The sequence below is a fragment of the Rhinolophus hipposideros genome (genome assembly GCF_964194185.1).
Source record: "Rhinolophus hipposideros genome assembly, chromosome: 11".
In the NCBI taxonomy this organism is placed as follows: domain Eukaryota; kingdom Metazoa; phylum Chordata; class Mammalia; order Chiroptera; family Rhinolophidae; genus Rhinolophus; species Rhinolophus hipposideros.
Genome location: NC_138057.1, coordinates 7,301,914 through 7,878,629, shown reverse-complemented (window position 1 = coordinate 7,878,629; position 576,716 = coordinate 7,301,914). Strand labels below are relative to the sequence as shown.

Below are 576,716 nucleotides of genomic sequence, written 5' to 3'. Positions count from 1 at the left end.
CTTCAACACGCATACAGCGCATGTCTATTCCTATGCTTTGTTTGGGAAAAAATTTTTTCTTCAGGAAGATTAAAAGCCATTAATACTTATTCCATTAAAAATAGGGAAAGATCATATTTATACATGCAATAAACAGTTTGCTTTGTATGTCTAGTCAAATGGTCACAGAAAGAGACCTAAATCATTCCTTAAATTGAAACACACACCTATACACATATGAGAATTTGCAACAAATATTGTTATTTTTATTAGGAAAAAAATAAGTTCTAACGTTGCTTTTTAAAATAGAGGATTGCTAGTCCATTTCTGTATTTCTTCATCCCATCTATAAAATAGAGCTATTTTTGGATTTTTTTTTTGTAGCTAGTTTAGACACTTTTCACTCCACCCTTGTTAAGAGTTCTACTGCTGCATTATTTTTTAGTATAAACCTCTCTGCGTAACTAAAAAAAAGTTTCCAAGCCTCCATTAATGGCATATTTGTCATAAATAATGTATTCAATGTACAGGTTTAAAAATCTGAAACGTTTAAGCTCCTTAGAGTTCAACCTGATGGAATTCTGCCTGTAATCATTACTGTGAACAGAGGATCATGGTACACTCAGGGTCATTCCCAAAATTCAGCCTAATCATAGACGAATGGCAATCACTCAGCAACATGGGAGGTGCTTGCTGGGTGCTCTCCAGCCAGAGTCTCTGGATTGTGGGCAGAAAGATGGAGAGGAGTGTCAGGAAGGCCAGCCGTGGCCATGATGAAAGCACTGGTCTGTCAGCCCTGGCCTCCCTGTGCTCCTTTCTCTCAGCTGGAAGGCCTGGTGCAGACAGAACATGCCAGAAGTAGGTGGCAGAGAGAGAAAGCATCCAGGGACTGAAGGAATTCAGAAACAAGTGTCGAGGCACAGGTAAACTGGAGCTGGCCTTTACAGGCAAGGAACATCCAGCTCTGGGCAGGAACTCTGAATGAAAGACTAAGAAGTGATTAGCTGGGAGGTTTGGTTGTGTTGCCAGTTTGCATGAGCTGTAAGAAACAGCAAGTTTACTTAAAGCTATGCACAATAAATTCCCTTTTACATTTATTTATTCAATCAACAAATATTTATGGACGGTGACATGTGCCATCTCCTGCACTAGGCATGGAGATAATCAGGACAGGCTTACATGGAGTTTACATTTTCGTGGTAGAGGCAGTCAACAAAAAGAGAAAACAGATTAAAGGGATAATTTCAGAACATAATATTGCTTTAAGGGACATAAAACAGGGTGACATGATGGGGTATGAATCACACTGGGTGTATGGGACGGACTATTTTAGATAAAGGATCCAAGCAGTTCCCTGAAACAATAGTCACACAAAGTCCCACGCTCGGAAATTAATATTCTGCAATTCCCATATTGAAATTCTTAATAATTTTGTCTTTGACTTGGTGTCTTGTAAGGGACATCTGATGGGACAATGGAGCCTGTGTCCAGGACAGGTTCTTGGGGTTTGCGTTCAACAGGGGCTGAGGTGCCAGTGCAGGTGGCTTTGGGTTGTATGAGGCTCCCAGGAGCCTGTGAAGTCTCTCCATTGTTGGTCCACTTCTTCTGTAGCAGTTGGACATTCCTCTGTGTGGTCACCTGACTAGTATCTGTTTCTCCAAATGGACTATGAGGACAGGGACAGGTCTCTTTTGCTAGCTATGGTGTCCTTAGCACCCCTCACAGGCTTAGCACAGTGCAGGCTCTCAGTCCTGAGGGTCTAGGGGAGCACAGGAGTGAGGAGAGTGAGCCCTGCCAGGAGGAGCTGGTGGTGCGTGAGTTGGGTCTTCGGAAATGCCAGGAATGCTGAGAGGATAGAATAGGTTTGCCTAAGTGTAGAATTACAAAGTGTGAAACCAGAGAGGAGGGCAGAGATGAACAGGGGAAGACCTTCCCTATTTCATGCCAGGTCCTGGAATGTGAAAGGTGCCCAGCAGGGTGGTAGAGGACTGCCACCGTGGGACACTTTATCATCCTTTCCATCTTGCCTGCATTTCCCTCCTCTCTCCCCCGCCCCGGCACTTTCAGATTTCCTCAATGAGCTTTCTGGTATTATCCTGCTGACCCCATAAAAAATAGTAAACCAGGTCTCTACTATGAACATTCAGGGTAAAATCCAGTACCCTGGGTTCGTCAGAAAAACATTCATAGGAAAATAGACTTTGAGCATCCTATCACTTTGACAAGAGCATAGACGGAAAAAAAAACATCACTGCGTGGTAGAACCCCCACCTCAGCATATCCACAGCCTTGCGCAGTCCCATCCCCTCAAGTGTGGGCGGGACTTGCTTCTAAAAATTCGAATATGACAGAAGTGATCAGGTGACCAGTCTGGCAGTAGGTTATAAAAGGGCACCCTCTTTCTCTTTTTTATGGATTGCTCACCTTGGGGGAAGCCAGCCACCACATTAGAAGGCAGCAGCCCCGTCTAGAGGCCCACAGGGCAGGGGACTGGGGCCTGCCAACAGCCACATTAGTGAGCTTAGAGAAGACCTCAGCCCCACCCGACGGTGTGACAGCAGCCTCACTTAAACCAGAGGCGCCTAGCTAAATCCAACCCAAATTCCTGACCCAGAGAAACTCTGAGACAAGAAATATTTCTTGTGTTAAACCATTACATTTGGGGTTATACAACACTAGAGAGTATTCACTGCCATGTACAGTTTCTCACCTATACACCTGTGCTGAGATTTGATACTTGAGCACCGACAATATGCTAGACACGTTGGCCCATGGCACAGTGTTAGCTGGAATTCCTGGCCAGTGGGCCTAATAAATAACAAAAACAATAACAAATGTCTTGCTGAGAAGTTTTTATAGCACTGGCTATTTGAGCAACATTTAGAAATCCATGATCATTACCAATATTCTTTCCTTAAAAAGAAACTCGTGAAACAAAAAAGGAATTTGGAAGTTTTGATTCCTTTTTAAAGACTATATTGAAGCATGTGTCCGCAATATGTAATGCCAAGTCAACTTGCCCAGTTTTTCCTCATGCCATAGTCACAAATTTGAATAATCCATTACATACATGGCCTTTGAAGATGTTGCTTGCTCTCCCTCTCTCCCCCTCTGTCCCACCCTCCTTTCCTCCCTTCCTTCCCTCTTTTCTTCTTTCTTTCTCTCCTTCTTCCTGAATATTATAGGTGAAACATTAGCCCTTTGTCTATTGAATAAAGTGTTCTTAAATTACGGAAGTCTTCAACCTACCTTTTTAACTTGGGCATCACTCCTAACCCATATATATATATAAAATATATATAAGATAATACTTATTTTATATAAATATTTATATATAATTTAATATATAACATATTATATATTAAATATAATATATTAATATATGTATAATATATAATATATTATATAACATTATTATATATAATATATAATATATAAGATAATAATAATATATAATATGTATTATATATATTCTACATATATTATATATTAATATATAATATGTAATATGTATTATATATAGAATATATATAACATTATATATTATATATTATATATAATGTTATATATTATATTATATATAAATATTTATATATAAATATTATATCATATATATATATATGTGTGTATATATATATATATATGGGTTAGGAGTGATGCCCAAGTTAAAAAGATAGGTTGAAGGTTACTTTTTTATATAATATATGTATATTTATATACATAATATAATGTATAATATATAGCATATATAATATATAATGTTATATATTATATCATATATATAAATATATATGGAGAAAGAGAGAGAGAACATTTAATACAAGCAAGAAAACTTTTTCTAAATCATATGTTTAATTTAGTACTGACCCAGCTCTGCAACTTATTAAGTTCCTTAAAACAGTGCTTCTCAAACTTTATTTATACAAATCACTTGAGGATCTTGTTAAAATTTAGTAAGTCTGGGTGGGCCTGAGAGTTTGTATTTCTAACAAGCTTCCGCATCAGTGCCAGTGCTGTTGGTCCCTGGACCATACTTCAAGGAGAAAGACCTCAGATAGAGTTCTTTCTTGTTTCTCTGCCTGAGTATCTGCAACTATAAAACAAAGGTCTGGGTTCATTGACCTCTTAAATTCTATGACTCATGATTTTTCTCTTCCGTTGTGTTCCCCATTGCAGTGTTTGGCACAATTTCCCACCTCTTTTTGCCTATAAAAATGTTCAAGTTGTCCTCTCTCAGCCTCCCCCTCACAACACCTCCACACCAATCTTACATCCTATATCTTATGTCTCCTCTCACCTCTCTTTACCTCTACTTCCAGCCTCCACGCAATCTGGGCCCAGATGACCTCCTACCCAGGCCAGTGTCACCAACCTTCAGTGCCTTTTGACAAATCTAACTACGTCATTTCTCTGCTTAACCTCTTCAATATTCGTTCCTTAAGGTAGTCTGTGTGCATTCCAAAAAAAAAAAAACAAGACAAAACAAAAAAACCTCATAACTTTAATTGTTTTAATGCCCCATTTCATTTAAAATCTTTTCAGTCTTAAAGACATTTGCGTGAGTAATCGGCTTTCCCTGGAAACACTGTTCCCCAAACTTGTCATCCTTTGGGTCTGTACTTGTCTCAGAAAGCCTTGTCTGACCCTCAGAGGGGGTTTGATATCTTTATTATGTAGTCTTTCAGCAGACTGTATTTTTCCTTCATAACATTTTTTACAATTAATTAATTAAATTCCATGTGAGTGCCTGGTTTGCGTCTGGCTGACATCCACACGCTCTGGGTCACCAATATATTCTCATTGTCCAGCTCAGGAGTGGCACATTCAGACACAACCACCAGAGAACCACCAGATTTTTTAAATGGACAAATATTTTCCACTTACACTAAGAATTCCTGATATCTCTGCATTGTATCTATTAGGTTATAACAGAAACTAAGTTCTTAGTTACAGATTTGACACTGGTCTCCTATAAGTGTCTAATATTTCTATGGAGTCTTATAATTATTACACAAGCTCCTTACCAGAAAGGCAGTGCCTGCTGTAGCTAAGTGTGATAATAATTAGTGGATGGGTGCAAGTGGCGTATGGCTCCTATATTGAAGTTCCAAATAATTGACAATGGAATTCTAAATATTGACACGAACAACACAGAGAGAACACGTGGTTTCCAGGCTTCCTCCCTCAGAACTTCAGTTTGCTTCTGCATTTTTTCTAAACAATGAATTAAAGAAGTAAATTTCTTGTCTATCAAAATCCCAGTCGAGTCCCAGACTCAGACAAACTTCGTGGCAAACTTCGTGGTCTGTCTGGGAGGTATGCCTGGAGGGTTGGGGAGTCCCATGTCCCTGAAATCTTCCCAGCCACTGAATCCCACTAGACGAAATGTTTCTTTAAAATTTGGAGAGCTCTTTTAAAATGCAAATGGCCTTTGGAGAGCTGAGCCATCCAAAATGAGAGAAACACCTTGTCCTCAAGTCAGGGCTATGTGTAGTCACAGACAAAATAGTGAGTTTCCTCAAGCATCTGGTTTTTTTCCCTACACTAACTTTAACATAATGTATATTTTAACGCAAATATAGAAATATTGTAGAATAATTTAAAACTTGGCACAAACCTTCAAATAGAAGGAGAGATTCAAGGAAATGTGATGAGGGATACTTACTCCTAGGGAAGTAAGGACCCTTCTTTGAAATATTTTAAAAGCACAAACGGTGTTCTCTAACCAAACCACTCAGCCTACGTGGCTGGCAGAGGATGGCATGAGCTTAAGAGGAGAGTCTGTAGCAGGGACTGCTGTTCTGTACTGTATGTCCTTCTTTCAGAGTAATAGATCCTCTGTTTTATCTTTGGTCTGTCACCAGCCATGATCAAGTCTAGATTTCCCAGCCTCCCTTGCAGCTAAGCATAACCCTGTAACTAAATTCAGGCAAAGGTGATGTAAACTGACATATGAGGAGGAGATTTCTGGACACTTCCTCAAAAGACAACTGGCACATGTCCCCTAGTGGCTGTCCTTATTTTCCCTCTGACTTCTTTCCTACTGACTGCAATGGCTGAAGCTGAAACAACCAGACGTGGCGATGGAGACTGCACGCTTGGGATAAACAAAATAGAAGGGGCAGGGCTTCTATGCAGGTCCTGACAGTTGACTCTAGACTTCTACAGAAAAGAGAAACAGAAATCAACCTTGCTTAAGCCACTGCTGTTAAGGATCTCCATTACTTGTAAACTTAGACCTAACTAATAAAGGGTAAATTTTTTGAAAAGCAAGGTATCACCCTACTTGCAACACTTTTGGAGGGAAATGGGGCATTAAAACGATTAAAATTATGTCATGTTAAACCATTTTTATTGATTAGCAAGTTGGTTTTATTATACTGATGAATCTATAAATAACCTTTTGATCAAAGTCTATTTTCATAAATAAACTTTCTAAAAATATAAGTAACATGTACTTGCATAGTGTAACTCAAAATTGAAAACTTCCTTATGTTATTATTTGAATGGTAAAAAATAATGTAAGTAGAATTATTCTTGGTACATATTCACATGCTTTGATCAATTTCTTAGCTATCTCCAGCTCGAATGTTACGCATTAATATTTTTTTCTGAAAAATACACTTTCTTCAAATTGGTCTCATTATCATCCCTTTATCTTTCTTTACAAAATTGCTGCAATCTTCTTCAAAGTCACTTTTTATGGTTAATAAATTTTAAAGTATCGACACTTTAAAGTCATCTAAATAGATTATAATATTTTTTAAAGATTTTTATCATAAATATAGCTAACATACAATATTATATTAGTTTCTGGTGTACACCATATTTATTCAACATTTATATAGCTAAAGAAGTGATCATCATAAGTCCAGCAACCACCTGACACTGTACCATGTTATCATAATATTAGTGACTATATTCCCTATGCTGTATGTTACATCCCCATGACTTATTTGTTTTATACCTGGACATTTGGACCTCTGATTCCCCTTCCCTTTTTGCCACTTCTTTAATTTTTAAATTGCAATTGGTATTCAATATTATTTTACATTAATTTCAAATGTATAGCATAATAATTAAACATTAGTATAATTTAAAAAGTGATCCCCCTGACTGGTCTAGTACCCACCTGACACTATACGTAGTTGTTACCATATCATTCACTATATTCCTTATGCTGTACTTTACATCCCCATGATTATTTTGTAACTACCTATTTGTACTGCTTAATCCTTTCACCTTTATCACCCTGCCCTCAACCCCCTCCCATCTATCAACCCAATAAATCCAGAACCCATCTGACATCATACATAGTTATTACAATATTATTGACTATATTCCTTATGCTATACCCTACATTCCCATGACTACTTTGTAACAACCAATTTGTACTTTTTAATTCCTTCCTCTTTTTTAACCCACACCCCAACCTCCTTCCCATCTGGCAACCATCAAAATGTTCTCTGCATCTATGAGTTTGTTTCTGTTTTGTTTGTTTATTTTGTTCTGTAGATTCCACATATAAGTGAAATCACATTGCATCTGCCTTTCTCTGTCTAACATTCCACTCAGCGCAGTGCCTTAGAATAGTCACTCGATCTAAAAGAAAAGCCACGCTTCCCAAAGCGGTATGTTAGCACAGTGTCTACAGCTACACAAGGTGAATTGTTGTTTTCAGGCACTTTCATCTTCAAACAACTTCTGACATAGATGCTGATATTTTTCCAGCAGGTTTATATCTGGTTTCCACGTAACCAATGTAATCAAGATTGTCCCCATGGTGGATGCTAAATGCTGACAAACATTTTATGAAGTTGCCTATTATCATCAACTTTCTTGAGAAATGGAAACTCAGTACTTAATTTTTCATTAAACATGCACTTTTTTTAGTACACTGCTGCTGAGGGGGTTGATTGTAAAAAAAAAATTTTTTTTGTAAGCTAGCAAACAAAATATTAAGTAAATGGTTGTAGATTTATACCATATGATAAAGGACAATAAATGTGGCAACAACATTCAGATTCACCACAACAGCTCAGCCTTTATTTTCTGCATACATTTCATACACAGCTAATGATCTCCCACATTTTCCATGGACCCTGAAGGCTGGAAGCCCAATGGCTTTGTACACCTAGCAGCTGCAGCATAGGCCATGGCACAACTGGGTGGTGCCAAGTGGCCAACAAGAGCAACAGCGACAGCTTCTTCTCCTCCTCCTCTTGGAACCAGAAGGAGTGAGGCCCTGGTTTCTGAGCACACTTTACAGTATCAATGGAAACGTCATATGCTTTCCCTGAAAGGAAGGTGTTGGTTATTCTTGGTCTGGAAATGATGGGGAAAAGAGAAACTGGTTCTCATCTTTCAGAAATGCTATGTGTTATGTTGTTACATGTCCCACACATTACTAGATGAGACCCTGGCAGAAGCTGAAAGTGTGAAATAGAGGCCTACTAAATCTACCCCCAGTTTATTTTCTCACTAAACAATGAAAGCTCTTGGACCAATGGTAAACCACATAGGATCCCAGGACAACAGGCTTACACGGAGACTGTCCAAGACCAGAGAGAACTTTGTTCACCCTACGTAAAGAACAAGGTAGAACAAAGAAAAATGTCCTCTCCCGTTTTTTCTAGCATGAGCCCTGAAAGGAAGGCATCAAAATTGTCCTCTTCTATGAAGCTCTCAGCATAGTATCACTCCCATGTCATGTTCAATTTTTATGTTTAATCCCAGGAAATGTTGCACTGTTTCAAGAATTTTCATGTTCTGTAAAACAGACCCCAAAACAATTACTAAGAATACTTGGAATTTCGCTCATTTTCATCCAGTACTTCTTTCTTCTCTGAATTTGAGCCAATAATACCACAGTAAGAAATTCATGCTATCGTGGTCGTAACACCAAGACAATAAATACATTATAGACCACCACATCCCCAAGGATAATAGGAGTAGGTGTAACAGAATCCAGGACAGACTGGCAGGTAAGGCTCTTCCTGAAAATCAATGTTGAGAAGTTATAAGTTTTACTCTCTTCCCAGGCCTTCTCTGCATGTCCCCGCCCTACCCCCCAACTTGTTGTGTATCTGTATTGGTGGCCCTAAGCACACATACCTGTATTAGGTGACTGTCTTGCCTGTCACCCCTGGAATGAAAGCTTCTTGAGGGCTGGCCTCCAAGATTGTGTCTTTGGACCCAAATGCAGAGTCTAGACCAAGACATTGAGGAAGTGTTTGGTGGATGAAAGAATCTTAATCACTGCTGGTAACTGGTTTTGGATGTATGAAAGCTCAAAGAACTGGATTTATTTCATTATAAGAATCTCCTCTCATTTAACCTTCAGGGTCAGATTTCATTCAATGCCTGAAGCTGTATCTGCTAACATATTTCCTAGTTTAAACTATGGTTTTATACATAATGCCCAAATCTTTAATCAGTCGACTATTATTGTCCAGCAACTAGGGTATCACCGTACTCAGACACCTTTCATTCTCTTCTTGCCTTCGATTGTTTCTAAAATAGAGCGACTTTGGGAGCAGGGTTGAGGGAAATTTTCTCCCCTTTTCAGCAGACCTTTCTGAGCTTCTGTGTATTATTGTAATGAGAGACACTGAGAGATGAGACCACAAACCATAAGTTACACCCTTTTGGTCTGAAAGGTTTGAATAAACACCAGTGTTTCTGGAAGGCAAAGAGAATGCACAAAAACATAAGAATGTGGGAATGGATGTTTGTATGCAAAGGAAGGCACATTCTGAAAGCACGTTTGGAGACTATGGTGTAAAATCATTTAAAACTTGCCAGTAAAACTAAAGGTCAGACATGGTGCTTTGACTATAGTAAAGGACTTGAAAGTACCCAGAAGATCGCTAGAAGATTCATACTTCCGTGGATAAGCAAAACAAAGCATAAAAACAAAACTCCAGTCATCATTTTCCCTATATATCATATCCTGGTAGAATTCCCACCTCTTAAGAGAAAACCTCTGTGACCACATAAGAGAAAAACATTTTTAATTTTATTCCAGTTTTTAAACGAGTCCAAACTAAAACAAAGATTTTATGGCTCTCTCAGTCTGCCATGCGAATTTCCGCCTCTGACAAATGCCAGTAATCTTTGTGGCAACTTTAGATGTTCAAACCATTTATTAAGATGAAGGAGAGAGTGCCATGTTAGAAACAGAGCTCCAGAAAGGTAGCTGAGACCACCACTTTGGACACCAGCCAGAAGATGACTTCTTAGCAACGAAGTGGGCAGTTTTAGGACTTTCACAATTATTTAAACTCTCCTGTGCAGTTTAAGAAAAGTGTTTTCAGTGGCAAGGAGGTGCCATAGAGCTGAAACACAGATGGAAGTATTTTCTCCAGATAGTTGTATTATGCTGCAAATGAAAACTAAAACTCAATAAAATGCTGCCATTAGCCACCAGAGACCTAGGGAAGAGCCAATCCTGTTGTAAGATCATCGGGCCATGAACAGAGGAAAAAGAATAAACACCATAAATTTGGAAGAACACAAATTTATTAATTTCCAATTTAATTGGTATCAGGCTTTTGGTGGGAGAAAAGGGTGTGTACTCTGCATCAATTGTTTCTAAACCAAGTGGTGACTGGATGTTGAGAAAAATTATCTCCTCTGGATATATGAGGCAAGGATTGAGTACTGGTAGAATGTATTTGGATGCAGATATAAAAAGGAAGAAATACAAGGGTGATCCTATGATTAGCTACTATTCAGATGGAGGAAATGCTTACCAGTGACGGAGGCCATTCAGCTATCCAGAGAGCCACTGGAAGTCTACTCCCAGAGTCTAGTACAGTGATATGATACGCACACACACACACACACACACACACACACACCACATGCGCACACACACACACACTACACACCACACACCACACCACAAAGAGATATATAATGAAAGTCTTATTTGGTTACAAATAAGGCAGACTTTTAAAAACCCTATCTGGTGAAAGCCAAATAGGGTTTGTACCTGAGTAAATAGTATTGTATCAGTATCAACTTCCTGATTTTGACAATGTAAGATGTTATCATTGGGGAAAGTACAGCAATTCTCTGTACCATTTGTTACAACTTCTTGTGAGTTTTAAACTATTTCAAAGTAAAAAGTTATAATTTTTTTAAAAAAAGAGAAAGGTGTCAGATATATTCTGAACATACCACGTATTGAAGATGATTGCGTCTCCATCAGGTGGACCCAGAATGGCCAAGTGGAAGAGGGGTGCCCCACTGACTTATTGACTAACCCAGTATGATCAAGTGAGTGAGAAACAACTTGCATATCGTTGCCATTACAGGTTTGGGTATCTTTGTTACCACAGCCTAGCCTACCCAAACAATTACAGTCCCTCTTCGTTTTTGCCTACTAGTTTCCATGATGAAGCTCCATTAAGTAGTTAAAAAATCACTCTGATAAATCTCTCAGAGACCTATAAGAAGAGGAGGAAGAAAGCCAAACTTTCAAATGAGCTCAGCTTATAAAAAACAGTGAAGGCAATGTAAATGTCTATTTTTGGTTCTGTTCACATAGCAGGTGCTGGGTAGACAGAACTTCTGCTAGAGAAGCTACAATTCAAAAGCTGTCATTTAGGTAGAGACGGGAAGACTTAGAGCAAGACGGGATCACTTGGTCATGCAGATATCAGGAGCCCAAGGCCCCTTTGTCCTGGGAGAAAGTGTGAAGGGACCTTCATAGCCTGGCAGAAGCTGCCTTCTCTCCTGTAGTCTGCAGAGCTGAAAGATTGGTAAACTTGCACTGGAGACAAAGGAAGAACTCACCTCCTACCTTACTGGATTCGGTGTATCCTGGCTGATACCTGCTGTCAGGAAAAGCATGAAGGGCCTAAAAGGAGAACTCGCCAGGAGGGAGGGAGATGTGGCTGGAGACCTAGGCTCACACCAGGTTCTGAGTGACATGGAGGGGGGACTCTTTCTTGGCCAAAGTGTGGCTGATTCCAGACAGCCCATATGACCCAGGCAGACTACTTTGGACTGTGCATGGCTTTTGAGTGTAAATCCACAGGCTCTCGCCTTGGCAGAACAAGAATGGAGCACAGTACTTCAGGAACGAGGCCTGTCCATCACAGAGGCACTGGACTAGCAAAAGCACCATGACAGCAGTGTACAAGGGCACCATACTGGTGCAGAAGCAAGTGGTACTTGTGGATAAATCAGATTCTCCAACAGTGTCTACACCCAACAGGAATAACACCCTTGAACTTTGTAAGACCTGGAAATCTTGAAAAAGCAGTGGCAGTTGGGCAGATATTTCAGAGAAACTGGATGCCCTGCTAATTTAATATTCATTAAACTCGAAAATAGCCATGATCAATTTTTGCAATTCTGAACTCTAGAACGGATCATACCAGCTTCACTTGGAAAACACACAAGGAAGGATAGACCTGCCATCGAAACTTATAGTATAATGTTGATGAGTGGCAAAAAAGCAAGTACGGAGCTTGCATCTTCCTTCAAAGATAGTGCTATTTAGGCTTTAAAAAAAAAGGTAAAATTAATTTTGGTAAGAGGGAATTCAACCCCAATGTACATACATTGCAAAAAAACTATGGGTGGGGGCCGGCCCAGTGGCTCAGGCGGTTGGAACTCCATGCTCCTAACGCCGAAGGCTCCCGGTTGGATTCCCACATGGGCCAGTGGGGTCTCAACCACAGGTTGCCGGTTTGGACTCTCACAAGGGATGGTGGGCTCTGCCCCGTGCAACTAAGATTGAACACAGCACCTTGAGCTGAGCTGCTGCTGAGCAACCAGATGGGTCAGTTGGTTGGAGTGCGTCCTCTCAACCACAAGGTTGTCAGTTCGACTCCCGCAAGGGATGTTGGGCTGCGCCCCCTGCAACTAACAATGGCAACTGGACCTGGAGCTGAGCTGTGCCCTCCACAACTAAGATTGAAAGAACAACAACTTGACTTGGAAAAGGTCCTGGAAGTACACACTGTTCTCCAATAAAAATAAAATAAAATAAAGAATATTACTATAAATTAAAAAAAAAAAAAAACTATGGGTACTCTAAAATGAATTCTAATCTCCCAATCTGGACAAATCAGACCTGAGACTACTGATAGAACCAACCCCTGCCAGTGACCTTGGAGGAGAATGGAGACCAAGAAATGGGCGAATGTTATTTTAATTTCCAGAAGGAAGAAAAAAGCAGATTCTGAAAAACATATGATTCTAATCTCAGGCAAGTTACATGAATAGATTATTTAAAGACCAGGGTGATTGCTATGAGCTTTGATAGGCCCACTGAGAACAAGCCATTTCAGATTAACCTCATTTCCTTTTTTGAAGGGAAATGGAGCTCAGGGAAATGTGGTTGATGTAGAAAATGTCGATATCGGAAAAACATTCAACAAAATCATAATGAAATATGGGCAAGAAGGGTAAATGGGGATAGAGACGGGAGGGTCAATGAATGACTGAATCAATTCATTCATTCAGTTCTTTAGTGATGTCACAGTGATAGGACACAGACCTGGGCATTTTCCTATTTTTTTAATGATGTGAATGAAAACATAAATCACACATTTATTAAAATTATGGAAGCTGTACAGAATATCAGAATCCAAAATTATCTCAAATTGAACCAAAGAACTAGCAAGATGGAGGTTAAAAGGTTATTCAATTTCCTTAGCATTCGGATTTTGATTCCTATTTTTAGTGCCAAATGTTTTTTCTTCTAAAACAGCCAGAGCCAAGGCTAGAAATTTAAAACTATTTTGTAAATTTAGTAAACCATTTCCAAATTATTCAGGTAGGGATGCATTACTCACTGTACAACAGTGTAGAACAGGAAACGACGTTCTTCTGAAAAGGTTAATTTATTCCTAAATCTCTTCTAGTTCAGTGCATTTCAACTTTCCGTAATTCAAAGAAGCTAAAAAGAACCCTGTATTTTCTTAATTCTTTCAGAAGAGATCCTTAAAGAAAACTTTTGTGCTCAACCACTGTTTCCCAAATGGATAATTCGTAAACTCTATCCCATGGGGTTTAATAGGTATGGTATGAAGAAAGTGTTCCATAGGCCAAAAGATTGGGAAACCCTGACTGAAAGTTGGCTGACAGATTCCATTTCCGCAGGGCTTCTCAAAGCCTTCAAGTGCAGTTCAATACACTAATGTAAAGGGGAGCGCTGGGAGAGGCTACAACAGGGGTCCAATCTATGACTCCCAGGCCAAATACAACTCAGTGACTGCTTTTATTGGAACACCATCACCGCCATGTGTTTACATACTGTCCTTGACTGTAAGGGCAGAGTTGAGTAGTGCAACAGAGATTGTGTAAACCCTCAAGCCGAAGATACTTTTCTCTGACCCCTGACAGAAAAAGTTTGTTGACCCCTGGTCTATAGTACCTATATAGTGTTGTTGAAATTTGTCTGAACACAGAACAATTTTTTGGAGCACACCCATCAACATTTCTTAGCACCATGAGGCACTTGGAAAACAATTCTCTAAAGATATTACGCAAGGAAAATTTTGTGTGCTTCCCACATCACTGTGTTCTATGTCTATCCTCTTATATGTAACTTTGCTGTAACTTAAGATTGTTTTCAATTTGGTGGTTTAATTAATTATAAGGTTAATTTGGGCATTAAATCATTGAGATATTAGTTTATCATTTTTTTTTAATTCTTTAGTTTCTTAGTCATTTAATATGGCAACGTGTTGTTGTTTTTTTTTTTAAATCACTTCTAAACAAAATTTTATAATTATTAAGGGCAAATATATCAAGGACAGCATTTCAGAAACCAAACGTAGCACAGTGAGAAGTTTATAGTTTGCTCTTCGTAAATGTTGTCTAAAGGAAATAATCCTGCAAGTCTAGAATTCATTCTTGCTTACATACCTCATCATATTTACCTACGTAAAATTACAAAATTATAATATCAACAAGTCTTCCCAGTTTCTCTTTCAGACTACCTGTATGTAAACTTTTAGCAAGAGCTACAACAGGTAGGGCTATTTAAATTTTTTAATTGAAGCATAGCATTCACACATAAAATTACCTAAATTAAATGTAGTTCAATGAATTTTTAAGCAGTACCCAGATTAAGAACTAAAGCATGACTAACGTACTTCATATAGAACTTGCTCTTGTGCTCACTCCCACCCCTGAAAGGTAATCATTAACTTGACTTCTAAAACCATAAATTAATTTTGTCTGTTTTTAAACTCTACATAGATAGAATCATACAGTATGTTGCGTCTATTGATTTCTTTTGTTGTTGTTTTGTCCTTTTATTTTTCTGTAAATTTCAAGCTTATTCTGAAATCGAGAAAATAGTGTAATAAATACCCAACTTCAATGGTTACCAACACATGACAAGTCTTGCTTTATCCATATCCCAACTCATTTTATCCCTGGATTACTCTGAAGCACTTTCTGGGCGTCCCACATTTTCATTCATAAAAATGTCAGCATGTATCTCTAAATGATAAGGTTTCTTCTTGTAAACAGAACCACAGTACCATTATTCTCTCTGAAATCACATAACTATGTAATAATATATAACAACATAATATGTTATATAAATAATATAACACTAACTTTTTAATATCATTTAAAAAAATCTAGTCAGCGTTCAAATTCCCCACTGTCTCATATTTTTTTAATAGTTCATTTGTCTCAATCAGGACTGAAATTAAGTCCCTGCTTTGCCTTTGGTTGATATGTCTCCTAGGTCTCTTCTAATATAGAAGTTCCCTTCCTGTCTCTTCTCTTCCCCCAAATTCAGGAATGTATTGGTTGAAGAAACTGAGTCACTTGTTCTGTGGAGTTTCCCACAACTGCTATTTTGCCATCACATCTCTGTGGTGTCGTTTATCATCTTCCTCTGACTTTTCTGTTTCATGCCAAGTGGGTGAATTGCAATTCAATTCAGTTCTAACACTAAATACCCAGAGTTAGTGCAGACACCACAAGTTAAGCACAAAGGCCTTCACAAGGCTGCCCTCACTTCAGACGCCATCTGCAACTCTCAAAGGGCCGTGCACAATTTTGGCCAACTGGCTATAAATTCATGAGTTCCCATGACCCTCTCAGGTTCAATAATTCACTAGAATGACTCACAGAACTCAGTGTACTTACAATAAGCACTGTAGCTACAATTACGGTTTTATTACAGAGCACACAACTCAGGAACAGCCAAATAGAAGAGATAGATACGGCAGGGGCAGGGAAGGTCCTGGACAGGGAGCTTCCGCACCTCCTCCCCATAGAGTCAGGGCGTGCCACTCTCCCAGTACATCAAATTTCACCATCGAGAAATCCCTTCTGAGTCTCAGAATTGAGGGTTTCACTGGGGTTTCATTAAGTAGACAAGACTGATTAAATCATTGGCCATGTGATTGAACTCAACCTCCATTCCCCTTCACCTCCCTGGAGGTCCGGCTGGCCCAATCCTCTAATCACATGGTTGGTCATTCTGGTAATCACCCTCCATCCTGAAACTATTTAGGGGTTAGTTAGTCAACTCATTAGCATAACAAGAGTTTTTGAAGCTCAGTGACAGGAATTGGAGACTAACACTACATATAGTCTCTATTATACTTTTTCTCCTATAAATTCATAACTAAATCTAGACTTCAGGCTGGATCAGATACCAGATTTAAATTTTTGGCAAGAACACTGAATAGGTGGTGTTTCATGCTTCTATCAGGAGACACATATAAATGTCGGGTGGCTGATATAGGACAATTTTTTACAAGTCGAAACTACTAGTTCTTTCAGCTAAAGTGCGAGAGGCATCTCATCATATCCTCCATTGACGTGCATGTATCCATCTGCCTCTTACCACCTCAAACTAATTTCCCTTCCCTAGCAACTTCTTGCTGCTGTGTTCTTTTCCAAGTTGTGTAGCAGAGATAATTCTCTTTTAGTCCATGCAGGAGAAATAGCTTATCATGGAAGAAGATGATTTGCAACGTTTCCACTCAGGTTGTATTTTTTTGTTTCTTTGTGTTTCTGAACCCTGAGATGAAAAATAAATGGAAGCTTACATCTTGGTAAACCCCTCCCAGCCATGTGTGGGCAATCTCGAGGGCATTTACACAAGCAGCCTTTTAGCCTCAGTGGCCCCACCGATGTATTGGGCAGAGCTGTCCAGGTTTCACTGAATGGGAGTCAACACCAGCAGCGGGATGGCAGCCTGATGATATTGAGGACATTGGAACTCAAGTCCCTCAGAGAAACATGGCCAATCACTTGTTTTGAAAGAAGAGAGCCCAAGTTCATCTTTAGATAGATTCTTAATCAATGGAGGCTTAGAACCCCTTGACTTCAGAGACTGGAGGAAATTTGTGTATAAAACTAAGGATAAGCGTGAAAAGAATTTCTGCGTTCCAAATTAAGATGGCATTCAGCGAATTGAGACAAAAACAAGTGGGGTGAATGAAACTAAAGTCAAATTCATTTTAATTTTCTTCAAGTGTAGGTGAGCTATATGACCGGCTGTGTGATGAGTAATAACACCTTTTTCCAGACGATGCAGCCAGAACACAAGTGTAGTCAGTCATCAGGTGCCAGGCAACATGTATCATGGGAAAAAGATGGAAGCCAGTGAGTGAAGTAGAGAGCCTTATGAAGAGACATGGAGTGTAAATGCCATCTCAGGGACAGATATAACAGCTGGTGAAAGGGAATCTGTGGTATAAGCACAGGGCTGTCCAAAAACGAAGTCTGCCATTGCCTGTCTAATATCATTCTAGGGACTCCAGAATGATCATTTACCCAAATGATCTTCTTACATAATAACTTCTGAAATTCCTTTCAAGAGGGATTACTCTGTAAGAAGACTTTTAAAAGCCACTACAATGCCCATATTTCCTGGTGGAGATGTTATTACCCACAGGTCTGGCTAGGCAATAACTTGGGTGGTCGTATAAAGAAGGGAGTTCTTCCAGAGAAATCTGACTGCCCCATCTCTGCCCCTCTCCTTTCTTTGCTCCCTCCTCTTTCAGCAGAGGGGTTGGTTTGGGAGGGAGTGACCCAGAGCTGGACTAATCTTCACCCCCATCTCCTGTGTTGTCCTCTGGGAAGCTGGGGCAAACCAATATTGATTCTCCAGTGTCACTGCTCAGCCTGGAACTTCAGTGACAGGTATTGGCAGAGTGTGCTGGTGCCATCCAGATCTCAGAACTCAAATGTCTATCCCTGACATTCAAGCAAGTCCCTCACATTAGTTTCATGACTGTTGTATGAGTAGGAAGAGATGATCTCTTATGAACCATTTCTAGGTATTTGGAGAAGCTGAACAAGAATAAAAAGCTGTGATGTCACTGGCCATCATGGTACAATTTTCTTCAACAGACAATACTACGTTCTACTGTGAGGCTAGTCCCATAGGAGCAGTTTATACTTTTCCAGTCTCATCTCCCAACCCCAGTGTGTCCCTAAAATTGTTAGTCAAGCCTCTCCTACACACATAGACAAGCACACAATTCTAAAATCCTTGGCTTCCCAGACTCCCTTGCAGTCCTGGGTGCCATGTGACCCATGAGATGCATGTGAAGGTCCCAGAGTTGGGCTTCCCTTCCCTTTCTGAATAAAATTGACCTTCTTCTGGTCAATCTGCCCCTCTTGTTCCTGCCTAATGGAGCAGCAACAATCCCATGACCATGAGAATAAAAACTACACACTAAAGACAGTGAACCCACAGACAGAAGGAAGCCAGAACTTGGTATCACTTTGATCACATTTGGCACCAGCCAATGCGTTGCCTACCTACAGACCTCTGGTTATAAAAGGAAAACAAACCCCTTGGTTGTCATGGTTGGACATATTTCTAACTGACATCTCCCTGAGGTAATGAGTTTCACCACCATGCACATTGGCATCATGTCCTTTGCTGTCACTGAGAGATGCCCTAAGGAACTCTTCTGTGACAGTTGCTATTGTTTTTAGCACAGTATAACTGGTCTCTCTGTATGCAGTCTTGCCCCTTCCAATCCATTCTCCATTCTGCAGTCAGAATGGTATTGCTAAATTCAAATTTGGTCATACCCCCATGCTGCTTACAACTCTCCAGGGGCCTCCTGTGGCGGAAACAGCTAGTTGGCCTCCAAAATCCACACACACCCCCTTCCAGAGTCAGTATGTTGCTGTGAAGTGGCTGCCCAGTCAGGGACTGTCTTTCCAACCCCCCTCACATCTAGGTGGGGCTCTGTGGCTACTTAAAGTCTGAGTTGATTAAGATGCACCTATGCTGTCTCCACCTTCTCTTTCATCTCTACTGTCAGCAGAAAGGAGGCCCTAGAGATAGAGGAGACACAATGAAATCATCACCTGAAGTAAAGCTGTCCATCCACCAGAAACATTGCATCAGACTAACATGAGACTCAGAAATAAACTGCAGCGTGCGCTGAGACACTGAAACCCTGAGGGCTATTTATTATAGCAACTAGCATTACTCTAATACACTTTCTATTGAATGGGATAAAGTCCAAATCCTTTGTGACTCTTCACACTCTGACACTAGCCTATGCTCTGTTTTCTCTTCACTCCAGTGATAATGAATGATACTGGACAACAATACAAGGTCTGACAATTAAGTTCACGAATATGCTGCAATGATGTTGCTAATCTTTTTTGATACCAGAGGGATTATTTGTTATGAATTTGTACCCACTGGGCAAACAGTTAACCAAGCTTACTATTTGGAAGTACTGAAAAGGCTGTGTGAAAAAGTTAGACAACCTGAACTTTTCACCAACAATTCATGGCTCTTGCATCACAACAATGCACCAGCTCACACGGCACTGTCTGTGAGGGAGTTTTTAGCCAGTAAACAAATAACTATATTGCGATACACTCCCTACTCACCTGGTCTGGCCCCCAGTGATTTCTTTCTTTATCCGAAGATAAAGGAAATATTGAAAGGAAGACATTTTGATGACATTCAGGACATCAAGGGTAATACAACAACAGCTCTGATGGCCATTTCAGAAAAAGAGTTCTAAAACTGCTTAGAAGGGTGAACTAGGTGTTGGCGGTGCACAGTTTCCCAAGGGGAGTACTTTGAAGGTGACCGTAGTGATATTCAATAATGAGATATGTAGCACTTTTTCTAGGGTGAGTTCGTGAACTTTTTCTAGAATGAGTCTGACCTCATATGTTAGTCAATTGCCTCCAGGTCTTCAAACAGACCAGACTCTTCTCCTTGCCTGGAAACTTCCTCCCCTACTCTTTGCCTGGCTACTTACTCTTATCCCAAGGACACCTTGGCTGTCACTTTTCAGAGAGGCCTTCCCTCACTAGCCTATAGATAAAGACTCCTTATGATAGATTCTTGTGCCTCTCTATTCTTCCCCATTCACATTTCTTGTTAAAGTTGTCAATATTTGCACTCCCTGCCAGATCATAAATTCTAAGAGAACTGAGGTGTGCCTATCTGTTTCACGACTATCTCCCTATTGAGTACAGTGCCCGAGAGGTAGTAGGCAGTCAATGAATATCTGTTGAATGCATGAATGAACAAGCTGATATTGTTAGAACTACACTAATGTCGCTGTTTAGGGGCACTCCTGGGATCATTCATGTTGCAGAAATTTCTAGCAATTTTTAAAATTCTATTATGTTATTCTTATATAGATCATTGCTCTCTCTTTGTGTTTGTTGCTAGGAGACTCACAGACAGGATCACACCTTTAAATATCTCACAAGGCCTGAGTGCACACCTTTCTATATATTCTCTTGATCTAGCTCCATGTGATAATTCAGTGCTCCCTCTCTTATCGTCCTGGTTTATTATTTTTTATCTGCAAGTTCTGAAAGGACATTTGTGAACTCCTCAAAGGCTTGTCTATACAGAGTGGCATGTAAAATTTTTTCATTCTTAATCAGAGGTCTGGCCTATAATTTCTCCATGTTTTGCTAAGTTGGGGATCTTAAAAATGTATCTCTTTCTTTATTTTTGCCTGTAAATATAGAACCTTCCCTGATACAACTGGCACAAAACTGCTTAGAATGGATTTACATCACTTATGATAAAGGTCACTATGATAGAAGGCAGATGCTAAAAAATATATTCTTTATAAAAATCATAAAATTTAAAGCTGAAAGAGCTAAAAAGATGCTTAGGGGGTCATATAGTCTAATTCTCTCACACCATAAATGAGAAAAGCTAACAGCCCGACAGACAAAATGACCCTCCAAAACCACACATATGTGACTACTAGAGCTGGGCCACCAACTCAGGTGAGCTTGCTTCTAAAACAGTGCCCTTTTTACAGCAGCCCCCAACCCTTTTGTTATTTTAAACTCAGGCATGGTAGTATGAATAATGGCCCCTCAAGATATCTACATCCTAATGCCTGGAATCTAAATGTACTTTACAGGGCAAAAGGGACTTTGCAGTTGTGATTCAGGACCTTGAGATGGGGAGATTATCCTTAATGATCCAGGTGGTCAATCAAAGCGTTCTTATAAGAGGAAGGCACAGGGAGATTTGACTACCGAGCAGGAGAAGGCAATGTGATGGCAGAAACGAAGATTGGAGTGACACGGCCACAAACCAAACTTGGCAGTCACAGAACCCGGAATGGACAAGGAACAGATTCTCTTATGTAGCTTATAGGGTGAGTGCAGCCCTGCTGATATTTTGATGTTAGCCCAGTGATAGTGGTTTCTGTTCTCCTGCACCGTAGAATAAATTTATGTTATTATAGGCTCTAATTTGTGGTAATCTGTTACAGCGTTGATAGAAGACTAATATACAATGGTTGGCCAACTATGGCTGTGGACCAAATCTGGCCCATTGCCTGTTTTGGTAAATAAAGTTTTATTGGAATAGAGCCTTGCTTGTTCCTTTATGAAATATCTATGGCTGCTTTTACACTATACTAGCAGTGTTGAGTAGTGTGACAGAGAACAAAGGGCCTACAAAGCCAAAGCTATTTATAATCTGGCCCTTTACAGAAAAAGTTTGCTGACCTTGCTTTAAGCTATGAATTAATTCCACCTTTTCTCATATCTCCGTTGTCCTTTTGGAGTAGAAATGACATGTTCATTATACAAAATTAAAACATTACAAAACTACACTACCTAGAAAGTAAATGTCCCTGACAGCTGTCATCAAAAGTTTGGGGCAAGTGCCCCATTTGTTCTTTTTCTCTACACATATGACAAACTTTACCACTACTGTTATTTGTTCTCAGTGTTTGTTAAGTCTTTAGATATTAATAGATTGCATATGACTAAATACTTCAGAAAGATGATACAGTTGTGACATCTTTTAATATGTGAGTCAAGGACAAAAATAATAGTCTGAAGCCGACAGGTTCCCAATGTCCGTGCTGGCGAATCTGCTGTGGAATCCAATCAGGAGTGAGTAGTAGGATGAGTGGTGACAGCCTGAGCCTTAGCTTCTTCTGGAACCAGTCCAGATTCCCTCTTCTCCTGGGTGGCTACCCCTCAGTGCATCAATTTCCTCATGCATAAAGTGAAGATAGTAAGACACATGGAGCAAGGTCATTAAGTAACAACTATAAGAGATAATAATATGAAGCACTCAACACATTACCTGGCATAGAGACTAAATAAAAATGGTTGCCATAAGACAGTTTGGGGAATATAATCAATAATGTTGTAAAGATTTTGTAGGGTGTCAGATGGGCACTTGTCTTATTAGGAAGACCACTTCATGGATGGTGTAGATGCTTGGACACTGCACTGTGCACCTGAAGCTGAAGCTGAATAATATTGTATATCAACTATAATTTAATTTATATTAGTCACGGGATATGGAGTAGAGCATAGGGAATAGAGTCAATTGTATAGGTTGATGCAAAAGTAATTGTGATTTTTGCAATTATTTTTAACCTTTTAAATTGCAATTACTTCTGCACCAACTTAATAATAGATATGTACAATGTCAGAGGGGCAATAAATTGGGGGACGGAGGATTATCACTTTGTGAGGGGTGAAATCTCTAACTATTGCATGTTTTGTACACCTGAAACTAATTTTAAAAAATGGTTGCCACAATTTTTAATAAATATTGCAATGTCTCGGTTTAAAATATCTAAGGAAATGATCTTTTAAAACAAACTCCACAAAAATTTTAAAGTTTAGTTTTTTCTAATTATAAAATACTTATTATACATAATTTGAATATGAGTGAAATACTTTGAAAATTAAAATTACCTGTTAATCTCAACATCCTAAAATTACTCTTTACTATTTTGTCATATTTCCTTCCAGTCTTTTTTCTGTCTCCACATATCTGTGTTCATTATAACAAAAGTTGAATCCTATTATAGGTAAGTTTGTGACTTTCTTTTCTTCATTCAAACAATTTTTCTATGCATTAAATATTATGGAAAAAATGTTAATACCCACTCATGTGTTTTCCCTGGATATATTTCAAACATTTTAATTCCAAAAATATGTTGCAGGCACCTATTACATGTCAGACACTCTGACTGATGCTGAAAGGATGAAAGGGGAATTAGATGTTTTCCCTGCCCTCAATGAGCTTATAATTTTCTCAAAAAAAAAAAAAAAAGGCAAGCACAAACCCAAAATACAAGGTAGACTCAGATAAGCATGATTTAAAATAATAATAATACAGTGGGCCCAAAGATAAGCATAAAATGAGTTTTTTCTCCCCGTTCTTTGAAATTTCTGTTACCTACTTCCTCAATCAGATTTGTTCAAAAGAAAAAAAGAAGAAAAAAAAAAGGTCATCATTGTTTGAGGGGTAACAAGACTAGCAAGAATGTTCCCAACCAGTGAACACTCCTGAGAGGTATTTTGGAAAATGCAGCAAGTACTTTTAAAGAGGAAGGAAATGAGGAAATTATCATGTCTGTCTCACCTTAGATAATAAAAGCTGGATCGGTTTCAGAAATTGGAAACAAATTCTAGGAAACCTCTCTGAAGTTTCCACAAAGTGATCCAATTAAGATATGACTGGCAGCCATGAAAAGCTTTGGTACTGCCAAACCACAGAGAAATTTTAGATGTAGAAACACAAGAAATATCTTGCTGGATAACCAAATATTTTTTAAAAGAGCCATATAGTAGAGACTTAAACTTCCAAGACATCATTGACTATTTTTCTTGCCCTCCAGCCAAAGATAACCTAAGACAAGGGAAAACACTGGCTATCCCACAAAAGCCAGACAAGTAAACAGAAATTTGCAATGAATCTTTCTTAGCCTCAGCAAAGGCCAGGCCTAAAATCCATCTTCAGCACATTAGAATGGAATCTCTTAGGTCAACTAACAAGACCCGCCCCCCCATTCCTTGCAGAGGTGCTGACACTGAACCACTCTGGAATCCTCAGTTCCATGTACCTCCATCTGCTGTCATAAAGCACTTTGTAAACTGGGCCCCAGATATTCTGGACATCTCTGAAAGCTGCCAGCTCCCTCTAACTCCAGAGAAGAACCAGTCCCCACTCAAATAACATCTGGCCCCATGTATGGTGAAACCATCATGGAGGGGTCCTTTGAGTCAGTCCTTCTAGATGACAGGTAATAGTACTAATGAAGGCCAGGAGAAGTAGGCGTCAAACCCACTCTATGTCTTCTTTTAAGCAAGAACATTAACCTTAAATGAGAGCTCTTAAAAAATCAGACATCTCCTGACTTCCTCCCATGTGTGAATGGTCACATTGAGAACCAAGATAAGCAAGATAACCTGGAATCCCAGGAAAAGCCCACCAAAATAGGCTACTCAAGTTGATGTGTAGTAATATTTTCTCATTCTTCTTAAAATATATCATTTTATATACTATTTCAGTTGTAGTCTTAAACTTATCCCATCCATTAGAACATTTTGAGATCATGAGGCATTTGTTGAAGGCCTTCTGAGCAGAATTAAATCCTTTCTGGAATGAGATTGGGGTATCAATCAATCAAGCAATACTATGAAGAGCCTACTGTGAGCACACTCTTACACTATTCACCATGTTTATAGGGACGTGGGGAAAATAATCTCTATCCTAAAATTTAAGTGTATGAGAAAAACAGAACAAACGCTAATTATACTTGTAGCAGATATTGTTATTGCTGACTCAACATCTATCAAGACTGTCATATCCAGCCTACTGACAGACATTGATTATGGCCACATATAAACGCTCCGATATATGTCCATGACTTCAAGGAGAATAGCCCAAGGGAAACAGCCTCAGGGAAGGGACCTGATGGGTCTGACTCAGTGATGGAAGTCCCATTTCCCTTTGCATATTTGGCCAGTAAGATGGTCAAGTGAAGTCTGTTAAGTGGCTTCTGAAAAAGATTCCCTTACTTAAAAATTAAAAAACAAAAAAAGACGCACAGGAAGAAATCTCTAGTAGATTTTCCTTTCTTGATGTGATAACTGGACAAGGAGCAGCCTTTGCAACCATAAGGTACAACCACGAATATGAAAACGTAATACTTGAGGACAAAACTGATGTGCTGAAAATGGCAGAAAGAAAGATTGAAAGAACCTGAGACCTGGAGGAAGTCATCAGCTATTGATGTAATCCACTCTAGAACTAACTTACCTGCAGACTTCTCATAACATGAAATAAAACAATTTTTTAAAGAGTAAGTCATTTCAAGTTGAATTTTCTACTATATACAACTGAAAATCTCTTAGTTAATATAGATACATGAATAAAAACGCTTTTTTCCCCCTTTCTTCCGCCTCCCCTCCCCCCACTCCAGTTCAAGCTGTTGTTTCTCAGTCTAGTTGTGTAGGACACAGCTCCGTGGCCCCTGCTGAGGCAGTCAGTTTGGCGGTTCACAACAGCCCAGCTCCAGGGAGAATTGTTGTTCGTAATCTTAGCCGTAGAAGGTGCAGCTCATTGGCCCATGTGGGAATCTAACCCGCAACCTCGTCATTAGGAGCATGGTGCTCCAACCACCGGAGCCACCTGGCCAGCGCAAAAAATGCTTTTTTAAAGAAACGGCAAAGTTTACTGTCAGCTGATACAATGGAAAAAGAATTTTGGAAATAATATTTTGGCCATAAAAGAGAGCATAGGCAGAGATGTACAACGTCACTCAACACTCCAAGTGTCTCCTGGGACATTATGAGAAATTCCTCTTCCTGTTTTTAGTTCCAAGCCTCCAGATCAATTAGATCAAGCATCTTATTTAGAAAAGTATATCTTTGGAGAAAGAAATTTCATAACAAATAAACTCAAACATTTCAACTTACACTAGTTAGAAGAATATATAAATTAAGGCAGTCAGTAGAGTAAGATGGGTAGCGTCTTAAGATTCATTTGATAAAATGGAACCCAGTAAATGAATTTTAAGTAGCTCTTTATGTTTCCATTATTTTCCTTTTTAAAAGTATAATTTACACACAGTAAATGTCCAGATCTTAGGTGTACCATTCAGTTTTGAAAAATGCTTATCAAGACAGGGAACATTTCTGGTGCCCCCAGAATGTTCCCTCATGCTCCATCCCAGTCCACCCTTCCAACCCATAGACAATCCTATGATAGTAGGTTAAATTTGCCTAGTCTAGATTTTCACATAAATGAAATCATGCTTTATATTCTTTTCTTGTATAAGACTTCTTTCACTCAGCATACTCATACTATTTTTGAGATTCATTCATGCTATTGTGTTTATCCATAGTTTATGCTTTTGGAGTATTCCATTGTGTGGCTATATCACCATTTGTTAACCCATTCTCCTATTGATGGCTACCTAGGTGTTCTCTAGCTGTGGCTATTATGAATAGAACTTTCTCATACAAGTGGAATTGTCGGGTTACAGGGTAGGTATAGATAGAGGGTGCCAAAAATATGTATACTCATTTTAAGAAGGATAAAACTGTTAAAATTGTAATACTCAATATATACTGATAACAAAAGATGAATACAAGTCACGTTTGACTTCTGCAATTACAAGAGGTGTTCAAAGTGGTTACCATCAGCGTCCAGACACTTCTCATTATGGCAAACTACTGCTTGAGTAATGTTGACCAAAGTGTCCACTTGTATACATTTTTTTTGGCATCCCTGGTACATACATAAGAAACTGACAAATAACTTATACCACTGTACATTCCCACCAGCAATGTCTGAGAGTGCCAGTTGCTCCACCTTCTCTCCAATAGTTGATGTTGTAGATTCTTTTCATTTCAGCCAGTGGATATGTAATAGTGTCTTATTATGGTTTTATTTTTCATTTCATTGTTGATTCATGATATTGAACACATTTTCATGTATATTGACTATTTGCATATCTTCTTTTGTTAAAGTGCCTATTTGTCTTTTGTCCATTTTTTTTAAAAAAATGGATTGTTTGTCTTTTTATTATTGAATTACAGGAGTTCTTTACATATTCTTGATATAAGTCTTTTGTCAGATATATGTGTTGTGAATATATTTTTCCCAGTGTGTGGCTTATCTGTCTTCCTTGATAGTTTTTTTCTACAAGCAGAAATTTTAAATTTTGATGAAGTCCAACTTACTTTTTTTTTATTATTATTTGTACTTTCTGTATCCTTTCCCAAAAATTTTTGCCTAGCCTAAGGTCATGAATATATTCCTCTAGGTTTTCTTCTAGCAGCTTTATTGTTTTAAATATTACATTTAGATATTGTATCCATCTCAAATTGATTTTTGTATATAAAGTAGGGGTTGAGATTCTTCATATATATATATATATATAAAATGTACACATGTACATTTTATACACACACATACACACATACACAGGGGAATATCTATATATACATGAATATTTATATAGTGGAATACCATATATACTGGGGGTGCCAAAAAAATGTATACACATGACTTATATTCATCTTTTGTTATTGGTATATATTAAGTATTACCATTTTAATACAGTTTTTTCCTTTCTTAAAATGTGTCTACATTTTTTTGGTACGCTCTGTATATGAATATCTCATTTTTCCAATGCCATTTATTGAAGATTTTCCTTTCCCCATTAAATTGCTTTAACACTTATCAAAAATTATTTAGTCATATATTTATGGGTTTATCTCTGAATGCTATATTCTGCCCCATTGATCTACACATCTAGCCTTTCATCAATACCTAAACAGAGGCAGTGTGGCCACAGATCCCATCCCTACAATCATGAAAGAGCAGTGCTGTCAAATAGGAATATAATGCAAGCCATGGATGTGATTTCAAATTTTCCAGTAGCTATATTAAGAGAAGTTCATCTTGATAATGCATTTTACTTAACCCAATATATTATCATTTCAACATGTAATCAATTTTTTGAAAAATTTATGAGATATTTTACCTTTTTTTCATAATATCTTCAAAATCCAAGATGTATTTTTACACGTACAGCACATCACAGTTCTGACCGGCCACATGTGGCAAGGTATGATGGTACTCGACAGCGTGGGTCTAGAGTATCAGAGTATGGGGTCCAGAGCTGAACCGAAAACAGGAATTCTGAACAAAAGCCTGTATTCCAGCTTCCTCTCACCCAAAACCCAGAATACAGCAGTTGATCTCCTCCTTTTGGCCCCTAATTCATGAGCTTGAGTCCTTCTTAAGACCTTGGAAGAAACGAAAGCAATTTAGAGGGCAAAATAAAATCTTCAGAAATCACAAACTTCGGAGAACTAATAGAATATATTACATTCATAAAGCAATACTGGGATACTCTACAAATAAATAAGAAACACATTTTGAAAATTATAAAATATGATAGCTAAGTAAACATGTCAATAGATGATTGGATGATAAAAACAAAGTGATCCCTCAGATAAGAGTAAAGGTAAGAGCGGAACAACAGAAGAAGAAAGATAGAATTTGAGGATCAATCCAGGAGATTCAACACAAAGGGGTTCAGAAATAAGAGGATAGAAATGACATTGGCAGGAAATTCTATGAGAAAAATGTTCCAGGAGGGGTTGCTCTTTCTGTTATAAGCCTTATTGTACCATTTGACTTTCAAAAGTGTGTGTATATATTACTTTGATTAAAATTTTAAGTCCTTTAAAAAATAAAAACTATTATATAAAGGAAAAAAGTGGTTAGATTTTGTTTAGGTGTCTAAGGTTGGGTGATATGAAATGATGAAGTGTTCTTGATGAACACATGTCTGTTACTAGTATCTGGTAAAATATTAAATGATCAGAAGCGTCAGAGGTATTGGACAGATGGCCTCCTTCTTCCCCACCCCACACCTAGCTTTACGGCACTGTTTTAATGCAATAACAACAACAAAAATCTTTGGGCTTCAAATTGCAGAAAGTCTTCTTTGGGCTTCAAGGCAGTTTTATTTAAATTCAGAATCTGTGGGCTAGACATTACTTTGGCACTTGTCATCAGCATCGAGAGAAATAAAACTCAACTGAAAGGAAGGGCAGGAAATGCTTCAGAAGAGTCCCCGGGAGGAGCCTCTGCAGAGCGTTTTCACACCATGACAGGCAGGCCTATCACCCAGCCACACCATGGCTGACTGTGCCAAGGCTGCCAAGAGCGAGAAGGGTAAAGTGACAGGAAAGTTCCCGGGCGTTTGGACAGCCTTATGATGGCGGGAGCCTTAGTGAGGAGGAGGGGAGAGTCCACAGTACCCTCAATGGCTCCCCATCTTCGAGAACCAGCCAGTAAAGAAGGTGGAAGCAGGCTGTCAAAGTACACATGCCCAGCTCCACCCTGGACCTGCTGGGTTTACACCTCTGGAAATGAATCCGAGGAAGCCACATTTAGAAAGGACCCCAAAACCCGCCCCTCCTCTTGTCCCTATTAATTCCTATGCACACCAACCAAAACAAGGGCAACACTGGGACCCATCTGAGTTCTTAATTAGAATCACTATGGAACTTTTTTTAAACACAGATGTCTGGGATCCACTCTTAAATGTATTAAATCAATATCAACAGTGTAGAGACCACAGACATTTTTTCTATAAGAGTTTTGATGGTGATTCTGATGGGCTCCTCTAGATGGACCTTTGGATTGATGGTTCTCAAACTTGTGTGTCTTTTAAAATCTCCTGGGAAACTTTGTAAAATGGAAATTCCTCCCTTGAAGAAAATATTCAGATAAGATCGACAGGCCAGAGCAATGCTCCAGGCAAGTTCAAAGGCCTACAGAGAGAATACAGCTCTCTCCAAAGGCAAGTGTCAGCCTTTGCTTCCCTAGGGGCACTCTCTTGGAGGCCGACAGCTTTGCCTGGAGAACCAAGACTGAAAGGAGGTCTGGAGTGAGGCCCAGGAATCTGCGTTTTAACCAACTCCCAGTGATTTGGATGCAGGCGACCTGAGAACTCAGTGAGAAAAAACCCAGTTTCAGACTGTGGCGCTTCCATTCACTTCAAATCCTTTCTCCATGAAATCCCTATGGTGTACAACGACCTTACTTCATGGGCTGGAAGAACTTTACATGGGAATCTGAGTGCAAATATCCAGATACTTCCCAAGCAAACACTTGTCAATTGCATCCACACTCATGAGTTAACAAAAGAAAGGAAAAAAAGACAGGTCACGGATAGGGCTTGCATTGAACTTAACTTCCAACTCAGAAATTTTATTGCATTTCCTTCTTGTTGAGTGACCTTGAGCTGGGAGAGGATTTATTCTATCCATTTATTTAAACCATCTCTGCTAAAAAATAAGATCATCATATGCTTGGGACCTGCATGTTATGATGGTGGGTGGTATGGCCATATGTGTAAGTATCTGTGCATGTTATGTAAATGCTCTCATATACAGCACTCGGGAATTGGAGTTGGGCCAAGGGCAAATATTAATGAGATATTTGATTAAGATCAAGCCCTGCCCACTCATTTGAAGTGCGTGTTAACAAAGCATCAAGAGAGGGGGTCTGAGTGCCAGTTCTCCAAGAACATGTGGGGGGCAGGCCCAGTCTGTGTGTGTGCTGGCCGGGAGGCAAATATGCACATTTCCAGCTGCTGGGAACCACATGAGAGAGTGGCCCGTGTCACACTATTGCTGTGGCTGAGGAAATGGGCCTCTTGAAGAAAACATTGCAGATAAGATCGACAGGCCAGAGCAATGCTCCAGCCGAGTTCAAAGGCCTACAGAGAGAATGCAGCCCTCTCCAAAGGCAAGTGCTGGCCCTTGCCTCTCTAGGGCACTCTCATGGAGGCCGACAGCTTTGTGTGGAGAACCAAGACAGAAAGGAATTATAAAAATGAGCAGAATGAGGCTGAGCAGTGGTCTCCAAACAAGACAAGGTTGCCTGTGTCTAGGAGCTCTGACTGCCCTCTCGCCTCCAGGAAGCAGAGTGCACCGCAGGCTCTCAGACTGGGGCTCTTAATGGAACCTCCTGCTTCTACAATGCTTTGAGTGTGAACACAAGCAAGTGTGCATGAAGCACAGCTTACACCTAGAACATACATGGACTTGAATCATACTCAGGAATGCCTTAGGCATTAAACATAATCCAAATCCATGTGTGGGCTAGGTTGTTAATGACAATGACACCACCTCCATTTTCCGAGCAGCTACTATGGGCCAACCAAGCTTTCATATGTTTACTTTGTTAAGTTTATCTTTACAGCACCCTTAGTAGCTCCTCCATTTTTTTTTTAAATGAAACTGAGGCCCAGAAAGATTAAGTTACCTGTCCAAGGGCACACAACTAAGAATTTGAACTCAAATCAGCCTCACACCTGTACCCATGGTTTTCACCACCATTCTATCCACATGATAGACAGTCTACTGAAAGTTTGGCTCTTTCTTGGAGAAAAGAATAAAAATGAAAAGGGTTAGATGAGGGAAATCTGGGAGGAGTTTAAAGCCTAACGAAAATGCAATGAAAGAACTTTATAATTGTAAGGAGTGAGAGTGATGGAGGAAATCTTACACTGTTTTCCTGGTAAAGGAAAACAGTGAGTCAGATCGCTCCAGAGCCTAAACCTCCCTCTTGGAAATAACACAAAACCCTTTTGATGTCCTCCGGTGCACTGAGACATCACAGCAGACCCTTCCAGGAGGGGTTTTCCATGCAGAAGCCCCAGCAGGACACCCACTGTGGACTAAATGCCTCCTCCCCCAGTGTGAATGGGCACATGTCAGCCCAATTATGCATCCTTAAAGAGTATGCATACTACTTTTCCCAATGTCACTTTGTGATGCTGACCAACTGTTTTCACTGTGCAGATACTCCCCTATTTTTCTTTTTTTCTTTTGCATGGATTTATTTTTACAGAACCTCTATTTATATATTATAGAAGTGTTCCATGACCCATGCTAGGGAAGAAAAACCACACAGTGGTCTAGATGCTGTTGGTGATAAATATGAGACAGCCTCTTCCTGCAGGGATCTCACACTCCCATTTCTGAGACAGGATTAACTCCCATCAAACAACTAGAGAAGAAAATAAGGAAGGTCCCTTCTAGTCCATAAAATGCTTTGTGCAAACTTTAAAAATAAATAAATAAACAGATAGACACCCCTTACTCCAGGGAGATTTAGCATCACACCTGGGCACACTGCTTTTGAGCAGAGAGCATAGACAAGGTTTTTTTGTCCCATTTCACCTCCTTAGCCAGATGCTGTTGTGCAGTGCACAACTTACACAACATTATATGAAAATAAGACCCAATGAATTAAATTTAATCATATTTCAGTAAGCTTATTACTAATAGTTAAAAAGAAACCAAAGAAGCCCAAAGAAGCACTAATTATGGGGCTACAATTATCAAAGAACATTACACACCCAAACCTATAATTCTACCAACCTCACTGCACCCATTCCTTACATTCTGTCTTTTATTTCAATGTCTGGGTCACGTGTGCTCCTATTTTATGACCCAATTCCATTCCCTCTCACTGACAGTTGACCCCCACACCACTCTTTATAGCATCAGTCTGTCTATTGAATCATTCTAACCAATAAAGAAATACCGGGCTATCTCTCAGCTTAAAGAAACAAACAAACTTCCATCTCGTCCTTTCCAACTACTACCCCAATTCTCTTTGCTCCCCTGCTTGGCAAAACACCTCGAAAAAGTGATCAATGCTCGCCATCTCCATTGTGCCTCTTCTCACCTGATCATCTGCCCCTTTCACAAGTCTAGTACAGGCTTTCCTGCCCGTCACTTAGCACAGTGGGACCTGGCACTTACTGTGTTATCTATCCTGGGCCTTTGGGCTTCAGTCATAATGGAGACAGAAAGAGTCTAATATGTCATCCTAATATATGACTGTCAGAAACACGAATTCTGGTAAGTAATTGGATGCCCTGAGCTTTTTCTCGTTGCCTTCAAAGTCCTTATTCCTCCTTGTCTTCCTTGGTATTCAAATATGGGTCACCATCAGTTCTTCATTGCCTTTTAGCAACTTTTAAAGTTATAGGAGCCCATTCAGTTAGGGCTTGTGAATGCAAATCCCTACAGAGCCCAGGCACCCAGGAAGGAAAGGATGAGACTCTCTAGAAGAAGTGGGTCATAGATAAAGAAGAGTAACACTTGGGCTTAGTGTTGAGGGTGCAACAGGGAGTGATGGGGCCGCACAACTATCTTGTGACAAGAGGACAACTATCTTGTCTGAAGGGGACAGCCACTGCGTAGTTCAGGCGAATTATTGCTCTGCCGGAATATGGGCTTAATGTTGTCCCAAAGCCTGATTTTTTTTCAATAGAAGGCAGAAATCTGGCTTTTTATGTGAAATCTCCAAGTATTTAAATATTGGCTACTGATTCAGATTTTCTACCCAACACTGTGTAGACCAACCAGCCAGAAGCCAATCAAAAGACATAAAGGGACTGGAGCTGGCCTCCAGGCCTCCATTTGGCCTGATGTTTTCATCTTGAGTTCAACCTCCTTTTGATTATGTCTCTCAAGTTCCATACGATTTTATTTCCTTCTCATTCTCTCAAGCTCTTTCCTTGATTCTTGGAAATTAGAACCAGGAGATGGATGGACAGAGATCAATGTTTTTTCCCACGCACTGAACTTAGAGCTTTGTTACTGATTCACATTATAATCGTGAGTCAAGATTTTTGTCCCCTTCTTTCTTTAGCTTGTTTCTGTTCTAAATCAGAGCACAAAGAATAAAGTTCCAGGGTGACCCAGCAGATGACAGAACCACCCAACGGAAATTACCCCCACTGATTGTGAGCTGAAAAGCTCCAAGCATAACACCAACTAGAAAATTAAAAGGCAAATGAGATGAGCACTAGGCCAAAAAGGACCAAGGGCTAACAGTTCTTTCCTTTTCTAACATGGGTATTGCTGGTGAAAATTTCTTCTAAGAGTGAGCTGTTCTAGCAAGGGTTAAGCCTGGGGACTGTGTGTAGTGCCGAGCCATCAGTACTGCCATCCTTACATACATTCACCCAAATTTCAGGGGCCTGGAAATTCAGAAAACTCCAGTCACCCAGCTAAAGCTAGCAAAAGACCTCTCCCTTATCCCACTTAGGGATCAGAAGTTTGGCCTGGCTAAAATACCATATTCCTGAGAAAGAGAATATGTCACTCACTTACCTTAATATTGAGTAGGTTTCAAACAATTCCTAAAGACTTTTTGCAGGGGAAAAGTTTCACCAGTAGTTGAGAGGGACATTTTTTGCTGAACTTAAGGCATAGTACGTTGTATTAATGTACTAATGTACATTGCGTAGTACATTAGTGCTCACCAATACCCACTTGTGCCTCCACATTTCCCAGATGCCTTTGCAGTTCAGTTGACGACATGAGTAATTTTGGCCAATAGCACTTCTGGTGGAAGTGGTTAAATATCTGGTGCTCCTTGTATCCTTTCTCTTCTGTCCACATGACTAGAAACATTTGGCTCAGATGGCAAAGCCACACATGATGATCCCTGAGACACTGCTTAGAGGAAAGCTGTCATGGGAGCCACACAACATTCGGTAAAGCTGGCGTGAATGAGAAATAAACTCACATTTTTATCTTTTCCAGTTTTCTTGAGATTTGGTTGACATGTAAAATAAAGTTGTATTGAGTCACAGGAATTTGAGGAATATTTGTTACAGCAGCTAGCATTAATTACTATGACTAACACAAAAGAGAAATTGGAAAGACTAGTAAAATCTACCCATAGACTTTTCAGTGGCCACTTTGCTGAGCTCCATGAAGGGGAAGCTATTGGTATCTCACCCCCACAGGAAAAAGGTCAGCTATTGCTATTATTCCCAGGTCCTGAGACAATGTCCACCCTTTCTCTGGTGATTGTATGACCCAGATTTTCAAGTCTTTTGGACCCATCTGGAGTGTGGCTCCTTCCATTGAAAAACTCACACGGTTACCACAGTTTCTTTTCCTTGTTGGAACTTGAACAGGTAAGTCCTGTGCAATTCTGCTGAGGAAAGTGCAGGTCACACCAAGGTTGCCTGTGGGCTTGAGTAGTGAAAAGTTGTTTTGAAAGAAGTGTCTCTCCACAGACCAGGTGGAACAAAGGGAGGTTCGTGTCTGATTGCAAGAAAACCACGCTGTCTGCCACAGGTGATGGAAAAAAGAAAGGAGCAATGACTCTGGTCCTTCAGCCTGTTTTGTTAAACTGAGTTGACATAGGTTTAGCAATCGCTTTGATTTCGGAGAAGCTGCTTCAGAATGACAAATTTGGTTTTTCAGACTTCAGTTATGGAAACTGAACCCCTGCTCATTCAGATGTAAAGAGAGGCTCTTTACTCAGTTACATGGATGCAGTAAAAGATAAATATTGAACTGTCTTCAATCAAAAAAGGTTTATCTTTGCTCACTAAAAGAAAGAAATAAAAAAAAAAGAAAAAGAGGAAAAAGAAGAGCAGAAAGAAGAGCTACATGCCCACTCTTGTTTGCTACAAATGCGTATGTGTGGCCACGCTGGAACCCAGTGTTCCATTATTTGGAAAGGGTTCACATTCTCCGTCTGTTTATCTGTATTTGTGGATTAACTTGTTATCCTCAGCATGATGCTAGACGCCCCATAGTTTGCCCCTTCGGTGCAGCAATCCAAGTAGGTAAGAAGAAGTGTATCTCCTGTTAATTTAGCACCAGGCTGGTAGGAAATACTGGCTTCAGTCTTGCTTGGACCATCACTGCAGCAGGTCAGAATGAACAAGAACCAGGGAGTCTTCAAGGTAGGCATCATGGCTGTCGGGTTAGGGAGCATGCTGGCATGTGTCAACTCCAACACGTCTCCACACTTGTGACGCTGCTCCAGCTCAGTGCCTAAAAGGGAAAATCCAGTCAGCCCAGCTTGGATAACAAGCCCACTGCTTGGCTGGCGAGAGTGGGGTGCCTTGATTGACAGTCTACCAAGCGGGTGAGCTAATTCTCTGGAATGCACAGAATGGGATGAGGTCATTTCCTGGAAAGGAAATGGGGTGCTATTAGCATGAATGGGGAGCAGCAAAATCAACATATGTCCACTCCACCTCCTCCCTAAGTTAATTTATTTGATTTTAACACAAGGCTTCTGGAGACAGATTGACACCCGTGGAAAGGCAGAAAAGGGTCCCTTGGCCCTATCCTAAAGAAAGAGAACCATCCCATAAAACATCCAGACGCTGGAAACTTGCAAGGTGCCTGGATGTACATTTCCTCCTGGGAAACTATTAGTCTCCTATTTCATAAATGAGAAAAGGCAGGCAGGGAAGGGAGAAACGCTGCCCAAGATCATCAGTTAAGCAGAAAGCCTGCTATGCACCAAGGATTCCATCTCCTGACCCCAGGCATCTCTTTCGGTGACCTTCCCCTGCTGACAGGACAATTCATGGGTGCCACTAAGGAGCCCCTAACTACCACTGGAAAAATTTCCCAAAGCACACAGCCTCTTGGGGCTGGTATGTGTCACTGTAGGACAGACTTTTAGGTTGACTGTTAGTAAAGGGGCCGCAGGCAGGGGGTTATGTTGTGTGGGAGAGGGGAAGAGATCCATGGTGAATAATTTCAAATATGAAAATATCTTCCTGAAAATACGGTGTCTGTGTGCAGTAGGTGTCGATATAACTGAACTTCTGTCTTGAGTTGGAGCTGGGAATAGATTTTTTTAACAGGAAAAAGGAAATGCATGGGTGTGGAGCTGCCAGCAGCAAAGGAAGTTTCCAGGCAACTTGTCATGGCACAATTTATAGACAGAAGTCTCAGAAGGGCTGTAGCGGACTGTGGAGAGGGTGTGATTTGTTGGTTGTGGAGCCTGGCACCTGGCATTCATCCATACTGACTTAACTCAGCATGCACGTGTGTTGCCCCTACACACAGCGTATCTGGGCGGATGGAACGAAAAGAACAGAAAGAAAACTCACTCATCCAGAGGGGGAAATAAAAACGGAACTCAGAAAGGAACAAAAATTGTGACTGTGGGGATGAGGAGTTGGACGAAATGGCTGGAGGGTAAGAGACCTCCCCCTCCCATGGCCTGTCTGAGATCTGACGTAAAGCAACTAATTAAACTTGCCCTTTTATCCCAAAAAACACATAGGACAGATGCCGGAAAGGTCTTCTGAAGAGAAGGCAAGTTCCTCGTGGCTGTTAGGCTGGGCCCACTGGGAAATGAACAAATGGACATTAAGAGACAGAACCAAATAACCTGACACCCATCACCATCCCAAAAGCTTTCCCCAAGAAAAACAGATACCAGAAAGAAGCGGCCTGTAGCTCCTCAGAGAGAGCCAATTAGGCAGTAAGGCATGACAGTCAACACACATCCTGGGGGAGAGGCCATGCGGTGTTTACAGAGCCTGGCGGCCTGTGCCAGAGCTAACAATCCACACGCACAGCCCGTCTGGGCAAGCTTGAAAAAGTAAACTCGTTTCCTCTGGGTCTCAATGGCTGCGGCTCAAAACATTCTGCGCAGCCAGCCACCTTTGCTTTCCTCCTCTCAGGTCCCTCCCAGAAACTCACACATCTGTGTACACACTTTAAAATCAATATGCATAAAAGCAGAATCGTAGCGGAGAGTGGGGATAGCAAGGGTTTCTGAGGTTCTTCTCTGGGTGTGCCAGAGCTATTCCCTCCCCCAGAAAAGCCACCCTGGGCAGACGCTCCTTGTTGCATTTTTTAGATGTGTGAGAACTCTTTAGAATATCATACCTGCTTTGTGACTCTCGGCTTTCCATTCAGTACAAACACAATTTTGAGGGTGCAGCACAAATTTTCTTCCCCAAAGACATCGACAAACTTCTGAACTCGGCTCAGAGGGTGAAAAGGCCTGAATTTCTTTTCAAATTCATCGGAAATGCTCCAACCCAAGACCCGTCCCCACCCCACAACTTTACCAAAGCTTTTCTTTCTCACTACGACAGCAAAAGCTAATGACTGCTTCTACTCCGTGTGAGCTTATTCTTGTCCATTTTCCAAATCCTCTCTCATTGCATTGACCCCACAAGTCACAGGGATGGAAAATGCCAGCCTGAGTTCTGGAAAGCTGGGATGAGCATTGTGGACGCTAAGACTGCACTTGGGGCAAGGACAGGGTGTGGGGTTTGAAGCCAAGCTAATTCAGGGTGCAGCTGAACAATGACAAAAGCGCTGCAATTTGGCCAACGGGAAGAGAATGCAGACTCACAGTCAGTACATCTGCCAGGGAGCCAGCTAATGGCCAGGTCACTCCGAGGCTAAATTACTGACCCATCACTTAACTTCTTCTCTCACTCAGGTCTCTATAAAATGGCCAAGATATTAGTCCCCACATTCATGAAGTTCAAGGTTATGGTAATGGGTAAAGTAGTGAGAATGCCAAGAGCTGGCATTGTACCCCTAAAACATCAGCCTCCTCGGGCTGGCAGCTGCCAAGGGCCCTCCTCTGCCTGGCAGACACCTTTCTCCATCTGTCAAGGTCCAGCTCACACTTCACCTCCTCTATCAAGCTCCACCCATCTGAGCAGATCCAGGCACCTCTCCTACAGCCCCCTAGAGCAGTGGCCTCCAAAGGTTTGGACTTGTATGCTCCCTTGTGTATGAAAATCCATACACCCTCTTGCTCAGTTTTAAGATGACATAAAAAATCTTTTATTGTAAGTTTAAATAGTTGCAGAGGATGTCATTTCCTTAGTATGTATTGTAAATATTAGCATTTTAAAATAAAATTATTACATCACTCTTTTAAATGTTGACAATGGAATCTAAGTATTGGAGCAATTCTATACCCACCATAATCAATTTTAAAAATATATGAAAAGCCTTCTTTATCAACTTATTGTTCCATTTTCTCCTTGAAGTTGTAGTTTCATTCTATTTCTATACTCTTTAGCAATTGTCATACACTGTTATGTTTGAAAGTTTTTTACATGAATGATCATTGTATCATCAATTCTTTCCTACAACAAAAAAATGTAAATACATTGAAATGTTAACTTAATTATCACTGTAAGTCTGTAAGTTTTAGTGTTTTTTATTGGGGAATATTCGGGAACGGTGTGTTTTTCCAGGACCCATCAGCTCCAAGTCAAGTTACTCTAGTTGTGGAGGGTGCAGCTCCCTGACCCGTGTGGGAATCGAACTAGCGACTTGGGTGTTATGAGCACTATGCTCTAACCAACTGAGCCAACCGGCTGCCTCCTAAGTCTGTAAGTTTTGAGCAACTTTTTCTAGACCAAGTCATAATTTTAATAATCATTAGAATACAATTAATCAAGACAATATAAATATATTATAAATGTTTATAATTATGAAACAAAAGGGTAAATTTTCTTTAAAATTCACCTCTTAAAAAATTGAAATGGCCCTTTTTTTCAATTAGCTGATGTATCCATGGATAAATCAGATTCAGTTCTCTTCCTATTTTACATTTTTAGAGAGAAAACTCTGAGAAACTTTGCTCTCCCCAAAACAAAGGAGTTTTATGCTGCCAAAACCTACCTAACAATCTGCTATCAAAAATTACTAATAGCCTATCAGCTGACAAATCAGTTTGGTTCTCCTTCAATTGTGTTGAAAGAAAACAATTAGAAACCATGAGGCCCGAAAATGTATTTGTTACCCAGTCGTTAGTCATTCACTTTCCTAACTCTGGGAAATATACCAAAAAGACTGTACCAAAACTTCTCAGATGACTGCTAATTATACCTGCTACTCATTTGCTTAGAGGCCCCTTGCTTTAACTGAAAAGGTTGGGAAAATTAAAATATTTGTTTTTTTAATACAACTTAGACAATATAATTTATTTTTGCTTTTTAAATTGAAATATAATTTACATATCATAAAACTCACCCCTTGAAGGTATTCTATAATGTTGTGGAGATTTTGTTGGGTATCCGATGGGCATGCGTCCTGTTTGGGAGACCACCTCAGGGATGCTGTGGATACCTGATCATGGCATTGGACACCAGAGGCTGGACATTAATGAATGCCAACTATAATTTTATATATATAATGTGATGGTTCGGTGTGGGGTCGGAGGGATGGTGGATGGGGGGAGGGGGGTTCACAGTGTGAGGGATATGGATGATGAACGTCTAAGTATTACCTTGTTTTGTACACCTGAAACTAATAAATAAATAAATTTATGAAAAAAAAAAAACTCACCCCTTTACAGTGTACAATTTAGTGGATTCTTTAGTATTTTCACAATATTATGCAGCCATCACCACTGTCTAATTCCAGAACATTTTCATAACCATTAGCAGTTATTCCTATCCCCAACTCACCCCCACCACCAGCCAATACCATTTTGAATAAAATTATTTTATCTCATCAGATGCTTTTGGAGAATCCATCAAAAGTTTCAATTTTTGAATTTAGTTCATTTGGCTCATATAAATGTCTGCCATAAAACCTGTCTGGCAAAGCAGTACACATTGTCAAGCCAAGCAGCCTCACCAGATTTCGTTTCCGTTAGCAAAAAAACTGACTTCCATTTCAAAGCAATGTGTTAACATACATCCCTACCCACCATCTTACTTTGAATTCTAATCCTGGGGCAAGAGATGGACGTATAACAAAATCATAGTGGATAAGCTATCCATCTTAGAAATTGAGACGGCATAGCACCACACCATGAATCAATTGCCTCAGTGAACTAGGCCCTCTTATTGCTTATTGGTGCCGTCTTTACTTACTGTTTGCGGAATCTTTCTTTAGGAGGCATATTTTCTGCAACATTATTTACAGAATGGAAGAGGAGAGGTTGTTGAAAAGAAATTCTCATCACTTCTGCTGCCTCACTCTACAGAATATCTGAATTCAAAACACTCTAATTCGGGCCAAAATATCCCTTTTCTGAACACTACATTTCACCTTTCCCAGAATTGCATACAGCCAAGGGAACGCATGCTAGGCAGAGATGCACCGTGAAGATCCCCTCTAAGGAAGCCCTGACTGCCCTGCGGATGGCCTCTGACTGACAGCTCCAGCAGGGCCAACCTCAGCTGCAGGGAGGCCAGGCTGGTCTGCCTTTCCAGGCCAGCAAGAGCCACTCGAATGGGCAGTGCTTGCTCCAGGGCTCTCCATGGGTTGCTCAAGCCTTTGTCAGGCCTGCATCTCAGACTTCTTCTGCCCAATCCTGCTTCCTCTCTTTTCCCTTGGCGGACATTGATCCCTCATAAATATCTGGCACCCCAAACTCTGCCTCAGCTACTGCTTCTGCAGAACTCGGCTTGTACCAGAAAGACACTAGGTTCTCTGCAAGTCAGTGGTGTCCAGTTACGGAAGGTCTGTCCACCCCAGTATGCTGAGTAGTAACTTTATGGCCCCAAAGACTTTTCTGCACAAGAACCCACATGAGACACAGAATGAATGAGAGGTCTATATCTATCTTTCTTTGGCCAAGTGAATGGGGACTTGGGGAAGGTGATGGGCCATCCCCACCACAGCCATTTTCAGTCAATGTGGAATTTGAGCACAACTGAAGTTGATTCCCTTAAAACCAGTTAGTGGACATAGCCCCAGGGAACCCTTTGGACTCACACTCCAATTCAAAACTACTGCCTGCTGCAAGCCATCTGTCCTGATGGTCACATACTGTATTTTAACTGAGCTGTGTGAACATCTACCTTCTGTGGCCCATGGTGTGGGGTTAAGGAAAGGAACTGAGCTTCACTCATTAGTTCACTCCTTCGGTCGATCAGTCAGCCAGCTAATTATCTACCAGTAACTTTCTAAAAAATAATATGTCTTGAGTGTGCACTGTGTGCTGAGGGCACGTAGAGAAGCAACACCTGGTCCCTGCCCTCAAGGAACTCACAGTTTTCTAACAGAAACTGGGATGTGTGAGGGGAGTAGAAAGAGGCAAAATAATCCCACTGACAATCTCACTTGGCAGTGAGAACCAAGACAGACCAGGACTTGGTGACACTGAAAAAGGAAAATGCCTATTTTTATTACTTTAACTCTTTTGAAATCTCAGTGTTCCTTTAGGCAGAGTAGCAGTTGTCAGCTGGTTATCAAATATAATTTTGTTTAACGAAGTAAATAATGGAGAAATACCAGAGAACCTAACATTTCCCCTTTCGTTAGGGTATTTTCAAGTGCAGATTTTAGTCAATAGTTTATTTACATGAACATTCAAGAGCTTTAGTCTTTAGTTTGAGTCAGTAAAATATGGTCTAATTTAAATTTAAATTTAAATTTATCTCAAACTCCTGATAGTTAATGGTACTTTTCTGGTTTTTGCCAATTTTCATCCCAAATCTCAAAATACTTTTAAAGAAAAATACTGTTAAATCACAACAATAATAACTCAGATTTACTGAGAGTTGATTGGGATGTACCTTTAACTTTCATTATTATTTACTCCTTGAAATAATCCTATGACTCAGATACTATAATCGTCTGGGCTTTGCAGAGGAGAAACCCAAACTTGGCGAGATTAAGGAGCTGTCTAAGGGCAGTCTGCCCCCAGGTGAGGGAGGAGTGGCGAGTTGGGCCCCAAGACCCCAGGTGTCTCCAAGCCGAGCCTCATAGCCCGCTATGCTCTGCACAGGTCTCGGGCACCCAGAGTCTTCCTGGGACTCATCAAAACCCCACAGGTTCAGCTGTCCTAACAGAATGAAAAGGCACAGGCCGGAGTCACCTGCAAAGACCCGGGCTAGAAAGAAACCTCATCTACAGGCAGGCAATTAAAAGGAAAGTTTTCGGCAGCCACTTAAGCTGTAGCTCTCTTAGACAAGCCTGTTTCCAGAATAGCAGGAAATGTTCTGTAACGTCCCCTCTTCTCTTGACCTCTCAATGCTAGAGGCCCAAGGCTCTCCTCTCGATGACATCCATATGCTGAGGGCTCACACTGTCACATCTCCAGCCTGGACCTCACCTTTAAGTTCCAGTCAAGTGTTTCCAATGACCCCTTTATATATTTCCACCTGGATGTTTAAAAGACTTCTCATACTTAACATGTCCAAAGCGGGGTTCTTGAGAGTCGCCCCCGGCCCCCAAAGCTCTGTCCTCCCACACTTACTTCATGGCAACTTCCTCTTTCTAATCTCTTGGAAATGATTTAGGGTCCTCTTGACACTTGGCTTTCTCTCACACCCTACACAATCTCCATCAAGGAGGTCCAAATCCAACCACTGCTTCTACCCTGGTCCCAGCCACCATCAGCTCTCCTTGGATTATTGTAATAGCTCCCTAACCATCTCCCTGTTTCTGTTCTTGCCTCCTTTCTGTCTATTCTCAATACCCAACCAGTGTGAGCACATTAAACCATGAGTCAGAAGATATGACTCTGCTCCAATCTGGGCGCCCATTTCACTTAGAGGAGAAGCCAGACTCTTCACTGTTGGCCACTAGTCCCCGAATAGGGAGGATTACTGCCCCATTCTGCTGCCTCTTCGGCCCCCATACCAAGATCCCAGCCACGTGACCTCCTTGCTGTTCCCTCTGTCTGGAATGTTCTTGCCCAAGTACCTGCTTGGCTCACCCCTCACTGTCTTCACGTCTTTACCACATGGCACCCTCCCAGGAAAAACCTCTCTGGCCACTCTGTTCAGATTTGCAACTCCTGCTTTTCACTGTCTCTCTTCTTTGCTCTGTTTTTCTCCACAGCACTTACCACCATGTAACAGTCCACACTTTTGTTTAACAATGCTGGGTCCTCGGACATTCAGATGTGAACTCCAGGAGAACGAAGAGTTTTTAGTCTTTCCGGTGCCGAGCACACAGCAGATGCTGAAAATATTGGGCTGGGGGAGTAAGTAGCCACGAAGCAGGAGAGCTGAGAAGGGGCTGCCTGATCCCAGTGAGAAAGTCATTTCCATGGTTCAAGGTTTGGGGTTTGTTCCCTTAAAACCAGCACATCTTGGGTTGAAGCTTTGTGTCTGCTGAGTATGCCCTTCCCAAGTGAATTGTTTGCCTTCACGATGAACCCATTGGATCACAACTACTACTCGATATGAGACACACCCTTTTAAGTAGCCCCAGTTTCTGCAAAGCTGTTTCAGGAGTTCATAATCTATAAAGGAGGTAAAAATTGGATTCTGCCAGAGGGTAGGTCAGTCCTTTGGGTGGAGACCCAAACTCTCTGCACCTCATTCTTCCCATCCATGGGGAGAAGACAGAAAATGAAAATACCTGCTTTTGTCCATACCAGGAGGTATTATGGGATCAAATGGAATCAGATCTATGAGATACTTAGAACTGTGCTCCCCGCTGTGGATGTCGTGATATGTGTGCTCCGTGTCTGAAACACGGACTTTCTCCTACTTCAAGTCCAGAGTACATTTTACCCCAGAAACTCACTCAGGACTTTAGAAAGCTGCCTGACTCTTCGCGACCCCAGTGTTTGTCTCCATGAGTAAAGCAGGAGAAAACCATCGCAGTTTCTTCACTAGCTGAAAAGGAAGCTCTCTCTATCTCTCTCTCTCTCTCTCTGTCTCTCTCTATCTCTCAGACACACACGCGCGCGCACACACGCACACACACACAGAAATCCAAATAGTACTGTCATCCTGTGTTCTTGATTTCCCTCCTGATAGTCTATCTTTCTAAAAACTCCTGCAGAAATTTCCTAGTGGATCAAAGAAAGCATCTCCCAGGGAAGCCCACTACCCAACTCTATACACAAGTGGCAGTTGACAAAGCAGTTAAGAGATGGCCAGTCTGCAGTGATTTCCCTTCCTTGGGATCCCTGAGCTCCCTTCCCCACACAGCCAGCCCACTCACCCCACTCCCAAATTCTGCCAACAGGAGAAATAAAGAACAGCTGAACAGCGTTGTTTATTTCAGACTCCCCACTTGGCTACAGCCCTCCAATCATGAACTTCCTCCTTTCCTTCAACAGTTTTCCCAGCCAGGCTGTGGGTACAGATATTTTCCTCTTCCTGGCTCTAATCCTCTCACCCTGGCACCTTATTGTGGCTACAGCTTTCAGGGGCCCCCACCCACGGAGCACACTACTCTCACTTTTCTCTCTTTTTAAACATATCCAAATATCAGGAGGTCTCTAATCCTTCTCTTTTAGGTTGGTGGCTTTCACCGGTAGAATAGAATGTTTGGGGTTTCTATATGAAAGGTATTTAGGTTGGCACAGTCACAAATGGCACGCCAACAATTTCAATTCTGAAACCAATTCTCTCCTTTTAGGTGGCAACATGAATTCAGACACTGTATGAGATGCCAGATGCCTCCACTGGTCCCTTCCCATTAAATCTAGATAGGGAGCAATAAACACCTCCCCTTTCATGTGGGTATCTCCTTGTCAGTAAATACTGACAGGCTGAGCAGAGAGGGAAACCCGAAAGCCTGGTCAATAAAAGAGGGAAGAGAAGAGACTCGGTCGTCAATGACCGACATCAGGACTTGATCCCTAAGGAGGATTCTGGGTGCACTGACCTGGTGGGGATTCCCTTTCTTCTTCTGAAACTCATTCTCAGTAGCATCCAAGAGGTGCAATTCACACTCAGTGCCTTTGAAAAAACTGAGGCCAGGAAGGTGTCTCTGCTCTGTGAATCAGCGTGTCTCCAGAATAGGATCTCTCTTCAGAAATGGAGAGGTCACTGCCAAGAAAGCAAAAGTAACCTGTCCAAAGCTGGAAGTGGCGGCCATGCTGTGGTGGAATTGAAAATGCAGCAGCCCAGAGCCCGGGCTCCAAGCTTAGCCCTTCAGAACTGCCTGCTCCCTGGGTTGCCTTTCAGTCACATTATAACACAGAAGACGAGCCAAAAAGATTTTTTATTTTTTTATTTTTTTTGATCTTTAAAAGACTTTCCAGGGCATAAATTAATGGGACATGATACAAATGAATGGGGTGAAGGAAGTGACCTAAGTGACTGTTGAACATTCCTGCCGCCATGATTCTGAGGGAGCCATCTCTCAGGTATAGCCATCAGCTTGAAGAAGGGGAGAGTCTAGTATTTTCTGCTTTTGCTAATGAGCTATACTCATAATGAGACATTTTAATATAATATTAAGGTGCTGGGAGTGATGAGATTCTGAAACTTGCAATGCCTTTGATCCTTTGATGCAGATCAAGCTGCAAAGTCTACCACATACAGCCCAAGGAAGGGCTGGAAGCAGGAAGGCCACAGTCTTTGGGTAGGGGTGGGGAGGGTGCATTTATTAAAAGGCAGGTCACACCTGTGAACCACAGTCCCAAATCCAAAGCAAGCAGTCACAGAGGATCCGTCTACTAGTAGGGAGACATCAGAACCATAGAAAATGCTTGTAAGAGCATTTTGTGAGCTCAAAACCACTCTTTGAAATCCATTTGTTCTTGTTTGGGGGCTGTGAAAGGGAAAATCCTCGGGAGGTTTGAACCCTTTTAGGGTAGGTGCCTGACGTTAAGCTTTGGACTGCAAAAGCATCCATTTCAAAGAATTCCATCTCAAATAAACATATCATCACCTGTGTGACACAACTATTAGCTAAAGAACTAGCTAAGAAGCCAGATCTCCCCTACCATGAAGTTCTGCTTTTAAGAATCCCTGGGTAACCTACATAACTGACCACTTGAGTGACCCCATTTTTCCCTTCCCACACCCTAATTCCTGCTCTTATGTTTTAAATTTGACAATAAAAAGTGAATATGAGAAACCCTAGGCACCCCACCCTCAACTCAAATAAAGGCAGAACCCCAGGTCCACACTCTATCCCTCTTTGCTTACCCGTCACCTCTCTGAGTGGCCCTTGGGCGTGCCATGTACTTTCCAGGACTTGTGAATAACAAATCTTGTTCTTCAAAGTTCCCTGATGGTTTTCTGCTGAGCTGTGCCTCACAGTCATAACAAGAACTATAAGGGCAGGTCCAGCCACAACACTGGCTCAGGTTGGGAAATGTCTGTGGGGACTCACCACGCGTAGTACGGACACAGGTGAGTGTCTTGCACTTTTCTTGTCAAAGGGCAGTATCACTATTGATAGGCTGAGGCTGACACTCACAGGAAACAACCCTTGAAGACATCTGCTCAGGTTCACTGCGCCAAGAGCTTCCATCAACATGACTGTAACCTTCAACGTCCACCTCAACTTGCTCTCTTTCATGAAGGGGTTTTAAGGTCCCAAAACATTCATTATCCTTTTCTGAGTTCCCCCATAGCATTTTCAATGACATCCACGTTCTGTTTTGTCTCAGTCATATGAGCACTTATTGTGCCTTTGGGTAAGGGTTTATGTCTCTCCTCTGTGTCATTAGGTATGCTGCTTAGTCATTCTTGAATTGGAGCAAATCAAACCCAGTATTCTCTGATGGCATAAGAATCTTCTAGTATTTTAGGAACTTCTGCTTCCAAATGTGCTCAATTAATACAAAAGGAATAACATATGTCCTGGCATAATATGCTTAAAGCAGGTTGGGAAGCCAGGATGTCTACTAGTAAGGTCCCTCTACATTAATGTTAAGAGCCAAAAAGCATTTTCTAAAAGTTCATCCCTACCCTGATACCAAAACCTGGTAAGAATAACACACATACAAAAGAAAATTACAGACCAATATCTCTGATGAATGCAGATGCAAAAATCCTAAACAAAATTCTAGCAAATCGAATACAACAATGCATTAAAAAGATTATACATCACAACCAAGTGGGATTCATCCCAGGGAGACATAAGGATGGTTCAATATATGCAAATTAATCAATGTGACACAGCACATGAACAAAACAAAGGACAAAAATCATATGATTATATCAATTGATTCAGAAAAAGCATTTGACACGATACAACATCCATTTATGATTAAAACATTTAATAAAATGGGTATACAAGGAAAATACCTGAACTTAACAAAGACCATATATGACAAACCCTCAGCTAATATCCTAATTAATGGTGAAAACCTGAAGCCCTTTGCTCTACATTCAGGAACAAGACAGGGCTGTCCCCTATCACCTCTGCTTTTCAACATAGTATTGGAAGTCCTTGCCAGAGCAATCAGGCAAGAGAAAGAAATAAAGGGCATCCGAATTGGGAATGAAGAAGTTAAATTGTCACTTTTTGCAGATGACATGATGCTATATATAGAAAACCCTAAAGACTCCACCAAAAAGCTGTTAGAAACAATAAACAAATACAGTAAAGTTGCCAACTATAAAATCAACATACAAAACTCCATTGCATTCCTATATACTAACAATGAAATCTCAGAAAAAGAAATTTAAAAAACAATTCCTTTTGCAATTGCAACAAAGAGGATAAAATACCTAGGAATAAATTTAACCAAGGATGTGGAAGACCTATACTCTGAAATCTGTAAGACATTTTTAAAAGACATTTTAAAAGATTTCTCTGAAATCTTTATGAAGAAGACATAAAGAAAGGGAAAAACAGTCCTTGTTCAAGGATTGGAAGAATCAACATAGCTAGAATGGCCATATTACCCCCAAAAATATACAAATTTTATGCAATCCACATCAAAATCCCAATGGCATTTTTTAAAGAAATAGAACAAAAAATCACTAGATTTGTACGGAACCACAAAAGACCCCAAATAGCCAAAGCATTGTTCCCCAAAGAAAAAGGAACAATGCTGGAGGTATCACACTCCATGACTTCAGCTTGTACTACAGAACAACAATAATCAAAACAGTACGGTATTGGTAGAAAAACAAACACACAGACCAATGGAATAGAATTGAAAACCCAGAAATAAATCCACTTAAATATAGACAGATAATTTTCAACAAAGGAACCGAAAACATACAGTGGAGAAAAGACAGACTCTTCAATAAATGGTGCTGGGAGAATTGGAAAGCCATGTGCAAAAGAATGAAACTAGACTGCTCTCTGTCACAGTCTACCAAAATTAACTCAAAATGGATCAAAGACCTAAACATAAGACCTGAAACAATAAATGGCATAGAAGAAAGCATAGGTACTAAATTTACGGACTTTGGTTTCAAAGAGGATTTTATGAATTTGACCTCAAGGGCAAGGGAAGTAAAAGCTGAAATAAATGAATGGGACTATATCAAACTAAATGCTCTTGCACAGCAAAAAAAACCATCGACAAAATAAAGAGAAAAGCAATTGAATGGGAGATTTTTGCAAACACCTGTGACAAAGGGCTAATATCCAAAGTATAGGCTATTATACAGAATCAGAACTCATACAACTCAACAACAACAACAACAAAAACAAAAACAATCCAATTAAAAAATGGGCAGAGGACCTGAATAGCTATTTCTCCAAAGACAACGTATGGGTGGCCAATAGACATATGAAAAGATGCACAACATCACTAATCATCAGAGAAATGCCAATAAAAACCACAATGAGATATCACCTCACCCCAGTCAGAATGGCTATCATCAACAAGACAAATAGTAACAAGTGTTGGAGGGGCTGTGGAGAAAAAAGAAACCCTCATACACTGTTTGTGTGAATGCAGATTGGTGCAGCCGTTATGGAAGGCAGTGTGGAGGTTCCTCAAAAAATAAAAAATAGAATTACCGTGTGACCCAGCAATCCTTCTCCTGGGTATTTACCTCCAAAAATCTGAAAACATTTATCTGTAAAGAAGTATGTGCTCCAATGTTCATTTCAGCTTTATTTATGGTGGCCAAGACATGGAAACAACCAAAGTGTCCTTCAATAGATGATTGGCTAAAGAAGATGTGGTATATATACACAATGAAATACTATTCTGCCATAAGAAAAGATGAAATAATGCCATTTGCGACAACATATATGGATCTTGAGATTATTATGCTAAGTGAAATAAGTCAGACAGAAAAAGTCCAGAAGCATGATTTCACTGTGGTATATAAAACCGAAAACAACAAAAGAACAAGACAAAAAAATAAAGAAACAAAAACTCATAGACACAGACAATAGTTTAGTGGTTGCCAGAGGGAAAGGGGGGGGGGGGGACAAATGAAGGTAAACGAGATCAAATAAATGGTGATGGAAGAGAATTGACTCCGGTTGGGAATATACAATGTTATACATATATGATGTATTACAAAATTGTACACTTGAAACCTATGTAACTTTACTAATCATTGTCACCCCAATAAACTTTAATTAAAAATAAATAAATAAATAAATATGAAAATTCATCCCAATTACTTTTAAAACTCCAACATAAATACCCCATGGAAATTTAGGATGCTGGGCAATTTCAAATTATATTCCTGCATATCCATTAAGAAGTATTTAATAGATTTGCTCACTTATTTGCATTTCTGAAAAATTACAGAATCAGAAAATTTTACAGCTAAAGAAATTAATGGCAACCCTCTGTTGAATAGTAATGTTCCAGGGGTGTCAATCTTGCAATGAGAGAATCCATTAAAAACATGCCCTTGTAGTGGGGGTCTTTTGTTTGTTCCTGCCCAGCCTCTGTCACTTCTTCTTCTGATAATGGCACCCATCCTAGTTTCATCAGGGTTATCACCCCAGGCTTCGCTCTAGTTCACGTGGGGATTACCACAGTTCCTAGTTGCAAGAAAGATCTGACACATGACCATGGCATGACTGCATATTCCAGTCTCCTGGACACAATTATTGACTTAAGGGTGGGAAGATGATAACCATTCAAGTTAGAATAATCTATAAATTGGCTTAAACAATTTAAAACATATCCCTTTTCTCCTCGGGTTCCTCAACTAGTAGAATATAAATCTGCATCTACCAGCGTCCATCTTTGCAGTCACCTCAATTAGGCGAGCTCAGAGGGAAGCAGCCTAAGAGGTGGAGAAAGGGAAAGGCCAAGCCCTCATGAATCTGTTTGAGAACCTAGATTAAGTCATGCCTAGAATTCTAGACTTTTCAGTTAGATAAACCGATAAATTCCCTTTTTCCTTATGTCTTATTGTGATTAGGGTTATCACACATGTGATTGTGAATCCTGACTAACACAGTATAGATAATATGATAACAGTAGCTATCATTTATTGAGTTCCTAGTATGTGACAGGGAGATTAAATATATACTATCTCTAAGCTTCATAGCTGTGGAAGATGGTCATTATAAGACTGATTTTCCTGGTGAAGAAACTAAGGCTCAGAGAGGTGAATGGTTTGTCAAAGGTCACATCATTAGTAAGCAGCAGACGTAGTATTGGAAACTCAGATCTTCCTGCCTCCAGAATCCATATTCTTATTCCTTGACCAGGCTGCCTTAACGAAATAACGTCTGCTACTTGTAGGCAACAAGGATTAAAGATTCTCCCCAGGCATCCCAGGCTTCTCATCCATTATATCAAAGTAAAATGTAATTATTTTCAATTGAACCATCTCTGACCTTCCAAATCCTCCTCAAACTCACCAGACATGTCCCTTTATCACCAAATCTTTTGCTGCATTGTGTGACTTCAATATCCAGTGGGATAGTGAGGGAGGACAGGTATGTGAGACCCAGGCTCCAACACCCTCTGTTAGGTCTGTGGTTTGGACTCATGTAATGTGAGTACTGAAGCTCTACTACAAGGTCAAGGGAGAGGTGAGAATTTCACTCTGACACGGGGTCAACTCAGTGACTCCAAGGTCCCGTCCAGACACTGGAGTTGGAAACAGAGGGTGACAGTTTGTGCTTCAGCAGGCTACCCAAACCTTGGGGACATAGGATTCAACCCCATTGAGGACTTTGTCATCTTCAGTGAGGAGATTATTTGGGATTGTCAGGGATTAAGGTGAAGGGGGAAAGCTGTATCTGTTTAATCCGGTGTCTAATGAGTTGAGAGGGAATTCCCTCTTAGATAGAAACCTTCCTGCTTTGAAGACCACAAGTCTCCTGTTTCCCTATGGCCTGAGGCACAGTCAGACTCACATGCGAACCACGGAAGCACTTGTATAAAACCTGGTTGCCAGTGTGCTTTCCTCAAGAATGCTCTCACTTTACTCCCTAGCAAAAGTCCTCTGGAAAAAAAATGTCTGGAAAGAAAGACCCCTTTAAGCTTTCACTATTGACCCTTCCTGTAGCAAAACTGGTGGATCAAAGACACTTACAAGGGAGGGAATGAAAAAAGTAAAAGGCCTATGAGAAAGAGAAGGGCCACCAACCCTGGGGGAAAGACTAAGGTTGCTGCCTGACCCAAACCCAAAATGGTAACTTGGCAGAGCCTCCATCCATTTTGCTTCAGACTCAAAGACTGAAGTTACAGAACTGCAGCAAGAAGCCTGTGAGCCTCAGTGATTCAGGGGACAGTCAATGCAGAGTTGTCAAAATGGCACCCTTTAGCTGGTGCTCATAGCAATGGCTGCTTTTGATTTTTTAATTATCATGTTTAACTGCAAATGTTTAACTAATGCACAAGTGTACCCTGCTTTTGAAAAATTAAAACATTTGGATAAGGCTGAAGTCCTTCTTGACCACTGCTCCAAACTCACCCTTTGAGATAGCCAAAATTAGGAGTAAGTCTTTGTAGATGTGTGTGTGCACACATATGCATGCAAGTTGTGTACACATACGCCCTCAGAAACTTTAAAGTATTGTGTATGAATATGTGTCTTTACATAAATGGTATTCTAACCATCTATTATTTGTCTTTTTCACTTAGAAAAGCATCTTGGGGATCCATCCATGTTGAGAGCTACTTATGTCTTCCACCTGGCCTTTTTGAGACAGAGCCAAGTACAATGAAATTGAGCTGCATTAGCTCATCCACTCACTCTGTTCCTTTCTCTCTCAGGTTGGGGCAACATTCCTTCATCATCATGGCTTGAGACTCAACGAGGTACCACATGAAGTCCCAGTTAGGCCGGGGGAAAGGAGCATGCCCGCTGTGGCCTATGAAGCACCCTCTAGCACCCTCCCACTTGTGACAACCCTCCAGCTTCTCTGCCAGGTGGCCTGGGGTGAAAGTGAACTCTGGGAAATCACAGCTACTCTATAGGACTCTTCTCTCCCTGGGCCCATTCTTACTATAGGAGATTCCCAGCGGCTGGGCCACCCAGAACAGTGAAAGGGACATGTACATTGGCAGGTTTAGGTTTGGATGCCTTCACCCAGACCATTTATTTACTAGCTATGTGTTCTTGGGCACCTGACTGAACCTCTTTAAGCATAAGTTTCCATGTCTGGGAAATGTAATTAATTCTAGCTCCCTTGCAGGGTGCCTCCTTATTCCAGGAGATGAAAAGAATGGCTGATCTTATGATGACTTCGTGGCTAATGCATCCACAGGGAGCCTCAAGTTATTCAGTGAAAGGGTCACCTCAGGAAGTTTTCAGACCCTGACAGAGGAAACTTTGCAGGCAGTGCCCCAGACACTCCAAGGTTATAGCAGGTGGGAGAGTTCACCTAATTGTCACTGGGACGGCCCAGCAAACCCCAGCTGTCCACAGGGAGCCCCAGCCCAATGGCTGTGCAGCGCACACCACCCACAGCATTCTGATGAGCCACACCATGGGCTAAGGACTCTGGCATTGGGTGCCACAGGTTTGGAAACCTTCTCTGAAGCATCAGTGGTTCAGGATCTTTCTCTTTTGCCTCTTTCTGCCTCAAGGGTCCCTTTGTCCCTCACTTTCTCTCTCCTTTTTCTGTCTTTGAATATGTCATACTCCTGGGTTCTGGGGTGCAGGAAACTTGAAATAAAACACGCATCCAGACTTTTCAGCTTAGAAAATAGACCAAGCTTAGATGCATAAATTTAGATGTCTAAAATTTAGATTTCTTTTTTTTTAATTAGTGGTAGATTTGGAGTTCTTGTTGAGGGGCATAGTGGTACATCAAAGTAGTTAAGAAAGTCGGCTTTGGAGATGGAGCTGTGGGAGCTCAAACACAAGCTTGGGCAGGTCACCCTCTGAGCCTCAGTTTCCTCGTATTCATACCTCCCCACAGCATGGTTGTGCTTGGCACATAGTAAGTGCTTGATAAATAGATGCTATTATTATTTTTTTCTAGCAATCCCTGACTCTTCAGTAACATGTTTACACATGAGTTGGCTAAACAACCAATTTCTTAAACCCGTTGTCAAATGCTTTAATTCAAGTGAAAGGAAAGGAAAAAAAAAAGAACAGAAATGATCTACCGCCATGGCTTTTTATGTTCCCAAATGAGAATGAATTCCTTGGAACCAAGATTTAATTCCATCAAAAACGATGTTCCACAATTGTGTAAGCATTTCAGAGTTGAACAAGAATGTGTAAGACTATAGAACATCTAGAATCAACATGAGCAATGTCCTACTACTTCAAGTAGTAGCACTGTCCTACTACTTCTAATATCTTCTCTTATTCCTTAGGAACACTAGTCACAGCTCACTTTGGGACAAGCCCTCTGTACATATTTAACCCTCTACGCAATATGATGGGATAACATTATGATCCCCATTTAATGGATGGAGAATTAGATGCTGGCTCCATAGTTGGAACTCAAGCTCTCAGGCCCCATTTTAAGGTTCCTTTCTTCACCTAGATTCCACCTGTCTTCCTCATAGTGTGTATATTGTCCTGCGTAATAGCATTGAAACCACTCCACCAGGATGGGAAATGGAGTTATGCAGCTATGGAGGAGTGAACACACTACAGGACGTAGCATCCAAAGGCCTGGCTCAGAGTCCATGGGCTACCCTTTGAACATGAATGAGTAAGTCATCATCTCTGCCCCCACTTCTTAATTTGTAAAGTGGGTAAAACCATACCCCCCAGTCCAAATAACATAATGCATGTAAATTACAAACAACTCCACAAATATAATATAATGCATGTAAATTGTAAACAGTCCACAAACATAAGATTTGCCAAGTTCTTGGCAAGAAGTGAGATGAAAATTAGGTATCATGAAGTGTCTCATCAAACATTTACTGAACCCACATAAAATCTCACACTCAAGATTGGTGCTTATAGACTTCGAAGTCGGGAACAGGCTAAAATACTGAGAGCAATGCGGCTCACAGTGGGGGCTGTGGGGCCAGCAGCGCCATCTGGGTGTTTGTGAGAAATATGAATTCCTGGGCCTCACTCCAGGCCTGCTAAATCAGAATCTCTGAGGATGAGGCTCAGGAATCTGCCCATTATTAACAAGACCTGCAAGTGATTCCCTCGCGGGTTCAACTATGAGAAGCACAGTTTACGGGCATCACAGCCTAGTATACTTGAAGTTAGTCACAGTCACTACCTTTAACCCCAGTGTTATCAAAAGATTGTTAGCACATCTACTACACAAAAAGTCTTTAGGTTTAAACTTGGCTCAGGGTGAGGATGAGCCTATGGCCAGGGCAGTGGGAGATCCCTCACCTTGGGAAGCTGAGCTCTGAATTTGGCTTGAAAGAACAACAGGAAGGAGAAAATATCGAAGGCGACTTGTGCGGGAGACATGGACTGGTGGGGGTGACATTGATTGGGGCAGGGGCGGGGATGGAGGCAGTTCTCTATTGCTAAGGCAGCTGTGACTGACCCCCTAACCTGACCGCATGTGGCTAAACATTGTTGCGAGCATTAAGTGAATTACTGTATGTAAAGCACATGGCACATGTTTAGTTACCTACTGTCATCCCATCATGGTTGTCACCATAGCCTGCACACCTCCAGCATGGGCAGTGTCCTGGCATATGTCTATGAGTCACCTTCTTCTCCCCTTCACATGCGCCCATGTTGAGAAAGAGGTCAAGAAAGGGCATTTTCATGTTTTAAAACAGGCCTTTGATCATTCCTAGAAGTGCCTACTGTCAATAGGAACCTCAGAGGGAAGTTGGGGGTCCAGTTTTTTGCCCTCCGGGCCTCTGGTAACATTGACCCCGCCATCAAAGGGATCATGGCAAACCAACTGCAGACCAAATGAAGGTGGTTTCTAAGATGAGAAGTGATTCAGAATGTGTAACAGCTCATTAAAAACAACAACAACCAAAAAAAGGCATTTGTTAATGAGTGCAGAAAATGCCAGTAAATAAGAGAGACCCACTCCATTCTGATGCTCCCGGAGTTGCTCAAACTTAACTCTGCAAGAGCAAGGAGAGAATAAAAATGTCTAGAGCCGGTTGTCCTCTGCTCAGAGACAGGATAATCTTGGAGAAACATTTTACGGTGTATCACTTAAAGAAAAGTGTGTTAGTCTTTCCTGAAAAAAAACATTTGGTTGACCTTGAAAATAAAAGCATTCGTGAGAAGTATGAGCAGAAGTTTTCATTATTCCTTAAGCCCTTGCTTCAGAGAGACAAAAAATTCCACCCTCCATTGCAGCCCCACAATGCCAAGTTGCCAAGCAACTGATCTTTTATGGTGGATCGCCACGGAGACTGATGTAAACAAAATCATAAATCCCATTACCCTGCTAAATACTGGGTATGAGTTAGAAAAGGAGTAAAGGAGCTGCTTTTCAGGTTAAAAGGGATCATATGAAATGGTGAGTGGCAAGATTGTAGTCGGAGTAAATTGTCATGGGTGAGACTGTAATTAATGTAGCACTTCTTTTCTTTCAGTGGACGACAGCCCCTGGTTTTCCTATGTCAAGGAAAGCAGTCATAGTTCGAAGAGTCATTTCCAACTGAAAAATTAACTCCACCACCCCCGGGGCCCAGGCCCAGGCCCAGGCACTGAAGAACCAGTTCATGTGTTTTTTTTCCCAGCAGCTTCCGAGAGGACCTTCACCAACACCCCCTCAGACCAGCGGTAAGTGGTCATTCACTAAACAGCTACTCACAGGAGGCTCTGGAACAACACTGTGTACTTTATATCCCTTTCAGACAAAGAGACAGAGAAATGGCATTTATCGAGTAAGGCTCTGTGGCAGAGGACCAATTTGTGGCATCTCATTTCATTCTCACAACTCTCCTGAGAGGTAAATAGTGCTCTTCCTGTTGAATCGAAGGCCAGAGGCCCAGGTGGTGAGGACATTTATCCAAGGTCACACGGTTAGTAATCAGAAGAATGAGATTCCAATTCTAAAGTTGAATTAAAGACTCGATGAATTAAACACCCAATTTCGACCTAAGGTCCTCTGCATGTAGAGACTTCTGCCCCAAAGTGGACAACAAATCCCACATCAGGGACATTAATCCCTGCTAAGGGCACAGTTCCTCTCGTGGTTCTCATTAGGATGCCATGGGGTTTTTCAGTGGTGTGCTGGGAAATGCCTAACAACAGGCTCTCTAGAGGGAGGGGGTGAGCTCTAGTCGCCCCAGGGTAAATACTCCCAAAGGTTGTCAATTTCAAGATACCAACAAAAGATGCACGCCACGGGGTCTCCTGGACTGTACAAGCTGGCTCCAGCCCACACCAGTGCTCTTAAAAATATCAGTATCCTGGGCCAACCCCAGAGCTATAAAACCAGAATTCCTGAGGGTGGGGCCCAGATCTTGGTATTTTTAAGAAGTAAGGTTAAGAAGTGGTCGAGAACCACTGAACTAGAAGTTTCATGTTCAGGGGTCTGTTGCCCTTTCTGGCTTTGTCCTCTGAAGAAAGTATTGGGCTCCCGAACTAAGCATGGACTGCTGTCCATATTCCATCACCATTCCCTTGAGGTGATTTAGCAGGGCCACGTGTCTTTGCTCCTTTGCCCCTTGTCATACGGGGTGTCAGGCAGGGTCTCTGGTCCCGCTCCCCACATAAGAACGCAGGACATGGTGAGGCCAAAAAGGAACACCCACGGAGCCATAGATAGGGGAGTCATACCACTACAGTCTTGCTGGCAGCTGGGTTGGGGACACAGGAAGCAGGAGCCACACAATCCGCAATCTGCCGTCCACTTGTCTCTGCCAACCAACCTCACTTGCTAACTGCAATCCGCCTCTCTGCAATCCGCAATCCACACTCCACCATGCTTAGCCGCGGCAGTTATATCAGTGGCTAATGGTTAACCGGTAAGAGCCGCAGGCCAACTAGTCACATCTGATGACCATCTACTACCTGAGGTCAAGAGCCTGGCAACTGCTCTCTGGGACTCTGTCCCCACAGCCCTTTCCCAGGTCCCAGTGATTCTAGCACAGGGCCACAAACCCAAATGCCTACAGGATCCCATCAAATGAAGCTGGGTAGGTGGAGACAGCGGAGACCTGGAATGCAGGAGCCCCGTCTGAAGGAAGTGGCGGCTGCCCAGTTAGGGCAGATAGTTGACATGAGGAGGGGATGCGGGCCAACGCTGTCAGTCACATCTCCCAATTCTTCCAGACAAGACCCAAATGTGGATTTTTACGTGAACTCGTCTGGTTTACGCAACTAATTCAAGTTAGAAAAATTACCGGCCAAATAAAATCATGCCATGGGCCAAATCCCGTCCCAAGGTTCTCGTCTACAAGCCCTGCACCTGGATCCTTGGGCTGAGCCTCCTGCCCCTTTGGCCTCTGAAGGAGTGGGGCTGCTCTTCACTGGTCTCAGCAATGACACCGTAGAGCCGCAGAATGGCACCGGTCCTCGTGTGCCTCTCACCCACCTCGAGATTTAACCCAGAGCAGCTGGAAGGAATTGGGAGATAGCTGGCTCTGGTGTCCTGATACGCACGTCAGGATGATTCCAGTGCTCGTGGTTTCTTTGCAGGTAATTCCAAGAAACACTGGTGTGGGAGTGGGAAGACAAAAGACGACAAAGGGTGCGTTCCCAAGCCGCTAGCTCCAGAAGGCAACCCTGCAGGGAGGGAACTCTGGAGGCAGTGCAGAGCACCCTCAGAGTTATCCCAGCCAAGAGGTAGAAGCTGGGTCATTTATCCAGTGCCATCTCCGTCACTGGTCAGAGCTGCTTCCAGGACACTAACATGACAGCCCTTCTAGCTGGCCCTAAGCTCAGGCCGAGCATCTCCCATAAGCAGAAAAACTCGCACAGGTGTCTGCAGTGAGCAACCTTTGATGCCTGGAGATGAATGTCAAGGGGATGTAAGACATGAACAGCATCTGTTATAAGAGGGAACCAAAACGCCAGTGCCAAAATCAGAAAGCTGGGTATGGGGGACATAACTTGCTATGGGGGACACAATAAGAAAGTGACCGTGACATTCAGTCTTAGTAGTTCCGAATGGAGAACAAAGAGCCAGGGTACGATAGAAGAAAGACGGTCCAGCAGCAGAGTCAAGACCCCTCGCAGCTTCTTCAGGCTGACTGGTGTGTGGGGCGCAGCCCCTGTTTCCTGGCTCTGCCCTTCTCTGGCCCCTGGGTGGGCTTCCAGGTGGGCCCAGGATTCAGTATGTGCGAGAGGGATCCTAAAAAATGGAAAGCCAGGGGACAGTGGTCAAGTAGCCACATGAGTCTTTGGGGTCCCTCTCTGCTTTCTTTTCTCTATTTGGGCCCTCCATCCCCCACAACCAGAATGCTCCAGCTGGGCCAGAGGCCAGTGGCCAACGACAAGGACATACTGTGTAGGGAGCAGCAGTTACCCTTCGGAGCGTAAGTACCTGTGTTACACAGGTCTGAGAAACACGCTGAAATGGAATGAAACATGCAAAGAATTCCTTAGGAGAAGCACTCAGAGAGAAACCAGGGCTGGCGGAGGCTGGGAGAGCCAGCTGAGGCAGTGCAGTCTGACTCTCGAGGAGAGTGAAGGAGGCCTGGGGGGAGGTGTCCAGGACTGCCATGCAGCCTGAGGGAGAGTCAGCAAGGCCCTTGGGGAGTCCTCACGCCAGAGGCAGCTCTTAGGGTCACTGGTGTCTCTCAGGACAGGGCACTGGGGCACCCCTGCCCAGCTGAATCATGGAAGCGGCCTCAGCACAGTCATGGGGGTCGGTTTCAGAGCCCAGCAGAGCAGGGCTCTGGCCTTTGGTCGATCAAGCTCCGCTTTCCGCTCTGCCGAATGCTTAGCACAGTAGCAAGAGCACCGAGGGCCACGTTATTTTAATTCCGAGCTAAAGGAAAGAATAATTTAGGGTATAAATAGGAAAAATTATTCTCTCTAAGTGATGGGAGAAGTCATGATTTTTCCTTAACCTTTTCTATATTTGTTAATGCTCTTGTAGTAAGAATTAATTATTTTAATGACCGGTGGTGAGAGGTCACATCCCACGCCGGTCCTGTTTATCAAGCAGGTACATCCCCCAACCCTGAACCTTCTCCCCACCCTGACTATGAGCCCCTTGCCCTGATGGGGAGGGGAGTCCCCCACCATTCACCTCCTTCATGATTGACTGACACAGGAGAGGGAAAGGGCCCCCACTGCGTTGGGGGGGTGAGCACTGTGGTGCAATGCAAGCTCCAGAGCCCCATGGGGTTGGGTGTAAAGCATACCCCGCTTTGCTCCTTCCTGGCCCTTTCCTGCTTCCCTCACCCCTTCTCCCTAGAGCGCTGAGCAGTAGCGCCCTTGCACAGGAATCGTTGACTTGGGCTCTGCTTCTAAGAAACCCAGCCTAGGTCAGGGAGTTACTTGTTTTCATCCTTGCACAGACTCTCTTGAAGCACTGCTCTCAGGCTGACAGCACTTGGTCTGCTGTACAATTTATTTGTGCTATGAAGCAACTGCTTTAATTTTAAAATTCCCATGCTCACGTCTTGAAATGAAAGATTACTTTATTTCAGGAGGGGCCAATTTAAATTCTCCTGGGATAAAGCAGAGAATGGCAATATATGAGGCTCACCTGGTGGGGACAGAGGTTAGGGGAAGAGTGATGGCCTCACTGAAACGGGGTGCCACTGCCTGCCGCCACCTTGGAGTGTGGACTGGAATTCCTAGGCCTTCTGAATTGTTAGGACATTCCCAAAATTCAGATATTTATGTGAAATATCCTGATTTTTAAATGTTGGCTCAGAATTGTCTAAAAACCCTGTGTGGGCCAAGCAAAACACACCCATGACTAAATTTGGCCCAGTGGCTGTCCTGACAAGTCCTTTGTTTTCTTGAACAAGTTGGGGGGGGGGGGGGAAACAATCCCCTCCACCACTCACCCCCACATGCATGCTGATAAAGGAGACATTTCTGTGCTATTGTCTCCTGCTCTTACCCCAAACCTGACTAGAAACCCCTGGTAAGGAATCCCGTGCTCCACACAAGAAGAATAAAAAGCACAAACTTCATCTGAATTTCTGAGGCGACTCCAGGGGGTCTGCTGCTGGCCTCCGGAAAGCTTTCTGGTTTTTAAGCACAATATGTGTCTCCCTACTGACACTAAGGGAGGAGAAACAAACTTATTCCTGTTTCCTTACAAACACAGGAAATGCTAAAACATTCCTGCAAAATCTCTTCAAAATGCCTTTCAGATCTAACTTCCAGGCCCTGGTCTAAAACGAGGGTTCTTTTATGAAGAAGGCTCAGTCGCCTTCTAGAGACTTGAAGGGGACTGAGGAAGCCGCACACCGCCCAGGCAGCCCTACCCCACCTCCAATCTGTACCTGCTGACTACTTGCCCTAAGTAGTCAAAAATGACTTCCGTGAGGGGATTTTACCACTTCCTCAGGACCCAATGGCACCATATAATCAGCTTCCCTGTGAGAGCATTTTCCTTTGCTCAATTTCACCCCATTACATGTAGTTATTTCCCTCAGAGTTCAGAGACCACCCAGGTCCCTCCAGTTGTTTGGGCTAGTTTTCACATTGTTCCAACTTTGACCAAACATTGTTGTTGTAAAAACAGTGTAAGCAGATTCATCTCTGTAGTTCCGTTCACTTTCTATCTCTTGCCAAGTGGCCTCTGGGAAGCATTGCCAGGAGGTCCTTCACTGATTCAAGCAGCAAACACAGAGCCAGGCACTGAGTGAGGCTCTGGTCCCCTCTGAGAGAGGCTTGGGTGTCACCGCCCAGCTCTGGGTGCCGCTTCCCCGAGCTGCCCTGGGACTTCAGACTACCCGGGAGCCATGGAAGTCAAATGAGAAGGACAACCTTCCTTCCCTCTAAGCTGGGGCCAGGGAGCAGGGAAACGCCCTCTAAGCCTAGGTGAGTTCATGTACATGAGCTCAAGGGGGGCCCAGGACTTGGTACGGGAGCACCCCAGTGTTGGCGGTGACAGCACCTGGCTCCTGACGTGGTTGGAGAATTGAGTGAGATGGAGCCGAGGAAGCACTGGACGCAGGACCTGGCACGTGGTGAGTGGAGCAGCACCAGACTGGATGCTGACAAAGGTGGTGTGGGGTGGCTGGATTCACACCTGGGGCAGAGTTGAACAAACAGGGGCCATCAACCAGAAGACCTTGCAGTTCTAATTTAGCATTAATTCTACTATGAAGCTATCGGGCTCATTCATTCATTTGACAAGAATTTATTGAGTACCTTCCTCACTGAGAATATGATTTTTGAGGGAAGACCTGAAAGCAGGAGAGAAGGAGCCACACTGAGTCTTGGGGGAAGAAAAGGCATTCCAGGCAGCAGTAACAAGTATGAAGACACCATGCAAGAGCAAGCCTGACATGCTCAAGGAAAAGCGAGAGGCCCAGGGGACTAAGTGGCGTGAGCAGGGGGAGAGCAGAGGGAGCAGAAGGCAGTGGGTGCCTTTTATACATCAGAGCAGGGACTGGGTCTTTTACTGTGAGTGAAAAAGGAAGCAGAGGCAGAAAGCGTACCTGACTTACATCCTAACGGAATCATTCTGGCCACTGGGTTGAGAATAGACAAAAGGGGCTTAGATTTTAAGCAGGAAAATCAGTAAGAGGCTACTGAAAAATCCAAGGCAGATATGGTGGCTTGGGCCAGCGGAGTGGCCTTGGTGGCACTGAGAAGTGGTGCATTCTGGGTACATATTGAACAGAGGCCACATGATTTGCTAACCGGTTGAACACAGAGAATAAAAGATTCAGGGGGAGAAGTCAAAATGACTCCTTGGTTTTGGCCTGAGCAATCAGAAGGATGAAATTTCTACTCACTAAGATGGAAAGGGGGGCAGGGATTATTTTGGGAGATGAATATTCAATTTTGGACACGGTCAGTGGATGGTAAAAGTTATACCTTTCGGTGAAGTTCTCAAGCTGGCAGTTGTATATAAGAGATTGGAATTCAGGGGAGAGCCCTGGCTCCAGATAGGTATATTTTTTTTTATTATTATTATTTTTTTATATTTTCAATTCATCAGGATCAAGATGGAATCTACGGCCAGGGACCTGAATGAAGGGAGAAAAAGGAAAACAAATGCTCAGGCACAGAGGCCAAACTTGTCACAAGGTGGCTTCAGGTGATCGTTCAAATACCAGTTTACAAAAGAAATAACCTTTGCTAACAAATCCACAGCCAGGTAGCAAAAAGCATCAAGAAAAACTGCCCCATAGACACACACACTCAAACCATTCACTCACCTCCCAGAAGGTAGAGCCTTGAGAAATTTAGTCCTAAAGAATATGCACACAATGTTCCTTTTTTTCTCTCAGTATTTATTTCATGATTTTACCTCAGCCGTGAATTTCACAGCCATGTTCCCGACCGCTACATTTCATGCCCTCCCCTCCCTGCCAGGCAAACTTTCTTAGATGGCCATTGTTTAGCCTAGAAGTTATCCATAAATTCTATGTTATCAGATCATTTCTATTTCTTCAAGAAGAAGTCTACTGTCAGTCTACCTGGGTCAACTGGAGACTTCTCCAAGCTACACAGTGGAGCTGTGGTGTGGGCATCCTTGCTTTCTCGAGTTATGCTAACAGAATAAAAAATATGAATTTAACTAGTCTCTAACGGACCGTGTGATGGTTCATTCGAGCCCATTTGACTGGGTTAGGGGATGCTCAGATAGCTGGTAAAACATGATTTCTGGGTGTGTCTGTGAGGGTGTTTGTTTCCAGAAAAGATTAGTATTTGAATTTGTAGACTGAGTTAAGAATACCATTCTCATCAATGCAGGTGGGCACCATCCAATCCACTGAGGGCCCTAACAGAACAAAAAGGCTGAGGAGGGACGGATTGTTCTCTGCTTGAGCTGGGACATCCATCTTCTTCTGCCTTCAGACATCAGCACTTCTGGTTCTCGGGCCTTCAGATTTGGGCTGGAACTACACCAGTGGCTTTCCTGGGCCTACAGCTTGCAGATTTCTCAACTGAGCCACTCCCTTATAATAAATCTCCTTCTATATATCATATTTCCCCGAAAATAAGACCTACCCCGAAAATAAGCCCCAGTTAAGATTGTCAGCCAGACGGACGCATTTAGTACGTTATGACGATGTTCCAGAAGAAGATGACATGACTGTGTTTGAATAAATGCAGATTGTTGTACATGAAAAAATAAGACATCCCCTGAAAATACGCCTTAATGAGTCTTTTGGAGCAAAAATTAATATGAGACCCGCTCTTATTTCGGGGGAAATACAGTATCTACATACTCGTATTTATATCTTATTGGTTCTGGTTCTCTCGAGAACTCTAATACAGACTGTATTATCTGTTAGCTTTTGCAATAATATTGTTGCAAAACAAATCACCCCAAACCAGTGGCTACAACAATAGCATTTATTATGCCTTCCAGCTCACCCATCTGTGGTCTGCTGGGCTCTGTGCTGAGCCTGACTCTAGGCTACAGGGCTGTTTTGGGTCTGCTCCTCACATTTCCTGTTCTGGAGAGAACAGGCTCTCCAGGACACTTTCTCATGGTGACAATAGAAGCACATGAGGACAGACCTAATCAAACAAACACATTTCAAGTCTTTGTTTGCATCCAGCCACAGGGCCAAACCCAACATCTTTGGGGGCAGGAAAGTATTCACATCTACTCAGAGGAAAAGGACATAAATACAGAGAAGGGAAAAAAAACTGGGAACAAGTCTGCAATCTACCATATAGACTTTTCTTTGACTTTGTTCTTTATAGCAATGCCACATGGTATCAGCTATTTTCCAGTCAAGCATACAAGCATCCATAGACTACGTAACAATAAGGTGGGAACGACGATAGCCTGGAAATTCTGTTGTTTGGAAATTGAGCATCTGCCTTGAACCTGACTTGCTAATGCACCAAAAATATCTGTGAGGTTGAATAAAGAGTAATGTTTCCAGATGAGAAAGCTGGATCAGAGAGGTAGATGACTTTCTTACAGGAGAGTTGGATTTCTGCAGTGTGCTGTAGAGTGTGCTGGGATAAGTGAAATAGGAAAACCACTCAAAGTATCCTTTCCTGGTTATTAATATAATTTTTCTCACCCAGGTTTTACAAATAGGGGCCATAATAAAATTGGCGCTGGACATTTCACACCCAAGTGTTTGCTGATTTGACCTTCTAACCACAGAATTAGCAAGACCCATTTACTCTGGCTTGTTCTACAAATTCTTCCGGTTTCATAATTCAATCAAAGATAATAGTAAATGGAATGAGAGGTTGCTGCTGGGAAAGCCAAATGCAGAAGGGAAACAAAAATAAGGGGAATCAAAGACTTAAATTTTATGTATGCCTTGAATTGGTTTGGCAGGGAACCAAATAGAAAAATTCCTTCCCCTCTTTAGCTGGCATATTTCCACATCACAAAAGCATTGTGCAGTCTGGTTCAGCTCTGCAGCTTCTTCTCACGAAAGGCCCAGCCTAAGGGAAGGCCCACATGCAAAATGCAAGACAGAAGTGTGCAGGAGACTAGTTGGTGGCTTACTTCCTGCATCCAAGGATATTCTATACCCAGATAAAGAGGCTCCCAAGAACCCACCAGTCAGTACTGAGAGCAAAATAACGTTGTTCATATCAAAGTGTCCTCAAGTGTAATGGTTAACAACATGTGCTTTGGAGTGAGAGAAACCTGGGTTCAAATCTTGAAATGGCTATTCACTAGCTGAGTAAATTTGGGCACATTACTTAACCTCTGTGAGTCCCAGTTCTCTCTTTCATCTATAAATGTGGAAAATAATGGCACCTGCCTCTTAGGGGTGTGGTAAAAATGAAAGGAAATGGTGCATGGACAACATTTACACAATGCCTGAGTAAGTGGCAGTTATTATTACTAGGAGGTTCTGAAGGAAGTTTTGTGCAATCACGGGGACTACTGTCCAAGAACCCATCTAATTTCCAATTCCTCCTGCTTATTGGAACTGAAAATAGCAAAATGTGTATTATCTTCATAAATGTTAAAGACGCACAAGTGCCACATTCAACCTACCTTTGGAAATCTATACAAATCTACCCAAAGAAAGCACCGCCGAGGCAGTCAGAAGCAGTGCACCTGCAGCCTGGTGGGTCAGACACCAAGCCAATGGACCTGGGCAAGAGAGGCCCCTGCCTTGGGCCTCCCACACACTTCAAAGGACCATCCGACCCCCACCCCACGAAGTGAGAGATCACAGGCTCTGGACCAGCCCACCCAAACTACACTCTCTGTACCTGGGACCCAAGTTTGCCTGCCCAAAGGGCCCCCAAACTTGCTTCTAGGGCCTGTGGGGCCTCTTTCCCTGATCTGCTCCCCATGACAGCCTGTGCTTCTAAGGTGTGCTTCTTAAGCCCAAGAGCTGACAAGAGGTGGCTGTTTGCAGAGTGTGTGGTAGAGCTTGGAGGCCCCTGCTGGGTGTTGCCCCTCACTTGCAAAGCCCTTGTAGTGTGGAACAGAGCTGGACGTGAGGTGGGCGGGGCTTGCATGGAAGACTGAGGACTGGCTCTTCCCACTCAGAAACTTCCAGGAATCCAAGAAATCCCAATTCAAATCAAGGCTTCCAGGTTGTATTGAAGAGTATTTGCCAAGATGGCAAGATAATATATTTATTTAACAGCTTATAAATTTTATAACTACAATGTAAATATTTGTAAATTGTAAATATTTAGACATCTGGTATATAGGCAGACATTTAGACATCTCCATGTATACCCTTGCTTCCAGCCCTGAAAATGTTAGGGGAAGATCTGTCACGTAGTAAACCCCAGAAATTCAATGAATATTGACTGGACTCTGATATTTCTCTCATTTATTCACTTAAAAATCTCTGGTGACCAAACTCACAGGTAGCTCATCCAAACTCCAAACCACCACCCCACCTAGGAGACTGGGGCAGGTGACATTTTCCAAAAATGGCTGCAACACTATTTCCCTTCCCACACGCTCTTCCAGGACCTTGTCACTCTGCCATCATGACCCCACCCCTTGACCCTGGGTAGGCCTTTGTGACTGCTCCCCTGGTGGAATACAGGGAAGTGATGCCACGTGATTTCCACAGCTAGATCGTAAATGGCAACACAGTGTCTGCCAGGCTCTCTCCTTCTGGGGACACATCTCTTGGGACTCCTAAACTCCTTTTTAAGAAGTCCCATCACTCTGAAATTGATATGCTAGACAGACCACATGGAGAGACCAGGTAGACATGACAGATGCCTGAGGAAAAGATCCACCCTTATGGAACTGCCATGTAATCTGAGAGAGGGCCACAAAGATGGAGACCAGTGCCAAAACCACAGGTGCCCAAGGTCAGATTTTCTGTATTTGCACAGTCTGAGTCAGAAGACTGGCTCTAAATGAGAGGTGGGGATGTAGAGTCTATGAAAACAGTCTGTTCACACTACTTTCCATGGCAACTGATTCTTGTGATGCTTAATTGGCTACTAATAGGCACTGCTCTCCACGAACCTGGTACAAGGACCTCTGCTTGGCTCCGTTCTGCAGTGAGTAAGCCCAGCTCTCACAGCATCAGCAGATTGCTCCAGCAAGCGCACGTCACCAAGCCTTGGCCTCAAGCCAGGCCCAGACCAGGGGCTTCACGTGAGGCTGGCCTGTTGAGTCCTCCAGTGTCTCAGGGATGGTCATGCAAGTCCAAGGGACAGTCATGCATGGGCATAGGGACCCCCAATCAAAGTCCTGGCGCCTCCTAGATTTGGGGGAACTAGAAGGAGCTACATATATGAAAATACCAGCAAGAGCTTTCAACACGCTTACAACAAGTCAAGCATATGCACGTCATAGCTCTTTGGGGAAAAAATGAATAAAAAAATCCATTTACATCTTATTTTTCTTTATGGCACTTTTCACAGGGCACATCAGCTCAGCCATCACCCAGGTACTTTGGGCTAAAAGTTGTGTGGCCTCGGGCAAGAATCACACATACAAGTGTCCGCCAGGACCTTGCAGGAGATGTGGAAGGAGCCACTGACAGATTGGAAAAGGGGCCCCGTTTAAAGAAGGCCTGGCCAGCGGGCAGCTGCCAAGGGGAAATATCAACGAGTTTTGCCAGGTCTTCACATTTTTCCCTCAAGAATCCAGAAATTCACATTTTTGCATAAAAGCTCTCCACTTTTAAAATAAAATGCAGCCGGTTGGCTCTGTTGGTTAGAGCGCAGTTCTCATAACATCCAGGTTCTCCAGTTCGATTCCCACATAGGCCAGTGAGCTGCGCCCTCCACAACTAGATTGAAAACAACAATTTGACTTGGAGCTGATGGGTCCTGGAAAAACACACTATTCCCCAATAAATTTTTTTTTAATAAATGAAACAAAATAAAGTATCGTATGATAAGCAAAAGGAATAATATTGGCATGGCCAAATCCTAGGACCTTACCACTTCAGTGTGTGCAAGCTGACATCCAGCTGCCAGGAACTGCCTCTCTGGGCCTGGGCTTTCTCCCAAGCACTGGAAGACATCTTGGCCTTGTGCAGAGGCAGGAATTGTCAGGGAATTACTGCCCCCAGGAGCAGCCCTCACCAACTGATAGGATTTGGTGGATAAATGCCCCAGCTCCTCCCCGCTGCTGGGATAACTCTGAAGCCTGTCCTACAGTACTTTCCAGACTTTCCACCAGGGTTAAGTACCATGGCTACCAAGTCTGATCATCGGCCCTTATTTGTCTTCCATCCTTTTCCTCCTTCCTCTCCCGACTCCTCTGCTGCCATTTCCTGGGATCACTTTTCACATAAGCTGTGTACACTCGAATGTTGAAACAAATTCAAGATTTTTGTAAAATGCACAGGGCCACTCTACCACTCTATAAGGACACCCATGAGAGGGGGTACATGAAAGCTGAAATCCAGCCCAGCTTCCTCCACCAAGTGTTGCATCTTAGCACCAGGCTGAGAATAGTGTCAGCTGGAGGACAGGAATTCGCACATAGATGTTGGATGTACGAGCAGGAGCCTTGAAAACTTGTCTGAGGCCTGATTGGTTCCTGGGTCACCAGTCTATACCTTCTGATTTAGAAGATGGCAGTGTCTGCTGGTCCCATAGAAGCAGGTGCAGCCCTCATGGCCAGATATCTACCTTTATTTTCTCCATTGTCTCTGATCAAAATTCCATCTGAGAAAGGCAGCAAATTATTTCCTTTATATGATGGACCATAGGTAATAGTGTTGCCCAATGCAAGGCTGTTTGTATTGTTCGGAAGTCAAAAGTCAACACAAAGTGTTCCTATATTCATTCGTACAGTAAATATTTATTGAGCACCAGGCACTGTTCTTTGTGCTCCGGAATGCATGAGTGAACAAAACAGATAAGGATCCTGCCCTTGTGCCACTCATACCCTAGGTAGGAGAGAGAGCCAATAAACAACAAGCATAATTTATTTTAAACAGTTTTATTGAGATATAACTCACATACCAGAAAACTCATCCATTTAAAGTGTATAATTCAATGGTTTTTGTTATATCCAGAGTTGGGCAGCCTTCATTTTCATAACCCCCAAAAGAGACCATGTATTAGAGGTCACTACCCATTCCATTTTCTCCCTCACCTCAGCCTCTGGCAACCATTAATATACTTTTTTTCTCTATAGATTTACCTATTATGGACATTTCATATAAGTGAAATAAAACAATATGTGGTCTTTTGTGACTGGCTTCTTTCACTTAGCATAATGTTTTCAAGTCCATCCATATTGTATGTGTCATTCTGTTTTATAGCCAAATAATACTCCATTGTATAGATAGACCACATTTTAATTATTCATTCATCAGTTGATGGACATTTGGGTTGTTTACACCTTTTGGTTGTCAAGAATAGTGTTGCTCTTTGTTTACGGTGGCCAAGACGTAGAAACAACCAAAATGTCCTTCGATAGATGAATGGATAAAGAAGTTGTGGTATGTATACACAATGGAATACTATTCGGCGGTAAGAAAAGATGATATAGGAACATTTGTGACAACATGAATGGGTCTTGAGAGAATAATGCTAAGCGAAATAAGTCATAGAGAAAAAGTAGAGAATCATATGATTTCACTGATATGTGGTATATAAACCAAAAACAACAAAAGAACAAGACAAACAAATGAGAAACAAAAACCCATAGACACAGACAATAGTTTAGTGGTTACCAGAGGGTAAGGGGAGAGGGTGGTGGGAGATGAGGGTAAAAGGGATCAAATATATGGTGATGGAAGGAGAACTGACTCTGGGTGGTGAACACACAATGGGATTTATAGATGATGTAGTAGAGAATTGTACACCTGAAATCTATGTAATTTTGTTAACAATTGTCACCCCAATAAATTTTTTTAAAAAGTGAAGAAGAAAAAAGAATAGTGTTGCTATGAACATTCACGTACCAGTAATTTTTTGAGTACCTGTTTTCAATCTTTCAGGGTATATACCTTGGTATAGAATTAGTAATTTTGTGTTTAACTTTTTGAGGAACTACCAACTGTTTTCCACAGTAACTGCACCATTTTACATTTCTGCCAGCAACGTATAAGGGTTCTTATTTCTCCACATCCTCACCAACACTTGTTATTTTCCATTTTTTTGATTATAGCCGTCTGAGTAGGTGTGAAGTAGTATCAGATTGGGATTTCAATTTACATTTCCTTGATGACTAATGAGGTTGAGCATCTTTTTATGTGCTTTTTGGCCATTCGTAAATCTTTGGAGAAATGGCTATTCAAGTCCTTTGCCCATTTTTAAATTGTTGTGGTTTTGTTGTTGTGGTTGAGTTGTAAGATTTCTTTATATATTCTAGGTACTATACCCTTACCAGACATGATTTGCAAATATTTTCTCCCATTCTGCGGGTGTCCTTTTTCCTTTCTGGGTGGAATCCTATGCAACACAAAAGTTCTTCAATTTTAATGAAATCCAATTCATCTATATTTTATTTTGACACTTATGCTTTTGGTGTAATATATAAGAAAGCTTTGCCTAACCCAGGGTCACATAGATGTGTTTTCTTCTAAGAATTTCAGAGTTGTAGATCTTACATGTAGGTCTATGATACACTTTGAGTTAATTTTTGTATATTGCATAATGTAAGAGTCCAACTTCATTCTTTTGCATGTGAATATCCAGTTGTCCCAGCACTGCTTGTTGAAAAGATTCTTCTTTCATCATTGAATTGATTTTGGTGAACATACATGTAAGAATTTATTTAGGGACAATCACTTCTAGTTCATTGATCTAGATATTTATCCTTATATCAATAACACATTGTCTTGATTACTATTGCTTTGTAAGTCTTGAAATTTAGAAGTCTGAGTCCTCCAACTTTGTTCTTTTTCGAGATTGTTTTGGCTATTTTGGACACCTTGAATTTCCATATGAATTTTAGAATCAGCTTGTCAATTTATGTCAAAAAAAAGGGGGGGGAGTGATGGCATTGAGCTTTAATAGGATTTCCATTGACCCTGTAGATCAATTTGGGGAGTATTTCCATCTGAACAATATTAAATCTTCCAACACACAAATACAGAATATCTTTCCATTTAATTTCTTTCAATGATGTTTTCTAGTTTTCATTGCATGAGTCTTGCACTTTTTTGTTAAATTCATTCCTAGCATCTTCTTGATGCTATTGTAAATGGAATTGTTTTCTTAATTTTATTTTTGGATATTCAATACAATAATTTTTATATATTGATCTTGTATCCTGCAACCTTACTGAACTCATTTATTAGTTTTAATAGTTCTTTAGTGGATTTCTTAGGGTTTTTTTTTTTAATATGATGTCATCCGCAAATAGAGATAGTTTTACTTCTTCCTTTCCTATTTGAATACCTTTTATTTCTTTTCCCTACCTAATTGTTCTGGCAAACATAATTTTAAAAAAGTAAATAATACAGTGTGTTAGAAGATGGTAATTGCAATGGAAAAAAGAAAATATATACCCAAGTAAGGGAGATTGGAAATACTGGGGTTTATAGTTGTAATTTTTAATTGCTCTAATGAGAAGGTGACATTTTGAAGGAAGCTCTGAAGGAGGTGGAGTTGAACATGTTAAGCATCCAGGTGGTGGGAACAGCCAGGGCAAAGAGCCAAGGCGTGAATGTGTCAGGCAATTTCTCCAAGAAAAGCCAGAGGCCACTTGGGCTAGGGAAGAGTAAGCAAGGACATTTCACGTAGTCTTGGGACTGGAGGGTCTGGATCAGAAGAGTGGCCTCACCTGACTTAGGGTTCTGAAAGAATCACTGTGCTTGCTGCACAGAGAACATACTGAGGGGGATAAAGGGAGGAGCAGAGATCAGGTGGGGGCTACTATGTAATCCTGGAGAAGGTGATAGTGGCTTAGACCAGGGTGGTATCTATGGTGGTGATAAGATTGGGTTCTAAATATATTTTGAAGATACAGTTGATAAGATTTGTTGACAGATTAAATAGAGAGTGTGAAAAAGAGGAGTCAGGATGAGACCAAAGTTTTTGGCCGAAGCAACTGAAAGGCTAGAGTTGCCATCAACTCAAATGGGGACAAGTGCAGAAGGAGTAGGTGAGGGTTCACTGTTGGCTACACTGAATTTGAAATGTCTATTAGATCTCCAAGCAGAGGTCTCAAGTAGGGAATTAGACATGCAAGTCAGGAGTCAAAAGAAAAGTCAGAGTTTAAAATAGAAATTGAGAAGCTTTGCCATCTAGATGGCATTCAAAGCTATGCAATGGAAGGTGATCACCAAGGCAGTGACTGTCCACAGAGGAGAGACAACCACTGAAGCCTGAAATGTGAAGCCTTCCAGTATCAACAGGTTGGTAAGAAGAGCATGAACAAGGAAAGAAGGCTGAGACAAAGCCACCAATAAGAAGGAGGAAAACCAAGAGAGTGTGATGGCCAGAAGGCACGTGAAGAAAGTGTGTGAGGCAGGAAGGAGTGATCAACTGCATCACTGGACAATCACTGAATGGTCCAGAAAGATGAGGACTGAGAGCAACCACTGGAGAATTGACCAAAGAGGGAGTTTGTCATTTCAAATACCACAACAGGCATGTTTTTGTCTGTTGTTGGGGAGAGACACAGATGGATGAGGGCCATATAGGATCATGCTGCCAGCTAGTTCCTGACTCTCTAGGGTCTGTTTAGTTATCTATTGCATAACAAATTAACCCAAACTTAATGACTTGAAACAACAACATTTATCATCTCACAGTTTCTAAATCTGGGCATGGCTCAGCTGGACCCTCAGCCACAGGAAGGTGTCAGCGAGAGCTGCGGTCTTCTCTCAAGGCTCACCCAGAGGAGAGTCTGCTCCCAGGCGCATCCCACTGGTGGCTGGCTACAGGGGACCCTCAGTTCCTTGCCACATAGGCCTCTCCACAAAGCAGCTCCAAATACAGCAGCCGGCCTCTTCTGTGTGAGCAAACAGGAGGGCCAGAGATAATACCAGCAAGAGACAGAGAGCCAGCAAGATGGAAGTCAGTCTTCTTGTTACTCATCACAAAAGTGACATCTCAACACTTTCTCTGTGTTCTATTCATTAAAAGTAAGTCACTAGGTCCAGCCCACAGTCAAGGGGAGGGATTACACAGGGGCACATGTACCAAGAGGTAGAGCTCATTAGGGGCCATGACAAGCAGGTCTAGGGCTGTACAATGGGTGAAAGAAAAGCTAATACCTCGTGGGCTGGCATTATGCCAGTGCATATTAAGAATGAAAAATAAGTAAATGAATTCTATTCAGGAAGTGAAGTTATCAATAAGGCTCTTTGTCAACATTTTTTATGTAAAGCCAGGTCTTAATATGCAAAAACACTTACAGGAGAGAATCTCTATCCTGTTAGTGGTTTTATTCAACTTAGAACATTAATATTACTTGTAAGCACCACATCTGAACTGAAAACTCTTTGATCGCAGGACTCAGCCTTCTTACAACCCTCAGCACCAGCATGGTTCTATGAGCTCAAATGTGCACTTTGCTACTTATTACCTGTATGATCTGGGATTAGTCACTCAACCCCTCTTTACCTCAGGAGCTGCGTACGTAAAATGCAGGCATTAATGCCCACCTCCCAGACTGATGGGTTGGTTAAATACGATGCTCTATGTAGATACTGAGGACACCATTTGGGCCTCTGGCCCATTGTAAATGCTCGATCAGAGGTTATCATTATCACTGCTATTATGTTTTATGAACATTCACTATAATGACTGAGGAATTTGTGTAAAATGACAATATTAAATGACCTAATGCATGAAAGGTTTTGTACAGGTTTACACTGCACACCAGGTTCATAATATCTTCAATAAATACACATTATCATTATTACTATTAACTTTACAATAAAAATTCTAATTACTGGAGGAATTTGCATGTGTACATTCTCATACGTTTTATTAAATCATACCTATTCTTCAAAACACTCCTCAGCACACTTCCTCCTGGTATCATTCCAGATTCGTTCTACCCAGTTACAGTGCCTTAAATAAAGCTTTCCCTGTGTTTTATCTGAGTGAGCGGAATGTGTCATCTATACACACCTGTGTGCCCAGACTGCTAAGTTCTATTCTGGGTCCTTTTCTTGGCATGTCCAACTTCCCCCATTTGATGGTGGCATCTCAAGGTCTGGGTTGTGTGTTTTCCTCCTTTAGCACACCCTCCAGGACCTAACAGTGTGCTCTGTACCCAGTCCTGAGCCACCCAATCCACACACCGTACAGCCCAGACACACTAGCTCGGGAACACTGCCTGCTACGACAGCTGGGAAATAACTCCAGCCGGCTGGTCTGAGGGCTGCGGGGAGGGCAGGATGTGGAGAAAGAAACAAAAGCATGCCACTGGAAGGGCAAAGGCAAGCTGAATGGTCACATTCGATCTTACAAAGAGTGGCGGGGGCGAGGGGTAGCAGCTGCTTCCACACCAAGGCCACCCACACGGCCATGCAACTGAACAATGGAGATTCAAATATGGTGCTGCTCCAGTCCAAGCACTCCCTGAGGTGTGGTCACTCGATGGTGAGGGGAGCATTTGTGAATGAAGTTGGTCCAAAGGATAAGGCATGGTCTTGAGTCAGCCAGCACAGCTCTATCAGGAGCTGTGTGACTTCAGGCAGTTAATGTAACCTCTCTGAGCTTCCCAGTTGTCATAACAGATAGCGTTCACAGAGTACCTCTTGTGTACCAAGCATGTTCTTAGCATTTGCATATATTATTTAACATCACAATACCCAAATGGCAGGTACAATTATTGTATCTATTTTACTGATGTGGAAACTAAAGCCCAGGTTCAAATAGAAACTTACCCAGGTTCAAATAGCTCAAAAGTGGTACGTGCAAGATTTGAATTCTTAACACACTTATACTTATATGGTCCGAACCGCATGCATTAGTCAGGGTTCTCCAGAGAAACAGAACCAATGGGATATATAATAAGAGAGCTGTTGTAAGGAATTTGTTCATGCAATTATGGAGGCTGACAAGTCCAAAGATCTGCAGGGTGTGTCAGTGAGCTGGAGACCTGGGAGAGCCACTGGTGTAGTTCCAGTCTGAAAGCCAAGGAGGCTCGACACCGAGGAAGAGTCGATGATTCAGTTCAAGTCTGAATGTAGGAAAGTCAATGTCCCAGTTCAAAGGCATCATGGAGAAAGGATTCTCTCCTACTCAGGGTAGGGTCAGCTTTTTTGTTCTATTCAGGCCTTCAACTGATTGGATGAAGCCCACTCACACTGGGGAGAGCAATCCGCTTCACTCGGTCTACTGATTTAAATGTTACTCTCAACCCAAAACACCCTCCTAAACACAACCAGAATAGTGTTTGACCATATATCTGAGCACGTTTGACACAATCAAGCTGAAACATAAAAATTAACCATCACATCTCACAAGTTCTATTTGAAAATTAAATGAGACACTATATGTTAAAGTTTTGTTTTGTTTTAAATTTGAAATGCCTGGTAAACAGTGATCAATAAATCGTAGCTAAAAATGGAAACGAGAGAAAGATTAAGAAGAGGTGAGTGACTCAGTGTCAGTTGCCAATAAGTGGCTTTGGGGTTCAGGGTTTGGCATGGCATTTAGTAGAAGTTTTTACTTGACTCTTTGTTGTTAAAGGTGCAGCTTGGGGAGCCCTCCTGGACCAGACAAATCCATGCAAGGGACACTAGATTTCCAGTATTTAGCACTAGGAGTCAAGGAGAGAAGGGTTATCCATTTATTCAAACACAGTTTCAACTAGTATCAATTAAGCGCTTTCTGCCTGCCGGGTGATGTGCTGGAATCGCATCATCTGTTCATCTCCTCTAATTTTCACAGTGCACTGGATACAAGTTACCCTTATTCCCATGTGGCAAACAGAGAAACGGGGGCAAAGAGCGCTGGCTTGGCTGACTCAGAATCTCTCAGCTGATAAGTGATAGAATCAACATCTGAATTCAGATCTGTTTGCCCCAAAATACCATGTTTCCCTGAAAATAAGACCTAGCCGGACCATCAGCTCTAATGCGTCTTTTGGAGCAAAAATTAATATAAGAAGACCAGGTCATAATGTAATATACTATACTATACTATACTATACTATAATATAATATAATATAAAATATCGGGTCTTATATTAATTTTTGCTTTTTGCTAAAAGACGTATTAGAGCTGATGGTCTGGCTAGGTCTTATTTTCGGGGAAACACTGTAGGTGCCCTTGCTTCTGTGACCAGCGTGTCTACGTGGTTTCCAAGGATTTGGCAATGGCACCCCACCTCAGGATAAGATTTTTGTCCTAAGACACCCTTCCACAAACACACTTCAATCAAGACAAAATTATAACGCTTGGCTCAAGTTTTGGAAATTTCCAGTTTGGAACTTGCTCACTCAAGCAAAGAGGCAAATCGTCATTTATCTCAGTAAGAACTGCTTTCCTTATTCTAGTCCATCAGTTTGTCTTCTAAAGTTATAGGGGAAGCAGAACTTCCAGGGAAGTTTATAAGTGAGGGGAAATTTCCCCTCTTAAATCTTCTGACTGACCTAAGGATTAAATTGACATGAAACAGATTAACAAGAGAAAATAACCAAATTTATTATGTGTGTACATAGGGAGCCTCCATAAGAATATGGGACCGGAGGACAAATAATCCATCTTGAGCTAAGAAGAAAGCTACGCCTTGGACTTCAAAGGGCAAGAAGACAATTCATAGGTAGAAGAGAAGGAGTAAACATGTGGCAAACAAATTCTTGCTGAAACTTCTGGACGCCCTAGAAACAAAGGGACACAGAGGGGAGTCAATAAACACATTGTGAGGTTCCTCCCTATGCACACTTATTTCATAGTACGCTAAGGAGGTAGCTCCCTTTCTTTAAGCAGGTTTTTCTCTCTGAATTACTTTAGGCAGGTAAGGGGGAGCTAGTAGGCTCTTCTGGAATCTCTTGTTTCTTAAAAATAACTAGCTTAAAATCAATATTAAAAAAAGGCATATTTGGGAGTGGTAAACTCTGCTCCCCAAATTCCAAATCCCCTCCCTATATGCTTGCTCTACTGCAGGATCAGATGGACTTGTTAGAGAAATTGGTTGTCACAACAGCTGTTATTAATGGTCAATACGCTGCCTTGCCCCCAAAAAAGAGCTCTCTGTGGAAGAGGGGAAACCTGGACTCAGAGCCTCCCTGCCAGGCAGCCCATGTCAGGAGTCAAGATGCCACTCTGAAAGGCCGACTCCCAAAGACAAGGAGGTAGAAGTGGCTTGTTCCAGGTGAGAAGGTGGACACGGAGGGTCTTTGTGGGGGAGTCTTAATACCACAAGGCCTTTTTAAGAGCTAGACCTTTCAAGGGAGGGGAATGCACTGGTCTGACCTGAGAGCAGCTTCCCACTGACTCCCCGGGTGTGAAGTGGTCTCTGGAGGGTCTGAGTAGCCTCAGGAGTGCACCAAAAGAGCCTGGGGTGGGTTTAAACATTGAGAAACTGAAATAAGAATCGAGGCAAACAGCCCAGTGCTGTTCTCTTCGTCTGGGGTCAGTTCTACTTTCAGAGCCCTCCTGGGCTCAGTAAATGACCTCTAACTGCCTCGAGAGAGGTAGAGGCCAAGACCAAGAGGGCAAGTAGTCTGGCAAAGGCCAGGCATGGTCTCCAGCAGCCAGGGCTGTCTCTTGTCGCTTCCCTACAGCATTATGGGGTTAAAGTTCCTGTGTAGTGGGGAGGATTCTCTAAGGATAATGAGCACAACATGAAGCACAGCTCCCTCCAACTGCAGTAAGGGGTGGGGGGTGGGGGGAGGGGGGAGAGCAACAACCCGGTCTCACTCAGGGTCCAGGCCCCTCCGAGAAGGGCAGGAGTTAAAGAAGTTTCATTTCTTTTGCTCAGTTTGGAGATATTTTCCCCCAAATCGTTCTGTTCAGCCCATCTTCAGCTGTAAACTGGCAGGACTTACAACACTGGTTCTCATGAGCTTTAGGAATCCAGCTTCCTAATTTTTTCCAATTCCAAATATAAAACAAACCAAAAAAGCATTAAAATAATTTGAACTTCAAAGAGTTTCTAATTCCTAGTGGTCACAATGAAATTAAATATGAATCAGTCAGCTAGCATGCTCTCTCTCTCTCTCTCTCTCTCTCTCTCTCTCTCTCTCTCTCTCTCTCTGTCCCTCTCCCCTCTCTCTCATTTTTCTCTTATTCAAGGAGAGGAAAATAAAAGCAAAAAGGACACAGAGCCCATGCAACTCCAGGAAATGTTTGCATGAAGCTTCTTTAGCTTCTAACTAACATTTGTAACTGAGGATTAGTGGAGCAGCCTCTTGTAATTACCGTTGTTGCCCCATTTGTGGCTATCTCCGTGAAGCCAGTAAATCTTGAAATTACGGGCTGACCACCCTGGAGAACTGAGACGGAGTCAGCCACATCTCTCAAAGGCACTGCCCTAGGCGATTCCCGCCCCCCTGAGATGACTTGATCGCCAGGGAGAAGGCCCCGCCTGGGAGCGACTCCCAGACCTCACTGTGGCTTGAAAGTAAATAAAACCAGAGTGGGTGGCCCAGGACACCCTGCACCCCTTGTGAGTAGAAGGAGAGGCAGCTAGCTCGGACTGTCCCTGTCACAACTTCTATCATCCCACCCTACTGTGAACTCCTGGCTAGGGCCTTAGAAATAGGCGAGAAGAAGACCAAGACAAAGAACTGAGAAGGGGAACATAGAAAAATGCCTTGAAAAGGAGATTTTTGCCTCTTGAAAGCCTGTTTCTCTCTACTCAGGAATGTAACAGATACCTGCAGAGGACATCCACATTAAAACTAAATGCCATTTATTAAATGGAGATCAAGATTTGACTTGAGGTTTAACCATGATCTTGAGCATGACTTTAAAATGAGCATTTATAATGGATCTTCGTAACAGATGCCTCGTCTAGACCTCTGAAAATGTCAAAGTATTTCAAATCAAATAACAAAGACCTATTGAACGTCGCTCAAGACACCATCCTGGGCTATTATTGAAATAAGACCCAGCTCACCTGTCAGGCACACCTTCATGAGGACATGAATAACATTCTCTATTTTCTCTCTGCGGGTCCCTTAAACGGAGGATTTTTGTTATTTCCCTCTGTGGTCTGAGACCTTAAACACTATACTTAAATACATGAAGACACGACCCGAGGTAGGAGAGTCTATGACGAGAGATTGCAGTCACCATGCTCTCTGCATCGCAGGTGCGTTTATGGTTTGCCCTTATATAATGCATTTCTGTCAGCTTTTTAAATTTGGCTATAGATACCTATTAAAATCTGTTTCACTACTGCCTTTATCAATTCTTCTATTTACAAAAGCTCAGCAGCATATGATTTTGCAGTTAATTAGTATAAATAACACATCTGGGTCAAAGATTAAAATAATATTCTCCAAGCCATTTAGCACCTATCAATGGCCTGCTGTCCAGATGTTTCATCTTATCTGTTCTTAGCTGGGGTCCGCCAGCCCCTTCACTGATCATCCTAATGTCCCACATATGTTCCTTTCAGCGTCTTCAGAAAAGGTGCCACGGGGCTCTGGGTGGGCGTGCATGCGTGCACACGTGTGTGTGCGTGTGCGCGTGTGGTCGGACATGGGTCTTTGCCTTCTTCTGAAGAGGATGACCCAGAGCATCAGGTGACTTGCCCCAAGTCACAGAACAGAAAAACAAAAAACAGAAAAAAATTCTAAATGATTTCTTCCCACTGTTTTTTCTGCAGTCCCCAGAACATTGGAGGTCTGAAGAGCACCATTCAGATACTATCACATTTCCATTTCAGAGGAAGAGAGATTCCTCAACCAAATTGGTGGACACACAATGTAAAAATTTTCTACATACAGACCAGAAGAAGCTCTGAATTATGATTCCTACACAAAGCAGGAAACCAAAGGCAAAAGAAGAAGGAGGAGGAGGAGCAGGAGAAGAAGAAGAAGAAAACAAAAAAAAAAAAAAGGGAAGAAGGAAAGAAGGGAGAGAAGGGTAGGGAGATGACAGGAAGAAAGAATAGCAGAAGTTGTGGGAAATTAGTTTTGCAAAAGAGGTTGCGTTTTAGCTGCTCCAGGAGCTGCTGGGAGGGAAAGGGTGGAAGCCAAGGAGGAATTCTCTCACCACTGGTGGTCACTTTGGAATTGTTTACAGCAGGGAGTGCCCCCAGGGAGTTTTGCTCTCAAGCTGAGCAGACTTCAAAGTGCCCGTTAGACATTAACATACTGATCCCTCCACCGTCCCCACCACCCTCAACACCACCCCCCACCTCCCATCCCTGCCTCGGGAATCCTAGGGTTAGGATGACAGTCTTCCACGGGGACACCGAGGAAGGAAAAAGCAGCCAATGAAGAATGCCCCCCAAGACTCTGCCACTCAGACCCATTGTTAACGTTAACCATGAGAGGTACTGCCCCTCATCATCAGTCGGCCAGCCTGAACACCGCAGTGTTTAAAGGAGCCAGTTCTCTTTGGGGACAGAGGTATAGGAAGTCTCAGATGAAAAATAAAATCAGCAGTTTCCAGGTCACTTCCACTCAAGGCAGGCAGTCTCAGTTGGCCCTTACTAAACTCCTAAGGACTGGCAGCATCCTGGCATTCCCTCCCTGCATTACCCCAAATATTTGCATCCATTCAATGCTTGGATTCCCTCTCGTCTCCTATGGAGAAAAGACTGCTGGAAACCCAGACACCCCGTGGAGGGGACTGGTGCCAAGTCGTCTGGGGCCCCCTCCCCCGGGAAGCAGGAAGCACAGCCAGCCTTGTCACCATGCCCTAAAGTAGGATGGATGGCCCCGGTAAACCGATCCTCACTAATGTAACCATAGGTGCTATTTCATATAAATACATCCACCCAGACATTTCCCATCAGCTCAGCGCCTTTCCCTGAGGCCAGCTCTGCGACGTCTCTGCCCCCTCCACAGCCTCGAACCACCCGGGTTAATGACATGCTCAGAGTAGGGACCCGAGTGTGTTAAGTGTCTTTGTAATGGCAAATAAGGGGCCCCCAAAGCCTTCCCTTTCTTCATTTATCATATTCTATAATGTACCTATCACATCCCCTGCTCCTCTCCTCTGTGCCAAACTAAACAGCCTTAGTCCTGCTAATCTCTCCTCAGATGGAGACCGGGGCCATAAATCTAATCACCAAAGAAAGCACGCCTTCCCTGACCATGGTTTGGGTGCTTGGCACAGCACAAATTATAAAACATACAGCAGATAAAGGCAGAACCGCTGTCACAGGGAGCATTATAAAATGCAGATGTTGTTACAATAATGCGCCTGTTGTGAAGTCTCAACTGTAAATTCACCAGCTTGCTAAAGGGATAAAGACTATTTATTTGCTCATCAACCCCACCCTCTCTCCTCTTTATCCTTTGTCTCCATTGGCACGTTAAGTTTGAAATTTCAGGTGGAAATTGGAAAAAGAGGACTGGGCACTGGCTTTGCCAGGATAACATGAAATTAAATCCCATTAGCTTCTTGACTCAATTTTAAAAGGTGAAAGGATAGCATGGCTGGAGTTAGACATGTTGTCTGTGTGAATTTGGTAAGTAATAGGATACCTTCTCGGGACCCTAGGCCTGATTTAACATCCCCCAGATGACACATTGAGGTGAACTGCCCGTTCACCTCGCCCTCTCAAATCACCCAGGTGGGCATTGACAAGGGATCTCATAAACTTATTAATGTCTTTTTCAGCATACCCGAAATTTTCAGCTTTCATAAAGTGAAAGGAATGGAAACTTTTTTACATCTTTAAAGAAGAACAACAAACAGTAGGTTAAATCTCAGCACACGTCAGGGATGTTGAAAAGATCTTTGAGGAAGGTAGATGTGCTGAGAGCCCCCTTGGCCGACCAAGGAAACCAGATTTTTCCTTTTATCCCTCTTTTCCAGTAGTCTTCAAAAGAGGAACATAGATTCAAAATATAGGCAACATTAGCAAGAGGCAATATTAAAAACTTTGTTACTTCTCATGCTTTAAATGTCTGCCCTGGAGCAAAGAACTGAGCTTGAGCCTTGGGATGAATCTGTTATGCCCCACATCCAAGCAGGAAATCAGGAGGCCAGACAAGAACTGAGAAACCCCACTGTTCCTGAATGGCCTTCATCATGGACAGTAAGTAGCCTAGGAAAGATGTAGGTCCCAAGTTACCTGGTGATCCATGTTTCTCCAACAGGTCCAGATAAGAAACCTGGGGAACTACCAGAAAATCCTCAATTCCAAGCATAAGCATGGACATCTTAGTGAGCCATCAATTTTATCGAAAGTAGGCAATTGAAAATATGAATGTGTACATTAAGGCAAGCACTTTGAGAAAAAAAAAAAGCACATTTATTTTGTGTTAAGTGTAAAATTCACATAAACTTTTAGGGGAAGAGGAAAAATGCAATGAATTCGGAGCTTGTGACTAGCCCCTACAGAAGTTCTACAGGCCTCCAGGGCTATATTCCTTCCTCTGCAAGTCAAATTTGACAAGCATAGCCCAATTCCTAAGAACAAAAGGAGGGCAAAAGGGGGGCCTAAAACATGGAATTAATACCAATATTGCAGAGGTCGGGGCTGAACAGTACTGGGAGTTGCCCTAAGGACTACAGGGTCCAGAATTTGAGTCCAGGTGCTCCAAGAACCAGCCATGTGAGGTTCAGGAGACAGGACAACATAAATACCGAGTCAGGACCCTTCCTCTCTCTGACCAGGAAGCCTTCCTCTCTCTTTTAGTTTGAGTTCCCCTGGAAGCAAACCCTGAGACAAGAATCCAAGTACAAGAAATGTATTTAGTAAAGGATCCTAAGAAACACCAGCAGGAGTGAGGAAGTAAGATGGGGTAGGATAGGCCATGAATTCGACATGCAGTGTCAAGCAAGTTACCATTGTGGACAACTGGAGGTTGATTCTATCTGAGCAATTCTGGAAGCTACCATAGAACACATGCCTCAGAAGCATCCCACCCAATGGGTGCAGGCACTGGTACATTTATACATCAACTCCCTTCCGTCATTGGTTGGGAGCTGCTGGGGGAGGGGAGTGGTCATGAGTTCCCTATACTTCCCCATGCTTTGAGTACACAAAGAAAGCTGTCAGGCAAAGGGGCTGGCTGCTGGAAAGCAGTCTGCACTGAAAGGGCAAGCAAAGGTGAGGGGGTACTGGTGACGTGCTCACAGCCACTGCTGTACCCTCTTCATTGCGGGCTCTGGTCTTCTTCATCGAGGGTTAATCCTCAAACATGGTAGCTGACCTTAACCTTTAGATAAAAATGAAGTACTGCTGCTACTAAACACTTATATATCAGGCAGTGTGCTAGGTGCTCCTTATTTGGTCCTCCCAGCAAACCTATGGGTAAACACTGTGATGACAAAGAAGGAAATTGACCAGCAAAATGAGTAGTTTCTGCAGAGTCCTGCCCCTTGTAAAGCTGGGACTTCAACCTAGAGTTCATGGTCATAACCTCTGCCTACGTGGCCAGTATAGAATGCCTGCCCAGTCATGCCCCCTTCTGCAGGTTTCTGCCCCACCCATTGTCCTGCCAGGAGGCACTCTTAGGTTTTTGTTACATGTGATCGAGCCCTCCCACCTCACCACAGCTTTTTGGACCAGGGTCTTCTGTGGCCTGGCTTGAAAAGATGAACTCCCTAAATCAGATTCCCATCCTGGGGTTTCGAACTGATATCTGAAGACCTTGTAGTGAGCAAAGTGAACTGGGGGATGGGGTGGAGTTACACACAAAGTGAACATTCCTTGTTTCTGCCTTCCCGGCAGTCATCCCCCTTCCCTCTGGTCTCCTCACTTCTTCACTTCCTGTTTGTTTGTTTTTTAAGACCCACTTTCTCCATTACGCAGTCTTGGTGTCATTGTCAATCAAGATATCAAGATACTTTGTCTTTTTTGGCCCAAGATGCCATGGACCCACACTAGGATAACTGGACCTCCCCCTCCAAGGAACTTGAGTTTTGAGAAGAGTGGTTCTAGGACAGAAAATAGTTGAGAGAGGGACTCTGAAGTGACTGTCCACTCTTTCTTGCCACCTAGATCTATGGAGCGTCCTTTCTGAAGGCTGGACACCAGCTTTTTCTTTGATTCCATGTGCTGTTGGTGTCCTGCCAAATACCTTGGAACACACTGCACCCTTACTCACTGTTCCAGCTATCTGGTGTTGAATAACTGTTGTGCAGGGGACCCTGCTCGCTGCGCCATTTGTCGTGCAGGGTCTCAGCTCCCACTCCCCGCCCAAGAACGCAGGACACGGTAAGGCCAAAAAGGAACACCCACGGAGCCATAAGTAGGGGAGTCAAACCAATATATTCTCGCTGGCGGCTGGGCTGGAGACACAGGAAGCAGGATCTACATAATCTGCCTAACAGCAGTCCGCGCTTGCCAGCCACCATCTTCTTGCTAGCCCCCATTCCTTTCCCGCTTAGCGTAGCCACAGCCGTTATATTAGTGGCCAATGGCCTACGGGTTACAGCTGACGGCCAACTAGCCACAGCTGCTGGCCATCTGATCACAGTTGATGGCCATTTACTACCCGAGCCAGCACCTTTCTATGTGAGGCCGAGAGCCTGGAAACTGCTTTTTGGGGCTTTGTCCCCACAATAACAAACCACCTCAAAACTTAGAAGAGTAAAACAACAATTTATTATTATCTGTCATGGCTCTGGGGTTGACAGGATCAACTGGGTCATTGCCTCTTGCGGTCCCTCATACAGTGCAGCCAGCCTGTGGCTGAAGCTAAATTGATCTAAAAGCTTCTTCACTCACCTGTATGGTGCCTGAACTGGGACGGCTAGAATGGCTGCAGTCTGGATGGTCATCTCTCAGTCTCTCCCTGTGGCCTCTTTTTAGGGCTAGCTTGGGCTTCCTCACAGCATGGTGGTTTTGGAGTAGTTGGACTTCTTTTTGGCTGCTGTTTTCTCTCAGAATGAGTGCTCCAAGAGACTCAGGCATGAGCTGCATGGCATCACTTTCACTGTATTCTCTGTCTCAAAAAATCACCAGCTCACCCAGATTTAAGGGGCCAGAGGAATAGACTTTTTCCCTCAGTGGGGAGGTGTGCTGACAGGGAAGGAAGGAATTGATGAGTGGTAGGCACACTGGAGTCAAAATACCACATAGCCACTGGTGCTTTACTTCAAATGCATGTAACTCTGTCTGGAGGACATTCACTGACTGGAAGGAAGTACACTCCGCCGCCTGTGGCAGGGAATTCCAGAAAGTTAACACTCCCTGGAGCAGTTCTTAACTGCACATAAATGGAAGTCTAAATGCCCCAGTTTCCTCCCGACTGTGGGGGTTAAATCAGTTTACAGTTTTCTAGAGATTCTCAGAGTGATTGGGCCCTGATCACCCAGAGTGGATACCCGCTTGTTGACACACCCACAGTGGCTGCTTTACTTTCCCCTGACTCACTTCTCCACTCCTATACCTGGGTCTCCTGAGAGGGAGCTCAAAGAGAAAACAAAACCAAACCCTTGCACCCAAATACTTTCCTCAAAGTCTGCTTCTGAGGTAACCTATCGAACACATACCCCGTATTCTCCCAGAGTATTTCTTCCTTGGGTAAGTTACCCATAGTTGGTTTCTTTTGCTTTGCTTACAGCCAAAGAACACTACATTCTAAGTGATAGAATGTAGAAAGGGGCCAGAGAGAAGATGTGGGAGCCATGATGTCCGAGTGCCAGCCAGCATTGTGAGAGTACATGACATTGAATCCACAGAGGAAGCTGCTCTCTGGAAGAGAATGGAGCAAGCCCATACAGGGAAAAGCCTCATCAAAGGCCATACTGCAGCTCTTTTCCAGTCGTCACTTGCCTCTTCCTTCATGCCCCATTCCCCACGGGAACTGGCCTTTCCTGTGAGCTCTGTGACTCAAATAGCGTAGCAGATGTCTTCTTGCACCAAACATCTCCATTAACAAGGTTTAGGAGGATTAATGGAAATGAGTGCATTAGGTTTCCTAAGGTGCATCTGAGGACAATAAAATTGTGAAAATTTGAACTTTGATGGGATATAGTGAGATATTTACTATTGCAAGAGACTATTAGGAATGCAGAGGACAATCTAGGGAGTGATGTCTACATGGGGACAAGAAGAGACAGTACCTGTGGGTAGAAGAGGGACAAAACAAGGGAAGTCCAAAGCGGCCAAAGACCAGCTTTCCTACTTTGGAATTTGGTGAGAGCCTCTCATAACTCTTTCCTGAGATAGCTGACAAAAGCTTTCTAAATTTTGGAGTAAACACAATTTGCAGGATTTCTGGTCAAAAGTATGTGGTGTCTAAATTATGTGGGTATCTAGCCAATGCTTTGATTCTACACTAAATACTTATATCTTGAAAGTATGAGACTTGAAAACACTGTAATAACAGAGACATCCTTCTTTCATATAGGAAAACATTGATTTCAAAAACATAGGAAGCATCTAATATGGAAAGGTTCAATGACTTACCCAATAAAACCAGCAAAACTGGACTCTTTTAGACTGGATTCATAGTAGAGTAGCCAGATGATTTATCATCTATGCGGGGACACTTTAGTGAAATGGGGCACCATTAGTAATGAAGTCAAGACAACAGGTATAAACCAGGATGTCCCAGGCAGAACCATGATAGGAGTTCAGGAACCCGGGCATATTCTGCCTCACCATCGGAAGGCATGTACGGCTAGCACGGGAAAGCCGGTCATCTGCACCTAAATAAAACCTGTGATTCTCATATTCCTCCTTGGTAGGTATGGAAAAGTGGGGATGCCCTGGTTTTAGAACTAAAAGCCCTAGATTCAAGTCCAGCTCTCTCCTTTTCTAACTGAGAGAACCTGAGACAATCTCTGAACCTCAGTCAGCCCAACTTTCTGTTCTATAAAGTGGAGATGGTTCCACCTCATTCACAAGGCTGTTGTGAAGATTAAAGAATGATGTGGACTCCTTCCACAAATGCATGGTGATGTTATTATTGGTCCATTCAACAGTAAGTCTGGATAACCTCAAAGCATAAAAATGCCTGGTACATGATTTCTTGAAAAGCTATGAAAAGAATTGTCCCATGTTTTCATTCTGGCCTCAGTATAAATAAAATCTGTTTATTTCATGTTGAGGCACGTCCTATTTCAGTCCGCCAGGCCCCTCCTTTCATTCAACTTGAAGGCAGCTTTTTGACCCGTGAACTTTTAGCACCTTTCTCATTGGGAACAAAGAACAGCTCCTCATTTAAGTGAAAACCCATGTATGTTTCTTGACTCTTTGCCTGACAACACTCAGTTTCAACCAAGAACAGGCAACAGGAGTAGCTTGTGTTCAGCACTCGGACGACTCCGTGGCCAGCTTGAGGAGTAACATGGAAAAACTTATGGGGGCATGAAAAGAATAATATGGAGGTTTTCAACTGTAAAAGAGGACCACACACATGGTCCCAGAGGGTTGTGCCCTGGACCATCTTCAAAAACATGGAAGCTGCATTCTCTGCAGCCATGCATAGGCCTGGTTTAATTAAATGTAGGCCACAAACGGGCTGGCACACACGACACCAAAATGCTGTCGATTTCTGTGGTAGAAATTTCCCATAGCTCTGTGTTTCCCAGATAAGATAGTACATGTAGAGAGTACAACCTGAATGCTTGGCACATGGTTCCATCTGTTTTTCCATCATTTTGAATTTAGCAGGAAAACCGAAAGATGTGTTTTGACACAAGCATGCTTTTTCCCTTCCCTGCATTTTGAAATGGCTGTGTTTGGAGGCTAATTAAGTCCATATGCTTCTGATTCATTTACACTTAACTCATCAAAATGTTGTTTTGTAATAGCCATTTGAAGTCCAAGGCGCCTCTCTTGAGCCTTTTTTTCTAAAAACCAGGAAGTAATGGTTTGCCAGCCAATAGCAGAGTTCTTGTACCAAAAGGTTCAAACTTGGTTCCTACAGGATCTTACACCCAGGAGATTCTAGTGGTTAGGAATTGTCCTAAAGCATCATGTCAAGTGTGGGGTGTGACTTTGAATCTTCTGTTACTATCCAAAGATACTCACTGTTCCGAATCATAGAAAACAATTTATGAGAGAGAAAAAATTTATGCTAGAATCACTGGGCCCAATAGGGAAATTGGGTCTTTTGTCTTTTTTTTTTTTTTTAAAGTTTTTATTAGGTATAACTAGGGTTTACAACTGAAGGTTTCATGCCAACCGCTACCCAGACTAAAGTAGCCATTCTGCCACCTATTTTTGCTGTCTGATCTTACTTATACTTTTTAAAAATGTATCCATAACTTGGACTTAAAGAAAAAGTAAAACTCCTGTTCTTTCAAACTCATACCAGACCATTATCTAACAAGCCCACCTAAGAGCCATCTGATTTCAAGAGTTTGTAATCTTTGTTTGACTCACTATTCACTAATGTTTAAGGCCTAGATTCCGTAAAGTAAGGTATTACATTATAGAGTTCAAATTTGCTTTTGTCCACTGAAAAAAGTAAATGATCTCTATCCAAAAGATAACTCCAAAGGTTATAGTTTTGTTGTCTTATAGGACATTAACTTAGCAATATTAGTTCAGCCGTTTTCACTTTGATTGACTGTGTATCAGTTTTTCTTATCCTCCCTCAAACCTGCTTTACCATCCACTTGGTTCTCTCATTAACACATTGAATAAATCTTTGATATGCAATCACTAAATATGTGATTGAAGAGTCATTTAACTTTTTGAAAACTATACTTTAAGATAGCACAATCCTCAAGCCTGGCTTTTCTGATCTATCTTTCCTCCTACTGCTGTTCATTCAAGTTTGAGAACTATGGAAAGCAAATGGGTGTTCAAAGGGTTGAAAATTGAGTAGATGCAATACTAGAAAAGACATGAAAATTTAGCCAGGAAGGGTTTTGAATACGGACTGAGTCTATATACATGATCTCATTTCATTTTATATTACAACTCTGACAAGGAGTCATCATCCCACTTCCCAGGTGAGACAAATGAGGCAAGGAGTGGTTAAGTAATTTGCCCAGAGTCACACAGCTCCCAGATTTGAACAGGGAGCTGTCAATTCTAAAATTACGTGTTCTTTTCACTACTCCTCCCCCTCTGTGATACAGTTAAAGTCTTCAAGGAGTGAAACTGTAGGAAATCATAGAAATGGACAGAAGGAGCAGACCCAGCAGGGCCAGAATGGAAAGCAAGGCAGTCAGGACTTGTTCCAAAGAGAACTGAGTTAACTGATATTCACACTGATGTGAAGTATGCCAAAAGTGCCCTGTGATAGGTCAGTGGCTCAGAATAAATGATGCTGCAAAAAAGGTCTTATAAACCTAAATGCCAACCTAAATTACTTTTATTGCCGTACATAAATAAGCACAAGCATAAAAACCAGGGATTGATGGGAGCAAACATGATTCCATGTGGAGGAACATCCATCAGTTTAACACTTGGAGCCCCTCCCTGTCAAATCCTCCCTGTGAAGGAGAAGAGCTTATCTGATTGGTGAGTTAGGAAAGCAGAACTGCGCATGCTCACTGGGGGTCCTGCCTCTGCTGGGGCCACCCTTGCAGTGTCTGTATGCTGGTCTGCCCTCTACTATGCCTCTGTGAAGCTGTCCAGCTAAGTCTAGGACCAGGTGGCCAAGTTTCATTCTAAGGTGACATGTAACACATCGAAGCCATGACCTCAGATCTAACTTTTATCAGTTACAGAGCTGACATTTTGATCTTCATCTGTCTGATTCCTGCATTTTTTATTCCAAACTTGGCCAAGGAAAAGAGGTATGATTAACACCACTAAAACCCAAAAAGTATAAATAAACTTTATGCTATAGAACTCCAACACAAATTAACAAATTATATAATAGAATAATATAATTGTTCTGCAAAAATAATAGAATGCAGCATAGCAGCACTAATCAATGTGATGTGACAGATGGAGTCTGTTGTTTCCTAGACATTAAACCACTGGTGCTGTTGTGATTATGGCCCCACAGTGAGCCATGTGACTACTCATTGCCACCGAACCCCATTCCTCTCTTTCATATTGATTTCAAACTTCTTTAAAGGTGCACTTTGGTGTCATTTTACCTTCACTGAGTACTAATTCATCATTCCATAGGAAGGCTGCCTCAGTTCTTCCCCCATTAACTCATGATAATTAAAATATTTCTACTTAGCACTAATCTGACCCTAAACACAAATACAGACATAGGGCTGCAGATATGTAGTTCTTAGGTTATAAGGTGTTTCTCTAGAACAGTACCTCTCAATTGTTTCATTATTATCCACTTAAAAAATTTTTTTAGACTTTTTTTTCTAATTCCCCCACGAAATTCTAATACCATACACATATTGTATATCAGTTTGTATGCTGTATGTATATCTGTGCTTTACATATAAAAAGATGACCACTTTTTTACCATCCTCCTCCCAAGAACCAATTTTTGTCCCCTAAGGAACAATATCATCCCCTTTGAGAATGCACAATCTACATCAGTGATGTCCAGTAGAAATATAATGAAAGCCACATAGGTAATTTAAAATTTTCGAGCAGCCACATTAAAAAAGTAAAAAGAGGCAAAATTAATTTTTGTATTGTATTTTCTTTAACTCAATAAATCCAAAATGTTTCAGCAAGTAATGAGGACAAAAACTAACTGAAATATTTCATATTCTTTTTTTCTTATTAAGACTTCAAAGTTCAGTGTGCCTTTCACGCTTAAAGCGCAATTCAATTTTGACTTGCCGTGTTTCAAATCAATAGCTACATGCAGGGCGGCCGGTTGGCTCAGTTGGTTAGAGTGCAGTGCTCATAACACCAAGGTCACTGGTTCGATACCCACATGGGCCAGTGAGCTGCTCCCTCTACCACTAGATTGAAAACAATGGCTTGACTTGGAGCTGATGGGTCCTGGAAAAACACACTGTTCCCCAATATTCCCCAACTGAAAAAAAAAAAGTTACATGCAGCCAGTGGCTAAAGTATTGGACAGTGTAGCTCTCAGTGATGCCGAGTATGACTATGTTAGTTATTTTAGCCTACCTAAAACTCAGGCTTATTCTCAGAAAGCTTGCACACTGCAGACAACATGTTTGTGGACTCCAGAGACCTATAGATTCCAGTGGGCAAAGCACTGTGTTAGGTACTCCCCACAAAATCAGGTTGCTTTGTCTAGTGGGAATTTACTGTCGGGATACAGTGGGCAGTAAAAAAAAAAAAAGCCACTTCTTCAAAACTCATAAGGACTAGAATCCCATTCCTTGTCAGTCAGCACTCACAGCAGCTCTAACGGCCAAGGGAGCCTCTAAAAGCTTCGTGTTCCCTTAGCGGCTGAGTCCCTGCTTCTAATTTCTGCTCTCCATTCTCCATATCTGTGCCTTGTGGCTTCTGCTGCCTCGTGGCTTGTCACTCTTGTTTTCTCTCCCTGTGTGCCTCCCATGCCAGGCCCCCAGCTGATGGGACCTGGTCAGGTGGTCGTTCCTCCAGTTATGGCACCTCTTTAAGATGGAACGTTGGTGGAGTTTCCCCCGTCAGAACCAGCTCCAGGCAGAAGGAAGAAGCGAGGGAAGGGCCTGCCTACACCGCCCACTCTACACCCCCTTCCCTCAGAGCCCCCTCCCTAAGTCCTTCTGGCTTTCTAGATCTGGAGTCTTTCTCCAGTCTTACCTCACCAGCCACACTGGGAAGGAAGAGAGCAAAGAAATAGCCACTTTAATCTTTCTAGAATTGCAACACAAAACTCTACCCCCTCCACAATGGTCCCATGTTTTATGGTCTCAAGGACTCTACTTTGCCCTTGTCCTGTTTTCAGAATGCCTCTTCATTGAACATGAAGTTGGGAGGAAAGAGGGAAGAAAAGGGAACCTTGAACTTGTCGTAAAAAGAAATAAGAGAACTTCCAACGAACCAGCTGGCTTTGGATTGCATTATAGAGCTCCTTAAGTGGCACCGCTTTTTCTGCGCACATACACATACGTACCCACGGATCTCTGTGTTTAGCAGAACATTAAAAGCCGTTTGCATTCCTTGAAGACAGTGGTTCTCAACCAGGAGTGATTTTGCTCCGCCCTCCCCCCTGCAATGTCTGGAAACAGTTTTGGTTGTCACAGTTGGGGCTGAGCATGTTAATAGCATGTAGTGCATAGAAACCAACCATGCTGTTAAATATCCTACACTGCACAGGACAGTTCCACAACAGAGAATTATCTAACTCAAAATCTCAATAGCGCCAAGATTGAGAAACCCTAAGCTGCAGAGAAAAAAACCTTTTTCACTGGTGATGGAACAAAGAGGCCTGAAGGCAGGAGAAAGGGTGAGGCAATCTAGAAGCATGTTGGACAATTGGGAGAAAGTAGTCTCTGATTGAAAATGTCGTCTCCACCTGAATGTTTGAGAGATCTTTTTATTGTGTTGTTGCAATAGGATGAAGACAGGGATGGTCAGGATGACTTGGGAGAGGTACTAAATTGTCAGCTCTGAAAGTCTGGGTGCCAAGCGCAGGCCAAAATCCATGACTCACGGGGAGATCAGCGCTTGTCTCCAATCTCTGAGGTGCCATCGAAGAAACATAAAAAATGTTCAGGCGAAGGGGTTGTCAGAGCACAAAGGAGTACAGTAGCTTTCGCTGAACTTCTGAATTAGTCACCGGTGGAAATAATGGGCTCTCCTTCTTGTCTCAGGGCGGGTTTGCACAAAGTGTGTATGCAGAGTCTTGGGGTGCAAGAATTCAGTGATTCCTGATAGTTTCTCCATTTGTTCTTCTATGAGATGAGTCTTCTTCTAAGGTCTTCTCAGTGTATAATAAGGAAGGCCTACTGTCACCCTCAGGAATTCTAAGGCATGGAAAGGCTGAGTAAGCCGCCCACTGCCTTACTGCTGATACAGTGTAGAGGCAGGATTCAAATCAGGTCTGTCTAGCTTGACCTGACCTGACTTCACACTTCACCACTAGGCCAGGGTGCTGCTCAGCATGGGTAGCTCAGTTAATGAAGGCTGACACCTTCAGGTTTTTAAAGCGAAAACATGTACACGTTTTAATCCACTAGCGTCGCCCCTGACCCATAGCACTGACCCTTTATTTGCCCAGAGACATCACAAAAGACCCGGCTCTCACAGGCGCAGTTCTTCATTCCTTCCTGTTTCCTCTCTTCACCATGCCTCTTAATTGGAAAGCCCAGACACCCCACTTTATCTGCACGATAGGAAACAAATTTAAAGGCACAAGGAGGCAAGCTTGCTCCCAAGGACTCTCTCAGTAGTTACAAGGAGTAACTGAAACTCGCAGTTGACCCCAACCCTGCAGAGTTGGCACCAGGAGGAACACAAGCATCTTATAAATGCTCTTCCAGGAGGGGAGGTGAGCTCACTTCCTGAGGGAATTACTGCGGGGGGTGTCTGCGGGGGCCAGCCAGGCCTGGCTTTCAAACATCTGAACCGGCCCTGGTGTAATCAGGCATGAATATTGATTCAAATAAATTATGCATGTTTATACACTCATTTATTATTTTATTCACATGCTCACTCCAATGTAGTGAGCCTGGGCAACTGCCATGGGGCTAGTCAGCTCTTGGATGCTGTAAAAACCAGTTGCTTTGAAATATTTGGTGGCCAAAGGGAAATCCAAGTCGTTAGTGAAAATTATAACCCAAATGACAGCAAATTTCTGTCATCTGGAAAGGCCTTGGCAAGTCCAAGTCATCAGGGTCAGACATTGCCCCATTCCTCAGTCTTTCATGAGACCATAGAAGAGCAAATATGGAAGGCTCCAGAGCATTCTAGCAATTATCATTTTAACAAATAGGGCTCTTTTCTAATAGTCGCATTCCTTTCGCATGGCCTCATGAAAACACAAACATTCACTCCATCCTCAAAAAATGCAGGCGTTCTGGGAGGAAAGAGCAACCCGCTCAGACCCGAAGCCAGGCTGGAGGAAGCCGAGACTGACATCAAGTCCTGGGTTATAAAGTTGATTGTTTTCTGACTCAGCTGATAAACTAGACCACACCTCTGGGGGCTTTGTCACGCCCTGCTCTTCAGGTCATGCAGGGGAGGGAGGGGACATCTCTTCCAGAGGAGATCCGTGGAGGTACCCCTCCAAACGACCTGGTTTGCATGATTAGTGACCATAGCAGAGAGTCAGCAGACCAGCCTGTCACCTCCTAGGTGAGAATAAGCTCACTGGGCAGAGCCAAGGCTTGTGTCTGGATGTGACAGAATGGGACCTGGCAGAGACCCTCCATGCAGGGGGCGAGGCTACGGTGGGCAGGGTCTGCCTTACAGATGTTGCTTTGGGGAAAGGAGCCACATTTTAGAGAGGAAAGAGGTATTCCTGAAGTCCTGTGTTTTGAGGATTAATACTGTCATCTTCATCTCATTTCTGATGTCTATTGTCAGTTACCAATCCAAAAGGAAAATAAAATAAAGAATTCAGATTTCCTCAATACATGATAAAAGGAACCTTATATACTTCTTTATTGAAAGGCTACTGAAATTAACCTTAGTACACTGTTTTTTTTCTCTCGATAATTTCTTCAAAAGATATTTATACCCTAGCAACTTGCACTATGGGTTATGAATGTTTAAATTAACACATGAATTTACCTTTGTATTTTTTATGGGTTTTTTTTCAAATTTCAATGTCTGAGAGAAATAAAAGTAAGTAAAGTCCCAAGAACAACAAACTCAAACCTGAAAGAGACATAGGGATTTTCACTTGGTATATTACATGATTCTACAATTGTTAAAAAGTAATGAGGTAAATCATTTATGTAATATGAAAAACAAATTTTAAAGAAAGGAAAAAGCAGCAACATACAAAAATTTAAATTCTCAAACTCTTGTGGGAAAATAATAGTATTCCAAAGTTAGGAGAGAAAGTATAAAAATTGTGTGAGCATAATTTCATAGTACAGTTCTCAATAGTTTTTCACAGAAAAGATAGATTATTCCGGTATCACAAGGGATCTGATTTCATAGTTTCCTAGGAACTATCTTCAAGTCCGCTGCTCTGCAGCAGCACATGGACTCAGCTTCAGCCTCCACACACTAAATATTAATGCAACAAGCAACTGAACATCAGTGAAAAGGAAATTTTCTAAAGGAAAACTCAAGGTGCTCAAGGAAAAGAAAATTGTAACTCTGTAACCAAATTTTTAAAAAATATATCCACATTGGGCTGATGACAGTGACAATGACAATGACAATGGAGTAGATTCCTGTGATCACAGAAAACAATGCAGCCAACAGGCAGTTGAGGCCAAATGTCCAAGCAACCGATTCGAGTAAAGTTAAACACCAAAACTCATTTGCAAACTACATGTCAAGTCCTGTTTCCTTTAATGATATCTTCTAGCAAGACATTTTCTTCATGTTGTCCCCAGGGAGTTTGCAGATTCATCGGGTTGTGTTCATCGTCCTTGCAGAGCACTCTACCCGGAAGGGGAAAACACTGGTTCATTAAGTTCCGTGTACGTTCTGGACTTGGAAACAATTATTACAAGAGTGATGAAACGCTGCAGTGAGTCAGAGAGCAATGTCCCTTGGAGTCACAATGTCCCCTGACTGCTTCACTCCTGTGTAAAACTCCTTCCCCTGAAACTCCCGCGGCGACATGACTGGGCCAGTGCAGAGGAGCAGACTGGTATCTCCACCCACACACACACCATACCACACATACACCACACTCACCGCACATGCACTCATCACACACACATACACAATACCATAAATACACAGCATGCACACACAACACATATACACACACCACGCGCAATATGTGTACACACAACACATTACACACAAAAACACATATACAAATGCCACATACACACACCACATACATACATACCATACACACCACACATGTATACACCAAACATGCATTCATACGTACATACACACATGTATGCACTTGTATGCCCTAATTGCACAGGTAGCCATCCCATTGTGCCACTCTGTGGTCAGTATCTGAAGAGCAAACAGGGCTTCACTACTGCTGAGCCTAATTTCAGAGACCATTGTGTACCTGGGTAGCCAAGTGTAACAATATCCTGTGCTACTTCCGAGAACACAATGGACTGGGCCTCTCTCAGTTGGGAAGGGAGGTGAGGAGGGGGAAGACATTGTGAGTCACTAATTTTACCAAAACAAAGTGGACTACATTCCAAGTTCTAGAAAGTGTGAGTGGCATTGATTGTACAAGTGTGTGAAAAGGAGTGGTAAACTTCAACACAAAATGAGCATTCTTCATGACCATTTTTTTAAAGCAAAATAAACATTTTTTAAAAAGCAGAGGCCAGCTGGGATTTGCAAGTTTTCTGGGAACTCCCCAAATTTCCATCCATAAGGGAAGTGCTAAAGGACAGCAAATACTATGAAGCTCTTTAAGAGTCTGAGGTTGATCTCCAAGATGTAGTGTCTAATCAGAAAAAAAAAAAAATCAAGTGACAAAACTGTGCACAGAGTATGAAGCCACTTATGCAAAAATAGAACTTGAGTCGGTGGCCACATATTTATGTATGAATGCATAGAAAAAGGACTTGAAGGATCCACTCCATACTTTTAACAATTGTTATCTCTGAGGGAGAAAATGAAATGCCCTGTGAGAGAGCAGATGGTGAAGAGTCATTTCACAGTTTAATCTACAAATTCTGAATTCATTTGGATCTCTGAAAAAGAAAAATGCACTTTAGTATTACTTGCATAACAAAAGAGTCAACAACAAAAAATAACAGAAGAGGGGGAAGTAGAAATTGGATTTACACAGATAAATAAGAATTACACTTTTTTCAAAATACCATGCCTTAGCTGGCAGGACACCCTGGTTTAGGGGTTTTGTTTTTTTGTGTTTTTTTCAACTGAAGACACTTACTTTCAAGATTACTAATGGAAAGCAAGGGGATTTTGAAGAGCTGCATTTCTAAGATTCTTGTGGGTCTCTAAGCCCCATGCTGAGCACAGGAGCTCCAGGGACTTGATGGCGATAGGTGTCACTTAAAGCAGAGAGGTTTGGTACTAGAATGAAGCCTAGTAAAGTGAAGTTAGACCTTATCCCAAATTCTCTAAGAATAGAGAATAAGACAATCAATATTCAGACATTACCATTTGTTTCCTTTTCTGTTAGGCTGAGAAAATTATTGCTTACTATCTAGTTTTCATTTCAGTCACAAAGAATGATCCAAGGATTGTTACAGATTCAGCTCAAAAGAAATAATAGATCAAGGAATGCCAGTCCCCAGTACTCCCACAGGCCCCACTGCATTCAAAGACCGAGGTAGCCATGTGTTCTATCACAGGATCCCAGCCTACCCCACTCCATCCAAATGATTGGACCTAGGTGTAGCCACTCCATGGACTAGCCAAGAGGAATGAGCTGGGCCAATGGGGTTCTCACTCTTGGGAACTTTGTTTGAGAAAGGAGATAATCAAACTGTGGGAGCCCACACTGCAGGGTTGCAGGAAGAAGAGACATGTGAAGAAGCCACAGGAGGCCATAAGCAACCTGACGTTATAAGGAAGCCACTCCTTGAGGAATAATATGACATGAACGAGACAGCAAAGAGCTTGTTAATAAGGAAAAGAAAAGCAAGCAGACACAGACAAGATACAGAGGAGGAGATCCAAGATGGTAGAGTAGACAAACACTGCCTGCTTCCTTCCAAGAACACATTAAAATTACAACTGAATTATAGAACAATCAACCTGGGGAATCATCTGAAGTCTAGCTGATCAGAAGTTTTATAACTAAGGATATAAACAAGAAGCCATGTCAAGACTGGTAGGAGGGGCAGAGACACACAAAGTGGGTCCAAGCCTCTGTGTGGTGGTTGAGAACTGGAAGGGATATCTTGGCCACAGAGTTTCCCTCCCAAAAGAGCAAGAGACCGGCCTCCCGAGCCCAGAGTACTGGTCGTGGGAAGAGGAGTTATGACAACATCTGGCTGTGATAAACAGTAGGGATTCTGATCATCCGGTGGGACAGTAGGTTGTCGGAAAACTGAGAGGTCCTCTTAAAGGGCCCGCAAACAAACTCACTCATTCACAGACACTCACTTTAGGCTCCAGAGAAGGGATGGTAACTCAGGGGGGATTGGAGGCATACAAAGGAGCAGATTGAAGTGTGTGGCATCAAGGCGAGGGCTGGAGGACACCCACTATTTTCCCTGTGTGGGGTCTTTTTCCTGTGCAGTTGGCATTCGGCCTGCATCTTTCTTGTGTTGAGCCCTCCCCCTCATGGACAAATCTGAATCTGATTGGTCTGGTGAGCTCCACTGCTCCACCTTGCTGACTCGCTGGGACTCTGCCCCACTCAACTCACCCAACACCAGAGGCACTCTCTCAGCCAGCAGCCAGCCCCACCTGCATTGCACTCTTTCTGGAAAAGCTGTCAAAGTCCACAGGACCCAGGTGGGTGGCAGCTGGCTTTGGTGTGCTCTGAGACTTTTGCTGAGTAGCTCCAGGCTCAGCACTGGCATCAACCCAGAGTCTACATTAACGTGTTGATCACAATTCCTCCCACTCTAGTTACTCCCCAAGACCCTGCCTCATACAAGTTGTATACCACATGAATCTCTATCAGCAGCCAAACCTTAAGGGAGTCAGCAGGTGGCAGCAGGCTTCAAGGTGTCGTGGCGTTTTGTGAAGCTACCCTAGGCCCAGTACTACTGGCAGCCATCCTCAGTTCATAGCATGTCTTCTTTCAAGTAGCTCCAGGTCCAGCACAGGCTGAACAACAACAGATCACTTTGTAGCTCATACCAGGTAGTACCTGGCCAGTCACAGGCAGTGGATAATCTGGGCATACACTGAGCCCCTCTCAAAAGGCCCCAGAACCAACAGACTTGGATGTTGGTTTCAGACCACAGTAGAGAACAACCTAATTAGCCCCATAAGTGGCACAGCCAAAAGGCGATCTGAACAGGCAACAGAGCCCACTGGGGTGAATCCCATTCAGTGGAGTAGGCATCCCTCACAGCAACCTGTAAGCTGTGGATGTGGCCAAACCCCACAGCCAATCAGCCTGAGGGGCAATCTTACCCACTGATGTGCCAATTGTAATCAAGTCTCAATTATAATAAGAGGACACACACAACCCACACAAGGGACACTTCTGAGGCACCCAGAGCAGGTGACCAGGGAGATTATGCCAGGGTACTACAAGGCACCTATTACATAAGGACACCAGCCAAGACTCGGAGACATAGCAGATCTACCTAATACATAGAAACAAACAGAGAGTCAACCAAAATGAGGAAACAAAGAAATACGCCCCAAATGAAAGAACAGAAGATATCTCCAGAAACAGAACTAAACAAAATGGAGGCAAGCCACCTACCAGAGACAGAGTTCAAAACACTGGTTACAAGGATGCTCAAGGAATTGAGAGAGAACATCAAGAAAGAGATAGCAAGCAAAAAACTGGTGGCGTGAGGTGAGCCTCTGTAGAGCTCCCCTGGAATTTACAACTAATCGAACAAACAATACTCCACAAAGGACTCCCTGCACAGCAGTCAGGCAAGACGAAGAGGCCCACTACTGAATTCACCTAAAGGTGGGCAAATCACGCTAGAGGGGGAGGAGGGAAAGGAGAAGTGCGGAGATGGAGCCGCGCAGCAAAGGACGCAGACCTACCTCAGTGCTCCGAGCTCGCTGCATCCCGGAACTACCTCAGCTGCGGGAGAGGGAGGAACTTGGACCGCCAGGGCTCCGCTTATGGCCCACAGGGCTGAGGGGGCAGCATATTAAACCCAAGGATCATGGCAGAGAACTCGGAGAAAAGACTGAGGGAAGAAGGCTGAAAATGGTGGTTGAAGCCCTCACTGCTGAGCAGAGAACAGAAGCCTTGGGCACTGAGACTGGCCACCCCCTCCTTACCTTCCCAGAGCTCACCCCGCCTCCACCTGCCCGGTGCTAGAAGTGGAACAGTAGCAGTGTCAGATCAAAAGAACAGAATATTTGCTGTTCTGAGAACTGTGGACCACAGACACAGATTCGCAGCCCAACTAGTTCCGGCAAAGGGAAGGGAGCTGTGGAAGCTGGACTGGCTGTGGTGGTGGTCGCCATTGCTCTGGGCCACCTCTCACAACTCACCCCGCCCATATACTGGGACATAAAATCAGCCTCAGCAAATTTAAGATTGAAATCATACCAAGCATAATTTCTGATCACAAGTCTTTAAAAATGGATATCAACTGCAAAAAGAAAGCAGGAAAAAACACAAATACGTGGAAATTAAACAACATACTTTTAAAGAACGACTGGGTCAAAGAAGAAATTAGAGTAGCGATCAAAAGATACATAGAAAAAAATGACAATGAATATATATCCTACCAAAATTTTGGGGATGCCACAAAAGCAGTTTTAAGAGGGAAATTTATATCATTACAGGCCTATCTCAAGAAACAAGAAAAATCCCAAATAAATAACCTCATGTTACACCTTAAAGAACTAGAAAAAGAAGAACAAGTGAAACCCAAGGTCAGCAGAAGAAAGGAAATAACAAAAATCAGAGCAGAACTAAATGAAATAGAGACAATAGAAGAGACAATAGAAAAAAATAATGTGACAAAGAGCTGGTTTTTTGAAAAGATTAACAAAATTGACAAACCCTAGACTCATTAAGATAAAAAGAGAGAAGACACTAATTAACAAAATCAGAAATGAAAAGTGGGAAGTTATCACGGATACCACAGAAATACAAAGGATCATGCAAGAATACTATGAAGGACTATGCCACCAAATTCAATAACCTAGAAGAAATGGACAAGTTCTTAGAAACATATAGCCTTCCAAGGCTGAACCATGAAGAACTGGAAAATCTAAACAGACCAATCACCAGTAAAGAAATTGAATGAGTCATCTAAAACCTTCCCAAAAGCAAAAGTCCGGGACCAAATGGCTTCACTAGTGAATTCTACCAAACCTTCAAACAGGATCTAATACCAATCCTGCTCAAACTTTTCCAAAAAATTGAGGAAGAAACAGTACTTCCTAATTCATTTGATGAGGCCAACATTACCCTGATACCAAAATCTGGTAAGGACAACACAACAAACAAAAACTACAGACCAATATCTCTGATGAATACAGATGGAAAAATCCTAAACAAAATTCTAGCAAATCGAATGCAGCAATGCATTAAAAAGATTATTCACCATGACCAAGTGGGGTTCATCCCTGGGGCACAAGGATGGTTCAACATCCGCAAATCCATCAATGTGATACATCACATAAACAAAATAAAGGACAAAAAACATATGATTATATCAATTGGTGCAGAAAAAGCATTTGACAAGATACAACATCCATTTATGATTAAAACACTTAATCAAATAGGTATACAAGGAAAATACCTTAACATAATAAAGGCCATATATGACAAGCCCTCAGCTAATCTCATAATTAATGCTGAAAAACTGAAGCCCTTTGCTCTACGTTCAGGAACACGACAGGGCTGTCCCCTATTACCTCTGCTTTTCAACATAGTGTTGGAAGTCCTCGCCAGAGCAATTAGGCAAGAGAAAGAAATAAAAGACATCCAAATTGGGAATGAAGAAGTTAAATTATCACTCTATGCAGATGACATGATGCTATATATAGAAAACCCTAAAGACTCCACCAAAAAGCTATTAGAAATAATCAACGAATACAGTCAAGTTGCTGGCTACAAAATCAACGTACAAAAGTTCATTGCATTCCTATATGCTAACAATGAAATCTTAGGAAAAGAAATACAAAAAACAATTCCCTTTGCAATTGCAGCAAAAAGAATAAAATACCTAGGAATAAACTTAACCAAGGATGTGAAGGATTTATATGCTGAAAACTATAAGACATTTTTGAAAGAAATTGAAGAAGACACAAAGAAATGGAAAGACATTCTGTGCTCATGGATTGGAAGAATCAACATAGTTAAAATGGCCATGTTACCCAAAGCAATATACAGATTTAATGCAATCCCCATCAAAATCCCAATGGCATTTTTTAAAGAAATAGAACCAAAAATCATCAGATTTCATTGGAACTACAAAAGTCCCCGAATAGCCAAAGAGATCTTAAGAAAAAAAGAACAATACTGGAGGTATCACACTCCCTGACTTTAGCTTGCACTACAGGGCTACAATAATCAAAACAGCATGGTATTGACAGAAAAACAGACACATAGACCAATGGAATAGAATTGAGAATCCAGAAGTAAAACCACGTAAATATGGACAGATAATTTTTGACAAAAGAAGCTAAAAACATACAATGGAGGAAAGACAGCCTCTTCAATAAATGGTGCTGGGAGAATTGGATAGCCACATGCAAAAGAATGAAACTGGACTGCTATCTGTCACCATGTACCAAAATTAATTCAAAACAGATCAAAGATTTAAGCATAAGACTTGACACAATAAACTGCATAGAAGAAAACATAGGTACTAAACTTATGGACCTTGGGTTCAAAGAGCATTTTATGAATTTGACTCCAAAAAGCTAAAATAAACGAATGGAACTATATGAAACTTAAAAGCTTCTGCACAGCAAAAGAAACCATCGACAAAATAAAGAGGCAACCAACTGAATGGGAGAAGATTTTTCTTCAGTGCCTCCGAAAAGGGGCCTCTGATAAGGGGTGCCTTCGATAAGGGGCTAATATCCAAAATATACAAGGAACGCATGAAACTCAACAACAAAAAACAAACAACCCAATTAAAAAATGGGCAGAGGACCTGAAGAGACATTTCTCCAAAGAGGACATACAAATGGCAAATAGACATATGAAAAAATGCTCAACATCACCAATCATCAGAGAAATGCAAATAAAAACCACAATGAGATATCACCTCACCTCAGTCAGAATGGCTTTCATCAACAAGACAAATAGTGGCAAGTGCTGGAGAGGCCGAGGAGAAAAAGGAACCCTCAGACACTGTTGGTGGGAATGCAGACTGGTGCAGCCATTATGGAAGGCAGTGTGGAGGTTCCTCAAAAAATTGCAAATAGAATTACCATATGACCCAGCAATCCCTCTCCTGGGTATCTACCCAAAAAATCTGAGAACATTTATCCATAAAGACATGTGTGCTCCAATGTTCATTGCAGCTTTATTTTCGGTGGCCAAGACATGGAAACAACCAAAATGTCCTTCGATAGATGAATGGATAAAGAAGTTGTGGTATATATACACAATGGAATACTATTCGGCGGTAAGAAAAGATGATATAGGAACTTTTGTGACAACATGGATGGATCTTGAGGGTATAGTGCTAAGCAAAATAAGTCAGACAGAAAAAGCAGAAAACCATATTGTTTCACTGATATGTGGTATATAAACCAAAAACAACAAAAGAACAAGACAAACAAATGAGAAACAAAAACTCATAGATACAGACAATAGTTTAGTGGTTACCAGAGGGTAAGGGGGGTGAAGGGTAGGAGATGAGGGTAAGGGGGATCAAATATATGGTGATGGAAGGAGAACTGACTCTGGGTGGTGAACACACAATGGGATTTATAGATGATGTAACACAGAATTGTACACCTGAAATCCATATAAATTTACTAACAATTGTCACCCCAATAAATTTTTAAAAATGAGATAACAAGCATAAAAAAGGATATAGAAACCATAAAAAAGAACCATTCTGAAGAGAAGAATACAATAACTGAAATGAAGAATGCACTAGAAGGAATCACCAGCAGACTAGATGAAGCAAAGGATCAAATCAGTGATTTGGAAAACAAAGGAGCAGAAAAAAAAAAAATCAGAATAGCAAAAAGAAAAAAGAATCCAAAAAAATGAGGATAGTTTAAGAGACCTCTGGAGCAATATCAAGGGTACCAATATTTGCATTCTAGGGGTACCAGAAAGAGAAGAGAGAAAGCAAGGGATTGAGAACTTATCCCTTCAGAAATAATGACTGAAAACTTTTCTAACCTGGTGAAGAAAATAGACATACAAGTCCATGAAGCACAGAGAGTCCCAAACAAGATGAACCCAAACAGGCCCACACCAAGACACATTATAATTAGAATGGCAAAGGTTAAAGACAAAAAGAGAATTCTAAAAGCAGCAAAAGAAAAGTAACTTATAAGGGAGCTCCCATAAGATTGTCAGCTGATTTTTCAACAGAAATTTTGCAGGCCAGAAGGGATTGGCACAAAATATTCAATGTGTTGAAAAGCAAGGACCTACAACTAAGATTACTCTACCCAGTAAAGCTATCATTTACAATTAGAGGACAGATAAAGAGTGTCCCAAACAAGAAAGATCTAAAGAAGTTCATTATCACCAACCCAATATTACAAGAAATGTTAGAGGGACTTCTTTAAGATGAAAAAAAATAAAAATTATGAATAATAAAATGGCAATAGCTACATATCTACCAACAATTACTTTCAATGTAAATGGATTAAATCCTCCAATCAAAAAACATATGAGGGTTGAATGGATAAGAAAACAAAACCCTTATATATACTGCTACAAGAGACACTTCAGATTGAAAGACACACACACACGGAAAGCAAAGGAATGGAAAAAGATATTTCTAGAAAATGAAAACAAAAACAGCTGGGGTAGTAATACTTATACCAGACAAAACAGACTTTAAAACAAAGACTATAACAAGAGACAAAGAAGGACCCTGTAATCCCACTCCTCGGTATTTATCTGAAGAAACCCAAAAGCTACTTCTAGGGGACAAGTGCATCTGTATGTTCATTGCAGCACTGTTTACAATGGACAAGATGTGGAGGCAGCCTGGGTGTCTGTCTATGGATGAAGGTGATACATATATACAATGGAATATTGCTCCGCCATAGAAGGAAATGGGTTCTTGCCATCTGTGGTGGCATTGATGGACCCGGAGGTATTGTGCTGAGTGAGTGTAAGACAGAGAAAGGCAGATGCCATGTGATTTCACTTATATGTGGAACCTAAAGAACAAAATAAACAAACAAAACAGAAACAAACTCATAGATACAGAAAACATTTTGATGGTTTCCCGACTGGAGGTTTGTTGGGGGTGTGGGTGAAAAAAGGAGAAAGGATTAAGAAGTACAAATTGGTTGTTACAAAGTAGTTATGGAGATGTAGGGGATAGCATAAGTAATATAGACGATAATATTGTAATAACTGTATGGTGTCAGATGGGTACTAGATTTGTTGTGAAGATAGATGGGAGAGGGTTGGGGGCAGGGTGAAAAACGTGAAGGGATTAAGAAGTATAAATTGTAGTTACAAAATAGTCACAGGGATGTAAAGTAAAGCATAGGGAATATAGTCAATGATATGGTAATAACTATGTATGGTGCCAAGTGAGTACTAGGTTAGTTAGGGAGATCATTTCTTAAATTATATAAATGTCTAACCACTATGCTGTACACCTGAAATTATTGTAAAATAATATTGAATATCAACTGTAATTGCAAATTTTTTAAAGTGGCAAAAAGGTGAAGGGGAATGAATCAAAGGTCCAAATTTCCAGGTATAAAACAAATAAGTCATGGGGATGTAACGTACAGCATGGGGAATATAGTCAATAATATTGTGACAGTGTGGTACCGTGTCAGATGGTTGCTGGACTTCTGGTGATCACTTCTTTAGGTGTATAAATGTTGAGTAACTACTGTGTACATCTGAAACTAATATAATATTGTATGTTAGCTATATTTTAATAAAAATATAAAATAATAATAAGAAAAAGACACAGACCAAAGAAGTAGAGGCTGAAAGAAAGGTCAGGCCAAGGTGAAGGTGGACCACTAGGGAGAAGATGCCAGTGCCAGTGCCAGTGCTCTCAGGAGCGGCTGTACACCTGGGAAGGAGCCTCATGATCTCTCCCGGCTCCCTTATTGATATGGTGGGCTCCCCTACCTGAGGCAGCCTGACAGTGCCTCTATTCCTGGGATCCAAGGAGCCTGGAAAACACAGGCGAAAGACGGAGATGTGCATGCTAGAGACTGGAAGAACAGGGTACTCTTCACCAACGGTTGGAGTGAAAAATACGGACATGGGAAAATTTTGTCTGTCTCATAAAAGTGGGCAGTTATGGATTTCACCACCTTGTGAACTTTGACTCTAGATTGTGCAGGATTCTAGGACAGAAACATCAGACCAAACGAGGTGGTCATAAGAGCCAGGAACGGCTCATGAACAATCACTAATGGCAGATGAGCCGATTTTCTAAAAGTGGCATGGAAATTCAGAGCTTCTCATAGTCTATTTTTATAAGACTTGACTTTCTTCCCCTTTGCCCCAATGTGAAAGTAATTTTCAAAATACAAACTTCAAAATCAAACATATCCTAAAAGGTGGTGAATTAGGCACTACGAAATAAACCTTCTCAATCCTCGAGTATTGCCTCCTTCGAGTTTATTTCTCCAACGATAACATGTAATTTGTCTGCCTTCCTAAAGTCTTCCTGCCAAAGTTCCACTACTTTTTGTTGGTAAGGGAATAAATCAAACATCTCTTCCAGATAGCCACAATTGTATTTGCAGTTTGCTAAGGATGTCTTCGTTCCTCTCTGCTTCCTCCTCCTCCTCTTTCTTTTTTTAAATAAAAAGCAGATTTTATCAATAGTTTCTTTCCAGAAGCCAAAAAAGTGTATATATCTACTTTCAACTACCTCCTATTCCCAGAATTCCCTATGCCCCCAAGCAGGGAGAAGCTACAAGTTGTCTTATTGTCCTCAAAGGGCCCAGTCCTGTTCCCCTCCTCCATGGACATCCCAACTATGACACTCAGCAGCAATTCTGGCTTTTGCATCAGTGCCTGCTGCAGCTCTTTAATGAAATTGGTTTAGGGTGGGAAGGGATGTGTCAGAGCTCTGATCCTATTAGAAGCTGAACATGAGAAAGACCCAGGAAGACAGAGGCCTGAGCTACCAAAGGCCTCACTTCTTTGTCTCAGTAGTTGGATTTTTACTGGTTTCATTGTTCTTTAAGTTTCTAAATCAGATCCAGGGTTTCCACTGCCAGCCATGGCCCAGCTCCACAGCTGTGAGATGAGCCAATAAACTTGAGCAGGTTCCTGGTTCGAAACTTATAAGTGATTAGACATTTGCTGTCATCACCTCTATCTCAGGGAACGCAATTTCTGTTGCGGTATTGGGATATATGGTAAGATTGTCAAACTAAGATCTCAGATTCATCTTTGAGGTCATGGAACTATTATTTTCAACCGTCAAATATTTCCTGGCTGAGCGGCTGGTTGGCTCAGTGGTTGGAGCACAGTGCTCACAACACCAAGGTCGCCGGTTCGATTTCTACATGAGCCAGTGAGCTGTGCCCTCCACAGCTAGATTGAAAATAACGACTTGACAGGGAGCTGATGGGTCCTGGAAAAACACACTGTTCCCTAATATTCCCCAATTAAAAAAAAAAATGTCCTGGTTGTATTCCAATTGAAACCAATCCCTGTCCATGTCATGCTGAGCTCTTCATGTCAGATGAGAGAATGCTAGTACTCCTTGAACCCCTCCATCCACAGCTGCAGCACTGGGATCTCTGAAACAGTGGACTGCAACCTCAGCCACCATCTTGGATCCAAGAATTCTTTTTTTAATCTCTGTTACAATGCATTTTTTGGTTCTTAGAATTTCCATCTCTCTCCTTACACTGCCCATCTGCTCTTGCATGCTGTCTACTTTATCTATTAGAGCCCTGTGGGGACAAAGCCCCAAAAAACAGTTTCCAGGCTCTGGGCCTCACAATAGAAAGGTGCTGGCTCGGGTAGTAAATAGCCATCAACTGTGATCAGATGGCCAGCAGCTGTGGCTAGTTGGCCGTCAGCTGTAACCCGTAAGCCATTGGCCACTAATATAACGGTTGTGGCTACGCTAGCAGGAAAGGAATGGGGGCTAGCAAGAAGATGGTGGCTGGCAAGCGCGGACTGCTGTTAGGCAGATTATGTAGATCCTGCTTCCTGTGTCTCCAGCCCAGCCGCCAGCGAGAATATATTGGTTTGACTCCCCTATCTATGGCTCTGTGGGTGTTCCTGTTTGGCCTCACCGTGTCCTGCGTTCTTATGTGGGGAGCGGGAGCTGAGACCCTGCCTGCCACCCCTCACGACAAGCCCTTAGCGTATTAATCGTAGGTGTTTTAAATTCCTGGTCTGATTATAAGAGACTGATGCTTGCTCATTCTCTTCAAATTGTTTTTTGCCTTTTGGTCTGCCTTGTAAGTTTTTCTTGGTATCTGGACATGATGGAGTGCGTAAAAGGAAATGCTGTAAATAGGCCCGTAGTAATGTGGAGGTGATGTGTGAGGGAGGGGAAGCATTCTATAGTTCTGTGACTAATCTTTTAGTGAGAACATGCCTCTGAACTGTGACTGTCACATGAATTTGTCAGTGTTTTTTTCTCCCCCTTAGGTGGGATGCCTAGAGCTGGCAGGAGTTGGGTCTTTCCCTTTTCCCTCATCAGTCAGGCTCTGATAATGCTCCAGCAGGTTAGTCTCTGGTGAACTAGTTCTCCCTGAGGGCAAGCCTTGTTAAGAGCAGAGTGCATTTCAAAATGGTTCCTTTTCCCCTTTCCCTGCCAGAATCATGAAGGGATTTTTTTCCATATTTCCCGTGAGAACCTGTGTGGGGACAGAGACAGGGAAGCAGTTTCCAGGTCTTGGCCTCACGTGGAAAGGTGCTGGCTCGGGTAGGAGATGGACATCTGCTGTGGCTGGGTGGCCATCAGTTGTAGCTAGCTGGACATCAACTGTAACCAGTTAGCCATTAGCCACTAATATAACTGCTGTGGCTACGCTGGTAAGGGGGTTGTTGGTTGGCAGAAAAGCTGACGGCAGATTGCAGCTAGCAAGTGGGGTTAGCAAGTGCAGATGGCGGATTGTAAATCGTGGATCCTACTTCCGGTGTCTTGACCGGCCACCAGCAAGACTAGGGAACAGGAAGAGCCCTCATTGGGGTATGAGTGGATGTTTGCTTTTGTGTCTCGACCAGCTGTCATTGAGAATATAGTGGTATGACTCCCCTATCTATGGTTCCGTGGGTGTTCCTTTTTGGCCTCACCATATCCTGCATTCTTATGCGGGGAGCGGGAGCAGAGATCTTGCATTACAACCTGGTCAAAACTCTGGAGGTAAATCTCACAGAATTGTGGGTCCCCCACCCAGTAACTGGGACCCCCTGGAGTTTTTCATTCTCAAGATTGCCCACACAGAGCCTCCAGCAATTCTTCAATTACAGTTCTGGTTTTCCTACCCAGCACTGGTCCTCACAGGGGTTTCTGTTCTGCTCTGCTCTGGTAAGCCAGGACTCCCCGTATTCAGCAGTCTCTCCAATCTTGGGGGCTGCAGCTTACCCTGTGCCCTCATTTCTCTTACAGATCCAAGAAGAGTTGTTGATTTTTTTTCAGTTTGTTCAGATTTTTGCTTGTTGTTAGGAGAAAGTGGCAATTTCCAAGCTCCTTACATGCGGAATCAGAAACAGAAAGTCCTAAGAATTTTCTTTAAACTCCATTTGTGCCTACCACCATCCCGTCAAACAAGACAATGAATGATAGCACCATTATTGGCATTTTATGATATCTTACAGTATACTCTAAAAATAAGAAATTCCCTCTGATCCATGATCTGACTTAAATCAAAGAGGCCCCAAGAAATCAGGGAGAGCAAGGCCACCCTTAACTGTTTGGTATCCAAGCAGAAGTAAAGGACGTCAGACTCTACTGGCATTACATGGATGCTTCCTATGTCCTCTATGTATAATGGTATTGAACTGGTTCTGAAAAAGGAAGTGCCTAAAAGGACAGTGTTTGCGAAACGTAGCCAAGACCCAGGTAAGTGTTTCTTCTGGATGGAATTAGTGCTGAGAGGAGGAGACCCGTGATTTGGGAAGATGATTTCTTTTGGTGATTTTGTTAATAGTCTATGGCAGATAGTGTAAATTATCTCAAAAATCATCTCCAGCATTGTCTAGTATGTGTTCCTGTTCTGTAGCTGCTAAAAGGGAAAAACCACCCTTCCTAGACTCCCTTAGGAAGCACTTAATTGATTCCAGTTGGAACCAATCATTGTCTGTATTCTTATGGGATAGGCAAGTATTCTAGATTTCACCAAGCAGATGCTTCCATGAGAGACTTGGAAGACAGCAGTGAGCATGGAAGGGGACGCGAATAAACGAAAGATCTTCTGGCAAACACAGCAATGGAAGCCTTTGTTGTATGGCAGCCTGGGCCAAGGTTCTCCTCGCTGGTCCCAGCAGCATATGACCTACGTACTCGGCAGTGGGGGCAGTGAGGTTTCTGCTAGAAAAGTCTGTCTGTGTGGTTGGTGTTTCTTCTGGTTGCTTATTCCTGACTATTTAGTATTCAAGCTTAGTTCCCTGGGCCTCCTGGACATTCTGTATTAAGTCTGCCTAAGTGAGCTGAGTGGACTCAGTCGTTTGCAATTGAGGAAACCCGGCCTCCTCGTGGTTTCAAGGTGATGAAGTAGCAAGTAGGACAGCCATACAAACCAGTTCCTATTTTCTTTCTCTGGGGCCTCAAAGGGTCAGTGAGACTCCAGAGCACCAGAGATGATTCTGATGAACCAGCTGAGACACCCGAACCTTATTTTTTTACACTAGTTGGACCAATCTGAAAAATTAGGAATTTCCTCACAAATTCTATCCTGAAGTCACTTCTGATATCTTTATGTTCCAAGGAGCATGTCTTGAAGAAATCGATCATATCCTCTGTTATATACAGAAAGCCCACTTCAAATGGCCTCAAAATTCTTCTAAGAAAAGGAAATTTAAAATGAAAATGTTGTATAATCCAATTCATTAGTGAAAAAAAGAGTTTGAAGTAAGTTGGGGTGTTTTCTGTCACTTCATTTACGTTTCTGAATTCAGAACTTTTTATTAGGTTTTAACATACATTTCATAGCCATCCTCCTCAAAAGATCATTTGTAAGCAATTGCATTTGTTCTGAGAACCATGTTTAGACCTGCTATCTTCCATATCAGGGCAGCCTACCCTTATTTAAAGTCTATATAGGTTTATGTAGTAAAAATAACTCATTCATTAATTCACATATTAAAACCATGACCAGAAGTTCTAGACACAGTGAGCATACAAATAGTCATTCATAAATAACTAATCATGGTGAAAGAGGGTAAAAAGAAAGTTTGTGAACAAAGACTAGGAGATTTATGTTGGGATTGAATGTAGAAAGATAACAGGACTACAGGAGGATGAGGGTGGGGTAGGTTTTAAGTGCAACAAAAGGCATTTGATGTCCAGAGAAAAGATTTCCCCATCTTAGTAAATGACAACTCTCATACACTTACGCAAGCCAGAAACCTGGGAGTCATTCTTCACACTTGTCCCTCCCTCACTCCTCATAGCTGATCCATCACCAGACTTCTCCGTTCCAACTCCAGCATGTTTCTTAAATTCATCCACCTCTTTCCAAGTCTTCTGACAGTATCCTAGTCCAGCTGAATATCATCTCTGGCCTGCGCAACCGCTAAGTAGCCTCCTGACTGGCTTCTCTGCTTCCTCTCCTGGCCTCCTACAGCCCATCCTCCTCACAGTGGCCAGAGCCATGTGTTCAGAGAGGGTAGCAGACCACACCCACACCAGGGTACTGCCCGCCTCTCCAGCCTCATCTCATGATACTGCCCTCCACCACGCTCCATCAAGCCCTCCTTCCAAAGCACCAAGCTCAATCTTCCCTCAAAGCCCACACAAGAGCACCTTATCTGCCTGGAATGTCCTTCACTGACTCTTCACGGGATTCCCTCAGGTCTGAGTTGTTACTTTTCAAGCCAGGCTTTCTCCCAGTCCCTCGCCTTATCTTCCTATCTGGAAGGTCCATCCTTCTCACAGCCACTCCTTGTCTCACAGAACCCTGTACTTTTCTTACACAACATCTCACAATTTGTAATTATATTTTACTTGTGTCTTCTCTTATTTATGTCTCTCCCCTATTAGACTTGAAGCTTCTTAAAGGCCAACTCTTCCCTGTTTTGTTCACCATTGTGTCCCTAGGACTTAGCACTGTGCCTGGCACATAGCAGGTCCTCATGCATATTCATTTTAATTTCTGGACAGATTAAGAAGTTACTTAATATATTAATTCAGGAGATTTGGCAGGAACCAACAAAGGTGGACTTAAAATTCAAAATCTACTTGAAAACAAATCTGGCCAGTACCTCCAGAAAGTAGGAGGAGAAAATGACAAATAATTACATATAAAGCTCACTCTGTGTTTCTTCCACCTACCAGGATGCAAAAGTATGGATAAACGTTCTTAAAATTGGACTTGCAGTAACCAGTTTGTAAAACAGCTTGCATTATCTACTAACACTCAAGGTAAGCACACCAGCCCTCCCACTCTTACTGTATAACCAAAAGAAACATGTGCAAGAATGTTCAGGGCAGCATTATTCATACAAAACAGTCCTAAACTAGAAACAACCCAGTGTCCACCAACAGTAGGCTAGATAAATAAATTGTTGTTTAGTCATACAAAATAACAAAACTACAACCGCAGGCAGCAACCTGGATGAACTTCACAAACATAAAGGTAAGGAGTCCAAAATAAAGCAAAAACAGATGCCAAAACTACAAAGTGTATGATTCCATCTACAAAGGGTGCCAAAAAAATGTATACACATTTTAAGAAAGGAAAACTGTATTCAAATTGTCATACTCAATATATATCAATAACAACAGCTGAATACAAGTCATGTTTGACTTCTGCAATTATGAGAGGTACTCAAAGTGGTTACCATCAGCATAATTTTAATACAGTTTTTTCCTTTCTTAAAATGTGTATACTTTTTTTGGTGCCCTCTGTGTATAGAGCTCAAAAACCAGACAAAACTAGCGTATTCCTAAAGTAAATGCATCCGTCCTAAGGAAGAACAAGAATGTGACTGCCATAAAATCAGGATGATAGTCACCTTTGGGGAGAGGAGTGAGTATGAGGGGTCTCTGCATTGTGAATAAAGTTCAATTTCATGACCAGCATGATAACTATGCAAATATTCATTTTCAGGTAAATAGTGAAGTGTTTTCCAAAAACCTAAATATGCATAAGAATAGAAAATACCAATTCTTGGGCCCATGTCCTGGGAGTCTGATCCAATGGGTGTGACTCAGGCCCCAGAAGCCACACTTTTAGCAACGAATTTGAGAGACACTTCTGTAGGTGGTCCTCAGGCCAGTCTTGGGGAAATAAGGATTGACAACCTTATAGCTGTAAAGAGTTTAAAGTTTTCTCTCATCCCCAATGTACTGCCCTAGCGTAATCAGCTCAGAGTCTTCAGGGTGATTCCTTCGAGTTCTCCTTTGACCCAGGCATGGAGCGCAGTAGTAGGGGACAGAGATACAGAGAGCTCGAAACCCAGCAACGACTTTCAGTAAACTTTGCACCAAACTGAGGGGGAAGCTCAGGATTACATCACACACAGTGTCTGTAAGTTCACATGAGACAGTGTGTCTGTCTCAGGAGAAAACTGACTGTCCCGAAGTTTCCTAATTCCATTTGATTACTTTTCTTAGCTTTTAAAAGAGATGCTCTAAGGTCATCATTGGGATCATTGTTATTCATCATGTGCCAAGGGCCATCATTTTGCAATGTGTGATACAGAAAACTAGGCCCAGTCCTGACACAGGCATTAAATCAGTAAGCACCCAGATCTAGTACATCTGTGCCCTGCTCTAAAGGTTCTCATTTTCTAGGGAGACATACCTGCAAAATGCAAGAGGATGGTTGAGACCCAGTGTTTCCTCGCCTTTCCAACAGGAAACTTCACAGAGCTTTCTTTCTTGGCAGCAGCTCCTGAGCCCCAGACTTTTCTCAGGTGCCTTCCCCACCTCCACCATCCCCAGGGCTCTGTGCTTGACTAACTGATAAAAAAAGAAGCTGTGACACCAGGAGGCTAGAGCTTGCTTTGCAGCATTCTGGGCTGAAGTCACCATTGAAAACCACTCAGCCGGAACTAGCCAAATATACCCATTCATCAGGGCGACTTTCCTCTTCAAGTTAGGTCGTAATCCCTAATGCTACTTTCACCGGAAGAAGCCTGTGTTGTGTTGTGTTTTGTGTTGAGTTGGAACCCCCTGGAGACTGAGATATTTGCATGAAGTAGGTTATTCTCTTTCTCTCTTTCAACCTGCTCTCCCCTTTGTATTCTATGAATTTTTTGAGAACCTATGCTAAGGATTCCTTCAACTGTTGTCTGAAAGAAGATATGTTTGGAGCACGTCTGGAATCCCTATCTTTTTTTTCCCCTAGACACAGCAGGCAGCTTTCCCTGAAAGCCCTCTACTCTGATAATCCGACAGACCACCTGGAATTCAACCATGGCCAGTCCCTAGCCCCAAGGTGCTCAAACCCTATTGTTTCCACTATTGTTTCTGCTATTGTTTCAATAAATGCCTTCTTTGTTTTAACCTTCATCCTCCCATCCACAACCCCTTAAGCAAAAAGAGGCTGCCGGGACATGCCTGTAGCTAAGCCTGTGCGTTAAAATAAGGGTGGGCTTTAGGGAAAATGATTGGGGGCACTTTCCTTTTATTACTTTATTGAATTTGCAAAGTCTATGAAAGAAAAAGAATTATACACATGCAGGCATAACCTCTTAACACATTTTCCAAGGATCTCAAACAAACAAATTTTAATACACAAAATGAGAAGAACTGTAACTTTGTGGGTGGTATCGTGGAAAAAGCTTTGGGCTAGGAGGAGAGGGAAAGGGATTCTCATCTTGTCTCTGCCAATAGTTTGGGCCTTAACCAAATTGCTTGGTCTTCAGTTTCCTCATTTCTATGAGGAAGTATTTGAATTTATCAACAATTTCTTCCAGCTCAAAAGTATGAATACCTATTATTCATATGCTATTATATGTAAGGACGATGTAAGCAAACACTTGACCTCAGGACTTGACTGTGCTACTTGTTTCCACCCATCTTTTTCCTCTCTGTCCCAAGCAATATTAAATTTCCAACAGGCCTGCTGAGCCACAGTCCAGCCCCCAAATCCCAGTGGTGCAGTCAACCCAGGAGTCTCACCTTTATCACGTGTGTATATTCATTTGTGCCCTCAGTAATTAGCTTATTTCTCTCTCACCTCATGCCTAGATTACAGAAAGAACAAACTATACAAAGTTCTGACAGTGAAGTTCGAGAACATGTTGCAACGATGTTGCTAACCTTTCTTGATATCAGAGGGATTATTCATTATGAATTGTACCAGCTGGACAAAACAGTTAACCAAGTTTACTATTTGAAAGTGCTGAAAAGACTGCGTGAAAAAGATAGACGAGGGGCAGCTGGTTAGCTCAGTTGGTTAGAGCATGATGCTTGTAACGCCAGACTTGCCGTTTTGATCCCTGCGTGGGCCAGTGTGAGCTGAGCGCTCAACAGCTAGATTGAAACTACGTGGAGCTAATGGGTCCTGGAAAAACACACTTAAAATAAACAAAAGTTAAAAAAAAAGTTAGATGACCATGAATTGTTTCGCCAACAATTCATGGCTCTTGCATCACGACAATGCACCAGCTCACAGGGCACTGCCTGTGAAGGAGTTTTTAGCCAGTAAACAAATAACTATATTGGAACACCCTCCCTACTCACCTGATCTGGCCCCCAGTGACTTCTTTCTTTACCCGAAGATAAAGGAAATATTGAAAGGAAGACATTTTGATGACATTCAGGACATCAAGGGTAATATGACGACAGTTCTGATGATCATTCCAGAAAAAGAGTTCCAAAATTGCTTTGAAGAGTGGACTAGGTGCTGGCATCAGTGCATAGCTTCCCAAGGGAGTACTTCAAAAGTGACCATAGGGATATTCAGCAATGAGGTGTGTAGCATTTTTTCTAGGATGAGCTCATGAACCCAATTGTCAGACCTCATACAATATAACATAACAAAAGCAAACAATCAGGGTCAGGGGACTGTAAACACAACTAGAAAATCCCAATCAGAAAGACATTCACATCCCGCAAAGTCATTATAGTTTGGCTCTCAGATTTGGCCCCAAACTTCCTGGAAGCCGAAGAGAAAAAGGAAGCTTCACAGATACACAAATAGCACCTCGGAACTGAAAGCTCACCAAGATACAAACCAGCGTTTTCAGGAATGTGCAGCTTCCCTACGCCCAGTTTCCAAAAACACGTCTAATGGGGTTCTTCACAAGCAGCAAAAACTACCGAGTGAGTGGATCCTGCCCCTTGCAGCTGTCTCTCAGTGAAACCAGTGGGAGAAAGAATCTGGCTTACTTTTGGACCGTTTCTTACAACGAATTGTGGTAGTCTGACTGTGGCTACAAAGTCAAGTGATAACCAGTGCTACAAATGAAAAGGAAGCAGTTTAAGAGGGGCAGTGAGCGGTGGGGTTGGCTAGGGGTGCTGTTTTCATAGAATAGGTAGGGGAGTCCTGTCTGGTTAGGTGCCATCTGAGCTAAGATCTGGAGGAAGTAAGTCAGTGAGCCTCCTACATCCCTGGGGAAGAGCACTGCAGGCAGAGATCAGCAGGTGCAAAGGCCCTGAGACCAACAAGTCTCGGTGTGTTTACAGAAAAGGAAGGTCAGTGTGACTGGAGTTGGGTAAGTGCAGGGAACCATAATGGGGAGATGGGATCAGACAGGAATAGTCTCAGGGACAGAGTGGAGGCTAGATGGGGTGTGGCCAGCAAGGACTTCACTATAGGTGAGATGGGAAGACAATGGAGGCTTTCGAGCAGAGCAAGACTGATGTATGTAGCCAGAAATAACCCCTACAGCTTCTTCCTCCTTCTGAAACACCCAGAAGCCATAAATAGAGCCAGGACCCCTCGTCTGCCATTACTGGGGTCTTCACTACCAATTTGAAAATTTGTTAAGGCAGGCATGTGTAGCCCTGAGAGTGAGCACTGCTTTCAATTTCGTCACACTTGCCTCATCATAGTCCCAGCCCTTAACCCCTAAGGCCAGAACCCCAAGAGAGCTAAGATAGTGGACTCCAATCTGTCTTTATTCCTTGTGGCCTGTAGGTTCTTCAGAGAAATCCTAGGAAAAATCGTCAGTGGGCTCTAAGCACCCCAACACTGCCTGCTTAAAGTGCATTTCTGTTTCCACTTGTGCCATAGCTTATATTTCCTATCTGAGTCCATTATCCCTTGAAAAGTATCTGCCTGGACAGAAGGATGGCAGGGCTACCCAGCAGACTGTTCTTGGTTATCAGGTGACCGTATGTGGATACTGGAAGTGGGATGGAGGCAGCCAGTGCTTGAAGGCAGAATTTATTCTTCTAAATTATTTCAACTGTGTCCAATAACCAGACACAAGTTTTGTTCATCTTTTAAAAATGTGATATGAAAAAATTAAAACCTGTACGGTTATTGGGAAATGCTGGGATGTGACCATTCTGAGGTGGTTTTTGGTGAGTACTGTTTAGTCTGGATAGAGAGGAGACAGCTGGGAGAGAAAAAGAGGGGTACTTTGTCTTGGTGGACACCCCAACACTTTCTAGATATAATCATAAGAAAAGGCAAACCTTGGTGAGTTCATTGAGTCTAGAGAAAGCATGTTGAACTGCATGGTCTTCTGCTGCAGACATATCAAGCAAAAACCAGAGTATTGAGATGACATCTCTATTAGTTTCCTTGGCCACTATAACAAATTGCCATAAACTCACTGTTTATTCTCTCTTGGTCCTGGAGGCTAGAGGTCTGAAATCAAGGTATCAGTAGAGCCGCACTCCCTCCAAAGACTTGAGGGAAGAACCCTTCCTTGCCTCTTTCAGGTTTGGTAGCTCCGGACGTTCCTTGGTTTGTGGTTCCAGTTTCTGCCTCCATCTTCACATAGCCTTCTCTTTCTCCCCGTGTCTCTACTGTGTGTCTTTTCGAAGGATCACTTGTTGTTGGATTTAGGACTCACCCTAAATCCAAGATGATCTCTGGAAAGCCTTCACTTAATTAGTTCTGCAAAGACTCTACAAATAAGGTCACATTCCGGGACATGACATATCTTTGGGGAAGCCACCATTTAACACCCCCAGGGGACACTTCTGGAAACAATAACAGCCCACAGTCAATGAGCCTCCCCCACTGGAGAGAAGCAGAAATGCAGCCATTCAGAACCAGGAAGGGGCACCAAGCCAGAAAGCAAGCAGCCAGATTGGGGCTTATGAAGCCATGGGAGCAGGTGTGACATGACCAGTGGGTCAAGGATAGAGCTGGCAGAGGGGAGGTGACGACTTGGTGCAGCCCAGCAGTTTGCGACCCTGGCTGCACATTAGAATCACCTGGGAGCTTTCAAAAATATATTAACACCCAGGCTCCTCCCTCAGATTTAATGGAGTTGGGGTGGTGCCAGGGCATTAGTATTTTTTAAAGGTCCCCAGGGGATTCTAACGTGTAGCTAAGGTGGAGAAACACCGGTAGCTGAAAAAGCACTGAGGAGTCAGAGACCTGGGTTCTCCTCCAGGCTCTGATGCTTGCACTGGACAAGCAAATTCCCATCTCCCGTGAGGATGTGGGTATGCGCTCAGAGATGATAGCCAAGGTTCCCTTTTATTGTGCTAGTTAAGCACCCCCTTCACACGATTGTCTTGGCTTTGCTGCTGCTGCCAGGCCAGTTGTGAGACCTTCCGTGAATACACACTTCTGATTTTATCTTCCATCTGCTTTGGCACAACATGAGGGATTGTGCGATCCTCGGGACTCAGGCCGACTAGCTGTTCAAATTATTACAAGGATAACAATGGAAAGCAACTTGTCTTGGGTCCTCAGCAAAGCCACGGTTCCATCTGATGTGCATATGTAAGGAGACCTGTGTTTTTTCGGAGCATTCTCCAAATGTCTGCTACAGTTTTTAAAGGACCACCACTCCATCCACGGCCTGGTGCTGTGGTTCTCTATCCCTCTACTCTGAGCACTCTCTCCTCTCGGGCCTGAACTCTGCTGCAATGACAGAAGCTCTTTCATTCTCTCAGTTTTTTGAAAGGAGAAAGACACACACTCGATGGCGCTTTTTTGTGTTGCAGTGGTTACTCATCCCTAGGCCTTAGAGTTTTATTACCTACCTAAAAGTATTATGGGTGGCTGTATAATAGCAGGAGATACTAAATTAAGTGCATTTTTAATTTTCTTCCCCCATTCAAGCACATAGCCAGTCTGTGTTCATCATGACAGTCAAGCCCTGGCTCCTCAGAGGGCAACTCAAATAGGGCACAGTCTCGAGTGTGCCCTCTGCTCCCCACAGGAAGCAAGAACGAGCCATCCCCAGCATCCTCTGCTGTGAGGTGACCCACTGAGTGCAGCCAAGGAGGTCTGCTATTGGGAAGTGTTCCTGCCGACTTGTTTAGACATTCGAAACACCATACCTGACCTGAAACACTGAGCTACCTTGGGAACTGAGAATTGACTAAAAACAAAAAATAAATGAATACTTCTTGGGATAGAGAAGTGGTAAAGGTAGGGATTTTCTGGGATTGGGATTGGCATAAGATTCCTGTGACATTTTTAAAAATGTTCTGACACGCCACAGTGAAATTTCCAGGTTTAAAGATAAGGCTAAACCTTCCTGGGAATGCAAGTAACAGAGACAGAAAACAAACAAATCTCCTAAGTTTCTGTGATAAGGTCGAAAAACATTGAACCAGGAGATGACATAGCTGGCTTTCAGCACTGACTTTGACCTTGAGTAAGATACATACCATTTTCAGGGTCCAAGTTTTCTCACCTGTAAATGAGGAAGTTGAATTACAGGGTTATTAAAAGGCTTTCTACATAAACCATAATGCAAATTCAGAGGAGAGAGCTAAAAATGAGAAGGGAGCTAATATTTATTTTTACATACTAAGGGCCAGGCATTGAGCTGGGTGTTTAATGAGATATGTTATCTCAATAAAAATTTTATAAGATATAATGTCATAGGTAGTTTCCCCATCCTCTCTACCCCCTTCTACAGCTGAGAAAACTGAGGTACCTTGGCTTAAACAATCTTTCCCAAAGTCACATAACTAGTAAGGGGTGAGGTTGGGATTGCCCACCTGGATTTATTTGACTCATAATCCAGTAAAACATGATTCCTCTATACTTGGAATTTTATTTTTGAGTTTTCATCATTAGTCGAAACCTAGCACAATCCATGAAAAACAGCTGGTGCTCAATACGTGGTCGTTGGATGAGTGGATATTGAATCTAAAATTCCTTATCAAACTTGCCGACACAATCCGCATCAAGGACTGTATACTCAGTCTTTCCTCTGAACTGAATCGTTGTTGAATTCCTTATGTCTTAGGTTGGATTTCCTGGGACAGGTTTCTGGGCTCCGATATGCGTGGGCCAGAGGTTTATGGGGCAGTGGTCACCAGAGTAACACCCAGGTGAGCGAGGCAGAGCAGGAGGCTTGACCGGGGAAGTGCTAGAGCTGAGATGGCCCCACAGAGCTGTCCCGTATTCAGGCTAGCAGGCTGAGGTTTTGTAAACCACCCCCTCTCGCAATGGAGCAAGGAAGCAGCTCACCTTTGTTAGGCAGCTTTCTTGAGCTGAGGTCAGTTCCCAAAGAGGGGCTTAGCTGTGAGTTAGCCCACACCCCTGGCAGCCTGGAGAATGAACGCCCCTTTCTGGAAGGGGCATCTGGGCAAAGCACAATAGCATCCACTCCACCTTGAGAGTCTCTGTTTTCACCAAATCAATTTGAAATTGGGTTTTGTTTTGTTGTGTTTTTGCTAAATCAATCAGAAGAAAAAAATCATCCTTTTTAGTCTGTGGGGAGGTCTTCTTTAGCTGTTTAAGAGCTTTAGCAAGCAAAGCTGAGTAAGAAACAAAAAAGAAAATTTGCCCTTGCTGGGTGATGAAAGAATTCTACAGCAACTGGCAAGAACACTGAGAAGCTAGTGTTTGGATATTAAAACAAAATCTCTAAGGTACTTACACAAAACACTGGCATTCATAATGGAGCCTCACACACATAGACAGGAAGGCTGACAGACTGACAGAAAGGCGAATAGTTCTCAAGGCAAACATCTTAAGTTACAGCAGCTCTTGGCTTATTTATTTTCCCCATTAGGTACTGCATTCAAAGGACCTTCATGTGGTACATTGAAGATCAAAGTCGATTTTTTTCAAAGGAGAAAAAAAACAGAAAGAACTAACTATTCCAAATGTACATATGTTCTGAGTTGTGAATATTTTCCATCCTTTGTTATAGGAAAATAAGTTGAAGACAGGAAAGAACTAGGTGATAGAATCAATTGTGTACATATCATTGTCAAGAGAGGACGCCAAATTCAACACAATGGTAGCCTGTCTGTAAGCCGAAGCTTTTGGAATTTAAAATAATCAATGCTATTATTACATTTGAGATATTTTAGAAGACAATTTTATTTTAAAGAAAACCTATTGTAGATTGAGACTTATAGATACCAAAGCATTTCCATGGTGAGTGTCACATTTGTTCTCTCTGCAGACAAGAGCTTTTCTCTTCAGAAAGTCCTATTTCAAATACAGTTTAGATGAAAGGAATCTTGCTACATTTTCCTAGTGCTTCTAAGAAAAGAAAAATCACACTGTATTTTCTTGAAGTTTCACCAGTAGAAAAGTATTCCAAATAGTACTCTAAAAATAGTACTCTAAAAGTATCCTAAATAGTATTGTAAATATTCAACAACACAGTTCAACTTGTATTGATTGTTAGCCTTCTGTGAGCCAGATATTGTGGTGGGCACTGAGGCTACACGCATAAGACACAGTTCTTGCTTTCCAAGTGTGAGGAAGACAGGCAATTCCAATGTTGGGCAGGAAATTCCAAGGTAGCATGTAAAGAGATGATCACACAGACACCTTGGAAACCACCTGCCTAGTTCTGGGGAGGGATTTAGAGGATGAGGGAAGGTTTCGTGGAAGAAATGACTCATGAGCCTAGTCTTACAGGAGGAGAGGGAGTTAGATGGGAAATGGTAACAACAGGCCACTGTGTGTTGCTGTATAGGAAGAAAGGACAGGGTGGGAGGTGATGATCTGGAGAGGTGGACAAAAGACAATCACAGAGGACTTTGGACAGCATATAAAGAACTTAGGGTCATTAAAGAGGAACATGGCCACATTTGCTTTTACACCAGTTATGCTGGTGGCTGCATGGAAAAGGGATTTAAAGGAAACAGGATGAACCAGATGAGGGGACAAGTGTGAGAACTATTTTAGAAGCAATAGGACTGGGCCACTGATAGGATTTAAGAGTGAGGGAGAGTGAGAAATTAAGTATGGTTCTCAGGTCTCTGGATTGGGCAATTGGCTAGATGGATGGATGCACAGACTGTTGGACAAAGAATTCAGGAGAGCAGGGATAGAATTAAAGGATAAGGAGTTTGATTTCAGATACCTTGAGTGTGAGAGACCCAAGGATTTGTTCAATGTAGATGTTTGAGTATAGATCTCTGAAGAGAGATCTGAGTTAAGCATGGACTTGGGAGTCATTAGCAACCTCCAGTATTATAAGGGTATGGATTTTTGTTTGTTTTTATGTGTTTTAGTCACTGCTATATATCCAGAACCTAGGACAGTGCACACTATAAATATGTTAGAGGAAAGTAGTTAAAATCATGGGAGTGAAGGAATTATCCAAGTAGAAATGTTGAATAAGAAGAAATGGTCAGAGGACACACAATAGCATGGAAATAGATAACTTGTTGGGCATCTCCATTGCTCTCAACACCAAACACCAAGTATCTATATTTCAAGTTTAATAAAAATTACAAAAGAATTCCTAGTTAATGTTACACATCATAATTTCAGTACTTAACTTCATGCAATTACCTCCAGAGTAATAGTAGATAAAAAGAGCATTTTCTTAATTTCCTATGGTGGGGAGAAAAGTCCAATTTATGCATTTTCAACATATTTTTATGAGCTAAAGTGAATATTGTAAATGGATGAGAAACACACTTATGCATGTACAAATACAAACCGTGCATATTTCATCTAGTTTTTAAAACTTGGAAAGAACAAATTATATAACAATAAAGGGGAAAATCTTGGTCTCTAGTTCTATATACTAGCTCCAACTCAACATCTCCATTTAAAAGACTCAAAGGCACTTCAAAATTATTATGTTGAAGAGCAAACTTACGATTTTCCCCCAACTCTTGGTGAATGGCACCACTCTCCATGCAGAGATACAAGTCAGAAAATGAGGAGTCACCTCTGACACCTCCCTCTCCCTGCTTTCTATAGCTAGGCTATCCCCAAGTCCTGTCAATTTCACATCCTACACAATTCTAGAATCTAGTCAATTTCTCTCCCCATCACCCCAACTTATCCAAGGAATTGCCACCTCTCCCCTGGACTTCTACTACAGACTACGAATTATCCATCCCTTCCCTTATCCTCTCTGGCCCTCCCCACAATGTGTTTGATGCTAACCTTATTTTTGTTTTTTCAAAGCACAAACCTGATCACATTTCCCTCTTATATGAAGCCCTTCATTGGTTTCCTATGACTATAGGTTAAAGACAGATCTCCTTAAAGGACCTAGAAAGCCTTCAGGATATGGCCTCAACCTCTCTCTAGTCTCATTTGGCCCACTGTCTCCTGCTTTCTCTTGGCTCGGACCTTTCTTCAGATCCTCACATATGTATGCTGTCTCCCTCCCACCCCAGGGTTATTGCACTTGCTATTCCTTCCACCTGGAACATTCTTATCACCAGCCCCCCACTCTCCAACCCAACTCATTTGGCTTAGGTAACCCTGCACATCCCTGATATCTCAGCACAAACATTCCTTCCAGCTTAGGTCAGATTCCCCTACTGGGTGACTTCATGAAACTCCACTGCTATTCCTTGGAGCACATATCTCACTTGATAATTGCACATTTGTGTAATTAAGTAAATAATATCTGTTGGCTAAGCCATAAATCCCGTATCCGTTGTGTGTTTCTTAATCACTATTCTATCCCCAGCTCTGTTCCTTGCACATAGCAGATACTCAATAAACATCTGCTAAAATAAAATGAGTGTGTATGTGTGTGTGTGTTTTAAAATATCTATTTAGTATACTTAGAAGGCTTTGGAATTATTAACCAAAAATAATCTCCCAAAATGTAACTACTATACGTTTTTGCTCCCACCTCTCAGTTATTACACAAGATTAAACAACACACGCCCACATATACTCCTTAGCAAAAATGTTTGCTTATTGCTGATTCATCTGATTTAACTTTTCGGGTTGAATTGAAAAACTAGAACAATACTCATGTAAAATTTCAGTCATAATTGCACTAAAAAAAGGAATCAACTAGCAATGGCAACTCAAAAGCTATTTCATTCTATGCTTTACCATAACATGTCATATGGACACTTTTTGAAATTAAAATTGAACAAAAATATTTCTTAAATATCATTGTGAACAATCCTATAGTTTTATGGAAAGTTGATCAGGATATTACTGATTAAATATCATAGAATTTCAGGTGTTAGACAAGCTTTGTGAATGTATTTTAAATAACTCATACCTACATTTCAGTTAGTGTTTCACATGGCTGCTTCCTCAACCATTGCACGAGCAGGTTGACTGACTTTTTTTTTGTCTCCAGGGCTCAGGCACACATGCTCACCACCCACCATCACTAAATGCTTCTGAAATAAATAACTGCCAGCTTCAAAACATTCGTGAAATGTTTCCTCTTTTTTTCAAAAATAACTAGAAGGCATCCAGTTCAAAACATTGTCCTAAGATTGAATCTCCAACGTTATAGGTATTATTGTTCTTTTGCCTCAAAAGAAAAGACACTTATGTTTAGTCAAAGAGAAAGTTTTGTTATTTCTTTCTCAATCTTCTAATATTAAGTCTGCGTAACAGACACTTCTGCTGAAAGTTGAAAAGAATGGCAAATCAAACGTCAGGAATTACTGCAGCAAAAGAAGCAAATCTATGTGAATGATGTTTAGCCTTTCTATGGCAGCAGCTCTTGGAGAGCTGCCCTGTGGATCAATTATTCTGATTAAGAAAAAAAAAAAAAGAAAAAAATGTTATGACTCAGTTGGTTAAAAGGCCTCAAATCTTGCTTGCAGGAAGATTCCTTGTAGGAATTTCAGGACTTGGACTCATACAAGTAGGCATGACTGAGTCCAACAATCATAATGAAAATTCTTTCCTCGTGCTCAAGGTGATTGTCTTAGTGCATGTTTTCCCAGAAGAAACCCTGAGGAAGGATTTGAATACAAGTAGTTTATTTGGGAGTGGCACGGTAGGGAAATGCGGAAGGGAGGAAGAGAAGGGAATGCAGCCAATAAAAGGTCCATGAACACGAAAGTCACCCTGTGAATAACTGGAGCTCAATCTCAGTGGGGAACTCTGGAACTAGAGTGGGTGTAAGGCACAGGATTCAGTTACTCCAATCAAGGGACAGGAGAGCTGGGGTATTTAGACAACAATCAGTTCTTTCTTCCCGAGTTGGGAAGGCTGCTTCCAGAGTTGTTCTTTCCTCAGCTCCTCCAGCTTGCTGCGTGAGGGCAGCAGAGCACGTTTGGTGGCCAGAAGGCCAAAGAAATGCAACCACAAAAAGCTGAAAGTGGGGCTGGCATGTGCTCCAGGGGTCGGGACAATAGCTGGGACACCAATAGCATCTGCCACCATGATGAACTGTACAGAAAGCATTGCCATTGATTGAGTGCCTGCTCTGTGCAAGAGCCCTTTACATTGATGCTTTCATTTTCCAACTCATAACAGCCCTGGGAGGTAGGCATTAGTACAATTTTACAGCTGAAAAGAGAGGGTGCTGAACTTCTCCAGGGTCATGCGCTACCGCACAGCACAATACATGATCTGCCTCCAAAGTCCAAGTTCTGAACCACTCCCCTGTACTGGAGGACTATCCCTGCATCTCCATAAATACAAGTATACGACCCACTGTACACACAGTGGAATTCACACAAGACCAGCAGATCCTCCCTGTGGGACATCGTACCCTTTGCCTTTACTGGTTCTTTCACGGTGGCATCAAGAGCTGTGCCAATTACTCAACAGTCAGTTGACCAAATACAGGACAACGTTGTGCAGGGTAGCAGAGCGCTATAGCCCTTTGACTGAAACTTCCAAATGAACATTCCATGTGTCCAAGTGCTCAGTGAGAAAGAAGGTCTAATGAATCTCCCCGGTGTATGCCTAAAAGCAGAGCCTGAGCTGCCCGAGCTTGAATGTAATTATCAGGGGATGTCCCAGTGCTCCAGGGTACAAAGTAACTGTTATCTGAAGCTGCAAAGGAATTTCCTGAAATAGCTGGTAATTGTACAATGAAGCACATCATAAAAGCTTGCTATCCCCCAGTGCCTGATCACAGGACAAAATTAGACCAGTTAGGGCATTGATCTAGATCATGAAATTATTTTCAGAGACTTTCCCTCTAACCGAGAAAAATCCACCTACCTAAAATAACCTCCCTTTAATAGACTGTTTCAATAATAAAGGGGTTTATTTGATGGAACTTCAAATAAACTTTATTCAAATAAACTTTTTTTCAAAGTGAATTTGAATATATTCAAAGTGAATATTCAAAGTGAATTTGAATGAGCCAGATTCCCATCCTTCTTTCAAGTATAGTAATGATCTCCTATATATTCATACATTAAAGTCACAGCACTTTAATTTGTCTTGAAAACAAATGAATTCTTTAAAGTTTACATTTCTAACTTCTCAAGGTCCTCATTTTTTTCGTGTATAATTATTCAAAGAAGCTCCCTAAGTTCTTTGATTCTATGGAAAGTCTACCTGCTAAAAAAAAAGTTATTTGTCCCATAATCCTTTTAAAAAATCTACAAAGCTATCAAAAGATATTCAAGAAATACTTGTACCAAATACAAGATGAAATGTTTGGGAAGATAACAGAAGCTAGGAGCTCAGCTGACACAAATCTTTCAGGTTCCGCCTGATTCTGGTAATTATCTCTATCCCGCAAAATTATTTACCTAGGTTTGCATTCTCTGGAGGAAAAAAAAAAAGTGTGTGAGCAGAGTCCACTGTCTGCAACAATTAAAGTAAGGAGAGCTACTGCAGAAAAGCATTTGAAACAACTTGACAATCAAATTAGAGCATGAAACATTAGGGTCTTCTGTATTTTAGCCAATAAGGAGACCCCTGATGTCGTCACCTCTTCTAGAAGGAATTTGGTTTCTTGTTCCCTTAACATAGACAATGTAAAAATGCCAATTTATATCATAGGATGAAAGAACATTTAAGGTACTCCTGAGAGGAAACCACCAAAAAGTGGCCCTGGGAATGATAGTTTTGTAAACCCAGTGACAGGGATTTCTGAGGTTTCTGCAGTGTCCTCCCCCACTTAAACGACCACCATCTTTTCTCCAGGTCACAGTGGACATTCCTTACAGATGGGCTCTTCTGAAGATGGACTCATATGCACTATGGTTAATGTGCATTTTTAAAGGATGCCCTTTCTCTACTAAACATTCTCATCCGTAAAGCAATGGAATAGCTCTAATTGTGAGATGAACTAGATAGAGTTTACATTAAATAATAACTCCTGGCTCATGAAGACTCAGTCGGAAGAAACGAATGTGCTGTGAGGAAAAGCTGAGCTGTTGCCACTGCCATATACATGCCACTATCTTTTTTTCCCCAAAGTTTATTGGGGTGACAATGTTAGTAAAATTACATAGATTTCAGGTGTACAATTCTGTATTACATCATCTATAAATCCCATTGTGTGTTCACCACCCAGAGTCAGTTCTCCTTCCATCACCATATATTTAAGATCCCCTTTACCCTCATCTCCCTCCCCCCACCCCCTTACCCTCTGGTAACCCCTAAACTATTGTCTGTGTCTATGAGTTTTTGTTTCTCATTTGTTTGTCTTGTTCTTTTGTTGTTTTTGGTTTATATACCACATATCAGTGAAATCATAGGGTTCTCTGCTTTTTCTGTCTGACTTATTTCGCTTAGCATCATACTCTCAAGATCCATCCATGTTGTCACAAATGCTCCTATATCATCTTTCCTTAACGCCGAATAGTATTCCATTGTGTATATATACCACAACTTCTTTATCCATTCATCTATCGAAGGACATTTTGGTTGTTTCCATGTCTTGGCCACCAAAAATAAAGCTGCAATGAACATTGAAGCACACGTGTCTTTATGTATAAATGTTTTCAGATTTTTGGGGTAGATACCCAGGAGAGGGATTGCTGGGCCATATGGTAATTCTATTCGTAATTTTTTGGGAAACCTCCACACTGCCTTCCATAGCGGCTGCACCAGTCTGTACATGTCACTATCTTGATGATGAATCTTGCCTACTAAGTGGCATCATGTGCTCAGGCCAGCACAGATTTGGCGAGGAAAGCACTAGACTGTGCTAAAAAGATGTTAAGAAATAAGAGACCTGATGTTTAAAACGAGGGGGAAGAGATAAGCTACTGTGGTTCATCTCAGACCTAAAGAAACAGGAATTCCCTATTTTCAACCTCGGCAGATAAAGGATAAGGCAAAAAATTAGAAATTATGTACAAATATATTGATATGGAAAAGTATATTTAAAAAAATGTTTAAGCAGAAGACAGAGCAGTAGTTTGACATGCTCCCTTTTATATATAAAAAAGGGGACATATATAGGCTTAATTATATGTAAAATAATCTTAAGAGATAAACAAAATCCCAAATGATGGTTGCCTCGGAGAAGATAATGGAGGATTTGAAGTCAAGAGTAGAATGAGGACACTTACGCTTCATTCTACACCCATTTGAAATACTGGCTTTTTTTTTTTTTATCATGTACATGTAGTTCTTCTTTTTAAATATGGAATATTTGGAAATGTATAGCCCATTTAGAAAACAGGAGAAAAGAAACAGAAATTCAAATGTGTAGTGATGGGCATGAGTGACAGTGATAGGAGAATGAAGGTTAATTCTGCAGGGAACCTCTGGGCACAAAACACAAGCCTCAGGAGTACCCCCCAGGATGAGGGAGCTGGGGTATTGATCGTCCACAGGTTAGACTCCTCTGCGAGCTGCTGGGAGTGGAACAGGTGTTGATTCCTGGACACTGCAGGGCAGTGTGGACTTGGCTGTTGGGAGGGCACAGCACCATCGTCTCTTTCTCTTCACGATACTGCTGACACCAAACGGGTGGGTCTTCCACACCAAGCAATTCTCTAGTTCTCCGTGGACACGAACTGGGTGCTCTACAATTTAATTTAATTCTCACACTCACTACCCCGAGTTAGCACAAACCCCACAGGTTAAGGGCTGAGTCCCACAAGACTGCTCCCCTCCCGCCCACTTCAGAAGTCCCCAGGTTACCTACACGTCTGTGCAACTGATTACAAATTGGAGGTCCCGACAACCCCCTCCTCAGGTTTGATAACTTGGTGTATCGGCTCACAGGGCTCAGGAAACTCCTTTACTTACCTGTTCCTATTTATTATAAAGGGTGCAAATGAACAGCCAAATGAAGAGGTACGTAAGGAGAGGTCTGGGAGGGTCCCAAGTGCAGAAGCTTATGTACCCATGGAGTTGGGGTGAGCCACATTCCTGGCACATGGATGTATTGACCAACCCAGAAGCTCCCCAAACCCTGACATTTAGGGGTTTTGCGGAGGTTCCATTATGGAGATATGTTTGATTAAATTATCGGCCATTCTACTCAATTCTCAGCCCTTCTTCCATCCCTGGAGATGGTGGGGAGAGGGGTTGAAAATTCCAACCCTCTAATCACGTGGCTGGTTCCTCTAACAAGTGGCCCCCATTCTAAAGCTCTCTAGGGGCCCAAGAGTCACATTAACATAAACTCAGGTGTGATTGAAAAGACACTAACATTGATGAACACATCAAATATCTTTTAACCCACAAAGAGATATTCGCACACCCACGTTCACAGAAGTGTTATTCTTAATAGCCAAAAGGTAGAAGCAACCCAAGTGTCCACCGATGGATGAATGGATACACAAAATGTGGTCTATCCATACAATGAAATACTATTCAGCTTATTATAGGACATTCTTCTCACCCCATCACTCAGGAAATTCCAAGGGTTTGGAAGCTCTTGCGTGAGGAACTGAGTTCAAAGACCAAATATATATTTCTTATTATATCACAATATCACACAGAGATGCAAAGTCTAGCAGCTAGCCGCCTGCCGATCACACTGGTGCGTCTGAGGTGTGGGGGGATGCTGACAGCATCCAGTGTAGGCCTCCTCTTTTGAGGTCAATATGAACTATCAACCATCGAGTGTCTCCAGCTAATCCCCTTGGAACAGCTTCTAACATTCCTAGGGCTTGAATCTGACGAGATAGTGCTTTGCTTTTGGTTTTACACATCCTCCTCCTCCTGACAGGGAGCTCTGTGGAAAGGACTGGAAAAGAGGGGGAGGGGGAGGCCAGAACAGAAGGGGCAAGCACAAACTCCACCCAAAGCAGACACTCCTACTCAGCCTTATCACAATTCCCTTTCAGCTGAAATGGTTCAAAATCGTCTTCAATCAGATGACTGGCAGCCAGTCTCAGGCTATCAAAATTACCTCTCGAAATGTCAACTATTTGTCATGTCTTTACAAAAGGGTACAAAAGGTTACAAAAGCCAGACTAGGAAATAACATTTTGAAATATGTTTTCTTTCTAAGCTCTGGTGTGTGGTCTCAGGGAACAGAAGGAAAGCAGGAAAGGAAGAGAAAGTTCCCTATGTGAGCTTCCTGTTGCTACTGTAACAAATTACCACAGACTCAGTGGCATAAAACAACACAGACATATTATCTTTCTGTTCTGCAGGTTAAAAGTCTAACACGGCTGTAGACTCTAGGGAAAATCCGTGTACTTGCCTTTCCAGTTTATAAAGGTTGCCTGTAATCCTTGGTTTATGGACCCTTCCTCCATCAAATATCACAATAGCAGGTGGCGTCCTCCTCACGTTGCATTCAACCTAACCTCTTCTGTACCCCTCTTCTACTTCTAAAGACTCTAGTTTGGACCCACCCACCCAAATAATCCAGGATAAACTCCCTACGTCAAGGTCCTTATTTTCATTGACAAAGTCTCTTTTTCCAGGTAACATACCTTTTTCACAGGTTCTTGAGAATAGGAGGTGGACATCTTTGGGGGGACCATTATTCTGCCTACCACAGCCCTTTAAAGATAGTGTTTTATCATTATTTCAATTTTTCCTAAAATGCATCCTGATTTTATGCCATCTCCCTTATTCTTCTTAACCTGTGTGATTTTTTTAACTCTAACATTCACAACGTGGCCTAAAACTTCTACCAAAATTGTTTCTGGGTGAGTAGGCAGAAGTATTCTAAAGGCTTGATTAGCTATACATTGTAAATACTAATTCCAATCGTAAAGTCATCTAAGTGTTCAAAGTAGACAGAACTTCCTCAAATATGCAGATTGGGTCAGAAGCTGTCTTCTAAAATTAGATATATTATGAAGGAGTTGGCACCAGCTAATACTGGCCTGACCAAAACTAACATTGATGACCACGTCAAATATCTTTTAACCCACAAAGAGATATTTGCACACCCACATTCATAGAAGTGTTTTTTGCAATAGCCAAAAGATAGAAGCAATCCAAGTGTCCACCGATGGATGAATGGATAAACACAATGTGGTCCATCCATACAATGGAATACTATTCAGCCTTAAAAAGGAAGGAAATTATCACACACGCTACAACGTGGATGAACATTGAGGATGTTATGTTAAGAGAAATAAGCCAATCACAAAAGAACAAATACTGCTTATTCCAGTTAGATGAGATACCTAGAATAGTCAAATTCATAGAGACAAAAAAGTAAAAGTGATTACTAGGGACTTGGATGAGAGGGGGATGGGGAGTTAGTGTTTCATGGGTACAGAGTTTCAGTTTTGCAAGATAAATACTGTGGATGAATGGTGGAGATGGATTCACAGGAAGTGTGAATGTACTTAATGCCACTGACATGAACACTTAAAAATGGCTAAAATGGTAACTTTCATGTTATGTGCATTTTACCATAATTTTTTTTTAACATTCTTTTTTCCCCCCTTTTTCCGCCTCCACCCTCCCCGCCCCCCCCACCTTGGTTCAAGCTGTTGTTTTCTCAGTCCAGTTGTGTAGGACACAGCTCCCTGGCCCATGCTGGTATTATGAGCCTTGCGCTGCCCCGAGCTGAGGCAGTCGGTCACTGGTCGTGGGTCCGCCACTCACAGCAGCTCACAGCAGCTCTTGGCTTGCGGGCCGCTCCCGATGGCTGCCAGCCACTCACGCAGGCCACTGGCCGCTCATGGCAGCCCACTGTAGAGCTGTTGTTCACTGTCTTAGCTGTAGAGGGTACAGCTCACTGGCCCATGTGGGAATCAAACCAGCAACCTCGGCGTTAGGAGCACGGCACTCCGACCACCTGAGCCTCCGGGCCGGCCCCATAATTTTTAAAATTAAGACTTAAGAAAAGTGTTTAAATATTTTGAGCCTAATTGTTTTAAAAGTTGTTTGCAGAACTACTGCAGAGTTATCATGTAATAATAGAATAATCTAGAAAATTTCTTTCTTACAAGGAGACACTTTCCGGCAATGCAGACACTAGAACGTGAGATACACATACACTTCCAATGCTGAACAATCTAGAGAGAAGCTACTATTAGTATTGCCTACATCAGCTCCTTTGTCCTTCACACAGAGGAAGTTGAGGAAGCCCCAGAAAGTCCTAGAGTTTGTTGCTCTGTGTTTTATTTTTTTTAACTCACAGATTGTGGTGCAAAACCCAGGCAGCAATTACTGGTTTCTGATGTGTCTCCCTGGAGGCAATGCAGGTAAAATGGGACTAAGAAAAGCAGAGAGAAGTGAGAAAAGTCCTGGAAAGAGATATCAATAAGTGTAATGCAATCAAACATATTTATTGAGCATCCTTTTAGAGCAAGATATTTTATAATTGGGGATCTATAGATAAACAAGATTGTCCATATCTATAAGTAACTTATAAACTAATAGGAGAATAACACATTATTCAAAACTTTTTAGATTGCAAATATTAGAAAGCCCATTTCTAACCAATTTAAACAAAACGGGCCATGTAAATTAAAAAATCAATGCCTGGCTCAGGGATTGAAACTATAATCAGGATGAGATTGCTCTCCATTTCTCTACTCTGTCTTCCATGATATTGGCTTTACTTCACTTTTTCTCAAGGCTCTAATTAGTATTTCAAGCAGCTTCAGACTTAGTCATTATTATAATTAGGGAATCTCAGTGAGAAAGGAAGACTATCTCTTTCTCCGTGGTCCCAGAGAATGTCTCTCTGTGTTTCATTAACTCTGATTGGCTCAAATGCCCTTTTCTGAACCAATCATTGTGGCCAGGGGAATGAGATGCTCCAATTGGCTAGGCCAGTCTTAAGACCTGTGCAGGAGTGTGGGATAAAGCCAATTCCTCCTAAAGCACTTAGGTGGGGCCAGGGATCCACCAGGAAGAAACTGAGGTGATGAGAGATAAAGACAGGGCAAAGGGAGGCTGGGTATAAAAAATAACAGCTGTCCACTAAGGCCTGTGCACAGAGAATAGAAAGTTGGATAAGTGAGTATTGTGGGAGGCAAGAGATAGAAAAGCTTATTTCAAATGGGAGACCAGGGAAGTCTTCTTGTGGCAAGTGACACATGAACTGAGTGGCAGGAGTTAGAGATGGGGATAGGATATTCCATATGAAGGAAATAGCACGAGCAAAGGTGAGAAAGTAGGTCACCTGTGGGGACAGAGCGCACCTCGGTTTGGTGTTTCCCCGTGAGTGAAGCGGAGCCAAGGTAGAGAGAGCTATTGATGGGAGGGTGCTGGCAGTCAGGCTAGGCAATCACCCTTCATAAACGATGGGGCGACATTGAAGTTTTCTGATCCAGGAGTTGATTACAAAGAGCTGTGCCTCAGGAATGGGACTTTGTCATGATGTATGGGAAGGATTGGGATGGTGAGGTGGAAAGCCGGGAACCACTTAAAAAACTAACAGTCGGTGTGAGAAGTCCTATGTGCCTGGGGCCAGAAAGCCTATGAGAATGAGGAAAGTGAATGAACATGGGAGAAATGACTGTGGAAGAATAAGCGGGATGGAGACAGGTTGGTGACCTCTTGAATGGAGGTAAAGCGTGAGCTGGGCAAGAGAAAAGAATAAGATATGTACATGGACATAAAGTGCCAGGTTTGAATGGATGTTGATGCCTCTGGGTGTGTGTGTGTAAAAAGAGGGAGAAGAGTGATATTGGGGTGAAATGATGATGATGTCCATTTGACATTTTGAGTTTAGGGTACCAGTAGACAGCTCAGGCAGAAATTATAAAACTTCTGAGTTATAAGGGAATTTAAGGACCAGAACATCTGGCCACACTGCGCCCACACCCTTGCCGGGCAACAATGTGTTTGCTGGCCTGAGTAGGTGCTGCCCCTCTAGACAGGGCTCTGTAGTTTGCCACACGGTCCAGTGCTCCCTAGTCTTTCCCCTCTATGAAGCTTGTATTTGTCTACTTACTTAATTTATTATATTTTTACCGTTCAAAAATGTTGACTTTTTAAAGTTAAATATGTCTTTCTTTTCTCTTATAGACTCTGAATTTTGTACCTCTGTTAAAAAGGCTTCCCCAGTCCCTATGCCATGTTTTATGTCTTCTAAATTATTGAATTTTTAATGTTTTACTTTTTTATATCTAAACACTCCAACTAGAACTTATTGTTTGCAAATATTTGAGGCAGGGATCCAACTATATTTTCTTCCAGGAAATATTCACTGGGTCATTATCAGATTTCCCGTTAAATCTTTCCCATTGAATTAAATTATCTCCTTTGTCAGATCTTAAACTCCTATATTCACTTGTTTCTATTTCCTATGTTCTGTATTCCATTTTACTAAACAATTTGACTTTTCTTATGATTAGGAGAAACAAGACAAAGCTCTAAAAGCAAGCTGTGTTTAGCTAACCTCTCTTTAGGTCATTTACAGGAAGGTAAGTAGGACGAAGGAGGGTCAGACACATGTGAAGAGTCTGGAGGTGGGAAAATATAGGCAGTTTTGGTGACATTGAGTTCTGTGTTTTTGGGAAGCAGCCATACGCTGCTGGCTAGTTTGCCATTGGATGAGCAGTCAGGAAAGGCAAATGATCAAATATTAGGCCAAAAATTAGAAACAAGGAAAGCCCTAGCAGTGAGATGAAAGAAAAAGTCTGAGCTATAAATACCAACTATCTATCCCATTTACAGAGCATTTTCTAGTCTTTCTCTGGGGAGGACCCAATCTCGGCATACCATATGTGTGAATCAGTTAGATGAGTGGCTGCAACTGGGAGAGACAAGAGAGACGTGCAGGTCTTTGACCAGAGGAAGCCCCACTTAGCTACCTATGAAGGCCAAATTCACAATGCAAATTCCATCTTTCCTTTCCCTTTGGGCCAGATCTAGACTAATGGCTCTCAAATTTTAGCAGGCACCAGAATCACCTGGAGGACTTGGTAAAACACAGATAGCTGGGCCCCATCCCCAGAGCTCTGTTCAGGATGTCTGGGGTGAGGCCTGAGAATTGGCATTTCCAACACATTTCCAGGTGATGCTGACGCTGCTGGCCCAGGCACCCCACTTTGAGAACCACTTCTCTAGACTTTAACACCAAAGTGAGTAATAATTATACTAATGACAAATAACTTCATCATGACTAATGATACTTGAGACATTTAAATTGCATGAGAGAAAACCTTACTTGTAAAGTTCCCTCTGCCTCCTTCATGCAGAGTTGATGCCATGTGTGTGCACCAATGAAGTGACATTTGAGTTGTATCTTGAAGGATGTATGTAAAGGTATAAGGTATAGGACGTATGTAGAGAGAAGAGGAAATACACAGACATAGAGGAGAGAGAAAATCAGAAAACAGCACAGAGTTGTGCTTGGCTAAGGAAGAGTGGCAGGGTCTGGAGATCCGGCTGGAGAGGAAGGTGACCAACAAATTCAGCAGGGGCCTTGTAAACCACACCAAGGAATGTGGACATATGCCTGATGAACGTCTGTGGGTAATCACAGGTGCTACTTAATTTCTGGCTGGCCAACTTGTGAATGGAAGAGTCATTAACTGAGTCACAAGAGCAGGTTTGGGGAATGCAGAGGGGACAAGGAACTCAGTTGGAGGATGTGGGCAGGAACATGTTCAAATTTAGGCGTAAGGTGTCCATGTCCAGGAGGCAGCTGGATGTAGAGTCTGAAGCTCAGGTAGGTGGCTGAGAAGGAGGTGTGAGTGCCCATGGGCTCGTTGTCCAACTTACAGGAGTAAAACAGTGAGCCAGTAAGAGGAACTGAAGTCAGCAATGGGCCCTGGGGAACACAGACCTTTCAAGAGTAGGTGGAAAAACAGGAACCAGCAAAGGAAACTGGGCAGGAATAGTCAGAGAAATAGATGGAGAACCGTGGCCAAGGCAGGAGTGGAGTGAGTGGAGTAGAGTGAAGTGAAGGGACTGGAGTGAGTGCAGTGAGTGGAGTAGAGTGGAGTGGAGTGAAGTGGAGGGAGTGAAATGAAGTGGAGGGAGTGGAGTGAGTGGAGGGAGTAGAGTGGAGGGAATGAAGTGGAGGCGGTGGAGGGATTGGTGTCAGACAGCGCAACGTGCCCTCAAGGTACCCTACAGAGTGGACAGCTTCAGTGCACACCATGAATAAGGCTCCTGAGTCAGCAGTGGGAGGTCATGTTTCAGGGGCTCAAAGTACAGCTTTTTGGTGTTGAAGGAGGGAGGCAGAAAACAAACTCCGAGAGTCCCAAATCTATATCTTTACAGATATTGAATGTGTCTCTCTCCCTTGCTGCTGGTGCATTATTTCAATGGTGTCCAAGAGGGCTCGGGGTGACTGTTCTAACCATGTATGCACACTGCAAATTAGAGCTTCCTTTGAATTGTGTCCCCCAAAAAAGATATGTTAAAGTCCTTATCCTGGCACCTCAGAATGTCACATTTAGAAAAGGGGTTAAGTAGAGGTCATACTCAAGTAGTGTGGGCCCCTAATCCAATATGACTGGTGTCCTTATAAGAAGAGAAGAGACACGGAGGTAGACTCACAAGGTGAGAACACCATGTGAAGATGAAAGCAGAAATTGGAGTGATGTATCTACAAATCAAGAAATGCAAAGGAATGACGGAGATCACCAGAAGCTAGGAGAGAGGCCTGGCGCAGATTCTCCCTCAGAATTCTCAGAAGGAACCAACCCTGCCAACACACTGATTTTGGATCTTTAGCCTCCAGAACTGTGAGAAATACATTTGTGTTATTTTAAGTCACCTTCTATATGGTACTTTCTTATGACAACCCTAGGAAACAAATACATGGAAAACCAGAAATACATTTGTATTATCATAAGACATTTCAATATGATATTTGTCAAAGCAAGAAAGGGAAATTTGTTTAACAGAATATGTTAGATTCTTTGAATATATTTCAACAGGTGTAAATTTTGGTGTTTTTCAACTTTATTGAGGTATTATTGATGAATAAAATGGTAAGATATTTAAAGTATTGTACATGATGATTTGATACATGGTAAAAAGATTCCCCCATCTAATTAATTACCACATCCATCACCTCACATGTTTACCTTTTGTGTCTGTGTGAGAATATTTAAGTTCTACTCTCTTAGCAAATTTCAGTTATACAATACAGTGTTATCAACTATAGTCACATTATACGTTAGATCCTAAGACCTCATTCATCTTATAACTGAAACTTTGTATCCTTTTACCAACCTCTCCCTATTTCTCCCACCTCCCTCCCCACCCCCAGCCCTGGCAACCACTTTCCTAATCTCAGTTCTGTGAGTTTGACTTTTTTCTTTTATTCCACATATAAGTGATACTATGCAGTATTTGTCTTTCTCTGTCTGCCTTATTTCACATATGCCCTCAAGTTCCATCCATGTTGTCACAAATGGCAGGATTTCCTTTTTTTCACGGCTCACTAATAGCCCATTTTATGTGTGTTTGTGTGTGTGTGTGTGTGTGTGTGTGTACATATATATCACATTTTCTTTATCCATTCATCCATTAGCACTTAGGTTGTTTCCATATGTCGGCTGTTGTGAATAATGCTTTGATGAAAGTTGTGTGTGTGTGAGGGGGGTGCAGATATCTCTTCAAGACAATGGTTTCATTTCTTTTGAATAAACACCCAGAAATGGAATTGGTGAGTCACATGGTAGTTCTGCTTTTAATTTCTTGAGGAACCTCCATACTGTTTTCCATAGTGGCTGCACCAGTTTACCTTCCCACCAACAATGCACAAGGGTTCCCTTTTCTCATATTTGTTATCTCTTGCCTTTTTGGTAAAAGCCATCCTAAGGTGTGAGGTAATCTCTCACTGTGGTTTTGATTTGCATTTCAACAGTTGTAAATTCCGAAAGGTTGGAAAATGGTTTTAAATTTTTATCACCTGCTCATGCAGTTTTAAATCTTGGCAACTAAAAAGAATTTTAAGACAGCATCATTTAAACATCTTGAAGAGATCATTATTAAAGTCTTACTCAGAGACTTTTTATTCAGAGTCACTTTAGGTATAAAAGCTGACATAAAAAAAATGGATATTTGGGCCAGCCCGGTGGCTCAGGTGATTGGAGTGCCATACTCCTAAAGCCAAGGTCGCCGGTTCGATTCATACATGGGCCAGTGAGCTGTGCCCTTTACAGCTTAGATTGTGAACAACAGCACCTCTGGAGCTGGACTGCCGTGGGCTGCTGTGGGCTGGTGTGAGGTGCCATGAGCTTCCGTGAGCTGCAGTGAGGGGCCAACTGCCTCAAGGGAGGTGAAGGGGTGAGAGAGCACAAGGCTCCCAATACCAGTATCGGCCAGGGAGCTGTGTCCTACACAACTAGACTGAGAAACAACGGTTTGAACCGGATGAGGGTTGAGGGGGCAGAAGAAGGGGGGAAAAATTTGATATTCATGGAAAAAAGTTCAGGTTTCTCAGTCAAAAACTTGAAAAGATTTTACTTGGAAGTTTCATACAAATTTCATATTTAATATTTTCCCTGATTTTAAAAGTTTATTTGTCTTATAATTTTATAATTATCTTATAATTTTAAAAGATGTAAAATTTCCACTAATTCCCCTCACAGATAGGTGACTTCAAATCTCCTCCAGTTTATTCCATTGTGTTGTGCCAATATTATCATTCTTTCTAAATAGGTATACCACAACATAAAATGTTGGAAAGCACTAGAAACACTAGAAGAGAGGGTACTAAGAAGTAATTAGTGGAGCCAAATAGAATGATAGGTCTGCAGAACGGGAGGGTGTGGAAATGAGTGGGCCACTCAGTAGAGGGTAGCTGTTTCAAATCATGAGGGTTAAACAGAAGAGTCCACCTGTGTAAGCAAATAATGAGCGGCAATTTGTAAGCTGCCTTCTCTTTCACTTTCTTCAGGCCAATGCCTATTTGTAACTGAATATTTCTTAAGCAGTCTGTCTGTCACTTTACCCATAGCTAAGTGACTTCATAATAAAACATCCTATCAACATGCAAATTCACAAGGGAAGAGACTTAAGGTCACTATATTTTACTATTGCTCACATTTATAACTCCTAGTAGTGTTTGTATTAAATAAAAAAATATCGCCTTATATTCACTGAACCACTGAAAGGTCATTATAAGATGCCCCTACAAATGGGTTAACTTATATAATGCACACATTTTTAAACCCAGGTTTTGAGCCCATAATGCTACCATTAGCATTTTACTAGACTTGCTTTAGGGGGATTCTTTTGAAATATATCAATTCCCCAGGGCTGAGATTCTGATTCTATAGGTCTGGGATGGGAGCAAAGAATCTATTTTTGTTTCTTCCTTTTTGTTTTTAAACTCCCCAGGTGATTCTGATGAACAGCCAGCCTTGGAAACCATTGCCTGAAGGAACTTACTGCAGTAAATAAAGAAGACAGATTTACAATTAACTTAGCAGTGCTCGTTCTTTGTGTAGAGGGTGGAGGGGAGTTCTACCGGGTGCCTACAGCCATTTTCTTAGACCACCAGCATTCCTAGGAAATATGTAACCCATTGTCAGTTTTGTGGCAGTATAGGCAGGTTCCTGGAATAGCAGGTCAGATCCTCTCAGCGCAGGAGCTGAGAAGGACTGAGCTCCAGTCTGTCTTGACTCCTTACAGGAGGTGTGGGGACAGAGCCCCAAAAAACAGTTTCCAGGCTCTCGGCCTCACAATAGAAAGGTGCTGGCTCGGGTAGTAAATGGCCATCAACTGTGATCAGATGGCCATCAGCTGTGGCTAGTTGGCCGTCAGCTGTAACCCATAAGCCATTGGCCACTAATATAATGGCTGTGGCTATGCTAGAAAAAAGAATTGGGGGCTAGCAAGAGTGGATTGCAGAGAGGCGGATGCCGCCGGTGAGAATATATTGGTTTGACTCCCCTACTTATGGCTCCATGGGTGTTCCTGTTTGGCCTTACCGTGTCCTGCATTCTTATGTGGGGAGCGGGAGCAGAGACCCTGCACGACAAATGGCACAGCGAGCAGGGTCCCCTGAGTGGCAGGAGGTCACAGGTAGAAACAGGAACTTACACTTCAGATCCAAAGCATGTCCTTTCAACATTTGGGTGTTGTGCTGCAATGAACTGTATCCCCCAAAATTCATATGTTGAAGTGATGGGGGAACTGACCTAAAATGGTGGCCCATGCGAAAAGGGAAGTCCCTAAGCCCCAACCCACTCACGCATAACCCCCTCCAAGCCACACTCCGAGCCAATCACCAGAAGATGCCTACCTCTTCCCCCAACTCCAGGAAGTCCCCAACCCATAAAAACCTGCTCAAAACCTTGCTAGGGGTTCAGTATTTGAGAAAGATCTCACTGAGCCCACCGGCGTAATAAAGCTGACCTTCCTAACTCTCTCAGTGCTGCTTGGGTTCTTTCCGGTCCTGGTATCCGTAACATTCTTGGTTCCCTGACCGGGAAACCCAACCGCGCTGGCCCCTTGAGCCACCAGTTTGGGTGGGAACAGGCCGTAGAGTGGCAGGAGAGCTGAGACGGGGCTAGGTGTGCCCTGCCGATTTCGGCAGGCCCAGGACCAGTGACCTCCCGCCGGCTCCGGCCCGTGACTACCTGCTAGACCCCAGTAGAGAGAAAGGACGGACAGTCAACCAGGACATCGGACATGGTAAGACCCCGGGTCCTGGACCCAGTTAGGCCTGATCACCTCCTGCTCAGTCCCACTTCGGATTCTAGTTAGGGCCGTTCTGGGGGACAGCGTCTTTCCTCACTGAATGAGTGTGTGTGTGCTTGGTCCCCAACGGGATTCTGTGTGGATCCACAGCCTGTCGGCTACGGAGCCCCAGTGAGCCCCAACCTGCGTTTCCGTGGTAGCGTCGTAAGGCATAACAGTGATTCGCACTCTCGGTGCGACCTGGCCTGGGGCTTATATGGGCACACCTTAGCCGTGACGTACCCAAAGTTCCCGGGAAGGACACAGCCAAGTGGGCACCTGATTAAGATCCTTCCCTTGTCTATACGACACCGAACATCATTGGAGGGAGTCACAGGAAGCCCACGGTTCTAGACTGCATGTTAAAGAGTTTCAGGAAGGGTTTCAGAGGTGACTACAGGGTCAAAATGACCCCCGGATGTCTCCACACTTTATGTGAACTGGAGTGGCCAAGTTTTGACGTGGGATAGCCCAGAAGGCACTCTTGACCTCCCCACGATTCGCCGAGTCTACATAGTTGTCACGGGGACCCCAGGACCTCCAGACCAGTTCCCTTACATGACTCGTGGTTGGAAATAGCCCGAACCCTTCCTCCTTAAGTACGGTTCTGCTCCAATAGTAAGGGACAGTCCATGGTCCTCATTGCATGGAGCCCACAAGGCCACACCCAAAAAGACATGACTAAGACCATTTACGAGGGAGACCCCAACGAAGAGTCGCCACCACCTCCCTATGCACCACGGCCAACAGCTGGCATGACCCCGCTGCTACCAGACATTCTGCTTCCAGCCTCGGCCTCCCCGTGGTCCCAACCCAACCAGCCCAGAGCCCGACTTCATAGGATTAGCGGGAATCGAGTCAGACTGAAAAGGACCGGGCTCGTTCAAACTGGGTCCCGATGAGCCCATGGTTGACTTAGATGTAAGAGGCCAAACAGTGACTTTTATGGTAGATACTGGAGCAGAACACTCAGTAGTCACCACACCGGTGGCACCACTCAGGGACCGCAGTCACCATAATGGGAGCCACGGGGGATCAAGCTAAGAGCCGACCATTCTGCCAGGCTCGAACTTGTAAATTGGGAGGACACACCGTGACTCATGAGTTCCTCTACTTACCAGACTGCCCAATCCTGCTCCTGGGACGCGACCTCCTTACCAAGTTAAGGGCGCAAATCTCCTTTGAACCATCAGGCCAAGCCACCATGTCACTGCAGCCCCCATCAGAGGGACTTATTCTGTCTATCACCACCCCGAGGGAAGAAGAATGGAGGCTCTACGGGACCAGCAGTGTAGAACAGAACCCAGAAGCCTACAGGGCCGATTTCCCGGAGGTTTGGGCTGAAGATAACCCTCCTGGGCTAGCAAAACATAAGCCCCCAGTTTTGGTGGAACTGAGACCCAGAGCTCAAACCCAACGGCTACACCAATACCCCATCTCCAGGGAAGCTCAGGCAGGGATTCAAAAGCACCTCGCCCGTCTCAGAGCAGCAGGGATACTCGTAGTGCCAGTCTCCATGGAATATGCCCCTCCTGCTGGTAAGAAAGCCTAATGGAGAATACTGGCCAGTACAAGATTTGAAAGCGGTAAACCAAGCCACAGTCTCCCTACACCCCGTAGTCCCAAATCCATATACTATACTCTCCTCAGTCAGCTGTTCCCGGAGGCCAGATGGTCCATCTGCCTGGATCTAAGAGATGCATTCTTCTGCATTCGGTTGGCACCCCAGAGCTAATCACTGTTCGCCTTCAAATGGACTGATCCTGATACGGGCCGCAGCTGACATAGACCTGGCTCCCACAGGGCTTCAAAAACTCCCAACCCTCTTTGGGGAAGCGCTAGCCTCAGATTTAGCCACCTTCCCTCGGGAAGAATATCGCTGCACTCTATTGCAATATGTGGATGATCTGCTCTTAGTCTGTGCCACCGAGACCGAATGGCAAACCTGGACATGGGCACTCCTGTCCCACTTAGCCTAGATGGGGTACAGAGTCTCCTGGAAGAAAGCCCAGCTCTGCAGAGAACAAGTACAATACTTGGGCTTTGTCATCTCCGAAGGACAGCGGACCCTCAGCACTGAGTGGAAGAAAGTCATCACTTCCCTCCCTTGGCCCCACCAACTGGAGAGTGCTCCGTGAGTTCCTCGGGGCCGCTGGCTTCTGCTGGATCTGGATCCCTGGCTTTTCGGCAATAGCCCAGCACTTATGTGAGGCTCTAACTGGACAAGAAAAGGCCCCCATGCTATGGACAGAAGATCAAGAACACGTCTTCCAGCAGCCCAAGAGCTCACTTGGACAGGCTCCAGCCCTCGGGCTACCTGATGCTGAGAGGCCATTCCACTTATTCATCCATGAAAGAGACAACACAGCCTTAGGACTGCTGGCTCAAACAGTTGGACCATGGCTCCGTCCCATCACCTACCTCTCAAAGAAACTAGACCCGGTAGCAGTGGGTTGGCCACCAGGCCTACGGGCCCTAGCAGCCACTGTGATTCTCATCAAAGTGGCAGATAAGCTCACCTTAGGCCAGAGACTAATAGTTAAAGTACCCCACTTGGTCACCACCTTAATGAACAGTCAAGGACCCGGATGGCTGTCGAATGCACGGCTGCCTCAGTATCAGGGGCTACTCCTGGAAAACCCTCGGATCTCATTAGAAACTGTACGCACCCTGAACCCAGCCACTTTCCTGCCAACCGAGGAAGGGGATCCAGAACATGACTGTGTAGAAGTTATCAACAAGGTCTATACCTCCAGACCCAACCTCCGGGAAGGCCCACATCCTAACCTGGACATTACTCTGTATACTGATGGCAGCCGCTTCCTGAGGGACGGAAAACGTCACGCGGGGTATGCGGTAACTACCACAGATGAGGTACTCGAGGCAGGGGCACTTCCAGCAGGATGGTCGGCCCAACGGGCAGAACTATGGGCACTAATAAGAGCCCTCACTCTATCTGAGGGCCGAAAAGTCAACAACTATACAGACTCTCAGTATGCCTTTGCTACCGTCTATTATCCATGGGGCTATATACAAAGAAAGAAGCATTCTGACCGCGGAGGGAAAAACTATTAAAACTAAACAAGAAATCCTTAAGCTCCTGCAAGCCATTCGGCTTCCCCAGCAGGTTGCAGTTATCCATTGTTGAGGCCACCAGAGGGGCAACTAGCCCTCAGCAGTTGGGAACAGGCTCGCTAACACCATGGCCAAATCAGCGGTGATGGGAAGCTCTAGTGAACTACTCTTGGTCACTAAGACTACCACCACGTCCCTCCCGCAGTACACAAAAGAAGAACTCAGATGGGCAAAGTCAGAAGGGACACCAGATTGCCACAAGGGTGGTGGCAACTGCCCAACAAAAGACTCTTCATCCAAGCCCTGCTGGGTCCTCAAGTAACCGCTGCATATCACAAGTTAACCCACTTAGGGAAAACTGCTCTTGAAGGCCTCCTAGCCAAAAACTTCTACGTTAGCCAGCTGTCAGCTCTTTGCAAGTCCATCGGAGAACGCTGCCTCACTTGTGCAAAGAACAATCCCAAGTCCGGCCCCAGCCCCATCCCCGGGATTCAGAGAAGCAGTACCTCACCTTTTGAGGACCTCGAAGTCGACCTCACTGACATGACAAACTGCCGCCGTGCTAAGTACTTGCTGGTCCTGGTCTGTACCTACTCCGGGTGGGTCGAAGCCTTCCCCACTCGGACTGAGAAAAGCTGTGAAGTAGCCAAGGTCCTCCATAGGGAGATTATCCCCCGCTACGGGATTCCACTTTCTATCCACAGTGACAATGGAGCAGCTTTCATAGCAGAACTCCTCCAGATGGTGACCAGAGCCATGGGCATCAACTGGAGACTCCATACAGCATACCGACCACAAAGCTCAGGGAAAGTTGAACGCATGAACCGTACCTTCAAGGAGACATTGGCTAAACTCCACCAGGAGACCTCCCTAGGGTGGGTGGACCTCCTACCACTAGCCATCCTTCAGGCGCTCTGTACCCCTGGCAAATCTGGATTCTCTCCCTTCGAAATTATGTTTGGGAGGTCCCCTCCCCTGCTAACCAGCCTCCCTGGCGATATTCACCAGCTGGGGTTCTCCAGCCTCCAAAACCAGATGGCCACTCTAGGCAAGGTCCTCACAGATGTACGTGCTTACATTCTGGAAAGGGCCCCCATTTCCCGTGAGGCCCTGGTACACCCCTTTACCCCGGGAGATCAAGTCTGGGTGACAGATTGGAAGTGCGAGCCCCTCCGACCCTGGTGGACAGGCCCTCACACTGTCATACTTGTTACTCCCACCGCTCTTAAAGTTTCAGGCATCACTCCGTGGATCCATCACACTCGTGTTAAAAGAGCCCAGCCGGAGGTCGACGCCTGGATCTCCCAATCTGACCCGGCCGGTCCACTCCGTCTGACCCTCAAGAAACAGCCCAGATGAGCCTTGCCGACGTCTGTCCGCCTCCATCTTCGCTGTCATTGGACTCCTGCTATTTCTAGCCTTTGCTGGTCTCATTGCATCCTCCTCCTTGCTACCATCGGGCCACGCATAGTTAACGCTGTCACATGTTTCATAGAGACCTCTGTCACCCGTTGGGCTACAGCCCGGATCCTTGCCGTATGGGGTTGTCGTCCTCTTAGCCAATATGATGATCTCCAAGTTGTTACCACTTAAGATCATCAACAGGAAGGACATGATGGGGGAATTGACCTAAAATGGTGGCCTGAGCGAAAAGGGAAGTCCCTAAGTCCCAGCCTACTTCCGCGTAACCCCCTCCAAGCCACACCCTGAGCCAATCACCAGATGACACCTACCCCATCCCCAACTCCAGGAAGTCCCCAACCCATAAAAACCTGCTCAAAACCTTGTTAGGGGCTCAGTATTTGGGAAAGATCCCGCTGATCCCGCCGGCGTAATAAAGCTGACCTTCCTAACTCACTGAGTGCTGCTTGGGTTCTTTCTGGTCCTGGTATCCGTAACAGAAGCCTCAGAATGTGGCTGTATTTGGTGGTAAGGTCATTAAAGAGATAATTAAGTTAAAATGAGGTTCTGTGGTGGGCTCAATCCAATATGACTGGTGTCCCTACAAAAAGAGGAAATTTGGACACAGGCATATATAGAGGGACAACAGTGTGAAGAAACAAAGAAAAGGCAGCCATCTAAAAGCCAAAGACAAACGCCTCAGAAGAAACCAACCCTGAAAACACCTTGATCTTGGATTTCGAGGCTCCAGGTCAGCGAGAAAATTAATTTCTGTTGTTGAAGCTGCCCGCCGTACTTTGTTATGGCAGCTCCAACAAACTGATACAGATACAGAAGAGATGGCACAAGCCTGGAGTCAGATGGCAGAACAGGCAGACCCAGGCTCCCACCTCCCTGACATCCCCCCAAACAGGCTTCCATCCACAACGAGATGCCAGGGAAGTGCCCACCCCACGGGGACTGCTATTGGGAAACAGAGGCAGACATCCTTTCCAGGCCTTGTGCCTCACCAACATGGGACTGGCACTGTCTGTACAGATGCGGGTTTTCAGAGCCACCAGCAGGCCGTACCGGCTGCCGAGTAGCCTAAGGACACAGCATAAACAGGGCTACAGGCTGCTTCAGCTTCCCCCTCACACTTCAAACCTTCCCCCGAAAATCTCACCCACCTGTAATTTTGCTAACAATTGTCACCCCAATAATAATAAAAAAAAAGTTAAGCCAACCAAAACAATAAAAAAAAAAATCTCACCCACCTGGAGCCTTTGCTTCACAGCCTCTTTCACTCACAGAATGGAAATGACATTTGGCTCACTCCTCCGTTTGTAATCACGCAGCTTTAGTAAAGGAAGTTCCGTTCTGCACCTTTCCCACTGATCTTAAGACAAATGAAGTCTGAGTAGCAACAACGCCAATTGTGTAAAACAGCACTTTTTGTCAGACAGAAGCTGTTTTTCATATTTGCTACACTTAATCGTTTTTTCAGTCCTGTTAGGTACAGTTAGAACTTTGTGATACTTTTTTTGACCTGCGTGATGACAATAAGCTGTTTCTCCTGGCCGTAACCCACCATATCACCATGACTGCCAGCCAGCCTGGCCACACCTTCCTCTCACAGTTTAGAAATCTTTGGCATTTTGTTTCTTGCCACATGCTTCATTGGCAAGGCTGCCCTGAATGTCTCCTACATAGGGCATTCATCTCTTCAGAGGGGTTCCTCTGTGGACATCAGTTGCAAGAGTAAGAAACTTGGTAAGTTGCATTTTTTGAGGTAGGGCGTTCCAAAGTTCTCTCTCTCCTTGTTTCTTCTTGTCCTGAGATTGTCGTCCCATTTTTGAATACTACATTGCCTCCTTGGGTCTTCCAACTTGGTAATGGGCTTCCGTAGAGCCTTTGGTTTATGACATTCCAGGTTTCAGTTCACCCTTTTGATTTCCAAGCCGTTTGTTCAGGTTCTCATGTTCTACAATCCTGATTTAGTTCTTGTTGTTTAAACAATTTTCCTTGCACTGTTTTCAGCACTTTTTACCATTGTAGTTCAATTGTTCGTTCAGTCTCCTACTTGCAACCTACCACCTTAAATATTTCTTACCCCATCCAGACCTCCAAGCCCTAATTCCACAAGCTGGTTTGGCTTGTGTTATATCTTCCTGACAGGAAGGACGCAGGGGGTGGGTGTTGGTACTCATCTTAGATTTGGAGTCCCTACATTGAGCAACATTGCTTTTTAAAGCTTGATCTGTCTGATCCATTATCAAAGACTAGTCACAGCGAAGGTGACTGACCTTGTGCAAGAGCAGCATTCATCCTGAGGTGGAAAGCTTCTTAAACGCGGACAAACGTTTCTTCTGAACACTCAGTTATTGTTTGAAGCCTTCCAGTTGCCAGAGGTTGCTGTGGGGCAGGGGATGAATTAAAGTACTTAAGCACCTCACTTTTAGTGGTAGCCAGAAAGGAAGGGATTCTAGAATGAATGTGTGTGTGTGTGTGTGTGTGTAACAGGGATAACAATGGTATCTCAAGTAGCAACAGATATTCAGAAAGACAAGCAGAGCCGGGAATGACCTTCTTTGCCCATTAACCGACTTGATCATGCTCACGTGGTCTGTTCTCAGACCTGTTTCAAAAGGTCCCCCTATTGTCCCCTCCTCCAATGCCCCAAATGTCTCCATCTGGCCCTTCCTTAGTCCCTGAAATCTCCAACTTTGGAATTATTCATCTGGGCATGGCTCTAAAAGTCCAAGTTAACTTGCAGAAGTATCTTCTAGTACAGGGGTGTCCAAACTGCCGGCCCGCGATCCACTGTTAATTGGCTCGCAGCAAATTCCAAAAATACATTTAGTTTACTTAAATAAACCAGGTGAGGCAATACGTACTTCACCTCGAGTGAGTGGCCCGGCTGTTTGTGTATTTTACCGCATATGGCCCTTGGTGAAAAACGTTGAAAAAAGTTTGGACACCCCAGCTCTAGTAGCCTCCTCAGCCATTAACACCTTGATGCCAATTGGCTTATCAGACTGGGCAGGCTGGAGTTGAGCTCTGTTCCCGGAAGCCTTGTCAGTCACTGACACCTTCACGCCAAGTAGGTTATCAAACTGGGCAGCACTGGGGCCGGTGTTGCAGGAAGGGATGAGACACAAGCAACTTTAGAAGGGTGGAGGCAGCTATTTAATGAGAAAGAGCCCACCCTGGTGGGGAGTCTCAGAGAAATACCAGACGGTAACGACATATGGGGCTCTGTGCCCTGGAGAACATCTATCTCCTACTTGACAATTTAACCTTCTAGCATCTAAGAGTGGAGGGAAGAGAGGCACAGCGCTGAGATCCTTTTTAGAGACTGAGTTCCTAAAGGAGTCTTTTCGTCCCAAACTGCATAAGCGTCTGGCCCCACCAACCCTGGATCTGCTCCTGAGTATCAGTCTTGGCCATACTCAAGGAGCACGGAGCCAAGGGTGCTTGCATGAGGGTCTTCATTTTAATTAGGAAAAGCAAACTCCACAAGTTCTGCTGCAATTTCCCCACAAAATTACCATACCTACTGAAGGGAAACAGAGTTTGCCACCCCAAAATATGTCACTTTGGGATATTGATTATTTTAGGCTGGCTAATTTTAAGAAACAGCGCAACTGGGAGAAGCTCTGAAAAACCAAGTGGAAGTTCCCGCTTTGTAAAGGACATTTACATTTGTAAGGGAAATCTCCATCTGTAAGGGTGTTTCGCTCCTTTACCTGGCCTGCTTTCACTATCAATAAAGAAGGCACAGACTAAATCTGCATAACACTCTTAACCTTGTTTACCGGACTTTTCCTGGTATCCTCCCATAACTGACTCTCTACCCCCAGCATCTTTAGTGTTCAGTTGAAGGAGGTATTTATGGTGATGGCTTCCGCCATTTTGGCAAGTTACTCAGTGTTCTTGGGTTTCTCCCATTTATACAGCAGGTAAACATGTTATTAAACTTTGTTTTTTCTCCTGCTAATCTGTCTCTTGTTAATTTGATTATTAATTCAGCCAAAAGAGCCTTAAAGAGTAGAGGATAATTCTTCCTCCCAGACACTAGCAACTTTATACTGTAGGCCATTTAAATGTCCTTTTGCTGTTTATCTTTTTTCTTGCCCCCTATTCTCTTTCATATTTTAGACTACACTATTTTGGAGATACATTTATTTATACCTTCTTCCTCACCCCACTCAAGCTCATAGCAGAGTATGAATTGAGTCCTTTGATATGATACCAAATGTAATATTTCCGAGGGAAATATTGTTGGGTTTGTTTTTCCAATTATTATGACTCTTAGGATCCATGCTCAGCTAATATTCATTTGTAACTATTTTTCACTAAAGTCAATTGGTATGAAATGACTTTCTGGGCCAGCCTAATTCACAGGGCTGCCCAGAATTCCAATGTTTAATTACTTAATATGACTCAAACACTGTGGAAACTTAAATGACCCTATTAAAGGATGATATATTGGCTTCGAGGGAGGGAGATAAATTGCGACACCTAGGGCTTTAAAAAAAAATAACTCGTGTACACACACACACACACACACACACACACACACCCCTAATCACACTGTCAGCCCAGAATGAGGTGAAAAAAGGCTGGCTTTACATGAGGACCAGCTACTAGTTAACTCTTGATAGTTGATAGTTTCAATACATTACCTTACCCTTTCTCTTGTAATTTATTTTTATTCATAATGTTGTCCATTTAAAATAGCACCTTTCAGGTGTGCTAAAATAGTCTGCCCTGCCATTTGAGCAGATAAAATGTTAAATAAGCTCTCTCCTGGATAGGACTTTCATTTAGGGCAAGATCTGAGCGCGGATGTGCGCAGACCCACCGCCCTTCGGTCTAACCCAATCACCCAAGCTTGCCTCATTTGGGAAGGCAGCGTGGGTGGGAGCATTTGGGTGGCATACCCCCAAAACCACAGTAATTGGAAGGGGGTAAAAAGCAAATATCAATTAGTGACTCCCCGGCCATCTACCAATCTTGGTTTCTAAGGGACTCCACCTTAGTCTCTTCAGAAGTAACGGCTTCCTAGGGACCTCCGACTGAGACGACACGAATCCACAAACATCTTGGTGCGTTGAACATTTCCCCGGGGAGGCTCTTGTTATCTGCCCGGCTTCCCTGGCTCTCTGCCTCCCTGTCAGCCTGTGGGCCTGTCAACTAGAATGTTCCCAGCTTCTCAGGGCTTCCGTGGGAATGCGAGCAGACAGGGCTTTGAGAATTGACGACAGGAACGATGGTGTTCCTTTGCAGAGCTCTGGGCACCCCGCATTTCCCGGAGTAGTGGGGATGCTGAAATGAGGTTCCCTGCTCCCCAGCACCCCCAACTCCGGGGGTCGGGCGAGTGTCTAAATGGTAGCAAATAATGTGCGTGGGGTGGGGGAGCACAAGGTGGGGAAGGCGAGGTGGTGGGGAGACCCCCCGCCCAGCGGCCCCCCGCAGACGCGGCCGCGGGGGACGGGGAGGGGGCGACTGGGGCTCGCGGGAGCTCGCTGGGTTGGGCGCCTCCCAGGAAGGCGGGGAGGGGAGCGCCTGTTTACCCAGGAGGGCTGTGCTGATAGCACGTTCCTCGAGTTTACTTTGCTTTCCTTGAGTTTATTGTAAAGGGGTAAAGTTTTCGGATCTGTCACGTGACCCTGACAGGTCCTGCCTATGGCGCGGCAGACCACCCACGCCGAGGGCCATGGAACTGCTTAATAGAAACAGGCTTGTAATTGTGAGTCCGCGCTGCACTCCGCCGAAAGCCTCCGGCGGCCCAGCGCGCCGGGGTTTTTACACTTTCCGTTCCTTTTGTAAAGACGGAGGAGGAGGAGAAGACGAAGACCAAGACGAAGAAAAAGACAACGACACGGAAGACAAAGAGAAGTGCGGCGACCAGGCTAGGGGTAGACGAAGGAAGACGGGGAGCAGACGGAGGAGCGGAGCACCAGGAAAGGGGGGCACGGGGCAAAAAGAAATTGATGTGAAATCCAAGCCCTGCGTCCGCGCCATCGGCACCCGCGCTCCGGGCAGGGCTTGACGGCCGGCTATGGTGAGTGCAGCCGCCGCCGCCGCCACCTCGCCCTCGCGCGGCGCGCGCCCCGGGGACGCGGGGCTGCGGGAACCGGCGCCCCGCGCGGCGGACCGAGGGCCCGGCGGGCGGCGCGCCGGGGCCGGGGGGCTGGGTGGGCTGCGTCTCCGGGGAGCGGGAGCCGGCCCCGCGTCTCCACGCTTGCTTGCTGGCTCGCACGCTCCGGGCCCCCGCCCTCCCCCCTCCTCGAGGCGGCCCGGCGGGGCGGGGAGGGGGCTGGCGGCGGCGGGCCGGGTGGGGGAACGGCTCCGCGGGCGATTCTCACGGAGGGGGTCGCCCGGGATCCCATTTGCACGCTTGAAAGGGTCGCCCCCTTGGTTTCCTCTCCTCAGCCTGGTGGTGGATACTGAGTCGCCAGTGAAGGCAGAACTGGGATGGAAAGGCTGGTGCAGAGTGACAGCACCCGAGGGGAGGGCACGGGCTGAGCGCGCGCGCACCCGAGCGAGTGCTCTGGTCTCGGGGGAGCTGGTGACCTGCAGGCCGATCTGGAGGGTTTGGGCACACGCTGTTGGCACCCTGGTCCGGACCCCAGGGCTAGGAGAGAGAGGCACCTTACCGAAACCTGGAGCTCAAACCTACTCTTCCCCGCCCTTGGTGGGAGAAATGGCCAGAGGGGCTTTTCTGAGTTCATGAAGGGGCCACGGGTGGGAGAGGGGTCTGTGTTGACCTTGCGCCCACGGACTCGGGCGTTCTGGTGCCTGCCATCCATTAAAGAGGTGGGCGGCTTGCCCAGGGCTGAGTGCAGCCTGAGGGGAGCCCTGAGGTGGCTGAACTGATCCAAACTCCTTTAGATCCGGTGCCAACTCTGGAACCACAGGATCTGCAGAGACTATACCTCTGGAGTGACATGTGCTATGTCTCAGGGATTTAAGTTCAGGTTTAAAATGACTCCTGGTGTATGGATAACCAGTAACTCCAACGTTTTCAGGTCTTATTTTCTGTCACCTAAGAACCATATGGTTTGTTGTCTTTGGAAGACACCCAGAGAGGGCTGTTTTCCCTTTTTATCCTTCTTTTCTCTCTGGGGAGGGGAAATATATAAATAATAAAGACCCACATGGGTGGCTCTAAATATTTAATAATTGGATAACTGAGGTCTTGAACGACAATAGTCCCTTTTCAACATTTTGTGGTATTCAATTTTTTACTTTTTTTTTGGTTTTGGCTCCAGTTGTTCAACATGCAATTAATTGCCTCCACAAAGAAAGACAATGTTTTTTAGTGTCATCCGTTGTTGCTGTAACTTATTATTTCTGGGTGGCACCTCAGGATAAATTTTTGCCTCAGGTGCATTGTGTACCCATGTTGTAAAACACGGGGCTTTCAATTGTGATGTTGTGTGTGTTCCAGTTGTCACCAGCTTCCTTCCACAAGACTGTAAAATGCCTTTGAGTTTTTGTATTAAAATGTTGAATCAAGGTGGACACCAATAGGCCTATTCTCAATTTGGGGTATTACCTTCATTTCAAATTCACTAAGTGTATCAAATTTCTGGTTACAATCTAGTCATAATCTAGCAAGTTATTTGAATAGGGGTTAGCACCATTTGGAGTTATTTTGTAGGGAAAAAAAAGAAGGCTCTTTTTACCAAATTGTCTTCAACTTTCTACAGATAGAAAAACTGATGAGGCAAATCAATGTGGATTAAAATATCTGTCTTCCCTGTTTTCTCTCTCTCTCTCTCTCTCTCATACACACACACACACACACACACACACACACACACACACACCTCTTATTTTCTCCCGCCTCTGCCACAGTGTATAAAGCCCTATTGAGACATGTAGGCGTGATGTGTAAACCGGATTAGCAGTGTGAAAGAAAGACACACAATAAGCTGGAATTGTTTTACTTCCCTTTCATTTCTCATGCCTATATCTCTAATAAATTTGTTGCTCCAGCAGTGGGTCAAAGGGATCATGTTGCTCAGCTTCTTTTTCATGCAATACCCAATGACACAGATCACTGAAATGAATGGTGTGCCTTCTGCTAAATACAAAGCTTGATATAGATATATTAGATGGGCAAAGAGAGATGAGGCAAGACAGAGATGGAGAAAGAAATGTTCAGTGTGTGTCTTTCCAGAATACATTTCCATCCATTAGAGTAAAGTAATGTGGCTAAGAAGATATTGAGAGAAGAGAGGAAATCAATATAAGGATCAATGCTATGTTTTCTTTCAAGTTCATTGTAGTCTCTGAACATTTTCTCTGCACTTGGTGACATTCCCAGCAAGAAAATATCAATAGCTTTGGCACTGCATAAAGTCTAATTCCCCTTTTCAAGCTATTATTTGAACCTGGACTAATAAATGTGGAGATTTCCAGGACCTTCTTAGGACATCTCCCCTCTGCCACACACCCCTTCCCAGCTCACTATAAGCTCAAAAAATGCCAGTGCTCCCTGGTTTGTGCTGTAGACCCCTCATTTACTCCTTTCTGGAATTGGGAGCAACTTCCCATTAAAGGAGATCAGGGGTAATTAGCAGCATTATTTTGACAAGTTGGCTAGAGCTATTCCCTTTCCTCCCGTCCTGGGGAGGGGAAATAGGGGAGGAAACAGAAGGTGGAAGGGAGAAGGGGAGGGGAGTCATGCTTAGGGATTTTACATTCTGTGGCTGCTGAATCTCCATCTCCATCCCTCCCCCGCAACCTTTTAGACTCACTTTCCTTTTAGACTCATTTTCTACCATCACCTTTTAAGTAAATACAAAAGCTGCCAATGACAAATAATAAGGCATTCTTAGGGAGCCAAAAAAATGTGGATGATGGCATACTGGCTTGAATTGAGTCAAGACTCAACTCTTACTCAAGGTACCTGCTTTGAACTGCTCGGGCTCTGGCCCATCCTGTACGCTGGGGTCTCCATCCACAAACAGAATATACATCAAATCCCCAATTCCTCTCCCTACCCCACCTTCTCAACAGGAATACTATGGAACTTAATGTAATGTTTGCAATTCTTTGCATTTGTGGAACAAGTATTAAAGTAGGTAGACAAAATTATAACATGATCCAAGAGTCAAATTACTAGAATACATTTACCCCTTTATTCATTTGTACTCTGCAAAAATGAGCTAAATTGTGTTAGATTTTAAAAAGACCCATTTGTTTGGATCTGAGAAACTAGTGAAAAGTTAAATCTCACTGTGGTTTTTCATTACTCCACCAATTCCAGCTCCCACAATTACTTATCGTTGGAATGTCCAAACATAAAGGGCAGATGTTCTATTTCAGGGTCATCATTTGAATAATCGGATGTCATTTTTGAGATGTGTGTGTCATGGCCATGGATATTTGAAATATTGGAGCAGAGAATGGAGAAGATATGAGTGAATCATATTTTAAGAGTTTAAGGAATCTGTTTTTTAAACGACAGACTCCAATAAAGTCTTAGATCATGATTGGGAGACCAAAATGACATTTGATGCACTGAGATGAACTTTACTTGGAAAGGGGAAATGGAACACTCAACTGTTGCTCCAAAGAGGGCCAGCAGCTTCAGCTGGTTAAAAAGGTCACAAGCCCTCACTTACTTGGTTACTCTCAGGAGGGGAACCATGCTGCAGAAAGGCCATTAAATGGACTGTCTGTCTTCCTAACAGACACCTTTGCGGGCCTGGCTCCTGCACTTAGCCTCATCTCAGGTCTGGGGAATCCTTGTGGTTAGTTGAAGTTAACAAACCCGGTGTGGCTCAGCGGTCCCCTGCACTGGGCATGCATATTAAAGGCGACAATGCTTACAAATGTAAATAAGGGCAGATTGGTTAGGAACAACATTATTGCTGGGAATGTCGCACTCGCATGCATCAGCAATGAGGCAAATTGGGGGCAGCCTCAGCCCTGACCACCCAAGTCGAGCAGGCTTTTACACTGCCTCTTCCCTTTCTTAAAACGTTACAGAAACTAGGCCAATTAGATCCTCAAAGTAATTCATCTCTGTGTATGAAAAAAGCAGACCACAGGGAAAGCGGCGGGTGGGGGTGGGGAGATTAAGATAGCGCTTGTTAGAGCCCAGGTTGGGGACCGCGTCCTGAAACTGATTGGTGGAATTTTCAGGCCGCGACCATTGTCTGAGATGCTGAAAAGTTAACCTATCAAACAGCGGGTGAGGGGGCTCAGGGCGCTGAAAACCCCGGAGATCAATGTTCAAAACGTTTACGAATTAAGTCAAACCGAGGGAAATGAGCCCGAGTGGAATAGGCTTTGCCATTGAAATGGTGCACATGTAGCAGCAGCCAGAAAGAGAGGATATGTAGCTGCGTGCCGAGAGTAATGGGGAACCGAGATGTGTGCACATAGCCTATAATTTCATTTCAGAATTCCATAATCCAAGAAGTTATACTGAAATTGCTATAAATAAAACATTGGGAGGAAGAACTTATATTTTGATCTAAAACGTTGTAAAGAAATTTGAAAAGACAAACATAGCAAACTGTCTATGGCTACATGGTTCCCTTGCCATAAAGCACACATCAAATATAAAAAGACTGACACGTCTTTTTAATTTCCAGCAGCAAGCACTAAATGGTTTGACTTGAAACGTCTGTAGAACTATTCAGTAAAACAAAACAAACAAAAAACAGAACATTCAATCACCTTCCTGATTTCTGCTATTTATCAAACAATAAAGATCAGAATTTTGCTCAAAGATTAAACTTGCTATGTGTCGGGCCCAATTTTCCTGCAATGTTATTTATCAATGTACGTAGTACCATGTTCATTGGACGGTGCTCGTCTTCCCTTCTCGATTTTAGCAGCCTGTCCCAGAGCCGCGCACAAAATCACGTGCTCCTTCGGAGTTTTGAATTTCCGCGCTGGCTGGGTACTCCGGTCCTGACCTCCTGCACACCCTTAGACACTTACTCTCTGCCTCTGTGTTCTCTGGGACACCCTACCCCGCCGCGGGGTACTGCACAACGTGTTGCGGGTTAGGGATTCAGGGGGTAGGGTCTCCCCGTGAGACCAGAAAGGAGGAAAAGCTGGAGAGGGAAGGTGGCGAGGCTGGGTAGGGAGGAGAGAGATCCGGGAGGAGGAGAAAGGGGTGAAAGGGAGAGGGAAAAAAAGAGGGAGGGGAACCGAAGAGGAAGGAAGAGGGCGGGCTGACCGACAGACCCCCCACGGGAGCCGCGTGGGCCGACCCGGTGGCGGGCGGGCGGCGCTGCAGTCTCTCTCCTGCGGCGGCCGCGGCCGCAGGGCCGCTGAATGGAAAGGGATCCGTGCGCTCACCCATTGGTCAGTCAGGGGGAGGCCGCGCGGCCATTGGCCAACGTAAGGGGGCCGGACCGCCTTCAGGAATGTACTACGGCGCGTCCGGCACGTCCGTCCGCGCCGGCGGGGCGCGCGCCTCCCCTGGGCTCCTGGGAGGCAGCGCTGGAGATGTGGAGACCGCCGGGCACGAGCAGAGCGCACCGACTTCCCTACCTCCTTGACCGGGGCCGCGCGGACGCGGGGAGTCCCGGAACTCGGGCGCGCGCGAATAGGCCTCCGGGCCAACGAGCGCGCGCCGGCCCGGCCCTGGGTCACGTGGCCGCGTGGGCTCCACCCTCTAACCCGCTCCTCCCCCTTTCCATCTGGGTTTCTTTCTTTCCTTTCTTTCTTCTTTTTTTTTTTCAATGAACACACACCGTGTGCATCTTAAAGCCACACGGCCCCATTTCACGGCTTCAGTCGGCTTCTTGCTGCCGTGGGTCCCTCTGCAGTTCAACGCCGTTTTTAAAAAAAGAAGTAAAAAACAAATACTAAAATAATGCAGAATCGAGGGTTCATGGGTCTGGATCCTATCTCAAGGAAGAACTTAACTTGCAAATGTAAGAAAAACAAAATTCCACGGTCCAAAAAATTATTTTTAAATAAAAAGTGAAGCTATGCAGACAGTTTAATTTGACTATGGCCTCAGGACCCACCTCAAAGAGTCGCGTGTTTTCTTCCCCTACGGGAAGTGAAGCCCCGGGATGTCTCGGTGACACTGGCCACAGTGTCCAGACAAGTCCTCGCAATCAGCGCACAATTTGTTTCGATGAATCCAACATCAAAGCCTTTATTCTCCCCTACGTCATGCTATTATTAAATATAACAGGATGCGTACCAGTTTTTGAAAAAGTTTGAAAGACGTTTTGTTTTTTAAATAAGGACGTGGTTAATAAAAAAAGGGGGGGTTCTAAGCCCAAATAAATCCAATAGTCAAGAAAACTCTTTCTCAAGGAAACAATTTCGGTTCTCCGGGTTGTTAAAAGGATTCTGCAGTTTCTCTTTTACATATGTCACATTAAAGATTCAAATAAAAACTCCTCTGCCTCCATGAGAATGCTTCGGTGTCTGGATTCCACGTTTATAAAACACTGCCTTCTTCAAACCAGGACTGTGCTGCCGTGGGGTTTGTGGGGGAGCAGGGGGGGGGATGGATTTTAAGAGAGGGTTGCTTTTCCCAACGTCCTTACTTTCCTCTTTAACTTTCTATTTTGTTTATCTTAATGCTGGGCGTTGTTCCCTGCGAGAGCCTAAGTCTTCTCTTTAGTTATAAAAGAGGAGGGGAAAAAAAATCTGGCACATACTGGCGCACTATCCACCACCCTGTCATTATTGGTGCAGGCCTGGGAATTCAAGCCGGACCTCCCAGTATTTGCTGCAGCTTGAGGCCAAGGTGCCTCTGAAAGGGTTTTCTTTGAGGAATTTCAGAAATTGTTTAAGCGTTTAAAAAAATATTACATTTTCCCCCGTGCCTATCGCGAGGCAAATGCTCGTGGGTGTTTATGTGTGTGTGAGTGTGTGTGCGCGCTCAAAAAGCGTCTACAAAAAGAAGACACTGATGAAAAGAAAAGGAATAAAAAAGAAAGGGAGGGAGAGAGCATTCCTTAATGGAAGTATTGCATGCGAGAAGGTTGGCGCTCTCGGAGGCTCCCCCCGAAGCCGGGGATGCACTCACTGGGGTTGCCTACCTGGGTGGTCTCTCTACTTTGGTGAGCTGTTGCTAAGCAGCTAATAATAGTCATGTTTGCTGAGTAATTTCTGCCCTCCGTGAGCCAATCGCGTCGCAGAAACCCAAGCCATCTGACAGCCCCAGGGGCGGGAGCTCCAGCCTTTTTCTCTTTCGCTCGCTCTCTCCCCCTCCACCCCCTCCCCTCCTCCTCCTCCTCTTTCTCCAAATGGAGAGAGTTCTTTTTTTTCTTCTTCCATCTCATCTATTGAATCAAGGAGCTGCTGCGGCCGCTGCCCGCTGCACACACACAGAGCGGAGTCCCCAGGTCCCGGGAGCGAGAGAGGCGCGCTGCACGGGGGCAGAATGGTCCAGCGGGTTGGCGAGGAGCACAAGAAAGCAGAGTCCGGGATCGAGCAGCCACCGCGAGCCCAGCAGCCAGAGCCCGAGCAGCCCAAGCAGCAACTTCAGGAGCCGCCACCGCCAGCAGCAGCCGCCGCGGGAGCAGCGGCGGCTGCCCCGGCCCGGCAGCGCTGAGACCCACCGGGCACCCACGGACCCTGCGGCAGCGGCTCTGCGCTTGTCCTCCGCGACTGCTCGGGCGACCCGGGAGGCGCCGAGAGAGCCAGCGAGGCCGGCGGGAGCGGCGGGGATTTGCTGGCGTTTTCTGCAGTGAAGGGGTCGCGGAGCGGGGCGGGGGGCGGGTAGGGGGAGTCGGGGACCTCGAGGAGCGCCGAGCGAGCGCCCGAAGGACAGGCTGGCTCTGCGCGCCGGTTCTCGCGCTCCCGAGAACTGGATGTGGGCAGCGGCGGCCGCAGAGACCTCGGGACCCCCGCGCAATGTGGCAATGGAAGGCGCAGGGTCTGACTCCCCGGCAGCGGCCGCGGCCGCAGCGGCAGCAGCGCCCGCCGTGTGAGCAGCAGCAGCAGCGGCAGCAGCAGCAGCAGCAGGTCTGTCAACCGGAGCCCCAGCCCGAACTGCCGGCGGCCAGCAGCGTCCTCGCGAGCCCAGCGCCGGGGCGCGCAGGGAGCCCGCGGCGGCGGCAACAGCGCGCCGGGCCGCCCGGGAAACCTCGGTTCCCGCGGCGGCGGCGGCGGCGGCAACATGGCCTCGGCTGATAACGCCGCGGAACCCCAGGACCACGGCGGCGGCGGCAGCTGCAGCGGGGCCCCGAGCCGGCCGGCCGGCGGCGGGAGGCGCAGACGGACCGGGGGACTGCGCCGCCACGCCGCGCCGGACCGGGACTATCTGCACCGGCCCAGCTACTGCGACGCCGCCTTCGCTCTGGAGCAGATTTCCAAGGTGCATTTCAGACTCTCTCCTCTCCTCCCACTCTCTCCTCCCTCCTCTTCCTCTTTGGGGTAGCCCCGCCACACACACACACACACACACACACACACACACACACACACACACCTCTTCAGGAAAAGAAGCAGACAAGCGGGGATTGAAAAATTCAAACCCACCCTCAGGTCCTGGAAGGAAAGGGCTGTCTGAGGTCCGCAGGGGGTGGAGGGTGTGTGTGTGTGTGTGTGTGTGTGTGTGTGTGTGTGTGTGTGTGTGTGCGCGCGCGCGCGCGCCCTCCCCAGCGTGCCTTTTCCGGAGCACTGGAAAGCGGTCCACAGTGGACCACCTCGAGGGCGGCCGCAGCGCGGCACTGCCCGGCGCCCCCTCCTCCCGGGCCCCTGCCCCTATTTGCAGCCCAGACCCCTGTAATGCTGCCACATTTCTTAACATCGTGGAGGGGGAGGCGGAGTACTGAGAGGCGGAGAGAAGGGGGGAGGGAGCCGAAATAAAGGTGGTTTCCTTTTTTGGCAGCCGGTTTTGCTTTTGTTGAGCATAAAATCTCTGCTCCCTTAAAAACTATCCTCGGAAGAGGGCATCTCCCCTCTTCTTTTCCAGTTTTTGAGCCAGTTCTTCTCAGATCCTAGGGGTAAAGGGAAAGTTGTAAACAAATTGCCACCTTAAATCCTTGGTCCGGGTCTGCGGAGCGGAGGGGTTCATTGTGTTTACGAGGCTCGCTGAAATGTGTGGAATCCGGAGAAGGCGAGCACCCAGACGGGGGCCCGCCGGGGCCGCGGCCAGCGCCGGGGAAACACCGCCGCCGGGAGCAGCCAGCGCCCAGCCAGGACCCCCGCCTGCGCCGGCCTGGGCCCTTCCCCTGTGCACTCCGCTGCTTTTAACATTTAAACCGAAGGGAAGGGAGAGGAGGGAAAGATCCATGTGGCTGCCCTCTTCCGATCACAAATATTGTCGTAAGTTGCAGATGGCTGCCCCACTTCCTAATTCAGCTCACACAGCGTCTCCCAACGCTATGGAAATGGATTCCGAGTTAGCTCCGGTGGCCGCGCTCACCACGTGGATCCCCTTACTTCCACGCCGGGAGGGATCAGGATGGGGGATCCTGCACTACATTGTTCCCAAAGCGCGCTCACCCCTCAGCCCGCGTCCCCTCCAGGGTACCCGGAGAGGGGTGAAGGGTGGGGCAGGATTTGCGGGGAAGGGAGCGGTGCTTTGCTGGTTCAGAGAAGTTGTGCTCCATCACAGGACTACGCAGCCCCTCCCCTATCAAGTCCCGCGTGGCTATTGCCTGTGTTGAATGACTTCTGTGTTCCGTGCCTCATCTTACCCTTCACGTGTTCTTGCAGCCCCTCCCCCCAGGTCCCCATGTTGCATTCAGGGATGCTGCGCAGGCCACGCGTGGGGGCGCCCCTGCTGTCGCCAAGGTGCAACTCCCACGCTGCAGCCCGCTTTTTATTTCAGCAGCCGCCCCCCCGCCGCCCCCCGCCCCCAAGCCGCTCGCGTTCTCTCGTGCCGGCCAGGGTTCCAGCCTCCTGGGTACTGTCCACCGCTGTCGCAGGATCCGCGGGCGGGTGCGCGCAAGCGAGCGTGGGCGCGCGGGCTGTGACTCCCCGACGCTTACCACTCCTTTCTGCTTCATCCTCAGGGGAAAGCTACTGGCCGGAAAGCGCCGCTGTGGCTGAGAGCGAAGTTTCAGAGACTCTTATTTAAACTGGGTTGTTACATTCAAAAAAACTGCGGCAAATTCTTGGTTGTGGGCCTCCTCATATTTGGGGCCTTCGCTGTGGGATTAAAGGCAGCTAATCTGGAGACCAACGTGGAGGAACTGTGGGTGGAAGGTAAGAGACCCAGCGCCCGGTGCGGCGCCCTCCAGTCCCCCACCCGGGCTCCTAGTACCCTTTCTTCCAATTGATAAAGATATTTGCCAGCGTATACCTAGAGCCTTTCGGTGGCGAGCGAAAACCCCTGCCTGCACCAGGGGGAATTGTTTATTGTTTGGGCGCCTGGACCCGAGCCAGGCCCGTCCGACAAAGGCCGCGCTGTAATCTACTCCGGGCGCAGCGCTGTGCTAGGTGTTGTGGGAGAGAGCGGCGGGGGCGGGCCGGCGGGGGCGCGGGGCCCCTCCGCGGAACGGACCACTGCACGGCCGGGGGCCTCGGGGCCTGCAGCCGCCGCCGCCGCCGCCCGCCTCCGCCGCGCCCAGGGACGCGGCCACAGGCAGGCCACTCGGCTCCTGGCTCTGGTCCTCGGCTTCCGTCCCCCCACCCCCACCCACCGCGTCCAAAGAGAAAGAAGGGGGAAGGCAGGGAAAGGCCACCCCTCCGGCTGGAGGGAGTGTGCGCGCCCCCGGCGGCCGCGGCCGCCGCGCTGGGGAGGGCGGGGGGAGGGAGCAGCGCGGGCCTGCGGAGGCGGCGGCGTGTGTGGTCCTGGTTTTGGACAGCTTTCAACTCGCGGGAAAAAAACATTTGTCTCAAGGTACAAAAAAAAAAAAAAAGGGTGGGGGGATGGGGGAAGGAGTTAAAAAAAACAGTAAAGGACTGACTGGAACGCATGTTTGCAAAGTAGATTAATGTTTCCTCGCGGGTGGGGGCTTTATAAATGGAATTATTCTGGGGAAAGGCTGCGTTTTGCAGGCTGAATGCAGAACTGTGTTTTAAGAACACAGGTTTGGAGGGAAGGGCCACAGGAGCTCTCCACGGCGTTCTGCCAGTCTTTTATCTGCATTCCTCAGTTTTGGGGGGGGGGGGGTTCTTGACTTTTTTTTTAAAGCAGTTGTAAATTTAAAGTAGATCCTCCTCCCCCCACAAACATTTTACATTGTTTTGGTGATACGGGTTTTTTTGTTTGTTTTTGTTTGGGTTTTGTTTTCTGTTGGTTGTCTTTTAATTCTTTTTGGAAAGTGACAGTCTTGCGATTTGGAAGCATTTTAACCTCTAAACCCTGCCTTGAGTCTCTCTTAAAATGGGATGGGAGGGAGGAGGTAATTATGTAGATATTTCAAACCAGAAATGTGGAGCATTCCTAATGAAAGCTACCTAAGACAAAACGTGGAAGCCTAAGTTACAAGCATAATTGATTCCTTTCAGAATGCTGTTGGAGAACTACCCTTGGAGAATATTTTTTGTTGGTTTTGCTTTGTGAAGATTCAGCTTTCAGTGTTTTGCAAGCATATGGTAGAGTCTTTAGTTGAGAAATGACAATTAAAATAATAGTGCAAATAATTCAAACCAGAAAACATTCTTGCCTTAAGTAGCTTGGTAATTAATACAAAAGTGTTATTTGGATAGAATCCATGGGGGTTAAATTTACCTCAGTTCAGCACTTCATGGTTGTTGGTAGATAAAAGAAGGGTTTTAGTCACCATGTATGGTGTCTTAGCAGGAAATTTACTGGGCACCTGTACCATCCCTAGCAACGTGCCAGGCACTGTAAGGGACCCCAGATCGTGGGAGGCATTCCCTGAGCACAATAAATTCATGGACTTAAAACTACTCGAGTTAGATGGACTTGCACTAAATCTGAGCTCACAGAAAGTGGGCTGAGAAAGTTAAATGGAAAACAGTGAAAAAAGAAAAGCTTTCTTGGAGGTGGTAAGGCAAAGTAGGGTGACCTGGAGAGAGGGAGAGAGAGAGAGAGAAGGGAGGAGGGAGTGGGCGTTCTAGGAAGAAGCTCAAAAAAGGAGGTCGGGCAAAGGCCCAAGCTGAAAGCCCAAGCTGAGCAGACTCCCCAGTAGTAATGAGGTGCAGTGGCTCAGGTGGCCCTGGACAGCAGGGCTGCAGTTTGGAAATGATGTGATTGGCTAGGCTGTGGGGAGCTACGATAAGTTCTAGGACAGAGCAAGGGATGAAATGAGCAGAGGGAGCCCCTAGGTCTGTTCACATATTCGCTTTACACTATGTGGTCCAACAAATTTGTTGGGTTTTGGTGATGATGATGACAAGATCATTTGTTGTTGTTTTGAGGAAGACCTTTCAGTAGACCTTTAAGAGTTGAAAGAGAAGTACTGTGATTTTATTTTCTTGACATTGTATATTTCTAGAAGTAACTATGTTTCTGCATTATACAACCCATTTCAATTCCTGGAAGGAGAAAATGCTCCCACAGGGCTTCATCTTAGTAAGAGAATATTAGGGAATGACACACCTGAGATGACACTCATTTTGCCTGCTTTTGTCCTCTGAGCTGTTTTCCTCGCTATTTCTGTTTTGGCGGTTTCAGTGTACCTCACTGCTTCTTCAGCCAAATATGAATCTTATCTACTCAATACTATCACTTGTTGAGCAACTACCATTACCATTCATTACTTATTGTCACAAGCCTTACAACTCAAGAAAGTAGCTATTATCTTTATTTTTATAACATGATAGCTTACGTAATATTTATATATAACTGAATTATTGTCCCATTTTATATGATAAACTATGGATCTATGTCACCGTGATCACCATGACTACTGATGACTTAAGCCAGCTTGGTCTCCTGTTGACTTTAATTTGCCATCATTCATTCATTCATTCACTGTGTGGGAGATTCTTCCCCTGTACAAGCAGTAACATTTTCATAAATGCAAGTAAACCCCACCAGGGAGGCCACCATTCCATTCTATAATTTTAAGAGGTTTTGTTGATGATATATTAAATTTAGTGTTCATGTCAGCAGTAAGGAGTGTGAGCATTTGTTTTGAGGAATAAGAATTCCCCTGCTGCCTTAGACTGTAGTAGAGTAAAATGAGTAGTAACTCAGAATTTAGGTTAATTTTGCACTTTAATCTCTTAGATAAATTCATCATCATTTATCAGCAAAGAAGTCTGTTAGATGGTGATTTCTTAATAGGGACTGTAAATGTTCTGGCTGTAAACAGGGTACTTGCTACTACACTAAATAAATGAATGGGGTGAATGGAGGTTGCATATTTCCCTAGTTAAAAAGCAACAGAAGAAAAGAAAGCATAAGAGATCTTAAGGCAAGAGGAATGCTGAGGCACAGTTTGGGAAAATGCTGTTTTTCTTGTGATTTAAAAAAATTACATGTATATGCAAATTTATACACTAATGTAAGCAACTGAAAACATTATGTTATACTATATACACGAATACATACGTACTTATACATAAATATATATATCTATCTACTTGCTTATGTGATTGTGTATGCACATAGACTTACTATATGCATCCTCGTATCTACCAAAATAATGTTATCTTTTTAATATAGCCAGCAAATGAAAGATATCCTTTGATTTGACTTTCATGCCTTGTTCAATGTGCTGGGGAACTGTGGCTTTATAAATACGCTGGCCATAATGTGCAGACCAATATAAGCTAGATAAGGAAGATTGTCTCATTTTTTTATGGCATTGGTGATAAGAATTTGATTCCGTTGTTAAAATGTTTATACAATGATTGCCTTTTCAAAAACTGTCAATGTACATTAGATGCTAGCTTGGGTCTTAGGGCATGTCAAAAATGTCAAATCTAGCTCACTTGTGAATGGAATCCTGAAGTTTGGTAGAAGGAAATGTGGAATGATGTCGTGGATATTTGCTGTTACTCAAACACACACCAATGGCAGCAAGGCCTGGGAGAGACTAGTTGTTATTTAAAAGTAAAAATATTCAGGCAGCACCTAATCTCAGTGCCTGCTCTGCGCTAGGCACTGCCTGAACCTGCAGAGAGATGGTGGTGAAAGGCCATCACCCCTGCCCTTAGGGAACTTCACCCAGCAGGCACACAGACCACTGACTGGATGGCAGCGACTGCCCCAAGGAGGGGGGCCTGGGCCAAGCACCAGGCTGGGGGTCATGGGACATTCCATGCTGAAGGAATGGCATGGTTAAAGGCTCAGAGGATGGGTGTGGCCTCCAGGGAGACTCCCAGCGCTTGCCTTTGGTTGGAATCTCAGGTTTGAGGTAGGGAGCGCTGAGGTTTGAACATGGCAAGAAGGTCTCTGATGCGGGGCTTTTGGCTGGGGGGTTGCCAGCTTTTTTTTTTTTTTTAGCCAATCTTTGTCTCATGATTTGCACTAGCGTTTTTGGCCTCTGGTGCCCTCCCTGGTATCATAGCACTTTGCCTGTATCTCACCTTTCTAGGCACAGAAGGGAAATAAATGCTTTATTTTTAGTCTTGCCTATTTCCCTGTTGGCTTTCTTTTTTGCTTAGCACTTTTTCCCTCCTGTCTCCCTTAATATTGACCCCCCCACACACTCCAACCCTCTCTGACACAAGTTTGTTTTCCGTTGTCCCAGTGACAGAACGTTCCTTTATCTCAGAGGCTTTTGGTTTTTTCCTCAAAGCTCACATAGCTCCTGGCTTCCTTTACGGCAGAGGAGCCTTGACATGAATCCGTATCACCTCTTTATTAACATCGCTGGAGGCCAGTATCAGCGCAGGACACAAGTTGTGGCTTTGATTATTTTTTTTAAAAGGGGGAAATAGAATTTTGTTTAAAAGCCTGCTTGATGTTTACAAGTGCTCTCCAGTTTGTACTACAGCATTGCCAGCATTATGCTTTCGTTGTCCTTGGTAGGACAACAAAATAGGAGATAATTAAGCTTCACCTTTCATCCTTTCAGTTTAGAGCAAATTTTCTCACTGTTGACATTTGGGGCTGGATAGTTCTCCACTGTGCAGCTGTCCTGTGCATTGTGGGATATTTAGCAGCATCCCTGCCCTCTACCCACTAGATGCCAGTACACCCTCCCACTGTGACAACCAAAAATGTTTCTAGTCATTGCCAAACGTGTGTGTGTGTGTGGGGGGGGGTGGTATGCACAAAATTGCCCAATTTAGAACCACTGGTTTAGATACTAGATTCCGATTGGCAGACCCATGCAGTGCTGTGACTGCACATATTGCTGTGAATGCAAAAGAGATGTGTTCTTTAAGATAACTCTCCTACCCCATCCCCATATTTACTGGCTTAATTAACTAATTTTTCCCCATTCCAATTTAAATTTTTAATTTTTTTTGAGAATTGCATAAAAAAATCAAATAGACACCATGACAAGTTGGGATGGGGGGCAGGCCATAGAAGAAAGAAAAAAAAAAGCTTTATATTCAAATAAATTTTTTCCCTCAGGTAAAAATCTCCCTTAATTTTGCAGATAGACCTTGTTGTATTTCAACTATAGTAGGCTGAGGGTTTCTTAGCATGAAGGTAACTTTGTAAAAAGCAATGAAAGACACCACTGGATTATGTTTGTATTGAAATCACAGCTCTTTTCGGAAGCTCACAAAGCACATTAATAGCTCTTTGGTGGTCTAGTTCTCTTCCAGGTGTTTCTGTCACTAACTACTTTTCCCCAGGTGCCCTTATGCAGCAGGACCAAAGGGACAGCCGGGGACTGAGGCATGTCAGCCAGGAAGAAGAGAGATGGGCTCTGCTTTTACTGCTCTTTCCAAGATTATCACCCAGTTTCTGCTCTCAGGGCTGTTAGTTTGGGTGCATTTCACAAGGGACAGAAAAACCGTGCAATGCAGCTCCGTCCTGCTCCTCGGTTCCCTGTTGCACTTTTAAAAATTAAGAGTCTGTTTATTGGATGGGTATTGATTAGATTTCAGTCATGGGCACACACACGCAGCTGGAAGCAGTTGTGGTATTTCTTTCATAGCTGGAGAAAAATGATCTAAAAAATGAACACCCAGCAATAATCGCTTTAAAAATAACAAATAGCCTCAGGTGCCTTCTCAGGGCAGCTGACCCTGAGTCCTCTGTACCGCTGTGCTGCTTGCCTCTCTCACCCTCCAACAAGTTGAGAAGCCAGATTGGGCGATGGGGTGTTTCAGATGCTCGCAGCGCCGCTTGGAGGCCCCAGAAGATGACAGCTTCCAGATGTATGAACCGCCGATCCTGGTGTTTGGATTACGCACCACAGCTGATGGCGAGATTAACGCTGGCTGGACAAACTATGGGAGATTTGTCTGGTTTCCACAATGCCATGTTTATGTTTCATAGGGATTTCTCCTTCAAAGCTGACCTCCCCATGACCCCAGGGTTCTGTCCACTCTAGCTGAGCTGTAACTTGTCTGCCCTTCTTCTTGAGTTGGGGTGGGGTGGGGGGAGGTCACAGTTCTGCAGCAGAAGGGGCTGCTTTCATGGCTGCCCCCACTTGGTGACAGCAGTCTGTCCAGATTTAGCCACTGAAGGGTAGTCTCCTCTCCTGGGGCGGAGTGTGTGTGTGTGATTTTAAAAGTATTTCTAGCTTGTAAAACAAGTATGGAAATATCTTTAAAGTATTTTAAAGGGGACCAGATTTTAATAGAGGCCATTTTACAGAAATAGAGTATTTTGACTCAGCACTATTTTGACAACATTTTGACAAAAAGTTGAAGGAGTTCCAGCTATGTGAGACCCCTAAAGAATTGTTGTACGCGTGAGATTCTATTAGAATACTATCTCCTTTGCCCCTCACTGATTCCCAGGACCCCTTATGCTTCCTCCCTCCTCCATTGTTTTTCACCCCTGATCCCTTTGCTCATCTTCCCCTCTTCCTTCTATTCTCTCTCTCTCCCTCCCGCCCTTCCTTCTACCCACCGACTCCTGAACTGCCCAACTCATTGCCTCCCAGTGGATCTCTGGATTGACCAGGGTGTAATCTAAAATGGTAGTAAATCTGGTTAATCACAAACTGACAGGAGGGAATTAGAAAATGTCTTATTTGAAACCTACTAGATGCAGAGCTGCCATTTGCATTCTTGGGGTTCTTATCTTGGTGAGGCTTGGCTCCAAGACCGTATTCTTTGATGGGGTCCTATCAGCAGAGACGTGCTTCCCCTGTTGAAGAGTCATAGCATTTTACTGGACTTTTGAGGTAACTGTAGAATTCATTGACAAGTGAAGTGTGAAGTAAATCTCAGTCCCCTGTACTTTATGTGTTGTATGAAATGATGGAAGAATTGGGTCCCGTAGCATATCTGAGATGCTAAGTGAAATGGAAACCATGACGTTCCGACCCAGGTGCCCTCCTTCAGGCTTTCCCTGGATGGAATTCCCACCAAAGGGAATGGAAGAGGACAGATTTCATTCTCCAACTTGTGGCCCTCTCTCGGAGCCTTAGATGGTCCATCCCCGTCTGAGTCCTGGAAAGCAGAGGGCTTTGCTTATGACTGCACTTCTGGCAGTTCAGGAGGAGGGAGCCCGTGGGACTTTTCTCAGTGGGAACCTTCCTTGACCACATATACATCATCAGGATCATCAAAATAGAAATACTTTTTTTTACTTGTTCTTGGCTTCCAAACTCTGAATTTGGGTGTTTGATGATAACACTGACTGGATTTCCCGCCCCCTCCCCTCCCTCTTAAATTGGATATAGGGTTGCTTTCTTCTTTACACTGCAGTTTCTGCACGTATCTTTAGGCTTGACAGAAATAATGAGCCTTCCAGGACAGAATGCTGCCGTTAAGAAACTGCTTAACTATTGTGGAGGTTTTTAGGAAGGAGTTTGATGTACAGAAAGATACAGCCCGTCCTCAGTCCCTTCAAGACTAGGACTATTTTCTTCTATTTGGGTTTAGAGTGTAGTTGGAAAAACAGCTGTCATGTGTTAGGGAAACTATCTCTTTGGGCAGTCAGGTACTTGCTAATGAATGACAAGTTTGTTGTTGGCAAGATTTATAATGTGGAGTCAGGACCTTATTTCTACTCCAGAAACCCAGGTGTGAGTTGGCCCATACAGTCCACACTGCCTGCGGGCCCCAAAGCCCCAGTGTCTGTGCTGGTGCAAGTCTCTGCCAAAGCACAAGATTGATTTATTATTGTTCGTTAGGCTAAATGAACAGAAACAGTAGATTCCCCAATTTATCAGCAAGACAGTTTTCAGTTATTGATGAAACGTGTTACAAAAGTAAGCAAAAGGAACTGGATGTGGGCTTTGTTAAGCCAATGTGCATGATTTTTTTCCCCCTTAAATCATTGCTTAAGGGCTTCTGGCCCCTAGCTCAGGAATCCTGCCCAAAAATGCCAGATGTATTACACAGTCAAGTACTGCAATGTAAACACTGCTCTGTGCCATGAGGCAGGGTGGTCCATCTCCTGTTTAAGAAGAGCGAGAGATTGGGAGGGAATGAGGGGTAAGCCCTCTGCTCTGCAGCGAGCAAGCAAGTGGTCCTGTCGTTTGTGTTGTTGGCTGCATAGTCAAGATTTGGAACTACAGATGAATTAATGCTTTGGACTGGCAAAGAAAAGCAGCTTGAATAGGGATGTCAAAGAGCAAGATGTGGCTTGGATAATGTTGCTTCACTGGGTTGGAGAAGTTTATCAAATGTTGAACAGAACGGGGCAGGGGGTGCTGATAGCGAGAAAGCTATTGACTTCATAGCTGCGTCTGTGAGCATCACCGTTTTCCTCTGCTGTGAGTTAAATGGAAAGGTGAGCAAAGCAAGGAAAGGCGAGGTCAGCTTCGTTCACGCACCCCCCCCCTCGGCCCCCCTTCCCAGGGTCTGAGAGAGCCTGCTGCGTTGGTGCACCTTCTGTGTGTAAACCTAAGATAAATCACATTGCTGTTCTGTTGTTTTGTAGCACTGGGGGGTAGGCCAAGATATGTTGCAAAATAAATGGCCTTCCAGTTTCAAAATTTAAATAGATAATCTAATAATGATCATTTAGAGGTGAGAAAGAAATTGGGCCACCCCTGCAGGCAAGTCAAGGAAACTGGGCTGCCTAGACATTCTCTGTACATCCAGATAATCTGATGTAATACTAAGCAGTCTCGAGACGGACTAAATTTGGGGTTTTAAAAAATTACTATGAAGATACTTTGTGAGGTAGGAGGAAAAGGGGCTTCAGTTTTGAATTTGGGGAATTCTTAAGACAACCTGCAATATTATCCCGATTTAAGAAATCAATGCTGTAGAGTGATCAAGAAAAGTTAATTTAAGAAACAGTGATTGAAAAAAGCAGGACTTTTAGGATTAAGGAAAAGGTAGGCTTCTTGACTCTCCCTTCCCCAGCACTTTTTTTTCTTTTTTGAATTCTCCCATCTTCCCCACCCCTGTTCCCTGATTTCCTTTGCTGCTTTAGTGAGGAAACCAGAAAACTTCCCAAAAATACATGTAAATATCACTCAGGGTCTTTTTAAATAGAGGCTTTCTAAGAGAGAAAATAACAAGAATTTTTCCTAGCTACCTAAGAAATTCTTTCCTCTTACCTGATTTCCCCCCGTGAGGTTTATACTTTGCTGTAGTGAGTTTTAAAAATGATAAATATGGTACCGTCATTTCAGTCCACACATGATGCAGAAAAATAAATTGCACATGTTTAATACCTTGCTTAATTGCAAACAAAGCTTGCAATTTGAAGGATTTGGGATTAGGACTAAATGTCTATTAACTGCTCTTTCCAGAGATTTGGGGAATAGGATGACCCTTTCCCCCCCCCTCCCTTTTTTTTTAATAGGCTACAGTTTCACATGGCTCCCAAAAGAAATCTCTCTCCCTTTTTGTTTCTCACACCAATTGATTTATCATTTTGCTTGCAAGCAGATCCAGAATGTTAGGGCAAGAACACACTCACTTTTTTCTCGTAACTTTTTTGTTGCGGACCGAAACCAGTTGACTTGAATAAATTTTTCTGAGGCCTGAATGTAGCCAGCAACGTGGAAAAATCTTGCCATTCAGGGCCGTCTGAATGTACATTTCAGCCACACAGTAAGCTGCATTGGTAGGCACTGGACTGCTAAATACAACCATTTTTCGCAGCAGCGAGTTAGACAGGTGATTAGCATAATTAGCACCGAGCAGCTATACATATGGTAATGCTGAGTGTGTAAATGCCAGCTGCGGTGTAAAATTTATGTCAGGGGTCGGCAGGGCTGTGTGAAAGTATTGTGTTCCAGCTGCAGGTCAGGGCTGCGAAAGCTTACCTCCTTTTCTCTTGTTGGTGAATACGCCAAACAGAAGAGAAAGACAGAAATATAACAGATACGGCTTTGATGGAACAGCCCAGTTCTGTGCAAGAGGGACTGTTTTATAAAACACACACACACACACACACACACACACTTGCACACACCCCATTACTTTCTCTACAAGTTGTGTTTACTTCATGCAGAACGCACATGAGCAGTGGCCAGGATGGGGCTTTGGGTGGGTGAATGGGCCAGATGATTTCCTGGGAGGAAAACTTTCAGTGAATTTTTAAAAGGAGTTAAGAATTGTGCTTCTGTTTTTCTCCCCATTCTCTTGCCCTCCTCCTCCATTTCTCCCCTACTCCTGCCCATATTGTTTTCCTTCAGATTAAAGGGGGGGGGGGAATTACCATTGGGTGTATGGGTAGTGTTTGTCCTGTAGAAGAATGGGAGTGAGCGTCATGGAGGTGTTAGCTGACCTTGAACATAATCTAAGCTTCCAACAGTGCTACTCTTCCTATCCAGCTTTACTAGTTTTAGGGAAGTGCTAGAAGTTGCTTTGTGGCAGCTATTATTCCACCTACCACTGCTATAGACCCATTAGATAAGGATCGTGTAGGTTTCTTGTTTGAAAGGACAGTCTTGAATGGCTCACACCCTTGGAAAGGCACAATGGGGGGATTTATTGCTGTGACCAGTTCATGTATTTTTGCACTTGAAGCATTTTTTTCCCCCTGCCATCTTCCCTCCCCCCATTTGCTTGGTGGCAGTATAGTTCACACCAAGCTGACCTGGTGATGAAACCTTCTCATGGCACCAGGGGGTCCTTATGTATGAGCCCCTAATCCAGCTAATCCTGATGGCAACAAAATCAGGAAAGTGGCCCCCCATGATGGGCATCTCCCCATGCAGATGGAGAGAGGAGGATTGGAGTGGGAGAGAAGTTGGGCCATCTTGGTGTTCCCTAGGGGCGGGACTCACATGTCCTCTCCTCCATGCTGTTCAAGTAGGAAGCCAGTGAAAAGAGCCAGGGCAAAACAATGGCAGAAAGACTGTTGGAACCCAGAGGAGACGTGATGCCAGCCCCCCAGAAGCTGGGAGAAGTTGAGCTGGGGGTAATGTGACACACCAGCCTGCATGCTGTGCTAGAGAGAGCCCGCTGCCTTGCAAGCGAGTGGGTCTCATTATTGTTGGCTTGTTTTCTGCTTTTATTTTTTTAATGAAGACTTTAGGAGTCCTTCAGTAAAACCTTCAAACTTGATAACAACACGCTCTTTGGTCTCTGGGTTCTGCTTCCTCGTCCAGCATTGCCTGTGAGGGACCCCGCTGCTGTGTGTCAGATGCTTCTGGGCTTGCTTAGCTCCTGGGGAAGGAAGGACAGGCGGGGTCTGCACCTGCTTGCTGGGAGCGCTGGAGCATTCAGGTGAAATCATGGTAGGACCTGGGACAGTTCACAGCTGCGCAGGTAGACGGGGCGGGATAGAACAGAGCTCTCCTCTGTTATGTCTTGTGCGTAGCCAGGAACACCCACGGGCCTGCAGCCTGTGACTTCACGGGGCCTGTCTGAGATGGGGTCGACTGCAGCCCTCACTTGCACAGCAAGTGACCAATGGAGAATGGGCCTCCTGACAGATGCAGTGTCATCTTGGAGCGGGTGGCCCTGTAAAAAATACTGGAGGGTTGGGGGGACGGTGGCAGGCAGCAGGTCTAGTTGGGGCAGAGTGCTGGGGTGACCTGATCGTGTGCGACAGAGCGAGCGGGCGGCTTCAGGGAAGGCCATTCAGAGGAAGCAGCCCGCGCTGTAACAGATGGCACCACAAACAGCTGGTGGTGGTGTGGGGGGCTTAGAGCAGGCCGCATGCTCCAAACCAGCCTACAGCTACTTCTCCTGCACTCCCCCCACTGTCTCTGGGGAGGGGTAGGATGCTTCCTGCTCTTGTCTTGTTTGTGTGGTTTTCACCTCACCGGGCTCCCTTGTGAAGGCAAATTCCCTTTGGGGGATCTGATTCTAGCATTTTCCCATGGCAACACCCAAGGGCACAATCCCACAAGGAAAAAAACAGCCCAGAAGCTTAAGCAGCAGTTGGCTAGTCATGAATAAAAGAGATGGGTGGAAGAGTGACTAAAACTCACAGCCCAGGAGTTTTCAGCCAATTGCTCAAATTATTGAATCTTCCATTTTTTTTCCATTTGTAAAGTAAGCCGGTGTTAATAATTTTGCAGTTACATCCTTTCAGAGGTTTGTACTTTTTTCACCCTCACGATAACTAATCACAACATTGAAAGAAGGCCCTGAAGTAACTAAAGGAGGGGGAATCTCTCCAGCATCTGTTAGATAATTCATGGGATTAATCAAATGCAAATGCTGCGCTTGCATATACACAGACCCCGTTTTCCTAATTGGACTCTGAGTGGGTACTTTTCAGGCTGAAAGGGTCATTTGTTTTGACTGATTGACTTTTTGAGGCTTTGGGGAGAATTAATATCTTATACAGATGACTGCCTGTTCCCAAGGCTCTGTATTGAGGTTGCTCGTTCATTTATTCATCCAACACACTGAGTGTGTGCCATGAGCCTGGTGCGCAGAGGTGAGTGGGCAGCAGACAGTGTCTCCCTGAAAAGACTTGGGATTTAGTGGGAAAAACACTTCGATTGGTCCCTCAGATTATCTTTTTGTGGATCACAATAAGCTTTTGCGAAAGGCTTTTTGCCTGAATGCCGTAGGCGTGTATTAAGCTCTGTGCAAAAACCTGGGCTGAAGAATTATACGGCAGGAGAACATTATGGGGGCAAGGATGGGGGTTGTCTCTTGTCTGCCGTGGGTTGGAATGGCAGCGCTGGCCCAGCCTGTGGACCTGCGCATGGAACGGTTTCTCACCTGTGCTGGCCCTTCTTCACCTGGGAAAGCCATACTTGGTGTGATCTGAGGAACAGATCAGCAGCGCCTCATCCAAAACTTCTTTGCAGAAGTGATGCTCCTTACCTCACCTCTCTCAAAGAATTGGCTTAAGCCTCAGATATCTGGAGAATAAGATGCGGAATTTGCAGGTAAAGAGGCTTAGGGCTGCTTGTTCTCCACGCCCCTTCATCTCTCTGCCCCTCTGGGAACCAGAAAGAAAACGGGGCCTGTCCACTGACTGCCACCCATCGGGCTCCCTACTGACAAAACTATCTCCTCACTGGCAGTAAAAAATCTGGATGCAACATTGTTGTCCTTCAGAGAGTGATTATTTGTCCCGTGTAATACTTTAATGCATTATAAAAGCTCCAGCTGGTATATGGGATTTGGTGCTCCAAGACTCATATTCTCAGCTGGTGCTCAGAAGCCACGAGGCTTGCAGGGCAGTTGGACTTGGGATTAAAGGGTGGGTTCTGCCTCCTTTTAGCTGCGTAGCCCTGGGCCAGTCACCCAACTCTGCAGCTATGTTTTCTCCTCTATAAAGTTAGGGTACTGATACATGCCCTGTGATAAATGAACAAATGGACGGACACCTGCTGAGCTACGGGTTCCAGTGTCGGCCGTAGGAGGTTAGCAGTAGCATTTTTATCCCATTTTCACAGAGGATACTGCAGCTTACCTGCAGCAGGGACTTGTCCATATCTTTGTGCCGCAAGTGGCAGCGTGGGACTGAGAACCCAGTCTCCTGATACCTATTCTCATGGTCTGTCCAGTTCGTCTTGTCCCAACTTGATGGGGGATTGGCATCAAGCAAAATATTTCTAAATAAGTAAATAATGAGTGTGAAAAGGCTTTGCAAGCGGAAAGCACCACACAATTATAAAGGTCCTAGCATCCTGAGGTAACCTTTTCTGAGTCTTGTTCAGAGGTTGGTTGTTATTTTACTGTTAAAGTTGTTGTGTGTAGGAGAAGGAAAAGAATGTGAGGACTTCAGTATGTGATCAAGATGGCATGTTATTTTTGCATTGAGCTTGTTTTTAATTCAGATCCCTACCAAGTAGCTTTCATATTTATTTTTTTTGTCACATGGAAGTCTTTAATTATACGTGTTCATTGCAGAAATATTAAGAAATAGAGGTAAACCCCCCAAAGGGAAGCGGCGGCAGATTATCTATAAACCACCACATAGCAGTAAGAGCCACTGACATGGCTGTCAGTGTCCCTACAGCTACCGCACAGAGAGTGGGTCTTACGGTTCATTCTGCTCAGTATTCAAACGTGACTGTGCAGTATTTCATGAACATTCAATTATTTAGAAAATAAGAAAGAGGGACTTTGACCTTGAAACTGGGAAAGAGAAGGAAGAAAACCGTGTCCCCGACATCACAGCTGCAACTTCAGACACTTGAGATGGGTTCTGTGGGGCTTCCTGAGAGCCACGCCTCACACCGGCAGGTTAGAGAACAGCTCTGGTTGTCACTCAGCTGTGATTTAGAGCAGCGAGTCACACGAGTCCATAAAACTGCTGTCCACAGGGGTTTCTGTTTCTGGTGGCTTGTCCAGAGCGCCTTAGGAGAACACTAATGTAAGACCCCGTGAGTGCTGTGTGCTGTGTGACACCGGTACGCCCAGTGCAGCACGTGAATGGCATCGTTGTGGTGTCCCCAGGCTCCTTTCTCTCCCTGGAGAAGCCACACCTGAGGCTGTTGTGGTTGCTGGTTCCTCTGCCCAGAGCAGTTACCCAGCTCTTCGAAGTTACTTCCTTTTAGGTCTCCCCTGGCCGCTCTTTTCCAAGTGGTCTTGCCCTGCGCCACCCCCCACTCACTCACATGGCATCACCATCTTTATTTCCTCTGTGGGACTTGTTGTGCCATGAAAGATCTTACTGGTTTGCTTGTCTGTTGCCTGTTTTGCTTTACTGGCCGGTGAGCCTTTTGGGATCAGAGAACACATTGGTCTCATCGACCCTGGCACCCCATAGCTTAGCACGCATCCCCAAATGCACCCCAAATGCACCCCAAATGCACCCCAGCAGGGTGAACGAATTGGGTTACAACCAGCTGTCAAGTAAAGTGGATGTCAGCTAAGCTTTTTAAAAAGTACTGAATAGTTTTGCAAAAACATTCATATGTGGTTAAATATAAGATCACATGTTACATAAAATATGGCCTTGTATCATGAAAAATAAGAATTTAACAATACTCAAAAGTTAACCACAGCATAGGTGGTTGAGGAAATTTAGGATTCAGCATCTTTCAACTCGATGATAATCTTGGTCCCCCTTTGATAACAGTCTTGTTCTGGTTGACACTGGTTGTCACATTAGCAAATATTCATACTTATTACTAGAACAAAGAGATGGAATAGCAAAGATATTGAAATGTTTCAATGGCAGAGACCTGAAAATACACACCTTCTGTATGTGTTTGTTTAAATATACATCTTAAAACATCCAAAAAGGCGACATTATGGAGCCACTGGTGCCATTTTTAATATCTTGTAGGAAACAGCATCATGTCTGAAAACCCCTGTGATACAATAATTGGTCCATTATGAGATTGGTCTGGAAGCGTGCAATCCAAGTTCTCAGCAGCAGGAACCTTGCCTCTGATTTTTCTTGTGTGTACTCATCCCTTGGGTCATCCCTTTCCTTGTTGGTCATAGTTACAGGCAGCTGCTCTGCTAAAGTTTGGCGGGGTGGGGGTGTCTGTGTCCCGTTCTGTTGTTGGTTTTTACCTCATGGTCTTAATTCACCCGAAGTTTTAAGCTTCTGTGAAGGAGAAAGGAAGTGTGACTTTTTGTAAGCAGAATGAGAAATCTTGTTCTAGCCAAGGTTTGAGGAGGCAGGTGGAAATATATTATAAATGATTTATAGGTGTGGAGCATTGATGTCATAGCAGTCAGAAAAAAGGAAGAGGTTGAGCTTTTTTTTCAAAAACGCTATTTGGAGCTCCTTGGAGTGCAGCTCTGTAGCTTTTCAGAAGTGACCTCTGAGCTAATAATTGGCTTTTTAGCCTTAAACAGCCTTTCTGTCTCTACAGAAGGTGGATTGAGTGTAATTCAGCTCACTTGATAATTGGTTGAAGTAAAGCAGGGTGGTTTCTGCCCAAAGGACCCAGGCCCTGCCTGCAGGCAGCTTTAGTGGGGCACCCTGAATAGGCCTGCAGTATTATGTAAATTCATCCTCCTTTGCAAGTTGTTTCCGACGTTTTCCTGAGATTTTTCTTGAACTTCAAATTGATTGCAAGGTCCTCCCGAATTCCCCAGGGCATTTGTCGAAGTTTTCTGCTGGAGGAGTCTTAATAGTTTCTGAAACCTACTGATAATTTCCATCTCTTCCCCCCTTCCTCTCCTCCCCTCCCCCTTCCTTGCCTCTCACTGACTGACACACCGACAGTCTGTTCAGCCCCACCTCACGGAGTTCCGAGGTGGTCTGGGCCATCTGTGTGAACCTGGGCAGATGATCCTGCCAGGCTGTGAATCCGGACTCGTTTTCCTAATGAAGGCATTATTTGCTTTTTAGCCTGCCCCTTGTTTATAAAATATGCCAAGAGAACTAAACAAGCCGCTGTTCCCAGTACTTATTTACTTGCCCAAACCAAATGTTTATGTCCATGAATATTAAACTTGACAAAGGATTCCGCCCCTGAGAAAGCTGCAGTGATCACTGGGGCCCTTCCTAAATAATAGCTGAAGGCCTGCTTCTCAGCAGACGTTCACTATCAGCACCTAGGACCGTTCAGACTCTCTGTGAGCCCTGCAGTGTGTGTGCAGAGAACTCAAGGATTCTCTGCTGCCCTTCCAGCCCCTGAACTTCACTGAAAGGGATCAAAACCCCCTCCAGCCCTTCATCCCCACGCCCCTTCACACCATACCTGCCAGCCATGGGCAGCATTCTGAGTTTGGCTTGTTCTAAAACCATGCTTGAAATACAGCCTTAGGACCTGAGGAAGGAAGAAGACAAAAACCAGTTAGCAGCAACAACGTCACAGGTGCCTGAGGTACCTCGTTGCTCTGACTTCTAGCATGGCCAGGCTGCTGGAGGGCCAGGTTGGTGCGGGGGCCGGTTCTGAGTCACCTGGGAACTCCTGGAACACAGGCTGCCCGCCTCCAGGCAGCTCAGAACCTGGCACCTGTGTTTTCTGGAGGCTGACCAGGTGAGTCTGATAGAACCAGGTTCCAGGGCCTTCCAATGACAGCCGCAGCGCGGCTGATACATTTGGTCCCTCTCCAGTGGGGTTTCCCGTGTACATCTGATACGAATGCCATTATTCATCTTCTCCTGGCAGGTTTTGTGCTGAAAACATGTTTGTCACCTTGTTTCTTTTTCCACAAGGAGAAACATGTCCTTGTTACGTTTGCTAGATTATTTAGGAGAAGAGTGTAAATTGAAGCCATTTATCTTGAAATGTGCTGGAGGGGCATATTGTTTATACAAATGAAAGAAATTGCAACAGAGGTATTTGGTCTGGTCTGCGAGGAAAAGGTGTCTCAAGTTTTCCTGCCCCTCCCCGCTTTCTACATACGTTAGTTAAAAGGTGTATAAAGCACAAATGCGCTAGGTTTGCGTGTGTGGAAGGCAGGGCAGTCGTTAATGGGTTTTGTGAGTATTTTTTATGTTTATTATCAGCAAAGTTAACGATATCGATAACAATAATACGAATGTTACTCCTTAGACATCAGTCATACGTTGTCTTGACCAGAGTGTATTATCATGTATCCTGCGCTTCTTAGTGAGATAACACATGGATTGTGAATTTGTGCTGATTTTGCTGTTCTAATTGAAACCTGTCCATGTTTGTCAGTTGGTGGACGAGTCAGTCGCGAATTAAATTATACTCGCCAGAAGATTGGAGAAGAGGCTATGTTTAATCCTCAGCTCATGATTCAGACCCCGAAAGAAGAAGGTACCAACGTTCTGACCACAGAAGCGCTCCGCCAGCACCTGGACTCGGCGCTCAAGGCCAGCCGGGTCCACGTATATATGTATAACAGGTGAGCTGGCCGGAACGGAAGGGAAGGGGCTGCTGGCTAAGGCCCATTGTTTTAGTAAATAAGGTTGCCCTGGAAAGACACCTGGGTGTTAGTTCAAATAGTTTTGTAATGACTTGGCTTTTTAAAAACCATGATTTGTTTCCAGAGTGTAGTAGTCAAATACATTACGTTATATTGTATTTTCAGTAAGTCTCTTGTCAGTATACCCAAATGAGTAGGCTCCTGCAAGCCGCCATTTGGGTGGCTATAGACCCATTCTGTAGGTGTTTCATTACTTAAGATGTTTTTAGAACAGTTAGATGTTGCATTGTCTTTAGTCAACTTTCAAGGAATAAGAATACTTAATCACTTTGTGTTCACTGTAGATATTGACAGTTGTTGGTATGTATCACAAAGCACATAGGAAGTTCAGCCATTATGGTGACTTCCTGCTGACTGGTAGGTAGAATAAGGTGGACTCACACAGCTTTACAAAATATTACCCTTTCACTTCATAGCTATTGTAAAAACGCTGTGGGTATAGCAAACACATAGGAAGAGTTCTGTAGCATAACTAACAGCACTTTTTCTTATTTGTCTAAACTGTGAGTTATTCAGGGCAGGGACCATATCTTGTCCATTCTTGTACAGCGTGTAGATAAGGGCAGACACCTGGAGTTTGTTGATTGACCAACTGCCTGAATTGATTAATTTAAACTGGATCTTTTCCCTGACCTCAACCCCATTTCCGCGGGACCACTGAGTTGACATTTAGTAGATAACTCCATCCCGTAGACGTTCATCATCTCTTAACTTAGTGGTTGGCAAGTATGATTTATTTTTCACAGGGGAGGTGAGGAAGTGGCAATGTGGACGTACTCGTGGCCAGAGAGAATGAGGGAGAGAATAAAATGAAAATCTGCATTTGTCCCTGCTGTAACGTCCACTCTGGACTTAATTGGATCTGCTGTAAGACCCATCTAGCTGGAGACAGGATCTAGGGCCCAGCATGACCTGGGACAAGTCACATATCTTGGGCATACTCTCGTTTCCTAATCTGTAAACTGATTTATGATCATGTTTGCTCTGTTATTGTCAGGAGGTTCCCAGAACAAGATCAGGTTTATGTACATATGAAAGGGCTTTGGAAACTGTAAGGAGGTGCTGTAGCACTTTTTGTCAGGCAGACTTGGTGGGAGAGAGAGCACATCCTGGTTCTGACCAGCACAGCCCTCCCAGTCTGTCAGGAGTGCTGTGGGGCAAGCAACTAAACTGCGCAGTGCAGTTTTGCAAAGTTTGCAAGTGGAAATGGGTGTTCCATTTCCTGGATGCATTCTTAATACAACGGGAACCTACCTTGAGGGGGCTTGTCACTTACATACTTAAGGAGAAGATGTGAGCATCTGTACTACGAAATTACACTCAAACTGAGGGAACCCGAGAGCTTTTCTGCATTGGAATGAACTTCAAAGAACGCCTAGTTTAACCTATCTAACTTTTTAGGTGAGAAAATTGGGAATTAGATTGTGTAACTAGACAATGGGTTTTCTAATGCACAGCCATGCCCTTCTAAATCAAGTGTAAATAAGAGTTAATTGCTCAAGTGATACTAAGCGAGAACCTACTCATGCTGGATACACTGTGGAGATGCTACGTGGCATTAAAATATAAACATATACATAGGTGGGTGGTGGAGGGGTGGATAACTTGGGTCCTACTCTCGGGAGCTGACAGTCTAGCTAAGGAGAAGGAAGACATCAATACAGGTAAGCATGTACAAAGCAGTCCCCTGCAGGCCCCACTGTAGGTGCTCCAGGCGTCCAGCAGAGATCCGACCAGTCAGTGCTCTAAAGTTCAAGAGAAAGGGGTCATTTAATTGCACTGCTCAAAGAACCAGGAAGGTGGCATTTTAGTGGGGTGCTGAGGGGTGGATGAGCAGGTTCCGCAGGAAAGAGGGCAAAGTCCAGAACACTCCTTTGGGTGACCAATACAATAGTGCAGTTTGGAGGGAGTTCTTTATTTTCAGTTTTTCTTCTCTTGGATTTTCCATCCCACCGTTTCCAAATGGCCTTTTTTCAAGTTACACTTAATCTCCCTAAAGGTGTGGGCTTTATATACAAGTATAGCACTCTAATAGGAATAACAGAACTCTATAACAATACATAGATGAAAGATAAAAGAGGTAATTGTTGATCAGTGTATTTACTATCATTTCTGTAGGACAAGAAGGAGACTGTAAAGTGGGAAATTGATCCACTTGGCAATGTTCACAGCATTCATGGTTAACAGCGGGAAAGTTCATTTTGAACACTCTCTGTTAATAATTACATTATCTGCCAGTAAAAATAAGCCGGTCATGTTTTCTCACCTGAATATATGTTAATACGTTATAAACCTTACTGATTTAGTCCGCACTTATTTTGAATTTGTGACAATTCAGCTCTGAATTATCTGCCCTGAAGTTGTTTAATGTATGTAGAGAAGCAGATTAATGGTGTAAACAAGATTATTGGGAGAACACTTAAGGAAACAAGAATTCTCAAGTACTTTGGTAGCATTCATTTACATAAACACCCCACACGTTAATTACAACTGAGTATTATCTATTCATTAAAGCAAGCTTGTTGGGTCTCTGCTTGGCAAAAGTTCTGCTCAATTTGACAGGTACTTAAAAGTGATCAAAACCGCAGTTCTTTCTATATACGTTCTATAATTCTGACTTTGTACTGATTTCTTTGGTTACAATGAGAAATTGTTTTCTCTACTCTTTAATAGGCAGTGGAAATTGGAACATTTGTGTTACAAATCTGGAGAACTTATCACAGAAACAGGTTACATGGATCAGGTATACTTTCTTTTTGTTTGCAAAAAGAATTCTCAAAAATTCTCAAAAACACCCCAGTGGTTATGTGTTAGCCTAATGCATGGCCTTTTCTTTTTAACTTTGACAGATAATAGAATATCTTTACCCTTGTTTAATTATTACACCTTTGGACTGCTTCTGGGAAGGGGCCAAATTACAGCCTGGGACAGCATACCTACTGTAAGTGAATGATCTTATTTTCCGTTGTCTGATTTCTAAGCTCTAGAATGTTTCTGATGTTACTTTATCATTGTTTATTCTATTTCAGTGTTGAACATGAAATAAAAACATTGAAATTCCATGCACATTTTTTTGAGTGAATAGTTGGGGGAGATGGGACTTAAGCAGAATATTTTTTCTCTTTTCAAAAAAAAGTTCTGTAGGCATCATTAAATTTCATTCACTTTTACCAGCCCATTTATATGCAAATAAAATGCAAATGATTTTGGAGTATGTGTGATTTTTAACTCTTTAAAATGTTTGCAGTCTTGCAGACCAGGCACTCAATCAAGTTGGTTTAGCTTATCTTTTAAGGAGAAAATTTATTAGTGGGTACACGTCAGAACTAAATATTTTCAGTTAAAGTTCAAGGTCTTCCTGTGAAGCAAAATGCTAATCTTCCTTTGGGCCACATTAATGACACTGAAGGGGAAATCTGCTATCTTTGAAGGCACTGGGAGGGGATGCTTCACAATTTAGCAGTTGCATATTATATACACCGCATCATTTAAAGAATAATTGTTAATCAGTGTCGACATTTTCAGTTAATTATGCAAGAGTTAGTGCTTGGGTTATTGTTTCTGCCCTAGCTTGCACCTATCTGCAAAAGCAATTTGCAGTGGCCATACTCTGACCTTCAGTGTACAGTTTTAGATGGGAAATAAGGGGTTTTGTGTTTTCTGGTTGGGAGATTCTGAATAATGACTTCAGCCTGGTTAAGCAGCTACAGTGTGGTTTGTACCACATAACAGGCAGCCAAAAGCCTTTCTGGTCTGTCAACAGCACAAATTCAAAAGTGAGTGTGGGGGGAAGTGGCCTTGATGATGGCTGTGATGGCAGAGGCAGCAGGGGGCTTCTGGGGTTGACTGCCAGGCTGTCAGAGAGCGCTCATAAGTATGGGATTATTACAGGTAATGGAGATCAAATATTTGGATTGGTGACATTTACAAAGCATTTCTTAGGCTGGCAAGTGCTAATTTGACATTTTGATTCCCTCTTTGTTTTTTTTGTTGTTTTTTGGGGTCTTAATTTTGAATCTCAGTCTTCTGATTAGAGGTACCCACTGGCTAATTTTGGTTTTGGGTATTAAATACAATAGATCAGCCAGTAAAGATTCTTTGTACCTTCATTCATTTATCAGCTCTCTGTTTGCCATCTCCATTCATGAATTGTTTTCCTGGCTTAGGTCTGCATGCAGATAGACCGGAAAGGAGCTTTTTTTTTTAATGCCACTGCCCCAGAATGGCAGCATTACCAAAAGCCTTGTGCAATCGGATGCAGTATGTGCAATATATGTAGTCCTGTTACTTTACTAAGGGTGTGGAAGCCTCTTTTCATTGTCTTGCCTCCTAATTTTTTTCAGAGGTAAGGCTCCTTTGCAGTGGACAAACTTTGACCCTTTGGAATTCCTAGAAGAGTTAAAGAAAATAAACTATCAAGTGGACAGCTGGGAGGAAATGCTGAATAAGGCGGAAGTTGGTCATGGTTACATGGACCGGCCCTGCCTCAATCCGGCTGATCCTGACTGCCCCGCCACAGCCCCCAACAAAAATACAACCAAAGTGAGTACAGGCAGTAAGTCTTCTTAGGACGGGCAGAGCGAAAAATTTGATATTTCCCCCCATTCTTTGTTCTGTTATTTTCATTTTTAAGATTTCATTCTCCACTATTTGTTGTTGTTTTTTTTGTCTGTGGGACTAAGTTTGTTTATAGAGAGAAATTTTGCTGTAAGATTTGCCATACGCCTCTCATTAGCCTTGATTTTAATGTTCTCTCTGAAACAAACAAGCCCGGAATGCACTGGATTTTAACAAGGCATGTGACCTGCCTGCTAATTCCCGTAATTACGTAGCTGTCTTTCTATTTTAGCCTCTTGATATGGCCCTTGTTTTGAATGGCGGATGTCATGGGTTATCCAGGAAGTATATGCACTGGCAGGAGGAGCTGATTGTGGGTGGCGCCATCAAGAACAGCACTGGGAAGCTTGTCAGGTAATCCTGCACACAGAGGGAAAGCCCAGCCATCTTGTTTTGGTCCTGTCCTGAGAAACCACTTCCCTTCTGACATCTGCACGTGTAACTGTATTCATACTTGACTGATAACCTAGCTAGCTATCTGGTGTAATATTAATAGAATATTAGGAAATATTAGCAGACCAGACCAGCTCAAAAGGCACCGTATAGGGAATTTTTCGAGAGATGTGTCATTTTCATTGAGACTGTAGGTTGTGACTGTAGGGTGTTAGATCTGCCCATTTTGTAGAAAATCGGGGCAAGCGTAAAGCAAGCAAGAGACATTGGTCATAGCATAGAGAGTTAAGTGGTATGAGCTAGACTCTGTCATAGCTTGTTAAAGGACAAGACCAGCAAATGACGCTAACCAAGAATTAGCCTCTGCACTTGACTCTGTTCCATCAAGTGTCAGGTACTCTGAGATTTTACCCTCGGGAAGGCTGTCGTCTGGGATTTCTGCACGAGCAAGCGTGCAGGAATGAGCCGAGCATATCTGGTCTAGCTAGCTATCCCTCTACCCTTCCTGTCGCGTTGAGTAGAAACAGAAAGGAAATTGCCTATTAATTTAATTTTGGGGCCTATCTGTAAAAGGTTCGTAAGGTTACACCTTTAATGTGGTACATCAATCTATTAAATACAATAACCATCCCGGTCCTATTTTAATGGAAACATGTGCTCATGTAGAAGAGTAGACTGAGTGCAGGTGAGTTGGGGGCGCTCGTTTGGGATTTGTCATAGAGCTGCTTCCCTAATCTGTGCCTTCTCACCCTTTCCTACCCCACTGCAGTGCCCGTGCCTTGCAGACCATGTTTCAGTTAATGACTCCAAAGCAGATGTACGAACACTTCAAGGGATACGAGGATGTGTCACACATCAACTGGAATGAGGACAAGGCAGCGGCCATCCTGGAGGCCTGGCAGAGGACCTACGTGGAGGTGAGTCTCCGGCATGCTGGCCCACCTTGGAAGATGGGTACAAGCCCCTGAGTGACTAAATACTTCATTTGAATGACATTTTAGAACTTTGTTTTTCATTAGAATTTATTTTCAAAACATTATAATTCTGGGAACGTGGGGGTGGAGGATGAAAAGTTTTTTTCACTTTTCTTGATATTGGAAATCTTAGTATCTGGGCGATGCCCTGATTGGAGGGTGCCCTGAAACATTTTGAGTAACCATTTGTGAACTCCAGAGCTAAGGCATAATAGTGTTTAAAAAACACTCAGTTAACAAGAAAAGGTGTCTGGAAAACATTAGCAGGCATAGAATCTGTTCACAGCTGCAGTCCCCTTGGTTAGGTCATGTGACAGGAGCTGGCCTTTGTTTCCCAAGCAGTGACCTCTACGGAGCTGCATGTGACCTTTTAAAAGTGGCCAGCAAATGAAGGGGGGAGGAGTGCCCATAGGAATGAGTTGGTTTGGATTAAGGGGGAACTGCTGGAGAGGGGAATACAGCCTTGGAGAGCTCTGGACAGGGGACTATAGTCTTCCATGTAAAGAGCCCAGAGGGACCTTCAGTGGCCGGCTCACCTCAGCACCACTTCTTACTTGATTAGCGGTCACCTTCACTGTCCCAGGCCCAGGGTCATTTAATGTTAGTCTCAGTTCAAACCTGAATCATGTAGAATTCTTTAGAATGCATCAGAAAAAAAGTTGGGGTTAGGTAGAGGGGACACGCGTCCCCCAACATCTGTGCTGTGAAAGCTTGTTGAAGCTTTCATTTTGTCTCGGACTTTTATGTTGTGACCACAGGTGATTCATCAAAGTGTCGCCCAGAACTCCACGCAGAAGGTGCTTTCCTTTACCACAACCACCCTGGATGACATCCTCAAGTCCTTCTCGGATGTCAGTGTCATCCGAGTGGCCAGTGGCTACTTACTGATGGTAACGATCAATTCAGTTCTCCTGGGGGGTTGGGGGTTTGTTTTGGTTTTTGGTTTTTACCTTTCCATGACGGCTCCTGCTTTTTAACTGCTCTTAACACACATGTGCATCTGAGAGAGCCAGAGAGCTCGGGCTTCATAACAGTTTGAAAAGTGGTTGTGTAAAGCATTTTTTCCCATTTGCAGTTTGCCCATCTTTGACTCGTATCATTTCCTGTGATGTCTGTAATGTAAATTTTTGTTGTTGGGTTTCATAAGTTCTACCTTTTGATTTGGGGTGATGGGTGGGGGAAAACATTAGAATCCTCACACATTCTAATGTTTGGCTTTTGTTTTGTGTCTCCCCCTCCTCCTTTCCCCTCCCCACTCCTCCCATTCCCCTTCATTCCTTCACCTGCCCACCCCCACCCCCACCCCCACCCGTGGTTCTGCTTGCAGCTTGCCTATGCCTGTTTAACCATGCTGCGCTGGGACTGCTCCAAGTCCCAGGGTGCCGTGGGGCTGGCTGGCGTCCTGTTGGTTGCACTGTCAGTAGCTGCAGGATTGGGCCTGTGCTCATTGATCGGGATTTCCTTTAACGCTGCAACAACTCAGGTACTAAAGGAGCCATCCGTCCACTTTGTTGACCAACATCTCTCCCCGGGCTCCTTTTATGTGGCCTTTCATGTGTCCATGTCACCGAAAGGGTCTTTCAACCTTTTCCACTAGAATGCCACCTTCTTGGCTGTTGTGTCTGTACATGGACCACTCCCCCTCGGCAGTGAGCAGATCTGAATGGGCTTACTGATTAGTCGAAATGTTTCACTTAGGGAATTTAGATCATTCATTAGAGCAGTGGCTTTCAGACTTCAGTGTGCTTTAGAATTACCTAGAGGGGTTGCAAAAAGTTGAGATTGCTGGGCCCCACCCCCAGAGATTCTAACTCAGCTGGTCTGGGATGGGGGAGGAGAATTTGCATTTTTAACCGGTTCCAATGATGCTGGTGCAGGGATCATGCTCTGAGAATCACTGCTTCAGATGAGTTACAATCCTTCCCTATTTAAAACACTGGTGACAGTGTTTTAAATAGCCTTAGGATTATCAGAACCGGACCTCACATGTCTAATGCCCTGTCCTCTGTTTTCACTATAGGTTTTGCCATTTCTTGCTCTTGGCGTTGGTGTGGATGATGTTTTCCTTCTGGCACATGCATTTAGTGAAACAGGACAGAATAAAAGAATCCCTTTCGAGGTAATCGAAAAACAAAAGAAGAAAGCTTTGGGCACAGCCAAAGCCCCCTCCATTCCTCAGTATTTGTCCTTTCATTTTTCTCAATCTGGCCCAATAAATAATTTAGTCCCAAGGCAGGTGACAGATTATTGGCTCTAAATAAGTAAGTTAGAAGAATCTCAGGAAATGTATTCCATACTGCACATTTGTCACTTTGTCCTCACCCCACCCCTTTTAAATCATATTAAATATGTACTTAAATCCATCTATTGCAGCTTGGTGTTTTAGATGGTACTAACTATGAACATTCATGACTGTGTGAATAGTACTGAAGATGTTTTCAGTGCCTGTGTTAGGGGGCAGGCAGAGACACTCCTCCCTTATCCCCTAATGTCAGCACAGTAAACCGCCAGTTGCCCTGTTAGGCTCGGTATTGGACTTGTTCACGCAGCCTGTGCTGTAAAGGAGCCCTGCCCTTCCGGCTCTCACTCAGCACTGTGGTTTCTCACCCCCAGGACAGGACCGGGGAGTGCCTGAAGCGCACGGGCGCCAGCGTGGCCCTCACCTCCATCAGCAACGTCACAGCCTTCTTCATGGCCGCACTCATCCCAATTCCCGCTCTACGGGCCTTCTCCCTCCAGGTGCGTTTCCAAGGATTAAATCTGTGTGAGCACGGCACTGCCACTGACCATCTCCACCACTGGGCTGGCGGTACCGTGGCCATGAAGTGACACAGCACAACAGCATTTGGGACTCTTTCTTCTGGGCAGATGCTTCTTTAAGCAGGAACCCTGACATTCCCTCTAAAAAGGTTCAGGGTCCTTTCCTTCTTTGTAAGCCCGGAGCCCTGATGCCCATGGCCTGGGTATCGTCAGGACCTGGTGCCTTACGGACTTGGCCTTGCCTTCATTGTCCAACTGAAATGGTCCCAGGGCCACTCCCTGTGGGACAACAAGAAGCCCTATTCCAGATGGCAGGAGGCCTCTGACTTGTCCACAGCACAACCCTCTTCTTGTCCATTCCTGCCTTAAAAGCCCCCTGCGTTTCTGCGTTCCCTCCTCAGGCATGCCACCGTCTCCGCAGTTCCTTAAAGCAGCCTCAACACAAGGCAGCTGTGTAGAGCAGACCTCACTGACAAGAGGAGGCTGCCGTGTAGCCTAGGCGAGGCGACAGCTTAAACTTGAATATTAGATGCCACTGTGAGAACGTACGGGCCGGTTTCGCCTGCAGAAGGGTTTGTTGGGGCTCTCACCACCTCCTTTCCTTACTTAGTTTCCATAGACTCTCCTTTCTCCTCTTCTCTTTCCTTTTGGTCCCAGACTCCCCTCTCAGGCTGCCCAAGAAAACCCCCAATTCCTCTCCCTGCTTTATGCAGAGCAGTTTGGCTCCTGCATTGTTCCGCTCTCTCCTTCCAAACCAGCGCCTTTCACACCGAGAGGCTATCAAGATATTTTTTTAAACAAAGAGCCAGCTTATGTGAATTGTAAGTATGGAGACTTCTTAAGACTGGGGCTGCAGCCTTGGTCAGTCTGTGCTTGGCCTAAAGCACTGGCATGGCTCGCAGCTGCCGGAAACCTGCAGGAACCCAGACATCCATCAGGGCAGAAGATAAGGACCGCTACTTGGCCACTTTGTGGTCGTCCTGCGCCTGAGATGGTTTAGGATTTTGATATCTCACAGATGGTATTGAAGTTTTGTGAACTAAATTCAAATTTGAAAGCTTCCACTGTTTTCCAAGACATAGTAACGGAGCAGTGGCATTCCCTTTCTTCGTTTCTTTTTCTTTTACAATATGATATGTAATTCATGAGATGGTCAGCTTTTTAAAGGAAACTACTTTTGATGTCACTTTTTAAACTGTTACCCCACTCAGCTTACTTATACTACTCTCTTTAATCATGGTGACCTTGAAGAGAAATTGACAAATTGTAGATTAGGCTTCTGTTTTTATTTTTGTCAACCTATTTAGTCTTCATATTTGAATTCCATTTTGCTAATTGCTGATAAAAGACCTAAGCAACTAATGATCCTACTGTGGCTGGGACACTAGACTTGTTTAATATTTAGTGTTAGATATAACATGAAAAAAGATTCTGTACCAATCACTGCAACCACCAGCTCCCCAAAGAAGAAATACTAAAAAAAAAAAAAAAAAAAAAAAAGTTTATTTTTGTTACATATATAAATATAAATAGAAAAAGTAAATGAATAAGTGGATGAAGTTAAACCTGAAACTGGGATGGAAGCTCAAGAAAATGAAAAGAGGTCTAACTGCTTAATAATACGGAAGATAATGAAAAGATGACTGCTGAATTAATTGGTACAGCTGAAGCTTTAGAATGCCATTTTACATGGGCACGTATCTGCACAGCTCCCTTTGATGTCTTGTTCTTGTTTCATCTGCAGCAGATTCTGACACTGAGAAGTTGTTCTAGAGTCTCCTAGCAGTGGGACACTTGCTCCTGCCTCTCTCCTTCCTGCTCACCTTTCCCCTCACTGTTCTTTGTCTGCTCTGCCTCACACTCCTTCTTTTCTTCTTGTCCTCTCTCATTTTCTCTCGTCCTCTCTCAGTACACACTGATGATTCATCAAGGCATACTCTCCTTTAATGGTATCCTATGGTGTGGTGGTCTGAAACGCTACATGAGTTTTCCTTGCGTCTTTTAGAAAATCCAGTACGCTAAGTTCTCTCAAGGTAAGTACCTGACGGAGATGAAATGAGTACTGTCTGTCTTGCATTTCTATTCCAAGGCTCTGCAGTGTCACTTTAGAAAGTTGCTTCTGTGGCTTCCAGGAGTCCTCATTTATTAAAGAATAGCTTCCCATGACACTGCTCATTCTCTGTCAAAGAAACAAACCCCCCACCCCCCAAAAAGAAGAAAGTGCAAGAAAAAAAAAGAGAATGCACCATGAGTTTGGCAGTAGTTATCAGATATTTTAATGCTTTGAAATGTATTGACAGTCGAAATTGACCATTACATAGCTTCTCTTACCTTTAGTGAACTGTGTTAAGTTGTGATTCTGGTTATTCACTTGTGTTTGTATTTTCAGGATGCTACAGAGTAAGCATCAAAAGAGAAAGACCCAAAGAGGTTCTATCCGATAATGAACCTATGTGAATTTAGGAATTTTCCCTGTGGAACTTTTCCAATTTTGTAGCCTTACCAAAATATATAGAATTTTTCCCCACAAAGAAACTGCCCCACACCTCTTTGTCATTCTCCATCCATCTGTCCAAATGCCACCTCTGTACCAGAAAGCATGGCACTACTGTGATTCTTTGGGAACTGATGGTAACTGAATGGTGTTTGTTCTTCAGTGAAACTCCCGGAACAGAATGCCTTATTGTTCCAAATGGCCAGAGGCTTTAGATGAGGGCCCCTCTAGGCAGGGCCAGTGCGTCTCTGTGCTCTGCAAGTATCTCAGTGGGGCCACCTTAGGTGCTTAGCAGGGAGTGGGACGTTTCCTTTAAGCATAGCAATTAGAACTGATTGACAGTGCACAACCCTCCCCGTCATCCTTTCAGATTTCCTTACAATTTCTTAAACTCTCCTTTGCTCCACTTCTTCTGTACTGAGAATTTCTTGCTGTTTGTTTTTACTATTTGGGTGCACTTTAGGGGGTGTTGAAGTTCTGCTGTTTTCTCGTCAGAAAAGGTCCTCTCTGTGTATGTATTACGTCATTTGTCAGTGAGTTTAGTTAGATGGGACACTGCTTTGGTCTGCTGCTCTCATTGCTCCATTTCCACCAAGACAGAGCAAAAAAGAGGCCCATCAGACTTGTTCGTTGGATAAGGCTGGTATCAGACACATTCCCCAACCCTTATGGAAAGTATCGGTGTCTGTCTCGCCAGTGTATGTCCACCTGTGTGCTTGTCTTTTCAGTCTCTGCCCTCGTCCTTAGGAACTGTTGTTCAAACCGAGATGCCCAGAGTTTGTCTGAGCATTACGCTCCTGAATTCTAGACATGACTAGTAAAGAAAGAGCTAAAAGGATTCGATCCCAAGGATTAAGCTTTCCTGGAAAATCAGACACAGCATCCCTATTGTCTGCTTGGTCACGAGTCCTAACCCAGCCTATGTCCCTCCCCTCAGGAGGTGACTGGATCTAACAGGTCTCAGTCTGGCTGAGGCTTTAGGCATCGGACCTGAGTTTGAATCCCGTTGACGGGGTAACCTCACCTCCCGCAGGTGACCCTCCTTTGCACCACGAGGTCTTTATCAGGTCATAGAATATCTGCCTCCTGGTTGCCGTAGGACTTAAATATATCATCTGTAGCCACCTGATCTCCCATGGCTCCTCCTTTCTCCTTGGCTCCACCTTTCTCCTTGCTCGTCCCTGAATAGAGTGTTAAATCCAGCAGTGCCAGGTGTGTCCCTCAGACACTGCCTTTTGGCCTGCCCGAGTCTCCTTTTGTCTTCTGCGTCTCCCTGAGGAAGCTTCCCGCCACTGTCCTCACCCCCACACCCACCCCCCCATGCACCTCCACCTGTGGAACCCTGTGCATGCTTTTATTATTACATTTATCAGCCTGAATTGTCATCTGTTTAGGGGTCTGGCTGTGTCAGTTGCTAAGGGCAGAATTTTGTCGTATTTATCTGTCTCTAGTACCCAGCACGATGCCCTGGCTTTTCTTTTTCTTTTCTTTTAATTTTTATTGGGGGAATATTGGGGAACAGTGTGTTTTTCCAGGACCCATCAGCTCCAAGGCAAGCCGTTGTTTTCACTCTAGTTGTGGAGGGTGCAGCTCACTGGTCCATGTGGGAATGGAACCGGTGACCTTGGAGTTACGAGCACTGTGCTCTAACCACTGAACAAACCGGCTGCCCCTTGTCTTTTTAAAGTATTTGTATCTTAGATGAATCCTCTAATCAAAAGAGTGATTTGCTTATTAATATAAGCCCCATTGGGTAGGATTTTAAAGTACCTTATTAACGTTAGGGTGGTAAGTGAACACATTCATATATTTTGACTTGATGAGGAATTTCCATGGCAGACTTTTTAAGAAGGGAGGGGTCAGGCCATTTTTCGAAAGAACCTTTTGGTTATTTTTTGGTTTTGTAGACTTGACAGAGAACCAATTATTGAAAGGCATCTCTCCAGAACTCAGGTTTGCAATTTCACCTTGAGCATAAAGGCACAATTACTATCCAAAGCGCTTTGCAAAGTTTTCCTCCGATTTTATGTGTCAGTTATGATCAGGTTTTCTTCTCTCACCCTGAGACATGTACCCGGTTTAAGAAGGTTTTAGAACTAAACAGTTCTTTGAAAAACCTCACAAGAGGTTTGAATTTTCAAAAAAAAAAAAAAATTCTGGTGGTTTCTTGGTTCCTTAGCATTCCAGTTGCACTTTTTTATTGTGCTGCTTCTCTCCATGCTTTTGTGAACGGGAGAGCTCTTTCAACTGTCTTCTATTGGCTTTCTCCTATTAACAGCCCAATTGTGTAATTTTTACTGGGTCAGCAGGAGATTTGCCAAGGCACCACAGAATCTAGCCTGTGTTTACTCTAGGTTATGGAGTGACTTTTGAATCTGTACTTATTTATTCTGCATACTATAATCACACACAGGAATTTCTTTCTGCTTAACTCTCCTTGACCTTTTATGTGACTGCACTCACATACCCCACAAGCTGCTCCAGAGGCTATTTGGAATGTGCCTATTAAAAACCTCAGGGGATGTGTTTGAAATTTTATTTCATGTTTTAAAGGTGACATTTTGATACACTCGATCTACTCTACATAGACATTTTCTGAGTTTAAAACCAAGGCAACACGAACTCTTAGACATGTTCTGAGAGGGAAACGTTCCTTTTTGTTTTAAATTAAAACATCTCAAGTATCTTCTCTGTTCTGCTTTTGTAGATTTGGTCTGGTTAGGTTGCTAGCAAGATGCCAGCTTAGTTCCTGTATTTGTACCTTACAGGTTCATGGGATGATTAGCCATGGAAAGGACCGGAATGATGGTCCAGTCAAAGGGTCTCTTAATGATGAAAGAGAAGCAAAGCGATGAGAGACTTTGACATCTATTTCAAGTTTAAACAGTTCAGTAGGAAAGTGAAAGAAAAATGTTTAAAATATCTTTATTTTCAAAGCAATCCTCTGACTGGGATGCGACGTATCGGTGACCTGTACTTTCTGTGTGTTTCTCCCTGTCCCAGGCGGCTGTAGTTGTGGTGTTCAATTTTGCTATGGTTCTGCTCATTTTTCCTGCAATTCTCAGCATGGATCTGTATCGGCGTGAGGACAGGAGATTGGATATTTTCTGCTGTTTTACAAGGTACGTTTTCTGGCTGCGGTGGCCCTTATTTGTTGGTGCAGAGTGGTAGTGTTTTGAGAACACTGTAGTCTGTGGACTTGGAAAGAAATGCACTTAACAGGCCTTGTACCAGTGTGATGGACGTAGGGGAGAAAATGGACAGAGGTTACTTCCTTGGGGGGCATGTCAGAATTACTGGGGTTCTCTGTACCCCTAAGCGAAACATTCTCACAGACTTGAGGTGGTGATACACGTGATTATTTCTATCATGAACTGTTATTGTTCATGGTTGGGAGTGTCATATCTGTAGATAAGGGCAGAACAAAGGTTCAAAACTACCCACCTGGAATAAATACAGCCCTTGGGGTGGTTTTTTTTTGTGTGTGTGTTTTGTTTGTTTGTTTGTTTTAAGGAATTACGCTTTGAAGGGGTTCATCAGCATGGAACTTGATTTTGTAAGCCAAATTCAGGGTCAGCCATTCATTTGACCTCCTTTGACTTATTCATGTCTGTGTCCGGATAGAGAATTCAGGTGATATTTGCGGAGTTCAGTGGTATGCCGTTTCTCTCCTAAATCAGAGCTGTGTAACATGGGTATTATCAGTCACTGGCCAAAGTGACAGCACCCTTCCCTGTTTCACAGCGACACGTTTATTTCCCCCTCTTTCAGCCCCTGTGTAGGCAGGGTGATTCAGGTGGAGCCCCAGGCCTACTCGGAAACTCACGCTAGCGCCCGCGGCAGCCCTCCGCCGCCCTACAGCAGCCACAGCTTTGCCCATGAGACCCAGATCACCATGCAGTCGACCGTGCAGCTCCGCACGGAGTACGACCCGCATACGCACGTGTACTACACCACCGCCGAGCCGCGCTCCGAGATCTCCGTGCAGCCCGTCACACTGACGCAAGACACACTCAGCTGCCAGAGCCCTGAGAGCACCAGTTCCACGAGGGACCTGCTGTCCCAGTTCTCCGACTCCAGCCTGCACTGCCTTGAGCCCCCTTGTACCAAGTGGACGCTCTCCTCGTTTGCCGAGAGGCACTATGCTCCTTTCCTCTTGAAACCAAAAGCCAAGGTAATGTACCCAAGCAGAATGCTCTTCCTGATTCCATGTAGGGAGAGAACTGGCTCCTTGGGAATAATCAGGTGGGATCTATTTCATGCCTCCGAAAGAGTCGGTCCATTGGCAGCAGAGGAGCCTTGCAGTGAGCCCGCCTTCTACGGGAGTGAATCTCTGTACAGCAAGTGTTTCTATGAGTATAGATCAACTCTTTACATTTTAAATATTGTATTCTTCTGGAGGTTGTTTAACATGTGATGACTGATTTTTATGGTTTTCCCTCTGGGAGAACGACCCCTCCGTGCTGCGGCAGTGTGGAGTTAAAAGTGACGCATACACCAAACAGCAGCTTCTTCTTGTCGAGGGAGAGTGAGTTATGTCCGTCGGTCTGACCTCAAGCCTCTTCTTCTGTTGCAGGTCGTGGTGATCCTTCTTTTCCTGGGCTTGCTAGGGGTCAGCCTTTATGGGACCACCCGAGTTCGCGATGGGCTGGACCTCACAGACATTGTGCCTCGGGAAACCAGAGAATATGACTTCATTGCTGCACAGTTCAAATACTTTTCTTTCTACAACATGTACATAGTCACCCAGAAAGCGGACTACCCGAATATCCAGCACTTACTTTACGACCTTCACAAGAGTTTCAGTAACGTGAAGTATGTCATGTTGGAGGAAAACAAACAGCTTCCCAAAATGTGGCTACACTACTTCAGAGACTGGCTTCAAGGTAAGATGCTGCGAGAGGGTGCTCGTCCTTTGTAAGCATTCACCGTTTGGTCTTTGGTGTGTTCAGCTCCCACAAGTCCCATTTGTTCCCTTTATTCAAATGTTACATTAGAATGGAACACTGGCATGTTTCGTGGACTTCTAAGTCATGCTTAAAGTGCTTCTTATGTAGACTAGTTTTGGGGCAGCCTCCCCAAAACTGGCTTTTTACCTCTAAAACAATGCCAACAATTCGTCGGGTGATTCAGGAACTTCGGTAAGAATTTATGAGTGCACAATTAAGAAATGGGAAAGCATGTTATAAAATACGGAGCTGGATAATTCCAGTGCTCTTTTTGAGAGGATGGTGTCTAGTTTGGTGACTAAGTGAAAGAAAGTGTTGATGGAATTTCTAGGCTGGTTCATTGCCAAATTACATCGTACTACAACCACTAGATTTTGCATCATTGGTGAATATAATTTAAAATTCCATATTTTGACTATCTTTTGATTTTGCTTAAAATGCCATGAAGTAAACTTAAAATGCTTAATTTTAATCACATCTCACAGTATTTTATAAAGAATCAAATCCTGCTTTAAAATGCCTTTTTAGCTTCTTACCTTGCTCTTCGAAATATCTCTACGAACAAGAGTAGTCAGCTGGAGAAAAAAAAAGATCGGCATTTGCTCCTAACTGCTGACTGAATATGAATGTATTCAGTGATTCCAAGAACATCTGTTCATTTATTCTGTGTTGACACATGCAAAGTGAAGTGGAGAATCATGATAATTATCCACAATTCAAGCAAAAATGCTATTACTGAAATATCCAAATAATTACGGTTCCCAACATTTTTTGGATTAAGTTATCCAAATGATGGTCTTAATTTCTCACTTAATTAGACTTGTTTAAACACAGATTTAAGTGCCTTTTTTGGTCTTAAGTCAATACACATGTATGTAAAGATTAAGTAGCCAGTTTATGAGTTTGAATGACACGGTAAACAACTTGAGTGTGATATTAAAAATTGTTCAATACAGTTTCTGGCTTTGACTTGTGTTCCTAGAATTTTGTTCATTGTATGATTTGATCTCTTTTTGAGGAAGGCAAAGAGAACTACATGATATTAGTATTATTTCTGACATGCTCGGGAGAGTAGCTTGAATTTTTTCCAAGTCTTATTTTTCACAGTGGTTTGGGAAGCAGTGATTTTTTTGGATAATAATGTCAAAGAGAACCAGACAGTCGAGAGAGTCCCTGCTTTTCACCCCCCTCCCCCATTGGCCAAAGACATGCAAATAACTCGCCACAAATGACAAAGAGATCTGCAGTGCACTGCCACTATCAGAGCAAAGGAGGGTTATTGTAGAATTGATTTCAGCGTCTTCAGCCATTCCTTAGGATGCTCAGTATGGCATGTTAGGCGGAGCTGGGGAAGCGGGTGGAGGGGTATTGTCTCCAGGCAGTGCAGAGGCTAACTTTTTTATAGCGGATTGTAAATTATCCTTACACTTCATCTCTCTAAAGACCTGAAGCGATGGACTTGAGACTCTTTTTAAAACATGCATTTCAATCATGCTTCGGTTGCTAAAGTGGACACACAGTACCCCGCGAGACCCAAGTCCGGGTCCCAAGTCCGGGTCCCAACCAGCCTTAGAACTAACTGCATCTGACTCTTAGGAGGTCTGGCAGAATGGCCACACACTGGGACTGTTGGCTGCCTAGAGGTATTTCAGGCCTATTGAGTAGTTCCTTTGGTCCTTGAACATTTCCTGCAAGGAAGCAGTTATCCTTGAATCAGCTTTCCTTCTAAACACTTTGTGTGGTTGTTAAGTGATGGGACCCTCATTGTTTTTTTTTGATGGAATGACCATTTAAAACCATGTCGCCCCACTGGTCTTTATCAACATTTCAATAGTTGGGAGGTTTTAAACTCCTAAAAATATAAAATGGCAATATGGAAATTGTCCCACATGTCATCTTTAAACACATGTAGATAAAGTTGGAAATAAACAGCACCCTGTGCATTATGTACAAATGGTGTTCATTTATATTTCACACTGAATTATGCAAATCACATTTAAATTAATGTTTTCTTTTCTGGGTCCCCTATCAAACAAAAATTGGCAATTGGGATAGTTAGCTCAGAATTTTTCACCAGGAAATAATTTTTAGTATAAAATATTTAAAATGAGGAGAGTTCTACAAAAACTCTTCATGTTTTGCTGTAAAAGAGATAAAAAGTCACAGTTCTTTACTACAGGGTACATGTGTTGGAATATAAAATGTTGGCCAGGGCGCAGTGGATCAAATCCTTGTCCCTTGTTTCGTGTCCAGAATCATATTATGTGTGCCAGCCCACTGTTACTTGAGCTTTTGGTAATTAGTCAGAAAATAATATGCTAATTATAAGGACTTAACTTCTCCTGTAAAGTCAGTGACTATTTCTCGTTCATCTTTGTATTCCAAGTAGAATGTCCCTGGGGGCCTGCAGCATGGATGATGAATTGACCTGAATTGCCAGGAAGGTGCACCTCCCAAATTGGATCTTTCTATCTTTGTTTCACTCTAGGGTGTCCCAAAATTCTTAGTGCACAAGTATATTAAAACTGCACGCAGAGTTGTGAGACCCACGGTTTGCCACTAGACATCGTTGGTTCTCAAGTTAATTCTGCTCATCTTGTGTCTTCCACAAATCCTTCCTCGGCACCATAGTGTGTTCGGGGCAATTTAGAGCATCAGTGGTTCAGGCCAACTCTGCAATCAGGCTGCCTGAGCGGAAGCTCACCTCCAACACTTGCCTCCTAGTGGCCCTCATCCAGTGACTTGACCTTTCCAAGCCTCAGTTTCCTCATCTGTAACAAGCGAACACTGGTACTAGCAGGGCCATCTCACAAGGTTGTTGTAGGAATTAAGTGAGGGGTAATTGGAGTAAAATGCTTAGACAGCCCAGTGCACGCTTAGCACAAGCAGCTCCTTAGGATCAACAGATCAAGAGGGAAAGGGTTAAAGGGCCACAGAAGCCATGACGTGATGAAAATTCTATTATGGGGAGGAAAACAGACCAGGCCTCCTTTTTTAGGGGAGTGGGGTTGTTTTTCCCCTCCTGTTTATTTTTTTCAAAAACAAAAAAAAGGCTTTAGGTAATAAAATAACATCTGTTCAATACAGCTTGTGTGCCTGCATTGCTATGAAAAACAGTCTGTGTGAGCATTGGGGGTGCACCGTCCTGGTGGTCTCCCTGCCTGCCGCCCCCCACTCTCACCCCCTAACAGGCCCTTCTTTTACCACTGAGCCCACAGACCTCACCCCCAAATTGTTCATATAAAAACAATGCCCACAGCCATGTCGAAAGGAAGGTTTCGTTTAAAGGGGGGGCAGGATCCTGTGCTTCACGGCTCCCCCTCCCGTCCCCCCCTTACTGCGAACCCCAGGAGCTTAACCATTTCCACTAATGGAACCCATTTTGGGGGAAAAGGGGGAGTCTTTGAAGTCACTCAAGGCATATCGCGAAATGAAATAAACCCTTCTCCTTACTGGCCACGTATGACCCATGCATGCGCAGCTTGTTCAAAAGATGTGGTCTCCTGAGCTGCTGGGGCTCAGGAGCTCTACTTGGGAGGTGATTTGGGGGAAGGAGGGCAATGGAAAGAGGGTGGGGGTGTCAGAGGAGAGTGTGTGCACACTGGGATGGCTCAGACCCCAAGGCCAGGTCACCAGGGCCCTGTTTTCTCTTCCACACGCTTATCTCCTTACAGCTGTAGCCAAACCGTCAGGTCTGTAATGATGGTTTTGATTACAGAGGCCAAGCACAGCTGTGTGTGGTGGGCTGGTGGGCTCGCCCATCCCCCAAACCCAGAAAGCTCTTTCCTTTCCCTCCCCGGGCTTGCGGTTTGTCATCTGTTCTCACAGAGCCCCCTTGTATTGGCCTGTGGCTTCCTGTTCTCAATCTGATCCAAATTTACCCTGTGAGGTATTTCCCTCTGCACACACGCGCGCACAAGCTCCCTGCCTGCCCTCTCCTCCACACCCCCTCTTCTAAGGAAGGGTGGCAAAGAGGAAGAGAACAGTCGAGAGTGAATAGGTGTTGGCTGTGATCTTTACACAACCTGGCAGCAGATCCCACAACTTGTATTAGCTCCACAAGTTGAACAGATGGAACAAATTGACAGAATCGTGTTCACTCACCCTGGGCTTGAAGCAGCTGAGTTGCTGTTTGAAGTTGGGAATTTGAATGTGTTTTTCCCCTCCCGGTGGAATTTCTGGATGTATTGAAGAATCCATGGCTCAGCACCCGACAGTGGCATGAAACAGTTAATGAGCCTGGTGTCTTCCTTGCCAGCCAGCCAGCTCTCTCGTGCTCTGTCTCTTGCTTTGTTTTGGAATAGTCATGGAGGAAAAGGAGTGTTTTTTAAGGTAAAACGTGTATTTGTTTCCTAGAAATAAATATTCTCCTCTTCCACCTTTGAAGGAATGGTTAGTAGCTATCTGAAGTTCATTCATGAAAAATCTAATGTTATCACCTGAAGTGGAATACAAGTAGAACACACAATGATCTGGGTGGATGTCCCACACAGCCGTGTGCTATTCTTGGTCCTCAGCCACCCTGGGAGGACGAGGATCGTTCCCGTGAAGAGTTATAACGTATTACACACACTTTTCTTTTTCAGGACTTCAGGATGCATTCGACAGTGACTGGGAAACTGGGAAAATCATGCCAAACAATTACAAGAATGGATCCGATGATGGAGTCCTTGCTTACAAACTCCTGGTGCAGACTGGCAGCCGCGATAAACCCATTGACATCAGTCAGGTACTCTCACTGCCCTACACGGTGAGGTTCCCAAGGGCACTGGTGAGAGCTGTGGGCCCAGCAGCTGCCATACTGATCTTAGCCTATGCTTTCTGGAGACCTGACCCATTGGGCTGGAAGAAATTGAATTGGCTCTAATTCACTTCATCCCACCAGCTAATTGTGTGGCCTCAGGCAACTGGAAAGCCTCACTTTGCCCATCTGTCAAATGGGGACAAGTGTGTTGCCTACCTTCAGCGCAGTTGTCAGAACAAAGTGCAGTCGAGGCTTCTTTCCATGTTAGAAATGCTGTGTTGTATTGTTCTTTTTGAATTCTAATACTTGTTACCGCCTTGGTCTTGATTGTATCAAATTTGAAAAGATGGAGTCATTGGGTAGCAGTCATTTGAGTGAGCAGAAATTGGGGTGGATAGAATAGGAGATCAGAGAGGTTACTAGAAGAATGGGAGGATTTGCTGCATTTGATTCATTTGGGTCATCCTGGCTCTAGGAATAGAGAAGGAGAACACAAAACATACGGAAATGCAAATCCTTGGAATCTGAGCAGACTCACAGTTCTGCTCACACCCCTTAGTAACAAGAGCTGTTCCTATTTGGTAGTTAAACTCCAACTGCATGTGTACCTTCACTGTGACACTTTGATTCCAGCATATCCCTTTTGATTCCTTAGGCGTGTTGGTGAGTGTGTTTGGACCCTTCAGATTTCAAATGAGTCCAACACTACTACTGGCTTTCCCAGATCCTGTTTCCTCTGCTCTTTGTAGCTTGCTCGCTTCACCTTCAGGCAGAAAACCGTCATGCTAATGATCTTCCCAGCAGCTCTGTTTATTGTCTCCCCTTTTTTGCTGGCATTAAAGGTGACAGATTTACAAAGTACATTGTTCAGAGTTATTATGGAGTGTGAACTCGGTTCTTTACGGCAGCATGCAGCATGCTGTCACTTTTGACAAGGATGTGGGCAGATATCCCCTGAGAGATAGCAGGGGATGCCCGGGGGCTGGGTTGGGCTTCAGGGGCCAGGGATGCCATGGGAGAAAAGTGATTGATTGGGCCAGCACCCCCCCACACACACACCCGTCATTTCCTCTGCCTGGGAGGGAGAAAAGGGTGCTGCATGCACGGAGGCCATGAGCTGTACTATGTAATTCCAGAGACGGCTTGAAGACATACAGTTGTTACATATCCTGTGGATTAATTGAATCCAGATCTCTGAAATTTAGTTCTCTCCTCCTCTCTTTCTTCCTTCACTCTTTCTCTGTTAACTGCTGTCACTGGTGTTTTTCATTTTGTTAAAAAAGACCAAAACCATTGGAACCAGGCCTGAATGTAAACAGGAAAAAAAATATACGTGTGTGTGTACCTGTCTCAGTGTTTTTCACCTATACGGAGCCCTCCAGACCTACTTGAGAGGGAGCTAGTATTTGGTCAGCATAGGATGTGGCGTCCTCCTTGTGACCACGTCTCTCAGAAATAAGATTACCCAGAAAGACTGGCTGTGCGCCAGTCCCCTCCACTTTCTGGCGATGGGCATTTTTTGAATACACAGGTCATAGGAGGCTAGTGTTAGCAAAATTTATACAGATGTTGTTTTATTTTTATAGCTCTCCTCCATTTACTGGGTGGCATTTCCTTCAGTGTTAACAGCAGAGGTTAACTGCACACAGACGTGTATGGGGATTCTTGCCAGGTTTCCCCCCCTCCCCTCCTATAAATATGTTTCTCCAGATTGTTCATTCTCCGCCTTGGCTGCAGACAGTCTTTTAGCATTCAGATTTAATTGGTTCAGTTGATTCCCAGGCCATCTGCAGAACTCTATGTTATAAACACTCCGATTTTTGCATCTTCTGAGCAGTGCATTTTGAGAGAAACCAAAGGTGTTCGGATGGGATTTTCTATCCTCGCAAACATTGGGTATCCTAGTGTTTGTTACGAATGCTGGTGCCGGGCTCTGCCTCTTCTCTCCCTCGGCAGGAGTGTGTTTGCCCCCAAGCCCCTCATGAAAGGCCTCTGTTCTTCCCATTTTGCAGTTGACTAAACGGCGCCTGGTGGATGCAGATGGCATCATCAATCCCAGCGCGTTCTACATCTACCTGACTGCATGGGTCAGTAACGACCCCGTGGCTTATGCCGCCTCCCAGGCCAACATCCGGCCTCACCGCCCGGAGTGGGTCCACGACAAAGCTGACTACATGCCAGAAACCAGGCTGAGAAGTAAGTAGCCTCCATCCAGGGCCTGAGAGCCTATGGAGCCGTCTTGCTCTGTGCTTCCCAGCTTGGTCACAGCTCTCGTCGGCTGACGCTGCCCAGGGTTCAAAAGTGTAAACAGAACAATCCATTTCTTTTAGTTTAAAACTCTGGGAGACAGATGAGGATGTGTAATGGAATACAACCCGTGCTCTATCACATTGAGAAATAAGAGTCTCTAATCTCCGTTTGTAGCGTTAACTCTAAGACATCCACCAGGCATCTCTCTGAGTGCCAGCTGTTCCTTGTGAAAGCTGGGGACGCCTCCAGGTTGAGTGTTATTTTACTATTGCAAAGTTTTATCGCTGGGGATTATATGTTTATCTTAACTTTGTCAACTCTGGTGTTGAAGGGATTTTTGGCAAGTTGGGTCATTCCTAAGCCACCAAGCACCTGTACTCTGTCAAAGCTGTTTAAGGCGGAGCAGAAAAGTCTGTACACAGCATCATCCTCTCCCTTTCCCCTCTCTGCCCTGACTTTGAAAGATGGTTCTGTGTAAGTTTAATTTGCATTTATGTTAGAGATACGATTAGCTTATACCTTGGATACGAGGCCGCGGGAAGACGTGAGAAAGGAGACAGGTCCGTTTGCAAACATGGCTGGAGAGCAAGCGGGTTGTGCGTCCCCCAATCTAAACCCCAGAGCTTTGTGGCAAGCAGCCAAGGCTTGTCTTAATGAAAATTTATAGTTGAGATTATAATAGGGCAAATCATGTTTAGCAAGTCAACTGAATGACCCCAAAGGGTCTGGAACACACAACGGCAGTAACTAAATGCTTGTTGTGTACGGATTTCTTCCCCTGCTGCTGAAGACTTAGCATTGCATTGAAAAAGAAGCATGGAAGGTTTAAGTGTGTTAGATCACTAAAAGGATAAGAAAGTTAAGGATTTTTCTCAGTAAAGCATGACTTTCGAGTTATTTTGTTCTCATAAGTGATTGAGTGAAACAGTTTGAACGTAGTATTTTCGCCTGTGTCAGTTGAACAAAAAATGTTCCCACAATTGAATTCCTAAGTTGTTTAGACCCATTACAAGAGTGACTGCTTCTAGAACATTGAAATCAAAGGTTAAATAAATACACAGATCACAGACTTCCCCTCCCACCCCCCCAAAAAAGTCAAAGGTTGATTACTGCTTAAAAAATTTTAAACCAGGGGTGGCCGGATGGCTCAGTTTATTAGAGCGCGAGCTCTTAACAGCAGGGTTGCAGGTTCGATTCCCACATGGGCCAGTGAGCTGCGCCTTCAACTAGATTGAAGACAACGAGCTGCCGCTGAGTTTCCGGAGGGGCAGTCGGATGGCTCAGTTGGTTAGAGCATGAGCTCTCAACAACAAAGTTGCTGAGTCAATTCCCGCATGGGATGGTGGGCTGCAACTAAAGATTGAAAACGGCAACTGGACTTGGAGCTGCGTCCTCCACAACTAGATTGCAGGACAATGACTTGGAGCTGATGGGCCCTGGAGAAACACACTGTTCCCCAGTATTCCCCAATAAAATTTTTTTAAAAATTTTAAACCAAAGACTAAAATTGTAAAGACCCGAAGACTCTATCATTGGTATTGCTTTGTTCTTTACGTTGAAACAAGTGCAGTAAGCGGACTTTCTTGTAGAGTTCTTCCTCTGCTCATTGCAGTTATGGAGAATCTAGGGACACACGTGTGGTATGGCCAATCATGGGAATTTGTCACATCTCTTCTGTGCCTGGGTCACAACCCTTTGCCTTTCTCAGTATTGCAAGGAGCCTCTTACCCATGGCTCTCTCCCTGTCACCTTCCCTGTGCAGTTCCAGCAGCAGAGCCCATCGAATACGCCCAGTTCCCTTTCTACCTCAACGGCCTGCGTGACACCTCAGACTTCGTGGAAGCGATCGAAAAAGTTCGAGCCATCTGTAACAACTACACCAGCCTGGGGCTCCCCAGCTACCCCAACGGCTACCCCTTCCTCTTCTGGGAGCAGTACATTGGGCTCCGCCACTGGCTCTTGCTGTCCATCAGCGTGGTGCTCGCCTGCACGTTTTTTGTGTGTGCTGTGTTCCTCCTGAACCCCTGGACGGCCGGGATCATTGTGAGTTTATTCTAAGGGTCTTTGTGGAAGTCAAATTCCTTTCAGCATAGCTCTTTCTGCAGCCGGGAAGTTTTGTTTATGTCTGGGCCTCTGGAGGAGGGTATAGATTGCATCATCTGGGCTATATTTATTCTGCTGGAGGTGGCGAGGTTCATGGTTAGGTAGAGCCTTTACTGGCCTTCGTCTTATGTCCCCTCTCCCTACAGCTGTAAACTTTGTGTAGATACGGGAGGTTTTAAGTACACTTTCTATTTAAGCATTGATGAAATGCAAACACCCAAAAGAAAACTTTTTTTTTTTTTAATTCGAGTGTCATTTTGTGATAATCCCAGACCTAATATAGAGAAGGTTCTTCTAAATGGAGGGAAAATTAGAGAAGTTAGGACGGTGGTATATGAATCAAATGGTTTTAGAAATGGTTTTGACTCTTGGGAGAAGTGTGTTTTGACTCTTGGGAGAAAATTGTAATGTAGTAATCCTAACTTATTTTTTGGCATCCTTTCTCCACATATAAGACTGTCAGATTTGAAGTAAGTTTCATGTCGAGTCTAAGAAAATCATGGCAGTGTTTAAATTCCATGAACTATGGCATAGCCTTCAAAATGTCAAAATTACAAAACCAGAGACCAGGTCTTGTTTCTGCATCATAAGTCTGTGCAGCAGGTATGTTAAAAGGTAAATGTTTAGTCTGTAGGAGTTTTCATGGTACTTAAGCAGTTGATATTGTCCATCTTTCATTAGCTTATTGAAAGAAAGCAAAGGGAACTTTCATTAAACTTGTCCTCCTACCTCCACTGCCCGCTGCCCCACCCCCAAGAAGGGAAGGTCATTCTGCCTTCTTTCATCCGTGCAAAGTTTATTGTTTTATTTGTGTTTTCTCACCTTTGGCCCAAGAAACTCCAAAGTCAACCTCACAGATTTTCTTTCCATCTCCTTGCAAATTTTTACAAGGCAGATGAAAGGCAAATAAAAGCTTTTCCTTGGATTTAACTGTTTGCTTTGTCCACCCCAGTTGCTCCACATTTCTTCAAAGTGAAGGGGGCTGTAACCTGATCTGCATTAGCCGATGACTCTTTTCTCCTGCTTAACTTGCTCTCGAGTCGTCCTCACTTAGTCCACGGGCGCTTCAAACAAAAGCAAAGCTACTTTTAGGTGAAAGAACTTTTATTCACCCCATCCTATCAGCATTCTTTAGGATGGAGGGTGAAGCAACCCAAAACTCTAAAGTTTCAACTCAGTTACAAAGTTGAGGGGTGCTCTCTGATGGCTAAGATCAAAACAGAAGGAAATACGTTGTTTTAAATTAAATTTGTAGCTAGTGATGAGTCTATGTTTGTGTAAATCTTCATAGATTGTTCTGGTGGAGTTTTTAACATTTTTTGCTTTCTAGAGTAGGTTTATTGGAAAAACAATTTGCTGTAGAATACTAAACTTCTCTTTATGTACTCCTACTGTCCCAAAGTGGCTGTCCCAAATTGTTCCAATGACTCCCTTCCCAGCTGGGAGGTGTTGAATTAGGAAGTAAAGACCACTGTTGGAAGTTACAGCAAGTCAGTCAGCCCGTTCGCTGTGTGTGGGTCTCAGGGGTTTCTCTCTGCTCTTGATCTGAAGTGAGGCCACATCGGAACTTTAACTCCTCCCTTGTTTTCCACCCTAGAGTGTGTTTGTGCCCAGCCACTCATCCCTGTGCCTTCTTACAGGTGACGGTCCTGGCTCTGATGACGGTCGAGCTCTTTGGCATGATGGGCCTCATCGGAATCAAGCTGAGTGCCGTGCCTGTGGTCATCCTGATTGCGTCCGTTGGCATCGGGGTGGAGTTTACCGTTCACGTTGCTCTGGTACGGGAGACATTATCACAGCTCTATGAAAAAGCAACATAGTTCCTCTTGCTCTCGTAGTCTCTGAGTTGGGAACCTTTTCATCTCCTCCAAAATCAAGGAACACACCCAGTACACACACTGTGCAAAGGCTTCAGACTGGCACAAACGTTCCCTAGGAGTGGCTGGAATTTGGCTGAACTCCTTTGCCTCTCGGGGAATTAAGGAGAAGGGCGTCAAAGGTGAATGCATGCTGGGCTGGGTCAGCAGTAGTCATTGTCGTCAGTGTGTTGGAGGGAATCAGCCAGGAAAGATTCTGTTTATTTGGTGTTGTCGTTAGTGTCATCACAGGTCCTAAAGTTGTCGACTGCTCCCAAGACAGATGGTGTGTGTGTGTATGCGTGCGTATGCTCATGACTACACACAATGGTAGAAACCACAGTAATAAAGCGAGGATAAAATGAGACCACACGCACAGGCTTACTGGGCATGGCATAATTGAGGGTGAGGCAAGTTGGCAGGCGGGGAGACACCCTGGGGCTGATGAGCGAAGGTGCAGGTGCTGAGCACAGAGGAGCTGCTCCCACCTGAGCCCACCCAGCTCCTTCCACCTTCCAGCCTCCCAGTATGAGAATTGGTGTTTCTCTCAACAGGAATTCACTTCCTCTCTCTTCCTTTGCCCAGTCCTGTGAATGCTTTGTTGGAGGAAATTAAACTTCAGAAGCACTCTCAAATCAAAAAGACAAGCTCATTGTCTATACTTATCAGAGAATTGTTCAGAAGCCTCATAGTAGTGTGTGAATTATGTTCTGTCTACACTGTGCTCATAGCCTAAGTCCTTGGGTTATTGGTGGGCGTTCAGTGAGCATTTATTAACTTAATAAATACCGATTCAGTTTGTAATGCCCTAGCTAGGAAACCGAGCATTGGACTTGGAGCTAGTACTTTTAGCCTTGGTTTTACAGTCTCTAGCATTGATTTCCTCTGGGCTCAGGACATGGCACGAGCGTGTCTGTTCACATACCTCCATAGTCCTGCCACAGGAGTCTTGCAGGGTCATTTTTATGCAATTTAGAGATTGTACACTTCTGTGTTTCAGAAGCAACGTTCTCTTGAAGTTGAGCAATTTTCCTCCCAGTGTATAATGAGAAGCTGATAAGACAGAGTCAGTATTCTCTAAATTTTGAACTTGCCCAAATGACTGTCCTCCATTGAACTGGGAGGAAAGAGAGAGGGTTTTTTAGAAAAAAGAAGACCCCAACAGCTTAGAGCTTAGAAACCCATTCTAACATCATTTCTTCAAAACAAGAGAAAACACTGCATGTGAGTTAAGACACCATTTTATTCTGATGCGAATGAAACTTTGGTCGCTTGTATTGGAAACACTGGCAGATGTATCCTAGCACGGATTCTTAAAATGGAAGTGCACACTACAGTCTTTCAGCGGCAATGGCACCCCAGGTGTCTGCCCATGAGGTGGCATTAAGAGGAATATCCACACCAGGGTTGAGTGAACAATTAGGGAAGCCTCTGCTGCTCATATAAGACTTAAGTTGAGAATTTGAGGCATCTCGAGCCATCTTAACTCTGTGAGCAGAAGCCCCTGCTCAGTGCCTGGAGCCCAAGTCTTCATCCAGAGACTCCGCACTCAGGACGTGGCGTTCTTACCCTCGCCTGTGTGTGAACGTCTATATACAGCGGGCAGTTACTGCTCTTACAGGGTTTGTCAAATGATGGAATAAAGTTGGTGAAGAGGATACTTCTTCCATGAATGTCTTCAAGGAATTGAGGAGTTTCTGTCAGTTCTCTGTTTCAGTAACATAACTTAAGTGCCAGAGGATAAACCAATGCGACTCTTAACCTCGTGGCCCAAGTATGGCATGAAGTGACATAGTTCCAAACCGTCTTGGTGCTTCCCTCCCAAAAGGAAACGGCAACTAGATCGACCCTGAAATCTCCCAGCTGAAAGAGAACACACGCATATGTAGAACCCACTTGAGAGGAAAGTGTGAACCCTCTGCACACCTTGTTAGACTTCTGTTTCTCGGTGGATTAAGGAGAATAAGCTTTCTATCCCTCCTCCACCGGGGGCGTCAGGAGTGGGACGCACCCTGCAGTGTGTTGTGAGCCAGAGTTTTTACGGAGCTGCTGCCTGCAGAAGCTCCTAGCCCTCTCCTCAGCATGCCCAGAGCAGCCTGAACTTTGGACAGAGAGGAAACGTGTGCCAGGGTTCCTCCCTGCTGGTTTCCGCTGTAGGACCACGCAGGGTGGAACACTAACTATCTATCCCACATTAAATCGGTCCTGGGTCCCACTCTCAAGCTGACGGTCAGATAACCGGAACTTCCTCTGTAAAGATGCCATTTGGTAAAACAGCATTCTTGATCTAGAAGAGCTTTAGAGAATGCAGAGGAGGTTGGGATGTGTCCACACGTAATCCACAGAGGCTTGACTTGAATTTATAGTACTCTTTTTTTTTTTTTTGGTGTTTTTTTTGTGTGATACCTCCATGGTGCTTAGATGTATTACAAACACAAGAGGTTGAACACAGCGACAGAAACTGTAACCTCAGCATATTCATGTGGAAATATGTATTTAGTACCCAGTGGCCTGCGACACTTAGCTAAGTCCATTCAGAAGTAAGATCTTGACCATCCAAAAAGTCAAGCAAAATGTGGTTGCGTTCACAATTGGAGGTCTCCCATGTGAGTGATGTGAGAGAATTTGAGCCGGGGAGAAAACTCAAGGATGGGTAGCAGTGACAAAAAGGGAACTTTTTGCTCATTTTTTAATAGTTTTGGTTTGGTGTTTAACTTCAGCTAAATATGCTTTCCCTCTTTTTTCATTGTTGTTATTCAAGATTTACATCAAGACCAAATACGACCGAATATCATGAACACAATTTTTTTAGTGTAAGCCTAGATTGAACTAGTTGAGTAACCCCGATTAAACGTTCCAATAGCTAAGTAGGAAGTTCCGAGAGGTTCTGCGGAGACAGAAAAGCAGCACATAGCATTTCAGGCAAGAGTGACCACTGACCAGGCCCAGTCAAGGACTGATCATCCACACTCCTCTCGTTGCACAGGCCTTTCTCACAGCCATTGGCGATAAGAACGGCAGGGCCGTGCTTGCCCTGGAGCACATGTTTGCACCTGTTCTGGATGGTGCTGTTTCTACTCTGCTGGGAGTGCTGATGCTTGCGGGATCGGAGTTTGATTTCATTGTCAGGTAAGCAGGAGCAGGAGAGAAGACTTCTTTTAAAAATCATTTGTTCCCGTGGTCTCTGTTGCTTGTTTCCTTCTGTATCTGGTAGATCGCAGCATGTCTTCATTGTGACTCAACTTGGCCCCCAGCTCTATTGAGGAATAATTTTACTTGGCAAATAAAAATCATATGTCTTAAGAACATGGTGTTCTGGTGATCACAGTCTGTGATGCCACTTTCTTTTAAGTGTATTAACTCAGAGGTAAGCTGAGAAATGCAAAGACAAGCTCTCTTCTAGGGCCCTCTTGGGGAGAAAAGATGAAGGGTTTGGAGCTGGCAGCAAAGGTAACTCCACAGCTTGAGGCCGAAGTATCACCCGTTATTGGTATTCCAGGTTAGAAATAATGTGCCCAGATTTCAGATTCGAATTCCCACTAAGATTTAGGATGCATTTAACATGGGACGTTGGTGTGAAACTTTGGAAATCCAAGCCTGGTTTGGATATTTCTCTTTGGGATCTCAGAACAAGCAGTCTCTGGTGAATTTAATGAAGAACGTGATTTTCTGAAGTATAAAAGGGGAGCAGGTTTTCCTTTTGAAGAACTTGAGAACAGCAGAGCAAGGCCATTGTCTTCTGTGAACGGCCTCGGCCACTTTGTGAAGTGGCTAGTCTTGGATATAACAGCGCTGCTCTGAGGAGGGGCCAGGCCAGAATCACCAATAAGTAAGAGATAGTCCAGAATTACAACCAGGGTAAAGCTGAACAACATGGGAGAAATGGCTGCATTGCTTCCGTAATCTAGAGAGAGAATCTAAACAGGCTTTCCTGGTTTGTGTGTCTCTGATAGGCCTTTAGTTTTCAAGTAAAAAGAACAGGGTTTTCAGTCTTAGCCGGTTTATGATGGAGAAAACATCAGTCCGTTGGTGTGTGCTGTACCCCATTGGACGGTTCAGCGTCCTGGAGCTCGGCCCTCCTAGAGTGATTGCCCGAGCTGGCTCACTCGTTTTGGTGTAGGGTGAGTGAAGAAGTGAAATACCTGTGACAATGTCGACCACACTTTTCAAACCGTGATGTGCCGATAAGGCATCTGCGGCTCTCTGTAAGGCAGGTCCGATTTCGTAGGGGTGGGAGGGTGGGAGCAGAGCCTGCGTGGCCCGCTCCTGGGTGCTGCCCGTGCTGCCCGGCTTCTCTACACTCTGTGAATCACGTCACAAGCCAGTCAGTACCTTCTTGTTTGCCGGCAGCCGATAGGTGTGTGCCCAAACTAGATCGAGGTTTCAGCACGGGTTTTGTTTTAATCTCTTAATTTGACTTTTCCTTTATTTCCTTAATATACATTTATTCAGGCATTTATAGTTGTTTCTTTATAGTATAAAAAGCCCTATGCCAAGAGTTTCTTTTGTATAATTTCTCATTTGACACAATGTGATGAGCCATTTCACGCAACAGCAATTAACGCGGGATCCCATCCCTCTCCGTGTAACTTACGGAAGAGACGAGTTTACAGGCAATTCAAAACCATGGGAAACGCAGGGCGTGATGGGATTCCAGAAGCTCTAACTCAGTCTTGTGGGGGATGCCACGTGAGCCTCACAGAGGAAACTGAGCCTGAATCCGAACAACCAGCGGGGACCCTGGATGGAGGGCAGAATCCCAGCTCTCTCACCTAACCCATGGCTCCTTGTGCTCTCCCAGAAACATCAGGGTTCTTGTTTCAAGCACTTGAAAGGGCTTCCCATTTTCTAGAACTGGATGGATTAACCTGCTAGAGCCCTCATGGGGGTCGACTAGATGAGCAGACATTGTATACACTAAGCGTCAGAAATCTAATTGGTCTGTTTATTCTGCAGTTAGATGGATGGGATGCAAATGTCTTGATGCCTGCTGCTGATATATGCCTCCGCCTAAAGTCTCAGCAGTTTACATTAGAGCAAGACGTTGGCTGCTTGGTTTTTACTAATGCAGCTCAGAAGTTTCTAGTGTTTACAATAGCTGTGAGGTATTTGTATTTTTATAGGGATTCTCTCTCCTTTCATCTAATGTTGAAACATATATAGACATGGCAAAGTTTGGTGCCTGTTCTGTTTTATGATCAAGAGGACCATTAACAGATAGATATCTTGCTCTCCCTCTTCCCAGGACATCCTGTGCTCTCCCCCGCCCCCTCTCCAGCCCAGCCCACTTACAGCAAAATTGCCCTAGAAATCGTTAGTGACAGAAACATACGTGTGTGCGTGCGTGCGCGCAGGCTTCCCCTCCCCCTATGTGGACTGTCCACCAGTGGCTGTCCTTGGCTGACAGGTTTACCTTGGTATTCATGAACAGTCCCAGACCTTAGCCCTCAGTGGTGGGAAAGCAGGGTCACTTGTGCACTCTCCTCTTCTTCATGGTGCTGCAGCCTTTATGTTCGAATTGGCTGACGCAAAACAAGAGTATTCAGAGATGTTAAATTGTTCAACAAAAGATTGGCCGCAGAGCAGCCCCATTGCCGGACCGCCCTCCCCCGCAAATGCCCCAGCAACCGCAGAATGGTCAGGGTTTTCTTGGCAGAAAGCTGGTTCCTGTGTTCTAAAAAGGTTGCAATTGGAGCTATTTGGTTAAACTGGAACTCACAGGATTCTAGGCAGAAAGTTGTGATTAATGAAAGCCCAGGGAAAACCTTACCTGATACGCTAGAGACTTAATTAGAGATTCTGCTCCAAGATGCAGAAGCATTTCACAGTGGATTAGCTGTCTGCACAAGCGGGCTGCTTTTCCTCCTGGGCTAAATTGTTTAAATTCTACACCCTTCACTTCATTTGTTTGCTTCTGCTGGGTTTTCATGGACAGGGCCCCTCTGCATTGTATTTGTGCTTTCAGTCTGCTCAGCCATTCAGTTCACATTCCATATTTTTGTGTTTGTGTAACACATTCATAAATAACATCACATGCCATGAGATTTCAGCAAATTAACAAACTAATTTTTTCCCCTCCTTTCACGAACTAACACTTTGGGTTGTGGAATGCAACCCTCAAAAATCATAAGGTTAAAAAAATCTTAATCTTGTGCTGAATTTGAACCGTACTTTTGTTAACAGTTTTTCCCCAGTGTGGGTTTTGCTAATTTTTGGTTTACGATGCGTTGCAATATTTGGGCATGTGAAGGGTAGCTTAAATTATCTTTGCTACAGTGAATGTTCCTGTTTCCCTTTTATCTTCAAGGTATTTCTTTGCTGTCCTGGCAATCCTAACAATCCTGGGTGTTCTCAATGGGCTGGTTTTGCTTCCAGTCCTTTTGTCCTTCTTCGGACCGTATCCTGAGGTCAGTAATTATGCTGTGTGTGGCGTGCAGTCCACGAGCCACCTGAATGCGATTTTTCTTGGTGTCACTCTTAATTTAGATATTTAGGTATATCCACATTACTGATGGTTTACTTTTTCAGTAAACATCTCAAAAACTATGGCTTTTTTCTCTTCAACATAGAGTATAGGGGATGTGGTACTGGTCTGGTTTGGTTTTTTTAAAGCAAGTGATTGGCAGCCTGGGTCTTGTAGGTCTATTATCAGTGAAGCATTTTCTACTCAAGATGAATATCTGGGCTTGAACAAGAGTGAAAAGAGTGTCACCTGCCTTTCCAGTGTGTGAAAGCAGAGGGCAGTTCCTTTGCTCCACTTGGCAGACCTTCGGGTCCTCCTCAGTGTGGCACAGAGGGAGGGGAACATGGGGTAGTGAGAGGGGCTGGGGACGGGCTGGGGGTACTGCCTTTGGAACTGTGAGTGTGGCTAACAGGTACATGGACGGTAGCACTTCTAATGTGGAATCCCCTTCGATAGGTGTCTCCAGCCAATGGGATGAACCGGCTGCCCACTCCTTCCCCAGAGCCGCCCCCCAGTGTGGTCCGGTTTGCCGTGCCCCCCAGTCATGTGAACAACGGGTCTGATTCCTCCGACTCTGAGTACAGTTCTCAGACGACAGTGTCAGGCCTCAGCGAGGAGCTTCGGCAGTACGAAGCGCAGCAGGGCGCCGGGGGTCCTGCCCACCAAGTGATCGTGGAAGCCACAGAAAACCCTGTGTTCGCCCGCTCCACGGTACGTCGTACTCAGGGGCACCCCCCCTGCCTGCTCCGAGCAGCAAATCAGGCAGCAAAGTGGAGGTTACGTGGAATCATATGAAATTGCCAATATGTGTCTCTCTTTAAACTATTAAAAAAATGTCAGTTTCATATAGTTGGATCGAAAAGGGCAGAAGCCAGTAATGGCAAGTGCACCGAGCAGTGGCATATATCTTGTACAGGCTAAGTACAATTTGAGCTGAAGGGCCAGGGGAATGCGGACCTTGCCTCTCGCACTCTCTTTTTATTAAGCTGCATATCACTTTGGAATAATACTTTTTAAAACTAGTGGGATTTTTATTGCCAGCAGAAGTGCTGTATTTTTTTCTCCCACTTCTGTTACCTTTAATTGCTTTTGGTACAGAATTATTTCCGTTATTGTCTTTACCAGAGCTTTTGTGGCCCCGAATGCAGTCTAGGTGGCTGGAGAGCAGCAGAGAAGCTTAGCCTGTGGTAATTCAGGAAAGCTGTGAGCAGCCTGGGGACCCTTCTCACAGGCTCCGAGAGCCCCGGTCGCATCCTTCACTCTGCTCCCCAGGTTGTCCTCAGCACCCCCAGTCCTGGAGCACAGCACACAAAACACGTGGAAGGTTCTAAGGCTCATATTCCTTCCACTGAGGGCCTCCTGCTGTCCCTCCAGGAAATGGGTATTCCAGTCCCAGGTCAGAGCAGGCCTTCCATGAAAGAGGGGCCAACCAAATAACCTAAATTTTCCTCCTCTTTCTCCCCTTGCCCCTCCCCGGGGCGATGCCTGCTGAGCTGCAGTGTGAATCTGGTTTTGTTCAGCAGGAGCCTAAAAATAGGTACAAGCTGAACGACTTTGAAGTTGGTCACGGTCCTTCTGATTGATGTGGCCACTGTGTTGCTCCATGCTTTGTATAGAGACCCAGAAACCAGATTCCTAACAACCGAGCAGAGCAGCGCTGCCCCATAGAACTCGGAGATGATGCAGACGCCCTCTGTGCTCTTCAGTACAGTAGTCACTGGCCACATGTGGCTGTTGAGCATTTGAAATGTGGCTAATGAGACTGAGGAGCTGAAGTGTGAATTTTAGTTCATTGAAATGTAAAGCTGTACGTCCCTAATGGGTACCATATTCAACAGCGTAGGTGGACAGTCCTGCCCACGTCCAGCATTTGGGCATGCCAGGGCCACATGCTTAGCAATGTCAGAGGAAGAGGAGCTCAGGATCTGACCCTGCTGAGCGGCGGATGGGGGGTAGCGGACTGTGGGAGGGAGGCATTGCAGATACTCTCCAACCACAGCCCGGCATTTATGGGCGGCAGCCGTCTGTGTCGAGCCAGCTGTCGGAGAAAGCCTAGCCGTGGAGGCACTCCTTCGTCCCTGGAGGTTCTCAGGGAGTGAGTTTTTCTCGTCTCAGTGAAAGGCCCGTTGGCTCCCCTGGGCGTCTCCCGGCCATGGGAGATGTGGGTTGACGGAGCGCTTGGTAAAGGAGCGGTGTGTGGGTGGCCAGGCAGGTGCCGGAGCCAAGAAGAGAGGGCTGGGAGTGGTGGGGGTGCTGCCCAGCCTGGGGTTAGCGCCTGGCCTGCTTGAACCTGCTCTCGCCCTCTGCAGGTGGTCCATTCGGAAGGGAGACATCACCCGCCCTCGAACCCTCGACAGCAGCCCCACCTGGACTCAGGGTCCCTGCCACCTGGGCGGCCAGGCCAGCAGCCCCGGAGGGAACCTCCCAGAGAAGGCTTGCGACCACCCCCCTACAGACCGCGCAGAGACGCTTTCGAAATTTCTACTGACGGGCATTGTGGCCCCAGCAATAGGGAGCGCCTGGGCCCCCGGGGGTCCCGCTCTCACAACCCGCGGCCCCCAGCGTTCACTGCCGTGGGCAGCCCCGTGCCCGGCTACTGCCAGCCCATCACCACCGTGACGGCCTCGGCCTCTGTGACGGTCGCTGTACATCCCCTGCCCGCCCCTGGGCCCGGGCGGAGCCCCCGAGGGGGCCTGTGCCCGGGCTACGAGGACCACCCCGACATGGAGCCCGGGCTGTTTGAGGACCCCCACGTGCCTTTTAACGTCCACTGTGAGAGGAGGGATTCCAAGGTGGAGGTCATAGAGCTGCAGGACGTGGAATGTGAGGAGAGGCCCCGGGGCAGCGGCTCCAACTGAGGTGTGTGAGGCCCAAGGGACACAGAGGGACATGGACAGCAAAGCTCCTTGGGGTTTCTGGGGCCTGGAGCCCCCGGGCATTGGTGTGTGCCGAACTGAACGTGAGTGACCTTTCATCCCCAAGGCAAGGCTGCCATGTCCAAGCTCTGTCATCCTTGGAGAACTAGTCTTGTCCCAAACGGGGTCTCTCCCCTCACTGTTAACCTGTTGAGAGTTACTGCAACTTAACAGAGATGCTAATAGCAGCACCTTTCACCTATTTTTCAATCTTTATTAAAGTGCCATACAGGTAGGTATGATAAATGTACAGCTCAGTGCATGGTTACAAATGAACATATTCGTGTCACCAGCTCACAGGTGGAGGAAGGGATCATGACCAGCCCCTAGAAACCCCTCCTGCCCTCACCCAGCCCCACACCATTTCTCTTTCTATAAATCACCTTTGCCTGTGTGTGTGCTTTATGAATATGGACTCATATACCTGTTACTTCGTTTGACTTCCTTTTTGTTTTTTTCTTTTAAAGGGTGAGTAAAATCTGAAGCAAAGAGGCCAAAGATTGGAACCCTCCCACCCCCCCACCCCCCCAGAACTGCTTGAAGAGAACTGCTTGGAGGTGGATGTCCTGCACCAAGATGGCAGTTCAACGTTACTGTAACCAATTGTATTATTTTGTGAAATATTTCGATAAATATTTAAGAGGTGTACACATATGTAATATACGGAGGAACAGATGTAAAGTAGTGTGATCTGGGGCTTCTTCACTCCTGCCCCAGAGTGGGCAGTGGGCAGGCTGCAGCACGCCCCTCCCTGTTTGTACATTGGTCTCTGTGCCACAACCAAGCTTAACTTAGTCTTAAATTTCAGCATATGTTGCTGCTGCTTAAATATTGTATAATTTACCTGTATAATTCTATGCAAATATGGCTTATATAATAGGATTATTTTGTAAAGGTTTCTGTTTAAAATATTTTAAAGTTGCATATCACAACCCTGTGGTAGTATGAAATGTTACTGTTAACTTTCAAACACGCTATGCGTGATAATTTTGTTGTTTAATGAGCAGATATGAAGAAAGCACGTTAACCCCGGTGGCTTCTCTAGGTATTAGTTGGATGCGATTCTTCTGTTTGGCTGTGTATGTGAACGTGTGTGTGCTTTCCCAATATACTGTACTGTGATTTTGTTTTTCCTGTTTTTGTTTCTTTCACTGTCTGTAAACCCTTCGTGGGCTCTGCCCTGGTCAGGCTCGAAGAGTCAGGATACCGTTATTGCCTGGTGCTGGTGGAGGGCTCGCCTGCCCTAAACATCGCCTGTCCTTTTGCCAGACCCGCTTCACATCCAGGGCATCTCTTAAGATCCTGGGCCGCCATCCGGAGGCCCCAGCTTGCGCCTCCGAGGAGATGAGTTCCTTCAGGTGGAGCTTAATGGTGGAGGTTGTCGCCTCAGGGTACAGAGCTAGCGTCTGTTCACTTCATTGTTCAAGCATTGGAGAACATGCCTAGTGGTGAGCCTCACGTGGGCCGTGAGCTTAGTGTGCAGCCTTCATTATACCTCTTGTGACACACACACACACACACACACACACACACACACATGTGCGTGCACGCACACCAACACACCCCCACCCCCAAAAAAATGTAAGAGTGGATTTGAAAGTGTTTTAGAGACAATGGTCCTGCTACAGGTCGAGAAACCTATTCATTCTGGGCCCACAGAGGTGCTGTTTGAGACCCTACAATTGAAACGCCCTTTCTTCTTACATTGCACAGTTGGTCAGGGCTTTCTGGATCTGTTTGCATCTTTAAGAATAAATAGCGAGCATCCAACACGGAGACATGGAGTCACAGGTTCTGTAGGGTATGAGCTTCCGCAGGATCCTTCTCAGTGTGTTTATATTAACATTATGGGTGCATACTTCCTAAATAAATCGTCTCCTTCCTCTCACCGTTTTTAGTGTTCTTTCTATGTGACATTTATCCACAAGCAGGAAGATGCTTATTACGTACACCCCAGTGAAGAATGGATATGGAGGTAGATCTCTCAACCAGGCATTATTTTTAAAGATTTGCTTCTGTATCGATTCTGTCGTCCTGCTCTGAAGCTTGGTCTTCCTCAGCCCTTAGCCAGAGACCAGCGAAAGTTGGGGAAGCACTTGGCGCCCAGATTCAGCTAATACAGTAGCGCACAAATGGCAGCTCCCGTTATGCTCTCCTGTTTTACATGGAAAATCTTAATCGAAAGGCAACGGGCCCCCAGTAGTACCCAGCAGTGCAATGACCTCAGATCCTGAACTCGCCACAAAACTGTAAGATACTAATTGGAAGCCACCAGGTGTGTTAATATGCCAGGGGCCCCAACAGCTACTGTTTGGTGTCTCTGTTACCACACTGTCTACCTACCACCCAGATCTGCTCAGAAATCTTCTGTCCTGACGATGCAAACTTCTGAGGTCTGCTTCCCTCTGGCTCATGGCTTGCCCCCACTTCTTTCCTGAGCCCAACTTGTGTGGTGCATGACAGCTCGCCCAGCCCCTGCTTTCTACAGCGTAGAACTTTCTCCGATAGTCACATTGGCAAAGGGAGAACGCAGGCGCTGGCAGGCAACTAGAGTCTCTCTCGCTCACTCTTTTTAAAATAGTTTTATTTTGTCTGTCTTATTTGTTCATTTGGATGTTTTAATTTTTTTAAAAGAAATCTTTGCTGATATTTATAATTTTGTATCATAAGAATGTTTTCCTACAGTATTTGTCATGCCAGTTTATAACAAAAAAATGCAGGGATTTTTATTTCTATTGGAAACACTATTACAGCTATGTTTTACTTTTGAACAGAATTTTTATTTGTATAGAGTGCTTACTAATGTTAAATAGTTCAGAGTATATAACATTTTCATTAAGGACTCATGGTAGGTTTTAGTGTAAGGAGTTTAAAGGAAATAAATATTCAAACTGCGTCTCTTTTCTGCCGATTTTGGTGGAAATGGGTTTGTGTCATTTCAATTACAAAGATAAAAGTATGCCATATAATTTATTTATATGAAAATTTATTTTTGTAGTGTATATAGTAGTCGTCAAGTCTTTTGACAGAAGTATATTTTTAAAGAATTTATATGTGATGAATCCATAATGTCTGGAACTTTGCTGAGACATGAGTGGGGCACACTTTTCATTGTAAAGTACAGCAAGGAAAAAATATGTTTTAACAGTGTTAAGAGAGTAAGATCGAGTAAATATTCACGCAATTGTGAAATGTGTATTAGTTACCATTTGTGAACTAGTGTGGTTCTCATTTTAAATCTTGGAAGGCAAAAATGTACAAACTCTCTAAATATTAATGTTCAAACACTGATAGAAATTCTAACATGAATAAAAAATAATATAACTTGTTGGTTATGTCTTTGTTTATAGAATGTTTTTTGATTAAAATATTTTATGGAGGCAGTTAGTGTGTCAGGCCGTCATAAACTTTGTTGTTTCGTCTTGCTAACCTTGCCGAATATTCATTTTTTGTTCTACTTCATGGAGGCATTGTTGATAGAAAAAGAGTTCTGTTTCTGTTTTCTGACACCAAGAAACTTCCTAAATTACCATTCAAAATGATCCCTTCTTATATCATCTCTTAACATTTATTTTTTATGTGATGCTTAATAGAGGGAATGTTTATAGAGACAAATTCAGTGATTGTTAAAATAAAATGAAGGTATTGTACTTAAACAGTAGCTGATAATGTGGGGCTGATTGAACCCGATGCAGAAAGTTATTTTTCTGAGTGTTTGATATGATGATGCCTTATCTTTAGTAGAGCCACAGAGAAAAATCAGGCCAGGAATAGCATCCCCACTTGACAGCTGGAAGCAAGGAGTGGTAGGGACGAACTGGAGACCCAAATTGCTTTAAGCATGTGGTGAGGTCAACGAACTGCAGCCCACAGACCTCTTGTTTTTGTGCAGATTTATCAGAAGATACTCCTTCATGTACAGATTGTGTGTGGCTGCTTCCAAGCTACAATGGCAGAATTGCGTAGTTGCAACATGACTGTATGTCCTGCAAAGCCTAACCTATGTATTAATACTAACTGGCCCTTAAGAAAGAATGCCAGCCCATCTTAGGGCAAGGGTATCATAAGCCGACAACCCTCAAGTGTGGCAGCATTGGCCTGCCTTCGGAGCTTGCTTGAAAAGTGGGATCTCGGGCCACCCCAGACCTACCAAATCAGAATTCCAGGAATCTGCTTTAAGGAACTGTCCTGGTGGTTCGGACACACCAGCAGGGGCAATCCCTAAATTCCTTCCAGCAGAATGTGGCCATGGTTCTATAATTTGACTTGGTTACCCGGCCATTGCGGGCCAGATCTGGAAACAGCACAGCAATCCCGACTTCTCTGTGTGGTCTTTCCACAAAAGCACATGTTCATCTGTGGGAAAGAGTGGAGACCTGTGAACTCCGCATTTGTGTCTGGGAGTCAGGAGAGGAATTCCCCATAGTGCTCGGCCACCACTGTGGGACAAGACCTCAGTGGAGGGCGTGGACTCCTGACCTTGCTGAGGGAGGGCCAGACCAGGCCAGACCCTCTGCCACCCTCCCTGCTGAGGGTTCCAGGTGACCCACTCTGACTCGGGCAAGTCACATGAAACATCAGAGTCTCTGTCCTCATCAGTAAAGAAATTAAGGATGATGTGTGTCCCTCACTGACTTCTGGAGGTTGAAAGCCGTGATGGTTGTAACGAGGTCTGGACCAGAGGGGACATTAAGAGTCAAATGAGAATCACCACAATCTCTGTGAACCCCACACAGTTCTGGTTCAATCACCAATTCTCAGCTTCTTAGACTTCCCCACCCCCAAGGTGACAAGAACCCTCGTACAGAAACCTGAATTGCTATGGGAGGGTTTTGTACTTACTGAATCCCTTTTTCGGGACATTCGAGGTATACAGTAAACTGACCAAGGAGTAAGACACCCAGGTAAAACAAAATGGATACTCTACCTGGAAAAAATAATCATACTAAGCAAGGTTTTCTGTCTTAAAAGCTTTCTGCCTCCTCCTGGTATCAGTGATATGTTCCTGAGCCCTTCAGTAGTGAATTTCATACATAATGCTCACTTGGTTCAGTCACAAGTCTTAGGGGAATATGCACTCCCCCGAAACAGCACGGACAATATTGATTGCTTAATTGGAATTCAAATTGAGAGACGCTTTCTTTTAGACTTGCTTTATTCCACCAAAATGTCCATCACCATCTGATCTTACAGTCTTTATAAATTACATATACCTAAGTAAGCTCAGTTAGTTTTCATGTTGGCCTAGGGAGAAGTTTTTCACCAGATTTGTGTCCCAAAATCCACCATATTTATTCAGGACTTAGGTAAACATAAGGCCCCATTTTTTTTGGCACAACGGATGTATTTAACAGCTTCGGGAATGCTGCGTGCTGCTAAATTTCGGGCAGCAGCCACGTTGATGTAAAAGCAGGTGTTTCATTTTTGGTAACTGGCAACTGACCTCTTAAAAGGAGAAGTGGAGATGACCTATTAATCATCCAAAAAAAATGTTTGCCAAGTTTTAATGACTTTTAGTGAAGACTGAACCTAATGAGACCATGCCTCGAACATGAATCTGTGTAATTGTTCATATTGTCGTGGTGGGGACATGTTGGATGACACTTTATGCATAGGTTCTCTGCCAGGAAATTACAACTGTCAGCATAAAAATCTTGAAGGGATATTCTGGTCTGTTAGGAACATGATGGACCTTAGGAAAACGGGGACCCAGGACCCTCCATTAGAAAAAGAAGAGAAATAGGGACAACACAAGTTAAACCTGGCATAGCCAAAGCATGTATATGCTGCAAGGCAGGGTGTTTTCATGCCTCCTCCTCAAGGAGTCCCTTTCTTGGGGCAAAGGAAACGGGGCCATTCAGCTGAGAAGCTGTGAAGGGAACTGGCCTTGTAGAGAGCATTTGTCCTGAGAATGAGACACACCCCCACGAGCAGCGTCACCCAGAAGAGGCAACCACAGCCATCTTTCTCAAAGTCAACTGACCCCTTTACATTCCTTTTTTCCTGGAGTGTTCTCTTCGTTTATCTGTTTCCTGTCCACAAGACTTGAGGCTGAGGGTATGAGTGTGAGATGTAAGCTACCCACAAGGCAGAAACGAACTCCAATAAGAGTTCACACTGAAATAAGCCCAGGAAATACCTATCAGCAGCACCGTCTTCATACACAACACACAACAGCTTGTTTGCCTGCGGAGAGGGGTGGAGGGAGGTGGATAAGAACCTGTTTTATTTTTACGAAGAAAAAAATCGTGTAGATGGAGGAGAAATTGATGAGCAAGTTCTGACTGGTGAGTTATTATATAATAATGAGGATTGCACCATTAAGCCCATGTAGAAGTGCCAAAAGAAAAAAGGAAAACCTTAGTAATTACAAAGTTCAGACAGCAGCAGCGGTAGGTAGACTCCTGTTGAGAGCTTCTTACAGCAAAAGGAGAAGCAAGATGAGGCAAGAATGGAGAAAAGTAGGGGGCTTTCTGCTGTGGACTGAGAAAGAGAACAGCTATCTATCAGAGGAGACGTGTTCAGATGTCCAGAAAGTGAGGCGGACACTGGAAAAGACCCAAGTACCACAAAAAGTAGGAAAAGACCATTAAAATGAGGAAGAGGTATGAAGACAGGTAAGAGTGCTAAGAGACAAAGACCTCCTTCCAAACACCCACAGCCTGCAAGAGCAGTTGCCAGTCCGTAATACTTCAGTGTCATGACTGCTGACGTGTCAACAAGCACACCTGGGCCCCTATCCGCGGATGAGTTTTTCTTTTCCTAGTACAGCTCCCACCTCACAGGGGATCGTGGAAGGTTACCAAGAATCATGGGAGTTTGTCATGAATCATGGAAGGCAAACGCTGTATGAGACATTTGCCATCGTGTATCCAAGAAACCTAGAGAAGTGATATGACGTGCCTCCCTCCATTAGCCAACACCTTCAATAGTCAAGTCAGTTTAGAAACTGGATCTAGTCCAGTTCAATGTTGTTATTTTCCCTTGTTGCCCTCATCACCCCTCCCCCCACATCTGTTTCATGTGTTAATTTCAAAGGCATGGATGACTGCTATCTACACAACGACTATCGCAGAAGAGTTTCTGGGCCTCTCAGCCACCATGTGCACACAGACTACATGTCTGCACTGAAGGCAAACAGCTGCAATGGAGGAAGCAATTAGCAAATCTCTGAATTATCCTTCTGATTACACTTAAATTCCAAAAGCTAATTGGCTAAAATGTTCCTCCTTAATTAGAAGCAATTAATATGTGAAACTAGGTATGCATTTCACAAGAGAGTTTGCATTTCATGATTGAAATCTCATAGTTCATTTACTAATGGTCTCTAATGGCCTGTAATCATAAGGTGCACACAATTAAGGTGGGATTTTCAAAGTGTAAGTAAGGGAGGATGCCTGAATTTATGAATTATTCTTTCACTGCCAAAGATGTAGCCTGCTGCCACCTTGGGCTGCAAAACACACAACATGAAGGCACGTGCTTGCCAAGCACACCCACATGGGAGGGAAATCCTGACCTGTCAACTTTGACCCCTTCCGAATTTTCTCCTCTCTACTCTCATTCTCTCAAGGGTTGTCCTCTCTGAGAGGACTCTCCCCGCACCAAGATCAAAACAAATCTATCCAAAATACAGATTCCAATGGTGGAGCCTCACCATGAGTAGCAAAAATGCTGGTAATAAAAACCACCGTTTCTTGCTCAAAAAAGGTCAGGACATAAGTTATTTCACCAAACAAAACCAATAAACATGGTATCAATAGAGACTCGAAATGAGGAGAAAAGCGCGCTAAAATGCAAGAGGAGATAGAAAATAGGAAGAAGAGATGGGGGCAGGGCAGTGAAAAGAATGAGAAATTAATAATTATGGAGATATATTAAGAAAGCAAGAAGGAAAAGGCAAAGCCTGACTAAGAAGAAGGTACCAGCAGAGTTGAGGCCATAACAGGAATTCCTCACCACACACCAAAGTAATTTTCTGAGAATGGTGGTGTTCTAAAACCAAAGAGGGAAGACAGATTATAAAGACACAGTGCCTGGCTTTCTCACTGCCTGGCCATCTTGGTGGCTACTCCTGGTTGGGGGCCATCTCGTACTCTAGACAGGAAGATGGTGGGAGCAAAGATGAAAAGTCAGTGGAATCAGTCAACTGTAGACCCTAACTCATTATGAAAAGTGGAAAGTACGTGCTGGGGTATAAGCAGGCTCTGAAAATGATCAGACAAGGCAAAGCAAAACTGGTCATCCTCACCAACAACTGCCCAGCTTTGAGGAAATCGGAAATTGAGTATTATGCCGTGTCGGTCCAAACTGGTGTCCATCACCACAGTGGCAATAATATTGAATTGGGCACAGCGTGTGCAAATACTACAAATCATGCACCCTGGCTACCATTGGTCCAGGTGACTCTATGTCATTAGAAGCAAGCCATATCATTAGAAGCATGCCAGAACAGACTGGTGAAAAGTAAATCGTGCAAAAAATGTCCTTACTAAAACTGGCCAGAGCTTGATTGAAACACACACACACACACACACACACACACACACACACACACACACACACACGCCTTTGTTTTATGTGTGAAGTTTTTCCTCTACCTTCTTTCATTCTCCAAAATCTTAGAGTGATAGGTGTATTGACCAACTATAGCCTACAGGCCAAGTCCAAATACTACTTGTTTTTATAAATGAAGTTTTATTGAAACACACCTATGCCTATTCATTTATGTGTTGTCTGTGGTTGTTTTCATCCTGCAATGGCAGAGTTGAGTAGTTGTGACAGAGATCATATGACCCACAAAGCCTAAAATATTTATTATCTGGCCCTTTACAGAAAAAGTTTGCCACCAGTGAGGTAGAGTATAATGCCTCCAGACCAAACCAAGTATCCACCCTGAGCTCCAGTACAGACAAATGAGGCAGTTTCTTTCTATTTCTCAAACACACCGGGCATCATTTGGCTTCAGGGCACTTGCCCTTACACTTCCCTCCCTATGAACTGGACATTCGTCTCCCAGACACCTGGCTCTCTCCCTCATTGAATTCAGGTCTTTGTTGAAATGTCTCCCTCTCAGGAGGGTCCTGCCTGACCACTTAGTTTGAAACTGCAAATACAGTCTCTACCCCCACCCCAACACATCCACGCTCCCTTTTTAACCTCATTTTAGTATGATCTAACATCCTCTCTATTTTGCCAACTTACTTGTTTATAGTCTCTCTTTCCCTGTTAGAATGTCAGCTCTTTGAAGACAGAGCTTTGGGGCTATGGCTCACTACCATATCTCTGTATCTAGAATGGTTTCTGGAACATAGTGCTCAGTTAAGTACAGTACTTGTTAAAAGGATGAATCCTGAAAAATAACTACTATAATTACTCTTATTTTACAGATGAGAAAACTAAGACCCTATCAGGTTAAACGATTGGCTATAATCGTTTACCATGCAAGTAAGGGGGAGAGTTAGTACTAGATTCCTGAGCCTTTAGACTTAAGCATGACTGTTGGGAACCATTTCTATTGTTCCTGTTTGTCTCTACTGTTCATTCATTCCACAGCTAGTTACTAAGCATAGCACCCTCTCTGAGCACCCTCTCATAGCACCCTCATAGGCACCGTTCTAGATTCTGTGCAGGATAAAAAGAGAAATAGGACTGTAGTCCCTGACATGAAGAGCATTAAAATCTATTTCTATCTCTCCATAAATATACATATATACAAATACACATATAAAGGCATTCTTGGTTTGTTTTACTTTTTAAAAGTTATTATTAGCTTCAGGTGTGAAAAAGCAATGTAATAGACATTTCACCCCTCACAAAGTGATAACCCCCTCCCCCAATCTACTAACCCTCTGACATCGTATGTATCTATTACAATTCCATTGACTCTATTCCTCAGGCTGTAATCCATAAGGATCCATATATGACTAGACATATATTACATTATAGTTGACATTCAATATTATTCAGCTTCAGCTTCAGGTGTACAGCGTAGTGGTCAGGCATCTACACCTTCCATGAAGTGGTCTCTCTAATTAGACGAGTGCCCATCTGAAACCCTACAAAATCTTTACAACATTATTGATTATGTTCCCCAAACGGTCTTTCATATCCCCATGGCAATATTGTAGTTACAATTTATGTGGTTTAATCCCTTCCCTTCTCCCTCATCCCCACCCCGCTCCCAACTAGCAGCCATCAGTTTTCCCTCTATATCTCTGAGACATTTCTGTTTACTTTGCTCATTTATTCAGTTCTTTAGATTCCACATATAAGTGAGATCATATGGTCTTTGTCTTTTACTGACTGATTTATTTCACTTAGCATAATGTTCTCTAGGTCCATCCATATCATTGCAAATGGTAACATTTCTTTCTTCTTTATAGCTGAGCAATACTCCATTATATAAATGTACCACAGTTTCTTAATCCAGTCATCTACCGATGGGCATTTCAGTTGTTTCCAAGTCTTGACTATTGTAGTGCTGCAATAAATATAGGGGTGCATATATTTTTTCAAATTAGCATTTTGAATTTCTCTGCATAGATACCTAAGAGTGGAATTGCTGGGTCATAAGTAGTTCCATTTCCAGTTTTTTGAGATACTTCCATACTGATTTCCAGAGTGTCTGCACCAATCTGCAATCCCACCAATAGCGCATGAGGGTTCCCTTTTCTCCACATCCTGGCCAGCACTTGTTGTTTGTTGATTAATTGCTGATAGCCATTCTGACCAGAGTTAGGTGGTATCTCATTGTGGTTTTTATTTTTATCTTTCTAATGATTAGTGAGGTTGAGCCTTTTTTCATATGTCTGTTTGCCATCTGTATGTCCTCTTTAGGCAAATGTCTATTCATGTCCTCTGCCCATTTTTAAATTGGGTTGTTTGTTTTTTGTTGTTGAGTTGAATGAGTGTTTTATAAATATTGGATATTAACCCCTTATCAGATGTTTCGTTGACAAATGTCTTCTCCCATTCAGTAAGATGCCTTCTTGTTTTATTGATGGTTTCCTTTGCTGTGAAAAAACTTTTTAGTTTGATGTAATCCCACATGTTTATTTTTTCTTTTACTTCTCTTTCCTGAGGGGATATATCAGTAATAATTCAGAATACTGTCTACAAATTTACTCCCTATATTTTCTTCTAGGAGTTTTATGGTTTCAGGTCTTACATTTAAGTCTTTAATCCATTTTGAATTTTTTCTCATATATGGCATAAGAATGTGGTCCAGTTTCATTTTTTTGCAGTCCAGTTTCCCCAGCAGCATTTATTAAATAGACTGTCTTTACCCCAATGTAAATTCTTGCTTCCATTGTGATAGATTAAATGACCATATATGAATGGATTTATTTCTGGGCTCTGTATTCTGTTCCATTGATCTATGTGTCTGTTTTTATGCCAGTACCATGCTGTTTTGATTACTGTAGACCTGTAGTATGATTTGATGTCAGGTAGCGTGATACCTCCCACTTTGTTCTTATTTCTCAAGATTGCCATGGCTATTCAGTCTTTTTTGGTTCCATATAAATTTTAGGATTATATGTTCTATTTCTGTGAAAAATGTCATTGGTAGTTTGATAGGAATTGCATTGAATATGTATATTGCCTTAGGTAGTATTGACATTTTATCTATATTAATTCTTCCTATACATGAACGTGGTATGTGTTTCCATTTATTTGTATTTTCTTTGGTTTCTCTCTTCATTGCCTTATAATATTCTGAGTACAGGTCTTTTACTTCTTTGGTTAAATTTATTCCTAGGAATTTTACTGTTTTTGAAGCAATTGTAAATGGGATTTCTTCATTTCTTGATTTCTACTTCTGATAGTTTATTATTGGTGTATACAAACGCAAGTGATTTCTGGATATTAATTTTGTATCCTGCTACTTTACTAAATTAATGTATCTGTTCTAATAGTTTTTTGGTGGAGTCTTTGGGGTTCTCTCTATATAGTGTCATGTCATCTGCATATAATGACAATTTTACTTCCTCCTTTGCAATTTGGATGCCTTTTATTTCTCTTTCTTCTCTGATTGCTGTGGCTAGAACTTCCAGCACTATGTTGAATAGAAGTGGAGAAAGTGGGCAACCTTGTCTTGTTCCTGATCTTAGGGGGAATGGTTTTAGCTTTTCCCCATTGAGTATGATGTTAGCTGTGGGTTTGTCATATATGGCCTTTATTATGTTGAGATATGATCCCTCCTTTCCCACTTTGCTAAGAGTTTTTACCATAAATGGGTGCTGGATTTTGTCAAATGCTTTTTCTGTATCTATTGATATGATCATATGATTTTTATTTTTTATTTTGTTAATGTGGTGTATCACATTAATTGATTTACGGATATTGAACCACCCTTGCATACCAGGGATGAATCCCACTTGATCATGTTGTATGATCTTTTTAATGTGTTGTTGAATCTGATTTGTCAATATTTTATTGAGGATTTTTGCATCTATGTTCATTAGGGATATTGGCCTGTAGTTTTCTTTTTTTGTAATGTCTTTGTCTGGTTTTGTATCAGAGTAATGGTGGCTTTGTAAAATATGTTTGGGAGCCTTCCCTCCTTCTGGATTTTTTGGAATAATTTGAGGAGAATAGGTGTTAATTCCTTTTTAAACGTTTTGTAAAATTCACCTGTGAAGCTATCTGGTCCAGGACTTTTGTTTTTTGGGAGCTTGTTGATTACTGATTCAATTTCTTTGGTAGTAATCAGTTTGTTCAGAGTTTCTATTTCTTCTTGATTCAGTCTTGGAAGACTGCATGCTTCTAGAAATTTGTCTATTTCTTCCAGATTGTCTAATTTGTTGGCATATGGTTGCTCGTAGTATTCTCTTAAACTTTTCTGCATTCTTTGGTATCTGTTGTCACTTCTCTTTCATTTCTGATTTTGTTAATTTGGGTCCTCTCTCTCTCTTTTTTTTTTGGTGAGTCTAGCTAAGGGTTTGTCGATTTTGTTTATCTTCTCAAAAATCCAGCTCTTGGTTTCATTGATCTTTCGTATTGTTTTTTTGTTGTTGTTTATTTTGTTGTTTTTTTGGTCTCTATTTCATTTATTTCTATTTCATTTATTTCTGCTCTCATCTTTATTATTTCCTTCCTTGTACTCCCTTTGGGCTTGTTTTGCTGTTCTTTTTCCAGTTCCCTTAAATGTAAATACAGCCTGTTGATTTTAGGTTTTTCTAGTTTCTTTAGATAGGCCTACATTGCTATGAATTTCCTTCTTAGGAACTGCTTTCACTGCATCCCATAGATTTGGGGTTGTTGTATTTGCTTTACTTTTTACTATGGGAAAATTTCAAACACAAAAACATAGCATAGAGTAATGAACCCTTATATATCCACCATCCAGTTCCAACAATTGGTAACATTTCCCCAATTCTATTTTGTCAGTTCTCCTCCAACTTTTCATTGTTTGCTGGAGTATTTAAACACAAATTTAAGACATCATACTATTTCATCTGCAGACACTTCAGTATGTATCTCTAACTGAGGACTTTGTTTTAAACCTAATCACCCTGCTATTATAACACCAAACAAGATTAAAAATAATTCCTTTATATCACATAATACCCAATTCATATTCAAATTCCCCTGATTGTCCCAAAGATGACTTTTTGTATGTTTTATTTTCTCCTATTTTTTTATGTAAATAGTTCTATAATAAACCTGTTTTGTTTCATTTTGAAACAAAGAAAGCAACAAAAATATTTGTGTTTTAAAAAGAAATATGTTAGATAAAGTAAGATACTACTATACTAAATATTATAATATGGAATACAATCCATCATTTATAAAAAAGGAATAAATTAAGCAAAATAGGGCTCAAAGGAATGGATAGATCAGGAAAGGAGTCCTGGGGGAGATGGCATTTGAATTTGGCCTTGAAGGATAGGATTTCAGTAGACAGAGATTTTAGGAAGGTCATTATCAATACAAGAAAGAGCCTGAGCTAAGTCGCAAAGGGTAGTAAAGTGGGAGTATGTCTGAAAAATGGGGGGCCCATTTCATTGGAGTACACGTCACCCATGAGTTGTGTTCCTCAGAGTAGAGGTCCTAGGGCTAGGAGCTTCAACAGCACCTGGGAAATTGATAGAAATGTAAACTGACAGGCCCCACCCCAGACACACTGAGTCAAGGTTCAGTGTCTTAAGCTCTCCAGGTGATTCTTCAGCTCCTGAAAGTTTCAGAAGTGCTGCAGATAGGACACACTGGAAGAAGGTGACCTTGAAACATAGCCTAAAGGCAATTTGCCAAAACAGGGAGGCCCTCTTGAAGACTGCTGAACAGATACCTGACTTTGTCTGTGTTTTAGAGCTCTGAGGGATGGATGAGAGAAGGGATGGATGGAAAAAGAACCTTGAAGCAGGAAGATCAGAGGAAACTTTTACAGTGGCTGTGAAATGGAATTATAGAAGCAACCAATTGTTTGTTTCAAAACATCCACTCACTCTTTGGTCCCTATTAACCCAATTTTCTTCTAGAGGAAACATCCCTGTCTCCACTTTCAGTCTATTTGCTTCAAGAAGAGTTGTCTTTGTCCCAGGGTCCAGAGTCGATCATGTGACTCAGACCATCCAATAAGAGCATCATCCCCTGGCCACAATGATTGGTTCAAAGATGTGACCATGAAATAATTAGAATCTGTCAGATGTTGTGAGGCTTTGACTGAAACTTCTAAAAGGAGGCATAAGATGTGATTTACCCAAAAATTCATAGACACAGACAATAGTTTAGTGGTTACCAGAGGGTAAAGGAGGAGGGGGGTGATAGATGAGGGTAAAAGGGATCAAACACATGGTGATGGAAGGAGAACTGACTCTGGGTGGTGAACACACAATGTGTATATAAATGATGTATTACAGAATTGTACACCTGAAACCTATGCGACTTTACTAACAAGTGTCACCCAATAAACTTTAATTAAAAAAAAAAAAAGATATGCTTTCCCATGGGGAATCTGCAGCCTCTCTGTAAACAGAGGGGAGAGATTTTCTGAGAAAGGAGCCAAAAGAGCAGAAGGCAAAGCCAACAAAGGGAGAGGACAAAATTAAAATTGGTTACAGCATTTGAACCATGAATCAAGCTATGCCTAAAGCTAAATCTATTTCTAAAATATTTAATTCTGAAAGGCTTTTGTGCTCAGGTAAATTGGAATCAGTTTTTTTTGTTTTTGTTTTTTTGTCCTGAATGACCTGAATTCAACCATGGCATTCACTGGACTTGGCAAGGGAGCCACAGATTCACAGGATATTGAAAGGTTTTGGACTGTTATTGAGAGAAGAGACTGGGGAAGTCAAAGGTGACTGACAGTGTTGCAGGTTGGATTTCAGGAGAAAGCAGACTCTAAGAAGGAGATATGAGTGCGGGAAGTTTACCGGGGAGTGCTCCAAAGGTCAGGGCCTATGGGAGAGTGAAAGAAGCAGCACTGGGCAGAGGGAGATGGTGAATGGCCATGAAGCTGGTACTACATGGCACTGATATGGCCTGTCAGAGTCTGCTCCAATTAGGCCAATGAGATGAGAGCTTTCACCCTGACTTTGACTAGTCATTGTATGTAGGCTGCCCAGGACAGGGGCATGATCTTGGGCCAGGTGTCTTTCTTCCATTAAGTGCAACTTTGAAAGAGGGTCTGAGCCAAGCGGTCAGCCACCAACACTCCCAAAGCTTAGGAAAGAGGGCTGAGTCTGGGTTTGGGTGGAGCAGCACAGTGTTCACAAGAGCTGGGCATCGGGCCCCAGTGAGTGGTTGTGGGGACACAGGTGCCTGCAACTGAAATGAGGGAACGAGGAAGAGCAGATGGAGGCAGGGAGGACAGATTTCATTTTGAACTGGTGGCATTTAAACACATGAGAAGATGTTCCCAGAGATCCAGAGAGACATCAATCTGGAAACGATGGGAATGAAAACCATAGTTGATGAACACCTGGCAAGAGAGAGTGTAGATCGACAGAAACGAGGGAAGGTAGAGCTTAAGGAGCTCCCCAGAGAGAAAAGGGAGCAGGAGAAACGAGGATCAATTAAAAAGGTAGCAGATTTAGGCAGTTCTGCAAATTCCAAAATAATACTAATAATCGCAAATATGTGCCCGGCTGTAAATGTTTACTGTATTCGGTGTTCTTCATTTCTGTCAACTAATTTCTGGATAGAGAACTTAAAGAAGGTAATGGCCAATGATTTGGATGGGGGTTAATCAGCTGTGAGCAATTAGTTTAGGGGCAAAATCTGGAACCTGGGCCTAAGACAGGTGTACTTGAAGCATGTATATTTGCTGCCTAAGACATAAAGTCTGCAAAAAGGAGAGTGTGTTTGCTGAATAAATTTTATCCCTACTCTCTGGGTTCTTTTTCTTTTAATAGCTTTATTGGGATATAATTTACATACCATACAATTTACTCACTGAAAGTGTAAAACTCAGTGGGTTTTAGTATATAATAGTTATGCAACCATTGCCACAGTCAATTTTAGAACATTGTTGTCACCTATCCTCCCCCATGCCTTCAGCCCTAAGGAAAAATTAACCTACTTTTTGTTCTGTTTTGAACATTTCATATGAATGGAATCATATAGTATGTGGTCTTTTGTTACTGGCTTCTTTCACTTGATGTATTTTCAAGATTCATCTATGTTGTAGAAGGAATCAGTACTTTATTCCTTTCTATGGTTAAATAAGAATCCATTGTATAACTATACCACATTTTTGTTTATCGTGGGTCAGTTGATGGACATTTGGGTTGTTTCTGCCTTTTGGTGATTCTTGACAGTGCTACTATAAATATGCATGCACCAGTTTTTGTGTGGACATATTTTTTCATTTCGTTTGGATATAGACCTAAGAGTAGAATTGTTGATCACATGGCAACTCTATATTTAATAATTTGAGAAGAGAGTGGGAATATTTTCCATCTGAAAATACACGGTAATAAGAAAACCAAACAAACAGCCATCCTAAGGAATGACCTAATCTGTGAGATTTCAATTCTTCAGTACCAAAGAATTGCTGCATTTTGTTCTCAGAATGGCCATGGACTTAACCATATTCTAAGCTTTCCTATCACCACCTGTACTTGGGGGTGAATGACAAAAGGAGTAATAGGATGGACCCTTTGATATATGTATATCAATATATATGTATTGTTTGCAAAGAGCATTGTGTAGCTTTTGACAAATTCTGAGTTTGATTCAATTTAACCAGTATATGTCTGAATCTTTTGGGATACCTTAGTGGGAGCTAGGGAGGGAACAAATGACGTATAGTGCTCTGTACCAGATTATTAAAGGACACCAAGAGGCAGAGTTAGTTATGGCTTAAGTTTCAGTAAGATATAAGCAGAACCTAGAAATTCATGGGCCGTAAGGATCATTGTGAGCTGCCTGGATCATTTGGGTATCTCTGTGGAGGGAAGGTGGTTTTGAGATTACTTATCTACAGCTACCCTATAAATGAATGTCCACAATAGAACGGGAGTAGAAATAGTGTCCAAAATAGAGTTGACATCTCTGCCCGGCACTGTGCTTTACATAACCCTTAGAGCAAGTCTGTGCAGAAGACATTAAGTCCCATTTTGTATTTGAATATACTGAGGCTCAAAGAGTGTATCAGTTAGGGTCCAACAAAAGAAGCAGAGCTAATAAACAGACGACAGATTGATAAATAGATGATAGATAGATGATAGATAGATAAATGATAGATAACAGATAGATAGGTGGATTTATTACAAGAAATTGGTGTATGCAATTGTGTAGGGCTGGCTAAGCATGTCCAAGGTCCTCCTTAGGGCAGACAGGAAGAGAAGATAATGACCAGGCATGAGCTGAAGCTTACTGTTCACAGGAAAGAATTTCTAAACTTACAGAAGGGGAATACCTTTTTAAAGGCGTTCCAACTGATTAGGTCAGGCCTACCCATGACAATCTCCTTAGGTGATTGATTAGGTACTTACATATGCAAAATTGAATACCTGGGAGGAGGTATGTGCATGCTTCAAAATGGCCAGTTTCCCTTCCATCCTCCAATTTTCAAAAGAGAATAACCCTAACCAGAAACATACTGGAAAGAGAATGCTGGGGACTGTAGTGTAACTGAGCCTAGCCAAGGTGACACATGAGAAGCCATCATGGAGAGGTTAAGTAACTCTGTTGGTCAGGGCTGTATTACAAGGAACAGAATCCACACTAGTTGGTTTAAGCAAAAAGAGATTTATTACAATGTAATAAATGGCTTACAGAATTATTGAGAAAACTGGAGAAAAAAACTGTGGGCTGAATTTTGAGGAACAATGCCAGTGCCACAGACACAGACTACCAAGAAGCTTTCTGCCTCTTTTAAGATCAAGAAACCACCAGTCAAACCAGAAAGTTCTTGACAGTTTTGGAACCAAGCCACCACAACCATAGTTCCCAGGAGAAACCCCAGAAGCAACACAAATATGGCCCTGGACACACTTCTGCTTTCTGCTTTCTCCAACTGCACCAAATGGTAATCCTTAGCTGCAAGAGAGTCTTGGAAATGTCTTTCATTTCTCACTTCTGTGTTATAAAACAATTAGAATGCATGTTGGGCACCAACCCACCACAGTAATATACAAGGTCCTTCAGTGATTAGGGAGCAAAGCCAAGATTTAAATTCAGGTCATGCTCTCAAACCCCCCACCCTGCCCCCAGGACACTTCCTTCCATGATCTGGAATGGTCTTTTTTAACTTTTCAGATTTCAGGCGCTTTCCTGTTTGGAACTTGTATAAAAATATTTCTGGTCTCTGCTATCTAAATTTGCATTTAGCTATTATATCTACAGCTTCTGTTGTTATCATCAGCTGCAGATTTTCTGATACAGCGTATACAGTAGGAAACAAGAAGACCCAACAATGTTTCTAACCTGTCCACATTGCCTCAAGCATTGAGTAGGCTGCAGTGTGTACAGCCCTCTTTTCTTCCCGAGCCAGTCGCTTCAAAATGCTTCTGTTTATGGAAGCTGGCAAAGCAGGTACTGGGCAGGTGCAAGTGGTTTTAGTGACACCTGGAATTATAAGAAGCATTTGGAGGGGGAAATAAACCAAACTTCTGGTAATAATAATAGGAAATATCTGCAATGAGAATCAAGTCTTCCTTGGATCTTCTCTTTGTGTCCTTGTCACATCAGTCCCACACCCCCAAATTCCTAAATAATTGTCAGTGAACGCACCTGACCAGCGTCTGGCAGGCAAGCCAACCTGGCAGCACGAGCTCTTAAAGGACCATGACCATCCACTGTGAGCCGTTCCCGAAGAAGGAAAATTTTACACGTGCTGGTATGACGCCTTCGTAACCATTAGCAACTCAGAAATAGACATTTTAAAGTCTCTAAAGGGATGAAAATCAGCATTCTTAGTAAACATCCCCAATGTCAAAGTTCTGGGTAAATTAGACATAACTCCAAAATTTGTAAATCTAAACAAATGGATTTTTTCTGACACAACTGTACAACTTCTTTCTAGGGAAGAATCCCCACAGTAAGCCTTTGTTTGAGAGGAATAACCTTTCTTCATGTGGTTTGTTCCATACATATGCATGCTCACAATATGCACCGGCTGTATACATGTGAGAGGCCTGATAAGGGACATAGTGAAATCTTACCCACATTTATTTGTGTCAATTTGATTGTCTGGAAGATCAGAAAAATCCTTGTGGGTCTGCAGAGACCACCCATGAACTTACTGACATTGAAAAATGTTCATGGTCCATTCATCAATTAAAAAGCAGATTACCAAAAAAAAAAAAAAAAAAAAAAAAAAAAAAAAAAAAAGCAGTACATTATAACCCTGTTTCTGAAAAACAATATCTTTACATAAGTGCAGAGGCAAAGTCAGCAGCAAGGATGTACATTTTCATTATATTATTCATACAAGCAATATTCAGTATCATTTATTGATATTGATGGAATATTATCTAATAATCATTATATATTATTACTTAATATGTTGTATTATTCAATATTTATTATAGTATGTTATTTCATTATATTACTATTGTTTTGCATATATCTGTATTTTTTAATTGCTCTGCCAAAAACAACCTTTATGTTACAAGGCACTTTTTAAAAAGAGATTTTATTATTGTCCTTCCTCATTTGTTTTCCCTCCTCTTCCCCTCTCCCCCACTCTCCTTTCCTCTCCTTCCTTTTCAAACTAGCATTTTTGAAATTAGCTTTCTTCAGGGGTTTTTTTACAAGCAGCCGCGAATCATCACGGAAGCAAGGAGCCTCGGAGGGCGTGGGGCGGGTTACTCTATGGAGGATTCAGACGTGCTCTGAGAGCAATGAAGGCAGCCTGGGCCCTGGGAGATGCTGCGAGGCCGGGCTGGGCTGGTCTGCCATCAGACAAAGGGACCGTTGCACATGGGAGGCGAGCAGATGCCAACAGACAGCTTTTGTGAGTCCCTTCATGTTAATTAACTTTTGTGAGAACCTTCATGTTAATTAACTTTGCTTGAGCTTTCCCTGGACTTGAAAGCTTTGGAGTGGTTTGTTTTTGTAAAATGCTTTGACTCCAGGGAGAGTGGCTTCAAGAGGGAAAAAAGGAGAAACAAAAAGAAAGAAAGGGAAAATTTTTAAGTGGGGCTTTGCTTACCAGGAAATTTCTTCCCTTGGCTCTGCCCCTCCCTTCCCCCCACAAGAACTGACTCAACCATCAGAGAGAATTTTAATGGCCTTTTTCTTACCCTAAAGAATAAACCAGAACCAGACTTCCATTGCTTTGCCTCACCCAGCGAAGACAGGTGTGTGTGTGTGTGTGTGTGTGTGTGTGTGTGTGTGTGTGTGTGTGTGTTAAAGGAAGCACATTCAAAGTATGAAGAGCTTTGGCCTAATTGATTACACATTGGAGCAAATGAAACATGGAACTCGATTTGTGGGTCTGGTTCTATAAGTGAACAAACATGCTCATCCATAGAGCATGAGGACCCAGGTGAGACACAGGTTCCTGGTGTTTCCAAGACTTTATGTGGCTGGCCCGGAAGTTAGAGTCTAACAGGTCAAGGAAAAAGAGAAAGTGCAGAAAAGTGGAAAAGCTAGTCAGCCCTCTATTTATTTATAAAGTCTACACAGCATCAAACTATTGATTTACCTTTTTTCTCTCTCATTTTATTATGAAAATTTTCAAACATACAGAAAAAGTTGAATCGTACAATTAACACTCATACCCACAACCTACATTCTGTAATTAACACTTTGCAATAATTACTTTTATCACATACGTACCCATCTATCTATCCATCCCTCTTACCCATTATTGAGTCATCTTCTTTTTTAAGCTTTTTGAAGTTGCCAACATCAGTATACTTCACCCTTAAATACTTTAGCATGCATCTATTAACTAGTGTTCAATATCTGTTTATCTTTTGGGGAATTTTTAAGGTAAAATTTACATATGCTGAAATGCACAAATTTAAAGTGAGCCTTTTGATGAGTTTTAACAAATGATACAATTTGCCTTTTTAAAAAAGAATTTCAAACACTGAAAAATTGCAAGAATGATACAAAGATCTCTCATTTGCCCTTTATAAAACCACTTATGAGTAACTTACATACATCATATTACCCTTATTTCTTAATAATTCTATCTTTGTTTCCTAAGAATAAGGCTATTCTCTTATTCAGGAAACTTGACTTTGATGCAACCCTTTTATTGAAACTGCAGCCTGTTTTCCAATTTTGACAATTATCCCAATAATTTTCTTTATAGCATTTCCCCCTTTAATACAGGTTCCAAGTCCTTTGTGAACTATGGATGTAACTTTACTAAGCATCTTTATTTTGTTTAATGCCATTTGGCTTAAATTCTACTTTGTCTTATATCACAATAACAATCCTTGAATTGTCATTATTTTAATTAGCCTGGTGAATCCTTGTCCACCTCTTTATTTTCACTCTTTTTGAATCACTGTGTTTTAGGTGTGTCTTTCTTCTTGTGTTTTGTGATTGCAGCTTAGGGTTTTTGCGATGTAAGCCAATTTGAAGATCTTTTCATAAATAGGACAGTTAAACCTATATAACAATATGACATATGTTTGGTCTCAACTCTAAAAGTATTTTATGTCATAATTATAGTGTATATTATATTGTATTTACTGTGCCTCTTTCTCTGTTTAGTATGTCAACTATATTAATTTAAAGTTTCTTTAGGTATTTAAGAATTTTTTATTCTAGTTATTACTTTTGTATTTATATATTTTCTAGTTCCCCAGTTCCTTTTTTTTGGGTCTTACTTAACTTCTTATAATATGACCCATCAATGGTATCTTCTGACTCCTACTTGCTACAACAGGTAATGATTTTATTCTGGTTTACCCTATTTTTGTCCTATATCCTCCCATCTTTTAGTTGTATTTTTTCTACTTTGTCAGAATGTATAATATTCATATGCTTTCCACATGTTGTCTCCCTTGATTTACTCCGAGCTCTACAGTGAACTATATTAAGTGTTCACCATTGGTTATTTTGATGAAATTTCCTCTGTTCGCATTTAGTTGGATAAAGTTCATTTTTTAGCATATTCTTCAGGAAGGACATACGTACAGTATTCCATAGTTTGGATAGCTTACATGGATATAAAATCCTTGACTAGCACTTTCTTTTCTTGAGTGTCATGAAAGTGCTGCTGTTAACTTACTTTAAATATGGCTCAGGATAAGCCTGATGTCACACCTGACTTTCTTACCTATAAGTAAATAGATCTTTTTGCCAAGAAACTGAGAATTTCTTTCCTTTGTTTTAAAGTCTAATAGTTTTACTATTATAGGATATATTTTGAAGAAAATTGTCTCATGTCAATTTTCAAAGTTACACAATAGGACTTTTCTATATGTAGATTGAAATTTTCTTTCGTTTTAGGACAGTTATCCTGTATTAGAAATATAAATACTTGTTCTGTTCCAATATTTTGTTTGTTTCTTCAGGGACTACAATTATTCATGTGTTTGGACCTTTTTTGTCTGCCTTCCCTTTGAGCCACTTTCTCTTGGATGCTTTTAACTTCTTTATCTCATTTTAATTCTCTTGGTTGTTTGCCTACTTTTCTGCATCACCCTTATTAAATTTTCATTGAAATCTATTCTCCATTGGAATTTGTAATTTATTCTTAATTTCTGAGATAAATGCATTTTTTTCTTTAATAACTTCTTGAGTTCAATCAATTCATATTGCATTTCTTCCCATTTTGTATCCATTTCTAGTCTTAGTTTTGTTTTCTTTTTTTGTTTTTACATTTATGATTCTAGGATTTTAAATAATCCATTTCCATATTTTTTTTTAGGATACTGAATTCAGTCAGGAGGGTGTTGTGAATGGTTTTCTGAGAGATAATTTTCATCAGTTCAAAGGTTATTTTAACATTTTCTATTTTCTTTTTACACTTGTTTTATAGGAAGTCAGCTAATTTTTTTCAATTTCTAGGCATTTTATAGGCAGGGTTCCTAGATAAAGAGTGCCTTCTTATGCCAGTTTATTTTTATTTTTTTTGACATTAAATATAATTTTATATTAATTTCAGGTGTACAGCATAGTGGTTAGACATTTACATAATTTAAGAAATGATCCACCTGACACATCAAGTACCTACGTGGCACTATACATAGTTATTACCATATCATTGACTATATTCCCTATGCTGTACTTTACATCCCTATAACTATTTTGTAACTACCAATTTGTACTTCTTAATCTCTTCACCTTTTTTACCCTGCCCCTCAACCCCATCCCATATATCACCCCAACAAATCTAGTAGCCATCTGACACCATACACAGTTATTACAATATTATTGACTACATTCCTTATGCTATACCCTACATCCCTATAACTACTTTGTAACAACCAATTTGTATTTCTTAACCTCTCCCCATTTTTTCACCCACACTCCCAACCCCTCATCCCATCTGGCAGCCATCAAAATGTTTTCTATATCTATGATTTTGTTTCTGTTTTGTTTATTTTGTTCTTTAGATTCCACATATAAGTGAAATCATACTGTATTTGCCTCTCTGTCTGACACTCTACTGCACAATACCCTCCAGGTCAATCCATGTTGCCACAGATGGCAAGAATCCATTCCCTTCCATGCCGAACAATATTCCATTGTATATAGGTACCACGTCCTCTTTATCCATTCTTCTTTCAACGTAAGGCTGCCTTCACATCTTGGCCGTTGTAAAAAATGCTGCAATGAACATACAGATGCACAAGTCCCCTTGAGGTAGCATTTTGGGTTTCTTCAGGTAAATACTCAGAAGCGGATTACTGGGTCCTTCTTTGTCACTTGTTATAGTCTTTGTTCTAAAGACTATTTTGACTGGTATAAGTATTGCTACCCCAAATTTCTTTTCCCATTGTTTCCATTATCATGAAAACACTTTTTCCATCCTTTTACTTTCTGTCTCTGTGTGCCTTTCAATTAGAAGTGAGTCTTGCGGCAGTTGGATAGCTCAGTTGGTTAGAGTGCAGGCTCTCAACAACAGGGTTGCCCGTTCGATTCCTACATTGAATGGTGGGCTGCGCACCCTGCAACTAACGATCGAAAATGATTGGACTTGGAACTGAGCTGTGCCCTCCACAACTACCGTGCTTCCCCAAAAATAAGACCTAGCCGGACCATCAGCTCTAATGCATCTTTTGGAGCAAAACTTAAAATAAGACGCGGTCTTATTTTAATATAATATAAGGCCGCGTCTTATATTAATTTTTGCTCCAAAAGATGCATTAGAGCTGATGATCCAACTAGGTCTTATTTTTGGGGAAACACAGTAGATTAAAGGACAGTGACTTGGAGCTGATGGGCCCTGGAGAAACACATTGTTCCACAATATTCCTCAATAAAATTAAAAAATACATATGTGTTTTAATTTTTAAAAAAGTGAGTCTCTTGTGGGAAGCATATGTAAGATTTTTGTTTTCTTATTCATTCAGCCCTCCTATGTCTTTTGATTAGAGCATTTAATCCACTTATGTTGAAGATAATTGTTGGAAGATATGTAACTATTGCCATTTTATTATTCAACACTTTGATTTATTTTTTTCCATCTTAAAGAGTCCCTCTAATATTCCTTGTTATACTGGTTTGGTAGTGATGAACTCTTTTAACTTTTTCTTGTCTGGGAAGCTCTTTATCTGTCCTTCAATTGTAAATGATAGCCTTGCTGGGTAGAGGACCTTTGGTTGTAGATCCTTGCTTTTCATCACATTTAATATTTTGTGCCAATCACTTCTACAAAGTTTCTGTTGAGAAATCAGCTGACAATCTTATGGGAGCTCCCTCATAAGTTACTAGTTGCCTTTCTCTTGCTGCTTTTAGGATTCTCTCTTTGTCTTTAAGCTTTGCCATTTTAATTATAATGTGTCTTGGTGTGGGCCTGTTTGGGTTCATCTTGTTTGGGACTCTCTGCACTTCCTGGACTTGTATGTCTTCCTTCACCAGATTATAAAACTTTTCAGTTATTATTATTCATCAATAGGTTCTCAATGCCTTACTTGCTCTCTTCTCCTTCTGGCACCCCTATGATGTGAATGCTGTGACACTTGATGTTGTCCCAGAGGTCTCTTAAACTATCCTCATTTTTTTTTATTCTTTTTTCTTTTTGCTGTTATGATTGGGTGTTTTCTGCTACCTTGTCTTCCAAATCAGAGGATCACTGATTTGATCCTCTGCTTCATTAAGTCTGCTGGTGATTCTTTCTAGTGCATTCTTCATTTCAGTTACTGTATTCTTCACTTCTGACTAGTTCTCTCTTATGGTTTCTATGTCCTTTTTTATGATTGCTGTATCTTTGTTGAAGGTCTCACTAAGTTCCTTGAGCATCCTTATAACCATTGTTTTGAACTCTGTATCTGGTAGGTTGCTTGCCTGCATTTCATTCAATTCTGTTTCTGGAATTTTCTCCTGTTCTTTCATTTGGGCTGTATTTCTTTGTTTCCTCATTTTGGGCTGTCTCTCTGTTTGTTTCTATGTATTAGGTAGATCTTCTATATCTCCCAATCTTGGCCTGGTGGCCTTAAATAATAGGCCCCTGTGGGGCCATGGCACAGTATCCCTGGTCACCTGCTCCAGGTGTTCCATGAGTGTCCCTTATGTGGATTGTGTGTGCCCTCCTATTATAGTTGAGTCTTGATTGCTATTGGAACATCAGTGGGTGAGATTGACCCTCAGGCCGATTGGCTGTGGGGTTTGGCCATGTCCACAGCTTATGGGCTGCTGTGTGTGGTGCTTACCCCAGTGTGAGAGGGATTCACCCCAGTGGACTCTGGTGCCTGTTGAGACCGACTTTTGTGTGTGCTGCTTATGGGGCTAATTGGGTGGTGCTCTGCTGTGGTTTGATGCCAATGTCCAAATATATTGGTTTTGTGGCCCCTTGGGAGGGGCTCTGGTGCAGGCCCAGGTCACCCACTTCCTTTGATCATCCAGATACTACCTGGGAGGAGCTACAAAGTGATCCACAGTTGTTTGTTGTCTGTGCCAGACCTGAGGCCCATGGGAGAAGCCACACTGCAAACAGAGGATGGCTGCCACCAGTATCAGGCCTGGGGTAGCTCCACAAAAAGCCAGGACACCCCGAGGCCTGCTGCTACCAGCTGGTTGCCTTCAGGTTCAGCCCCCAATAAAGCCTTATGCAGTACACGAGTTGGGTGTGGCAGGGTCTTACCCAGTGGGAGTCACTACAGTGTGAAGAATTGTGGTCAGTAGGTTAAAGTAGACTTTAGTTTGATGCCAGTGCTGAGCCTGGAGCTACTCAGCAAAAGTCTCAGAACACACCATGGTCATCTGTCATCTGCCTGGTTCCTAAGGACTTTGATGGTTTTTCAAGAAAGATTGCAATTCAGGTAGGGCATATTGCTCTCAGAGAAAGTGCCTTTGGTGTTGGGCGAGTTGGGTGGGGCGGGGTCTCAGTGAATCAGCAGAGTGGAGCAGAAGAACTCACCAGGCCAATCAGATTCAGATTTGGCCTGTGGGTGGTGGTATCAACACCAGAAAGATGGTGCCTGCCTGCATGCTGCACAAGAGAAGGGCCCCACACAGGGAAAATGCCGACTGTTCTCCAGCCATTGCTGAAAAGCCACACACCTCACTCTGCCCCCATATGCCTCTGATGCCCCCTGAGTTACTATCCCTCTGGTGAGTGCCTGTGAGTGAGAAAGTCTGTGCACGAGCTTTTTAAGAGGATGTCTGGGGTTCCTGCAGCCTTTTTCCCACCTGGATGGTCAGAATCCACACTGTTTTTTACAACCAGATATTGTGCTGGCTCCTCTTCCTGGTACCAGTACTCTGGGCTGAAGAGGCTGGTGTGGTGCTGGGGTCTCATGCTCCTCTAGGGTGAACCTCTGTGGCTGAGATATCCCTCCCGTTCTCAACTGCTGCATGGAAGTTTGGCGTCAGCCCGTTTCACATCTTCACCCCCCCGCCAGTCTTGACATGGCTTCTTTATATCCTTAGTTATAAAACTTCTCTTCAACCAGACTTCTGATGGTTCTCCAGGTTGATTGTTCTATAATTTAGTTGTAATTTTATTGTGTTCATGGAAGGAAGCAGGCACAGTGTTTATCTACTCCAGCAACTTGAGTCTCCCTCTCATGACAATTTATTAAAGTGTACTTTTTTATTATTAAAGTGGTGGTGGTGAAAGGAGATTGATTGGTAGAATGGCAGGCTGATAAATGTTTCACAACCAGATCTCCAGGAAATACAAGTAGCCTAATTTGTAGCATTTGCCAGTTTCTGTGGTGTATACTTGCATACTCCCTCCATGACAGATATCAAACTACCAAAAGGAAGTCACCGAACAGAGTTGTGAACAGATGCTATCAGTCCGTGTGAGCCATTACGCCTCCTGAATATCATGTTGCTCTTTTGTTTTTGCACGATGTTTAATTTTCTCTCTTATTCCCTTCTTGTTCGTGGCAACATCTTCAAAGGCACAATCCCTTCTTTATTTGATTTTTCACTGAAGCAGCAATGCTTCTTTATGGCTGCCATTTCTGGTGCTGTTCATTTTAAGCCCCTCTGCTATAGCTGGCGCTTTGAACTACTAAGTCCCAGATATATGTTTAGTATTTTGACACTTACTGCTGGACTTTTCTGGCCTGATTTTTACCTATGCTTTATCTGTATCTTTCACATCTCTTTCCTATTTTTATGGGTCACTTAAGTTTCCCTTTCTCTAATCTCACATCCATAGGCTTGCAGTGGTGGTGAGACTCTCCTGAAATTTAGTGTTTATTTCTCTTTTTACAGGTAATGTGAAGGTCATGGTATTCTGTGTGTACTAGTAATGCTGAAGGCATAGGTCAGGTATGATTTCATTTGCACTCCTTCATGATTTTATGTTTGGGAAATAGATTATAAGGATACAGAGAGAGATATTTGGATTCAGGCAGCCATCATTACCTCCTAGACAAGAAGACTCCTAGACATCATTACCTCCTAGACAAGTCAGACATGAAGTCTGACTTGACTTTTTATCATCAAATGCAATTGATTATTTCAATGTCATGTTGATATAAGATGTGAGCTTTTCAGTTTACCCCACTTTAGGTGAGACTTAGCCTAAAGAGCTAAAGAGACTTAGCCTAAGTGCCCCAGGAGCTAAAGCCTGATTTTAATATCCAGTTAGAATGATTAATATGGTGAATGGCAAATGTCATCCCGACAATTCCGGGTCAGTGGGGCTGGTGAATTGATCCAACTAGAACTTCAGGTAAAGTGTCATCCAGCTGTTTGTGTCAGCCTGATCTCAATGTATACCAATTAAGCAGAAATGCTTGGCCTTTGGTGGCAGTGGTGAGGGAAAGGGAGGAAAATATGTCAAAATAATGGCAATTTGAAGATATTTTTAATGTTGATATGCAAAAGAGTAGGACAGGTCTTAAATTAAAAGCTGTTCAATGTTCTTTGGCTCTCAGTATTCACAAATGCATTTAATGTTAGTTATTTAACCTCATCCCAACATGTCCCACATCTTGTTTTTACCACAGTACCTACCACAGATTCATGAGTAAAGCTGTTGATTTATTGATTTTATATTTTTAAAGCACCATCATCGTCATAGAATGAGTCAGCAAAACACATAGGCTGCATCTACTGTACAGACTACAACTCCATGTGCTTAAAAACGAATTCATTCATTCATTCATTCATTCAGTCAGTCAATCAGTCGACAAACACATTTTGAGCATAAGCTCCTGGGACTGTTCTAAAGATTATGGGAAGAGGAAATGAATCTGACATGGATTCTGCCCTGAGGTAGCTGGACTCTCAGTTCCTTGTTGCCTTTCTTACTCTTATTTCAATTCTGGACATACACTGTGTCTATATAACACTCGAGTAATTGAATGAAAAGTGGAAAATCCAATTTATTGTTAACATCTATACCTTTAGATTTTTGATTCACACATCAAAGCAACTCACCATTTTTATGTATCTGCCATTGGAATGGTAAATCATCCAAATTTGACTTCGCTTTCACTTTTTCATGTCATTTTTTTGATTCATTATAGGCACAACTACAATTTTATAGACCTGGAGAAAAATTCAGTTTTCTGACTTATGTAATATCTTCCATCAAGTGATAAACACTGGTAGAATTTTGAACTTCATCTTAAAGAATTTGTTGTAAACTCTAGTGAGTTGTTTTGATGGAAGGGATAAATATATCTGCAGAAAGATTATAATATTTTTATTTATTTATTTGTTTGTTTGTTTGTTTATTTTTGATTATAATATTTTTTAAGATCTTAATCCAAGATTGCCTTCTGGTAATGGGGAAAAAGTAGACTTCAAACTAACTGGACTCTGGGTAGTTTGGTTTGGTGAGGCAACATTCCATATGGAAATTCTGAAACTGAAAGAGGGTCACACAAATCAGATACCCATCCAAGGGATTTTTAAATGTATGTATACATGTAAATACATCCTTTGGATTCTCAACAATATGATTTTCTTTGCAGAGATTCTGTTGCACAACATGATGTAGGCCACTCTTGGTAAGCAGCCTGCTTTGAAGCAATCCCTCGTGCTTGGTTCCTTAGATCTTGTAATTTTTCTTTGCTCATGATACATTTACCAACACAGCCCCTTAATTACACATGCCACTGCGGACCCTTAGTATGTGGCTCCAGCTTCCTTCACTGACTGGGTGAGGGAGACTCTATTTGATTTTGTAGCTTTATTGAAGTGGAGAAATGCTTCACTACCCCTTATCTTAAATGTAGAGCTACAAAGCTGTCTTGCTTGGGTTATATAAAAACGTTTATAGAGAAGCAAGATGATTAAAGCTGGAAGGGCTCCACTGGCCATTGAGATTGAGGATGATTTTTTTTTTTATACTTCTTTATATTTTCCAATTTTCTTTCAGTGCATGTGTGTTACTTTTTTCAAAACCACATGACCAAAGTTTATTTTAAACACACACAAAACTGAAAAGAAGTATGCCAAAATTATACCGTTAAGGGAGTTAAAATGATTTTTATAGTCTTCATACTTTTAGTATTTTCTAAATGCTATTTTTAAAATAACAGCAATTATATACAAAAAGTAGCCCAGAATTACCAAAAAGTTATTCTTTTTATGGAAGTGAATAAGCATTGTAAAGAGAAGTCTTAAAAATTCTAGTCTCTTAGCATCTAGATTCCCATTGTTTTCAAACTCTACTTCAGATAATTCTTCTTGATAAATGTTAAGATTTAATTTAAGATCTTTTCAGCCTTCTTGACTTTTAACATTTTCAACACACCGCCTTGCCTATCTATTCACTCTGCATCTCTGAGGCTTTTGAAAAGCAAGCCTATCTCTCCTTCCCTACACACACACACACACACACACACACAGTGTCACAGTGGTAATCTCTGGGTAGCAGAAATATGATTTTAGTTTGTTTTGATTTGTTTTTGCTTGCCTATATTTTCTAATATTTTTCTAAAATGTTGCTTTAATAATAATGAACAGTTGAATTTTTTTAAACAATGAATTGATCATGTAAATAACTGCCTCCCAAGCAAATAAATAAAACTGCTCCATAATCTTACCAACACTTGGTATCAGAATTTCCATTTCTGGAAATCTGGTGGTTACATAGTGGTATTATGTCCAGAGTGGTGTTAACTTCCATTTCCTGATTATTAATGAGACAGTCATTGGTGTATTTGTCTAACTGCATAAAATCTACGCAGTCTTATTTACTACATTTTAAAAAGTGTAAAATCTTGATATCTGGTAGAACAGCTTCTCCAACTTTGGTCTAAATCTGTGCTATCCAATACAGATTGCATAGCACAATACAGCTACTAGCTCCGTGTGGTTTTTGAGCCCTTGAAATGTGGCTAGTTCACAGAGATGTGCTTCAAATGCAATACACTTATCAGAAACTTATTACCAAAAAAAATGAAAAATAGTTATTAATAATTGTTATATTGATTATATGTTGAAATAAATTGGGTTAAGTAAAAATACATTATTAAAATTAATCATGATGCCTATCTCTTTTTAATTTTTTAAATGTGACTACTAGAAAATTTAAAATTACACACATCGTTCACATTTTTGTGTCATGTTGTATTTCTCTTGGACAATACTGTTCTTTCTAGAGTCAAATGATTTTCCTATTTATTCTTTAAATTTTTTTTATTATTATTAGTTTCAGGTATACAAAATAAAGTAATAGTTAGACATTTTGCAGCTCACAAAGTGATAACCCAACTCCCACAAACTATTGCCTTTCTGACATCATATATATCTATTACAATTCTATTGACTATATTCCCTATGCTGTACTCCATATTCCGTGACTATATATATTTTAAATTATATTGTGTTTCCCCCAAAATAAGACCTAACCAAAAAATAAGCCCTAGCATGATTTTTCAGGATGACATCCCCTGAACATAAGCCCTAATGCATCTTTTGGAGCAAAAATTAATAAAAGACCCGGTCTTATTTTGGGGAAACACGGTAGTTGACATACAATATTATTCAGCTTCAACTTTAGGTGTACAGCACAGTGGTAAAGCATCTACACCATCCATGAAGTGGTCTCCCTAATAACATGTGTGCCCATCTGATACCCTACAAAATCTTTACAACACTATTGATTATATTCCCCAAACTGTCTTTCATATACCCATGGCAATATTGTAGTTACAATTTAGGCAGTTTAATCCTTTCCCTTTCTCCCTCATCCCCACCCCGCTCCCAACGAGCAATCATCAGTTTTTCCTCTATATCTCTGAGACATTTCTGTTTACTTTGCTCATTTATTCAGTTCTTTAGATTCTACATATAAGTGAGATCATATGGTCTTTGTCTTTCTGCACTGACTTATTTCACTTAGCATAATGTTCTCTAGGTCCATCTATATCGCTGCAAATGGTAACATTTCTTTCTTCTTTATAGCTGAGCAATACTCCATTATATAAATGTACCACAGTTTCTTAATCCAGTCATCTACCGATGAGCATTTCAGTTGTTTCCAAGTCTTGACTATTGTAAATAGTGCTGCAATAAACATAGGGGTGCATATATTTTTTCAAATTAGCATCTTGAATTTCTCTGGATAGATACCTAAGAGTGGAATTGCTGGGTCATAAGTAGTTCCATTTCCAGTTTTTTGAGATACTTCCATACTGATTTCCAGAGTGTCTGCACCAATCTGCAATCCCACCAATAGCGCATGAGGGTTCTCTTTTCTCCACATCCTGGCCAGCACTTGTTGTTTGTTGATTAATTGCTGATAGCCATTCTGACCAGAGTTAGGTGGTATCTCATTGTGGTTTTCATTTTTATCTTTCTAATGATTAGTGAGGTTGAGCCTTTTTTCATATGTCTGTTTGCCATCTGTATGTCCTCTTTAGGCAAATGTCTATTCATGTCCTCTGCCCATTTTTAAATTGGGTTGTTTGTTTTTTGTTGTTGAGTTGAATGAGTGTTTTATAAATATTGGATATTAACCCCTTATCAGATGTTTCGTTGACAAATGTCTTCTCCCATTCAGTAAGATGCCTTCTTGTTTTATTGATGGTTTCCTTTGCTGTGAAAAAACTTTTTAGTTTGATGTAATCCCGTATGTTTATTTTTTCTTTTACTTCTCTTTCCTGAGGGGATATATCAGTAATAATTCAGAATACTGTCTACAAATTTACTCCCTATATTTTCTTCTAGGAGTTTTATAGTTTCAGGTCTTACATTTAAGTCTTTAATCCATTTTGAATTTTTTCTCATATATGGCATAAGAATGTGGTCCAGTTTCATTTTTTTGCAGTCCAGTTTCCCCAGCAGCATTTATTAAATAGACTGTCTTTACCCCAATGTAAATTCTTGCTTCCATTGTGATAGATTAAATGACCATATATGAATGGATTTATTTCTGGGCTCTGTATTCTGTTCCATTGATCTATGTGTCTGTTTTTATGCCAGTACCATGCTGTTTTGATTACTGTAGCCTTGTAGTATAGTTTGAAATCAGGTATCGTTATACCTCCCACTTTGTTCTTATTTCTCAAGATTGCCATGGCTATTCAGTCTTTTTTGGTTCCATATAAATTTTAGGATTATATGTTCTATTTCTGTGAAAAATGTCATTGGTAGTTTGATAGGAATTGCATTGAATCTATACATTGCCTTAGGTAGTATTGACATTTTATCTATATTAATTCTTCCTATACATGAACATGGAATGTGTTTCCATTTATTTGTATTTTCTTTGATTTCTCTCTTCATTGCCTTATAATATTCTGAGTACAGGTCTTTTACTTCTTTGGTTAAATTTATTCCTAGGAATTTTACTGTTTTTGAAGCAATTGTAAATGGGATTTCTTCATTTCTTGATTTCTACTTCTGATAGTTTATTATTGGTGTATACAAACGCAAGTGATTTCTGAATATTAATTTTGTATCCTGCTACTTTACTAAATTAATTTATCTGTTCTAATAGTTTTTTGGTGGAGTCTTTGGGGTTCTCTCTATATAGTGTCAGGTCATCTGTATATAATGACAATTTTACTTCCTCCTTTGCAATTTGGATGCCTTTTATTTCTTTTTCTTCTCTGATTGCTGTGGCTAGAACTTCCAGAACTGTATTAAATAAAAATGGTGAAAGTGGGCAACCTTGTCTTGTTCGTGATCTTAAAAGGAAAGGTTTTAGCCTTTCCCCATTGAGTATGATGTTAGTTGTGGGTTTATCATACATGGCCTTTATTATGTTGAGATATGATCCCTCTATTCCCACTTTGCTAAGAGTTTTTATCATAAATGGGTGCTGGATTTTGTCAAATGCTTTTTCTGTATCTATTGATATGATCATATGATATTTATTTTTTATTTTGTTAATGTGGTGTATCACATTAATTGATTTATAGATATTGAACCACCCTTGCATACCAGGGATGAATCCCACTTGATCGTGGTGTATGATCTTTTTTTTTTTTTTTTTTTTTTTATTTTTATTTTTTTTTTTATCTTTTTAATGTGTTGTTGAATCTAGTTTGTCAATATTTTATTGAGGATTTTTGCATCTATGTTCATTAGGGATATTGGCCTGTAGTTTTCTTTTTTTGTAATGTCTTTGTCTGGTTTTGTATCAGAGTAATGGTGGCTTTGTAAAATATGTTTGGGACCCTTCCGTCCTTCTGGATTTTTGTGTATTTTTTGTGATGTATTCTTCAGTTATTGATTTTTGGACTTTTTCTATTTTAATGTTTTCTGTTTTGTGTGTTTTAATATGTAGCACTTCATGTTAGTTCAGTTTAAATATGTTTTCATCTTCATTGTGATTTCTTACTTGATCGATAATATATTTAGGAGTATCTTTCAGCATGTCCAACCAAGTAGAAATGTTTTATATATTGATTAAACTTTTAATAATTGATTTCTAACATAAATTCTTTGGGTCCAGAGAATATTCCTCTGTAAAATTTATTGAAACTTGCTTTTATGGCCCACTAGGTTGTCAATTTTTGTATTTTCCTTTTTCGTATGTCTACTTGGAAAGAGCATGTACTCTGCAGTTGTTGGAGACAGGTTCTATATATAATTTAGGTTGAGTTTGTTAATCATTTATGAATCTTCTGTATTGTGAATTTTTCTTTCAACCACTAAGAGGAGTGTTTTTAAAATACCTCCTATGAGTGTGTCTATTTCTCATTTTAGTTGTCAATTTTCAATTTAAACATGTTGAGGCTATACAATGGTATAGGTGTATACAAATTTAAAATTATTTTTGTAAATCTAGCCTGTATCATTATAAACTAGCTCTCTTTATCTCTCATATTGCTTTTTGCTTCAAAGTCCATTTTGTCAAAGTCCATAATATTCATAAAGCTACATCTGCTTTCTTTGGTTAATATTTGCATAGTATATATTTTTTATCCTTTATATGTGTCTCACTTAAACAGCATATAGTTGTGTTTTTTAAAATATGTAACAATCTTTTAGCTGAAGAATTTATTCCATTTACATTTAATATAAATTAATGGCATAATATTAATTAATGGCATATTTTCATTGAAATATACAACCGTATTGTGTGCCTCCTACTTATCCTACTTGTTCTATAAATTTTCCTAAACTTTATTCCCTTTTTTCTCATTGAGTATTTTTACATCACTCCCATTTTTCTCCTGTTAGCTTAGAAGTTATACATGTTGTTTCTATTTTATGGTTACATTAAAAAGTTATAATATACATATTTAATTGATGAAAGATAAAAGTTAACCAATACCTTTCCAAGCTATCTCCAGTGTTTCCCATCTTGGTTAACAAGAACTCCTGTTGCTCAGACCTAAAACCTCAGTCAGGGTTGATTTGTTGGGTTTGTGACTTGTGACTGCAAAAGGGCATTGAGCTTGATTTAATGTCCTGCTGTAGCTGTCTTGAAATTCTTCATAAATTTTGAACAGGGAATCCTGCAATTTCATTTTGCATTGAGCCCTGCAAATTGTGTAACTAGTCCTGACTTTGAGGTATACTTCACTCCTCTTTTTCTCTCACATGTCTATCTATTACATTGGTAAATTCTTTTGGCTTCGCCTCCTAAATATATCCAGAATTTGACAGTTTCTCACCATCCCACCTTACTACCACCATCTTAGCCCAAGGCGCAATCATCTTTTGCCTGAATTATCAATTTAGAGCAAAATAATTTTGCTCAAACTCAAGTCAGATGATGGCACTCTGCTCATACTCTCTGAAGGCATCCTATATTATTCAGGTTAACTTACCAAGTCCTTGCCATGACATAAAAGGTCCTATGGGATCTGGTCCCCTATTTCTTTTGTCACTAAATTTCCTAATACTCTTCCCCTCTACTCAGATCTAACCCCACTCGCATCTTTTCTATTGTTTGAACACTCAATGCATGTTCCCACCTCAGAGCCTTCGCTGCTGTTCTTCCTTCTGCCTGGAGTGCTCTACTCCTCTTTCTGCCGCTCCCCTACTGACCCCCCCCCCCCCACACACACACTCACATATTGACTTGGCTAGCTAGCTTCCTTAATTCCTTCAAATTGACTTGATCTCATCTATTCTGTAAAAGCCAACACTTAATATTTTACATTCCCCTTTCCTGCTTTTATTATTCCTGCACTTATCACTATATAAGATACTTAAAAAAACCAAACTTACATTTCTTGTTTTTTTTCTCTGTTCCCTCTAGAATATAAGTAAGTTCTGAAAAGACGAGTTTTGTTTGTTTATCATTGCATTTCCAATGCCTAAAACAGTGCCAGGTACATAAGAGAAGCTCAAAAACTTTTGTTGAATGATGACTAAATGAACAATACAGGAATCTTTGAAAACTTTAACTCCATGGATTATTCCAGTGTATGTTATCGTTGTCTTGTATTTTAATTCTATCATATATATATATATATATATACATATATATATATATATATATATATATATATATATATGACACTGTTATTGCTGTTTCTTTATAGTCAGTATTCATTTACATTTGCCCATATTTTTACCCCTTTCTTTTCTCTTCATTCTTTCTCGCATTTTAGACCTGCCATCAAGGGTTAATTTCCTTCTGCCTAAAGTGTATCCTTTAGAATTAAAGTTAGTGAGGGTCTGCTGGTTACAAACTTTCTCAAATAACTTTCCTGGGTGTGGAATTCTAGGTATATTTACCTCCTTCCAGTACATTGAAAATATCATTTGTCTGATTTCTGGCTTCCATTATTGCTAATGAACTTTCAATCTACTAATCCATTGAAGAAATATTGTCTTTATTCTCTGGTTGTTGTTTTTTTTTTAAATTGTTTCTCTGCATTTTCATTTTGATGTGACTACCCCCCCCCCCATTTAGCATGTGTTACCAAAATATGTCCACATCTTAATCTCTGGAATGTATTGGAAGAATATTTGCATATGTAATTAGAGTAAAGATTTTGCGATGAGAGGATTATACTGGATTACATGGGTGGGCCTTAAATGCCACCAAAATTTCCTCATAAGAGGTAAACAAAGGAGATTTGACACACAGAGGAGGAGGCAATATAACCCTAGACAGAGACTGGAGTGATGTAGCCACAAGCCAAAGAATCCAAGTAATGCTGGCAACCCCAGAAGCTACAAGAGTCCTGGGACAGGTTCTTCCCCAGAGCCTCCAGAGGGAGCACAGCTCTGTGACACCTTGATTTCAGACTTCTGGTCCGCAGAAATGTGAGAGAATAGATTTCTGTTGTTATTTTAAGCCACTGTGTCTGTGGTAATTTGTTACAGCAGTCACAGAAAACTAATGCAATAAGCTCGGGACTCAGTGTGCCTCTCAATGTGTGAACAGACGTCTTTAGTCAGTTCTAGAAAATTTCTAGCCATTAACTTTCTTTTTTAAAAACTTTTGTTTATTTTAAGCGTGTTTTTCCAGGACCCATCAGCTCCAAGAAAAGTAGTTGTTTCAGTCTAGTTGTGGAGGGCGCAGCTCACAGTGGTCCATGTGGGAATCGAACCAGCAACCGTGCTATTAAGAGCATTGCGCTCTAGCCAACTGAGCTAACCAGCAGCCCCAAGCCATTAACTTCATGTATTGCCTTTGCTCTTTCTTTTTCTTTTTTCCTTTTTGAAATCAAACATATGTTAGATTTTTCTCACTACATCATAGCTCTTACCTTTTCTATATTTTCCATATACTTTTTTCTCTCTTTGTGCTACATTCTGGATAATTTCTTCTGATTTGTATTGCAGTTCATGGAATCTGTCCTCTGCTGCTAAACAATCTTCTAGTTTTTTATTGTTATATTGGCTAAAGTGCTGCCAGCCCAGACTAATAGAAGAGATCGATGTTACAATCTTCATGTCTGTAACTGTGTATAAGATTTTAACTGGTATTTATGATTCCCCTCCTCCTCCATCATTCCATGTTCCCTTTCAATTCAGGGTTTACTTTTCAGGGTTATTTATTCAATGAAGCGACCAAACCTTTATTAACAGGAATCTGAGTCCTGGGTCACACTTCACAGAGTTGCTAAGATCTTCCACTAGCTTTTACCACAGAACATGGTAAAACCAGTCAGATGCTTCTGGGTATGTAGAAGGTGAAACCCATTTTCATTTTTCCATTGCCTTCCTTCTTTATGGATTAAGCTTCTTTGTCAAAACCACAAGGATGCATGAAGTATTCACCACTAAGGTCATGAATGGCATTGCTGGAAGAAACCTGGTGGGTAGGGAAAGCAAATCCAAACACCAAATAAGTATTTATGCAGTTTCATTAGATAAAATAACTGTATTACGTTTATTGTAGTGGGGCTGTTGATAATGGAATAAGCTGTCTGTGCTTGTGTGGAGCAGGCAGTATGTGAGAAATCCCCATACCTTCTGCTCAATTTTACTGTGAACCTAAAACTGCTCTAAAAAAATAAAGTTTAGTTTTAAAAAATGTAAATAAAGTATTCATTACATGCCTCTCCAATGTAATCAACCTGCCACATGTGGCTGGCTTGTCCCCACAGACATGAAACCTTCGCAGGGGTTCAAAGATGGTTACTGCTGCTGGCAAGTTGAGCACTGTGAAAGGAAGTGACATGGTTTTTTTGTTGTTGTTCGCTGACAGACTCCAGTCCTACTGCTGTGGCCACTTTTTAAAATAGCCCATTGAGTAAGGAATTGCAAGGCTATGTAAAGAAGCTAACTAATGTCCTTAGGGTGGGTCATTTGTCCACTTGCATAGTGTAGCTGCCTCTGTGATAGGGGCCTGTGGGTGACCATTTACATGGGATACAAATATTCTCACACACAATCGCAAAAATGTTCATTTACAGTCTTTTTTCCCAAGCCTCCTGGTCACCCCTTCTCCAATCCTGCTCCTTCCAAGTCCCCATTTGTCCAGATAAATAGCCACTGTTTTGAAACAAAAAAGATTCTTACTTCAATCTCATGCTTTTCAGGAAAAGTGAACAATGAATGATCTGTATCAACTAAAGTTCAGAAAATTGGAAAGTGTTTTTTTGTTTTGTTTTGTTTTTTAAACCAATGTCTTGCTGACTCATTGAGTCCACATTTCAGGAAACCACCTGATAATAATCGGGATAATAATCGGGATAATAATCGGGATCTCTTTCTTTTTTCTTTTTTAAAATCAGGATCACTTTCAATTGCGCAGGCTATTCTACTGAATCCAGGTTCTTTGGTATGTGGTCTTGAAAAGTCAGGTTATCTAACATTCAAATAATTGATGTTCCAGAGAGCAAGAATAGAGACAATAGAGTGGAGAAGGTTAACAGTGACAAGCAGCAGGTCCGCGAACAATGTTCTTTTTGTCAACATTTATGGTTATAACATTGATGAGATGCTGTAAGAACTTAACTCTTGTTTATATCAATTAGCCTACGGTAAAATTGGTTTCATTATACATCTTTTTGTTTAAAGTCACAGAACCTATTAATGACGTTAAGTGAGGACTTACTGTAATGTAAGATACTTACCCAAAATCGAATGATGCAAGTTTCCCGATGGAAAAAGCTTAGCACTACAGATAAAAATTAACTCACACCAAGGCACGTCATTGTGAAATTCAGAATACAGTGAACAAAAAACAACCTCCAATATTCCAGAGACTATTTCTTTACAAGGTTACAATCTGATAGACATAGCAAAGGCTTTAGATTTCTCAACAATAACAAAGGCAATAGATTTCTCAACAATAACACAACAGTGTTTCTCAAAAAACACTGGGATCTGAGAATAATGGAACCGTGCCTCAAATCTGAGGGAAAATGATGACCAACCTAGATTCCACGTATAACAAACTATCTATTAAAAATGAGAGTAAAACAAAGACAAGTTCAGACATTCCTGGTTTCATCTCCTATACACCTTTCATCAAGAAAGAGGAAGACATGAGACATGAAAAGGGGAAATTCAACATAGCAAATTGTTGAAGGGAGTCTCTGGGACTCTTGTAAAGGGAGAGCCCAAGATACAGCTGTAAAACAAACAAAGAAACAAAAACTCAGAGACACAAACAACAGTTTAGTGGTTACCAGAGGGTAAGAGGGGAGAGGGGTGCTAGAAGAGGGAAAAGGGGATCAAATCTGTGGTGATGGACTCTGGGTGGTGAGCACACAATGCACTATATAGATGATATATTGTACGATTGTACACTTGAAACCTATGCAATTTTACTAACCATTGTCACCCCAACAAATTTAATTGAAAAAAAGATACAGCTGTAAGCCAAGTGCAGCCAGTCCCCACAGAAACAGCACCGCTCAAGGGACAGGCAGGAGCAGTGCTGTCACACCACCATGCCCTTTGCCATTGTACCACCTGTATATTGTCCTTAAACTAATATATGTACATAGCTTAAAAAGCCAAATAGTACTGAAAGGCATTAATAAAATACAGATGTTCTAGCAATCAAAAGAGACCAACTACATACCATGTTTCTCTGAAAATAAGACCTAGCCGGACAACCAGCTCTAAAGCGTCTTTTGGAGCAAAAATTAATATAAGACCCAGATTTATGTTATATTATGTTGTATTATATTATATTATATTATATTATATTATATTATATTAATTATATACCTGGTCTTATAAGACTGGGTCTTATATTAATTTTTGTTCCAAAAGACGCATTAGAGCTAATGGTCTACCTAGGTCTTATTTTCAGGGAAGCACGGTGCAACAACATGGATGAATCTCAAAAATATTATGCTGGGTGAAAGAAGCCAGACCCCCCCACACACACACACAAAAAATACTTTTTATATAAAGTTCTAGAATTGGCCAAACAAATCTAATTTATTGTGATCAAAATCAGATCATTGGTTGCTTTGGGAGTGTGGGGTGGAATTAACTGGGAAACGGTGCAAGGGGAACTTTCTGGGGGATAGAAACATTCTATATCTTACTCAGAGATAGTCTTTTGTCTAACCCCACTAAGTATGCAGTTAAAATCTGTGCATTTCACCTAATGTGAAAGATGCTTCCATAAACTTAACATGTATATGTATATGTATAAGTATATCTGTATGTATTTATATGTTCTTTGCCCCACCCCTTTCTATCCCTCCCTTGAGAAGATACAAGATATAGGAACTAGGGAATGCAATCTCAAAGAAAGGCAAGGCAATTCCAAGGATGACAGCAAAAGAAGTCTCAGGATGACAGTTGTGCCACAGGCCCAGATAGAAGGAGAATGGAGGTCTGCAGGAGGGAAATCGCCAAGAAAAGAATGGAACAAATAGATTGCTTCATGAGGAAGCCTGAGGACTTGCCTTGTGGAAAGTTGTACGAGAGATTATTAAAAGGTTTGGGAAAGAGAACTAAGCAAACGAAAAAGAAAGGCAATTATTAACTTCAGGAGGGAAAATGTAAGGAAGGTAACATGGTCACAGTACTCCTACACTGCTCAGCTGAAAATAATAGTTACGTAGACATAATCACATAATCACTGAAAATTAATCCTAAAATTTGTGACATAATTATATTGTGGGGACAGAAAAGGGAGAGCTGAGGGGATAGTTCCTCTACTGTAATGTGAAGTCAGTAGATAAAACAGATGAATCAGAAGAGGTCAGGATACACACAGTACCTAGAACTATGGCCACGTAAATGCCAGAAAAAAATACCTTAAAAAGTTGAAAAGTAGTTGTTCCTAGGAAAACAAATGGGGGCTGCAAAGAGCAGGAACCACTGTGTTTTGGCACAAGCTGTTGAATATTATTGCACTTTACAAATATTGTGCATATACTGCTTGATAAAATGAAAATTACATTAAAATTGTTGTGGAGTTTAAATTCTATTAACAAAGCAACGTTAGTCTTTTCCAACAATGGAGTTCAACTTCCTCCGGAGATTTCTAGAGCAATTTGAAAAAACACTTACCTCCCTGCTAAATCATTCTCCTTAAGCTGTTTGCAAACTAGAAAACCCTTTTACCCCCTAGAGTCCTAATTATCAGCCAGCCAATTAAATAAAGTATTTCCTCAATTCTAATATCATCAATTCTAAAACCCATGCTCAATTTAATAACAGCTTTGGGACAGACGTGGTGGAGAATGGTCGGCAAGGGTACTTAGACATGAATGCAAATGCATCCCAATTTCAGAAATATTAATATGTGAAAAAAATGCATCTCTCAACTGAGGGGTACTTTAAAATACCCTGGTATTTCAGTGGTTGCTTTGGAAGACAGGTTCTGTCTTGGCCTATTGGCTTCAGTATTTTTGTATGGCTATATGGTAGATGTATCACCCAGAGTCCCCTCTGTGACTGAAGCCCTCTGCCCTCAGCTACACTGAGTGTTGGCTGCCAACAGCTTTTAATGGAGCTCCTCTCTGATTTGCCGTCTGCTTGAAAGAGCTACCTTTCCTTAATTCACACCAGCTTCTCCAGGACCACTGGCATCCAATGAGCATGAAAACCCAGGCCTCCAAGGCCCTTTCAGCTCCAGAGCTGCCGTGGGAATCGCTGAGGCCTCTGTTGAGGCTTCCTGGCCACTCAGCGCACCTTCTGCCGAGCTTGCTCTCTGGGCTGTAGATCCTGACAGCGTTCCCCAGTAGAAATTCAGAATTCAAATCTCTTCAGAGTCAGCTTCCTGGAGATCCTACCTGGAGCAAGGTCTCATTTCGGACTTTGGCCTTTCCCTTCACGCTGAAGGTAAGAATTCTCCTGGTATTGGCGGTTTTCAGGCCTGACAGCACCATCCCTCTCCGTGCAGAACTGGAAGCATCACACGTGAAGCCTGGATTCCCTTCCTGAGGCTCGAGGCTGCTGCTTTTCTGGGCCGGAGCCGATCTCCACGCTCCTGACGATGCCCCTCAGACAGAGACAGGCTGCCATCCAGCTTTACCACTGATGTGACACCTGACTCCTGAAAATTGCTCGCTGTTGCCGAGGCTTCACATCCTCCTGTGAAAAATGAGGATAGATGAGAGAACTTTCGGAAAGCATTCAGCACGAGCCTGGCACATAGCAGGGGCTCAGGGGACATCCTTTCCTGTTCCTGTCTCCTGTGCCACTCCAGGTTGTACCATTCCTCAGCCATACACACTGACCCACTGCACTCCAAACATCTCGGTAAGATCAGAGAAAATGGGCTCAGTTGTGGGCCCAGGCTGGACTCCACCTGGGACCTGCACTCAGGGAAAGGCTGCAACTAGACAAGGCTTTCGAGGTGTGGCAGGCCATGCGAGGTGCAGCCTGGGGTCTCACCCCAGCCCCAGGGAAGAGGCCACTGCGTTCAATGAACCAGGAGATTCTGAGAGGGAGAGCTCAAGCTGCCTTCGGTTCCCTTGGGAACTGGAGGGGGTGTTGGGGGAAGTGTCCCTTTTCTGCGCTCAGCTGGGAATGAGCTGGTGGAGAATTTTCCTCTCCAAGCAGAGAGAATTCTCTTCCCCTCCCTGGCCCCCCCTCCTTCTCCCCCCTCCCTATCCACTCCGCAGCCCACCAGTTCTCTGGGTAAGTCTGGTTAGCAGTTTGGGCCTTTCTTTCTGCACACAATTGATGTGGAGAGCCCGAATCTGGCCCATTCAAACACCACATGGAACACTCTGTGTTTGTCACTCAGCTTCTAGAAACATGATCTTATCCAATAGAGGCAAAACCCAACTGGCCTTCCTCTCCCAGTGACAATGTTTGTGCTACCCCCCGTAGCATTGCATTTTCTGTAACTTCTAGATTTAACATTTCAAATTATTTTTCATGGGGGCTCCTATAGATGCTGAGTTCTGGTTACTTTTTTCCCCCCTAACGCTGAAAGTTTCGATTCTTCCATCTATCCATCAACAAATCGCATTGAATGACGGTGCTCAGTGACCCAGGATGCCACTGGAGACAAAACACACCATACATATTTTCTGGTCTCCCTGGAAAATTAGTGCAAACACTTTCATCACTGCAGAGAAGGAAAATATGCACGGAGAGGTGAAGATTTGCTTTGGTTTTTTTGTTTTGTTTTTCTAAGAAGAGATTTCCCCCTCCTCTAAACGGTGAAATTTTTATTGTTCTTATTTGTCTGCAAATTAATCAGTTAACTTGAATTCCTGCGAGTCTCACTTACTTTCTGCAAACTAAGGCCCTTTTTTCTCTCCAACTTGTAGAGATATTCCATTTTCGCCCTGCCTTGTTAAAAGTGGCACTTAAAATATTTTAATTTGAATTCTTATTCCATCTGTTCTGCTTTTTTAACCCCAATTTTAAAGAATCCTCCTTTCTTTATGAATAGCCCATTTTTAATTCATTGGAAAACTGGTTGGGTTGCTTCACCATTTCTATCTCTCCTATTAATTTTCCTTTTTATGAAGAGATACAGTCTAGCCCTCTGGAAATGAAGCAGGAGGAGAAGCAGGAGCTCCTGGCCTTATTGCAACCCTCATGTTGTGCTCTGTGAAGTCGCCCCCTCTGTTAGGTGGAGAGGACAATTAATCTCTTAGTACACAGAAGTGGTGCCTGATTGCTTTAAGATGAAAATGTTTGTGTGCAGGGTGGTCTATTTAAAACAGTTCCCATGTGATGCAATGCAACTTGAAAAGGAAACTCAGATGAGTCACTCATTTAACAGTAATAATTAGCATTTGGGAATCTTGCTTAGAACACCCAGCAGAAGAATATTTTATTGATTCTTTAAGAGTTTCCACACTGTGGCTGAGGCCTCAATTAAGGCAACATATTAAAGACTGACATCCAGTTTCGTTTGTAGGAGTTTGGAATAGGAGAGATCAAGTTTAACAACAGTTCAAGAGGAAAGAACTTAGTGAATTTAAAAGACTTCAAAATCAGATCAGTGGGACCTAGTTGTTCAAAAAGTCATTAAAATGTTGGGATGCATTAATACAAGCATAATGTCTTAAACAAAGGAGGTGATTATCTGCTTGTATTCTTTGATGGTCAGGCCATATTTGGAGTATTTTTTCAGTTGTGAGTGATGAATTTTAAAATAGACATTAACAAACCAGAAAGTGTCAACCTGACTAATAAAGGATCTGGAAATCATACAGAATAATCATATCTAGATTAGCTAGGAGAAAGGGTTCTGAGTTAGATAGGACTGGGTTACAGTCCCAGTTCTGTAACTTACTGATGTGACCTCGAGAAAGTTACTTAACCTTGCCTCCATATCCTCATCTAGAAAAATGAGGTAGTACTAATAATACCCATATCATGGGATTACTCATGGGGATTGAATAAAATCATATATACTTTATAGCACAGTGCCTACACGTGACATGTGCTCAATAAATATTAGGTATTACTATTAGTACTGACAACAAAAACAGTCATTATAATATCATCTTATAGTTGTGTGGCATTTTCAGTGTGTAAACTATGTTATCACGTTTTCTCATGTTCACATTTAATATGAATTAGGCTTTATTCTCATTTTCAGAAGAAGAGAACTTCATGTGCCCGAGGGAGCCTTTCTTTTATTCCCAGGGCTGAGAACCCGCCTCCTGTGCTACCTCATGCAGCCTCACAGCCCAGAGCAGCATGTTGGCACCCAGCAGATGATGGGGTGAAGCTACCCTACCCCTAAGGAGGAGGCTGTGGACAACCCCAGAGGGACGGCCCCTGACCACATACTGGCCAGTCTTTGGGATCATACACCTTCGTCATCTGGCCTTTCGTGGACAGCTGTATCTGTAAGTGATAACAAGGTCACTTAGACATTCCTATCATGCTCATTGTCTTGAGGAAGGAGCCCCTAAGCTGACAGCAGTGGGGGCTCGAGCAAGTGATTTAGCTTCTTCTGTGCACATCAGTTTCCTCAGCACAGAAACAGAGACCCTTCCTGTGTCAGGCAGTTCGTGAAAGCATGTGAAAATCCTTTGAAAAGACTAGACGGGGGCGGCCGGATGGCTCAGTTGGTTGGAGTGTGAGCTCTGAACAATAGGGTTGCTGGTTCGATTCCCACATGGGCCAGTGAGCTGCGCCCTCCACAACTAGATTGAAGACAATGAGCTGCTGCTGAGCTTCCGGAGGGGCAGCCGGATGGCTCAGGTGGTTAGAGCACAAGCTCTTAGCAACAAGGTTGCTGGTTCAATTCCCCCATGGGATGGTGGGCTGCTCCCCCTGCAACTAAAGATTGAAAGTGGCAACTGGACTTGGAGCTGAGCTGCGCCCTCTACAACTAGACTGCAGGAAGACTTGGAGCTGATGGGCCCTGGAGAAACACACCGTTCCCCAATATGTCCCAATAAAATTAAAAAATATATATATAAAAAATATATATAAAAATAAATAAATAAATAAATAAATATATATATATATATATATATATATATATATATATATATATATATGTGACTAGAAGGTGCTCACAACAGCATTGCTAAAGTAATTTCAAAGCAGATGATACTAGCATTTAAATATCAAAACGCTTTAAATCAAGGCCATGTTAACTAGAGCTGACTTGTACAGAGCCACCAGGGTCATGGGCAGATGTTTATAATGAGACATTTACAAATGGAAATCACTATTTGGTCCAGCAACTTTACCTGGAGTGGAGTCCCCCGCCTATCCCTTGAGCCCGGAGCCTTCCAACAGAGCAGCCTGGTTCCCAAGTCCTGTCTTGGCCACCCACATAAGCCCGGGCAGGCATGCTCCCTCCCCTGCCTTCCCCCGTCCATCTGGGGAAAACTCTGGACTTCTCTGGCATCCGGGTCTTTCACCCTACCTCAGCCCTGTTCTACTCCTGCCTTAAGCACCACTATCACTTCTGGTCATTCTTCTGGCACAAACCCTGATCCCCAGAAACCTTCACTCAGGTCAGCCCTTAGTCCCTGGGAAAGGGAGCAAAGGGATTCAAATCTGCTCTCTACCTTCACCTTAGAAGGCACCTCAAGGTCATGGCATCTCTGGAATTGAGTGCTGAGCCTTAAAGTGAGATCTAGGGGAAATGACATTGGCTCATGACGTTGGCTTTGGCAGTGATTTCGTGGCTATGACGCCAAAAACAAAGGCAACAAAAAAAGTAGGACTATATCAAACTGAAAAGCTTCTGACAGCAAAGAAAGCCATCAATAGAGTAAAAAGGCACAGAATGGGAAAAAAGATTTGCAAACTATATATCTGTTAAGAGGTTTATTTCCAAAAAAAAAAAAAAAAGGAACTCTTACAACTTAACAGAAAAAACCTAATAACTTGATTTAAAAATGGGCAAAGGGATGAATGGATAAAGAAGTTGTGGTACATATACACAATGGAATACTATTCGGCGTTAAGGAAAGATGATATAGGAACATTTGTGACAACATGGATGGATCTTGAGAGTATAATGCTAAGTGAAATAAGTCAGACAGAAAAAGCAGAGAACCCTATGATTTCACTGATATGTGGTATATAAACCAAAAAGAACAAGACAGACAAATGAGAAACAAAAACTCATAGACACAGACAATAATTTAGTGGTTACCAGAGGGTAAGGGGGTGGGGGGTGGGTGATGAGGGTAAAGGGGATCAAATATATGGTGATGGAAGAAGAACTGACTCTGGGTGGTGAACACACAATGGGATTTATAGACGATGTAATACAGAATTGTACACCTGAAATCTATGTAAATTTACTAACAATTGTCACCCCAATAAATTTAATTAAAAAAAAATGGGCAAAGGACTTGAATAGACATTTCTCCAAAGAAGACATATAAATGACCAACAGGTATATGAAAAGATGCTCAATATCACTAAGCAACAGGGAAATGCAAATTAAAACCACAAAGAGCTACCACCTCACATCAGTTAGAATGGCATTTATCAAAAAAACAAGACAAGTGTTGGCGAGAATGTGGAGAAATTGGAACCCTTGTACCCTGTCGGTGGGAATGCAGAATGGTGCAGCCATTATGGAAAACAGTCTGGAGGTTCCTGAAACAATTAAAAATAGAACTACCATATGACCCAGCAATTCCACATCTGGGTATTTATCCTAAAGAATTGAAAACAGGATCTCAAAGAGATATTGGCACTGCCATGTTCATTTTTGCGCTATTCACAATGTCCAAGATGTGGAAACAACCTAAATGTCCATCGACAGATGAATGGATAAAACAAATGTAGTGTATACATACAATGAAATATTATCCCACCTAAAAAAGAAGGAAATCCTGCAACATGTGACAACATGGATGAACCTAGGACATAATGTGAAGTGAAATAAGCCAGTCACAGGACAAATACTGCATGATTCCATTTATAGAGTTATCCAAAATGGTCAAACTCGTGGAATCAAAGAAGAGAATTGTGAGTGCCAGGGGCCGGGGGTGAGGAGAATGGGCAGTTGCTACTCAACAGGTATAAAATTTCAGTTATGCAAGATGAAAAATTCTGAAGATATGTAATACAACAATGCACCTATAGATAACAATACTGTATTGTACACTTAAAAATATTTTAAGAGGGTACAGCTTATGTTAAGTGTTCTTACAATATTAAAAGATGATAGATAGATAGAGATAGATAGATGATAGATAGATAGATAGATAGATAGATAGATAGATAGATAGATAGATAGATAGATAGAGATGAGAGAGAGAGAGGGAGAGAGAGAGAGAGAGAGAGATCTAACCAACCAGGAAAGTGCAACTTCTTATTTAAGTGAGGTTTTTTCTCACATGAATGTCTCTCTGTGTGTACATGTGTGTGTGTACACATGTGCACGAGAGAGAGAGAGAGAGAGAGAGAGAGAGAGAGAGAGAGAGAGAGAGATGATTTATGTATCAGTTCAAATACACCAACATCCTTTCAGATTGTGCAAGGTTATACCAACACTCTACTTTAGAATCAAGCATACAGTTTCACAGTGCCAGGAATAAAAATAAAGGTATTCAATCAGTCCATTAAAAAGAGTATTTTGTGTGTGTGTGTGTGAGTGTGTATGACTATGTTTGAAAGGAAATATACCTCAAAGTTAACACTGGTTCTCTCTATATAATAGGTTAAAGATATTTTTTTCTTGACTATGTTTTCTCATTTAAAAAAAATGTTATAATGAACTTGTATTACTGAATAGTAAAGAACTAATAAGAGCTGCAGAACAGCCTGGGGCTGTTGTAACTGGTTCATAGCAACTGGCATTAGAAATGTCCCAATTTCCTAAAGACGATGAATTGGTAGACCAGCTAGTGTGCATCCAATATCCATTCTCTCCTCATTCCTTACCATCAGTCTGTGACTGTGGGGGGCAGCACGAGGCCCAGAAACCACACTTTCCTTTGCATCGAGGGGTGGTCACATGACCCGGTTTAATCCATAAGATGTGACCAGAAGTCACTGAGTGAGGCTTGAACTTGGTTGTTGTTACAATTTTCTTCTATCATGTGCTTGCAGCAATAGGAGACATTTGTCTGAAGCATGAATTCAAGCATTTTTCTTACCTAAGAAAACTTAAATCCAGAACTGGAGATCATGAAAGCCAGGTGGGCAAACACCTGGAAACAGCATAATAAGGTACAACACCCCTTTGCCCTCCTCAAAAATGTGGGGCTGTGGTTAGACTCCAAATCTGGGGGTCTTTTCAATTGATCTGGACAAAGCAGTGGCAGTAGTCCACGGGAAGGGAGGCAGGTGAGGTGTAAGTCTTTTCCTCTCCTAAATTCTGTAATTCTGAATGTCACAAAGGTCCTTTGTTTAAGAATAAATACTGCGTGTTCCAAGCAATTCCCGGAATTTTTTAAATGGCTTCCATTTTCCTGGAGGAGTAGCTTGTAATGATCTGCTTGGCTCTCTGCCTTTATAGCCCTCTACGGGAGTCACTTAACCCCATTTTGTAGGTTCAACTCTGCTCCCAAGCCTGTCCCCAGGCAGGGGAAGGTACGTTAACCCAGTATCTCCTGCCCGTCTTCCCTGGTCACTTGGCTCATCTGCAAAACGCAAGGATCCCTGTTAGTCTCCGGTACAGATGGACACTTACTCTCGGATGGAAGTTAAAAACAAAAACGTATTTACTTTTTAAAGTCTGTTTGTAAACATAAAAGAAACATGAAATCTTCAAAAATAAGGCGTTCCAAAACCACTTGCCAACAAGTACCAGCACTCCTAGGCGGTCAAGATGTTTAATGTGTGGGAACCTTCTGATTCCAAATGGTCACAGGAGGCTTAGGGGATCCTTTAGGATTTATTCTAATTTTCCAGGAAACTTTACATTTAAAGGGAGAAAAAAATACTTTAAAAATAATTCCATGAAGCCTTCACTATACAACCCTTAATATACAGCCTCTTCCTTTAAGAGCTTGCACATTTCCATACTGTCCCATTTTTATTCAGATAGGTCAAAACGGTGCTTTTTCTTTAATTTAAGGCAGGTAATTTGATGAAATTTAACAGGCCTAATGAATTAAGCTGAAGAAAATGCAGAAGGCTTTAATAACAGCAAACCTATTGAAATGAAAGCGCCTATACATTGTTCTACTGACAGACTTCCTAGCAGAGCAAACCAGATGTAAGTTGCCAAGGGAAGTTCAGCTTGTAAATTGCAAGAAAAGACTATACTGCCAGGCTCTGCTGGGCTCTGTTATTTCTTCATTAAAATGCACTGTCAATCAGGTTGAAAAGAAATGTCTAATTAACACCATAGGACACCAAAAAATTTAGTGTCAGAAACTCAGCTGCTATCCCCTTTTACAACTGTATCTCTCTAAGCAGCTCCATTCCTCTCTTTCACCCTTCCCCCACAATGGAGCCCCTCCCTCCATATTCTACTTGCTTATGATCAAAAGCATGCGAGAAATTGCAAAATGCATTGCGTTACACAATTCCCTCTTTATAGCTGTGAACCAGCTAGAGCTGAAGTTTCCAACAACTTCCCTTCTTTTATGCCCCGAATCTATGAGAGGACCCACATACAATGGGACCTAAGCAAACCAACAGATTTCCATCTTGAGATCTCCCCTTCCAAGATGGGGAAGGATAAAAAGAGTTGTACCTGGAGGGAGTTGAGCCCTGGCTGCGCCACTAAACAACTGGAGATGTTCCTTCAGAGCGCAGAGCCTCAGCTCCATCACTCATAAAATAGAGGTGAGTAATATGGTCTCATCAGCCTGTTTCAAGGATTGCTTCCAAGATCAAATGACAGGGTGGATAAAAAGGCTTTGTAAAATTTAATACATGATTGTCATTACCCCATTGTCAGCAGAGTGGTGTGAACGTTGTACGCTTTTGGTTAGTAGGAGGCTTACAGTGTCCTGGTGCCTCCTGAAGAATCATAGCCCCTCTGCTCCCCTCGGCTCATGCCCACGTTGTGGGGACCGAGTGGAAGCTGAGGATGAGCCCAGCGATTTGGGTTTGGTGGGCAGTCTAGGAGGAGGAAATATAATACATTAAGCAGAGAGTCTAAGATTTAAACTAGAATCCTCCCTACTTCCTTGACATCCAGGCACCAAGTATTGTTCGTTTCTCTATCATGATGCCTCTCCCCCTTGCACACATTCTTTCCATTCTCATCTGGTTTAGGCTCACATGCTAGCACTCTTGCCATGGAATTTCCAATTGATCTTTATGCCACCCTTGCCCCTCTAGTCCCTTTTTCACATGACTACCAGATTAGTCCTAGTTAAACTCCACTTAACATAGGTCAGTCTCACTGCTTGACAATTTCAATGATTCCAGTGTGTCTATTTACAAAGTCCCACCTTCTTCACGTGGTCCCCACACTTATGCCACTTTGCAGGCACATCTCCCATCACTTCCTTTTTAAGTCTGCCTCGTCATTTTGAAGTTTCTTGTTCCTTAATCTTACTTTTAATAGTCTTTTTAATTTCTTCAAATATATTCAACGTAGTGTGGGGACAGAGCCAGGAGAGCAGTTTCCAGGCTCTCGGCCTCACATGGAAAGGTGCTGCCTCGGGTAGTAAATGGCCATCAACTGTGATTGGAGGGCCATCAGCTGTGGCTCGTTGGCCGTCAGCTGCAACCAGTGAGCCATTGGCCACTAATACAACTGCCGTGGCTACGCTGGGAGTTTGGTTGTTGGTTGGCAGAGAAGCGGATGGTGGATTGCAGCTAGCAAGTGGGGTTGGTTGGTTGGCAGATAAGTGGTCGGTGGATTGCGCATCGTGTGGCTCCTGCTTCCTGTGTCTCCAAAACAGCTGCCAGTGAGAATATAGTGGTATGACTCCCCTATCTATGACTCCGTGGGTGTTCCTTTTTGGCCTCACCATATCCTGTGTTCTGGTGCGGGGAGCAGGGAGCTGAGTCCCTGCATGACAATAGTCATTATATATTCTGTGCATGATCATTCTAATGTTTGATATCTTTGCTGGTCTGGTTTTACTGTTAGGTGTTTCGCTGACTCTCACTCATAGAACCTGATTTTCTCATATGTTCTTTGATTTCTTAAAAATCTTGACTCACATTCTCTCCAATTTCATCTAAAGGAGTTCTTTGAGTCCTGGATTTAAGACACATTACTCCAGAGAGAATTTCAGTTTGCCACTGCTAGGTGTCTCAGGCACTGTCAACCCTATTTCTCTTTGAACTAAATTCTTGGCTTGAGATTTATCAAATGACATAGGCAGTGTGAATTTGTGCCACACTCCTCCGTAAGGAGCTGGCTTGTGCTTATAAATTCTTAGGGATGCCTTCCACCCTGAGCTAAAGCCAAAAAAGGGCAAATTTTCTTCCTTTGAAGGGGCAAGTTTTTGTCTACGTCGCTCACTGAAGGTGTCTTGGGGGTATGTGGGATCTCCGATCTGACTTATCTTTTCCTCTGCTGCCTTGTGCAGCCGTTTAAAACCAATGTTCCCGTAAGTCAGAGACTGACAAAGACCCACCAGGCAGCCATGGATTTCAGTGCTTATCACTTCACTTCATCCATCCTTTTTATACTTTTTGGAATTTGAAGATTTCCTTTGCTTTTTGAAAACTTACCTATACCTTTAAAATCCTTTTAAAAAATAATCAAACATTTTTAGGGACTTTGTAAGGGAATGATTTTTTAAGACATCTAGTCTACCGTATTGCTATTATGTCTCTAAAAGCCCTCTTGGATCATCTAAATAATCTTTTTGTTTTTCAAGCCTGCGGTGCACATTGCAGTCCTTACCATAGCTCGTCGTGTCTTGTCTTTTTTGAATGCTACAGCCATCCTCATCCAGCTACCAGTTATTGAGAGTTTCTGACGTATCAAGCATGGAGCAAAGTAGTTTTCATGTATTACCTCATTTAACCTCTTAAAAATCTTAAGAGCCGACTCTAATCAGTACCTATTTTTAAGACTTTATTTTTCTAGAGCAGTTTTAGTTTCACAGCAAACCTGAGAGGGAAGTACAGAGATATCCCATATATTCCCTGCCCCCACACATGTATAGTCTCCACCATTATGCATATCCCCTACCAGAGTGGGACATATTTCACAATTAGTGAACCTACATTGATACGTCATTATCATTCAAAGTCTATGTTTACATTAGTGTTCTCTCTTGGTCTTGTACATTCTAAGCGTTCTGTGTTGTTCATTCCACGGGCTATACAAATGTATAATGACAGGTTTCCACCATAATAATGTCACACAGAGTATTTTTACTGACCTAAAAATCCTCTGCACTCTGTTTATTATGCCTCCCTCCCTCTCCCCAATCTCTGTCAACTGCAGATCTTTTACTGTCTCCATAGTTTTACCTTTTCAAGAATGTCATATAGTTGGAATCACACAGTATGTAGCTTTTTAGATTGACTTCTTTTTCTTAGTACTATGCATTTAAGGTTCCTCCAGGTCTTTTCATGTTTCAATAACTCATTGCTTTTAGCACTGAGTATCTCATTGTCTGGATGTACCACAGTTTATTTATCTACTCACCTACTGAAGGACATCTTGGTTGCTTCCAAGTTTTGGCAATTATGAACGCTTTTATAAACATCTGTGTGCAGGTTTCTGTGTGGACTTAAGTTTTCAAGTCCGGTGAATAAAAGCCAAGGAACACAATTGCTGGATCTTATAGCAAAAGTATGTTATGTTTTATAAGAAACTGCTTAACTGTCTTCCAAAGTGGCTGCACCTTTTTGCGTTCCCACCAGCAATGAATGAGCATTCCTGTTGTTCATAGCTCTGCTGGCATTTGGTGTTAAAAGTGTTCTGAATTTTGGCCATTCTAATTGGTGTGTAGTGGTTTCTCACTGTCATTTCAATTGTTATTTTCCTGATGATATACAATGTGGAATATTTTTTCACATACTTATTTGCCATTTGTATATCTTCTTTGGTGTTAAGGTCTTTGGCTCATATTTTAAATTGGGTTGTTTTCTTTTTATTGTTATAAAAGTTCTTTGTATTTTTGAATAACAGACCTTTATCAGATAATGTCTTTTACAAACATTTTTCTCCCAAGTGTGTGGCTTATCTTATCATTATCTTGATAGTGTCTTTCTTAGAGCAGAAACTTTTCATTTTAATGAAGATCAGCTCAGCAATTCTTTCTTTCATGAATAATGCCTTTGGTTTTATGTCTAAAAAGACATCACCAAGCTCCAGGGTCATCTAAGTTTTCCCGTGTTATCTTTTAGGAGTTTTATAATTTTGCATTTTAAATTCAGGTCTGTGTTCCATTTTGAGTTAGTTTTTGTGAAGGGTGTCAGGTCTGTGATTACATTCAGTTTTTTTTCCTATGTGAATGTCCAGTTGTCCCACCACCATTTGTTGAAAAGATTATCTTTTCTTCAAATGGAGACTTTGCTCCATTGTCAAAGACCAGTTGACTATATTTATGTGGGTCAATTTCTGGGCTCTCTATTCTGTTCCATTGATCTATTTGTCTATTTTTTTCTTACCAATACTACACTGTCTTGATTACTAGACTTGATTACTATTGCTTTATAGTAAATCCTGAAGTTGGGTAGTGTCCGTCCTCCAACTTTGTTCTTCTCCTTCAATATTGTGTTGGTTCTTTTGGATCTTTTACCTCTCCATATAAACTTTAGAATCAGTTTGTTTATCTCCACAAAATAATTTACTGGAATTTTAATTGGGATTGCATTGAGCAGATAGATCAAGTTGATAAGAACTGACATCTAGATGATATTGAGTCTTCCATGAAATGTCTCTCCATTTATTTAGTTTTTCTTTGATTTCTTTTAACAGGGTTTTCCAATTTTCCTCATATAAATGTTATACTTTTTTTTTAGATTTATACCTAAGTATTTTATTTTTCAGAAGTGCTAATGTAAGTGGTATTGTGTTTTTTAATTTCAAATTCCACTTGTTCATTGCCATTCCACTTGTTCAGTGTTAGTGTATACTAACACTGTATCCTGCAACCTTGATATAATCACTTATTAATTCTAGAAGCTTTTTATTGTTGTTGCTGTTTTTTCCTACATGAACAATCATTATCTCCTGTGAACAAAGATTATTTTATTTTTTCATTCCCAATCAGTATATCTTTCATTTCCTTTTCTTGTCTTATTGCATTAGCTAAAACTTCTAGTACAGTGTTGAAAAGGAGTGGTGAGAGGGGACATCCTTGCCTTGTTCTTGATCTTTGGAAACCTTCAGGTTTCTCAGCATTAAGTATGATGTTGACTGTAGGGCTTTTGTAGATATTATTTATATAACTGAGGAAGTGCACTTACTTTTTAAATGATAAATATCTAAACTCAGAGAAAGGAAGTGACTTTCCTGAAGTCATATAGCTAATAAATTAATGGCAGCTAGATTCATATAAGGATTCTAAATTCTGTAGTAAAAACCACTAACCTAAAGCACTTTTTAAATTTCATATTTACATAGCTTGTTCTCTGAGGGTAAAGAACCTCAGAGTACCCTCTCTGAGGGTACATATTCTCAGTACCCAGCACAAAATTATTAACAAATATTAAATTAATTATTTATTAAACTAATGTTTATTAAACCGTCTACTATGTGACAGAGAATTTACTAGTTAGTCTCGATGTTACAGAAAAGAAGCAGACAGAATCTATGATCTTCAAATAGTTCAAAGAGAATCTATAATCTTCAAAGAGTTCAAAACCAGTAATAGGATTTCCAGTTCTGCCAAGATGAGTTGCTCCTTTCCTCCCAGGACCTCCCCTTACAACTGAAAATCCATGGACATAACACAACACAAAAGCATAGGTAGTCTCTGAAAAGTGGAAAGAAAAAGGCAGACTTCCTCAGGACCTTAAGACTTAAAGAATGAGATAACAGCAAGATTCCTCCAACCTGGAATTTCCAAAGGCACAGACAAAAAAGAAAGCTTCAAGAAAACCCTTCCCTCTAGCCAAAGGACCAGAAAAATAGTGACTTAACCACAGACCTTTTTGGCAATATCCCACACTTTCAGCAAGGCTGAATGGGAGGTTAATCTTATACCCCATTCTTGCCCCATAGAAGCAGGTGGTGCTTCAATTTATATACCATGTGGTTTTGGCAGGACCGGGGGTGGGCGGGGGGAAAGAGGACAGCTAATCTTTCATACCCTGCCCTGCAGAACCATGTGTCAGTTATTCTATTCTACTACCAGTTCAATAAAGCAAGCAAATGAAGTAAAAGGCATACATATTGGAAAGGAAAAAATAAACTGTCCTTATTTGCAAATGACATGATTGTCCATGTAGAAAATCCCAAGGTATCTACAAAAACAAACAACCTTCGAACTGATAAGCAAGTCAGTAAGTTTGCAGCATGCAAAAGTAACATACAAATATCAATCACATTTCTACATAATAAAAATGAACATATGAAAAATGATATTAAAAACACAGTATCATTTGTAATTGCTCTAAATAGAATAAAATGTTTAAGTATACACTTAACAAAACATGAACAGGATTTGTATGTTGAAAATTACAAAATGTTGATGAAAGAAATCAAAGAAGACCTAAACGAATGGAGAGGCATAACCGTATTCATGAATTGGAAGATTCAATATAGTAAAGATGTCATTTCTCCCTGAATTGATCTATAGATTTAAAGCAATTTCTATCAAAATCTCTGCCAGGTTTTTTCTTATAGACATAGCCAAATTTATTGTAAAAATTATATGGAAAGACACATGCCCCAGAATAACTAAAACAATTTTGAGAAAGAAGAATAAAATGGGGGAATCACTCTATTTAAGGCTTACCATAATAGCTGCAGGAAGACCATGTGATATCGACATAGGTATAAACACATAGTTAAATGGAACAGAATAGCGAACCCCAAAATAGACCCATACGAATATTCTCAACTGATTTTTGACAAAGTTACAAAAGCAATTCAATGGAGGAAGGATAGCTTTTTCAACAAATGGTACTAGAGCAATGAAATATGATCTAAATCTCATCATTGACACAACAATTAACCAAAAAAATGGATCATGGAATTAAATGTAAAATGTCAATATATAAAAACATGGAATATATATGTATATACATATATATACATATATATTTATAATAGCTAATATATGAATGATTAAACAAGCTGACTACATCCATATCATTAAATACTATTCAGCAATAAAAAGGACGTATTGATATGTGAAACATGAAACAACTTAGATGAATCGCCAGAGAATTATGCTGAGTGAAAAGAGCCAATCCTAAAGTGTAATATATTGTAGTATTTCATTTATATAACAATTTTTGAAATGACAAAATTATATGAATGCAAAGTAGATTAATGGTTGCCAAGGGTCAAGGATGAGGGAAGGGAGGGAAAGTGGATGTGGCTATAAAAGGGCAACAAATGAGGTCCTTGTGGTGATGGAATTGTTCTGTATCTTGACCGTATCAATGTCAATCTCCTGTGATGTTGTACATAATTCTGAAATATGATAGCACTGGGGGAGCAGGATACATATTTCCCTGTGTTGTTTCTTACAATTATATGTGAATCTTCAATTATCTCAAAATTAAAAACAATTTCATTTAAAAAATATTTGCGTGCACACACACAGTAATGGCACAGAGGGAGGAATGCAATTCTCATAGTGTTCAGTGGGGAATTAGGGATGTTTTCATGGATGATATGGCCATTGGCCTGATTCTTGCAAAGTCAGATGATGTTCTCCAGATGGACAAAAGAAAGGAACAAGGGCATTGGAATTAGAGAAATATTTCTCCCAGATGGGTAGACAGATTTTTCCATGGAAGGGAAAAAAGAAGTTCTAGATGTATTATCTTTTTAATTGGCATTTCCAGGGGTGCCTAAAACCCCCAAAAGAATCATCCAAGAACAGCTGTCAATGAACTTTAAGTGAAACCATATCTGTTGCAATCCATTTCAGTAAAATAATTAACTTGTTGGTACAGAATTAGAAAATTTGGAGGTAACTTTTGAATTATAATCAATGTAATTATTTTGTTGATGAAATGATGTTTTCCTCAAATATAATTAGGCAAAGTAGATGGATCAATGCTTTCATTGGGACTCTGACACAAGACATTTCTAAACACACAATAGTGTGTTTAGCATAGGGGAATTTCATGTGTCTTTAGCAAAGTAGCGGTGACATTAAGGGAATGTAACTAATCTGCTCTGCCTGGACTCTTCCATAGGTAGGACTGAGATTCCAGAACACATCCTCATTTTGAAACCAGGTCAACACAAAGATGGGATTAAGATAAGCAAATTAGCTTAATATCCACATTGGAATGCAAGTCTTCCAAACAGTGGAATATTTCTGTGCTTACTGTTATCTCATCATCTCATTTGTTAGAATGAATTAATCTGCCTAAAGAACCTCACTGACCACCAGCGTACCTGGAGATGGATTTTAAACCACAAAACCTGATAATACTCCAAAACAAATTCATGAGATTCTCCTCAGCATATCCTATTTTCTATTTAAGGGACAGGTGGTGTCATATTTTCATTGTTAGGTGTAAAATCTGCAAATTATTTCATCAACTTTGACTACATCTATTAACAACAAAAATCTGAAGCTGGCAAGAATGCAGACACTAGCAAGCCAGCAACTGCAATACTTTACACAACAGGGCTGGGGGTCTATTTTTAAATGTTATTCAGTTATTTTTTGCTTTTAGTCTTTAGTTCATCTAGGATGTTTCATTGATTTTTCGGACCCCAGGCTAAAGCTAACTTGAGCTTTTTACCAGGGCTGACTGGCTCTAAAAAAAATGGTGAAGAAGACCAGCCTTGTATTTGGCCTCCATCTCATCTTCTAACAATTTATTTTCCTCTTTCACCTCTCTCTAAACATTTAATATTCCCAAGCCACCCTTCACAACCTCTTTTCCTCTTTTCCTGCTCTTCACAACCTCTTTTCCTGCTGCCTTCTATTTTTCCCAGCATTATTGTCTTTCCCAAAGTACTCTGCCTTCCCACGATATGCCTGAAGTAAGACAGCCTCAGTTTTGTCATTTTTGCCTCCAGTGGTATTTCAGGCTTAATTTGCTTTAGGTTCCACGTGTTCAATTTCCAAGTATACCATTCCCTAAATGTGCCTACTTTTTCACATACTGGAAACTTTGTACATGCTGTTTGTTAAATTCATCTATTTCTTCATTCATTCACTCAATAAATACTTCTTGTGTTCCTGTTATGTGCCAGGCGCTAAGCTAGGTGCTGGAGGCACTTCTACCTATCCTCTCCTAGAAATCTTAAGTTGATTTGGCATGTTGCCAGCCTGATCAAGGCAGAGCGTCTAAATATATCTGAGTTGTATTGTAGATGGGCTTCTGTCTTAAATCAACTTTGAGAACAGATACAACCCAAAATCTGTGGGCCTGGAGAGATAATTAATTTGGTGGTTGTATGATGATAAAACAGGTTAGTTCCCAGTTTTTCAAACAACATAATGGTGGGCTTCAAAGACATGACAGATCTTTAATAAGCATGGAAGCATGTGCCAGAGGCTGTGCTAGGTACTGGGAATAACAAGAAGATGTAATCCCTGCCTTCAGGTAGCTCCAGATCTATAAACAACGCAGGGACCAAGGGAAACAATTACAACACACCATTAGTTGTTCCATCTTAGAGTTTCCATTGCATTAGGTACAAATGTCTGTTGGCACTTACGTCACACCATGGTTTCTCCAGCTTCTAACACAGTGTCAGGCATATAGCAAGCTCTCAAAAATATCTGATGAAATAAAAAATGAATACACAAATGAACAAGCAAAACACTATTGAAGTACCAATATAGAGTGTGGCAGAAGCAATTAACTCTGGCTGGGGGAAAAATAAGTCTTATAAGAGAGGGTGATTTGAGCTGGTGCTTAAAGGATGTCTAGCACAGACTGTGACCTTGAATGAGCCCATAATCAAAGTCAGGGTAATTCAACTTAGTGAAAGTTCAGGTGGAGAAATAGGGCATTTGGAGGTCAAGGTGTTCCAGGCAGAAGTGCCTCCGGCACCTAGCTTAGCGTCTGGCACATAACAGGAACACAAGAAGTATTTATTGAATGAATGAATGAAGAAATAGATGAATTTAACAAACAGCATGTACAAAGTTACCAGTATGTGAAAAAGTAGGCACATTTAGGGAATGGTATACTTGGAAATTGAACACGTGGAACCTAAAGCAAATTAAGCCTGAAATACCACTGGAGGCAAAAATGACAAAACTGAGGCTGTCTTACTTCAGGCATATCGTGGGAAGGCAGAGTACTTTGGGAAAGACAATAATGCTGGGAAAAATAGAAGGCAGCAGGAAAAGAGGAAGAGCAAATATGAGAAGGATTGACTCCATAAAAAAATCCATAGGCGTGAATCTACAGGAGCAGAGCAGGGCTGCAGAGGACAGGACATTGTGGACGTCACTCATTCTAGGGTCACCAGGAGAGATGACTCAATGGCATCTAATAGGCAAATATTTGGAAAAATATGTAACTATAAAAGAGAGAAAAAAAGAGATGACCAGACCAAAAATAACAGAGAATACAAGAAAAGTATAATGCAAGGAAAAGAGCTGTTTGGAAATAGACGAACCGAACAGCGAGAAAAGAAAGTTTTAAATAAGAGCATGGAAATAGTCTAGAAACTACAGGGGGTTGTAGTGAATAAACAAGTGATGGTTGTGAGGAATAAACTTAAGGATTGTGTATCACCAGGGTTAAAGGAGCCGTCAGGCAACAGGCCTCCGACTGGCAATAGCAGTATGGTAAATTTTCATGGAGAGATAATAACTCAAAGGATCATGGCCCAGAAGGAGCGGACCCATAAGGAAAATAACAATAAGAAGAATCAGGAAAAATTTGATTGTCTCTAAGCTGGGGCAAATCTGAGTGAGCTTTATTAGATTCTGTATTAGTTATCTATTGCTGCATAACAAATTATCTCAAAAGTTAGGGGCTGTAAACAATAAACATTTATTACCTCACATGTAATACCTCACATGGATGAGCCAAGAATTCAGGGACAGTTTAGTCAGTGGTTCTGGCCCAATCTCTCATGAGATTGCAATGAAGATGTTGGCTGGGGATGCAGTCATCTAAAGGCTTGTCTGGGGCCGGGAAGTAACTCAATCACATGTTTGTGGGAGGCCTCAGTTTCACCCTACCTGGAACTATCCACAAAGCTTCTTGGTGTCCTTAGGGAATGTAGTTGGCTTTCCCCAGAGCAAGTATTTCAAGAGCAGGCAAAATGGAAGCTGCAATATCTTTTATGATCTACCTTTGGAAATCAAACTCCATTATTTCTAGACTATCCTATTGGTGCTAGCTCAGCCCTAGTCAAAGTGGGTCCTCCACAAGGGTAAATACTGGCAAGAATCATTTAGGAGGCTATGTTGGAGACTGGTTACCACAAACTGCATTCCATAATTACCTAATCAGATTTAGCTCTCTGGATTTCTCAGGCAGACAGATTCAATAAGAGGTGAAAAAAGTGGCCTTCCACAGCTCCAGGCTTACGATATACTTCTCTTGGCTGATAATCCTTTTATAAGGAAAACAATGCTTCCTAGTAGTTCTAGCCACGCTCATTGGCCTGGCTTGGGTCCAATAAACAACCACGAGCCAAATCACTGTGATAGGATAGGGGGAGGGGTGTCCACACACAGGAACAGTTCCATCTGAACAGCGTGGACTGAGCATGGGGTATCCATCATCAATGTGGCAGGGGCAATGAACTCTGGCTGGTTCTTGTTATGGCATGGTTGCCCCCAAAAGAGGACATGTGGGGCAAATAAGAGAAAAGGTGGCAGATGCCCTCTACAACCCCAATGTAAAAAAAAAAAAAAAAAAACAAGACAAAAACAAAACAAAACCAAAAAAAAATGCCCACTCTGCCTATATCTCAGGTCTTCCTTGTCTGGTATATCATCACATCTTGTATCATCTTGTCTTTTTTTCTTCAACATATATTATCCTCTGTGTATATTGCAAATATAGATATATCACCCTACAAAAGATGTGCAAGACCTTTAACTGAAAACTATGAAGCATGATTGAGAGAATTAAAGAAAACCTAAATAAATTCAGAGATCTACTATGTTCATAGATCATAGATTAGAAGATAGAATATTGTTAAGATGTCAGTTATCCCCAAATTGATTTATATATTCAATGCAATCAAAATCAAAATCCAAGACCTTTTGTTTTTCCAAATTAACAAAAGGATTATAAAACTTACATGGAAATGCAGAGGACCTAGAATAGCCAAAATAACATTGAAAAAGAAGAACAAAATAGAGAACTTATAAAGCTAACTTCATAAAGCTACAGTAATCAAGGCAATGTTTTATTAGCATAAAGATAGACAAATAAATTAATGAAAGAAAACAGAGTTCAGAAACAGATTTACATATATATAGTCAGTTGACTTTCAACAAAAACGCAAAGGTCATTCCATGAATTAGAATTGTTTTATTAACAAATGTTTTTGGAACAACTGGATATCAATATGTTAAAAAGTGAAATTCGGTCTATATTTCAGACAATATATAGAAATAAACTCAAAATGGATCACAGACCTAAATGTAAAACCTAAAAACATAAACCTTATAGGATGAAATCCAAGAGAATGTATTTGAAACTTTGGGTTGACCAAAGCTTTTTTAGAACAGCAAAAGCATAATACATTTTTTAAAGTTGGTGTTAGACTTCATCAAATTAAGAACTATTCTTTTTTAAAATACTTTTTATATTTCAATTACAGTTGACATACAATATTATGTTAGTTTCAGGTATATAGCATAGTGATTAGACATTGATATGACTTAACAAAGGATCACTTCAATAAAGCTAGTACCTACCTATCTGACACCCTATGTAATTATTGCCATATTACTGACTTTGGCCATACATCCTTATGACTATTTTGTGACAACCAATTTGTACTTCTTAATCCCTTCCCTTTTTTCACCCAGCCCCCAACCTCCTCCCATCTGGCAACTCTCAAAATGTTCTCTGTATCTATGAGTTTGTTTCTGTTTCGTCTGTTCATTTATTATTACTATTTTTTTAGATTCCATCTGTACGTGAAATTATGTAGTATTTGTCTTTCTCTGCCTGACTTATTGGGACAGATCTCTGTCTCCCCATTTTGGCTGCCTCCCAGTGTTTGTTTCTATATATTAGGTAGAGCTGCTATATCTCCTGGTCTTGGTAGAGTGGCCTTATATAGTAGGTGTCTTGTGGGGCCTAGTGGCACAGTGTCCCTGGTCACCTGATCCAGGTGCTCCAGATGTGTCCCTTGTATGGATTGTGTACACCCTTCTGATGTAGTTGAGCCTTGATTACTGTGAGCATGTCAATGGGAGGAATTGACTTCAAGCTGATTGGTGTGAGGACTGGCCCTGACTACACTGGAGGAGCTGTTGTGCAGAGGCTGACCCTACAGAGAGGGATTCACTTTAGTGGGACTCTGGTGCCTGCTGAATCTGGCCTTTGGGAGTGTCATTTATGGAGGTGGTTTGAGTGGTGCTCTGGGGAGTTCTGAAGCTGTCTGGTGTAAGTATATGTTGGTTCTGGAGCTTCTTGGGAGGGCTCTGATACAGCCACTGCTTGTACCCTGCCTGGGACCACTTGGTATGAGCTACAAAGTGGTCTACAGATGGTTGTCACGTGTGCTGGGCTTGGAGGTGCCTGAGAAAGGCTAAGCTGTGAACTAAGGCCAGCTGCCTCTAGTGCTGGGCTTGGGGCTGCTTATCAAGAGCTATGGGACATGCCAAAGCCAGATGATGTTTGATTGTTGTTTGTGAATCTTTGAGAGATTTTAGGAAAGTCCTTAGCATAAGCCAAGACAAGCCATTTGTATGAAAAAGCCATTGGAAGTGGCTTGGTTGGGTCCACAAGTTTGGTGAGGTGGGGAATCAAGGAATCACCACGGTGGGTTGAAGGGCGTTAGCCAGGTTGATGGAGACTCAGATATGGTGCAGGCTTAGTGGGGGAAGGGCTCAACAAAGAAACGATGGCTTCTTCTAGCATCTCTGTCTGGGAAAAAGCGGTCCCTCCAGCTCTGCCCTGAAACCAGACAATTCAGTTCCTCTCTGTATGTCCCTGGCACCTTTCAAGCTACTGCCCCAGAGCCGGAGCTCAGAGCGAGTGAGTTTGTCAGCAAGTAAGTCCTTGTGTGGGCCCTTTAAGAGAAGTGCCTGGAACTCCAGCTACCCTCCATCTCACTCAGCCACAATCTCTGCTGGTTTTCACAGCCAGAGTTATGGGGACTTCTCTTCTTCACTGGAATCCTGGGCTGGGGAGCTGGTGTGGTGCTGGGACCCCCTCACTCCTCGGGGGGAACTCACACCTGAGATATTTCTCCTGAATGGATAAAATTAAGAGGACCAACTATATACCTAGTGTTGTTGAGGAGCAACTGAAACTGCCCAACCCTTCCAGTGGGGGTGCAAAATGGCACAACCACTTTAGAAAACGGTTTGGCAGTTGCTTAAAGAGTTAAGCAGATACCTACAGAAGGACCCAGCCATTTGACTTCTAGAGATCATAGATCTAAATTTCTTTAGATTTATCCAAAGGAAATAGAAGCATTTGTACATAAAAAGAGCTGTCCATGAATGTACACAGCAGCTTTATTTGTAACAGCTCCAGACTGGAAACAATCTAAATGTAAATCAATAAGTGAAAGAATAAAGAAATTGTAGTATATACATACTATGGAATACTACTTAGGAATAAAAAGACATGAACTATTGATACAGTGCAACAGGGATGAAGCTGAAAATAATTATGTTGAATGTACACCCTCTATAATTCCATTTTTATAAAATTCTAGGAAATTCAAACTAATTTATAGTGTCAAAAGTATATCAGTGGTTACTTAGGGGTGGGGGCGAGGTCCAGAGAGGTCCAGGAGAAAGGGATAACTAAGAAGCAGGAAGACTTTATGGGGGGTGATGGATATGCACATTATCTTCATTGTAGTAATGGCTTCACCAGTATATACATGAGCAATTTATTTTAAGTCAATCATACCTCAATTAAGCTGTAAAAATAGAATGCAAGATCTCATTTATCTCCCACATACCCTTTCTCAAGAAGCTACTGGAGGATGTAGTCCACAAATAGGGAGTAAACCAAGAAAGGACACATGGGATCACACATAGGATACAGGGAATTCAATACAAAGAAAGGAAAAAAGAATCTTCAAGAAGATGAAACTGATAGAATGACCATGTGTGTTAATATATTAAGGAGGTTTATTCAAAGTAAGAAGAATCTGGGGACAACTTACAGTAGGCATATAGAAAAACATAGCATATAATGAAATAAGAAAATTATTCCTCCATGGAAAATAAAACATCATGCAAGAAAATAACATCTTCACATGGCTGTGCTCTAAATTGCACTTCCATCCAAACCTATCCTCATGAGAGTGTCAACAATGAATATTGATCTAGCTAAAATTATTGTATAACTTTATTGAAAGGATTAGGGTATGGTAAGTACATGTGTGAGGTAGCAGTAAGCCAGTTCAAGGATGAAATCCTCATTGTCCATGGTGGGAAATAGTAGATCATTCCTAAAAGTTAAAAACCCAAAAGTTGCAACACATTTAGATATATAGAGATAGCTAAGAAGGAATAGCTAAAAGAATTGGAAGTGGTTGTCACTGAGGAGGGAGGGGCAAGCGATGGGTAGTGGGTGGGCCATGAACTGTTAATACAGGTAACAAGCTTTACCAAATCATTTTACTCAAACTCTGTGTATATATAATATTGATAAAATTAAGAAGTAAATGAATATATATGGTGCACTAAAAAATATCTCACCTAGGAGAGTGGTAATTGTCGCACAATAATGTGAATATGCTTAATGCCACTACATTGTACACTCAAAAGTGTTTAAAATGATTGTGTTATGCATATTTTACCACAATTAAAAAAACCACATTTACTCTTTAAAAAAAATGTGACTAACATGCAAGAATCTTCAGTGAATGATGGATGACAAAAACCAGATGGGGCAAGAGGTGGAGGGAGAGAGTGGGATGGAATGGAGGAAACTGTGAAGGTTGAAGACCAGAGGGAAGTTGGAGTGGGGAAGAATATGTATGCACAGCAGCATGATAAAGAGTATGATTGAGGCCCCCTCGTACTGCGTACCAACTAGGACTTCAGGGATCTGTGTTTCGTTGCATTTAGCTGGCTGAAAATTTACCTTTTAAAATTGTTGTCTGGTGAGTGGGAAGATATAGACCTCTTAGGAATTAAATTCATCTTCTTTCTCTATTGGATGTGCTGCACATGCACTGACTCGACTGTAATTCTCTGAGCTGGACAGACACTTCAGTGGAGGCATTCTTTCTTCAAATGTGTGACCCTCCCAAGTTAAGCTACTTTTTCTTATCAAACAATTCCTATCTTCTCTTATTCTATATTGGTTTGACTTAACTATCAAGGGGCAACACCAGATTTTTGGGGGAGTGGGATACCTGGGGTCTTCACCATACCATGCACAATTATCTATATCTGACTAGCCATGAAGATCTGGTGTAGTTCCCATCTCCTCGGTGAAATCTTCCCTGACAATCCCATCTTGGAGGGAGAGTCCATTCTGCCCCAGTTATCTCATGCATATTACAATCAAGAATCTTCTAATGTTCTCTTGATTATTCTAATGCACTGACTCTTTTGTTTTTGTTTTTGTAACCAGTCAAACTATCCCTAGCATTATTTTTTTTTCTTATTACTTTTTGACCCCCTTCACTCATTTCTCCTATTCTCCAACCCGCACCTCTGGCAACCACAATCTGTTCTCTGTTTCTGTGAGCTTGGTTTTTGTTTGTTTGGTTGGTTGGTTTTGCACTGCTTCCTTTGTTTATTGTTTATTAAACCTACATTTTTTTCGAGCACCTACTATGTTGTACTGTACTAGGCAACTATAAAGATACCTGTGGGGGAGAATGTATCTGTAGAAACCATCACAGTTCAGAGTGAAAGTACTGGAAAGTCCAGAAAAGGCAGTGATTAACTCTTTCAAGGAAGGAATAACAGAGGAGGGTCAAGGTAGTCTTGAGTTGATTCTCATGGGATAAACATGAGGTTTTTAATGATATACTCTTTTATCTTCGATTAAATTGTGAACAATTTAAGACAGGCACCATACCTTATATTTCTCAGTTCCCCCTCGACCTGTTAGGCCTGTGTGAAGTAAATATTGAATGTATACAGATGGTGCCAAAACTATGTATACATATTTTAAGAAAAGAAAAAGCTATTAAAATTGTAATACTCCATATATACCAATAACAAAAGATGAATACAAGTCACATTTGACTTCTGCAATTACAAGAGGTGCTCAAAATGGTTCCCATCATCAGCGTCCAGACACTTCTGATTATGGCAAACTACTGCTTGAGCAACGTAGCCCGAAGCATCCACTTATACATTTTTTTGGCACCCCCAGTATTTGTGAAGTGATTAATAAATTTATATAGATAGACAGAGGTCCAGACTTATCAGTGTAGAAATTCCATTTTCACTATGCAACTCCCACAGATGTCATTACGCTTTGCAAATTTGTGTTCTGTGACCCACACTGACATAGACTGATGTGGTTATTAACCTTTTTTGAGGATGTGATCACTAAGTTGCCGAAATAAAAATGGGAGCATCTTACGCACTATGGAGATAACAGCTGCCTGTCTGTTATGTAAAAGTGCTAATCTTGCTTCCTTTAAACATTTCCAATTTTGGAGCAGAAAACTTTCATTGCAATATGGATATGGTCATATGCCACTAAGATGTGAAACATGTCAGGCTCACCTTTCAAAATGAAAGTCCACAGTGACCTTCTGGGGCAGGTCATTATTGTTAAAAAAAAAAACACAACCTAAACCTTGCGGTTGTCCATCTGCTGTATCCCCACAGCCACGCCTAGAATGGAAACATGAGTTTAATGTTACATGTTTGTGATAGAGTCGGGTATAAAATCAATGAAAGAAAAGTGTTAGCAAACCTGTTAAAAATATGCAAGACACAAATCATAATTTCTGCTTCCTTGTGTGGGTGTCTGCCTCACATGTGTACTTGTTATTTTTACCTCTGAGTGTTTGATGAATCGAGGGGGAGAGAGAGAAGAGAGAGAGAGAGAGAGAGAGAGAGAGAGAGAGAGAGAGAGAGAGAGAGAGAGAGAGAGAGAGAGAAATATTAGGATTGAGAGTGTTCTGTGTTTAAATGGTAACACCACACCCTTAAGTAACCCCAGGTGGTAGGTAGAAAAGAAGTTTCTGTTTTGTGGTGTAACAACCAGATTGATACTTTATTTCACTCTATTATAACATGGAGAGACGGTAAATCATATACAAATTATTAGCAACAATTTGTCCCAGAGAAGTCGGTTCTGGGAAACTAACACAATAGTAAATAACACCTGAAATATGGAACTGGCACAGAGCACTTTGATGTCACTCAATATTTGTAGAATTGATACCAATTTTATTCAGGAATTGAAGCAGACAAGTTTCCTCCCTGGGTGTTTAAGAACTTACTGAATTTCACTTTTAAATTACCAAGTCTATCTGGCTCCTCTCTACTTAAACCAAGGTATGGTTTTTCCTTGCAACTGTCAAGGTATGCACAAAATAATTCTCTAGTCTCGTTTGTCCCACAGATACATTTTGAGTTCTCAGTCTTCACACAAGAGAGATACAAGAAATGTGATAAAGTTGGCATGATTGTCAAAAAGTGGTTCTTCAGGGTAGGAAGGACAAGTGCACTTGTCAGATAGAGGTATAAATGTCAGTTAGAAGAGGTGATTCCAAAGTGCTCCCCGGCATTTGTGCTCCATCGTTCAGATGAGATTCGTTCTGAATCTGCCAGCAGAATCTCTTTCCCGGTGATTTCTCAGCCTGGTTCTGGACTGGGGCTGCTCAGGGAGTGCGACTTGTAACTTTCAGAGTAGATCTCCACATTGAGTGTTGAGTTTCCACAATCACTTTTCAGATCTAAAGTAGTAAGTGACAGAGTGCATCTTGTTGACGTATGATGTGGGTGTATTTCTGTAGGGCTCTATTAGACCCACAGTCTGCCAGTCTGGCTAACTGCCCAGGCATTTCCTCACTAAAAATTTCCAGAGGAAGTGGCAGGGGCGGATGCAGTAGGGTAGAGGTATGGAGAGATTCATGTGGCCCCAGGTGTGATGACAAGGATGCCAGAAAAGGTCATTAAGCTTTGGAATTTTGGAGACATTGGGTTCTGCAGAAGGTGGGGAAAGTAGGTTTTTATTTCATTACTTGTAGAACTATCAAGAGTATAGCCCCCAAAAGCATTTTCCTATAACTAATTCAGGCAACATTTATTGAGTCAGATTGAGCCAGAAACTGTATAAGGTGTTAAGGACATAAAGATATTTGTCTTTGGGAAGAAGTTTGACAGACACAAAATTATTCAGGAAATACTGGTGGATACACAAATGAGTGATACAAGTATATGCATCACCTAGGCTATGTAGGCTGGAAATAATAGAAAGCCTGATTCAAACAGGCTTACATGATGAAAGAGATCTACTGGCTCACTAGGCTGAAAAGATTAGAAGGGCTATCTTAAGGCTTAATCCAGAGGCCGAACCATGTTACCGAGGCCTCAGTTTCTTTCTAGTTCTCAGAGCTGCTTTCTGCTTCATTCTGAGGTTGGCTCCTCTCATCGTTCCAAGATGGCTGCCCCCAGGTTCCAGGGCTACAGGCTTTTGTCCACATCCAGCAGGAAGGAAAGAGTAATTTTGTCACACCATTCTCCCAATGAGGGATCCAGTAAGAGTGTAAAGCTGATCTGAAGAGCATCTGAGAGACGGTTTATATACCGAGTTTCCCTGAAAATAAGACCTAGCCGGACAATCAGCTCTAATGCGTCTTTTGGAGCAAAAATTAATATAAGACCCAATATTATGTTTATATTATATTATATTATATTATATTATATTATATTATATTATACTATACTATATTATATTATATTATATTTTATTATAAGACCCGGTCTTATTTTACTATGAATAAGACTGGGTTTTATATTAATTTTTGCTCCAAAAGACGCATTCGAGCTGATTGTCCAGCTAGGTCGTATTTTCTGGGAAACACGGTAGCCCATCAGGAAGATACTTGAAAAAAAAGGTTAGAAGAACATAACTGGTTAGATATAACCTTTGGGGTTATCTTTTCTACCTGTAAGAAATAACTTGCATCTCTACCTGTCAGGACACAATTCTGTAAGTTAATACTTAACTGCACAGAGCCAGAGTCTGTAATTATTAGTGACAAGCAAAGTAAAATAATAGTACAACCTCCTAGACCCAGAGAATTAAATAATCCTTAGATGGTCCTGTTAAACAATGCTTTAGTGACATAAAATGACAGTCATCTTCCTGGTCTTATTTCTAAGTTTTGGATAATTTTTCTAAACACCAGAGCAATCTGTTGAAGACAGTCTTGATTTTTTTTTTTAATGGGCTTATACATTATAGTACTTGCATGTCAGTGAATACTGCTAATTGTAATGGTTTTAATTAGTCATTAAAGGAGGCTTGTGGAGATCTGCTCAAGAGAAGAGACATTTTGACGATTCTGGAAGTAGGAAGTAGTTGGATTCAGCCACACTTCACTGGAAGGAGAGGTCCACTGCTACCATCAGGACGACAGAAGAGGCTAGGAAGAGAGACCAGCAGAAATGAGAAGACCTAGGAGCCTCAGTGCCCACAGAGACGCTTTTTTTCTAGGGGGTTATTCAGAAACCAGCTGGAGTGGAAATCAGGGCCTATTTCAACACTGCCAGACAAGAAGACGTCAATTCTAAACCCATGCTACGCTGCGGCAGTCCCACTTCCTGGCCCCTTTCTTGCCCATGAAGTGTTTTGGTTAGAAGGGAAAGATATTCTACGCACTCAATAATTAAGTACAGCCAAGCTAAGCTATGTTTAGACCCACATTTTTGGATAACAGATTTATTAATGGGCTGGTTGAGAGAATTGAACCATTTGGTGTTTGGAAAAATTGGAAATGTTTAAAATAAATACTTGGCATCCTTTCTCTCCGACTGCTGCAATATGTTTAGTTATTCTTAGGGGTAAAATGTTCACGGTAAGGATTAATTTAATAGAAAATTCTTAGCAGCTTTTCACTAAAAATGTAGTACAAAATATTAAAAGTCTAATATTTATTTTTACAAAATGAAAAGCATTTATTTGAAAATCAGCTCACCCGCCTAAAGACAACCTTTTGTTTATTGTTAGAGGCTTAGGTGTAATAGCCATCGTGCCGTAGAGAATATAAGCCATCTACACCGCCCTAATACTAGGGTTGCCCCATTTAGAAAATGAAAGTACAATATGCTAAGTTAAATTTGAATGTCAGAAAAACAACAAATAATTTTTAAATTTAAGTATGTCCCCTTCAATATTTGGGATGTACTTGTGATAGGCAGAAAAATGGTCCACAAAGATGTCCACATTTTAACCTGTGGAACCTGTGAATACGTTACCTTATGTGGCAAAAGGGACTTTGTAATGTGATTAAGTTAAGGCTCTTCACATGGGGAGATTCCTGGATTATCTGGGTGGGTCCAATGCAACCACAAGGGTCCTTGTAAGAGAATGGCAGGAGGGTCAGAGAAAGATTGGAAGATGCTGTAGTGCTGGCTTTGAATATGGAAGAAGGGTCCACGAACCAAAGAATGCAAGTGGCTCCTAGAAGTTGGAAGAGGCAAGGAAACAGGTTTTTCTTTAGAGACTTCAGAAGGATTGCAGCCCTGCAAACACCTTGATTTCAGCCCAGTGAGCCCCAGTGGGACTTCTGACACACAGAACTGTAAGCTAATAAATTTGTGTTGCATAAAGCCACTAAATTTGTGGTAATTTGTTACAGGAGCAATAGGAAACTCATACGAAACTTATACTAAAAAATTAATCTTCTCGGTAATTCTACATTAACCTCTTACCCGTTGCTCCATCTGTGTTTGTAGGAGGACAAGGCATGGCCCTGCCACAGTGCTGTGTCCTCATAGGTCTTTCTCCTCACTGCCGGCCTCTTCATGCCTTCTCCTAACTTAAGCATTGTGACAGACAATGCTGGTCAGCCACTGTATCAGTATCCTATGGTTGCTGTAACAAATTACTCCAAACTTAGTGACTTAAAATAGCACTAATTTATCTTACAGTTCTGAAGGTCAGAGGTTCAAAGTAGGTTTCACTGGGCAAAATCAAAGTGTCACAGGGCTTCATTCCTTCTGGAGACTCTAAGGGATCCATCTTCCAGATGTTGCCCACTTTCCATAGCTGATGGCCCCACATGACTCTGACTTGCACTTCCAGCATCACATCTCCTTTTTTGACTCTGACACTCCTGCCTGTCTTTTATAAGGAACATGTGATTGCATTGGACCCAGCCAGATAACTCAGGAATCTCCTCATCTGAAGAGCTTTAACTTAATCACATCTGCAAAGTCCCTTTTGCCACATAAGGTAATATATTTACAGGTTCCAGTGATTGGGACACAAATACCTTTAGTAAGCCATTATTCTGCCTATCACACTTACCTACTATCTATTCTCCCCTTCTTCCTTTCTAAGAAACTGTTAGTTTGTTCAGGATGACAATAAGCTTGACTTTAAAAAAAAAAATTATTTACCAAGTTCCCTTGAAGCTACATGTGGTTATGTTACGTAGTCTGGCCAATGATATGTTAGTACAAGACTACTAACTCATGAGAAGTAGAATTCTGGCTCCCAAGAAAGTCTTTGTTTTCACTCAGCTGGCATATACTTTTTGCCCTCTTCCATTAATTCTTCCTCCTGCATGGAAAATGAATGTGATACCCAGAAGGACAGCTACTACACTGTAAGCATTAGAATGAAAACCACATATGAAAGATGATGAAGCAAAAACAGACAAAGGATCTGAGACCCCAGATGGCATTATGGAAATAACACATTAGCCCTAGTCTGCCAAGCTTCAGACTTGTTACCTGAGAAAATGGAACCATTAACTGTTAGTGCCAGAGTAATCACTTCATGCAACTGAATCTAGTTCTAGCAGACACAGGTTCTGTCTAAATCCTTGCTACTCAAAGTATGCTTCCTGGACTAGCAGCAAGGTGTCACCTGGGAGTGTGTGGAAATGCAGAATCTGGGACCCTTCCCCAGATCTGCTGAGCCAGAATCTGCATTTTAGCAAAAGAGTGATGTACTTTCATTTACTGGGGTTCATCTGGTTGCACTTCAGAGTTGGAGGAACAGGGCTTTGGAACTCGCAGAGGGCAGGGAAGGAAATGGCCCTGGGTTCTTCCACACGAGGCTGGAAGGTATGGTCTTTTTGGAGACAGCGCCGCCCTTGGGATTTACTGGGATCAATTTCAAACATTGGGAGGGAGGTGCAAAACTGTATATACACACACACTAAATACATGTCTCATCCCACACACACCAATTACCCTGATTTAGTTCTTTCTTTGCTTCTGCTCTGAAGTTATATATATTTTATTACTACTCAGCCTAAGATCCCACATCTCCTTTACTCAATCAAGACCAAATTGATAAGGAGTTGAAGGCTGGGTGGAATCGGGAAGAGGGAGACTACATCTTCTTTTAAAAACTAGGTGGTTTGTAAATATGCCTGAAATGTCTTTGGTGTGACCTACCACCCAGAGGAAGGAAGTGCAGTAAATATGTAAATCCACAGCAAGGCAGATCCAAAGAGCTTTTCAACACACTGCATTTCTCATTTCTATTAAATCTCTAAATTTATACATCTTGTATGGACTACAAATTGCATACTAATTTCTTTGCAATGATTTCTATCAGAATATTACCAAGAAACATGGAGAGTTAAAGCACAGATACAAAGGTTCCAGGGGAGCAGAGAGAAAAATCAGGGGAGCAAGTCCTCTGATTGAATTTGCCCTCTTGAAAATTACTGTAGGAAGTTTTATAGGTTTTAAAATTTTAATTTTTTGAATAGATAAATCCAAAAATACAAAAGGCATACGGTGAAAAGTCTCCCCCTCCTTCCATTCCTCCCCCCAGCTGCCAAATTTCTCTCCCTCAAGGCAATCACCATGACCAGTTTCTTGGGAATCCTTACCACATGGGAACTTTGCATGTTGGAAGATGCTAAAAAATGCAATTGAAAATCAAGGGTGGAGTGTAGATTGCTCTGAATTGTACTTGCGGGCATACATTAAAATTAATCTTTCTCATCATTCAATTGCTTCTGTTAAGATCTTTTGCTGACATTTAATTTTCCTATATCATAGATAAAATATTTGTCAAGTAAAGATCAAGAGTCTTGCTACCTACTTACCCCAGAGGATTAAGGAGATGGCATTCATAAAACACTTTGAGACCCTCAGAGGAAGGCTCTGAATAAACATTAAGTGGTTATTCTAGCTGTAGCCCCTTCTATATACTTTGCACTTAATAACTCCCCCTCATCCCCAAGCCTACTACACACTCCTCCCCCAATTCCCCACTGCAGCACCTTCTGAGGGCGAGAGGTTAATAAGAAAGGGTGATTGATGCAAGGCAAGACTAAGTAGAGTGTTTTGAGGGGTTTTGTTTTGTTTGCCTGAAGTATCCCAACTCATCTGTTCTTTAAGGAACGTGGATTTTTGTTTAAAAAGAAAGACACCGAAGTGCATAACTTCATAGTTGTGTGACTTTATTTAATAATTCAAATAATTTAATAATATTTTCCTTTCTTTTTAAAAACTAGGATCATATTTTTATATACTTTCTTCTTTCGCTTACTAATACGTTATGGGCATCACCGTTCTGAACAGCTGCATTGCATAACATGATTAGTTGAGAATAAGAAAGTCTACTGTGTTTAAAGACACACATGAGTAGACTTGGTTCACATTATACAGTCAAATCAATATGTATTTTTGAGGGCCTACGATGGACAAAACAGAATGGACACTGTAGGGACACCAAGGTTGTTTTCCCTGCCCCATACAAAGCCTTTGGTGGTACATGTGAAATGGAAAGATCCGGAGGGAGTTCTCTGGAACCTGAGAAATGCAGGTAGTTGCTTAAGTTGCAGTGGTTTGAGAAGACTTCTTGGCTTTGTCCTAGACCATTTTGAGTGTACTCCAGTGGGCTTACAGACTCTTCTAAGAGATAAAAGTCTAGGAAAAAATACAAAACCATCTCTGGCAAGGGATCTAAAAATCATAAGCAAGTAAAGTAGATAGAAATAAATAGATTTGATTTCCTTTTTAAGTATAAGACCTTTAATTATAGCACCGTTGGGCAGAATGCTGAATGACAGTCTCAACCATCTGATCAGCCAATGTGAAAAACAATAATTGCCATGTACATTCCAAATTAAAGGGCATAGCCCGTAAAGATAGTATTAAGGGTTTATATTTTCTTCTCCTTAATCTTGTACTGTAGCTAACCTCTTAGACCCAAGACATTTGTACCAATTAATGATTGGCTGAGGTTAATAGTTCTGACGAAGGCTTGGTTCATTGATCCTCCTCAGATGGTCATTAACCTCTAGAAACTGCTAAGTAGGATTTAAAAAAAGCATTTTACCAGTACTATTAAAAAGGCAGTATAGTTGTTTCATACATACATTTCAAATGTAAGAAAACATCTCTCTTAAATTGTATATGCAATGCATGCATGGTACTTTAAAGTTTCTTTAGGTTTTTATTTCTAGAATTTTCTTCCAATACAAAAGAATAATATGACCTAAATATGCTATGAATGTGGAGAAAACTATTACTAAGGTCTGGCATCCTGAAATGTTTTTATTGGCCAAAAATAAAGGGGGTATGAAATTCACTATTAAAAAAGGGAAATTATTGTTTTTGTCCTTAATACTTTGAATAAATTTCTTAGAAGGTATGAGAGCAAAAATTGGATTGCAGGTGAATGTACCCTTGAAAACGGTGCTGTATGTTTCCTATATTCTTAAAAAGAATTGAATGTACAGTTGAAACATTACAAACATAGGCCTGTTTATTATTGTAACCATAAATCATATTTTTACAGTAATTTGTTCTGATGTAGGAATTTCCATAAGGAAAGATATGAAGTCTCAGTGGATCGTTATGTTGCTTACTCTCGATTCAACATTTAATAGGCTTTCCTCTGATTTTACATCCTGAGTCTATAAAGTTAGTAAATGACACTTCAATTTTTTTTTCAGTGGTGGAAGCTTTTGCTAAGTGAAAAAGCCTGTTGGATTTTTCCCCTGTAGTTTCCTAATTAGGGCTTCCTTATTATATCACAAACATTAATCACCACGTTATCCAGTAACAGATCAGACTTACCCTATCTTTCAGATCCTCATTAATCTACCAGTAAAGTTATGAGCTCCATTAATATGGTTATGTTTAGAATGTCTCCCTGAAACACAGTATATCCATTATTGGGCTGAATAACGCAAAAGCCATACGTCTCCTCCAGACTGAAGATGTTTCTGAAATATCAGCTCTGACAGAGCCGCCTTCCCCACACCTTCCACACAAGATTCTTACAGAATGTTTGCTTTATTTACTATTTTAGCAGGAGAAAATTTCTCCAAGCAGGATCAAGTTTACATCTTGCGGAGACCAAACCACGAGTTGTTGTCCAGAGCTTGACTGTTTTCCATTTGGAATGCAGGGCCAACCCCCATTGCAAAATATGAGCTCTTCCATTAGTGTGATCACCCCATCAAGCAGAGGGAGTGTGGCCAGTTCCTTGCAATCCTAAACCAACCAGCGCTTCCTGAATACAAATGTTCCTTGGGTGAGTGACAGCGAAAATGGTAGAGCATCAAGTTCACCTGGCCACATACACACCGCTGACCGTGGTCAGTTCAGATGCAGAGCCTAATGTGGTCCAGCAAGAGCACCAGTCACCGACAGGAGAGACTCTCCAGCAGGCCACACAGCCTGTGGGTCTCTCAAAAATGCCTGTCATTCTACGGGTTATAGGAGTGTGGGATTTTTCTTTCAGAACATGACAGAAAGAAGTCGTTGAGTCTCTCAGCTTATTCTAAGTTGAATTCATAGCATTGATGGCTGAGTTTGGAAGTTACTTATTGCATTCTGATTTTCTGTAGAGCAATATATTGATTTAAACATGCTGTTTCCTAGTAGAAGATGTAAAAATGAGTAAGCAGTTAAGATACAGACTACATGTGTATAATATTTACACTAAGACTCATTTTAGAGAGCTTCAGTGAAATGCTCTCAAGAAATTTGAGAAAACTGGAAAATGTTTTCCTGAAAAGAAAATATCAAACTCAATGAATATTTTTTCCAAAATGTCATATGGGTAAGACAAAATTCAGAAACAGACCAGATAAAAGAAGGGAAATATCAACAACAGCAAAGTTCTGTTAAAACAACTTAATAATTATCTTTTTAAAGACTACGTTTCAAAGATTAGAAATCATGGATTTACAAGCAGGGTAATGTGGATGTCAAATATTTCAGCAAAACAATCTAGTCTTAGAATTTTGGGGCTCTTTTCATTTCTTGAGATCAAGAAAACCCTGTATAATTTAGTGAGCTGCAGTGTAAGGTAAGGAAAATGAAATGGGTCTGGAAATCAATGAACAGTTTTTTGGTGTCAGATAGGCATTTCTCAGTCTTCCGTGATATTCTTGTCGAGCAGCGAGGACTAAGACCTGGTAATGGTACAGTTCAGTGGATTTATCGTTGATTAAACCAAAGAGGTCAAAGAGGCAATGTATCAATGTTATATGGGAAGGAAGGTCTTTAAAGGAGAGTACTAGGGCTCTGTATCTGACCTTGCAACAGAGAAACATGCTTCTCTGATTTACAAAGTATGTAAAACTCAGGATTCAAGAAGATCTCTAAAGTTGTACAGATGAACAGAAATCACCAAAATGAAATTTAACGCAAACAACTCAAAAGGAAAACCTGCATTTAGGCTCAAAAATTCCACTGTAAAGTATGCAACATGGTATAAGAAGTTTATATGACAAAACGGACACATACAGGGGTTTAGTTGATTTCAAGGGGAAAATGAGTCAAACTGTGAGCTAGCGAATGAACTAACTAATGAGATCTTAATTTGTATTAACAGAAGGATGGCGTCCAGATCAAGGGAAATAATCATCACAGTAGGCGCGTTACTGGTCAGTCCACATCTGGAGTTGCAATTCTGTGTGCCACCCTGGGGAGGCCAGTCTGGGCCGAAGGGTAATGGAGAACAGGCAGAGGTCAGCAAGGAGGGAGGTCGAGGGGATGATGGGGGGATGCCGAGAGGAGCAGGCTAATGAGAATCTGAGTCTTTGAAAGCTTGGGAGTTTCCCGTAACAGGGAACCAGGCTTATTTCTTCCACAGTGAAAGTTAAAGAGGCTAAGAGAAAATGTAAGATAAAAGAAATTCACCATTACTCACTCCTACAACTCCACCACAGGTGAAACAGTAACCTGATGTAGTAATAGGGGTTTCTTCAACAACTAAGTGGCATGAAAAAGAGAAGGGAAATGGATGGATTTTTAAAGAGCCTTAAGAGATTTATCAAACCAAATGAATTGTGTGGACCTTGTTAGATTTTGATGCTAACAACTACCTGGCAAATCAAACAAAGATTTTTTTTGAGATAATCAGGAAATTATTTTTTAATAATAGCTTTATTGAGATATAAGTTACATGCTATAAAATTTACTCTTTAAAAGTGTACAATTCAGTAATTTGTGTAATCACAATATTGTGCACCGCTCACCACTATTTAATTCCAGAACAATTTTGTCACTCCAAAGAGATACACTGTAGTCATTAACAGTCACTGCCCGTTCTCCCTCACACCAGCCCCTAGTAAGCATTAATATTATTTTCTATGTCTGTGGATTTGCCTTTTCTGGACATTTCCTATAAATGGAATCATACAACATGTGGCCTTTTGTGTCTGGTTTCTGTCATTTAGCATAATGCTTTCAAGGTTCTTCTACATTGTAGCATTGTATCAGTACTTCATTCCTTTTTATGATTGAATAATATTCCTTTGTATAGATAGACCATATTTGTTTATCCATTCATCAGTTGATGGACATTTGTGTTGTTTCCACTTTTTGACTATTATCAATAATATTGCTATGAACATTCATGTACAAGTTTTGATGTGGACATGTATTTTCAGTTCTTTGGGGTATATACCCAGAAGTGGAATTGCTGGGTCATATGGTAACTCCATTTTAACATCTTGAGGAGCTACCAAACCATTTTTCCAAAGTGGCTGTACATTTTACATCCCCACCAATAATGTGTGAGGGTTCAAATTTCTCCACATACTCGCCAACACTTGATATTATGCCTTTTTTATTATAACCATCCTAGTCAGTATGAAGCAGTATCTTATTGTGGTTTTGATTTGAATTTCCCTAATGATTAGTGATGCTGAGAATCTTTTCATGTGCTTATTGGATATTTGTATATTTTCTTTAGAGAAATGTCTATTCAAATAATTTGCTGATTTTTATATTGGTTTATCTTTTATTATTAAATTATAAGAATTCTTTATACATTTTGGATACAAGTTCCTCATCAGATATATGATTTACAAATATTTTTTCCCATTTTGTGGGTTGTTTTTTCACTTTCTTGATGGCATCATTTGCAGTGCAAAGTTTAAAATGTGATTCAGTCTAAGTTATCTAATTTTTTTCACTTGTGCTTTTTCTCTGTATTTCTAGAATTGGATTTTAAAAATACCTTTTCCACCAATTACTTTAATATGGTTAAATATGTTATTAAAATCAGAAATAACCATTATGCTGTGGTTGTGGAGATATTAGATGCAACACATTTAATTTTATTGAGGTAACTTGGAACTGCTTCCTATGATAGGGACATACAACTGGTCAGCTTCAGTTTTTAAATCCACATTATTCTAGCAGTTCAACTATCACAATGATTTAGACAAGTCTGGAAGGGAGTAGTCCCTTTTGGAAACACTGTAAATAGTAACATGCTCACATTGTTTAAAAATTTCTTTCCTTGCTTAAAATTTCAAAGACCAGTTATGCTCATGAATAAGGGAAAAACAAAACAAAACAAAACATTTTTGCTTCTAAAATCATCTTCAACACAGCGTTACCAACCTGGGAAGGTCACTGTCCTCCCTTCCACCCCCAGCAGGGGGATATCCTTGGAATCTGGAGAAGTGAGGAAATGTCACTTGGGAAAAATATTTTTTTAAAAAATATATATATGTAAAATATAATATAATATTATAATATATAATATACAATATATATGTTCCATAGAATATATTCTATATAATATATAATATATATATATTATGCTTTATATTTGAAAATAAAACATTATTTTTATAATTCAAAAATAGAAGATTAAGCTTAACGAATACTTCCTGGCCCTTAAGAGAAATTCATCAGAAATGGCAAGGACTGGGAGGAATGGTGAGTTTTATATTTGTCCAAATGCAATGTGAGTTTAAAAATATTGGGAAACAGTGTCCTAGTGGAATAAATGATTAGTGTTATAGAGGGTAAAATCACAATGCTCCCTCCCAGTCATCACTTTAAAATTCTTAAATTTCTTTAAAAAGTATGTACTTTTTAGACAGTATTGCACAAATAAGTGTATATACAGTAAAACTTGGTTTTATTTGATAATCAGTGTCCTCATATAAACTCAGTTCCATAATCCCTGGGTCATCATAGATAACTATGCACTAAAAATTACATAATACTTTAAATACATGTATTAATCTTAATTAAATCAGTGATTCATCTTCATATAACAAGTAGTTTTTAATAATTACCATAACTAACTGCTCTACCTTAACTTTGTTCCATGACTAATTCTTACTCTCTCCAAACTGAAGTTCACATGAATCAAAATTTTATGATTATTTGTAGTTCCCAAAGCTGTATCTATTTTCTAGAAGTAGTATGAGCTATAAATTTTAATTAGGTTTGAAGGAGATGAGAAAACCCAAGAAATGACCCTCAAAAGAAAAATGGAAGTTTTTTCTTTTATTTTTACATAAATATTGTTTATATTGGACATAATACAAATCACTTCCAATTAAATACGTTGATTAATACATTTTGAATTTTGCTCCCTTCCAAAACCTCACTAACTAGGACATAATAAATTAAATAGGCATAAACCCAGAAGAATAAAGAAAGCAGAATAAACAACAGCAGAGGTGAGAGCTCAGCAAAATTTTGGAGACCAGCAAACAAGTCAGTGGACGATGGCATCTGTCTTGGCAAACCAGATGCTAAAATATCTACTTGCTGGGTAGATAAGACATGAGCAAATTTGTATCACTAAACCCTGCATGGTGCAGGAACTGGAGGTGCTGGGTACTTCAGAAGCATGGGTACAGAATAAAGCTAAAAGCAGGAAGAAAGTTGGTGGTGTCTGTAAGAAACAGCCACACCCCTAAGGTGTACTCCCCACCCTCCACCTCCACTCTGCCATGTAGGCAGGGAATTATCCTGCCCCTACCCTGGCAGAAGACAGGACTGGTTGAGCCATATGGACTCTGATCTCGGGGTTACATGGTCCATACTTAGGGCAGGGATTAAGTTCTGCACTGAAAAACTCAAGTGAATATCTACAAATTGAACTAGGAGACCTGCAGCCTCCTGTATTCTGCTCAGGTCCCCTAACACGGGCAGCCAGGAGTATGTTCCCAGGCAAGAGCTAAGAGGATTCTTCTCTGCTGGGAAACTAACCAGCCCCTTCTCCTAATTCCATACAAACTGGTATTTGGGGTTCCCCTACAAAAAGGACAGGTTGACACTTAACTTCAAGGTAGGGCATACAGGTTCCATCCAGGTATGTAGAATGTCCAATGCGACTTTAGTGCCTCAATTTTAAATATGAATACATTAAGTTCATCATAAATTTGAAGAAATCTTTTATATGAAAAACAAAAACAGAAAAAAGAAACTCAGAGGAAACATAGACAATTCAAGAAAACTTCAAAGTCATGATATTGCAGATATTGCATCCATGATACAAATAAGAGATTATAAACGTGGAACGTTTAAAAAACAAGAATGAGCTTTTGGAAATAAAATATGCAGAAATGTAAAATTCTGCATATTGCAGATATTGCATCCATGATACAAATAAGAGATTATAAACGTGGAACGTTTAAAAAACAATTTGCATCCATGATACAAATAAGAGATTAAAGAGATTAAAAAACAAGAATGAGCTTTTGGAAATAAAAATAAAAATATTTTGGAAATAAAATATGCAGAAATGTAAAATTCAACACAATAACCAGAAAATAAAGATGAAGAAATAACTAACCCAATAATTAAAAGGAAAATTAAACAGAAAATTGGGTGATGAATTATAAGAAAAGTAGAGCATCATTTATTCATTTATTCAGTCAATATTCATCAGAAGTCTGCTCCGTGCTGAGCACTGGCCTGGGTATTTAGGACACATCAGTAAGCAAACCAGCAGAAGGTCCCTTCCTCAAGGACTTCACATATTAGTTGCGGAAGTCCAAAACTAAACAATAAACATAATAAATAAGCCAATTACACAATATGTTAGGAGATGATTGATGCTTTGGTCAAAAATTAAAAAAAAAAAAATGAAGCAGGAGAAGGGCATGGGAGCGCTGGGAGGGCTTTTGTTTCCATTTTAAATTGGACAATTGGTATACCTCATTAAGAAGGAACATTTGAGCAAAGATGTGAGAGGAACAGCCAGTGCAGAGGACCTAAGGTGGTACCTTCCGTGGCATGGAAGTTCCCAGCAAAAGGGCCAATGTGTTGGAGCCCAGTGAGCTAAGAGGGTGTTCATAAGGGATGACATCAGAGCAGTAGAAAGAATTCGGACCCCGTGGATCCTTGTAGACCAAAGTATGGACGGACTTGGATGTTTTTTCCTAAGTCAAATAAGGTGCCACTGGAGGCTATTTGTTAGAGGAGTGCCAACCTTGGGTTTTAAAAGGATGCTGTGGCTGCTTGGTGGAAACAGAGAGATTCAAGAGCAAGGCTTTGCAGTGACTCAGCTGAGAGACGGTGACACCTGGGACCAGGTGGTAGTACTGTAGAAAACTTTTAGGGGAAGGGCAGAAGTCGATAAATGGATAAAATCAGTAGGGATAAGTAAACCCGAGTACAATCGCTGCTGAACAGAACTACTGAATAATTGAAACTAGCAGAAGGAATCTCCAAGTATCTAATGGAAAGCAGGAAAAGACAAGCAAGTAAATGGATTCAGGGATATAAAATAGAAAATTTGAACCTATTGATTTTGTTTTTTAAATTTATTTCTTACTTATCTGAAATATTTTCCGAAATAAAGCCATATTACTTTGTAAATGTGAAAGAGTTTGTCTTTGTTCGTAGGGTCGGGGTTTGCCCTGAGTCACATTGGAAAACTGGAGCCACCTCACGTGCCTAGAGTCCAACATGTAGAAGCAGAACTGGAGTTTGGGGAGGAGTGGCTAAAATGCAGAGGAAGGAGGTAGGGCCCACCTCTGTGAGCTTGCTCATTAGCTAGTCCTTCCGACATTGCTCAAATTGCCCTCCCCAAGGTGCTCGTACCAAAGAGCTGGCTTAGTGCTTCCTGCCAACAAGGCAGAACACCTTAGAACGGGGGCCACAAACTCAAGTACTTTGGGGATCAGCTAAATGACAGATATGGCAAGGTTGAAAATGGTAAGTCACATTGTAACTTGGGACTGCAGAGAAAAATGTACACCTTAGGTTGGTCACCCAGAAGGAGGCCTTCAGAGGAGCTTTTGTGGGCAAGTGATTTACTAAGAAGGGACCACTGCCACCCCCATCCCACTCCACTAAAGAAACCAGGAAGGGGATGGAGGAAGGACAGGGAAGGGGAGCAAAGCAAACAAGCGTTCAGTTTCAGAGTCTGCTGCAGGTGAGGTGGTTCCAGGAGCCGAAGTCCAGTTTCCCTGGGTCACCACAGGGCCCAGCCTGGTACAAAAGTACCCAGAAGCCCAAAGAGGGGCACTAGAATGAGTGTCAGAAGTTTAGCAGGAGCCGGAGGAGGCACCTCCATGCTCATTCCATTTCTTTACTTTGTACCTAATCCAATCTTCCTCGTGACCCCCGACCTGCTGGTTTATGGTGGAGTGGGGAGTAGAGAGGGAGTTAGAAAATTAACTGTTAGTTCTATCTGGCTTAGAGATTTTAGCTTGTTCCTTTAATTGAATCAATGTCTTTAGTTGTTGTTCACCTTTCTCAGATAGAAATGTTTACTTTGTCAGTTACTTTTCCACCCCCACCCCCACACCACCCCCTGACCGCCCACCCCCAACCCGTTTCTTCTCTTTTTTAAGATGGTATCTTGAGACTTGGTGGATGGAGTGTGTTTTATACAACTCGTTTGGTGACAAAGAAGGGCTGGGGGCTCCAGATGAGCTGTCTTTTGACTTCTCTGGCCTCTGGGAGGATGGCTCTAGTCCCTCTCTCTGCAGGTCGCCTGGATGTCATTCACCTCTGGTTTGATCTCTCTGTCAGCTTGGTCACAATCTGGACTGACCCCTCCTGACTGGGCATCACATTGGCCTCCACCGACTGCAGACCTCTGGATCTGTGACATGTGTTCCCTCCAGCTTTCAGCCTCCGCAGTCACAGATCCAGTTGCTGTCCACTCACTCTGACCATCAACTCTGACCTTACCCATACCGGTATGGGGAGCCCCAAAGGCAAAAAAATATTTTTTTATTGTTGCAAAAAATGTCGAACATAAAACTTGTCCCTTTTTTTAAAAAAAAAATTGGAAAACAATGTGTTTCTCCAGGGCCCATCCGCTCCAAGCCGTTGTCCTTCAGTCTAGTTGTGGAGGGCGCAGCTCAGCTCCAAGTCCAGTTGCCATTTTCAATCGGGGGCACAACCCACCCTCCTATGCAGGAATTGAACTGGCAACCCTGTTGTTCAGAGATTGCACTCTAACCAACTGAGCCATCTAGCTGCCCCAAATTTGTCTTTTTTTAATACTTTATTTTTTAAGAGCAGTTTTAGTTTTACAGTGAAGTTGAGAGGAAGGTGCAGAGATTTTCCTTATATCCCTTGCCTCACACATGTATATAGCCTTCCCTTTTACCAACACCCGTCACCATCTCACCAGAAGGGCCTTTTTTTAAACCAAGGATGAACTACTTTGACACATCATAATGACCCAAAGCATGTAGTTTACCTTAAGGTTCATTTCTGGCATTCTACAACATATATGACATACATCCATCATTCTATTAGTATACAGAGTATATTCATTGCCTTAAATATCTTCTGTGCTGTGACTATTTCTCTCTAACCTCCTCGCACCCACCCAAGGTAACCATTGATCTTTTTACTGTCTACATCGTTTTGCTCTTTCCAGAATGAAATATAGTTGGAATCATATAGTCTGTAGCCTTTCAGATTAGCTTCTTTCAATTAGTAATATATCATGTTTCCCTGAAAATAAGACCTAGCAAGACAATCAGTGTCTTTTGGAGCAAAAATTAATGTAAGACCCGGTTTAATATTATATATTATATTATTATATTATATTATATTTATTATACTCAGTCTTATAGGAAAATAAGACTGGGTCTTATATTAATTTTTGCTTGAAAAGACACATTAGAGCTGATTGTCTGGCTAGGTCTTATTTTGGGGGAAACAGTACATTTAAGGTTCCTCCATGTCTTTTCATGGCTTAAAGCTCATGTCTTCTTAGCACTGAATAATATCCTATTGTCTGGATGTACCACAGTTCATTTATCCATTCACTCACTAAAGGACATCTTGGATGTTTCCAAGTTTTAGCAATTACAAACAAAACTGCTATAGACATCCATGTACATACTTTTGTGTAGACATATTTTTCAACTCTGTTGGGTAAATGCCAAGGAACTTGATTGCTGAATCATATGGTAAGAATACGTTTAGTTTTGCAAGAAACCACCAAATTTCTTCCAAAGTGGCTGTGCCATTTTGCATTCCCACCAGCAAAATGAGGGAACGTGTTTTCTATGTTCTCATCTGCATCTGGTAGTGTCAATGTTCTGGATTTTGGCTATTCTAATAAGTGTGTAGTGGTATCTCACTGTTGTTTTAATTTGCATTTCCCTGGAGACATGGTGTGGAGCATTTTTTCATATGCTTACTTGCCATCTGTGTATCTTCTTTGGTAAGGTGTCTGTTAAGGTCTTTAGCCCATTGTTTTAATTGGGTTGTTTGTTTTCTTATTGTTGAATTTTAAACATTCTTTGTATATTTTGGATAACAGTTCTTTATCTGATGTGTCTTTTGCAAATACATTCTCCCAGTCTGCGGCTTGTCTTTCTGAAGACAAAGTTGAAGCCACCACCACAGAACCACTCTGTCCTTATTGACATGATCGTTTTTCTTTTTTGCAACCTCCCCAACTCTCCAGAAAGACCAGAAGTGCTTATTTCCTATTCAACCTTTCAAATGACTCTACAATGCTCTCAGGTTAACAATGAATCAACAGGATTTTTAGCCATTCTTTCCTTCACATAACTGAAATCCCTCATTAATGGCCATGCAACAGCCAGATGAAGAGATAAATAGGGCAAGGTCTTGAACAAAGAGCATCTGTTGTCGTGAAGCTTGGGGCTCCAACATGGTGGCATGTAAAAGCATTCTGGTTCCTCAACCTGGAAGCCAAAATTTGTCATTTTAAGTGTACAATGTAATAGCATTAATTGAGTTGACAGTATTGTACAACCATCACCACTATTTCCAAAACTTTTTCAACATCCCAAACAGAAACTCTCATTACTCCTTCTCCCGGCTCCTGGTCACCGCTAATCCACTTTCTGTTTCTATGAATCTGCCTATTCTAGGTATTTCACATGAGTGGAGTCACACAATATCTGTCCTTTTGTATGTCTGGCTTATTTTACTTATCATAATATCCTCAAGGTTCATCCATGCTGTAGTATGTGTCAGAACTTCATCCCTTTTTATGGCTCGATTATATTCTGTTATATATATATACATACATACCTCATTTTGTTTCTCCATTCATCTTTTGGTGGAACTTGGGTTGTTTTCACCATTGGCCATTGAGAATAATGCTGCAATGAACTTTGGTGGGTTAATGTCTATTTGAATGCCTGTTTTCAATTATTTGGGGTGTATACCTAGTAGTGGAATTGTTGGGTCATATAGTCATTCTATGTTTAGCTTTTTGAGGAACTACCAAATTGTTTTCTAGAAATTAAGCCATTTTATATTCTTCGATTGCATTTCTGAGTTTATTAAATTGCCTTTCTGTGTTTTCTTGCATCTCGTTGAGTTTTTTCAGAACTGCAATCTTGAATTCTCTGTCATTTAAGTCACTTATTTCCATATTTTTAAGTTCCTTTTCTGGAGACTTTTCACTTTCTTTCTGAGCTGTCTTGTTGCCTTGGTTATTCATGGCAATTACTGATTTATTATTTCTCTTCCTAGACATCTACAGGAGTGGCTTCTGCAACAGGTTGATAGGAAGAGGTCTTTCTTTTGTTTTCCAATACTTGTTGGTAGAATGTTTTATTTTCTCTCCGACTGCAGCCTTTTTTTCCTCTCTCACACAGTAGTGCTATGTTTTCTCTGCACTATTCCAGCTTCTCACACAATGGGGGGATTCCCTGGGAAACGGGCTTCTCCTCTGTTAAGAGTTCGCCTGGGTCATAGGGCGCCACGTCCCTGTGGGGATGCGGAGTGCTTTTGAAGTTCCAAAGCTCTTTCTGCACCAGATTCAGAGCCCTTATGTTTCAGCAGTTCTGTTTACTCTTGCAGGGATCCGCCCAGATAGGTGGGGCCAGGGGCGGGGTGAGTTGTGAGAGGTGGCCCAGAGCAATGGCAGCGACCACCACCACCACAACCGGTCCCGCTTCCACAGCTCCCTTCCCTTTGCTGGAACTAGTTGGGCTGCGAATTGAATTATAATTAACATGTAACATTATATTAGTTTCATTTTTATTTTTTGTATTAGTACCTAACATCTTTATTGGGCCATTTTTAGTTTTAGGATTTCCCTTAGAAACAATTTTGATTCTGAGTGATAATGAAACATATTTTCCCAGTTCATTCCTTTGGTGTTTTAATTATTTTTCTTTCCAGTTAAATTTTTTTTTCAATTACAGTTGACATTCAGTATTATCTTATATTAATTTCAGGTGTAAAGCATAGTGGTTAGACATTTATATAATTTAAGAAGTCGTCCTCCTGACTAGTCTAGTACCCACCTGGCACTATACATAATTATTACCATATCATTTACTGTATTCCCTGTACTTTACCTTATATCCCCATGACTATTTTGTAACTACCAATTTGTACTTCTTAATTCTTTCACTTTTTCACTCTGCCCCCCAAACCCTTTCCATCTTATCACCTCAACAAATCTAGTACCCATCTGGCACCATACGTAGTTATTACACTGTTATTGACTGTATTCCTTATGCTATATCCTACATCCCTACAACAACTTCATAACAGTCAGTTTGTACTTCTTAATCCCTTCCCCTATTTTCACCCACCTCCAACCCCCCTCCCATCTGGCAACCATCAAAATGTTTTCTGTATCTATGAGTTTGTTTCTGTTTTATTTGTTTATTTTGTTCTTTAGATTACACATATAAGCAAAATCACATTGCATCTGTTTTTCTCTGTCTAAAACTCCACTCCACACAATTCCCTCCAGATCCATCCATGTCACCCCAGATGGCAAGAAACTATTCCCTTCCATGGCCTAGCAATATTCCATGATATACACATACCACCTCCTTCCTCTATCCATTCTTCCATCAACAGATACCCAGGCAGCCTCCACATCCTGGCCATTGTAAATAATGCTGCAGTGAATACATGGATATACACATCCCCTCGAAGCAGCATTTTGGGTTTCTTCAGATAAATACCCAGAGATAGGATTACTGGATCCTTCTTTCTCACTTGGTATAGCCTTTGTTTTAAAGACTATATTTATTTAAAATCTGGTATAAGTATTGATACTCAAGAGTTTTGTTTGTTTGTTTCCACTTTCATGAAATAACTGTTTCCATTCCTTTACTTTCTGTGTGTTTCTTTCAATCTGAAGTGAGTCTCTTGTGGGAATATAGAAGGGTTTTGTTTTCTTATCCATTCAGCCCTCCTATGTCTTTTGATTGGAGCATTTAATCCATTTACACTGAAAGTAATTGTTGATATATATGTAGCTACTGCCATTTTATTTTCATAATTTTGATTTTTTTTTTCTGTCTTAAAGAAGTCTTTGCAACATTCCTTGTAACATCAGTTTGGTGGTGATAAAATCCTTTAGCTTTTTCTTGTCTGGAAGCTCTTTATCTGTCCTTCAATTTTAAATAATTACCTTGCTGGATAGAGTACTCTTGGTTGTAGGTCCTTGCTTTTCATCACGTTGAATATTTTGTGCTAATCCCTTCTGGACTGCAAAGTTTCTGTTGTGAAATCAGCTGACAATCTTATGGGAGCTTCCTTATAAGTTATTAGTTGCCTTTCTCTTGCTGCTTTTAGGATTCTCTCTTTGTCTTTAAACTTTGTCATTTTAATTATAATGTGTCTTAATGTGGACCTGTTTGGATTCATTTTGTTTGGAATTCTCTGCATTGCCTGGATTTGTATGTCTATTTCCTTCACTGGGATAGGAAAGTGTTCAGTCATTATTTCTTCAAATAGGTTCTCAATACTTTGCTCTCTCTCTTCTCCTTCTGCCACTCTTATGATGAGAATGTTGTTAAGCTTGATATTTTCCCAGAGGTCTCTTAAACTATCCTCATTGTTTTGGCTTTTTTTTTTTCTTTTTGCTGTTCCTATTGCGTTTTTTCTACTACCTTGCCTTCCAAATCACTGATTCAATCTTCTGCTTCATCTAGTCTGCTGGTGATTCCTGTACATTCATTTTTTTGGGGGGGAGAGGATATTGGGGAACAGTGTGTTTTTCCAGGATGTCACGTTGTTTTTCCAATCTAGATGTGGACGGTGCAGCTCACTGGTCCATGTGGGACTCAAACCGTCAACCTTGGTGCTATGAGCACCACACTCTAACCACTGAGCAAACCAGCCACCCAGTAGCGGCTCAGCTCCAACCTCAAGCCATTGCTTCTCACTGGTCCATGTGGGAATTGAACCGGCAACCCCGGTGCCATAAGCACCACGCTCCAATCACGGAGCCAACCGGTTGCCCCTGTTACTGCATTCTTCATTTCAGTTATTGTATTCTTCACTTCTGAGTGGTTCTTTTTTATAGTTTCTAAGTCCTTTTTTATGCTTGCTATCTCTTTGTTGAAGTTCTCACTAAGTTCCTTGAGCGTCCTTATAACCGTTGTTTTGAACTCTGTCTCTGGTAGGTTGTTTGCCTCCATTTTGTTTAGTTCTGCTTCTGGAGTTTTCTCTTGTTCTTTCATTTGGGTTGTATTTCTTTGTTTCCTCATTTTAGCTGCCTCTCTGTGTTTCTTTCTATGTATTCAGTAGATCTCCTATGTCTCCCAGACTTGGCTGGGAAGCTTTATGTAATAGGTGCCCTGTGGGGTTTTGGCACAGTCTCCATGGTCCCCTGCTCCAGGTGCTCCAGGAGTGTCCCTTGTGTGGTTTGTGTGTGCCCTCCTGTTATAGTTGAGCCTTGATTGCTATTGGCACATCAGTATGTGGGATTGACCTTCAGGCTGATTGACTGTAGAGTTTGGCCACGTCCACAGCTTATAGGCAGTTGTGCAGAAGGTTTACCCCACTAAGTGGGATTCACCCCAGCAGGCTCTGGTGCTTATTCACATCACCCTTTTTGTGTTGTGGGGCTAATTGGGAGGTGCTATGCTGAGGTCTGAAGCCAACCTCAAAGTCTATTGGTTCCTGGGCCTCTTAAGAGGGGCTCCAGTGTAGGTTCAGGTATCCACTGCCTGTGATCAGCCAGGTACTATCTGATAGTAGCTACAAAGTGATTTTCTGTTGTTTGCTTCCTGTGCTAAACCTGGAGGTGTGTGGGAGAGGCCACGCTGTGAACTGAGGATATCTGCCACCAGTACTGGGCCTGGGGTAGCTCTGCAAAAAGTCAGGACACCCAGAGGCCTGCTGCCACCTGCCAACTCCCTTAAGGTTCATCAACTGATAAAACCTATGCAGTATGAAAATTTGGTGTGGCAGGGTCTCAGGGAGTCACTAGAGTGGGAAGAGTTGTGGTCATCAGTTTAATGTAAATTCTGGTTTGCTGCCAGTGCTGAGCCTGGAGCTATTCAGCAAAAGTCTCATGGAACACCGAGGCCAGTTGCTGCCCGCTTGGGGCTTGCAGACTCTGATAGTTTTCCAAAAAAGAGTGTAATGCAGGTGGCATGGCTGGCTACTCACTGAGAAAGTGTCTCTGGCGTTAGGGGAGTTGGGTGGGGTGGGGTCCTAGCAGAGCTCACCAGACCAATTCAGATTCAGATTTGGCCATGGGCATTGCAGGGAGGGCTCAACACAAGAAGGATGACTCTTGTCTGCAGGCTGCACAGGAGATGGACTCCACACAGGGAAAATGGAGACTAGCCTCCAGCCCTCTCTTCAAAGCCACACACCTCAGTCTGCCCCCCGTATGCCTCTGACAGCCCCTAAGTCACTGTTCCTGCACTGGAGCCCAGGGTGAGTGCCTGCGAGTGAGTGAGTCTGTGTGTGGGCCCTTTAAGAGGGTGTCTGGGTTTCCCACAGCTTTCTCTCCCACCCAAACAGGTGGAAACCCCACTGATTTTCACAGTTAGATGTTGTGGGGGCTCCTCTTCACTGTACCAGTACTCTTGGCTGGGGAGCCTGGTGTGGAGCTGGCATCCCTTGCTCCTCCAGGGGGAACCTCCATGGCTGAGATACCCCTCCCAGTTCTCAACTGCCACACAGAAGTTTGGGGCCAGCCCAATTTGTGTCTCCACTTCTCCTACCAGCACGGCTTCTTCTTTATCTCCTTAGTTATAAAACTTCTGTTCAGCTAGATTAGATGGTTCTTCAGGTTGATCATTCTATAATTTAATTGTAATTTTAATGTGTTCACAGAAAGAAGCAGGCAGTGTTTAACTCCACCATTTTGTGTCTCCCCATGTGGGAAGTAGTTTTGATTTGCATTTCCCTGTTGATTGATGATGTTGAACATCTTTTCATGTGCTTATTGGCATTTTGTAGATCTTCTTATAACAGATGCCTATTCAAGTCTTTGCCCATTTTAAATTGTGTTGCCTGTCCTAAATTGGGTAGATTTTAAGAGAAGTGTAAGGACAAAAGACCCTTGTGATTTCTGTGTGGGTCTTACATAATCTACACACTTCTCTGGAGAAGGGAGAACGTGCTTGGACATGCTTATACCCTCTCATGTTTTTATGTTCTTCCCTGGATTCTCAGTGCTAAAAACAAAAACGAAAAACGTGGTGCTCTTCTTTTACTTTTTCTACAGTGTATCCTCGTTTTATCATCAAGAGTGTTCAGTAAATTCTTTGACTTGGGTTTTTCTGGCCTAAGCCTAGAGAATTTACCTCATTTTTTTTCCTTTGCATATTTTTTTTAACTTTTCCACCCATTTAGAAGGATGCTTCTAACTCCACATGTATAGAGGCAAAAGAGAAAGGATATTAATAATTTTCAAAATATTATTTCACAATGCATAAATGAGTTAATTAGACCTGGCCTTAGTGGTGTGTGTGTGTGTGTATGTGTGTGTGTGTGTGTGTGTTAGGGTTAGCCATAAACTTTGTCTACAGCAGCACTTCTCAAATTTTAATACCTATCCAAATCACCTGGGTATGTTGCTAAACTGCAAATTCTGGTTCAGTAGAGCTTTTAACAAGCTCCCGTTTGATGAGAATACCGCAGTTCCATGGATCACACTATGATTATGTTGACCTTAAACAAATAGCCAGATATTTCTTCAGCAAAAAGGGTTTGTTCAGGAACAACAAAGATTTGCAATTTGGGACATGAGGTGTAAGTGAATCACACACAAGACAGAGAAACAAAGGAGACATCTTTTTTTTATGAGCTTTGGTGTGGCTGTTGTGAATGAAGATTCCATTGAAGGAAGTTGAAAATTTGAAGTATAGTGGCTTTTCATTGGCTGAGTCATGGCAGTCTCCCATTGGCTGAGCTGTTTTCCTCCTCCTGCTGAGGTAGTAAAGCGGTATCACTTCCTGTCGAAAATGCAAGGTGTGCCCCTGCCTATTGGGAACAGTAGTATGTGTTGAGTGACATGTATGTGAGAGTTCTCTCTTCTAGCCTACCAACTCCATTTAAATGAGGTTTCTTTTTATTAATTTTCACAATTAACAAGGTCTTGGAGGACAGTTTACATACTGAAACCTTTTTGTGGAGATGCCTTCAAATAGTTCCTGGCCCAAACATGAGCTTAGTAAGCAGTTGCCACCTGAAAAATGAAGGGATACTATTAGGATATCACCAAAGATTTCTACAGGGTGTCTACTACAGGAATCTCAAACTCTAAGTGTTTACAGGGGTCAGTCTGGGGCTGGACGGAGACCTGATGTTTCCCACGCAGAAATGCTGGCCCAGGGTGCCCATATATCGAATTTTTCAAGAGAAGGATATAAAGAATTTTATGTGAAATCCTCTGATTTTTAAATGTTTTCGATTAATTTTTTTCTCAAACACTCTTCAAACTAAACAAAACAAGTCTGTTGGCCAGATTCAAACTTCAGAATGCTTGCTTACTTTCTCTGGTCCAATATTTTGCTACATCCTTAAGAGCTATACAAGAAGAGGACCTGGTTCAGCTCTTAAGATGAGTGTGGACTTCTTGGGATTGAAGATAAATGCACATGAAATAGCCAGGGAGCAATGCAAAGACATGTGTTTGCATGTGTGAGAAAAGAGATTTAAGCCATTTAAGGGAGCTGTGAAACCATGCCCCAGTGAGACTGCAGATACTATTGCAGAGCTGAATTTTTTGACTTTTGAATTTTTTGATAGGAGTGTTTGTTCTCTTGGTGGAAAAAGGCTGGTTAACTTTGTCTTGTCAGGTTAATTAGTGTTGATGGACAAACAGTGCAGTCATTACTGCTCAGTACCCACTTTGATAGTTAAGTAGGTAACAGTCATTTGAAGAAAATCTCATTTAAGAAATACTCTAGTCCCCCCTTATCCATGATTTTGCTTTCTGTGGTTGCAGTTACTAATGGTTAGCTGCATTTTGAAAACATTAAATGGAAAATTCCAGAAATAAACGATTCATAAATTTTAAATTGTGCTCCCTTCTAAGTAGCATGATGAAATCTCACACAATCGTGCTCCATCTTACCCAGGATGTGAATTATCCCTTTGTCCAGCATCTCCACGCTATATACACTACCCACTTCTTAGTCACTTAGTAGCTACCATGTTTCCCCGAAAATAAGACCTAGCCAGACAATCAGCTCTAATGCGTCTTTTGGAACAAAATTTAATATAAGACCCCATAAATATAAAACTGGGTATAATATAATATAATATAATATAATATAATTAATATAATATAATATAATATAATAATCAGGTCTTATATTAATTTTTGCTCCAAAAGATGCACTGGAGCTGATTGTCTGACTAGGTCTTATTTTTGGGGAAACATGGTATCTGGGTTATCAGATTGACTATCACGGTATCACAATGCTTGTGTTCAAGTCACCCTTATTTTACTTAATAATGGTCCCAAAGCTCAAGAGTAGTTATGCTAGCAATTTGGATATGCCAAAGAAAAGCTATTATGTACTTCCTCTAAGTGAAAGTTCTCAACTTAATAAGGAAAGAAAACAAAAAAACACAAAAAAATGGTATGCTGAGGTGCTAAGATCTGTGGTAAGAACAAATCTCTATCTATGAAATTGTGAAGGAAAAAAAAATTGTACTTGTTTTGCTGTCGCACCTCAAACTGCAAATGTTACAGCACAGTGTGTGAAAAGTGCTTAGTTAAGATGGAAAAGGCATTAAACTTGATCATAGGTATGTGCGTAGGAAAAAAAATAGTATATATAGGTTTTGATACTATCTAAGCTTTCAGGCTTCCACTGGGGGTCTCGGAATGTTTTCCTTGAGGATAAAGGGGAACTACTGTAGACTCATCTGCAAATATTACTGGGATCTGTTATGAACACTACAAGAAACAAAGAGTCCTTGCAGAAAAAAAAAAGATTTTCTAAAAGTTATATAGGATGGAACTGTCTTCAATACTGTTATGATGAATCATTATCTAAAAATGAAGTCATTCAAATTTATTTAAATAGATAGGGTGTGGTAAACTATATAATGACCCCCCCAAAGGTATCCGTGTCCCAATCCCTGGAATTTGTATGTTAACCTTGTTTGGAAAAAAGGATTTTGCAGGTGTGATTAAGGATTTTGAGATGGGGGATTATCCTGGATTACGTAGGTGGCACAATGTAATCACAAGGGTCTTTGTAAGAGCTTGGTAGGAGGATCAGAGTTAGAGAAGGAGAAATTGGAGAATGGGACCATGAGCCAAAGAATGCAAGCAGCCTCTAGAAGCTGCCTCTAGAAAAAGCAAGGAAATGGATTCTTCTTCCTAGGATCCCAAGAAAGGACACAACCCTGCTGATACCTTGATTTTAGTTCACGGAAACTATTTGGGACTTCTGACCTCAGGAAGTACAAGATAATAAATGTGTGTTGTTTTAAGCCACTAAGCTTGTGGTAATTTATTATAGCAGCAATAGGAAACTACCACAGAAGACAAAGAGATACAGAAAGCAAGAAGCATGAAAGCTTCTGAAGTTTTGAGAGTCCCCCAAATAAAAAAAGTAGTTTTTTATTAGTGATACTTTGTCACTCGTAGTCCTGATTTTTTTTAGTTAAAAATGATTTTTTTCTGATACATTAAATCTTTATTGGCTTACATGCAAAGTGGGAGTGACATTTTTATTACATTTACATGTGATGAGATTATGCCACAGAAACTAAATCAAATGAGACAATAAGTATAATGTGCTTATCAAAATGCCTGACACGTGGTAGGTGCTCATTAAGTGTTTTTTTCCTTTTGGCTTTATAGATCTTGGATTTTGAGAAATGATAGTATAATATATAAACTTGTCAGTGTTATGCTTGAAGTTTGTCCCTTTGCCATGCAGCAGGGTTTTTTTTTTCTTTCTGATATCATTGAGAATATTGAGACATAAAACATTGTGTAAGTTTAAAGTATACAATGGAATGATTTGATACTTTTATATTGTGAAATGATTACCACAGTAGGGTTAGTTAACATCTCAATCACCTCACATGATTTTCTTTTTTGTGTGTGTGAGAACATTTAAGATTTACTTTCTTAGCAACCTTCAAAGATACAATACAGTATTGTTAACTATAGTCATCTTGCTGTACATTAGATCCCAGAACTTATTCATTTTATAACTGAAAGTTTGTACCCTTTCACCAACATCTCCCTATTTTCCCCACCCCCAAGCAATTGTTTTATTGTATGACTCGAGTCTACTAAAACCTTAATTTAGCCCATGAATAAAAAAAAAAAAATGCAGTTAACTAGTTTTTATTGGAAAACACTAGGCAACTAAAGGGTCAATCTGAAACAGACACAAGAATAGGATGAAACTTACTTATTTTTCACTTAATAGTTGCCAGAATTAATCAAATCATAAATGTGCATAATTTCTTTTCGTTTGGAATTTTTTAGTGCTTATTCTTAGCAGGTCTTTAATATTAATTTCATGCTAAATGAATCATTATGAAATACTTATGAGAGAAAATTATTTTTAAGCCATGTGCTTATTTAAAAATGTAATTTATTACTTTCTGCAAGCAATAAAAATGCACTATATTAGTTACAACACACCATGATTGGTGGGAATGCATGCTCTATATAGGAACACAGTTTTTTTTACTGAACTAAACAAAATTAGACTAAAACTGCCTTAAAAATTTCATTTTTTTAAATAGGGTGTATCATTGCTTAATGGAAAAGGACAGATTTTTGTTTTCTGGGAATTCTGTGCCAGAGATTGCACAATGATAGGGTTGTTTCTCCATTCTACAATATTCACAGGCTAACGTAATGAGCTTTTTGTGAAACAAAATTTATCTGATTCACAAGACTATTCTTTGACTCACCTTATTTTTTTTTAGTTAAAAAATGTTTTTTAAAACCTGAAATGATAGTAGATCCCCCCACATACCCCAAAGTAAAAAGTCAACTGCTAGCCCTCTAATATTATTGACACTTTACCGGCCTAAGCCCAAAATCTAGGGAAGTCCTGGATCTGTAAGATTTCTCCCAATTCCAAGATACTCAGATAGATCTGTGTCTTCAGCCCAACCCATATGCTTCATGCCTTCTGCTTGGGAAGTTCTCACTGGGTATCCATTGATTAACGTATCAAGCAGGCTCAGCCAAAGCGCTAATGCCCAGTGACACAAAGATTTGCTGCCGTCTCCATGTCCTTAGTCAGGACTTGTTCTGCGTAAGGGAGAGAAACTTACTGAAGTCAGAATAGATACAGGGATGATTGTTGTGAGGAAATGGGGGGGATCTCATGGACAACTAAGAACAGAAAAATAAGCAGTCAGTGTGTCTTAAATTTGGGCTTAAAAATGAAACGTGGGGAATGGAAGCTACTACCCTCCATCTCTCATGGAATAACCTGGCCTTTCAACTTCTCTTTTGTTTCTATATTGTTTCTTTCCCCCCGCCCCGTAACTTTTGTTGGCATGGAGGTTTGGCTCCTGTGGTGTACAGGTGGTACAATCTCTCAGTGTTGAAATTCCAAATTCCCCAGCAATAGCTTGATTCACCCAGGGTGAGGTTTCCATTCCTGGTTCACGTAGCTATGGCAGGAAGTGGGGCTATTAGTACAAACATGTCTTCTTAAGGTTCATTCTTTCAGCAGGGCCTACGGAGTGAGCATGTGGGAAGAGGAGGCTATACTATGCAACAGTTATAACACATTTCCCCTTTTCCATTAATTTTCCATTAATTCCAACTCACCTTGGGCAGCCCTGTTTCCTGACCTCAGGTGCTCTTTGCCATCAGGGTGGCAGATCAAATACCTTCACTATTACTTGCACAATTTCTTGAAGCACTTTCTGCACAAATATTATTCTTATTGTTTTCTTTAATTCAATGTACATTTCCTTAGTCAGAATGTATGAAGAGGAAAACAAAGTGGTGATTAATATGCATAAACCTCTGGGATCACATCACTTCTTCCCCACTTCTACCCTACCCAGTCTTGGGCATGAGCAAGAGCATAGCACGTGGGAGGAAGCACAAGCCCCAGAGTCAATCTACCTGGACTTGAAGGCACAATACCTACTAGTAGAAATTGTTCTATTAGTGTTGTGTTTCAGTTTCTTTATCTGTGAAACTGGAATATTACCTACCACATAAGATCACCGTGAGAATTAAAAAAAAATAATCTGGCCAAGGAGTCAGCCCCATGCCTGGGACTTAATAAACAACCATTAAATATTCATAGTTGAGATACGAGAGGCAAACATCAGATGCATGGACAAGATAATGGTAAGTGTTGGGGTGCCAAATAACAGCTGGAAACAGGTGAGTGTCTGGACTAATTCTGGGAACATGAGTCTTACTAAAATGGCGAGAGTCCAAGACAGTTGATTTTAATTTTGAAGGAATATTTGATGTCAGGAACTCTGCAGCACTCAGCTGTGGTGTTTTCCCCTCTAGAATGTAAAAATTATAATGGATGGATTCCATTAGAATGGATTCTAATTCTTTCTAAAGATGAAATAATTTTCACCTACACATGCCATTTTTGCCACATCATTTGTGACCGGCCTCTGTACTACAACCAGAACTGTTTCTAGAGGCACACATACTCAATTTTATAAGCCAATTAAAAATAGGCTATGTACCTAAGTATTTGTTTCTCCGGAAACTTTTCAGGCATTTTACAAATGGATCGTCTCATTATTGCTTAAAGTATTAGGATAGCTTCATATTTATGGATTCCAGATTAAACGAATGTCTATAAATTCCTATAAATTTACATTTGGATGTTTATATTATATATGCTACCCATTTCAATCCAAATCAGGCCCAAATATGATGTCCTTTCATATACTGTAAAGTTGAATGAGCCTAGCAACTCTTAACCACTGAATTAAAAGACATAAAACCACAATATGGGAAGACCTCAATTATTAACACTATAAACACTAGAAATGATTTCTCAGCAAATGTGTAAAAGGACCTGAGTATCAAAATAGATATTTTCTATAAACACATGGCATAATTCCTTCCTTTGCTGGTAAATGCAAGACTTAAACACTAACTTGCTCACATTTGTCACCACAAACACAATGACTTTCTTCTCATGGTGCCATGATGTACTCAAGCATGTCTCTCTCTATACAGGCCCACAGTTAACTATACACACATCAAAAAAACACAGACCTCTTTAGTTACCAGGGAATATTTTCAAAAACGGGTTCAATACCAGATTCCTTAATACAGTTGCTGATCCTGCCAATTTTCTCTCAAATTCTGTACTGGGTTACTTTTATATCTCTTTGTCTTGCAGGGACTCATGCGGGGTGTCTGGTCCTGCTCCCTGCATAAGAGGGGTCTCTGGTCCTGCTCCCCGCATAAGAACGCAGGACATGATGAGACCAAAAAGGAACCATAGATACGGGAGTCACACCACTATAGTCTCACTGGCGGGTGGGCTGGAGACACAGGAAGCAGGAGCCACATGACCCGCAATCTGCTGTCCGCTTCTCTGCCAACCAAGCAACCGCCCACACCCCCAGAGCAGCCACGGCAGTTGTATCAGTGGCTAATGGCTAACGGGTAACAGCTGACGGCCACCCAGCCACAGCGGATAACGGTCCAGTACCTGAGCCAGCACCTTTCCACAGGAGACGAGAGCCTGGAAACTGCTCTCTGGGACTGTGTCCTCACACCCTTCAATTAAAAAAAAACAAAACAAAGAAAACTGTTGATACCACTAACCTCCACACTAACTTTGTCACTGAACAAGGTGTGTACCTTGGTAAACTACCTAATCTCTGAATTCAATTTATTCTTTGGTAAAATGAGTATTCCTTCATTTGAGAAGGCTGGAAGCGTTTGACTATTTTTATTATGTGCATACAACGCATTGTAGTAAGTTTTTTGGAAAGCACCCCTGATGTTGTAGTTTTAGGATCATAGAGGCAACTGATTTAAAAAGATAAAGATTAAGGTTAGGCTCTTCAAATTAGTTTTCAGTTTCAACGTCTATGACAAACCTTCATGCACTACTAAATTCTCCAATAAGAAAAAGTCACCAAGAGAAGTTAATGTTGTTGACATGAACGAAAGTTTATAGAAAATGCTGCTTTCCACTTAAGCGGTTTAAATACAGCTTTGAACTGATTTGAACCCGAATCCAGTACCATATGGAACTGATTGGCAGGGGGTAGGGGCTGGGGGTGGCGTTTAACCCAGGGAAGACTCCTTTTATGTGTGCGACCACAGTTAGAGAATCGTATTCTGGGCCTCGTTTAGCGGTTTTACCCCCTTGACAAAGACTCAATTTTTCTTTTGAAAATCGAATTTCCATTTTACCTCCCCTGCATTTTGAACAGAATCTTGAAGTAATCGGGCCACAACCCGATGAACCACCCCGGGTTCGCCTCCCCGGGTCCTTCCTGCGGTCCAGCGCACGCCCGTCTCGAGCACACAGCCACCCAGGGCAAACGAGCGCCGCCGCGGCTTCCCCACGCGCCCGGGAGGCCGCCACCCCCCCCCACCCCGCCAACTTCCGGCCGAGCCGCTGCTGGGCCCCCGCCCCGCCCCCAAGAACCCAAGATTCGTCGGAGTTTTCCCGCGATGCCGCGGGGCGCGTGGGGCCGCTCGCCGAGCCCCAGAGTGCACTGCGGGCACGTGTGCGCGCGCGCCCGCCACTCCACTGCCGAGCGACCGCGGGAAAATTCCAAAAAAGTCAAAATAAAACAAAAAACCAGTACGAGGCAAAGCCAAATTTTCAAGCCACAGAACCCGGGCGGTGGCGTCCTTTCCACCACCGCCCAAACTGCTGAAGCAGCTCTGGCGTGGACCACTCGGTAAGAGAACGGCTGCAGAAGGAGAGCTAAGGCGGCTGCTTCCCTTGGGGGTCTGGGCGACACGTCAGCCTGGGTGTGCGAGTGTGGGTAGGGAGGGAAGACTCGCGAGAACTTCCGGAGCGTCCCGCGCTTGTAGGTGGGTGAACGAGCCTCCCGCCGAGTGCAGGGGTCGAGGAGGGACGGTGGGTAGGGGCGTGACGTGGCGCCAGACCGCGGAGGGGCGTGGCCACCGGCGAGGGGCGTGACCAGAAGGCGGGGCCCGGCCAGGGGGTGGGGCCGGCGGTGGGGTCACGTGGGAGGGAGTCCCCAGAGCGGTTGGGATCTGGGACTTGGAATTTTGTTTCTTTTTGTTCATTGAGGCAGGCAGCTATGTCTTCTTAAAAGCGGCGGAGCAAAGGTGAATTTCTTCAACCCGGATCCATGGGAGCTGTTGAAAGCTCCCCCCCCTTCAACCCATCTTCCTCTACAGCTGGCCCCATGCTCTCCGCCTCCCCCTTGCGTCTGGGCCTTGGGAGGGGCGAGGCCAATTAGGGGAGCCTGGGGCCCGGCAGTTACCCCTCGCGCCCTCCAGGCCTTTCATCCTAGGATCTTTCTGATGGGTGATCGTCTCCCCACAACTTTATTGGAATGCCCGGCCAAATCGCGTCCAGGAACCCTTGAGAGATTTTTTTGGGGGGTGTTTGTTGGTTTCCTTTTAAGATGTTTCTTACATGGGCTCGTTTGCAACTATGAACCCTTTATGGTCATGTTGTATGGGCTAGATTTCTGGAGGAGGAAATTTTTTGAAATATGAGAAATTTGTGGCCAGAATTTTAAGGAAAGAGGGCGGGGAATTTTCTGGCAAAGATCTGTGTGTGCCTGTGCTTTTGCCCTAACCTGAAACCTGGAAAGCTCTCTGGCTCCCGGTTTTGTTCTAATCTGTGTTCCATTTAATGCATCCTAACTGAAATGTGATTGACTTATCATTTAACAGAGGAACAGGGCACTTTGGGCCACCCAACGTCAGCTATTTATGGATGTCACTCACCTTCAGTGATGTGCAGCTCAGAACATTTTCTCATTACTCCTCTCAGGAGGGGGAGGAAAGGTTGTTACAAATGATAGAATTCATACCATGTGTTGGGATCATTTATTACATAAGCTTAGATAGAAAACATGTTCATTGTGACTTTATCCATTAAACTTAAACCAAATTGATGTTTCAATCTAATGTACTGTGCCAGATTCACATGGAAATCAGCACACATACATTACTCATATACAAGAAAGGCTGCATCAGAAAAGAACTTGCTTTTCCTAGTTACATCAAAAACCTTTCCCCCAGAATGAATGTTAGATCCTGTTTATTTAGAATGGGACTAATTATACTTTGGTATATTATATATACACTTTAATTCATTTTTCATTATTTGTCGTATTCTTCTTGATTTCTTGAAAAACATTTACTAAGTTTCCAGAAAAGAGAGGCAAACTCTATATTAGAATTTTTGTTTTGTTTGCTAACGAGAAGCATTAACTTGATTGATTGGCTGGATGTGGAAGATGTGTTGATGCATGCATGTGAAACTGGGCATGTACATTTAAAAATAAAGGGTATTTTAAACTAGTTCCATATTTCAGCAAGTAGTTCCAGTAACAATTATACAAATTTCGTATTTATGAAAACCAGCTACAGGGAGGCCAGCCTGGCCAGTAGAAAGTTGGGTTGATTAGCTAGGCTGCAGAGTGCCAGAGAAATCTCACATGTGTGGTGGTTCCAGGTTGGTAGTGGTGAAGTCTCAAATCAGGCTGGAAATCAGCACCAAACGAATTTATAAAATTTTATTTTAGGCTGGGGTATGTATATTCTCTGTTCCTGTTTATGGATCTTTAATAAAAAAGAACACCAAGAGGAGGAGTACATTGAGTTTGCAGTGTTTTAATACAAATGCAGAAGTAGAGAAGGAAAAAGTTAAAAATTCATCAGAAAAGTTAGATAACAAAGTAAATCTTGAGCATTTTATTTTCTACTCAATATCAATTTTTTTGACTCAGTTTGGAAGAGACTTTGCAAGGTTATCTGGTCAATTCTCTTAGGCTCTTCATAAACTCTGCTGTATGCGTAGAAATCATTTCCCTGTTAAGATCTCTAATATAGGAACATCTATAATCTTCCGGGTCCCTTTATCTAGTTATAAGAAGGCACAGTTCATACGGCAGTCACCTTTTTGAAATGATATACTCTGTCATCCAAAGAATTAAGTGGTTTTTAGTTAATTTAGTAGGTTTTGGAAATTGTGCAGTGATCACCACAATTCAGTTTTAAAGCATTTGCATCACCATAACAAGTTCGAACCTGCAAGTTTGTACTCAGCCCATGTACTGGCTTTTAGCCTCAGGCAACAATTGATTTGCTTTCTTTTTCTATAGATTAGCCTTCTGGGACATTTCGTATAAATGAATTGATGAAATAAGTGCTGTCTTGTGTCTGGCTTCTTTCACGTAGCATAATGTTTCTGAGGTCCATCCATGTTGTAGCAGGTGTCAGTAGTTTTTTCCTGGTTATTGCTGAGTAGTGTTCCATTGTGTGGAAAGACCACATTTCGTTTATCCATCAGTTAAGGGACACTTGAGTTCCTCCTGCTTTTTGGCTATTATGAATAATGCTGCTGTGAGCATTCGTGTGCAAGTCTTTGTGTGGACATATATTTTCATTTTTCTTGGATAGAGACCTGTGAGTGGAATTGCTGGGTTGTATAGTAAGAAACTGCCAAACTGCTTTCCAACGTGGCTGTACCATTTATATTCCCACCAGCAATATACGAAGGTTTCAATTTTTCCATATCTTCACTTGTTTATTGTGTCTTTTCTTATAGCCATCCTAGTCTAGTAGGTGTGAAGTAGTATGTCTTTGTTGAACATATTTTCATGTGCATATTAGCAAATCTTACGTTGTCTTTGAAATGTCTATTGAAATCTTTGGTCCATTCTTTGATTGGGGTGTGTATCATCTTGGGTTTTAAGCATTCTTTGTATATTCTGCATACAAGCTTATTATCAGATACATGTTTTGCAAATAATTTCTCTCATTCTGTTACTTTATTTTCTTCATGGTATCTTTTGAAGCACAAAAAATTTTAATTTTGAGGAAGTCCAATTTATAGATTTCTTTTTCTTTTTTTGGCTCATGCTTTAGGTTTATGATCAATTTCTGTTAACTTTTGCATATTGTATTAGATGTACAAATTCTTCATCTTTTTTTAACGGAGATATCCAATTGTCCCAGCACTATTTATTGAAAAAAAACGGTCCTTCCTTTAATTGCCTTGGCACTTTTGTGAAAAATCAATTGACCATAATTTATTTCTAGACTCTGTTTCAGTGGTCTGTGTGCTTGTTCTTCTACCAGTGCCATGCTGTCTTGATTATGGTGCTTTATAGTAAATTTTGAAATTGGGTAGTATAAGTTTTCCATTCTTTTTCTTCTTTTTCAAATTGTTTTGGCTATTCTGGGTTCCTTACATTTTCATACAGCTTGTCATTTTTTCCCAAAAAAGCCTTTTGTGATGGATTTTGATAAAAATTGCATTGATTCTGTATATCTGTTTGGGGGAGAATTGCAATCTTAACATGAACATGGAATGTCTTTCTCTTTGTTTAGCTTTTTCATTTCTCTCAGCCACATTTTGTAATTTTCAGTGTATAAGTCTTGTCCTGCTTTTGTTAAATTTATTTTGAAGTGTTTCATTTCTGATGCTATTGTGAATAGAATTTTTTTCAAATTTCATTTTTGGATTGTTCATTGCCAGTGTATAAAAATACAATTGATTTTTGTATATTATCTTTGTATCTGGTAACTTTGATTATTATTTCAAGCAGGGTTTTTTTGTGAATTCCTTAGAATTTTCTATATATACTATCATGCCATCTGTGAATATAGACAGTTTTATGTCTCCCTCTGCATCTGGATGCCTTTTCTTTTTTTGCCTGGAACCTCCAGTACATTGCTGAATAGAAATAAGTGGGGAGTGGACATTCATAACTTGTTCCTGATCTCAGGGGGAAACATTTAATCTTTTACCAATAGGTTTGATGTTAGCTATAAATTTTTCATAAATGCTATTTATCAGATTGAGGAACTTTTCCTTCTGTTCATAGGTTGTTGAGAGTTCTTATCATGAATAAATAAATGTTGGATTTTTGTCAGATGCTCTTCTGCATCTACTGAGATGACACTGTGGTTTGTTTCTTTATTAATATAATTTATTGTATTAATTGATTTTTTTTACTGTTATACTAATTTTGCATTCCTGGGATAAATCCCACTTTGTTATGGTATGTAATCCATTTTATGTGTTACTGGATTTGGTTTAGTAATATTTTGTTTAGGATATTTGTGTCTATGTTCATGAGGAGTATTGCTGGGTGATTTTCTTGTGATGTCTTTGTCTGGCTTTAGATTTATGGTAATACTGGCCTTAGAATTAGTTGGGAAGTGTTTCCTTCACTTATGTTTTCTGAGTTTGTGAAGGATTAGTATTCTTTAAAGATATGATCGAATTCACCCATGAAGTTATCTGTTCCTGGGTTCTTCTTTATGGGAAAATTTTAAATTAAGAACTAACTCTTCATTTCATTGATTTTATTTATTGGTTTTCTCATTGATTTCTGTGTGCATCTTTATATCTTTCCTTCTGCTTTCTTTGTGTTTAGTTTGCTCTATTTTTTCTAGTTTCTTAAGGTAGAAGCTTAAGTTACTGATCTGAGACCGTTATTCTTTTCTAATGGAACTGTTCAAAGTTACAGATTTTTCTTTTAAGCATTGTATAAGCAGCATCCCACAGATTTCCATACATTGTATTTTTGTTTTTATTCAGTTCAAGATATTTTCTGATTTTATTTGATTTCTTTTTTGACCCATTGTCTAAAGATAGACCCATCCTTACGAGTGAATAAGTTTTTATCCTTTCCCAAAATGAGCAGATGCACAATCCCAAGAGTTATTATATTTATTGCTAACTAAATTACTTTTCAAAATCAGCCATAGTCCCACGGAATGTTCTGTTGCCTGAAGACTAAATAGTAAAGTTAACTTCCAACAACTTGTATATAAAATAAAAATGGGAAGAAGAGAGAAGATAATTTGCTAACATATATAAATACATACATTCAACAAGCAGTCATGCAAAACTACTATAGTCCTTAGTTCTGTAGTTGGCCACAAGGCTGCAATTGACAGTGATGAGTTCTTTCAATTCCCTGTTTCATATATTTTCTTTGCCCCCAACCAGAGCCTTAGGTGGTTGGAGTTTTTTACCCGATGAATGATCAAACCTTTATTGTTGGAGGATCTGAGCTATGGAGCCTTCTCTTGCTCTGATCCCATTCAAAAGAGGCAGCTTTACATGTGACTATAGATGTACATGTCTATATGTTGCCTCCAAAATTCAAAATGTTCTACTCTAGTGTTGTTCTCTTTGCATGGTAGGTGGTGCTAGGTGGTGCAAGGTGGAACAACTTCTATTTTATCCATAGAAGATATCTCATCATGCACCAGACCAGGAATCGGCAAACTGTGGCCTGTGGGCCAAATCTGGCCTGCTTCCTGTGTTTGTATGACCTGTGAGGTAAGAAAAAAAATATATATATGTATATTTATATATATATATATATATATATATATATATATATATATATTTATATGTACTTTTTAAAACAAAAAAAATTTTTAAAATTTTTAAAAACAATTTTTTAAATTAAAAAATATGTATATTTTAATTTTTTTTAAATTGGGGAATATTGGGGAACAGTGTTTGTTTTATTTTTTTAATTAAAAAAAATATATATATATATTTACTTTTTTTTTAATTGAGGAATATTGGGGAACAGTGTGTTTTTCCAGGACCCATCAGCTTCATGTCAAGTCGTTGTTTTTAGTCTAGTTGTGGAGGGTGCAGCTCACTAGCCCATGTGGGAATCGAACCAGCAACCGTGGTGTTATTGAGCACTGTGCTCTAACCACTGAGCCAACTGCCACCTGGTAAGAATATTTTTAAAAAATTTTTAATGGGTAAAAGGAAGACTATGTGATAGACACCATCTAAGTTTCTGTTTCCTACTCATCAGGTCCAATCAACATAATGTTGTTCATGCAGAAGACAGTGTGATATTTTGTGTTACGTCAAGAGAAGTATCTGTAGCTCCCGCAGCCCACATAGCTTCCCTGGTACCAGCTGCTGAGCTTGAATGGCTCGTCCGGCACATGGCGGCTTTAGTGCAGGGCTCCTGGATGCTCACAGGCTCCAGCGCTGGGCCCGCTGGTGCCAGGCTCCTAGCCACGTGGCTCTTCTGGCTTAGTTCCTGTAGTGCTGTGGCCAGCAGCACCCAGCTGCCAACCGCTTAGCTGGTGTCCCCCACCAGTGACTGTGTAACAGGCTGCCTCAGGTGGGACACCTCCTTGGGAACAGCTTTCATGGCATCCTATAGGGCAGGTTTGGCAAGTTATAAAAGGTGAATTACCAGCAAGTTCTGGTGCAGCGCCCACAGAGACATCACTGCCATTCAGTGCACCATGACTCTGCCCGCTCAACAAAATGTAGACCTCATTTAGGGTGGGAAAGAGTGCCCTTCCTTGGGCACTATATCTCAGCCCTAGGAATAGTGGATGTTCCTTATATCTGCTCTCTCTGTATTCTTCAGTTCTCTTTACTTCTGACTAGCTAATCTCTTGTTACTCACAATCCATTGTCATAGTGAATGTTCTATATATTTGATTTTCCCTGTTCAAATTGCTGTGTGGTTTCTCTATCCCGATTGGGCCCGGACTGATCCATAATATACTTCCATCTTCCTCAAGGCACAGTAAGTGGTGGGAGTATTTAGCCTATTCGTTTTCTTGAATTGTGAAAGTAAAACTTAAAGTTACTCCCACTTCAATATGACAAAAGGTAAGCTTTGGTGAGAATATGTCAGGCTTTTGTATAGTGATGAATTGGGCTTTATGTTTTCTTTGTTCTTTCCCAGGCTTTTGTAAATTAGAAACAGTGCAGGTATCTGGGGAAGTGGGGTTAGGGAGTAGAAGGAAAGGGGAAAAGAAACTGGGCTATGGTCAGCGTTATGGTATGGACCCCCAGATGACCAGAGGGTCCCGTGTGGGGAGGACCCGCGGTTGACCTGACTTTGCGTCTGTCTGACGACACTTCACATTACCTTTTACCCATGGTTTTCATTTTTCAGATTCCTGGGACTGTTTTTCCCCCCCATTTTCCTCTAGAAGGCCAATGCTGATTTCGTAATAAAGAATTTATATTTAGCTCTTTTTCACTGCCTGCCCACCGCCGTCTTGGGTCGCCTGCTGCTCGTAGAAAGGGCCTATCCTGGTCGGCTCTGCCCTACCGTCGCAGTGTCCCCACCTGGCTGAAGTTGACATCTAATGATGTGAAGGAGCAGATCTACAAACTGGCTCAGAAGGGGCTGACTCCCTCCAAATCTGTGTGACCCTGAGAGACTCACATAGTGTTGCACAAGTACGTTCTGTGACAGGCAATAAAATCTTGAGAATTCTTAAGTCCAAAGGACTTGCTCCCGATCTTCCCGAGAATCTACTATTTAAGAAAGTTGCTGCTGTTCGAAAGCAGTGAGAGGAACAGAAAGGATAAGGATGCTAAATTCTGTCTGATTCTGATCGAGAGCCGTTTTCACTGGTTGGCTCGATATAAGACCAAATAAGTCTTCCCTACCAATTGGAAATATGAGTCATCCATGGCCTCTGCCCTCATTGCATAAATTTGTCTATGTATTGAAGCAATAAAATCATTGTTTAATTAGGAAAACAAAATCTGTATTTAAATATTTTATGTACATTTAATCTATTTTAGCAGAATCTGAGATCTTGGGTCTAGACTCTAGTGAGTTCCCATAAGAGAGGTGAAACTGCTATTTTACACACACACACACACACACACACACACACACACACACACACACACACGACGGTTCAGGGTAGGTCTTATTTAAAAATACGAGTTTGGCTTTGTGACCCCTTACCAGGTTAGGCTTGAAGGTGCCTAATTATTAAACTGTTTTGCTTCTGTCATAGAGATTTGGAGGTGCTATTTACCTCAGTGATTTCCAGAATCCTCCTGGGGCTAGTTCGTTTTTGTTGTTGTTTATTTAAAGCAATCACATTATAAGTCCTCCTTGTACTTAATCCTAACCCCATCTCTCTGATTTCTGTTTGTACACTCACGTGCTGTTCTCATAGATTTCCTTATTAAACCCTGGTTCCTTGATGGTCACCAGGTTACCATTCATTTCTGGTTATGAATAGAGAATTTACCTCTGTTCTTATGCACTCTGCTTCATACTGTTGTCTTATGTGTGTATGCCTTATTGCTATAATTCTTGACCAGCTTCTTCAGAGTTATTGTTGGGGGCCTACCCAGCAACCTTTCCTCCCTCCCTAACAGGGCCTAGATTTTTTTTGAGTTGTCACCATTAAGTATACCTCAAGGAACACTTGTCTCACTTATAGTTCTTGGAGTTGATTCTGATTGGCTTAAAACAGTCTGCCCTAAAATAGGCAATAAAATTTGCATGGTCACAGTCATTGGATAGGATGGGGATAAGTTTAAGGAAGTCCCATATACATACACATGAAATCTCTTATGTGGGATGCTGGAACGGAAGTGTATACTCTATTTTGGGTGGTGTGTGTAATGTGACTCCTGTAATGACTGAGCTGTTTTGCTATCACGAGGCGAGCAGGATGGAGACATGGATTAATGGTGAAGTCTTCCCTATTTCTAAGACTGGCCAGTTTCTTGAACCAATAAGTTCCTTTTATTGTTTTAGCCAGATTTGATTGGTGTGGCAGAGACATTTACTGCTTAGCCCTAGCTTTTTGAACTTGGGATCCCCAAACATGACCTCGTCCAATGTAGATATATGAGGTCCGACAATTGAGTTCACAAACTTGTTGCAATGATGTTGCTAACATTTTTTTGATATCAGAGGGATTATTCATTATGATTTTGTACCAACTGAACAAACAGTTAGCCAAGTTTACTATTTGGAAGTGCTGAAAAAGCTGCGTGAAAAAGTTAGACAACCTGAACTTTTCGCCAATTCGTGGCTCTTGCATCACCACAGTGCACCAGCTCACACGCACTGTCTGTGAGGGAGTTTTCAGCCAGTAAACAAATAGCTGTATTGGAACACCCTCCCTACTCACCTGATCTGGCCCCCAGTGACTCCTTTCTTTACCCGAAGATAAAGGAAATATTGAAAGGAAGACATTTTGATGACATTCAGGACATGATGGGTAATACAATGACAGCTCTGATGGCCATTCCAGAAAAAGGGTTCCAAAACTGCTTTGAAGGGTGGACTAGGCACTGGCGTCGGTGCATAGCTTCCCAAGGGGAGTACTTTAAAGGTGACCATAGTGATATTCAGCAATGAGATATGTAGCACTTTTTCTAGGATGAGTTCACGAACTTAATTGTCTGACCTCGTATATGATGATTCTTTAGCCTATCCCTGCAGATCAGAATTTGTAATAAAAGATTATTAGAATGTGTATTTGGACATTTCCAAATTTAAATGAGATCTAATTTCTGCTTTCATTTGAAGCCGTTTGCTATGTATCTGTAATTATAGACCTTGAGAGTAAGTAACCCTGTATTAGTGGTATAAAAGCATGATATTTTATTTATCAAGTAGAATTTTCTGCAGTATTTGGCACTCAGAAGAATATCCTGTTTCTGATTCTGAACAGCACCATTAGAATTCTTAGCCATTACACTGTAAATGTTAGCAAAGCTAGTGAAGGTTTTGCTTTCTGATAAGTATTTTGATGAATTGGTATTTTTTGAACCTACGTAGCCAGATTTTTTAGCAATAACAAACAAAAATGTTTTTTATGAAGTATTACAAAAAGATTGATTTTAGTTTACAATTTAGTGATTGTAAGATAAGTGCAGTGAAAAATATCTTAAATTTTGGTAGTGACATTTTTAGGAGAAATGGAAAGCTAGAATTTTTTTTCATTATATGAAAGTTTCTGGTATCTCTGTTTAGTTTTATAAGTGTGTTCTGTACACATGTAGTGTATGCCTAACACTGTACTAAGTCCTTTTAAAACAATTTGTCTAATTTGTTTAATTTTAAAATAATTTGAGTTTTTGAAGAGTTATCTATTCTTTAGACAAAACACTGAAAATGGGACGTCTTATAAAATATTCTTATATTTGATCAGAACCATCTTTGGTTACATTGTTTTGTGGCACAATGTGGCTATGACTGACTATACGTTACTTATTTTAAAAATTTAAATTGAGATATTATTGATATATAGTGAGCTACACATATGTCAAAACACATCAAATTGTGCCTGTTAGTATATGTATATACCCTTAAAACCATCACCACAATTAAGGTAATGAACACTATCCCCCCAATTTCCTAGTGCCCCTTGGTCATTCTCCCTCCTGTTCCACTCCACCGTGCCCCCCATCCCAAGCAATCACTAATCTGCTTTCTGTCATTATAAATTAATTTGAAATTTTCTAAAATGTTATACAAATGGAATCAGAGAATGTAGTCCTTTTTTTAATCTTTTTTTTTTTTCACTTAGCACAATTATTTGGAGAGTGGTCCCTGTTGTAGCAGGTATTAATAGTTTATTCCTTTTTATTGCTGAATAGTGTTTCATTGTTTGGATATAGCACAGTTTATCTTTCGCCTTTTGAAGGACATTTGGGTAGTTTTTAGTTTTTGTACAAATAAAATTCTTGTGAGTATATATGTACAGGTTTTTGTGTGGGCATATGCTTTCATTTCTCTTGGGTAAAAATCTAGGAATGAAAGGGTTAGATTGTAGAGTAGGTGCAAGTTTAACCTTTTAAGAATTGCTGAACTGTTTTCAAAAGTGGTTATACCATTTTACGTTCCCACCAGCAGTGTTTTAGGGTTTCCAGTTGCCTCACATCTTCACCAATATGTACGGTTAGTCTCTTTAATTTTAGCCATTCTATGTGGGTATGAAGACAACTTAGCTTAGTATGAAGTATAATTGAAGTATTAGGAAAAAAAAGTCACCAAAGTTTTCAGCCTTGTAATGGTATTTTAAATAGATCTATATAAAACAAGCATGGTGGAGATGATGAAGCAGAGGCCAGGTCTGCTTTGCAGATATATTTTGTATGGCTTGCATGATGTTTTAAGATTTTTTTGAGTCATTTACTAGCATTTAAATATTAAGCAGTTTCACCTTAAAAAATCCCTATTTTCAGCTTTCTTTCTTTTTTCTTTTAAGACGAAAGGCAGTCTGACAACACTAAGTCTAACTGACTTCTCTTTGGCAGTGCTGGCTGGAGCTAAGTCCTGACTGTCTTGTATGGGTGTTGTCTCAAGCCCATCGGATGGCTTTATTCATTTAACTTGCCCATTGTGGGCATTTGAATTTATGACCCTTGTCTGAAGTAATTTACTAACTTTTGAGTTATTTTGAAATGCATTTAGTTGTCAAATTAACACACAGGAAAAAATGGATATTTGAGAGCAAATTTATCATACTCATTGAGGAAATCATTATAATAATCTGTGTTCTATGGTGAGTTCAAAGTTTCATACTTGTAGAAAAAAAGTTTATTATTATTATTGCTGAACGATAATATACCATATGCCTTTTAGAAATTAGAGCTTTTGTCCTGATTTTAAAAGCATGGATTTTAAATAAACAAATTTATTTTGATTTTTATTTTATTTTTTTACTTCTTTTGGTTTCTTGGTTCATTTCTAATATTACTTTGGTCATAAGCCCTATTAAACATGTTTCACACTTTCCGAATTATTTTTCTATGGATTGTATGTGATTTTTACAGTAATCATATGTGCCAAGGTAAGATAGGTATTTAAAAAAGAAAGGGAAGAAAGAAAATCAGAGTGGGTCCCTTTCAAAAAAATTAATTTGGGCTCGGATGAGAGGATTCCTGAGAGATTGCCCAAAAAACAGATAGCTGCCGGAGAACTTTTGGGCTACTTCTGTTTGTGCAATTTTTAAATGTGTTTCAATTATTATGGCATGATAACATTTTCAGTTACTGAAAGAGCTGAGCATTTCTGGTTACTGATTCAACTGATTTTAGCAGAAAACATTCACCTTCAACAATTCTCTTTGAAATATTTACAGAGAAGGAAACAGGTTAGTGACAAAGCTGTTGACCATTACCTGGAGAAGCTAACTCTTGCCTGGCTCTTTTATTGCAGCAGCGGCCCCAATTCCAAGGGTTGTCGAGGCTTCTTGTTTAAGCAAGTGTTTGCCAGACTTTTTTTTTTTTAACTTTTATTTTTATTTGAAGTGTGTTTTTCCAGGACCCACCAGCTCCAAGTCAGGTAGTTGTTTCAATCTAGTTGTGGAGCGCTCAGCTCACAGTGGCCCATGTGGGGATCGAAGCGGAAATCTTGTTAGGAGCACCGCGCTCTAACCAACTGAGCTGACGGGACGTCCCATTTTTGCAGAATTTTTTTTTTTTTTTTTTGGCAGAATTTTTTTGTTGCATCTTTCTGCTGTGTAAATAGGTATTAGAAGTAACGGGGTTTTTTTTGTTTGTTTGTTTGTTTTGAAATGTAGTTTTTGAAGACTGCCTAACCAGTTTCTGCTTGGTAACTGCCCCGAGACCCTCAATGAATGCCAGCAAGCAAATTAGATCCACAGTGTATTTGATATGCATATCTTTTCTCCAAACAAAATTTGAATTCCACAAACACAAATTGAGTCACTTTCCAAATGTGTGTATATGAGTGGAAGTTTTTGTGTCCTATCCTTCTGTAACCAATACCATAAAACTTTTGAAGGTCCATGATGCATTTGTTGTACAATTTTAATCCAAAACAAAACTTTATTCTGACTAAACTTGTAGCTGTGGAGAGATACCAAACTCATTTCCATTGATCAGTACAATATGTTTGTACCAACCAGATCTAAAAACTGTATAAAGGAGTGCCATGCTGTAAAGACCTTATTATAGTTGTAAACACAAGTGCAGCTGTTACAAATCTAGCAAAACCTCAGATTAAACAATTTAAAATTTACTGAAGATGACATTCCAGACCCATTTTTCATAATATAAACACTCTGGGACATGCCTTTGAAATGAGTGGGATTGTCATTAATATTAATGCCACTGAATTCAAGGCTGGGAAGTCATTGCTTTTTGAGCTTTATTTTCACTCCTAATTTTAGAATAAAATATGCTTTAAAAAAGCCTGAAGTATGGCATGTTTATTCACAGCCTGAAAAAAATTTGATCCTGTTGCTTTTGAATTGTAGGAATGCAAAAATATGGTATAAGTATTTTATTCATTCTTTATGGTCTTTTGACTTAAATGAGTTTGTTAGAATTAAATTTAGCAAAAATTAGTTGTTAATGGAATCCAATTGCATTGGTCAATTGAAAAAATAAAAAGACACTAAAAATAGTTGATATTTTAAGGTTGTATTAATTTGATATTTTAGCTGTATTTAAGGAAATAATTTTATTTTAAATGATTCTGAGCACGTTTTTTGTGGTCTTGTCTTTCAGCTACATGAGGGTGGGACAAACTTTCAAAATCTGCACCTCTCTAATTTGTTTTTCTCCTAATTTTCTACTTGGTGTGATGACTGGTGAGGTGTCAGTTTGACAATATAGTATTTTCTAGAGGTACATTGTGTGCTCTGATTTCCTATAAAACCTTGTATTATTTTAGTCAAATTTAAGAGTATGAAGGATACACTACATGTTCTTTGAATGAACTGGGCCAAATCATTTCAGGGTGGGGGAAAGGGTGGTCGTTTTGTTTTTGTTTGCTTGTTTTTTGGTGACTGCATTTTAACATTTTATTTGCCTTTACTGAATTTCTTCACTAGACTTTTGGGGAAGCCTCTAAATTGGGTAACAGAGCAATTAAATGACTGTTGATAAACAGTCCTTAGTCCTTGATTAAAAAGAGGCAATATTTATCAAAAGATAGTTGAATTTCTCTTATTTACATTTTTTCTTTAATTTTTATTAAATATTTTTCTGATCAGGAGAATTGAAGCCAACCATTGTCAAGTATCATGTAGCAACCTAAAGTTGGTAATTGTGGAAGCACATAACTGATATGGTAATCCCTTATTCAGAAGAACTTGGGATATATATATATATTTTAATTTATTAGTTTCAGGTGTACAAGACAAGGTAATACTTAGACGTTCATCATTTATATCCCTCACACTGTGAACCCCCCTCCCCCCATCCACTATCCCTCCGACCTCACACCGAACCATCACATTATATATATAAAATTACAGTTGCCATTCATTAATGTTTAGCTTCTGGTGTACAATGCCATGATCAGGCATCCACAGTGTCTCTGAGGTGGTCTCCCAAATAGGACGCATGTCCATCGGATACCCAACAAAATCTTTACAACATTATTGAATACGTCCCCCAAATTAATTTTCAAAAACCCTGAGGCCATCTTGTGGTTACCAGCTGCTTCCTAATCCCTTCACCTTTCCCCTTATCCCCAACCCCCACCCCCTGCCCATCTAACAACTCTTGGTTTTTTCCTTTTTGTCCCCAAAACTGTATCTGATTAGTTCATTCACTTATTTTCTTTAGATTCCGCATATAAGTGAGATCATATGGTACTTGTCTTTCTTTTTCTGACTTATTTCACTTAACATAATGTTCTCTAGATCCATCCATGTTGTTGCAAATGATAAGATTTCTTTCTTCTTTATGGCTGCATAATACTCCATTGTATAAATGTACCACAGTTTCTTAATCCAGTCATCTACCGATGGGCATTTCGGTTGTTTCCATATCTTGGCTATTGTGTAAAGTGCTGCAATAAACATAGGAGTGCATAAAGATTTTTGAATTGGGGTTTTGGATTTCTCTGGGTAGATGCCTAGGAGTGGAATTACTGGATCATAGGGTAGTTCCATTTTCAGATTCCTGAGATACATCCATACTGTTTTCCATAGTGGTTGCACTAATCTGCTATCCCACCAACAGTGCACTAGCGTTCCCTTTTCTCCACATCCGTGCCAGCATTTGTTGTTTGTTGATTTATTGATGATAGCCATTTTGACTGGGGTGAGGTGGTATCTCATTGTGGTTTTTATTTGCATTTCTCTGATGGTTAGTGAGTTTGAGCATTTCTTCATATGTCTTCTTGCCTTCTGTATGTCCGTTTTAGAAAAATGTCTCCTCAGGTCCTCTGCCCATTTTTTAATTGGGTTGTTTGTTTTTTTGGAGTTGAGTTGAGTGAGTTTTTTATAGATTTGTGATATTAATCCCTTATCAGATATATCATTGGCAAATATCTTTTCCCATTCAGTAGGATCCCTTTTTGTTTTATTGATGGTTTCCTTTGCTGTGAAAAAACTTTTTAGTCTGATGTAATCCCACATGTTTATTTTTTTCTCTTAATTCCCTCGCGCGAGGGGATGTATCAGTGAAAATCTTACTCCGAGTGATGTCCATGAGGTTTCTTCCTATATTTTCTTCTAGATATTTTATGGTTTCAGATCTTACATTTAAGTCTTTAAGCCATTTTGAATTTATTTTTGTATATGGTGTAAGGAGGTGGCCCAGCTTCATTTTCTTGCATGTGTCTGTCCAGGTTTCCCAACACCATTTATTGAACAGACTGTCTTTGCCCCATCGTGCATTCTTGCTTCCATTGTCATAGATTAGATGGGCATATAGTTAAGGATTTACTTCTGGACTCTCTATTCTGTTCCATTGATCTATGTGCCTGTTTTTATGCCAGTACCATGCTGTTTTGATTACTGTAGCCTTGTAGTATAGTTTGAAGTCAGGTAACGTTATACCTCCCACTTTGTTCTTATTTCTCAAGATTGCTGAGGCTATCCGGGGTATTTTATGGTCCCATATAAATTTTGGGATTATGTGTTCTATTTCTGTGAAAAATGTCGGGCTATTTCTATCAGCACAGAAGACGGGAATACATTGACTACTGCTGATACTTTTGTCTCCTCCTTTCTTTCCTTTTCCTTTTTTTTTTTAAGTGTTCATAGAGTTTTCTTTTAATTCTTTTGGCATTTACATAACATTTTATATTTTGAGAAGGTAATCTGGGCAGGTATAAATAAATATCCTCCTTCCTTTCCTGTTTCAAAACGTATTTGCAACCATCCTAGGAGTTTCTTTCATTGCCATCTATTCTATTCTTCCTCTGATTTTCTATCTTCTGTTTACTATATTCTCTTTCTTGGTTTACTCCCTGCTTTTGGTGAAGCACATCCTCTAGTATCTTTTTCAAATGGTGTGTGGAGGTAAATTATTTCTGGTCACACTTGATTGTTCGTTTGTCTGAATATAGAATTCCAGGTTGGAAATAATTTTCCTTCAGTATTGTGAAAGCATTGTTCAGTTTCTTTCTACCTGCCAGTATTTTTACATTTTCATGATGATGTACGATTGTGTGTTTCTCTTTTCATCCACTGTGTTAGGCACTTGGTTAGCTCTTCCAATCTGGATATTCTTGTATTTTAATTCTAGGAAAATTTTTGTTGATTATATCCTCCCCTCCATTTTCTTTGGAGCTCCTTTATTTGCAGTTTGACTTTCAGGACTGAGCCTCTGATTTTCTTATCTTTCTCCTGTTTTCCATCACATTGTCTTTTTGCTTTACTTTTGAGACATTTTTCAACTTTAAATTATTTCTTTTCTGTGGTTTTTCATTTCTGCTATTGTATTTTTAATTTCTAAGACCATTCTCTGAATGTTTTTTTGTTAATATTCTCTCTTAGTTTCATGAATATAGTAGTATTTCCTCTCTGCTGTAAAGATATTAATGTTATGACTTTTTACAAAAGTTTCTAAAATGTCCTCCCCATCCCCATCCCTCAAATGACTTTCATGTTGCTTTTTATCTGTATATTTTGGTTTCTGTCTTTTATGTTAGAGGTTTCCTCAGATGTCTGGTAATCAGTCCTTGTTTGTCTTCTTATATTTAGAACAGGGAACTAAAAAACTGAACAAAAGCTCCAAGTGCATGGGAGACACTTAAGTGACTTTTAGGTTCTCATTAAAAAGATCTGGTGGGCTGAGTGTTGGGGCACCCTCTCATATCAGTATCTCTAACTCTTTACTCTTCAGCTTAATTGAGTTGCTTGTCATCTGTAAGTCAGACTATGACTGTTCTAGTGCCTGAGTGTGGTTGAAAACTGCGGGGTGGGGATGTTTCAGCGTTCAGTATTCCAATTTACACATTTTTGTTTAACCCCTGACACCCCTCCCCCATTCGTGGAGCTGTAGCCCTGCTCCTCCATGTGTTTGTTGACTTCTGGTCCGGAGACCCTCTGCTTTATCACCTCCAGAGAATAAACCACATCTTTTGGGTCAGGTTGGGGGTGGGGCTGCCAGGAGTTAGAATGGACATCTGGGGACCTAACTGCCTCTTAGATAGACTTTAAACCAGTTGACCTAATTTTAGGTCCTCCTTCATCTTTATTTCCATATGTGCCAGATAGCCTCATTTCCTGATCTTGTTGGGGGTCCAGTGATATAAAATGGGATTTAAAATGGGCTGCTTTTAGCTTTCCCATTGTGCCTCTCGGATTCAGTTTTCTCCAGTCTATTAAATCAGTTACTACTTGTTTGTCTGCTTTCTAGCTTTTGAAATTCTGTTGGTTTTCTCCTTTTCTATTCTACTCATCTTTGTAAGTTTATGCCTTAAAAATTTATTGTCATTTTAGTAAGGCTTCAAGAAGGAATGAAAGCATATGTCTATCTTTATCTGGAAATTCCTCTGAAAAACAACCCCCCTTTTTATCTTTCAATGATTTAATTTTTGAAGTTTAAACTTCATGCCTCTCTGTATTTCCCTGAAAATGGCTAGCTGGTATTCCAGACCATTTTTTTGGAAGTTCAGATTCATATCTAATAAGCAATCAAATGAGGTTATCAGTAGTGATATTTCTAAATGCATCTATGCTACCAGCGTGGTATTCCATTCTGTTTACTGCACATCTGATAGGTGGATAATGTTATTAATTTATTGAATGAACATGTATTAGATGGCTGCTCTGTGTATAACATCGCATGTACCAAGCTCTACTCTAGTAGTGGGCTACTAAATAGGAACAGTGTAGCCTGGAATACCAAAAAGACATGTTAGGAAAGGATTCAGATAGTCTTCTATAACTTTGGATTGCTGTGATATCGTAGCTATAGACAGTTCAGTTGAATTGTAAAGCAAACAAATCTAGATGCTCTTTTTGAACAAAAGTATCAAAAAGAGCATCAGTCTAAGGATTGATTGGTAGGATCCATCGATGTTCTTGTCCTATAGGTAGTTGGAGATAAGATTCTAGGGCTTTGAACAGGTGACTGGGCTGAAGTTAAAGATTTAAGGATCACAGGTAGAAGCTAAAGTTATAGATGTGAATGGACTGGTCCATGCAAAGTGAGATGAAAGGGGCCATTGAAAGGCGTTTGGACCTTCTAGGCAGATTGAAGGAGTGCTCTGCAGAGTTCACCCTTGCATAAAGTTCAAGTAAAATGAGGCTAAGCATGGAGAAGCTTCTGGGAACATTATTTGTACTAAAAGATTTAGGAAACAAACCTTTTTGTATTAAAAACACTGCTCCCTATCTCTTAGAGAATATTCACCCCAGTTACAGAAGTACTGACGTGTAGAGAGAGTTGATGGTCTGAGTGATAGCCTGAGTGATTGTGATCATTGTAGATAGTAGACGGGGTAAGGCCAGGCCTGGGAGAATTATTGCTTGGAGTGGAACCTGGGAAGATTAAAATACAGAAATACAGGGTTCTTGTATTAGGGAAGAGATGTTTGGTGATGTGAATTAAAGTGGTTTGATGTGTGTTGGGGCTCCTCTTGACCACTCCCAGGATTGTATTTTTACATTTTTTAAAAAATATATTTTTTAAAAAAATGTATTTTTTGAACTTTTATTTATTTAAGTGTGTTTTTCCAGGACCCATCAGCTCCAAGTCAAGTAGTTGTTTCAGTCTAATTGTGGAGGGTGCAGCTCGCAGTGGCCCATGTGGGGATGGAACTGGTAACCTTGTGGTTAAGAGCTCCGTGCTCTAACCAACTGAGCTAACCGGCTGTCCCCACTCCCAGGTTTGATGATTCACTAGGGAGACACAGAATTCAGCATACAGTTGTACTCGTGATTATGCTTTGTTACAGGGAAAGGATACAAAGCAAAATCAGTAAAGGGAAAAGGTTCATGGAATGAAGTTCAGGCTCAAGCTTCTAAGATTCCTTTCCCTGTGGAGTTACATAGGACAAACTTAATTCTTCCAGCAGAACTGTGACAACATGTGTGAAATGTCATCCATCAGGGAAGCTCGTTAGAGATTCAATGCCCAGCGTTTTTATTGGGGCCTGGTCATGTAGTCATCTTCTGCTTAGCAGGTACCAAAATTCCAGACCCTCAGAAGAAAAGCAGATGTTCAGCATAAATCACGTTGTTTGTACAAACAGTTTAGGCACAGTAAGTCCGTCTCAGCAGTTAGGGAGGTGGAACTCTCCCAGTATCCTACTTCCCAGACTCCAGCCAAGGGCCAGCCTTACAAGCTGGCCTTTCTAAGGAGAGCAGTGTCAGCCTTGCTATGTGAACTCTTCTCTGCACAATTGTTTTAGGAGGTCTGAAGGTATGTTAGAGGGCCAAAGCTAAGTTTAATCTTGGTAAATTTCAGAGGTTAAAGCCTTACTCAGGTGTGAACTGGTGGTGTGATAAGAGTAGACACAAAACTAAGCCTAAGTAGAACATTACAAATTTAGGGTGAGAAATATAGTACATGGAATATTGGAACTCATGATAAGAAAGCTAGTTAGGGAAGGGACAGTGGAGGGTTGACTTATGGACTGAACTTTGTGTAACAATCTCCCACCCGCCCTGCAAATTCATAGGTTGAAGCCCAGTGTGGCTGTATTTGGGGATATGGCCTTTACAGGGATGATTAGTTTAAATGAGGTTGTAAAGGTGGGGGCTCTAATCTGATAGGATTGGTAGCCTTATAAGCAGGCCTTTTTCTCTCTGCATGTACACAAAGAAGAGGTCATGTGAGCACAGAGGAGGAGGTGGCCATCTACAAGCCAGGAAGGAGATTCTCTCTAGGAACCGAATAGTCCAGAACCTTGATCGTGGGCTTTCCAGATTCTAAAACTGTGAGAAAATAAATTTGTGGTGTAAGCCACCCAGTGTATGGCTTTTTGTTATGGCAGCCTGAGCAGACTAAGACAGGTTGAGATCAGACTAGGACCTCAGCTTTATTAAGGTGAACTCTTTGTGGAGCAAGAGAATACTAACACGGTGCTGCATTTTTGTTTATGTTGTTTTCTTGGCATTTTGATTGTTTCTCTTTTTGTCTGCCTTTTAAACTTAGCTAACTCACCCACATACTACCCTTTTCTAGTTAGCACAGGTTTTTAGATCTGTGCCATCTAATACCATAGTCAATAGGCATATTTTATGATGCAAATTTAAATTAATTAAAACTAAATAAAATAAAACATTCAGTCCCTCAGTTGCACTAGCCAAATTTCATGTGTTCAATAGCCATACATGGCTAGTAGCTATGATACTGGATGGCATATATACAAGGTGTGATAAAAAGATGTGAATGTTTAAATAAAATTTGTATTGTAGTAAAAGACACATTGCCATTAATCCCCCTCAAAATACTCCCCCTCACTTTGTACACTTATCCCATCGTTCTTGCCACTTTCTGAAGCAGTTCTGGAAGTCCTCTTTTGTGAGTGTCTTTAGTTGCGCTGTCATAGCTGCCTTGACGTCCTGAATCATTTTGACTTTGGGGAAAAGCCAGAGGTTGCATGGTACCAGATCCAGTGCATAAGGTGGATGAGGACACACCGTGATGTTTTTATTTGACAGAAACTGCCGTACCAGAAGCTATGTGTGACATGGAGCGTTGTCATGATGGAGGATGATTTATGGCACACTTTAAAACACACCTTCTCTCAAAAATAAACAGGGGATTACATTGAACTAAAAAGTTTTTTCACAGCAAAGAAAACCATCAGTAAAACAAAAAGGAATCCTACTGAATGGGAGAAGATATTTGTTAATGATACATCTATTAAGGGGTTAATATCCAAAATGTATAAAAAAACTCATTGAACTGAACAACAAAAAAATAAACAAACCTATTAAAAAATGGGCAGAGGACATGAAGAGACATTTCTCTGAAGAGGACATACAGATGGCAAACAGACATGAAAAAATGCTCAACTTCACTAGTCATTAGAGAAATGCAAATAAAAACCACAATGAGATACCACCTCACTCTGGTCAGAATGGTTATCACCAATAAATCAACAAACAACAAGTGCTGGCGAGGATGTGGAGAAAAGGGAACGCTTGTGCACTGTTGGTGGGATTGCATATTGGTGCAGCCACTATGGAAATTAGTACGGAGGTATCTCAAAAAACTGGAAATGGAACTACCTTATGACCCAGCAGTTCCACTCTTAGATATCTATCCAGAGAAATCCAGAACACTAATTTGAAAAAATTTATGTACCCCTATGTTTATTGCATTGCTATTCACAGTAGCCAAGACATGGAAAGAACCGAAATGCCCATCAGTAGATGATTAGATTAAAAACGTACATTTATACAATGGAGTATTATGCAGCCATAAAGAAGAATGAAATGTTATCATTTGCAACGATATGGATGGACCTAGAGAACATTATGCTAAGTGAAATAAGTCAGACAGAGAAAGACAAATACCATATGATCTCATATGTGGAATCTAAAGAACGGAATAAATGAATAGGCTAATCAGAAACAATCTCAGAGATATAGAGAAAAAACTGAGGGTTGCTAGATGGGAGGGGGGTAGAGATGGGGGAGAAGGTGAAGGGGTTAGAAAGCACAATTGGTAACCACAAAATTGCCACCAGCATATGAAGGACAGTTTGGGGAGTATAATCAGTAATGTAAAGATTTTGTAGGGTGTCAGATGGGTACTTGTCTTGTTAGGGAGACCATTTCGTGCACCGTGTAGGTGGTTGAGCACTGCACTGTACACTTGAAGCTGACGCTGAATAGTGATGGGTGTCGACTGTGGTTTAATATATATAGTGTGTATATACATGTCACAGATGTGGAGTGCAGTGCAGGGAATAGGGTCAGTGGAACTGGTGGCTATGTGTGATTTCGGAGAGGTGGTAGATGAGGGGAGAGGTGTTGTCACTTTGTGAGGGGTGTAAATGTTTAACTATTACATTGTTTTATACACCTGAAACTAATAATAAAAACAAAAAATACCCCCCAAAACCACACACCTTATCTCAACTGTAGCTCACACCTAACTGACTGCAGCAAACAAGTTGAAACGTTACACACTCTTACTAAGGTTCAGTGTGCCACTTCCCGTATTGAAGATCTCTGCCTTTTCATTGGGTGGTATTTGGCAGCAGCATTCACTATATTTTGTGATCACACCTCGTATGTAGATAGAACATTAACATTTTTTGCAGAAAGTTTTGTTTGGCAGCACTTTCCTAGATAGTTGCCTCACAACCTCCCTATTTTCGGTTTTAGTGGTTCTAAACTTTTCTGGGTTCAAGGCATACCTACTTATGAATACTAAAATTTTTGGTGGGCAATCCTTAAAGATTTTTAAAGAAGAACACTAAAAAAATGAATAACAATTACTGTTGAAACTGCTGAAGTGTATATAATATGTCAAACTGAGGCTAATACATTATCAGCAATTATCATGCTGTTCATTTGGTCATGCTTCTATAGTGTGTGCCGTTAGAGGAAATGTTTTCTACTCCTACTGAGCTTGCTCATATATTCGTAGGACAAAGAACTTGGGTAAGCACAGCTTTGTTCTCTGACCCCTGCTTCCCTGTTTTACTCTACTGGATGTTTGCTCTGCTCTCTCCTGGAAGTGATAGGTATAGATGCGTTAGAAGGAAGCGCCAGTAACTGGGCTGCTCTGCTGAGCACTGACTGGTCTGAGGAATCACAGGTCAAGGGGAGGTCAGTGAAAGTGGCAAACAATCTGGCATTATCTGGAACAGGTTGTTACCTGAGATAATAAAAAAATACAACATTGGTCAAAAGGGTCATAGTTCTCCCTGGCACCTGCCTCACCAATCCATAGTGTCATAAGTGGGAGCTGTTCTCAAGAATCCTCACTTCAACCCTATGAAGTAGGTTAATTATTCCACTCCTGAAACCAAGTGAAGGCGGCACTCAGAAATTTTGTATAATTTTCTGTGAGTCACCAAACTACGGAATAGAGATGCTGGATTCAGACCTTTCCATTGGTCTTCACAGCTTGTGTTTTTTCCACCATACTGCAGCTGGGCCTAGCCCCTTCTCCTCACTGGGTTGGAGCAGCTCTCCCAAAGCTGTGTTCTAGGTGAAAGGGGTTCTTTGTAAATTCCACGCACACATAATTCAGGGTAAAGACTGGATGACCTGAAGGGGATGTTTTGTTTTAAAAGATTGTTATTTTTATTTTAATTGAAAACAGAAAAAAATTTTAAAAAAAGGAAAAATCACTCGTAATACCAGCATTTGTTTTGGAATCATTTAAAGACTTTTCCTGTGCTTATACAGACATATTTTAACAAAAATATTATCATGCTAGTATACATATTTGTTTGCTGCTTCCTCATTTGATTTAAGAATTTAGGATGAATACAAGTCAGTCAGGAATAGTTTTTGTGCTGTTAACTGTTCTGTTACTTTAAAAGTATATGTGTTTTTTTTTTATAAATGGCTAATGTTATACTCACCTTAACCACTCTCCTTCATTTTAGTCTCTAGATCTATTTTTTCTTTGTACGGTGTTACTAACAAATAGTTTTGCAAGAGGAACTAAATCTTAAATTTGGTTGCACTCAGCACCAAATAATTCCAGATGTTGCTTTTTCCTGAAGATAGAAAGAACCTACTCTGATGCTGTGTTTGTTCTTCTCATCCTCCCTTGTATTGATTTCTCTTCCATTTCATTTAATCTAACCTCAATACCAGCCTTGTTTTCTTCAGACCTTGGCCTGCTGCTGGGGTATCTTTGCCACGGGCTCTCCCTCCAGCCCTCAGTTAGTGATGTGTCTCTTGGCAGGGAATGGACATGATGGTGGTCTTCTCAGTTGACTCAAGAGCACCCCAAGTCAGCAGTAATATTTGGCATAACAAGTACCAGGGTGGGATAACCACACATCCCTGGATTGGGATTTAAAAGTTGTCAGTTGTCCTGTGAGCTGTGGTTTAGTGATCAACTTAAGCAAGAGATTGAATTTATTTCCTGCAGGCTTCTTTTTCTTGGTCATCGTCTGACATTATTGCCTTATGATTATCTGTCTTACTCCTTTTTATTATCATTGGCTGAAAGTTTCCTTTTACTTTTTTACAAAGTCATTTTACTTTGATCATTTTTTCTCCTCTTTCCTATTTCTGAATTCCCCTGACTTCTTTCTTTTTCTTAATCTTAATTAGCTTTATGCTAATGAGATATTCCTTCTGCCTGCATCTAATCTAGTTTTCCATTGGAGAGGGACAGGAGGATGAGGTGAGGAAGGTGGAGGTAAATATGCCATGTGCTGATTGTTTAATATAAAACCAGGTATTGAGGAACCTAATTCCTTTTTGATTCCTTGTGTTTGGGAGACCCTAAGAATCAGCCAGACACTAATATCAAGTGGCTTTTGTGTGTAAAGCCTTACGAAAGGGGGACTGATAGTCTCCATTTCCCAGGAGATAGGATGTGTTGTGGGAGAAAGGACCAACCCTTGTAGGTGCAAGAAAAACACTGCAGCGAAGATAAAACAACATGACTATAAGAAGCTGTGATATCAAGAACATATCCATTGTGAATGGATGATGGATACAAATGGAAGGACTTTCAGAAGATGAGTTTGGAGCGTGCAGGGATGTTCATGTTGGTGATAAACAGGCTGCGCTGTTAGTAGCTAAGGGAGGACCTGTTCTGGGGCTCAGAAAACAAGGTGTTTCCAGAAGACAATTAAACACGGGTAACAATTCCAGTACAGAATTAGACAGCTTTTTAGTAAAATGTGGCCTGATTTGGGTGTTCATTATCTCTAACCTTATAGCTAGCAATAAATAGTTATTCATGAAGCACTGAAAGGGATATACAGATGAACCAGGTAGAATTTCCTATAATGGTTTTCATCTTTGGGGAAATCCTAGTTGAAACTGGAGAAGTCTCAAGTTTAATTATTGCTCTTTGCAAATTATAGGGAGCTTGATATTATCCAGTTTAAAATGCAGTAGATTTTAGGAACTAGTTATTAATTGACCTCAGTTCTGTACATTCTTGTTGCTTTGCAAGAGCACCAGGAAGGTTAAAATCACGTTAAAAGTAGGGTAAATGGTATGTGCCTGTAGGGTCAGACTAAAACTGTTTTTTCTTGTCAGCGCTTGATAGAAAAAAACTAGTTTAGGAACATGACTACAATTAGGATCTTCCTCAAAAGCACAGAGTGTTTTTAAAGCTTGGGACCAAGATGTGGAATCACCATGTTTTGTAGCACTCGGAACTCCATGTGGGGTTACCGGTGTCGGCTGTCCTGATGCAGCCAGCGGATAGCATGGCGGTGCGAGAATGGTTCTTCTATCTGAGCGACATACGTTGCTTGTCTGCACAGAGGGTATCAGTTTCGAATCCACCAAGTAAAAGAAAACTAGGGCAACGATGATTTTGCCGGTTTGTTTCTACTGATATTTTATTTTGGATGATTATAGTTCTTGTAAAGGTAGCTGAGTGAACCTAGAAACTAGAGCCGAGAACAGAATGGGTGGGTAGTCCGCCTGTTCTCTACCACAGGTCTGCTCATTTTTCCCGGGAGAACCAGTGCGAGTTCTCCCTGCGTATAACACTTTGTTCCCTTGATGTAACTGTTGTCATGATTAACTTTCCTGCCCTCCTCGTTTCTTCAATTAAACGTCCACAGGTCAGTTAAAACCCTGTTGTCCTTGGCTCAGTCCTTCCTTTTTTCTCATCCTCCCTGGGTTATCTCATTTCCAGGTTTTAATTACCTTCTGTGTGTTGATGGAGCTCAGCTTTATGTCTTTAGCTCAGATTTGTCTCTTAGCCTTCATACATACATAGCCCATTGCTTATTGGACATTTTCACTGGGATGCCCATAGATTGTGAATGGATGATAGATAAAAATGGAAAGACTTTAAGACAGAGATGAGTTTTGAGTATACAGAGATGTTTATGTTGGTGATAAACAGAGCTATACTGTTATACTCAACATATTTCTAACCTTATTCCTTTGTTTCCTCTTTTAGTCCATGGGGGTACCATTTACCTAGTTCCCTAATCAGCCACCTGAGCACCATTTTAATTCCTCCGTATTCCTTTTTTGGCACATTCAGTCAGACACTAAATATTGTGTACTCTATTTCTTAAGTATCTGTCATATGAGGCACTTTTCTCTATTCCTTCATGCTGCTAGATTAGGCCTCGATTACTAGAAGATGTCTTCCATGTTATCTTATGGCCTTCCTGTCTCCCCTTCTAGTCCTTTATCTACACTGTTTCTGTGTGGTCTGTGAGGATAAAGCCCCCCAAAAACAGTTTCCAGGCTCTCGGCCTCACATAGAAAGGTGCTGGCTCGGGTAGTAAATGGCCATCAACTGTGATCAGATGGCCACCAGCTATGGCTAGTTGGCCGTCAGCTGTAACCCGTAAGCCATTGGCCGCTAATATAACGGCTGTGGCTACGCTAGCAGAAAGGAATGGGGGCTAGCAAGAAGATGGTGGCTGGCAAGCGCGGACTGCTGTTAGGCAGATTATGTAGATTCTGCTTCCTGTGTCTCCAGCCCAGCCGCCAGCGAGAATATATTGGTTTGACTTCCCTACTTATGGCTCCGTGGGTGTTCCTTTTTGGCTTTACTGTGTCCTGCGTTCTTATGTGGGGAGCGGGACCAGAGACCCCGCCGGACGCTCTGCATGACAAATGCGCAGCGAGCAGGGTCCCCTGCGTGACAGGTCTTTCTAAAATACAAATCTGATTATATCACTCTTGTGATAAAAATTCTCCAGTGGTTTCCCATTGCTCTTAGAATAAAGTCCTTTCCTTACTGCAACTCATAAGTTCCTTTCAAATCTATCTACTGCTTGCCTCGGTCATGTTTACTTTTATAGCCTGAAGTGTCCTCCTAACGCTTATCATTTATGACACTTTCTTTTTTTATGAGAAACAAGAAATTTTATCATGGTCTCTTGTCCATTGGAAAACCCTGCCAGGTCTGTGTGCCTCTCTTCCTACAGATACATATTGCAGAAGGTAGTGTAATAGTTGGCAAATTCTTTCATAAATCTCTATCTAGAAGTGTGGGGACAAAACCCCAAAAAACAGTTTCCAGGCTCTCGGCCTCACATAGAAAGGTGCTGGCTCGGGTAGTAAATGGCCATCAACTGTGATCAGATGGCCAGCAGCTGTGGCTAGTTGGCCGTCAGCTGTAACCCGTAGGCCATTGGCCACTAATATAACGGCTGTGGCTACGCTAGCAGAAAGGAATGGGGGCTGGCAAGAAGATGGTGGCTGGCAAGCGCGGACTGCTGTTAGGCAGATTATGTAGATCCTGCTTCCTGTGTCTCCAGCCCAGCCGCCAGCGAGAATATATTGGTTTGACTCCCCTATCTATGGCTCCGTGGGTGTTCCTTTTTGGCCTTACCGTGTCCTGCGTTCTTGGGCGGAAAGTGGGAACTGAGACCCTGCACGACAAATGGCGCAGTGAGCAGGGTCCCCCGCGTGACACATGGCGTAGTCGGCAGGATACGGTGCTGGCCAAAGCTTTCCGAAGGGCAGTGGAGCAGTTTGTGCGTATGAAAGCTCAGTCTGAGGAAGACCAGGAGGAGCAGCTGCCAGAGAGCTCGATTCCCGTTGAGAGGTGGAAAGACGTGGATGGTTCCCCAACCAGCAGAGGCCGGAGAAAGCGGAGAAAGCAAAGGTTGTTGCCTCCCTATGGGCTGGGAAGTGCTTGCTGAGGCAGCCTGGATGCAGGACTTGTCCCAGGAGGAAACGCTTGCTGAGTCCTCTGTGGGAGATGAGGGTGAGGTCAAGGTCGTCCCTCACCCCCAGGACAGCCCTGGCGAATGACTATGGACTATGGGGAATTGCCTTCTATCCCTAATTTAATGGACGCTTGACTGTTTGGGAACATACCACCATGTAGTGGGACTGGCGGATGTTTGCTTTTGTGTCTTGACTGGCCGCCATTGATAATATGTAAGCACCTTGATGTGAGCTGCTGTTGTTCCAGCACAGTACCCCGAGAGGCCCAGAGAGAGAGTGGCAGTGCCCTGAGAGGCCCTGGCTGAGCCCAGGAAGTCTGGCTGTGTCCAGAGAGAGTGGCAGTGCCCTGAGGCCCTGGCTGTGTCCAGGAAGTCTGGCTGTGTCCAGAGAGAGTGGCAGTGCCCTGAGAGCCCTGGCTGTGTCCAGGAAGTCTGGTTGTGTCCAGAGAGAGTGGCAGTGCCCTGAGGCCCTGGCTGTGTCCAGGAAGTCTGGCTGTGTCCAGAGAGAGTGGCAGTGCCCTGAGAGGCCCTGACTGAGCCCAGGAAGTCTGGCTGTGTCCAGAGAGAGTGGCAGTGCCCTGAGAAACTCTGGCTGTGCCCGGGGAGACAGGTGGTACCCTAAGAAGCCCAGGAAGTCTGGCTGTGCCCAGAAGTACTGTGGTGGTGCCCTGAGAAAACCTGGCTGTGCCCGGGGAAACAGGTGGTACCCTAAGAAGCCCAGGAAGTCTGGCTGTGCCCAGAAGTACTGGTGGTGCCCTGAGAAACCCTGGCTGTGCCCAGAGAGCCTGGCTGTGTTCAGGATAGTGCATTCACCTCCAGGCTCCTTGCACAGGGACCCTCGCAGAAGACGCTTGTCGCGTAGATTGTGAGGCGAGACCCTGTAGGGGTGGAGTGTGGGGACAAAACCCCAAAAAACAGTTTCCAGGCTCTCGGCCTCACATAGAAAGGTGCTGGCTCGGGTAGTAAATGGCCATCAACTGTGATCAGATGGCCAGCAGCTGTGGCTAGTTGGCCGTCAGCTGTAACCCGTAGGCCATTGGCCACTAATATAACTGCTGTGGCTACGCTAGCAGAAAGGAATGGGGGCTGGCAAGAAGATGGTGGCTGGCAAGCGCGGACTGCTGTTAGGCAGATTATGTAGATCCTGCTTCCTGTGTCTCCAGCCCAGCCGCCAGCGAGAATATATTGGTTTGACTCCCCTATCTATGGCTCCGTGGGTGTTCCTTTTTGGCCTTACTGTGTCCTGCGTTCTTGGGCGGAAAGTGGGAGTTGAGACCCTGCACGACAAATGGCGCAGAGAGCAGGGTCCCCCGCGTGACAAGAAGTTACATTTTATGTGTTTTTTTTCTTTTTGGTGAAAAGATTTATTCAAAATGCCAGCATTCTGGGACGATGGCAGACTTGTGTCCAAAGGCCATCTCCCTGTTCCTAGAATGGGCAGAAGGTTTCACAGATACACAAGAAGAACAAAGGAGTTGGCCAGACAGGTCCAGGTCTGACATTGCTTCCGAGGTCTGATCTGTTTTAAGATAATGTCACCAGACTCCAGACCCTGACTTGGCCATCGCAGCCTGGGGCTTTCGGGGTCACCGGTAAAAACTTCAAGGGAATTGCCAATTGGATTCCGGTGCGCGGGCGCCTGAGGATTAAGAAATTTCTCTTTTCAGGTTAGGATTCTGTTGATTACATGGATTAACGAGGTACCAGGTTGGGCAATTAAGTTGACGAACTTTCCACCATGCACTTATGTTACGGAGTCTCGGCTCTTCTTGCCTACCCAGTGAAGAATGAAAGGTCAGCAAGCTGATTAGTATGCAAGCAGGGTTTATTAGTGATATGTTCTTGGGGAAGAGAACAGGCCTAGCCGAGGTGAGAGAGAGACAGCGAGACAGAGAGAGAGCGGCCTAGAGTGGGGGGGAAGAGAGAGAGAAAGCTTGCCAGTGGGCCAGAGAGCTGGCTGAGAAAAACGGGGGGTGGGGGGTGTCTGTTTGATGTTTTAATTGCAAACTGTAGAGAGCCTATGTCATGCAGGTTCTCTGGTCCCGCCCCCACACAAGAACGCAGGACAGTGAGGCCAAAAAGGAACACCAACGGAGTCATAGATAGGGGTGTTGTGGGGACAGAGCCAGGAGTGCAGTTTCCAGGCTCTCGGCCTCACGTGGAAAGGTGCTGGCTCAGGTAGTAAATGGCCATCAACTGTGATTGGAGGGCCATCAGCTGTGGCTAGTTGGCCGTCAGCTGTAACCAGTGAGCCATAGGGCACTAATATAACTGCCGCGGCTGCGTTGGGGAGGACAGTCGAGGAGAGTCGTCGGTCAGTTGGCAGAAAAGCTGACAGTAGGTCGCATGTCGTGTGAATCCAGCCTCCAGTGAGACTATAGTAGTATGACTCCCCTACCTATGGCTCCGTGGGTGTTCCTTTTTGGCCTCACCATATCCTGCGTTCTTATGTGGGGAGCGGGAGCAGAGACCCCGCAGGCTTCCCCACGTGACGGGAGTCACACCACTATATTCTCACTGGCGGCGGGGTTGGAGACACAGGAAGCAGGAGCCACATGGTTCGCAAGCTGCCGTCCACTTCTCTGTCAACCAACCCACCTGTTGCGTGGGTGGCCTGCGGGGTCTCTGGTCCTGTTCCTCACATAAGAACACAGGATATGATGAAGCCAAAAAGGAACACCCACGGAGCCATAGGTAGGGGAGTCATAGCACTATAGTCTCGCTGGCGGCTGGGTTGGAGACACAGGAAGCAGGAGCCACACTGTTCGCAACGCGCCATCCACTTGTCTCTGCCAAACAATCTCACTTGCTAGCAATCCACCTGTCTGCAATCTGCATTCCGCACTCTGCTGCTTGCTAGCTCAGCCACCATCTTCTTGCTAGCCCCCATTTTTGTGTTAGCGTAGCCACGGCAGTTCTATCAGTGGCCAATGGCTCACTGGTTACAGCCTACGGCCAACTAGCCACAGCTGATGGCCTTCCAATCACAGTTGATGGCCATTTATTATGTGAGCCTGCACTCCTGGCTCTGTCCCCACAACTCCCCTACTTACTAGCTGCAATCTGCCCTGCTAACTGCAATCTGCTCTTCTCTGCCAACCAACCAACCCCCCAGGCTAGCCACGGCAGTTATATTAGTGGCTAATGGCTAACTGGTAACAGCTGATGGCCACCCAGCTACAGCGGATGGCCATCTGATTACAGCTGATGGCCATCTAATAACTGAGGCAGCACCTTTCCACGTGAGGCCGAGAGCCTGGAAACTGCTTTCTGGGACTCTGTCCCCACAGCCTATCTACTGAGCCTGACTCAAGTAAAGTGATGGAGATGATTAGATGTTAGCACAGCCTGTCGTTTTCTCCAGAAGAGATAGTAAAGAACCTAAAATGTGCTCCATTTGAAGCAGTTACCCAAACATGCCAACAGAGGTTTACTGTAGGGTGTGGACGTTGTGTCTCCCTAAGAGTGGGATTCCTGAAAGTTTTGGGAAGAAAGTAAGGAAGGAAGGAACAAAGAAAGGAGTGTCACTAGTGGAGGGATAAAAATGGTGAGGTCAAACTATAAAAGCATGAATAGAGTAATTCTTTGGTTGGTCTCTACCTCTAGGTGCCCGAAAATGTTTTCTTCATTATTAAAAAGAAGTCAATGTCGGCCTCACCTAGAGAAGGGAGTAATCCCTGATTTGGGCAAGATTCTAAAACAGTTGCCTTATGTTTTGTTAGTGTATGCTTTGACTACTGACAGGTCCTCTTGGCTCAGCCTTTTACACCCACTGTTCCCTCTGCCTAGAACATTCTACCTACTGTTCACTTGAGGAATCCCCGCATATGGTTCGGGTCTCTGTCTCTGGAAACGTTCCTTGGCAAGGCTGGATTTGTTCTGCTGAGTCTCCTGAATGACAGGAACTTCTCATACTGTAGTTTTCCTTTATGTTTTAAGTTCAGTGATGGTGGCTAATGTTGCCATTTGAGATGAAAGGGATTTTAGGAGTTTTTTCAAGAGGATTGACGAGAGTTACGAGACATTTCTCTACTCCTGAAACCACTAAAGCCACGAGTTGTCTTTGAACCTAATTACGATTTTGAAATATTTCAGACAGAACATACTGTAAGGTATTCTGTGAATGAGATTGCTGCCCCAGGTCCATTCTGAGTGTCTTGCATGTGAATGCCAGTGTTCATATTTGGTATTCTTTATATTGGTATGTGAGCACACCTGGAAAGCCAGCCCGTATATGACCTGTGTTGGTTTGGCCAGCTCGGTATACCCTTACTGCATCTTCTTTGCTTCCTGTCTCAACGCCCAAATTTCTGCCTAAATGATCTCCTTGCCCCCTTAAGCACTCAGCCTCTGCCTTCCAACTTTTTGAATGGATGTTTCCTTTTACTAAATAAAAGGTGTTGTCTGGGACTGTTTCCAGAGACTTTTATATCTCTGCTCAGAGGAGTTTAATATGTTTGAAATATTATAATCCACTGAAGACATATAATTTCCTAATTTATACTTTACTAAAACCCTATTGGAAAATCCAAATTTATTACCTTTGGATGAGGAAGGAAATGTCTTAACAAAGATATGAAATATAAAGTAGTAATAAAAAAAGGGTATGTTTCTTTTCAACTATGGTATCTTTTTCACTTTACCAACAATCTTCTTTGTCATTGAAAAGGTAATGGCATTTGGGGGCTTCTGTCTCTGCTATTTTCCCAGCAGTGAAGTCTCCTGATACATTAAATCAGTATGTCTATATCATGATCCTTATGTCATTTTAAATTGCAGTGTGATATAGAGGGGATTTAATATATTATTCAGTTGACTCAGTGTTTTCAGATTTTGCATGTGCAGTTTTGACCATTTGCATTGATCCAAAGCACCCCTGATATACAGTAAGTTGTAGTTTTGCTGAGACTCATGTTGGAGTAGTGGGTACTGTGAGGCAGGTGTGAGGGCATGAGGCCCTGACTGAGTGAGTCCAACTCACCCCACGTCAGCTTTGTGGTTTACCCATCACCAGAGCTTACTCAGTACTTCTCCTGAAGTAATAAAACATTTTCTAACGGTTTCATAAAAAAAGCCAACTGAATCCTGTTGAAAGAGAAGAGAAAATGTTAAGATCTAAGAAAATGTTGCTTCTTGGTGTGAACAGTAAAGTTTTGGATAAATTAAAGACTTGATGTCTAGTTAAATTGTAGTTGTAAACTAAAATGTGAATGAGTGCGTGATGGCCATCAAGTTGGTGAGCATGTTTCAGTGTTCCAACCTCAAGTATCGAAGGCGCTAATCAATTTCTAAAATAATCCTTAGTGTGTGTAGTTTGACTCCATACTTTTAAGACATGATTTTCTTTGTGTAATGCAACATAAGCATCAACCAATCATAGTGCTGGGGACAAGTCTCCTCGAGTTCTAGAAGGTGAAGGGAAAAGGACCCCACACAGATGATAGATGGAGACAAAGACATTGATGACGAGCATGACTAAGCTGTGTGTGACGTTCACAACCTCCGTGAGGTGGTCTAATAGAAGTTGCTAATTGGCATGTTTATTACTGCTGATGTATTGATGAATTGAAGCTTTAAAAATTTCTGAGCAGTAAATTTCTCATTCACCTCACGTAAAAGAAATTTATAAAAAGCTAAAAAGGGAAAATACAGAGGGTGCAAAAGAAATGTATACATATTTTAAGAAAGGAAAACTATTAAAATTGTAATACTCAATGTATACCGATAACAAAAGGTGAATACAAGTCATGTGTGACTTCTGCAATTACAAGAGGTGCTCAGAGTGGTTACCATCAGCGTCCAGACACTTCTGATTACAGCGAACTACTGCTTGAGCAACGTTGAGCAAAGTGTCCACTTGTATACATTTTATACATTTGTATACACCCCCGATATTATGTATTTTTTAAGAAAGCATCTACCACTTTCTTTGTTCTACTTTAAGCTTTTCACATTTGATTTAACATTTAGTTTAACGTGTCTTTTTCTACCACCTGTTTCATTCCTGATATTACTGCTGATGGCTCTCAGGAGGTCAGAAGGACTTTGCTGAGAGTTTCTAACCTGCTCTTTCGTATATTTTATCTTGGGTGCAACTCTGCGGCATGTGTAGTAATGTGAAACATTGTCGTTAGTCATTTAGCATCGCTTTGATACCTCTTGAGTTCGGTAAATGGATAACCTGTGCTTCTGTAGTAATAATGTTATATAATAATGAGTTGATTTTAGTGACAGAATTTTATATGTCAAGGCTTTTATTTATTGAGGTTCAATATTAGCATTTTAATCATTTTAAATGATTTAAAAAATCACCATTTTAATCATTTTAAAGTGTATTAATTCTTCTTAGTGCCTTCACATTTTGTACAACCATTATCAATAATTTCACATTTTCATCACCCCCCCAAGAAACCTCTTATCCATTAAAGAGTCACTCCCCATCTCCCCCTTTCCCTTCTACCTCTCCCCTGCCCCCCCCCCCCCGCAATCCTGGCAACCACTAACCTGCTTCTGTCCCTATGCATTTGCCTCTTCTGTCATTTTGTATAAGTGAAGTCATATAATATGTGGCTTTTTGTGTCTGACTGCTTTTCCTTAGCATGTTTTCCAGGTTCAGCCATATTGTAGCATGCATCAATATTTTATTCCTTTTTATGGTTAAATAGTATTCTGTTGTATACATTATTGAGCAAGGGCCAAGCCTGATGTGCATAGAAGCCAAATACTATGACACTGCCTGTGGGGGGGCGGGGAGGCTTTAATTATAGTGAGGTCTACCGGCTCAGAGACAGGAGGCAAGGCTCCAATCTGACTCCCTGATCAAGGGTTTGGGGTGAAATATAAGGCGTTGGGGAAGGCCAGGCTGGTATACGGAAGCGCTGGGGGAGCAGATTTCAGTTGTAGGGCTCCCTGGACAACGGACCCTTCACTTCTGAAAGAAGTCTGCTGATCCGCTTCCAGTCAAGTCCCAGCTTTTTGGTTCCATGTAGCAGGGTGACTTTGGTTCTGGGTGTTATTGAAGGTCAAAATTCTCTCCTCTGGGCATGCTTTGCGTGCATGACTTTTTGGTTTTGTTCTGTTGTCCCTGAATAACAATCCAGCATCTTCTTAGAAATGGGATAAGGCCAGTTTGAACTGGTTCTGCGGTTACACACGAGATACACAATATTTTATCCATTCATCAGTCGGTGGTTCCTTCCACTTTTTGGCTGTAATGAATCATGCTGCTGTGAACATATGTGTACAAGTTTTTGTTTGAATGCCTTTTTCCATTTTCTTGGGTCTCTACCTAGGAGGAGAATTCCTGAGCCATATGTGTCATGTTTTGAGGAGCTACTGAACTGTTTGCACAGCGGCTGCTCCATTTTATGTTCTCACCAGCAATGCACAACGGTTCCAATTTCTCCACAAGTTTTCAACACTTACTTTCTTTTCTGTCAGTAGTTTTGCAAATGATTTTGATTGGTACAACAATTAAAGTTGTCATTTAAATATTTTAGTTATATTTTGCTCTATAATATACTTTAGTGGTATTGATAAAGGTCTCAACGTATATTTTCTATAAGGTCCTTTATATTTAGGATGTGATTCAATTTATAACGTAGAGATTCATAACAGGGTTTTAAACTTTTCTTCAACAGTTTCTTCAGAATAGTAATCTAGTACTTACTCCTTTTTGCTATCTTTTGATTCTTTTTTTCCCCTAACTTCTTAAGATGAATCTCTAACTCATTAATTAAAAACATTTTTTTATTGTGGTAAAATAATACAGAACACAAAAGTTATCATTTTAACCATTTTTAAGTGTACAGCTCAGTGGCATTAAGTACGTTCACATTGTTGTGTAATCATGACCACCATCCATCTCCCGGAACTTTTTCATCTTCCCCTCCTCAACTGAAGTTCTCTACCCATTAAACAACCCTCCGTTACCCCTTTCCCCAGCCCCTGACAACCACCCTTCTCTCTGTCTCTATGAATTTGACTATTCTAGATCCCTTATATAAGTGAGATCATACAGTATTTGTCCTTTTGTGTCTGGCTTATTTCACTTAGCATAATGTCTTCAAGTTTCATCCATGTTGTAGCATGGGTCAGAATTTCATACCTTTTAACCACTGAATAATATTACATTGTATGTGTATACCACACTTTGTGTGTCTTCACCCGTTGATGGACATTTGAGTTGTTTCCTCCTTTTGGCTATTGTGAATAATGCTGTTGTAAACACAAGTGTGCATGTCCCAGTTCCTGCTTTCACTTCTTTTGGATATATCCCAGAGGTGCAGTTGCTGGGTCATATGGTGATTTTATGTTTAATATTTTCAGTCACATTGCTTTCCACAATTGCTGCACCATTTTATATTCCCAATAGCAATATCCAAGGGTTCTAATTTCTCTACAACTTCACCAGCACTTGTTATTTTCTGTTTTGTTGGTTTGTTTGTTTTGATGATAGCCATTCTAATGGGTATGAAGTATTTTCTCACTGTGGTTTTGATTTTCATTTCCCTAATAATTAATGATGTTGAGCATCTTTACATGTGCTTATTAACCATTTGTATCTTGTTGGGGTAATGTGTATTCAAATACTTTGCCCATTTTTCAATTTTTTTTTGTTGTTGAGTCTTACATATTCTGATATTAACTCATCAGGTATATGATTTCCAAATATTTTTCTCTCATTCTTTGTGATGCCTTTCAATTCTCTTGATAGTGCCCTTTGATGTACAAATGTTTTTCATTTTTATGAAGTTCAATTTCTTTATTTTTTCTTTTGTTACCTGTACTTCTGATGTCATATCTTAAGAATTCATTGCCAAATCCAGTGTCATGAAGTTTTTCCCCTGTGCTTTCTTTTAAGAGTTTTAATTTTAGACCTTACATATATTTTTTGTATGTGGTATAAGGTTAGAGCACATTAATTTTGAAGGCTTTTAAAAATATACACATTTATAGCTGTAAATGCTTTAATCACATCCCACTTGTTTTTCCTATGGAACTATTTCATTTCTTGGACTTTTGCCAGTTTTTTTCTTTATGTATAGTAAGATACTGTATTATTTGGTGTACACAAATTTTAAATTGTTATAGCATCTTGGTGAGTGAGATTTTATCATTCTGAACTAACTTTCTTTAGTAATGATTTTTGCTGTAAAGCTGATTTTATTTAATAGAAATAACTATACAAATTTTTTTTGTTACTGTTTGTAGCTATATTCAGCCTTTCTTTATCCTTAAGTTTTAGTTGTCACTCTGATAAACACTGTATTTTTGGATTTTAAAAATCCAACCTGATTTTTTTTTAAGCTAGTTCATTTAGTCTTTATGTATTTAATTACCAGTGATATAGTTGGATTTAAGTCTGCCTTTTATTTCCTACTTTTAGCTCCAACTATTTTGCATTCCATTTTCTCTTTTTCTTGCATTCCTTTTGATTCATTATTTTAAAAAATTCCATAGTTTATTAGTTTCAAAATAACATCCTGCATGTCTGTCCTTTTAATGGTTATCCTAGAAATTACAACATATTTAATTTATAAAAGTCTTCTCTTGGACAACATAAAGATTTTAGAACAGTTTAACTCCTTTTAGCTTATGTGCTATTGTTGTTATGAGTTTTCAACATTTACATCCTTAACTGCTTTTTTCCTTTGTTCTTGATTACTTCTTCTACTGGGATAATTTTCCTCCTACCTGAAGAACATTCCTTAGAACTTTCTTTGCTGGTTTGCTAGTGAACTCTCCTACTTTTAAAATCTGCCTGATAATATTTTTATTGAATCTTCATCCTTAAAAATATTTTTGCTGGGTATAGCATTCTGGGTCAGCAGTTTAATTCAGGACATCGAGATTGTTTCATTCAGAACATTGAGACTTTGCCTGCTTTTAGGATTTCCCCTTTGCCTTTAGTTTTCTGCAGTTTTATTGTATAGTGTATTTGTGAGGAGTGTGTTTTGTACCATTTCCAAGAGTATCCTCTTGAACTGAGCTCCAGTTACCCACTCTGATAGTTGGCTTAATAATTCTCCCTTTATTAATTCCCTTCTCCCTTCTCTTTCCTGTATCATTTTTGCACTTCCCTAACAGTATTTACCTTCTAAATAAACCATTTCTACTCAAATCCTTTTCTCAAGGTCTGCTTCTGGGGAATCCCAAATAAGGCATTTATTCTTCTTGGAATTAATTAGGCTTGTAAGATCTGTGGATTAATATGCATATTGGTGACAAACAGATACGCTTGGGAGATGTTCAGTTTCCTTAATGGAAAAATATTTGGGAATCTGTGGATCCAGATAAAGCATCAATGATCCTGGACAGAAGTATAGGCTTCTCAGGTCCCCCAAATGGTGGATCTACCATCTATGAGAAGCCCACTTAGCTGTTCTTGTGAGGTTTTATACATTTTAGGTCATTAACCCCCCCTCTTCCCACCCCTGCCAATGCTTGAATGTTATTGTTCTGGAACCCAGTGACATGCCTGCCCATTTACCAGGTAGAAGTCACTGAGGCACAGTAATCCCCAAACATTCTTCACAGTTTACTGCAAGATTGGATGGACATGAAGACCAGTTTTCTGGGAGCATTCTCTCAGCATGTGTAAACTTCAGGCATGTCCGAATTCTGTTCTGAAATGTGTATGCTACCATTCAGGTTAAAATTTTAAAAACATGATTTAATTCAAAAGAACAATAGAGAATTCATGATTATTGAAATTTACATGAATTGTGTGGGGAAGAATGATATATGAATTTTGGCTTAGTGATATAGTTCAACTACAGATGTTAACACATAAAATTATTATTACCCTTTGAAATGAAATACAAGAGTGAAAGACAACTCCATTTTCATGTTGTGCTCTCTTTATAGTATACTCGTGTATTTTTTCAATTTTCAGTTGTTTGTAGTTTCATACTCCAACCAATGAATATGCCAACACTTAATGATTGTGTGAAAACCATACAGTCAGCCCTTTGTATCTGCAGGTTTCACATCTGAGGATTCAACCAACAGTGGGTTGAAAATATTAAGGAAAAAATTCCAGAAATTTCCAAAAAGCAAAACTTGAATTTGTCACATGCCGAGCACTATGCTGAATGCACATGAGTACAGTCGTGTGTAGGCACACGCTGCTGTAGCCTGTACGTAAGTATAGATTCTATGCAAATATCGCGCCATTTTACATGAGGGATTTGCCACCGTGGGTTTGGTCCTGACGCAGTCCTCCTCACATAACGGAGGGACCACTGTACCTCTTCATTTATGTTACTTCACTGGTGGGACAGATAGATAGTGCTATAAATAAGAATTACATATGCTTCTGAATACTTACCAGGTATTTTAAAGGTTCAGAAATTAGAAAATGAAAGGCTGAACCCCCCTGTAGTTTCTCTGAGAAACCATAGACCTACCCTGTTTCCCCGAAAATAAGACCTAGCCAGACAATCAGCTCTAATGCATCTTTTGGAGCAAAAATGAATATAAGACCCGGTCTTATCTGAAATAAGACCAGGTCTTATAGTAATAATAAAAGACAGTAATAATAAAATAACAAAAGGTAGTAATATAAAAGGAAAACCATAGATTGAAATGAAACTCTTAGATGTAATGAAACCCTTGGAGGAACAGAAAAGAGTGAAGAAAGAGAAATGCGACTGGAAATAAAAAGAGTGGAGTGCTGTAGGACTGGTCTGACCAAAGCACCCTCAACACACTGTAGTGAGAGTGGAAGAGCGTAGGACATAGTGTCATGGCCAGAGCTTGGTCATAAAGCTACCAAGGACTGTGTGCTAAGTGCTGTAACTGTTATCTGTATGACAACATGGCAAGTGACGCAGAACACAGAACCACAACTTGCCAATGGCCTTGATGTCAGTGCGTGCTGAGAGTAGGTAGGTCACCATCTTGAAATGTTCCCATGGGTTTCAAGTATGTGGGAAGATAAATAAAATACATCAACATCTTATTTATAACTATTCAGATCTGTAGGAACAAATAGTTGTCATACTAGCCATGGAAAATTGAGTTTTCTCCTGTGTATAATCTTAGCAAAGACAGATCATCTTAATATAAAAAAGACATGATCAACTTGGACAGTGAAAAAAAAATGTAATTCAAGCTCTACAAATTATTCTTTTTTGCTGAAACATTAGCCTATGTTTTGGAGAAAGCAAGAATATTTTTAGATAAAATGAAACAATTCTTCATCTCATTCACTAACATTAAATACCAAACATTTTACTTTTATGTCAGATATCCCTGTTCTAATACATAATCAGTAACTGGGAACATGAATCTGTGCAGCTGAGAAATTTCTGTGCTCTTGAGAGAAATTATGAATTGAATTCATAATTCATTCAGGAAAAATGGGGGAAACTTATCAACTGGGAAAATTGATTTTACTACTATATAGCAATGATAAAAAGAAGACCTTATCTTGGATATTTATTTTGGTATCTGTCTTGAATTTTTATATGACAAGGGAAATAGAAATACAATTTTATTTGGAGGGGGAAAAGCATATTGCAGATATGCAGCTCATATCTAGAACTGCCTGCCTTTTTGTTACCGACAAAAAAGAAAAAAATTCGAGTGTAACTCCTTGAAGGCAATTTGAATGGTTTCCATTTTGGAAATTATGCAATTTCATACTAAATAGTGGGTGGTAACGTGGTCAGTGGAAGTATTCAGTTCATCCAGCATCATCATATTGATTTGACAAATGGAATTCTTGTAACTGTGGAAAACATTTTGCTTCCTTTATCCTTTGGCAAAAGCAGACATTGTCTGTGGTTTCCTCACAGAAGATTGGGTGGGTCAATTTGGGATGTGTAAATAGAAACAGCAGACAGAGAGATTGCCTCTGACAGCCGGAAGGGCCCACTGAGAATCTTAGAAGGAGACTGTTGGCACTGATCATGTGGCCTGGGAGGTGGTTAGAGAGACTCGAGAGAGAGGAATTAAGCAGCGTGGACATAAATGAGGAATGCAAATGCTCAGAATAAAGTGACAGTTCTTCCTTAAGGAAAGAAACCAAAGATTTTCGGTTGAGGTCCCTGAAAGATTTGCTTTCGATACAAATAAAAACAATCTAGTTACCCTTTATATTCAACCTTCATTTCCTTTGGTGACATGTCATCAATGATTTGTGGGGTGGGTGAGCATGCGATGTGTTTCTCAGTGAATTTTCTCTCCTGATGTGTGATCCTGGGCAAGATATTTAACCTCTCTTTGCCTCAGTTTCCTCATCTATAAAATGGGAAGATTAATAGAGCTATGTCTAATACTTTTATAATTGTCCTTGGCATATTATTATTATCATCATCATCATCATCATCATTTCAGTACATTGAGAAAGCCTCTTGAGGAGGAAGCTATTTGCCTCCTCTAATAACCTTGGTATGTTCGATGTATTCTTACAGAAATGAATCAGGAATTGCTGTTTAGTGTCTAAGGTGATTTATAGTAGGTCCATGTTACCTTTGAAAAATACCAGTAGTAACTATGGATGATTTCTATTTTCTTAGCATTTTTTCAGATTAAAACATGAGCCAAAAAATGTCACATAAAAACCATATTGCTACCTGTGTCCATTTAGTGTAGAGGCAAAGAACTAAACACCCCTGTGGTCCTGAGGGCATATGTTACAAAGCTGTCCAGTAATTCTTCCTGGTGGCCAGCCCCCAAGTTATCCAAATTTTAAGATGCTCTTTTAAAAAAATAGGGAATTGTATAATCGCTTTTGAAAAAGATTTCTATCATGAATACAATAAAGCAGGTTTTGGCACTTAAAATTCTTCTGTGATTTTAGCAGCTTCCATTAGGTTTACTATATTCTTGGGTGCATTGAAATGAAAGATTCATGTATTTTTCTTCCACAGCCTTAAAATTTGCACGAGAGAAGCAGAACTCTTAATCTTTCTTCCAGACTTTCATATTCCTCTAGTCTTTTCTAATACTGTCCATAATGTGTTGTAGAGCAGTGATGATTTGAAGCTGTCTTGTCTTTTTTTGTTTTTGTTGTTTTGTGTAACCTATGTGTGGTCAGCTTTTTTGTTGTGGTAAGTTTGTTTTGTTTTCTTAAACATTTATCCAACAAATTCTCTGTGAAGAACAAAATGGAAGATGGATAATAAGATTTTTTTATTTAGCTGCTGAAGTGATTATTTTAGAACTCCTAGAAATAAATAAAAGCAAACATAATCTTCATATTTTTTAGGTTGGTGCAAATGTAATTGCGGTTTTTGCATTTATTTTTAACCTTTTAAACTGCAGGTACTTTTGCACCAACCTGATAGAATAGCTTAAGAACTGCATAGTAGGTGTTCAGGTAAGTGTGTATTGAATGATAAATAAATGAATCACATTTATATGTGACCACGTTCAGAAGAAAGCTACACTTCTCCCAAGCAAGGATACCTTTCCTGGAGGCTCCCATTACAGGTCTCTCTGTAACTCCTTGGCCAGGATACACTCACTGACAAGGGGTGTGGAATTTCCCAGGCTGACTTAGGTGGAATGGCTGTGTAGGGTGTAAACCACAAAGACCACTGTGAAAATAATACCTGAGGATCATAGGAAATCTGGAAAATAATTCAAAAATATATGTAATTAAGAAAATAAAAAACAGTATTACACAGAGAAAACTATTGTTAACAATGGTATTTAGCTTTCCAGTTTTTGGTTGTATATGTATATATTTGTGTATAAAAGAAAATTGCAACCATATTGTACATAATGTTTTATAGTCTTAAATTTAGCAGTCTAACAAATATTTTTTCATGTCACTAAATTATGTTCTAAAATGAGACTAGTGGTTCATTGTGTTTCTTTTTATGGTTATATTACAAATTATTTAATGAATTGCTTGTTAGAGATTTAGGTTTTTTTACTATTATAAATATGCAATGAACATCCTTTTATGGTTGTGGACATCTCTGGTTTTTTCCTTAGACTAAATTCCAGAAGTGGATTAATGGGTGAAAGGGCATAAACATTTTCAAAACTTTTGATATACTTTCCTGCTTACCCTCCAGAAAACTTGTAACAGTTACATTCCCACAAACCTATATGTGAGTGACTATTTAATTGTATTCTTACCAGCACTGGGAATTACTTTTCAGTTGATAATTTTATAGGCAAAATTGGTATTTTTTTATTTTACTGTGGTTTTTTTCTTGGATTACCAGTGTTATTAAATACTTTTTCCTTTAGTCAGCAATCAGTAGATAGCTCTTGAGTGAAAGAATAAATATGTTTCTTGATGTGTGGATTATCTATTCCCATCCTTTATGTGGCATTATTATTATTATTATGTTTACTTTTTTATTGCAATGTACATAACACAAAGAAGAAAGTATGGTAATGGGAAGTGTAAAACCCATAGAATTTATGACATTCTATTTTAAGTTTGTTATTCCAGATAGTAGTTTACTTAGTTTATAACTATCTCAGAGCCTGCTTTATTGGGTGAGTTATTTCATCGTGGTCACGTCCTTTCTGGAGCTCCTAATTACATGTCGACTTCGTCTTTGATAATGACTAAGAAATAAATTGTTCCTTTCCAGATTCCTCTGTGTTATTTAGTAAATGTCCATGACTCTCCCTCATACTGCTTTGGCTACATAGCATTTTATTTCTCTTCACTTTTCCCCAGGTCTCAAAATCTTTTTCCCCCTATATACCGTATTTCTCCAAAAATAAGACTGGGTCTTATATTAATTTTTGCTCCAAAAGACACATTCGGGCGTATATTCAGGGGATGTCTTATTTTTTTCATGTAGAACAGTCTACATTTATTCAAATACAGTCATGTCATCTTCTTCAGGAACATCGTCATAACGTACTAAATGCGTCCGTCTGGCTGACGATCTTAACTGGAGCTTATTTTCGGGGTAGGCCTTATTTTCAGGGAAACACAGTAGAAGGAATTTTCACTTATTTTCTTCTTACGCTTTCCCTCTTACTCCTTGGCTCAGATTCTTTTTTTTCTGTATCGTAAGTGTGTGTATGTGTGTGTGTGCAGGAGGAGTCTCAGAGCTTGAGTAAATGATATTTTCCTGTGTTATTTGACAGTTACAACTATTGGTTATTGTTAACATTTATCTCATTTAATCTTCTTTTCAGTTCTACGAAATTAATATCGTTGCCCTTTCTTTTAGAGAGAGCTGAAATATTTTGGGTCACACAGCTAATAGTGATAGCGCTAGAATTGGAACCTAGTTTGCTAGTCATGTGTTTGGATTTCAAATTATAAAGTGCACCCTGTTTGATCTTGGACATAAAAAGAGGCTGAACTGAAGTTTCCAAGTTATGTTGAGAAATTTATAGTTTATTTAAATTTGGTTCTTTCTCTTAAGTAGACTCTTCTCCCTATTATTTACAGCTAGAAAAATGAAAGGCCTTAAATATAATTTAATATAACCAATAAGAACCATACCACTTTTATAGTCATTTTGTTGTAAACTGTTCTTTATACAACCCATGCCTTGACAGCTGACCAAACCATCTTACGTTACCATATTTTGGATGTAGCAGGAACTGGCTTAGCAAAGTCTGGAAACCTCTGACTCTAATACTTGTGGTACAGCAAAGCAAACAACTTTGGGGTTTTCAGGTTTGTGTGGTGTGCGGCCCGTCAAGGACAGTGGTGCCGTTCTCACTGTCGACGCCCTGCCTTTCATGAGCAGTTTTGCTGACAGGCACGTGGGTTTGCCAAGAGAGATTGTGTCTGTGTAGACATCTGTGAGAAAGCCATCAGCTTCTTTTTATTAGAATTTCAGTAACTAATGATTATAACTAACATTTTTTTTTGAGTGCTTACAATGTGCCAGCCACAGGTATAAGTGCTTTCTATATTTTTGCATATTTTCTATGTATTTATGCCTTTTATTATTCACAGTAACCCTGCTAGGTTTCCATGTTACGGATGCAGGGCTAGTATATGGCAGAGCAGGGATTCAAACCTTAGCAGTCTGTCTCCAGAGTGAGCCTCCTTAATTGTTCTGTTATACTGATATTTATTAGGAGAGAAAAAGAGGTATGGGTGCCTCAGAGATAGCTGTTCATGTTTTTTGGAAAAAGTTTGACTTTATGCCTAGTGGCAGCCCAAAATAGTTAAATGATTATCATTCATTAAATTCTTAACTCATATAAATGAGTTGTTTGTCTTGTACCTAATACTGTGGTGGACCATACTGAGTAATACACACTCTTTTGTGTTTATACAAATTTAGGTAAGCTTGTACTTCCAATAAACAAAATGGTTTCCTAGAAAGACAGTTTACAACAAAACTTTGAAGGGTGGGTTCTGAGTCAAAGTAACAGCCATAGATTGATCAAATAATCTGGTTAATGATCTGTAATAAATAGTGTAGACCAGGCCTTCCTGGTTCTGTACTCCATCCTTTATAACTGAATATTCCAGAATGGCAGGTGAAATGTTTTGGAATCACCCAGGTTGGCTGTAGGCAGAATTTATCTTTGGTACCTTCTCCTTTCACTCATCACTGGCACTTTGGTCTCTTATGGCTTTCCCCATTACTAGGTGGGTGGGTGCCTAACCACCTTTAATCACCATCAACAAGCCCCTCCTAAGATGTTCACATTAATGTTCGAAAGTGTGTATACCCTCAGGGCATTTTCATTTAATAAAAGTCAAAGTCTGGCTGCAGGGTTACTTTTGAGATTTGCCTCACTTTTTCTGTGAGGCTCAGGAGATTTTTCCTCACCTGGGTCTCCCTTCTCAGTCTGTTTTGCTGCCAAGTCTAGGCCTCAAGAAGGAGGTTAGGATGACCCAACTTACTACCAATGGCACGGCTAATAATGATAATGGTGAAACCGATTCATTATTGAGCACCAGTTTGATCTCACCTTCTCTTCTCATGGTTGAGAGACAGTGAATAAACAAAAATTTGGTGTTATCCTCTTTGGACATTTACTATTATGCCATGTCCCATACCACACTTCCTCACTGTCTCTCATCGGAACTATTGAGGTAGGTGCATTAAACAGATGATTCCAACCCAGTTTTTGGAAACAGTCGCTTGTATGGTTTTTGCATATTTGGAAGGCCGTCACCTGAAGTGGCCCTTGGTCAGATAATATTCGGTCACTTCAGATAGGCACAGTTGTTCCTCCATTTGTTTGTAAGGCCATAGTATGTGGTGGAGCCAGCTACCTGCCGCGGCCTGAATTCGCATCACTGCTTGGTATCACGAGCATGCCTGGGAGAGAACATGACATTAGGATCATAAGTAACACGTGGGGAGTGGAGGGATCCAGGGAAAGAAATGCATCCCTGTTCTTCATCTTTTGTTAAGGCATCTTCCATTATCTCTTTGAACTTAGAATTAGAGCTTTTTTTTTGGTAATGGTCAAGACCAGACCACCAGGGCAAACATGTAGTGAGCATGTCAGCCTCGGTTTTAAAATGATAAGGGCGTAGGCAGCAGAAGTCATTTCTGGAAACTGATTAGCAAACAATTGCTGAGAAAATAGAGACAGCAGTGAGTGAGTATAGACTGTTCTTTCAGAAAAGTTGACTAGGAAGGAAAAGGAAGTAGGATGACATGATAAAGGAAAAGGCTTTTACTTTTATTCTTTTCCAAGATGGGGAAAAAAGGAATTTTTTAGTAGGCCAAGAGAAAAGGAGGTGGTGAACAGGGAAAGCAATGGATGGAGAAAAGTTTTAAATGATACAGGAAGGAATGGGAATAGAGCATGTGTGGGAAACGTGGAATTCTGGTGACCTCAGCGAATCAGGAAGGGTGCAGTTTTTATTTGGAAATGAGGTGAACGTGCAGGAGTTGAGGACACTCAGGACAGACAGTTCAAAAGATGAAGAGACTGTTTCTGACTGAGTAGAATACAGTGAATACAAGAATAGAGGTAATAGAGTTTTCAAAAGATTCCGAGATAAAAATGTACTTAATTTAAGATTATGCATTGAAACTTTTCCTGAATTGTCTTATCTTTTTATTTCTAGGATATAATTAAAATACTGGAAACATTTTGTACATTTTGAAAATAATCTATTAAACATATAAAAGTGAAATTTTATGTGAACTGTAGCTTTTAATGAGATGGATGGGGTGGTGGTGACATATTCTGTGGGTGCCTCGAGAAATGTATCATTACTAGTCTTTTGAATGGTTCCTGTTTGGAGCCCTGGTTTTTACACCTTAGGACTATTATGTACCATAGTAAGAGTCTGGAATGGCTTCTGTAAAGGGGAAACACATTTCCCTTCCTATATATTTCCCCTACTCTTAATACTCTACTCCTCACACTTCTGGTCACCAAATATGTAGGAGTTTCCCCACACCAAGCAATTCTCATACGCCAGCTAGGGTCCTACAATTTAACTAAATTCTGGCACTCTCTATCTAGAGATGGTATTAGAGCCCAGTCTCACAAGACTGCCCCTCCTCTTCTCTCTTCAGACACAGACAGTCACAAGTCCAGGTTGTCACCCATGCTTCTGACCCATCAGCTATAAATGGCAGGTTCCCATGACCTCCTTCTTGGATTTAGTTAATTTGCTAGAGTGGCTGGCTCACACGACCCAGCAAAACAGTTACTTACTAGATTACCAATTTATTACAAAGAATATTAAAGGAAATGAATCAACAGCCAGGTGAAGAGATACAAAGGTGAGGTCCAGAGGGTCCTAAGCAATCCCCAAGGAGTTTGCGGTATACCCCTTCCCCCTGGGCAAGTGAATGCATTAGTTTTCAACAACCAGGAAACTTCAAACTCTGTAGTTCAGGGATTTTTATGGAGGCTTCATTGCGTAGACATGATTGATTAAATCATTGGCCATTGGTGACTGATTCCACCTCCAGGCCCTGTCCACTTCTTGGAGGTGGGAGGGAGGGGTAAGATTGAAAATTCCAATCCATTTATCATGGTTGGTCCCCTGGCAACAAACCTCCATCCTTAGGGGCTTTCCAAAAACATTAGCATAAACTCAGGTGTGTTTGAAAGGGACTTGTTAGGAATAAGTCAACATGCTTTCACCTTATTGCTCTGAAGCTATTTCAGTAATTGAGAACTAGAGACCAAATATTGTAACGAAAGATACTCCCATTGCTCTTATCACTTAGCAAATTCCAAGGGTTTTGGGAGTTGTGAGCCAGGAACCTTGGATGAAGACCAAAATATATATTTCTTATTACACATCACAGCACCACAGCTTCCTTCTGCAAAGTAGAAAAATGATTTTGACAGGAGAGGGAGGAAAGGAGAGGCTTACACCTCAGTTCTCAGAATTTTTAGGAGATGAAATGATGCCCCAGACGGAATTTTGTGCCCCTCCCACCTCCATTCATATGTTGAAACCTAATCCCCAAAGTGAAGGTACTAGGAGGTGGGGCCTTTGGGAGGAGTTTAGGTCATGAGGGTGGAGCCTTCATGGTGGGATTAGTACCTTGTAAAAGAGGCCCCAAAGGGCCCCCTAGCCTCTTCCAGTGCACAAAGACAGCGCAAAACCATGGCGGCCTATGAACTAGGAAGCAGGTCTCTACTAGATACTCAATCTGTGGCACCTTGATCTTGGACTTCCCAGTCTCAAGAACTGTTAAGAAATAAATTTCTGGTATTTATAAGCTAGTCAGTTTGTGGTATTTTGTAATAGCAGCCCGATCGGAGTAAGACAGAGTACCTTAGAAAATTAAAGATGCAGAAATTGACCTTAAAAGTAATTGTGACTGGCTACTTCTTAGATAATCTCTGTACTGTCTGTTCTCAGTGGAAGTGGATGTCAAATTGAAGACCGGTAATCTCGACTAAAGACTAGAAGCGTGGCATGGCCAAAGCTTCTCCCTCTCTTCAGTGTGGTTTTACTGCTCTATAACACATGGCTTTGTGTCATGTCTTTCTAGGTTTAGTTGGATCAGTGACTGTTCACAGTATAGGCTCTGAGTCTCTTTATCTGTGAACTAGGGAATTTGAGTTTAGACAATCCCTAAAGTTGTTTCTGGTTCAAAAACTATGATTTTATGATTTAATTATTTGTACAGGCCACTCTTGAAATTGGGTAACATACAAAGTGAGATCAGTTTTATCTCATTTCCTTCTTTTTAATGAAAGGTAAATCTAGTTAGTTTTTCCCTTCTGTACTCTAATGTGTTGAAAATGATTATTTGATTGTTTGAACACTTTGGAATAATTTTTGGACTTTGCTCATAAAAAATGTTTGTAAAAAGGTCATCTCTAAAAATATTAAAATTAAACTATATTCCTTATACATAAGAATTGCTGACAGGTTCACTGTTTTTCATGTGCTGTTGATATACCACATATTTGGCTGTTGATTTGTGGGTGACACTTTGTTAAGAACTGATGTTTTTAATTAATGGTAACCCAGGTCCACAGCCCTGTGTCCAACTTGATGTGGCAGAGATTGTCCTTTTCTTTGAATTTTAAGACTCTCTCCCTTATTTCCCTTCTATACATATAATGAGAGAAACTAAAGATTTTGAGCTAAGGAACAAGGAGGAAAGTGAAAAAAATTAGGGTCCTTCCTATACAGAGGAAGAAATATTGTGATATCTGGGAGAAAGTGAAATAAATGAAGAGGTTTGTTGCCAAGGAGAAAGAATGTGAGAATGAGTGGTAGATATGTACTGAATAGCATAGAGCAATCTGAAGATAAACCATTTATTGGAACATTTTAAAATTGGAAATTCTGAGTATAAAGGTATATTACCCGTTACCTGAGTAGGCGAAATATCTTTTTATAAACAGCCTAAGAGAGAGATTTCTCCTTGGAAAGAATACGAGGAACGTATGCTTCTCCGTTACAACTGATTTGTCTTTATATTTTGGTCAAATTGAGTCATTTGTTTGCCAGTCTTGAGTTGACCACAGAAAAATACAGTACCAATTGGTGCTGACCACTGGCCATCAGGATGCATTTTTTTTGCTAACCTGGATTAGTTTCGCATTGCTTCTGTAATGGATTCCTACAGATTTAGTGGCATAAAACCACACAGATTTCTTGTCTGATGCTATGGCGCGCAGAAGTCCGAAATCAGCCTCACTGGGCTGTGATCAGGTTGTTGGCAAGGGTGCGTTCCCCTCGAGCCTCAGGGGAGCCTGTGTCCTTGCCTTCTCCAGCTTCTAGAGGCCACCTCGTTTTTTGGCATTTGGCCCCACCTCATCACGCCCACCTCCGCTGTCATCGTCACATCTTTTAGTACTCTCCTGCCTCCCTCATTCCCTTACAAGGGCCCGTGTACTGGGGCCACCTGGGTAATACAGAATAATTTTCGCATCTCAAGATCCTTTGTTTCATCACATCTGCAAAGCCTCTCTTGCCATGTGTGGTACATAATCACAAATTCTAGGGATCAGCACATCTTCGTCCTGTTTTTTTTTTCCCCCATCCATTTGCCTTAGGTTATATTTTATATCACTTAATTGGATGGGTAAATGTTAACCACTTTAAATTTTCATGGAGTTGGTTGGAGGTATTAGCAAAAAGTCAGTATAATAAAAATAAACATAATTCAGAAAATAATAGTTTTGCAGGGTTTTTTTCATCTGACTTTAAAATTTAAGGAAGTTTAAAGAAGTAATATAATATTGAGGATTTGTTCTTAGTTCTTACTTGTTTCCGTCCAAAATATGGTGACCTTCAGGATTCTGTGAGAATTTGGGGTTTATCACGCAGCCTATTCTAGTGTGAGCCCAGGGTTTTAGTTGATGGAATGAACCAAGTCCCTATATTTAGCCTAGAATGGGTCCCTGAGTTGGTCCTGGAATACCTAATTTTGTGTCTCACAGGTTTATAACTAGGCAAACTTGGGCCGAAAACTCTTTGATTCTAATACCAAGTGGACCAGAAATGGTTCCTTGTTTAGGAGAGTCATTAAAGCAAAAGCCTTCAAGCGTGAGTGGTTGGCAGCCAGCGTGAGAGGCCGTGGACTGCCGTGGGCTGCTGTGTGCTGCCACGAGCAGCCGGTCGTCAGCGTGAGCAGCCGGGGAGAGCTGCCGTGAGCCGTGAGCCGCTGTGAGCGGCCCACCCGACGACTGGTGACCCACGGCCTCAGCGGGGGAGGGGGGGGAGCGCAAGGCTCATAATACCAGCATGGGCCAGGGAGCTGTGTCCTACACAACTAGACTGAGAAACAACGGGCTTGAACTGGATGGGGGATGGGAGGGGCAGAAGAAGGACAGGGGAAGAAAAAAAAAAAGCCTTCATCTTTCTGTGATTCCAGTATAAACCCTTAAGCTATTAACCCTTAAAGTTAATTCTCTCTCTCTCTCTCTCTCTCTCTCTCTCTCTCTCTCTCTCTCCTTCTCTCTTTCTTTCATTCTTTCATTCTCTCTTTCTCTCTTTCTCATTTTATTAGTTTCGGGTGTATAAAACAATGTAATAGACATTTACACCCCTCACAAAGTATAACTCCCTTCCCCCAATCGACTACCCCTCTGACATAGTGTATAGCTGTTACAGTTCCACTGACTCTATTCCCTGTGCTGTACTCCATATCCCATGACTGTATATATATTAAATTATAGTTGACATTCAATATTATTCAGCTTCAGCTTCAGGTGTACAGCGCAGTGGTCAGGTATCTACGCCGTCCCTGAAGTGGTCTCCTAAATAAGTGCCCATCTGATACCCTACAAATCTTTACAACATTTTTGATTATATTCCCCAAATTGACTTTTGTATCCCCATGGTCATCTTGTGGTTACCAATGTGCTTTCTAATCCCTTCACCTTCCCCCTTGTTCCCACCCCCCTCCCATCTAGCAACCCTCAGTTTTTCCTCTATGTCTCTGAGACTATTTCTGATTAGTTTGTTCATTTATTCTGTTCTTTAGATTCCACATATAAGTGAGATTATATGGTATTTGTCTTTGTCTGACTTATTTCACTTAGCATAATGTTCTCTAGGTCCATCCATATCGTTACAAATGGTAACATTTTATTCTTTATGGCTGCCTAATACTCCATTGTATAAATGTACCACAGTTTCTTAATCCAGTCATGTACCAATGGGCATTTTTGTTGTTTCCATGTCTTGGCTATTGTGAATAGTGCTGCAATAAACAAGGGTGCATATATTTTTTCGAATTAGTGTTTTGGATTTCTCTGGATAGATACCTAAGTATGGAATTGCTGGGTCATAAGGTAGTTCCATTTCGAGTTTTTTGAGATACCTTCATACTGATTTCCATAGTGGTGGCACCAATCTGCAGTCTCATCAACAGTGCATGAGGGTTCTCTTTTCTCCACAACTTTGCCAACACTTGTTGTTTGTTGATTTATTGCTGATAGCCATTCTGACCGGAGTGAGGTGGTATCTCATTGTGGTTTTTATTTACATTTCTCTAATGTGATTAGTGAGGTTGAGCATTTTTTCATGTCTGTTGGCCATCTGTATGTCCTCTTTAGAGAAATGTTTCTTCATGTCCTCTACCCATTTTTAAATTGGATTGTTTTTGGTGTAGAGTTGAATGAGTATTTTATACATTTTGGATATTAATCCCTTATCAGAAGTATTGTTGACAAATATCTTCTCCCATTCAGTAGGATGCCTTTTTGTTTTATTGATGGTTTCCTTTGCTGTGAAAAAGCTTTTAAGTTTGATGTAATCCCATATGTTTATTTTTTCTTTAACTTCCCTTGCCTGAGGGAATATACCAGTAAAAATATTACTCCGGGTAATGTCTGTAAGTTTACTTCCTATATTTTCTTCTAGGAGTTTTACGGTTTTGGATCTTACTTTTAAGTCTTTAATCCATTTTGAATTTATTCTCATATATGGCGTAAGGAGGTGGTTCATCTTCATTTTTTTGTATGTGTCAGTCCAGTTTTCCCAACACCATTTATTGGATAGACTGCCTTTACCCCAGTGTAAGTTCTTGTTTCCATTGTCATAGATTAAATGACCATATAGGAATGGATTTATTTCTGACTATTCTGTTCCACTGATCTATGTGTCTGTTTTTATGCCAGTACCATACTCTTTTGATTACTATAGCCTTGTAGTCTGATTTGATGTCAGGTAGTGTGATACCTCCCACTTTGTTCTTATTTCTTAAGATTGCTGCTGTTATTCAGGGTCTTTTTTTGGTTCCATATAAATTTTAGGACTACATATTCTATTTTTGCGAAAAATGTCATTGGTAGTTTGATAGGAACTGCGTTGAATCTGTATATTACCTTAGGCAGTATTGACATTTTATCTATATTAATTCTTCCTATCCATAAGCATGGTACGTGTGTCTATTTATTTGTATCTTCTTTGATTTTTCTTGCCAGTGTCTTATAATTTTCTGAGTACAGGCCTTTCACTTCTTTGGTTAAATTTATTCCTAGGTATTTTATTGTTTTTGAAGCAATTGTAATGGGATTTTTTAAAAAAATTATCTTTCTGATAGTTTATTATTGATGTATACAAATGCAACTAGGGCATTGTTTCTTAAAGTAGTATTCTACAAATGCTTTCCTATAGTATTTAATGACTTTATTGAGATATACTTCAAATACCATAAATTCTTCCACTTAAAACATACATTCAGTGTAGTTTATTTTATTCACAGAGTTGGGCTACCATCAGTGCAACCTAATTTTAGAATATTTTCATCATCCCAGAAAGAAACCCCATACCCATTAGCAGTCACTCACCATTTTCCTATCCCAGCCTTAGGCAAGTACCAATCTACTTTCTGTTTTTAAAGATTTATCTATTCTGGACATTTCATATCAATGGAATAGTGTAATATGTGGTCTTTATGACTGGCTCCTTTCACTTAGCATGTTTTTAGGTTTCATCCATGTTGTAGAATGTATCAGTACTTCATTCTAGTTTATTGCTGAATAACATACCATTGTGTGAATATACCACATTTCATTTATGCATTTATCAATCGATGGACATTTGGATTGGGTACAGTTTTTGGCTATTTTAAATAAAATAAACATTTATGTATGTTTTTTATATGAATGGGTATTTTCAGTTCTGTTGGGTGTATATCTAGAAATGTAATTGCTAGGTCATGTGTTTATATCTAATCTTTTCAGGAACTGACAGTGTTTTCCAAAGCAATTGCATCATCACATTCCTGTCAGCATTGTGTGACAATTCTTCTTTCTCCACATCCTTGCCAATACTTGTTATTACCTGATTTTTTATTCTAACCTTGACTTGTAGGTGGGAAGTGGTAGTTTGTTGTGTTTTGGGTTTGCATTTCTCTGATGACTAATGATGCTAATATCTTTTCAGGAGCTTATTGGCCATTTGTATGTCTTTCTTAGGGAACTGTCTATTCTGATCCTTTGCACATTTTAAAATTGGGTTACTACTCTTTATTATTAAGCTGTTTGTTGTATATTTCTGGTACAGGTCCCTTATCAGACATATGATTTGCATATATTTTCTCCCACTATATAGGTTTTCTTCTCACTTTCTTGAGGGTGTCCTTTGTAGCACAAACGTTTTTAATTTTTATGCAGTCCAATTTATTTTTTCATTTGTTGCATTTGCTTTTCGTGTCATATTTAAAAAACCTTCACCAAATCCGAGATCATGAAAACTTACACCTATATTTTATTCTAAGTTTTTTTCTAATTTTAGCTTTGCACCTAGGTCTTTGATCCATTTAGATACGGTGTGAGATAAGGGTCCAACTTTGTTCTTTGGCATATGGCTATCTCTTTGTCCCGGCACCATTTGTTGAAAAGACTGTTCTTTTTGTCATTGGATATTTTTGGCGTCCTTGTTGAAAATCATTTGGCTATAGATGAATGGGCTTATTTCTGGACTCTCAGTCATTGATCTCTTTTGGGCTATGTGCTACTGCCATACTGCCTTGATTACTGTTGTTTTGTAGTAAGTTTTGAAATCAGGGTGTGTGAATCCTCCACTCTTTAGTTTTTCGAAATTGTTTTTATCTACTCTAGGTCTCTTGAAATTCCGTATGAATTTTAGAATCAGCTTGTCAAATTTTAAAAAGAAGTCAGCTGGGATTCTGATAGGGATTGCATTGAATCTGTAGATCAATTTGTGGAGTAGTGCCATCTTAATTAACAATGTTAACTCATGTAATCCATGAACATGGGATATTTTCCCAATTATTTAGATCTTATTTGAATTTCTTCCATCAGTATTTTATAGTTTTCAGAGTATAAACCTTGCTCTTCTTTTGTTAAATTTATTCCTAAATTTTAATTTTTTTTTGATTCTATTATAAATGGAATTGTTTTTCTGATTTCATTTTTAGATTGTTCATTGACTTTTGTGTATAGATCTTGTATCCTGCAGACTTGCTAACTCATTTATTCTAATAGTTTTTCTTTTGTGGATTGGTTAAGATTTTCTATATATGAGATCATATCATCTACAAAAAGAGATAGTTTTACTTCTTCCATTTCTATCTGGGTACCTTTTATTTATTTTTCTTGCCTGTTTGCGCTAGGTAGAAACGCTAGTACAATGTTAAATAGAAGTGGTGAAGGTGAACATCCTTATCTTGTTCCTGATATTAGGAGGAAGCATCCATTCTTTAACCATTAAGTATGAGATCAGTTGTGTTTTTCTTTTTGCAAATGTCCTTTATTAGGTTGAAGAAGTTCTTTCTACTCCTAGCTTGTTGAGTGTTTTTATCATGAAAGGGTGTTGGATTTCATCACACAGTTTTTCTGCATCTATTGAGACGATCATGTGATTTTAATTATTCTATTACTATAATGTATTATATTAATTGATTTTCAGATGTCAAACCAATCTTGCATTTCTGGGATAAATCTGTTTGGTTATGGTGTATAATTCTTTTCATATGTTGCTGGATTTAGTTTGCTAGTATTTTGGTGAAGATTTTTATGTCCATATTCATAAAAAGACAATGGTCTATAGTTTTCTTCTGAAGTCTGGTTCTTGTTTTGGTATGCTGGTAATACTGACCTCAGAAAATGAGTTGGGAAGTATTCCTTTTTCTCATACTTTTTGAAAGAGTTTATGAAGAATTAGTATTAGTTTTTTAAAAAATGTTTGCTAGAGTTTACTGGTAAAGTTATCTGGTCCTGGGCTTTTCTTTGTGGATAGTTTTTTGATTACTTATTTTATCTCTTGTTATAGGTCTTTTCAGTTTGTCTATGTCTTCTTGAGTTAGTTTTGGTAATTCGTGTCATTCTAGGATTTAGTTTATTTCATCTAAGTTATCTAATTTGCTGGTGTGTTATTCATAGTATTCTTTTTGAATCCTTTTTTATTTCCATAATGTTAATAGTAACGTCCCCTCGTTTATTTTTGATTCTCGTAATTTGAGTCTTTTTTTTTTTTTTTGGTCAGTTCATCTAAAAATTTATTAGTTTTGTTGCTATTTCAAAGAACCAACTTTTGTATTTGTTGATTTTATCTATTTTGTTGTTTGTTTGTCTATTGCTTACAACATCTCCTCTAGTTTTATTATTTCCTTATCTCTGCTTGATTTAGGTGTAGTTTGATCTATTTTTAGTGTCTTAAGCTGGAAGATTATGTTTTTGGTTTGAAATCTTAATATAGGCAATCACAGCTATAAATTTTCCTCTAAGCTCTGCTTTAGCTCATCCCATAAGTTTTGATATGTTGTGTCTTTATTTTCATTCATTTCCAAGCATTGTTTAATTTCCCTCTTTTTTTGACATATTGGTTATTTAGCAGTACCTTGTTTAATTTCCATATATTTGTGAATTTCCCCCAATTTTTCCCACTACTGATTTCTAATTTCATTCCTTTGTGTTCAGAGAACATTCCTTATATTATCTATCCATTTAAATATAAGTATCCATTTAAAAATACATATCCAGTTATATGTTCTTTTTTAAATGGCCTAGCATGTGGTCTATCCTGGAGAACGGAGAATGTTCCCTGTGACCCTGAGAAGAATGTATACACATATTCTATTGTGGAGTGGAGATAGCTATAGATGTCTGTTAGGTCTAGTTGGTTTATAGTATTAAGTCTTCTACTTATTTGTTGATCTGTCTAGTTATGCTATTCATTATTGAAAGCAGAGTTTTGAAGTCTTCAACTATTAACATTAAAGTGACTATTATTTCTCCATTTCTATCAGCTTTTCTTTATTTTGTTCTGTTTTTTGGTACACATATGTTTAAAATTGTTATATCTTCCTCATGGATTGACCATTTTATCATTATAAAATAGCCCTCTTTATCTCTAGTAACATTTTTTGTGATGTCAGTATAGCGACGCCAACTTTCTTGTTTTTGTATGTTTGCATGATACCTCTTTTCTCATTCTTTTACTTTCAAGCTGTTTGCATCTTTGAATATAAAGTATGTCTCCTGTTGAGAGCGTATAATCAGTTATTTTTTAATATAATATAAGTCACATAATCTCTCTTTTGGTTGGATAATTTATTACTCTCACATTCAATGGTATTATTGATATACTTGGATTTATGTCTGCCATTTTATTTTTTGTTTTCTATATGTCTTGTCTTTTTTGTTTGTTGCTCTTTTATTGTGTTCTTTTACAATAAGTGAATATTTTTCTAATGTAGCATCTTAATTTCTTTAATGATGTTTTCACTATATTTTCAGAGTATTGTTTTTTCAGTGGTTGCTCTAGGGATTACCATGTACAATTTAATTTATCAGAATCAACTTCAGGTTTATACTAGCTTAATTCTAGTGATATATATAGCTATATGTTTAATCCTGTATAGCTCTATTCCCTTCTGCCTCACCTCGTTTTGTGACATTATTGTTACACATATTCCATCTTTTAATGTTATAAAACCAACAGTATGTTGTTATAAATATTACTTTACCATATGTAGTTATTTCCTTAGCCCAACACAGCTTTGCTCCCATACACCTCATTTGCATGGGTATTTGAAAATATATCACGTTATCTTACATTTTTGTATTTTTTAGTCCCAACAGACATCATATGCATAATTATATACATCCATACTATCTATATTTTAACATTTGCTTATTCTTCTGTCAGTTCATACCTACTATTGAGCCACTACTATTAACCTACTCTAGACAGTTCCCTCCATGCCCTGTTACACTTTTCAACTTCAGAATTTCCACTTGTTCCTTTTTTTTATAGTTTCTGTCAGTTTACTGATACAACATTGTCATCGTACCTTTTTTCACTTCTTTAATCATGTTTTTATTTAGTTCTGAGGACATATTTATAACTGTTACTTTGAAATCTTTTTATGAGAAATCCAATATCTGATTGCTCTCACAGGCAGTTTCTGTTGCCTGCTTTTTTTCTGGTGTATGGGTCATACTTTCCCATTTGTTTGCCTTCCTCATAATTTTTTTGTTGGAAACTGGACGTTTTAGATAATATAGTGTAGCTCTGGACACTAGTCCTCCACCCACCCACCTTCTGGGGGTTGTTATGTTATTTGCTTGTTTATTTCTTTAAAGGAGCTGGCCTGTTTCACCTCTCAGTGTGCAGCTTCTAATGTTGCTCCTCAGCGGCTTTGGGTATGCCATCGTCACCCTGGAATGACAGTGACACTAGTAGGGCTTTCTTCTCTGACCACACCCAGCTGTGGAGCTCCGCTAGTTGCTAAAATGGAGTCTTGCTACGTTGAGAGGACACGGATAGGGAGTGGCCGTGGTTCAATGCCACAGACTCTCCGTACTTGCTAAGTTTTCATGAATATTATTTTTTTCATGTGCTGTCTGCCCTTGGGATCATTTCCAGAGGCTTTAAATGGTTATTGTTTTAATAATTTTCACCAGTTTCCCTGGGGAGCAGATCAGCTGAGGTCCTCACACTGTCATGCTGGAGGTTCATCCCCTCTTCCTATAGATTTTTAACTAGTGTAAAGTGATGACATGTTTAGGCTCAAAAAAGTTTTAGAAATGTTCTTTGATACTCTCATAGTATTCTTTTATAACGCTTTATATTTTATTATCATTTCTAGTGTAATACATTTCTTCTCCTAGAGCAGGATTTTCTAAAATATTTTGAGTATGTTCCACAATGAGAAATCTACTTTATATCCTACTTAGAACACACATACATTGTTTTTCACAAAAGTTTCACCAAACAGCATCTACTCTTTCTATGTGTGATAGGCTATGATGTTTTCCATTCTGTCTTCATTAAAAAGTAATACTTGGTTGCTATCCACTTAATTGATTCCACAACTTGCAATTTGAAAAACACCCTCCCGACTAAGGGACTGTGTCTGAGATTGACCTTTTACCACGAAGCTCTGGCACAGTGCTTGGCACACAGTAGGCACTTGTTGAATATTTGTTGAATGACCGTGTGAATGTTGGACTTCTCAGAGTGTTATAGAAGTTACAGTTTACTGTGATGCCCTAAGAGACTTTACAGCACACTTAGAAACCTCTCTTGACTCCTGAACCCTTTGATTGTAGAGTCCCTATAAATACTTCATTACTAATGCTTGTGAAGTGTTTTTTAGATGAATAAAAGTATGACTTGGTAAACTTCTTTTTTCCAATGAAAATGAAGGGTACAAGCCAGGGAACACCATGTAAACATTTTGTGCTTTCATAACATCTTTCTTCCCAAATGCTTACAGGAGGAAATTTATACCATAGAGAAAGAGGCATAGAAACAAAAGATGAAAACGTAAACAAAAGTAATTATGTATGGACTAGTTTTTTCTCAAAACTTAGCTTTAATTAAAGGTTACAATTATGCTTTTTAAGCTAGTGGAAAATATTTTCAAGCTCAGTACCTACATTGGTAGGCAAAAGGACTCCTACTTGTTCTTTGATATATATTTTTTGAGATCCCACCCCAATGGATACAGTTAAACCTTTTGAGGATTGGCAGACCAAAGATACAATTCTTGGGGTGTGACAAGGAATGAGCAGTAGCACTTTATTAAGACAGGCTAGGTACATACATACCTAATCAAGTGTTTCTTGAGGTTACCTTGAGGTTTCTTGAGGTTACCTGACAGGAAGAGGAGTATGTGTCAGAGGAAAGGTTTAAGGAAAAGTTGGCCCATGGCATTAATACCAGAAGCCGTATGGTACTGTTAGAATATCCTGCAGACTAAGTCGAGATGAAAACTTCTTCAAGAACGAACCCAGCAATAAAAACTTCGTTTATGTAAGAGGAGATCTCCCCTATGAAATTCTTAGTTGACACTGTAAATGAATATTATCTTGGGGGTAGAGTTAGGGGGAGACCCAATAAAAGCTTTGTATTTAATTTCCAGGTGTTGAGGAGTTCACGCACTAGACTTGGAAGCAGATAATACCTCATAGTACAACCAACAGGAATTATCTTCTCTGTCTGGAGAAACCAAGTATCTGGATGTCTGAAGTTATGAAATTGTAACTCAGGGAACTGCTTAATTTTATTATATAGGGTGTGAGGGCTGCAGCTGCTGCCAGATGTAATTGAGATCCATTCTTGCCTTACTCTGCTCTTGCTGTTTCTGATCTTTATGCTCAGAGTGTCTAGAGTAGGTTTTAGTTTTGTTAGGCCAAGGTTGCTCCCGTCACCATGGCCTTTTCATTTTAAATAGACCTTTTTTTTTAAAGAGCAGTTTTAGCTTCAGAGCAAAATTGAGTGGAAAGTACGCAGTTCGCATGTGTCCCCTTCCCCCGCACTGACACAGTCTCCTCCTATCAGTACCCTGTACCAGGTGGAACATTTATTACAATTGATGAATCGACAGTGACAAATCATAATCATCCAAAATCCATCATTTACCTCAGGGTTCCTTCTTGATGTGGTACATTCTGGGGGTTTGGAGAAAAGTATAAAGACATGTATCCACCATAATAGTGTCATACAAAATAATTTCATTGCCCTAAACATCCTCTGTGCTCTGCCTAGGAGACTTGGATTCTGTTCTTGCTGGGATTCCAACCAGGTGGATGGTCTGTCTAAGGAGGGTACTTCATCACTCTGCACCCTCTTACCTCTTCTGTGAGGTGAAAGTGGGGGGCTGGATCACTGATTTCCAACCTATAGCTCCTGTACTCCATAACGGTAATATTAACAGGTTCCAGGGATTAGGATGTGGACATATATTGGGGGGCAGGGGTGTCACCATTTACTTTACTATTGATGAGATGGCATGTTTGAATCATTTTTAAAAATCTTTCTGTATCATATGATATTCTTGGCAAGGCATTAACAAAGAGGGTGAAGAAATCAAGCTACTTACCAGGCATTTGCTATAGATGAAATAAATATACCTATTCTTTACTTAATGAATTTAATTCCTATAAAACCTGTCACTAAGTGAAAAGCTAGTAAAGAAAAAATTATTTCTGTTAATTTTAATGGGAAAAGTTATGATGTGTTCCCAAGATACCCAAGCATTTTCCAGGAATAGAAAACTATGTCACTGAGCAATGTAGACATTTTTATATAAGTAGTAAACAATAGTTTGAAAATTAATAAATACAGTTTGAATGTAAAATATAATAAAATGTTACTTTGTTGCCTCAATAAAGAAGAAAGAGAAGGGCTGACAGGATGTGGGGATAGATGAAGAAGGGGAGTCGGTATTTAGAAGATGGTGGAGAGCCAGGTGATGGGCTTTCAGGCGTGCATTCAGTATCGGAACGCTTAACAATCATTTTTCTTTTCCCTTCAGGAATTTGACAGTAGAAGTAACTCCTGGTGTGGAAATCTTTGGTATCTCTGTAGAAGAGGAATCTTTGGGTCCAAAAAAAAAAAAAAAGATGTAAGTTTAGTTCCCTTCTTGTGGCCTGCAATTGATATACTTACTTAAAGGAAGCTGTATTAGTTTCCTGAGGTTGCTGTGACAAATTACTACAAACTTAGTGACTTAAAACAACAGAAATGTATTTTCTTACAGTTCTGGAGTTAGAAGTCCAAAATCTGGCAATGCTGAGCTCCCTCTGGGGACGCTAGGGGAGAATCTGGTCCTTTCCTCTTCCAGCTTCTTCTGGCGGCTGCCAGCAAGTCATTCCTGGGCTTGTGGCCACAGCACTTGTGGCCTGTCTTCCCCTTGCTTCCTCCTCTGTGTGTCTGTCTCCAAACTCCTGCTCCCTTTCCCATCGGGATACACGTGATTGGGTTTCTGGCCTACCCTGATAACCCAGGATAAGTACCTCTTCCCAAGATCCTAACTTAATCATATGTTTTGACATACAAGGTGAATATGAATTCACTCCTTGAGGTAGTAGTCACAGGTTCTGGGGATTAGGACATGGACATATATTTTTTTTTTGGGGGGGCACCATTTAGCCTACGACAGATGAGATAGGATGTTTGAACCATTTTTAAAAATCTTTTTGTTCCATATGCTAGTCTTGACAAGAAACTGCAAGTAAAGTAGTGAGTCTGTTCTTGATCTGAAACCAGGTTGAAATATATTATAGTGATTTACTTAGTGTGCTGTGTGATGAAAATGTCATTTAGTGACGGTGAATAATGAGTCATTGTCCCAAAAGTGGTATATCTTTTTCTTGTGTGGTGGCGGGGGAATATTGGGGGACAGTGTGCTTCTCCAGGGCCCATCAGCTCCTTGTCATTGTCCTTCAATCTAGTTGTGGGGGGCGCAGCTCAGCTCCAAGTACAGTTGGCATTTTCAATCTTTAGTTGCAGGGGTGCAGCCCACCATTCCATGCAGGAATCGAACCGGCAACCTTGTTGAGAGCTCACACTCTAACCAACTGAGCCATCCGGCCGCCCCGGTATATCTTTTTAAGAGCCCTATGGCAAGAAGTCATCACCTGAACTCTGTGTTTGCCTCCCATGCTTCGTCCTCTGGCTGGCTTCCTCATGGTGGGAGGTGATGTCCAGCAGCTAGAGCTCTTGTTTCTTTCACACTTGGTGAAGAGAGTCTTTTTCCAGTAGCTCCTTGTAGCACGGCTGAGGGAGTGACAGTAAGGGCCAGATAAGTTTTCAGTGTGGAATGTTCAGTAGCATCCCTGCCCTCTGCCCGCCCGCTGGATGCCAGTAGCACCCTCCCTTAGTCATGACAACCAAGTGTTGTCAAACATTGTCAGAGGTACCCTGTGGGTCAGGATTGCCCTTGATTGAGAACCACTGCTTTGACACAATCGGAGCCCATTTTTGTTTCACCAAAATCTTCTGGCTAGGAAATTTCAGGTCTTGTTAAGAAGAGGAAGGCAGAGAATGTGTGCTGGGCAGGTTACCTGCAGATGTCTGCTTCACTGAAATTCTAATGAGGGCCCACACTAGGTCAAATCTAGCAGGCTTACTACATTTTTGCTAGATCCCTAGTAGTTATTTTCTACTATTATAGTCTTTTATATCAGACAACTATAACCCAGTATTATGCACTTTTTAAAAACTATGAGCCTATCAATCCCAGGTTGGGTTTTTTTCTTTTTTTTCCCCTCTTTACTTATGTCAATCAGAAGTTGCTCTGTATCTTAGAATTTGCTCTCTATAAGCTCATTCTTTCCCAACAAGTCTATTCCCCGAGGTTTTCACATCCACTTGAACTTCCCCTCCCTGTGACACTGCCCTCTTCCCCTTGCCCTGGGGCATCAGCAGACTGTTCTACAGACTAAGCAATTAGTTAGCTGTTTATGCACTAGAGAACTGGGATTGGAATTTTTTAAAGTATCGTTTTTCTTTTCCTGTGAAGTAATTGAAATAGAACACAGACACATTTATTGTTTTGAAGTTTTTATGATTTCCAAATTAACAAATTTGTGCTTTTATAGGCATCAGGTGACTGATATTTTGGGGGTACGTGTTATTTCTTGCCTGACTGCGCTGTGGAGAGGATCACCTCTCTATTTTCATGGGAGTGCTCTGGCTGTAATGGAAACCCTGACTGGTCCTGGATGAGAAGGTGTGCAGCATGACTGGGAAGAAACACGAGCCGCTGCGTTTTCCTCACGACTGAGGCACAGGAGAGGTTACACGTACAGTGGCTCACGGAGTGTCCCCATCAGACTACTCAAATGTAACTAAGCTAAATGACATACGGCCTAGGATTTATGTGAATTGTTCAAGTGAATCTGTCAGGTTTTTGTAATTGGCAATACCTAGGAGCTTCACGGAAGCCATGGAGGGCTCCAGCAAGGACCCTGGCTTTAGTTGTGTTCTGTGTGTATACAGCATAGCAGAAATAATCACTTCTACCTGATGTTACTTATAATGCCCATAAATTGTCTCTCCCTGTGTTTTCGTCTTTATTCTGTTTTACCAGTATTTCATTTGGTCTCCAACTTGGCTGGTCTAGAACCTCTGTGTTTATTTTAAGCTCCTGAGGGGAGGGGATTATTGTAATGATCTTGAAATGAGTTTGAAAAAGCACAATTCCCCCATCTTACTACTGTGCCTTGTAAGGCTTAAAATTTGACTATACATATCCTTCCCAGACCCATGAAACTACTCCAGCTCCTCTCCTTGAGTTTTTCTCTGCCCGTTGGAAAAGAAGGCAGGGATGAACTCTAGATACAGCAGTATTCACTAAAATATCTGAAGCTGTGTAGGGAGGGAAGAGGACGTTAGCAGCAGTAAGACTTGTTTTACTGCAGTTATTAAAGAAAAAGTGGGGGATACAAGAAGGAGGCATGGTGTTCCTTTTTCAGGAGGTCTTGGCAAAGGCCTTAGTTGTAAAAGAAAAAGAAATAGCCAGTTAGGTTGAAATGATTTGAAGTCATCCCTCCACAGTTAGATTTTTCTGAAGCCAAGGTGGTCAGTTGGGTAGAGGTGGGTATGTAGCCGTTTTTCAGTGAATGGGTTAAGTTGTCCCTTGGAAGTATTTCAGTAGGTGGTGCTCTTGTGCCATAGCATAGCAGTTTTTAGAAAGGTTTTGAAACTATGGTGGCTGGTTCTAGGGACTCTTTGCCTATCCATTCCCTTGGGTGTACAATTTTGGTGGCATCACCTGGGTGGGTTTGGTGAGAGAGTTCTCTGTCTGGAAATGAGGTGATTCTGGTCTTAACCTTCTCTAGCTTGTTTGAGCTCTGCTTTCCAGGGGAACCTAAATGAGAGGTTTACAAACCTATTTTTTCCCTTGCTTTTTTAAAATGTGGCTTTAATCTTTATCTGAACAATTACGACGTGTGTTGTGCGTTTCCAGTTTTCTGAGACCATTTTTTTTTCTGTTGGAAATCATCTGTGATCCTCCAAGTTCCTGTCCAGATAACTCAATCTGTCATTCTTGTTTCTTTATGTTTTCTTTTCCTTTACCTTCAGAGAAGATGCAGTGCAATGAAATAACATGTGGTAGAGAAAATTGTAAGTGATGAGGGAATAGAGATGAAAAACTGTGAGTTCAAATGGCAGTTGCCAATAACTGGAGCTGACGGTGAACCCTGCCGGCATCAGCCCCTTTCCTCCCTTCTTTACTATGCACTGAGTTTCTGGGTCTGAAGTTGGTTCTGAAGCCATGATGCTGAACACGGCACTCAGTAATGTCCACATGTGCTGCTGCCAGTAAAAGCTTGGGGGGCAAGGAAGAGAAGTTTAAATCCAGACCTGGGTATCAATTCCAGGATGGACAAATCTCTTGCTGCCAGAAGTTGCTGTAAACATTTAGGGAACTGCTTTTTCAGGAAATATCTTGGGGTTGTCTCTACTGTGACAGATAGTTCCTTTACCATGTATCCACCAACTGTTAAGGACGAGGGGAATGCTCGTGGGACTTGTGCAGTCTGGCTGACGTTGTGAGCGGCTCATCCCCTGTTTCCTCTGCAGGCTGCCGGGTCTCAGTGAGCTCAGCTGGGTGGGACCCAGCAAGTCCATGGACGTTCACGGTGCTCTCTGGTAGCTTTTGAAATTAAAACAAAGAAAAGAAATTAGTATTTTAGTTTGTGTGGATTTTCAAAATTGAGTGATTTAATGATCTGCTTATTTGTTTATTTAAATTATCTTTCTCCATATTTAGAATGTACTTTTAATCTGAGAACTTGTCTATTTTTGGACATTCTTAGTTTATCTCTTTCAATAGTCTTAGCTAGCTCTCTCTTTAAATATTGCTTTTTTTTCCATTCTCTTCACTTTCTTTTGCTGTAATGCCTCCTAGATGTTTGTGGAGCTATCCTTCATGTTTCTTAACTGCTCTTTCATATTTTTCTTCTTTTCGTTCTGAATTCATTAGTATTATCTTCAAATTTACTAGTTTTTTCTTCAGTGCTGTCCAAAGTATCTGAGCTTTTAATTGCAATGACTGTAGTCTTCATTTACATAATTTCCAATTGATTCTTTTTAAAGCATCTCGTTTTAATTCTGCCCTTTTTTTTATAATTTCTTATTATTTTAAAATTATCTGAATATACTTATTTTGTTGGACTTTTTATAATATTAATTTCATATGAAGTAAATTAGTGATGTGATGGCTGATTTTGTTAGTTGTCTGTACTGGCATTAGATTTCTTCATCTATTTTAGAACTTGGGTTGATTGGCATGGTTTAAATAAGACATATTTTTTATTATTTTCATTTATTTATTTTCCACCACTCCTTTTCCCTCCCTGCTCACTTTTCCCTGGTTAGCAGTTTTATAGTTGTTTCTGCCTGGCTTCACGTGGGACCCTAGTCCAGAACCGCAGTGGTTCCTCAGTTTCTTGGGCAATCACAGGCTGCTTCATTAAGGTCCTGGTCGCTGGCTGGCCTGTGTCCCATCCTCCTCCCTAGGCCACCCCTTCATAGGAAACAAAAAGCTGCCAGCCTTCTTTCAGGAATGGGGGAGCCCTCCTCTACCTATCACCTTTGACCCTGCCTCCAAGGAGGGACTCTAACTTAGTCTCACTCTGTCCTTCGTAGGCTATGTTTAGCCTCAAAGCCTCGTAGGATTCATACTTCCAGTTTCGGTGCCTATTTTTGGATCCTGACCTTGGGAGGCTCACGGCTTTAACTTTGAGGACTTACCTCTTTAAGTTTCTGCCCCTTATCGATTTCACAGAAATGGTTATATGATTTTTGATCTTGCCTGCATCCTTTTAGTTTCATCTTCTTATGTTTCCTCTCTTGTTGCTGTGTTTGGAGTAGAGAGGATCCATCAAAGAGTGAAGTTACTGTGGCATCTTAACTGGAAGTCATGTGGGCTGAGGGTTTAAAGGAAATAAAGTGAGATATTTGGTTTTACATAGTACTAAAAGCTAACCACAAAAATGCCTTTCTGTGTGAGTTCAGTGACCCATAGCGTACAGTTATTTAAACTGCTGCAGAGCCTGGCGGCCCCCAAAAGATGAGGGGGATTAAGCAGGTGGGATTTATTAGTACGCCATGGTTCTCTACAAGGATTTTACCTTTTAGTTTTCATTTCGATGGTAATTTAAAAAATTCAATTGTTTCCAAACACCTGAAATCTAACTAAATAGTCTTAAGATGTCAGCATCTGCAATTGTGTTTGTATTGGTGCCAAGTAGCACTGCTTTTAGATACTGAGAAACGAACAGAGGTGAAAATGTCAGTAACATGTTTGAGCTGAGTGAAAGATTGCCGTTTCACAGTAGTTCAAAAAGGTGTTGGGCGAATTTAGCCGTCCCCAGCACACGACAGGACCCACCAGCTCAGCAGAAGCTGCTAGTAGCAACCAGTACCAGGTTCACACGAGGCTCAGTAAGCTACTTCATGATCACATTGAATTCATTGTGTCAAGTGAAATGTCACTCATTTCGTAGATTTGTTGGTATTTGTGCATTCAAATAATTGTAATTGTATACATTATAAGCATAAAACGTATTTTACTGCTTTTATGTTTGTTAAGTATTCCACAGAATAATGATTTTAGACAAGTCTGGAAGCTTTGAAGAGTTTTTTCTTCAAGTTTGAGAAACGTGGATCAAAAGGTAACTTGGCTCTTCCTATGAAGTGTAGTTAGTAGCATTCTGTGTTTGATTTTGATGTGTATGCCTGGCTCCCTCCTGCTCATACTTCATGATGTTGCTTAGTTCGGGCACCGTTACTGTCTGGAAGTGCCCGCACCTCTGTTTCGGGTGACGTGCCCCTTCTCGGTGTCCCCGGCAGCACTCCATGTTTCCTTGTCTCCCAGCCCTCCCCACAAAGGATTGTGTTTTATCTGTTCAAATCCTGATTTCCTCATTAGCCTCAGGTTGCTTTAGAGCAGGGAACACTGCTATCTTTCTATTTGCAATGTTTTTCAGTGTTCCTGTCATAAAGTAGGTTCCCAATAAGTGTGTGGGACTTTAGTTTGTTTTTGTTGATTTAGTAATAAATTACGAGTAGAGCAAACCAATGGTGGAAAGAGGCAGAAATAACTTGGAGCCAAGTCACTAGTGACAGAGACAAGAAGATTACTAATATTTTAATAGATAATGTGCTCCTCAGCCCATTTTTCTAACTGGTCTCACCAAAAGCTCACAGATCAGTGAACAGAGGACAAGAATGCAAGGAAAGTAAGTAACCACCATTTCTAACAGAATGTATGTGGGGAAACTGGTATTTCTGAAGTCCCAGTGATAGCTCCTTGGTGCTCTGATGGAGACAGAACAAGGTCAAGGGTTTCTATCTTGGCAGCTCCAAGGGCAGCAGTGTTGCGAAGGGATGCTTCAAGTTGGAAGCCGGCTCTAGAGAGCAGCTCTTTTCTCAGACGTGTCTGGGGAAGAGGCTGGGAGAATGGAGGTAAATCCCCAGACGGTTATCTCTAGGTTCCATTTCCTTAATTCTTTGCAAAGCCATCTTTGTGTGTGTGTGCTCTGCACCTGCGTTGTAGTTGTCCTGCTGATCCCTTAGACTCAGCTTTTGTTTATGATTAAGGTTTATTTGAATTATCTGCAAATTTCAGGTCTGTGTTTTTGCTTAGACTCTCTCAGAGGCAAAGTATTGCTGACTTAACAGAGAAAAAGCCAGCTCCTCCTAGTGGAAATTTTCTTAAAACCTCATTGTTTTTAGGGGGAAAATATCATTTCTTTCATAAATACTTTGTGGGAACAAGAATATTTTATTGTGACTTTTTTAAAAAAGCAGTGAACACAGGGACAGATTGATCAATCTTATTTAAAACAATGAAGCAAAGAAACATTACTTTAAATGAAAAATACTGGTATCAGGCTTTCAGTAAAGAAGAGGAAGAATGTTACCAAGTTAAGCACAGTTGGACATAAATTTCTTAATTTTATATTTAACTATATTTCTGGAGGTTTTAAATATTTTCTGACAAGGCCATTGGGCCCCTAGTTGCTGACATTGATTTGAGGCTGGGTATTTGATTTGTGTTTTACTTCTTCCATAAACAGTGTGTTTTGTAGCATTCTGTCCACAAATCCCTGTTTGGTGCTTATTTCATGGGAGAAGCGACTTCAGTTGACTTATGCTTGGGAAATGGCACTAAAATAGTCCTTTTTAACAGGTTGCCACTTTGAGTATGTAGGTTATGGCCTATATTTGGTTTATAGAGATTTCCTTTCATACCTTTGGCTTAAAGATGGTACAGACCAAAGGAAAGCAGTTTCAAATTCTCTTGGACCCCCAAAAGGTATGATATAGAACCATTTTTGATACTGGGAGGTTTTTAATGAGCTTTGTTTGAAATGTAGACAATCTGGGAGCCATGTGGGGTTTTGTCAACCCAAAATCAATTAAAATTTTATCTGTTTTTCCTAATCCACTAAGGCATTGTTTGTTTTACTTATTTATTTACACATTTGTTCAACAAATATTTATTGAGTTCCTACTATGTGCCAGGTACTGTGTGTAGCAGTGGTTTTCAGAATGTGCTCAGCACACTAGGCTCTGAGCAGATGTGCCATGTTTGGACATGTTTGACTATAAGTAACACCAAACCCAGTGAAAGGTGGTTTCACCGAAAGGACAGTTCCACGCTTGGTTACTTCAGTGCCTCAGCTGTGCTACTACATAGTTGAGAGGACCTGGTGCATCTGTCTGCTTTGCTGCCTAAAGCCTGTTGGTTGTCCTCTCATGCTTGCTTACTCCTGGGTCCCAAGGTGACTACTGCCATTTTATCACATGACGACTACAGTGTCTAATATGGAAAAACATGAATTTAGTTAAGATTGAAAAAGACTGTTTCAGAAACTCTGTAGCTGAAGCTCAGTTCCATTTTCCAAGCTGCATAATATTGCTCATAATATCCTCCTACCTAAATCAGTAGGAAGGCAAATGGATACCAGGGCTGGTCTACACCAGCCATTCTCAGAATGTGTCTTGGGGACGGTCGGGTCTCCCTAAGACCTTTTCAGGAGGACCACAGCGCACAAGTATCCTTATAAGAATGCTGAAATCATTATTTGTGTCTTATCTTCTCACTAGTATACAGTGGAGTTGTCAGGCGGTTACACGATGTACTTACAATGTCATTGACCTGGCAGCTAATGGAATGTGTTCTTGGGTTTTACAGTTTTCTCCATTTTAATTTCTAATGTGATAAATATTGATAAATATAATATAACCCACATAAACAAAACCTCTCAGTAATGTCCTCAGTAATGTTTAAGAGTATAAAGGGGTCCTGAGAAGAACACATTTGAGATTCACTGATCTGCACTAATCAAGATTTCCCTGTGGAGTTGGGGAAGATCCCAGACTTCCCCAAGACTTGTGGCTGTGAGATTCCTGGATAAAACGTTTTCTGTTAACAAAGGAGCCGCAGAAGGGTTAGGGCTGTTGAGTGGGCAACGAGTAGTGTGTAGGACTATTCTGAGGAGGGGCCTTGGGAGGTCATGGCAGGGATGCAGGGGGTGCTCCAGGCCTGCCTCTGCTTTGACTGGAGCCACACCAAGTCTGCCTTTTTTTTTTTATTGTGGTAAAATATACATACCATAAAATTTACCATTTTAACCCTTTTAAAAACGTACAATTCAGTGGCATTAATTACATTCACATTGTTGTGCAACCATTACCACCATCCATCTTTAGACCTTTCTCATCTTTCTAGACTGAAACTCTGTCCCCATTAAACACTAACTTCCCACCTCCCACTTCCCCTAGCCCCTGACAACTACCATTCTATTTTCTGCCTCTCTGAGTTTTAACTACTCTAGGTATCTCCTCTAAGTGGAATCCTGTGTTTGTCCTTTTGTGTCTGACTTATTTCTCTTAGCATGTTGTTTTCAAGGTTCATCCATGTATATATCAGAATTTCCTTCCTTTTTAAAGCTGAATAATATTCCATTGTATGTATATGATGGTTTGGCAATTAAGTTCGCGAACTTGCCACCGTGCGCTTATACTGGCAGCACTGTACAAACAGCTCGATAAGATTTCATAACCTTGGTATATCAGTGTCTCACAACTGTGTTTGTGTCAACTTGTGGCGGTGTCTTGCTGAGTGGTGTTCATTAATGTTGTTACCTATTTTTGTGTGCTGTCACAGAATGTGTGAGCTTGAATTAGAGCAACGAACAAACATTAAATTTCTTGTTAAACTTGGCAAGAGTGGAAGTGAAATCAGGGACATGTTAGTCCAAGTTTATGGGGATAATGCCATGAAGAAAACGGCAGTGTACAAGTGGATTAAATGTTTTTATGAGGGGAGAGAACGCGTCACTGATGAAGAGAGGTCAGGACGGCCAGTAATGAGCTGAACTGATGAAAACATTGCAAAAATTCATCGAATTGTGCATCAGAATTGTCAGCTGACTGAGAAGCATAGCAGACCAAGTAAACATCAATAGAGGAGCAGTTAGGAAAATCTTAACTGAAAATCTTGGCATGAGAAAGTTTGTGCAAAAATGGTCCTGAAGGAGCTCACCGACAAACAAAAGCAAAGGAGAGTCGAAGTTTGCCAAGACCTTTCGGAGAGGTAAGACGATGTTTTGGGCTGTGTTATCATGGTGATGAAACATGGGTGTACCAATACGACGCTGAAACAAAGTGTCAAAGTGCACAATGGAAGTCAGCCAATTCTCCACGACCAAAAACATTCCACCAGTCCAAATCAAGAGTCAAAACAATGTTGCTAAGCTTTTTTGATATCAGAGGAATTATTCATTATGAATTTGTACCAACTGGACAAACAGTTAACCAAGTTTACCATTTGGAAGTGCTGAAAAGGCTGCGTGAAAAAGGTAGACGAAAATGACCTGAACTTCTCACCAACAATTCATGACTCTTGCATCATGACAATGCACTAGCTCACACGGCATTGTCTATGAGGAAATTTTTAGCCAGTAAACAAATAACTGTATTGGAACAGTTATTTGTGGAACCCTTCACAAATTGGAACCCTCGCTACTCACCTGATCTGGCCTTCAATGACTTCTTTACCTGAAAATAAAGGAAATATTGAAAGGAACACATTTTGATGACGTTCAGGACATCAAGGGTAATATGATGACAGCTCTGAGGCCATTCCAGGGAGTTCCAAAATTGCTTTGAAGGGTGGACTAGGCACCGGCATCAGTGCATAGATTCCCAAGGGGAGTACTTCAAAGGTGACCATAGTGACATTCAGCAGTGAGGTATGTAGCATTTTATCTAGGATGAGTTTGTGAACTTAATTGTCAAACCTTGTATATTAATCTTATTTGTCCATTCATCCGTTGATGGACATTTGAGTTGTTTTGACCTTTGGCTATTGGGAATAAGGACATGGGTATACAAATATTTGCTTCAGTCCCTACTTTCAGTTCTTTTGGGTATATACGTACAAGTGCAATTGTTGGAGCATATGGTAATTGAATGTTTAATTTTTTTAGAAACCACCATGTTGTTTTCCATAGCATCTACACTGTTTGCATTCCCACCCGCAATGCACAGCAATTCCAGTTTTTTCACATCCTTACCAACATTTGCTGTTTTCTGTGATTATTAGTAGTGGCTATCCTAATGGGTATAACGTGGCACCTCACTGTAGTTTTGATTTTCATTTCCCTAGTGACTAGTGATGTTGAGCATCTTTCTCATGTGTTTATTGGCCATTTGTATATCTTTGGAGAGATGTCTGTTCAAGTCCTTTGCTCATTCCCTTATCGGATATATGATTTGCACAGGTCTGTCCGTTTTGTATGTTGAACTGTTAAGCAGTTTCATTTTACTAAATGATTTTTAAAAAAAGCTTTAAAGCTCTGTATCACTGTTGCCAATTTTGTCACTTTGGTCATCCTAGATATTTACCTATTTACCCACTGCACTGGTTTAGAAGGTATGGATGCTGGGACCTTAGTAATTACTTCAGTGCCCATGGTAATTTATAGTAACTACTTTCAAATTTCTCACACTATTCAAAATGTAGCCCTGGATATACTTATTTGCATACATGGCTTTATAGATTACTACCTATTTGCCCTGGAAGAAAACAATGATGATCAAGAGTAAATTATTTTTAAAATATTTCCCCTTCACATCTGTGCCAATTGTAGCCTTTGAGAGGCTCATGACGGTACCAGATTCCTCAGCATATCAGCTGAGTAGGGATTCTTGTTAGACTTTCCAGAAAATCTAAAAGGGTTGCATTCTATGATGTCCCTAGATGGGACAGCCATTTGAGATATGAAAGTGTCTTTCAACAACAGCAGTGCTGATGGAGGACCAGAAAATTGCAGGTTAAATTATAGAAGGGATTATATCCATCCTGAAACTTAGTACATTAGGATAGGGAAATAATTTCACACGACACTAAATGAGAGGCCGGAATTGCTGGCTCATGCCATTACTCATCACTGGTCCCAGCGCTGTGATAGACTGGACACCCTACACAGCCCTGCCTATGCCTGTGGCATCTGCTCTTTGAAGTTGGGGCTACTTGAATGCTCAGGTGTTAACATGGCACTTGAGGAACCCACCTCGCTTTTTGAAAGATAATTTGAGAACCACTAGTGTAGGGCTGTCCCTTGCACTTTTTGATTTCTAGATTAAGGGAAATAATTTTGTTTCTTAATGAATTAGGATACTCTGACACAGTCTGTTACCCAATCGTTTCTTCCCTCTTCATCATCTTTCTTCAGATACTGCTCAAGTGTTTTGATGCTTTTATTTCCTTCTTGCTCTCTAATGAATTGTACTTGCTGAACTTCAGTATTTCTTGTGATGAACATTTCCATGAAATTTTTGAATGTATTTTTTTCGTAAAGAACAAAAATCACCAAAATGGGGAAACTTCTGCATTTGAAGAACACCTCTTTCTCACCTGCTCTGCTTTGAATCTGAGTCATGTGATCTTGGCAACCCAGACATTTACCCTTATGGGCAGCAGGTGGACTGTCTTGGTCCCGTGGTGATTTAAGTTCATAAAATAGTACTTAGCAAGCAACAAAATAATTTCCGAGCAATATATAAATGAGGGAAGAAGGGTAAGTGCAGTGATCCTATGCTGACGCCATTTGGAACCAGTCCCTTTTCAGTATTTCTGATGTTTGCTGGCCTCCATGGCCACTTTCCCTTGTCACTTTATCCCTCTCCCTCCCACTTCCTGCTCTCCTCGGAGCAGCAGGAAATAGGCACATGAACAGCATATGGGAATCTTTAACTGGACAGTCATTTCCATTTGGGTATCTAGATCTCTCTGCTCATAGGACTTTCCTTTAGTCCCTGCTACACAGAAATTTCTGAAGGTCATTTCATTGTCTCCTGGAAATATATATTGGGACTAATAACATCTGTTGTTTTTACTCTGTACATGTAAAGAAGGTGAAATGGTTTGGGTTCCTTAGGGCTGGGTACATGTGCTGAAAGAGAAATAAGAAATGGAAAATGGGGATTTTCTTCTAACTTTCCATGCCATTTGCTTTTGCTACTTTAGTATATATGAGGTATGATAAAAATACGGTGAATGTTTAAATTAAAAAATTAATATACGGTAAAAGATACATTGCTATTAATCCCCCTCAAAATACTCCCCCTCATTTTAAACACGCTTATCCCATCTTTCTTGCCACTTTCTGAAGCAGTTCTGGAAGTCCTCTTTCATGAGTGTCTTTAGTTGCGCTGTCATGGCTGCCTCGATGTCCTGAATCCACTCAAAACTTTTACCTTTCATGGTCATTTTGACTTTGGGGAAGAGCCAGAAGGCGCATGGTGCCAGATATGATGAATAAGGTGGATGAGGACACACCGTAATGTTTCTATTTGACAGAAATTGCCGTATACCAGAAGCGATGTGTGACACGGAGCCTTTCTATTGTGATCACAAAATATGGTGAATGCTGCTGCCGAGTGCCATCCTACTGGAAGGCAGCGATCTTCAATACAGGAAGTGACACGTTGAACTTTAGTAACAGTGTGTGACAAGTTTCAACTTTTTTGGTGCAGTCGGCTGGGTGTGAGGTATGGTTGAGAGAAGCTGTGTTTTAAAGTGTCACACATCGCTTCTGGTACGGCAGTTTCTATCAATAAAAACATCACGGTGTGTCCTCATCCACCTTGTTCACTGGATCTGGCTCCATGCGACTTCTGGCTCTTCCCCAAAGTCAAAATGACCATGAAAGGTAAAAGTTTTGAGTGGATTCAGGACATCGAGGCAGCCACAACTGCGCAACTGAATACACTCACAGAAGAGGACTTCCAGAACTGCTTCAGAAAGTGGCAAGAACAATGGGCTAAGTGTGTTTGAAGCGAGGGGAAGTATTTTGAGGGAGATTAAAGACAATGTGTCTTTTACTGTAATAAATTTTTATTTTTATTTAAACATTCACCGTATTGTTTGATGACATGTTTATATAGTGTGTATGCAAAATACTTGTTAAAGTCCTGAGTTTTAAGGAAATCTGTCATTGAACATCCACCTTTCTTTTATTTTCTTAAATAAAAAATACTAAACAGTATTTCTCTAATTGTTTATATTAAATGAAAATAGTCATAGACATCCATGTGAGGATATACACACTAAACAGAATCATAAGAGACTCAAGAATTTACATTCAGGACAATATCAAGGATTTTGGTATCATTCAAAAGATGTGTAGTCAGCTCTAAATTGTCTAATAAGCATTCAGATCAACTGCAATAAAAAAATTAGTGCATTTGTGAAAAATGTTGAAATCACCATGAATCTGAAGAACCATCCCCATTTTACAAGGCATGCATTGTTTTCCCTTTTTGAGCTGCTTGGCTGCTGCCCCGTTTTGTCCACTGGCACACAGACCATCTCATCCTCTTATTCTCCCCCGAGTGGTGAATTGGATGTCTCTCCCTCCTTGTGACAGTAGCCCTCTCTGGGCAAGCAGTAGCCACATAATTAAGGGGAAAAGGGGTGGGGAGTGTGAGAAGAGAAGATTGTCAGTTTTCTCCTCAGAGCCAGGACTGGGAAAATAGAACCATTATTTGAGGACAGGAAGAAAGAAGAGGAAGCAAGCACAGGGACTCTGTCTCTGGCCAGTTTTGGTGGCTTTAACAATTGCAGAGAACTCATCTAAAAAAATTGAAAACACAGACTATTTCAACAATTTAAAACCTTTGATTGTATCAATCAAGTACTTTGTCTTGATTGACATTTATAAATTATAATACTTTTTCCTTACTTTGGGATAATGTGTATATGGTAAATGCATATCTAGAAATTAATTTATTTTTGATTGTGAAGAGTAACATATAGAAAAGCACACAAACATGATTTACACTTTAATCAATTATTAAAATGTTAATACAGATATTGTTGCCATCAAAGTCAAGAAATAGAATCTTCAGAGCCATTCATGCATACCCTCCAATAGTACTTCTTCCCTTCCTCAAAAAAAATGGTAACAGGTTTTGTGACTTTTTTTTAGGGTAATCATTGAAGTTTAGTTTTACCTGTTTCTGAACTTTATGTAAATAGATCATGTCTTACGGATTGGTTTTTCTCAACAGTAGGATTATCAGTTCCTCTCTCTGCCGATAGTGGTTGTTTCTGATTTTCATTGCTGCATTGTATTTCCTTGTATGAATGTATCACACTTTATTTTTTCATTCTACTCTTGATTGGCATGTGGTTTGTTTTCAATTTGGGTCTATTATGAATAATGCTTTTATGAACATTCTGCTAGTATAAATAAACAGTAAGCTTGCCTTTTATTATTAGTTGCTTGCAGTTTTCTTTGAGAGAAATTTTGCAATTTGAATTTTTTTTGTATGACTATGATTTACTGTGTTAAAATTTCCCACTATGATTGGAGTTGATTATTTCTCTTTGTAGTTATTCTGTGTTATATTTTGAGCTTTATATTTTATTTTACATTTTCATATTATTAGGTGCATATAAATTTAGAATTGTTACATCTTCTTGGTGAATTGAACATTTTATCCTTACGAAGTGACTCTCTTTACCTCAAGTAATGCTTTTTGCCCTAATTTGTGTAATTTTAATTGATACTGTTTGATTCCTTCGGTTAGGTTTGCATAGTGGTTTTTTTCAGCTGTTTTCTTAACAGTGGAAAATTCTGTGTCCTTATTATGTTTTAGATTGTCTTTTGTAAGAGCATGTTTGTTTGTTTTTTAAATTCAAAACTGAATAACCTTTGATTTTAACTTGGAGAACTTAATCTGTTTTAATATTGTATATGTACTGGTATTTTTGAGTTGAAATCTACCATCTTACTGTGTGCTTTTTATTTATCTTGCCTATTCTGTATTCTTTTTTTTCTGTCAAATCTTGCTCTTTGGGGGTTGTGTTTTTTTATTATAAATTTTTCTCCTCTGATAATTTGCAAATTATATACTGCCTTTTAATCTATTAATGGATACCATAGAAGCTCTAGTATGCAATCTTGAATTATTAAAGTCTAATGCTAACTCTTTTATTCTCCTTTTCCTGGAAAATTCAGTGACCTTAGAACTCTTTACTCTATTATTCTCTTAGCTCATTTACTACAGTTTTTATATATTTAAATTTCTGTATTATTTAAAACCCCCAATGACACTATTCTTATTTTATATCATTAATGAAAATTTACATTTTCCTATGTATCTACCATTTTTGTTGTTTTTCATTTCTTCTTAGATTTCCAGACTTATATCTGGGATCATTTTTCATCTGCCTAAGAGCATCCTTTAAAGTAGTTTTTTGGTGTCAAATTCTTTCAACTTTAGTGTGTCAGAAAGGCTTTATTTCACCTTTATTGTTGGACAGTATTTTAGCTGGGTATAGTATTCTATGTTGGCCCCTTTTTCCTTTCATGGCATTGAAGATCTGTTTTCTGGCCTTCTCCTGTGTTTCCATGTATCTCATTCATTCTTCTGTATTTTTCCATTGTTTTTAGATTCTGTGTTTTATTCTGGATAATTTCTTTTGATATATCTTCCAAGTTCACTAATTTTTCTTTTCAACTGGGTCTAATTAGTTGCTAAATACACCTGTTGAATTTTTAATTTCAGTTATTTTGTTTCTCAGTTCTAGAATTTCTACTATATTCTTCTTTACCTACAGGGTCATTTTTTAGAGTTTTCGGTTTCTTGATGAAAGTTGGGTTTTATCTGCACAGGGGACCCTCTTAATTACTGTATAATTTTGTCTAGTTTTTGAACTATCTGGAGTATGGCTTTTTTAGTTCTTGTCCATTGTTGTGGGGTTCTTGTTTATGTGTTCTTTTCTTCCTGTGTACTTGATTCTCTTTAATTTTTCCTCTGATAACTTGGAAATTATTACTGCCTTTTAATAGTAACAATGTAATTTTTATTGTACTTGAAAAGTTATTTTTAGAAATAACTAGAAACTTATGATGATGTTATCTTCCTCCAGGGAGAATTTTTGTTTGCATCTTCCAGGCATCTGGCAGCACTAGCAACCTGGGACCACCTTAATTCATTTTCAGTTTCACACTTAGGTTGTAGTTTCTATGTGGGCTGGTTCACTTCTGGGTTACCCATACTCAGAGTGCATGCGAATGGGCCCCAACCCTAAGGGTAGGGTGGTTTACCAGGAACTCACTTTAGCAGGCCTGGCCTCCCACTTTTACTCTCTAGCAAGGCTTTCAAAAGAGCTGCTTTGCCTTTTAACTACCTCTTCATCATCAGAAATGCCTGCCTAGGCCTGTGCAACCATATGTACCAAGATCTTTCTCTGATGATTCCACACTCTCCGTTTGATTCTTTGATGATTTTGAATTATGTTTTTATATTTCATGTAGCCTTTTAGAATAACTTGGAGCAGGAAGGTTGGTTTCCATTATCTGCAGTAGGATTGATATTGAATGAAATTTTAACTAAGTATGTTTACATTGTATATATGTTCTGTACCATACTTTTGTTTACCTATCTTGGTCAATCAAGAGAACTTATTATAGACTTTCACTTCCAGCTATTTTAGAGTGGCTAGGACAGCCAGGTAAAAAACATCTTTTGAAGATACTGGAAGTACTTGGACCCAAGGGATTAAGATCCTGGAAGGAAGGGAAGAATACTGAGCAGACATTCTATAGCAGCTTCTGGGCATTTGCCATTTCTTGACAGCTGGGAGAGACCTAGAACCTGGAAGAGGTCCTGTGCTGAACAATTTCATGGGACAGTTCCATGGGTTTGGAGAGACATACATTGGAGTTCCAAAGGCAAAGATTATTAATCTGACTCCCTAAAAATGTAAAACTTTTGTACACTAAGAAACATAAAAGTAGGAGAAAGTATAAAATTAGAAAACCACTATTTTTCAACCCCTAGTGGATCTCAAATTACCACCAGTAGATCCTAAAACCATAAGGGAAAGAGTTAATGGTGAACTTTATGATGGCTGAATTAGGTTGGCAATACCTGAGACCACTGTCCAGTTTCAACATTATGATACATGAGACAACCCAACATTATGTGCCTTCAGATTTGATTCAAAGTGCATAACACCACAAAGAGAGGATTCTTGCAAAAGAATTCACCCTGAATCTAATGAAACTTCTAGATCTAGCTATCAGTTTGTAAGCAATATAGGAGTTAGCAATATAGGAGTTAGCAAGACATGTTAACACCAAAGGAAAGCAATCAGCCAAATGCACAAGTGTGAGATATTACATAGGTCAGTGTGTTGGTTTTTCCAGGGAATAAATGATATGACAAGGTTTTATAAAAGGGGGGGGGGATAATTGGTACAGATTAAATGAGACTCTTTTATATTATTTTGTTACAAATTAAAGGAAAAATATGAATATGATCATATGGAAGTTGTAGATCTCATTTGGATCTAAATATAAACAACCCAAATGTAAAGGGAAAATTTTAAGAAATTTGAACATAGATGGGCTATTAGATGATATAGTTGGCTTTGTTGAGTGTGAAAGAGCTATTGTAGTCAAGTTTCTTTTTAAAAAAAATCCTTATAAAAAGAGATACAAATCAAAGTGTTTTGGGTAACATGATATGATGTCTGTAATTTGCTTTAAATATGGAAAATTTTAATAATTGAACTGGTTAGTGGATACATAGGGATTCGTTTAGCTGTTTTCTCTACTTTCTGTATATTTAAAAATACTCATTAAACAGGTACTGAAAAAAAAAGGAAACATCATAAACAAAATTTTACTTGTACCACATAGCCTGTGTTTTAAGTGGGAATGCCATAAGCTACTCTCCTTGGGTGAATGTCGGCTGTTTATGAGTGGTGTCAAAGGGGTATACACTTCATTGTATTTGTATAGTGTATTTCCCAGCTGTTAGTTTCACCTGTCAGATATGTGTAACTCTCCCATTTCTAAGGAGGCACACCTTGATCTATAGTCTTACTAAAACTATATGGTAAGGAAGAAGGGCAGCAAAACTGGGGTGCATGTAGATTAAAAGAACAGGAAAAGGGTACGAGGTGGGCAAAACCCACTGATATCCCCCATCTTTGAGTTGTTAGTTACTCAGGACATTCAAACCTACTGCTTTCCATACACATACTTTTTAAAATACTTCCAACTGACATAATTTAACTCTCTCTTCCGTAAGAAAGGGAGATAACTCAAAAGTACTGCCTGGCTAATGCCTCTACTAGCTTCAAGTGCAGAGTTGTGGATAATGTTAGTTCTTCTTCCCATCTCCGTTTTATTCTGTGAATTATAGACTTCAGAAAATTTATCTACTAATAATATATTCCCTATGTGCAGTAGTAGCAGAGGAAAAAATGAAAGAGAAGGGAATTAAAAAAATATATGACATAGGAAACAAGGCATATATAGATAGCGTCCAGAAACCTCACTCACGTAGTTTGACCGAGCAAGCGTAATTTGCACATGATGACAGAGCGCTGCTGGGTGTGCCCGGCCTTGTGGCTTGGAAGATCAGCCCAGTCCACAGCCTGCTGTAGGCTCTTCCCAGAATCCAAATCGCCCACACATGCTTTGGACACTGGGTATGCTGGGTCAGATGAGTGAGTAGCAGAGTGCTTCAGCGCAGGCCAGCTGTGCAGTGATGCTTGCTCTGGGCCCTACACACACGTTCTCACTATGAGGCAGATGGGTAGAAACACTTAAAAGGTCTAAAACCTGTGCAGTATATGTTGCCTTCAGAATCCCCGAGATATCAGCCAAACATTTTGCCTGTTAGCAGGTGTAAGGTACAGCAGTTAGCATTCACTTTATTTTTCATTTGTTTATTATTACTATTTTTGAGTAAGTAATTCTTATATGTGGTATTAAATTGAAAAGGTACCAAAAAGTGTACAGTAAAACCCAAGTTCTTTCCCTGCACTTACTCAGCTACCTTGGTCTCCACACTGGAGGCTCTACTGTTTCTTGTGTATCCACATTTGCAAGGGCATATCCTGACTTGGCACAGACCGTTAGATCACAAGAAACTTCCTAAAGGGGCAGGCCCTGTGTGTTCATGGGATTTATATCCCACCGTTTGAAATGTAAGCAAAGCACCTGTGTCTTCCTCCTCTCCAGGTTCTATCAGCCTGATATCTTCCATATGGTAGACTAGTGTAAGGGGCTGGGTCCTGAGTTGATACCCCTGAGGCAGGTGAAAGTAAACTGCTCTCTCATGTCCTCAGTTTATCTCAATGGAGAAATACATTTACCAGCTTCATAACTGCAGTCTGGGTGCCAAGGGTGGTAATAGTTAGTTCCAGTCAGGCCTCACATCTGAAAGTACAGTTTGAGTAGGAGTCACCATTTGATTATGTTTGTGACAGCCTAATGTCATCCTCATTTGGGGAGGTGGGGGTTGTCTGTAAATCACCAGGTGAGATGTGCAGCGCTGTTGTTCTTTGATAGTCCAGTGACTTTCCCCTGCTCATTCCTACTAGAGGGGTATGATGACTGCAGGTGGTACCTTCTTGTTCATGGACTTCTGGGATCCTATTCCCTAACACAAACAGGAGTTTCTCTGCCGTTGTCCCTGACTCGGGCCAGTAACCAGTTCTAAATTCCCTTTCTCAAAAGGTCTGTAGACTGTAGCCCACTATCTGGTATCAGTTTATACCAGATACTCTATCAGTTTCAGACCATACTCACATCAGTTTTTTGTGTTCTTTGATTGAAAATCAGAGAAACCAGCAGAGGTTAATTTAAAGGAAAAAAAGGGGGGAAAAGAATTTTGTGGAAGGCCCCCATGCTGCAAACAGAATTAAAGAGAGAGCTGAAAATCCAGGACTTGATAGGGACATAACATAGGGCAGCTCCAGGGCTCCAGACAAAGAAGTCTTTGAATGACTTAGTTCCATCCCTAAGTCAGTCTTCTCAAGAGTCACGTTCCCAGCAGAGTCTGGTTTGCCTAACTTGAATCATCACCCCACCTCTTGGCAGATGGCACAAGGTGACTTGATTAATAGACCCTCCAAGACTTGGGGAACAGAGGAGAGATACTTTCCTAAATGAACAGTAAGGTGCTGTAGCCAAGAGATGGGAGGAGAAATGCTCAACAGGCGAAACCAACAGACATGCTCATCCTGGAGTGCTCACGTTGCTCAGTGTTGCTCGGTAGGAGCATTGCTGGGGCAGCCGTTTCTCTTTGTGAGCTGCTGTCCCAGTTCACCATCCTTGGCTACTGTCACGAATGCCAGCAGCACTCCCCCTGACTGCTGCCGTCACAGCCAGGGTACCACTGCTTCCTGACCACTACCGTCGCCTCCTCGCTGCTCCTCCCCTTTCAGACAGGCTGTGCACTAGAACATCTGCAGCATTGCGCTGTGTGATCCCTAAAGCTGTTTCCATTTAACACAGTCAGACGCATTGCCATTGCCAAGCAAAAGGTTGTTTGTAGTTTTGTCATAGAATGTTTCCTTTCTCTTCTATCAAAAAGTTCTTCAGTTTATTCCAGTTATAAAATAAATAAGTGATGGTGATGTAATGTACAGCATGGTGACTATAGTTAATAATACTGTATTGCATATTTGGAAGTTGTTCAGAGAGATCTTAAAAGTTTGTTTGTTTTTATTGTTTTTGTTCATGGTTTTTTTTTTTTTAGTTTTTCCAGGGCCCGTCAGCTCCAAGTCAAGTAGTTGTTTCAATCTCGGTGGGGAGGGTGCAGCTGACAGTGGCCCATGTGGGGATCGAAGCGGCAACCTTGTTGTTAAGAGCACTGTGCTCTAATCAGCTGAGCTAACCGGCAGCCCCCGTTTTAAAGTTTTAATCACAAGAAAAAAATTTTGTAACTGTGGTGACAGATGTTAACTGGACTTATTATGGTGATCATTTCACAATATATACTAGTATTAAATTATGTTTTACACCTGAAACTAATGTTACTTGTCAATTATATCTTAATTAAAAAATGAAAAAAAGAGTTCAATTCAGTGCCTCCAAATATCTAAACTGATCCACACCTAGAGCCATATGAAATATATAAGAAATTTATCAATTTGCTTCTTCAGTTTCTTTCTTTATTTAAGGGCACTCACTTTAGAGCCAGACTGTGAATTCAAACCCCACGGTTGTAGTTCTGCTACGTACTAGTACTTACTTGTGTTGGGTTTTTACGTAATCTCGCTTCTGGCAATTACATACTCTCTTGGTGCTTCTGTAAAATGAAAATAATAATTGTACCCATTTCATAGAATTGCTGTGGGGATTAAATTAGCTAGATGCATAAAGTATTTACTGTATTCCCAAGAACATAGTACGTGTGTGTATTTATAAGCTACTATATTTCTAAAATGGGATATTAACAATTTTTATATAGGTAACATAAAAATACCTCAAAAATTTTTTTGGTGGGGAACTACCTTTTAAAAATAAAAATGCTGTATCTGGAAAAGCATTTTGTTATGGCATTTAGCTTAGAACTATACTTTGAAAAATATCAGTGAATTTTTCATTCCTTCAGTTAATATTCATTGAGTTCTTGCCAGACATGTGGCAATTCTAGGAAGACAGGAGATTTACATACCAGTGTAGGAAGCAGTGATGAAGTGAGCAAATAAATGCCCAGGGTAATTACCACTGTGATAGGAACTGTGGAGGAATCTGCAGAAAGGCCTGGAAGCAGGAAGGTTTTGGTTTGTTGGTGGAACAGATGAGAAGCCTGGACTAGACTGTGGTCAGCTGGGGAGAGGCGACATGGGAGGTGGGAGGGTGTGCTGGGGGTTTGCAGGGCCTTAGAGACTCTGGTAAGGAGCTGGGATTTCTTTCCAAGAAGCTATTGGGGGCGGGGTGGTTTAAGCACAAATGTGCTGGCTCAGCTTTACATTTGGGAAAGTTGTTTTTGTCAATTGTGTTAACTGAGTTGTTTTTTCTCTTTGAGAACGAATTGGAGAGGTGCAGGTGGGACCAAGTAGAAAACCCTAGGGAAGACATGGATGAGATGGGATGCCCAGCAGTCGAGGTGAAAAGAAGTGGATGAAATTGAATCAATTCACACAGCAGGCATACCTGGGAAATACTGAGAGTTTGATTCCAGGGCTCTGCAATAGAGCGAATGCCTCACGCAGGCGACTCACATGGATTTCTTTTGCTTCCCAGTGTATATAACAGTTATTTTGATACTCTGCTGTAGTCTGTTAAGTGTGCAGTGGCATTATGTCTAAAAACACAATGCACATACCGTAATTCAAAGGTACTTTATTGTTAAAAATGCTGAACACTGTCTTAGTCTTCAGCGAGTCGTGATCTTCTTGCTGGTGGAGTCTTGTCTAGATGCTGGTGAAAATGCAACCTCTAGATGCGCCACAAAGTGAGGTGCACTGAAGTGAGGCGCTGGTGTTTATCGTGGGGGTGGAGGTGACAGGCATCGGTGGTGACTTGGATGAGGAGGGCTGTGAGGGAAAGGGAAGAATCGTTTTTGGCTATTACGTGCCATTTGACAGGATGCATATATTCCCTCTATTATTAAGCCCTTTTTTTCATTTTAACAAACCTTTTCAAGACTAAAATTTTTAGTACCATTTTAAAACTTTGATCTTCTTGGTCTAGATTTTTTTTTTTTTTGCACTACAGCCAAATTGTACAGTCTTTTTAAATTATTTTCTTGTTTTCCTGTTGAGTAATGAGAACCTCCTTTCTTGATGTATTGGCGCTTAATTGGGAGCATTTTATCTGTTAGTTATTGCTGCTGAGGATTTAAAGTCACTTACCACTTGCAGAGTAGTCTTTTGAAATTAGATAGCTGAGTATCATCCCTGCCCCAGGAAAGTATGAGTGTTTAAAGGCCAGCACCTGTAGAAGCAACCCTCCCTTCTCTGCCAGGTGTGCTTCCCATGGTGAGAAGGACAGGGCCCGGAGCTGGATGGTGGTTGGGGGGGGCCCTAGCTCTGCCAGAGGCCCACACTCACTGCAGAACTCCATTATTCTGTTTAATATGTACTTCACGTGTGCTAAGTGAAATTTCAGTTTTTGTTTTCTGTCACTTAGGACTAGTAGTCCTCATCATTAATTGGAGTTTATCATATTTTACTAAAATATGACTTCTTGTGAATCAATTGAGATCAAGTATATATACAGCATTCTTTAAATTAAGCAGATTGTTCAAATCGATGCATGTGGAATGAATTATTTTACTCTTTTCTAAGAAGTGAAAAAAACTGGGAAGAAAATTCATTAGACAGTAATGCAGAGATTTTTTTTTGCACCTAAATGAGAAGCCAGAAATGCATATAAAACGCAAGAACTTCAGAAACATTTCTTAAGACATGGATGTTTTATTAAATGCCCATGGATGTTTTTGATTTCCCATTACATTAAAAGACTCAAAAGAACTTCACATTCTGAACATTTAAAAATAGCTCAGTCTTAAAAAAGATATAAAGTATTATCAGCTGTGCTTTTTGTACATAATTAGCGGGTGCTGGTGGAGGTATAATGACTTTTAGTGTAATGATGTTACTCATGATAAAAAGTTCAGATGGTAATGATTGGGGCTACAGCTGGATGACACATTTTAAAATAATTCAAAGATGACTCCACAGAAAGCATGCTATTTTAGTTCCTTGTAATGCCCTTTCACTCATCAGTGAATTGTGAAGGTATCAATAAAAGATCCTTCTTAAAATGAAACATTTTCCCTCTTTGTTACAGATTGGCTGTGTGCTTACTGTTTCCTTTAGTGCTTGGCAGGCCCCTGGGAAGGTACATCACCTTCCCCCTTTGCTGAAATGGCTCAAGATGCAGTGGGCCTGTCTTCTGACTATCAGTTTTGGATGTGGAAGCTTTCTGTGTGGGGCCAGGCCTCCACTTCGGAAACTCAGCAAGACACCTGCCGTCACCTGCCTCAGTTTCAGGAGTTCCTGCGGCAGATGTACGAAGCTCTGAAAGAGATGGTAAGTGGTGGACCAAAATTAGTGCAGTTATTTTGTGACATCAGGGACTCTATCAGATTTCGCCAAGCCTGAATTCGATCAGGGTCAGGGATTTGTGGTATTGGCCTAATATTTTGAAGGAGTAGAAAGACAAATTACCTGTAGGTAATACAGACAGGAAGTGGTTTCCTTGTTTCTGATTTATTATGACTTCAGTCTTTTTTCTGGATTAGTTATGTTGCCACATGAGACTTCCTGACCAATCAGGTTGTTTTTAAATATACAAGACTTGGACACTTGTTGTCAGATAATAATTGGGATTCTTTTAACGGCCTTTGCATTTATTAAATATTGAAGAGTTTGCTGAAATGCTTACCCTTTCCTCAACTCTGTTTTAAAGTGGGCTTTACAAGAAATGACAAATATTAAGGTCTCTTCTTATAAATATTTTAAGTGATCTTTTCTGGTGAATATTAAGATTTTGAATGTTTTTACAATTGTTATTTAATTTATTGTGTTAAAACTTTGATACATAGGGCCGAACCCGGTGGCTCAGGTGGTTAGAGCTCTCTGCTCCTAACCCCGAAGGCTGCCGGTTCGGTTCCCACATGGGCTAGTGGGCTCTCAACCACAAGGTTGCCAGTTCAACTCCTCGAGTCCCGCAAGGGATGGTGGGTGCCACCCCCTGCAACTAAGATTGAACATAGCACCTTGAGCTGAGCTGCCTCCCGGATGGCTCAGTTGGTTGGAGCACAGGCTCTCAACTACAAAGTTGCCAGTTCAATTCCTCGAGTCTCGAGTCCCACATGGGATGGTGGGCAGCACCCCCTGCAACTAAGATTGAACACGGCACCTTGAGCTGAGCTGCCACTGAGCTCCCAGATGGCTCAGTTGGTTGGAGTGCGTCCTCTCAACCACGTGGTTGCTGGTTCGACTCCCGCAAGGGATGGTGGGCTGTGCCCCCTGCAACTAGAAATGGCAACTGGATCTGGAGCTGAGCTAAGACTCCACGACTAAGACTCAAAGGACAACAACTTGAAGCTGAGCGGCACCCTCCACAACTAAGATTGAAAGGACAACAACTTGACTTGGGGAAAAAAAAAAAAAGGCCTGGAAGTACACACTGTTCCCCAATAAAGTCCTGTTCCCCTTCCTCAATAAAAAAACACAAAACAAACAAATAAAAAAAAACCTTTGATATGTATTTAATTGGACATAAGATTTACTTTCATTGTAATATTTTTATGAATTAACGTTTTCATATTATAAAAGTATTATTTATTTTATACTTACTGTCTAACTTCAAGATGAAAAGCAAAATTGTCATTTAACATAGGTCTTCTTTTGTTATATTTTTATTCCCTTAATCAAAGAAGCAAGTGGGAAATTTGAGGAATAATTCATGTTGATGATATGAGTTCATGTCTTTAGAAACTATAAGGAAAGACGCAGTCTATATGAATCACCAAAGCTAACTTCTACAATTGTTTTTTGTAATAAGAGTTGTAACTTGATCTTAAAGTGGTCCCAGAAAGTCTAAGACCGGCCTTGATGCTGAGACAAATGTGAGGAATTTATTGCTGCAATAGTAGGAAATGCTTATCGTTTCAGTTTATGTGCACATTATCTGAGTTTGGTCTTATTTTTGAACTTTCTGAAAGGTAAAGAAGTGGGAAAAGGGCCAGCATGTATATTTTTAAATCTTAAGCTGTTTCCTATTTGGTTGATCTTTTTTGTCTCAGGTTTTAGGTTGTTGTAGACTAAGTATGATGTCATTTAGCATGTAGTAATCAAAATAGTAATAAACACAGATCTGTATCTTTATGCTTTGGCTGCTTTTATTTCTTTTTACAAGTTCCAGAGTTCTTGTCCTCCTAAACCTTCTTTGAAATAGCCCTACTGGAGCTGAGTTAGGAACTTCTCTTATTACGTTAGAATAAAACTCTAGGATGAAGACGAGATTGTAAAGATATTAATCATCCATAATGTTTTTTTCACTATTATGCAGTCTTTGTTATTTTTAAATAAAGTGGCCTTTGCTGGCTGTTAAGTGTGAGTAAAATGAAGTTAATTTTACAACAAAATTGATTTTACCTAAATATGTTGTATATCTTAGTTTTGGTGATTTGGTTTAAGGACGAAGGAAGGTGGATTCGAGCTACCTAATCTATAGTGTTAGTTCAGTCTTTCTGAGTTGCATGGTCCCCTTTTACTAACCAAAACGTAATTTTCTTTTGTAGGACTCAAGTACAGTCATTGAAAGATTCCCCACAATTGGTCAACTGTTGGCAAAAACTTGCCTGAATCCTTTTATCTTAGCATATGGTAAGAATCCAAAGCATGTCCTCTCAAAACACAAACTTCTAACAATTAAATTATAAGCTTGTCTTCTATTTTTCATGAAGCAACTTATTAGATGTATTCTTTGCTCCCTTACGAAGATGGCATCCTTTGTTGTAGTTCCTATATGTTTGTGATGTTTGTATAGATAAACACACACATGCAGATCTGTAGGGAAATAGAGTTCCTTGTATTAGAGGGAAGAAACTCCCCAATGAGTGTCATAACCTCATTTTTAACTCATTGTAAAGTGGTTATAATAATGAAATAATTTCTTTGTTTCAGTTTCGTATTCACTCACATACTGTTTTCCATGTGTAAACTCATTCTCCAGAGTCTAAATCCTGCTTGGCTCTGCCATTATCTAGAGATGACATTTTGGTTTTACACAAGGTTAAGAGGAATTTGGGGAAACTTTGGGGGAGGTGTTCCTTTACTGACCTCCTGCCTACCTGTCCAGCCTCATTTCCTGTTTAATCCTCCATGACTATACCACATGCACTGTAGCCAGGTCAAATTACTAACCATGCCTGAAGGCGCATGATATTAGGGCTTGGGACATGCAGTTGCTTTTGCCTGGAACTCTGTTCTCGTCCCTCATCCTTTTAAACCATCGAAACCTCCCTGCTGGAGCTGAGTTAGGACCCTCTCTTAGTGTCTCCAGAGCCACTAGCATTTCCCTTAATTATAACACTTACAGTGTTTTATAATTGTTGGTTTGCCTGTCTGATGGCCTGGAAAACTGAATGCCTTTCAAGAGCAGGAACAGTGGTTTTATTTTGGTTGTCATCCTAGGGTCCACCATAGGGTGGAGCAGGCCTCCCCGCCCACCAGAGGTGCACAGTAGACGCTTATTGCCTTGATTTAACTATATTGTTAGCTAATGTAACATTCACTTGTCATATTTTTTAGTATTGATATCAGAATAAAATATAAAATGAATGTTCCTCTTTGATGTTTTAAAGAATTGTAAAATTTCTGTCTCCTAGCCTGCCATAGGTCATTATAAGAAAGATGAACTAGATGGGGAAGGGACAACACCCACACTGGGTCCTGTGAGCATACACACGTGGGTGCACTGAACACACACAGGCTCACTTGCTCTGCCCCCCACCCCCAGTCTGTTTCTCTTCCTCTCGCGTCGCTTGCCTCTTCTTCCCAGTTGAGTTGATTTCTTCCTCTCTCCATCCACTCAGTTTGTTCAAGTTCTTAATCTGAAATGGCAAAGCTATCACTGTACTTGGCCACACTTACCAGGGCCACACTTACCTGCCCGGTATTTATACATTTGAGCTATGCCAGTGTTTCTCCAACATCTTTGACCAGAAATTCATTTTCTGTACATGTATGTATGCATTGTACACATGCACACACATATTTCATTACAGAATGCTTACTTTTATTATATGCAATCCATCTTCATTATACTATGTTTAAAATGGTCTTCATGACTCAAAACTGATTTCACAACCCACTGATGAGTCATGACTAAAGGTCTGAAAAACACTGAAGCTAGGCTGATGATGGTGATGGAAAGAAAAAGGAAAAGAATTTCCTCCATTTAAAGGCACCACCCATGGTTAGGTACTTCATGAACTAGATAACTACTTTTTAGAAAAAAGAAATACTGCACCCTTTAAGTGTACATGGTGCATGTAAGACACATCCTTAATTCAGAACGTTAAAATGTGGGAAAGTTTGTGTTGCAGAATCGAAGTGGAATGAAAGGCATCGCTCACTTTGTGCTCGGCTGTTGTCTGTGGATTGCATAGTGGATTGCATAGTGGATCTCAGTTCTTGGTGATAGCCTGGCAGGATAGGTAATTATGGATTGGAGGAAACAATTCCCTTTCTCCAGAATACAAAGCTAATAAGAGCCAGGATCCCAGCCCCCTAAGGCCCTCATTGTTGTAATGATCTAAGCCGCCCCCACCCCGTCCCACCGTCCCACCGTGGATCACACCTTTGTGGTCGAAGTGTGTGTATTCCAGTCCCGGCTTTACCATGGGCTAGCTTCACCTGGGTGCGTATGTTCCCTGGACAGATATTTACTAAGATTTGTGTGTGTGTGTATGTCAGGGCCTAGGAAAACATGGCTCACAGTTTTTGACCATTTTCCAATTAGGGAGAAAAGAGACCTAAGCAGATCAGCCAGATTTGGGATGATGGTTGGTATCTTGGAAGTCTGAACAAGGAGCTGAGGGGAAGGAGAGTTTTACAGGGGAGCTCATGCTGGAGCTGACTCTTGGAGGACAGTAGATGAGATGGGATTTTCTAAAACAAGCCATAGAACTCCCTGGGTTTCAGATTCCTGATTTGTAAAAGTGGAGGCTGGACTGATGTATCCCTATGGCCTTAAACTTGTTATCAGTCTGTGATCTTTCCTTAGCACCTTATCTTCATTACTTTGGCCCCCTCTGACAACCAGAAACAAATTCTCCAGCTCTTTCTGTTTCAATGCTTGTGTTACCTTTTGAACTGCCCATTAAATTTCAGTTTCCTGTTGGAGGTATGCCTTTGATTCTGAGCTCGCAGAGACTGACAGGCACAGGACAATTCCACGCGTAACAGATCTGGTCTATATGCTGTTGTTTCGCTAGCTGGGCACCTTCTTTTCTTACAGTTATATAATATCAAAATTACTTTTTAAGTATGGCAAAAGTAAATAATTTCCATCAAGGAAAGAAGTAAGTCTCTCATAATGTGAAGTGAGAACAGGATCAGAAATAAGAATACTAAGGAAGGAGGAAGGATTTGGAAATGAAAAGACACAGCAAAGAAGAGAAAAGTAGATAATAATAGAAAGGGAGAGAACACCTTTTATTCAGTGATGTTCTCTACTTCAAATTACTGCCTTCGCGGCCTTGGAATCCTTGGTTTTAGCTCTGCCCTCATCATTGAGCATAACAGTTATAACCGCTCTTCCTCACTATTTGCGTCTGTGGCTGTGGAACAATTGGCCCCCAAATTTGGCAGCTTAAAACAATATTTATTGTCTCAAAAGAAAAATGCTCCCTTCACACTTTTGAACTAGAATTAAAGTTTAAAATATTAATTTAGCTTCTATTTGAACTCACAGTTCAGTATATCAAAAAAATAAAATACTAGATGGCAAATGTATGTTGGTGTATTCCTTTCCCTTCCACGCTTTTTTAGAATCCAAACTGGCACTAAGACCTGCCCTCAGTGCCTGCCCCCATGATGGATGCCAGGCAGGCTGCTCCACTCCCAAAGCCAGTGACTCCCAGGGGACCCGGACAGCTCCGTCCCCTGTAGGGAGTTTGGTGGCCCTCAGGATGGCGTGCCTCTGTGCATTCCTAAAGCGGAGTGAGCGCATTAACAGCCTATTTCAGTGCGTTGGCTGAGCAGAGAAGACACCTCCTAACGACTGGGTGCAAGTTTCTCTGGCTCTTCTTTTTGTTTTTGAGAGAAAAATAAATATACTTGACCTAAATGTGCGGAATCACTCAGCACCTGGGAGAAAACTCCCATCTTTTGGGTTCTTTTAGATGTAAGCTCCATAAATTAACTTTTTTCTTTTTTTTGGTGTTGAGCATCTGATTTGTGGAAATGCTCCCCATCAGGTTGTATTCCTTTTCACATGGGAAGCTGCTTGTGTAAGCATATCATTGGCTATGTCTCACACTTGCAACATGAAGACAGAATTTCTTATAATATTTAAAGCATAGGACATAACAACAGTCATATTTTTAATCAGTGGCATTGGTTCAACCTGAAGATCCCTAGGATCATTAGATGTTAAATTATATGATTCTGGAAATGAATTGATCTCAGGCAAGTCAATGCTATATTTGAACTCATAAAAACGGGTGACAAATGAATGTCCTTCAGAATAACTCCTAAGAAAGTTTGTTCAGAGGTATTAGTTATTAGGAGACCATAGCCTATGGATGTTTATGGGGGGAAATGGGTTTAAAAAAAAATACTGTACCATCTGTCAGGTTCCCTTCCTGGAGCAGGTTCTCCATATAAATTCTTTCAGGTAAGGGTTTTTTTACCTGAGTCTTTTGTTAATAACCAGTGAAAAATAATCAGTATCCCAAAAGGCATATTTTGGGGCAGTAAACTCTGTTTTCCCTCACCCTTTACCTTCTTTTCTTCTGCAATCTCATAAACACAGCATTTCTAAGAGTTTCATTAACCAGAAATAAGTATTAATAAAATACAAATGTGGATGGAAAAGGGGCCACATACTAACCCTGACAAGCCAGAGAAGGCCCACACGGCAGGCCCTACAAACTCAGAGACTAAAATTAACCACACAGGATGGTCTGAACATAATTCCTAACGAAAAGCAGGACATGGCCGGTAGTCACATCCTTGGCCTGTAGCTTCCTTGACAAAGGTCAGTCTTCACCTTAAGTGAGCCTGTCGTCTTTTTGCATCTGAGATAACATGCCCTTGGAATGTCAGAGTCATCCCTTTTTCTGGACTCCTCAGGGCACAACCCATGGCACTAGAGCGAGAGACTACAACAGAACCCCTCATTGTTAACCTTGTTTGCTGAATACCATCTCTGTGCTGTAAAATGTTAATTGTTAACTACCCTGGGCCTGCCAATGTAAAATAAGTATGTATCTCTCCATTTTACTTTTTGTCCAATCACAAAGACCCCACTTTGCTTTTTCCCACCCCCTTAATCTACCACCAATGGATTTCATGTAACCCTCCTTACGTCTTCTCCTTTGATTCTAATGAATAAAATAAGCTGCAAAACTGCCATTCTCTGGAGCATTTTCTTAATCCATTGAGATTTTGCTTCCGGGCAACTGTCATCAGTTTGGCTCAAGTAAACTCATTAAAGTTCTCCACAGGTTTGGACGTTTCTTATATCGACACAAACTACAGTAAGCTACTTCTGCATTTTCAACCACACACCTAAACTGTAGTTTAATATGAACTAAGTGTGATAGACAGGAAGGAACCTACCAAGGCCTGTTTGATCAAAGGCCACTCTCTATCCCATAGTTAGAGATGGTCCAGCAAACATTTATTTACCAAACATTTGCTTTTCAATCTCCATGTGAATTGTCTTCCTGCTCTTTGAAGTCCCAAATCACAATCCCCACCCACTTCTTCTTAGCTCAAGGTGGCATATAAGCCTTAATTGACTGACCTCTGCTTCCACTCTGGTCCCATATTCTTACGGAACCCCCAAATGTACCTACGTAATAAATTTGGTCATTTTCTCCTGTTAATCTGTCTCATGTTTATTTGATTATTAGTCCAGCCAGAAGAATTTAGAAAGGTAGAAGGACAATTATTTTTCTGCCCCCAGAAGGGCATCAGGTGATTCTGCAGAGATTAATTCCAGGCGCTGGGTTTCCTCAGCCTCACCTCTATGGCCTCTGACAAAGTCCATAGTTGCTTGGCTATAATTCAAGTAATACCATCTTCAGTTTTTAGGCCTCACGTTTGCTTTCCAATCCTGCCATAAAATTTCCAGCCGGAGTGGGCTCAGTTTCCAAAAGAGGAAAAGAAAATGGTTCACTAAATAGATATTCCCACCAAATGTAAGATTTCATAGTTCAGCATTTTTATCACATATTTGTTAAAGTTTTAAATGTGAGAGTAAAGAATTAGGAACATGTTAAGAGGCTTCCATTTTATCTAAACCATTTGGTACCAAACAGTCCTTTCGTTGAATTTGTTTGTTATAAGTGAGGGTGTTTTGGCAAATTAGAAAATTAAAAGATTAAGTCATAAATATTGACTACTGTCTGTAACAGTTGTGTTGCCTTAAAGAGGTTGAAATTACTATTGGTTTGAAATGTGAAATAAAGAACTGATCTTGAGAAAAGCCTAGTTCTTTTAGTTCTTTCCATCCTCTTTTGGCTTTAAAAATTGCTGCTGTAACAGAATGGGAATTGACCACACCAGGGCTAAGCATAAGTGATCCCAAACCCACAAGAAGAAAAAACCCCCACAAAGTTTCACACGTGGTCCTGGATGCTTGTTCTGTGAACTTAGTAGTTTGAGATTTTCTTAAAATACAATAAATATATTTCCTATAAATATAATGTTTTACATTTTTATACTAGTTATCTTCCCTTTTTATTTGATAAAACCTACTCATTTTAATTTTTCTTTTTTGCAGATGAAAGCCAAAAAATTTTAATATGGTGCTTATGTTGTCTGATTAACAAAGAACCACAGAATTCTGGAGAATCGAAACTTAACTCCTGGATACGGGTGAGAGAGTAAATCTTGCCCTGCACTGCTTTGAATTAAGTTGATTGTTTAAAGGTGCTGCTTTGACAGTCCAGTACTAGGATGTTTTAGAAACTTTTTCAATACATTATCTGGCTGGGTGTAAAGTTATTCAAGAGATTTCATTTTTAATAGTGAATTTCGTAAGACCTTAGGCTTTAGGGTGAACTTGCCCAAGCCTAATAGTGAGTGATTTTGAAAAGTTACTTTCACTTAATTAAAAGAATTACTCTGTTTCCTTCTAGCAGTTGCTGTCCTTCAAAAAAATGGTTTCTCCCTACCAACCTAGTTTAAATACTGTAATCATGTAATTCCTCTCCAGGTACTTCTCTGCCTCTCTCAGAATCTATTCTGTAGTAAAATGAACGTTCAGAAGTTCCCTGGGAGCAGCAGTCTTTGCTTTGTGTCCCCAAGTTGGTACCCGGGCCAGTGTGCTCAGCTCGCACCTGGTGCCCACGGGCTACTGCTGCTCACACCGTCACGTGGTTACCCAGCGATACTAGTCCACATAGCTGACAGCTTCCTGCACCCCCCGTCTTTTTCTGCTTCCTGAAGGGCAGGCACCAGTGGAGAACCTTGTGAGGCAGGGCTGTGGCTGCGCTCACCGCCCGCGAGCTGGCTGTTCTTCTCTCCTACCTCCCACTTGCCTGCTGCAACAACCTCAAGGACGCGCTGGTGCCTGTCAGACTCCACGTAGCTTGCGGATGATTCAGATTGCTGCTTAGCGTTATGAAATCACCCGCCCAGATGAATGCACCTGGTATTGTCTGTCAGCCTGAGCTGTGATATCATTTTATTCACTGCTTGTTTCCCATTCCTTTGTTTTCTACAGAATTGCCAGTAGAGATAACAAAGACAATATGTGTAGTTTTCCGTTAGATTGAAAGAAGAATAGAAGGGATGGTAGAAGTGAAAAGAATTTGATGAGGGAAGGAAAGAAAGCAGAATTTAATTGGAAGGGAAAGTAATGTAAAGAGCTGAAGAAAGGAACTGAGAAGTAGAATTAGAGTTGAAAAGGTATGATATAGAAATACAATAACATTTCATCTTTAATGTTTTAAATTGTTGCTTCTGTTGATTATTTGGCATTTTAATGATGATTTAGGATATTTTTTTATATTGCCTACCTCAATAAGTCCTGACATAGGCCATCTAATTAACATGTTTTTAGGGTTTTTGGGGTTTACTTTATTTTGCTCATGACTCTATTAGCCTGTTGTAAGATTTCTAGCCTTGCATTTTATTCTGTGCGTTTCCCTTATTTAATATAGATCTATTCACCAATAGGTACTTACTGAGTGTATAGCATAGGGAGATAAAGTAAAAACACTTCATTCCTACCTTCAGGGAATTCACAGACTGGTAACCAGGTCATCCGTGGGCAGTGTGATTGGGTTATTGGCAGAGCCATATATAGGTGTCCTGGTAACACAGTGGAGGGACAGTTGCTCAGACTTGGGGGTTTGGAGACATTTCCTGGGGAAGGTGATATGTTAGCTGATGTTGAAGGATGACTAGGAGCAGGGATAGAGTTTTAGGAGCGATATTCCGGTCAGCAGAAAAAGCATGTACGAAGCGTGGTGGTGAGAAAGCATGTGTTGCATTCAGTGAACTGCAGTGCTTAGATATACCTGAGCTCAGATTTTTTTGGGTTGGTGCGGAAGCATAAAGCCGAAGACATAGGCAAGTGCCAAGTGCTCTGTATGATTATAAGAAGTATGTTAAACAGAGAAATCACGTGGCCAAGTGTGAGTTTTAGAAACTGAACAGCAAAAGGAAGTTGATTTGGAAGGGGACAAGGATAGTACTTTGGAAGCTATTGTAATGATAAAGGAGAGAAACCCTGAAGACCTGAATGAAATGGAAAAGAGGGGCCAGGTTTGTGATGTTAATAAATACCCAAAAGATGTAATGGCGGATTAAGTGCAGATGTACTTAGATGTCGGTGGAGTTGAACATACCATTCTCAGGAGAGCGAGCTGATGCCCAAATGGAGGATTGACAGTCATCAGTGCAAGGGAATGAATAGTGGAAGCCTCAGGCGTGGGTGAGATCACGCAGGGGGAGCACCTCGCATGGGCAGGGGAAAGAACCTTGGGACAACTGTGGGAGATACTGGTTTTTAAGGAGTGAATGGAAGAATAAGCTACACCGCACACTAAAAATGGGGAGTCAAAGGAGTAGGAGAGACCTATGAGTGGTTATTCATATCTAATGCTGTAGTGCAGTGCTGTCCAATAGAAGTAAAACATAGATAATTTAAAATTTTCATGTAGCTGCTTTAAGAAACATAAAAAGAAATAGGTGAAATTAATTTTACTAAGATTCTATTTAACCCAATATATCGAAAAATACTATCATTTCAACATAAAATTATTAATGAGATTTTTAAATAATCTTTTGTCATACTGTCATTGAAATCCAGTGTGTATGTTACACTTATGTTTGCATCTTTGTGTTACATCTTAATTCATATGCTAAATTTTCATTGGAAATTTTTGATCTGTATTTAGATTTCATAAAATTTATAGTTGAAAAAGTCAGTTCACATACTCAAATTATACCAAAGAAACCTATAACTGAATCAAGTGTCACTTTTTAAATTTAATTAAAATTTAAAAAATTAAAAATTCCCTTTCTTCATTATACTTAATATATTTGATATGAATAGTGGCCACTGTATGGACAGGGCAGCTGTAGAGCATAAAGCAAGTTAAAGATTGAAAAGCACTAACTGGGTTCAGCCACTAGAAGGAATGGCCTTGGTGAGATTAGGTGAATGGGAGGTTGAGGGAAGTAGTCAGATTACTACAGATTCAGGAATGGCGTGGAGATGAGGATGTGGAGAGGGTAAACTTGGTTAGTTACTCTTCCAAGAAACTTGGCAGGTGAAGGAGGTGGTAGCCAGACTAGATAATAGAATTGAGTTGATTGAACTTGGCCGAGTCCTGAACAGGACTCTTGAGAAGAAAGCAGTAGTAGGAAGGGGTTGAGAACATACGTAGGAAATTGGGAAAACAGTTTCCCTCTTCATTGTACCAGGAAAGCCTGTAATATTAACTGATAAAAAATATGTCTAGAATAACATTAGTTATTTAAGTATTAGCAATCTAAAACTAATTACATATACCTATCACAAATCAGTACCATAAATGCAGCAAGACTGAAGATACTTGTTGGTTAGTGAATCAGTTTTACATGTCTTGGGTATACTTTTTATCTTAGAAGGGGTCCTTTCTCCATATAAGTTTTAGAGTGACATTACACATTAAGGATGTGTAACTTGTCATCCAATATGCTTCTGAAAATTATATAACAAGCCATATTTTAATATTTGTTGGTTTTATTCAGCGAGCATTTATTTAGTGCCTGGTATGTGTTGTGCTGTTCTAATTGTGGTAATCAGGTCTTGGGTTGTCCTGTGTTCCTAGAGTACCACAACTGTGACTGAAACAGCCTGAATGAAACACCAAGAATCTCTTCTGTAAATTCTAAAATTCGTTTAAAAATTCAGATTATTTACTAAATTTGAAAATGTTGGACTGAGTTGTATGAGTTGTACTTTTAGAGCAGAGATGAAATAAAAATTCTGTTTGATGTTTGCCATGTGTTAGCTTATGTTAGTACATTATGTTGGAAATACATTAATACAGTGTTTTTTGGGGGGACTTTTACTGGTAACCTCAACTGTACTGTCAATAACATCACCTCAATGACTACTCTTACAGTTTAGAGACTGGTTGAAGTCACAGGACTGTTCCACATCTTTTTGAAAACTTGGTTTTTGAAAAACTTAGTTTTAATGGTGAATCTATTCAACAAATACTTTTGAGCACCTACTGTTTGCCAGGCACTATGAAAGAGGCTGAGGGTACAGACGGTGATATTTACAGCAGCCAAGATACGGAAGCCACCTAGGTGTCCATCAGTGGGTGATGAATAGATAAAGGAAATGTGAGATACATATACAATGAATAGTATTCAGCCATAAAAAAAGAATGAAATCTTGCCATTTGCAAGAAAATGGATGGACCCTAGAGGGCATTATGCTAAATGAAAAAAGTCATATGGTCTCATTTATATGTGGAATTAAAAAAAAAAAAAAGATAAGCTCATAGATACAGAGAACAGATTGGTGGTTGCCAGAGGTGGTGGGGGAGGGAATGGGGGAAATGGGTTAAGGGGGTCAAAGGGTACAAATTTCCAGTTATAAAAGAAATAAGTCCTGGAGTTGTAATGTACAGCAAGGTGATTATAGCTAATAATACTATATTACATATTTGAAAGTTGCTAAGAGAGTAGATCTTAAAAGCCCTTATCATAAGAACATAATGTTTTTAACTGTGGTGATGAATGTTAATTAGACTTATTTTGGTAATTATCTTGCAATATATATATAAATATCAAATCATGTTATGCACTTGAAACTGTTATATATCATTTATACCTCAATAATTTAGAAAAGTCATACATGCCAACATGTACCTATATAACAAGTCATTGCTTAGTGCTAGAGAAGAAAATAAAGGTGGATAAGGGTAAGAAATGATGGAAGTTCACTAGTAGAAAGGATAATGAGAAATGCCCTCCAAAGAGGTAACTTTTAGGAGAGATTTGAATTAGTTGATGAATAAAACATGTTTGTTTGGTTTTTAATTCTGCTGGTTGTCTTACTGATTTGTAGAAATTCTTTATTTGTGTTGAATATGGGCACCTTTTTTATTATACGTATTGTAGCTGTTTTTTTTCCTCACTTTGTGGTTTATGTTTTTGTGTTTACATTTCCTTATATTCTTTTATGGAAGATAGTTTTAATTTTATTGTATTCAGATTTACAGTCTCTCTTTGTGGTTAATAACTTTGTATCTTATTTAAGAAAATTTTCTCTACTCCAAGGTCATGAATGTCTTCCATATTACCCTCTAAAACTATATTGGTTTGCCTTTCCAGTTTAGGTCTGTGGTCCACCTGTAACTGTTTTATTGTATGGTCTACGGTGGGAGTCCATTTTCGTTTTGCTTCCACATGGATTCCCCAATGTCCCAACATTACTGAAAAGTTCTTTCCTCACTGACCTATGTATGTTGCTTTCTTCATCAAAAGTCAAGTGTCTTTGTATGTGCAGGTATGATCCTAAAGCTCTCTGTGGGTCTCGTTGTCTATCTATGATGGTTAATTTTGTGTCAACTTGACTGGTGCATGGGGTGCCAGCCATTTGGTCAAGCATCATCCTTGGTGTTTCTGTGAGGGTGTTTTGGGATGTAATTAACATGGAAACTGATAGACTGAGTAAAGCAGATCACCCTTCCTAATGTGTGTGGGCCTCATCCGATTAGTTGAGGGCCTGAATAGAACAAAGGGCTGAACCCTTCCATGAGGGTTTTTTTTCCTGTATTGGAATCTAATAAACAATGGTTCTTGAGTGAACTCCAAATTGTATGTTTTGTTATCTTTAGTGTAACATAGCATTGTCAGGCCATATAGAGAGCATCTTACATATTTAGAAAACCATTGGTCTCAGAGATGATGGTGTTTGTTAGTTTTTTGTATAGGGAGATGCAGAACAGGCAGGGGACTCAGAAGAAATAGGCTGTCGGTTTGTTGCTGGCACAACAGCACTAGGGACTGGTCAGCCACAGGGCAGACACTGGTGCCATGATTATGGATATGCTGGTGGTAATTCTGTTGTTGCAGGAGTCCCCCTTATTCACGGTTTCACTTTCTGCAGATTCAATTAACCGCAGTCAGCTGCCGTCCCAAAATATTAAATGGAAAATTCCAGAAGTAAACAATCCCTAAGTTTTAAGTTGCACGCTGTTCCGAGTAGCATGATGAAATCTCCCATCATCCTGTTCCATCCCACCCGGAACGTGAGTCACCCCTATGTCCGGGGTCTCCGCCTCACTTCTCATCAGCTGGGCATCCTACCATCTCCTATCATCATAAGGAGAAAAATGATGAGTTAAATACGATGATATATTTTGAGAGAGCGCGCGAGAGAGATGGCATTCACATAGCTTTTATTATAGTATATCTAATGATCCTTTAAAAGGGGAAATAGCGCATTTCCTGGGAGCGATTAGTGAAAGACAGCAGAAGCAAGGTGAAAGTCAGGGAAAAGGCAGGGGATGCTGGAGACCACAGCGCCACTCTGGTGAAACATTGGCAGTTGTGATGAATGCTGTCTCTTTTGTTTTTATTCATTTATTTTTTTTTTAATTTGTGTGTGTGTGGGAGAGTATTTGTTTGTTTTTTCCATCCTTCCCTTTGGCAGCCGTCAGCTTGTGCGCTATATATATGGGTCTGTTTCTATTTTGTTTTGTTTAATCGTTTGTTTGTTTTTTTTTTGATTCCTCATATAAGTGAAATCAACAGTATTTGTCTTTCTCTGTTGGACCTCTAGGTCCATCCATATTGCAAATTTTTGTAAGATTTCATTCTTTTTTATGGCAGAATAATATTCCATTGTATAATCTATTATATATGTTATACATGTATATATACCCACACATATCACATTTTTTTAATCCATTTGTCTATGGATGGACATCTAGGTTGTTTCCACATCTTGGCGATTACTAGGAATGCTGCAGTTAACACAGGGGTGCATCTATTTTTTTGAATTAGTGTTTTTTTTTTCTTTAGATAAATACCCAGAAGTGGAATTGCTGGATTGTGTGACAGCTCTAGTTTCAATTTTTTGAGGAATCTCTGTACTGTTTTCCAGTGACTGAAGTAATTTACATCTCACCGGCATTGTACTCATCCTCTCCAGTACTTGTTATTTCTTGATTGTTTAAATTTTTATTGGGGAACAGTCTCCAGGGCCCATCAGCTCCAAGTTGTTGTCCTTCAATCTAGTTGTGGAGGGCGCAGCTCAGCTCCAAGTCCATTCGCCGTTTTCAATCTTTAGTTGCAGGGGGCGCAGCCCACCATTCCATGCAGAAATTGAATTGGCAACCTTGTTGAGAGCTCGCGCTCTAACCAACTGAGCCATCCGACCGCTCATTGTCTTCAATCTAGTTGTGGAGGGCACAGCTCACTGGCTCATGTGGGAATCAAACCGGCAATCTTGATGTTCAGAGCTCGTGCTCTAACCTACTGAGCCATCTAGCCGCAGCATTTCTTGATTTATTGATGATAGCCAGCCTGATAGATGTGGGGTGTGATATCTCATTGTTGTTGTAATTTGCATTTCCCTAATGATTATTGACGATGAGCATCTTTTCGTATGTCTGTTGGCCATCTGTGTCTTCTGAGAAATGTCTATTCAGGTCCCTTTCCCATTTTTCAATTAGATTGTGTGTGTGTGTGTGTGTGTGTGTGTGTGTGTGTGTGTCTTAAGTTGTATCAGTTTTATATATTTTGGACATTAACCCCTTATTGGATGTACCATTTGCAAATATCTTCTCACATTCAGTAGGTTTTCTTTTTGTTCTGTTGATGGTTTCCTTTGCAAAACCTTTTTAGTTTAATATAGTCCCATTTGTTTATTTTCTCTTTTGTTGCCCTTTTCTAAGAAAACATATCTAAAAGATATTAATGAAAGTGATGTCATAGAGTTGACTGCCTATGTTTTATGCTAGGAGTTTTATGGTTTCAGGTCTTACATTTAAATCTTTAATCTATTTTGAATTTATTTCTGTATATGGTGTAAGAAAGTGGTCTAAGTTGTATATTTTTTGCATGTATCTGTCCAGTTTTTCCAATACAATTTATTGAAGAGAGTCATTACTACATTGTATATCTTTGCCTCCTTTGTCATAGATTGATTGACTGTATAGGTGAGGATTTATTTCTGGGCTCTGTATTCTGTTCCATTGCTCTGTATATTTGTTCTTTGGCTATTTGGGGTATTTTGTGGTTCCATATAAATTTAGGATTAGTTGTTCTAATTTTGAGAATAATGCCATTGGTATTTTAATAGGGATTGCATTGAATCTGTATATTGCTTTAGGTAGTAAGGACATTTTAACAATATTCATCCTTCCAATCCAAAAACATGAAATAGTTTTCCATTTATTTGTATCTTTTTCAATTTCTTTCTTCAATGTCTTATGGTTTTCAGAGTACAGGTCTTTCACCTCTTTCATTGAGTTTATTCCTAGGTATTTTATGCCTTTTGATACAATTGTAAATGAAATTATTTTATTAATTTTTCCTTCTGATTGTTTGTTATTGGTGTATAGAAACACAATTGATAATTGCATATTAATTCTTTATCCTGCAACCTTATTGAATTCATTTATTAATTCTAATAGGTTTTTGGTGGAATCTTTAGGGTTTTCTGTGTATGGTATCATGTCATCTGCAAATAACGAGAGTTTTATTTCTTCCTTTCTGATTTGGATGCCTTTTATTTCTTTTCCTTGTCTGATTGCACTGGCTGGGTCTTCTAATACTATGTTGAATAGTGGTGGTATTGGTCATCCTTGTCTTGTGCCTGATCTAGAGGAAAAGCTTTTAGCATTTCACCATTGGGTATGATATTAGTTGTGGGTTTGTCATATATGGCCTTTATTATGTTAAGATTTGTTCGTTCTGTACCTGCTTTGTTGAGAGTTTTTATCATAAAGTGATTTGAATTTTGTCAAATGCTTTTTTTTGCATCTTATGAGATGGTCATATGGTTTTTATCCTTTATTTGTTAATGTGATATGTCACATTAATTGATTTACAGATATTGAACTATCTTTGTATCCCTGAGATGAATCTCACTTGATTTTGGTGCATAATCCTTGTATTGTTGAATTAGGCTTGCTAATATGAGAGTTTTTACATCTATGTTTATCAAGGATATTGGCCTGTAATTTTCTTTTTTTTATAATGCCTGTGTCTGTTTTTGATGTAAGGTTAATGCTGGCTTCATAGAATGAGTTTGGAAGTGTTCCTTTCTCATTAACTTTTTGAAATAATTTAAGAAGGATAGGTATTAATTCCTCTTTCCATGATTGGTCGAATTCATCTATGAAGCCATCTGGTCCTGGACGTTATTTGTTAGACATTTTCTTAACTACTGCTTCAGTTTCATTACTAATATTCTGGTTGCTTTGATTTTGTTTTTCTTTGTGGACCAGTCTTGGAAGGTTATATACTTCTAGAAATTTATTTCTTATATTGTCGAATTTGTTGGCATGTAATTTTTCATAGTATTCTTCAATGATTCTTTGTATTTCTGTGGTGTTAGTTGCAACTTCTCTTTTATTTATGATTTTATTTGATTGGGATCTCTTTTTTTCTTGATGAGTTTGGCTAAAGGTTTGTCAATTTTGTTTATTTTTTCAAAGAACTAGCTCTTAGTTTTATTGAACTTTTCTATTGCTTTAAAATTTCTATTGTGTTTATTTCCAAATAGAAGGAACTATTTCCTTCCTTCTATTTACTTTGGGCTTGTTCTTTTTTTTTTTTAGTTTCTTTAGGTGTAGAGTTAGATTGTTTATTTGAGATATTTCTGGTTTCTTGAGGTAGGCCTATATAGCTATCAACTTTCCTCTTAGAACTGCTTTTGCTGCAAAAAGTCGTGCTTTCATTTTCACTTGTTTCAAGATAGTTTTTGATTTCTATCTTGAAATCAATTATCTATTGGTTGGTTAGTAGCATGTTTTTCTCAGTCTCTGCTTATTTGTGTTTTTTCTAGTTTTCTTCCTGTAGTTGATTTCTATTTTCATGATATTGTGGTCAGAAAAGGTGCTTGATATGATTTCAGCCTTCTTAAATTTATTGAGGCTTTTTTTGTGGTCTATTCTGAGACTCTCCCATGTGTACTTGAAAAAAGCGTATTCTGCAGTTATTGGATGAAATGTTCTATAAATGTCTATTAAGTCGATGTGGCATAATGTGACATTTAAAGCCATTATTTCCTTATTAATTTTCTGTCTGGATGATTTATCCATTGATGTGAGTGGGTAGTAAAATTCCCTATGATTATTGTATTATCATGAATTTCTCCTTTTATGTCCATTAATAATTGCTCTCTATATTTAGGTGCTCCTGTGTCAGGTGTGTACATATTTATGATTGTTATATCCTCTTCTTGGATTGACCCCTTTATAATTATGTAATGTTCTTCTTTGTCATGTTTTTTTTTTAAATTTTGTTTTGTATCTAATAGCAGTCTATTTTAATCTGATAGGTGTTTAAGTTTGAACATATTCTATAAGGATTACATTTGTATTCCCCCCTCCACACTTTATGTTATTGATGTCATGTTTTAGATCTTTTTGTGTTGTGTGTCTCCTAACTACTTATTGTAGTTTGAGTTGTGTTTGATAATTTTTTTGTTTTGACCTTTGTAGTAGCTTTTAAAATGTCTGACTCACTGTATTTATTAATTATTTGGCTTTAACTGTGAGATTTTTCTCTTTCTCATATATTTTTTAAATTTCTGGTTATGATCTTCCTTTTTCTGCTTAAAGAAGACACTTTAACATTTCTTATAAAGGTGGTTTAGTGGTGAAGAACTCATTTAGTTTTTCCTCATCCAGAAAACTCTTTATCTCTTCTTCAGTTCTGAATGATAGAGGACTGGCTATAATACTTTTAAAAAAAAATATCCCTAGCTTTGATTTGCATCTTCATGAAAATTGCTCTTTAAGTCAATTATGAGCTTGATACTTCTTTATTCTCCACATTTAAAACTTTCAAATATAGTGTAACCTTGATTTCATGAATCATTAATTTTAAAAAGCTTCTTTGCAACCACTTTTGAAAAACTGACGTAACTTAGATATTTTATGGACTTGGTTTTTACTTTTTGCAAATATTGCATATGGACCATTTCAGAAAAAGTAAAGCACAAGGATAAACATTCTAAAAATAGTATTTGTTGATACTTGCAGAATTCAAACGTGGAGGCTTAAAATTGAATGTAATAAAAATGCAGACTGTTAACATGGAGTGAAGTTACCAAAAAAAAAAAAAAAGTAGTTCTCCTAATAAGGTTAAAAAGTTTTGCACTGGAAATGCTTGTTTCTTATTTGTCCATGGGCCAGATGTGATGTAGAAAGCAAGATACATGTTTCCCTAGACCTCTCACTCATGAAAACCTTGACCTGGTGAAATCACTCACTTGCATGAAAAGCATTTAGTCTTCACGTTAAATGCTGTCTGGCTTGCTCCAACCAGGGTCCCAGAGCTCATGCAGTATTTGTGATTACAGTGTGTCTACACTTTCTGAAATGGATCCCTGGTTCAGCGGATAGCACTTTCACTGTCCTCCAAACTGCTGGGGACATCAGAGGACTGAACTTTCTTCATGGTAGCCTTGAAAAAAATACCTACATTGATTTCCGAATTGAATACTTTAAAAATGTGTTTTTCCTGATATAATTAAGGAAGCAATTATTTAAGCAGTATTTTTCAGCTTTCCAGACGTTAAGTTCTACAGAAATGGGCCTTGTTTTTTTGGTTCAGATTTGTATTTCTAGCTCATAGCAAGCACAAAATAAAAAGCTACTGAATGGATAAAATTAATTAACTTTTAATTATTCACAATTTTGTTCATTCTCTTTTTCCTAAAATGCTGATTACCCAGACTTTCATGTTATACTTTGTGATGAATCTGTTACAAAATCAAATATGGAAGGAACTATAAATTGAGAGAGCTATAAATTGGTGTGTGTGTGTGTGCGTGTGTATGCATGTTGACAAGTCCTAAGCTTATGTCTTTGGGTCAGACCGCTCCCCTGAGCTCCAGACTTCTAACTGACTGTATAACATTTTCATTTGGATGTCCATGAGCATAAACTAAACATGTCCAAAATGAATTCCTGTTTTTTCCGTGGAACTTTTTCCTCCTATAGCTTCCCTAACTAAGTTAAAAGCAACCTTCATTCTTCCTGATTCTGAGGTCAAAAACCCTGGAATCATCCGTGGCTACATCTTTTTCTCTTGTATTGCGCATCCAGTCTTTCAACAAATCTGTCAGTGCTATCTATGAAATATATTCAAGAGCAGTTTCACTGCTTTCACCTCCATTCAAGCCACCATCACCTCTCATGAGGACTACTGCAGTTTAATTCATTTGTCTTCCTGCTTTCACCCTTGCTCTCCTATGGTTTTAGTCTTAATGATATTTCTTTTAATTAATTAATTAATCTTTACGGTAGACCTGTTTTTATTTTTTAGTAAATAACCAATGGTAGAAATTCTGGATAGAATTCTAAAATAGGTGCATGTTTAACTTCATTAAAAAACCAAAAAAAAAAAAAAAAAGAAAAAACCAGAAGGAAAAAACAATGAAAAACTGCTAGGTAGTTTTTCAAGGTGGGTATAATAGTTTGCACTCATACTGTCAATGTATAAGAATTGTAGCTACAAATGATCTTTTAAAAGGTGCCTCTGCTTAAAACCTTCCAGTGGTTTCCTATGTCATTCAGAGTGAAATGCAAAATCTGTATGTGGCTTACAAGGCCCTCTATAACCTGACCCCATGTGACGTTCCTGATCTTCTCTTCCATTTTCTGACTTTATTCCAGCCACACTGGCCTCCTTTCTGTTCCTCATAGGTACCGAGCAACCTCCTCCCTAGAATTTATGCAACTGTTTTCACAGCTCTTCCCCCAGAGAGTCATGGGCCTACTTCCAGTACCTCTTTCGGGCACGGCTCAAATGTGACCATATCTGAAAAGCCTTCCTCATCATCCTGTCTCATTTGTGTGCTGTCCTTACCTTTCTTCTTAATGCTGATCACCCCGACATACTGATTATTTTTTCTGTCTCCTCATTACCTCCCAACTGGGTTACAAGTTCCATGAGAGCAGAGACTGTTTGAAATCTTAGAACAGTGCCTGGTACACAGTAAGCATTCAGTGATTATTTGCTAAATGAATAAATAAATGAGTATGATTTTTAGATGATAAATACATTTAAATGTATTTTAGATGGTAAAACCTGGTGGTAGTGGTGGTGGTGGTGGGGTTTCCATTAGGAAAGAAGAGAATGAATAAACAGAAGGTTGGGCATGGTCAAGAAAAAATGAGTAGTCCAGTTAGGCTGAAGAACAAGGTACTTAATGGAGAGAATTAGCAATTAATATTAAAAAATTTGGGAGAAATTTTGGAGGGCCATTAATGCCAGCTTGTGAGTTTGTTCATAAATTAGGGCAACTGAAGGAGCTACTGAAAGTATTTTAATTGTAGCATTGGGAGAGAGGTATTTGTCATGATTAGCATGCCTCCCTATTCTCCCTTGCTCTCTAGTTTTTCTTAATCCTTCCTTTATTCCGTTACTCCTTAAATGTATTCTGAGTGCCGACTGTGTATATGCAGATGTTGGGGGATATAAAGGTCTTGCTTTCAAAGATCAAGTAAATTGTATTACAGTCGAACAAGCGAAGGGAAAGAACAGCATATGGAAGGTACTGTGGTAGCGCAGAGAGAATGGGCAAAGCTTTGGTGGGAGGAGATTGGGGACTTCACAGGGGTGTTCAGAAAGGTTTTCAGGAGATGATAGTTGAACTTTGCATCATGATGTATGAGTTTCCAGGTAAGCAGAGGCCTAAGGTGTGCATGGAACTTGGAGAACTGAAAGTGATTTGAGGTGCATGTAGGAAAGTAAAGAAAAAACTGGGAAAGATATTCCTGATGATGATAGTAAGGACGGGCTGTTCCATTTATCATATATTAGCTGTACATGAGAGTTAGAAAGGGCCAGATCCTGACATGGGCCAAATGGCCTATACTAAAAATATGCTTAACCTGGAAGGCAAGGATTTTAATTGGAGGAGTTTAAATGGTGGTTGTGGAGTGGGGGCAGGGACACTATGTATTATATAAATATAAACAAGATAGTGGCTTCGGTGTTGAAAATACATTTAAGAGTACATGAGGCAGGACTTGGTACTGTTTAGTTGTTATGGAAAGGAGAGAGGAGCCATTAAGGATAATGCTGAGATTTTAGGGAGCTAATAACACCTCTGTCTTCTCCTGAGTTAAAAACCAGTTGATACAAGATATTGGAGATAGGCAGTTGGAAATCAAAGCATCAATACCTTAACTCTTAAAACAGATTCAAGAATGTAACTTACATCTGTGATTTGATAGACAAATGAGCTAGACGCAGCTAAGCTGAAGCACCATGGGCCTGTCCGGCATGGAGTGAGCCTGCGGCTAAGCATGTGGCAACAGTAGACCAGACACAGCCTTTCTGTAGGTAAGGCAAGTTGGAAACAGTGGGGCGCTGTGTGTGATGCTGGGCATCTTGAGTTTCTCTCCCACATTGATCAAGTAGGTCAGTTCTTTTCCTGGAGGAGACAGTGAGGGGGTTGAGATGATGTCATAGGTTCAGCTCTCTGGAAATCTGACTTTGAGGGGAAGATCAGCGTGCAGGGAATGCTTTGGGGAATGACAGCTGTGGGGGGAAAGAAAGGAGGCAGGATTGTGCAGAGGGACGAGTTTAGCTGTAGCTCAGTCTCAACAGAAACCTCTGCTATGCCTACAGGGACAGAGATGGGAGACCCTGTAAATCTTTCCTGCTTTGGGACAGGAGGGCTGGGCTTTTATACTTTGGAAGTGTCCATCAGACATTGGGTTGTGGGCACCGGGGAAGGGGGTGTGACCTTGCACGAGGCAGAGACAGCTGAGAATGGCAAGGATGTGGTATCACAACATCCTTCAGAGATACCAAAACTATTCCTTCTCCTTTTTTCCCTTCAGGGGAGTGGGTTTGACATTCTGTCTTCTCTGGAAACATGAGGACTGGGCGATTTTGTTTCCCTCTAAAACAGAACAGTTTTTGGACTTGGGCATCATGGCGGATAGTAGTACCATTCACTGAGAAATGTAAGGGGAGGCCAGGTGGCACGGTCCCTGAAATAAACTAAGTAAAAATGTACATGAGGAAGGGGATGGCTATCAGATCGTCCCAACAGTTGTCCCATATTCTTCTGTGCCATGTTCCAGACAGTTACATGTAAAGGCACTGGCTTCTCTCCTTCCTACTACCTTGTGTTGTTCCTTACGTCCTTGGGACCATAGCTCAGGTGATACAATCCAAATTGAGTCCTCTTCCATTTCTCTTCCTGCCTGTTACTGAATAGACTGGTTGGGAATAGGTAACTGAGAAAGGGAAAGCATGGAAAATTACTTTATAGTTTTGTAAATGTATTTTCCCCAGGGCTTTAGAAACCACCAAAGCTGTCTGCCATACTGTGTTAAGGTCAGTGGAGTTTGGGAGTACACTACCCAATTCCACACATGCTTAAGTAAATCCATGAAATGGCATCTACCTTACAAAATGTCATGTTTTTATTTAGTTTGATAAAGTTTTCTCAGCATTTCATAGTTTTGCAATATAAATATGGCAGTAAGCATTTTGCAGAGCTTTGGAAAAAATGAAAATCACTGCTATTCTCTCTCATTTTTTCATTCGATATGATCAGCCGTTCATTCCACACATGAGGTCTAATTGTGAATGTTTTTGTTTTTATATGTGCATGTTTTAGGGGAGTGGTAACTGTCTCCTGAGTCATTAATGTAAATGCACTGAACTTATTATTAAACTTCCCAGAATGAAAATTTGCTTCCTCTAAAGGGGCAAAATGAGATACCATTTATGTTCTTGGCTAGGTTTTTCGTTTGTCTTTTTTTTTTTTTTCATTTCATTTAGATGGAGTTCTGCTTATTATAACTCTAAATTGTATCAGATTGTTTTTTAGTAAATTGCCACTCTTCAAATAGGCCAGATCAAGACATTTATTGCCAATTAGGAACAGGATGTTTGAGATGTTTAGTGATGTTCTCTGGATGACCTGTTTTATGTTTTCTGTTTATTTTGTTTTATTTTCGTTTTATGATCATGTTGGCTTTTCCATTAAACAATAACTTTAATTGAGTTGGCTTAGTTAATAGTACATTGACCAGATCCCCTTCTCTAATTCCCAGCCCTCTCCTTATTCCACCCCTACCCCGAATTCTCCTGTTGTGTCCCAACCTCTGTCTGGACTGAAGGGAATTTTTAGGTCTGTACCTTACAGATATAATGTATGTTTGTAAGACAGACACACTGTATTTCAATCTGAATTGCCTGGCTGGTGCTCCTTGGGCCCTTTAGGGATAAATCCCTGTGAAAAGTAAATTTAGATAGTAATGTCTATAATAGTGGGCATTTCTTAGTGAATAGCCACCGGTTAGGGCTGTGTGGATGTCTGCACTACATGTGGCAGCATGATCTCTACATCTGTTTTAAAGTTCAGTTGTTACCCAGACCACATGTGCATGTCTTTAAGGGGCTGACATCCATCCCTCCCAGGATCCAGGCACTATGAGCTGATACATATAACTGGCTTACTTAGTCTTTGTGACTTAGAGTATTGTTATACTTTGTCTTGGTTTGACTGTTGTTCCTATCAGTTTGGGTTCTGTTTAATATTGACAACCTTGGAGTTACTATAAATTAGAAGCAAGGCTAAAGAACCAGGCATGTTTAAACCCATAAATCTTGATTTCCAGGTCTTTTAAAAGCTTTATGATTTAAATAGAATTTTACTCTATGGTAGATATAAGCAGTACTTGTAAAAATTCTGGCTATCAGAAGGCTTTAATAGTTCAACTGGAACTAAAAAATAATCTTGGACAAGTCACTGTTTTAAGAATCAGAAAATCCAGATCTGTTCTGGCTCTACTAGTGAGATATTTTATAAATTACATACCCTCATTTATATATCTTAAAAAAGGTTAAAAAAATACTGTATGATTCTACTTACATGAGATATCTAAGGTAGTCAAATTCATAGAAACAGAAAGTAGATCAGGGGCTTAAGGAGGAGGGAAATGGGATTTGTTTAATGGTCATAGATATTTAGTTTTACTAGAGAAAAAAAGTTCTTTTCTAAAGGAAAAAAGTTCTTGAGATCTGTTGCACAACGATGTAAATATACTTAACGCTACTGAACTGTATAGTTAAAAATGGTTGCAATGGTAAGTTTTTTGTTACTTTTTTTATCACAAAATAAAATTTATAAGTTTTAATTGAATAGTGTTACTGTTAATTGAGTGCATTGTATGTTCCTTAAATGCATTACCTCATTAAATATTCACAAATCCATGCATATAAGTAATATTACCCTGTTTTATAGATGAAAGAACTTAGATTTGGAAAAGTAATTTGCCGGGTGGTAAATAGCAAACCATTTTGGATCTTGATACGACTCTTAAGACACTCAAAAAAAAAAAATACATTACCACTAGGTAAACTTAAGCCAGACTATCTTTAAGGCTTTTTAACCCTGGAATCTATGATTCTGTAATTGAGATTCTCCAGGTACTCTGCAGAGACTCTTCAAGTGAGAAAAAAGTTTAAATGTTTAGGTGTTCAGAGACTACTTCTCTATAATTTAAAGTAAATAAAAATTGCCATACTAGATTTAGTCTGTAGTACAGCAGCACCAAATGCTGTTTATGGGAAGCCACGGTGTTACTCAAATATTAGAAAAGTTAAGGTGGTAATAGTGATTACTTCTGTGGAAAAGCTTGGTAGAGACTGATTAGGGCCTTCACCTTTTCATTATATTTCTACTTTTTCAGTTTTTAATAACAAGTATAACTTCTGTTTTGGATTGAATTGTGTCCCCCAAATTCATATGTTAAAGTTCTAAACCCCCACTACCTTAGAATGTTGACCTTATTTGTAAATAGGATCATTGCACATGGAATTAGTTAAGATGAAGTCAGCTGGAGTAGGTTAGGCCCCTAATCCAGTATGACTGGTATCATTTATAAAAAAGGAAAATTTGAACACAGAGACATGTACACAGAGACAACATCAGGTGAAAGTGAAGGCAGAGATTGGGGTGATACTTCTACAAGCCAAAGAATGCCAGAGATGTAGAGGGAACCAGCAGAAGCCAGGCAGAGACATGGAACAGATTCTTCTTCACAACCTCAGAAGGAACCAACCCTGATGACACCTTGATCTCATAGCTCTAGCATCCAGAATTGTGAGATAATAAATTTCTGTGGTTTAAGCCACTTAGTTTGTAGTACATTATTACAGCAGCCCTAGCACTCTAATACAACTTCTAAAATGAAAAAGAAAAAAATGGGGAAAAAAATTAACCATGGTTCCTGGGAGTTTATCCCAATCAATATTTAAATTAATAAAGGAACTTTATACCTGATGCTCGTTATAATAATTTTTATAATTGGAAAGAATGGGAAGCAGCCCTAATGTCTAGGCATTAGTAACTAACCAAATTATAGTATATCTACTTGATGAAATATTGTATTGTCATTTTGTATAGCCTATAAAATCATGTGGAAAATGTGTATAACATAAATAAAAAGTTGGATGTAAAATTGTTTATACAAAATGATAACTAACAGCTGTGCAAAATATATATGCATTGACTAAGATTAGAAGGGAACACAGAAAATAAAAAAGCTTTGTTAGGATAGTGGCTATAGGTAGATTTTTCCTTAATTGTTTTTTATTTTTACTTTGTTGAGTTTATTACATAGAATTATGACAATGGATTGTGGCTGTCATATTACCTTTTAAAAGTCAACTTTATTGAGGCAAATTTTATGTGCAATAAAATGTACCCTTTTAAAGTGTACAGTTTGATAGTTTTGACAGATGTATATTCTCTTGTAACCACCACTACAATCAAGAAATAAAACATTTCAAACACACGGGAAAAGAAACAATGGAGATACAGAGAAAACAAATGATAAAATGGCTGTAGTATGTCCTCATATATCAATAATCACCCTAAATGTAAATACACTGAACTAACCCATCAAAAGGCACAGAGTAGCGGGGTGGATTAAAAAACAAGACCTGAATATATTTTGCCTTCAGGAGATCCATCTCAGCTACAAAGACAAACATAGGCTCAAAGTAAATGGCTGAAAGACGATACTCCAAGCAAATGGCATCCAGAGAAAAGTGACTGTAGCTGTACTTATATCAGACAAAATAGATTGCAAGAAAAAAGTTAAAAAGAGACAAAGATAGAAATTTTATAATGAAAAAGGGGACAGTTCATCAAGAAGACATAACACTTATCAATATATGTGCACCCAACCTGGAAATACCAAAGTATATAAAGCTATTACTGACAGACCTAAAGGGAGGCACTGACAAAAATACAATTATAGTAAGGGGCTAGAACACCCCATTGACAGCAATGGGTAGATCATCTAAACAGAAAGTCAAGAGGAAATATTGGCCTTGAATGACATATTAGACCAAATGGACGTAATCAACACTTATAGGACTTTTCATCTGAAAACAACAGAATATGCATTCTTCTCAAGTTCACATGGAACATTCTCAAGGATAGACTATATATTGGGCATAAAACTAGTCTCAATAAATTGAAGAATATTGCAGTCATATCAAGCATATTTTATAGTATGAAACTGAAATTAACAATAAGAAAGATGGAAAAACCGTGAATATGTGGAGATTAAACAACATGCTATTGAATAACTATTGGGTGAAAGAAATAAAAAAGATCAAAAGATACTTAGATACAAATGAAAATGAAAATACAACATATCAAAATTTCTGGGATGCAGCAAAAGCGGAACCAAGAGGGTAGTTTATAGCATTATTAGCCTACCTCAAGAAACAAGAAAAATCTCAAATAAACAATCTAACATTATACCTTCAAGAACTAAAAAAAGAAGAACAAAAGGAGTCCAAAGTCAATAGAATGAAGGAAATAATAAAAAGAGTGGAAATAAATGAAATAGAGAATAAAAAGACCATAGAAAAAAATTAATGAAAGAACTGGTTCTTTGAAAATATAAATAAAATTGACATATCTATAGCTAGACTTATTAAAGAAAAAAGAGAAGACTCAAATAAAATGAGAAATGAAAGAGGAGAAGTAACAGAAGTTACAACAGACACCACAGAAGAACAAAGATTTTTACAAGAATACTGTGAAAGAGTATACACCACCAAATTTGATAACCTAGAAATGGACATATTCTTAGAAATATATAACCTTTCTAGACTGAACCATGAAGACTGGAAAACTTAAATAGACTGATCACTAATCAGGAAATTGAAACAGCAATCGAAAACTTCCCCACAACAAAAGTCGAAACCTGATGGCTTCACTGGTGAATGCTAACAATACTCAAAGAAGATTTAATACCTATCCTCTAATTCTTCCAAAAAACTGAAGAAGAGAGAATACTTTCTAACTCATTTTACAAGGCTGATGTTAGCCTGATACTAAAATTAGACAAGGGCAACACAAAAAGAAAATTACAAACCAATATCTCTGATGAGCATAAGTGCAAAAATCCTAAACAAAATACTAGCAAATACATTAAAAGTACATTAAAACGATAATACATCACTACCAAGTGGGGTTCATTCCAGGCATGCAAGGATGGTTCAACATCCACAAATTAATCAATGTGATATACCACATTAACAAAAGAAAAGATTTTATATATATATGATTATATGAATAGATGCAGAAAAAGCATTTGATAAGAGACAACATTCTTTTGTGATTAAATTATTTAATAAACTGCGTATAGAAGAAAGTACCTCAATATAATAAAGGCCACATATGACAAACCCTCAGCTGATAGACAATGGTGAAAGACTGAAAGCTTTTCCTCAAAGATCAGGAACGAGACCAGGATGCCCACTCCCACTGCTGTTACTCAGCATCATACTGGAAGTCCTAGACAGTGCAATCAGGCCACAAAAAGAAACAAATGACTTCCCAATTGTGAATGAAGGAGTTAAAATTGTTGCTATTTGGAGATGACATGACTCTCTCTATAGAAAACTCTAAAGACTCCACCAAGAGACTATTAGAAACAATAAACAAATACTGTAAAGTGAAAGTATACAAAATCAATATACAACAATCTGTTGCATTCCTATAACCAACAATGACATATCAGAAAGAAGTGAAGAAAACAATCCCATTTGCAATTGTAATAAAAAGGATAAAATACCTAGGAACAAAGTTAAAGGAAATGACAGACCTGTGCACTGAAAACTGTAAGACATTGTTGAAAGAAATTGAAGAAAGACAGAAAGAAATGGAAAGATATTTCATGTTCATAGATTGGAAGTATTACCATTGTTAAAATGGCCATTTTACTTAAAGCGATATACAGACTTAATGCAACCCCCATCAAAATCACAATGGCAGTTTTTTCAAAAGAAATAGACCAAAAATCCTCAAATTTCTGTGGAACCGCAATAGACCCCAATTAGTCAAAGCAATCCTGAGAAAAAAGAACAAAGCCGCAGGTATCACACTCCTTGACTGAAACTATACTACAGTATTTAAAACAGTTCGGTATTGGCAGCAAAACAGACACACAGACCAAAGGAACATAATTGAGAACCCAGAGATAAACATACATCTGTATGTACGTATATGTGTGTGTTTATATGTATATGTGTGTATACAAAGGGTGCTAAAAATGTGTACACATTTTAAGAAAGGAAAACTGTACTAAAATTGCAATACTCAATATGTACCAATAGCAAAAGCTGAATACAAGTCATGCTTGACTTCTGCAATTACAAGAGGTGCTCAAAGTGGTTACCATCAGCGTCCAGACACTTCTGATTATGGCAAACTACTGCTTGAGCAACATTGACCAACATGTCCACTTGTATACACTTTTTTGGCACTCTGGTATTTTGTTAAATGTATATCGAAGTATTATATGTTTTGATGCTCATTATTTATTTCATTTTTTGTGGCCAGTATATAGAAGTATACTTTTGTTTATTCACTTCGTGTTCTAGGACCGTGCTGAAATTACTAGCTTTGCACAGATTCTTTAGGATTTTGTGCTTAGTCATGTTTTAGGTTTTAGTTCCCTATCTGTATGCCTTTAATATTTTTTTGTTGCTTAATTGAACTGGCCAAAGCCTTTGGTGCAGTGTTGAATACCTGCTATGAGAGCTAACACCTGCCCTGTTTTCCGATCTTAGGGGGAAAACATTCAGCCTTTCACCATTAAGCATGTTTGTAGCGGTGGGTTTTTCATAGAGAGTTGAGGTAATTCCCTTCTATTTATAATTTATTGAAAGCTGTTACGATAAATGAATGCATAATTTTTTTTAATTTTTAAAAATTGTGGTAAAGTATACATAACATAAAACGTTTAAGTTACAGTTCGGTTGAATAAATACACTCACATCCATCCATCTTCAGAAATTTTTTATCTTACAAAACCAAAACTACCCGTTGAACAATAATTCTGCATCCCTCACTCACTTACCCAGTCCCACATAACCGCCCTTCTACTTCTGTCTTTATGAATTTGACTACTCTAGGTTTCTTATATAAATGGAATTATATAATATTTGTCTTTTTGTGACTGGCTTATTTCACTCAACATAATGACTTTATGTTGTGGCATGTGTTAGCATTTTCTTCCTTAAGACTAAACAGTATCCCAGTGTGTGTATGTATATGTATGTGTGTGTTTGCATATACACCATACCACATTTTGTTTATCCACTCATCTGTCAATAGACACTTGGGTTGCTTCCGGCTTTTCTCTATTATGAATAATGCTGCTATGAACATTACGTACAAATTATCCATGTGAATCTCTGTTTTCAATTCTTTTGGGCATATACCCAGAAGTTGAATTGCTGGATTATGTGGTAATTCTCTGTTTAATTTTTTTGAGGTATCACCATACTATTTTCCATTTTGTATTCCGACCAACAGTGCATGAGAGTTCCACTCTCCCAAACTGCCCCAGCACTTGTTGTTTTCTATTTGTTGTTGATTTTTTTCTTTTTATAAAACTGTCCTTATGGGTGTAAAGTGATTTTTCATTATGGTTTTGATTTCCATTTTCCTAATGATTAGTAATGTCAAACATATTTTCATATGCTTATTGGCCATTTGTAAATCTATTCAAGTTCTTTGCCCACTTTTTAACCAGATTTTGTTGTTGTGACTGAGTTGTAGGAATTTTTATATGTATTCTGAATATTAACCTCTTAAGTATAATTTGCAAATGTTTTCTCCCATTCTGTTCATTGCTTTTGCACTACGGTGATAGTGTCCTTTGATGCACAGAAGTTTGACATTTTTATGAAGTCCAGATTATCTATTTTTTTTCTTTTGTTGCTGTGCTTTTGGTGTTATAGCCAAGAAATCATTGCCAAATCCAATGTCATGAAGCTTTCCCTCATGTTTTCTTCTAAGAGTTTTATAGTTTTGAGTCTTACATAGAACTTTGATCCATTTTGAGTTAATTTTTGTATGTGGTGTAAGGCAAGGGTCCAACTTCATTCTTTTGTACATAGGGATGTCCAGTTTTTCCAACACTATTTTGTTGAAGAGACTGTGCTTTCCCCATCAAATGGACTTCACACCCCTATTGAAAATCATTTGAACATGTGTGTGAGGGTTTATTTCTGGGCTCTCTATTTATTCTATGTCATTGGTCTATATATCTATCTTTATGCCACTACCATAATGTTTTGATTACTGCAGAGTTGTAGTAAGTTTTGAAATCAGAAAGTGTGAGATCTCCAACTTTGTTGTTTCTTTTCAGAATTGTGTTGGCTATGCGGAGGCCCTTGAGATTCCATTTGCAGTTAAGGATGGATTTTCTATTTCTGCAGAATATACCATTGTGGTTTTGATAGGGATTGTGCTGAATTTATAGATTGCTTTGGGTAGTATTGACAATAATATTAATTCTTCCAATCCATGAATATGGGATGTGTTTTCACTTATTGGTGTCTTCTTTAATTTCTTTCAGTATTGTGTTTTAGTTTTAGTTTTCAGTTCATAAAACTTTCCTCTCTGTGGCTAAGTTGATTTCTAAGTATTTTATTCTTTTAGAACCTATTGTGAATAGAATTCTTTTTATTTTTTTTAAAGATTTTATTGGGGAAGGGGAACAGGAATTTATTGGGGAACAGTGTGTACTTCCAGGACTTTTTTCCAAGTCAAGTTGTCCTTTCAATCTTAGTTGTGGAGGGTGCCATTCAGCTTCAAGTTGTTGTCCTTTCAGTCTTAGTTGTGGAGGGCGCAGCTCAGCTCCAGGTCCCGTTGCTGTTGCTAGTTGCAGGGGGCGCAGCCCACCATCCCTTGCGTGGGAGTCTAAAAGTTGAACCCGCAACCTTGTGGTTGAAAGGACGCTCTCCAACCAACTGAGCCATCCGGTAGCTCAGCGGCAGCTCAGCTCAAGGTGCCGTATTCAATCTTAGTTGCAGGGGGCGGAGCCCATCATCCCTTGAGGGACTCGAGGAATTGAACTGGCAGCCTTGTGGTTGAGAGTCCACTGGCCCACGTGGGAATCAAACCGGCAGCTTTCGGAGTTAGGAGCATGGAGCTCTAACCGCCTGAGACACTGGGTCGGCCCCTGGAATTCTATTTTGAGTAATCATTTTTCATGTATAGAAACACAGAGGACTTTTGTGTGTTGATTTTGTATCCTGCAACTTTGCTGAATTCATTTATTCCAACATTTTGTGTGTGTGTGTGTGTGAAATCATTAGGGGTTTTTACATGTAGTAAGGTCATGTAATCTGTGAACAGAGCTACTTTTACTTTTTCCTTTCAAACTTAGATGCCTTTTCTTTTTCCCATTTAACTGTTCTGACTAGGAGTTGCAGTACTATGTTGAAGAGAAGTGGTGAGAGAAGTCATCCTTGTTTTGTTCCTGATGTTAGAGAGAAAGCTTTAAGTTTTTTATCATTGAGTATGATGTTAGCTGTGGACCTTTCACATACGCCCTTTATTATGTGACGTTGTTTTCTTATATTCCTAGTTTGTTGAGTGTTTTTTGTTTGTTTGTTTTTTAATCACAAAAGGATGTTGAATTTTGTCAAATTGTTTTTCTGCATCAATTCACATGACCATGTGTTTTTTTTTCTTTATTCTGTTAATATGATTTATTTCATTCAGTTTTGTATGATGAATCATCTTCACATTTGAGGAATAAATTCTACTTAGTCATGGTGTTTAACTCTTTAATGTTTTGTTGAATTTGGTTTGCTAGGATTTTTTTTTTTAATCAATATCAGAGATGATGGTTTATAGTTTTTGTTTTGTTTTGTTTTGTTTTTTCATAGTGTCTTTAGCTGGATTTGGTATCAGGGTAATAATGATAGAATGAATCATCCTCATAGAATGATTTAGTTAAGTGTTCTCGCCTCTTTAACTTTTCGGAAGTGATTGAGGAAGATTGGTGTTAATCCTTCTTTAAATATTTGGTAGAATTTTCCAGTGAATCCATCTAGTCCTGGGATTTTCTTTGTTGGGAGGTGTTTGATTACTTATTCAGAATCTCTGCTTACTAGCTATTGGTCTTTTTAGAGTTTTTATTTCATCATGATTAGTCTTGGTAGGTTGTGTTTGTCTAGGAATTTGTCCATTTCATCTACATTATCCAATTTGTTGGTATACAGTTGTTTGTGGTACTCTCTTATAACCCTTTCATTTCTGTAAAATGACCTCTCTTTCATTTCTGATTGTTATATGAGTCTTCTCTCTTTTTATTATTATTCAATTAAGGTAACAGTTTGTCAGTTTTGTTCTTTGTTTTCTTCAAAGAACTAAATCTAGGGTACATTGATTTTTGTCTAGTTTTCTGTTTTCTTTTATCTCTACGGTAATGAAAATTATTTCTTTTTAAGTTATTTTAAAGTTATTTCTTTCTGGTAACTTTGAGTTAATTTGTTCTTTTCTAGTTTTTTAAGTTTTCTTAAGGTTTAAAGTTTGATTGTTAAGATCTTCTTTTTAAAATAAACATTTACAGTTGTAAATTTTTCTTTTTCCTTTTTTTTTTTTTTTTTTTGCTACATCCCAAAAGTTTTCATGTTTTGTTTTCATTTTCATTTGTCTCAAGATATTTTCTAGTTTCCCTGTGATTTCTTCTTTGAACTGTTGGTTGAGTGCATTGTTTAATTTACATGTATTGTGGATTTTCCAGTTTTTCTCTTTTCTAGCTTAACATATCGTCTGTCTTGGAGAAGGTTCCTTGTGCATTTGAAAAAAAAAATCTTTTCTCCTATTTTTGGATGCAGTGATCTTTATATGTCTCTTAGTTCCCATTAGTCTATAGTGTTGTTTAGGTCCTCTGTTTCCTTAATAATTTTATGTCTGGTTATTCTGTCCATTATTGAAAGTGGGATGTTGGAGTATCCTACTGTTATTGTGGAGCTGTCTGTTTCTCTCTTCAATTCTGTTAGTGTTAGCTTGCTTTACATATTTAGGAGTTCTGATATTTGATGCGTATATGTTTACAATTGTTATATGTTTTTGGTGAATTGGCCCTTTTATTATTATATAATGTCCTTCTTTGTCTCTTGTAGCAGTTTTTGATTTATAGTCTATGTTGTCTAATATGATATAACCACCGCTGCTCTCTTTTGCTTGTTAGCATGAATAATCTTTTCCCACCCTTTTACTTTCAACCACGCCTGCCCTAAAGTGAACTCTAAAGTGAGTCCCCTGCAGACAATTTATAGTTGAATCCTATTTGTTTTACCCATTCTGCCAATCTGTGTCTTTGATTGGGAAGTTTAACCCATTTACATTTATAGTAATTATTTATGTGGAAGGGATGTATTATATTGCCTTTAAGTCTTTGTATTTTATATGTCATACAGTTCTTTTGTCCCTTATTTTGTTCCTTACTTTCTCCTTTATGATTGGTTGATTTTTTTTTTTTTGTAGTGACATGTTTTGATTCCCTTCTCATTTCCATTTGTGTAGATTCTATAGGTATTTTCTTTATGGAGTATATTTTAAACTGATAAAAACTGAATCTATTTTAAACTGAAATCAACTTTTACTTCAGTCACAAACAGAAGTTCCTTTGTAGTTGTGCCATTCCATTTTATCTTATAGATGTCACAAATTACATCTTCATATATCATGTACTTATTAACTTAGATTTATAGTTACTTTTTATGCTTTTGTATTTTAAGTTCTATACAATAATTAAAATGTATTTATGTACACCCAATACTATAGTGTCAGATTCTATATTTGTTCATATATTTAACTTTACTGGAGAACTTTATATTTCTATATGGCTTTGCATTTCTGTCTAGTGTCCTTTCAGTTCACCTTGAAGGACTGACTCTGTCTAGCATTTCTTGTAGGGCTGTCTAGTGGCAATGAATTCCCTCAGCTTTTGTTTATCTGGGAAGATCTTAATTTCTCCTTTATTTTTGAAGAACATATTTACCAGATAAAGTAATATTGGTTGGCAGGTGTTTTTTTTTTCCATCACTTTAAATGTATCACCCACGTTCTTTTGGCCTGTAATGTTCCTGTTGAGTAGTTTGCTGATTATCTTATGGTAGCTTTCTTATTTGTGACAAGTTGCTTTTTTCTTACTGCTTTCAAGTATCTTTCTCTATTGGATTTTTGACAGTTTGATTGTTATATGTCTCAGTGTGGACCTCTCTTAGTTCATCCTAGTGGGAGTCTTTTGAGCTTCTTGAATTTGTATGTCTAATTCCTTGTTTAGCTATTATTTCTTCAGATAAACTCTCTGCCCCTTTCTCTCACTCTTCTCCTTTTGGGATTCCCATAATGCATGTATTGGTGTGTTTTATAGTATCCATAAATCTCTTAGGCTCTCTTCTCTTTTCATTCTTTTTCTTTTTGTTCCCGACTCAATATTTTCATATGCTCTCTCTTGAAATTCACTGGTTCTTTCTTCTGCTTATTTGAGTCAGCTATTGAACCCCTCTAACAAAATTGTCAATTTTGATTTATTTTTCAGCTTCTGCATTTCTGTTTGGTTGGGTTTTAGCAAATAGTTTCTATCTATTGATATTCTAATTTTGTTTATGTATAAATCATCTTACTTTAGTTCTCTGTACATGTTATTCTTTAACTCCTTGAGCATGTTTAAGACAGTTATTTTATGAGGCAGCTGGCTACAGAAGCTCTTCACCCAACCCCCTCAGTTAGGCCTCTCCCACCCTGCCCACCAATCCCAGAGCTTCCACGTGGCCCCTGGCCACAGTGATTACCTTCTTAACCATTGCTTTGTCAGGCGGCATCTCTCAGAGTAGTCCAAGATTCTCATTGGGACTAGTGGGTTTCTTCTGGGTGGCTATACCTACCTCCCTCACTCTCAGCCCTGCTTATACAGGAGTGGCTGCTCTGTGGGGAAGTCCTGATCCAACCCAGATTGGTCCTCACTGCAGCACAATGTCTGAAGGAGGGATACAGAGTTTACCTGGTCAAGCACACCCTGGGATGTGTGGAGGCCAGAGAGCAAATGAAGGAGGTAGTCTGCTCTGTCCCCCATGCTCAGTACCAGAGCTGCCCTGCTCACCTGAACTATGACCACAACATCATGCTTCTGGAGCTACAGTCCCCAGTCTGGGTCACAAGCCACATCCTTGTTGTGCATCTCTCCCATGATGACTGCCTCCCTGCTGGCACCTGCTGTCAGGTATCTGGCTGAGACACTACCATCAGCCCTCAGGTGAGTTATTCCCAAACCTTACTATGTGCCAACATCTAGCTATGCTCAGATGAGGAGTGTTGTTAAGTCTACCCAGGGAAGATCACTCCCAGCATGCTGTGTGCCGGCACAAAAGAGGACAGCTAGGCGACTCCAGTGGCCCTGTGATTTGTAATGGTACGCTCCATGGCATCGTCTCCTGGGGAGACTTCCCATGCGAGCAGCCCAACCAGCCTGGCGTCCAAACCTGAATTTCTCAATATGTTTCATGGATCTGAGAAATGATCTGAAAACAGAAAACCCAGAAGAAGAAATGGAGGAAAGGCCCACAATAAAAGTCAAGTAGACTTACCAGCCTCCGTCCTCCCACTGTGCCCTCCTTATTCAGTTTGCTCAGCCCTTCTCTGCCCCTCCCAGAGGTTCCACTTGAATTAGCAATCTATGTTCTCAAAATGTTCCATCCCAACTGACATTCCATGTTTCAAAACCACTCAGTCATTGCCAGCATTACAGTTTCCCAGAGCTTACATCCCAGTTCCCTGAATGTCCCAACCCAGACACATTCCAGGTCTCCCAACTGTTTCAACATAAACCCAGATCAAATCTAAATGTTTTGTCTGTGGAACACTTAAATACCTCCAGCCCATCCAAATAGTATTCTGTGTCCCGTGAACGGACTATTGACAATGTCCTGTACCCTTCAGATATTTATTCATTGTCAATATTCTAGATCCTTCTATGTTTTGTACTCAAGAAGGTTCTGGACTCCCAGGATATTTTGTTCTGAAAATATTCTCTTGTGCCCACACTCTCCTGCCCTGACAACAGTCTATGCCCCTCTGAGTGACTCATCACAGCTAACATTGGCTTCTCATAATGGTTCATTCTCACACAGTTCTAGGCCTCCCAAATGTCCCAACTCTACTTACCCTGTTTTCCCGAAAATAAGACCTAGCCGGACAATCAGCTCTAATGCATTTCTTGGAGCAAAAATTAATATAAGACCTAGTATATATCACATCATATCATATCATATATCATATCATATATTAAAGACCCAGTCTTATTTTACTATAAGTAAAATAATTTTACTATAAGTTATTTTTACTATAAAATTATTTTACTATAAGTAAAATAATTTTACCAATAGTAAAATAAGACCGGGTCATATATTAATTTTTGCTCCAAAAGACACATTAGAGCTAATTGTCCAGCTAGGTCTTATTTTGAGGGAAACACAGTGCATCCCACATTCTGTCCATATCTGGCCTCTACCAATATTCCCTGTCTCTGAATTCGTATGCCCACTAAAGATCAACAGCACTCTAGATCTTGAGTGATGGGGTACAATATTCCAACGAAGTCTCCGTGCCTGGATCCTGTTGTCCACCAAATATTCTGTCCTGTCTCCTCCACGAACACCCTGTTCAATGCCCTCTGCTGTTTTCCATGACCTCAGAACACAATGGTTAAATGCTCAAGCCTTGCTTTGAACAAGTCATAAAACACTGCTTCTCTTCTCTCATCTAAAATGGGGCTAATAATTTTTTCTTATAGCATTATTATTAAGATAATGTTGAGTGCTTACCACTATTATTTGCATCAGTGTCTATAAAATATTACCTAGGATGTCAATAACAGCTCCTTTGCAGAGTATCCAAAAGGTGTTGCTTCATTTATTTTTGTATTCCTTTATTTTTTTTGGCAAACATTTATTCACTGCTGACATGTGCAGGTACTCTCTTGGGTGTTGGTAAATATAATTTTGTTTATTTAGTCAACAAATATTGGTACCTATCATGAGCCCAAGGACTACTGTAGACTCAGACGATAAATGAACAGTGAATTAAACAGACAAAAAAAGAGACAGTTGTTTTATGTCTTTGTCTAGTAAGTACAAAGCATGTGATTCCTTAGGGTGGGTCTGGAGATTTTTTTATTGTTCCTTCTTTTGAATGAGCCATGTTTCCCTTTTTCTTTTTACGCCTCTTTATATTTGTTGAAAATTTGTCACTTTAAAAGCAGCCACTTCTCTCAGTCTTTACAGATTTGCTCTGTGTTGGGTGATACTGTTATTAGTTAGCTTGTCATGAAGGCTTAAGATCTTCTCATGCCTTTTCTGAGTGCATTTTTCATGGGCCTGTATGTTTACTTTTTTCAATTCGTAAATATACACAGCTCCTTTAAGATGTCTTGATTTTCCTAGGAATTTCCCTGTCACTTTTTCACAGGGCCTTGCATGTTCTACTGTGTTTTTCTGCTGTAATCTTATCCCCAGGCATCTACAGGTCTTCAGTTTCCTGTAGTTTGCACACAGTGCAGCACTCACCACTGTCTTCTGCCGTTTCCCACCTGAAATCCAGGCTGTGCCACCATTCACAACAGAGTTCCAAATGAGGCAATACAGAAATCAGTTCCTGAGGCAACCCACAGACTTGCCAGAATATTACAAATAAGGTTCACTTCTTTCCTACTGTCATAAGCGAGGATACTAAAAATTGGGCCACTTCCTTCTGAGCTTCACTAGGGAGAGGGTGGGGCAAGTGCACGCAACAGTGCCATGAAATTTCCTGCTATTTTGAGGTGTTGCTTTTTCTTAATTGGCTGTTTCCCCGAAAATAAGACCTAACCGGAAAATAAGCCCTAGCATGATTTTTCAGGAGGACATCCCCTGAACATAAGCCCTAATGTGTCTTTTCTAGCACAACTTAATATAAGACCCGGTCCTATTTTTGGGGAAACACGGTAGTTGCTGCAGATCTTTGCTTTTCAGAGCTACCACAAAACTGTTTTAGTCAGTCTGTAGTTGTTTACTTGATATTTCCATGGGGCAGGGGATGAGGGCTTAGAATTTACTAGTCTGTCATTTTGCTGACATTACTCTGTCAAATGTTGAATATTTTAAAATGCTATTTATGCATCTATTGAGATGATCATATGATTTTTCTCCTTTGTACTACTATTGCTAGCATAGCAAGTTTCATTAATTGATTTTAGATTGTTAAACCCACCTGTCATTACTAGGATAAACCCCAGGTAGTGACATAGTGCAATTCTTTTAAGGTATTGCTGCTTTCTACTTGCTAAAATTTTGAAGGAATTTTGCATCTACATTCGTGAGGAATATTGATCAAGTTTTTTTTATGTCTGTTGGTTTTGACATCTTCTAAGTTTATGTAAGAATAGTGTTTTTTTCCTTAAATTTTGATTAATATCACTACTGAAACTATCTGTTCTTGAAATTTTCTTTGTGGGAAATTTTTAAATTATGGGTTCATTTTCTTGAATGGGTAAATTTTATTAAGGGTCTTTGTGAGTCAGTTTTTGTAAATTTTGTCTTTTAAGGAATTTACTCATTCCATCTTTACTGATATAACATTTCTTTATAATGCTTTTAATATCTGTAAGATATGTAGTGAGGTTTTCATTTTTGACATTAGAACTGGTATCTTCTTCCATTTTTTTCCCCATGAATGAGTTATAGAGTTTAACACACTTACTGCATTTTTGTTTTCCTTTTTAAGAACCGGGTTTTGGCCTCATTGATTTTTATCTTCTGTTTGTGCATTTTTCTATTTGTTTTGTTTCTGTTCTTGTATTTATTATTTCTTTTCTTCTGCTTACTTTAGATTTAGTTGAATATTTATTTCCTAGCTCTTAAACTGGAACTTAAATGCTTGATCTGAGACCTTTCTTTATTATAACATAAAACTTAAAGCTATAAATTTTCCTCCAATCACTGCATTAGTTGTTTCTCTTGAATTTTGATACATTATTTTTTCATTTCCTCAAAGTATTTCCTAATTTTTCCTTGTAACTTTTTCTATAACTCATTGATTATTTAGAAATGTATTGTTTAGTGTCCAAATATGTGAGGATTTCCCAGATAGCTTTCTGTTAATGTCAGAGTAAATATTTATGTTATTTCAATCCTTTTCAGTTCTCTGAGACTTGTTTTATGGCCCTGAATTTGGTCTGTCTTGGTGACTGTTTCGTGTAAAGTTGAAAATAACATTGGATGGGGTATTCTCTAGATATCAATTGGACCATCATAGTGATTGTTAGTTGTTGAAGTCTGTGAGGGATCTGAGATTGTTTCTTCCTTACAAACTAACAGGTTAGTCTGTCACTGTTTTATGTCTGCTGGCAGAAGACATGGACCTCCTGAGTCAAAGACAAAGGGCTTTATTACTCACAGCACAACAAACTTTGGTATTTGTATCTATTCCCTATATCCCCCATGTCCCATGCGGGAATTGCAAAGAGTCCTGGGTAAATACTAGTCATATATGGGTTTGCATCACAGTTGAAGAACCTTCCTCAAGTACTTCCGTATTATAGAAGTACTCAGACATTCTGTAATGAGCTGCAGACAAATTTCATTATTCTGAGGGACACATAGGAGGTGTGGTGAAAAACTACGGTGAATATTTAAATAAAAAAAGTTTATTACAGGAAAAAGACACATTGTCATTAATGCCTCTCAAAATACTCCCCCTCCCTTCAAACACACTTATCCCGTTGTTCTTGCCACTTTTTTAAGCAGTTCCAGAACTTCTCTTTCATGAGTGTCTTTAGTTGTGCTTTTCTGGCTGCCTCAATGTCCTGAATTAATTCAAAACATTGATCTTTCATGGTCATTTTGACTTTGGGGAAGAGCCAGAAGTCGCACAGTGCCAGATCCAGTGAATAAGGTGGATGAGGACACACTGTAAAGTTTTTATTTGACAGAAACTGCCGTACCAGAAGCGATGTGTGACCCGGAGCCTTTCCATTGTGATCACCAATACGGTGAATGCTGCTGCCGAGCGCCATCCAGCGGAAAGGCAGGGATCTTCAATACTGGAGGCGGCATGTTGAACCTTAGTAACAGTGTGTGACGAGTTTCAACTTGTTCTGTGCAGTCAGTCGTGTGTGAGCTACGGTTGAGAGAAGGTGTGTTTCAAAGTGTGCCATAAATCATCCTCCATCATGACCACGCTCTGTATTACACACTGCTTCTGTTGTACGGCAATTTCTGTCAAATAAAAACATTATGGTCTGTCCTCATCCACCTTATTCACTGGATCTGGCACCATGCGACTTCTGGCTCTTCCCCAAAGTCAAAACGATTCAGGACATCGAGGCAGCTACGACAGCACAACTAAAGATAGTCACGGGAGAGGACTTCTAGAACTGCTTCAGAAAGTGGCAAGAAAGATGGGTTAAGTGTATTCGGAAGTGAGGGGGAGTATTTTGAGGTGGATTAATGACAGTGTGTCTTTTAATGTAATACATTGTTTTTATTTAAACGTTCACTGGATTGTTTGATCACACTTCATGTTATATTGGACAGTAAACAAGCCTACCTGCCCTTTGTTTTTGATTGAGACCTTTACCTCACTCTTCCGAAGCTGTTTGCTATAGAAACATCCTTGAAAAGATATTCTAGCACAAAGGCAGTCAATGTCTCTGCTCACAAAACCTACAGAAATGTGAGATTCCTGGAGATTGACTCCCTATAATAGTATTGTACAAGTCTGCTACAGCCTTACTGATTTTGTTTTCTATGTTACTAAGAGATTATGTTAAACTCTCCAATTACAATTGTGAGTTACCTATTCTGTTTCAGTTCTATCATTTTTTGTTCCATTTATTTTGAAGCTTTGTTAGGAGCAAGCATCTTTAGAATTGTTATATCTTTTTGATGAATCAACCCTTTTATTAATGAAATGTCTGTTTCTTTTCTGGTAATACTTTTTGTTCTAAAATTTATTTTGTCTCATATTAAAAAGAAAAACAAAAGACACCTTAGCTTTTTTTTTATTAATGTGTGCATGGTATATCCTTTTCCATCCTTTTACTTTTAACCTATTTGTGTCTTTATATTTAAAGTGGGCTTCTTGTAGGTAGCATATAAATAGTTGGTTTTTGGTTTTTATCCATTCTGACAACTGCTGCCTTTTCATGGAGTATTTAAACATTTTGCTTAATGTAATTATTGGTGTGCTGAATTTAAATCTTTTGTACCAGTTGCTATTGCTAAGTAACAAGCCATCCCAAAATTAGTGGCATAAAATAATAGTCATTTAAATCCTATTTTGGATTGTGTCAGCCAGAAACTCAGAAAGGACATGTCGAGGATGGCTTGCTCTGCTCCTTGTCAGGCCTCAGCTGGGAAAACTTGAATGCTGGACTGAATGTCTTGGGGCTGGAATCTTCTGAAGGCTTACTCCATTAGTGGTGGTAGTTGTTGCTGTCAGCTGGTACCTCCCCTGGGGCTACCAGCTGGAACCCATCTACACATGTCCTCTGCATGGGGCTTCTCAGTTTCTCACAGCATGGTGGCTGGGTTTCAAAAGAATGTCTTCAGGAGAACCAGGCAGAAGCTACCTACTTTTTGTAACTGACCCTTGGAAATCAGTGTCATTTTCACTGCACTCTTTTAGTAGGAGCAGTCACAAGCCCCCACCCAGATTCAAGAAGAAGACAGAAATTCCACCTGTGAATGTGAAAAGCATCAAAGGTTTTTAGGACCATATTTTAAGACTGCCATATCTAGCTAGCATTTTGTTTCTTGTCGTTAGTTTTTCATTTGTTCTTTGTTTTTCCTCTATATTCCTAACTTCTTAAAAAAATTATTTGCTATTTCACTTCATCTCCATTATTAGCTTAATAGCTAAACCTTTTTATTTTACCTTGTAATGGTTGTTCTAGCACAGCACTATGCAAGAGAAATTTGTGAGTTATAATTGTGTGCCCCGTATGTAAATTTAGTTTTCCAGTAGCCACATTAAAAAATTGAAAAGAGGTGAAAGTAAATATAAAAATATTTTTATTTAGCACAACAAAAATAAAAACAAAATATTTATTTCAATCTGTAGTCAGTGTAAAAAAAATTAGATATTTTATTATTTTTCTCTGTACTAAATATTTGAAATTCAGTGTTTAACTTGTATTTACAGCACATCTTAACCCAGACATGTCATGTTTCAAGTTCTCATTTGCCACATATGGCTATTGTATTGAGCAGCACAGCTCAATTTATGTTTATAATATTCACATTGTGTATCATATAGGAGTATATATTACTTGAAGGTATAGTATAGAATATATGAGTTCTGACAATTAAGTTTGCAAATTCATCCTAGAAAAAGTGCTACAGACCTCATTGCTGAATATCACTGCGGTCACCTTTGAAGTACTCCCCTTGGGAAGCTATGCACCGACCTCAGTGCCTGGTCCACCCTTCAAAGCAATTTTGGAGCTCTTTCTGGAATGGCCATCAGAGCTCTCGTTGTATTACCCTTGTTGTCCTGAATGTCATCAAAATGTCTTCCTTTCAATATTTCCTTTATCTTCGGGTAAAGAAAGAAGTCATTGGGGGCCAGATCAGGTGAGTAGGAAGGGTGTTCCCATACAGTTATTTGTTTACTGGCTAAAAACTCCCTCTCAGACAGTGCCGTGGGAGCCATGAATTGTTAGCGAAAAGTTCATGCAGCCTTTTCAGCACTTCCAAACTTGGTTAAGTGTGTGTCCAGTTGGTACAAATTCATAATGAGTAATTCCTCACATGTCAAAAAAGGTTAGCATCATCGTTGCAACAAGTTCACCCGTAAACTTAAGTCAGACCTTATGCATGTGTCATATTAGAACCTTACAGCAATTTACATGCATTTTCTTCTCCCAGCTTTTTTTATATTGTTGTGGTGCATTTTCTAAAAATTTTATAACCGCACAATTATGTTATTAATTTTACTTAGTCATTTTTTAAAACAAAATTGAAGAGGAAAAAGTCTTTTATATTTATCACATATTTGCCATTGTCAACACTCTTCATATCTTTGTATAGATGCGCATTCCCACTTGATGTCGTTTTCCTTCCTCTTGAACTATTTTAATGTTACTTGGCATACATGTCTGCTGTTGAGTATTCGCTCAGCTTTTGATTTTCTGAAGGGCCTCATTTCATCTTCATTGTTGAATTACATTTTCAGCGGATATAGAACTCTATTTTGACAGGTTGTTTGTTCCTTAGTATTTTAAAGATACAATTCCATTGGTTTCTGTCTTGCGTGGTTTCTGAGAAGGCTGCTGACATCCTTTTCTTTGTTTATCTGTGTCTTTTCTACCCTAGTTGCTTTTAAGATGTTTTTTCTTTATCACAGATTACCAGACAATTGATTATGATAGTGTGGTCATAGTGTGGTTTTCTTTCTGTTCATCCTAGTTGGGATTTTTTGAGTTTCCTGTATTTGCATTTATAGTTTTCATCAAATTTGGAAAAAATTCAGCCATCGTTTCTATAAATACTTTTTCTTTTCTTTTCTAGGACTCCAGTTACATTTATATTAACCTACTTGATACTTTCCCAAAGGTCGCTAAGATCTTTGTCCTATTTTCCTGTTTTCTCTCTCTACCTGCTTCATTTTAGATAGTTTCATTTTCTGTGTCTCTTAATTCAGTGGCCTTTCTTTTGTAATATTTAATCTGCTTTAATTATATTCAGTGTATTTTTCAGTTCAGATATTGTATTCCTTATCTCTAGAAATTCAATCTGGTTCTTTTTTTTTTTTTACTGTCTAGTTTTCTCCTTATTATATTCATGGTTTTCTTTAAATACTTGAAATATGTATAAATAGCTGCTTAAGGATCTTTATTTGCTAATTTCATTATTTCTGTCATTTTCAGCCCCTTTCTGATTTTTCTTTTTGGTAATGAGTCATACTTTGCTATTTCTACATGTAGCTCGTAACTTTTTATTTGATGTCAGATAGTGTGAACTTGACATTGTTGAATATTTTCATTATGTTGTCTTTTGTTTGAGTTTAGTTTTATCTTGGCAAACACTATGTTCCTTGAAGATTAAATCCACCTTTTCCACCTTTCCAGGCTTGTTTTTCTTTTTTTTCATTGCATCTTTTTTTTTTTTTTAATTTATTGGGGTGACAATTGTTAGTGAAATTACATAGATTTCAGGTGTACAATTCTGTATTACATCATCTATAAATCCCACTGTGTGCTCACCACCCAGAGTCAGTTCTCCTTCCATCATCATATATTTGATCCCCCTTACCCTCATCTCCCTCCTCCCCACCCCCCTTACCTTCTGGTAACCAGGCTTGTTTTTAAAATTTCTTGGGGTAGGTCTTTCTCCAGGACTTCCTTTGCCCTACCACTAAAATGTGACCCTTTTTGAGTCTCTACTGATTGCTGGAACACAAAATACCAAAGTCTCCCAATCTTGTGTAATCTTTGGAAATTGTTTACCTTATTGCTCCCTGGGTTGCTCTTTGTCTGCCCTGTGGAGTTTTACCCTACACACATATAGGTTATCATTCAACCAAAGACTCACAACCCCTCTGCCGATTTCTGGAGTTTTTTCTCTGTCTAGCTCCCTTCTTTGCCCTCAAATTCTAGCTGCCTTTGTCTTTCCAAATGCTAGTCTCCACTCTGCTTGACTGAGTGAGATTTCTGTGCTCTGCTTGCAGTGGCTCTCCCTGCTCCATGGTTCAGGAAGTGCATCCAGGCAGAAAGCAAGGCTGATAATAGGACTCACCTCTTTGGTTTTTCTACTTTCCAGGATCACAGTCTTGTGCTGCCTGTTATTAGGTGTCGGAAAACATTTTGTCTCGTTTTCTAGTTTTTTTGTAGCAAGAGGGTAAGTGCAATAGTTTGCTAGGATTAGAAGTCCTGAAGACAACTGGGTGCTTTAAAAACATTTGAATTAATAAGGCTTCAAAAAACTTCTAAGTTAGTTTTATAGATGAGCATATATATTAATATGCTACTTGATTTCTGTAAAACATTTTCAGGTTACAAAGTTCTATTATACCCTATCCTATTAGCATATAAATTGTAAGAGTTTACAGAATGTGCATGAAATGTTTTTTAAGAGTCTGTGTTCTGTAATAATTACTATTTGTTAAGATTGTCAAGTTTAAAATATTACTGTATCTAGATCAGATCTAACAAGAATTATATCAGTTTGAGACTGAGTATTGCAATGGTTACACATAGCTACTCCCCAGTACAACTGTCTGAATTCAGGTTCTAGGTCTACCACTCATAGGTGGGGATTACCTTGGGCAAGTCACATAACTTCTCAGAATTTCAATTTCCCATCTGCAAAGGTAAAATTATTTTTACCATCTCCTGGGATTGTTGGGAAGATTAAATGATTGTATGTGAGTGTGAGTGTGTGTGAGTGTGTGTGTGTGTATGGTTTTTAGAGCAGTGCTTGGTATTAGGTGTCCAATGTTATTGTGGTTGTCATATCAGGGAACTCAGTTACTGATTAGATTTACGTTTATTCCTCTACATCTCAATTTTTTAAAACCATTTTAATTGAAACATCCCTTGTTTTTTAACTGTGTAGATCATTATGCGATTTAAAGGATCATAACAAACACTCATATGTACTATCCCAGCATTAGCAATATTCTCTCTTATCTTGAATTTTCTATTTATTGTTTGTTGTCTTTCTTTTTTAAAAAAAAATGACTACATATTGATTTAGTCATAAGCAATATATATAATTTTTCATGTTTTTTTGAATTTCATATAAATATAATAACATGTATTCTGCTCCTTGTTTGTTTTGCTCAATTTGTTTTTGACGTTTATCTATGTTGGTACATGTAGCTATAGTGCATTCATTTTTGCTACTGTGAAATATTTTTCTTATTTCTAGGTTTTTGCTGTTACACAAAAGTGTGATGGCTCTGAATGTTTCCTTCCATGTCTCCTGGTTTCATGTGCTAGAGGTTCTTTTGGTAGATGTCTAGAAACAGAAATTTCAGGTTATAACCCAGCAGGCCACCTGCAGGAACAAACCAGAGTGGAAGTGAGCTGTTGCCGCAGGCCAGGCAGGGACTAAAGGGGCTTGAACTAGAATGGTTACCAAGCAGATATATTTCAGATGTTTATAAATGTAATCAACAGGTGTTGGTGTTATATCTCATACAAAGGAGGTGGCAGAGTAAGTAAGAAGGACCATCAAGGATGACCCCCCCCCAGGAATTTAAATGGAGGTACTGTTTACTGAAATGGGGACTGCTCCCAAAAGCTGTGACATTTCATTTTGTTTGGCATATAAATTGTGATCTTTTTCCCTCCAAAGATCACTGCATGTAAATTAATATGGAGAAAAGACCTTAATGATATCATGCCTTACCTATCTGAAGCTTAGCTACCTAACAACCTCTACCAAGATAGCTCAGAACTGGACATAATTAAAAAAAAAAAAAAGTCCAAATCTGAGTACATTACTAAGGGAGCCTCCTGAATTCTTATTCAGTGTCATTACATATAATTGTAAACCATTTAGTTATTTATGTTTACAGCATTTCTAAAGCAACATCCTGGAAAGAGAATAGGGCATTTTACAGAGCTAGTAAGATAGTAGAACTGTTTTTTAAAAAAGAAATACTCATATGCCAAGGGACATGGCAAATGATATGAAGTCTGAAACTCTGGATTTGAATATCGGCCCCGCTACTGATAAGCTGTGTATGAGTTTCCTATTGCTCCTTTTGAACAAATTATCACAAATGTAGTGGCTTAAACAATACAACACTTTTATCCTGCCATTCTGGAATTCAGAAGTCCAAATGGATCTCACTGGGCCAAAATCAGGTGTTGGCATAGCTGCGTTCCATTTAGAGGTTCCAAGGGAGAATCTGTTTTCTTGCCCTTTCTGGCTTCTAGAAGCCACCCTCGTTCTTTGGCCCCTTCCTCCATCTTCAGAGTCAACAAGTCCTTCTTAGACTGGCATCTCTCTGCTCTCCCTCTTTTGCCTCCTATTTCTATTTTTAAGGACCCTTATGATTACACTGAGCCCATGTGGATAATCTAGAATGATCTCCTTACCTTAAAATCAGCTGATTAGCACTTTAATTCCATCTTCAACCTTAATTCCCTTTTACTGTGTAAAATAACGTATTTACAGGCTCCAGGGACTAGGACGTGTGCACACACAGTTACAACTAACACTTGATGCTCACATTTCAGTCACATGGGCAACTTTCTTGTTTACAAAACAGTAATCGTAATAATGATATCACCCACCTCCATCTTTAGGAGGACTTTAAAAAATACAAACAATTTGCAAATGTTGCAGGTATTATTTTTGTTACAATTTATAGTGAAGCCAGAATATGATATAGGAGGACATTTAAAGTCTCATAATCCACTTTAATCTGTTATCTGTGTATCCATAAATCAGGTACTTTAAAATCCAGGAGGTGTGTGTGAGTGAATTTTAGCACATTTTGTGTAATGTGTATAAATGAGATACTTAAAGTATGTATTACACAGGTTCTAATCCCCATTTCATTTCTCAAGCTGACTACTAGAGATAGTAACTTTATGGTCCCAGCACCTGTGGCTCCATTGAAAACTCCTTAAACTTGAAATTGTATTAGATTTATTTAAAAAAAAGAAAGAAAAGAAAATGGCCTTCATATAAGATGGCAGTGATATAATAAAACATATATGTGGGTGACTCATCTCTTTAAGGGTTTATGGATTAGCAGAAGTAGTATATATACACAATGCAATACTATTCTGCCATAAGAAAAGATGAAAGAGTGCCATTTGCGACAACATGAATGGATCTTGAGATTATAATGCTAAGGGAAATAAGTCAGACAAAAAAAGTAGAGCCATATGATTTCACTGATTTGTGGTATATAAAACTGAAAACAACAAAAGAAAGAGACAAACAAATGAAGAAACAAAAACTCATAGACACAGACAATAGTTTAGTGGTTACCAGAAGGTAAGGGGGTGGGGGGAGGGAGATGAGGGTAAGGGGGATCAAATATATGGGGATGGAAGGAGAACTGACTCTGGGTGGTGATCACACAATGGGATTTATAGATGATGTAATACAGAATTGTACACCTGAAATCTATGTAATTTCACTAACAATTGTCACCCCAATAAACTTTAAAAAAAGAAGAATTTAATATTTTCCTGCCCCTTACCCTCTCCCTGAAAAGTGTATTAGGAGATGGAGATTAAGGCCCACACCAAAATATTGTAGTCAGTGCCACTTTGCCATACTCATAAACGTAGTCTAGCCTGTATGAGTAAAATTGAAAAATGAAAAAAAAGGAACTCTCAAACAACCGGAGGCCTTTAACTCAAATGTATAACTTTATCACCTAAAATAGAGAGGGTGCCCAAAAAATGTATAGACATTTTAAGAAAGGAAAAAACGGTATTGAAATTGTAATAATGTATACCAGTAACAAAAGATGTACAAGGTATGTGTATACATTTTTTTGGCATCCCTGGTATATATATTTATTCTTTCAATTTCTCTTTCCTTGGAAAAAAGTAAAATTTTTTAAATTAAGCCTCTGAACAGAATCTGCTTTATGGCTGTAAGATGAATTCATGGCTCACACAGCTTTGTGTCCGTCTTGTCACAGGGACATTTTGGCATAGGGAAGGTATATAATGAGATAGGTCGGGGTGGGTTGTGGGAAGGTTGTAACACTGTGATGAGGAGGGAACGAAGGGAGACACACACACACACACATTCACACATCGGGATTGTCCCCTCTCTCTACCCCATCACTGAGTAGTGGAGCTGCCTGAAGTTCGTCGGAGCACACGCCCAAGGGAGATGGGAAACGTTAAGTCTCCTGGAGGCCAGCACAGTTCAAAGTTGGTTTTTTCAGTCTCGGTCTTGTGGTTTTGGGGATTTTATGGCTTTTTGAGGTATGTTTGGGAAAGAAGGATCCTCATTCCTTGCTTAACCTGAGCAAATAATCTTCAAGGACTTTGATCACTGGAAAGAGGGAAATGAGACTGTCATCTGCCCTCCAGATGAAAGAGTCTTCTTGGCAGGAGCCTTACAGAGATGGGTCACGATTTTGGGGTTGTTTTGATTTTATGCTTCTAGAAAGAATCTTTTTAAAAATTCTTATGGTTGTTTGTTTTTTTTATTATTCTTTTTGGTTTCTTCCCTTTTTGGTGATGGAAGCCATGGCCAGCTGTCTGTGTGAACTCGCTCACGTACCCCTCCCAAGGCAGGGCCTCTGATGTAGATAGACGGCCTAGGTGGCGGGTTGCAGGTCTTCCTTACTTGTCTTTGGGCCCAGCCTGCCTGCCAATTTCTGGTTGAGCTGACTTGTCCTTTTTAAAACAGACTTCAAAAAGAAAAAGTCCTTTATGTTATCTTGGCTCCTACAGAGGAGACCTGCTATGCCGTGGTAGCAGCTTCCCGGTTGGGGTGGGTCGGGGCCGGGGGGTTGGGCGGCCGGGAAGTTGCTGAGCTGGGATTTGGCTGAGCCCCCGGTCATTTAGTTCACATCCTCTCTGAGTGCCTGCTCCGGTGTCCTGAAGACACTCACACACCACCTGGGACAGAGCTTCCTGAAAAGTATGTCTCTAAAGCCACATTCTGTTGTGAACAAAATTAGGATGGAAAGCAAATTGGATTAAAAAAAATAAAGTTTAGGGGTAAAGAGACCTGCAGAATTTTACAACTGCTGTATTCCTTGGTGTCCTCCTGTGTATTTAATCACTGGACAGATGTAAGGGTGAATTTTCCTTGGAATATGTTTAACCTACATCTCAGCTACTTTATTAAGAGGTTTAACTTGGTCTGTATATCTCCTTTAAGAGAACTGAAAGGGAATTTGGAGTGGCATATCTGTTTTCATTGTAGCATTAGATGTATGGTAAGTTAAACCATTTTTTTGTGAAAGTTGAAAGTGTAATATTAAAAGTATCCAGTTTTCTAGCCATTTGTGCACATTAAAAATAACTCGCTATTCATGTTCAGTGGTTTTCTTGTTAGACAATGTAGGGGACTTGCCACAACACATGCAACAGATTATAAAAAGACTGCAAATGTAATAATTACAACATGGCGCAGACCGCGCTGGCAGATACTGGAGTACAGCACTCTCTTTAATCACGGTGCTTCCCATAGTGTGGGTGGTCACGGTCCGCAGACATTTCAGGCAGTTCGAGAGGGACTGTGAATCAGAGCACAAGTAAACAGCATTCCACAGGCTTTTCAGGATTTTCATTTTAAGAAAGTGTAGCATTTCTTTTAGGTTGCTTTCCCCCCTTCTCTCCTCCTTTTCCAGCCTCCTCCTTTACATTTTAGTTGTTTAGATTCTTTGCTTTTATCAGATGAAATCTTACTGCACATGCTTTTGCTTTCTTTTTCCAGCTTTTTTTTTTTTTTGCAATAAAATGTAATATGTTTAACATTTCAAAAGTCCATTTCACCACAAAAGGCAAAATTGACTAGTAGGATATTGTGATCATTAGAAGTTAGCAACTTCTCTTAGTAAGCCTTGATAAAATAAATTTAATCAATATATTTCCTCATTTCGTTTTGTAAAATGTTTAACTTCTGCCCCTAATTGGTTCCTTTGATGTTTATTTGATTGAATGAAAATTTGAATCATTTGTGAAGTTTCCTCTGCTCTCATTCAAAAATATTGTCCTTACTAGCCTATTTTGTTCTTTAGTATTCTGTTTTTCCTTTTTATAAGTTTTTATTGTCCTAGTCTTTAATGTTTATGAGTTTGGATGAAAGAAGCAAGTGATGGAAATGTGAAGTTACTAGTTTTTGTCCATTAGTAAGAATTATAGAGTTTATTAAAGCTCTTGGTCAATTTCTCTGGGGGGAGTTATTTTAAATGATAAATGTAGACAAATGGTGGTATATTATCTCAAGCTTTAACATTTTCTCCCTGAAAGAGTGATTTTTAAAAGAAGACTTAGAAAAATACAGATTTGTTAGTAAAAGAACAGTTAATATTACAAATGTGTAATATCACCCCTTTCTTACCCCTTTTGATTTCCTTGAAGGAATACTGCCTTATTACTTAAAATTACAGACAGGCTCTTCCTAGTCTTAATATGTAAAATTATAGTCAGAGTGTTCCTCGTCATCATTTTTAAAAATAAAACATGACATTTTAGTTGATATTTTATATTATATATAATTAATATAAAGATATGTAAAAGAAGAAAACAGTTTGCAAACTTGTATATCATAATCAAGTCATAGTATCCTTGTACTTTTTTCCCATAAGCTGATAAAAAATGAATTGCCTACAATTATAATTTATGACATTGTCAAAACCAGCTTAAAGAGAATGTAGAGTGATTATACATTTTAGAAGGAATAACTTCCTTTTAAAAATCATACCTGTAAAAAATCCAGTGCTATATATAGATTTTTGAAGAATTTTACTGTTGTTCATGAAAGCGTTTAAAAAATACTTTAGTCATTTTCATTTATGATAAAGCTAATCTAATTCTCTGTTCTGATGCTGCTTGCCAAGCTTTAGATCACAACGGCTTAATTTAAGAAAAAAATTGCTGGCTAATCCCCTTTGGTATTTTGAAGCTATTTTGGGCACCCTTTGTTCTATGGTACGTTACAGTCTGTTTATGGGGAGCCCTCGGGTGTTTGATGTGGGACCCTCTGGCAGAGGGGATTGGAACTTAAGAGTCTGGGTGCAACTGGGACAAGTTAAGGATGCTGAATTTAACTTTCTTTTGGGATTGTCTTTCATCTATAAATTGAAGGATTACATTTAATTTTAAATGGACTAGGGGTGAGGCAGGTTGGTTTTGGCTTTAGAAATTACCATTTGGAGTTTAGTAACCATATCAAAAGCAGGGATGTTGACATTTTAAGTTTTAATATTACTGGTTAACATATACTTATGACTGAGCATTTAGGCCCCCTTTCCTGAGCTTCCTGATGGGTCTCAGAATTTGCCTTAAGACACCAGAGTAAACCCTCATGCACAGAAAACACTCCTTAGAGTCCTGAATGCCTCATTTCAGGCTCATTTTGTGGTTCCCACAGAGTGGGCTGTATGAGGTTCAGCAAGTTTTATTCACAGACATGCTTTCAAAACATTCCCCCAGTTACCAATATCTAATTAAGCTGATAATGTCGTCATGACAGGGAGTCATGGGTCTTTATAGATGTAGCCCCTTGAACTCCTTTCATAAAAAGATACCTAGCAGTATGAGAGACATAAGTAATGTGAAGACTGGAAGACTGTATGTTCTGTAGATAATTTTTTGTGGTTTCTTGAATGAAATTAAAGCATGAATATATTACATGGATTTAGACTACTATTCTTTTTTTTTTTTTTAATCTCTATCACCCTTAGATGTTCCATTCTTTGTTTCTTTTTTTTATTGGGGAACAGTGTGCTTCTCCAGGGCCCATCAGCTCCAAGTCGTTGTCCTTCCACCTAGTTGTGGAGGGCGCAGCTCAGCTCCAAGTCCAGTTGCCGTTTTCAATCTAGCTACAGGGTTGCAGCCCTCCATCCCATGCAGGAATCGAACCTGCAACCCTGTTGTTCAGAGTTCGCACTCTTAACCAACTGAGACATCCGACCACCCCTAGACTACTATTCTTGAAATTAATTTTCTTTCCTGGCCTTTGGTCTGTGAAGAGTACACTAGCACATATCAACACAGCGTTTCTATGCTCCTGGTGATGTTTCCAGTCCTGTATTCCCCTCACTGCACCCTAAGCCTACATACTCATCATTGTGTTTTGTGTTGTGAGTAGCAGTTCTCAAAGTTTGGTCCACGGACCCTTGGGTCTGTAAGACCCTTTCACGAGATCTGCTGTGTCCTTCCTTTTCCAACTTTGTATCTTTGTGATGCTGGGTTTTCTTCCTAAATTGAACCAAAGCAACATATCACAACAGAGTGAATGCAGCAGCAGGTATGAGAACACAGCTGTCTTCTATTAAGTCGGCCATTAAAAAGATTTGCAAAAAAAAAAAAAAAAAAAGTAAAACCATGCCACTCTATTCAAATTTTTTTTGTTTTGGAAAATACAATTTTTTAAGTAAATATTTCTGTTAACGTGTAAAGGGCTTATTATTATCTCTAATGAATTAGTAGGTAATATAAAAATTTCTGGGGTTAGTTACTAATATAGTAAATATTGATAGATAAAACCCACATACACAAAATCTCTTTGTGGTTCTAAGACTAGAAAACTTAAGAACTGTTATTACGGATGTTGGGACTATTGCTGTAGTTCTCAAATCAGTCTTCTATTGGCTTCTCTGAGGGTCTCATCCGAGAGAGCCTATACAATCTATGAAATTAGCCCACAGGCATGAGATTTGACTATCTCCTGTGGATTTTCAGGACATCTTGATGTGTCTTTTTATAAATGAGTTGTCTATCAAGCAAAGCTGCCAGTGTCCTCTTGTAAATTTAAGAAGGAGCCATAGGTTGTGTAGTTATGATCCCTTTTACTTATTTAACTGATAATTCTGTGCAGTTTGACATAATCTGCACCCATCTGCATTTTAATATTTGGCTTTTAACAAACAGTATAGATTGCCATCTTTCGTATATGATTCCATGGCAATTATAGAATCCATGTCATTTGTAATAAGCATAGACTATATCGTCCTTATATGTGTATTTTGGATGTTTTTAACCACATTTGCCTTAGTTACCTAATATTTTTTAATTGAATTTTTAGTTTAGGGATAAAATAGAAAAAGAAATTAATCTGGCAGGCAGAATAACCATTCTTTTTGTCTTTGTTCTTGCTATACATCTTCTATTTTTAGTTTATCTTGCTTTGTGACTTTAGAATATGGTACCTTTGGAATGTGGTCACTTCTGATTTGGAAGGGGCTAACTGCACTAGCTATGGAGTGAGTAAACTTCTGTATTGGAAATGGACTCAGCTAAAATCTGATGTGGTTCCTTTGCCTCTATTTGTTATTACTATCTTAAATCTTTAGAACAAGTAACTCATTGCTTATCTTTTTTTAAATAAATTTGTTGGGGTGACAATGGTTAGTAAAATTACATATGTTTCAAGAATACAATTCTATAATACATCATCAATATATCACATTGTGTGCACACCATACAGAGTCAGTTCTCTTTCCATCACCATATATTTGACCCCTCTCTCCCCCTCTTCTACTAGCCTCCCTTCCCCCTTACCCTCTGGTAACCACTAAATTGTTTTCTATGTCTATGAGTTTTTGTTTATTTCTTTGTCTTGTTCCTTTGTTGCTTTCAGTTTTAAATCTCATATATGAGGGAAGTCATATGGTTCTCAATTTTTTTCTGTCTGACTTTATATCGCTTAACATAATAATATCAAGATCCATCCATGTTGCGCAAATGGCAGTATTTCATCTTATGACAGAATAGTATTCCATTGTGTATATATACCACATCTTCTTTATTTAATCATCTATCAAAGGACACTTTGGCTGTTTCCATGTCTTGGCCACTGTAAAAGTTACAGTGAACATTGGAGTACATATATCTTTACAGATAAATGTTTTCAGATTTTTTCAGATTTTTTGGGTAGATACCCAGGAGAGGGATTGCTGAGTCATATGGTAATTCTGGTTTTAATTTTTTGAGGAACCTCCACACTGCCTTCCATAGCGGCTGCACCAATCTGCATTCCCACCAGTGTATGAGGGTTCCTTTTTCTCCACAGCCTCTCCAACACGTGTTATTATTTATTTCGTTGATGACAGCCATTCTAACAGGTGTGAGGTGATATCTCATGTGGTTTTGATTTGCATTTCCCTAATAGCTAGTGAAGTTGAACATTTTTTCATGTATCTGTTGGCCATTTGTATGTATTCTTGGGAGAAGTTTCTGTTCAGGTCCTCTGCCCATTTTTTAATTGGATTGTTTGTCTTTTTGTTGTTGAGTTGTGTGAGTTCCTTATATATTTTGGTTATTAGCCCTTTATCGGAAGCATTGTTTGTAAATATCTTCTCCCATTCAGATGGTTGTCTCTTTGTTTTGTTGATAGTTTCTTTTGCTGTACAGAGCATTTATGATGAAAACACTTAATAAAATGGGTTTTGAAGGAAAATACTTTAACATAATAAAGGCCATATTTGACAAACCCTCAGTAAATATCTTAATTAACGGTGAAAAACTGAAGCCCTTTACGTTTAGGAACACGACAGGGCTGTCCCATATCACCTCTGCTTTTCAACATAGTGTTGGAAGTCCTCGCCAGAGCAATCAGGCAAGAGAAAGAAATAAAAGGCATCCAATTTGGGAATGAAGAAGTTCAATTGTCACTTTTGCAGATGACATGATTCTTTATATAGAAAACCCTAAAGACTCCACCAAAAAGCTGTTAGAAACAATAAATGAATATGGTAAAGTTGCCGGTTACAAAATCAACATACAAAAATCCACTTATTCCTATATACTAACAATGAAATTTTAGAAAAAGAAATGAAAACAAAAACAATTCCTTTTGCAGTTGCAACAAAAAGAATAAAATACCTAGGAATAAACTTAACAAAGGACGTGAAGGACCTATACACTGAAAACTTAAGACATTTTTGAAAAGAAATTGCAGAAGACACAAAGAAATGGAAAAACGTTTCATGTTCATGGATTGGAAGAATCGACATAGTTAAAATGGCCAAAGCAATATACAGATTTAATGCAATCCACATCAAAATCCCAATGCATTTTTAAAAGAAATAGAACAAAAAAAATCGTCAGATTTGTTTGGAACCACAAAACAAAGCAATCCTAAAGAAAAGAATAATGATGGAGGTATCACACTCCCTGACTTCAGCTTGTGCTACAGGGCACCAGTAATTAGAACAGTATGGTATTGGCAGAAAAACAGATACACAGACCAGTGAAATAGAAATGAAAACCCAGAAATAAGCCCACATAAATATGGACAGATAATTTTTGACAAAGAATCTAAAAACATACAATGGAGGAAAGACAGCCTCTTCAATAAATGGTGCAGGGAGAATTGGATAGCCATGTGCAAAAGAATGAAACTAGACTACTATCTGTCACCATGTACCAAAATGAACTCAAGATGGATCAAAAACTTAAGCATAAGATCTGACACGATAAACTGCATAGAAGAAAACATAGGTACTAAACTTATGGACCTTGGGTTCAAAGAGCATTTTATGAATTTGACTCCAAAGGCAAGGGAAGTAAAAGCTAAAATAAATGAATGGGGCAATATCAAAGATTGCTTATCTTTTAAGTAGCTCCAGAAACAGGGTATCTGTTGGCAACCTCAGGTGGGGTTCATAGACTCACTGCTCCGTTTAGGGAATTGTCTACCTTCTGCCCCGAGCTGGGAAAGCTGGCTTGCTCTAGATTGGCCTCTCCCATAACACCCCGAACTCTCTGCTGGGACACCACCACCTCGGCTGGGGAAGTTTCCCCAGTTCTCCTGCAGCCAGCAGCACCCTTGAAGTCTTCCATTTAGTTTCGTCACATGGATGGGAAGGAAGTTCTCCACCTCCTCTGAGCTTAACACAACAATTTTATATTTTTGGAATTGTAGGTGATCAGCATGCTAATGAGTATATTATGCTGGTTGTTGAGTTCTGCCAAATACCTAATTGATTTTTTTCAGTTTTCTTCCAAGGTTGTAGTAGTCAAGCACCATCTACCTTCTGTATTACTGTACAGCTGCACATGCTTCTTTAAGTGAGCAAGATGTAGGTGTGTATCTTATTACAGAATGTCATACAGCATTGCTCATCTGAGGCTTGGAATACTCCATTAAGGAACTTGGTTTCTGGAAATCTTTTTAAACTTGAAAACCTTTTAAACTTGCTATTGCCTATCACTTAAAAATAGATATATAACTGTCTAAGTAGGTGGCCTTCTGCATCCTGGCTAGTATTAGACTGTGGTGTTTCTTACGCAAAAGGAACAAATTTAAATCACTGGGTGCTAAACCAACAGATTTCAGTGTGGATTAGTTAAGAACTGTTGTAGTTCTTGTTATGTGGTTGCAGAGATGGTTTTTTCCCATATTTAGTTTATACAGACTCTGTCTCCATTCTTCCTCCTTTTCTTTTTTCACTGGAAAAAGAAATAGCAATTTTGTTAGTGGATTGCTTTGAAGAAAACAGAGGGAAGGAGAGAACTGGACCTGTGATTACTTTTTACAAGTGTGGATAAGCATAGACTTCAGGGTCTGCCAGGCCTTCAATTCTTTGGCTTTTTTTTTTTTTTTTTTTTTAATATTTCCAAAGGTTTTGTTAGTGACTTTCAAATGGAACTTCAAGCCTTGGAACAGCTCCGTTAAAAAGTTGTGTGGTCTTATCCACAGTAGCAGTATAGTTTATTTTTCCTATACTAGTTTCACAGAGGTTAACTGAGCTGGAATTGATGAGAGACTAGCAATGTAAGGGCGTATGTGTGTGTTATGTGGAGGCTTTTTCCCTCTTTATTTGTGTTAAAAAGTGCTTTAGCAGAATTAACATTTGCCTGTTGGTTTTAAAAGGAAGCAAATCAAATGATTCTAAAATGCTTAATGCTACATTGTTAAAAGCTTTCAGAAATGATCTCTTTTGTTAGTTGTATTTTTATGTTGCATAGCACCAGATTGAATTGTGGATTTGCTTTCTTGTGGGGAGATGTACTACAGTTTACAGTTCAGCATAATCTTAGTTGACTTGTTCTAGAGAGTACATTTTGATTGTCTGAAGCTAGAAAAAACACTTGACTATGTTCATGATTGAGGCAGGTTTATTCTTAGTTCAAATAAATATCTTGAAGGTAAAATAGGTGCCTTTCATACCTTAGGTTGTTATATTTTTAAGAAAAAAGTGATCTGCTTATTATACATGTAAGTGAATAAAGAACAGCAAATTTCTAATGAAAATAATAATTATACTAATACTTTAGATTTTGATGCTGTTTTGTAGATTTCAAGGCAAATCCATGTTATTTAATTCTTACAACAATCTCATGATACCATAGGGCATAGGTAAGTATCTCCTTGTTATGGATGAGATGAGACAGGTGTATCGATAAGTATTATCGATTGCTGTGCACAGACTTATTTTCAAGGCCGATACTCAAGACACACCACCACAAGCCGGGATGAAGGGGTTAAAGAGTTTTACTACAGAGTGAAAGTAAGACAAGACAGAGATTAGGGGAACATATTATCATACCACTAACAAGCAAGGAGGCAATTCATCATACCACCAGGGCCCAGTCAATTAGAGTCGTAGAAACAGCAACGGCCTTTCATCAGCATGGGCAAAATCCCAGTCAAGTAAAGTCATCAGCACGGGCGAAACATTATGCGCAGAAACAGCACCGGCCCTTCATCAGCACGGGCAAAACATCTTGCAGCCGCCGAGGCGGGCCGGGGAACAACAACTGCTATGCCTGCCTCGGCTTTCTGGGGTTTTGGGGACTTCACTAACAACAGCGGCAAGGAGCCAATAAGCATACGTGTTAACAACACAAGGAACTGGTCTCGGATCCGGCTAGGAGCCGGGGCCAGTCCTTGGTACGAGATTAGATGTATCAGAGCTCGGCCCACCTGTACCAAGGCGAAGGCCAGGCTCCACATCCTGTAAATATTTTCTTGGTCCTTGGGAGGGTAGCCAATCCTTCCAAGGCCAAGCACGTATCCCAGCCACTGTGAGAGTTTACATCCCCAAATGTTCCCAGGCAGACCTTCATATATTCTATTCCTTACAACAGGTAACAAGTTGGCCTGAAAACCCCCACTTGGTAAGTGAAGGTCCTCCACTAAGCACCGAGCTGCTCTTCTGTGAGAGGGACCAGCTACTCCCGCTTCCTCTGAGGCCTCTGTTGTGTTGTACACAGTGATATGCAGAACGGAACGGCAGCAGCGATGCTGTTTATACTGCACATTTATTGACTGCTTACAAAGTGTCACACACTTTGAGATAATGTCTTGTGTCATTTAATCGCTTCAACAACCTCAGTATTTCGTAGATGAAAACACTAAGGTACAGAGAGATTACGAAGCTTTCCAAAGGCTGTATTGCCAGTAAATGGTGGGCACCAGTAGGAACCGCGGCAGCTTTGCTCTAAGATTCAGGATTCTTAACCGCTGCTCTGCATTAGTTCTCAGTGGGATTCATCTGCACCGATTTTCAAACACCAGATATTCAGTGGGATTTCTAATAGCATCTGTTTGCGTTTGCTTGTAATCTTGAAGATTTGACAATGAAAATTTAGAAAGCTGAGAGGTTTTATCATCTAGATTTACACCCAATGAAAGGAGCAAGCTTTTAAAAATACCTATCTATTATGAGTAGCTATACTACATATTGCAGACAGATACCAGCTAGTATAAGTCATCCTAAAAATAAGACAAATGTTTGCTAAGAAAGAAGGCTTGTATGAGCTGTGAAAACTTTTACCTCCTAGATGTTCTCGCTCTTGCATAGAAGATTCTTATAATATAAAACTTGGAGGGGCAAGTGCAGCAGGAAGGGGCTCATCTAAACAAGAGAGACCTTGTCCGAAAGCGAATGTGCATCTCTCCCAACCCTGGAAGGAAGTCATTGCTGTAAGCGCTTATTCTGGGGATGGGAACCAGGGGCCTCCAATGGTGTTCTCTTCTTCCATTCCTTCCTTCACCAGATGGAATGCCTGAGTGCACCGGGCCCGCCCTGTGCCGCGCTCAACATGGCGGCGCTTCCGCGGCCCAGGCCCTGCCTCATGTAGCGAGTTGTCCAGGGCTGGCTGCTGTCTGTCCATCCGTCAGTCACTGCTCAGACCAAGGGACCATGCCGGGAGAAGGGTGGCCCGGGAGGACTGTGGCCCATAGACGTTAAGTGGCCGCGGCTGGAGGTGACATCCAGAGATGGTTAGGGGCTCGGTAGGTGAGGAGCTGTGGGGACAGAGCCCCAGAAAGCAGTTTCCAGGCTCTTGGCCTCACATAGAAAAGTGCTGGCTCGGGTAGTAAATGGCCATCAACTGTGATCAGATGGCCATCAGCTGTGGCTAGTTGGCCGTCAGCTGTAACCCGTAAGCCATTGGCCACTAATATAATGGCTGTGGCTGAGCTAGCAAGAGCGGATTGCAGAGAGGCGGATGCCGCCGGCGAGAATATAGTGATATGACTCCCCTACTTATGGCTCCGTGGGTGTTCCTTTTTGGCCTCACCATGTCCTGCGTTCTTATGTGGGGAGCAGGAGAAGAGACCCCGCAGGCCGCCCTGCGCGACAAATGGCGCAGCGAGCAGCGTCTCCCGCATGACATATGGCGTAGTCAGCAGGATACCGTGCCGGCCAAAGCTCTCCAAAGTGCAGTGGAGCAGTTTGTGCGTGAGTCTGAGGAAAACCAGGAGGATCAGCTGCCAGAGAGCTGGACCCCTGTGGAGGGGTGGGAAGACGTGGACGGTTCTCCAACCAGCAGAGGCCATAGAAAGCGAAGGTCATTGCGGCCCTGTGGGCTGGGACGTGCTTGCTGAGGCAGCCCGGATGCAGGACTTGTAGTCTCAGGAGGAAACGCTTGCTGAGTCCTCCATGGGAGATGAGAGGAGGTCAAGGTCATCCCTCATCCCCAGGACAGCCCTGGAGAATGACTATGGACTATGAGGAATTGCCTTCCATCCTTAATTTAATGGACGCTTGACTGTTTGGGAACATACCATCATGTAGTGGGACTGGCGGATGTTTGCTTTTGTGTCTTGACTGGCCGCCATAGAGAATATGTAAGCACCTTGACTGTGAGCCGCTGTTGTCCCAACACAGTACCCCGAGAGGCCCAGAGAGAGAGTGGCAGTGCCCTCAGAGGCCCTGGCTGTGTCCAGAGAGAGTGGCAGTGCCCTGAGAGACCCTGGCTGTGCCCGGGGAGACAGGTGGTACCCTAAGAAGCCCAGGAAGTCTGGCTGTGCCCAGAAGTACTGGTGGTGCCCTGAGAAACCCTGGCTGTGCCCAGAGAGCCTGGCTGTGTCCAGCATATTGCATTCACCACCAGGCTCCTTGCACAGGGCCCCTCATGGAAGATGCTTGTCGTGTAGATTGTGAGGCAAGACCCTGTAGGGGTGGAGTGTGGGGACAGAGCCCCAGAAAGCAGTTTCCAGGCTCTCGGCCTCACATACAAAGGTGCTGGCTCGAGTAGTAAATGGCCATCAACTGTGATCAGATGGCCATCAGCTGTGGCTAGTTGGCCATCAGCTGTAACCAGTGAGCCATTGGCCACTAACATAACTGTTGTGGCTACACTAGCAGAGAATGGGGGCTGGCAAGAGCGGATTGCAGAGAGGCGGATGCCGCCGGCGAGAATATAGTGATATGACTCCCCTACTTATGGCTCCGTGGGTGTTCCTTTTTGGCCTCACCATGTCCTGCATTCTTATGTGGGGAGTGGGAGAAGAGACCCCGCAGGCCGCCCTGCGTGACAAATGGCACAGCGAGCAGGGTCTCCCGCACGACAGGAGCAGAGGGAAGTACATGCAGGAGGTGGGCAGCGTGGAGATGGAGGGAACATGGCACATGTGAGCGCCTGAAGGCAACGGCTGTGGGGACAGGGTGGGGCTGCAGAGGCCAGTGCTGGGGAGGCTTGTTTGTGTCTGAGCAGCAGGGAGGCGTGGAAGGAACGTGAAGGGGTGGCGGGGTTGGGGGTAGGTTGAAAGTGTCCTGAGTGCCATGTGTGGAGCAGATTGTTTTAAGGCAAAGCAGGGTTCTCAACCCTTTCAGACCCAACACCAATTTTTTAGAACAGGTATTTTATAATGACCCCTTAGCTATCCTGATGTGACATTCATAAATACTCTTTAAAAAAAAATCAGTATATTGCCTTTACTACAATATAAAGAAAAAAATAAAAGGAAAATAATATTAGTAAAATCACATACATGTCAAAATGTGAGTGCTTAGACGTTACAACCTTGGAAGACACAGTAAACAGTCTGATGTGTGCATCTGCACAAAGGTTCTCTGAGAATGTGCAGACCGACATAGGAGAGTAATGTGGTGAGGCAAACACCGTGAGCCGCCGTGCGTTCTGGGTGCTGGCTTTCCAAGATGATGGACAACTCTTGACAAAGCTCTGACTAAAATACAGTAAAATCTCCCCCAATGGACATGGTAGCACATTTTTAGAGAAGTCAGAAGTTGTCAAAACATGCAAAAAATGCTTTATGTTATATGGAAAACTTTAGATTTAGGCTATAAGAGCAGGTTTCACATATATGAAGGTACAGTGGGACATCTGAAAATTGTGTGTGACACTTCATCCTTGTAAGGTGTATTTCTAGTTTTCCTTAACCACTAAATGTCAGTAGTGTCACAAAATTTAAAAAAAAAGAAAAAAGTGGGCCTCTTGAGAAGCACTGTTATGGGCAACAGCCTTTTCCTGCCAAAATCTACAAGGTGTGATCAAACAATACAGTGAATGTCTAAATTAAAAAAAAAAATACTACAGGAAAAGACACACTGCCTTAATCCCCCTCAAAATACTCCCCCTTGCTTCGAACACACGTATCCCATCGTTCTTGCCACTTGCTGAAGCAGTTCTGGAAGTCCTCTCTCATGAGTGTCTTTGTTGTCCTGTTGTGACTGCCTCGATGTCCTGAATCAATTCAAAGCATTTACCTTTTATGTTCATTTTCACTTTGGGAAAGAGCCAGAAGTCGCACGGTGCCAGATCCGGTGAATAAGGTGGGTGAAGACACACTGTAATGTTTTTATTTGACAGAAATTGCCATATACCAGAAGTGAAATGTGACACGGAGCGTTGCCATGATGGAGGTTGATTTAGGGCATACCTAACTGACTGCAAAGAACAAGTTGAAACTTGTCATACTCTCTACTAAGTTCGATGCGCCACTTCTTGTGTGGAAGATCCCTGCCTTTCTGTTAGATGGCACTCTGCAGCAGCATTCACCGTATTTTCTGATCACAACGGAAAGGCTCCGTGTCACACACAGCTTCTGGTATGGCAATTTGTGTTAAATAAAAACATAACAGTGTGTCCTCATCCACCCTATTCACTGGACCTGGTACCGTGTGACTTCTGGCTCTTCCCCAAAGTCAAAATGATTCAGGACATCAAGGCAGCGAGGGCAGCGCAACTAAAGATACTTACAAGAGACGACTTCCAGAACTGCTTCAGAAAGTGGCAAGAACGATGGGATAAGTGTTTTTGAAGGGAGGGGGAGTATTTTGAGGGGGATTAATGGCAATGTGTCTTTTACTGTAATAATTTTTTTTATTTAAACATTCACTGTATTGTTTGATCACACCTCGTATAACCTTTATTGCAAGTCCAGTGTGTAGCATTCTGGATATTCCGTCATTGCTAGCTGGGTCATGAAGTGTGCCTCTTGTGAGAGCTGGCTCTGGGTGCCTTTAGCTCACCTCTGGGCCTGTTAAGCTATAGCGATTGCCTCTGGCGTGGAGCCATGTGCCATTCCAGGGGCCTGAGTCTCAAGCCTCTGATTATATTCTTGATGGTAGGCCATCTGCCCTGCTGAGTTTAGTCTCTTCCCTGGGAGACTTCTAGAAATTGGCCACCGTTGCCCTCTTGACTACAATTTTTGGGTCCTATGGGAACCTCTGCTGTTTTGGGCCACCCAGTGAGGAGGTCCCTTTGGATAGTTCCGTCAGTTCACAACATGCCCAGCTTTGAGACATTGTTCCTTGACCTTCTACCTAGTCACTCCTTAATGTTGAGTTGGGGCTCATCATCTCAGCAGCAGCAGCAGTAGAAGTTTCTCCTGGCCCCAGCAGCACTGGTTTTCCTCAAAAATCAATCTGGCACTTTGAACACCAACAAGCCATGTTCCGTGCAGAGACTGTAAGGGCTATGTGCACTCATAAGTCTGATTATAGGGCTGTTCTGTGCTGTTAGCGTGGTGCCTCACACAGAGACGGCAAAGCAGTCAGTGCGTGGTAGCTGTCATTTCCTTGCAGATCCCTTTTCCTTTACTATATTGGACCTTTGAACTTGAGGACCTTGGACCCTGGGGTTCATAAGTGGGCTTCAGAGGGTCAGCAACCTCCATGAAATTACTCTAAAATGTTGTAAGTGTGTATTGTTTTCATGGAAGAGTGTTTACAACTTTCATCAGATACTCAGAATGAGTCATGAGTGACTACTGTTTCTGGCATTTGCAAAATTAAAAATCAGATGAACCCTCCTGAGGATGAGAAAACCTGGGTATATATTAAGAACATGCTTGAAGACATGAAAAAAATCTCATAAAATACTCCAAACTTTGCAGGTCAGGATCCAAGTAAGGACAGAGGCTGAGAAGTGAAGCCACTGTTTGGGTAGGCCTGGGGATGTCCCCTGATTCCAAAGGGGGCACCCTTGGGTGCTTTTGACAACATTGCAGGACGAGGAGGACATGTGCCTGCCAAGTGAGGAAGTCCTGCTGAACCCTTCACCTGAGGTGGGGACCCTGAAAGGGTGCACTGTACGCATGACTAAGTGTGAACTGGAGTACGCGCCCTCCCGCGGAGCGCAGCTTAGCTTCAGCTCAGCTCAGTCACTGAAATCGGATTAAGGTGACCCTGGATGACTAGTGCTTCAGGGCTGCCAGAGCCTCTTTGGAGGAGCTATTATCATCTGAGGAGCTAATATGCCTCAAATTATTTCTATCAACAGTTTTGCAAATGTAGTGTTTGGCACAAAATAAAAATAACTAGGCACACAAAGAACCAAGACAGCAAAATTGAATCAGTAGAAATAACAGAAAACAAAACTGGCACATAAGGGGTCCAGAGACTGCCATTGTAAGACTCAGACTTTACAATAACTATACTAAATCAGTCAGTGTAATCTACAATATTAACAAGCAAAAGAAGAAAATCATATATCTATTGGTACAGCAAAGAGCACTTGATAAAATCAAACACCCATTCATGACAAAAATCTCTCAGTGACTTAGGAATGGAGGAGAATTACCTTAATTAGATAAAGATATCTGCTAGACATCTACAGCTAATAACATCATACTTAAATCAATGGTGAAAGACAATGCTTTCTTCCTACAGTCAGAAACAAGGCAAGGATTCTCACAGCATTGGAAATTCTAGCCACTGTGGTAGGCAAGAGAAAGAAATAAAAGCCTATATATTGGAAAGAAAAAAATAGAATTGTCCCAATTTGCAGATGATATAATTGTCTATGTAGAAAATCCCAAGGAATCTATCACCCCCAAAAAAGGTGAAAACAGCTCTTAGATAAGTGAGTTCATGAGAGTCATGAGATGTAAGAGCAACACACAAAAATTAACTACATTTCCACATACTAACAAATAAATGAACATGTGGAAACTGAAATTAAAAATAATATCACTTAGAGTCATTTCTAAGAGAATAAATACTTAGGTATATCCTTAATAAAACAGATCTGTATGCTAAAAGTTATGAAACACTGATGAAATAAATTTTTAAAAGACCTAAATAAGTGGAGAGACATACAGTGTCCATGCACTGAAAGACTCAACATAGTAAAGATGTCAGTTCTTCTCAAATTGGTCTATATGTTCAAAGCATTTTCTATCAGAATCCCAGGAAGATTATTTGTAAACATAGGCAGACTTATTTTAAAATTTGTATGGAAAGGCACAGGCCCTCAAACAGGTTTGACAATCTTTGACAGAAAAGAATAAAGTGGAGGAATCACTCTATTTAATATTAAGTCTTACTGTAAAAGCTACAGTAATTAGATCAGGTGATATTGGCAGAGGCATAAACACACAGATGAATGGAACAGAACAGAAACTCCAGAAATAAACCCACACAAACAGGCTCCACTCCTTTTTGACAGTGACACAGAAACAGTTCAATGGAGGAATTTCAACAAATGGTGCTGGTATAATTGGACATCAGCCTAAACTTTACAACTTACATAAAATTAACTCAAAATAGATGAGGAACTCAAATGTAAAATGTAAAACTGTAAAACTTTTGGGAAGAAATATAGAAAATCTTTAGAACCCAGAGCTAGGCAAAGAGTCCTTAGACTTGATACCAAGAACACAGAACATAAAGGGAAAAATGGATCATTTGGACCTCATCGAAGTTAAAAACTTCTGCTCTGTGAAGGACCATGTGAAATGGATGAGAAGACTTGCTCTAGACTGGGAGAAAATACTTGCAAACATGTATCTATCAAAGGAGTAGTACCTAGATTAATAAAGTGTCAGAATTCAACAGTCAAAACACAAAGAATCCAATGGGCAAAAGACGCGAACAGACATTTCACCAAAAAAGAATGCACAGAGAGCATATATGCACATGAAAAGATGTTCAGTTTCATTAGCCATCAGAGAAATGCAAAAAGTAAAGCCACAATCAGATATCACTCTACACCTATTTCAATGCCTAAAATAAAAATCGAATGCGAAATGCTGGTAAGGATGCAGAGGAACTGTATCCTCCACTTCTGATAGGAAGGAGACAGTGGGTGTATGTAGTTCTGCTTCCAAGGCAAGTGTCTCATTTGCATCACTGTAGTACCAGCTTTAACTGACTGGTGACCTCTCACAGAAGCAATGAAGTTAGAAGATAGATAGTGCAATGATATGTTTCAGTGCTGTGAGGGGAAGAAGACTGTCATTCTTTGAAAAATGAAACAGTTAAAGACAAAAAGTGGGGGAATTTATCAAAAGCAGACCCACAGTAAAGGAAATACTAAAGTTGTTCTTCAAGCAGAAGGTAAATGACCCAAATAACCCTCTACCCCCAAAAAAGAAGAAATCGATCTTGTTTTCATACTCAGCTTGGGCCAGAGTTTCAGCCCTAGCTGTACTCATATATCAGAATCACCAATGGAATTAAAAAAATAACCTCCATATCCTTCTTCAGTAGGTTTGGTGTGTGGCCAGCTGCACTGGCCTTCTTGGGGTTTCCTCCGAAGCACTTCCTTACCTTTGATCTGAACTTGCTGGTTACTCAGCCTGGAATGCTGTTCCTTGCACAAACTCTCGGTCCAGTGCTCAATCTCCAGCATAGCCTTCCCTTACTTATCTAAAGTAAATCCATTCTTTCTTGCCTGTTTTTCTCTAATCACAGCATCCTGATTATTTCCTCTATAACATTTATCATTAACTTCTTTATTAACTTCTTTTTATTAACCTAACTTCTTTATTTCTTCCCTTTCCTGCCTCCCACCATGAGTGCAGCAACCTTAACGGTCTTCTTACTGCTGTATCTCCAAAGTGAGGCACAAAAAGGTGTTCTCATTTATTTTGAATATAGGTACATCAAGGTAACGTTTTTATAGTACAGTAATTCTCTGACAAGAGAACCTTACTTTTCTATTGATTTTTTAACAGTATGTTAATTTATTGTTGTTTAATGAAATTCTGCCTGTTCCCATTCTTACATGTAATCTTTGGATGAATGGAGGCCAGGGAATGTGGTGGAAAATGAAACTGTAGGAAAGGACTGATATCTAGGGGAAAACATGCTGGAAATAGAAGTCTGTAATTACTGTAAGATCCAAGAATCTGTACCTATTGAGTATAGCTCTGAAATTGAGTATCTCTGAAATTTCCGTAATGATCTTTACTTATAGGTTGCTCCTATAATTATAGTAATAAAAAACACTTCAGTCAAATTAAAAGGACTTTTTGTTGAAAGGGCATGTCAAAGGGAGTTATATGAACAACTTACGTTTGTATGGTGTTCTATAGTTGGTTCATACATAAATGCATGTAACAACCCTATGTGAAAAGGATTCTATCTTCACTTTGAAAATGGGAAAAGTAAGGCTCTAAATGTTAACTATTTAGAAAACTGGCTAAGTTGGGAAACTAGGACCCAGGTCTTTGAACTTTGCTGTCCAGTTGCTATTTGACTATTGGGTTTCCCATCACAGGGGTGTCATGTTTTGACTGAAAGTATCTATAGCAGCAACTGGGGAGTGAAAAGACTTGCTTGTCCTGGAATCTGGGGAGTAAGTGAAGGAAGGTGATGGCTGCCAGGTCAGTAGTCCAAACCAGGTTCTATCTACCTAGTGTCCCCTTTTGTTAGCTCCAGGAAGTGTGCTTGTCTGATGGATTTGGCAGAACCACAGTGGGAAGTGAGCTGCAGATTTTCACATCCTATGTGCTCAGCCCGTTCGCTGTTCCCAGGATCTATGTTCTTGAAGAGGAAACCAGTCTCGTCACAAATATTACTGCATTCAAACCTCACGGAATTCCTCACCCATGCAAATTGTTTTGCCCGACACTCCTTCCTCTTGCTGCCTTACGGAAAATGGACCTACGGGGAGGAGGCAAGAATAAAAAGAGGGAGACCAGGTAGGAGGTTATGACATGTGACAGCACTTAGGTGAGAGATCATAGTGGCTGGGATCCGAGTGACCCTGGAGAAAAGAACACTGCCGCAGAGTACTTTGCATCTGGCAGGAGAGGAGACTGGATGGCTTTTGTGGTGGTTGGAGGCTGGTGCTTGGGGCAAGTCGCTCTGTGTGGGCTTTGCGAGGTTGCACTTCCCACTGGTGCCACCGGAGGGGGCAACCAGGCCTCATCAGCTTTCTTATCTGTGTGCCCAGATGTGGGGCAGAAGCAGGGAGGGGAGCGGTGGGATTTGAAAGCTGTCAGCCGTCAGACATCAAAAGTGGATTTAGACTCTTTGTGACAGAAGACATTAGCATTACATGGTGTCTAACATTGTGGAACTAGAAACAGCCTCCTGGGAGATCACTGAAGCCTGAGGATGCCCACGTTTACAAATCAGGTTGAGGAGAAAGTAGCAGCAAATTGGACTGGATACGGAGAGAAATGTGTGTGCCAGCAGCTAAAATGGAAGTGTTTCAGGCAGGCGGGACCCCATGTGTGTGTGCGCTGGTTGAGTGCCATGTGGCAGCATGGTGTAGGGTGCACCTGCATGTGGGGGCGTGCCAGGCAGCAGCCCTGGGGGAAGAGTTGGCTTCAGGATGCTGCTGAGGGCTGGGGGGCAGGGGCAGGCCAGCGGCGGGCCCGTCCGTGGGCATGCGGGGTTCCCAGGAGCCAATTGGTCCCAGGGACAAAAGCCACATTAGCGAGACTAACTGAGAAGGAATGTGAGGTGGGGGAGTACAGAGGGCAAGTGTAGACAACTTTCTCAGGACACTGATAAACGGAGAGCAAAGAAACAGGCCTTAATTAGAATGAGGGAGATGTAGGGTCAAGGAGACGTTAGGGAGATCTCAGAGCATGTTTGTAAAGTGAAGTGGACAATACCGGAAAGAACGGGGATCACTGCTGTAGAGTCCTGCTGAAGAGGGGAGGCGGGGGTCAGAGCCACCTACAGGAGCAGGTACTCCTTCTGTCAGAACAGCCGTGTGTGTGGATGAGTAGAGTCATTGCTGCTGAGATGGAGAGTTTCTTGCTAATTGCTGTTTTCTTACCTATGTGTGAGGCAAGGTCCTCAGCCAGGAGCTGGGGAGAAGGGGTCGTGGCATGGTGGGAGAAGACATGAAATAATTGCTCAGGAGGTTGCCAAGCGAATTGACGAGGGAAGCCCAGGAGGGTTGAAGGCAGTGCTGAGCCCATTCCAGGACTGTGATCATAAAAATAGCCAAAGCCATCGCTCATGTGTCTGATGTTCTCAGCAGTGTCTGCTCTGTGGGCGCTGGGAAGAGAGATACAGGGTTGGATTCACAAAGCTCAGGTTTTACGAGGCAAGTTCCACAGTACTCAGAAAGGAGAGCAAGCAGGGCGCTGAGGGTACTTGCAGAGGAATGATCATTTAAGTTTGTCAAAGTATTTATGAAACACATGACCTGCTTATAGTAAGTGTATTTAGTAAAGGATACATTTCTGGATCTTTCTATATTACACAATTAGAGATATGTTTTAACAGCATTGTTTGAATCACTTCTACTGCTACTTAGTTCAAGCTTATTTTCTAAAGTCTTTTGATTTTGGATTTTGGAAAACCAACTCTGTTTTTCCCCTCCCCCGGAACTAATGAGTGAGCAAGCAAGAGGTTCTGTAAGCAAATGTAAAAATTGCAGACTTTGTTATGATTGGACCTGTGTTTGGAAATTTTGTGAATTGTGTTATGTCAGCGTCCTGCTCATGGAATAGGCTATGTAAACAGTGGGTGTTGGGCAGTTCTGTGAATGAGCAGCCTGCCTTCTCGCTCACAGACTTACCCGCTGCAATTCTCCAGATTTCTGAGTGTTTATTTCATAGTAAAAAGGGCTCTAAAAATACCAGACCAGTTAGGTTTTTATTGTAGATCATTTCATTTAAACTGCATGGGACGTATAAATTTTAAAAAGAAAAAAAAAAACATTGAAAGCAGGATTTTGAAGGAAAAGCTTCAGAAATCTGTGTGCAGTAATTTATTTTGGCTATGGACGTAAAAAGTGCAAAAGAGATGTGAATAACTTTGTTCCATCTTTTAACTGAGAGCAATTGGCACATTTAATTGATGTTCAAAATATTTGAATAGTAGCATACCATAATGCACAAATATATGCCATCATGAGAGTATTACATATACCAAGTTTTAAATTTAAAAAAATTCTCTTTGCATTTGGCTTTACGATCTTTTTTTGCAGAATATTATTTTTTTTTAGTATAGAGAGACATCATACCATAAATTCGAGTATTGAGTGATTTGAGAATAGAGTTGGGATGGATTAGGCTTTGGGACAAGAGACAAGAGCCGCACAGGTCCTACAGGGAAGGGTTACTAGGTAAGTGAGGTAGATAAAAATATGAGAGAACAGGAAACCGCAGGGAGTAGAAATTAGTAAGAAACAAAGATATCTATAGAGAGAACAAACACTTACTTGTTTTAGACTGCCAGGTAACAGTCATTTCAGGGATGTAAGTTTGTTATGAAGATTTCAGAGTACGGACAGGAATAATAAATACAAAGGAAAACTCATGTTTTGCCTTTCGCTGGGCAGGAATTTCTACCTTCCAGGAGCTGCTGACCTCCATGGCACTGAGCAGTGAGAGTCTGAGCCTGTGGTTCCTCCTGGTGGTGTTCTCTCCCCAGAAGCAGAGACAGTGTGGGGGGGTAGGGTGGACGGGGGGCGGGGGGGAGGTGGTGTTTTGAATGTGAACTCATGATGCGAGGCAGAACAAGAACCAAGGGGAATTTTTCTATGGAAAGGACTGCATGGAAAATGCCAGCTTGTGATCCAACACCTGCCTTCCTGGGAAGCCTGGAAGATGGACCTTAGGGGAGAGAAAGTGGAGATCATGTCTCTAATTTTAGGGAACTGAAAATATTTAAGTTTAGTATAAGCAATTGCAAATGTTTGATTTGTAGGCAAATAGAATTATGAACCAATGCATCAAAGACCTGTCTCTCTCTCCTCCTATAAGGGTAGCTTCTAGACATTCGGCCTGACTCAAAAAAATTGGGTCAGCCCTGGCACTGAACCATGGAAGTTAACATTTATTTAGTACCTGTTATGAGCCAGATATCTAACTAGGTGATTGGTGTAAGTGGTTTTTGGTTTTGGGGTTTATTTGTGGGTTTTTTTTCCAGTCTTTCTAACCTTGAGAGGTATTATTTTCTCCATTTCAAAGATAATTTAGAAACTGAGGCTTAGTGACAGTACGTGATTTTCTCCACTGAGTGACAGAGCTGCTAGTTGCACCTAAGCATGTCTGACTCCATGCCCTGGGATGTTTCGCTCTGGAAGTATTGTAATTTAGCACCTTGATGGTACTGCTATACAGGATGGTCGAAGACTTGTCTGGACCACTGTTGTAGTAGATTTTGGACCAGAGGAAGGATGAGTTCCAGCAAAGGTAGGGAGGTGATTGGACGAACTGAGCTTTTCTCTATTCTCTCGAGTTCTGCCCCACCCCCGCCAGTACATAGGAGATAAATATACATAGTGTTTAGATACATAGTGTTTGGGCTGTGGCTGGGTGCTAGGGTGGAGACCCCCAAGCTTTATAGTGCAGTGAGGTGGGTGGTGGTCCTGTTGGCAAAACAGATCTAGGGGTCCACACCGAAAGGTTTTGATTCAGTGGGTTGTCTGCATGGTAGTAGGAACCTCGATGATTCCGACTGAGGTGTCTCCACATCACGTCAGGAGAAATACTGAGGTAGGTGGCCCAGTTTTCAAGCATTGCTCCTTGGTCTCTTCATACATAACTTACGTGATTATGGTAGACTTGGAGATGATACCCTCACTGTCAGTAAGTGTATGGGAGACGAGGTGGACCCTAACCAAGGTAATGAAGAGAGAGAAGGTTAAGCGTACCCAGAACCCAGGAGCAGAGTTACCTGGCTGTCAGCTTACGCTCCCTCCTTATCCAAACTGAGACCTAACAAAGCAGCTGTGGACGATCGAGGAGGTACTGTGAGCCCACACACTGAGCTGGCCCCTTCCTATGGATGTGCCTCATTTAATTTTGTAACAAACCTATGAGATCAGGTTTATCATCTACATTTTATAGAAGAGGGAACTGGAAGGCCTAACACTGTTTTAAAAATTTACCCCAAGGTCATGTAGCTAGGACTCAAATCAAAGTCTCTTTAACTTTAAAGTCCCATGACCTTTTTTCTCTCTTTTCCTTTATTTTTTAAATTGCACAAATAATAATTTCATACAGTCTCACACACACACACAAAAATCAAACAGTCCAAACATAGCATTATGCTGGAATTACGCTGAATGTATTATTCTGCAACTTGCTTTATTCACATAACACCGTCTCCTGGAGATCTTTCCCTATCAGTCACAAAAATCTCCTTTATATTGCCAGTATTCATCTTTATACCAGAGACAAGAGGAATATTCGAAAACTAATCCAGACGAATTTTCAAAAGCATATGTGTGTCTAAACCAAAGCTTAGCTGGGACTGTTTGGTTCTTAGGGGATTTGGCAATATCTGGAGACATTTTTAGTTGTCACAGCTTGGAGGGGTTGCTGCTTGGGTCTGGTGGGTAGAAACCGGGAATGCACAGGCTAGTCCCCACAACAAAGAATTATCAAGCTCCAAATGTCAGTAGCATCAAGGTTGAGAAAACTTGATTGGCCTAAACCTGCTCATCTTCAGGGTGTTTCAGTAGCCCCGTGACGGGGCTTGCTCAATACTTAGTTTCTCAGCACTAACCTGTACTTAAAAGAGTGCTGAGTAATAAATCTATTGGTTTTAAGTGGCAGGATTTCAGGTTTTTTCAGTTATACTCTGGCTTTTTCCCTGATTTAAATCGAATTTGAACTTTTATACATCTCAGAGTGTGGCTAATGAAAGCGGCAAAAAAGTCAGGGATGAGCTGCTTACTGACTCTTGCTTCCCAACCATACAATGGGGAAACAGTGTTTCTCAAAGCATGTTTTATATGGTTAGTTTTCCTTCAGTAGTAAATTGTTTACTGAATTAAACTTTGTCCACATAAGCTTAACTAGATATAGATTCTGTAAAATTGGAAATCGTTTAACAGTTTAAATATCGGATTGAAATAAAAGGAACTGTGATAAGTGCAGATTGATGAGATTTAACCCGCGATACCCTAATAAGACTAATAAGCAAGGCTGTTAACTGTTGGAAACAACTGTTGGGTTCCAGATTGGGATTTAGACATTGTTTGTTTCGGTAGCATCGTTTGGGTTAATTTATTCAGACGACCATTTTGTGTTTGAAGGAAATAATGTATGTGTCCTAAGCTTAGCCTGTTTTCATTCCTTAAAATGTCTAAGCATTTCTTAACAACTTTGGTAAAGGATGCATTATCACAAGTATTTGTAATAAAAATATCAAGGAGTTTTTTTTTTCTTCTGAAAATGATTTACAATTAATTTAAACGTGTCTGACTTTCAGAAAGAACATATTAGAAATGCACCTTTAATTTAGGACTCATTTCTTCTTGATTTAGATTATAGATTATTCTAATATCAGGTGTGTCAGTTACATGATGAAATATCTTTTCATTTGAAACAACAAAGAAATGTCACGGAAGCTTTAAAAATGTTTTGAACTTACAGAATTGTAAATAACTTTTCAAGCAATTTGTATCTTGTTTCTTTTCTAGTCTTATCAGCAGTGAGTATGTATTATATCTCATAATATGAAGACAGTCTTCCTTATACTCTGAGACACTAAGGATTTCAGATTTTAGAAGAGTTAGCAGTGCAACTACATCACAGTAATATTTCTTTCCAGAGAAATTTCAGAAGTATGGATGCTTCAGACTAACAGGCACAGAATAGCTATTTCTTGTGACTGTATGAAATAATTTAATTTGCTTTATTCCCCTTTGTCTTTTAGAACCCTCACCCAGAAGTAATTTGAGGCTCTTGTAGTTTTGCCCCTCATGTATGTAACCCTGAACACCATCTCGTTTAGTGTGTCTGTTGAACTTCATAGAAATGGAGTCCCGCTGTACGTTTACTTCTAAAATTTTCTTCTCTCCCTAGCATGTGCTGTGCTTTGCGATGGAAATCTTAGAAAAGCTTCTGAAATTTTACCAGAAAACCTGTTGAGGATTATTAATGACACTGCACTGAGTCTATACGACAGAGAATGGACGTCTTTATGACATTGAATTTTTCTTGCTAGACCGTAGTGTATCTCCATTTATGCAAAGTGTTTAATATATTTTTTAAAGTTGTATCACACTTCTTTGTTGTTTAGTCATACAGCACTAGGCACAGATCAATGCTGGTCCATTTTACTTGATGGAGGGCAACTTTTCTTTTTTTTCAATGAAGTAATATGGTTAGGTGGTGCTTATATGTTGGTCTAGTTTCTAGATGGTCCTTGTTGGCAGGGGGAAATGATAATTTAAGATTGTGGTATTAAGAAAATTTGCCAATTTTAACTATGGTTAGAACTATGGTTAGAACTTTAGAAGAATATAAATCAGTTGCTGGTGATTTAGTTAATTTGGAAATTTTAATATTACTTAAGTAAACAAACAGTTTCAGGATAGTGACTTAAATGTTTTACTAGATGTATACGAAACTGCCATGGGAACATAAAAAAGGAATGACTAATTCGGCATTTGGGTGCAAGCATTTTATATGGTAAAAGAACCTGCCAAGTATTCAAAATGGCAGCATTTTGCTGGCCTAGGACTGAATAGACTGTATATTTCTTTGAAGGCTTGGGAGAGAGAAGATGAAACATGAGCTATATACCTCAAGGATTAAATTTTTTGGCCAAAACTAATTGAATAAATTGCATTGAACTAACAAAAGCTTTGTTTTCCTATTCAGGTTTATAGGAAAAATGTTTTAAAAATGTGTAGATATGCATTGTAATCTTTATTTCGGCATAGTTGAGACTATATTTTCCAGTGCCCCTTTCAGCAAAGATGGTTCTTGCTCCTGCTTCTCCTGTCCCTTCTGGGTGCTCTAAGCCTGTGGTATACCCATAGGTTGCTACAGGCTGAGTAGCACCAAAGCAGCGTATTATTCAGTGAAATTGCATCCAAATCAGTGTGCCAGGGTCTAGTCAGTATTACCAAATTAAGTAAAACTCTTTGAAGTGAAAGTACATAGAAATGTCATGTATTTTTCCAGCATTCTGTGGGTATTTTGTGGACTGAAACTTAGGAAAGCAAATTGTGAAAAGGAAAATTGATCAATTTATAGTGAACTGAGGTTACAAAGGAATCCTGCAGTAATTGTATTGTTCAGTAACTATTAGTATAAATGAGCAAGCCACTCTGTTGAGTTGGATTTGACTAGTGTTTATTGAATATCTATTGTGTGAAATGACAAGGGCTAGTTAACAGTTGCTCTATGGAATATAAAGATTAGTAAGACAGCCCCTTCCTTGGAGAGCCTGTGGGCTAAGGAACAGAATGATGAAACTCATAACTACATTGCAAGGCAGGACAGGGAAGGCACTACGAGAGAAATGAAAATAGAATACCGTGGAGATTTCAGGAGAACACCATCTCATCCAGTCAGGACTGGAACAGGAATCTTGGACAAAGATGGATTTTTGAAAGATGGGTGTAATTTTGGCAGTTAGTGATGGGTGGCAGCTATTAGATTTCTCAGGAAATAAAGTAGCCTGGAGGTGGGGAAGGGGTGGATGAATCTGTTGACTAGCAGGGAGCCTCAAGTCACCAACACAGGGATCAAAGGGAAGGATTGTGAGAAGGAAGTCAGACAGGTGAGCTGAAGCCCTGTGGGGGCAGGCTGGGCTTCAGAACCCCGTAAAGGCTGGGAGCAGTAGGGGAACAGCATTTCCCATGTCTTCATTTGACCGTCATGGCCCCTTTCCCACCGCCTCTCTGCTGCCTCTCTAGTCGTTTTTCTCCGTCTATCTGTAACATCATACACACTTTCCCGCGCCTCCTTCCCCTTGCTCTTTCTGTCCTTCCCCAGCCATCGGAATCAGCTCAGAAGTCATCATCTGAAAGCCTACAGTTGGAATGAATCATTACTTCCTGCCTTCCCACAGTGATTGTCTTACCCCCTTATTATAGCACTTACTACATTCTGTCTGTTATGGCTGTTTCCATCTCTACCTCCCTGCATCGTATGATAGGGCTTCTTGTTCCAATAGCCTTAGTAGAGGAGCTTGAATACAGATCAAGCCAAGGTCAACTCAATATATGTTTGGTGAATGAATGAATAAGGGATCTTGTTTACAAAGAGTTTTTATTCATGTTATGCATAAAGACTTAGATGCTGTAGAGACCAAAGTGGTGGAAAATCTAAAAGACTTTAATGATCAGATGAAGAAATTGTTTGGAGAAGCACAAAATATGTGCTCTGTCTCACTTCAAGAATATCGACCACAGTTTGGCTCTCCTAGCCTTTTGCCTGAGTGAAAAGCACAGCCTTTCTTCCACACCCAGACCCTGCGCCAAACCACAGCCTGCCTGCTCCAGCTTTCCTAACCGCCTGTGAATGTGCTGCCTGTTACAGGATGGAGCAGATACAATAACGGGAGGACAAAAAGAGAACACCTGAAAACAAGGTGGTAGATTTCCCCCTGATTTATTTAGAACTTCTCTCCTTGAAAGCTCATCTTCATGTCATAAGCATTTTTAAAATGGCTTTTCAGACATTAGCAGAGTTCTTAAAACTCCTATGTGAATCACAGTTGGGCTTAAAATGTTTTAGGCACAGCCGTGTTGGTTCCTGTGCGTTCTGCTCGTGAAGGGCTTTAGCACAAGTCCTGGTGATGTATTTGCCCATTTTCTCTATGCCCTTGAAGTTCATTTACACCCACATCCTTTTTGTGGATATTGGTTCGCGTATTCAGAAAACCAGCTCCTCATCAGTAGAGAGAGGAGGTTGAAGCAGAGGGTCTCTGAGATTGCTCTGTCGGCATTTAAGGAAGAATCTATTATATGACAGTACGAATTAATTTTTGTCCAAGAGCCAATGCCTACAGAATATTTAATGGTTTTGTGTTTAGACTATTTGCCACTAGATGGCAGTAAAAAAATTATTCTTAACAATGAGAGGTGCTTACCAGTTTTAAGTTTACTTGAAAAGAAGAGTTGGAGGTCTAAAGTTTGAGGTGTGTGGTTTAAAGTTATATCACCATAGCCAAGCCTCAGTATGTTGTTTCTTAGGACCTATGCTTGCTTTATCTGGGGATAAAACTCTTGTGGCCCTGTATAACAGTTCGTATTGGGAATTATGGAGAAAAAAGAGATAAGTTAAAGCACGTAATTTTGTTTTACAAAACATTTTTTTATGATAAAAAGTAAGATACAGTAATTATAGAAACTTTGGAAATACAGATATTTTGAAGAGCAAATTTTAAATTACTCCTAGAAATAATCTATCTTAACTATTACGTCTCTTCCCAGGAATTTTTGCGCATACAAAATTAAAATCACATGGAACATACAGTTTTACACCTTGTGTTTAAAATTAATGTTCTATTGCCTTTCCCTAGGTCATCAAATATCTTTTTACGACATGATTCACAATTCACACTATTGGATAAACCACAATGAATTCAACAAACCCAGTGTTGGACACTCGGGTTGTTTCTAGTTTTTCACTGTTATAAGTAATGCTGAGACGAACCTAAATCTTACTTAGGATATATTCTTGGAAATTAAATTACTGGGTAAAAGGATATGAATTTTAATGTTTTGGCTACATATCATCCAGTGACTTCCCAGAAAAGCTTTACAAATTTGAGCTCCCACTACCAACGGCGCTCCCTCTCACCACTGCATCCTTGCCAACATTGCGTATTACGATACAGGCTTCGTTTGTTTTTTAAACAGAGCATGAGGAGGGGTGGGGAACTAATCTTGATAGTATTTGTTGTTTTAAAAAATCAGTTCCTAGCCATATCATTTTGGAAATTTCAGCTGGGACATATCTGCCAAACAAGTTATTTTCATGTTTCCAAGACCTTAAGTGTTAACAGTCAGCTTGTCTGATGCAGGTGTTATGACTACTATCTAGGAAACTATGTCTATTTTAAACATTACTCAGGAATTATTTATAATCCCTTATTGCACCTTCTGAGTCTATTGAATGTCCTAGTGGCTTGGCTACCAAAGTAACTCATGCAGTTTTGGGAAACCACCCTCCATGCACTGGTCAAAGGCCCAGGATGTGAATGTTTCTGGGAGGCCCTGGATTCCAAGGGGAAGCCTTGGCGTGCTGTTCCTTAAGACCTGCAATCTTAGTTGACCCTTAACTGTTACAGCCTTGAAACTGGTTTCCTTCCATCCCAACTGAGTCTGTAGTACTTTGTGTTTTAATGTTTTAAGGCTCAATCATGTACATTATAATGATAACAGCCGCCTTTTTATAGGTGTTTTAATTGAAACTTTGCTTAATTGAATTTGATTAAAAACTGAATTTATGGGATTTTAAGTGAGATGCCATACTTAGAGAACATAGCACAGTGCTTCACATAATAGTAAGCACTCAGTAAATTTTAGTGGTTGTAACTGTTAGAATTCCCTCAAGAATTGACACTTAAGGAGATGTGGGGGCTGAAAGAGCCCTCCTGGCAGAGGGACTACAACATTTGAAAGTCCAGAGGGGGTGAAGAGCCTATGGCCCTAATGGGTCCCAAACAAACTAGTGAGGGAAAGTCAGTCCCAGGTAGGGGCTGCAAAACTGGTGGGCCTAGGCTTCATAGCTTTGGGCACTAGTTTGGGCTTCATCGAAGAGTAATTGGGAGCCGTAAAGAGCCTTAAGCTGAGGACCAATCAGATTTGTATTGTTAAAAAACTATTCCAGTTGCCTCTGGAGAGTGGATACGGGGACAGCCCTTTGAAGGGTGTTTGGCCATAGAGTAGGTAACCAGCACTGGGTATGTTACTAAAGCTCCGTGTGTCCCCGTTTACTCATCTATGACACAGATTCAATAATAGGACCTACCCCATAGGCTGTGGGGATTACATGAGTTGCTATTTGTAAAGCGCTCTGAACAGCTCGTGGCATGTAAGTGTTTTAAGTGTTTGTGAAATAGAATGCCCAAAGTCTAGTGGCAGTGGGTTAATCACTTCCAGTTCCGGCCTTTTTTCATCTACCTCTGACTCTGAGCCCTTGGCTGCCTAGTTTCCAGATCGAGCTCAGCCTCCTCCCTCCCCCTGCCTGGTGGGCACCTCCACATGGATGTGGCATGTGGCTGGCCAGGCCTAGCTGGGCTTTCCTTCAGCAGAACACCTGCGTGGCATTTCACACAGGGGGTCAGGCCTCAGTCTCAGCTTGCTGAGAGTACCACGTGCTTCCTGCTGTGGTGAGCTAAGCAAGGTCAGTAAGCACTGCCCTCCGAAGGGTGGTTACTCTGCCTGTCATTTACCTCCCCTGGTTTGCTGACCTTACACAACTGCTTGCTGGCACCCAGACTGCACTTGGTGTTTGAAAATAACTGGGAGATGAACTCTCCTGGGGCTATTGTCAACTCCTGTTTGCTTTCCGTATTTATAAAGGACGCCTTTGAACTGAAAGGGAAAAAGTCAGATAATATGCAAGTGGCTTCCATCCAGCTTTTTCTGTAACTCTAGTAAGGAGCCTTTCAATTGTCTTATGCCTTACAAAAAGCTCACTTGAATGCTGTAAATTTCCCGTTTTTCTCCCTCTCCAATGGATTTTTGTCAATCACGTTATACATGTCACTGGATTTTTTTAAATCATGAAGATCTGCTTGCTAAGTATTAATGTTTCACAGCTACTTTGTTAACTTACTGTGAACTTTTCTAAGTTGAAAACAGTAGTCAGGATCTCATTTAGGGTCAGCAGTGTCTACACCTAACAGTGCACACCAGATCCGGGGAAGAATTTTCCTCAACGGGAGAGACTCCTCCTCTAGCACTGCGGCCGGGAAGCGGGGAGATGGCGCAGAGGCTTCCTTGGTGTTCTGATGCTTTATTAGCTTTATTAAGTTTCTGGTGGGCAAAATTTTTTCATTTTATTTTATATCTTTTTTAATATGTGCAATAGTTTATGATAAAACTGAAATGAGTGCCGGGATGAGTTAGTGATATCCACCCTGGGTATAACTGCTGTGTTTGTGTGATGTCCTGGTCTCATGCGGTCTGTCCTGGGCTGAGGTGACAGAACCCCTTCCCTACATACTACTGTCCTCTCTACACATTTGTGTAGGAAGTCACATATGTTTATATGCACATACACAGATTCCTTTTATCTCGTCATACGTACTCACACAATGCAATGCAGGACTTTAAACAAAGTAAAGTGATTATTTCCCTGTGAATAAAATAAAAACCACTGGGTTGTACTCTTTAAAGGGGTGAATTTTATGGCATGTGAATTATATCTCAATAAAGCTGTTAAAATATTTCCAAATACAACATTTTTTCAAAAAGTAAATATTTTTTCCTGATTATAAAAGAAGTACATACACATATAGGAAACTGGAAAATGAATGTATTAAAGTAGAAGAAAGAAAAAATACATATACCCATAATAACACCACCCTAGAGACTGCCAACATTTGGCAATATTTTTTTTCATTATTTTTTCATTCCTATGTATGGATTATTTTGATATTGATGAGATTGTTTTTATGTATAAAATTTTGCATCTTCCTTTTTTGATTTAACATTTTAATATAACCATTTAAAATGCTGTTACAAATTCTTTATAAATATTTTAATGCCTTACAGTGAGCCACTGTGCGAGGGCATTATACATTATATGTTAATCATTCCCAGCTGTTGGACGTTGCTCACTATGAAAAATAACACTGTAATGAACATCCTTGAGCAGAATCCCCATTATCATATTTGGATTCATTTCCTTAAATGTATGCCAGATATATTAGAAATTTTTAAATACATATTCTCAAGTTGCTTTCTATAAGGCAGGCCTCTATCAACCTATCAGACCTCTTTGTTTAGGTTATAAACCTCTGGGCAGATGTCGCCCTGGCAGGCCAAGCGTGGAGGTGGGTTGTGGGCTGTTACACCCGCTCACACTCTCTGTGGGTGCCCGAGTGGGGTTCACAACAGTGCTGATAGGTGGATTCTCGTTTATATGAGTGTTCTTCCATAGCTCAGAGTACCTGTTGCAGAGAACCCAGATTAGCGTTAGGTATTCATGACCATAAAATCTTTCATTTATTAAGTGAAAAAGTAGTATGTTGATGTTTAAATTTACCCTTTTTGATTATGAGAATGAACATTTATCTGTGTTTCTTGGGTATTTGTATTTTCTCTTATGAGTTATCTGTTCACACTCATTTTTTATGCTCAGTGTTTATCATTTGGTATTTTGCACATTAATTTGATTGCATGTGATCTGTATTATTTATTGTCAGTATTTTTCCTAGTTTGAGCTTATATTATTTTTTGAAAAACAAAAGGTTTTATTTTTATTTACAACAACCAAAGATTTGCTCCCTTGATTTTCAGTTTACAAAGTTCTTCCCCATTTAGACACATAAAAAGTATTTATATTTTCTTTTTGTTTATTATTTCATTTCATTTTTACATTGATCTACTTGAATTTATGTATATTTTGATGAATAACATAAGGTGAGAATCCATTTTTTTCAAATAGTTTTCCTAGCACTATTTATTACATAATCTTTCCTTTCCCTAGTGATTTGTGTGTGTTCCTTGTCATGTATTTAATTATCGTATCTACTGTGATAAAAATATTTTGCTGAGTTTAAGACCAATAAAGATCACATTCTTAATATGGTTAAAGCACTGTTCATTCATTATAGACTTTTGTTCCACTGTTAATAAATGTTTAAATTGACTTATTTTGAATGTAATAATTTTAACACTAGCATTTCTTTATACCTTGAATCAAAGTGAACTGGATATTTGGAAAAATTAAGATTACTCATTTCATAGAGACCATCTCATTTACAAATGACCCAGATTCAAGGCATTATACTTAATAGGTGCTTGTGTTCGATTTTAAGACTGTGTTTCTTTTTTTGTTTATGTTTTTTAGGAGTTGTTATCACACATACTTTCATCATTCAGATGTGATATGAAAGAAGTTGGTCTTTTTACTCAATGTCTTGGGTATGCACCTGCAGATTACTATCCTGGTTTGCTTAAAAATGTGAGTATTTTTAATTTCTTAGTATTGAAATTTTCATTGGTTATTGTATCATCAGCAAAAAGAGTAAATGGAAATATTTCACTTCTCCAGGAGAGATGTTTAACTTTTCTATGTTTATCTCTTCTTACCTTGGGTGGACTTAACGGCCATGTAAGGAAGAAATGAGAGATTATGAGAAGGAAGAAGAAAACCAGGAGAGGTTATTCTAAATCAACCAACCTCTTTGTCTCTTAACACATTTCATTTATTCTCTCAAAGATTTTTGGGAGAGAGATTTCCTTAACCAATGTAAACATAGCCTTTTACTGTTAGACAAATTTTGTATTTAAAATAACCTGATAGGAATTTTGTGTCAAAGCAAAAAATTAAATAACCTTGTAAATACTATTCTATATTCACATCTTAGTATTAAAGCTATTTTCTACTGCCTTAAATTTTAGATAAATTCAATAAATGTTAATTTATGATCTTAACATAGCTCTTCTAAAAGGTGTTATGAGACTTTTAATGTTTGTTAACTATTCTGGTCTTTTGGAAGCTTTATACATGAATAGCATGTTTTAAAATAAAGAATTAAATTAAGAAAGAAAAAAATAAGTAACTCTAGCATGGTTTTATTTGGTTTAGTTTTAATTCTTAGGAAATTAATGATCTGTTCTATTGTTGATTTGCTGAAACAGGAATTCGGAATAACAGACGGCAAACATAAAATCCAAATTATTAGTAAATGTAACGTGGCACTGCTTTTTTTCACTTTGACAAAGTAAAACAAGGAAAAGACGGGTGGAAGAGGGTAGGGAATCTCAGCGGAAATACCACTCACACCAAGAAAAATAGAACTGATGTAATCCTGTTTGCTGTGTGAGTTAACCTGTAACTGATTTTGCCTTACAGATGGTTTTATCATTAGTGTCTGAACTCAGAGAGAATCATCTTAATGGATTTAACACTCAAAGGCGGTAGGTGTCAAACTAAACATCCCTCTTCTCAGGTTTCGAAATATGTCATTTCGATTATGAGAGAAAAAATTTGTAATTCTTAGGAAATGCATGTTCATAGTTTCGATTATATGCTGTGTAGAAAGATTATTTTAGTGGAACACATGGTAAATTGGTGAGTTTTATCAAACTTTTTAAAATCACTAGTCTCTCAGCTCTCATAGGGTAGTAATAAATCATGTGATGTCTCTTATGCACCCATTGAGTTAAAAGCCTTACGTATACAGTAGGGAAAACAATAGAAAAAAGGACTTAGCTCAGCGTATATGTGTACAATTCACACATACAATCAGGATATTTACAAGGCAACAGATAATTTGATGTGCACATATGACCTATTTTAAGAAACATAGTATTCTAAAATTTAGACTAAACAAATCAAATAGAGTCAAAGTAAAAAGCAATTAATCACATTACAGAATGTTTCTTCACTATGAGAAAGAATTCAAAGTTGTTTTCATTAGTGATCATTTCATTTTTAACAAGTCATTAAGTAAGAGAATCTGGGGACCAAGGGCACATTGTGATTTTTTTGTGTGTGTGAAGTCGTTGCCAATTAAAGCTCTATCAGAAATGGTGTTTGCCCTCAGCCTTTGCATGTAAGCCTTAAAGTAAACTATAAAATTCTTGGACAAAAACACGAGAAAATCTTCATGACTTGATTTGGAGTGATTTTTTTTGGATATGACACCAAAACAATAGAAAAAAAATCAAAGATGAATATTAACACAAAAATCTTCAGCAAAATACTAGTAAACCAAACTTAACGACGCATTAAAAAGACTATGCACCACGACCAAGTGGGGCTTATTCTTTTTTTTCTTTTTTTTAAATTTGTTTATTGGGGTGACAATTGTTAATGAAATTACATAATTTCAGGTGTACAATGCTGTATTATATCATCTATAAATCCCATTGTGTGTTCACCACCCAGAGTCAGTTCTCCTTCCATTTCCATATATTTGATCCCCCTTACCCTCATCTCCCACCCCTCAGCCCCTTTACCCTCTGGTAACCACGAAACTATTGTCTGTGTCTATGAGTTTTTGTTTCTCATTTGTTTGTCTTGTTTTTGATTTATATACCACATATCAGTTAAATCATAGGGCTCTCTGCTTTTTCTGTCTGACTTATTTCACTTAGCATTATACTCTCAAGATCCATCCATGTTGTCACAAATGTTCCTATATCATCTTTCCTTAACGCCAAATAGTATTCCATTGTGTACATATACCACAACTTCTTTATCCATTCATCTATCGAAGGACATTTTGGTTGTTTCCATGTCTTGGCCATCGTAAACAAAGCTGCAATGAACATTGGAGCACACATGTCTTTATGTATAAATGATTTCAAATTCTTTGGGTCGATACCCAGGAGAGGGATGGCTGGGTCATATGGTAATTCAATTTGTAATTTTTTGAGGAACCTCCACACTGCCTTCCATAGCGGCTGCACCAGTCTGCATTCCCACCAACAGTGTATGAGGGTTCCTTTTTCTCCACAGCCTCTCCAACACTTGTTGCTATTTGTCTTGTTGATGATAGCCACTCTGACTGGGGTGAGGTGATATCTCATTGTGATTTTTATTTGCATTTCTCTGATGATTAGTGATGTTGAGCATTTTTTCATATGTCTATTTGCCATTTGTAAGTCCTCTTTGGAGAAATGTCTCTTCAGGTCCTCTGCCCATTTTTCAATTGGGTTGTTTGTTTTGTTGTTGCTGAGTTTCATGAGTTCCTTGTATATTTTGGATATTAGAACCTTATCGGAGGAACTGTTTACAAAAATCTTCTCCCATTCAGTCGGTTGTCTCTTTATTTTGTCGATGGTTTCTTTTGCTGTGCAGAAACTTTTAAGTTTCATATAGTCCCATTTGTTTATTTTAGCTTTTACTTCCATTGCCTTTGGAGTCAAATTCATAAAATGCTCTTTGAACCCAAGGTCCATAAGTTTAGTACCTATGTTTTCTTCTATGCAGTTTATTGTGTCAGGTCTTATGCTTAAGTCTTTGATCCATTTTGAATTAATTTTGGTACATGGTGACAGATAACAGTCCAGTTTCATTGTTTTGCACGTGGCTATCCAATTCTCCCAGCACCATTTATTGAAGAGGCTGTCTTTCCTCCATTGTATGTTTTTAGCTTCTTTGTCAAAAATTATCTGTCCATATTTATGTGGTTTTATTTCTGGGTTCTTAATTCTATTCCATTGGTCTATGTGTCTGTTTTTCTGCCAACACCATGCTGTTTTGATTATTGTAGCCCTGTATTACAAGCTAAAGCCAGGCAGTGTGATACCTCCAGCACTGTTCTTTTTTCTTAAGATTGCTTGGCTATTCGGGGTCTTCTGTGGTTCCAAACAAATCTGACGATTTTTTGTTCTATTTCTTTAAAAAATGCCATTGGGATTTTGATGGGGATTGCATTGAATCTGTATATTGCTTTGGGTAATATGGCCATTTTAACTATGTTGATTCTTCCAATCCATGAGCACGGAATGTTTTTCCATTTCTTTGTGTCATCTTCAGTTTCTTTCAAAAATGTTATATAGTTTTCAGCATATAAATCCTTCACATCCTTGGTTAAGTTTATTCCAAGGTATTTTATTCTTTTTGCTGCAATTGCAAAGGGAATTGCTTTTTATATTTCTTTTTCTGAGATTTCATTGTTAGTATATAGGAATGCAATGGACTTTTGTACATTGATTTTGTAGCCAGCAAGTTTACTGTATTCATTGATTGTTTCTAACAGCTTTTTGGTGGAGTCTTTAGGGTTTTCTATATATAGCATCATGTCATCTGCAAAGAGTGGTATTTTAACTTCTTCATTCCCAATTTGGATGCCGTTTATTTCTTTCTCTTGCCTGATGGCTCTGGCAAGGACTTCCAACACTATGTTGAAAAGCAGAGGTGATAGAGGACAACCCTGTCGTGTTCCTGAACGTAGAGCAAAGGGCTTCAGTTTTTCATCATTAATTATGAGATTAGCTGAGGGCTTGTCATATATGGCCTTTATTATGTTAAGGTATTTTCCTTCTATACCTATTTTATTAAGTGTTTTAATCATAAATGGATGTTGTATCTTGTCAAATGCTTTTTCTGCATCAATTGATATAATCATATGATTTTTGTCCTTTATTTTGTTTATGTGATGTATCACATTGATGGATTTGCGGATGTTGAACCATCCTTGTGCCCTAGGGATGAACCCCACTTGGTCGTGATGAATAATCTTTTTAATGCATTGTTGTATTCGATTTGCTAGAATTTTGTTTAGGATTTTTGCATCAGTATTCATCAGAGATATAGGTCCATAGTTTTCTTTTTTTGTGTTGTCCTTACCAGGTTTTGGTATCAGGGTAATGTTGGCCTCATAAAATGAGATAGGGAGTACTGACTCTTCTTCAGTTTTTTGGAAGAGTTTGAGCAGAATTGGTATTAGATCCTGTTTGAAGGTTTGGTAGAATTCACTAGTGAAGCCATCTGGTCCCGGACTTTTGCTTTTGGGAAGGTTTTGGATGACTGATTCAATTTCTTTACTGGTGATTGGTCTGTTTAGATTTTCCAGTTCTTAGTGGTTCAACCTTGGAAGGCTATATGTTTCTAAGAACTTGTCCATTTCTTCTAGGTTATTGAATTTGGTGGCATATAGTCCTTCATAGTATTCTTGAATGATCCTTTGTATTTCTGTGGTGTCAGTGATAACTTCCCCTTTCTCATTTCTGATTTTGTTTATTAGTGTCTTCTCTCTTTTTATCTTAGTGAGTCTAGCCAAGGGTTTGTCGATTTTATTAATTTTTTCAAAGAACCAGCTCTTTGTCACATTAATTTTTTCTATTGTCTTTTTGTTCTCTATTTCATTGAGCTCTGCTTTGATTTTTGTTATTTCCTTTCTTCTGCTGACCTTGGGTTTCACTTGTTCTTTTTTTTCTAGTTCTTTGAGGTGTAACATGAGGTTATTTATTTGGGATTTTTCTTGTTTCTTGAGATAGGCCTGTAATGATATAAATTTCCCTCTTAAAACTGCTTTCGCGGCATCCCAAAAATTTTGGTAGGATGTATTTTCATTGTCATTTGTTTCTATGTATCTTTTGAGCTCTCCTCTAATTTCTTCTTTGACCCAGTCGTTCTTTAAAAGTATGTTGTTTAATCTCCATGTATTTGTGTTTTTTCCTGCTTTCTTTTTGCAGTTGATATCCAATTTCAAAGCTTTGTGATCAGAGAATATGCTTGGTATGATTTCAATCTTCTTAAATTTGCTGAGGCTGATTTTGTGTCCCAATATATGGTCTATCCTTGAGAATGTTCCATGTATACTAGAAAAGAATGTATAGTCTGATGTTTTAGGATGAAGTGCTCTATATATGTCAATTATGTCCAATTCATCTAATGTGTCATTTAGGGCTGCTATTTCGTTATTTATTTTTTGTTTGGATGATCTATCCATAGCTGTCAATGATGTATTTAAGTCCCCTAGTATAATTGTGTTTTGGTCAATTTCTCCCTTTAGTTCTGTTAGTAGTTGCTTGGTATATTTCGGTGCTCCCTGATTGGGGGCATAAATATTGATGACTGTTATGTCTTCTTCTGGTATAGTCCCCTTTGCCATTATGAAATGTCCATCTTTGTCTCTTGTTATCTTTTTCACCCTGAAGTCTGAAATCTGATATCATTATCATCTGATATCATTATGGCTACACCTGATTTTCTCTGGGTACCATTTGCTTGAAGTGCTTATTTCCACCCTTTCACTTTGAGTCTATGCTTGTCCTTGTAGCTGAGATGTGTCTCTTGTAGACAGCATATGGTTGGGTTTAGTTTTTTGATCCAATCTGCTACTCTGTGTCTCTTTATTGGTGAGTTCAGTCCATTTACATTTAGGGTGATTATTGATACATGAGGATTTCCTGTCATTCTATCTTTAGTTTTCTGGTAAGGCTGTGTCTCCATTGTTTCTTTGCCTTTTTGTTGTTGTCTATTATTTCTGTGTGGTGGTATTCTATGATGTTTCCCTCTGTTTCTTCTTTTATTACAGTATATATTTCAGTTCTGGATTTTTTTTGAGTGGTTACCCTTAAGATTATGTAAAAGAAAGTTTGATATTTAGAGTATTCCATTTTCTTCAGCATGCTTACTTTCTCCATTCCCATATTCCGGTTCAGGCCTTTACGCTTCCCCTTTTTATGTTTCGGTTGCCACAAATTGTCCCTGTTGATGGTGGTTGAATAGCCTCCTTTAGTATTTCTTGTAGTGCAGGTCGTGTATTAGAAAATTCCCTCAGCTTCTGTATGTCTGGAAAGGTCTTTATTCCTCCTTCATATCTAAAGGATATCTTTGCTGGATATATTATTCTTGGCTCATGATTTCTGTCTTTCAATAGTTTGAATATTTGGTTCCACTCCCTCCTGGCTTGTAGAGTTTCTACTGAAAAATCTGATGATAATCTAATGGGCTTTCCTTTGTAGGTTATCGTCTTCTTTTCCCTGGCTCCCTTGAGGATTCTTTCTTTGGTGTTAATTTTAGACAGCTTCAATACAATGTGTCTTGGAGAAGGCCTGTTGGGATTGAGGTAATTAGGTGTTCTATTTGCTTCTTGGATTCGAGGATCCAGTTCTGTCCACAAATTTGGGAAGTTCTCATTAACACTTTATTTGAGTATATTCTCTGTTCCCTTCTCTCTTTCTTCTCCTCCTGGTATGCCCATTATTCTTATATTGCTCTTTCTGATGGAGTCAGAAAGTTCTTGTAGAGTTCTTTCATTTCTTTTAAGTCTCAAGTCTCTTTCTTCTTCTATCTGTGTAATTTCCAGGTTTCTATCTTCGATGTCACTGATTCTTTCCTCCATCTGGTCAACTCTACTACCTAAGCTGGTTATTTCATTCTTAATTTCTTCTATTGAGTTCTTAATCTCCAGAAATTCCATTTGGTTCTTTTTTAAAATTTCAATCTCTTTCGTGAAATGCTCATGTTGTTCTTTGATTGAGTTTCTGAGTTCATTAAATTGCCTTTCTGTGTTTTCTTGCATCTCTTTGAGTTTTTTCAGAACTGCAATCTTGAATTCTCTATCATTTAAGTCACGTATTTCCATATCTTTAAGTTCCTTTTCTGGAGACTTTTCACTTTCTTTCTGAGCTGTCTTGTTGCCTTGGTTATTCATGGCAATTACTGATTTATTATTTCTCTTCCTAGACATCTACAGGAGTGGCTTCTGCAACAGGTTGATAGGAAGAGGTCTTTCTTTTGTTTTCCAATACTTGTTGGAAGAATGTTTTATTTTCTCTCTGACTGCAGCCTTTTTTTTTTTTCTCTGACACAGTAGTGCTATATTTTCTCTGTACTTTTCCAGCTTCTCACACAATGGGGGGATTCCCTGGGAGATGCGCCTCTCCTCTGTTAACAGTTCACCTGGGTCATAGGGTGCCACATCCCCTGGGGGTACGGAGTGCTTTTGAAGTTCCAAAGCTTTTTCTGCACCCGATTCAGAGCCCGTATGTTTCAGCAGTTCTGTTTACTCCTGCAGGGATCCGCCCAGATAGGTGGTGCCAGGGGCAGGGTGAGTTTTGAGAGGTGGCCCAGAGCAATGGCGGCGACTACCACCACGCCGGTCCTGCTTCCACAGCTCCCTCCCCTTTGCCGGAACTAGTTGGGCTGTGAATCTGTTTCTGCGGTCCACAGTTCTCAGAACAGCAAAAATCCTGTCCTTTTGATCTGACTCTGCTACTTTATCGCTTCTAGCACCTGGCAGGTGGGGGCTGGGTGAGCTCTGGGAGAGTAGGGAGGGGCGGCTAGTCTCAGTGCCTAAGGCTTCCGTTCTCTGCTCGGCCGTGAGGGCTTAAACCACAGTTTTCAGCCTTCTTCCCTCAGTCTTTGCTCCGAGGTCTCTGCCGTGAGCGTTGGGTTCAGCCGTGTTATATGCTGCCCCCTCAGCCCTGTGGGCCATAAGCAGAGCCCTAGCAGTCCGAGCTCTTCCCTCTCCCACAGCTGTGGTACTTCCGGGATGCAGCGAGCTCGGAGCACTGAGCTAGGTCTGCGTCCTTTGCCCTCACGGCTCCGTCCCCGCACTTCTCCCTTCCCTCCTCCCCCGCTCGCGCGATTCGCTCACCTCGAGGTGAGTTCAGTAGCGGACCTCTTCGTCTTGCCTGTCTGCTGTGCAGTGAGTCCTTTGTGGAGTTATTGTTGTCCGATTCGTTGTAAATTCCAGGGGAGCTTTACAGAGGCTCACCTCACGCCGCCATTTTGATCCGGAGCTCCGGGATTTATTCTTAACATGCAAGTATGGTTCAATATACAAAAATAAAATCAGTGTAACACACCATATTAATAGAATGATGGACAATACCACATAATTTCAATGGATACAGAAAAAGCTATTTAATAAAATTCAACACCCTTTCATGATAAGACCATTTCACAAACTAGGAATATCAGGGTACTGCATCAACATAATAAGATCATATGCAAAGAGCCTATAGTTAACATCGAACTCAATGGTGAAAGACTGAAAGCTTTCTTTCTAAATCAGGAACAAAGCAAGGATACCCTCTCTCACCACTTCTTTTCAACACAGTAATGGAAGCCTTAGCCAGAACAATTAGGCAAGACAGAGAACTAAAAGACATCCCAATCTAAAAGAAAGAAGTTAAATTATCTGTTTGTTGATGACAAGATCTTAAATGTAGAAAACCCTAAAGATTCACAGAAAAACTGTCAGAACTAATCAATCAATTCAGTAAAGTCGCAGGACACAAAACCAACGCTTGAAAATCAGTTGCATTTCTGTACACTAACAACAAGCAACCCAAAAAGGAAATTTAAAAAACAATCCCATTGACAGTAGCATAAAAAAAAACCCAAAATATTTAGGAATAAGCTTAATCAAGGAGATGAAAGACTTGTACACTGCAAACTACAAAACACTGCTGAAAGAAATTGAGTATGACACAAATAAGTAGAAAGGTATTCTGTGTTCATGGATGGGAAGACTTAATGTCCATACTACCCAAAGCAGTCTATAGATACGATGGAATCCTATCAAAATCCAAATGGCATTTTCCTTTTGCAGAAATAGAAAAAAAAATCCTAAAATTTATACAGAACCTCAAAGGACTTCAAATAAACAAAAGTCTTGAAAAGAGAAAACTGGAGGCCTCACACTTACTGATTTCAAAACATATTTCACGATAGATGATTGGATAAAGAAGATGTGGTATATATAAACAATGGAATACTATTCTGCCATAAGGAAAGATGAAATAGTGACATTTATGACAACATGGATGGATCTTGAGATTATTATGCTAAGCAAAATAAGTCAGACAGAAGAAGTTGAGAACCATATGATTTCAATGATATGTGGTGTATACAACTGAAAACAACAAAAAAAAATAAACAAATGAAGAAACAAAAACTCACAGACACAGATAATAGTTTACTGGTTACCAGAGGATAAGGGGGAAGAGGGGTGGTAGATGAGGGTAAAGGGATCAAATATATGGTGATGGAAGGAGAACGGACTCCGGGTAGTGAACACACAATGGGATTTATAGATGATATATTACAGAATTGTACACCTGAAACCTGTGTATTAGATTGGTGCAAAAGTAATTGCAGTTTTTGCAATTGTTTTTTACCTTTTAAACCGCAGTTACTTTTACACCAACCTAATTACTAACAATTGTCACCCCAATAAACTTTAATTAAAAACAAAACTACATATTTCAAAGCTACAGTCATCAAAAGTTTCCTACTGGCATAAACCCAGACCCATAGACCCATGGAAAGAATATCGATAATATGTCATTTCTTATGTAAAATTTTAAAACACTCAAAAACAATGTATACTTATAAAGTATATATTAAACTAGACCAAAGAGCCTACACTAACTTCAGGGAAGTCCTGACTCCTGGGAAGTGGAAGAGGAAATGGGATGGGAGAAGGATGTTCCAACTGTATTTGAAACATTTTATTTATTTAAAATATCAAATAGAAATATTAATAAAATGTTAGCATTATAAAATCTGGGCAATGGGTACACACACAGTTGATATTGCTATAATTCTCTTTCTATACGTCATCAGTATTTTATAATTAAACTTTTAAAAACTAAAATATTAAAAACTAAAATATAGTGTTACCCAGTAAAATATTGAAAATGAAAAGATAATAATCATAATAAAGGGAATTTTTCCTGCCTCAGGGTCATTTTGAAAATAGTAGGTGTAGTTCATGAAAAAATAATCATCTTTACTCAGCCGAAGATTGCTTAATATTTGTTACTCTCGGCCCTATTTTTTGATCTTTATTCACATCTTTTTGTACTCTAACCATTATTTAATTATACTGGTCTCTTCAGACTCTTTCCTCAGAGGTATCTGTGCTTTTCGTTTTCTTACCCGCAGACAGGAGAAGACAGCAGTTCAGAAAGGCACCTAAACACCACTGACCACAATTAGGAGAGCCGATGGAACATGGTAGCTGATGTGCTATTTATCGCTGAAAAACTTCCATTTGTGCCACATTGGGTGGGGGCAGGTTCATTCCTAAATTCAAGGCTGCTGCTTCTTTAAGGACGTTTATTTTTCAAAAACAATCTGTACAACTTCCCTGGTGCAGAGCAAAGTCTACTGAGGAATGTCCATGCTTGCACCGCAGCTGCCAGTAGCAGCAAGGATAAAATGGCAGTTAACTTGGTTTAGTAGTTTAGGGCATTCTTAGTCAAAGCAAATCTATGATGTAATTAGTAAACTTCTTAACTGAATTTACCAAGAATATGAGCTGCCTGTGCTAGTAGAATGTTCTCTGCACACGGAGGCATCTGATACATGCCTCCTTGGCTCTGTCGAATGATTTACTATGGCGTCCTTTTCCTTTTGGAAAGAATTTTAGAATTCAGCAAGATAAATTTCAGGTATTTTTCTAAATATGTCGAGCCCATACATACTGGGGGTGCCAAAAAAGTGTATACGCATGACTTGTATTCATCTTTTGTTATCGATATATATTGAGTATAACAATTTTAATACAGTTTTTTCCTTAAAATGTGTATGCATATTTTGGGCACCCTCTTTAGTTTTCAGGGAAATTCAACCTCTTGGATTAAGTTCAATTATTCTTATTAGAAGAATGAATTTAAAAAGCAATTTGAGGCCTAACGTACTTTTTGAGTCTCTTTATGAGCTTTTAAAGTCCTACTTTTAAGACCTAAAGCCAGGAAGTTCTGTTCTCCATCCATAAAAGAACCTGGATCAGTAAAAACTTGTGTGAAACTCAGAACTATTAAGTCCACAGTTCTCTAGTGAATTATAAATTCAACCAAGTGTTCTATTGTCTCACATAAAAACTGATTTCATTTCATGAAATCAGTGGAATGGCATCATCATAATATTTGAAAGAGCTGCCAAACATGCTGGGCCATTATAGTTGTTGCTGTCCTAAGTTATAATAATAATTAAAATATGTATCAATAATATATACATTTCTCCTACATACCTGAAATTATCTGTACATTTTTAAGATTTAAAAATCAAAACAGTTTGAATCAGAATACAGCATAGGGGGCAAACTACTTTATGGTACAGTTAAATCCAGATATTCCCATTATTTATGAAACTTGAGTTTTATCATTACTTTCCTTCCATGAGTATGACAATAAATGTTCAAGAAGCCAAAAGCCTCCCAAACTTAAGCACCATATAAACAACGCATATAAACAGTAATGTTTCTCTGTGTTGTTTTTTTAAATAAAGGACATCCATACATTTTTTCACTTTTCACTACTCAAATGATTAAAGTTTATTTCAAAAGATTCAAAAGCTTTGTAGAAAATGTAGAAATTAATCGTACAACTTTGATGCATAAATTGTCAGAGGAACTAAAAAATAGGAAAATCTGTTTAGTTTTCCTTTGCATTATTTTTAAAGGCCTGATATATGGTCTTGCCATAGCATTTTAAATAGAGTTTCACTTGCCACCAAGTAAAATCAACAATTGATTGACAGAATATTTACATTCTCTCTGGTTCTTTGCTACAAACTGTCTAGAAGGAGCGACATTCTAGACTCTGAGCATCATCAGTTTATCTTGTAGTTCTGTGGTTTGCTGCAGATGGTTTGGCGGCTTCAGTAAACCACACGGAAAGGATGTTTCCAGCAGTATATGGTTACCGTTGAGCCTTCTGCAGTTGAATTCTTGTGCAAAAATCTTTTGGAAGTGCTACTCTGGCAATCGATCAAGACCTAATGCTTAGTGTAATCCAGTCTGGAAGGTGTTGCATAACTTCGGTTGAAGTTGGATCTCCATGCTCTGGCAGGCTTCAGACCAAAAGAGGGAGCTGTGAAAGCTGTGAGCACTTTGAAGCCCTTCAGAAGATTATCAATTGGCCTGCCTGTATTTTGTTAGAACCAAGAGCCTCCTAAGTTAACATAAGACTTTAGAATTTTTCAGGAAAATTATCTTGGACCTGTTTCAGCCTAATTGAGAGATACAATCTGCAGCCCATAAGCTTCATTGCTTGATAAATGCCCTTGTTGTCGAGGTTGTCTCTTCCACCCTCCCAGTCACCAGTGATAGACTCTGATTGTCCTCCTTTTAAGATGAGATAAAAGTTGCACTTAGTCTTTTAAAGGGGAGGACTGAAGAATCAGTGTCGGAGGGAAGATTACCACCTACTTCCCTGCTCCTTCAGAGTTCTGGATTTATCATGAGTACACACAGTGCTCAGGCATATTTTTCAATTTCTCAAACATTTGTAGAGCCCTTACTCTATGCAAAATATTCTGCTAGAGTCTGCAAAATATATATATGAAAGAGTATTCTACGTCATACACAAACACAACTTTTCTTGCCCACCCGGTGAACTCATGTTCCAAAAATTTAAGGTATTTACAACTCAAGTTCAATCTGTCTTTTTGTTAACAACTTTGATGATGGACTCAGAAAGACATTAATTTTAGGTCTAAGACCACTTTGATAGTGAATTAGAGAAAGATGTTAGAGCACTGTGGAAGATAAATATTATTGAAGAGACTCGGTTATTTAGGAAAATGGTAAAGAACAAGAATTGAATTTTAGAAAAGGTGAATATTTGAGGAGAAAAAACAAAGTGTTTACACGTAAGGAAATTATCATTGTGTCGTTCAAAAAAAATCACCTCTGAGAATTTCACTGTTGATTATCAAGAAAATAATGCAGCTAAACTAATAATTTATAGGACTTCAATAAAATATAAACCTTAAATGTAATTCTATTACATCTCTTTAAAATATTCAGATTATTACTAGAGATAGATACTTAGTTCTGTGGACTGCTACTGAAGTAATGTAGATCAGTGACTTCAAATTATACTACAGAGCAACAATAATCAAAACAGCATGGTTTTGGCAGAAAAACAGACACATAGACCATGGAACAGAATTGAGAACCCAGAAATAAGCCCACATATATATGGACAAATAATTTTCAACAAAGGAGCCAAAAACATACAGTGGAGAAAAGACAGACTCTTCAATAAATGGTGCTGGGAGAATTGGAAGCCACGTGCACAGGAATGAAACTGGACTGCTATCTGTCACCATACACCAAAATCAACTCAAAAATGGATCAAAGACCTAAACATAAGATCTGAAACAAATTACATAGAAGAAAACATAGGTACTAAACTATGGACCTTGGTCTTAGAGAGGATTTTATGAATTTGACCTCAAAGGCAGGGGAAGTAAAAGAAAAAAAAAAAAAAAGAAAGAAAAAAACCACACGAATGGGACTATATCAAACAAAAAGGCTTCTGTACAGCAAAAGAAACCATCAACCGAATAAAGAGGCAACCAGCTGAGTGGGAGAAGATATTTGCAAACAACACCTCCAATAAGGAGCTAACATCCAAAGTATATAAAGAACTCAAACAACTCAACAACAAAAAACAAAGAATCTAATTAAAAAATGGGCGGAGGACCTAAACAGACCCTTCTTTCAAGAAAACATACAAATGGCCAACAGATATATGAAATGCAACTCAAAACCACAGTGAGATATCACCTCACACCTATGAGAATGGCTATCCTCAACAAGACAAGTAATAAGTGTTGGAGAGGTTGTTTGGGGGGAAAAGGAACCCTCATACACTGCTGGTGGGAATGTAAATTGGTACAGCCAGTATGAGAAACAGTATGGAGGTTCCTCAAAAAATTAAAACAATTACCAAATGACGTAGCAATCTCACTTCTCAGTATGTACCCCAAAAAATCTGAAAACATTTATCTGTAAAGATATATGTACTCCAGTCTTCACTGCAGCATTATTCACTGTGGCCAAGACATGGAAACAATGAAAGTGTCCTTTGATAGATGATTGAATAGAGATGTGGTATGTAGACACAATGAATACTGCTCTGCCATAAGAAAAGATGAAGCACTGCCATTTGTGACAACATGGATGAATCTTGAGATTATCATGCTAAGTGACATAGGTCAGACAGAGGAAGTCGAGAACCACTTCATCCTCCATCATGATGATGCTCCGTGTCACACATCACTTCTGATGTAATTTCTGTCAAATAAAAACATTACGGTGTGTCCTTTTCCACTTATTCTCTGGATCTGGCACCCTGCGACTTCTGGCTCTTCCGCAAAGTCAAAATGACCATGAAAGGAAAACGTTTTGAATCGATTCAGGACATCAAAGCTGCCATGACAGCACGACTAAAGACACTCATGAAAGAGTATTTCCAGAACCCTTTCCGAAAATAGCAAGAACGATGGGATAATTGTGTTCATAGTGAGGGGGAACATTTTGAGGGGGGGTTAATAGCAATGTGTCTTTTACTGTAATAAATTTTTTTAAAATTTAAATATTCACCATATATTTTGATCATACCTCGTATAATACTTTAAAATGAGGGCATTTGATGACCCACAAATTATGAGAAAGGCTTAAAATGGTAGTAGTGGGATATTTTTGAAGGAAAATATCACAGCCCAAAAAACTTGCAAGAAAAGACGACTGCAACAGGTAAAAGTGACTTTGCCGGTGGATTCAAAGAATAAGAGGATACCTGGCAGCCAACAAGAGAACTTGTTGGACTGTTGCAGTAATTGCAGCCGCCGGCTTGGCCCTCATGCATCCTTTTCTGTATCTACTGTCCCCAGATGAGACAACAGAGATGTCCTGCTTTCAACAAGAAGGTGGGAGGACACTGTGGAGGAGAAGCAAACAACAAATGGCTATCAATTCCCAGTAGTTTTGGGGTTGCTGTTATGATCAGAATGCTCAGAATTTACATTTTTCCAGGGAACTCTTATTGGCAGCCTAAACGAGCATTATCTCCTGACCCTCCCACAAGCACTTGAGACAGGCTGCATTAAACAGCATTCATAGAGAGGCTAATGTGGAATCCCAAATTCCAGAAAGAGCAAACAGACAAAAATCACTCCTGGAAAACCAGCACCATAAGGAAAAATGAACCAAATGCAACAAACAGAAGAGACAATTAAATGCATTTCTTAGGATAAGCAAGTGGATTTTTAAAAGAAGGAATAATTAATTGTCCTAAGAGTAAGTAATAAGAAGAACTGTCAAATCCTCGAAATGGGAATAAGTTTTTTTTTTTTTTAAGAGGGGGCTTATGGGAAAAGAAGAAAATTCAGTAAACAGGCTGAATAGGACATACAGCTGAATAGCAAATAATGACTTTAAGATTGAGGCAAGTAGTTCTGCTAAGATATAGTACAAAGGGACAAAGAAATGGGAAAGTAAGAAAAGTTTTTTTTTTTTCCTTTTTTATACAAAAGATCAAATCAGAACACCAGGGAAGATGGTGGAGTAGGAAGTGCCAGAAATCCATCTCTTCACCTTGACAAAAATTTTACTGACAGAATCTGTCTGATGTAACTATTTTGGAACTTTGCAGCTATTTGAAGGCTCGCAGCTTTCAAGGGGAAAGCTTGGCCAGTAAATTGTTACTATGTTTCAGCTGTTATCATGGTAAACACTACCCATCACCAAGTCCCTAGAAGCATGGCAGGCAGGTCTACCTGCTCTCCTAGACCGGCTTACAGGAACCAGGTGGGGCAATGGTGATGAGTTTTGGTGTAGAATCAAAGGAAAATATGCACAATAAATGAGCAGGCTATTAAAATACTCCTGCCTTTTTAAAGTACATATCAGTGTAGGGCTAGACTCTCTTCATATACTTCAAACAAAACAACAGAAGTAAATACTAGCATCCTGCTGTCTTCTTTCAGGCAGTAGAGAGATTTGCAAACAGGTAAAACAGTGTCACTCTTTTCACTAAATAGATTTTTTTGTTAAGAAAAATATTGTTTAACAAAAAATGTTACTCATTTTAATGTCTCATGGGTTTATTGTTTCTTTTAATGAGTTAATAAATATTTTACGTCTCTTTTCATTTCAGACATGATAAATATTGATAGCTATAACCTGAGAAACAAAGCTCTTTGGTGTTTTCAGTAATTTTTACGAGTTTAGGAGTATTCTGAAACCAAAAAAATGTCGAAAAACTGCTCCCCTGTAGTGAAGATCACAGCCATCTTGCCCTACCCATGCACATAGAGCTCCCTACTACCTTTTCGTTCCTGACTCTTAAATAGGAGCTGGCAGATAGCGGTCACCAGATATTTAAGGAAATCATATTAAGCATGTAACATAAAAAAGTAGAAACCAATAAAAATAAAAAGATTAATCAAAAGAAGAAGTCTCAAATTAATATAAATGTCCCTGTGAAAATAAAAGGTAATATATCCATTAATATTATATCCATTAAATAAGAACAGGGTGCTATGTTTTAAAATAGGGAACATCCATAGGATGAAAAAAAGTTTCTGGAAATTAATAACGAGAGAGTGATAATAAAAACCATAATAAAAGGATTGGAAGATAAAGGTGAACAATTCTTTCAAAATCTAGAGCAAAAGGTAGACCAAGAGATGAAAAATTAAAAAGAAAGACAGAACTACCCAGGAAGTTCAATATCCAAAAAATGGAGTTCCCAGAGAGAACAGAGAAAAGAATGGGTAGGAAATCATCAAAGAAATAATTCAAGATAACTTTCCTAACTTAAAGTCCACTAAGAATAAAATAAATTCTTAGTGGACAATGAATAAAAATAAATCCATACCAAGACACATCATTGTGAGATTTCAAAGAGGATATTCAAAAGCTGCCATGGAGTAAAAACAAGATCCAAATGCATAATAGCATGGGACTTCTCAAGAACTGGAAGCTGAAAGACAATAAAACCACACTTTCACAATTCTGTAGGAAAATCACCAGAATTCTATACTCAAGCAAAGTATCAAGTGTGAGAGTAAAATAAAATATGTTTTCAGACATGCTAAGTCTCAAATACTTTACCTCTTATGTACTTTTTCCTACATAAGAATGAACCAAGAAAGAAGATGTGGGATCAGGAGAGAAGTGAAGGAAACTCCCAGGATGGAGATCCCAAGATGATAGAGAGAGAGAGTAACAAACAACCTGTCCAGATTGGAACAGATTAAAAAGTTCTAAGAAAAATTTCTTTAGGAAGATGAAAATGAAAAAATGACAGATATGTCAGAATATATTTCAAGGAGGTTATACACTTGGGTGGGAGTTTGGAGTTAAAGTAATCAGTACAAAGAAAAAGGAGCAAACAAGCCAAATAACAGTCAGGAAATTAAACCAAATTAAACCAAATTAAACTCAGGAAAAACAATATACTGGATATCTAAAGAGTGAGTTAGGTTTGAAAGTGGTTTCCTCTGAGATCAGAAAATGGGGGTGGGAGTGCTCTTGCAAAAACTACTGTTTTTCATAAGCTTTGAAAAGCTATTTGATTATTTAAGGCAGTTGCATCTGTAAGTTTGATAAAAATAAAAAAATAAGTTAAAAGCAAGTTAAAAAAAAAAAAATGCCCCAGGCTCTTACAGTAGTCTACGAAAGCCTGCTTCCTGCTTCTTCCTCCCCTCCTACACGTGATCTCCACCTGGGCCTCCTTGCTCGGTGCAGATACTCAGGACCTTGGCATTGGCTTTGTATCTGCGGCAGCATTTTCCTCCCAGGTATGCCCTTTAGGTCTCTGTTCAGATGTTCCCGCCAGTAAACCCCTGCTCTCCTTAATCTCTCAGGGCGCTTTACTTTTCATCATGGCACTTGGTATCACCTGGCATTTTATTCTCTCCATTACTGGGCTTTGTCTCTGCTTTTGTGTTTCAAATACCACAAACAGCCTTGATTATAGTAATGGTTCACAAAACATTTATTGGATGAATAGGACTGATATATACTAATTTAAAAACATTCACTGAAGAGGAAATACAAGTGGGTAACAAATACTCAATCTTGAAAGTTGTCAGGAAAATGTAAATGAAAGCAATGGGATAATTTTTGTCCAGATTCAAAATAAAATACTGTTAATATCACTGGCAAGAGTGGAAAAGTAAACTGTAGTCTTTTGGGATGCAATTTAATATGCAGATAATCACACTGGGCATAGATAAGGCGTGTACAACAATACTGCTGCAGCAGTGTGTATAATAGTAAACAGCTGAAAACAACCTCAATGCCTACAAATAGAGGCGTGGTTACATTACAGCACTCATGTATTTTTTAACAACTGGCAGCAAGTAAAAAAATGAGGGACATCTATGTTCTATATTGTGATTCCATTTGTGTTTCATAAAACAGAAGACTAAATGTCTACATTTATGATTACATATGAAAATACCTAGAAAAAGATGTAGCATACATTTCAAACTTTCATTTTATCTCTAGTTGCTCATTTTTTTGTTTAACATCTATTCCTTGAGCACGTAGTATGTGTAAGGAATTGTCGAGCGTGCTAGGAACAGCAGTGAGAGAGAGAGGGCATTCACAGTGGGATGGGGATTTAACTTGATACATTACATTCTGTCCAGTGGAGCTTTCTGCAGTAAAGGACAAATCTTGTGAATCTGCACTGTCCAATACTGTGAGCTACTAGTCTCATGTTAACTGTTGAACACTTGATGTATGACTAGTGTAACTGAGGAATGGAATTTTACATTTTACTAATATTTTATTTAAATACATTTAAATTGCCATATAGGCAGAATGTTACCATATTGGTCAGTGCATTTATATGGGATGGTCAGGGAGGCCCTCACATAAAGGGAGAGGAGACGTATTTGGAAAGAAGGAGCTAGCCACGTGTTATGTGCAGAGTGAACAACAGGACCTCATTGGTGTAGCTGGAAGCCTGTAAAGCTGGAACAGAACAGGCAAGGATAAGAGTAGAGGAAATGAAGGAGAGAAACGGAAGGGCGCCCCACCATGGAAGGCCTTGGTGGCTAGTATAAGACTTTACTACTTCTCTGGGTGAGGTGGGAAGCTATTGCAAGGCTTTGAGCATACAAATGAAGTGATGTGAATTTTTAAAGAGTTGCTGGAACTGTTTTGATGATAAACAATGGGGGGCGGGGAGGACAGAAGCAGGGAGAAAGTTAGGAGGCTCCTACTTAACCCAGGCTGGAGGTGGTGGTGAGTGAGGGGATAGTAATGAAAGTGCTGAGAGGTGGTCAGGTAAAATGACAGTATTTACTGCTGGATCAGATAAAGGGCAGAAGAGAAAGGGAGCAATCAAGAATGGGCTTCAAGGCTTTGGACTTGAGCAAGTGACATAGGGAGCGCGGGGAGGAGAGTGTTTGGGGAAAGAATCAGGAGTTCTGTTTTGGGCATGGTAAGTTGAAGACAAATATGTGGGTCATAGAGCAAATTAAGCCTGAAACATCGCTAGAGGCAAAAAGGACAAAACTGAAGTTGTCCTTCTTCAGGCACATCCTGAGAAGGCAGGGTTCTTTGGGAAAGATAATGCTGGGAAGAACAGGAGACAGCAGGAAGAGAGGAAGACCAAATATGAGATAGATTGGCTCCATAAAAGGAGCTGAGCAGGACTTTTGAAGACAGGACATCATGGACATCACTCATTCATGGGGTCACCAGGGGTCAGAGCCGACTCACTGGTCCATAACACACAAGTTGGTGGTGCCCATAGTTACTTATGCCAGAGTCCTGACAATGAGAGGTTTTAAAATGGGAACTGCAGCTAAAGCGTTTCTTTCTAGAGAACTGAGTAGAAGAGCATTCATAGATGGTAGTAGGGTAGCCTCCTTATGTGAGGGACAGAACAAGTAACTTGTCATCAACCTTTTTAGCATGAACATTTTATGTCTTTAATTACACGTGGCTCTAAGATTTGGCTAATTATTTCTTACTTGTTCCATAGAATGGCTCCTGAACGCATAAGGTCCCTATCACGAGTTTGTGCCCCACTTATTACTCTGCCAGATTTCAAACCGCTGGTGGAAGCTCTGCTCACCTACCATGGACATGAACCTCAGGAAATGCTCTGGCCGGAGTTCTTTGATGCTGTGAATGATGCCTTGTTGCTGTAAGTGATGTGCATTCACCCTGTCACCCAACTTTTGTTTTTTCATCTCTTAGAATACTTCAGTTTGTTGGAAAAGCAGTTTTCGAATGTTTTCATCTCAGTACCCACTTTACGCTCTTAAAAATTATTGAGGATCCCAGTGAGCTTTCTAATTAACACGTGGGTTATATTTGTCAATATTTATCATATTTGCAATTAAAACATAAGTTTTAAAAATATTTTTTATTTAAAAATAACAATAAATTGATTGCATGTTAACACAGATAGCATATTTTTATGAAAAACAACAACCTTTTCCAAGCAAAAAGTTATCTAACAAGAGTGGCATTGTTTTACACTTTTGTAAATCTCTTTATTGTCAGACTTAAAAGAAGACAGCTGGGTCCTCATATGTTTTTATATTCAGTCTGGTGTGATATGTTGTCTTGGCTGAAGTATATGAAGAAAATCCAGCCTCACACAGATATGGAGTTAGAAAAGACAGAAATATTTTAATAGCCAGCTCAGACAATTGTGGATATTCTCTTTGCATACCTCACCAAAATTTGAAAATGGTGGTTTTTTTAAAGTTTACTTCTGATGTGGAATCTGAAATTATATCAGTGAGCTTTTCATACTGATACATGAAAACCCACTGGTGTGTCTTCCACTTTTAATGGGTTTTTTGTAGCCTTGTGCATGGTTCATTTGGAAAATACTGGTTCATTGTTTTGCAGATCTTCCCGAACACTGACAGTATTTCATTTTGCACTATCAAAATGTACCTTCATTCCTGTCACCACCAATCTCATCAGGAATGTCTTTAAGTGTTGGGAAACTATCAAGCTGATGTTGGCGAAAATAAATTTTCCAAGGTTCTAATTTCTGCTTAAAAACTCATATTTATCAATGGCTTCAAATACTGTCCGTTGTACTTGAGGTACTAGGGTCACTTCACTAATTTTTGAGAAACTATGTGCCGCATACTCAAGTGTGAATAACCATTCTTTGTGTGCCAGTCATTCTTTCAAGTAAGTTTCCATGAAGAAAAAAAAGTGGCGAGTTGATCTCACAGGTCAGTTGCACGAGTGCTTTTCCTCTTAAGGCATCCAGCATTTTTTGTTATGTAGCAGAAGTGCTTTATGTATACTTTACTTTTTATTACACATAATGTTTTTTTTAAATACAAAGTACTCTCAAGGGTAAAAATGTGAGAAAACAAATATTTTATATTGTTCGTCAAACACATTTTTATGTGAAATTGGCAGCGTTCTTACTGGGAGTCTGTGGTGGTCAACAACGCAGTGTGACTCCTGCTTTGCTTTGTGCGAAGCACAGCGGTCTTCCCGCTCTCGCTCTGCACTGTGAATGCGAACCTCAGCACAGTGGTGCTAGGAAACACCAGGAGATTCAGAACAGTTATTCAACATGCCTCGTGTGTGTATTGCCAAGTTCCCTAAAAGAACTCCTGCCCTTAGTTGGTGTTGGTACCAAATGTAGTTCAGCCATATCTAGAGATTCCGTTTTGTGGCAGGAGTCTAGTTCTGTTGAAATATTAATTAATCACACCTATATTTGAATTATTTAATAACTTGTCTAGACTTAATGATTGGTCTCAAATTGATGCTGCAATTAACTTGTACTATAATAGTCCATGAAAACGTTCTACTGAATATGATACAATAAGGTAAATTCATAATATCCATACAGCCAAGGGAAAAATAACTTGCCTCATTTGCTTCTTTTTTTTTTTTAATTTTTTTTTTAAATTTATTAGTTTCAGGTGTACAAGACAAGGTAATACTTAGACGTTCATCATTTATATTCCTCACACTGTGAACCCCCCTCCCCCCATCCACTATCCCTCCGACCTCACACTGAGCCATCACATTATATATATAAAATTATAGTTGGCATTCATTAATGTTTAGCTTCTGGTGTACAATGCCATGATCAGGCATCCACAGTATCCCTGAGGTGGTCTTCCAAATAGGACACATGTCCATCGGATACCCAACAAAATCTTTACAACATTATTGAATACGTCCCCCAAATTAATTTTCAAAAACCCTGAGGCCATCTTGTGGTTACCAGCTGCTTCCTAATCCCTTCACCTTTCCCCTTATCCCCGACCCCCCCCCCCCGCCCATCTAACAACTCTCGGTTTTTCCTTTATGTCCCCAAAACTGTTTCTGATTAATTCATTCACATATTCTTTTCTTTAGATTCCTCATATAAGTGAGATCATATGGTACTTGTCTTTCTCTTTCTGACTTATTTCACTTAACATAATGTTCTCTAGATCCATCCATGTTGTTGCAAATGATAAGATTTCTTTCTTCTTTATGGCTGCGTAATACTCCATTGTATAAATGTACCACAGCTTCTTAATCCAGTCATCTACTGATAGGCATTTCGGTTGTTTCCATATCTTGGCTATTGTGTAGAGTGCTGCAATAAACATAGGAGTGCATACAGATTTTTGAATTGGAGTTTTGGATTTCTCCGGGTAGATGCCTAGGAGTGAAATTACTGGATCATAAGGTAGTTCCATTTTCAGATTCCTGAGATACCTCCATATTGTTTTCCATAGTGGCTGCACTAATCTGCAATCCCACCAACAGTGCACTAGTGTTCCCTTTTCTCCACATCCGCGCCAGCATTTGTTGTTTGTTGATTTATTGATGATAGCCATTTTGACTGGAGTGAGGTGGTATCTCATTGTGGTTTTTATTTGCATTTCTCTGATGGTTAGTGAGGTTGAGCATTTCTTCATATGTCTTCTTGCCTTCTGTATGTCCTTTTTAGAAAAATGTCTCCTCAAGTCCTCTGCCCATTTTTTAATTGGGTTGTTTGTTTTTTTGGAGTTGAGTTGAGTAAGTTTTTTATAGATTTGTGATATTAATCCCTTATCAGATATATCATTGGCAAATACCTTTTCCCATTCAGTAGGATCCCTTTTTGTTTTATTGATGGTTTCCTTTGCCGTGAAAAAACTTTTTAGTTTGATGTAATCCCACATGTTTATTTTTTCTCTTACTTCCCTCGCGCGAGGGGATATATCAGTGAAAATCTTACTCCGGGTAATGTCCATGAAGTTTCTTCCTATATTTTCTTCTAGATATTTTATGGTTTCAGATCTTACATTTAAGTCTTTAAGCCATTTTGAATTTATTTTTGTATATGGTGTAAGGAGGTGGTCCAGCTTCATTTTCTTGCATGTGTCTGCCCAGGTTTCCCAGAACCATTTATTGAATAGACTGTCTTTACCCCATCGTGCATTCTTGCTTCCATTGTCATAGATTAACTGGCCATATAGGCCTGGATTTATTTCTGGACTCTCTATTCTGTTCCATTGATCTGTCTGTTTTTATGCCAGTATCATGCTGTTTTGATTACTGTCGCCTTGTAGTATAATTTGAAGTCAGGTATTGTTATACCTCCCACTTTGTTCTTATTTCTCAAGATTGCTGAGGCTATCTGGGGTCTTTTATGATCCCATATAAATTTTAGGATTATATGTTCTATTTCTGTGAAAAACGTCGTTGGTAGTTTGATAGGAATTGCGTTGAATATGTATATTGCCTTAGGCAGTATGGACATTTTAACTGTACTAATTCTTCCTATCTATGAACATGGGATGTGTTTCTGTTTATTTGTATCTTCTTTCATTTCTTTCTTCAGTGTCTTATAATTTTCTGAGTACAGATCTTTTACTTTTTTGGTTAAATTTATTCCCAGGTATTTTATAGTCTTTGGAGCAATTGTAAATGGGATGGTTTTATTAATTTCTCCTTCTGATGTTTTATTATTGGTATATACAAATACAACTGGTTTCTGAATATTAATTTTGTATCCTGCTTCTTTACTAAATTCATCTATCAACTCTAATAATTTCTTGGTGGAGTCTTTGGGGTTCTCTATATATAGTATCATATCATCTGCTTAATGATAATTTTACTTCCTCCTTACCAATTTGGAAGCCTTTTATTTCTTTCTCTTGTCTGATTGCTGTGGCTAGAACTTCCAGCACTATATTGAATAAAAGTGGAGATAGTGGGCAACCTTGCCTTGTTCCTGATTTTAGGGGGAATGGTTTTAGCTTTTCCCCATTGTGTATGATGTTAGCTGTGGGTTTGTCATATATGGCCTTTATTATGTTAAGATATGATCCCTCTATTCCCACTTTCTTAAGGGTTTTTATCATAAAAGGTTGCTGTATTTTATCAAATGCTTCTTCTGCATCTATTGATATGATCATGTGCTTTTTATTTTTCATTTTGTTAATGTGGTGTATGACATTAATTGATTTGCAGATGTTGAACCACCCTTGCATACCAGGGATGAATCCCACTTGATCATGGTGTATGATCTTATTAATGTATTGCTGAATTCTGTTTGCTAATATTTTGTTGAGAATTTTTGCATCTATGTTCATTAGAGATATCGGCCTGTAGTTTTCTTTTTTTGTGGTGTCTTTGTCTGATTTTGGGATCAGGGTGATAGTGGCTTCGTAAAAAGTGTTTGGGAGTCTTCCCTCCTTCTGGATTTTTTGGAAGAGCTTGAGGAGAATAGGTGATAATTGTTTTTTTGAACGTTTTGTAAAATTCACCTGTAAAGCCATCTGGTCCAGGGCTTTTGTTTGTTGGGAGATTGTTGATTACTGATTCAATTTTCCTGATGGTAATCAGTCTATTCAGGTTTTCTGTTTCTTCTTGAGTTAGCCTTGGAAGGTTGTACGCATCTAGAAAATTGTCCATTTCTTCCAGATTGTCAAATTTGTTGGCATATAGTTGCTCATAGTAATTTCTTAAAATTTTTTGTATTTCTGCGGTGTCTGTTGTCACTTCTCTTTCATTTCTGATTTTAATAATTTGGGTCCTCTCTCTGTTTTTTTTAATGAGTCTGTCTAAAGGTTTGTCAATTTTGTTTATCTTCTCTAAGAACCAACTCTTGGATTCATTGACCTTTTGTATTATTTTTCTGGTTTCTATTTCATTTATTTCTGCTCTGATCTTTATTATCTCCTTCCTTGTGCTCCCTTTGGGCTTACTTTGCTGTTCTTTTTCCAGATCCCTTAAGTGTGAAGATAAACTGTTGATTAGTGATGTTTCTTGTTTCTTTAGGTAGGCCTGCAATGCTATGATTTTCCCTCTTAGGACTGCTTTCACGGCATCCCATAGATTTTGGGTCGTTGTGTTTTCATTTTCGTTCGTCTCTAGATATCTTTTGATTTCTTCCTTGATCTCCTACTTGACCCATTCATTAATTAGTAATAAGTTATTCAGCCACCATGAATTGGTGTGTCTTCCAGATTTTTTCCTGTAGTTCATTTCTAATTTCATAGCACTGTGATCAGAGAAGACAATTGGTATGATTTCAATTTTTGTAAATTTATCAAGACTTGTTTTGTGGCCTAGCATACGGTCTGTCTTGGAAAATGTTCCATGTGCGCTTGAGAAAAACGTGTATTTTGCAGCATTGGAGTGAAATGCTCTGAAAATATCAATTAAATCCAAGTGGTCCAATGTATCATTTAAGGCTGTTGTTTCCATATTGATTTTCTGTCTGGAAGACCTGTCCCTTGTTGTCAGAGGTGTGTTGAAGTCCCCTACTATGATAGTGTTACTGTTGATCTCTGTCTTTATGTCAGTCAGTACCTGTTTTGTATATTTAGGTGCTCCTATGTTGGGTGCATAGATGTTTACTAGGGTTATGTCCTCTTGTCAGATCGATCCCTTTATTATTATATAGTGCCCATCTTTATCTTTTAATATGTTCTTCATTTTAAAGTCTATTTTGTCAGATATAAGTATTGCAACACCAGCTTTTTTTTCTCATTTCCATTTGCATGAAATATGTTATTCCAACACTTCATTTTCAGCCTGTGTGTGTCTTTTGTTCTGAGGTGAGTCTCTTGTATACAGAATATACAAGGATCTTGCTTTCTTATCTACTCAGCCACCCTATGTCTCTTGATTGGAGCATTTAATCCGTTTACATTTAAAGTGATTATTGATAGGTACATAGTTATTGCCATTTTTAAATTTGTAGTTAGATTGTTTTCATTTTTCTTCTATGTACAGAAGTCCTTTCAGTATTTCTTGCAATGCTGGCTTGGTGGTAATAAATTCCTTTAGCTTATTTTTTTCTGGGAACCTCTTTATCTCTCCATCAACTTTAAATGATAGCCTTGCTGGATAAAGCATCTAGGTTGTAAGCCTTTGTTTTCCATCACTTTGAGTATCTCCTGCCACTCCATCTTGGCCTTCAATGTTTCTGTGGAAAAGTCATTTGATAGTCTTACGGGAGTTCCCTTGTATGTAACCCTCTGTCTTTCTCTTGCTGCTTTTAGGATTCTCTCTTTGTCTTTAAGCTTTGCCATTTTAACTATAATGTGTCTTGGTGTGGGCCTGTTTGGGTTTATCCTGGTTGGAACTCTCTGCACTTCCTGGGCTTGTATGTTGGTTTCCTTCATCAGGTTAGGGAAGTTTTCGGACATTACTACTTCAAATATGTTCTCAATCCCTTGCTTCCTCTCTTCACCTTCTGGCATTCCTATGATGAGCATGTTGTTGCGCTTGATGTTATCCCGGAGGTCTCTTAAATCATCTTCATTGTTTTTTATTCTTTTTTCTTTCTGTTGTTCTGTTTGGGTGATCTCTGCTAACTTGTCTTCTAAGTCACTGATTCGATCCTCTGCTTCATCTAACCTGCTGGTAATTCCTTCAAGTGAGTTCTTAATTTCGGTAATTGTGTTCTTTAGTTCTAACTGGTTGTTCGTTATGATTTCTATATCCTTCTTTATGTCTTCTCTAAGCTCCTTAAACATTCTTATCACCAGTGTTCTGAACTCTGTCTCTGATAGGTTGGTTACTTCTGTTTCATTGGGTTCCAGTTGTGGAGGTTTCTTCTATTCTTTTATTTGGGACATGTTTCTTTGTTTCCCCATTCTGGCTGACTCTCTGTGTTTGCTTTGATGTATTAGGTAGATCCCCTAGAGTTCTTAGTTCTTGCTGGGTTATCTTATGTAGTATGTGTCCTTTATATTTGACTTGCACTACTTCGTTCTTCTCCTGCGTGTGCTCCAAAGGTGACTCTAGTGTTGTGTATATTGTCCTGTTCAAGAAGAACTTTAATTGCTTTTCTCTTGTGAGTAGGTGGGGTTAACTCCCAGGCTGACTAGTTGTGAGACGTGGTTCTGGTCACCGCAGGGTGTTCTGCTGCGTGAGGGTTCACCACTTATGTGGTTTGGCCTCTATGGGCTCTTGTGCCTGTAGAGAATTCCCTCTGGGTGTGTGACTTTTAGGTCAAACACAGTAGTGCTCTGGTTTGGTCTGGAGTTGGCCTCTGGATATGTTGAATCTTGTGCCTCTTAAGCTGAGCCCTGGTAGAGCAATTTCAGAACAAAGCAAATCACCAAGCACAACAACAACAACAAAGAAAAAAAATCAAATACATTTACATGTAAAAACACCCGCTAACCCCTACTCAACACAGGCAAAGATATCAAAGATATAAAGACATAAAGACAAAACAAAACAAAACAAAACAAAACAAAACAAAAAGCAGCGCCAGTCTTGGCTTAAGCCCACCAAGTAATCTCCAGGTGTCCTCTGCTGTACCAGAGTCCCCTGCCTATTGTGCAGGCAGAACCAGTCATCTGGTGCCCAGGGTGACTTTAGGACTGTAGATTTAAATTCGTGGGGCTGAGGGGTCTGGATGATAGTTTTTACAAAGTCAGTGCAGTTTCTGCCCTTGCCTGCACATATGCACACTGAGAGTAGCACCACCAGCCCTGTGTCCAGTACTCCTGAGTCTTAGGGCACTTCTTCCGTGGGGTGGGGGTGGGGGGATCTCTAAGCTGCTGAAAGCCGGGAGCTGCGTCTCCCGCTTACTGCTGATCCCTGGGAGTGCCTCCACAGTTGCAGTTGCCCCACCCGAGGCAGGCCAGAAAGGGTGGGAGCTGGGGATGGAGGGGTCTTCTCTCTCCCAGCCCAGCTGCTTCACACTCTTCCCGCAGGCCAGAAAAGGTGGTGGCTGGGGATGGAGGAGTCTCTTCTCTCCTAGCCCAGCCAAAATCACACTCTTCCCAGCCTCTTCCCTGGGTCAGAGCTGCTTGTTAAGTCTCCCCAGAGCCTGAGCACTACAGCCCCTCTGTAATCTGACACAACTCCTCAGTTCAGGGGCCAGTTTAAGTCTCTGGAAGGGCTGGGGTAGGATTGGAGCAGCGGGATAAGGGCCCACGTATGGAGTTTGTGTTCTTTGTGCGCCCTAGGGCCCACCAAGCTGCCTCCCCGGCAGGAGCGATCAGTTGTGGGACGCAGGGAAAGAGCCCACCTCCTGGCTTTTGTATTCTCTGTTCTGCCTTGGGGACCCCTGCGTCTTTAGAGCTGTGGGTTAACGCTGCCGCCTCCTCCGCCACCTCAGCAGCAGCCGCCATCGGCCGTGATTCCACCATGGGACCGCGCATTTCCACTCCGCTCCCTTCCTTCTTCCCCTGCTCACCCAGTTTGTGCACCTTCAAGTAATCCTTCCACGAGTCTCTTAGCTGTTCTGCCTGATGAGCAAAGAGTTCTATGATGGGTTATATGTCCCGTTTGTAATAAGATCCGGAGGAGAACTCAGAAAGTGTGTCCCGCTGCCGCCATTCCTATGACGTCACTTCTTGAATACATTTGTGACTCCAGTGGCATTTTTTAAAGAAATAGAACAATAAATCATCAGATTTGTTTGGAATCACAAAAGACCCCGAACAGCCCCGAAAGCAATCTTAAGAAAAAAGAACAATGCTGGAGGTATCCCACTCCCTGACTTTAGCTTGTACTACAGGGCTACAATAATCAAAACAGCATGGTGTTGGCAGAGAAACAGACACGTAGACCAATGGAATCGAATTGAGAACCCAGAAATAAACCCCCATAAATATGGACAGATAATTTTTGACAAAGAAGCAAAAAACATACAATGGAGAAAAGACAGCCTCTTCAATAAATGGTGCTGGGAGAATTGGATAGCCACGTGCAAAAGAATGAAACTGGACTGCTATCTGTCACCACGTACCAAAATTAATTCAAAATGGATCAAAGCATAAGACCTGACACAATAAACTGCATAGAAGAAAACATAGATACTAAACTTATGGACCTTGGGTTCAAAGAACATTATATGAATTTGACTCCAAAGGCAAGGGAAGTAAAAGCTAAAATAAACAAATGGGACTATATTGAACTTAAAAGCTTCTGCACAGCAAAAGAAACCATCGACAAAATAAAGAAGCAACCAACTGAATGGGAGAAGATTTTTGCAAACAGTGCCTCCGATAAGGGGCTAATATCCAAAATATACAAGGAACTCATGAAAGTCAACAACAAAAAAACAAACAACCCAATTGAAAAATGGACAGAGGACCTGAAGAGACATTTCTCCAAAGAGGACATACAAATGGCAAATAGACATATGAAAAAATGGTCAACATCAGAGAAATGCAAATAAAAACCACAATGAGATATCACCTCACCCCAGTCAGAATGGCTATCATCAACAAGACAAATAGTAACAAGTGTTGGAGACGTTGCGGAGAAAAAGGAACCCTCATACACTGTTGGTGGGAATGCAGACTTGTGCAGCCGTTATGGAAGGTCGTGTGGAGGTTCCTCAAAAAAATTAAAAATAGAATTATCATATGACCCAGCAATTCCACTCCTGGGTATCTACCCAAAAAATCTGAGAACATTTATCCATAAAGACACGTGTGCTCCAATGTTCATTGCAGCTTTGTTTACGGTGGCCAAGACATGGAAACAACCAAAACGTCCTTTGATAGATGAATGGATAAAGAAGTTGTGGTATATATACACAATGGAATACTATTCGGTGGTAAGAAAAGATGAAATAGGACCATTTGTGACAACATGGATGGATCTTGAGAATATAACGCTAAGCGAAATAAGTCAGACAGAAAAAGCAGAGAACCCTATGATTTCACTGATATGTGGTATATAAACCAAAAACAACAAAAGAAGAAGACAAACAAATGAGAAACAAAAACTTATAGACACAGACAGTAATTTAGTGGTTACCAGAGGGTAAGGGGGGGTGTGGGATGGGAGATGAGGGTAAGGGGGATCAAATATATGGTGATGGAAGGAGAACTGACTCTGGGTGGTGAACACACAAGGGGATTTATAGATGATGTAATACAGAATTGTACACCTGAAATCTATGTAACTTTGCTAACAATTGTCACCCCAATAAACCTTAATTTAAGAAAAAAAGTAAAAGTAGCGAGAGTGAGCATCCATGTCTTATTCCGTATCTTTGAGGAAAAGCTTTCAGTTTTTTCATTGTTGAGTACTATCTCAGCTGTCATATATGATCTTTATTATGTTGAAGTATATTTCCTCTAGACCCACTTTGTTGAGAGTTTTAATTATGAGTGGATGTTGAATTTTGTCAAATGCTTTCATTGCATCTATTAAGATGATGACAACCTTTTTATCCTTCATTTTGTTAAAATACATCACATTGGTTGCTTTGCAGATGTTGAGCCATGTTTGTGTGCTAGGAATAAATCCCACGTGGTCATTAAATTAGATTCCTGGACCTGGATCCTGTGTGTGTGTGTGTGTGTGTGTGTGTGTGTGTGTGTGTGCGCGCGCGCGCGCTCGGGCTTTCTCACACCAACAAGCCATTTTCAGACACCAATAGGAGGGTGTCCAAGAATTTAACTCAGTTCTGACACTGTCAACTTGGAAATAGCATCAGATTCCACCGTTAAATGGCTCGGTCTTGCAAGACTGCCCCCACTACAGATGTAAACGCAGGCTGTTATCTATACTTCTGACCAACTGACTATAAATTGGAGGTTCCAGTGAGCCTTCCAACTCAGGATGCCAATCACAAGTCCAGGTTAGTATTTCTACTTCTCACTCACTGGCTATAAAGCACACGTTCCCACAACCCTCTCCTTGGGTTTGATTAATTTGCTATAATGGCTCACAGAACATAGATAAATATTTTATGTACCAGATTACCAGTTTATTATAAAAGGAACAGCCAGATGGAAGAGATGCATGGGGAAAGCGTGCAGAGCTTCCATGCCCTCTCCAGGTATGCCATTCTCCCCAAATCTCCATGTGTTCACCAACCCAGAAGCTCTCTTAACCCTATCCTTTTGGGGTTTTATGGAAGCTTCATTATTAGGCATGATTGATAAAATCATTGGCCATTGGAAATTTATTCAATTTCCAGCCTCTCTTTCCTCTTGGAGGTCAGGGCGGTGGGAATGGAAGTTCCAACCCTCGGGTCACTTGGTTGGTTCTCCTGGTAACCACTCCCCATCCCTAGGTGGATCCAAAAGTCACTTCATTAATATGACAAGAGACAACTTGATAGCTCTCATCACTTTGGAAATTCCACGGGTTTTAGAAGCTCTGCTCCAGGAACAGCGTTGAAGTCCAAATATAGTTTCTTATTATAAATCACAATATCACAGTCATGGTGTATGATCCTTTTAATGTATTATTGAATTTGGTTTGCTAATATTTTGTTGAGGATTTTTTGCATCAATATTCATCAGGGATATTGACCTGTAATTATCTTTCCTGTTGTGTCTTGCCTGGTTTTGGTATCCAGATAGTGCTGCCCTCATGTAAAATGGGTTTGGAAGTGTTCCCTCCTCTTCTTTCGAATACTTTGAAGAAGATTGATATTAATTAATTCTTCTTTAAATATTTGGTAGAATTCAGCAGTGAAGCCATCTGGCTAGACTTTTCTTTTTGGGAGTTTTTGATTAGTGATTCAAACTGCTTGCTAGTAAATGATCTGTTCAGATTTTCTGTTTCTTCATGATTCAGTTTTGGTAGGTTGTATGTTTCTAGGAATTTATCTATTTCTTCTAGGTTGTCCAATTTGTTAATGTATAAATTTTCATAGTAGTCTCTTACAATCATTTGTATTTGTGTGGTATCAGTTGTAATGTCTCCTCTTTCATTTATAACTTTGTTGGAATTTTCTTTCTTTATTTCCTTTTATATTAGTCTAGCTTATCAATTCTTTCTTTCACATATCATGTCTTTGGTTTTTTTTTACCTGAGAAATCATCACCAAACTCAGGTTTGTCTAGGTTTTCTCCTTTGTTGTCTTCTGGGACTTTTATAGTTTTGCATTTTAAATTTAGGTTTAGGATCCCTTTGAGTTAATTTTTGTTAAGGGTGTAAGGTCCGTGTCTAGATTCATTTTTTTTTTTTGCCTGTGGATGTCCAGTTGTTCCAGCACAGTGGGTTGAAAAGATGACCTTTACCGCATTGTGTTATCTTTGCTCCTTTGTTAAAATAGTTGACTGTATTTGGGGTATTTCTGGGTTCTCTACCTGTTCCATTGACCTATTTGTCATTACCACACTGTCTTGCTTTACCATAGCTTTATAGGTAAGTCTTGAAGTCAGCTAGTGTCAGTCCTCCAACTTTGTTCTCTTTCAATATTATGTTGGCTAGTCTGGGTTTTCTGCTTCTCCACGTAAACTTTAGAATCAGTTTGTTGATATCCACAAGATAACTTGCTGAAATTTTGGTTGAGATTGCATTGAATCTGTAGATCAAGTTGGGGAAAACTGATGTTCTTGTCAATATTGAATCTTCCTAATCATGAATATCTCTCCATTTATTTAGTTTTTCTTTGATTTTGTTCATCAGAGTTTTGTAGTTTCCTCATACAGATCTTGTACGTATTTTGTTAGATTTATACCTAAGTATTTAATTTTGGAGGATACTAATGTAAATGGTATGGTGTTTTTAATTTCAAATTTCACTTGTGCATTGCTGGTATGTAGAAATGTGATTGTCTTTGTATTTTAAGCTTGTATCCTACAGATTTGCTCTAATCGCTTATTAGTTCCAAAAGGTTGGGGTTTTTTGTTTTTGTTTTTGTCATTTCTTTTGGATCATGTCATATATGAACAAAGGCAATTTTATTTCTTTCCAGTCTGTATACTTTTTATTTCCTTTTCTGTTCTTATTGCATTAGCTAGACTTTCTAGTATGGTGTGGAAAAGCATGGTGCAAGGAGGCATTTTAGCCTACTATATTGATCTCAATGTTCAAGCTTCGAGTTTCTCACCGTTAACTATGATATTAGCTGTAGGTTTTCTGTAGCTATTCTTTATCAATTTGAGGAAGTTCTTCTCTATTCCTAGTTTACTGAGAGTTTTTGTATTGAATAGGTTTAGATTTTATCAAATGCTTTTTCTGTATCTATTGATATGATCATTTGGTTTTTCTTTTTTAGCCTGTTGATGTGATGGATCACACTTATTGATTTTTCAAAAGGTGAATCACCTGGGACAAATTCTACTTGGTCATAGTGTATAATTCTTTTTGTACATTTTTGGATTCAATTTGCTAATTTTTTTTCTTGCCCCCACCCTTCCACCCACCCAGTTTTTTTTTAAACCATTGTTTCTCAATCTAATTGTAGGGCTCAGCTCCCTGCCTCATGCTGGTATTATGAGCCCTGCATTCCCCCGGCTGAGGCAGTCGGTTGCCGGTTGTTGGTCAGCCGCTCACAGCAGCTCACGGCAGCTCTAGTCGGCTGCCGGCAGCTCATGATGGCTGCCGGCCAGCATGGCCACCGGCCGCTCACGGTAGCACACATCAGCACACAGCAGCCCACGGCAGCAGACAGCAGCCCGCAGCAGCTCACAGCAGTCCATAGCAGCACACAGCAGCTCACACTGGCCTCCGGCTCTTCACAGCAGCCCAGCTCCAGACTGTTGTTCACAGTCTTAGCTGTAGAGGGTGCAGCTCACTGGCCCATGTGGGAATCTGACCAGTGGCCTTTGGCATTAGGAGCGTAGCGCTCCAACCGCCTGAGCCACCGGGCCGCCCCAATTTGCTAATTTTTTGTTGATTGTTTTTGCATCTATGTTCATGAAAGATATTGGTCTCTAAGTTTTTATATGTGTGTGTGTGTGTGTGTGTGTGTGTGTGTGTGTCTGTCTGTATGTATATATATGTGTATATATATATATATATATATATATATATATATGTATATATGTGCATGTATATGATGTGTTTGTCTGCTTTTGATATTAGTGTAATTCTGGCCTCATAGAATGAGTTTGGAAGTATTCCCTATGCTTCTGTCTTCTGAAAGAGAGTTTAGAGAATTGGTATAGATTCTTATTTAAATGACTAGAAGAATTCACCAGTGAATCCATCTGGGCTTGGTGCTTTCTGTTTTGAAAGGTTATCAGTTGTTCATTGGATTTCTTTAACAGATATAGGCCTACTTTTCCTTGTGTGAGTTTGACAGATTTTGTCTTTCAAGGAATTAGTCCATTTTATTTAGGTAATCACATTTATCAGCATAGAGTTGTTCATTGCATTCCTTTATTATTCTTTTAATACCTATAGGAGCTGTAGTAATGTTTCCTGTTTCATTTCTGACATTAGTAATTTGTGTCTTCTCTTTTTTTCTTAGTTAGCCTGGCGAGAGGCTTATTGATTTTATCGGTCTTTTCCAAGAACCAGCTTTTGGTTTCATTGATTTTCTCTATTGATTTCCTGTTTTCAATTTAATTGATTTCAGCTCTTAATTCTTATCAGTTCTTTTCTTCTGCTTACTTTGGATTTAATTTGCTCTTCTTTTTCGAGTTATTCGAAGTGGAAACTTAGATTGTTGATTTTAGAATAGGAAAAGTAAAGTAAGTTTTTATTTTGCCTTCCATTATTCCCTCTTTGATGTTCTTTATGTACATCTGAGTTTCTGACATATTATTTTCCTTCTCTCTAAAGAACTTCTTTTAACATTTCTTGCAAGACATGTCTACTGGAAACAAATTCCCTCAATTGTTGTTTGTCTGAGAATAATCTTTATTTCTTCTTAAGTTTTCAAGAATAATTTTGTAGGATACAGAATTCTACATGGTGTGTGTTTTTTTCTCTCTCTTAACACTAAATATTTTATTCCACTCTCTCCTTGCTTGCAAGAGAAGTTGGGTATAATCTTATCTTTATTCCTCTGTAAAATTTTTTTCCTTCTGGCTTCTTTCAGGATTTTTCTTATCTTTGATTTTTTATTTATTTATTTATTTATTTTTGTAGTTTCAAAATGATATGCCTAGGCATAGTGTTTTGGCATTTATCCTGCTTGATGTTCTGTAAGCTTCCTGGAACTGTGATTTGGTATCTGACATTAAGTTGGGAAAATTCTCAGTCATTATCGTTTCAAATATTCCTTCTGTTCTTTTCTCTTTCTTCTCCTTCTGTTACATTATGTAGTTGTCTTTTATAGTTGTCCCACATTCCTTGAATATTCTTTTTTTTCTCAGTCTTTGTTTTTTTGGTTTTCAGGGTTTCTATTGGTATAGCCTCTAGCTCTGAGATTCTTTCCTCAGTCAGTCTACTAATAAGTTCATCAAAGGCATTCTTCATTTCTATTACAATGTTTTTTACCTCTAGTATTTTTTTTACTAGAGGTGAAAAACATTTTTTACTAGGGTGGACTTTGTTAGGATTTCCATCTTTTTGCTTGTATTACCAATCTGTTCTTGCATGTTGTCTATTTTATTCATCAGAGCTCTTTGCATATTAATTATAGATTGTTTAAATAACCCTGGCTAACATATATTGATTGCTTTCTAGGTTCCAGGAGGTCTTCTAAGGTTTTTCATGTAATATCTCATTATAGCTTCACAACAAGCCTATGAGGGAGCTACTTTTTTCTTTTTTCTTTTTTGAGATAAAATAGGTATCTAACATAAGTGTCAGCATTATAATTCGATATTTGTAAACACTACAAAGTGATCACCACCATAAGTCTAATTACCATCCATTACGATACATTTGATCCCCTTTACCCATTTCACCCCTCTGCCCCCAACCTCACTTCCCCTCTGGTAAACATCAGTCTGTTCTCTGTATCTGTGAGTCTGGTTTTGGTTTTTATTTATTCATTTAATTTGTTTTTCAGATTCCATATATAAGTGAAATCATATGGTATTTGTCTTTCTCTGACTTATTTCACTTAGCATAAACCCTAAAATTCCATCCATGTTTTCGCAAATTGTAAGATTTCCTGCTTTTTTATGGATGAATAGTATTCCATTGTGTGTGTGTGTGTGTGTGTGTGTGTGTGTGTGTGTGTGTGTGTGTATCTCAAGTCTTTATCCATTCATCCATTGATGCACACTTAGGTTGTTTTCATTTCTCGGCTATTATAAATAGTGCTTCAATGAACATAGTGGTGCATATATCTTTTTGAATTAGTTTTTTGTATTCTGTGGATAAATATCCAGAAATGGAATAACTGGATCATATGGTAGTTCTGTTCTTAACTTTTTGAGGCATCTCCAGACTGTTTTCAAGTCATACAACTCAACAACAACAAAAAAAACCCAATTGAAAAATGGGCAGATGATCTGAATAGACATTTTTCCAAAGAAGACATACATATGACCAACAGGCTCATGAAAAGATGTTCAACATCACTGATTATCAAGTAAAAGTAAATCAAAACCACAGTGAGATACCACTTCACATCTGTTAGAATGCTGTTATCAAAAAGACGAGAGAAAACAACTGTTGGAGAGGATGTGGAGAAAAGGGAACCCTGGTATACTGTTATTGGGAAATGTAAATTGGTGCAGCCACTGTGGAAAACGGTATGGAGATTTCCTCCAAAAAAGTAATCGTAATTGCTTTTAGTTCCCTGTCTAGTAATTCCAAGATCTCTGCCATGTCTGGTTCTGATTCTTGCTTTTTCTCTTCAACTGTGTTTTTTTCTTTTTGGTAGGTCTTGTAATTTTTTTCTTAATAGCTAAATATGATGTCTGAGGTTAAAGGAACTGCTGTAAATAAGTTTTTGTAATGTGGTGGTGAGGCATGGGGGAGGGGAAGTGTTCTATAGTCCCGTGATTAGGTCTCAGTCGTTTAGTGAGCTTACGCTTCTGGACAGACTGTGAACCTCACAGAGTTTCTCAGTTTTTTCTCCCTCTTAGGTGGGACAAGATACCTAGCACTGGCTGGAATTAATGATTATTTTCCTTCCCCCAGTCAGTCAGGCTCTGATGATACCCCCAGCACATTAGGCTCTGGTAAAGTAGCTTCCCCTGAGGGCAGGCCTTGTTAAGAAGAACAGTGTGCTCTGTTGTATTTAAAAATGGTTCCTTTTCCCCTCTTCCTGCTTAAAACAGGAGTGGATTTTTCTCCATTATTTACTGTGAGAACCTGGTCAAGCTCCTGGAGGTAAACCTCACAATATCTGGGGGGCTCCTCTATGACTGCGTCCCCCTGGACTTTTTAACTGTCAGAGTTGTCCACACTGAGCCTCCAGCCACCAGCTAATTATAGTTCAGGTTTCCCTTCTCCAGAACTGATTCACGCGGTGATTTCTCCTTGTGTATCTCTGCTCCGGGAGCCACTATTCTCAGTATTCACCTGTCTATCTCACCAATTTTGTGGACCAAGGTTTTACCTGCGCCCTTTCCTCTCTTTAAGGATGACAGACAGTTGTTGAATTGTCAGTCTGTTCTCCTTTTACTTGTTAGGACAGAGTGGTGACTTCCAAGCTCCTTACAGGTGCAATGGGAAACCAGATGTCTCTATATAGTACATTAAAAAATGTATAACTACAATACCATTATTGTATCTAAAAATTGGCACTAATTCCTTATCATATATTTAGGGAGAGGGCAAATTCTCCTATCATCTCGATTTTTTAAATATATGTACATATAGTTGGTTTGTTGGAATCACAGTCCAAAGTCCACACGTTGCGTTTGATTGATAGTTCAAAAGTTTCTTTCAGTCTGTAGGTTCCCAATCCCTCTTTGTTTTAGTTTTGCCAATTATTTGTTGAAGGAATATGCTTGCTTTTCCCTCCTCTCAGGTTACAGAGCATTCCACCATCTTGAGTGTAATAAAAGGTACAATTATCCCCGGAAACCCTGCCCTCTTAAGATGCTCCCTTAGTCATATATTCAATTTTGGTATGCAGTTGGGCCTTTTTGTTATTTTCTGTTCTGTTTCTTTGGCCTATTACACGTTCATACACCAGTATAGTTTGTTTTAATGGTAGAATCATTCTAATATGCTTACTATAAAATAGGGCTAATTCCCACTCATTTATTTTTTAGGTTTCTCTGGGAATTCTTGGTAGTTTTATCTTTCAAATAAACTTTGAAACCAACTTGTCTAGCTTCAGGAAAGACTGCTAATGCTGCTTGTGGGGAGGTTCATGTTAAACACAAAGATTAATTAAATGCATAGGTAACTAAAGGAGGAATGATATCCTTACAATGTAAGGCTTTTTACCCACCTATCCAAGAACACTTACATCTTTCTATTTGTTCAGATTTACTTTTGTGATCTTAAAGGTGTGTTTTATATGGTATTGTCCACATTCTGTGAGAATGTTTATCCTGCCTGAAACCTGACAAGATATTTCAAAGAAACTAATAACTCTGATCAGAAATTTGGCAAATTAGAAGTCTAATAGGATTTTTTTTGTCTTCTAAGTAGACATTTTTCATTCCTAAGATTTTTTAGTATTTTTGTTTTTATTTTTTGGCTGTAACAAGTGGATATTCTTCCATCTTCAGATTGCTTTTTATTATATCATTACATTTGAAAAATGACCAACTTCAAGCCACTGTCATTGTTTCACTCACTTCAGAGGAAGTAATTACCATGGAGTATTTTCCGTTTTTCATATGTAACTCTTAAAAATTGGAATATATGTTTTAATTTGTATGAAATATTATAATCCAGGAATTTGTTAAGGTAAGATTTAGAAAGAGAAATATAAAGTTAAATCACTTTATGTTTTTTAAAAAGGGCAAGACACAATTTTCCTGGTTATAATGTAAAGTCTTTTTTTTCCTACCTTTTCTAAACCTGTCAGAACTGAGCCAATAAATTTGAATTTTTTGAGGAGTCTGATCAGTTAGTTATTGTTGTTTATGTAAGATATTGAGTAATAACTCATTTGAAAGTCGGTCACCTGTGGTAAGGATGCTTCACAAGCGTATCCCCTCACGTTATTTACCTGAGTGCACATTGCAGGTAACAGCGGTTTACCCCACTGACATGTGCTTCACACTCCAAAGCAGTTTTTCAAAGTATTTACTTTTAAGTAAATGCTCGTTGGCTTTCACCTTGGCAGCTCTCTTCCTGATTTATTTAGTAATGTGTTTCCTTGAAGAATATGGTCTTAACGTCCTGTATTTCCAATCTTACCTGTCTATCAAGTGTTGAACTAAAAGGAAATGGGAGATTGCCCCTTACACCGTCTGTGAAACCCCACAAAGCTGTTTCAGAACTTGCTGACGAGGAAGAGATTTGTTAGAGTAGCCACTCTTGCTGTACCCGCAGTGCTCAGATGAAAGCTAAGGGTAGTGCTTCCATGAGTAGGCCGAATTCCTGCTTTGCTATTTATTTTACTTGTGATAGCACATTCTCCCTCAGCAACTAATAACATTTATTCAGTTTGGAAAATACACGGGGACAGACTGTCCAGAGATGCTGGGTGGTCTTCAGCTTGTCCAATTCCTATGGCTTCAGCTCAGCAAGTTCCCCAAGTAGTGGCGTAAGCGCTGGAGCCTTTCCCTGGACACTTTCCCATAGACAGAGCATCCCGACCACATGTTGACACAGGGAGGCTGATTCAGTCAATCAGTGCAAATTACCACCCCCACCCCCAGCCCCACTGCCTGCCTTCCCCCAGCCCCTTGAGCGGTTCCCCAAATGTGCTGCATGGTCATTTGGAAACCACATACTTTCTTTGACCAATGTGCCCTGCCCTGTGTTTAGCCATCCAGCTATTTGCTTACCACAGTAGACCAGTGGAATTTCATCAGCTTTACAATTGGCTGGGTATCTTTGGCCTTGGCTTCCACATAGTCATGTATTTTCAGAAATGGGCTGCCTGTATTTTTTTAAATAGCAGATGCTTGTCCCTTTGTGTAGTTTAGATAACCTAGAGGAACTTTTAAATGTCTTGGCCTAACTTCTTAGATCTATACTTGCAGTTGCTGTCATGACCACCTGCAGACAACAGAGCCTGTAACCCCCTTCTGGGAGGGCTGCTGAAGTCCTGTCATAAGGCCGTGGAGTCCGAGCAATTCCACATGACATGTCCACCAAGGCAAAATAAATCCATGGCTTCAAAACTACCGTTTCCCCGAAAATAAGACCTAGCCAGATAATCAGCTCTAATGCATCTTTTGGAGCAAAAATTAATGTAAGACCTGGTGTCATGTCATGTCATGTCATGTCATATCATGTCATGTTATATTAAAGACCAGGTCTTATATTAATTTTTGCTCCAAAAGACTCTTTAGAGCTGATTGTCCGGCTAGGTCTTACTTTGGGGGAAATACAGTATTGAGCAGTTAGATGACCGGATGGAGTGTTTTTTTCTACACTCTGAAGTGAATGAACCAATGAACAGTGAAAGGAAAAATGGATGCGTGACTGGCCAACCAATAGACCTCAGGGGGTAACTGTGAGTGTTAAAGGCGTGTGACCATACATTTATAACTTGTAGACCATAACACTTTTGAGAGTTAAAAGGGGTGCCTTTTATAATTAGTGGGATAACAGACATAAATTTGTCCCAGGCATACATACTGGAACATATTTAAATGGGTCCAATCCCATACTATGAGGTCGGAATATTAAGTTCGCAAACTCATCCTAAAAAAAGTGCCACATACCTCCTTGCTGAATATCACTACAGTCACCTTTGAAGTACTCCCCTTGGGAAGCTATGCACTGACGCCAGCGCCTAGTCCACCCTTCAAAGCAATTTTGGAACTCTTTTTCTGGAATGGCCATCAGAGCTATCTTCATGTTACCCCTGATGTCCTGAATGTCATGAAAATGTCTTCTTTTCAATATTTCATTTATCTTCGGGTAAAGAAAGAAGTTATTGGGGGCCAGAGCAGGTGAGTAGGGAGGGTGTTCCAATGCAGTTATTTGTTTACTGGCTAAAAATTCCCTCACAGACAGTGTCGTGTGAGCTGGTGCATTGTCGTGATGCAAGAGCCATGAATTGTTGGCGAAAAGTTCAGGTCGTCTAACTTTTTCATGCAGCCTTTTCAACACTTCCAAATTGTAAACTTGGTGAACTGTTTGTCCATTTGGTACAAATTCATAATGAATAATCCCCGATATCAAAAATGGTTAGCAACATCATTGCAACAAGTTCGTGAACTTAACTGTCAGACCTCGTGTGTTTAAGACCGTGCCTGGCATGCAGAGTAACTGTTAGCATGTTGCTATTATTACTGACTTCAATCAAAATTATTTTTTATGATGTTTTATTAAGTTTTCTCAAGCTTATATCTTTTCTTCCTAATGAAAATATCACTGAACTGAGGTCAGATATAAACTAAATTCCCATTGCTGAATTAATACAGCCTCCAAAGATGCTTCATAAGAAAACAAAAGAAGTTCCAAGAAACTTGACCGTCGAGCAAGCTTCTAGTTTTGTGTGTTTTCAGCTCAGATAAGAAAAATCAGGCTTTAAATGTTGTCAGATAATATGGGCGAATGTCTAAATGAAGAAAGGCTAGTGTAATATCAAGGACAGAAAGTTAGCAAAGTAGTAGTGACTGAAACTCCCATTTCTATTTATCCGTTCATTGAGACTTCCTGACTTTTTCAAAATCTTAAAGAGACATGGTCACAAAATTCGTCATTGAAAAAGTTAACTTTCAGATAAAAGCCTGCTGATACTGATTTGTAATGGACATTCTAGTGGTTTGGGCTTGGACGTTTCCTTTATTTGGTATTGCTGGTCTTTGCTTTGAGAAGCAAGCTCTCTGCAGGTATAAGTGATAATGATGGTACATTTCTTCAGTTTAATATATTTCTTACATCAGGTTTTCATGGAAGTACATCTTTGAGTTGTAATACGAAATATTCTTTTCAATTCCTTGGAATTAGGTAGATCTCCAGAAAAGCTGGTCCCAATTTTTGTGGGCTTCTCAGGCAGACCAAGCAGCCCTTGTTCTCTCTGGTTTGGAAAGGTGAAGTAATGTGGTGTTTGTTTCATAGGAGAAGTTTCCTGTCTCTCTTCTCTGCCTCTCAGCAGCTTTAGAACACATTTCCCCCTGACAGGCACCACCCTCATCAGGAACCTTTCTTATAAAGAACTGAATCGCACGTTTTGGGGGTTTTTTTGAAGCTACAAAAAACATTTGGAGGGCAGCTGGGTGGCTCAGTTGGTAAGAGTGCGGAGCTCTCTACAACAAGGTTGCCGGTTCAATTCCCTCCATGGGATGGTGGGCTGAGCCCCCTGCAACTAAGGTTGAAAATGGCGACTAGACTTGTTGCTGAGTTGCACCCTCCACAACTAGACTGAAGGACAATGACTTAGAGCTGATGGGCCCTGGAGAAACACACTGTTCCCCAATTAAAAAAAAAAAAGTGGAGCCAAAATGATTTAATAAGGATCAGGATCAATTACTTTACTACCTCTTTTTAAAAACGATGGGACAAACAACTGCCTCACCAAATTGAGTATTTGGGGGAAACAAAGTACAGTTTCCTAAATGTCAAGAAGGCATCTGTCTAAAAAAGTCTAATAGCATGAGATGTTGGACAGGGCAGTGTCCTATCCAGGCATATCCTGCCGTGTGTCAGAAATTGTTACTGAAACTCAGATGTTCTACATAAAAGCAATGACTAGGAGTCTATTCCTCAGTATTTTAAGGGAGAAAATTATAATGTATTAATATTACACATAAGTCCCAAATGCCCTGCCATTTCCCTAAAACATCATTATAACTCAGAAAACTTCCTGTGAGTATTAGATAAGAGTTTTGGAGAGCCAAATTTTTATCTTATCCTGTTTCCCTTGAATTTGTCATTTTGATCAGTATGCAGACTGAATGGATGGAAAAAGTATAGTTAGATGAGAAAAAAGACAGCCTTAGCGTTTCTATGAATAACATGTTGATTAGAATGAAGTTTTTCAGAGTCCCTAAATACGGTTTGTCTTTTAACCAACATATTTTGGATAACTCTCAAATGATATAGATCCAGCTCATTTGTTAAACATTGAACATCTTCCCGGATATGAACGGACCATAATATTTTCAGCTATTTGCCAATGGATACATTCAAGTTGTTTCTCATTTTTTGTCTTTATAATATTGGGGTCATAAATATCCTTTAACTAATGCTTTTATTACCACCAAGTAGATTTACAAAAGCATGATTATTAAGGCCAGGGACATGTGTATTTTATACTTTGTTAGATGGTACCACATGACTTAACCAAAAAGGCAAAGCCATTCTTCGTCCCACCTCTGAAGACACTCAGCCCCTAGACCTACATCAACATTGTATGGCACTCTTTTAAATATTTGCTGACGTGAGGGTAAAAAATGATACCTCCTTGATGTGTTAGTTTACCTTTTTTTTTTACTATTAATAAGAATGAAGATCTCCATATTTGTATTGGCCATTTGCATTTCTTCTTCTGTAATTTGCCTCTTTTTTCCAGTTTTTTAAAATATAATTGACATGTAATGTAATTTGACGTTTTTATTTCCAAACCAACCTGGTACACATTTAGAACATTGCATGTAATATGAATGTGTTGTCCTAACCAAATGCTGTTAGGAAAGTATATTAAGATCATACCGCTTTGGTGATTTCTTCAGCCCGGACTGTTTATAAAGAGTTAAGTCTTTGATGTTTTAGAGCAGAATAGATTTTATTGATAATACACGATTCACATATTAGACACGGATCCATAAATTTAATCATTCACAGTAATTAGTAGAGTGTGCTCTGAATCAAGGATCTAATCAAAAGACAATTGTGAACATACACATTTTTCAAACTGAGTCTGAGAGTAGAACAAGAATATTGCATTAGTCCTCCATTATCTGTGGTGATTTCGCTTTCCGTGGTTTCAGTTACCCGCGGTCAACCACAGTCTAAAAATATTAAATGGAAAATTGCAGAAATAATTAAGTTTTTAAATTATGCACTATTCTGAGTGGCATGATCAAATCTTGCCCTATTCTGCCCCACGCTATCTTGCATAGGACATGAATCTTTGTCCAGCATATCAGCCCCATTTCATCTCACATACAGGCATTATATCGTCTCTCATCATTACAAGGAGAAGGGGGAGTGCAGTACAATAAAATATTTTGAGAGAAAGACCACATTCACGTAACTTTTATTACAGTACATTGTCATAATTGTTCTATTTTATTAGTTGTTGTTAATCTCTTACTGTGCCTAATTTATAAGTTAAACTTTATCATAGGTATATAAGTACAGTGGTACCTCAGTTTTTGAACTTCTCCGGTGACGAACATTTTGGTTTACGAACGCCATAAATTTTATGGATCTATGATATCATTAGATAGTAAAATTTGCAGTTTTAGGGGTTGATTTTAAAGGTCTGGAATGGATTAATCCATTTTGCATTACCTTCTATGGGAAAACCGTGCCTCGGTTTTCAAATGTTTCAGAACTCGAACAATCTTCCGGAACGGATTACGTTCGAAAACTGAGGTACCACTGTATAGGAAAAAAATGTGGTACAAGGTGTGAGCAAATAATATGATGAATGTTTAAATAAAAAAAAGTTTTATTACAGTAAAAGACACATTGCCATTAATCCCCACTCACTTCGAACACACTTATCCCATCGTTCTTAACATTTTCTGAAGCAGTTCTGGAAGTCCTCTTTCATGGGTGTCTTCAGTTGTACTGTCTTGGCTGCCTCCATGTCCTGAATCATTGTTGGCACCCAACAAGTTGAAACTTGTCACACACTGTTACTAAGGTTCTATGTGCCGCTTCCCGTATTGAAGATCCCTGCCTTTCTGTGGGATGGCACTCGGCAGCAGCATTCACTGTATTTTGTGATGACACGGAAAGGCTCCGTGTCACACATCGCTTCTGGTACAGCAATTTCTGTCAAGTAAAAACATTACAGTGTGTCCTCATCCACCTTATTCATCAAACCTGGCACCATGCGACTTCTGGCTCTTCCCCAAAGTGAAAATGACCATAAAAGGTAAATGCTTTGAATCGATTCAGGACATCAAGGCAGCCATGACAACACAACTAAAGACACTCACGAAAGAGAACTTCCAGAACTGCTTCAGAAAGTGGCAAGAACGATGGGACAAGTGTGTTCAAAGCAAAGGGAAGTATTTTGAGGGGGATTAATGGCAATGTGTCTTTTACTGTAATAATTTTTTTTTATTTAAACATTCCCTGTATTGTTTGATCACATCTCGTATATATAGGGGTTGGTACTATTCACGGTTTCAAGCATCCACTGGGCGTTCTTGGAACATACTCCCCACAGATAAGGAACAATTCTGTATGCACTTACCGCCTCAACTACAGAACTTTTGCAACTCCTGTGTAAATTTGTAACTAAGCAGTATCTTTCAATTCAGATATTTGATGGAACTACCATTTTACCCTAGTTTGGGTTTTACATTTGTCATAGTAATCTACAGCTTATTCTCAACAGTGTGTACTGCGGGGCATCACTCTGCCGCTGTGACTTGTGTGATGGCAGATGTCACCCTTAATGCATGGCTGCTCAGAGAGCTTGGGAATGGTGCCGCCTCTGAGCAACTTCCACTGAAGTAAGGAACTTTTCTAATGGTGGGCGTATTTATCTTATAGGGACCCTGAAAAAAGATAAGGTGTGATGAGAGCTGTTTAGAAGACATCCCTGCTATTTGGAAGGGAGGAGCTTCTCCTCTCTGCGCCTCAGAACTTCCCGCCTCGTGGGAGCTCTCTGGTTCTATGAAAGAGGCTACAGAACCTCCTCCTACTCCGAAGGAGTGTTCTGCTTCCTCTACAAAGCTGGACAGACACCAGGGGCCCATTAACATGGCTCAAGCTGGCTGACAGCCTGGACTTTGAAAAGACTGTTCAAACACGAAGCAAGTGCACACAGGGACCCAGTATCTGGCTTATCTTTGGAAAGCCATCTGCTCTCCCCTCCCCGCCCCCAAGGCCCCGTCTTCTGTGCAGCCTTCTCCTCCCCTTCCTGCGGAGTGGAGAGATTTCTGCATAGCTTGAATCGGAGGACCAGCTCTAGTATCAGACCTCCTGGGTTCAAATCAGAGCTGTAAGTCCTCCATCCCTCTGACCTCAACTGCCTTGTCAATCAAACAAGGGCAATAATGCTGCCTGTCTTGTAGGGTTGTTATGAGGATTACAATAGAGGTAAAATGCTTGGCATTGTCCCAGGTAAGCCCTGAATAAATGGAGCTGTCGGTCCTTCAGCCTCCCTCACTGCTATGCCTCTGGCCTTCCAGCGGTCAGCCATCCCTGCCCAGAGCACACAAAGCCTTCTGGTCGCGCACTCTCCACAGCCGTCCCGAAGACCTGGCAGTTCGACTTCCTCTCCTCATTGACTCTGCCTTCAACTTCCATCCCCCATCAACAGTGTGTGTTGGGGAGGTCGCAGAGCTGCCCGTGCAGTTCTTGTGCTTCCCTCCCCGTGTCCTTTGAGCAGTGCTGCTCACAGCCAGGCCGGCCTTCTGTTCCGCAGTGACATTGTTCTCTACCTGCGTGTCTTCTGCCTCCTCCTGTCTGCAGCTCCTCTTCCTCTAGGGTTGGCAGTCCTCGGGGCACAGACCCAGACCTCTGCTCCCCACTCGCACCTCTGTTCCTGTGAGTTCTCATCCGTTTCATGCCCCTGACAGCTCCCTAATGTGTATCTTCAGCCCAGACCTCTCCCCAGAACATCCAACTTGGATATTCTATTTCATATCTCAGTTGGCTTGCGCCTCAGATACGCTGAATTCTCACACCCCAAACTGAGCTCTTAGTTAATCCTTCACAAATCTTCTTAACTTCTGAGTAAATGCTTCGTTCCATCTGAATAAATGCTATGTCCATTCATCTGATTGTTCAAGAAACGATCGCCTTGATCCCTACCTCAGCTGCACCGCCTGTCATCAGACTCTGCCAGTTTCTCTTGATACTGCTGCTGACCCACATTGCAGGCACTCTTCGCTCCATCTCTACTACCACCCAGGTCCCAGCCAGTACCAGCTTCCCTGACTCCTGGGCTCCCTGCGCCCACTCTCCTCCCTGCTCTCAGTTCTCCAAGCTGCAGAGTGATCTTTGAAATGTAAATTGCATCCTGGTACTTCTCTGTTTGAAATCCTTGGACCAGAATAATCACAATAAAATCGCAAATGCTTACGTTGGCCTGTGGTACTGCACAACCTCATTACAAGTCACTTCACCTTTGCTCTCTGGGGCTTCTCTCCTTCTGATCTTGCTCTTCCCTACCTCAGGGCCATCACGGCTTCTGTTCCCTCTGCTAGAATGCTCTTCCCACTATTCTTTTTTTTTAATTAGTTTCAGGTGCACAAGACAAAGTAATACTTAGATGTTTATCATTTTATCCCTCACACTGTGTGAACCCCCACCCCCCAATCCACTATCCCTCTGACATCACACAGAGCCATTACATTTCCACTGTCTCTATTCCTAATGGTGTACTCTGCTTCTTGTAAGTATATACATATATATACATACACACACACGCACACACACGTAAACTTGTAGTTGACATTCATTATTTATTGTTCAGCTTCAGCTTCAGGTGTACATTGCAGTGATCAGGCATCTACATCATCCCTGAGGTGGTCTCCCAAATGGGACAAGTGCCCATCGGATACCCTACAAAGTCTTTACAACATTATTGATTACATTCCCCATGGCAATCCCTGTGGCCATCTTGTGGTTACCGTTGTGCTTTCTAATCCCCTCACCTTCCCCCTTATCCCCACCCCCCTCCCATCTAACAACCCTCAGTTTTTCCTCTTTGTCTCCAAAACTGTTTCTGATTAGTTCATTCACATATTCTTTTCTTTAGATTCTGCATATAAGTGAGATCATATGGTACTTGTCTTTCTCTGTCTGACTTATTTCACTTAACATAATGTTCTCTAGGTCCATCCATGTTGTTGCAAATGGTGAGATTTCCTTCCTCTTTATGGCTGCGTAATACTCCATTGTATAAATGTACCACAGTTTCTTAATCCAGTCATCTACCGATGGGCATTTCGGTTGTTTCCATGTCTTGGCTATTGTGTATAGTGTTGCAATAAACATAGGAGTGCATACAGATTTTTGAATTTGAGTTTTGGGTTTCTCCGGGTAGATGCCTAGGAGTGGAATTACTGGATCATAAGGTAGTTCCATTTTCAGATTTTTGAGATACCTCCATACTGTTTTCCATAGTGGCTGCACCAATCTGCAATCCCACCAACAGTGCACAAGCGTTCCCTTTTCTCTACATCCGCACCAGCATTTGCTGTTTGTTGATTTATTGATGATAGCGATTTTGACTGGGGTGAGGTGGTATCTCATTGTGGTTTTTATTTGCATTTCTCTGATGGTTAGTGAGGTTGAGCATTTTCATATGTCTGTTTGCCATCTGTATGTCCTTTTTAGAAAAATCTCTCTTCATGTCCTGTGCCCATTTTTTAATTGGGTTGTTTGTTTTTTTGGAGTTGAGTTGAGTGAGTTTTTAATGAATTTGTGATATTAACCCCTTATCAGATATATCATTGGCAAATAACTTTTCCCATTCAGTAGGATCCCTTTTTGTTTTATTGATGGTTTCCTTTGCTGTGAAAAAACTTTTTAGTTTGATATAATCCCGTGTGTTTATTTTTTCTCTTATTTCCCTTGCGTGAGGGGATATATCAGTAAAAATCTTACTCCGGGTAACGTCTGTGAAGTTTCTTCCTATATTTTCTTCTAGGAATTTTATGGTTTCAGATCTTACATTTAAGTCTTTAAGCCATTTTGAATTTATTTTTGTATATGGTGTAAGGGAGTGCTCCAGCTTCATTTTTTTGCATGTGTCTGTCCAGGTTTCCCAGCACCATTTATTGAATAGACTGTCTTTATCCCACTGTACATTCTTGCTTCCATTGTCGTAGATTAAATGGCCATATAGGCATGGATTTATTTCTAGACTCTCTATTCTGTTCCATTGATCTATGTGTCTGTTTTTATGCCAGTACCATGCTGTTTTGATTACTGTAGCCTTGTAATATAATTTGATGTCAGGTATTGTTATACCTCCCGCTTTGTTCTTATTTCTCAAGATTGCTGAGGCCATCTGGTGTCTTTTACGGTTCCATATAAATTTTAGGATTATATGTTCTATTTCTGTGAAAAATGTCGTTGGTAGTTTGATAGGAATTGCGTTGAATATGTATATTGCCTTAGGCAGTATGGACATTTTAACTGTATTAATTCTTCCTATCTATGAACATGGGATGTGTTTCTGTTTATTTGTATCTTCTTTCATTTCTTTCTTCAGTGTCTTATAATTTCCTGAGTACAGATCTTTTACTTTTTTGGTTAAATTTATTCCCAGGTATTTTATAGTCTTTGAAGCAATTGTAAATGAGATTTTTTTTTAATTTCTTCTTCTGATGTTTTATTATTGGTATATACAAATGCAACTGATTTCTGAATATTAATTTCATATCCTGCTACTTTACTAAATTCATCTATCAGTGGAATCTTTTGGGTTCACTCTATATAGTATCATGTCATCTGCATACAATGACAATTTTACTTCCTTCTTACCTATTTGGATGCCTTTTATTTCTTTTTCTTGTCTGATTGCTGTGGCTAGAACTTCCAGCACTATGTTGAATAGAAGTTCTTCCCACTATTCTTCACCTAGCTAATCCCTGACCACCTGATCTAAATTAGGTCCCTCCTGTTCTTCTCTTTCACCTCAGCCTGTTTTACCCTTCATTGCCTTTATTACAGTCGTGTGTGTGTGTGTGTGTGTGTGTGTGTGTGTGTTTGTATGTGTCCCAAAAATGTGCCAGGTGATGCGGGTTTGGGGTTCCCAGTGGCAGCTCTTCTTTGCCAGGCGTGGGGAGGTGGTGGGAAGGGGTCCTGCAAAACTTCCCGGGAGAGTTGCCGCTCAGGGTGAGAATGTGAGATCAGAAAGAGGGTCAGAGGAAAGCATCCTGCCCTTCCTGTCTCCTGCCTTTCTGCCTGCTCCTGTGACAGACCCCACAACACTCGAGCTTCTTCTAGTCTTGCCCCACAGTTAATCCAGGACAAGATCTACAGGAGTTATGCTGAGGGAGAAGAAAAAGAAACCACCAGAAATTGCTACTCTGTATGTCCTGTCTATTCATTTCCTGCCCTGTACCCATTCCCTGGGCTTCATGCCAGCTCCTACAGAGAAAAGGCCCAGAAGTGATGGTGAAGGGAAAGATATTGAAGTGGGGGTGGCGTGTATTGGGGAACCTTTGTGCCCCAGCTTTTGTTTTCTTTATTAAAAGCAGTAACCATCTTTGGCAGACCCTGGAAAGCACTCTGCTGTCTGTGATGCCACAGGAGAAAGGGCAGGAGACATTGTAAAAGCAGGGCTTAAAGAAGAAAGACAAGTCCCACCAGTGGCTCAGAGCTAGACAGATGTCCCTCTTATGCTCCCTCCCGACAGGAGCTCAGAAGTAGAGCTCCTGACGCAGTGACCCGACACAAGAGAAACTTCCAGATACACTTTCCTGTAGAAACTGATCTAGACAAAGTGGTTGCGGTCTGTAGAGTATCATGCTATGTATGGATCAACTGTGGGTCCAACAGGTCATAACCACCATATGTGAAATTGTTACTGAAGAAGAATACCTTTTAACTTTCAAGCAACAGATTTACAAATACAGTTACTGAATATTTACTAGGTGTCAAGCACTATGCTGATCACTGTACATGTGTTATTACTGCATTTGATCCTTTTGACAGCACTGTGAGGGAGATAGGCCCATTTTATAGATAAGTAAACTGAGGTTTGAAGGTTAAGTACTTTTCCCCAGGTCATACAGTTAGTAGGTGGTAGCTCTAGGACTCAAACCCAGGTCTGATTCCACACTTGAAACCATCATGATGCACTTTCAAACATAGCTGTTCCTTAAATTAGGGACTACATTTACCTAGATGTCTCAAGGCCTTTTTCTCACTCTCTGTCTTCCTTCACTATGTATTTGTTTATCCTTTTTGAAAGAATTTGTTTTTCTTTGAGCATTTCTCTAATTTCTTGAACTGAAATGGAAGCATATTCACATTATTTTGCAAATAGTTACTTGGTAAATATTCATTGATACTCTAAATATTACCTACTGCTATGTCCATGAGGAAAAAGAAGATTCATAAATTGGATTCGTTTTTTGTGTTTTGAGCTCTCTTAACCTTATTTTTCCATTAAGCCGTTTCTATTTAAAATTTTATTTCTTATTGAAAGGAAGAAGATTTCTCTCCCCAAGTCAGCGATAGTCTGCCTCTGGCTTCGACACCTTCCCAGCCTTGAAAAAGCAGTGCTGCATCTTTTTGAAAAACTAATCTCCAGTGAGAGAAATTCTCTGAGAAGGATCGAATGCTTTATGAAAGATTCATTGCTGGTATGTGCTGGGCTTTGATGAGGAGAAAATCCTTAAAGAAGATGCTGTGTATCATTTCATTAGGCAGAGCAAGGGGGAAAACTGTAAACAAAAGAGCAATTGACTCCTTTTAAATGAATGATGTATTTAGATTGTATTTTAAAAATACGTAACTAGAGGGCTTTTCTGCATTTTCAGGGCGTATATCAATTATTGGGCAAGACTCAAGATTTACTTGACTGTTGCACCTTATAGTACATACTCACAAGAGCTGATGTTTGGACAACAAACTTTTTTTAAACAATATTGCTTATTTCCACATGAAAAATAAATTTAAAAATGAAGATCTTATGAATGAGAGGAGTAATCAATTAAAGAAAAAATTCAGAAATAAATTTTTAGCTCTTCAAGAGCTACACCAAGCCTCAGAAAATGGTTTTAAAGCCATAGAAACAACTTAAGAATTCTGTACGTTTTCTTCTGCTCTAAGCCTGCGGCTTTGAGCCCTAGCTCCACGCAGGAAGCCTATCTCCCTGGTTCTCAGGGCTTCCCAGATCTGGGGAGTCAGAGACTCAGGCCGCGGCTCCCAGGCCATCCTCAGAGTCAGACCGTCTGTGGGAGGCGGCTCTGGAACGTAAGTGCACTTTTGTGTGAGCGAGTCAAGATCGATGCACCCTGAAGAAACGATTCAGACACCACGAGGGGGCTGTGTTCCTGGGCGTCCGTCTTGCAGGAACCGCAGTGGCTCCAACATGCTTTCTCATTAGCTCTGGTAACCCAGGGGAGGCAGAGCAAAGAGATTTTCTTCCTGTTACAGATGGAGAGAACTAGTGCAGAGAGAGATAGTGAACAGTCAGATCTGAAGCTGGTGGCCCGGAAACTGGGCAGGAGAGTGTTCACTTTCTCCATGAAGCTGACTTGGGAGGCGCGAGCTCTGTGTGTGGAGAGCCCTGAAGTGGCTGAGTTTACGTGCCTTCCACACCAGAGACACCTTCTGTTTGTTTAATTCATTTGGAACTTTCTGTTTTCTTTTTTCTCTTTCAAACTGGAGACTGTGTAAGGGGATCATAACTGAGTCAGTGGCCTTCTCCCTGCATCCGTTTCTTGTTTTAGGGCCTGGTCGGTCCCCACCAGCCCACACGTGTGTGTCCAGGGTCGGTCCTGGTTATGGCCCTTCTGTTCTGGGCTCCCCTCCCTTCACATCGGGGTCGTCCCAGGGGACGGGTAGTGTTACAGTCACCATTGGTGCTTTCACCTGTGAGTTAGGTGGCTCAAACTGAACCCAACTGATTTGGAAATTTACGGTATTTGATAAGGAAAAAAACGTGCTATAATTTAATTTTCTCTGGTCCTTCTTCACGACCAGTAACTGGTCCTTTTTCAGTGGCAAAATATAGTTCCTTGCTTCCAAGGCCTTTAGTAAATGTTCTTTTCTCTGTATAGAAAAATTCCAGTTTCATTGACTTTTCTGATTTTGTTTGATTCTGCAGCCTTTCTTTAGTCCTTGTGGTTCTTCTCTGAACCTTTTCTGTGTCCTTTTACATGTGAATGTCAGGCTGAGCAGCAGTTCCATAAGCACAGGATGTCTCTGCCAGTGAGGGGGAGAGAAGACAGACACTCCCATGAAACATCGTACTGTATAACCTTCAGCCTCCAGTTTATAGTTTAAAACAATCTTCCCCAGTCAAACAGCTGCGGAGTCCGTTGATGTACAAGAGCATTTATCAAGATCATGTGTATAGAGATTCGGAGCTTCCATTATGGTTAAAGGGGACTCCAGAGGGTGTTATTTGGTTTAATTTATTGTGGCATTGGCAGGATGTGACCTCTGTATGCCTTAAGGTTCAAGGAGGTAATTAAAGTACAGAGCTGGAAGTTCCTGACTGGCGTGGGCCTCGCTCCTCAGGTATCCTGGGCCTGCTGTGCCAGCAAACCAAGCAGGCTGGGATAAGCCTGAGACGTGCCTGAGTGATTAGAAGGGTAACCTGAAGAACGGGCTTCCTAATTGCATAATCTGATTAATTTATCATAGCCCAGTATCTTGGTGCAGTGACAGGACCGTGCAGAAGTATCAGCGAGATCTCGGAGACTCAGATAGCACAGGACTGCTGTGCTTTCCCTTAGAAGAAACTCGATGCCTGTTACACTAGCGTTGGATTCTGAGAGTAATTAAAGTGTGATGGTCTACGTAACTTGTATTTTACATGGAACACTGTTAATTATGTTTCTTTCTCTTGGGACTGTCCAGAATTAGCCAGGGAAATTCTATAGTTACCAAGATGTTGCAAAAACAAAAGATAAAAGTGTGGTACAGGTTATACAAAGTGAAATGATCTCCCCAAATGTTCTTTGGCCTCTCAGGGACTCAGAGGCCTGGTATTTTCCATAAGACTGTGAATAATAAGGCACTAATCTAATAGCACCTGAATTCTAAATGCATATACATACACGAAGTTTACTTTTGAGACTCACCCTTAAGCCTCTTTGGCTGGACCGCCCCCAAGTACATAGTTACCTGCCACATTTGGTGTCTCTTAAATAAATCACAGTATTAACCTCAGTTTGTCCTTTATTGTGCAGACTGGTACTTGTCAAAATCACATGGTCTTACGTTTCCCGTGATGGAACAGGCACTGGAAGGCCGTAATCCATAGCTTGGACCTGACCTTAAAAACTGATGTCACCAAAAGCAGTGGAAGCCACTTGCCATTATGTAGCTTTCTGGACTGTTTGGTTTCCTGAGGCTGGCCCAGAATCAGAAGGATGTTATGTTTTCCAATTACAATTCTACTTGTGGAGCCCAGAAAGCTATTGTTTGTGTTTCACATTTGCATGAAAAGTGCTGGCTGGGTGGCACAGCAGCCCTGTACTTGGCTGCCGTGTCGCAAGCCAAAGCTGAGAGGTACCCTGGTTCCCATGCCCTCCCCACATGCCGCCTGCCCCTCGGGCTGGATCCAGAGGGGCGGCTCCATCACCTTCACAGACCTGCCCACGGAGAGCAGGTGGCAGAGGAGGGTGGAGAGGGGCAAGGGAGGCAGGGTTGGTTTTTGTTTATTCATATTTTAAATCAAAAAAATATGCCTCGTATTCTCTCCTTCATGAAAGTCTTCGTGGCTCTATTAAAATGAGTTCCTTATCTTGTCAAGTATGTCGCAATAAAACTGGGTGGGGGGGATTAGTTCGTGCTCTAACAAGAGACTAAAAATAAGAAAATACACAGGTAACTCCATGCACCTTGTCATGCCCGATATGATAGGAAGTGTTCTGTCTTCCTTCTCCAGAGAGCAGTCGTAACCACTTCAGAAAGAAAAAGAAACTTCCTGTACACAAAATTCCAAACACAATTCTCCTTTAATAAAAGATTATACTGAAGAATTACCTCCACATCCTGGGTGATGTCAGGTTTTTGTGCTTGAGTAACTTTGTACTAATGTTCTAGGGTTTTCTTTACCTACTTTATCATTAGCAATCTTTTAAGAATTTCTTTTTTGAGTTCTCTAATGCTGAAGTAGATAATTTAGCAGGGGTACGATAAGGAAGTGAGTGGTGGCTTATGCTTGTGGCTGAAAAAGAACCTGCATCTCGGACAGCAGTTGCACTTTCCAGTGCTGACCTCAGGGAGGCACCAGATCACCCAGCATTGTCCCTGTAAAGAGAAAGGCCCAGACTGGAGGTTTTGTTTTCACTGTTGGGGATGCAGGACTTTGAAACCAGTCAGAGATGAAAGGAGAGAGAGAAAACCTTAAAATAAATAATAAAAACAGGGCAGTGGTCGACCTGGGAGGCTGATCTGAGAAGCAGGGGCCTGAGGAGCTAGCTGTCTCCCTGCTCAGACTGCACAAGCCGATGGGATGGAGGCCACTGGGCCGGGCTAGCAAGAGGAACTTTATTTAGATTTAGGGGATTTTGTTCGGCACCCAGAGCTGGTATCCCTGTGTCTTGGTGCTCTAAGAGAGTGCGGGTAAATTAAAACACAAAAGTACATTTGGTACTTGTTAAGTTTTTTTTTTTTTTAAGCCTAGAAATGACAGATTTATCACTAATTAAACAATAATTGAATTATGGAGTACTGAAAAAAGTTGCTTGTAGTATAAACAACATCTGGTAAAGATTAAAAAGAATATTTTTCCATCTCAAATTTGTTGAAAGAAACTTGAATGTTTTGGAACAAAATAGATCCTAAAATGTAAAAGGGATATTTATAGTCTTACATTTAGTATTTTGAAAATAGAAAAGAAGAAATTGGCAAATAAAAAATACATATTTATAAAGGTATCTTATTTTACATGATTGATGTGAAGGTTTTATTTAAGTAGATTTTTTTTAAAAGCCTAATTGTTTTTGAACTCAATAAAGGGGTTTACTATTGAAATGAATCTTATGAAGAATCCTGTTTTTAAAAGAAAGTTATTATATTAACACAAGGGCTCCTGCCTGTCAAGGGTTTGAACGGGTCCCCTCACTACACAGTGGGACAGGATTGCTGGCTGCAGGGAAAGCTTCTCATCAGCCATTTCTTCTTTTAAAAAAAAGGAGGTGGGGGAGACCATTCCTGAGTAAAATATTTAAACTACACTAAAATGACTATGAAAGAGAATCTATTTCAGGCTTACTGAATTTCAGCTTTTTATCGCTTATCTGCAGTTTCCCTCTTTATTTCTTAGGAAAAAAAAATATCTCTAAAGGGTGATAAATGAAAAGGCTTGAGAATTTTTTGTTGTTTTCTCATTGCTTTTTAATTTTTTATGAGGCATTCATTTTTGTCTGTGGATTATCTCAAATCGTAGTATAATTTTCCTCTCTGGCTTGTATTCTCTCTCTGTGCCCCCCATCCTCATTCTCTCTCTCTCTCTCTCTCTCTGTCTCTTTGTCTCTCTCTGTCTCTCTCTCTCTGTCTGTCTCTCTCTCTCTCTCTGTCTCTCTCTCTCTCTCTTTCTCTCTCTCTCTCTCTCTCTCTCTCACACACACACACACACACACACACATACACACACACACACAATCAAAATTATAGAAAGGTAAGATTTCTTCAGAATTTTGTTCTTCCATGTTCCCAGGCCTCTTTAAAGCGGCATGCGGCCTGTAATAATCATTGATGAATCAGGATGAGAAGTAGCCATTGAGGGCAGAGAGTGAGCATTGATGTTATTTGTACAATTCCTGGTACATGGTGACAAACTGGCCCCTCCCTCACCTCTCCCCACAACACAGGCCCAGAGAACATGGCCACTGCACATTTCTTCTGTGTTGACTTTGTTTTTTCTTGTTTTGTCGAGGGATTGCAATGGGCTATCCTCCTAGGCAGAGAGGAGATAAGCAGTGCAGTTTTGTGTAGCTGTGGGAGAGGGGCAGAGGGAGCACCCCAGCAGAGCAGTCTGGTCCGTAAGAGAGTCCGGAGCTCTCCATCATCGTCCATTCACTCTCCGACATTTACTGAAAGGACTGGGGCAGTGTGAGGAGGGGGAAGAGGCCAAAACTCATGTCATTGATGGCCTCCTGGTGACGTGGTATCCCGAGACTTGAAATAACCTGTACAGGAAATCGTTAGTCCAGATGGAGAAGAGCAGAGCTTGAGAAGGAACAGATTTTGGTAGGACGGAGAAAAACATACAAACAGATGGAACCTAAGAAAGGTCTTCTTTTCTTTCCACATTTTTATGGGAAAGATAATAGCGTGGCTTGTAGGCTTCAGAGCCAGGGTCTGGAGCTCTGGGCTGTAGAGTGGCTTGTGTTGTGTTACCATAGGGTACCATCAGACAGGACACAGAGGGCTAAAAGTTTGCCTCTTCCCTCACAAGGATGCGATAAAGATTTGGGGGGGGGGGTGGGATTTATGGCTTGCAAAGAAGCATAAATTAAGACTTTAATTCTATTTGGAGGATTCTCTTCATAAGAAAAGCAGCTTAAGTTTGCTTTTGTGATTTGATGTCACTGGGACACATGGCTGGCCTGTGAGCATACTGGGCTTCTGGAGGGGACTCAATGACCCTGAAATTATGTGCTCGGCAAGTGTAAAGAGTCTCATTTTAAAAACTAGTGAAGGCCGTGGATGAGAAAGTGCTGTTCACAGCCCTGGGGCGGCAAGGGAGAATGGTTTTAAAATAAAAATTTCTGCCATTGCTGTTTCAGTAGGACTCCCCTGCCTCCTGGCATCTTGCCTGTTTTAAAAGCTAAAACAAGGTGTGGAAACAGGTTGAGAGCAACCAAGGGTCTGAAATATTTGGACAGGAAGAAATTGAAAAGGCAAGTACAGTGGTGTGGAGAGAGCAGGCCAATTCCACACAGTCTGGGGACATTTAAGACATTGAACTGTTTTGCTGCAAAACACTGCATAAAAGAAAAGTATTTCTGTGTTCTAAAAGTCTTTTAACAAATGGAGTAGAACTTTCTTGCTTCTCTTGATTTTCATGGTTGCCCTGTTCTACTCATTGGGTCATCATCCTTTTCTTTGCCATTTGGAAATCCTTGTAATTAGTACTGAATGATTTTCCACTAGCATCCAACTTATAGAGTGGCTCTGGAGTAGCTTAGACCATTCAGAACCCAACGAATGGTCCTATTTTTACCCTTTTCAGTTTTGGGGTTCTGTCAGTGCATTTTTAGGCTCTGTCAGCCTGTGGGCATGTGGTAGTGTTGTTTGGTCTTAAACACTCTTATTCAGGAAGCATGTTGTCTGTATATGAAACTTTGAAAAACTGTTCTGGCAAATTTGACGAATCACATGTCTTCAAGACAGGCCGTTTGCTTTTCACTTCTTGTTTGATTTTTCCATTATGAATACATAGAAACTTTTATGATATTTTCTGGGCATGTATCCAGTGACCTGTTAATGACTGTTATTATTTACAGTGAAGCTAAGAAGCAGGGAGATTAACTGACTTGCCTGAGATCAAAACCAAGAAATAACTTGCCTCTCTTCTGTTGAACCGTGATTCTGGCAAATTACTTTCTTGAGTACACAATGAATTTATCTATGAGCATTTTTAGTTGGTTTCTTTTAGATAAAAAAGCACATCAGTGGTGGATTGGGGAGTATGGATTACTCTGCTTAAAGAGTAGAGATTTGTAATTTATAAATCACAAATCTCTTTAAATAATTAAAAAGAAATCATCCCATCATGTTACTGTTGCCTGGGGCCTCCTGTGACAGCATGTAGTGACGGTGTGTGAACAGTAGATGGCACACGTTCAATGTTACAACTCAGAACACCAGCCCAGAACCAGTAGTGGAAAAGAAAGTCTGTGGTGAGTGCCACCATTCTTTCCTCAGAGTGGTCCAGAAAACTTGAGAGACAAAGCATATCGTTTTTTCTGTTTTTCTTGTTGAAGAGGACTATGGAAAAAGGTTCCCCAAAGGTAGTTATGTCAAGCGTAATGTGACTTGAAGAAATTCCCCATAGGGCCTACTCCACTACCACTTAGATGCTGTTGTAAAATAATCTGATTTAGAATACAAGTGACATTTTCATCTGGCTTAATCTCATGCTTTGAGCTCTGGCCAAAAAGATAAGGAACCTAGGTCAGGCCCACAGAAATCCCACCCAGACCATAGTAAGTTGGCTTCTGCAGATTTAAACCATCAAAACCGGTCACAAAAAAATATTCATGGAATATTTATCGCTTTCATCATTCAAGATGAAGGTATCTTAATTTTTTTTTTATTAACCCTCTTTTTATCCTAAATAATTTACACTGCTAAATTCATAGTGCACTGAAATGTGATATTATTTAGTCCATCATGGTAGTGGTCACTGCTTTCCTCAGTAACAATGCTGAATCATATGTACTCATTAGCAAATGGGCAGGAATGAAAAGATGGCAGGCCCAGGCCGACCTCCAGGCACTTCTAAACCCTGTGAAGAGGTCGGACGTTCCTTAACACGAGCAGCACTAGTGACCTCCGTGTATGTCGTCACTGCAGTGTGCTGGCAGAAATATGCTTACATTTTCCAGGTACTTCCTGACTCTTTTTTCTGGATCACATGGGCTTGTAGAAAATGTGGTATATACAAGTATATAAAGACGAAATGAAGCTTGCCCTCAATCCCCTTGCCCCAGGAGAACCACTGTTTGCCTTTGTACGCAGGGCTTTTTCCATTTTTTTCTAACCCAAAGGAGTAGGCCCATTTTCAGCAGTTCTGCACAACTCCTTTGCCTGATAATAGCAAGTTGTAATTGAAGAAGTAGTTCTGATATTTTACTTTCTCCCGGTCTTTTCCTTTACAGCCTGAAGCAGCCTGCCACCCTGCCATATTCAGAATGGTTGATGAAATGTTCAGGTAACTTTGTGCTGTTTTTGCTAACAATCGATTTTAAAACACTCAATTTCCAAATGTGAATTTAAAATGCTGTGGTAGCTTCTGGCTGTATCATGGGGAAATTCGTTTCTGATTTCATCTTACCCTTCTCAGCTTTTTGATAAAACCCAAGTGTCAGTGTATATGTAGAAGTCCATGCCTAAGAATTACGATAAACCTTTTTAAATCTTTTAAAATTCTAATAATAATGGTCGAAGAGTAGAATTGAACTAGATTTTAAATTGTTAAATATTCACGTAAGATTTTTGTCAGCTCAAAATAAAGGGCAGCAGTGTACTTCCTTCACCACGTGAGGGCTGAGCAATCTTTTTAAAGGATTTTAAAGCTAAGGAATACCAAGAAAAATAAATAAATAATGCCATCCTAACAGCTTTTCTGAAAGGCAAAATCAATGATGAGAGTTATCTTACAACACTTTAATTTTTATTTTGCAAATTCTAGTACTTCTTTGCATTCTGGCATTGCATTACAGATGGCAAGAGATGAGGAAACCACTGGACACCGGATGGGGTACAGCTGACAGTTAGGGGGAGACTGAACCTCTTTCGGGAAGTTTGTCACTTGGCAAGGCCTTCCAGCCTCTTTCGGGGGCGTTGGTGCAGCCAGGGTGTCTGCCCTTTCCATTCCGTCCCCTGTTCCCCTTGCTCTGGGCAGTACAGCAGACACTAGCGAAAGGAATTTTTACAACAGCAAATAACCCAGCATTTGGGTTGGTCTTAAAACATACTAACTTTAAGCTAAATAAGCATAGAAACAAGAAGTCATACTGCTGTTTGTAGTTTAAAGCTAGCAGAGTTTGACCTGGTTTTGTTTGTTTGTTTGTTTGTTTGTTTAAACATAAAGAAAATTTAGTTATATGAAAATGCACGGAAAACAAACCAGTTACATGCAGATTTTTACACCACTTTGGTGGGTGGATTTCACTAAGCCATTTTACCCCCATGGGGAGCTCTTTCTCCACTTGAAAAAGCACAAGGTCTGTCGATATTGCATGTCTGGGCATACAGTGTGCAAATATTTGTACAAAGCATCTGGGCCTATGTGGAAAAGATATGCAATGCTTAATAATTTAAAAACCAAGGAAGGGAGTGCTGCACATTGCAGTTTAAAAGTATTTAGAAAAGGAGTGACAAATTTCTCCTGTTTTCTCACACAAGGAATGAAATCTCAGGAGTAGTGATACTGCTGAATCTTACGGCACACAAAAAATGTTTCCACTCCCCGCTTTTACAATTCAGGTTCGTGTGTTTGCCCGATTAATCATTAAATGTCTGTGATCTGACATTGCATTGTTCAGGTATGCAGTCCTGGAAACCGATGGAGCCCCAGAAGTACTAGCCGCCATTCAAGTGTTTACATGGTGCTTTGTAGAAGCTCTGGAAAAAGAAGACACACAGGTTCGTTATATTGCATATATTATTCATTCCCCCAAAGAGAACAGGCTGCTAAGAGCATTTGGCTAATCACCAGAAAGAAGCACTTTATTTTCAGCGACTTTGATAGACTGTTTTGCTCATGAAGAAAGCTTCCCAATGAATACCCCAGCAAAGGTAAAACCATTTTAATTGAAAGTAAATCGCGATAGTTCCTGTCTGGCCCATGCCCTAGGACCCCAAAGTATTTACCTACTATTGTGTCAGAGAACTTGGTTATGCCAGCCCTGGAGGGTGGGTTTTCCAGGCTGTGTATGTATGCTGTCTGCCAAGTGGGACTCTGCCCTGACCAGGCCAAGCGGTAGGAATTCTGGAGTCTTTATCACATGTGCTAAGAAGGAAATGCCACTTAATATAAAGCAATAGTGGACATTCTTAATTATTAGAGTTTCCATTCCTATGAGAGACCCAAGTGTGAATTGGATCCCTCATAAGAGAGAAAGGAGGCAGTGAGAAAGATAAGGAAAGACTTGAGTAAGCAGAGGAGGAGCTAGGAATAGCAGTGCCCAAGAGGTGGGAGTTGCATACAGTCTTAGGAAGAAGCCATGCTGGAGGGTCTGCAGGAAGTCTTTTGCTACAGCCCCACCTGCAGAGGCCAGGCAGCCCTGGGCAAGGACCGCTGATCAGAGTGAAACGTGAGCCTTTTCTACCAGAGAGCTTCCACCTGCGGGCATTTTAACTGGCCTACACGGCCCTGTGGTGCTTTGCCTGTTCAAGTGCCTGGGTCCACCTGCAGCTTCCCATGAGGTATGTCATGCTCCCTTGTGATGCTTTCAGCAGTTTGATGTAGGAGAGCAGTGCTGTGATGTTTGGCTCTGCTAAAATCCCATCTACCCCTATGCCAAAGAACTGTTCAGGTTTATCGTTGCTTTTTAAGGCAATGATAAATATTTATGATGTATGTTTTCCCATCTTCTCTTTCCCTAGGGAAGTTAGCTAGACTGTAACAAACAGCATTATCAACGGTACCCAGCCTGGAATTCGGGGGGGTCTGGCTGGCCCTCACACTTATTTTGAGGCTTAACTATAAATATCTTTTATCCTCCCTTGTACATTCTTTGTATTCCCAGTTAGAAACTGACCTCTAGAAAACCTCCCCGTTTAACTCCTGGAACATACCTAGGTGGGGGTAGAGGACACTGGTGAAAGTTTTCTTACCAGCTTTGCCCCTGAGTGTTGACCTCGGGCACTGTGGATTTGGACTGGATTTGCAGTTGTTTTTAACCTATTTATTTTTTAATCTTTATTTTTTGTTGAGAAATAATTGACATTCTGTTAGTTTTAGGTATACAACATCATGATTCAGTATTTATATGTATTGTAAGTTGATCTCCATAATAGTCTAGTTAACGTCACCATACATAGTTACAAAATATTTTTCTTGTGATGAGAACTTTTAAGTTCTATCCTAGCAATTTTTAATTATGCAATACAGTGTTATTAACTGTAGTCACCACACTGTATGACTTACTTGTTTTATAGCTGGAAGTTTGTACCTTTGATTCCCTTCACCCATTTTGCCCACCCCTTATCCATCTCTAGCAACCACCAAGCTAGTCTCTTTCTATGAGCTTGGTTTCTTTCCTCCGCCTTTTTTTTTTTTTAGATTTCATATATATGAGATCATGCGATATGGGTCTTTGTCTGACTTATATCACTTAGCATAATGCCCTTGAGTTTCATCCATGTTGTTGCAAATGGCAAGGTTTCATTTTTCATGGCTGAATAATATTCCATTGCCTGTATATACATCACGTTTCACTTCTGCAATTACAAGAGATAATTTGTAGATGTTATCAGAATGGTTACCATCAGCGTCCAGACACTGCTTATTATGGCGAACTACTGCTTGAGCATAGATAACATTTCTTAAAATGTGTATACATTTTTTTGGTATCCCCGCCCCCCCGGGCTCTCTATTCTGTTATGTTGATCTACGGGTCTGTTTTTATGCCAATTCCGTACTGTTTTGATTACTATAGCTTTGTAATAAAGTTTGAAATCGGGGTGTGATGATTCCAGCTTTGTTCTTCTTTCTCAAGATTGCTTTGGCTATTTTTCTATTCTACTGTTTCTATTCTACTGTTTTTCTATTTCTGTCTCTCTTAATTTAGAACAGTACCCTGAGCAAGCTACCCGTGTTTGGTGGTGCAGTGGCACTCACAGGTCGTGGTAGAGGAAGGGCAGGGAACCAAAAGAAATAACTCATCACTCTCACCTTGGGCTCAGAATAAGAAGACAGTAGTACCCTTTACCTTTGCAATGCCTTCATATACATATATTAGGTCCTTTCTTTTCCTAGGGCTGTTCCTGGTTGTCTGCCCATTTAATTGATGGCCATTCTCATCATTGGTCCCCTGCCGCCTTGCTATTTTTAAATTCATCATAATTCTTGATGCATAGCATCCTGTGTCCTCTTGTTCCGTGCATTGCTCTCTTTTCTTTCTGTGCCCTATTCATTCATTCATGTATTTTTTTCTTACTAAAATGAATATCTGTGGACCCGACATCCAAACAAGACCCGAATTAATAGTAACAACTTACTTGTATCCGTGCACTCCTCCTCTGTCCTATCTCCCTGCCCTCTCCCCGCAGGTCACCACTGTCTTGAATTTACTTTTATCATTCCTTTACTTTCTCTGGAAATAGTCTGATCATGAATATATGATTTCCTAAACCATGTTTACTTGTGCTTGTTTTTGCAGTTTATAAAACAAACAAGAGTGAAGAGCAGACTGTATATAATCTTTTGAGCCTTGGCTTTTTCTACTCAGCGTGTTACCTTATGCTGTATGTGGCTGTGGTAGTAGAACGTTGTCTGTGTACTCCATTGGGAAAGTATGCCACAGTGTAGCCATTTCCTGGTGGCAGGCATTCGGGTTGTTTCCAGGTTTGGTTGCTCTGAACATTCTTGGATATATGGTTAGGAGTGGACGTGCTGGTTATTCGGTATGCAAAGGTTCAGCTCCTGTAGATACTGCCAAATTGTTTTCATATGTGGTTGTGCCAATTTATACTCACCGAGCAGTTTATGAGAAATCCCATTAATCCACATTCTTTCGCATTGTCAGAAATGTTTATCTTCACTGCTTCTCACTCTCTTTTTATCCTTCCCTCTCACCCTTGTCTTATTTGGAGAGCACAGTGAGGCTCCATCAATGTGCCCAGTCAGACTAGTAGGCAAACACTTAAGGTTGTCACGACAAGCCAGTTTTTCTGAGCTTGCATAATAGTTCAGTACAAACAGATCAGTTCAGGTTCTGGGTCTAGTAATGGCAGAGTAATATTGTACTAGACTAAATCTCCCACAGAAAAAAAGTTATAAACTCTGGGGAAAATATTTTTTTTAACTATTTAAACTGGAGAGTAACCAAAAAAGCTGGTAGAAACTGGAGGGGATTCAGCCCTTGAAAAAAAACCTCATTGGGTATTCTCTCACTTTCCCGAGGGCTTGCATGTGAGGGATGGGAGGAGAGTTGAGTGGGGTCAAGGGGTGGCCAGAACTCAAGGCACAGTCTGATTGACATGAGGTGTCAAAAGACAGAGCTGGGCTGCCATAGGGACAAAAAATTAGATGGGGGAGAAAAGAAACTAATATCAAGAGATAGACCTGAATCCAAACATACCTACAAGTACATTAAGTACAAAAGTTAAGTGAAAATTAATATAGTAAGAAAGTCAAATAGTTCAAACTATAAAAGCAAAGACCCAACTATATGTTGCTTTCAAGAGACCAGATCTAATTATAAAGGCACTGATTAAAGTAAAAGGAAAGCGACATATATGAGGTGTGATCAAAAGATACGTTGAGTATTTAAATAGAAAAGCATTACAGTAAAAAACACATTACCATTAATCCCCCTCAAAATACTTCCCCTCGTTTCGAGCACACTTATCCCATTGTTCCTGCCACTTTCTGAAGCAGTTCTGGAAGTCCTCTTTCGTGAGTGTCTTTACTTCATCCTCCAACATGACGATGCTCCGTGTCACACAATGCTTCTGGTATGGCAATTTCTGTCAAATAAAACCATCACGGTGTGTCCTTGTCCACCTTATTCACCAGATCTGGCACCATGCTACTTCTGGCTCCTCCCCAAAGTCAAAATGATTCAGGACATCGAGGCAGCCACGACAGCACAACTAAAGACACTCACGAAAGAGGACTTCCAGAACTGCTTCCGAAAGTGGCAGGAACGATGGGATAACTGTGTTTGAAGGGAGGGGGCGTATTTTGAGGGGGATTAAAGGCAATGTGTCTTTCACTGTAACAAAACTTTTTTTAATTGAAACATTCACCATATTTTTTTATCACACCTCGTATGTTATGCAAATAGTAAGCACAAGTAAGCTGCTATGGCTTTACGAGTGGCAAATAGACTAGACTTTAAGACAAGGAGTATGACTAGAGATAAAGAGGGATATTCTATAATGCAAGTGTTCAGGTCATCAGGAGAAATATCAGTTATAAGTGGATATGTGCCTAGTAACAGAGTTCGGAAAGACACAAAGCGAAAACTAACAGATGTGGAAAAAAAAATAGACAAATCCAGTTACACATAAAAATAGTTAGGATTAAATTTAACAAAAGGTATAAATAAGACCTCTAAATGGAAAACTATAAAACATTGCTGAAAGAAGCTAACAAAAATTTAAACATAGGAAGAGAGAAACCATATCCGTGAGTAAAGATGCCTGTTCTGCCCAGACTCATCTGTTGCTTCAGTGAGATCCCAGTCAAAATCCCAGCAGGTGATTTCAAACAGAAATTGACAGGCTGATTTTAAAACTTGTATGGAAATGCAGAGGACCTATAGTAGCTAGAATAATTTTGAAAAACGAAAACAAAAAAATGTAGAGGACTTTAAGCTATAGTAATCAAGATAGTGAGGTATTAGCAAAAGGGTTGTCATAGATCAGTGGAGCAGAACAGCCTGCAGAAATATATGTATATATAATTTTTGCAATGGATTTTTAATAGAGACACTAAGGCGATTCAATGGAGAATGGAGAATTTTCAGTAAATGATGCCAAAACAACTGGATATCCATATGGGAAAAAAATGAACCTCTACCTTACAAAATAACCGGAATTAATTTGAGATGAGTCATAGACTTCAACATAAAAGCTAAAACTATAAAGCTCCTAGAAGAAAAGGAGGAGAATTTATTTTATTTATTTTTTGATGTTGGAATAATCTAAGATTTCTCAGAAGGGATGCAAGAAAGGACTAATTGTATGAAAAAAATGGATAAATTAGATTTCTTAAAAAAATGGATAAATAACATTAAATTTCTGTTCTTTGGTAGACATCCTTAAGAAAATGAAAAGGCAATCCACCAGCTGGGAGAAAATATTTTTAATACGTATATCTGACAGAGGACTTGTGTCCAGAATATATAAAGCTCTCTTACAATTCCATAAGAAACAACTCGGTTTTTAAAAATATACAAAAGACTTCAAAAAAGATATATAAATTGGCGTTACAGACATGAAATTGCTCAACATCATTTGCCATCAGGAAAATGACTAGTAAAGCCGTATGAGGTAACATTTCACAGCTCCTGGAAGAGCTGAAGTTAGTAAGAGTTGGTCACCCGTGTCAAATGACGACAAGCACATGAGCAGCTGGAATTCTCATAACTTGCTGATTGGTGTGTGAAATGGTGCCACCATTTGGAAAATTTTATGACACTTTCTTATAAAGATAAACAAGCATCTACTTTGTGACCCAGTAATTTCATTCCTGTAGTATTTACCCAAGAAAAATGAAAGCACATGTCAACAAAAAGACATAAATATGAATGTTAATTGCAGTTTTATTCATAATAGTCCCGAAATGGAAACAACCCAAATGCCCATCAATAGGAGAATGAATAAACTGATTATGGTATGTTCATACAATGACTACTTGTAAGAAATAAAAATATAATGAATTACTTATATACAGCGACATGGATGAATCTCAAAAAAAAAAAAAAAAAGTTGAGCCGAAACCAGACAGAAAAGAATACATACTTGTATGATTTTGTTTATATGAATTTCAAAAATAAGCTAAACTAATCTTTCATCAATATCAGACTATTGGTTGCCAGGGTGAGGTGGAGGGATCGAATGTAACAGCTACAAGGGAACTTTCTGGGGTGATAGAAATGTGGATTTACATATTTACCCACATTCATCCAATTGTACCCTTACCGCCTGTGCACGTCACTAGATTTCTAGATTTACCTCACCTCTTTACACAAGCACTTAAGGGGCTGTGTGCCTCTGAGGAATAGAGGCTACAGCCTTGCGGCCCTCACTGGACTGTGAATATCCTCGTTCTCGGCTTCTGTTGCTGTTACAAAACCATCTCACAACTGCCTTGCACACTCTCCCTTAAATAGAAGATTTATGTGTATAATTGGGTTCATATAAGGTAAAGTACAGATATAAAGACATCAGGAGCTTAACTTTATTTCTCTTAAGTCCCAGAAGGTGACTTTAAAAGGTTTATTTTTCTGGAACTATTTATAAGGTTATTAGAAGCATCCTTTTTTTTTTTTTTTTTTAAAATAAATGTTGAAGAAAACATTCTGACCATGTTAGCGCTAATGGATCCTTTTTGGGCAGAAGACCCAAGTTTTAGTATTTTCTTAACACCCTTTCCAATCCTAACATTCATGCAGTTTTGAATTTTTGATTCTCTTGTAGCTGAAGTTTGCACTCAAGACCTACTTTCCTTACGCTTCTCCCTCTCTTGTCATGGTGCTACTCCAACACCCGAAAGGTATGTGAAGGTTGATTCTGCCTGCATTCAAATAATTTCTGGGAAAGAGCACTGATAAATCAGAACCTACCCCCCCCCACGTACTAGTCTGTAAAACAAGGGACATTGAACTGGTCATGTCTCACATCGCTTTAAGCTCCCAGGGTCTCGCATTCGATGGGTTCTGTCAGGAGAATTCTCTTGAGTTCCCTGTCAGGATCATTTACCGAAAGAAAGAAAACAGAAAAAGAAACAGAGAAAAGACCTCTTGTTAAGTTTGATAGTCTCCTCCGGATAACACGGGACCTCCGCGGGTGCCTGCCAGATCCACCTGGATGCCAGGATCAGGCTAAGACTTGGCTGAGTCAGAATAAAACAGTACGTGTATTTGTATTTCATTCTTTCTGCTCCGTGCCCCTGGTTGCAAAAGAAAAGATAAAAGGATGAATGAAGCCAAGGAAATGTAGGGGAAATTTCTCCTAACCAAGCCCAGGGAAGGGCTCCTGGAAGGATTCAGTGCGTGTACCAGGCCACAGCCTTCTCTAGTTTCACTTGCCAGCCTTCCAGAGGCCATGCCCAATTGAGGAAGTGATGGTTCCATCCTAATTCAACTGGTCTGATCTGTTAACGTGCCTCTGAGCTCATGTTTAGGAAACAGTCAGAAATAGAGAACAAAGACATCCCTCTCCCTCGAACGCCTGAAGTCTGAAGGAAAGGCAACAGCAACACAAGCACAGGCTCTGTGCTGGAGAAGGAGGCATTTTATCTGACATGAAGGAAAGAGTAAAACCTGTACTATTTCCTTTTTATGCTCTTTTTTGCCTACCTTTTTCCTGAGACTTGAGTAAGTAGATTCATTTAAGGAAAGGAGGTGATTCAGAGTTTCACAGCATTTTATAAAATCTAAATTCCTCTTCCTTTTCCTAAAAGATGTAGGTGCTCATCCAAAGTGACTCATCTGACACCTTCCCCTCAGAAGCTGGAGGTGGAGGTGGTGATGGGCCGGCTGGGATCTCTGGTCAGCAGTTTAGTGAGACTTCACCTGTGGAGACACAGTGGGAAAACTTTGATAACAGGACAGAAAAGCCACTAATTCCCTTTCCAGGGCTGTATACCTCAGAGCTTAAGGCAGATCACCAAAGGTCACCATCAGCCTGTGTGAGAAGCTGAATGAGCTCCAGAAACAGTATTGGAGTTGTTAATTTTTATGTTTGGAAATCTATAAACAAAAGATGAAGGTGGTATATGGGCCTGAACTCAGCCTACTTGCCTTTTCCTTGGTGTGACTGTCCAAGATTTATGTCCCAAAATAAGTAAAGTCAAGCAGAAATACAAGAACTTCCTGTGCTAGTTTCTAGAAGTTTTCTGCATATTTCTTTTAGAAAAAGTAATGTTATTTTCACAAACTGAAGTGTTTTTTAATAGTAGAATCTTCTATTCATCAGAAATTGACTTCATGCCCACAGTGGGGCATAAAAGATCGATCACTTGTGAGCCCTGACTACCCAGGAGCTATGAGAAGGGGGGACACAAAATAAGTATGTAAACAAGTAGTACAAAGAAGGAAATGAAAATGCCTTCAGAGGTTGCAAATCAAGAGTTCAGGGACTTCAGAAGAGGGAGGGAGAGAATATATGATCCTTTAATCTGCAACATTTGTGGAGTAGCCGTGGTTACTCTGTCACTTACCTCATCTTCCTCATGTATTTAATTACAGAATCTGTCTGCAGATACATACGTGCTCGGATGTGTTTAGAACCACAGGATAATTATGAAACCACAAAAACCTAACTCAAGAAAAGGCATTTGTCTGTAATGAGCCCTATGTATTTTTTTCCTGGCCTTTGCTTTACTATAAACCTGAAGTCATATTCTGAATTCATCACAATCATAGAAAAACAATTGGGCAGCCCATTCCTAATTCCTTATTGACTGTTTTATTAAGGTCTCCACATATTTTGAAATCACAAATTGTTAGTGGTAGAGGAGGGGGGTGGGTAGGTAGAAAAGGAAAAACCTGGGGCATCTGCGACACAGCATTTCTAAATTCTGGGGTCAGGGGGAGACACTGCTCGTGCAGTCCTTGTCGACTCCCCGTACTGAGTTAAAGAGCCCCCGAAGTTTAGTTTGTGTGACACCGGTGGGTCGTTCTTCCAGGCCTGAGAGATGGGTACTGGCTGTGAACCACCTGAGAGAGGTTGTATGGGTTCCGTCGACCAAGAGAAAAATGGCCTTTCCCCCAAACCCCTCCAGTCTTAGCTGCCTACCTAATACGTTTGCCTTTCCTTCAGGTCTCCTCTGCTCTCTTCTCACCCACAGGTATTCCCCAGGGGCTGTGGCACCAGCCATTGACACATATTTCTGAGATGCTCAGAGAAATAGTTGAAGACCAGGCTCACCGGTAAGCAAATGCTGACAACGCTGAGGTCTGCGTCTCACTTGACTTCTCTGGCTCCTTACTTCCCTTTAGCAGAGCTGGAGGAAAGGCGTCATTGGTGTGACTGTCCCCAAACAGGTATGCACACTGCCGAGCAAGAAGTGGAGAAGCGCAGAGCTGCACAGACCGCCTGGAGCAGCTGCCTGTGTAAATACCTTGTAGGGAACCTGTTCTGAGTTATGGCTGGTACTAGATTTTGAAATATATAAGCATAACAATAAAAAGAATAGATCCTAGGGGAAGAAAGCAGTGCCCACAGGGTGCAAACCCCCTGGTCGTGCAGGAGAAGGGCACCTCTGTGGTCCTGGAATCTTCTCTCTGCCTCTCTCAGGAAGGAAATTCTAAACTTATATACAATAGGATGAAATGTTTCTTTTTCCTTCTCTTTGTAATAAATATGTATCTAAAATGTAAAAATCCTTTCTAACATTAGGATATTAACTACCATTTTTTTAATATGTGTTCTTTTCCTGGAAGCATTCACAGGTAGTCTTTGCTATATTCCTTGTACTATAACAGCCTTCCGCTTCCTCTTTAAGGCCCCTGCTTTCAGTGTAGGTATTTTATTCATGGTCTGTCCTCGCCTACAAGACTCCTTTTCATTTGCCAGTTTTCCCTCTTGAACTTCTCTGTGGTCTCATGACCAAGCCATCAGACTCGGGGCTCTTCGTCATGATGACTGATGCAGGTTTGGGTGTCAGTTATTCACTCCTTCTCTGCACAGACTCTTACTAACTGGGGAGACAAAAAGAGCTGGTGGCCAAGTGGCGACCTGTCCCACCTGGCAGCCCTACTCACACCCTTTCCATTGTCTCTGTCGAAGAGCAGAACTTAGAGCCAAAACCTCATGGGACTCCACGCTAACCTACGTCTGCCTGAACTAGAAGTAGACTTCAGGGTCCACCAGTAGGGAAGGGTCTGGGAGCAGGTTCAGCTACTTTCTCACATGCGGGTACTGGTAGGAAAGAGGGAGGATGACCAGGCCCATCTCTGCAGGGCAAGCTTTGAACCTTACCCCTGGCCTGGTGCCCACCTGGGAGCAGGTCTGCAGGGAGGAGACCCTGCGGAGTCTCTCCCTTGCTTTTGAGACGTCATACCAAGCCCACGCCTGACATGGCCCACGGAACGGAATGTCAGCTCTCCTTCTTGTGGGAAAGAGGAAGCTGTCTTCTTCCTTCCTGTCCTCTCCATTGTCTTACAAGCTAGATTTCAGAATATTTCATCACTTGTTTTCAGAGCACTTGGCCAGGAGGAAAGCAGTGACCAGGGCAGGTGAGGAGAGTGCTTAGCGCCTGGGCGTCCATGGGCCAAGCAGAGGAAGTGGACCCAGGTCCTGCAAAGGGCACTGTAGAGGTGCCCAGAGCTCTCCTGTGCCACGGCCTTCCAGATCAGAAGGGAAGTTCTGATCTAATGTGATCTCAGGCCGGTCCTGCTCCATTTTTTCCTGGGGAGACGTGAAACTGCTGATATTGGCACTGTGCACAATTAATGGGTCCTTACCTTGAGCAGATTCTGTCCTCTAAGCAGCTATCACGAATCCCAGTTCCCAGGGTGATAAACGGATAGCTTCACAAAGGCTATAACTTTTCAGCCTTTATGAATTTGTGATGATAGGAAATATAATATACAGCTCATGAAACATTCATATTTGCCCAAATATTGACCAGAGCCTTGGGTTCTGTCAGAAACATGTTTCAGCCTGTGCCCCTCCTCTGGTCTGCATGTGGACCCCAGGGGGCCCCCTCATTTCTTGCTCCAGCTCCATGGGTGGCAGCCTGTGGCAAGGCGGCCCCACTCCCTGCAGCCCAGCCGTGCCGGCAGACGGGCACACCTGCGTGTTCTTCCCTTGCGTCATGCCCGCTGGGAGGGAGCCACAGAATGCCTTTCTCTAAGGTCTGTGCTCCCTCAGGGTCCCTGGATGTAAAGATTTAAATGTCTGAAGTTCTCAGGGCACATGGGGTTCTGAGAGGCATGCCTTAGACGGTCTTGTGACGGGTTCAGAGTGGCGTTGTGAGCTATTTTCCCGATTCTTGTAGTACTTGGAAGTTGTACTTCACTGGGTAAGAACAATTTAAGCCAACCCTTTGCAAACATTACAGTTCCTTTAAGAACCAAAACGAAAAAGAAGTCTTGTTGCCTGGCTGCCATGTGTTTTGGTTCCGTTCCAGGTCCTGCAGAGGCCCCTTTGAGAGCTGGTTTGTGCTCGTTCACTTTGGAGGATGGGCTGACGTCGCGGCTGAGCACTTACTGATGTCAGCAGCCGAACCCCCGGAAGCCTTGCTGTGGCTCTTGGCTTTCAGCTACAGCCCACGTGACGGGAGTCAGTGGAGAGCACAGGCCATGGTGGGTGGCAGTGCCCACTACGTGTGGTGCTCGGGGTCGGTCCGGAGCTGAAAGGATCCTGCGGGTAGGGGCCCCGCAGTGGGTTTGGCTCTCACTAACCCCCCAGGTACCTAAGCGCTGAGTGCTCCCAGTTCGTTATGGTAGCAGACGTTTGGCTGGATGAGTTCGTGTGTGCTGGGTTTGTGGCTGGAGACGGCTTGCTGGCTTCACAGAGTTGACTGGACACCAGACGCTGCCACCCTGCTGTCCAGGAAAGCACTGAGATGACGGGCAGTCCTGTCGCCCAGCTCGTCTTATCTGTTCTTGCTCAGCTTCCCCGGCTGCCCTCCTGTGCAGAGCGCCTGGCCGGGCTCGGGTCCCCAGGGGGTGCCATGCAGAGTCTGACCACTCCTCTGAGGGGCTCTGTCCTCCGGACCAGCGGCCTGGCTGTGTCTGCTTCCGTCCTGACTTACTGCTTTCTTGGATCAGTCAACAGACCCTCACATTACCGGCTTTGTTTAGAATTCTTACTAAAGTAATCACATGATATTAACCACTTTGCTTCTGAAAAAGGACTTGGTCATTTCCTAAATAACACAGCAGCTAAATACAGGCCTGGCTAACTGTGGCAAGACAGTGGTTATTTTATGTGGAAAATAATAATTACAGGAAGTAATGCTTTGATTAAAGGCATTGGCACCTCCCTTGCAAACATTTATTTGTTTTTAAAACTTCAACTGCCAGTGCTTTTTGCTGATTTTAATAATTAAAGGGAGCAAGTTTCTTTTTGTAGAGAGCAGCACTTGTATTTGCTTGATGTTTTCTGTTGTTTGAAAAAAGCAGAGACCAATACAGATACGTCTGTGTATTTTACTTGCTTAAAGGTTGCGTGGCAGGGGAAAAAAAGTGTTTGGAATTTTAAAAAGTTGAAATTTGGTGATAATTTATTTTGGATCAAAAATAGAACACTATTTAGAAATACATATAATGAACACAGGTATTTGAGGATTGCTATTTGATTAAAAATAAAGGGTACTATTTCTTCCCTCTTAAAATATCACATTCAACTAATTAAGGAAAATACTAATTATATTCATGATCTTATTTTTGATAATTAAAATTAATAATAAAAAGCTCTATTGATTTCTAAAGCCCTTTTAATACACTTTATATTTGATTCTGTATAACATAAGTTGGTAGGTTATGTGTTAAATTCCATAGCGATCATAGAAACTGACAGAGATTTACTTTCGAAGTACAGAGAAATAACTTGTCCAGTAAGATTTAATTTCTAGAAAGTTCTGCATTGGCACATCTTTCTACTGGTGACTCAGTCCTTTTTAAAATAAAACCTATGCATAGTTCTTACCCTGGGGATTCTTTGGCATCCTGGATCAAAAGGGATTAGCACACTCGGGGCAGGTGAGTGTAGTCCGTCCATTTCCTTCCGAGCTGTTCTAGAGCAGTAGCCATCCACCTATAACTGAAGCCCTGCTTTCGCAGTTTTGATCCCAGAACCTCTTCATCCTTGGTGCCCAAGCTGAGGCACTGGTCGGTGTGATGTGTGGGGAGCGGGCGGGGCCAGTTTCCCTAGTCTAACCCGTGACACCTACCTGTGAGCTTTAATCCCGCTGGGGGTTGGTCTGTTGGCTGACGTGGGAAACAAAGTGTGAACTGCCTTTGAAACCATGATGCTTGTGAGGTTTGATTGAGCTTGACAATGTCTGTGCCTTTGCCTGAAAAGCACAATCAAGTCAGGAACTCGCTGTACTCAGCGGATGCTGTGGCTGGAATTGTTGCCTCTGCTGGCCAGGCCTGAGGTTCACAATCGGGGAGCAAAGGGTCACTGTCCCTGCCTAGGGGTACACTGCTCACAAAGACCCGCGCCTGCTGCAAACATGCTCGTGCAGCTGGTGTTCATCTCCTTGGCTAACTTTGAATTACATGGTGATAAAAACAAAAATGTCTATGTTTGTATACGTAAGAATTAGGCAAGAGTGCATACCCTTTAACCCTGTCATTCCATCCCTAGGAATTATCCTAAGGACACAATTACAGATCCACACACAGATTTATGTACAAGAGTATCATCACGGCATTGTTTGTAATTGCAGTAATTGGAAATGATCTAAACTTCCCACAGGAAGGATCCTGGCTCAATACATTATGGTATATCATAACTATGGAATAGTATTCTGTCATGAAAAATCGTAGTCTCAAAGACTATGTGCTATAGAGATGGGAATCTGCCTAAAGTGTATTGTGAAGAGAAAACTATAAGATAGAAAATATTGTGTATAGTGATTGCTATGTCCACAATGCATAGAAAAAAGATGAGAAGGCTGCAAACCTAGTTTCTAACAGTGAGTCTCTTTGGATGGTGGAGTTATAGTTCACTTTAATTTTTTCGTTTGTATGTTTGTTTAGATTTTCTTTAGTGAGCATATATACATTTTCATAATGTGGGATAAAAAGTAATACTTAGAAAAGAAAGCTTTTACCTTTCTCCTGAAAAAATTAGAAAGCATCTAAAGTTATTGGCATGTCAGGATGGCATTAGAGGGGAAAGACAGTCTGGGATAAAATGGAAAGGAAGACTATTGTCTTAGGGAATATTGGATGAGAAAAAAATGGATACGAGGCATAGCTTCCTAAGTCCCCATGTTTTTGCAGACCCATATGGTAAGATGGTGTTGGGCTCCCGTAGATGACCCCAGACAAGGGCGGGCAGGGCCCAGGCGAGAGGAGACATGGAGTAGGAGGGGCCCTCTCCTGTTGGAACACTGCCATGGCCCATGGAAGAGCCTCATGGTGCAGTTTCTCACGGCCCCGTATTGTCAGAAGAGCTCACACGGCACTCCTGGTATACTGGGGTTTATGAGGCCTTCATGTCCAGGAAAAAAGACCCACACAAAATCCAGAAAATTGGTCGTGGGAATTCTCAGAATAGGCCTAAATATTTTTTAAAAAATGACGGGCCATAACTGTTCGTGAATTCCATGTGGCATTTTGGATCCATGGCTTTCAGTTTTAGCTTTGTCTTCCAAGTCACAACTTGATGTACCATTTTTACAGCAAGGAGAAGTCTCAGCATGAAATAAATACTTTTTATGCAAAAACAACCCACAGACCTATAACAATCACCATTCTTACATGGATTCCACAGACTTGTGACCTCTCTTTGAGCTTTAAACATGAAGAGACTATCCCAGTGTCTAAACAAAGACAAAGGTAGGTGTGTGTGTGTGTGTGTCCACGTGTCCTCCCTCCCTCCCCTACTCACCCCCAAAGATAGCAGAACAAGCCTCATTCCTGTCAGAACACTGGTCAGCAGAGGTCTGATTGCATGGGGCTCTGATTCGTGCCTGTGATAGTGAGCGAGTCTGGAAGGAGCCTTTTTATCCTTCCCCCACAATATAAAAATGTGACTACATTCTCCGTTTCCTTTCATACAAAAAAGGTCGATTCTTGGCATGGCGCCCTAGCTGCTTAGTGAGCAAGACGAAAGAAAGTCAAGAAAATTCCATTACGCCGTTTGGGTTTGTGTGGAGCAGGGTGTACACTCAGATGGGCTGCTTCCGTCTGCCCTCCCTCGGGCGCCAGTCCTCTCCTCTTAGAGGGCTGCTTCCCAGTGCTGAACAAACCCTGGAACCATGCGTGTCCTGACTCTCCCGTAATCTCTCCCCTTTGAAATTGTACTTCCAGGCAGAGGGGAAGGCAGTGCTCGGCCGCCTCCGGAAGCTGTTCCGATGTCAGACACTCTCAGCCAGGGATGTGCACGCAGCAGCTGGAGAGCAAAGTGGGGACCCCAGACCGGCCGCGTGCCCATGGCTGATCAGGCGCCTAACCCTGAACTTCCTGCTCTGGGCTCCTGGAGGCCACGCGGTTGCCCGGGAAGTCATCACCCTCGTAAGTCTCCCCTTTTCCAGCTTCCTAGTTCTCATTCACATCCCACCCGAGGGCCCAGCCTCTGACGAGGGTGTACCGGGGTGCTGTCCAGACAGGTGGACGGGCAGCGAGGGGGACGGGCAGCGAGGGGGACGGCTGGCACAGACCCCAGAGCCTGCCATGTGCCACAGGCTCAGAGAAAGGCGGTGACTTGGGCCATGTCACATGGCTTGCTGCCAGAGCCCGTAGGACAAGCTAGGTCCCCCATGTCCCCATGTACTCTTCTTCCAGTTCAATGTACGACTCTCTTCCTCCTCATGAAGAGAAACAAGACTTCAGTGAGAAAAGGGTGTGCTCACCACAGTGGTTTCAAGAATGTCATTTGTTAATTACAAAGCAATCCTTCTATAAGCCCCGCTGACATGGGGGGTGAAGAACGGTTAACAGTTCAGGGCAGAAGTAAGCACTGCGCGTGGCACTGCATTTGGCAATGATTTCTTGGATAATGACACTAACGGCACAGGCACCAAAAGAAAAAACAGATAAATTGAAAGGCAAAATGATAAGCTTCTGTGCGTCAAAGAACATTATGAGAAGAGTGAAAAGACAACTCACAGAATGGGAGAAAAATGTTAGGAAATCACACATCTGATAAGGGTTTGGCGTTTAGACTATTTCAGGAATTCTTACAACTCAACAACAGAAAGATACCGAATGAAAAAATGGGCAGTGGATTTAAACAGACAGTTCTCCAAAGAATGTGTACAAATGGCTAGTAATCACATGAAAAAAATGTTCAACATCATTAGCTATCAGGGAAATGCCAATCAAAACCACAGTGAGGAGGCACTGCACACCCACTAGGATGGCTGTCATAAATAAAACATAGTCAAAAGGGGGAAATGACCCAAATGTGCATCAATAGATGAACGGATAAATAAAATGTGGTCTATGCATACAATGGAATATTATTCAGCCTTAAAAATGAATGAAGTTTTGAGATACGCTACAACATGGACGTACCTTCAGGGCAGTATGCTAAGTGACATAAGCCAGTCACCAAAGGACAAATGTGTGACTCCACTTATACGAGGGACCTAGAGTAGGCAAATTCGGAGACACAGGAAGTACAGTGGAGATTACCAGGGGCTGAGGGAGGGAAAGATGGGGAGTTAGTGTTTAATGGGTACAGAGCTTGTGTGTGGGGTAATGAAAACGTTCTGGAAGTAGATGGTGGTGATGGTTGTACAACATTGTGAATGTACTTCCTGCCAGTGAACTGTACATTTAAAAATGGTTAAAACAGCAAATTGTATAATGCTCATCAAAACAAAAAACACCAACATGCTGGCTCTTGAGGTTTTTATTTCCATGTTTATTTTTACTTTTTATTGCCACATAATATACATAAAGAAATGTGTAGCTTCATGAATTTTCACAAACCAAAACACGCATGCAACCCAGCATTCAAATCAAGAAAGGAATGTTCCCAGCACCCAGAGGGCCCTACCCCCCCCCCCCCCCCCCCCGCTCCCTTCCAGGGAAGGCTCTCTTTGAATATGGATGTGAATATGAGGAAAGTTCCAGTGACAAGCGGGGCTGCCAAGAACGTCACACACCAGCGCCCAGGAGGTGGGCTCAGGCCATGTAGAGCCGTCTGGGGTGGTAGGCAGGCCACCTCTCACATGCGCAGACAGAAGCCATCAGAGAGCTCAGGCGTGGCCAAGATAGAAGACATGCTTGTCATGTGCTGGGTCCCATCTCCCAGGGCCGCCCCAACACCTACTGTGTGCTTTTATAAAATGCACACCTCACTTAATCCCGTGCCCATTTGGGTGAGAGAACGCAATTGGTGAGAGCTAAAAGTGTCCGTATGTCTAGAGAACTTGGTACTAACCAGGTGTGAGCTGTGCTGGTCACTTTTCAGCCACACCCTCAGCCAGGTGATCAAGGTCGACATCAGGGATAAATCGTGTTGATAGTATGTGCCCTTGACACAATGTGATGAAAATGGCACTTTACCTCTCTAGTTTTCTTCCCCAAAACATGTAACTTCTGTCTAATCATGAGAAAAGCAACTGACAAACCCCAATTGGGGGACAGTCGACAAAATACCTGAGCAGCCGCCTCAAAACTGTCCAGGTCATCACATCTGTCTGGAAAGTCTGAGAAATGAGGACAGCCCAGAGGAGCCTGCGGACACATTACAACTAAATGTAACGTGCTGTCTGTGCTGGGATCCTGGAACAGAGAAAGACCATTAGGGAAAATAGGAAATCTGAGTAAGTGTGGACTTTTTAGTTAATAAAAATGTATCGATATGCATTCATTAAGTCTGACAAATGTACACACTAATGTTAACAAGGAAATTGGCTGTGTTGGATACGTGATCTTTCTGTATTATCTTTTCAGTAAAACTGTAAATCTAAAGCAGTTGTAAAATTATTTTAAAAAGTCAACAGCAGGCACTTTTGAATCATGAAAGTGTTGGCAGCATTTCTGTAACCTGACTTCTGCCCTCTTGCCCATGCCTGGGACACCTGTGGGAGCTTGTCCCCTCCTTGTCCCTGGGGAGCTCCTCTCCCGTCCTCTCACGCTGGGAAAGGCAGGCCAGGGAGGTCACCGCCCGCCCTGCCGACGGGATGTGAGAGAACGCAACTCAGAGAAAGCTCTTTGGAGACACCCAGGTCTCTGCTTCTGTTATTCCAACCACATTTCCATCCGTTCCCGGCAAACAGCCCACGTTCAAAATGGACTACCCTCAGGTTTCACCCACAGAGAAGCTGCTGTGAAAAAGGACCTAGGTTGTGTCACAGAGTTCAGGCTGGCTGCCTGTGCACAGGTGCTGTTTCCACAAAAAGTTCCGTCTCGGCCGTACATTAACACCTCAGGCTGAGGCAACACGGAACACCCTCGTGCATCGTCATTCAAGTTTATGTCAGCCCAGCTGCAAAAAAAACAAAAATACAAACAAAGAAACAAACAAAACATTAAAGGATGAAATGCCAGTGTTTCTCTTCACACACGTGCATCTTCGCAGGTGGGTGCTCCATCTGGACACCTGAAGCCCATCGCTGCCGAGAAAGCTTCCTGGACGCTATCCTTGCAGATGTTCTGAAGCTGTGTTACGAACACACCAGCCTTCCTGACTGCAAGGCTTCCTGCGGTGGCCACAGGACAGCCGGACGGCGGCCTGGCTAACGCAGCCACAAGCAGGACCGATGGAGGCGTCCTCTGCGCACCGCCAGCCTCTCCTGGGCTCTCACCTCCCACCAGCTCATCACTCCTCTCTGCGAGCAGCCCCTGGAAAGAGCCAGGTCTGCCGGGCCTGGGAGCAGGTGGTGGCGAGACGGCAGAAGTGTTGGCTTTGGTGGGACAGCCTGTCTGCCAGCAGCTCTGGCTGCACCCCCCGGGGGTCCCAAACACTGGCTCTACTGATGGGAACTCAGGCCCGAGTGGGCCTGGGTGCCAGCCTTGCCCCTTGTCTCGGCAACAGTGTTGGGCCAAGGGACAGACGGCAGGGGATGTGTCCAAGCCGTCTCTTCACAGCCTTCCATGCATTCTCTGAGTGGGCCCCACTGTACTGAGCAGCTCCATTTCATTAAAGGTGCCTTTTCCCTCCATCTCCTCCCGTCGTCCCGCACCCAGCCTCTGCTGCAGGACGCTCCCAACTGACTGCCCCTCGCACAGGCCCCGGGATCGGCTTCTGTTGGCCTTGGGCTTCGCGGCGGTGCCTCCTCACTTCTCTCCTCTGCAAGTCTGACGAGCCGGCAAGAGCAGCCTGGCTGGTGTCCGGTTCCTCTGGCCCGAGTCTCATTCTCTCCTGCCTCGTGTCCTGCTGAGTTCTTGTCTGTCTCTCCCTCTCTTTCTCTTTGGTTTGCTGGACCACAGCAGTAACAGCCAAACATTAGCTAGAATCTGAAACATGGAGTTCAGTCCTATGGTTGCTGAACTCAATGAATTTAACCCCTACACGGACGTGCCTCAGCCAAGCCCTGCAAGCATGTGCGTTTCTGACCTCAGCTGCAGTGAGGCGGGTTTTATGTATGAGGCTGGAAACCTGAAATGGAACTGGGATTTGAATTGGCTTGTAAAGATGGAGCACGGTTAGATCAGGCGACCTCGGTCATCTGCCATGGCTGCACCGCTGCCCCGGCTTGGTGGAGGCCCCGGGAACAATGGCAGTGGAGCGGGATGGGTCTCCCCTACGCAGGTGCTAGGTGGTAGGTTAACTGTTTTAAGGTGTCCCAGGGAGGCTCGCATTGCTTCATCCACAAAAGACAGAAGCTGCATCGGACGAGTCATCGGCAGCATCTGATTTCTGAGTATGAAGCAAGGATGATGATACACCGAGAACCACTGTGAGCCCCACTGAGCCCGCAGCCTGCCCGCCACGCCTCCAGCAGCACCCCAGGACAGGTGCCCACACTGCCCGCACCGCACCCGCCTAGCACAGGGGCTGCAGCGTCTGCCTTGACTGACAGATGGGTGGCCAGAGATGGGTACTCTCAAAAACCAATGGCTTCTTGGGCTGGCCCGGTGGCTCAGGCGGTTAGAGCTCTGTGTTCCTAACTCGGAGGGCTGCCGGTTCGATTCCTGCATGGGCCACTGGGCTCTTAGCCACAAGGCTGCCAGTTTGACTCCTCGAGTCCTGCAAGGGATGGTGGGTAGCGCCCCCTGCAGCTAAGATTGAACACGGCACCTTGAGCTGAGCTGCCGCTGAGCTCCCGGATGGCTCGGTTGGTTGGAGCGCGTCCTCTCAACCACAAGGTTGCCAGTTCCACTCCCGCAAGGGATGATGGGCTGCGCCCCCTGCAACTAGCAATGGCAACTGGACCTGGAGCTGAGCTGCGCCCTCCACAACTAAGACTGAAAGGACAACAGCTTGACTTGGAGAGAGGTCCTGGAAGTGCACACTGTTCCCCAATAAAGTCCTGCTCCCCTTCCCCAATAAAAAATGTTTAAAAAAAAGAAAAAACCCCAATGGCTTCTTAATGTGGTTTGTGTCTTAAAAAAGCATCAGTTTTTCATGCATCTAAATTGTGATATTTTCACCCTTCCCTTTTTGCTGAACTGAAATTCTTAGGAAAATACTTGTGGGCACCAACAACTCAGAATGCCTTGAGGCTGTATTTAGCAAAACTAACAATTCCTGCATTTCCTGCTTCCCTTTAGAATCAGGTGTTAAAACCTTAGATGCCTTTAAAAAACAAGTGGGCTCAGGTTGCTGGCCTAAGAATGCCATTTATAAAGCTGTTTGTGTGAAAACAGGTGGCATTTTCTTTTCAGCATGTTCCAGTTCTCATATTAGTGTGAACCTTTTACAGAAAGTCAAGCCTCAGCATGTTCATTGGCCTTTCCTCCCCACAGCAGGGATCCCAAAGCTCATGACTGGCATTCCAGGAAACTGCCTGCTTGTAGCCATTCTGTCAGGAGAGTGTGACCATTAGGAACTGACTGCTCACTGGACAGCCAGCCTCTGAGAACAGACTTGCTTTGCCAGTCACCTTGAAAACAAAACAAGAGCCCTTTGGAGCTGCTAGGAATGCAGCTGCTTTTCGGGGACAGGATGGTTACAGCTAGTCCACTGGACAAAGAGACGAATCCGTCTGGAAAATGTTTTAATTTGGCTTCTCCTCTGTCCTCATTGCAGATGGCTCAGACTGATGAAATAACCCATGAGATTATCGGCTTCCTTGACCAGACCTTGTACAGATGGGATCGTCTCTGCATGGAAGCCCCAACGTCAAGAAAACTGGCCAGAGAGCTCCTTACAGAGCTGCGCATGCACGTCTAGCCCAGGCCCTTGGAACATGTGGCTGCCACGCGGGGCCCAGGCTCGCGGGGCCACATGATGAAATGCTGTGTGCCGAATACCCTCTGTGAGTGGTAACAATGAGCCATAAATATCTTGGCAAGATCTGGCACTACAGATTTTACAAAATGAGAAGACAGGTTCTTGAGCTCAAACTCAGATTTATTCACGAATGACTGGATTATGCCATTAGCATTCTCTGTACCTGCTCAACAGGGTGTGATTAGAGAATCACTAAAGGAAAGGCTTGGATGGGAGAAAAGATTTTTATCTCCTTTTTTTCCCCTTATCACACCAAGATGCACAACTATTATTTCAATGTTTCAAAGTCTTTTGACCAAGAAATTGGTCATGAACCACTGATCAGCCCAGAAAGTAACTGAGCCTTTTTCACAGACCTCTGTTTTAGAAGTCATGTCATTGGTATTGGTCTTTTCACCTACAGAGCTCCAAGATAAAGCCACACTCTCCTGGGTCCCTAAGAAATTCTTCAGCAAGAGGTTCGCCCGGGCTATCCCGTGAGCAGGCCAAGGAGCAGGAGAGCCCATTCAAGCCCAGAGGCGAGTGGCGGTGACAGGACCACTGGTCCCTGGCGGCACGTGTGCCAGCGCTGCTGGGTGGACTACACTGCTGAGCAATGATATAAAGCTGGTCCCGGTGCTAACTCTCTACCTGTGTATTTGCTAAACACTGACTGCTACGAAGAGCTCGTATCACCTCAAAGATGGTTGACGGAAGGGTACAGGACGTGCTCTAAAAACCCTGGAACAGATTACACATCAGTTGTCTTGTTAAGTGAAACGGGAATTGGAAATTTCTAATAAAGAACTGGTAACTCCAAGGTTAATATTTATTTCACATCAATTGAAAGTTTTTTCTTTTCAGGTTTATTCTTAACTTGTATTGATTGTATGCTCTTTTGTGTATATTCTGTTTGTCGAGTGAGTCAAGACTGGCTTTTATGTCCACTTCGATTTATGCATTACGAATCTCTGAATCCGTCTTGGCTCCCGCTTGAGGTATGAGTCAAGTTTTGCTGGATTCGAGGTTGAGCTTTGTGGGGAATATTTTGTTTCAGTGTATGGATCCACCTGAACATCTGAGAAATTCCAAGAACTTCTGAGCCGAGCTTTCCTTGTGAGAAATGTTACAACACGAAAGGTGTACTGTGGGAATACTCTCATTACAACTCCCATCTGCATCACTTGTTCAGGACTTCTCTCCTATGGTGACTTTGGCCATGGAGGCAGTGACCAGCCTCTGGGACATGAAGAGAGGGGCTCAGTGTGGTGGCAGCGGGTAACCCTGGATGCGAGCGTCCATCGGGAACTGGCCTCCCTGTGGGGCGTGCTTCCACGAGGACGTCCGTTCCCACTATATTTCACAGCACACAGTCAAAACAAGATGGTCTCCACCTCAGACTGCTGAAGCTGCATTTCTGGAAGATTCTTTCCTGTCCCAAGCACACTTCAGCCTGTTTGTAGTTTCTCCCACTTCCTTTCCAAAGCCTGTAAGTTCACCCAAGTCTTGGACACTTGAGTTGGTAACAGAGCGGACTGTCTGAGTGGGCGTTGGTCTTCATCCCTGTGAGTTCCCAGCAGCCCGGCAGGTCCTGTGTTTGGAGTGAACCCTTACCGTCCTTGAAGACTTTCCTCAAAGAAGTAGTAGGCACTGCTTTGTCTACTGATCTTACTTTCTCCCCTTGCTCCTTCCCACCTTGGTAAAGATGCTGACAAGGGGAGGAAACAAAAACAAGCAGCACGGGGAAGGGGGCTGTTCCCCTAAGTAGGTGAGCAGCTGGGAAGCCTCACCAGCAGGCAGGACTCCTTTCACTTCTGTGAGGAGTAAGGACTCCCAAAGCACAGAGGGAGGGGAAGTGATACCCTCTCCTGAAAAACCAAAGCAGACGCCTGTGTGTGTCCCTGCTGGCTGGGTGTGAGCCCACACTCAGCCAGCAGGGAAGGACCCAGCAGGGCAGAGCGCGGGCGGGCTGGGATAGATGCAGTAAACGACCTCCTTTGCCAGTTGCCGTAGGTTTCCGGGACAGTCTGGATACGTGGGTTCTTTTCAGTTTTTTGAAAGACGCTCAAAGTAGTAGGGGTCCAGCCAAAACCGGGCTCTGGTGAAAATGCCCAGTGAGGGCCACTGAGCCTCCTCCCCTCCCTGGAGAATCCAGAGCACGGAGGCCAGAGGTGCACATCACGTGACAAGCTTGAGCCTGGAGGCCGTATCGGGTTTACTGGCAGTGGGGTTCTTTCCACCCCAGGCCTGTGCCAGGCAGACGCCTTCTACCAGTAGCGGATCTAATGAAGAGTGGCTTAAACAAGGAAAACACCAATGGCCTCCCAGAAAGCTGGCGCGTTCGGCCACTCGACAACGTCACAGTCGGGGCTGGCCTCACTGAAGCTCTCCTTGCTCTCCAAGGAGCAGAACGCTGCCAAGCCCAGGCTTCACTGACAATATCCAAGATGGGAAAGGACAGCAGGTCTCCCATCTTTCCCACCAGCCACACCAGACCTGCCCTTACACCATGGGCAGGACAGCATAAGAGACCAAGGGCAGACCTCCCAGGCCACGAATGAAGCTGGAGCTTCAGGACCGTTTACTGTGCAGAGAGGCCTGAGCTCCCTTGGTCATTCATTTTTGTAAAATTTGTAAAGGAATTTGAACTGCAACTGGCAAAGACACATCTCTGTACACTCCTACCTGCAGGGCGTCGCAGGGGTGGCCGTGGGCACTTCCGGGGCCTGGATGAGGGATGAGTTGGCTCACCATCACTTTAAAGCAGGTCACAGTGGTCATCCCAGTGAAGGAACAGCTCCCAAGAACGCCAGCACTACCCCACGCAAGCTCAGCCGGCCTGGGACACAGGTGCAGGCCCAGGGGCTGCGTCACCACAGAAGCGTGGCCTGTGCCACCTGAGTGGGTGCAGAGGGAACAAAGAGGGGCGTGTGGGGAATCCATCCAAATCCTAGAGTTTAGGCCTGGGATGAATTTGACAGGTTTTCAGAGATCTGACAACAGCTCTTAAAATTTTACGTTACCAATAATAGCAAGCTGTGCTGCTGAGAAAAATTTTTCCTAAGTCTCAATAATAAAGGTTTTTATTAAGAATGCTGGAGAAAAGACTGGATTCTCTTTCTCTTCTTTCTATAGAAAATATGTAAAATCGTCCTACAAAGAGGTAACCAAAGAGGACAGAGCCAAAACCAGAGTCAAAAACCACAGGGAGTGAAGGCATTCCCGAGCACCCATCAACATCGGGACAGTGTGACATTTGTACAACTGTTAGCGTGTCCAAGTTTGTAATTTTTTAAATATTGTTTCATTCTAAATAAAATTGTACCTAATTTTGTATTTATAAAATATAATCTTTCTCAGAAAAAGTTTCCTTTACTCCCCAGCTATGAAAACTTCAGGCTGCACAAAAGCCTACGTATACCTGCTCCAGAAAAAGACCGATTACGGTTTATCCTCTGCGCTGGGAATCTTGCCACCAGACACCTAAGAGCTTGGGTCCCACCGCCAAGGAGGAAGGGAGAGTGAGTATAGGGCAGGCAGGGGCTGCTCAAACCCAGTGAAATGCACCCCACACATACACGTATCTTTCCATAAGCCTGACATAAATATATCACCACTTAGTACAAACTGAGTTGTTCTGTCCATTGTTCTTCCCCGTCTCTAAGACAGGACTCGTCCACAGAACACAGCCGACACCCTCTAACTCTCTCAGCCACCTCTCAGACTCAGTGGCCCGCAGGGACCTCAGTGGCCCTTGAGTTCCAGCCTCCACAGGCTCTCCTGGAAGGGAGTCCCGAGAGATGGCATCAACCAGGCTCCACTTGGTGGCTACTTACACGACCCCAGGTAGCCCTGTTTTACAGAGGCCAGTGTGCACGAATGGTCACTCTGCTTCCGGACATGGGACACTGGGGGCTGCTTATGTCCAAAAGGCGTCTGAGAAAGCAGATGGAAAATAGATAAGCCTCGTTTCTGAAGAAGCTCCTTGCACGTGCATTCCCGGGGGCTGACTCTATGTTATTGGCGTCATTAGCCCTTCTCCACTTGGCCCCATTTCTTGCTGGTGGGACAAGAGTGCTGGGACGAAAATGTGAAAGCGTCCAGGGGTCAGGAGACAGCCACGTTTTCTGTTGAAGTGCAGGAGTCAAGAACAAGGACTTGAAGGGGGGGGGGAGGAGCTGCGACCCTGGCAGTGGGCTGGGAATGCGCAGAAAATCAGTGCTGAGCCTGGCCTGTCTGCAGAAGGGCAGGGGCAATGCTGCCTGCCACGCGTGCCGGTGAGAACACTGAGGAAGGGCCTTCCTCTGGCCACAAGGAATCCAGACTGATTTGCTTTCCGAGGAAGAAGAGACATGAATGTGACCGGTGCTGCTCTCACCTTTTGCTTTTCCTCTGCTGTTACCACCCTGACCCACCACCAGAAGTCCTGCTACTGGGCTTCTTCCCACCATTTCACTCCTGAAGAACCAAAATGAAGGCAAAATTAATGTGTTTTAAAGCCTTCTTCTAGAATCCCGTCCCACAATCTGTTTATACCACGGGTCCAGTCATAACCCTCATGTACAGACTGGTCTCAAGGAAAGCTTATGATGTAGGCCTTGGCCTTTTCCTGCTCCTGACATGATCACAGTATCTTATCACATGTGTTTTGCATAGGAAACATCTATACTATGATACTGAAAGTTTCACACTTAAATTTCCTATAGAAGTGAAATGTCTCATAACTCAATATTGAAAGCCTCTTTGGCCTCTGATGTTTCTCATAATATGATGAATCCATGTGCATCAGCCAGGATTCTTGGTGGCA

General features: G+C 41.0%; 2 protein-coding genes, 1 long non-coding RNA gene and 2 pseudogenes across 6 annotated transcripts; 4 read left to right on the top strand and 1 right to left on the bottom strand.

Moving 5' to 3' along the window:
* Nucleotides 1-159,950: 159,950 nt before the first annotated feature.
* Nucleotides 159,951-220,015, top strand: PTCH1 (patched 1). Its single transcript, XM_081067315.1, has 24 exons — nucleotides 159,951-160,345; nucleotides 161,991-162,183; nucleotides 179,892-180,081; nucleotides 182,836-182,905; nucleotides 183,012-183,103; nucleotides 184,506-184,704; nucleotides 185,012-185,133; nucleotides 185,942-186,089; nucleotides 186,905-187,036; nucleotides 187,474-187,629; nucleotides 188,167-188,265; nucleotides 188,760-188,885; nucleotides 194,404-194,522; nucleotides 195,172-195,574; nucleotides 195,977-196,286; nucleotides 200,936-201,078; nucleotides 203,106-203,289; nucleotides 205,106-205,386; nucleotides 207,087-207,224; nucleotides 210,289-210,431; nucleotides 213,610-213,709; nucleotides 214,222-214,476; nucleotides 216,075-216,624; nucleotides 217,148-220,015. The coding sequence occupies exons 1-23, from the start codon at nucleotides 160,148-160,150 to the stop codon at nucleotides 216,621-216,623; spliced, it is 4,350 nt and encodes a 1,449-aa protein (XP_080923441.1). The 5' UTR covers nucleotides 159,951-160,147; the 3' UTR covers nucleotide 216,624; nucleotides 217,148-220,015.
* A 98,253-nt stretch (nucleotides 220,016-318,268) lies between these two features.
* On the top strand, nucleotides 318,269-575,248 carry FANCC (FA complementation group C). Of its 2 annotated transcripts, XM_081066808.1 has the most exons (16): nucleotides 376,817-379,490; nucleotides 380,104-380,193; nucleotides 404,711-404,952; nucleotides 407,172-407,256; nucleotides 413,390-413,484; nucleotides 488,980-489,093; nucleotides 489,988-490,052; nucleotides 509,349-509,513; nucleotides 540,792-540,948; nucleotides 549,154-549,206; nucleotides 550,543-550,642; nucleotides 557,372-557,447; nucleotides 559,746-559,827; nucleotides 562,032-562,206; nucleotides 565,891-566,094; nucleotides 571,727-575,248. In XM_081066808.1, the coding sequence occupies exons 3-16, from the start codon at nucleotides 404,788-404,790 to the stop codon at nucleotides 571,868-571,870; spliced, it is 1,680 nt and encodes a 559-aa protein (XP_080922934.1). In that variant the 5' UTR covers nucleotides 376,817-379,490; nucleotides 380,104-380,193; nucleotides 404,711-404,787; the 3' UTR covers nucleotides 571,871-575,248. The 2 variants fall into 2 exon arrangements, with proteins under 2 accessions (XP_080922933.1, XP_080922934.1); XM_081066807.1 differs by lacking the exons at nucleotides 376,817-379,490; nucleotides 380,104-380,193 and adding an exon at nucleotides 318,269-318,460.
* Nucleotides 324,702-326,224, top strand: LOC308504724 (small ribosomal subunit protein uS15-like; annotated as a pseudogene). Its single transcript has 3 exons — nucleotides 324,702-324,801; nucleotides 325,463-325,558; nucleotides 325,740-326,224. The product of its transcript is annotated as a small ribosomal subunit protein uS15-like (transcript).
* On the top strand, nucleotides 426,882-442,180 carry LOC308504686 (kallikrein-13-like; annotated as a pseudogene). The gene is made up of 2 exons: nucleotides 426,882-426,987; nucleotides 441,456-442,180. The product of its transcript is annotated as a kallikrein-13-like (transcript).
* On the bottom strand, nucleotides 556,021-563,739 carry LOC308505119. Its single transcript, XR_013994464.1, has 3 exons — nucleotides 563,555-563,739; nucleotides 558,253-558,468; nucleotides 556,021-557,843 (listed from the first exon to the last, which is right to left on the bottom strand). It is a non-coding gene; the product is annotated as an uncharacterized lncRNA (long non-coding RNA).
* Nucleotides 575,249-576,716: the final 1,468 nt, after the last annotated feature.

Excerpts from the sequence above, each read along its gene's own strand:
- PTCH1 (XM_081067315.1), top strand. The coding sequence starts at position 160,148 with ATGGCCTCGGCTGATAACGCCGCGGAACCCCAGGACCACGGCGGCGGC. Across the intron at positions 183,104-184,505 it reads CCTGGGACAGCATACCTACT|AGGTAAGGCTCCTTTGCAGT; the intron begins GTAAGTGAATGA and ends AATTTTTTTCAG. Across the intron at positions 194,523-195,171 it reads ATTTTCTGCTGTTTTACAAG|CCCCTGTGTAGGCAGGGTGA; the intron begins GTACGTTTTCTG and ends CCCCTCTTTCAG.
- FANCC (XM_081066807.1), top strand. The coding sequence starts at position 404,788 with ATGGCTCAAGATGCAGTGGGCCTGTCTTCTGACTATCAGTTTTGGATG. Across the intron at positions 404,953-407,171 it reads ACGAAGCTCTGAAAGAGATG|GACTCAAGTACAGTCATTGA; the intron begins GTAAGTGGTGGA and ends TTTCTTTTGTAG. Across the intron at positions 489,094-489,987 it reads ATCCTGGTTTGCTTAAAAAT|ATGGTTTTATCATTAGTGTC; the intron begins GTGAGTATTTTT and ends TTTGCCTTACAG.